At 35.1% G+C, this 576,716-nt stretch overlaps 14 protein-coding genes, 1 long non-coding RNA gene and 1 pseudogene across 44 annotated transcripts; 7 read left to right on the forward strand and 9 right to left on the reverse strand.

Moving 5' to 3' along the window:
• Positions 1-10,871: 10,871 nt before the first annotated feature.
• SRSF5 (serine and arginine rich splicing factor 5) lies at positions 10,872-15,537 on the forward strand. Of its 5 annotated transcripts, none has more exons than XR_012486529.1 (9): positions 10,872-11,048; positions 11,938-12,082; positions 12,401-12,471; positions 12,960-13,058; positions 13,142-13,211; positions 13,471-14,005; positions 14,412-14,485; positions 14,618-14,728; positions 14,836-15,537. XR_012486529.1 is itself a non-coding variant. In XM_074290493.1 (8 exons), the coding sequence occupies exons 2-8, from the start codon at positions 11,957-11,959 to the stop codon at positions 15,083-15,085; spliced, it is 801 nt and encodes a 266-aa protein (XP_074146594.1). In that variant the 5' UTR covers positions 10,872-11,048; positions 11,938-11,956; the 3' UTR covers positions 15,086-15,537. The 5 variants fall into 5 exon arrangements, 3 of the variants coding, with proteins under 3 accessions (XP_074146594.1, XP_074146595.1, XP_074146596.1); XR_012486530.1 differs by having other exon boundaries at positions 14,839-15,537; XM_074290493.1 differs by lacking the exon at positions 13,471-14,005.
• Positions 15,538-19,019: 3,482 nt separating this feature from the next.
• Positions 19,020-77,947, reverse strand: SLC10A1 (solute carrier family 10 member 1). The gene is made up of 5 exons (XM_074290492.1): positions 77,476-77,947; positions 61,855-62,065; positions 40,039-40,217; positions 29,396-29,592; positions 19,020-19,374 (listed from the first exon to the last, which is right to left on the reverse strand). The coding sequence occupies exons 1-5, from the start codon at positions 77,850-77,852 to the stop codon at positions 19,283-19,285; spliced, it is 1,056 nt and encodes a 351-aa protein (XP_074146593.1). The 5' UTR covers positions 77,853-77,947; the 3' UTR covers positions 19,020-19,282.
• Positions 77,948-104,986: 27,039 nt separating this feature from the next.
• LOC141556420 (uncharacterized) lies at positions 104,987-107,469 on the forward strand. The gene has a single exon (XM_074290496.1). It carries the CDS (start codon positions 105,211-105,213, stop codon positions 107,299-107,301), a length of 2,091 nt encoding a protein of 696 aa, XP_074146597.1. The 5' UTR covers positions 104,987-105,210; the 3' UTR covers positions 107,302-107,469.
• Positions 107,470-118,778: 11,309 nt separating this feature from the next.
• Positions 118,779-121,050, reverse strand: RPS29 (ribosomal protein S29). The gene is made up of 3 exons (XM_074290501.1): positions 120,892-121,050; positions 120,549-120,648; positions 118,779-118,900 (listed from the first exon to the last, which is right to left on the reverse strand). The coding sequence occupies exons 1-3, from the start codon at positions 120,951-120,953 to the stop codon at positions 118,892-118,894; spliced, it is 171 nt and encodes a 56-aa protein (XP_074146602.1). The 5' UTR covers positions 120,954-121,050; the 3' UTR covers positions 118,779-118,891.
• A 17,150-nt stretch (positions 121,051-138,200) lies between these two features.
• LRR1 (leucine rich repeat protein 1) lies at positions 138,201-150,700 on the forward strand. Of its 4 annotated transcripts, none has more exons than XM_074290497.1 (4): positions 138,201-138,478; positions 140,222-140,323; positions 146,066-146,793; positions 147,976-150,700. In XM_074290497.1, exons 1-4 carry the CDS (start codon positions 138,287-138,289, stop codon positions 148,229-148,231), a joined length of 1,278 nt encoding a protein of 425 aa, XP_074146598.1. In that variant the 5' UTR covers positions 138,201-138,286; the 3' UTR covers positions 148,232-150,700. The 4 variants fall into 4 exon arrangements, with proteins under 4 accessions (XP_074146598.1, XP_074146599.1, XP_074146600.1 ...); XM_074290498.1 differs by having other exon boundaries at positions 140,225-140,323; XM_074290500.1 differs by having other exon boundaries at positions 138,224-138,304; positions 140,225-140,323.
• Positions 150,701-173,645: 22,945 nt separating this feature from the next.
• Positions 173,646-175,775, forward strand: MGAT2 (alpha-1,6-mannosyl-glycoprotein 2-beta-N-acetylglucosaminyltransferase). Its single transcript, XM_074290508.1, has one exon. It carries the CDS (start codon positions 174,287-174,289, stop codon positions 175,634-175,636), a length of 1,350 nt encoding a protein of 449 aa, XP_074146609.1. The 5' UTR covers positions 173,646-174,286; the 3' UTR covers positions 175,637-175,775.
• Positions 175,776-177,836: 2,061 nt separating this feature from the next.
• Positions 177,837-195,581, reverse strand: DNAAF2 (dynein axonemal assembly factor 2). Its single transcript, XM_074290505.1, has 3 exons — positions 189,954-195,581; positions 182,644-182,781; positions 177,837-178,681 (listed from the first exon to the last, which is right to left on the reverse strand). Exons 1-3 carry the CDS (start codon positions 192,204-192,206, stop codon positions 178,154-178,156), a joined length of 2,919 nt encoding a protein of 972 aa, XP_074146606.1. The 5' UTR covers positions 192,207-195,581; the 3' UTR covers positions 177,837-178,153.
• A 3,694-nt stretch (positions 195,582-199,275) lies between these two features.
• Positions 199,276-244,879, reverse strand: POLE2 (DNA polymerase epsilon 2, accessory subunit). The gene is made up of 19 exons (XM_074290507.1): positions 244,784-244,879; positions 241,172-241,272; positions 239,738-239,813; positions 237,330-237,407; positions 234,820-234,913; positions 230,831-230,905; positions 226,989-227,072; positions 218,401-218,457; positions 217,669-217,717; positions 214,746-214,818; positions 212,516-212,688; positions 211,739-211,828; positions 209,862-209,916; positions 206,161-206,220; positions 205,994-206,071; positions 204,774-204,882; positions 204,135-204,311; positions 201,176-201,243; positions 199,276-199,819 (listed from the first exon to the last, which is right to left on the reverse strand). Exons 1-19 carry the CDS (start codon positions 244,849-244,851, stop codon positions 199,810-199,812), a joined length of 1,575 nt encoding a protein of 524 aa, XP_074146608.1. The 5' UTR covers positions 244,852-244,879; the 3' UTR covers positions 199,276-199,809.
• On the reverse strand, positions 228,720-229,947 carry LOC141556431 (poly(rC)-binding protein 2 pseudogene; annotated as a pseudogene).
• Positions 244,880-245,530: 651 nt separating the features above from the next.
• KLHDC1 (kelch domain containing 1) lies at positions 245,531-309,684 on the forward strand. Of its 5 annotated transcripts, none has more exons than XM_074290517.1 (13): positions 245,531-245,601; positions 257,523-257,593; positions 257,972-258,089; positions 258,538-258,656; positions 266,467-266,545; positions 271,607-271,690; positions 274,004-274,087; positions 274,826-274,884; positions 276,930-277,042; positions 280,058-280,130; positions 285,154-285,238; positions 293,175-293,227; positions 293,676-294,762. In XM_074290517.1, the coding sequence occupies exons 3-13, from the start codon at positions 257,976-257,978 to the stop codon at positions 293,842-293,844; spliced, it is 1,032 nt and encodes a 343-aa protein (XP_074146618.1). In that variant the 5' UTR covers positions 245,531-245,601; positions 257,523-257,593; positions 257,972-257,975; the 3' UTR covers positions 293,845-294,762. The 5 variants fall into 5 exon arrangements, with proteins under 5 accessions (XP_074146618.1, XP_074146615.1, XP_074146616.1 ...); XM_074290514.1 differs by lacking the exons at positions 245,531-245,601; positions 293,676-294,762 and adding exons at positions 250,207-250,433; positions 309,458-309,684; XM_074290515.1 differs by lacking the exons at positions 245,531-245,601; positions 293,676-294,762 and adding exons at positions 250,207-250,433; positions 309,462-309,557.
• Positions 309,685-324,488: 14,804 nt separating this feature from the next.
• KLHDC2 (kelch domain containing 2) lies at positions 324,489-358,866 on the forward strand. Of its 4 annotated transcripts, XM_074290512.1 has the most exons (14): positions 324,796-324,842; positions 326,386-326,516; positions 330,407-330,486; positions 351,218-351,335; positions 352,055-352,170; positions 352,439-352,520; positions 352,808-352,891; positions 353,457-353,537; positions 353,614-353,672; positions 353,936-354,045; positions 354,445-354,517; positions 358,011-358,098; positions 358,226-358,278; positions 358,484-358,866. In XM_074290512.1, exons 3-14 carry the CDS (start codon positions 330,470-330,472, stop codon positions 358,605-358,607), a joined length of 1,005 nt encoding a protein of 334 aa, XP_074146613.1. In that variant the 5' UTR covers positions 324,796-324,842; positions 326,386-326,516; positions 330,407-330,469; the 3' UTR covers positions 358,608-358,866. The 4 variants fall into 4 exon arrangements, with proteins under 4 accessions (XP_074146610.1, XP_074146612.1, XP_074146611.1 ...); XM_074290509.1 differs by lacking the exon at positions 326,386-326,516 and having other exon boundaries at positions 324,489-325,404; XM_074290511.1 differs by lacking the exons at positions 326,386-326,516; positions 358,226-358,278 and having other exon boundaries at positions 324,489-325,404.
• Positions 358,867-359,197: 331 nt separating this feature from the next.
• Positions 359,198-424,901, reverse strand: NEMF (nuclear export mediator factor). Of its 3 annotated transcripts, none has more exons than XM_074290502.1 (34): positions 424,747-424,901; positions 423,113-423,181; positions 422,871-422,973; positions 419,406-419,531; positions 414,742-414,890; positions 412,677-412,744; positions 405,977-406,063; positions 405,033-405,106; positions 403,975-404,045; positions 403,819-403,894; positions 402,961-403,023; positions 401,396-401,473; positions 401,098-401,306; positions 398,886-399,071; positions 396,690-396,753; positions 396,220-396,308; positions 393,310-393,413; positions 392,723-392,785; positions 392,062-392,174; positions 390,085-390,142; positions 389,393-389,451; positions 389,181-389,301; positions 383,559-383,931; positions 382,440-382,482; positions 381,239-381,288; positions 378,551-378,698; positions 373,585-373,662; positions 365,330-365,533; positions 363,311-363,343; positions 360,360-360,460; positions 360,220-360,263; positions 360,006-360,085; positions 359,751-359,857; positions 359,198-359,391 (listed from the first exon to the last, which is right to left on the reverse strand). In XM_074290502.1, the coding sequence occupies exons 1-33, from the start codon at positions 424,803-424,805 to the stop codon at positions 359,774-359,776; spliced, it is 3,327 nt and encodes a 1,108-aa protein (XP_074146603.1). In that variant the 5' UTR covers positions 424,806-424,901; the 3' UTR covers positions 359,198-359,391; positions 359,751-359,773. The 3 variants fall into 3 exon arrangements, with proteins under 3 accessions (XP_074146603.1, XP_074146604.1, XP_074146605.1); XM_074290503.1 differs by lacking the exon at positions 359,198-359,391 and adding an exon at positions 422,292-422,376 and having other exon boundaries at positions 359,642-359,857; positions 424,747-424,877; XM_074290504.1 differs by lacking the exon at positions 359,198-359,391 and adding an exon at positions 422,292-422,376 and having other exon boundaries at positions 359,642-359,857; positions 424,676-424,810.
• Positions 424,902-437,303: 12,402 nt separating this feature from the next.
• CDKN3 (cyclin dependent kinase inhibitor 3) lies at positions 437,304-457,353 on the forward strand. 11 transcript variants are annotated; one of them, XM_074290524.1, is made up of 8 exons: positions 437,304-437,321; positions 441,510-441,592; positions 445,369-445,424; positions 449,194-449,238; positions 450,113-450,335; positions 453,821-453,852; positions 454,674-454,777; positions 455,516-457,353. In XM_074290524.1, the coding sequence occupies exons 2-8, from the start codon at positions 441,519-441,521 to the stop codon at positions 455,600-455,602; spliced, it is 621 nt and encodes a 206-aa protein (XP_074146625.1). In that variant the 5' UTR covers positions 437,304-437,321; positions 441,510-441,518; the 3' UTR covers positions 455,603-457,353. The 11 variants fall into 11 exon arrangements, with proteins under 11 accessions (XP_074146625.1, XP_074146619.1, XP_074146621.1 ...); XM_074290518.1 differs by lacking the exon at positions 437,304-437,321 and adding an exon at positions 440,172-440,673; XM_074290520.1 differs by lacking the exon at positions 437,304-437,321 and adding an exon at positions 440,174-440,673 and having other exon boundaries at positions 454,677-454,777.
• A 2,531-nt stretch (positions 457,354-459,884) lies between these two features.
• Positions 459,885-487,040, reverse strand: CNIH1 (cornichon family member 1). Of its 2 annotated transcripts, XM_074290531.1 has the most exons (6): positions 486,830-487,032; positions 476,588-476,656; positions 476,295-476,342; positions 472,342-472,454; positions 471,669-471,812; positions 459,885-460,783 (listed from the first exon to the last, which is right to left on the reverse strand). In XM_074290531.1, exons 1-6 carry the CDS (start codon positions 486,908-486,910, stop codon positions 460,756-460,758), a joined length of 483 nt encoding a protein of 160 aa, XP_074146632.1. In that variant the 5' UTR covers positions 486,911-487,032; the 3' UTR covers positions 459,885-460,755. The 2 variants fall into 2 exon arrangements, with proteins under 2 accessions (XP_074146632.1, XP_074146633.1); XM_074290532.1 differs by lacking the exon at positions 476,295-476,342 and having other exon boundaries at positions 486,830-487,040.
• A 12,977-nt stretch (positions 487,041-500,017) lies between these two features.
• GMFB (glia maturation factor beta) lies at positions 500,018-522,500 on the reverse strand. 3 transcript variants are annotated; one of them, XM_074290533.1, is made up of 7 exons: positions 522,367-522,500; positions 510,781-510,877; positions 509,218-509,267; positions 508,225-508,274; positions 507,806-507,888; positions 505,006-505,079; positions 500,018-504,214 (listed from the first exon to the last, which is right to left on the reverse strand). In XM_074290533.1, exons 1-7 carry the CDS (start codon positions 522,367-522,369, stop codon positions 504,143-504,145), a joined length of 429 nt encoding a protein of 142 aa, XP_074146634.1. In that variant the 5' UTR covers positions 522,370-522,500; the 3' UTR covers positions 500,018-504,142. The 3 variants fall into 3 exon arrangements, with proteins under 3 accessions (XP_074146634.1, XP_074146635.1, XP_074146637.1); XM_074290534.1 differs by lacking the exon at positions 522,367-522,500 and adding an exon at positions 519,303-519,322; XM_074290536.1 differs by lacking the exon at positions 522,367-522,500 and adding an exon at positions 518,988-519,276.
• A 2,551-nt stretch (positions 522,501-525,051) lies between these two features.
• Positions 525,052-530,125, reverse strand: LOC141556437 (uncharacterized). The gene is made up of 4 exons (XR_012486532.1): positions 529,921-530,125; positions 527,252-527,384; positions 526,292-526,339; positions 525,052-525,694 (listed from the first exon to the last, which is right to left on the reverse strand). It is a non-coding gene; the product is annotated as an uncharacterized LOC141556437 (long non-coding RNA).
• Between the last annotated feature and the right edge of the window lie 46,591 nt (positions 530,126-576,716).

The following is a 576,716-nucleotide window of genomic DNA, read 5'->3' on the forward strand; positions in this document are numbered from 1 at the left end:
ACTTCTTATTTTCCTCACTTCCTCATTTCCTCTTACTCAGGAATTTTTGGCCACTTTCTAATCCTTCATTCCTATCTCACATAATGGAATGGCTTTAACCCTTACCAAAGCTGACTCCTCTGTCTGTTAAAGGAATTCCATTCCTTTCCAGCTCCTCCAATAGATTCTTCCTCCCTGTCATCCCCACTCTTTATTTTTAATTTCTCTCTTTCTACCAGTTTGTTGTTGTCCACAAACATGCTCATCTCTCTCCCATTCTGGAAAAACCCTCACTTAATCCTTCTATTGCCACAACCTGAGAATTGTTCTGAACTCCTCATTATCTGTCATTATTCCTATCCAAGCTATTGCCAATGCCTGTTAATTTCACTTTTGCAATATCTTTACAATATACTCCCTTCTCTTCTCTAACAATACTACCATCTTGGTGCAAGGCCTCCTCACTTCACACTTGGATTATTTTAATACCCTACTTATGGGTCTGCCTGCCTCAAATGTTTCCCCACTTCAATCCATTTTTTATTCGTCTACTAAAATAATTTTCCTAAAGAGGTAGCTGGTCTGAACAGGTTACTCCCCCACCAAATTCTTCTCCCTTCATCTCAACCCCTTCCCCCCAACTCAATGAACTCTAATTGTTCCCTATTGCCTCCAAGGATCTAATATAAAATGCTGTTTGGTATTCAAATTCCTTAATAAAGAGTCCTAGCCTTTTCCCACCTTTCCAGCCTTCATTATTACTGAACATGTACTCTTTGACCTAGTGACATTGGCCTCCTGGTTGAACAGGACACTCCATTTTGGCTGGGCATTTTCATGTCTGAAACTCTTTTCCTCCTCTGCTCTGACTAGTGACTTCCCTGGCTTCCTTCAAGTCCCAACTAAAACCTCACAGGAAGATATCTCCAATCCCTCTTAATGTTAGTGCCTTTCCTCTGTTAATTATTTCCTATTTATCCTGAATATAAATTGCTTTGTATCTATTTGTTTGCATGTTGGATTGTAAGCTCCTCAAGGACAAAGATTGTCTTTTGCCTTTTTGGTATCCCCAGCTCTTAGCACACAGCAGGCACTTAATAAATGTTTAATAAACTGAATACATGGAGATACTATGGCACCTGAAGTCTCTACAGGGTATTATCATCAGAAACTTAGAAAGTAACTAGACTTTCATCAATTCCTTGCTTCCTGCCCTATACACATTCACTCTTTCACTATTCTGGTGTTCTAGATCTGTGTCTCCCCAAACTGTCTATCTACTTTTCTATATTACTATATGACTTTTAGGAGCAAGAGCTAAAAGATATTGAAACTAGTTCTGTTGTCCTTGAGATAGTTTTGTATGAAAGAACCGGATAGATAAAATCATTTTGGCTATATCTTTTAGCAAAGCAGGTAAAAATATATATAACTTGCTTTATATATTAAACAGTTTGGCCTACTGACATGTAAGGGCATGAAATGATACATATCTAGCAAAAATGAGAGGCAGGACTTGGAACTTAAGTCTTGTGACCATGAGTCCAGCCTAGTCTTTGAAGTGTTAAGGATGAAGGCAGTCAATCCAAGAAAATCAGCTTCCCCATACAGTAGGTAGGGGATACATCAGCCTCCAGGTTTGATAGAAGGGAATGCTCAAAAAGCTCCACCAGGGAATTTTGTGATATAATTAGGCATTACCCATCAAGGCCAGAGTTACAGAAATAGCAAATTCTTGGGTAATTCACAAGAGGGAGAGAACATATCCTGTTGAGGAGGTAGAATAAAGCAGAAGATGCCTGAAATCATGGACCCTAGGCTCCAAGACTGATATTGCATACAACTGCTAGGCAATCTTCAGCAAATGAGCATCAAGAGCTTCATTTTCCTCAACTGTAAAATGAGGGGGATAGACTAGATGACTTTGGAGACCATTTCAACTCTAAATCCTATGATTTTATGATTAGGATTAGGAGTTCTGTTGGTTACTAAGAAGATATTAAAGCTGTACAAATAAATTACAGTATAGTATTCTCTGGATAAAATTATCTTAGTATAAAATAATAAAATGCAAAAGAATAGCTCAATAGCAGTTGTACACAACCTGTATTAAAATGTTAAATGTAAAAACATCCTTTAAAGATTGTTAGGATTACTAGGTGAGAACTCATGTTGTTAAGGGCTAAACCATCAATCTCTTATAGTGATATGGGGCAAACACCTTCTGTTCAAGGAAAATGTTTAGAGAGCATCATCAAGGTTATGAAAAGCCAAGGATTGATTATAATTTTAGAGGAGATTACTCAACTTTTAAGAACTGTGAAGGTCATATGTCCTTTTTCTCTGGAAGAAGAATTGGATCCAAATGAATGGGAATTAGTAGGAAAGCAATTAGGTGAACACTACAATTCCAGGCCAAGCTCAATTTCCAAAGATACAATTCATATATACAATGTAATCCAATTGGCTTTAAACAATGTTATTCTAAAGGAAGAGATGAAGGAGCAAAATGGGGAAGTGTCAACTAAACTAGGTGAAAAGGATGAATCAGATAACAATGAAGTTAAGTACAATTCTGAGCAACAGCAACAGGAGCACCTCCCATCTCCTCCCTCAATTAACCCTTCAGGGGTGGAGCAAGAAGGAGGAGAGGAAGAGGCAGAAACACAAACAGAATTGTCTGTGAAGCAGTCTAAGCCTATGACAAGATTAGAAAAAGCATTGGTTAAAGCTAAGAGAGAAAGACAGGATATAAGTGATTTTATACATGCATATCCTGTGATTGAAGAGATTGACTCTGTAGGCCATAAAAGGAGAAAATATGCACCTTTAGATTTGAATAAAATTAAAGATTTGAAAAAAGGTTGTACCCTTTATGGGGCTACATCAGCTTATGTCAAAATGTTACTAGATGGTTTGTCTTATGAAGTCCTAACTCCAAATGATTGGAAATCCATAGCAAGGACATGCCTGGAACCTGGAGAAAATTTATTATGGCTTGCAGAATTTCATGAATTATGTAAAATTCAAGTCAGATGCAATTTGGAAATAGGAGTTAATACACAATTCACTTTTGAGCACTTAGCTGGTGAAGGTCAGTATGGAGAGAATTCGGAACAGATTAATTATATCATGACAATATATGAGCAAATTGCTAAGGCTGCAATAAAAGCTTGGGGTGTCCTCCCTGGACAGAAAGATCGTGGAGAGGCTTTCACTAAAATACAGCAAGGTCCCAATGAACCTTTTGCAGATTTTGTGGGACGTTTGCAAATTGCTGTCAAAAGAACTATTGGAGAAAATGCAGCTACAGAAATAATGACCAGACATCTGGCTAAGGAAAATGCCAATGAGATTTGCAAAAGAATTATATGGGGATTAGACAAAGATGCTCCTTTAGAGGAGATCATAAGACGCTGTGCTACAGTGGGAACAAATACTTTTTACACCCGGACAATGATGAATGTGGAAAGGCAGGGTCCCTCCTGGCAAGGGACTTCTAGAGAAACTCGGCGATGTTTTCAATGTGGAAAAATTGGACATCTAAGAGCTCAGTGTAGGTATGGAGATACAGTGAGAAGACAGGGTGAAAGAAGACCTAAAACCCCATGTCCAAAATGCAACAGAGGACTCCATTGGGCATCAGAGTGTAGAATAATTCAGGGAAATGGGATGAGGGGCCCAGGTCCAGTGCCCCAGGCAAAAAAGACTTGGGGCATGATGGCAGCTGATGTTACACCCAAAGAGCCTTTAGAAGGTCAGGACTCTGATTTGATCAACCAACAGAAAAGCAATCACATGGCAGAAAGGGATTACCTGATAAGTGAGCCAAAAGGCAATCAGATTGCAAAAATGGATTACACTTGGGGAGAATACAGGCCTTTTAAACCAACAGGGCTGTGTCTAGTGCAAACAATTCCAATGTAATTGCCAGATGATGAGAAGAGATTTAGAAAGTGGTAAATAGAAGGTAATTAGATAGGTTAACTGCCTGGGAGAGAGGGTTTGCTTGTATTTCTTCAGCAGGAGAAGGAATCAGATGGGTGCCAACGAGTCGTATTTGCCTTGTCCATCAGAGAGAGACAGAAAAAGAGAAAGACCTCAAAATAAAGGAGAAAACCTAAGAAACATCTGACACTGAAAGAGCATGGATAATAAGAAGACCGTTAAAGAACTTTAAAAACCAGCAGGAATCATTGGATGTCCTCACACAAGATGAGACTAATGGACAATGGACTTATGGACATTTATAAATTTTCAATTTATGATTATTTGATCATGTTATTTGTTATATACTTCTAGCATGTATTATGTTACTATGTGCTTATGTAATCTATGTAGTTATGTGTAATGCCTCCCATATTGATGGATTTATGTTTCAAGGTCATGACTATCCTATGTTCTAAATCAAAAGAAAGGGGGAGATGTTAGGATTACTAGGTGAGAACTCAGGTTGTCTGGACAATTACAAGGTGAGAACTCAGGTTGACTTGACAGTTCTCTGGCTCCGACCTGTAAAGGGAGTTTACACCTTAGGAATCCTAGAAGGAGCAAGCTCATTGGTTGAAGTGGTTCTTCCCAGAAGCCCTTACATTATCCCATGCCCATTCGCTAGGAGGATAAAAGAGGACACCACTCCAGAGATAGGAGAAGTCTCTGCATTACATCAGGCCTGACGGGGCTCTCTGCAGGAAGGGAAGTCACTTCTCTGGACAAGAGTTAACAGCAACTAGATCTCTTCCCAGAGAGCGATCGGCAGCTTCTGGAGACGACTGCTCGCAACAAAAGATGATGCATATTCTGAAAGTCAGCAGACTAGAACTTGGCTGGGCCATACTAGCCAAGTTCTACAAAGAAAGGTTTTTCCACCCACGTCTCCCCTCCCTTAAAATGACCATAGGATCCCACAAAAGGGAGTAGAAAGTGGGAGAGTGCTCTATAATCAAGCACTATAATCGACTGTCTAGCACAGGCTAGTCCATGATTAAACTGATTTGTAGTTTTTCCTGTTAGAAATTAAAGATCTTGCCTGGAGTTTAGCCACTTAAAATACAATGTTCTTAACTTATACTAATTCCCCAAATTGTACTTCTCAATTTTGCTCTTATCTTCTTTATGGAACACTGAATTGGTTTTGAAGTTTTCTCTCCTTAATCTTCTCTTATTCTCTATTTTTGGCTATAATTCCTGGGCAAAAAGAAAAGTAAGGTAAACAGGGTCATCCTAAACTCATATCCTAACAGTTGAAAATAATCATGATAAGTAGATTTTGCATGTTGGTAAACTACTTATCTATATATAATGTTATGGAAAGAATTAATGCTTATTTCAAAGCTGGGAATAAAATAATATTTCATGTAACACATTTAGAAGTCATACATAAATCAGGTTTTCACATTGCTAAACCAATCAACAAAATTCTTTAAGCCCACTACACCAAGGTGATAAGATTGATAGCAAAAAAAAAAAAAAAAAAAAAAAAAAAGCAAATTCTTTGCTCAACAAATAAGAAATTATGCAAAGATAAATAAAAAACCTTCAGTTCAAATCTTAATGACCCATTGATCTGTGCCTGACATATTGTAAAGAACTTAAATGTTTGGTTGATTCTTTGTCAATAGTAGCAGAGTCAGTATCCCTTAGCTGTTTCCACTTTTACTGTTGGTGCTTGAATCAGCTACCTCAAATTCTCTTGTGGTTAGAATGATACAGAGTTTTGTCATTTAATTCAAATTGTCACCTTTGAATTTCTAGATTTGTGCTTTGTACAAACAACTGCTGGGACACAGCCCTAGTAAAACAAATAGTTACTCTATTTTGTGGGGTGGGGGAGAGGGGAGGAATCTGGGATAAATTGGGATAATTTGAACAGTTAAAAAAAAGCATCTATCAACTCCCATACACCCACAATTCTAACCCTTTCCCCCAAAATTCTTCTTCATCCTCTCCTGCACCCAAAAACATACACTAATTAGAAGCTTCAGATACAATTGCAAACCTCAATATTTCCCTCTTTTAAAATAGCAAATAAATACTCAGAATTCACTGTGGCAATTTAACTTTTGCTAACTATAATCAGAGATTATTACAGGGATAGAGAGCTGCTGATATTGGTAAAAATAGCAAATCCATTCAGTTGAAAAATGGGGAGAGGAATTCCTAATAATGGCTCCATTTAAAGAAATCAGTGCTATACTTCTACTGAACAGAGAAAGAGAGGTTAGTATTTTCTAACTTTTCATTAACTTTTCTCTAAAATTTCAAAATTGGTACATAACACTTTAGGGCAGTGTTTCTCAAATTGTGCTGATACTCTAAGGTTTGTTAAATTAAGTTTATGTTGTTTATTAAAAGGCAATAAAACAACACTGTAAGAGGAATCTCCCAAGGGTTCTGCTAAAATTTTGCTTAAACTGAAACATTTTACTACTGATGAGGTTTAGATTTAGGGAACCAAAATGAAATTAGGGTTTCTGGTGGTCAGAGAGTTAAATGATAAGGTCTAGTGGCAGGTTTGGGGTTCAGGGAACCAAATGCAGAGGTTTGACTCCCCTGGAACCCTTTGGGATTTGGGGCAAGGGTAGGGAGTTTGGGGGATTCCCTTCTAGCTGCGCAGAGGATCTCTGTAAAGGAATCTATAGACCCGAAAACTTAGATTGATAAAAGAGGTTTATTATAGGAATTGGAAGTAAGGTTAAAGTTTGGTTAGAGAAATAGGTGAGGAGAAGGAGAGAATAACACTGGAAAAGGATATTATTCCAGTGGGCAGATCTATGGAAAATGGAGTTTTGCACTGAGAATGCAGTTCTCAGTGGGCAGAAAGTCCTGAGGTAGCTGAGTAAACCACCAACATCCATTTGCAAAGACCTTAGTTGATGGAAGCTCATTATATTGCTTGTCTTGGTGGGAGTTGGGAAACCCCCGCAAGTCAGAATGGGCGCTGAGACAACTGGAGCAGATCAGAACCTGTGGGGGCTGGGAGAGCCCAAGTTGGCTCAGATCTGGTGGGGGCTGGGATAAGCCCGGATCGCCTATTGGAATTCAAAGGGGTGCTTTTGACCAGGATTTGTGAATCAAAGGTCCAGGCTTCCTAGACTCATATGCCTCAGCCAGGAGGGGCTGGGTATCTGAAAGGAATCACAGATCAATCTGAAAGAATGACAAATCAATAGGAAATGCAATTTCTTAAAGGGACCATAACCTGCTTCACTACTATGGAAAATTTTGATTACCATTGCTCTAAGGAATGGGGTGAGAGTGAGGAAATATTTAAACTAAATATTATGTTCTTTGATGGAGAGAAATAGTTAAAAAGTCAAATTCTGTTTACTATAAATGTGGACAAAAATCTTAAAACAAGAGTGACAATAAATGAGCTACAATTCTTTAGGGAGAACTTTGTGGAGCAAGGGAGCATCCATTAGCAGAAGAAAAAAGAATTTCTTGTCTTTAATAGCTCCATATGACAAGGAAGGGAGGGAAGGAAAGAAAAACCTGGAGAGCATCCATGATGAAGGAAAGGAAGAAAGTAGAGGACTGTGAGAACCTTGATGAAAAGAAACTGGAGAGAAGAAACCTAGAGAAAAGTTTTGAAGACTTTGCCATGTGAAAGAGGAATAACATATGTTAGTTTGGCTTGGCTTCAAACAATTAGTAGAGAGAAAGCAAATTTAGACTCAAGATGAGGAAAACTTTAACAATTCAAATTGTCCAAAAATGGAATGGCCTATCATGGAATAGCTTAGCAAAAGTGAAGACTGTTAGGATTACAAGGTGAGAACTCAGGTTGTCAAAACAATTCTCTAGCTCAGAATTCACATCTTTGGTTAGGGCCTTTAAAGGAAGTTTACACCTTTGGAATTCTGAGGTATAGTTTACATGTTTAAAAGAAGTTTGCACCTTTAATGTTCCCTAAAAGAAGTGGAGAGATAATAGCCATGCTTCATGCTAAGTGAGGGATCTCACATATAAATTCCTCTTCCAAAAAATAATTCAGAATTAATGGCCAATTCATATTCTCTTTGCAAATAATTGTGAAAAAAAGCAGTAAATCTGAGGTATATTTGTCCATTTATTTCCAATCTAGCTCTGTGCTCCCTGACTCTTCATCAGATGCTTCTCTGCCTAATAAGGAGGAAGAAAAAGGGAAGACAAAGTGAATATTACAAGGGAGGAAGAACATTCAAAGCCTGGGGGAAAGCCAGTTGGAAAGTACTTAAAGATGAAGTGTCATGAAGGGCAATATGACTATACTGTAAAGTGTAGAGGGAAATTTTGGTAGAATTCTGAAGTCTTACACCTGAAAAAGGACCTCAGGAGGTCTTGTAATCTAGGTGATTACCTCCCTTAAAGCAGAATTACACTTGACTCACTAAAGGCAAATGTCTATTTGTTATCCTCAGAATTCCAAAGGTGTAAACTCCCTTTAAAGGCCCGAATCAAAGGTGTGAAGTCTGAGCTAGAGAATTATTTAGACAACCTGAGTTCTCACCTTGTAATCCTAACAGAAGACTATCATTATTTTCTGGGGAGGTTTTGGACAAGGACTCCCAGATCCTTTCTAGTAGAGAGATTTTGTGACATTTAATCTATTTTGCAAATGTAAACATCTAGCTTCTCAATAGCTTAAAAGTAAAAAGAACTAGAAGGAATGAGAAGAGATAATTAAAAAAGAATAATTTGTAATACCAAGTGTGTGAGAAAAAATAAAGACTAGCAGTCTAGGAAACCCTAGAGGTTTGATTGGTAGGATACCCACAAAGCATGGATGACAAGGTCATTTTAATACAAGGTAGTTTAATACAAGTCTTCTCAAACTTTTTCCATTCTCAACCCCTTTTCACCTAAATTTTTTATGTGATCCTGAGTATATACATATATAAAATAGGTATACAAATCAAACATTAACTGAAAATAAATCAATTTCTTGACCCCCATAAATAATGAGGTCTGGAACTACAGTTTAAGAAGCAGGAATTTAATGCATGAAAGACTAAGAAACATATGGTGGGTATTTCTCTGCATGTTTGAAGACCAGGAACTGGTAATTTGCTGGCTGTCTCTTTCTGAGAATGAGAGAATTAGTGGGTAAAGATTAAACAAGGTGGCAAGAAAGCAGACAAATATTCAGTACTCATAAATTAAAAGGAACAAAGTAATAATAGCAAAGCCCAAAAGTCTTTAAGAATCCCTGTTCTTATTTTTCATTTTCAAAACATTAAAATCATAAACTGAAGTTTAAGATAGATGGCACTTTCAGAAGGACCCTCACTTTTCTTTTGAGCATTAAGTAATTAAGCATTAAGGTTAAAGTAATGAATATGTTTCTTAAGGTAAGTTTGTTGAAGCATGGATTTTTAAAAAATCAAAGCAAGGGGCAGCTAGGTGGCACAGTGGATAGAGCGCCAGCCTTGAATTCAGGAGGACCCGAGTTCAAATTTGGTCTCAGACACTTAACACTTCTTAGCTGTGTGATCCTGGACAAGTCACTTAACCCCAGACTCAGAAAAAAAAAAAAAAAAAAAAAGAAAGAAAGAAAAAAGGGGGAAAAAAAATCAAAGCAAAACATGCCATTTAGGACAATTTACTTGAGAATGTGTAAAATAAGAGTTGATCTGGATAATCTTTAAGGCTTCTTCCAACTTTAAATCCCGTGTTAAGTAAAAATATTGTTTATCAGAAGACTGATAAAACAGTTCAACTGGTTGGAAATTGAATTGAGACAGTTCTGATGAAAGATAAAAAGAATGTAATTGTTACAACATCTAGAGTTATAGCTTGACATCGTTTGATGTGGGGAACAACTTTATGGAGGGAAAATGTCTAGAACCAAATTTGGAGTCAAAGGATCTGAGTTTGAACCCTATCCAGCTCTGCTCTTCACAATAGGTGTGACCTTATATGACCTCTTGATAAGAGTGAGTAGATGATTTGTTGGACCCTAAGCAGATCCCACTCTGATATTTTTCCAGGGTGAACTTAAAATGTCACATAGGGTTAAAGACGACTAGAAATTTTGTGGGAAGCTTGAGTTTCTTGTTCATGGCTTTAGAAAAAATTTTGATTTTGTGCAAAAAGAAAAGTTTTGTTGAAAGATGCATTTCCATAAGGGATATTCCCCAGTCAGAATCAGACTCAGCATTTCATTGTGCTCTGAAATGGGGCCTGGATAATTGAAAGGTTGTCCAGTGGAATTCTATTCATGGGAGGCCATAAAGAACTTCATAGTTATGGATGAAATTACAAGATCCATCAAAACCACCAAAATGGAAAAGGGAATGGATTTGTTTGTGGACCCCCAAATTCAGGAGAATGTTGGGGTATCCTGAAGATCTGAGGATTGTCATAAGGAAAAGCTTACTAACAAAATTATCCTAAAAGGCAATCATGGTGGAGCTAGTGGATTCCACTTGCCTTCACTGGAGATCTTCAACAGCTGGAGTAGGGAAGATCCCCAGTCTTCCCCTACCCACTTCTAAATTGTTTGAGCTCTCTTCCGTCAACATTTCTCTAGTTCTACCTCGTTTTTTCGAGATTTGAACTTCTCGGCAGAACGAGGATGTTTCTCTTTTGTCCCTAACTTCAGGGGCGAAAGCAGAATCCAGCACACAGCAGCTTCAAGAATATAGAATTGAACAGTTAAAAGAAAGGGCCTGTAGAAGCTTCTCAATTTCTTAACCTTGCAACTAACAGTTACAACCACACCCGCGAACGCCCGCCCTTCCACTTCCTCCCTTTTCTCTCCTCGGAAGGTCGTCTTTTGGCCCCGCCCCTGAACAGCTCCTGGTCTCTGAGACAAAGGAGGAGGAGCCTTCCTACCTTTCGGCCTGTTTCTTAAGCATAAGAATGCCCAATACGGTCACGTGCTTCTCTGGGGCGGCACCGGAAGTGACGCATCTAAAGCACCTTCCATTTTGTGGAACGCCCGAGTTGTAAAGTGCGTCAGTTGCAGAAGGACTTTGTCTGAATAAGTTCGTGTTCTCCGACCCTACGCTATCTGGTGGACTTCCTAGCGCTTCGTTGTCTACCTCCGGCGGATTTAACGCTGTATCTCCTGCCCGTTTAGATTGGTAAGCAGCCGACTTTTTAAGGGAAAATAATGCCTTTTAGAATTATTGTTGCGGCTCTGGTAGCTGTCTTCCCTTGGTCACTATTAAGGAAAGATACTGGGGAGTAACTTGTGTATTTCTTGCGAGAAATAATACATTCTCGCCCTTTGGGCCTGAAAAGGACCGAAGGATTACCGCCCGGAAGTGTCTATCCAATATTTTGGGTACTGGGGAGGTGTCCGTTATTTTTGTGTTTTTTCCCCATTTTATCTTAACGCAGGAGTCTTTAGTGTTAATATCTGGGAGACAAACTTTTAAGACCTTTAGCTCACTAGGCCGCTTTAACGCTTTGAACGTTCGGTGGGTCAGTTGGTAACGTTAATGGGGGAGGGGAGGGTGGAGTGGAATTTGCGCGCGCAACTCCTGTCCCATCCCCGCCCAGACGCCATTTTATGGTTCTAAGGGATTTGTTTGCTTACTGCGCACGCGCTAGCATCGCGTGATTCGAGCCTTCCATTTAGCTGTGACGCTTTGGCAGCCGAAGAGCTCACGCGGCTGTTCGAGATTGGCCCCGAGAATGCGGAGGGTGTAGCCTATGCTCCTCCTTCCGTTCTCGGTCTTTCCAACTGCGGCAGAGGGAAGGGAAAGGGAGGGGAGGTGCGCCTGCGCAATCAGAGACCTCAGTGGGCGTTGCGGCTGCTGCTGCAGTAGTGTCTGGGAGTGAAGAGTGACTGCGGTATGGAGTCTAAATCCTTCCTACTTTTTCTTATCTGTACCTGTTGGTAAACCGTGATTTGTTTGTAGATTAGCAAAGGCCCCGAATAATGTTAGACATTTATACAAGCACCCTATTTGGTTAGGTTGACATTCCTTTTAATTTTATAACTAATGTATCATTTCTTCCTAAAAGGAATTAAAAGTGGAACACCATGAGTGGCTGTAGAGTATTCATCGGAAGGCTAAATCCGGCAGCCCGGGAAAAAGATGTAGAAAGATTCTTTAAAGGATATGGACGGATAAGAGATATTGATCTGAAAAGAGGCTTTGGATTTGTGGTAGGTTATCTTGAGTAAAAACCTTTTCTAACAAATTTTTTTAAAAATACAAACTTCCAATTCTAAATAACTTTGCTGAAGTCAGACAAATTTCATGTCAAGGAAAATATTAACGCAGCCTTTAAAAATTCTTCAAAAAAACTGCAAACTTAAGTTTATCAGAGTGCTGAATTGTTACTGGCATTGATGGATTGTTAGGCGCTGTTCATGTTGCTGTAATTCCTGACATTTAGGTAATATTGTAAAGTTGCCTGGTACTTTACATGTAATCTTGATCATTTATCAATGTTTAAATAGCTAAAATAATTGATTTCTTAGGAATTTGAGGACCCAAGAGATGCTGATGATGCTGTTTATGAACTTGATGGAAAGGAACTCTGCAGTGAGAGGTAGAGTTTGGATCATATTGACCTAGAAAATAACTTCAGATTTAAGTCTGACCCTCTGAAATATGTAAGACATATTTAAATAGTGTTCTTGGCACTGTAGTTTGGTAAAAAGAAAATTAGTATAACTCAAATTCCAGTTGTTTAAAGAAGGTAGCCTAGTTAAAGGGTTACCAATGAACTTTTTTCAATGGCCAAATCAACTAATAAAGCTTAATTTACTGTGCATTTTTACAGAAGTCCTAATTTAATTACAAGTGTATTCATAAATAAATGCTGAGGGATATGTTGCAAAATGGATAATTGTTATCTTGTCTGAAGAAAGCCTTGGTTTGATTCTAGAACTAATTCTGTGGCCATGACTCTTAAATTTTTAATGGGGCTTAACATCTGTAGTATCAACATGTACTGGACTAAAGCTTAAGTGATAATGTATATTAATATTTAAGAGTAGAGTGTAAGCATTATTAATCCTATTTAATTTATTCTAGGGTTACAATTGAACATGCCAGAGCTCGATCTCGAGGTGGACGGGGAAGAGGGCGATATTCTGATCGTTTTAGTAGCCGTCGTCCTCGAAATGATAGGAGGTAGGAGTTTTCCTGAGTAAAGGTTTTCTAGAATGAAAAAAATTCCCTTAAGTCACAAATTTTCCATTATAATTGTTTTTCAGAAATGCCCCACCAGTACGAACAGAAAATCGTCTTATAGTTGAAAATTTATCTTCTCGAGTCAGCTGGCAGGTTTGTTGAAATAAGGTTTAAAACTTCTTTAATATTTAAAAAAATTAATGGGTAGTTAATAATTAAACCTTTTACTAAAGTAGTTTTTATCTTAAAATATGAACTTAACTGGACTTCTATAATATCATTTAAACTATTTAACATAATTGGGGGATATTTCAAGCCTAGAATAATGATAGTGATCAATTGTAAATGTTTTTGAGGATTTTTCTTGTTTTAAAATCAATTTTAACCAAATATTAAACCCTTTATTTGCCAGCCTATCTGTGTCGTTGGCCTTATGACGAGGAGTGCCTGTGGGTTATCCTAATCGTTCTGTCTTGGTCACTCTTGGTTGGGCCTGGTTGACTTTGCCAGTCAGCTCCTACAGTGATCAGTTGGCCACCTCTAGATCTGTGTTTGCCGGTCTAGACGTAATCGGTGCACTTCCTTAAAGTGCCAGGTTGCAGCGATCCCCGAGATAACGAGATCTGATCCCTAAGTTGAGAGCTGTCCTCCTGTAACGCTTCCGAATAAGAGGTCCTGGTCGAAAAGAGTTGAAAGATACGAAATTAGGTGGTCGTTGGAATCCTGATCGCAGTAAAGTGGTCCTTGGTAACTTCACAAGAGTAGAAAATGTCTGCATCCGTCAGTAGTCTGCTAATAGGGAGGGCTGTGCGATTTAAAGGCTTCCATCGATTGGGTAGTGTCCTTCAAGTGGGTGGCGAAGAGCCAGTCGGGCATATGTCATGACGGTATCTCCGAGCGATTAATGCAGTTTGCTGCTTGACTAGCCTAGGGAAATGTTAATAAAGGTAAAGTAAACTACGTTTTTAATGACATATGGGGCACAAAATAACTGGTGTCTTGTAAATGTTCTGTTTAAATATAAGACTTGCTCTACCTCAGTCTTTACTTTACAAACATGTACTGTTAACTTTTTTTTTCTTTTTTATTTCTTTGTGCTGAGCTCAGTATAGACTAATACTTTAACGTTAAAATCTGAATTTTCCCCTTGCATTTTGCGTAAAGCAATATGCTATTTTCACTTATTTCGTGCCCTGATGTAGATAATTTTGAATTCTGATAGAATACAAGTGTGGTAAATGCCATGTTTGTACTTTATCTAACATCTTCTCTTTCAGTAGTCTTGTTTTATGCCATGTTATCTGTTTATATTCTTTTCATTTTTCTTCGTTTAACATAATTGTCTTGTGTTAGGATCTCAAAGATTTCATGAGGCAAGCTGGGGAAGTAACCTTTGCAGATGCTCATAGACCAAAACTAAATGAAGGGTAGGTAAAACTTTTAAAAACTTGCAATATGTGCTTGAGAATTATGTAAATCAGATTTTATCAAAAATCTTATCAAATGCAACACATAGTATATATTCTGTGGAATTAACTAGACTCAACACTTCTTTCTAGGGTGGTTGAGTTTGCCTCTTACAGTGACTTAAAGAATGCTATCGAAAAACTTTCTGGAAAAGAAATAAATGGAAGGAAAATTAAACTGATTGAAGGCAGCAAAAGGCACAGGTATTTTTTTTCCCAAAATTAATTTTCTGCTATTTTAAGGCAATTTGACAAAAACATGTGGGGGTAGGGCCTTATATCTACTAACTAGCTATTTTATTTAATATTAGTAGGTCGAGAAGCCGATCACGTTCCCGCACTAGGAGCTCTTCCAGATCTCGGAGCCGTTCTCGTTCTCGGAGCCGCAAATCTTACAGCAGATCCAGAAGCCGGAGCCATAGCAAATCCCGGTCTGTTAGTAGGTCACCTATGCCTGAAAAGAGTCAGAAACGTGGCTCTTCAAGTAGATCTAAATCTCCAGCATCTGTGGATCGCCAGAGATCCAGATCTAGGTCTAGATCTGTTGACAGTGGCAATTGAACTGTTAAATAACTTGCCCTGGGGACCTTTTTAAAAAAGACAAAAAAAGACAAAAAAAAACCAAACCATACTTGCTAAAATTCTGGTAAGTATGTGCTTTTCTGGGAGCGGGGTAAGGGGGGTGGGGGGAGGGGGCTGGAAATCTTTATAGATGTGGACCACCAAGGGTTGTTGAAAACTAATTGTATTAAATGTCTTTTGATAAGCCTTCTCTGCTCACATTTTTGTGAATGTCTGAAGTGTATAGTTATGTATATTGACTGCTCTTTTATAACTAGAGCAACTTTCATTTTTTTGTACTAAAGAAATAATTTGAACGTTTTAGTTCCTAGTTTACTGGAATATGTGAGTGGCAATTCAGAAATTAGTTTAATGCCTTTATAATTAAACTAATGGCTTTGGACACTTAAAAAGCTCTACATCTGCTGTATATAAAGCTTATTTTAAGTGGGTTTTGGGTGTTGTGTTTTTTGTTTTTTCTCCCCTCCCTTTTGTGTGGGGAACAAGAATGTTCCCACCCACCCTTTCATATAACTATAAAAGACAGCACATTAAAGTTGCTGTTAGTGTTGGTAATAAAATTTGTAAAAATTGTCTGGTTCATTTGAGACCTCTAAAGTATTTCCCTATTAAAATTCAAACTTCATCTTTTCTGAGCCTGAGTTTGGCACTCAATTCATTTTGGGGGAGAAGACTCTTTGAATCAGAATTTTAAGGGGTACAATTGATAAATTTCATTTTTTCCGCTCTTAACCCATTTAAGAAAGATAAAGGGGGGGGTATCCTCATATCAACAAAAACCCAGGTCCGATTATTGAGTTTAGTATAAAGTCATACTATTTATATTAGTGTTCAATGGTTTTTAACATTTAATTTTTAAAATTTAAAGGTAGATTTTAGAATCCAGTAATGTTGCTCCCCAGTAAGAAGGGAAGGAAAGAGGGAAAATGGTAAAAAGGTGTGGCAGTAGAATGTGTTGAAGAAATAATTTTCTAAGATACTTTGCAAACATTTAAAATGTGTTAATGCCACCTCAAATAACTTGAATGGAAGAAATGAGATATCACATCACACTAAAGAGGATTTTTGAGATTCCTTACAGGAAACATTTGAAAGGAGCAAGGTATTAAGAGGTGATATATGTGGGCTACAGCTTGTTAGGCACACAAGTGATAGCTTAGTAAACTATGACATTAAGAGAATGTTATACTCCCAATAGTTTAACTAGTAGCTGTGAGGCTTTCCCTGATAGTGATGACTTTCACAAACTTTGCTGTTTGTTGACTTACTGGGTACTATTGAGACTTGGAATGTAACCCCTTGAAGGAAAACAGGACATATATCCCCAGCATATTAGCCTTAAAATAATATTGCCAGATAACTTAATTGGAGTGAAACATATTTGTCAATTTATTAATCCAAATGATAGGATTATATTTGCTTCTCTATATCTGGATCAACTTTAGATGTATGAACATATAATGCTAGCCAACTAATGTGTTATGCCACATATTCAAATTATGGTCATTTGAGATCAATTTAGGAAGCAGATACTTAAAAACTTTTTATATATATTATGTATACCCCTTATTATAACAAAATTACCTTTTGCATTTTCCTTCCTTTGATATATCTCTAGGATATACCTTTATACTCCCCATAAATTTGGTAGTCAAATATTTTCTTAAACTATGCAGGGAAGATATTTTTAAATTTCGTCATTTTATCCTAAACTGACTTGGTTACCTAGCAGAAGTAGTTTTCCCAATCTACTGATCAGATGACTTCAGTTAATGCTACTCAATAATCAAGTCACATCAGGCATACTCACATCTTATCAGTTATGCTTTAGTAAATAGCTTTACATTGCCCACCTTCGGTTTCCTTGAAATTTGTTCACTATTCATTCACTACAATGGAATCACCACCAAAAGATACTGTTAATTTTCCCTAATCTATTCCAAATAATCAGAAGCAGGTACTCTTTGAGAAGGTCTGTATTGGTTTTCATTTCACAACTCTAAAGAGGTGATCCTATCTGTTAACTTTAGGAGTTTGATATTTTAATCATAACCTCAGGTTCTCAAACTTAAGTTTATTGGCTTTTTCTTCTTGCTTTTACAAATATAACCCATATCTCCTTAAACTATCCAGAATCTTTATTTTTTTTCTCAGCCAAAATTCCATCACTTCAGTTTCTTCCCAATTCCTTATAACAGTGGACTGATTTTCCTAGACCACCTTGTCTTGGAAGTTTTGACTTGTAAATATTCTACATTTCTCATAATTTTTTATGAAGTTTATTTTTTGCTTTTTAATTTCTGATAGTAAATGCTTAACAGTTGATCTGTTTACCAGTTCATTTGTCTCCAGTGTTAATAAGCATATTGCCAATAATTACAAAGAATTCCAGTCTGAATCCACATAGTTGCCAAATTGTTTTACCTAATAACACAACATGGGTCCAAAAAACATGTCTCCTTGTTGATCGTAAAATAAAATGAAAAATACATTCGGCATTTTGGAACCTGACATAATTTGGTCAAATGTTCTTTTTCGAGCATATTTTGTATTTCCCTTTACCTTTACTTCAGGGGTATTACCCCTTCATTTCCTTCTTATTCCTGCCTTTATTTGGGACCCCATGCCTGGTGGCTTGTAAAAACCTACATTTAATGTTCTACTTCCTGTAGAACCTTGATAGCAATCTTAAGAGAAATTAAGTATACATTGTACTTGTTACATGTTTAGTCAAAGTAGCACAGGAAAGTACTGTTGCATCTTTGTACCAACAAGTCCCTAGTATAGGCATTTAATAAAATATTAGTGGAATGTCTTGGAATTGTTACACTTTGTAAACATAAAATGTGTGTGAGGACTGGGGGAAAAATGTAAAAGATAATTACCACAGTTGTATTTCCATCAACCTTCAGTTTGTGTACTCTGGTCCTACCCAGAAAGAGTTTGTTTTATCCAGCTTAGATGCTCTTCAGGGTCACAAGTCTTTTAACTATAGAAAGGGACTGGTACTTGCACCCTAAGTTTGGAAGGGAATTAGGGTTTATAGGAAAGAGTGAGGACTAACAAGGAGTTCTGAAATAGGAGTGCATGAAGAGTAACAATGTATTACATCAGTCTAAAAATCCATTCTGCATAATTGTCTCTAGGATAAAAGTTCTTTGGTATTTAAGGTACTGAGCAATGAAATTAGCATTCACGCAGTGCATTGTCTTTATAAAGTCTTAAAATCTTGAGATTAATTGATTTTGGAAGCTTGTGAGCTCTACCCAACACATTTTAGAACCTAGGAATACTGCCCCTTAAGGGACCCACTGCAAGTCTGAATTTGATTAGAGAGTGGCATATTGATGTGTGTGTTCTTTCCCAAAATGTAAAGGCAGGGGGGCTCTGTTTGCTTTTTATCCCAGCAGTTTGTGTAATATGTCTGATTATTATGACTGAAAGGCTTTAAATGCCAAATTGTATTTATTGGAGTGACTAAAAGGGATGTTTATCAGAACAATTGCCTCTATTATGAATATCCAGAAACCGGTGTTAAGCATCTCACATCTCCCTTGCCTCCTACGACTTCTCTCTTGTCCTAAGAATACTCAAATATGCTTTGGAGTTGATTTTTAGTTAGTTGTGAAAATAAACTTGAATGTTTAACAAAGGCAACCAAACATCAGATATAAAACAATTTGGGTGGTGAACTGCTAAAACAAAATCTGCTTCTGTGGTGGTGCATTCTAAACATACCCTCCCCACCAAAGTATTTTATCAAAACAAAATTTTTTTTCACCAGTTCTAAGAACTGGTAGCTTATCTGTTAAGTTTTGAGGCAAAAGAAAAAGTACACTGAAATGAGAGTCTAGGTATGGTTTTTCCTAATAAACACAAAACTTTCTATTTTAGTGAACAAAAATTTACCAAATTCCATTAATCTCATTTTATTGTGTGTGGCCAGAAAAAAAATTTCAGGGTATTGTTGGCTATTAAATTGCTCAAATGGATATCCATAACATCTAGTGCCATGATCACTTTGGTGGTTAGAACTGGAATTGCTTACAAAGGACGAGTTTGCCCCTTATTTTAAATAATGCTGTTTTTTTCTGTGGTGTACTTCATGCCTTGCTGCTAGCATTTGGATTGGCACTCTGTAGATAAGATTTAGTTGCTTGTGAGGTAGGCTTAAGTCTAGGCCACACTTGAACCATTGACCATAATTCCTGCTCCTGCTGCTTCATTGGCAGTGTCATTTACAGCTGTGTAGATCATTTTTGTTTTATCTATAAGGGGAAATAAAAGGAACAAAGACACCAAATTAGACAAGTTTATCCAAAAACAGAGGTAACATCTCAGGAGCAAGAAATAACCAAGAATCTGTTCTGTACCACTTCTCTTCTCGCACTGATTTTTAGAAGCTCCAGATGGTTTAACCTTTCTCCTCTGCCAAGATAATCTTTATAGATAAATGATAATTTTTAAGCCATGGAACTCATGTTCTAGTTAATATCCTTTGAAGGTCTTCCAGAGCAGAAGGATGGAGATAAATTCCAATTACCTCTTTAAGATCCAGGTGTGTGTGTGTATTCAGAAAAGTATGAAGCTGGATCTCATTTAATTGAATCTGTTCTAAGGTTATGAATGATATCTTAATTTTGAAATATTTTTCTCATTTTTCATTCTTTTGTGCTTTTCTACAACAAAGGACACTGATAACCATCTTGTAGTCGTTCTTTTTCCTAGGTTTTTGTGATGCTGTTTTCCTTATATCTATATAGTGGCATCTCAATCTTCTGTATTAGCATCTATGTCCCATCCTACCCTTAGGCCTGGGGATCTCCTAAGGCTCTGTGCTGGATTTCCTTTTCTCTGTCACCCTCTCTTGGTGGTCTTATTTCCTATGGGTTTAGTTATGCAAATAACTCTTGAGAGCTATATCCTAGTCTCTTAAACTCAAGTTCAACTTCACCTACTAGACATTTTTCAAATAGATGTCCAATAGAGATCTCCATTTCAACAATTCAGAAACAGGACTTGATTTTTCCTCAAACCTTCCCCTCTTTCTAGCTATTCTTTTTTGGTGATGAGAGACATCTATCCTTTGCCATCTTTAAGGTTTAGACTTGGAGTCTTAGTAGTTTTCTTTCACAGCACACTCTTCTCCCATTTACATGGCAGCAATTAGTTGCCAAATCTTGGCAATTCAGTGTCAATGGAGATTTCATTTTATGTGTTCCCTTTTCTCTATTTACATGACCATTACCCTAGCTCAGGCCCACTTGTACTACAGCAATAGCCTTCTAATTTGTTTAGTTACATCCAGATTTGAATTCATTATAATCCTTCCTCTTATCTCAAAGTTGATATTCCTAAAACACATGCCTCTAGGTGTATCTGGATCTGTTTTCTACCTGCTCAGTACTCTAGTGACTTTCTTCTAAGATAAAATACAAATTCTTCTATTGGCATTTAAGGGCCTTACCAACATGATTCTAGTTTATCTTTCCAAATTTTTACTGCACATTATAATTTTTAATGTACTAAATGATCTAAGGAGACAAGTCTACTTGTTCTCTATTCCAGGACATTCTACTGCCTGCCTCAGTGCTCTCATACCTAGATAAAATATACTTCTTCCTCATTTTGGAATTTCTCTTAGAATATATAGCTTCCTTCAGGGGTTCAAGTGACTAAATGCATCCTACTCTATCAGCTGTTAGCCAAACCTCTTCTTTCCTCCACCCCTTCCCCCCAAAATTATTTTGTTATGGTATACATGTCGTTTCCTAAAAATTGAATTTCAAATCCTCAAAAGCAGGGATTTTGTTTTTCTCTTAATAACTGACACACAGGGGGCAGCTAGGTGGCACAGTGGATAGAGCACCAGCCTTGAATTCAGGAGGACTGGAGTTCAAATATGATCTTAACACTTCCTAGCTATGTGACTCTGGGGCAAGTCACTTAACCCCAGCCTCAGGAAAAAAAAAAAAAATTCCTGACACATAAAAGTTTGTTGAATGATTTTATGAAACAGAATCATCCCTAGAAATAGCAGTCGGAATACATTTTTCAGACCCACTCTTTAACATCACACCTCTAAGGGGGTTCTTTTTTCTTCAGTTGTTTCTGAGTTCAAGGGCACCTAATTATCTTAAGTTTGAGTCCTCAACAAGACTATGTGATTAATTGGTTTCTAGGTAATCAGAAAATTTTCTAATAAGCTTTTTTAAAATTGGTATCAGTTTTTGTTGCTATTTAGTAAAAGTGTTGGATTTAGACTTGAAGATCTCAATTCAAATTCCTCCTCAGATACTAGCTGTGTGACAAGTCAAAGCAATTAAATCTCATTTGTAAAAGAGATCCAACTTGATCACTTCTAGCATTCATTCCAGCCCTAAATCGATGAATCTATGAATCATAGCTACCTATTTGGATGAGAAAGGTACAGATACCATAGTGTCAGATCGCTCTGACTTCAGATAAATCTAGTTATTAAACACTTTTAAGTCACCTGACCATAAATGCTTAAAACATTATTTTAATCTTTAAGCTGACCGTAAAAAATAGGTTTCTATTATTTTGTCATTCACTTTTCCAGCTATTTTTTGGATAGCCTTGCCAGCAAGCAGCCTTTCTGCTAGGACCAGAAATCATGCCCTGGAAGTTTTAATTCTTATACCAAGAATGGAAACCACTGTCCTCATTGGTGACTTCCTTAACCTAACACTTGCAGGACAAATCTAGCCATCTCATCAATAGCAATATATACTGCATATACATAAACCCCTCTCCTACCTCCTCAGTTCCAGCTCTAGAATTGTTATCATATCTGCCATTGTTTCTGATGGGGTCATGTTAATTTTTTGATTCTATACACTCACTGTAACATTCTGGACTAAAGTGCCCCTTCCTGGTCTCCAGTATATGTGTTTTTCCCCCCATTATCTCTTTAAGGACAGGAACAATTTTTGCTTTTGTATTTGTATCCTCAGAACTTAGCCCTTGACACATAGAGTTTAGTATTTTTTTGTTCATTTGTCTTTGGGTCATTAATTCAGTTATTAAATTATTCATAATACATCTCTTTGTCAAGGCCTGATTAAAATTCTAAAATCTACTTTTCAAATTCACTTTTTTTCTGCCTCACATAGAAAACTTAAGGTATCTCTAAATCTCAATTCTTAAAGAATTTTAAAATCACTTCAATGCCTCCTTCAAAAAAATTTGATCCTTAAAAGTGTTTGGCACTGAAATGTGACAGTATATTAAACCAATAAAATAATTGCATGACAACACATTAAAGTATTTGGTGCTCAGAGATAAAATCTCATTACAATGGGACAAATCCACTAATATTATAGTTGTAATGGGTGGACTGGCCAGTGAGTTCAGTCCTTAATGTACCATGCTCTGTTAATGAAATCTTCATGTGAATTTTAGAGCATGAGCAGATGTCTCTAGTCTGCTTATCATATAAGAGAAAATGTTTGATGAGTTGAGCCATAATAAGTGTGCTTACAAAAGGCACTCAGTCATGTAGGCCCCATTTCCTCCATAGCTACATTCAAAGGGAATACATGAGAGAAAATAGAGGCATTAGTTTTTCCATCAGAGTATATTCCAATACATGGCCAGTGTACAAGCCTCTATACTTAGCTTTTTTGCCTTCTCTCAAAAGAGTATCTTGTGGCTGCAGGGGAACTTTCAGGTAAAGATCTGAGCACAGACCAGAAGAGGAGTGACTATATTATCTTCAAAGCTCTGAAAACTTGTAGGCCCCAAGAATTGGCTCTAAAATTGCCCCCAAGAGCCTGAAGTTTGGACCAGTGCTTCCTCACGATCAGATAGAGCCCAACTTTGTTAAAGTTCTAAGTCAAGAAATAGTCTGAAAAAAACTAGCAAACAAAAACATTGACCATAAAAAAGCAACTACAATAGTGGGAAAGACAAGACACAAAATCCAGAGACGACAATGGGAAAACCACTACAGGCAAAGTCTCAAAAATTCAAATAATTGGACACAAATCCAAGAATTCCAGGAAGAATCAGAGATGAGTGGTAGAGGGGAAAACCCCGATTTCCCAAATGAATGAGCTTGGCAAAAGGACTCAAGACAAACTTAAAAACAATTGGTCTAATGATAGAGGCACAAAAATTCACGAAAAATTCTTTAGAAAATAGAGCTGGCCAGGTGGAAAAAGTAAGTCATTGAAAAAAAAGTTCCTTAAATCTAATGCTTATTGTGCAACAAGAAAATGGTATTTACACACATGTATCTAGGTTATATTGTAACACATGTAAAATGTATGGGATTGCCTGTCATGGGGGGAGGGAGTGGAGGGAGGGGGGGGATAATTTGGAAAAATGAATACAAGGGATAATATAAAAAAATATATAATAAAAAGTTCCTTAAAAATTAGAATTGGACAAGTGACTAATGACTCCATGAGATATCAAAAACAAAAGAAAGCAAAAAGAGTGAAAAAATAAAATGTAAACTGTTATCAGTAAATGTGGAAAATGGGTTGAGAGAGGATTTATTGGATTGGGGCAGCTAAATAACACAATTGATAGAGCACTGGCCCTGGAGGGAGAACCTGGGTTTAAATCTGGCCTTAGACACTTACTAGGTGTATGAACCTGGGCAAATATTTAACCCTTACTGCCTCAAAAAACCAAAAACCTGACTGCCAGAAAAACACGACTGAGGAGCCTAGATATTTCAAGAAATTATAAAGTAAAACTATCCCAATATCCAGAAGGTAAAGAGAAATCGAAAGACTTCTAAAATAGATTTCAAAGTGAAAACTCACTAAAATTAGTCAAATTTCATAGATCCCAGGTGAAGAAAATGCTGCAAAGCATCAGGAAAACCAATTCAAATATGGAACCACAGAATCACAAAAGATTTTGCAGCTTCCATGTTAGAGAAGCAGAAAGCTCAGGATATTGATATTCCAGAAGGCAAAGAAGCGAGGATTACAATCAAGAATTACTTACCTAAAAAAAATGAATATAATCCTTCAGGGAAAAATGAATATTTAATGAAACAGAGGATTTTCAAGCATTCCTAATGAAAAGACCAGAGCTGAATACAAAATTTGACATTTAAACCACAAGAGGTAAACATGAGAAATCATAAGGGACTTATTAAGGTTCAATTGCTTACAATTAAAAGGGGAGGGCACAAGTATGAGTCAATTTTGTTAGGAACTCTACAAAAGAAAACAGGAGAGAAAGGAGGATGCACTATGAGAAGGGAGAAAAAGAATGGAGGAAAATTTCACATAAAAGAGGCACTCAAGGAAAAGTTTTTACAGTAAAGGAAAAATGGGTGGATTGAGGGACTTAGCAGGCAACATTTGAACCTTTCAATGGAATTGATTCTAAAAGGGAAAAATATATTTGTACATATACACTACATGCACAGTCAGCTGGATATAGAAATCCAAGAGGGAAGAAAGAAGGAAAGATGATAAGGAAAAAAGGATATTATTAAAAGGGAGAGAAGATTAAAGAAGGTAAAGAGGGTAAAAAGAAAAAGATAATTAGAAGAAAATGTGTAATGGAGGCAAATACTCAATAACTGAATGGGAATGGGATGAACTACTGCATATAATGGAAGCAGATAGCCGAATGAATTAAAATCAGAATCCAACAATAACAATATACTCGAAACAGATACAGTGAAAATGAGGAACTGAAGTAGAATCTATTATGCTGAAGCTGAATTTTTAAAAAGGGATGACAACCATTATCTCAAAAGGAAAAGCAAAAATAAACCAAATCAAGAGAAATGAGGAAAGTTACATAAAAGACACCATACACAATGAAGTAACAAAAAAAAAATTTACATCAAATTTCTCTGATGAAGGCCTCAATTCTCAAATATATAGTAGTAAAAATAAGAATTGATAAATAGTCAAAGGAAATGAACAGATAGTTTTCAAAAAAAGAAATCAAAGATATCTATAATCATATGAAGAAAAATCAGGGCTTAACTTTTTCCACTCAAGAAATTTTTATGTTTCCCCAGGTATATAAAACAGATATACAGTAATTCCTTAACACCAAACCACATTCAGTTATTAGATCCCATATGGTGTCTCAACCCATAGTTTAAGAAGCTGGGTTTTAAATACTAATTAGAGAAATGTAAATTATCATTATGCACATTAGTATATGAGCATCCACTCATATTCCTATATGTAATTTATAATTGGTGTCATCCAAAGGTCATAATAATAAAAATAAGTTAGAAATTGTAATATTTATAAAATTATTTAAGGTTTACAAAATCTTTTATAATTATCTCACTTTAAAACAGCTCTTTTTGTAGTGGCAAGGAGGTGTAAATTGAGTGGCTGCCTTTCAGTTGGGGAATGGCTGAATAAATTATGATACATGAATGTAATGAAATATTATTGTTCTATTAAAAATGATGTGCAGGCTGTTTTCAGAAAAACTTGGAAAGACTTAACATGAACTGATGCTGAGTGACGTGAGTACAGGAGAACACTGTATACAGTAGTACACAGTATACAGTACACAGTAAGATTATGTGATGATCAACTGTGATGGGCTTGACTCTTCTTAGCAATTTGTTGATTCAAAACAATTCCAATACACTTGGGATGGAAAATGTGGTCCCCATCCAGAGAAAACTGAATGTGGATTGAAGCATAGTATTTTCATCTTTTTCTTTTCTTTTCTTTTTTTTTTTTGTGGTTATTTTCTTTCTTGTGACTTTTTCCCTTTTGATTTTGATTTTTCTTGTGTAGCATGATGAATATGGAAATATGTTTAAAAATTACTGTCTTTGGGAAGAGCAAAGTGAGGAAGGGAGGGATAAAAAGTTGGAACACAAAATCTTACAAAAATAAAAATCTCTTCATCCTCAAAAAAAAATCTTTATCCTCAAAAAATTTGGGAAAATGGTGGTATTTTACATGAAGATGAAGAAAATGAGGCACCAAGAAGTTGTATCTATTTGAATTTAGATCTTTCTGATACCAAGCCCAACATTATCTACTATGCCAACTAGATACAGATACATACTATTGAGTCAGCATAATTTTGAAAGCAATGACACCCAAAACATCACTTCATGCTCTTTTTTTTTTCCTTCCAATGAACCTTCTTGCTTTGTGACTAAAAAATTTATACGGAGAATAATTACTGGCTGTAGGTACTGGCTTTTCCTTATAATACGGATAATATTAATATGGATAATAATAATATGGATAATCAAAAGCTTCAGCTTTAGGAAAGACTTGACCCCCAACTTAGAAGCAAGAATACTATCCATAGCACTTTAGTTTTGAATGATTTGATGTAATAAAAAAAAAAAAAAAAAAAAAAAAAAAGCACTGTTCCTTTAAAGGATTCAATATTATTAAATATTTCTCAGTAAGAGCTATTAGTAGGAAATATAGCACATGGTAGACTCCCTATAGGCAGGATCACTCTCTAGGGAGTAAAGGCTGGCAAAAGACAGTCCCTGTCCTCAGGGAGTTCACACTCTTAATGGGGGAAACTGAAAAAGGTGGGGTGGTGAAACATTAGAGGAGACCTATATGAGGGCATGAGAAGATGTTTGCTGTAGGCTTCCTTTTTACACAGAATCTGGGAGGAACTCTGATGTCCACCCTCTACCATCTCCAATAAGAGGGATGGAGGTACCCAAGAGGGCTTACTGAGAAGGTTTGAATTTCAGGTTTGATTTGATTTTGTAGAAAGATGCATTTCTGGAGACATTAATGAAGTCCAGATGGGCAGGCAGCCAGGCAGGAAATCACATAGACCAAAGTTTAGAGTGGATAGAAATAAACTGGCCTTGGAAAAGATTGAGATATGACCATCATTTGGAGAATGACTGAATAAGTTATGATATATGAATGTTATAGAATATTATTGTTCAATAAGAAACGATCAGCAGTATAATTTCAGAGAGGCCTTAGAGAGACTTGAACTGATGCTAAGTGAAGCATGTAAAACCAAGAGAACATTATACACAGCAACAAGAAGATTATATGATGATCAGTTCTGATGGACATGGCTCTTTTCAACAGCGAAGTGATTCAGGCCAGTGCCGATGGTCTTGTGATAGAGCTATCTGCACCCAGAGATAGGACTGTGGGACTGAGTGTGGATCATAACATAGTTTTTGCACTTCTTTGTGGTGATTTGCTTGCATTTTGTTTTTCTCATTTTTTTCTTTTTTGATCTGATATTTTTGTGCATGATAATTGTAGAAATGTGTATAGAAGAATTGCACATGTTTAACATACATTGGATTACTTGCCATCTAGGGTAAGGAAGAGTAGGAGAAAAAAAATTTGAACACAAGGCTTTGCAAGGGTGAATGTTGAAAATTATGTTCTGAATATGTTCTGAAACTAAAAGCTTTTTAAAAAAAAAAAGGGGGGGGAATCGAGAAAAGTTTGATGCTGATCCTACTGTTCAACTGGGAAATGGTTATGCAGGGCCAGAGTCATACTGGGGCCAGTTTAAAAATGGCAGGTTGGGGGCAGCTAGGTGATGCAATGGATAGAGCACCAGCCTTGAATTCCGGAGGACCCGAGTTCAAATCTGGTCTCAGACACTTAACACTTCCTAGCTGTGTGACCCTGAGCAAGTCACTTAACCCCAGGCTCAGGGGAAAAAAAAAATGGCAGGTTGACAAGGAAAATAGTTGCAAAGTAATTTCCTTTTCCATGCCAAGAAGGGGAAAAAAAAAAAAAAAAAAAAAAAAACACTGGAGGCTGCTAGCAAAATGTGAAAGACTCTCTGTATCAGCAATCCAATTTGTTGGTTAAAATGATGGCAAAGCAGATACGGCTGGGAATATGAAAGAACTGACTATCTTTATTCTTTTTCCCTTGCCTTGTCTTGGCTGAGGAGACATGCACTTGTTTCTGAACTCCTTCATTTATTTGGCTATAAACTGTAGTATTGTTATTTTTGGAGACTGTATCCACCTATCTCACCAAGACTGGAAGTAGAACCTTTAAAAAAAAAAAAAAAAAAAAATATATATATATATATATATATATATATATATATATATATATATATATACACACACATATGTAAACAGGGTTAAATAATTTGCCAAAGTGTCTGAGCCTGACAATCTGTTCAAGTTGTGGACAGTGGGGAAAGGGGAAGGATGAGGAAGAGAAAGAGAAACCATTCTTGAGAGAGAAAGGAGTTATAAGATGGCAATTTCTCCTTATTACTTATTGTCCTCTAGTCAGGTCATTCTATGTATTTTTATCCACAGGTGGAATGATGAATCAGAGATTTGTGTCATAGACCCCTTTAACAGTCTGATGACTCTCAGACCTGTTAAGATAATGATTTTTAAAGGCATAAGATAAAATGCATAGAAAATAAATTATACTAAAATACAGTTATCAGTATATATATTTTAAAAGCAAATTCACAAATCCCAGATTAAGAACCTCTGGATTATATGATCTCGAGTTTTCAGATCTTAAAATCCTTATGACAATAAAGTGCTTTGAACTCATTTAAGTAGAGGTGATCTGTGTTTAGAAGTCACTACTCCAGCATTAATAATAAGAACTTGCTTAAAAAAAAAAAAAAAGAAAGAAAAATGTAATGGATTTTAATCTTAAGAAGTTACTGTTTTGTCCACTATCAGGCCCATAGCTACTGAAAGTTTTCCTTAGTACAGTATGTGATTCAGGATTCAGGAATCTCTTAAATTCAAGGCAGAACTTTGACTATTCTGTAAAACTTAGTTAATTTTACCTTAGATAGTTTGAATAGTCTGTCATACTATTCCTAACATCCTTACAATTTTTTCCATATCCAAAGTTTTGGGTTTTTTGTTACAATTATTTTTCCACGTCCTAGTTTCTATATCACAGTATACTTCCCTTAACAGAATATATTACTCCAATTCCCATATTCCAACATTAATACTCCGTGGTCCTCAAACTTTTTAAATAGGGGGGGCCAGTTCACTGTCCCTTAGACTGTTGGAGGGCTGAACTATAGTAAAAACAAAACCTCACACTGTTTCCGCCCCTCAGCCCATTTGCCATAACCTGGCGGGCCGCATAAACATCCTCAGTGGGCTGCATTTGGCCCGTGGGCTGTAGTTTGAGAACCCCTGCACCAATAGAATGCTAAGAAAGAAATAAGTGGCTTACTTTATAAAAGTCCGTAGCTTGAAAGAACAATGCCCTATGTAAAAGAGAACTATGTACTATTTTTTCTGTGACAGATCAGACTCTGGTCACAAAAGTTAGGAAATAGTGTTTCAATACTTACCCTTGGGAGTCCTGATTTTATTGTAGCACTTAAAGATGGCAATAAGGAGAAGCCCTTCCCCAAGCTGGAAAATCATGTAGAGGAGAGGAAAAAAGAAGAGTGGTCCAATCACTTCTGGAGGAAAGGTCATATTGAGGATGGTAGAACACAGCTGAACATTCTGACATCCAGTTTCCATACTCACGGTGCGTCTGCATCTGTGTAGACAAATCAGTTCACAGGCCATCAGACAAGTGACTTCAAGAAGATTAATTATCACTGTGATCTTTTCCTTCCTTTCTTCATGAGACCAAAATGCATTGAATGGTATTAGATAAACTGATGGATGTAAAATAAACATCTTGTTTGCAACCGAGTGGTCATTTATGGTTTATTTTACCTGTGCTTGGCCTTATGTTTAATGTTTAATGACTTGGATAAAAATCTAGATGACTGTTTATTCAATCTGCAATGATACCAAAGCCAGAAGAGGTGGATTCATCACATTGGATGACAGGCAAACCCAAACATCTTGAAAGGCTAGGACAATAGACTATGACTAATAATGATATAAACGGAGATCTTTTGGGGGGAAGGGTTGGAGAGGCCCAGATGTGAACTGGGTCACCTTTAATCTGTGGGGGGAAAGTGATTTGGAGTCTCCTAGGAGGAGCACACCATCATGTCCATAAAGGAAACTCCCAAGATAAGTAATCTTATTCAATTTTGAATTGAATTGAATTGAAAAATCAGTCTCCCAGATTCTTCTGGTGATAGACCCCCAGGTTGAGGCCAAAGATCAAAGCAGCCTCAATATATCTAGACTGTATGCCCAGACATTTTGCAAAACTATCCTGCTAAGATTCTTTGCCCACTAAGAAAGCTGTCTTCTTAGTGAAAATAAATCAAAATCATTCCTTTTTTTCCAGACATTGACTTTGAATCTGCAAATTCTTTTGCAAGGGATCTAAGGCACCAACCAGAGGGGATCTTATACCCCAATTCTCTCACCTTATCATTTAGTGGCCTGGGATAGGGATCGACCAGAGCCTGGCTGAAGTGGTCTATTCTATATCTAGGACAACCCAAATTCCTAGGAAAATTAGGGTTGTTTGGAGCTCCATGCTTAGCAGAGTCCTCTGTCTGGGGATGTACAGACTGGAATTCCTGTGCTCTGATAAAAAGCCCCCTTAATCAAGGAGTGTTTTTGTCATCTCTCTTTCTTTCTAGGGATGCCTTGGAGAACAAGGAGCTATAGCTATAGAGTTTGGAAATCTGGGGTTTGTGACAAAATAGGGCAGTCCATTTCTATTCCTAAAGATTCTCCTGTAGGCTCTCTTAAAAAACAGACAAATTCGGTTTGAAAGATCGCAAGATAAAAAAAACTTATTTACTTTTGCAATATCCTGGCCTCTATATCTCTTAGAGAACTAGGAAAAATGACCTATTAGTGGATTAATTAACTACAGCACTATCCAGCAGCTTGATTTGTTTTGCCTTAGGCAAGGTAAGTGGACTGAAGTTTCCTATGTCCAAGTCTTTATGACCTTATGTCAAGATCCTGAATTAAGATAGCACTGCAGAATGCTGCTGGTAAGATTTACTGCAGGGGAATTGAAAGTAGATAATGACCTTCTAGATGACCCCCTCCTTTTAACTCCTTTAGGGGCACAATATCTTTCTTCGGCCCTCCATAGCAGTGCTTATCAAAGGGCCTGCAAATCCCTTCCAAAACCACCCCTTTATCAAAAATAGGACCTTGGGTCCCACAGTACTTATCCTTCTTGCCTCCTGAACTAGATTCTGAGGTCACTCAGCCCCCACTCCTCAATCCCTCTATACATGGAGTGGGACCCCTTTTTCTTCTACACAATCCCTCTCACCTCCTGAACCAGATTTTGAGGCTGCCTAGCCCCCACTGCTCAGTTCTTCTCATACAAGGAGTGGGATCCCCCTTCCTCCTCCTCAGGAGCCTGATTCAGTTACATTTTCTACTCAGGACCCAGATCCAGCCAGCCCTTTTAAACTCTGCCCCCTGAGGACAGACTCTCAGGTAAGGACCCTCAGAGTACAAGTGCCCTTCTCAATATCAGATCTTTCCCAAATTAAGGAAAGACTGGAACGGTATTTGAGGACCCCACAAAGTATATTGAGGGATTTAAAGCCATTGCCCTCCAATTCGATCTTTCCTGAGATGTTAATATCATTATCTCCTCCTGTTGTACTACAGAGGAGTAAAAGAGAATCTGGGATCTGGCCCCAAAGTCTGGAGATGACATGGCTGCCTCTTCCTCTTCTGGTAGATACCCCCAGGGGCTGTTGCTGTGCCTGTCTCAGACCCCGGGTGGAACTACCAAGAGAGGAATAGTGATAGAGAGAAAAGGGATCACCTCTTAACCTGCCTCACTGAAGACATGAAGAGGGGATTTAAGAAGCAGGTTAATAATGACAAACTTAGGAAGATCACCCAAGTTGAGGAAATTCCTGCTCTTTTTCAGGGCCACTTGGTAGAGGCTCTAAGAAAATACACTAATCTGGACCCCACTTCTCCAGAGGGGACCACTGTCCTCAACCTGCATTTTATTAACCAATGTGCCCAAATATATGGAGGAAGCTGTAGAAGTTAGCCTTGGGCCCCCAAACTCCCCAACTCAGCTCAGCTGTTAGAAACAGCTTTTGGAGTCTTAAACAATAAGAACTGAGCTACAGCAGAGGAAGAAGACCATAGGGGCAGAGCAAGAAATAAAGAGCAGGCCCATATTTTGGCTGCCGTTATTTCCGGAAAACACAGGGGTTTGTGTTTTGGGTGTAATGGGCAGGGCCACTGGGCACACAACTGCACTTGGGGAAAAAAATAAACAACCCTGGCCCTTGCCCTGAATGCAACAAGGAAGGGCACTGGAAGAGGGACTGCCCAGAAAGGGGTAGAGCAGCTGCCTCAAGCTTCACCCTCCAGTCTCCTCAAGACCAGGAGTGATGGGGCCTAGGATTTGAACAGACTCCCCCCCACACACACCTTACTCCATCACCACCACTGAACTTTGGACATAGCAGGTAAGGCCATTGAATGTTGTTTTGATACAGGGGCTTCTCTTTAGGTTCTGCTCTGGCATTCTGATCCCAGTTGACTCTCCCCCCCATATGATAATGGAAATTGAAGGGAAACTTAAAAACTATATTGAGACTTCTCCTCTGCTTTTTCAGTTTGGTGACCTGTTGTTTAAACACTCCTTTCTTATTATTCCCTCCTGTCCTGCTCCCATATTGGGGCTGGATTTAATGGTGAAACTGGGGACCCAATTTTCTCTTCTCAGACCTCCAAGTGACCTTTTCATGCTTCTTTCAAAACCCTCCCATATTCCCTTTGAAATTTGGAAGAAAAGAGATTCTTCTGTCTGGGATCAGGGGATTCCTGGGAAGGCAATGCATGCTACCCCAAGGTCAATACCTAATAAAGTCAGAGGCTAGGAAGGGGTTGCAACTTATGATTGAAAAATTTCTTTATCTTTTTTTTTTTTTTTTTGCTGAGGCAATTGGGGTTAAGTGACTTGCCCAGGGTCACACAGCTAGTAAGTGTTCAAGTGCCTGAGACCAGATTTTAACTCAGGTCCTCCTGAATTCAGGATACTGCTCTATGCTCTATCCACTGCGCCACCTAGCTTCAAGAAATTTTTTAAGTATAAGCTTCTAGTTCCCTGTGAGTCTCCTTGCAATTCTTTCTGTTAGAAAACAGAAAGGGGAGTACAGGACCCCAGGGCAATTAATGAAGCAGTCATTGCGATTCACCCCATTGTCCCTAATCCATAAACTATCCTTACTCAGATCCCAAGGAACACAAAATGGTTCTCCATCCTAGACCTTAAAGATGCTTTCTTTTGTATACCTTTGCATAAATACTTACAATTACTCACAATTTCTCTTTGCTTTTGAATGGGTCAAGCCAGGGGAATTCCTCACCAACTAACTTGGACAATTCTGTCTCAAGGCTTCCGAGCCCCCACATATTTATTTGGACAGGTACTGGGTAAAGATTTAAGGGAATTGGAGTTGCTTGACAGCAGTCTCATACAGTACATGGATATTTTAATCTGCAGTCCCAACAGAGAGGAGTCCCTAAATGCAGCTGTTGGGGATTTCCAGGCTTATGATGTGTGAGACAAGGCGAGGGTGAAGTAAAAGAATTTACTCAATTTTCTAAAATAAAAAGTAAAAGTTTATTTTAAATCACTGAGAGATCTCTCTCAGTGGACAAAAACTCCAAGATGGGATTAAGAGAGTTGGTACAGAGTACTTATATCATCAGAGTTAGGTCTTGGGGGCTTTTGAGATAATAGAGAGGTTTTTAGGGTTGAATAGGCTAAAGTTATAGAAAGTTTGATTGGTGGTAGTTCAAGTTCAAATCTATAGAAAGCTTAAGTGGTGGTACTTAACATTAATTCAGTTCTTTTGAAAGTTAAGTAGCTTAGTTCAGCTCTATAAGAAAACTTGGTTAGTGTTTGCTGAACTCTGACACTAACTGAAAGGTTAATTAGTGGTACTTAACAGAGGTGGGATTAGCTTCTAGGGCGAGATAGGATTAAGGTCAAAGTGAGTGACTTCTCATTTCCCGAATCACAGCCATGAAAACCCTAAATTTTCTAGCCTTGAGGGCTACAAGGTCTCCTTACCCAAAGCCTACATAGCCTGCCAGTCTGTCAAATATTTGAGCCACAATCTCACCCCCTACTTCTTGATCTCTAACCTAGGAGAGGGAACAGACCATTTTAGGCCTTCCAGACCTTGCCTCAAAGAAATAGCAATTCGCTTTCCTGGGTATGGCTGTTTCTGCAGAATTTGGATTCCTTTTTTTGGGATTATTGCCAAACCTCTTTACCATTCCATTCAAGGCTCTGATAATCTTCCCCTTGAATGGGGACCTGATCAGGTCTAGGCTTTTAAAACCCTGAAGGCCAAACTGACCTCTGCCCTGGCCCTCTCTAATTTAGAAAAGCCTTTCACTCTATATGTGGATGAAAGACAAGGACAGGCTTTGGGGGTCTTAACTCAGGCCCTGGGACCTGACTCCAGACCAGTTGCCTAGTTCTCAAAGAAACTGGATTCATTTTCCCTGGGATGGGCCTCCTGCCTTAGAGGAGTAGCTGCCCCAGCCCTTTTAATTGAAGAGGCCTCAAAACTAACTTTGGGACAGTTAGTAGAAGTTTTAACTCCCCCACTGGGTACAGAGCATTTTAGAAGCCAAAGGGCATCAGTGGCTTGCTAGTAGGAGGCTTACTAGACACCAGGGACCTGACTTTCTGGATGTGTCACACTCTTAACCCTGCCACCCTGCTCCCTGACAGCACTCAATCAGGAGACATTATTCATAATTGTGAGGAAGCTTTAGATTCTGTCTACTTGAGTAGAATTTACTTAAGAGACATTCCCCTTGACAACTCAGATAGTGAATGGCTTACAGATGGGTGGAGCTTTTTTGAAAATGAGGAAAGGCAGAATGTTCTGTGGTGACTCTCAATGACACCCTAGAAGCTAAGCCACTGCTCCTGGGACTTCTTATATTCCTTCCTATAGTTCACAGGAAAAAACCCTTGCAGAAGAAAGGGTTATACCCTCTCTCCTTTGTCTGATTTCAAATACCCTCAAACCAACTTTTAATCCCAGAGGCAAGTCAGTGGAAATTTATCCTTGGTCTTCATCAGGCTACAGCCTGGGAAGAAATGCTCTTCAATCCCTTATGAAGCACATTTTCACTGGTCACAAGCTAGGAGAAACAATCAAACAGATCTGCCAGGTCTGCCCAGTTTGTGTAAATCCTGAGGGAGCTCTTAAACCTCCCCCTCTCCTGAAGCATATTCAGAGAAGGGGCACATACCCAGGGGAAGATTGGCAAATAGACTTTATGCATATGCCCCCCTGTAGAGGTTTCAAATTGCTTTTGGTTTTCGTTTACACCTTTACTAACTGGGTAGAAACCTTTCCCGGCAGGAATGAGAAAAGTCAGGAGGTATCAAAGTGCTTGCTAAAAGAGATCATACCGCACTTTGGCCTACCTAGCTCCTTATAGAGCGACAATGCCTTCACTTCCCAGGTAACCCAAAATGTAGCCAAAGCCCTCAAAATCACCTACCACATCCACTCTGCCTGGCATCCTCAGGCTTCTGGGAAGGTGGAGAAAATGAATCACACCCTCAAGTAAGTCTTTACTAAACTGTGCTTAGAGACTCCAGAGGATTGGGTGAAGAATCTCCCCCTAGGGCTTCTTAGAGTCTGAATTGCACCTTGGGAGAATATTAAGCTGAGCCCCTTTGAACTTCCCCTGTAAATCCAGGGGACCTGGTATACTTGAAATCTTGGAAGCCTCGAGGAACTGACCCCCTAGATATAAAGAGAAAAGGACCATATAAAGCCATTCTGACTACTCCAACATCAGTCAAATGGGAAGGGTTCCCCAGCTGGACTCATATTTCCATGATTAAAAATGCTGCTTCTGTTATCTCTCCTTCAGCTATCTCAGAATACTCCTGTGAGCCCATAGAGGACTTGAAGTTTCTCTCCCGCAAGACCCCTGGAAAAACTGGAGAAAAAAGGATGAAATTGTCTGTCTCTCTCTCACTATAATCTCCTTTCTTCCTTCCTTACCATGAGAACTTTACTCCTAATACTCTCTCCAGCTTTCTTGGTGTTACTCTGTGAGCCCTTACCAGTGGAGAGATAACTTCTTAGTCATACTAGGGGACTCTGCAGGTAATGGGGGGCGTTCAGGATTGCTGGGTAGACCATCAAACCCCCCCAAAGCAGCCCACAGATGCAACCTAATGCATTTTTCGTAAAGGTGCCACCCCATTTGTACTAATTACCCACCAAGGGAACTACCTGATTATCCCCCTTTTTTTTGCCGGGAAATATCTCATATTTACACACTACCACACCCATACCACAGAGACAGTAGTTGTCACCATGGCCCATAATGGCCACATTCACATCCCTGATGAGGGGGAGGTGACTTGTACCACCAATACTATTGGTACAAATGAGTATGATCCTCTCAAAACTGCTGCAATTTCACCTCGGCAGCCTGTGCCAGCTGCACAGGTGGGCTAGATGTACCTATGATTATGGGCCACCCCAAAAAATAACTGTAGGGTATCCATTCCAAGATTATCCTGGCAAACTTACTCATAATGCTTCTACAGCATCTTCCTTGAAGCTTCTTCATAACCTCCTGAAAACTAACATTCCAATTGTTAGAATGTCATGTAACTGCAATCATCCTTGGGGACAAGTAACCAGGAAACTGCTACAAGGTACCATATGTGCACCTAAGGGATATGCTTTTCTATGTAAAGTAAATTCTCCATTCCATTTCAATATTTCTAGGGGACTTATTAAGAGGAATGTCTCTGACTGGAACCTTCCCCAGCCTGTCATTCTCTCTACCTGATGCTTAATCCCTTTTAAGCACTATGGGTCTTTCACTTTAGGCCACTTAAGTGCTCTTTTCACTATATATAATGCCAGTGCTCCCACCCCTTCAAGGAGACAAAGACAGGAATTTTTGGGAAATGTTCTTTGGAACTTAAGAAAGTTACAGAATACTAGTACCCTGGGTGGGATACTTAGAACATGAAAACATCCTTTCCAACCTGACTGCCATAATAAACCAGTTGGCCACTCTCTCCCTGAGAAGATCCAAGAATCCAAAGATTCTTGTGTACATCAATAACTCAGGGAAGGTTGAACTTCATACTGAGAGAATCTTAGAGAAAGCTGCCTAGATGCAAGATATTATGGAAAACCCCTCACACACCCCCATCTTCCTCTGGGTGGGGTTCTTGGTTATGGTCTCTACTAACCCCTATACTAACTCCATTTCTAATTATTATTTTTTTGCTCATATTTGGCTCCTGCATTTTAACATGCTTGTAAGATTTATTTCCTCTAGGCTTCGAGTTACAAATTTTCATCTACTCCTTCAGCCTGAGGATCATGGGATAACTAACTTGGACACACAACATCCCTTAGATACCACTGCTGCTGTTTTCGTATCTCCCACTTCCCCTCCTGGTCTTAATCCCCAGTGAACATAGGGGACCCTTGTCAGTTTGAAGCAATTATTGAAGATGAGACCTTCCCCCATTGCCCCAAATGAATTTGGGGAAACTGCTTGAGGAGGGGAAAATGATATACATTGAGATCTTTTGGAGGGAAGGGTTGGAGAGGCCCAGATATGAATTGTGTCACTTTTAATCTGTGGGGGAAAGGTGATTTGGGGTCTCAAACTCTCCCCTAGGAGGGGCACACCCTCATATCCTTAAAGGAAACTCCCAAGATAAGTAATCTTATTCAATTTTGAATTGAATTGAATTGAAAATCAGTCTCCCAGATTCTTCTGGTGATAGGCCCCCGGGTTGAGGCCAAAGATCAAAGCAGCCTCAATATATCTAGATTATATGCCCAGACAGTTTGCAAAACTATCCTGCCAGAATTCTTTGCCCACTAAGAAAGACGTCTTCTTAGTGAAAATAAATCAAAGTAAATCCCTTTTTTGCCACACAGACTTTGGGTTTGCAAATTCTCTTGCAAGGGACCTATGGTACTAACCAGAGAGGATCTCATACCCCAATTCTAGCACCTCATCAATAAGGTGAAATTTTATAGAAATGACTTCTTATAAATTTTTATTAAAATTTATATAGCTTCCTAAAATTAAATTTTAATCATAAAATTTTGTTGATTTTTAAAAATCAATTTCATGAATTCTAGATGTGGCTGGATATCTATTATATTATTTATATATTATTAGATAATATATAATTATATAATTATTATATAATATTATATATTATATCAATATATCTGGATATATTGTCTAAAAAATCTGTTGTTTTTTTTTTTTGTTTTGTTTTGTTTTGTTTTTTTAAGGAACTACAAATTCAATCCAAAAAGCTAAAATAATTGTAGCCATTGTGTTCAGGGATGAGTAACTAGGTGGGGTTGACAGAGAGAGTCTGAAGTATTGATAAAATTACTTCCTGAAGCAAGCAGGGAAGGACATTGAATTTTATAGTCCCCATTCTCTGTGGAGATCTTGGGTATCCTCACCATGCCTTGCTATGTGCAGTCAAAAATCCAAGCTATATCCAATCCCTGAGGTTAAATTTCCCCTATAAATCTGCCTATTATCCACACCATCTTTGTTGAATTCCTTTGTATTCAGTCCACCAGAGCAGTCTGTCTTGTGGCATCTTTCCCCTCCCTTCTCCCCCATGCCATGTGATATGTTTCCCCATTCCCCCATCATACCTCATGATGTCTTTTTCCTTGTACCGAATTAACCCTTTTAGGATGCTAAACCTTCTATGAATTTAGCCTGCCAGATGAGGGGCATACTCCAATGTCAGGGGGTGTTCCTTTTCTCCTGGTTAATTATGAGTTCCATTGGGGAATTTGTCTTTTCCATTGTTACATGCTCTCCCAACTCTATTTCATATTTACCATTCCTGGTGTCTATTATATCTCTTTCATTTTGTCTATAACTTCTTCTCCTAAACAAATCTACCTGTTAAAGAGAATGGCTGTTGTGAGTTCTTCACATGATCAAACCCCAACATTTGGTGCCTAAATTGCTCTCCTAAATCACATCATTCAAGATTAGGGAAGTTACAAAGTTACTTTCTGTAGTCAGATAACATTTGGAGTATGTTATTTGGGCAGCTATATGGCACCAATATTGGATAGAGTGTCAAGCCTGGAGTCAGGAAAACTCATCTTCCTTAATTCAGATCGGGCCTCAGACATTTACAAGTTGTGTGGCCCTGAGCAAGTCATTTATCTATTTGCCTCAGTTTCTTTATTTGTAAAATGAGCTGGAGGAAGAAATGGCAAATCCCCCCAGTTTCTTTGCCAAGAAAACCCCAGATGGAGTCACAAGAGTTGGACCCAACTGAAAAACAAAATGACTGAACAGATTTATTTCTGGGGGCTAGATTTTAGGAAGAATACAGATAAACTAAAGAATGGCATGCTAGATGAGGGTCAATTGATTCTTATATGTTCAGGCTGAAGATGAGAATATTTAAAGGGCATATATTGGAAGAGCTGTCATGGGGAAGAAATTAGCTATTATGTTTGGGCAGAGAAGGTAGAACTGGAGATATGGTGGACTAATGCTTATTTGAGCTCTTCAAGCAAAAGCTCAGTGACCCCTTAGTAGATATATTATAGTTCAGGTCATGCTGGACATCATGGCCTCTGGGGTGATTTCTAACTTTGAGATTCTATGACACCATTTAGTTTTATTTCCCATTATTCCCTTTAATATGCTTTATACTCTAGCCAAACTAAATTACCCTTTCCTAAACTTTCTTACTTCTTTTCTTTGTTTACTCTTTTCTGGTTTGCTTGTTTGTTTGTTTTGAGACAATTAAGACTTGCCCAGAGTCACACAGCTAGAAATGTTAAGTGTCTGAGGCTTGGTACTCTATCCACTCCACCATCTAGCTGCCTCTCTTTGTTTACTCTCTATCCTCCTACTCAAGAGCAATGCCAAGAATCCACTGCCCACAATTCTGGGGAAATGCAGGGATATTCTAGTTCCTCCTTATACAAACTAGAAATAGAAAAAAGTAGGTCTATAATGGAAGATAGAAGCCAAAAATCACACCTACCGTTCATTGAGACGTAAGATAGCTGACAGGATATAACCCAGGGTGAAGCCAATGAAAGGCATCAGAGCAGAGGTAGCTATAAGGTGAAATGTCATGATATACATAATGGTTTGGCCAACATTGATGGCAGAAAGCACAGCAATCACCACTGATGAAATGAGCATTATGATCATTCCTCCCTGAAAACAAGAATTATGAGAAAAAAAAAAAGTTTAAAACAAGAGGAAAAGAAAAACTTTTTTTTTAATTTAAATTTTTTTTAAATGCTTATTTTTTATTTTTAAAGCTTTTTATCTTCCAAACACATGCATAGTCTTCAACTTTCACCCTGCAAAAAAATCCTTTTGTAAAGGAGACCTATTCTTTTTTTTTTTTTATTTTATAATTATAAATTTTTTTTGACAGTATATATGCATGAGTAATTTTTTTTTATATCATTATCCCTTGTACTCATTTTTCCAAATTATCCCCTCCCTCCCTCCACTCCCTCCCCTAGATGACAGGCAATCCCATACATTTTACATGAGTTACAATATAACCTAGATACAATATATGTGTGTAAATCCAATTTTCTTGTTGCACATTAAGTATTGGATTCCGAAGGTATAAGTAACCTGGGTGTAGACAGTAGTGCTAACAATTTACATTCACTTCCCAGTGTAAGGAGACCTATTCTTTAGTAATCCCAATTCCTGAATGAAATTGAAGGCCCTGTTTTAATTATCTCTTCAGCTTCCTTTTTCATTCCCAAGAATAACAATAACTATTTTGAGTACCTTGCTTTACATGGATTCTCTCATTTGATAATCATCATAATTCTGTGATAGACAGTATTACCATCTTCATTTTACAAACAAAAAATTATGAAGACTGAGAGAAGTTTGCCCAGGATCACATAGCTAATAAGTATTAGAGGTGAGATGTACACCCAGTTATTCTAACTCCATATCAGCACTCTTTCCAATTGCTTTCATTAAAAGGAAGCTTCCTCCTCCTCCTCCTCCTCCTCCTCCTCCTCCTCCTCCTCCTCCTCCTCCTCCTCCTCCTCCTCCTCCTCCTCCTCCTCCTCCTCCTCCTCCTCCTCCTCCTCCTCCTCCTCCTCCTCCTCCTTCTTCTTCTTCTTCTTCTTCTTCTTCTTCTTCTTCTTCTTCTTCTTCTTCTTCTTCTTCTTCTTCTTCTTCTAATTAAAGCCTTTATTTACAAAGCATATGTATGGGTAATTTTTCTAACATTGACCCTTGCAAAATCTTTTGTTCCAAATTTTTCCCTCATTCCCCCACCCCCTCCCCTAGCTGGCAGGTAGTCCAATACATGTTAAATATGTTGAAATGCATGTTAGATTCAATATATGTATACATATTTATACAGTTGTCTTGTTGCACAAGAAAAATCAGATCAAAAAGGAAGAAAAACAAAAACTGAGAAAGAAAACATTTTTTTTATTCATTTTTCCAAATTTTCCCCTCCCTCCCTCCACTCCCTCCCCCCCCCCCCCATGCAGGTAATCCCATACATTTTACATGTGTTACAATATAACCTAGATACAATATATGTGTGTAAATACCATTTTCTTGTTGCACATTAATTATTAGCTTCCGAAGGTATAAGTAACCTGGGTAGATAGACAGTAGTGCTAACAATTTACATTCACTTCCCAGTGTTCCTTCTCTGGGTGTAGCTACCTCTGTCCATCATTGATCAACTGGAAGTGAGTTGGATCTTCTTTATGTTGAAGATTTCCACTTCCATCAGAATACATCTTCATACAGTATTGTTGTTGAAGTGTATAGTGATCTTCTGGTTCTGCTCATTTCACTCAGCAACAGTTGATTTAAGTCTCTCCAAGCCTCTCTGTATTCCTCCTGCTGGTCATTTCTTACAGAGCAATAATATTCCATAACCTTCATATACCATAATTTACCCAACCATTCTCTAATTGATGGACATCCATTCATCTTCCAGTTTCTAGCTACAACAAAAAGAGCTGCCACAAACATTTTGGCACATACAGGTCCCTTTCCACTCTTTAGTATTTCTTTGGGATATAATCCCAATAACAGCAATGCTGGGTCAAAGGGTATGCACAGTTTGACAACTTTTTGGGCATAGTTCCAAATTGCTTTCCAGAATGGCTGGATTCTTTCACAACTCCACCAACAATGTATCAGTGTCCCAGTTTTCCCACATCCCCTCCAACATTCATCATTATTTGTTCCTGTCATCTTAGCCAATCTGACAGGTGTGTAGTGGTATCTCAGAGTTGTCTTAATTTGCATTTCTCTGATCAGTAGTGATTTGGAACACTCTTTCATATGAGTGGAAATAGTTTCAATTTCATCATCTGAGAATTGTCTGTTCATATCCCTTGACCATTTATCAATTGGAGAATGGTTTTGTTTCCTATAAATCAGGGTCAGTTCTCTATATATTTTGGAAATGAGACCTTTGTCAGAACCAGAAAGAAAACATATTGCAAGCAAATAACAGAAAGAGTGAGGTTGCTATGTTGTGTTCCACACTCAGTTCCCACCGTTCTCTCTTTGGGTTTGGAGGCTCTCTTCGACACTGAACAAGTGGAACTGGTTTGAATCATCTCATTGTTGAAGAGAGCCATGTCCATCAGAATTGATCATCATATAGTCCTGTTGTTACCTTCTATAATGATCTCCTGGTTCTGCTCATTTCACTCAGCATCAGTTCATGTAAGTCTCTCCAGGCCTTCCTGAAATCATCCTGCTGGTCATTTCTTATAGAACAATAGTATTCCATAGCATTCATATACCATAATTTATATAGCCATTCTCCAGTTGATAAAAGGAAGCTTCTTAAAGATAAAGAATATTTTTTATTAACCCCTTCAACAAAACCCAGCATATTTGAGTGCCCTACATCCATGAAAAAGCTGTGATTTTGTCATTGTGGAGTTTCCTTTATCAGTGTAAACTGTAACCCATGTATAGTATAATAGAGCAACTAAATGATACAGTGGATAGAGCACTGGGCTTGGAATCAGGAAGACTCATCCTCATGAATTCAAATCCAGCTTCAGGGGTGTGTGTATGGGTGTGTGTGTGTGTGAGACAGAGACAGACACAGACACAAAGAGACAGAATCACTTAATCCTTTCCTTCAATTCCTCATCTGTAAAATGACTCAGAGAAGGAAATGGCAAGCCACTCCAATATCTTGACAAGAAAATCCCAATGACTAAAACAACTTGACAAAAAAAGGTAAGTATGTATTGATTCAAGAAATACAAATTAAACATTGTTGGTGGAATTGTGAATACATTCAGCCATTCTGGAAAATGATTTGGAACTATGCTCAAAAAGTTATCAAACTGTGCATGCCCTTTGATCCAGCAGTGTTACTACTGGGCTTATATCCCTTTTAAGAAGGGAAAGGGACCCACATGTGCAAAATGTTTGTGGCAGTCCTCTTTGTAGTGGCCAGAAACTGGAAACTGAGTGGCTACCCATCAATTGGAGAATGGCTGAATAAATTGTGGTATATAGAATATTATGGAATATTATTGTTCTGTAAGAAATCAAGAGGATTTCAGAAAGGCCTGGAGAGACTTACATGAATAGATGCTGAGTGAAATGAGCAGGACCAGGAGATCATTATATACTTCAACAACAATACTATATGATGATCAATTCTGATGGATGTGGCCCTCTTCATCAATGAGATGAACCAAATCAGTTCCAATAGAGCAGTAATGAACTAAACCAGTTACACCCAGCGAAAGAACTCTGGGAGATGACTATGAACCAATACATAAAATTCCCAATCCCTCTATTTTTGTCCATCTGCATTTTTTATTTCCTTCACAGGCTAATTGTACACTATTTCAAAGCCTGATTCTTTTTGTGCAGCAAAATAACTGTTTGGACATGTATACATATATTGTATTTAATTTATACTTTAACATATTTAATATGTATTGGTCAACCTGCCATCTGGGGGAGAGGTGAAGGGAAGGAGGGGAAAAGTTGGAACAAAAGGTTTTGCAATTGTCAATGCTGAAAAATTACCTATGCATATATCTTGTAAATAAAAAGCTATAAGAAAAAAAAGAAATACAAATTAAAACAACTCTTGAGTTTTCTCTATATACCTCTCAGATTGGCTAAGATGACAGGAAAAGATAATGATAAACGTTGGAGAGGATATAGGAAAACTGGGACTCTAATACATTGTTAATGGAGTTGTGAACTGATCCAACAATTCTGGAGAGCAATTTGGAACTATGTTCAAAGAACTATCAAACTGTGCATACTCATTCAGCAGTATTTCTACTGGACCTGTATCCCAAAGAGATGATAAAAAATGCAAAAGGACCCACATGTGCAAAAATGTTTGTAGCAGTCTTTTTGTAGTGGCAAGGAACTGGAAACTGATTGTTCTATAAGAAACAACCAGCAAGATCATTTCAGAAAGGCCTGGAGAGACTCATCTGAACTAAAGGAAGTGAATAGAACCAAAGGAACACTGCACACAGCAATTACAAAATTAAACAATGATCACTTCTAATGGTCATTGACTTTTCAACAATAAGGTGATTTGGGCCAATTCCAACAGAATTGTGATGGAGAGAGCCATCTGTATCTAGAAAGGACTGGGGATTAAATGTAGATCAAAACATAGTTATTTTCACAGTTTTTGTTGCTTGATTGCTTTTTTAATTTTTTTTTTCCTTTTTGATCTGATTTTTCTTGTGCAGAATGATAAATGTGGAAATATGTCTAGAAGACTTGCACATGTTTAACTTATACTGATTATTTGGTGTCTAGGGGAGATGGGGTGAAAGGAAGGAAGAAACATGTGGAATACAAAGTTTTGCAACAGTGAATGTTGAAAACTATCATTACACATAGTTTGAAAATAAAATAGCTATTATTAAAAATTTTTTAAAACAATAAAATAAGTTTAAAAAGAAAAAAATTAGTTAAGTCTGAAGGACATTCCTAGGGTCACACAGCTAAGTGTGTGAGATAGGATCTGAACTTAGATCTTTCTGATTCCAAGTCCAGAAATTTATTCACCATACACTATGCTACAATGTCTCTGTTGTCCTCTTTATGGTGATGCTTAGGCATTTCAATAAGATACATATAACCAACATATAAAGTGTAATTATACATGAGAATAGTTTTTTAAACAAACATTAGAATCAAGGTGGGAAGTTGTTTTATTTGACTATATATGTACATAACAGAATTTTAAATAAACCAATTAACACATTTATTTTTAATTTATTACTTTTCAAAATGTATATAATTTTATATTTTGATTTCCATTTTTCCTCCTTCCCTCTCTTTCTTCCTCCCCAGGACAGCAATCAATTTAACATAGGTTATACATATATGTTATGGGCCAGAACTCTGAACTTGAAACAAGAATTCTTACAAGGTGCTAACTCAGTAGAATTGATAAAGACAATGATTGTTTAGCATGGTGTTTAAAAGTTCTCTAGTTCAGCACATGTACTTAGTACTTACTACAGTTCTACAAGATTCTCACCTATGATAAGAGAGCATATAAGCTCAGACAAACTCAGCCAGAGGCAGAGACATTCATTCCATTGTCCACTTTTGTGGTGGCTGGAGGCTGAAGCACAAACCTTTGGATTCGGAGAAATTCAGAAGGTAAAGGACTGGCAGCAGGAGCTCAAGTTCTTGGAACCAAGGAGAGAGATAGGTCTCTGAGAAAGCTAACGGGGGGAGCTAGGTGGCGCAGTGGATAGAGCACCAGCCTTGAATTCAGGAGGACCTGAGTTCAAATCTGGTCTCAGACACTTAACACTTCCTAGCTGTGTGACCCTGGGCAAGTCACTTAACCCCAGCCTCAGGGAAAAAAAAAAGAAAAAAAAGAAAAAAAAAAAAGAAAGCTAATCAGGCCCCAGAAAAGGAGACAAGATTTGGAAGGAGACAATAAAGGACTTTGGACTTTAACACCTGGCTTCACTTGTGTTGATTACTGAACTGAAAAGAAGGCTGCTCCCAAGAACCCAGAGACCCCAAGAAAATTACCAGAAAATATTACACATATACAATCACATATTAAACATATTTCCACATCAGTCAAAGAAGAATCAGAACAAAAGAACACAAGAAAGAAAAAACAAAAAAGTAAAAAATATGATACTTCTATCTACATTCAGACTCTAGTTATTTCTCTGGATGTAGATAACATTTTCCATCATGAATCTTTTGGAATTGTTTTAGATCATTGTATTGCTGAGAAGAGCAATACATCAAAGTTGATCATTCACATAATGTTGCTATTACTGTGTACAGTATTCTCCTGGTTCTGCTTATTTCACTAAGCATCAATTCATATCAGTCTTTCCAAGGTTTTCTGAAATCCACCTGCTTATCATTTCTTTTTGTGTTTTATTTATTTATATTATTTTAATGGTGTTTTATTTTTCCAAATACATGCAAAGATAATTTTCAACATTCATCTTCACAAAACCTTGCATTTTACATTTTTCTCCTTCTCCTTCCCCCTTCCATTTCCCCAAGACACAAGCAATCTGAAATAGGTTAAAGTTGTGCATTTCTTTTAAACATATTTCCACATGCTGAGCAAAAAGGAATCAGATCAAAAGGGTGGAAAAAAAAACACAAGAAAAGAATGAAAAAAAAAAAGCAAACAAGAAGAAAGTGAAAATACTATTCTTTACATTGTTTTCATGTTTTCTCTCTAGATGCAGATGACACTTTTCATCCCAAGTCTATTGGAATCTCCTTGAATTACCTCATTGTTGAAAAACTGCTTGTTTCTTACAGAACAATCATATTTCATTATATTCATATGCCACAACTTATTCAGCCATTCCCCGGTATATAGCCCAATATCCCCTCAATTTCCAATTCTTTACCACCACAATGAGAACTGATATAAACATTTTTGTACATGAGTCCTTTCCCCTTTTTAATGTTTTCTTTGAGAGGCAGACCTAGTAGAAATATTGCTGGATCAAAGAAGATGCACAATTTTATAGCTCTTTGGGCATAGTTCCACAAACTGCTCTCCAGAATGGTTGGATCAGTTTACAATTCTGTTAAGGATCATGCCTAAGTGTGATGGGGCAGGTTGATCCTCTGAAATCCCCCTTAACTGAAGCAGATGTTGATTGTGGATTGGGAATGAAATAAATCAGAAGCAAAGGGGAGAGGAGAGAAGTCAGAGAATGCAATTGCCTCTTAGTCTCATTGTATTATTATCATCCTCTCATATGAAGGGATCTATTCTGCTGGTCAGAATTACATCTCCAGCCACTAGCAGGGGTCTCCTATAATACCCACCAGACATTAGCAGCTCCTATAACACAACTCCACCAATTCATTAGTATACTAATTTTCTTTTCTTTTCTCTCTGAGGATACACACACACACACAATACACATATATATAATATACTTTAACTCACTTTAATAATAATTTCTTTCATATCCATTTCTTATTGCTTTTTTTTAAACTTTGTGCTTATGAGTGTCCTGATTTTGTATCATTTTGTAAAAGGTTTTCCATATATCATTATGTTCCTTGTATTTGTCATGAGGCAGAAAAAAGCATAATGGTATTTGATTCATTTTCATACTAGATTTTATTCAAGCATTTCTCAATCATTGAGTGTATATGGTTTTTTTCCGCTTGTTTTCCACTACTTAAAGTAAAGCATGTATAAATGCTTTGTTTTTTTTTTTTTAATCAGCATCTTTTCCCCATATAATAACAACTTTTAGTCCCATTAACAGAATCATGAAGTGAAAGGTTATGATCAGTTTTGTAACTCTTGTATACTGCCATGTTGCTCTGATTTATTTTTGCCTCAGGGCAAATTCCACTAACAATATGCCTGTTCTCTCACTGGCCCTGTCAAAATTGAATCTGATCATTCTTAGTTTGGTTTTGAGTTTGGGGTTTCTTTTGGTTTTTTTGGGGGGGTTGTCTTTTTGATGGCTAAAAGTGATATTTTGATTTCTTTGAATATTAGAGAATTTGAACAATTTTTCAAGATATTATTTAGCTTGTATTTTCTACTTTTAAAAAAGGTTCATTTGTTCTTTTGGGTGAGTATTAAGCTCTACTTGATACTTTTTGTGTATTTATGAATTTTAAAAAAGAACATTTTAGAGCAGAACCAGAAGATCACTGTACACTTCAACAACAATACTGTATGAGGATGTATTCTGATGGAAGTGGAAATCTTCAACATAAAGAAGATCCAACTCACTTCCAGTTGATCAATGATGGACAGAGGTAGCTACACCCAGAGAAGAAACACTGGGAGGGGAATGAAAATTGTTAGCACTAATATCTGTCTGCCCAGGTGGCATGTACCTTCGGATTCTAATGTTTATTGTGCAACAAGAAAATGATATTCGCACACATGTATTGTACCTAGACTATATTGTAACACATGTAAAATGTATGGTATTGCCTGTCGTCGGGGGGAGGGAATAGAGGGAGGGGGGGTAATTTGGAAAAATGAATACAAGAGATAATATTATAAAATATATATATATATATATAAAAAGAACATTTTAAAAAAGAACACCAAAAAAATCAAATTTAGTCCCAATGTGAATTCAGATGTTTTTTTTTCCTACCATGACTCCCAAACCCCTAAGTTGCATAAGATGCATAGAATGGATAATCTGTATATTTATAAATTGTCCTATATGTTGTCAGATTATGGCCACCTCAGGTCCCCTTGATAAATTAAGGACATTGCACTGTCACTATTTCTAAATTAAGATTGTATTTTCTAAAAGAACCCAGGCAGACACAATTTTCTTAAGAGGACAGAATTAACTGCCTACCTAGGCAAACAGCTGCATTTGAGGGAGAAGGGAGAATATTCAAAATTCTTTTTTTTTTTTAAATTATCTAATTCTTTTTTTATTAATTTTATAATTATAACATTTTTTGACAGTACATATGCATAGGTAATTTTTTACAACATTATCCCTTCTGTTCTGAATTTTCCCCTCCTTCCCTCTACCCCCTCCCCTAGATGGCAGGCATTCCCATACATATTAAATATGTTATAGTATATCCTAGGTACAATATATGTGTGCAAAACTGAATTTTGTTGTTGTTGTTGTTGCAAAGGAAGAATTGGATTCGGGAAAGGTAAAAATAACCTGGGAAGAAAAACAAAAAATGCTAACAATTTGCACTCATTTCCCAGTATTTCTTCTCTGAGTGTAGCTGATTCTGTCTATCATTGATCAATTGGAATTGGATTAGATCTTCTCTATGTTGAAGATATTCACTTCAATCAGAATACATCCTCATACAGTATTGTTGTTGAAGTGTATAATGATCTCCTGGTTCTGCTCATTTCACTCAGCATCAGTTGATGTAAGTCTCTCCAAGCCTCTCTGTATTCATCCTGCTGGTTATTTCTTACAGAACAATAAGAATATTCAAAATTCTAAACACTCAAAAGCAATTCTTGACCTTTTGATATCCATCCACGAATCTCTTGGCATCCTTTTCCAGTTATGTTTACATGAAGAACACCCAAGAGTAATGAAATCAGTGCCTGTCTGTATACTTAGTAAAGGCAAACGGTCATTTACCTATGATGAGTTATCCACAAAAGTCCAAGGGTCAAATGGAATCAGTTTTTGCAAATCATGCAGTCCCTATTCATTGACCATTTACATTGACCATATTTACAGACCATTGTGATGGAAAAAATGTTTCATGACTGCTAAGTGCCTACTATGTGCCAGGCATTGTGCTAAATGCTAGTATTATGAATATAAAAAGTCTCTGCTTTCAAGTAACTCATAGTGTAACAAGACAGAAAACATACAAATACACAATATACAGGATAAGTTGGAAATCAAAATATGGGAGGCACTAGAATTAAAATGTATAAGAAAAGGATTCTTATAAAAGGTAGAATTTTAGTTGAAACTTGAAGCAAGAAATGAGAAATGATGATGAAGAAAACTACATTTGGTGCGGATGATGGGTAGGGAACATACATTGACATGACTAATTGTTTTCTTAATTATTCTTCCTTATTATAAGGGAAAATTCTACTGATGAAAAGGAGTACTTGGAAATGACAGTTATTTGTAAAAAAGAATATTCAATTATATCAAGGACAGTCCTCTTGAATGTAGAATGGAGGTGTCATTGTGTGGCTTGAGGGGAGACAGAACTGACATCTCTTGCCTCTTCTCTTCCCTCCTTTCTCCAAGAAAAACTTTAACTCCTGCCAGGAGTGGAAATAAGAAATTGGAGCCAAAGATTGGTCCCTTGCTCTCCTCAGAGAGAGGGTGTACTAGGCTAGAATTACATCTATCTGCTTCCTTAAATAGTGTTAGCCTAGGAGAAGTGATCAGGTTCAATTATTATTTTATTACTGGATAGAAGGAGGACCCCAACCTTTATATCCAAAGCTTGATCTTTCCTTCCAAATGTTAGTTCCACAATGAAAGCACATAGCCCATAGCAAAAAACAAACAAACAAGCAAAAAAACAAAAAACAAACAAACAAACAAACAAAAATCCTTTATCCAAATTTATCCAAACAGAGATTTACATAGGAGAATCTATATCAGATAATATAGAGTGAAGGAGGTGTCACATTGGGAGTGAGGTAACTTAGTTCTGTTTGAACTAAGGGAAAGAACCCTACATCTCACTAAAGGGCAAATTTACTGAAGTCTTACGTGTAGAAAAATAGGAATATGAAGGAGACTGCTAATTCCTCTCATATCTTCCCAGCATCTTTTTCTTCAACAACTTGAAGTGGGATGGGAATCTTCCAGCTTTTCTTCTGAAGTTGGAAGTCAGGATACCTGAAATGACTTGAAGATTAGAGTCCCAAAGAAAATCGAAGAAATTCTCTGTCTCTGTCTCTCTGCCACCTTCTGCCTTCTTTCTTCTTTCTCTTTTCCTCTCTCTCTCTCTATTTCTTCTCTCTTCCTCTATCTTTTTCTGCCTCATTTTTCTGTCTCTTCCTTTTTTCTTTCTCTCCTCTCTTTTTCTCTCTTCTGTTTCTCTCTCCATTTCCCTACTCTCTCCTCTCCCCATTCCTCATGCAAATCAAGATAGTCAGCCCTATCAATGAAGAGATAGCCTCATACCAATAGCCTTTGGGACTGAGGTTATACAACAAAACATTTAAAAAAGAAAAATAACTACATTGGAAATTAAAAAAAAACATATTGTTCCTAAGATTATATTTATAAAACCATTTATTAAGTACCAGGCACTGTGCCAAGTGCAAGGAATATAAAAACAACAAAACATTACAGTCCCTACTCAAAAGGAACTTATTTTCTAATGGGAGAAGACAAGACATAAAAGAGGGAATTTGGGTGGTGGGAAAGAGATAAAAAAGAGTACTTTAACTAGAGCAAGGCAGGTAGCATGAAGGAAGAACAGAATGGAAAGTGAACTGGAAGTGAGGTTTGTTGCCATCTTCATAAGCTTTCTTTCTGTCTGTTTATTGTCTGGAAGCTTACCTGAGCCTTGCATCAGTTTCTGATTTATGTGATGGAGGTCTGGCCTCAGCATGAGAAGATTTGCGCTGCATAGTGGTTATATAGATTATGTACAATATGCCTTGCTTGGTTTCTACCCAGAACATGGAGGCTTGGTGAACTTCTTTTTGTTTCCTTCCTTTGTTCCTTATCCTTTTATGCCTGAAGTGGGAGAAGGTTAGAAGGTACTGTGTGATGATTGGCTTAAGAGCTAGAAGGACTAGTGAAGGAGAAAGAACTGTATGCATGCAAAATTATTCATATACTCCCTTCTCTCAAATATTTTGTATTTTTTCTTCCCTGGCAGCCTTCATGTGAAGAGGATTGCTTCAAGCTACCACATTGGGTAATTACTTCCCAACTCAGCTGCTATGTATCTGTGAACACATGGCATCTCGGTTTCTTTTGTCTATTGTGTTTATTCTTTCCTACTTATAGATGACTGAATATTCAGAAATTGGACTGAACTTTATGAGCATTAAAAGGTGAAGTCACCAAAGATCCTGCAATTAAGAGTTAAGAACATAATCTATTAGTTTCTTATGATTGTGAGATTCTGCTGAAGATCCAGACTTGAAGAGAAATGGATCAGCTAATGCACTAGCTATGGCAAAACCAGAAGTGAACTTGGTGGAGTCTCCATAAGGGGAGAAAAGAACCCAGGCTACTCTTAAGCATTTAAATTACAAACACAAAGACAAAGACAAAATAATATTGCTCTCAAGGTACTTATATTCCTTATGTTATGTTGAATTTACCCATTTATTTATTGTGTTTTGGAACACAACATATACACACATCCAAGGAGAGAGCACTGATAACAGATCAGGAAAGATTTTGCAGAGGAATGGATGCTTGAACTTAGAATTTTATGTGACAGAGATGAATGCTTTCCATCACACAGAATAATAGCTCATACAAAACCACATAGAAAAGATAGAAGACTGAATTTGGGGAATAGCTAATAGGTCATCTTGATTAGAAGGTGAGAGAATTTAAAAGGAAAAATGTGAAGTGATTCTGTAAAGATAGTTTTCTTGCATCTTATGAATATCAATCATTCAACAAATATTTATTTTCATAGTACCGTAGTGAACAGAAAGCTAGCTTTGAGTCCAGGAAAATCTGAGTCTTAAGTTTTTCCTCCCTTGCCTTCCTGGTCAAGACATTTATCCTCTCAGTGCTCTGGACTATAAATTGCTGAGAAAATGTCAACCTGCACTGGTGAAAGTAGTTTCCTTATCTGGGAATTCCCTATCCCAGTGAAATCATCAATTCAATCTCTAACCCTATCCTTATATGCCAGAAACAGCACCTGGTTCTGGGGATAAAAAGACAAAGTAAATGAACCAATTTCTCTTTTTATGGAGCTTGTATTCTATCACAGGGGACAATATATACATATACTATATCAGAGCAACATAATCTTAGTGTTGCCAAAATCAGGGTTATGAAAGTCTGCTAATTCAGGCAGAAATCCCAAACAGCATTTTTCTTCTCCAAGTTCCTTATGGTTATTGCTCTGACAATGGACTTATGGCAGCCTGACTTTGACCAATTACCACCTCCCATCTAAAGGGAAGGAGAAAACAAAAGTCATAGGAGAGGGGAAAAAAAAATAAAGAGAGCAATGGGAGTTCTAGTCTCTGTTATATCTCTATCCCCAGCTTGCTACACTAGAGACAGGAAATTCTTTTGTTGGGCAAGATCCAGGAATATCTATTTGGGTTGGACTGAGTTATCTCATTCCCAAAAGGGGAGTTCCTTCTTTCCCACTAAAGAGAGGAATATATTCTCCTATGTATAGCTTTTCTGGTTTGTTTTTCCAGGAAGTTAATTCTCTTAATATTGTTTTACTTTATTATTTATTTTGATATTCATTTAAAAATTTCAAGTTCTGAATTCTTTCCCTCCCTATAATATCAATTATGGGATAGAGGATGGATAACTGAAAAGATGAAGCAGTGAGCAAGGTAGACTGGACCAAAAGAATGAATATACCAAAGAAAATCTGTCAAGACTCCGAAGTATGTCAAATTGTAAGGGATAAATTTGGATCACAGCATTTTTCTTGGATTGATATATCTTTTAATTGATTTCCCTGCCTCAAATCTCTTCATACATTTTTCATACATCAATGATCCTAAGGAACATATCTGATCATGTTTCTCGTCTATTCAGTTAACTCTAGTTGCTCCATAGTAGGCTCAAATTAAAATTCCTCTGTTTGACTTTTAAAGCTTTTCATAACATACCTTCCCAGAAATTATACATTATTCCCTTTCATGTGCTTTTCAGACGAGCCAAGCTGGCCTTCTTCCACCCCCTATTTCCATGATCTTGTACACTGTAAATACAAAGGAGGAGGAAGAGGTTCAGGGATGGGAATAGGGATGGCTCAGGCATAAGCTAACTTGGACACCATGTAAGAGAATCAGCAGGACAGTGAATGTAAATACAATAAGATGAAAAGTAAATTTTTTTTGACAACTCTATTTTAGTGAATTCAATCACAGTGGATTCCAAAAAATAGAATATAAACATTTGTATCCATGTTAGAAGTTATTAGGATTAAAACTCATATAAAACTATTTGGAATTTCAATGTTGTTTTTTTAATAGCTTTTTATTTTTTAAAACACATGTAAAGACAGTTTTTAATATTCATTTTTTGTAAGACTAAAAGCAATTAAATTAAGAAAAATGTGTCTAACCATTCCACTGTTGACCAATGATTCATTAATTAGATGTAAGACAGAGCAATAAATAGTAAAAACAAACAAACAAATAAATAAATGAATAAAGGGAGAAGAAAGATTTTAAACTGTGATAAATATTTGTGATCTTGAAAAATAGTTTCTATGACCTCCAACTCTCCCAGCTTGGGAAAACAAAACAAACAACAACAACAATAAAAACCAAGCAAACCAAAACATATAACTTTTCCTAAACAGAGAAAGAAAAAGTGAATCTAGTCTGTCCTATGAACAGAATTAGTCAAAAGTTCCAAGGGGAGGGAAACTACTATAATCAAGCTGAAGTTAGCCTTCACCTCAGTTATCTCCTTTTCCTATTATCCTTCTCATACAACTTTAAAAAGAAAAACACATCCACTTAGGGATAAAAGTAAAGGAATTACTAGAAAGCAGGCCACATCCAAAAGGAGGTTCTGGGAAACAGTAGGAACTCATAAAAGAGTGGGGCCCAGAAAAAAGGAGTAAGTAGTTCTCCCCTACCTCTCAGTCAATCATCTTATATCCCATGCATTTGCTAGAAGTATATATTACTGATGCTACTAAGGATCTATTTGCTTCTGACAATTTTGACCCATTGCTCTATCATTAGCAAATTCCTCTCTTCCTTCATGATTTTTCAAAGATCTCTGGCTCATCAATTGTATATGCTTCTAACACATATCTTCAGTTTATTAGTTCTGTTAGCAAACTCGTTAGCATTATTTTTAACACTTGTATATATTTCTCTCCCTATAAAGTGTAAACTCCTCAAAGGGAAGGACCATTATATTTTTGTATTAGTATTCCAAGTGTCTGGCATATAATTGACATTTAATAATTAAAGTTGGTCTTCAATTGTTTGAGTTTGGTCTCAGAACAACCTAGCTTTGTAATCTTCATATCCCATAAATAGGTCCCTTTTCCTGGAATATACTCCTATCTCTCCTTTTCCAGGTTCAGCTAAAGTCCTGGGAGTCTTTGCTAGAATGTTCTCACTGTTCTTTCTTTCCTCTAATGTCCTGTATTGTTTATAATCTGTACTATATAGCTTAACATTTGCTGTCTTGAGTGGGTGACAGTCATTTAACTTGCATTAGTCTTGTTCCTTGCTCAAAAAAGTTTCTTGAAAAGAGTCACAGATAATTTTTTTATGCTTTTTCTATGAGTTCTAGTAGGGATACATAACATACTCTTATTAGTTGATTCATTGATTCCTTAATTATAAAAGAGCTAGCTGCTAGTAAAACCAGACTCTGTACTGTACAGCAGAAAGAGCTTTGGATTTTCATTGAGAATATTTGATGTTGAATCCCATCTGTCACTTGAAACTATATATTCACGTGGGGATAGTAGCTTTTCTTTTGAAATTTATTATTAAGATACTGATCACAGAAGGAAATGAAATTCTAGGAAGGAATTAAATAAGACTATTCTAGAATGCTAACTTCAAACTGTTTTTAAAAATTTATATTTAAAACAAATACAAAATAGAAAAAAAGGAGAAAATTCAAAATATAAAACAATAAATTTCCATTTCAAGAAAGCATACATAATAAATATTACACACATTGTGTTCAGGACTGTCTACCTTTTTTTCACTTCTTGTAGATTTTCTTTTGTTCTCTAATGAGCATTTTTTATTCTTTTTTCCCCCTTTTCGATTCCCCATCTCCTTCAAGAACACTATAATTAAGCACAGATATATTTATATATACACATATCCATGTACACATACATACACATGTACATCAATATCTAGAATCATACATATATGCATTCATATAGATCTATGTGAGGCCATACCTTTTCCTTCAAGGTTTTGTTTTTTATTCTTGCAACTCATCTCTGCTCTTTTTTTTTTTAATTGACTTTTTTTCCCACTTAATAGTATTTTTCCCCCTATTACATGGAAAGATAGTTTTCAACATTCTGAGTTCCAAATTTTTTTCTCCCTCTCTCCTTTTCCTCCCTTCTCCCCAAGAATGCAAGCAATCTGATATAGTTTTATATACATGTACAATTATTTTAAACATATTTTCATATTAGTCATGTTGTGAAAGAAAAATCAGAACAAAAGGGAAAAACCATGAGAAAGAAAAAAGTAGTGAAAATAATGTTCTTTGATCTACATTCAACCTCCATAGTTGTTTCTCTGGTTGTGGATGGTATTTTCCATCACAAATCTGTTGCTATTGTTTTGGATCACTGTATTGGATCACTGAAAAAAAGCTAAATCCATCATAGTTGTGATCATCATAAAATCTTGCTATTACTGTGTACAATGTTCTCCTGGTTCTATTCATATCATTCAGCATCAGTTCATGTAAGTCTAGGTTTTTCTGAAATTAGACTGCTTATTATTTCTTACAAAACAACTATTACATTCAAATACCACAACTTATTCAATCATCCCCCAAGTGATGGGCATCCATTGAATTTCCAATTCCTTGCCATCACAAAAAGAGCTGCTACAAAGATTTTTGGACATGTGAATCCTTTTTTTCTTTTATGATCTCTTTGGGATATAGACTGAGAAATGGCACTGCTGAATCAAAGGGTCAAAGGATCACAGTTTTATAGCGCTTTGGACATAGTTCCAAATTGCTTTCCAGAATGGACAGATCAGTTCACAATTCCCTCAACAATGCATTAGTGTACATTTTCCTGTCATCTTAGCCAATCTGATAGGTGTAAAGTGGTATCTTAAAGTTATTTTAATTTGCATCTCTCTAAGCAATAGTGATTTAGAGCATTTTTTAAATGACTATAGATAGCTTTAATTTCTTCATCTAAAAATTGTCTGTTCATATCCTTTGACCATTTACAAATTGGGAAATGACGTGTATTCTTATAAATTTGACTCAATTTCTATATATTTTAGAAAGGCATTTATCACAAACACTGACTGTGACAATTCTTTCCTAGATTTCTGTTAGCCTTCCAATCTTGACTACATTGGTTTTGTTTGTACAAAAAACTTTTTAACTAATGAAATCAAATTATTAATTTTTCATTGCATAATGTTCTCTAGTTCTTCTTTGGCCACAAATTCCCTCCTTCTCCACAGATCTGACAAATAGAATTAACCTTTGCTCTACTAATTTGCTGATAGTTATCACCCTGATATCTGAATCTATTTCAACCTTATCTTGGTGTAGTATCCCAATTTTTCATTTGAATTATCTGATTACTAATGTCAATCTTAGATGTATGGTTTGCATTCTCACATATAAAACAAACTGTTTGTCCTTATTGAGTCCCTTGAAACTAGTCTTTGATATTTACTTTACTGAATGTGGATCAAAGCATAGAATTTTCACTTTGTTGTTTGTTTGTCTGCTTTTTTGCGTGTGTGTTTTTTTCTTTCACCTTTTGATCTGATTTTTTTTTTTGTGCAACATGACAAATTTGGAATTATGTTTAGAACTGCACATGTTTAATCCATAATGGATTACTTGCTGTCTTGGAGAGGAGGAAGAAGAGAGGGAGAAAAATTTGGAACACAAGCTTTTGCAAAAGTGAATGTTAAAAACTATCTTTACATGAATTTGGAAATATAAAAAAACTATTTAAAAAGATTCTAATTCTCTTTTTCTAGTTAGTTGAATTTCTTTTCATAATCTCCTTGTTTTTCTTGGATTGTTCTCATTTTGTTTTTTTGTTTTTTTTAGTTTCTCCTTAATCTCTCTCATTTAATTTTTAAAGTCTTTTTTGAGTTCTATGAATTTGGGGGGGGACAGGTGATCATTAAATGTTACTCTTTGGGGTAGGAGAGGTTTTTTTTTTTTTTTTTACTTCAGTATTCTTCTCTGAAATTGAACCCTCGTCTTCCCTATTCCCATAATAACTTTCTTTCCTTTTTTTTTTCCCCTGAGGCAATTGAGGTTAAGTGACTTGCCCAGGATCACAGAGCTAGGAAGTGTTAAGTGTCTGAGGTCAAATTTGAACTCAGATCCTCCTGACTTCAGGGACTGGTACTCTATCCACTATGGCAACTAGCTGCCCCTCCCCCCATAATAACTTTGTCTGTTGGGTTCTTTCTTCTTTCCCTGATCATTTATTATATTTGTATTTGTAGCAAATTGTTGGTGTAATCACTTTTAGTTCTAGAGTATAGAAGATAATGCCTCTTATCTTAGGTTGTCCTTCAATTCTCCCTTTGGCCTCAAACCAAAACCAATAACTCCATCCTTCTAGAAGTGCCAGCAGCCAGCAGTGTCTCTATCCCACTTTTTCTGCACTATTGGATGTATACTGGTTCCTTCTCACTCAGGGATATGTCTCAGCAGTACAGTTGGGCCTGGCATTCCTTAGCAGAGGTTCCTTAAATTTTTCCCAACTCTGAAGCTGACCCCTTACACTGTCTAGGAGATGAAAATTCCTGAAGCTGGGGCTGAGGTTACCTCCCCAAACAACTAACCCCAGGGTTTGCCTTCAGCAGAACTATTCTGGAGGTGTTTACACTTCATAATCAGCAAATCTACATCCTGGTATCTTTTTTCAGTAACTCTAATTTGTTTTCAGCTCTCTACATTTTCCCTGAGGTACAATTTTGTCTTGTTTATGGGAGAAATCTGGAGATCTTGGAATTTTCTGTCTCACTCTGTCATCTTCCCAGAGGAATTCTCTGTCATCTGGGAATTCTCTGTCATCTTCCCAGAATCCTCTCCAAACTGTATTTTAGCATATTGTCACCATCTCCTTGTTCAAAATTCTTATGAATGTTACCTCAAATTATCTTGGGGGCAGAGAATTCTGTCAGATGTCATGGGGGAAACTTAGAAATTTCTTTCTCCTAGCTGGAAGTGGCTTGGGTACAGATTAATTAATATTAAAATAGCAGAATTGACTGGGCTTGTATCCCAAGGAAATACTAAAGAAGGGAAATGGACCTGCATGTGCCAAAATGCTTGTGGCAGCCCTCTTTGTGATGGCCAGAAATTGGAAAATGAATGGATGCCCATCAATTGGAGAATGGCTGGATAAATTATGGTATATGAATGTTATGGAATGTTATTGTTCTGTAAGAAATGACCAACAGGAGAAATACAGAGAGGCTTGGAGAGACTTACATCAACTGATGCTGAGTGAAATGAGCAGAACTAGGAGATCATTATTCACTTCAACAACAATACTGTATGAGGATGTATTCTGATGGAAGTGGATATCTTCAATATAGAGAAGAGCTAATCCAATTCCAATTGATCAATGATGGACAGAATCAGCTACACCCAGAGAAGGAACACTGGGAAATGAGTGTAAACTGTTTGCATTTTTGTTTTTCTTCCCAGGTTATTTTTACCTTCCGAATCCAATTCTTCCTTTGCAACAACAACAGCAACAACAACAAAATTCGGTTCTGCACGTATATATTGTACCTAGGATATACTATAAGATATTTAATATGTATGGGAATGCCTGCCATCTAGGGGAGGGGGTGGAGGGAATGAGGGGGAAATTCGGATCAGAAGGGAGTACAAGGGATAATGTAAAAAATTACATATGCATATGTACTGTCAAAAATGTTATAATTATAAAATTAATTTAAAAAATAAATTAAAAAAACAAACATATGTACTATAATTAATAAATTATATAAAGACCATTAAAAAAAAATAGCAGAATTGTTTCTAGCATACTTGAACCTAAATCACAAAGTACATTATTAGGATTATTTTTTTTTTCTTCAACTAACTTCTCACTGTGCATTCATTTTCCTTACTATCCAATGGAATAGATAGTAAATTAACTTATATGATGTTTTAAAAAACTGTGTAACTAAACTTTGACAAACGTGAAGATCCCGTATATGTGGAGGTCCCATTTTGAATATACCTCACTATAACTATATAAAACAGATTAGATAGATATCACTTCTATGCCTTACAAATAAGGAAAATGAAGTTCAGAGAGGTTCAGAAATTTGCATATAGTATAAATTAAGGGGATATCCATTAATTTGGGAATGACTAAATAAGTTATGATATATGAATGTAATGGAATATTATTGTTCTACAGGAAATGATGAGCAGGTTGGTTTCAGAAAAGCCTGGAAAGATTTATATTAGTGGTCCTCAAACTTTTTAAATAGGGGGCCAATTCACTGTCCCTCAGACTGTAGGAGAACCAGACTATAGTAAAAACAAAAGCTCACACTCTGTCTCTGTCTCCCCCCTCAGCCCATTTGCCATAACCGGGCAGGCCACATAACCGTCCTCAGCAGGCTGCATCTGGCCCTCAGGCCGTAGTTTGAGAACCCCTGATTTATATGAACTGAGGCTGAGTGAAGTGAGCAGAACCAAGAGAACATTGTACAAAGAAATAGCAAGATTATGTGCTGATTAACTATGATGGACTTAGCACTTCTCAGCAATATGGTAATTCAAATATTACAATAATAGCTATCTTAGGGAGAAGAGAGAAAAAATTGGAACTAAAAATCTTACCAAAACTATATGTAATTGGAAAAAAAAAATTTACTATAAAATGAAGGGGGAAAAAAGTCCATATTCACACTGCCAGTAAATGTCAGAGGTGGGATTTGAAAATAGGTTTTCTTGATTCCAAGCCCAATATTGCCATTTTATTACACAATCTATAGTGTAGATATTATTGTTATGCCACAATCTCCTTGAGCTGTTCTACCTCAGTTTCCCTGCACTAGTTTCCCTCATTGTCCTGACTGAGTTTCCCTGAATTGTTCCATCTCAGTTTCCTTAACTGTCCTGCCTCAGTCCCCTAAGTCATAAAACCCCCCTGGTTCATTAAGACTGAGGACCATTTGCTCTAAGGTTATAAATTGTCAATGGGAGATGAGGAGCAGATCAGACTTCCTGACTCCTAGCTCCTTCTGCCCCCAAGAATTTATGACACTGCCACTCTAAGATATTCCAAAAGATAAAACTATCTCAGATACTTCACTGACATCTTTACTTCTGTTATTCAAACATCCTGACTCTGGCTTTTAGTAAAAATTTATAACTTCCCCCCCATCCTGATTTTCCCCGCTCTTTTTCCTCTCCTTTGTCTGAAGAGCTATAAAACATTCCCCCATTCATTACTGGATACTTTGAGACGAGAGTCCTGTCCAGTCAATTAAACTCTCCAATTAATAAAATATTAAAAAAAACTCTCTAATCTCTATCTTGCCTCAGTTTCTCCGGCATTACATTATTATCCTAAACAACTATTAGATATTTGACAAATAAGGAAACTGACACACAGAAAGGTTAAATGATTTTGTCTAAAGTCAAACAGCTAACTAATGTCATGATTCCCAGTTGAATTTATCAACATTACTTTCATAAAAACAGCCAAGTGATATAGTGAATAGAAGTTTGAGCCTGAAGTCAGAAAGATCTTCCTTATTTCAAATCTGACTTCAGATCCTTAATAGCTTCCTGGGCAAGTCATTTAACGCTGTTTGTCTCAGCCTCCTCATTTGTAAAATAACCTGGAGTCTGAAATGGCAAATCATTCCAGTATCTTTGCCAAGAAAACTCCAAATGGAGTCACTGAAAAGGATTGAGCAACATTTTCTATCTTCCTGAATCCTTACCTTAATAATGTAGGGACTGTACTGTGGTCTCTTGGAATTGATGATGATCCCTATAGTGCAAGGGATAAGTGTCAAAGCCAATGAAATAGCAATTTGCCCATAGGGCACCTTGTCCTTGAGATCCCCTTCATAGATTCCCTTGGAGTAGATAAACAGGAGGAAAGGCATCATGCCCAAGGCAAAGAAAGTGGAGCAGGTGGTCATCAAAATGCTGGAATAGTGAAGAAGAAAGAGAATCGAAATCAGACTCTGGGACATGTTTGATTACAATAGCACCTCAGCCCTGAAAAATCAAGTAGCTATGGAGAGAAAGGGTATTTAGAGAATCTTTTGATCCAGGAAAATTCAGTTTATTAGTGACATAAAGAGTATAAAAACTCCAGTTTCTAATTGAAGGAATTGACCAGGGCCATAGTACCAAAAAACCCAATAGCTTAATAGTCAAAAGATCCAGATTTGCATCCCATCTCTGCTTTTGTGTGATCTGGAATAAGTTTCTTAATAACTCTAGGACTTGGTTTTCTAATCTATGAAATAGATGAGATGCTCCCTGAAGTCTCTTCCAGAACAAGTTCTATTGTCCTCTTTTGGACCTTTGGGAATATATGATCAAAAACAAAATCATACTTTGAATATTTCTATTTTCTCCTTGGGAAAATTCTCAAGGAACATCATAGCCAGTTTCCAGACCTTCCAGATCAAGGAGCTAAAAGAAACAATTGAAATATTGTGGTACTACATTCCAGATTACATAGGATTTGGTTCCTTCCACATTAAAGAACTGGAGGGCTTAGAATATGATATTCCAGAAGGTAAAGGAATTAGTATTACAACCAAGAACCACCATTCCAACAAAAATGAATATAGTATGTCAGGAGGGAAAAATGGGTATTTAATGAAATAAAGAACTTTCAAGCATTTCTAAATTTTAAAAATTGATCTTCAAATGCAAGACTCAAAGGAAACATAAAAAGGTAAAAAAAGAAATAGAGAAAACATAAGAAATTCAATATTTATATTTTCATACAGGAAGGTAATATTTGTATCTAAAGAACTTTATTGCTATAAGGATAGTTTAAAAGAAGTATATGTAGACCGAGGACACGGATATCAGATGACTTTGATGGGATTACTCCCCCCAATAAAGAGGTAAAGCAGGATGGGGGAGATAGAAAGAAGTAAATTATCTCACATAAAAGAGCCATGAAAGAACTATTATAATGGAGATGAAGAGGGAAGTGGGTGATGGTAGGCAATACTTAAACCTTTGGAATCAGAATTGATTCAAAAAGGGAATTACATACCACTCAGTTCTATACAGAAATCTATCTTATCTATAAGTAAAAAGGGATGAACTAGAGGAAGGCAGGGTAGGATTTGATAGAAGAGAGGGCAGATTGGAGGGAGTGGTGATAAGTAAAACAGTTGTGATGAAGGATAGTGTCAGGGTATGAGGCAGGGGATATACAAAGGAAAAATAGGAAGGAGGGAACTACATAATTATTGTAACTATAAATATGAAAAGGATAAACTCACTCATTAAACAGAAGCAGAGAGGAGAATGGATTAAAAAACAGAATCTTTTTTTTTAATTAAAATTTTTATTTTCAAAATATATACATGGATAATTTTTAGCATTCACCCTTGCAAAATCTTGTGTTCCAAATTTTTTCCCTTCTTTTTTCTCCCTCCCCTAGACAGCAAATAAAACAATACATATTAAACATATGCAATTCTTCTATACATATTTCCACAAATATCATGTTGTACAAGAAAAACCAGACCAAAAAGGGGAAAAAATGACAAAGAAAATAAAATGCAAGCAAACGACAACAAAAAGAGTGAAAATATTATGTTGTGATCTACACCCAGTTCCCACTGTCCTCTCTCTGGGTGTAGATAGGTCTCTTTATCACAAGACCATTGGAACTGGCCTGAATCATCTCATTGTTGAAAAGAGCCATGTCCATCAGAATTGATCATCATATAATTTTGCTATTGCCATGTATAATGATCTCCTAGTTCTATTCATTTTGATGGGGGGAACCCTGAAACTGTCCTCTCTGACTTTGCCCCCCAAAGTCATAACTTCCCCCAAAGCTATGGGGTGAATTCTGAGAAACTCTCCTGATAGAGACCCACCCTTTGGGATAATTAAGTGGTTTCATTTAGCTCAAACTTAAGTATTCTCATTTAGCTGGAGATCTGGACCTGATATTTCTATTGAGTAACTGCACCCTCTATTGAGCTAAAAAATTAGTCCAGAACCACTCCTAGTAACTGAAACTTAAGTGATCTCATTCAACTGGAAATCTAGACCTGGGGACAGTGACAACATTGAAGGAATCTCATTCAATTGAAACTTCAGTCTCAGATTTCCTATTAAAAAATGCAATTTTAAAGTCATAACTTCCAAAGGTCTGAAGTAGGAATTATGCCATGACAAAGGACCTCTCCCCTTGACACAGCTGCCTACCTGGACCTCTGCCCATCGATAACCCCTTTTATTTCTCTGCCAGGATTTCTCTGCTAGGACCTTTATTTCTCTTCCAGGACTTTGCCACTGAGGAACTCAGTCTTTCTAGCAAAGCTGGCTTCTGCAGTACCAACAAAAAAGCTTCCTTTTTTGCCATTAATATTTTGGGTTCATGAATTCTTTCATGTTGAACCTGTGCCGATCAAAAGGGGATTCTCACACCTCAACTCTCTGCATTGCCACTAACCGCATCAATTTCATTTAGCATCAATTCATGTTAAGTCTCTCCAGGTATCTCCAAGTATCTTTAAAATCATCCTGCTGGTTGTTTCTTATAGAACAATAATATCCCATAACATTCATATACCCTAACTTATTCAACCATTCTCCAGCTGATGGGCATCTACTGTTTCCAGTTTCTTGTCACTACAAAAAGGGCTTCCACAAACCTTTTTTGCACATGTGGGTCCCTTTCCCTCCTTTAAGATCTTTTTGGCTTATAGACACTGCTGGATCAAAGGGCATTGTTAAGGACCATGCCTAAGTGAAGAGGCAGGTCAATTCTCTGAGAGCATCCACAGCTGTGAACACTTGAAAGAGTTGCAAAGCAGCCTTTACTTACACAGATGTTCCTTGTGGATTGGGAATGAAATAAATTGGAGGCAAGAGGGAAGAGTAGAGAGGTGAAAGAATGCAACTGCCTCAGTCTCCTTGTATCATCATCATCCTCTCACATGAAGAGAACCATTCTACAGGTCTGAGTTAGATCTCCAGTAGCCACTGGCTGGGTATAATGGAGATAAACTAGAAGACTTCTCAGTGGTGAAACAAAGATGCCCATTATCACTATTATTCAATATTGTACTAAAAATGTTTAGCAATAAAATAAGAAATAGAAATTGAAGGAATTGGAACAGACAATGAAGAAACAAAAATATCACTCTTTGCAGATGATATAATGGTATACTTAGGGAAACTTGAAGAATCAACTAAAAAACTAAAGAAATTCCATTTAAAATAACTGTAGACAATATAAAATGCTTGGGTGTCTACCTGTTGAAACAAATACAGTGACTTTACAAATGCAATTACAAAACACCTTTCACAGAAATAAAGTCAGATCTAAACAATTAGAAAAATCAAAGGTTCATAGGTAAGATAAGCCAATATAATAAAAATTAACATTCTACATAAATTATATATATTATATACACACATATGTAATATTTTTCAGTGCCATAACAAGCTATCAAAATTATTTTACAGATCCAGAGAAAATAATAACAAAATTCATCTGAAAGAGCAAAAGGTCAAGGATGTCAAGGGAATCACTGAAGAAAAATGTGAAGGAAAATGGTCTAGCCATACCAGATCTCAAATTGCATTATAAGATGATAATTGTCACAATCTGGTACCAACTAAGAAATGGAGTGGTAGATCAGTGGAATAGATTAGGTACACAAAACATAGTAGTAAATGACCATAGTAATCTACTGTTTGATAAACCCAAAGACTCCAATTTCTGGTATAAGAACTGACTGTTTTGAGCAAAACCAAGAGACCATTGTACACAGTAACAGGAAGTGTATGGAATGATCAGCTGTAATGGACTTGGCTCTTTTCAACAATGAAGTGATTTAAGCCAATAGACTTTTAATGGAAAGTGCCATCCATAGATATAATGCTAGACCTAGACCTAGAGTCATGAAGATTTGAGGTCAAATCTGGCCTCAGAAATTTATTATCTATGTTACTCTGGGCAAGTTACTCAGCTTTGTTTGCTTCAGTTTCTTCATCTGTAAAATAAACTGGAGAAAGAAATAGCAAACCATTATAGTATCTTTGCCAAGAAAACTCAAATGAGGTCACAAAGGGTCAGATATGACTAAAACAACTGAACAAGAAAATAAATATAAAAGTGATAATATAAAATAATTGAGCAGTAAATAACTTGCAATTGAGGGCGCCAGAAAAGGCTTCCTGTAGAAAATCATAAGTGAAACAAACCCTTTGCAAAATATGAACATTATATAAACATCAACTATTATTATTGGTCGGTTTCTTCATCAATAAAATGGGAAGGGTGTACTAGCTAATTTCTAAGGTTCTTTCTGGTTATATTAACTTATGATTCTAATTAATAACATGAATCAACATAACAAATGGGAACTTCTAACATGTTGAGAAACACTGAACTATTTTGTGATTGAGTTAAAAAGACAAGTCACATTCTAAGCAACAGAACTGCTGCCTTCTTTATGAAATTTTCTCAGACTCTTCTAGGTCACAATAATCACTCCTTTTAGGGGAAAAAAGATTTTCTTGATGGACTTCCACTTAAAATGGTGAAGTAAGTCTTCCTACCGCATAAACCCCAAAAAATAACTGAAAAGGGTTCCAAGAAGACTAGTAATGAAATGAATCCGAAATAAAGAGGAGGCATAGTCTTCCCTCTAGTCCAGAACGGCATAAAAGATAAAAAGATAACCAGAAATTTGTGCAAAATCACAGACAAGCTGCACCAGGGAAGTCAACCTGGTTTCAATTATTATGTATGATACTTCTGCCACCCTGAAGCCCAGCCCTGCAATGCTGTGTGCCATTGACTCTTCTTTATGCTCTTCTTCACTGAAGTGAGGTTTTAACTTGTTCCCAAATCAAGACTTTTTAGTTTGTTGCATTATTATGTCTATCCTGATCTATATTATTTCTCTTTGGGAAAAGTCCTGTGAAACTGCACGTGGAAGATCTAACTCCTAATAGGTTGAGGTACCTCTCTGAGCTAGAGTGGTTTGTAAGGTAGATACCCTTCACCTTGGGAACTTGGGAGAGATGAATGAGAACCTTTTGAATGTAAATCTTTTGAATGGCAGAATGAAGATCTCCCCAGAAGTATAGACAAATAGGACAAGTGACTTCCACAACACCCCTAGATTCTCCCTGTCTCTAGCCTTTAAGAATGCTAACCGACTTGATGAGATTGTTTTATTTATCCTTGGAGAAGGTAAGCTCCTTTCTTGATCCAAGTTGAAGAGTTCATTTACACTTATGTTTTCATTTCTATTCTAGTCGATAGTTTCTCTAATTTCTATTTACTGATGGCTTTTTTAAAATAACCAATGTCTGGTAGGTGGAAGTTAAGCTGTTCAAAACAAAGTATTACAAAGATCAGGTAAAGTGGTTTTTATTCTGAGCCCCTCATTGTATTCCTAGAATATGCATACATATATGTGTGTGTGTGTGTGTGTGTGTGCATATACAGGTTATTGTTTGTCTTTGATTTTCAGAGGACCAGTGATATGTCTTGACTTGGCTGATATTTTGACTTGCTGCTGAGTTGGACTTAAATGAAGCAGAATTGCACAAAATCATCAGCCTCACTCCAGAGGCAAGACAAAAAAATCAGAATGACTGGCCCGGAAAATAAGGGATTATCTTGGTGTCTTCACCCACTTCAACTACCCATATCTTAGTGGGATCTGGGAAGTATACTGGGAAGTATAGCAAGTGATCGAAATAAATCTAGATTAGGAATTGTGCAAAGAGAAAATAAAGACTAGCAAAAGTCATAATTCACAATGGTGATAGAAAGCAAGCACAGAGGCTGGGGTTGGGGCCCAATACTGAGAGGAAACCCCAAAACTCTGAAAAATCCTTAAAGGAGAAAACATTCAGTCATAATTGCTAATTGGGTATTTCTTTCCATCCTTCCCCTCTTTTTAAACTTTTTTATTCCCTTTTCTTACCATTCCCTCTTTATAAAAACAAAGAAGGTAACAAAAGAGAGAGAATTTGCTTAATATTCATGATCTATACATTAAATAGCCTATTTTCTTTCTGTTGTGATTTTCTTCCCCTTGCCTGACCCTGATTTCAGATTTTTATTCTTTCTTCTTTTGCTTTTAATCCATCTCTTCACATTCCTTTCTCCAACATTAAAGTTTTGGTTTTTTTTTTGTTTTGTTTTTAATGACTATTCCTTTACTTGTCCTGAACTCCTTCCTAAGTCCCTCTCTTCCCATCCCTTAATCTAATTTCTTTTTGGGTTTAATGTATTTTTATACTGAAACTTTCTTATGTGTGGGTGGATGGGGGCAATTTTGTTCAATCTTTTTTTATCTGGCTCAGACCAGAGTGAAAGTCATGTAATGCCTATTCTCTTTTGCTATGATTTCTTTTCAATTCATGAACTTATTTATTTTCACACACTTTTCATTTCTATTATGTAATAGTGATTATATCATAGTAATTTCTGCCACCTCCTTTTTTCCCCAATGTAGTTTCTTGTCCCTCCCATTTTTGTTTTTCAAAAGGGGAGAGGGGAAGAGGAAAAATACCTACAGTCCTTTATCAATTTTATCTTTCTCTATAAATTTTAAAGATATTAGAGTTCTCAGAAAACACTATTCACTAGCTTTTAAGTAATTCATCCTCCTATGTTCTCTCCCAATTAAACAAATGACTGTATCCTTTTTTCTTTCTTTTAGTTCCTATATTTCTATTTCAGAATGTCTACTAACTTCTGGCCTTTTCATCAAGAATATTTAAATATCTTCTATTTCATTAAAGATCCATTTTCACCTCCTACTATTAAACTTAATTTTTCCAGGTAGGCTATTTTTTGGTTTTAAACATATATCTTTTCCCTTTTGGAATTCTATATTGGCTAAGAAATAGACTGGTCAATCAATGGAACAGATTAGATACAAAGGACAAAAAAGGGTACATCTGTAGCAATCTAGTCTTTGACAAACCCAAACATACCAACATTAGGGATTAAAAATTCATTATTTGGAATATTATATTCTAAATTCTCCTCTTCTTCATAGTGGCATCTGCCGGATTCAAGAGTTATTCTCGATCTGGGCTCTAAGTTATTATTTTTTAAATAGCTTTTTATTTACAAGATATATGCATGGGTAATTTTTCAGCATTGACAATTGCAAAACCTTTTATTTCAACTTTTCCCTCCCTTCCCCCAGATGGCAGGTAGACCAATACATGTTAAATATGTTAAAGTATATGTTAAATATAATATAAGTAGATATGTCCATACAGTTATTTGAAATAGTATACAATTAGCCTGTGAAGGAAATCAAAAATGCAGATGGACAAAAATAGAGGGATTGGGAATTCTATATAGTGGTTCATAGTCATCTCCCAGAGTTCTTTCGCTGGGTGTAGCTGGTTCAGTTCATTACTGCTCTAATGGAACTGATTTGGTTCATCTAATTGTTGAACAGGGCCATGTCCATCTGAATTGATCATCATATAGTATTGTTGTTGAAGTATATAATGATCTCCTGGTCCTGCTCATTTCACTCAGCATCAGTTGATGTAAGTCTCTCCAAGCCTCTCTGAAATCATCCTGCTGGTCATTTCTTACAGAGCAATAATATTCCATAACATTCATATACCACAATTTATTCAGCCATTCTCCAATTGATGGGCATCCACTTAGTTTCCAGTTTCTGGCCACTACAAAGAGGGCTGCCACAAACATTCTTGCACATACTTCTTTTAATACAGAGCTCTTAAGATGACCATTACTATGTTAGGTTCACCTTGAGGTCATTCCCCCTGCTACTGAGTTTTGGAGTTGCTGTGACATTAAACTCTGTTTACACAAGTTCATTCACCCAATGTTATATTCTGACTGAGGCTCTTCCCTCATTTCAGGTTCTGGAGTCCTAGCATGAAACTTTGTAGTTGCTCTCAGCTAAGCTCCTGCCTTTAAACTCAAGGATTTTCCCTCCTATATTGAACGCTGCTGGGATTCAAGTCATGTTGGACCTCTTCTGTTTCCTGGGGTTACTATGTGCTATGATTTCCACCTATCCTGACTTGTCTTAGTTTTTACAAACTTCCACTTTTCTTCTTTGCATACTTCTGGGATGAGTGAAGGCATCTAAAGATTATTTTACTTGTATCTCTGTAAACCTGGTACATTTTAAAGTTCTATAAGAGTGTGGAAATCTTGACTACTCTAGATCGTAGCACATCACCATTTTCTCACTGTTCTCCAAACACTTTCATCAAAAGAGAACATTTCAATATATTGGGAAAGCAATGACTAAAAAAATACCTGAACCAAACACAAGAATACATATTTTAAATACCTGAATAGAGCTAGATAGATTTGGGGAAAAAAATGGAAATGGATGAAATGTTTTTAATCTGATTAAAATTAATGAGGAGCAGAAACAAAACCAACAGAAATAAGATTAAAAAAGAAATACAAAACTGGGAAAAAATCTTTACAGCCAGTGTTTCTGAAAAAAAGTCTCATTTCTAAAATATATAAAGAACTGTGTCAAATTTAAAAGACTACAAGTCATTCCCCAACTAATAAATGGTCAAAGGTTTATGAACAAATATTTTCAGGTGATGAAATTAAAGCCATTTATAATCATATGAAAAAATGCTCTAAATCATTATTGATTAGATTGTAAATTAAAACAAGAAAGAACATTTTTTCACACCTCTCAGATTGGCTAAGATGACAGGAAAAGACAATGATAAATGTTGGAGAGGATGTGGAAAAACAGGGACACTAATACATTGTTGATGCAGTAGTGAAATGATCCCATCATTCTGGAAAACAATCTGTAATTATGTCCAAAGGACATAAAACTGTGCATATCCCTCGACCTAGGAGTACCACACAATATCCCAAGAAAATCATAAAGGAAGGAAAATTATTCAAATATGCAAAAATGTTTGTAGCAGCACTTTTTGTGGTAATAAAGTATTGAAAAAATGAGTAGATGCCCATCAACTGGGGAATAGCTGGGTAAACTGTGGTATATGAAGGTAATGGAATATTATTGTTTTATAAAAAATCATGAGCAAACTGATTTTAGAAAAACTTGTAAAGATTTATATGAACTATTGCTAAGAGAAACTAGCAGAACCAAGAATACATTATGCACAATGACAGCAAGAATATGTGATGATCAACTATGAAAGACTTGATTCTTCTCAGTGGTTCAGTGATCCAAAGCAGTTTCAATAGACTTTGGACAGAAAATGCCATCTGCATCCAGAAAAAGAACTATGGAGATTGAATGTGACTCAATACATGCTCACTTCTCTTTTCTGTTTTTATTTTCCTCCCAGGGTTTTTCCTTTTTGTTCTGATTTTTTCTTCCAACATGATTCATAATGCAATGGATATTAAAATATATAAATAAATTTAAACTTGGGGGAAAAATAAATGAGGAAAACCAAAATTTCAATATCAAAAATTAAAAAGGAAAAATCACAACAAATAAAGAGGACATAAGGGAAATGATTTTTCTCAGTTATATGCGAATAATATTGATAATTTGAATAAAATGGATGAATATATACAAAAATGCAAAATATCTAAAGTCACAGAACAAGAAAAAAAGAATTCAATTATCCCAATTTCAGAAAAAGAAATTGAACAAGGTATATAAGAACTATCCCTTCCACAAAAAAGGACTGAATAAATTTTCAAGTGAGTTCTATCAAATACTCAGAGAAAAACTAGTTCCAATATTCCATAAACTGTTTAGAAAATGGGAAAGAAGAGATCTTACCAAACCCCATTTCCAAGAAAAATATGATCCTAACACACAAACCAGAGAAAGAAATATAGAGGCCTGTCATAATTATCCATGTGAAAATATTAACAAAGAAAATAAAACAGCATATTAAAAAAAGGTTTTACATTGTGATCAATCTGTATTCATACCAGGAATACAGGGAATATTATGAAATATTAGAAAACTATAACCATAATTAAGTATACTAACAACAAAACAATAAAAAATCACGATTATATAAATGCCTGCAAAAATGCTTTTGATAAAACACAATGCCTCTTTATGTTAAACTATTAGGACATAGAAATACATTAAACATTCATTCTGAAGTTTTGAACCTCAAAAAATATAGAGTGGCATCATACAAGGCTAAATTAAGATGCCTTAAGCAACCAACAATAGGGGTAAAAAGAAGATATGATGTATTATAGAAGAGAAAGGAGAAATGATGGAGGACCAAAAAATACCTTAATAGGCATCTTGGACCAATTTACTCTTATGGGACCAATTTACCCTCAACTAGTCTTCTGTTTCTTCCTGTCTTCCAGGACCTTGATTTTTTTGTGCCAAAGGTCCATACTATACTAGACTTAAAACTGCATTATAAAGTAGCAGTCATCAAAACCATTTGGTACTGGCTAAGAGAGCAGAGCATCAGTGGAATAAGTTTAAGTACACAAGAAACAATAATCAATGACCATAGAAATCTGTTTGATAAACTCAAAGATTCTAATTTCTGGGATAAGAATTCACTATTCGACAAAAATTGCTGAGAAAATTGGACAACAGTATGGCAAAAACTAAGCATAGAACAACATACCTTATACGAAGACAAGATCAAAATGAATTCAGGATTTAGACATAAAAGGTGATACTATAAGCAAATTAGAAAAACAAGAGATAATCTACCTCTCAGATCTGTGGAGAAGGGAAGAATTTATGGCCAAAGAAGAACTAGCGAACATTATGAAATGTAAAATGGATAGTTTTGATTATATTAAATTTAAAAGGTTTTGCACAAACAAAACTAATGTAGATTAGAAGCAGAAGGCTGGGAAACAATTGTCACAGCCAGTATTTCTGACAAAGGCCTTTTCTCTAAAACATATAGAGAACTGAGTCAAATTTATAAGAATACAAGTCATTCCCCAATTAATAAATGGTCAAAGGATATGAACAGACAATTTTCAGATAATAAGTTGTAGTATATGAATGTAAAGAAATATTATTGTTCTATCATAAACAGGCTGATTTCAGAAAAGCCTGGAAGACATATACTTCGAGGGCTCCATCCTAAAGATTAAGAATCTCAAGGGAAATAATGGAGGGGTGGGGTCGTAGAAGAAAGAAGGTTTAGGACTAGATCTCATTACACTGCAAGTAGTGATCATAAAAACTAACTGGTGCTGGTCAAGAAATAGAAAAGTTCATCAATTGAACAATGCAACAATACAAGGAACAACGCAAAATGTGGTCAATATAGTCTTTGATAAACCCAAAGACTCCAATTACTGGGCAAAGACTCATTCACTATTCAATAAAAACTGCTGGGAAAACTTGGATTGTAGACAGGCAGAAATTAAGTTAACACAAATCACTCATGCTATATACCACAAAAAGCTTCAAAAAGTAGGCCTAAACATAAAAGGGTATATCATAAGAAAAACTAGAGGAGCATAAAAAGTTTACATCTATTACAACTATGCATTTTGACTAAATAAGAGGACAAAAAGGACAATTTTGCTTAAATAAAATTGAAAAGATTTTGGACAAAGAAAATACACTAAGAATTAAAAAGGAAAACAATTAATTTAGGAAATCTTTACAAGAGCATGGAAAACCACTCCAGTATCTTTGCCAAAAAATTCTAAATGTTGTCAGAATCAGACATGAATAAAAGCAACAATAACCCAAAAGTGTAATTTTTAGATAAGTTTTTTTCTTCCTATAGATTTCTATAAAAGTAACCTCATTATTTAGTAGTGGAATCACGTCAAAGGATATAGAGGAATCATATCATTTTGGAAATCCTCTTTCTAGGCTAGAAATGCTTAAATTAAATTATTTCTAACAGATATGTGCCCAAAACAGAGAACAAATTAGTATTTTTTCAATAGCTATACAAATAAGGAAAAGAATTTCTATTATATATGTAGTATTATAAGTAACCCCAGGAGTTAGAACTTAATTATGCTGTTTCATTTATTTTTGGAGTCTCTCCAAATAGATTATCACCTATATGCTCCTTGAAAGCATAGGTCATATATTGTCTTTATCTTATTCCCAAATACCTCATACATCAGATATAATGTTGGGCTCATTCAGAATGTCTACTCAGTAAAGTCATAGGATCTCATAGGGAGCTCTGCCCCAACTTAATGACTGGTAGTATAGCAAAATGAGATACCATGTTATGCATTCCAAGTCAGAAGAGATCTGAGTTCAGATCCTGCTTCTGGCACTTAACTGGCAGTGTGATAAGCAAGTCATTTAACATTTCTGAGTCTATTTTTTCATCTAAAAAATAGGAAGGATAGTATTTTCCTTATAGATTTGTTGTGAGGATTAAATAAATATTTTGTAAACTACAAATGTTATTATTAAGATGCTTGGATTAAGGTGTCCTGGAAATAATATATGAGCAAAAGTTGAAAGTACTAAAAGTACTCATATTGAAGTAGAGAAGATTAATGTATGTTTAAATGAAAGATTGTGTCATCCAGTAGAAAAGGTATGGCTCCAAAAGGCCAAGCTAGTACTAGTGGATGGAAAGCTGAAGATGCCAGATTTGGGTTCAATATAAAAAATTTTCTAATAGTAATTAGCAGAGAGAATGAATAGTAGAAGTGCTCTATAAGAAGCTGGATAATCTACTATCAGGGACCCCAATGCAAAGGATTTCTCCTTCTGTCAGGTTAGTCAAAATAACTTTCAGTGCTTCAATCCCATGAAATCTCTAATTTGGATTTTCTCTTCTGCTTCACTTTTTGTTATGCTGCTCACTATGACTCCAGTGCAACTCTAAAGACTCCAGTGGTCAGTGCATTATAGGGGTAGAGCTTTATTTGTAGATTTGTTAAATTCTGAATTGATAGCCTGAGACTTTCGGACTATTGAGCTTCACAAAAGCTCAATAGTTTGTTGTTGGTGTCCTTGAATGAAAGGTCCATGTTTACTTTGGAAATTTGCTTCCCTTTCTTTCTTGTGTAGTTATGTCTGATTCTGGATGCACACTGTGTGACAGTTACCACAGCCATGGAAAAAACAATTCTGGAGACTTGAGTTCCAGTTTTGGCTTGGTTTTAGTTTTACTATGTGATCCTGGGCATTTGCTCTCTTTTGGGCCTTAATTGCCACTTCTTGAAAACCAGGGAAGTGGAGGCAGGAAGAAAACTTAGAAACCAACTAACCTAACTTCCTATCTTACAGATGAGGAATCTGAAGTCCAGGAAGGTTAAAGAAATGGCCTAAGGTCAAAAAAGGTTATTAGGGTTGGAAATAGGATGATCTCTTCTAGTTCTTCCATTTAAAAATACTTTATTTTACAGTCTCTTAGTCTTAGTAATAATAGTTTCTAATACATATACACATATTCTCAGTTGAATAGTGGCTTCAAAAAAAAGAAAAAGAATTAGATATTTAGGCCACATTTCAAAATCTTCTAGCCTCTGATCCAGGGTGGCAGTGGACAGAATGCTGGGCCTACAGTTAGGAAGAACTGAATTCAAATCTACCCTCAGACACTGACAAGCTAGCTGGGTGACCCTGGGTAAGTTCTTCACCCTGTTGGCCTCAGTTTCCTCATATATAAAATGAGCTGGAGAAAGAAATGGCAAACCTCTCTAGTATCTTTGCCAAGAAAACCACAAATGAAGTCACACAGAAATGCAACTTAAAAGAAATGAAAAACAACAGAGATAGGTTACCCCTTCCCTTATACCTCAACACATTAAGTCTGGGACTGGTCACATCCTCTGAATGCCTAGACTTCTTGCAATAATAATAAAACTTTCTAGTATTTATAAACTGCTTTGAATCTTGGAAAGTATTTCACAAATAGTATCTTATTTTATCTTCACAAAAAGTCTGTGAAATAGGTACTAATTATTACTCCTATTTTACAGACAAAGTAAAGTAACTGAGGCAGCCTAAGTTAAAAGTTTTCCCAGAGTCACACAGCTATCCTGTACTACATACCTGACTTTTGCAATAAAGATTAAGGGTTCTCTTGTATGGATCATGGATCATGGATCTTTATTAAGGTATAAACAAGTTTTGTTTTCTATAAAGCTTTGCAAAGGTTCTCTTGGAAGGTATACAAACTACTCATCTCCTTCTCCTTTGCCCCAGAAAGGTTTTTTTGTTTGTTTGTTTGATTCTTTAAACATAAGCAGAGAGCTTTGAGCTTCTCCTTATCAATGCCTTAAGACATAACAAGTTCTCAGGTTTCTTTCATTAGTTTAAATTGCTTTGGGTTTTCAGATTATTTTTTTTTCTACTATTTGTTTTGCTTTTCTTAACGAAACAACTCAAGAGCAATATTAAGCAATAATTTTACCATCAAACCTACCATTGAATAATGTTTCTTCAAACAAGAGAAAATTAGGGTTAGATAGATGACAAGATTGATCAGGAACAGAATGGGTTAATGTAGGGGAATATTTTTTAATTGGAGGAAAACAGGAAAGAGCTGAGTCTAGTGGAGATGATCTGGTATTGATTTAACTAAAAAACCAAGAACCCAAAACGTATTCAGCACTGTGCTAGGAACTGTGAGGGATATAGAAAAAGTAAGAAGCATTAACTTGCCTTTAAGACTATTTACTACTTAACCCTGAATACCCTCAGTAATGGAACTTAACAGCAAGACTAAATTACTGGGAATCACTAGTCCTATAGGAAAAACTGAAGAATCTTAATAGTTCTCTGCTGCTGAATTTCTCTGTATTTATAGTTATTCTTGCAGCATTCTAATTCTTGGACAGACTAATTCAAAAAGATCACCAATGACTGAGTTGCTTTGCAAGCTTGTGTGTGTGTGTTGGCAGGCAGAGTTTGTGGAGAAGAGTTGAGTATTCATCTGTGGGTAATTTGGGATTCTATTAAAAAGAATCTTCCATGATCTCCCTGAACTGGTTTGAAATTTATGGGGTCAAAAGGAAACTAGAACCAGCCTGTGTCTCAAATCTCTAGATTTAGGACAGAGAACTCTAGTCATGAATTTCTCAAACCTACTGTGAGCCAAATCTGTACCTTCCCAGAAAAGTCTTGGGACTAGAGTTAACTCAGATGTCAGAGAGGGGTATTCCCACACTCACCCTTTCCCCATCATTTTAGCGTTTAAGCCAAGGACTATCCTTTAATTCCTATTCCTATTAGCAGTTGATACTGAGCAACTGATAACCTTCCCATTCCAATGAAACACCTTGACCAGATAAACCTCCCCAGATTTCCACAAAAAACTTTAATCCAGCTTTAATTTTGTTGTTGTTTTCACTAAATTGTGATGTTATTTCTGGGAGTCCTTTCAATACCAGGCTGTTTTGCTCTTATTCTCTCCTACTTCTAACTTACCTGAGGTTCATGTCTCCTTTTAACGCCAAACTGAAGACATTGGACAGGGTCCCCCCTGGGGAGCAGCCACATATCAAAATGGCTAGAGCCTCAATATTGTTCAGCTGGAAGATCTTGCCCAGAGCGAAGGCTGTGAGTGGCATTATCCCATACTGAGAGATCAAGGAGATTGCAATCCCCTTGGGCTTCCAGAAGTGAGCCTTCATCTTGCTTAACTCCAAAGTACACCCCAAGGAGATCATGATAAGGAAGAGCATGACTACTAAGATGATACTGAGAGCCAGGTCACTGGGTCGCTTGCCAAAATTCAATGGTAGAGTGAAGTTGAAGGAGGAAGAAGCATTGGTAGCCCTCAAGCCCCAAGTCTTGGCCTCCATCTTCTTGCAGTTTCCTCTGGGACTGTATATGATATGGATGTGGCTAATAGTGCTCTTTCATACCTCTTTCCCCTCAGTTCTCTATGGTGTCTCCTAGAACATTGGTACAAAATACAGCTTTGGGTAAATAGAATGATGCAATTACAGATTTCTTTGGCATCTGCTCTGTGGTGAAAGTACACAAAGCCATATTGTACCATTTCTCTCTCTTCTCATCTACCTAATTTCCTACTTTTCTATATCTCCTATAAACTTCAGATATTTTGGCCTTTCTCTTTCCCTGGGTGATCCAATTCATGTTCGATACCTCCATTTCTCCATTTCTAAAACCTATCAATAAGAGGTATCTAATTTTACCTCATTTCCAGAAAGTAATCAGTGATTCCTGGGAGCCCACTGGGTGCAAAGACTATGGTTTGTTCATTCTTCTGCTTCTTCAGGAGTCTGCCAGAATTTCAGAGCAACTATGTTCCATCCTGCCTGAACCTGAAAATCTTTTCTTTTTTTCTTTTCTTTTCTTGCAAAGCTGTTGGGATTAAGTGACTTGGTGTCACTTAACTTAAGTGACTTAAGTGTGGGGTTACACAGCTAGGCAGTATTAAGTGATGGGGTCAGATTTGAACTCAGGTTCTTCTGATCTATCCAACATGCCATTTAGCTGCCCCATCTCTTCTTCATTTTCAAGAGATAACAATTTCAAGAGAATTAATGACTGGGTGTGTGATCCTGGGCAAGTCACTTAACCCCAATTGCCTCAGCAAAAAAAAAAAAAAAAAAAAGAATTGATGAGCATAGGCTTATGGCTAGCCCCCTTCTCTAATGATTTTGTTCTTGAGAAGTATGGTAACTGAACCCCATACTACCAGCCTTCTTTTCTGACCATACTCTCCTAGAAAATTAAATTGTGAAAGGACAAGGCGAAGAACAACAACACGGGAAACCTCACCCGGCCCGGACACAGAAAGGATTGACAGATTGATAGCTCTTTCTCGATTCTGTGGAGGATTGTGGATTCTGGGGAGGAGGGTTCTTTATCCCCAATGTGAATACTAACCTATCCAATTACCCTGCAAACTTGTTCAGAGCAGCTATATAGTAAAGTGGATACAACACTGTGCCTAGAGTTGGGAAGGCCTGAGATCAAATCCAACCTCAGATACTTACTAGCTAGGTGACTTGAAGAAAAATTAAAAACACTGAACTTTATAGCAGTCCTTTTTTATGCTGGCAAAAAAAAAACAAAAAAAAAAAAACCCTAGAAAAGGGGTGCCTATCAATTGGAAAATGATGGAATTACAATGTATGAATGGTATGAAAATGATGAAAAGTATAGTTAGTCAATTGTTCGTATTTAATAAGCATCTATTATGTAGTTATTATTACTACTCCTTATTATTACTCCTTATTACTGCCAAGAGTACCACCAGTTATCCAAGCTTACAATTTGGTGTTACACTTAACTTCTTATTCTCTCCCTCATATTGAATCTGTTGCCAAGGCCTCTAGATTTTTTCTGAGGTAGATTTTTTTCTATCTTTATAAGATCTTTCAAATACATTCCCATCTCTCTAATAAACTACTACCCTTATCATATAAAGCCCTTATTATACCTCACTCTCAGTGTATTGTAATAGCCTTTTGGTTATTTCTCACTGTTTCAATTATCTCCCCACTCTAATCCCATCCAATTTAGCTGGCAAATGGATTTTACTGAGTAGTGCTTAACCTCTATTTAGTAAACTCTAGTGAGCCCCTATCATCTAACACAAAATCCTCTGTTTGGCATTCACAGCCTTTATAATCAAGCTTCTTCCCATTTTTCTAGTCTTCTCACATCTTACCACCACCATCACCCTAATATCACACACATACACTTTTTAAAATTTATGTTTTATTTTTTTAATAGTATTATTTTTCCAAATACATACAAAGATAGTTTTCAACATTCACCTTTGCAAAATCTTGTGTTCCAAATTTTTCTCCCTCTTGTCCTGCCCTCACCTTCCCCAAGACAGCAAACAATCCAATATAAATCAAACACATGCATTTCTTCTAAACATATTTTCATATTCATCATGCTGCACAAGAAAAATCAGATCAAAAGAGAAAAAGAAAGGAAAGAAAAAACAAGCAAGCAAACAACAACCAAAAAGGATGGATATAAATACTCTGCTTTGATCCACATTCATTGTTCTCTCTCGGATGGCACTTTCCATCATAAATCTACTGGAATTACCTTGAGTCACCTCATTATTCAAAAGAGCCAAGTCCATCACAGCTGATCATCACATAGTCTTTAGTTCACTTGGCATTTCTCCATGTAAGTTTTTCCAGGCTTTTCTGAAATCAACCTGCTCATCTTTTTGTTATTGTTGTCATTTTTAAATAATAGCCTTTTATTTTCAAAATCTATGCAAAGATAGTTTTCAGCATTCACCCTTGTAAAACCTTACGTTCTAAAATTTTCTCCCTTTCTTCCCCCCACCTTCTTCCCTAGACAGCAAGTATTCATACATATGTTAAACTTGTGTGATTCTTCTATATGTAATTCCACATTTATCATGCTGAACAAGAAAAATCATCTCAAAAAGGGAAAAAATGAGAAAGAAAACAAAAAGCAGCAAACAATAAAAAAGGAGAAGATACTATGTTGTGATCGACATCCAGTCCCCACAATTCTCTCTCTGGTTGCAGATGTCTCTATCACAAGTCTATTGGAATTGGCCTGAATTGTTGAAATGAACCATGTCCATCAGAATTGATCATCACACAATCTTGTTGCTATGTACAATGCTCTCTTGGTTCTACTCACTTCACTTCCAGGCCTTTATGAAATAATCCTGCCATTTGTTTCTTATAGAACAGTAATGTTCCATAACATTCATATATCATAACTTATTCAGCCATTCCCCAACTGGTGGGCATCCATTCAGTTTCCAGTTTCTTGCCACCACAAAAAGGCCTACTTCAAACATTTTTGCACATGTGGGTCCTTTTCCCCCTTCTATGATCTCTTTAGGATGTAGACCAAGTAGCTGCTTATTTCTTATAAAACAATAATATTCTGTGTGGAATTTGATTAGACTATAAGCCTGGACTTTCCCAAATAATGGGAGAAGAGGAATGGGGTAGGGAGTAAGAGTCTTCAGTGTTTAGGCTGAATAGGACCAGGTAAGATTGTTTGTTTGTTTGTTTGATTTTTTTGCCGAGGCAATTGACTTGCCCAGGGTCACAAGCTAGGAAATGTTAAGTGTCTGAGGTCATATTTGAACCCAGGTCCTCCTAACTTCAGGGTTGGGAGTCTATCCACTGCCCCTAGAAGAAGATTTCTCAAAAAGAAATGGAATGGATTAGGCCTTAGGCCTAAATTTCAGCAAATCAAGTGATCCCTATTCTCAGAAGGCTCTAGGACATAAAAGGTCAGACCCTAGGTCTAAGATTCAGGAAGTCATGTGGTTCACAGGAAGTAGACAGCATTACCTGACCATTTCAATCTATCCAATGAGTTCTAGTCTTTTGCTATTTAACCAAATTCACTATTTCTGGCTTACTAGGTCAGACACAAAGTGGGGAGATTGGAGCTGAAAGGCTCTGTGGCTACTCATCTGGTGTATTTGGACTTCTCCTTGCAAGGACTGAATAAATGCTTCCTGTTTGTAATCAAAGATGCCTCTGAGTAGTCAAATTGGGTAAGGGGATGTAGCATCCATCCCATAAAAGTTTATTTAATCTTTTTTTCATTATTTTTTATTGAAGCTTTTTATTTTCAAAGTATATGCACAGATAATTTTTCAATATTGATCCTTGCAAAAGCTTATGTTCCAATTTCCCCCCCCTCTTTCCCCTACCTCCTCCCTTATATGTTAAACATGGTAAAAATATATGTAAATAGAATATAGGCATGCATAGTTATACAATTATCTTGCTGCACAATAAAAATCAGATCAAAAAGCAAAAAAAATTAGAAAGAACATAAAATTCAAACAAATAACAACAAAAGAAGTGAAATTCTTATGTTGTGATCCACACCCAGTTCCCATAGTCTTCTTTTTGGATGTAGATAGCTCTCATTATCACAAGATCATTGGAATTGGTTTGAATCATCAGAAGGACTATTTAATCTTGTGTTTTGAAGTTATGCTTTGTATTCTTTTACTGACAAACATTATGTCAGGAGGGAAATGTGTTTTTCACGAGATCATAGTAAAACCCTTTTTGCCTTTTTTTTTTTTTTACACTCTTTCTTTCTGTTTTTATGGACGATACTGTCCCAAACAATTAGATTCATACACACACACACACACACACACACACACACACACACACACACAAATAACTTAGTCATTCTTCAACTGATGGGCATCCTGTTCCTTGCCACTACAAAAAGGGGCTGCTACAACCATTTTTGCACATGTGAATCTTTTTCCCTCTTTGGGATACAGACCCAGTAGAGACACTGCTGAATCAAAGGGTATGTTCAGTTTCATAGATCTTTGGGCATAATTCCAAATTGTTCTCAGAATGATTGGATCATTTCACAACTTCACCAACAATGAATTAATGTCAGTTTTTCCACTTTCCCTCCAACATTTATCATTTTCTTTTCCTGTCATCTTAGCCAATTTGAGAGAACTACACATTCTCTCAATCCAGTGACATTGGTTTACTTTTCATTTCATTTCAATAAGTATTTATTAAGTACCTACTGTGTGCTAAGGACTGTGCTAAGGTATGGGGACACAATAAGAAAAAGAAAAAGTCTTTTTCTTCAAGGAGCTTACAATCTAACAGGAGAAAATAACACACAAAAAGAAGCTAAAAAAAATAGAGAGAGTGATGGGGAAGTAGGTAGAGCATATTTTACGGATTGAAAATCAAGCAAAACTGTTGATGGAAAGTGGAGTTACCTAGAAAATTCAGATCCTAGCCCTCTCTAAAGAAACTAATTTGCTGTTCTGCAAACAAGACACATTTTTTGAGGTGAGTTGTGATCCCTTTAAGAAATTGTATTTCCTATTGATCTGTGTTTCCTTTCAGATTCCCAGCCCCTCCTGGCTGAGGCATATCTTCCCCAGAAAAATTGTCTTTTCAGGATGCCAAAGCCTTTGATTAAATTACAAATCAAGGGATACAAAAAGCATCCCTTTGGATTCCAATAGGAGATCTGGGCTTGTTCTAGCCCTCACTGGCTCTGAGCCAACTACTAGGACATTCAATATAAAAGGGCCAAACTAAAATCCTCTCTTTGCAGAGGTTCCAAACATGCTTCTGTCCACTAGAAGATTCTTTTCCAGTGCCACCCTCTCTTTACCCTCACCTATTTCCTTAACCAGACTTTATGCCTCTCTGTCAGGATTACTTACTTCCCAATCCTTATAAAAAACCTCTTCTTCTAATCTAGGTTTTCAGGTCTGTAAATTCCTTTACAGAGAATCGCTGAGCCGCCAGAAGGAAGTCTCCAAAACTCCCTACCCTTGTACCAAATCCCAAGAGGGTGCAAGGGAGCTAAACCTCTCCCTTTGGTTCCCTGAACCCCAAACCTGCCACTTGACCTTATCATTTAACTCCCTCCAGAAGCCCTAATCTCATTTTGGTTCCCTAAATCTAGACCTTATAATTTTCACTGGCTGTCCCATAGGCTTCCTCATTTCTACCTCCTGATTTTTCCTGTCAAATCCCAGTTAATATCTTACTTTTCAGATCCTACTGAAGGAGGTACAGCTTCTAAGGGAACTATAACAGTAATCCTAAGGTCCCCTAAAACTTTAGAATGCTATTTCTCTAACAATCTGTCGATGATTCTAAAGTCTTCTGGCCTTAAGATAGTCTGCCAGATAGATAATTTGTTGGTCAGTGATAACCAAGTTCTTGAGACAAGAGAGAATAGACCACCCCTCAAACCAACTTGTAAGCCATAAAATTAGCAAATAAGTAACATGAAGCTCTGAACTCTCTAACTTTGTCCTATATATTTATCTTCTTTATCCTTGTTCTTTGCTAAAGTTCCCTTTGGAACTTAGCCCACTTCAACTGGCATTACAATTACAATAAACTTTGCCCCTTGACTTGGAGATGAGCTCAAGCCTGAAAATTCTTTTGAAATACCTCATGACACTGGTCTGCGACCCCACTTTTTGGGTTCTCCTTTCTGAACTTCAACACTACTTTTTCTCTGTGATTATTTCCAATTTATCCTCTGTATAACTTTATTTTTAAATAATTGTTTACATACTGTCTCCCTCAATAAATGGTGAGTAGGCACTGTCTTTTATGTTTCTTTGTATCTCCAACTTTTAACATAGTACATGACATATAACAGATGCTTAATAAATGTTTATTGCTTGAATACTATATGCCAGACACTATTAAAAAGAACTAGACAGTTTTAGAAAAAAGCTGGGAAGACTTATAAGAACTGATGCAGAGTGAAGTGCTTAGAACCCTGAAGGATAATTTATACAATAACAACACTTTGTGAAGACAAACAAGTTTGAAAGACTGACCTCTAATCAATTCAGTGACGAAACATGTTTGCAAAGGACATATAATAGAACATGTTACCCATCTCACAACAGAATTGACTCAAAGTACAAAAAAAGTTTTGGACGTGGCTGCTGTAAAGATTTGGTTTTGTTTGCCTATGGTTACTTATTACCATTTTTTTCTCCTCAGTTTTAAACTGGGGTAAGGGAGGAAGCTTTAGAAATAGTAAGCCACAAAAAGGGGGGAGGCATTGTGTGTGTGTGTGTGTGTGTGTGTATGTGTGTGTGTGTGTGTGTGTGTGTGTGTATTTGGCTGAGGCAATTAGGGTTAAATGACTTGCCCAGGGTCACACAGCTAGGAAGTATTAATTGTCTGAGACCAGATTTGAGTTCAGGTCCTCCTGACATCAGGGCTGGTCTATCTACTGTACCACCTAGCTGTCCCCTACTATATTTTTTAATGTACAGAAAGAAACAAAAGGAAATTCAGTAGGAATATAGAAAAACAGGGTGACTTTGGAAATAGCATATAAAATTATTATAGACTTTTTTGAAGCAAGTAGTATGAGATTGATAGTTTCACAAACTATGAGATCATAGTTTCACAAAAAATATTCTCTGTTCTGCTATAAATATGGAATTCTCACGCAAGCCTCGGCAATAAGAGTTGAGAAAGATTAAAAGAATTAGAGTAGGTAATGAGGAAACCAGATTTTTTTTTGCATATGATATGATGGTATACTTAAAGAATCCCAGAGATTCTACTAAAAAGCTATTAGAAATAATTCACAACTTTAGCAAAGTTGCAGGATACAAAATAAATCCATATAAATCCTCAGCATTTTTATATATCACCAACAAAATCTAACAACAAGAGATACAACGAGAAATTCCATTCAAAATAACCATTGATAGCATAAAATATTTGGGAATATATATCCCAAAGGAAAGTCAGGAATTATATGAGCAAAATTACAAAATACTTTCCACACAAATAAAGTCAGATTTAAATGATTGGAAAAACATTAAGTGCTCTTGGATAAGCCGAGAGAGTATAATAAAGATGACAATACTCCCTAATCTATTTAATGCTATACCAATCAGACTCTCAAGAAACTATTTTAATGACCTAGAAAAAATAACAACAAAATTAATATGGAAGAACAAAAGGTCAAGAATTTCAAAGGGAAACTGCTGGGAAAATTGGAAATTAATGTGGCAGAAACTAGGCATGTACCCACACTTAACACCACATACCAAGATAAGATCAAAATGGGTCCATGATTTAGGCATAAAGAATGAGATCATAAATAAGTTAGAGGAACATAGGATAGTTTACCTCTCTGACTTGTGGAGGGGAAAGGAATTTGTGACCAAAGGAGAACTAGAGATCATTATCACAGAATAGAAAATTTTGATTATATCAAATTAAAAAGCTTTTGTACAAACAAAACTAACACAGACAAGATTAGAAGGGAAGCAATAAACTGGGAAAACATTTTTTATAGTTAAAGGTTCTGATAAAGGCTTCATTTCCAAAATTTATAGAGAATTGACTCTAATTTATAAGAAGTCAAGCCATTCTCTAATTGATAAATGGTCAAAGAATATGAACAGATAATTTTCAGATGATGAAATTGAAACTATTTCCACTCAGATGAAAGTGTTCCAAATCATTAGTGATCAAAGAAATGCAAATTAAGACAACTCTGAGATACCATTACACACCTGTCAGATTGGCTAAGATGACAGGAACAAATAATGATGAATGTTGGAGAGGATACAGGAAAACTGGGACACTGATACATTGTTGGTGGAGTTGTGAATGAATCCAACCATTCTGGAGAGCAATTTGGAACTATGCCCAAAAAGTTATCAAAATGTGCATACCCTTTAATCCAGCAGTGCTACTACTGGGCTTATATCCCAAAGAAATACTAAAGAAGGGAAAGGGACCTGTATGTGCCAAAATGTTTGTGGCAGCCCTTTTTGTAGAGGCCAGAAACTGGAAATTGAATGGATGCCCATCGATTGGAGAATGGATGAATACATTGTGGTATATGAATATTATGGAATATTATTGTTCTGTAAGAAAGGACTAGCAAGATGAATACAGAGAGGCTTGGAGAGACTTACATGAACTGATGCTGAGTGAAACGAGCAGAACCAGGAGATCATTATCACTTCAACAACAATACTAAATGTGGATGTATTCTGATGGAAGTGGATATCTTCAACAAAGAGAAGATCTAATTCAGTTCCAATTGATCAATGATGGACAGAATTAGCTACACCCAGAGAAAGAACACTGGGAAATGAATGTAGACTACTTACATTTTTGTTTTTCTTCCCAGGTTATTTTTACCTTCTGAATCCAATTCTTCTTGTGCAACAAGAAAATTGTACGGTTCTGCACACATATATTGTATCTAGGATAACATATTTAAAATGTATAAGACTGCCTGCCATATAGGGAAGGGGGTGGAGGGAGGGAAGGAGGGGAAAAGTTGGAACAGAAGTGAATGCAAGGGATAATGTTGTAAAAAAATTACCCATGCATATGTTCTGTCAATAAAAAGTTATAATTTAAAAAACAGATTCTTGTACATAACAAAAAAAATGGAATTCTCCTTTTTCTGATGTTTAAGTTCAGAATAAAAATAAAACTTATAAAAAATAATCTCCACTATTATTCTCACTTTTCTTTCTGATATTCAGTTTCTGCCTACCTACTAGTTTCTTCCCTGATATGTGTATATCATCATCCCAGTCCCTAGTGTCCCTCACTCTGAAAAAAAATGCCAATTCCACCACCTATCATTCTCTTATCCCTTTCTCAGATCAAGTCTGAAAAAGACATCTACAAGTCATGCCTTTACTTTTGCTCTTTTAAATCCTTTTCAATCTAACTTCTGAGCTCATTACTCAACTGAAGATGCTTTCCCAGAGTTATCAGTTAATTACTTAACTTAATTGCTAAATCAAATGCCCTTTTCTCAATCTTCATCCTTCTTGGCCTCTTTTTACAACTTTTGACAGGGTTGACTACTTTCTTTTTCTTAATATTCTGTCTTCTTTAGATTTTCACATCTTTTAGCTTTTCCTCCTTTCTAAATACAGAGGTCTTCTGTTTCCTTTGCTGATTCTTTATCTGTGGATTTCCTACCAAAGCTCTATCCAAGCCCTTTTTCATTTGATGATCTATCTCACCAGTCCCCATTGGTTCAATTATGATCTTTATACAAATAACTCCCATATATATATATGTCCAGCTCTAGTCTTACTTTTGAGCTTTAGTCCCAAACCATAAACTACTTACTAGAGATTTTTCTTTTCCTTTCTTTCTTTCCTCACTCACTCCCTTTCTTTCCTCTCAGCCTCCCTCTTTTACTTCCTTCCTTCCTTCCTTCTTTGTATCTTTTTTCTTTTTTCCACTCTCCTTTTTTTCTACCTTCCTCTTTTCTTTCCTCCTTCCCTACTTTCTTTTTTTTCTTCCTTCTTGTTTTCTTTATTTCTTCCCTCCTTATTTTCTTTCTTTTCTTCCTTCTCATCCAGGATGAAAGTATGGTGACTTCTCACAGCCCACTCCTACAACTGATAGGTTCAGGAACATATTCTGACCTGCTTCATTTCTGACCTAGACTGATTCTTCCTTCTTAAACAGCCTGGTCCTATCTCTCAATTCATATATTAATGCCAATAGTGTGGATAGCCAATCTATTTTTTAGTTCACTGCAGCTCAGAACTCCTAAGATCAAGTGATCCACTAGATTAAAGGCATGTACCACCAGGTTCAATCCTAACAAAGACTTCAAACTGAATATCTCGTAAGCATGTCAAACTCAACATGTCAAAAACAGAAATAATTCTTTCTCCCAAAACCACTCCTTCTTTTGTATTTTCCTTTAATTAATGAGAATACCACCATCCTTCTAAACACTGAGATTCTCAAATATAGTATCATCCTCACCTCCTCACTTTATTCACCTTAACTATCCAGTCAGTTGCCACATATTGTCATTTATTTCTCCATATCTTTTGCATATATCCCTTTACTAGTTACCATCCAAGTTAATACCCTCTTCATTTCTCACCTGAAGTTCACTAGGCTAGACTCTGTGCCTCAAGCCTTTCTCCACTACTATCTATCTTGCACACTTTTACTAAAAGGTTTTTTCTTCCCTAAATTGCATATCTAACCTTGTCTCTCACCTTAGGATTTATTTAGTATTTATATTTCTTTTCAAACTAGTTTCTTTCTGTCTTCTTTCCCCACCCCAATCTTCTCATTTGTATAAATCACTCCCCTCAAGATACCCTACAGATCAGTCATACCAGTTCTATTTGACTGTTATTGATACATGATGATACACTTCTTGTCTCTGTATCTCTGTCCTAGCCATCCTTCATGCCTGGAACACTCTTATTCCTAGTTTTGGCTCCTTTGGATCCCTGACTTCTTTTATACTTAAATGCCTTGCTCCAAACATCCAAATTCAAGTGTTGATACTGTTCTGATTCATGGATATGTCATTTCCCCCATTAGAAAGTAAGCTCTTTCCTTGTTTTTTTGATTTTGCTTTTTGCTTTGTATCCTCAGTGCTTATTAGTACAGCTGCTGAGACATAGTAAGTAGTTTTTAAATGTTTGTAGATTGATGATTATTCAATCCAACCCAATAAACATTTATTAAGTGCTTCTCTACCAGGCAATGTGCTAAATGCTGGAAATACAATTAATGAAAAGAAAGACAGTCCTTGTCCAAAGGGAGATTACAATCTAAAAGGAAACACAATTCACAAAAAGAAGAAAATGGAATGGAGAAGGGAGAATCAAGGATATCTTGTTCCACAGAGTTGAAGCCAGGAAGAATAGCAGATGCAAAGGGGAGTGAGTTGAGAGTTCAGTGACTGACCTTTATAAAGGAAAACAATAGGAGGTGTTTGGTATTCTACCCTCCAACCTTCCAGTCAGAGGGGAGAGGAAGCTGAGGGAAGTAGTATCAATCAAGGCTTGAGTTAGCAGAATGGTGATGAATTTAGAAATGATGAACTTATCTTGGAAGAGACATCTGGTTTATGGAGTTGAAACCAGTCAGAGCAGCAGATGGAAAGAGGAGTGTATCAAACATTGCCCCATTTTTATCCTCTTCCATGATATTACTTTCGTAAGCACTGTTTTCATCATTTCATTTTCTTGTTTATGAATTTTCTATGACTATTTCCTACAGAAAGCAGCCTAAACTCCTTTACTTGTCATCCAAAACTTTCCACAGACTGGTCTCGATCTCCTTCTTCAGTTTTATTTCATATTGCTCTCCTTCACTATCTGCTTCTTCAGATCTGATTGTTAAATGAATATATTTAGCCCTGAGTATACACCGAAATTTCCTGCCTCCACGTCCTGGTAAAGAGCCCTACACAAGAGAGTCCCCAGGGCCAATGAGGGAGGCATATGGGGGTTTGGCGATCTCGGCAAAGCCGAGAATCCAGAGCCTACAATACCTGGCAGTTCCCAGAAATTCTCTCAACTAACATTTGGTAGGAGGGGTAAGGATATTTAGGATGCTGGAAATGCAGAAGAGGACAAAAAGCAGAGTCCTTCCCTGAGAACAAAACCTAGGTATGTGATTTCTTGGGAGCAGAGCTGTGCCTTTTTTCCTGAACCGATATCCCTTCTCAGCCAACAGTTTAAGGAGGGACACAATGAGTTGGAAACACTGACCTTTGTCTTTATCTGGGGCTGCCAGCAATAGGTCATCACATACTGTAACAGAACTGCTCCTGGATTGGTAGCTCTAAAAGTCTCGCAAGTCATGCTCCAGAGCATCTCCAAAGAGTATAGGGGAGTTCTTAAATCCCTGGGAAAACCTGGTCCAGGTTAATCGCTGACAGTTCTAGGTGGTGGAATCTCTCAAGTGAAAGCAAAAATGGGCTATCTAACAGGTGCCAAAGGGATTGAAAAGAATGCTTCCTTAAGGTCTAATACCGTGTACCAGGTCAGAGCAGGGGTCAGAGAGAACAAAAGAATGTAAGGATTAGGCACCTCTGAGGTCCTGACAGAAGCAGAAATCCCCTGACCCAGGCTTCTTGACCAGCAACAGTGGAATATTCCACATGCTCTGGCAGGGGCAGAGTATCTCTGCTTTTAAAAGTCTATCAATGTGAGGCTTAATCCCTAACAAGAATTGCTGAGGGATAAAATATTGTTTCACCCTGTAACTGGAACAGCAATTACTTTGAGTTGGACTACAATGGGGGATGATGAATGACATGCCCAAATAGGGAGTCTTCAGCCCAGACACTGGGGATCAGGGATTTAAAGGTAGGCAGAAGTGTACTCACAGCCACCTGAGATTGAGTCACCAGGCCAATGAGCCTGGATTCCTCCGAGAAGGGGCAGGAAAGGAACAGTTGTGGAGTGAAGGAAATGTGGGGATCATGAGAGTCCTTAAAGGAAATAGTTGTCTGCAGCTTGTGTAAAAGATCCCTCCCAAGGAGGGGGTCGGGACAATCTGACATTACAATGAAGGCATGGCTAACCACCCCTCCACCCAAGTTGACTGTCTGTGAGGTTGTATAAGGGACCCTCTTAACTTTTCCAGTAGCTCCCTGTATGTAGTGTCCTTTAAGAGCGCTCCCATAGAGAGTTGGAGAAGAGATTTTGTAGCTCCCATATCCACTAAGATAAGTAGATAGGGTGACCCCACACATACAAAGTGACCCTCAGCTCCCAGGGATCTGCGAACTGATGTGGGAGCCTGGGCATCCCTATTCAGGCTGAGCAGTAGCTAGAACTGGCTCCCCTCCTCCCCTCTCTGGGCACTCGTTCTTCCAGTGTCTGTATTTTTTGTAGTATGCACACTGATCACATCCCAGATGGTCCCCCTTTGGGGGCCCTGATCAATTTGACATCTGCTCCCCCTTTTTTCTGCTTCAAAGTAATGACCAATGAGTTTTCAGAATGTGAGAAATTAAGGAATTAGATTGTTTCCATAGAACAATTGTCAATTTCTCAGAAACCTTGAGCAAACAAGGAATTAGGGAGCTAGGAAAGCATAAATTAATTGAGCCAACCAGAAAGAGTCTTGTGGTTTTGAAAAAAACAAAACAAAACACACACACACATTCAAGATGATCCAGCTCAAACTGAGTGAGTCAAGGATCAGACTTGATCAAAGATCTAGGTTTATTTAATAGGCTAATTGCATATTAAATAAGACACCTGTAGGAGGAGTTTCCCACCAGTTTTGAACATGGGATCTATGCTAAAGGAGGAGGGATATGCTTAGACATATTTAGGAGGAAATATATAATGGCTGTATCAAAAAAGACTGTAACCTGGAAAAGTCGGACCAATGCATTCTCTGAAGGTAGGAGATTGTGCTGAGCCTACAAGTCTAAAGCTTCTCTCAATTCTTTGCTCAATGCTCACTCTTCCTGAAAAGAATCAGAGCCTGTCTCTGCTCAGAAACCCCAAGCCAATTTCTTTAAATTCTTCTTTAATAAATTTTCCTTGATATCTGAATTTCTGTACCGAGTATTTCAAACACCTATAAACTTTTCTGGAAATATAAGTAACAGGTACAATACAAATATAAAAAGTTTCTCCAAGCACAATTAATCTCCCCTCTCACCCATTCCTAATTGCTCTGGAACAAAGTCAGTTTTGGAAGTTAAGAATTGTCCTTAAGAATTCATTCTTGAAGTTCCTTCATGGGTCCTTCAATCCTGTTTTAATGAGTCTACCCCTTCTTAACCCTCTCAATCATCAGTAACATCTAGTTAAGTCCTTCCTACTCTGCTCCTTCCAGGACTTAATAAGCACCCAGTCTCTTGGAACTGTAAACTCCTTACTTCCATTGAAAGGGATGAGAACACTACTAGTATATAATTCCTTAAAAACTTAACCTTTGTTTCAAAAGAGGGTATTTTCTTTTTCCTTCCCAAATAAGGTAAAGCAAACAGCATCTCATATGGGGAAAGTCTCAGATCACTTCTGAAGGCAATTCTAATCCTTAACAAAGCAATAGGTAAACATCTAGTCCAAGTCTCTAACATCAATTTAATAATCTGTTTCTTAAGAATCTGATTCATTCTTTCTACTTCCCTGATGAGAGCAGATACCAAAGTGTTAAAGTAGAGGGCAAATCTTAAGAGCAGAGTAAGAGGCACTCAGAGGCTTACTCTGCCTGAGTCCAAAATAGGGCATTGACAGCATTGAGTAAGCCTCTTACAACGAGGTGGAAGTCCTCCTCACTCTAGATTGATTATGCACCTTGCTCTGGAACTCTCTGACACGTGCCCTGGGGACAATAGAAAAAGGGGTTGCAGAAAGGGGAAGGAATAATTAGAGCATTAGGAGTGAGAGAACTCTATGTAGTGAAGTAATAGAATAAAGACTTGCTGCTGCATATTCGTGTGAGTTGGGTGTTCTGTGGGGGGCCCTTGTGGTCAATCTCGGATTCAACTAATTGGAGCCCTGAGGTCCCAAGGCCTGGTGAAGCTAGTTGACCCCTGCTGAGTTTAGCAGTAGGAGTTAACATCAAAGTACATGGAACTACCACTCAATTTGCAATCCTCTGCCCTTTATTTCTTGTAAAATCTTAGAAGTTATGTAAATTTCATGATCAAGAACCCCAATCTCTGTAATGTCTGGACTAGCTCTCTGGAGGATCTCGGGTCTTTGGTCTTTAGTGGAGGAGTGAAGGAGAGCCATTAGGATGGTCGAAAATGGAGTCCAGAGACTGGAGTCTGGAGTCTTCTCTTGTGTCTGCGTCTGAAATCCCAGTTCCCAGTCCTCTCAGCCTTTAAATACCTCAGTAAGATTATATCACTACAGCAACTGAATATGTGCCAACTCTATATGCTAGCTAGAGTGATCACATCATTACATCACATTAAGTATATGTTTATAAGTAGAGAACCATTATCCCATCAATCATACTGAGTAGGTGCTTAATTATAAGCACCCTGCTGTCCTTGATTCAAGTATACCTTTTCAGAGTTTCCACCTTCTACATCCCTCCTCTTCACTTTCCTCAAAAGTAAGAGGAGCACCACCTTTTTTTCTTTCCTTAATTCCAGACACTCCCTTTGGAAGTATCCACTCTTCCCACAATAACAGGTGATCTAACCACTTCACTCTGAGATACTTCTTTATGCCCTCATCTTTCCAGTAAGGGGGAAATTTTCAATATCCTTTTTGCACTAAAATCCTTCCTCAGTCTACTATGGGAGCTCCTCCCATCCACCTTCAACTCCTCCTTCCTCAGCAGCCAGTAATGGTGCTGAAGGAGAAGATGAATAAGGAGAAGGAAGAACATTCAACAGGTCCCAATCCTTCTCCTCCTTTCCCCCCCCCTCAGGCTGTGCCAGAAAAACTTGGTAGCCACTGATCTATCCCTTTCTAGCAGGAGGCATTTTCTGACTTCTCCTGTTCAAAAGATTCTTTCCATTTACAAAAATATTAAGACTTAACAGAGAAAATCTTCATCAACCCCAAACTTTGACCAGAATACTGAAGATCTTATAATAGGATTCTCTGGCCATTTATAACACTGCTTTATCATTTTCCTTATCTTTTCCCTGGGTTGACTCTCTGCCTCCTCATTTTTTACTATGTTCCATATCAGACTTACTGGAAGAATATCAGAGGGGGTTTCCCCTAACCCCCCTCAAGTACCTGTTCCTTACTATTTCTTGTCCCTAACTAAATAAACTTTTCCAGTTTAAGATTTGAATCAACAAAATACTACTTGGGACCCCAACCCAAATTTTGACCCTTTTCATACTTTGTTCAGTGCTGTAGCTTGTGTGGTTTACAGCTCCATTCTAATCTTCCTTCTCTGTGTTTGGTCAGGTTTCCTTGCAGCTGAGAGAAAACTCCTGGGTCTAGGCACCAGGGTCACTCAAAAAGGAGCAGGATCACTCTCCCTAGTTCCTGACATCCTCTCAGTGATTTGAGATTTCCCAGCCAAGGCACCAATTATTTGAAATGAAAACTTCAGATCCAAATTCTTGTAGTGAGTGGATTAGAGGGAACCACAACCCTCTGAGAGGGCACAGTCATAGTTTACAGAAGCCAACACCAACATATATATTCTCTAATCTGGCCCTACCTCCTCATTCCCTCCTCAGAATCTCCACTGGAGAAGACCCTTCTAAAATCTAATATATGCACTCCTTGATATGTTTACATGTTTCCTCCTCCTCTTGCCACATCATCATATGTTCAAAAATGGTGGATATCTCTCTAAGAGAGGAGAAGTGAATACACAAATGCTTATTTAAACATGTGCAATTAAAAATTTAGTTTGCCTGGGGTATAAGCCCAGGCCATTTGCACTCACTCAACATCTGCAGTTATTTCTGTTGACTTAAGACATTCTTTATTTCTCTTTGGCAGGGATGTGCTGACCCTAAAACTTACATCACCCTAAAACATTACTTCTTTTCTACCACAGCAATAGAAAGGAAGGTGTGAGACTGAAACTTTTCATCAATACAAACAAAAACGTTACAATTTTACTTTTCACAAATCCTCCGCTCAGCAGCTTGGGACCAATACTGGCCACCTGAAGATTTTTTTTAATTGACATTTCTTAGCTCATTCATTCACTCTTCATTGGTTGAAATACTCAAACCTCATGAAAATGTCATTAAAAGAATTTGTCCATCTCAACCCCCTTCCCCTCTAACCCCAGCTCCAAATTAATCTTGGACAATTATAACTTTAAAAGTTTTAGTTTCTGGAAAATTCAAAACTTGTATGGCAAGGAAATGCGATGTCTAATTTGTTTTAAAAGTGGCATCTGTACCTTCTGATAGCTCCAAAGGGACCAGGCTGACACCAGGCCTTGGAGCCAGGGGAATGAATCCTACACTAGTTGCAGTGTCACCCATCATGGGAGGACTTCCGATGAGCAGAAGGACCGCTTTCCTCCCCTCCCTTCCAGAAAAAAAAAAAAAAAAAAAAAAGGATTGTCTGGCTTCCCTCCATCTTCCCCAGAAGGGCTCCAATTCCTACAGCTCTTTAAGAGCCACATTTCAGGTCTCTGTGCTCCATCTGGGCAGAGGTGCTCTAAGCTTTCCCCCATGCATATCTCAGTACAATCCAAGTCTGAAGTCTCTTGCAGTGGGAAGAGGGAGCGGGGAGAGCCTCTTCCATGAGCAGAAGTAAATGCTACAAATCCAAGGATCCTAAAGGAAGGTTTTTTAAAAGTATATTTCCAGCATTCCTTTAAACCTATCAACATCCTGGGCCGGCCATCTGTAGGAGTAAACCTAGGAAGCTTAAGACAGGTTTTGCACTGGAGCTAAGAGGAAGTTATTGCAAGATTTTGACTAGAGGACTGGAGTTTTTGAAGATCTTTTGCAGAGGGAGAATCAGAAGGGAAGAGCAAAGAAGTAGCAACTCCTGTGTCCCATGGTAGCTATGTTAGTAATCTCCTTCGAACCCAAATCTCCTCTGGAGGAGAGCTATATGGCTGTTTACTTTTCCCCAAAAACAAAAGTTTCCAGTGGCCCGAGCCTGAGAAAAGAAACGAGGTACGGAGCACCCACCCGTTTATTTCAGCTGGATGAGCATAGCACCCATTTCCTAAACGTGTTCTTTATTCTATTACACCTAGCATCCAACAGACCTAACCTTTTTTCATTAACATATAAAGGTGTGGGGCATCAATTTTTTGGTCATGTTCACTGTATCTTCTGCATCATTTACTTTCCCTATATTATTTCATTTGATGAGCTTGGCACCCATAGTTTTAATTATCTCTTTAATGATGATTCTCAAATTTACCAATCCTGCCTTAATATCTCTATTGACCTACAGCCTTTCATACATCTCAAAATGGATGTCCAAGATACTTACTTAGTTTAAACCAAACCTATCTAAAATAGAACTAGAATCTTTTCCCTTTAATCTTTTGCTCCTCCCTTAGCCCCATTTTCCCTTTGCTGTAGAGCACACAACCATCTTCCTATCCCCTCAGTCTCTCGACCTAGGAGTCATCTTAGATTTTTCATTGTCTCTCACTCACCATATCCAAGCTTGTTACCAAGACCTGTCTTTTTTTCCCCCCCTGAGGCTGGGGTTAAGTGACTTGCCCAGGGTCACACAGCTAGCACATATTAAGTGTCTGTGGCTAAATTTGAACTCAAGTCCTCCCAAATTTGGGGCTGTGCTCTATCCACTGCTCCACTTAGTTGCCCCCTACCTGTCCATTTTTAAAAAAAAATTTATAATAGTTTTTTTTAATTTTTCCAAACACATGCAAAAATAGCTTCAACATTCACCTTTATAAAACCTTATATTTCAAATTTTTCTCCCTCTCCCCTCCCCTAGACTGCAAGCAATCCACTATCAGTTAAAGCTGTGCAATTCTTCTTAAACATATTTCCATATTCGTCATGTTGCACAAGAAAAATCAGGCCAAAAGAGAAAAAAAAAAAAAAAAGCAAACAACCACCACCAAAAAGACATGAAAATATGCTTTGAACCACATTTATTCTCCATAGCTCTCTGGATGTGGGTGGCACTCTTTTCTTTCTTTCTTTCTTTCTTTCTTTCTTTCTTTCTTTCTTTCTTTCTTTCTTTCTTACTTTTTTTAATCAAAGCTTTTTATTTTACAAAAGCTGGATAATTGGATAATTCTTCAACATTAGTCCTTGCAAAAGCCTTTGTTCCAATTTTCATCCCCACCCGTTCCCCCACACCCTCCCCTCCATGGCAAGTAGTCCAATATATGTTAAATATGGCAGAAATATATGTTAAATCCAATATATGTACACATGTTTATACAATTATCATGTCACAGAAGAAAAAAAAATGAGAGAAGCAAAATAAAATGCAAGCAAATAAGAAGAGTGAAAATACTCAGTTCCCACGGTTCTCACTCTCTTCATCACTGAACAATTGGAACTGTCCTGAATCATCTCATTGTTGAAGAGAGCCACATCCATTAGAATTGATCAATGTATATATAATCTTCTTGTTGCCATGTACAATGATCTCCTGGTTCTGTTCATTTCACTTAGCTGGATGGCACTTTTTCATTACAAGTCTATTGGAATTGCCTTGAATCACTTCCTTATTGAAAAAAACCAAACCCATCACAGTTGATCATCACAAAATCTTGTTATTACATACAATGTTCTCTTGGCTCTATTCATTTAAGTCAGCATCAATTCATGTAAATCTCTCCAGGCTTTTCTGAAATCAGCCTACTCATCATTTCTTTTTTTTTTTTTTTTTTTTTTCCAAGCCTTTTGGAGCTTTAATCCTTTGAATTTCTTTTTTTTTTTTTTTAATAATTTTTTATTATATATTTTTTTATAATATTATCCCTTGTATTCATTTTTCCAAATTATCTCCCCCCTCCCTCTACTCCCTCCCCCCAATGACAGGCAATCCCATACATTTTACTTGTGTTACAATATAACCTAGATACAATACATGTGTGTAAATACCATTTTCTTGTTGCACAATAAGCATTAGATTCCGAAGGTACATGTAACCTGGGCAGACAGATATTAGTGCTAACAATTTACATTCACTTCCCAGTGTTCCTTCTCTGGGTGTAGTTATTTCTATCCATCATTGATCAACTGGAAGTGTAATGTTTATTTCTTTTTTTTTTTTTTTTTTTTTTTTTTTGCTGAAGCAATTGGGGTTAAGTGACTTGCCCAGAGTCACACAGCTAGGAAGTGTTAAATGTCTGAGACCAGATTTGAACTCGGGTCCTCCTGAATTCAGGGCTGGTGCTCTATCCACTGCGCCACCTAGCTGCCCTCTACTCATCATTTCTTATAGCACAATAATATTCCATTACCTTCATGTACCATAACTAATTCAGCCATTCCCCAACTGATGGCCATCCACTCAGTTTCATTTCCTTGTCACTACAAAAAGGGTTGATACAGATATTTTTGCATATGCGGGTCCTTTCCTCCTTTTTTTATGATCTTTTTGAGACATAGACCCACTAGAGATACTGAGAAATGCACAGTATTATAGCCATTTCAGCATAGTTCCAAATTATTCTCCAAAATGGTTGGATCAGTTCACAGCTCCACCAACAATATATTAATGCAAGATCTTTCAATTTCATCTTTGTAATATCTCTGGATATACCCCCCCTTTTCTCTTCTGATATTGTTAGCACTGTAGCACAGGCCCTCAATACCTCAAACTTGAATTATTGCCTGCAAGGATATGGGATTCTGCTAAGAGGGAGTACTAAGGCCATCTCGACCTTTGATGCACAATAAGTTTTCTGAGTGACCCTACCTCCATCTTGCCAAAGCTTGTTGGTGTCTCAAATCTCTCCCTATTCTAATCCATCCCCCATTCAGCCATCAAAGTGATTTTCCTAAAATAGAGGTCTGATTATGTCACCTCCCTTCTCAATAAACCCCATAGCTCCCTATCAACTCCAGGATTAAATACAAAATGCTCTTTTGAGCATTCAAAGTTCTTCATATCCTATCCCCAGCCCATCTTTCCAGTTTTTTCATATCTTACTTCTCACCATGTACTCTTCAGTCAAATAGTAGCCTCCTTGCTTTTCCATGAACAAGACCTGCCAACCCTCCAAGCATTTTCTCTGGCTTTCCTGGTACCTGGAATACTACTCTCCCTTATGTCTGCCTAATGATTTCTATGACTTCCTTTAAACCTCAACTAAAACTAATTTTTTAAAGGAAGCCTTTCTCAACTCCTAATCTAGTGCTTTCCTTCAATTCTTTCCTATTTGTCCAGTATATAAATTGTTTGTATATATTTGCATGTTGTCTTCTCTATGAGACTGAGTACTTTGAGGGCAGTATCTGGCACACATTATAGGCTTAATAAATGTTTTGATCAGTAGAAGCAGTTCTAAGAGAGAACTTAGGAGAAAGTGCCCTTTACAAGTGCAGAATTGGAGTTCTAAACCTCTAATTTCATTGTAATATTGGCTCTCTAAATGGGAGAGGAGGGAATATTCCAGAACTATTTGTTTCTTGACTATATGAGGGCAAGAAATTAGGGGGCCTTTTAAAATCTGCATCATCAGACATGATGGGGAAGAGGGGAGGGAACAAGCATTTACTTAAATTAGATCTCATTGACTTGAGGTCCAGTGTTCTATCTACTGTGCTATGTAGCTGCTTATGAAATGGGTTGAGGCCCCCTTAAGAACTATATTTCTTATTGATCTGTGATTCCTTTCAGATTCCCAGCCCCTCCTGGCTGAGGCATACCCTCCCCAAACAAGTTGTCTTTCCAGGATGCCAGAGCCTTTGATTCCATTACAAGTCCTGGTCAAAAAGCATCTCTTTGAATTCCAATAGGAGATCCGGGCTTGTCCCCACCCCAATTCTGACTTGCTTGGGCTACCCATGCACCGCTGGTTCTGATCTGCTCGGCTTCCCACTCCCTACTAAGATACCCAATATAATAAACTTCCATCAACTAAAGTCTTTGCAGATGGACCTCAGTAGCTCACTCAGCTATCAGGACTTCCTGTCCACTGAGAACTGCATTCTCAGTACAAAACTCCATAGATCTGCCACTATAGAAGTCAGTCTCTGGTTAAACTGATTTCTATCTAACAATAATTTTTCATTTTACAACTAATATTCGGGAATGAGTGAATTCTTTCACTCCTACAATCTGCGGCCAATTTAAAGGGGATTCTTAACTCTCTTATAGCTACTAACCTCTAGACCACCAGGAATCTAGACCACTCTAAACACCATCACTTAGATGGGAGCTTAACAAAGCAATACTTGAGTAGAATGCTGGTAAATGAGTGGCTAAATCTCCCCCAAAATGTTCATTTAATATATTTTTAAGTTTAATTTGCATTATTAACATTTTCTCTTTCACTTTCTTAAGTCTAGTTAATCAACAAAACAATAAATCAAGGCCTGATTTTGATCAAGTCTCTTTGCATAGTAGTAAATGTTCACACAGTGAAAATTTAGCAATTAACCCTTGTGAGCCTGATGGGGTTCTAGTGACAGAGAGTTATGGAAATCCCTTTTTGTTTGACACAGATCCTTCATGAAAGAATTCACAAACCAAAGTGTTTAGGGTGGCAAAAATTTTAGTTTATTGTTGAATGAGAAATCAGCTTTGCTAGAAAAACTGACTTCTTCAGTGCCAAAGTCTATTAGGGAAATGGAGGCTGGCACTGAGAAGAGAATGTCTTCTCAGCAGACAGGAATGCTGGCAGGCAGCTATGCCCTACTCCAGACTTTTGCAGAGAAATGAGTAAACAGAAACTTATTTTATGAGCAGATCTTGCTGGGGATTGGGGGCAGTTTGAACTGATCAGAACAAGGTCTCCCAATTGAAATTACTTTGAAGGCTTTTTCAGCCTAAATTTGAGAAGGTGATTTGGAGAACTCACACTGGTCTGTGGCAGAGCATTCCAAGCTCACATTGGTCTAATCAGCTCTAGTCAGACACATTTTAATGAGACTTTTAATGATGTAAGTTGTGTCCCCTGTAACCTTTTGGGGAGGGGCTGAAACTGTCCCCTTTAATCTGTGAGAGAAAGGTGATTCAGGGTCTCAAGCTCTGCCCTGAGAGGAGTACACCCTTCTATCCATAGGGAAAGACCCTAAGTAATCTCATTCAATTGGAGATATCATAGTCAATATTCCTCTATTAAGTGGCTCAAACTGCTCCCCAGCCTCAGACAAAGATTTACCCAATATAATCAAGAATTGGTCAATCTATCTTTGCAGAAGTCCTAACAGGACCTTGCCCACTGTTGAAGATATTTTCTTCTTAGTGTAACCCACCTTTGCTATATTCCTCGCCCACTAAGAAGTCTGTCTTCCTAGCAAGCTGGCTTCGGGGTGTAATGACATCCCATTCTCTGTCACAAACCTCATGCCTGTATTCATTGGGTTTTGCGATTCTTTCTCGCAAAGCCTGCCACCGGCCAAGGGAATACCATTGCTGTTAAGAGATCTCTTTCTCTTTCTCTATTCTCGCACCTCATCATTTGCACCTCATCATTTGCACCTCATCATTAACATAGTGATGTCATTTTGGTTGTCTTTGAGAATCAAGGACAACAACCAACCTAATATAGAAATTACTTTCTAAATGGAAATTCTTTTTATTATTATTATTATAGCTTTTTATTTACAAGATATATGCATGGGTAATTTTTCAGCACTGACCCCTGCAAAACCTTCTGTTCCAACTTTTTCCCTCCTTCCGCCCACCTCCTCCCCAAGATGGCAGGTAGACCAATACATGTTAAATATGTTAAAGTATAAATTAAATACAATATATGTATACATGTCCAAATAGTTATTTTTCTGCACAAGAAGAATCAGACTTAGAAATAAGGTAAAATTAACCTGAGAAAGAAATCAAAAATGCAAGCAAACAAAAACAGAGGGATTGGAAATGTTGTGTTGTGGTTCACACTCATTTCCCAGAATTCTTTCGCTGGGTGTAGCTGGTTCTCTTCATTATTGAACAAATGGAACTGATTTGGTTCATCTCATTGTTGAAGAGGGCCGCATTCATCAGAATTGATCATCATATAGTATTGTTGTTAAAGTATATAATGATCTCCTGGTCCTGCTCATTTCACTCAGCATCAGTCTCTCCAGACCTTTCTGAAATCATCCTGCTGGTCATTTTTTACAGAACAATAATATTCCATAATATTCATACACCACAATTTATTCAGCCATTCTCCAATTGATGGGCATCCACTCAGTTTCCAGTTTGTAGCCACTACAAAAAGGGCTGCCACAAACTAAATGGAAATTCTATAAAAATGAAATGCAAGCAAATTTTGGAATCGTGGTCATTTTTTACTTCAGAATTCTAATTTTAAACTTTCACATTCTTTGAATCAGAGAGGCAGTGTGTCTTAGGCTTTTGTAAGAGTCAAGAACACATGAGTTCAAATCCCATGTCTGACAAATACCGGCTATGTGTCTCTGTACAAATCACTCAGCTTCTCAATGTTCAAAGCCACTCTGTAATACTTTCAGTTGCAAAAAAGATTTGGAGCTTGCATTAGTGGAGGGAGTTTCCCCCTCTTCCCAAGAGTACCCTATCCCAGTGATACTGCCATAGAATAGCAGTGACTATGCAACATACAGCTCTTGGCCTGGGGTGATAAGAGTCTCACTTGGGCATGAAGGGGGAGGATATTTTTCACCTCAATATAGGATGGTAGAGTCATGCCCCAGTAGAAGCAGCACAGAGCTACAGCAGTACTCTGTTCTGCACAAGATGGGAAAGAAGAAAGGAAGACAAAGAATCAGGTCCAAGAATGGGAAGACAATTTTTACTCTAGTACAGGGAGGTAGAGTCCAACCTAGCAATAGCATCACAGGCCTAAAGCAACACTCTGCTCCATCATAGCAGAACAGTTATGCCCTAGCAAAAGAGGGCTCCAAGAATACCATTTGTTCAGATCCCTTATAGGAGTCAGTGGCAGTATCTGGGACAGCACTTAATCCCTGGTACAAGAAGAGTAGCAGTTGAAACTGAGTCAGCTGTAGTGAGGAGACTCTAGCAACAGTGACCCTGGCCATGAAGCTGGGTCATCAGCAGAATGGGAAGATTCACAGGGTTCAGCAGATACAGTAGAATAGGCAAGGTTACTATAGCACTTTGCTTACTGTTTAAAAAGTGCTTCTGCATTGTTGCCTGTAAAATATCCAGCAGTCATTGTATAATTCTTCCCCAGAGAAGGTTTATAGGACTAAGGGGTAGCACTTTTGGAAGGGAGCTTGTTTTTTGGCAAAGGAGGGAGGCTCCCATAGAGAAAGAGGAACAGTCCCTCAGAGTCTTCTGATGGAGCAAAACTTTTAAATTCTCTTCCCTTCAACCATGGTTCTCCCAAGGAGGGGGAGGTTCTTGGCAGGTAGGCAAAGGAACACTAAGTTGGTGGTTGTACAGAACAATTTTCTGTTACCTGTGATGAGGATTAAATGACTATGCAGGAAGTGTCATCATCTTCATTGTAGCTTTGATGTTCCTGGTACTGCTCCTATTCATGTTGACTTCTTTACTTTGAAAGAATTATTGTGAACTGCAAAGATTTGGCACTATCACTTAAACCAGATCTTTAGCTGAGGAAATTGGTCTTTCCATAGTATAAGAGGATTGGGGGAGGTCAGCCCAGGCTTTCTCTTGTTCATTCTCCTCTACTGTCATGCCTTTAGGGAGCTGTTAACACTATTTTGTTTTGTTTTCACTACCCTTCTGTTTTTGTTTTTCTTTTCCTCCTTCAGTGCTGCCTATAGCAGGATTCTTACAACTCTGAAGCATCATTTAAAACTGAGGCGGGGAACCTTTTTTTCTACCAAAAGGCCATTTAGACATTTATAACATTTAAGGGTCATGCAAAATTATCTAAATGAAACAGCGGGAGGTTTTTGTATCTAGCTTTCAGGTCATCATCACTTCCGTTTATCTTAGTAAATGGTTTCATTGGCCTTATATGGCCCACAGGCTGGATGGTCCTCACTCCTGTTTTAAGAGAGGGGAGGTTCTCCAAAAAGTAAGGTATGGTGGAAGCAATATTCTAGCGCCTCCATATAAGTTACACAGTTTTTATCATTTTTTTCCTTAAAAGGTATTCCAATTGTCCTTGACATTTGATTAGTTGAGAGAATTAAAGGCTTAGGATATTGACATCATTTCTTGGTTGCCTAAGTATGAAATAACCTGCCTGGAGACTTGGCTAATGGTATCATGCATGATATCATGTGTTAGTAATCCCTGGCAGGGGAATTTCAGTCAATTGAATCAATTCATTACAGAATTTCTATTGAATATCCTTCCTCTACTTTGGCTAAGTAAATTTCTTTGAATGATCTGTGAGTGTCTTAATCTCATTCCCATACTGAACCTAAATTATAGGGAGACTACCTTAAATCAAGCCTATTCTAGAATACATTGTTTTTGAAATTATTTATTAATGCCCTTGAAAAGGTGGGTTTTTTTCCTCTTCCTTAGAATCATTGCCTCTTATTGAGAAGAAAATTGACCATTTCAATAAATGAATTCAATTTCACTTATAATCATCTCAAATAATTCTTATACTCATTGAAACTATTTTATAAAATGATACACAAGTATACTTATTTACATCACAATTTGACCAAACACAGCACATATTTTTCTATATATTTAGATGGTCAAAGGTTGTGAATCCTGAGAGTTAAATATACATAAACTTAAAAATAAAAAAAAAAATAAAAAGAATTCACTCACTTTCACACCATGGAAACTAGAACTTTAGTAATTCAACTTGTTTTCCTTTTCCTCAAACTTATGTTGATAAAAAATATTCTCAAATATGAATTTTCAGAATTTTTTTCCCTTCCAGAAAACAGATTATAAAATTCTATTGAATCTACTTAATACAACTCTCTTCAGCAGTGTGAACATGAAAAGACATTGGATTGAACCATCAAATTTTTCTTCCCTAACTAACTAAAAATGCCAGAATTGAAGATTCTTCTTAGAAGAGAATGTCATGTTTTACTATTTGATTACTTTCAGAGTTAAAATGTCAGCAGCTAGCAGCTAACACTTATGAATGTATACTAAGGTGATGAGAACCTGAGAATACTATGGAACCCTATAGGTAGACATAACAGTGATGTCATAGACCATTGAGGGAAACTTCTAGAAGTGAGACTGTTCATAACAGAGATTAAACCAGAAAGAGGCTTATTGAATAAAGTGGGAACCAACAAGAATGTAAGACAGACTGTAATCACTTGTGATCAATCCATCACAAAGAAAATCAAAGGATTAACTACCTGACACTTTGGAGAAATTTGACAATAAGTAGTCTAAGAAATAATATCAAATTGAAATCATCAACCCTGGCAATGGAAGAAAGTAATGAACATGATCATTCTGTTTCAGCGGGGAGGCAAGAAATGAGAAAAAGAAGGAAACCTTCTCAACCAATGGTAGACAAATGCCAGCAAACAGATGTCATTGATAAAAAGAAATACCTGTCACAACTGTCTACACCAAAAGCTGTCTTTAGTCATAGTAATATACTTGAAAGCAAAGCAAAGTATTCTACTAAAGAATATGATAACATGAGATTATCTTCTCAGCTTCAACAAACCTGGCAGAAGAGAAAATTTGGACAAGAATTAATAGATAAATTTCAGCAGACAGAGGAACCTAAAGCAGGGGGACTAAAAGGAATGGAGGGACAAATTTTATCAACAAAATCTAAGCTTGGGGAATCAAGTGGGGGAGGAAAAATGAAGTGTGGTGAACCAGTTGGAGAAGGCTTAGTTGATGGTGGAGGGACACTTGCTTTTATCCCTGAATCTGAGATTGAACAAGTTTCTCATCCTTGTATAGACCATGAAATTCCCTTAATCAGATCCCGGAGCTATTGCTTGATAAACAGATCTCAGCAGACAAGTTGCACTGGAGACTGGGGTCTTATGGCCTACTATGGCATATGCAGAGAAATGGTGGACAAGCAGACTGGAATGAGTGACATAGAGCTACTGGGATTTCCTACTGCTAGTAGCAAAAGAGATTCATCATGCCAGTCAGTGGAAGATACTGAAGAAACTAAAATGAAGTCAAGGATATCCCGAGGAAGTTCTACTGCTAATAGAACTCTTTCTTCCCAGGCAAGTGCTAGGACTAACAAAACATCCACTGCTAGGGGAAGTGCTCCTGCTAACAAAATTTTCTCTTCCCCAGGAAATGCCAAAGTCACCTCTGCCAAAGGAGGTACTGAAGCTGCTGGTAGAACTTTTTCTTCCCAGGCAAGTGCTAGGGCTAGCAAAATGTCCTCTGCCAGGGGAGGTGCTACTGCTAGCAAAAGTTTCAGTCCCCCAGGAAGTATTGAAGCTATTAGCAGAACAAGTACTAAGGCTAGCAAACTATCCTCTGCCAGGGGAAGTGCTACAGCTAGCAAAACTTTCTCTCCCCAGGATAGCAAAGCCTCAGCCATTGAAGGCCCTGAAGAAACTGGCTCAATATCACCCATTATAAAACTAGAGAATATTTCTGTGGAAGAAATAGTTCATGAAGAAGGACAGCCTCCTGTTGCCGAACTTGAATTTTCTGACAAAGAGAATTCTTTGGAACTAGAATCTCCTCCTGCTGCTGAAAAAGAATTTCCTCCTGAGGAAGGTTGTCTTGAAGACATAGAGTCTCCCATTGAAGGAGAGACTTTTCCTATGGAAGAACAAGAGGAACAAGAGCCTTCTGATGAAGTGAAGTCTTCTTTTATGGAAGACACTCAACTTGATGAGGTCGAAGCTGCTCCTGCTGAAGAAGAGGCTGCCCCTGTAGAAGAAGCTCCTCTTGAAGAGTTAGAGCCTCCTTCTGATGAAGTAGAGGCTGCCCCTGTGGAAGAAGCTCCTCTTGACGAGTCAGAGCCTCCTTCTGATGAAGTAGAGGCTGCCCCTGTGGAAGAAGATCCTCTTGACGAGTCAGAGCCTCCTTCTGATGAAGTAGAGGCTGCCCCTGTGGAAGAAGATCCTCTTGACGAGTCAGAGCCTCCTTCTGATGAAGTAGAGGCTGCCCCTGTGGAAGAAGATCCTCTTGATGAGTCAGAGCCTCCTTCTGATGAAGTAGAGGCTGCCCCTGTGGAAGAAGCTCCTCTTGAGGAATCAGAGCCTCCTTCTGAAGAAGTAGAGGCTGCTCCTATGGAAGAAGTCCCTGTGGAAGAAGCTCCTGTTGAAGAACCCATCGAGAATGATCCTGAGGAAGAAGTTCCTCAGGAACCTGAATCTGAGTCTCCTCCTGCTGAAACAGAGACTTCTCCCATAGAAGAAAAACCTCTGGATGAGCTAGAGCCCCCCCAAGATGAGGTACAGAATACTCTTATGGAAGATGTCCCTTCTGATTTACCGCCTTCTCCTCCTGTGGAACAAGAGGATTCTACTGAAAAAGAAATTCCTCCAGAAGAACCAGAAGTTCCTGAGGCAGCTGAGTAAGGAAGAATCCCCAAAAAGGAAGAGCAGCACCAAGTTAAAATTTAAGCACATGTCTTAGAAAAGGGTAGGGCCCTGAAAGTAGAAGGGGAGTTGTCAAAGGAAAAGGAAACATCACAATTGGAGTTCATATTGGAAAAATGAATAATAAAAAAGGAAAGCGGTTTAAAATTTCTTGTGTTATTGCCGCTAAAATAGGTTTAGAGTATGGAAAAGACCTATTTTTAAAATGAATCACATACATGTTGGAAGTCATTACTCAAAATGTCCTTTTAAAAAAAATGAGCCCTTTTTAGAACAGTACCATGCTCATAGTAGATGCTTAATAAATATTTGTTGAATTAAATTTGTCACATTCAATTGGAAAGGCTATCTTTAAGAGTATGACTTCATTCAAGCTTTCTTTGAGGGTTTTTTTATTATGCAAAGCAGAAAAGATATATTCATTCTTAATAGATATTAGTTTTTAAAATTATGCCCTTTTTCTGAAAACCTTTCATTATTATAATTTTCAATTTCACAGTTAAGGTTCTAGAATTTTGTGTAATTCATCATATTTTTATTCTCCTTCCATCTGTCTTAACAAGTTTGATAGTTTTTTATTCTGTCTTCATCACAATTATTTCTATATATTCTTGTATATTTTGCACTTGAAATTTTTACTAGGGACAAGTGAATAATACATAGTTTCTTTGCAAAACCTTCATTTTAACATATTCCTATGAAGCTGGCCACAAATAATTTGCCAAAAAAACCATGTTGAGGATAAAGAGAAAAATGTCAGTAAATTACCCAGAGGTCAAACATTCTTTTAGGGGGTTGTTTACTTCATTTGCTTTTAAAGAATACTTTGTATATGAATTTTTTTGCATCTCACCATAGAATATAATAAAGTTTTGACATTTTTTTTTAGATGTACTCTGAGCACAAGGGACAAAGTAAAATAAAATAGAATTTTTTTTTAAGTTTCTGAATATTTCATCTAAGGTTCTATAGGTTCTTGGCATAGTCTATGTGAGTATAAATGATGTTACTAAATGAGTACAAATAGAGGTCTCTTGACAGAAAACAAGTCTAAAAACTTTGAGAAAAAGAAAAAAGCTCTAAAGTCTATGAGGTATCTGTTCAAGAAAATTCCATAGTTTCATTAGCAATTAGGGGACCTTTGGGATTTGACTGGCTTTTAAAGGTTTAAATATGGCAGAATTGGCAGCCTTGTTTTTAATAGAAAAATTAGAAAGTAAATTATATAGAAATATACAGCTATATAGATATAAAAATTCTTTGAACACAGGATCTAGCCCTACAAAAACACCCAGGAGAGACTTTGATAGCATGCTTAAACAAAGGGGTGTCAGAAGATTAAATTGGACTGAACCACCTTCACAGAGGATGGGACCATAGAACTAAACTAATATCTATCAGTGCCTTCCCCCAGCTTGTCTCAGGGATCAATTCTTTAATTTCTCTCTGTCCAAAATACCATTCAGTGACTAGTTTCCAATTATCTGCCCCTATATCTTCTTCATTGAAGAACCAAGGGGACATACATTCTAATGTATCCACGAATCCATCAAACTTCACCCAAGTCATAATTAAACCCTGTCTCTTTATCAGTCTGAGTATGCTTCCTGTGATCTTTGGGGTGGGGTTGTGGGGGAGAATCTTTTCCTAATATATGCCTCATTTCAGCTAGAAAAGATTACTAGTTTAGCCCTTAACAAAGTTCCCTGTTTGTCTATTAAAATGCTCACCCAATTTCCTGGTCACCGGGGGACTTCTTCAGTGAAAATAGGGTCCTTGGTCCACACATTGGGCACCAAATGTGAAGACCGAGTCAGGATAAGCAAAAATCCTTGGTCTTTACTCTTGGTCTTAGGAGTAGAAGTGAATTGGATAGAGGCAGAATCTGCATGTCCTCTCCTCTCTTTTTCTACCGCCCAAAGTGACTCTGTCTTGTCTTATTCCACCCCCTATTCCTCCCCATAATTTTCTGTATACACCAAAAGATTTTACCAGCACAAAATAGTGGGAAGGGCCATTTTCAAAGCATACGCTAATAGAGTATTGTCCAATTGATAATCAGCCTTAAGAGCTCTGTTGTCTGACCTCAGTACATCAATTCAGTTTCAGCCCTTTACAATAATTAATCACAGACTTTTTACCTTCAGTCTAATAAAAAATGCCATGTTCATATTCAAGAATAGTTTTTGAACACTTGCTTTCTTTATAACCTGTTGTCTCAGGTCAGAAGCTGTGATTTTCACAGAGGAAACAAAGGAAAAATGCAATAGCTGTAATAACATGAAGAATTTTTAAGGTTCTATGCCGTCAGTGGTTTGGTGAACTAGCTCACTCAAATTTTATAATATAACTGAAATCTTTCCACATTTGAGGGAATCTATTTTATTTAATAGGTAATACAATTATAGTCAAAAAGTCATTTATAAAATAATTTCAGTATACTCTCCAGAGAGAAACTAAATTCTTTTAAATCAAGGCATTATTTAAATTAGGATGAGGTTATAACATTCAGCATAGCGTTTCATACTTGTTAGATGTTACATTAGTATGAAATGTTATTTCTTACCAGAAAAGAGCTTCCCCAATCCTCTAGCTGCTCAATATATACCTATTGAATGTAATAGGTCAACATTTTACAAAAGAGGAGACTCAGTCTCTTCTTATATGATGCACTAAGTAAATAAGTGGAGGAAATAGGGTAAGAATGTAGAATTCTTTTATTTACACAACATATGCATTTTTCAACATTGACCCTTACAAAACCTTCTGTTCCAACTTTTCCCCTCCTTCCCCTCACCCCCTCCCCTAGATGGCAGGTAGTGCAATACATGTTAAATACAATATACGTACACATATTTATACAGTTATCTTTCTGCACAAGATCTGATCTAGAAAGAAGGTAAAAAAATCTGAGAAGGAAAACAAAAATGTAAGCAAACAATAATATAAAGAGTGAGAATGCTATGTTGTAGTCCACACTCGTTTCTCATAGTTCTCTCTCTTCATCACTGATTCTCTTCATTATTGAACAATTGGAACTGGGTTGGATCATATCATTGTTAAAGAGAGTCATATCCATCAGAATTGATCATCATATAATATTGTTGTTGAAGTGTATAATGATCTCCTGGTTCTGCTCATTTCACTCAGCATCAGTTCATGTAAGTCTCTCCAGGCTTCTCTGAAATCATCCTGTTGGTCATTTCTTACAGAACAATAATATTCCATAACATTCATATACCACATTTACGCAACCATTCTCCAATTGATGGGCATCCATTCAATTTCCATTTTCTAGCCACTACAAAAAGGGCTGCCACAAACATTTTGGCACATACAGATCCTTTTCCCTTCTTTAAGATCTCTTGGGGATATAAGCCCAGTAGTAGCACTGCTGGATCAAAGGCAGCGCAGTTTGATAACTTTTTGAACATTGTTCCAAATTGCTCTCCATAGTGGTTGGATCTGAAGAACTTCTGAGCACTTATCAAGTACATACTTACTATTGTATTTCTTTGTTAGTGGAGACCTTTCACTTATGTCTTTTTCATTTATTTTACTTCACTCTCTTCACAAATAATGACATGAATTTGAAAATTATCTCATTGGCAACATGAATAATTATGGCAAAGTCTGAGTTCATCTATTCAGCAAGCAAAAATTTAGCAAACATGATAAATGTGAAAATATGTGTAGAAGAATTGCACATGTTTAACATATATTGTATTACTTGCTATCTAGGAGAGGGAAAAGGGGAAGGGAGGGAGAAAAAAAATTTGGCATAAGGTTTTACAAGGGTGAATATTGAAAACATGCGTGTATTTTGAAAATAAAAAGCTTTCTATAAAAAAAAAATTAGCAAACTCTTTGTATAAAACATGGAGAGTACATAGGTATGTAATGCCGAAGAAACTGAGCAAGACAGAGATTAGAGAGTATTCAATACAGAATTTATTAAATGGAGAGATTTACTGGGACCAATGGATCCATGGTTGGTCCCAGGGCTGAACAAGATTATCGTCTCAAAGAATCCAGCACTGAATATGAGATACAGCATTCTTTTATGGGGTAACAATGATATAATGGGGGAGGTACCTGGATGGGGATGACCACCACTGGGGGGAGGATGACATAATGGGAGGTACTAGAGAGGCTCCTGATATTCTAATGATGTCTAAAGTGGATAAAGACCTTTATTCCATCAGGCATTAAGAGGGAATAAGTATAGCCTAAAATCTAAGCTATAAAACCTTTATCCTAACATTAAAATGGAATCAGCAGGATGAATTCAGAAAGGTTTGGAGAGACTTACATGAATTGATGCTGAGTGAAATGAGCAGAACCAAAAGATCACTATACACTTCAACAATACTGTATGAAGATATTTCTGATGGAAGTGGATATCTTCAACATAAAGATCCAACTCACTTCCAGTTGATCAATGATGAACAGAAACAACTACACCCAGAGAAGGAACACTGGGAAGTGAATGTAAATTGTTAGCACTACTGTCTATCTACCCAGGTTATTTATACCTTCGGAATCTAAAACTTAACGTGCAACAAGAAAATGGGATTTACACACATATATTGTATCCAGGTTATACTGTAACACATGTAAAATGTATGGGAGTAGAGGGAGGGAGGAAAAAATTTGGAAAAATGAATACAAGGGATAATGTTATTTAAAAAATTACTCATGCATATATACTGTCAAAAAAATTTTTATAATTATAAAATTTAAAAAAAAAGGGGGGGGAATAGTTACCTGAGACAGAGTAACTGAATAGGACAATTAGGGAAACTGGGTCAGGACATTAAAAGAGAACTGTGGCACAACAGGTGAATAAAATACTAAGGGAAGAGAAATGTCCAAATCATATATACTATGATGCAAAAATATACTTATTGTTTTTGACTGCATAGGGTTGAATATTTTCCTCTGGTTATTTGAAATGGCTCATGTCTATTTTTAAAATGTTTTAATATTTTTTTCAACTATTAAGAATTTTTAAATTTAGCATTCTATATAATAATAAGAACATATACAAATATAGCATTTTTACAAAGTATGTCTCCTCAAAAAGTGTTAGAGGCTTTGTTGAAGGCTTGGCCTAAGAAAATGAGAAAATGCCAAGCTGGATTAGTGCAGGGTCAGATTATCAGGTTGATAGATAACAGTACTGAATAAGAATGGGTACAAATAGGACTGGTATCGGTACATACAGACCTCATTGTGCATGTATTCAGGGCGCTTTCCATCAAACAGACTATGATCCTTGACCATGGCTGAGGAATGAGTGTTTGCCCTTATACATAAGAATACCTCGACTGGTGATGAATGCACAGCTGCAAGCACAAAGATCTGAGGAGACCTCCCCAGCTTTAACTTGGCTATAGTTCTTTAAGCCTATACATGGCACTGGGAGCTATAGGGTATAAAAAAGGAGGTAGGTAGAGAAGCAGAGAGAGGAGTTCTTGAACATGTAACTGATCGGCAATAAAGCTGCCTTCTATTTCCCACTCCTCTGGCTCCTGACTCTTCTCAATATAGCTGGCTGTATCCCATGGTACTCTGAAGACCCCTGGCTGCCCCTGGTGGTAAAATCGGGACAAAACAATCTTTAAGTCAGATAGTATAAGTATTCCCACTTTACAGAAGAAACTGTGATTAAGCAACCTAAGATAACAAAGCAAACAAGTGACAGGACCCAGAATTTATATGCAATATAAATATTGCATAAATCAATTAGATATAACAGAATAAAAATAAGTATTACAAATATAACTGATCATAATGGCATAAATAAAGCACAATTGATCATCTCAAATCCCTGCTCAAAAAACTTTAATGGCTTCCAATTATTTCCTCCATAAAGCTTGATCTCACTCAAATATAACCTTTCTCTTTTCTGAACCCCAGCTATGCTTGTACTACTCTTATAATATTCACTATATTTATATACATAGGCACACATTTCTCACTCCCATAACTAGATAAGAGTATAAGATTCTTGGGAACAAGAATTCTTATTCATCCTTATAACCACCCAGCTATGTTTATTTATAGTATGTATCCTTGATCAATTCCATGTAATACTTAAAAACTGTTTTTGTATAGATGGTTTACTACTGTAAACCATCACTATAGCCAAGGACAGATAGAGAGGGTTTGGGTACTAAAACTGGTTCTTTGTTTTGTTTTTTTATTATTATTATAAGTTTTTATTGACAGAACATAAGCATGGGTAACTTTTTACAACATTATCCCTTGAACTTCACCTGTTCTTTTTCCTTCCTTCCCTCTACCCCCTCCCCTAGATGGCAGCCAGTCTTATACATGTTAAATATGTTATAGCATATCCTAGATACAATATATGTGTGCAGAACTGAACAGTTCTCTTGTTGCACAGGAAGAATTAGATTCAGAAGGTAAAAATAACCTGGAAGAAAAACTCATTACACTCATTTCCCAGTGTTGCTTTTCTGGGTGTAGCTGTTTCAGTCCATATTGATCAATTGGAACTGAATTAGATCTCTTTGTCAAAGATATCCACTTCCATCAGAATACATCCTCATACAGTATTGTTGTTGAAGTGTATAATGATCTGGTTCTGCTCAGCATCAGTTCATGGAAGTCTTTCCAAGACTTTCTATACTCATCATGCTGATCATTTCTTACAGAATATTCCATAACATTCATATACCACAATTTACCCAACCATTCTCCAATTGATGGGCATCCATTCATTTTCCTAAAACTGGCTCTTTGTTGAAAAATTCTGAAAACAAACCACACAAGCCTGAGGAGTTTACGTTATAGCTGATTCCTTGGAGTCCAAGTACAGATAGTGCAGAGACAGGCCACAAAGGAAAGGGGTGAATACTGGATATGATCAGAACACATAGAGGAATGCAAAGCCAAATTCAACAGTGTGCTTCTTGTCCAAGTGAAAGGTAGAGTGGAATTAGTGGGAATCCAGGAGGAGAGCTCTGGAGCTCTTGAAGTCTGTTCAGTCTTCTTGGGCTCTGCAGACACTTTGGACACTTTTACCTTCCAGTTTTGAGAGAGAAGAAGCCAACTCCATTTCAGGTTTCTGAAGGGAGGATAAGTCTCTGGGAAGAAGCTAGCAATCTCTATCATGTCCCTATCCCCTCCAGTGGCATTAGAGACTTAAAGGAATTTTCCCCTGGAGTGACATTGAGATACTCTTGGTAGAGCTCACTTATCTCACTTCAAATGGGAGACCTTTTTCACTCTATCATCTGGTATTTGGTTTCCTATGTATACTTTTTCTGATTTCTGTTTTGCTATTGATTTGGATTAATGGCATTCTTTGCTGCTCACTATGTGTGTTCATTGTAGAACTGGTATTTGGCGACCCAAGATCATAAAAAAGGGAAAAGGACCCATCATTCTGATAGTCATAGCTTTTTTTCAACAATGAGGTGGATTCAGGCCAGTTCCAATAGTCTTGTGATGAAGAGAAACCTGCACCCAGAATGTGGGATAACAACATAGTATTTTAAGGGTTTTGTTTGCTTATTTTCTTTTTTTTTTTTTTATTTTTTTATTTTTCTTGTGCAGTATAATTGTGCAAATATGTATGGAATTGCACAAGTTTTAACATTTTATTTATTTAATGTTATTTCAATTTATTTTATTTATTACTTGCTGTCTAGGGGATTAAGGAAAGGGAGGGAGAAAAATTTGGAACACAAGGTTCCAAAATGATTCATGCAAGGGTGGATGTTGAAAATTATCTTTGCATGCATTTTGAAAATGAACTATTTTAAAAATAATAAAGATCCAGCCCAGCAGTTGGGAATGCTCTACAAGCAGGAACTTGGCTATTGCTAACATTTACTGTTTAAATTCAAGATTCCCAAAGCAAGGAGTTGTGAAGTAACTTTTAGGTCCAATATGAGTTCACTCCAAGAAAGAACATGAGGATTGGGGAATGTTTTGTACTATTTTTTTAAGCTTGAGCCCACTTAGCCCACTTTCCCTAGGAACTTTGTATATGCAATGGGAGAGTCAACCCTGATTTTTTTGGGGGGGGTAACTTCTTTCTAATAGCTAATTGGTATCAACTAGTTGCTTGATATTGAAAATTAGAGCATAGGACATGAAAACGCACAACCACTCAAGATTTATCCCTAGAACTCCAGCATTTTCTCCTCTTGTATCTTAACACATTGATTTGCTAAACAGGAAAGAATTCCAAGGAGCATGAAGATTTTAAAATACAAAGTAGCTATCATTAAATCTGAAACTGAACAAAAAGATATCAGGGAAAAAACGGAAAAATAGATCAACAGAATAGAAATCAATCAGCAAGAATGTATTAAGCATACCTTCTGAATCCAATTCTTCCTGTGCAACAAAAAATTCGGTTCTACACACATTTATTGTATCTAAATTATACTGTAATATATTTAACATATATAAGACTGCTTGCCATCTGGGGGAGGGGGTTGGGGGAGGAAGGGAAAAAATCTGAATAGAAGTAAGTGCAAGGGATAATGTTGTAAAAAATTACCCATGCATATGTACTGTCAAAAAATGTTATAATTATAAAATAAAATAAAAAATTTAAAAAAAAAAAAAAAAAAAAAAAAAAAGAATGTATTAAGCATTTGTACTAAATGGAGATACATGAGCAGAAAGAAAAACAATTCCTCAAGAGCTTATATTCCAATTAACACTTTTATGTGTTATGTGGATGAGCTTTCATCCACATACCAGTAGATACCCAGATAGTAGAGCAAGTGCAAAGTACAGGCTGCGAAGGAATCAATCTATGACTTGCTTTTGCTGGTCTTAAATGGAGGTTTGGGTAGGAAATGGTTATTGGCTGAGTTTAGATCCACATTTTAAATCATAAATTCAGAGAATTCAGATACAAAATGGAAAGAATCTTGGGGAGAATTTAACATTTCTTTTAAAAATTACTCTTACTGATGGTATAAAAATTTAACAAGAGGTATGTGAATGGGTTGGGTTTTTTCCAAATTCTGCATTTTGGTTATGTTGCTTGGGATTTCTTTCAAGGTCACCTTAATTGTGGATTCTATTTTTACTTTGCCCTTTGGTTATTTGATTACAAGCAATTTTAATTCAGAAAAACATGGACTTCTGCAAAATGAAATGAGAACCAGATTAGTACACAGTAACAATACTGTGCAATGTTCAATTAGGAATAACTTTTCTTAGCAATACAATGATCTGACAATTCCATCTCCAGAGAAAGAAGTGGTAGAATCCAAAGGGCAGATCAAAGCACTATTTTTCACTTGCTTACTGTCTCAGGAAGAGAGGAAAGGTTGGAATTCTTTTAAAAATTAAAAAAAAAAAATTCAAGCAACATATAACAGGTATTGAATTACCTGCCTGGGGGAAAGTTGGAGCAGGTTTTGCAAGGGTCAATGTTGAAAAACTAAGCATGTTTTGTAAATAAAAAGCTGTAATTTAAAAAAATGAATGTTAAGAATTGTTTTTACATAGAAGTGGGGAAAAATATTTTTAAAAGTTTAAGACTTGGTATTTGGTTCATAATTTTTAGTGACTTGTTGCTTAGATAAGGTTTAAAACCTTATCTTAAAACCTGTATAAAATATTTAAATTATATATGAAAATCCTTCCATAATTCTCATTTCTTTTCCAGTTTTTCTCTCTAGCACTCATTGATAACCATGTAAAAATTTGATTTTTTAAAAGTCTTTCTCTTCTAGCAATTTTAGTTGAAATGTGGCCAAATCTTTTGGATTTATGCAAGTACTCCCAAGATTCATTCTAGTCTGCTTCCTGACTTGACTTCAGTGTTGGTTCTTCATACTTCTGGAAGGAAGGTCCTGTTGCTTTCTTGGGATACTAAGTGTTGTACTCAAAGATCTCTGGGAAAGCTAAATACTGTGAGACAGGGAAATTGACCATTCTTCTAGAGTCTGAGTCTATGGAATTGCCTGCTTTGGAGTATACTCCTGATGGACTCAATCTCAACCCTATCAATCAGCTGTAAGTTCTTGCTGTTTCCAGTGATGGAACTATAGCTTTCTTTGACTTGGCATTTCTGACCTCATTACTCTGCAGGCTTCAGACTGGGATAGAAATTTGAAAACTCACCTCTGCTCCGGGTGGAGTCTACGCAGTTTTCTCTTGATTTGTCTCAATTTTCTTGCTCAGTCAACTTAGTCCTCTTGAAAAGCTTACTTAAGGAACACTTCAGAGCAAAATAGTCTAAAATACAGTAATTTCTTTTTTGAGCTAAGAAGCATTAGGTCAAATTTAAATTCAGCTCCTAAGGACTCCATCTGAAGCACCATCTGGCAGTCCCTTATTTTGGTGACCCTAAGTGCTTTCCCCTTATTAGCACTAGTAGGGCACTATTCATGCTAATGTTAGGTAAACAGTAAATAATCCTTTATATTTCCCTAATTTTAGAACTTATTTAGGGAGGGGGAGAATCACTTACCGAACTTTCCTTAAAATTCCATTTTGTAACAAAAACTGAGCTTATCCTATGTCACATCTTATCTTGTCCCAAAGCAGAACCTAACGCTAAACCAAGTAATCTGTCTACATCTGCTACAGTAAGCATCTAGACTCAGCAATACTGTTGTACTTTACAGCTGCCTTTTATTGCAATTATGTGACCTGTTTTCATTCTGCTTTCTAAAACTTATATATGCACTTCTAGAATTATTTTTTATAATCTGGCCTTTAACTATTCCATCTTTTCTGCAATTTAAATCTATTAACTGCCTAAAGCAGAGATTGTGACTTCCCCACAATTCAATGTTTTGGAAAAGGAACTTGATATAAACTATTATGATGTATCTTAGTATTATTCTAATAATTAAACTGAAGCAGTTATTTCTAGGTGTCTGATTTTACAAACACACTTTAAGGGGAAAAAAAAAAAAAGAAATGCGGGGTTCCTGGTTTCAATACACGCTGGCACAAAAAAGTACTCATTCTAGCCATCCAGTAAGCAACCTGAAGTTATCTTTGATAGTTATCTTTTTTTAATTAGAAATACAACTAAGAAAATAATCCTGGGAGATAATAATTACCTCCTTAATCAGAAGAGTTGTTTTTTGCTGAGGCAGTTGAGGTTAAGTGACTTGCCCAGGGTCACACAGGTAGAAGTGTTAAGTGTCTGAGGCCACATATGAACTCAGGTCCTGACTTCAGGGCCCACTGCAACACCCTCTGAAATTTTGCTTTTAAGAAAAAACTGGATGGCCACTTATTTGTTAAGAAGATTCCTGTTCAGTTATAACTCTGGAGATTTTGCAGATCTGATAAGGAGAAAATTCAAAGCCAAACTAGAAGCAAACACATTTTCCATGCTTCATTTGTTTTTATCCCATTCAACACTAATACATATAGTTTTTGCCTTATTTTGCATAATTTCTCAGTGAGTCAATAAGTTCACACTAAATCAACATAACTGAGGTTTGACCTTGTTTAATTATATGTAAATTAGCATAGTATGCACAATAGGATCCATCTTTTAAGTGGGTAGATCAACTCCAAAGTCCAGTAAAATGGAAGTCATTGAAGCTTAGTCCAACTGGAAAAAAACAAAACAGAAAAAATTATATTACAATCATTCAGTCAATATTCATCGTATACCCAGCATGGTTTAACCTCTACAAATATTAATCTAAAGTAAAGATTTGCAACACTTTGTCAGTTAATTTGTTTTCCTTCCTGAGTCTCAAGGAGCCCAACTCTCCCTAATTTTCATTCCCCCATGGGACAACTCCAGAATATCCCACAAGTATCCCCTTTCAGTTTCCTCTCTATTATACTATTTCACTCAGTGATTTCATTAGCTTCCAAAGATTCAATTATCATTCATATACTACTTAAGATTTAGTCCTAATTTCAAAATTGGCATCTCTCCAACTGATTATTGGACATGTAAAAGTGAGTAAATATTAAAATATAACATTATATAAAATATATAGATATTATATAGTATAATTATCTAAAATTCATATTTCTACAAAAGTTGAAAACTGAACCCATTATCACCACTCTCCTAATTATTTCCCTATTTATCTATTTATTTATATTGTTCGTACCACTGTAATCCCAGTGTAAGAGGCTACCAACCTACGTTTCATTCTCAACACAAGTCTACAAATCAGCTGAGATTATAATCTTCCTAAAGCAATCAGATCATGTCACCACAAATCAAAGACTCAATTTCAGTGGCTCCCTCATATCCAGGAACAAATTTAAAATTATATTTGGCATTCAAAAACTTCACAACCTGGCCTCTTATCCTTCTAGGTTTCTTATACTCTTGCTACCCTAATCCTCCCAAACTCTTTGCTTTAATGAGATTTGCCTCCTTTCTATTTCTCATGTTATACTGGGCATTTTCACTGATCTTCCCCGTCTTGAATTCTCTTCATTTAATCTCTACACCTCTGGGTTTCCTGAAAACTAAAATATTCTTCTATATATTTCTATTTAAGTACTCTAATAATACTACCTTCCCATTAACCAGTCTGATTGTACAGTCAAGGGTATGCACTTCTTACTTCTAGTCTTACAGTCTTTAACAAGAGGACCATAATCACACTACAATATACTTCCTGTCCTGCATGTACTTTCCCCATTCTTTATACAACCCACTCCACCATACCTGGAATGCATTCTTCCTAACCCTTCAGATCCCCTAACTCCTTATCAACAATTTAATGCGACTTTCAAATAGAGGTTCTTCTGATTATAACCGGTTTAGATTCCTCCCAAAAAACTTTATATTAATTTGACACATTCTTATGTTTCCTTCTGCATAAGTTAAATATTCTAGAGTTGGGAATTTGTGTTCCTGGGAACCCAAGAACGTGCCCCTTTAAAATATGGTTTACCTGCTGGTATAACCTAATTTTAAAAAACATTCTATTTTAGCAATTTTTTTGTATCAAAAGCAGTCAGAGAAAGGTCCAAAATTCATGTGGCGTGTATGACACAAAAGATAAAGGATCTAAAGTTAAATGCAACTCAAGATACTTCAATATTGCCCCAAACTGGCATATTTTTGTATGGCAGAAGAGAATTTGTTACCTAACAAGGCTCTAAAGGGACTCCATGCCCCAAAAGCATATTTAGGTAAAGTATGTTCTTCATGGAGTAAACAATACTTGACGCTAGAAACCAATTTTCAAGGCGGTTAGCCAGGGATCCCAACTACAGACGCCTACCTTGATAAAGCCAATGTCTTTCGCGTACTGCCGGAAACACTGGCGGCACATATTCAGGCCGTATTTGCGGATTAGGCCATGCCGGTTGGAACAGACGCGGCTGAGGGGAAAAAAAAGGAGGCTTTGTTAGCCAAAAGTCCCAACTCATGGCGGCCACCCTCTCCCAGCTTCATCCCCCCATTCAAACGGCAGGCGAGTCCGGGGGCCGCCATGTTCATCACTGTGGGTCAAACGCCGAGAAGGCCACAAGACCCGTCACTTCCACTCCCGCCGCCTCCAGGGCCCCATGAGACACTGCCCTGCTCAAGCAAAGGTCTCCTCAAGAAGTCGAGCCAGAACTCACCATGATCGGGAACCTTGGCCGAATTTGCGAGGGTGGCTCCAGTAGAGCTGCTGATGACCCATGGCGCCAACAGCAAAGACGCGAGACAAAAGGAAAGAACCAGTCCACGCATGTGCTCTTCAAGCCCCGGTTCCGCTTCACGCAAGATAACGTCATTACGTAGGCGCAAGCGCAGCGAAACCTAGTGAAGCTCTAAAAAAGGGGCAAACTAATTTTAGGACTGCCTCCTCGGGTGACGTCACAGCCCCGAAGTCTTGATTAACTAAATACAAGTCTAAACCTCCGCCGGGCGTGGTGGCGCGCGCCTGTAATCCTAGCTACTCGGGAGGCTGAGGCTGGAGGATCGCTTGAGCCCAGGAGTTCTGGGCTGCGTGTGCTATGCCGATCGGGTGTCCGCACTAAGTTCGGCATCAATTGGTGACCCCTGGAACGGGGGACCACAAGTTGCCTAAGGAGGGGTGAAAGGCAAGGTCGGAAACGGAGCAGGTCAAAACTCCCGTGCCGATCAGTAGTGGGATCGCGCCTGTGAATAGCCACTGTACTCCAGCCTGGGCAAGATAGTGAGACACGGTCTCTTTTTAATTTAAAAAATCTTAAAAATAAAATTAACTTGTTAAAAATAGTTTAGAAGTACAATTACTTTTGACTCCAGTAAATGATTTCTTCATACTGAAATTAGACTTTTCTAAACAGAAAATGTTTTTTTTCCTTCTACTCAGTACTGACGCCTACTGGAAGGATTAAGGAAAAATAAAATAAGACGACACGAGCCAAAGTGTAGCCAGTAGGAGATGCTTTTAGACTGAAAGGAAAAATTTGCAAATTTAAATTCCAATCCTCCCTAAGCATGTGAAGATGCATTTCAAGTGGTAAGCAGTTAAATCACTATTATTTCTACTTTCTCAATGCTTAGAAAATATAACTTACATTCTATAACACTATGTAACTTCAGTTTGGGGACTGTTTTGTTTTGTTTTTCGGGAGAAATTCGTGCTAACAAGTGAAGCCTGTTAGATTAGCATGTGAGCTTCTTGAGAGCAGTGACTGGTTCTCGTGTTCTCTCTCTCTCTCTCTCTCTCTCTCTCTCTCTCTCTCTCTCTCTCTCTCTCTCTCTTTTTTTTTTTTTTTTTTTTCCGGTCTCCCCAGCCCTTAGGACAGGGTACATAGCAGGTACACAATAAATTAATTGAAATTATAATATTATACTATTCTTCTATTATGTCTATGTAAAACCAGTATAATTAGTATATAATAACTATATAAAAGCCAGTAAAACCTGAAGATGTGCAAATGATAGATATATGGAAGAAAAATGTAGAATTGCAAATTTCAAATAAGAAAATTACTACTATGTACCAAAATACAGTGCTAAGAGCTAGGGAGACAGGTCTTGCACCAAAGAGTTCACAAAATAATCTACAAATTTCACATATTTAAAAATGTATCCCTTTGCAAATTATTTTGATAAACTATGGCATTTATAAATACATAAAGTATAAAAAAAAAAACAAACCTGTAATACACTTTAATGCATTGTACTCAGCGCTGGGAATACAAAACCAAAAATTTGTTTTTTGCTTTTGTTTTTTTATTTTTTTATTTTGTAATTATAACATTTTTTGACAGTACATATGCATAGGTAATTTTTTACAACACTATCCCTAGTACTCCCTTCTGTTCCGAATTTTCCCCTCCTTCCCTCCACCCTCTCCCCTAGATGGCAGGCATTCCCATACATATTAAGTATGTTATAGTATATCCTAGGTACAATATATATGTGCAGAACCGAATTTTGTTGTTGTTATTGTTGTTGTTGTTGTTGTTGTTGTTGTTGTTGTTGTTGTTGTTGTTGTTGTTGTTGTTGCTGCAAAGGAAGAATTTGATTTGGAAGGTAAAAATAACCTGGGAAGAAAAACAAAAACAGTTTACACTCATTTCCCAGTGTTCCTTCTCTGGGTGTAGCTGATTCTGTCCATGATTGATCAATTGAAACTGGATTAGATCTTCTCTATGTTGAAGATATCCACTTCCATCAGAATACATCCTCATACAGTATTATTGAAGTGTATAATGATCTCCTAGTTCTGCTCTTTTCACTTAGCATCAGTTCATGTAAGTCTCTCCAATTCTCTCTGTATTCATCCTGCTGGTCATTTCTTACAGAACAATAATATTCCATAACCTTCATATACCATAATTTACCCAATCATTCTCCAATTGATGGGCATCCATTCATTTTCCAGTTTCTAGCCACTACAAAAAGGGCTGCCACAAACATTTTGGCACACACAGGTCCCTTTCCCTTCTTTAGTATTTCCTTGGGATATATAGCACTGCTGGATCAAAGGGTATGCATAGTTTGATAACTTTTTGGGCATAATTCCAGATTGCTCTCCAGAATGGCCAAATTCTTTCACAGCTCTACCAACAATGCATCAGTGTCCCAGTTTTCCCACAGCCCCTCCAACATTCATCATTATTTTTTCCTGTCATCTTAGCCAATCTGACAGGTGTATAGTGGTATCTCAGAGTTGTCTTAATTTGCATTTCTCAGGCTTGGAGAGACTTGCATGAACTGATGCTGAGTGAAATTAGCAGAACCAAAATATCACTATACACTTCAACAACAATACTGTATGAAGATGTATTCTGATGGAAGTAGATATCTTCAACATAAAAAAGACCCAACTCACTTCCAGTTGATCAATGAGGGACAGAAACAACTACACCCAGAGAAGGAACACTGGGAATTGAATGTAAAATATTAGCACTACTGTCTATCTACCCAGATTACTTCTACCTTCAGAATCCAATACTTAACGTGCAACAAGAAAATTGGATTTACACACATGTATTATATCTAGGTTATACTGTAACACATGTAAAATGTATGAGATTGCCTGTCATCTAGGGGAGGGAGTAGAGGGAAGGAGGGGAAAATCTGGAAAAATGAATACAAGGGATAATGTTATAAAAAAATTACTCATGCATATGTACTGTCAAAAAATGTATAATTATAAAATTAATAAAAGAAAAAAAAGGAAGGAAACATGAAAAAAAATTGCATTTCTCTGATCAGTAGTGATTTGAAACACTTTCATATGAGTGGATATAGTTTCAATTTCATCATCTGAAAATTGTCTGTTCATATTCTTTGACCATTTATCAATTGTAGAATGGCTTGATTTCTTATAAATTAGAGTCAATTCTCTATATATTTTTGAGATGAGGCCTTTATCCCTTTAACTGTGAAAATGTTTTCCCAATTTGTTACTTTTCTTCTAATCTGGTTTGTATTAGTTTTGTTTGTACAAAAGCTTTTTAATTTGATGTAATCAAAATTTTCTATTTTGTGATCAATAATGATCTCTAGTTCTCCTTTGGTCACAAATTCCTTCCTCCTCCACAAATCTGAGAGGTAAACTATCCTCTGTTCCTCTAATTTATTTATGATCTCATTCTTTATGCCTAAATCATGGACCCATTTTGATCTTATCTTAGTATGTGGCATTAAGTGTGGGTCCATATCTAGTTTCTGCCATACTAATTTCCAGTTTTCCCAGCAGTTTTTATCAAATAATGAATTCTTATCCCAAAAGTTGGGATCTTTGGGTTTGTCAAACACTAGATTGCTGTTTTTATTCACTATCTTGTCCTGTGAACCTAACCTATTCCACTGATCAACTAGTCTATTTCTTAGCCAATGCTAAATGGCAAAACCAAAAATTTGAAAGAAAAAACAGTTCTATTGGGAAAAATAGTATGCGTATTATGTGTGTGTGATTATATGTAGAACCACACCGTTTATATGAAAAATACATACAAAATAATTGTAAGAAGTATACTAGTAATTGAAGGGATTGGGTTAACCTTCTATCTTACATGCCACTTTAGTGAGCAGAACTGAGGGAAGAGTAGATGGAAAGTTTTATTCAAAGAATAGGAAGATGTTTAATGGCAGGCTCTCAAAAAATGTACTTACACTTATAAATTTAATCTGCATTATTAACATTTTCTCCAACACTTTCTTAAGTCTCAACAATCAACAAATTAATCTAACCCCTATTTATTTGTACCATTTGCAGATTTATGGGATGTAAATTTAATTTATTGGTTTTTGAAAGTCTGTTTAAACTGACTCCAACATACCTCAGACGGTACAAAAATGATAGTAAAGTGCAATAAAATCTGGAAAGGTAGGCTTGAGTCAGATTTTGAAAGGTTTTAAATGCTACAGGAGTTTGTACTTAATCCTAAAGGGAGCCAAGAGAGCTTCATATTTCTTTGGCGCCTGATTGAAGAGGGATTTGAAAAAGAGAATTGAGGCAGGAAAACCATTTACAATACTGTTGAGAGTTAATGAGGCCTTAGACTAAAATGGTAGTTTATATAACGACTATTAAAATATTAGCAAAATTTGCCAACTGGTTAAATATGAGGAGTTGAGTGAAAGGGAAGAATGAAGAATGATTTCTGGGGTTTCAAACTTATCTTCTAGAAGAAGGGAGGTGCTCTCTGTAGAAATGGGGAATTTAAGAAGAGAAGAGGATCAAAAAACTGATCCTATTCTAGATAAGTTCAGTTTCAGTTGCACAATAATCAATTTGGTAATTGGGACTGGATCTTAGGAGAGAGACGTAGACTGAATAGAACCCATGAGAGCTAATGATACTAAGAGAGTATAGAGAGAAAAGATGGCCTGGTAACATCCATTCATAGGGAGAAGGGTGTGACATCAGTTTCAATGCTGCAAGAGACTACGAGGTACCTAAAGCAGGTGGAAGGAGATCTAGAAGAAAACAATATAATCAAAATTCAGGGGAAAAGGATGTGGAGAGGACTGAAATGACAGAGAAATTGAGACAAGATGGAGATTAGAGAGAATTTTTAATATTTTATTAGTGTAGAGTTTGGACTGGGGGCAAAACAGGATCCATGGCCAAACAAGATTTATGTCTGACCCCCAGCTGGGTGGATGGAACTCTTGTCTCAAAGCATCCAACATTCTGCCCACAGCATTCTGTATTCTGCCCACAGAATTACCCTTAACCACCCTTCTGGGAAACCACACTGCCAGTGTTAGTGCTGGTTGGGAGAGTGAACCCAGAGAGAGTGTTATATTTCCCTTAAGATTTTTGATCTTTTATTTCTCCAAATGTTATTATTTTTATTGTTATAGCAAGTAACCTTTTGGTAGTCTAATTGGTATGGAACTAAATATATAAATTAATTTACGTACTATTATCATTTTTATCATTTTGGCATGGTTAAATGAGCAATGAATACTCTCATTATTTAGATATGCATTTTATACATAATTACTCTGATTTTATATATAATCACATATATAGTCAGTGTTGTCATTTGGAATGGAATTTCTTTCCAGTGGGGTTTTGTTGATAATATACAGAAAGGCTGGTGATTTTTAGAGATCTGATGATTATATTTCTTTTATTCACTAAAATTATAGTTTCTGTCAACTTTGAAAACAAATGACCAAAAAATCATAGATTATGCAACTGTTGTTAACTCTGAATATATCAATGAGCTCACAGACATTATCACGCCTACATTTAACTTTAAAAAATAAATTGAAAGAAATACAAAAGAAAACCAAAGAGTTAACAGTGATCATAAGTAAAAAACTATTCCATTGGAGGAAAGAAACTAGGCACAGGAGCCAGGGCCTCTGTAGGAAGAGACCCAATTTAGTAAAGCCAAAGTTTGATATATATAATAGCGGTTATATACTGAGCTATAACCATGGCATTTTGAGATAACAGCAATGAGATAAGTATGGTTCACAGCAGGTCTTTAAGGACATGGGGCTAGAGAGGAAACAAATCTGGGATTTTGCTATGGCAAAGTTTGTTTGAGAGTTGAGTGCAAAAGACTGTTATTATGCAAAATTCATGGCATAAGCTTGTTTGCTGGACATTAGCTCTGGAAAATATGGTGTCTTTTAATAGTAAAGAAAGGAGTTTATAAAAAAAAAAAAAGAGGCATGGTCTTGACATGGGGATCCTGACATTTCCCCCTTTTAGTCAGAGGGAAGAGTTTGTCAGTAAAAGAGAAATCAAGATGGCAAGAGAGGTCAAGAGGAGATGTTGAATTGAGGGACTTAATTCTTGGGCATAAGTTGGTGAATTTGGGGATGAAAGTGGCAAATCCAATAATTTGCTAATGCCTCCCCCTTACCAATGATGTAACAACATCTTTATCCCTCAAAGTAAATTTCTTGAAGGGACCTATCAGGGAAATGTGTCTGATCGATCATTGCAAAACTCTAATAGGGCAAAGAGACAAATTTACTCTAAGATTGAGTCATAAAATGAAATACATCTGCTTTATTCAATTCCCACCATAAACCACCTGCTGTACTAATCCCCTCCATTTATTTCCCCTATTTTGCTTTATAGGGAAGTGGGCAATCCATTCCCATTATAGGTTACTTATGAACAGATCTATAAAGTTTTTCATAAATTTAAAATCATAATCATAAACCCTTAATTAAAACATACTCAAAGCCTGAATTTCCATGATAAATTTGAGTCATTCATATGCATTTGTATATAATCCTTAGAAAAAAAAACAACTTAATCCTGTTGCTTTCTCAAAATTTACTACTTGCTATAATTAGAAAATTTTTACATTGCATTTTGTCTTATTACTTTGTCTAATCACTTCCCCCTTAGGAGGATATCATCCCTATATAATTTATTTGACTTTGGTATGGCCTACAATAGGATCTTCTTGACTCCATTGTGCTGTTTCCTTTCTGGAGAGGAAATTTGCCCACCTGGTTAATGCTGAGTGTTGCTTTTGATACTCTGAGTACATGATTGGCTATGAGATATGACTTATGCTTCTGCATTTAAAATACTAAAGAAAATTTCAGAAGATATCAATTTAGTTAATTGTATTTCCAAACTATCCCATATAAAAATCATTAATCTTATTACTATTGACATTTTAAACCTACATTAGAGTTGTCAGACATGGAACAATTACATTCAATTAAACAAATATGAATGTAGTGCTGTTAGCATAGTGACTGGCATTTAAATTTTTTTTTTTCCAGGAGTGGGCAAGACAATCAGGGTTAAGTAATACACAGCTAAGTTAAATGTTCAATTAATTTTTTAGTTGACTCTACTAAATCATCACATTATCCTCAAAAGCAGTGATTTTGCTTCTTCTTTGTCTATACTTATTTCTTCCTTTTCTTTTTCTTATAACTATAACTTATATTGTTATGCCACAGTTTCTCCCAATTGTCCTGCCTCAGTTTCCCTAAATTGCCTCAGTTCCTTGAATTGTTCTGCCTCAATCTTCCTGGTTGCCATCCCATTTCCTGACCATTAGGACTGAGGTTACTAGGGCCATAGAGATCTGGCATTCCAAAAGATAAAACTCCAAATGCCCTATCTCAGATACCTAATTAACATCCTCTAACTCTTATCTCTCCAGATTTCCTGCGTCTAGTTTGACTATCTCCTTTACTCCTAATTTGTAAAAATGTATGGTCCTACCCTGCCAACCTGTCAGAACCAGATTGATGGTCCCTTCTTGGAAATTTCCACTCTCAATGTTTGGACTTAATCCCCTGCCTTTGTCTTAGGGTCCTGATCTTGGAGCCACATATATATATTTCATTGAAATCTCACATTGCTTGCTGATGCTGATGCTGAATGTTTTCAGACATCAGCCCTGGGACCAAAATGGATCCTGTGGATTCTCCCTCTCAGAAATCCAAATAAAATATTAAAAATTAATATCTATCTTGCCTCAGTTTCTCCAGCATTACAGTATTTCTAGAATTTTATCAAACAATGGCAATGACAAAGGACTTATTTTGCCTCTGATTAAATTGGAAAAGCCTACACTATTTCTCTATTATAGATAACAGAATCTATATTAAGTAATAATACATTATTTATAGGTTTTTAAATCTTTTTCTCATAGTTTTATATTTTGTTAGAAACTTTTCCTACATAATTTAATGACTATATTTTAAAATTATTTTTTCTTATTCATACTCTAATGTGTTTATCATTTTCTTGATATTGAACCAATCCTGCCTTGCTGCCACAACCTGGTCTTAATATGTAATCTAATATGTTCTTGTACCTTCTTTGTTATAATTTTATTCAATATTTGTACATAAAATTCATTAATATTAGTCTTCAGTTTTTTTTTCCTGCTTTGTCCTTATTTGATTTAGGTTATCATGACCATATTTGGATCATAGAAGGAACTTAATGAGATTTTTCCCCCCGTATTTTTGCAAATAGTTATGATCTAGCACAAGGTTAATTTTAGTTAAAGTGCCATATAAAACTAAGAAAATTGTAAAATTTGCCTGATATGTGATACAATAGAGTTCAGACATGGCCTCAGACATTTATTAATTCCAACTTTTAAATTAATTAACTAGAATTTTTCTCTTACTTTTTAAGTATTTTGCTTCATGTTTGTAAAATTTAAAAGATGCTATAACATTTCTGCAGGAAAATTGGGGAAAAAAATCTTTACATTCAAGGGGTCTGATAAAGATTTCACTTCTAATGGTCAAAGGATATGAACAATTTTCTGATGAAGAAATTAAGACTATTTCTAGTCATATAAAAAAATGCTTTATATCACTATTAATCAGAGAAATGCAAATTAAACTCTAAGGTAACACTATACACCTAAAGATGACAGTAACAGATAATGATGTTGGAGGGGATGTGGGAAAACTGGGACACTAACACAACACATGGTTGTGAACCAATCCAGCCATTCTGGAGAGTAATTTGGAACTATTCCCAAAGGGCTATCAAACTGTGCATACCCTTTGATCCAGCAGTTTCTCTGCTGGTCTGTATCCCAAAGAAATCATAAAAAAGGAAAAGGAATCACATACACATGTTTATGATAGCACTTTCTGTAGTGCCAAGGAACTGGAAACTGAGTGAATATTCATCAGTAGGGGAATGGCTGAATAAGTTATAGTTTATGAATATTATGTAATATTGTTGTTCTATAAGAAACAATCAAAAGGATGATTTCAGAAAGATCTAAAGAGACTTAGATGAACTGATGCTAAATGAAGTGAGTAGAACCAAGAGAACATTGTACACAGCAACAAGAAGATTATGTGATGATCAATTCTGATGGATGTAGCTCCTGTCACTAATGAGGTGAATGAGGTAAATTTCAATAGACTTGTGATAGAGCCATCTGCATCAAAAGAAAGGACTATGGGGACTGAATGGGAATGAGAATAGTTTATTTCAAATTTTTTTGTTTGCTTACTTTTTGTTTTCTTTTTCATTTTTCCCCTTTTTGAGCTGATTTTTCTTGTGCAGCATGACAAATGTGGAAATATGTATAGAAGAATATTTAACATATATTAGATTACTTGCTGTCCAAGGTAGGGGGTGAGGAAAGGGAGGGAGAAAAATTTGGAACACAAGGTTTTACAAGGGTGAATGCTGTCTTAGAAGGGTGAAACTATCTTTGCATGTATTTTAAAAATAAAAAGGTATTATTTTTTAAAAAGTCATACTTAGGTCAAAAAACAAACAAATTTTTAAAAATCAATGAAGGAGACACCATAAGGCATGGCAATTCCCTCGAGAATTTGCTGTCATAAGGTAAGCAGCTCTTAATGAACCTTAGAGGCCATAAGGCAGGCTAAATTCCAAAAGGCATTAGGGTCCTAATATGAATTAACAGGAAATTAGGGTATAATTAGGTTCTTTTACAAGAGAGGAAAAACCTGGGTGGTTGACATAACTTGGCCTTCCGACTGGATACAGTAACTCTTAAATTTGCCAATGCAAGGAACTGAACTAGACTTTCAATCAGGGCCTAAATAAAGGCCTACTTAGGATAACAAAAAATTTAATTAAAATCAAAAGGTCAAGATGGTCAGTGCTTCTCCCTGCTAGCCATAGGATGTAGTTTGGTCTATTGAATGATTATTTAGGATCTCTTTTATCAGTGCCTACCTAGCTACAAAGACCCCATCAATTTGATATTGGTTATATATGTGAAGTTATGGAAATATTATCCATAATCTGAAAGAAAACAAAAAAAAATAAAGAAAAATTTTAAATTATGCTTTTAAAAATTTTCTGCAGAAAAATATATAACTGGGGGTAAACAAAGGTAGATTCCTACATGGCAAGTGATTGTGTTTATCCTTAACTCCTTTTTGTCTTTCTTAGAAAATTTTGTGGCTTTTAAGATTTATGTCCTTAGAATCACACAAAATATATATGTAACTCAGATAACCAGAAATTTTCCCTGATTTGCTTCAGTGGGTCCCCTCCCATTGATCTAGGCATGAAATTTCTTCTGATTTTCTAGAAAATGCATCTTCAACTCAAAGCTGATGGTCTTGCATTTTGGTATGAATTCACACTAAATGGTGATTTGAGACAGGAATACTAAGACAGAAGGAATACTGGAAAATGTGTGGCAGATAGGATGGGGAAGATTTCTGTCCCAGATCCTAGAGGTCAAGATAACTATGATTATGTAGCAATGAGAACATATGTTCTCAGACCTGATCGTTATCATGCCTACTTTGTTAGAGGAAGAAAAATTCCCTCTTCCTCATTTGTAAATCCAAGGGAGAGCCTATCTGAGTCCTACTCAACATGATCAAAAGACAGAGGTAGATGGAGAAAAATGAGAATTCTCCTACTCAGTGGACAACTCTTCCTGACTCAGTTGCAAATCATTTTTTATATAGGAGTTGCTAATCATTTGTATCTTTTAGCGAAGGATTATAACATAAATCCATCAGATCCAGATTGAACACAATGAATACATTGTGGCTGTCAGTGAGTCATGTCCATTCTTTGTGGCCCAGGGGATCATAACACACCAATGGTGCCTATTGGATTTTCTTGGAAAAGAAACTTTTCCATGGAATTAAGGTAAACAGAGGTTAAGTGACTTGACCTTATACAAAGCCTCAACTCTAATGATTTTTAAAGCAATTCATACTCACAAAGTCCCTCGAAGTCCCTCGAAGGCTGGTTACATATTCTCCTTCAGCATGGTAACCTATTCTCTGAGAATATTGGCTCAAGGATATATTGTGGTATTCCTCCATATAAATCACCAATTGTCTCTTCAATAGCAACTGAGAGCCAAGTAATATCTTGATATCATTGATATCATTACCATCCCACTATCAATTTAACTAGTTTATATCTTTTTTACATTAATTTCTAGTGTCAACACCCTGATGAAAGCCTTTATAATCTCATGCCTCTACTATTGCAATAGTTTTCTAGTTGGCTCCCTAACTCATCTTCCACTCTTGACCATCTTTCACTCAATTATCAAAGTGATTTTGTCTTTCTATCCACTTTCCACCATTCAATAATTCCAGTGGCTATTATCTCCAGGATTAAATATAAAATCCTCTGCTTGTGCTACTACTGGGCTTATATCCCAAAGAGATTTTAAAGAAGGGAAAGGGACCTGTATGTACAAGAATGTTTGTGGCAGCCCTCTTTGTAGTGGCCAGAAACTGGAAACTGAGTGGCTGCCCATCAATTGGAGAATGGCTGAATAAATTGTGGTGTATGAATATTATGGAATATTATTGTTCTGTAAGAAATGACCAACAAGATGATTTCAGAAAGGTCTGGAGAGACTTATATGAACTGATGCTGAGTGAAATGAGCAGGACCAGGAGATCATTATACACTTCAACAACAGTACTATATGATGATCAATTCTCATGGATGTGGCCCTCTTCAACAATGAGATGAACCAAATCATTTCCAATAGAGCAGTAATGAACTGAACCACCTACACCCAACGAAAGAACTCTGGGAGTTGACTATGAAACACTACATAGAATTCCCAATCCCCCTATTTTTGTTCGCCTACATTTTTTATTTCCTTCACAGGCTAATTGTACACAGTTTCAAAGTCCTATTCTTTTTGTACAGCAAAATAACTGTTTGGACATGTATACATATACTGTATTTAACTTATAGTTTAACATATTCAGCATGTATTGGTCAACCTGCCATCTGGGGGAAGGAGTGTGGGGAAGGAGGGGAAAAGTTGGAACAAAAGGTTTTGTAATTGTCAATGCTGAAAAATTACTTATGCATAAAATTTTTGTAAAAAAATAAAAATATATAGCATAGAAAAAATAAAATAATAAAAAATAAAAATAAAATCCTCTGCTTGTTTGTAAAGCTTTTTATAATTTTTTATAAATTCCTACCCTTTCACTTTTCTTATATGTTACTACTCCTCCATGTACTCTAGAATCCAGTGATACAAGTGTCTCTGCTGTTCCTCTTATATGCCATATATTTTTACTGGTTGCCTTCTCTGCTTGGCAGCTAAATGACATAGTAGACAGAGTGCTAGAATTTAAGTTAGAACAAATCTGAATTTAAATCCAGCCAAAGTTATTTCTTAGATATGTAACCTTGAAAAATCCAGAGTTGTGAAGATCAAATGAGGCAATATTTTAAAAATGTAATATAAATACTATTTCCCTCTCCCCCTCCTCATCTCTATCATCTAGCTTTACTGGCCTCCTTCAAGTCTCACTTAAATTCCCGGCTTCTATAAGTTTTTTCTTCTTCCTCTTAATGTTAGTTGTAAGGGTCCATTAGAGAGGTCAGACAAGCCCAATTGGGATGTAAGTAGGCCAATGGTCTCGAGGTCCCTGGATGTGAATGGATATGAATACATAGGGACTTCCTTCCTGGATGGGACCTTCAGCCACCATGGGAATCCTAAACTCTCTGAAATTGAGTCAGGAACGGGATGTAATCTCCATCATAAATTGACTTGTGCCTGTGACCTCATAGACCCTATATACTCTCAGAGGAGGAGGGACTTGACCTCTTTTCCATCTCTTTTGCACCTTTTTCACCTGGAGCTCGGCCTTGGGGAGAGATACTAAAATAGTGCAGGAGGTCATAGAGTGAGGTGTAAACCACTTGAATGAAGTGTAAGTGAATAAGGTCTAAGCTTGTCTGCCAAAACTCTCAGGTGCTCTGTTGTGCTCAAACTTCGTCCATATGAAATGGCGGCCAGAGGATTTCTGGAGACCTCAAAAAGAGGTAAGATTTATAATATTTACCAGAGTTTCTCTGATTAGACCTAGGAATTAGGATCGATTAGCAGTAGTTATGTGGAAGAATGGCACTTAACAGTATTTTCCCTCTTGGAATTATCTCCCTAATTTGGGGATTATTTCTAGTTTATTTTATATATATCTTGTTTGTACATATTGTTTTCATGGAATACTTCAATAAGGCTGTGTCTTCCTTGAGGTAGGAATTATTTCTGCTTTGTGTAAACAAACATCCCCAGAACTTTTTTTTTTTTTTTTTTTACACACTGCTAGGTGGTCCCGTGCCAGTGTCTCTCATGTGGTGCAATCAATTATAATGTTCTTGAGACCTTGATAGTGTCCTTGTATTGCATTTTTCTGACCACCATACAAGCAATTGCCCCAGTTTTGTTTTGTTTTTTGGGGGCAAGGCTACAGTAAACATTCGAACAATGTGGCCAACTCAAAGGAATTGCATTTCTTGCAGTAGAGTTTGAATGCTTAGCAGGTTAGTTTGAGAAAGGACATTAGTGTCTGGTATTGAAGAGGGAGGGAAATTACTTTGTTCCGTTTACTGAAGCTATGGTCCCTTTAAGATTATCACTCTTAAGAGATTGTGTCCCTTCTTAAATGAATTTAAATCTCAACTGTTTATGGGGGAAAATGATGGGGATTGAGGTCCCTTTAAGATTCCTTTCTGATTTCCCAACCCCCATGACTGAATATCCGGGCACAGCCTCCACCGGATCTGAGCTGGCTTGGGTTTTCTCAGCCCCCCCCATAAACAGTTTCTTCCTTATCTGAAAAGGCTGCCATCACAATCTTTTAGGTATAAAAGAGCCAAGCTGGAGCTCTCTCTTTGCAGGAGCCGTCCCCCCAACACATAGTATCCTTCTGGCCATGTAAGGGTTCCTGCCCGCCCAGCGGCCACCTCTGGCCCTGGCGTCTTTCTAACTTTACTTCCAGTTCCTACAATAAACCTTTTATTTATCCAAAAGAGAGAGAGACAGAGAGACAGAGAGACAGAGAGAGACAGAGAGAGAGAGATATTGTGTCTCTTTTTCTGATGTCAGAGATCAGGATCTCCCAGGCTCCAAGGAGTCCAGACAGAGCCCATCCTCCCTGGATAAGAGAAGCAATACTATTCAGGGGCAAATCAACTCCCATAGAAATTCTAAATTCTCATTCAATTGATGAATCCTGTTCTGATCAGTTCAAGCTGTCCCAGCCTCCACCAACATACCCAATATAACAGCTTCCTAGAGCTAAGCTGCTTCGAAGATGGCCCATGCACTTTGCCAGGACCCTTCTGAGAAAGCATTCTCAGTGTAAAATTCCATATTCCCAATAAAATTCCCAATAGATCTTTGCCTCTATAAAAGTCAGTCCATTAGCAAACTTTCTATCCAACAATAAACTTTCATTTTGCAATTAATAATTCGGGAATGAGTGAATTCTTTCACTCCTAAACCTGTGATGGATTAAAGGGGATATTAACAGCTCTCTTATTGTCACTAATCTCTTGACTACCAGGAATTGAGAGCATTCAAACCACATCAGTATGTTCTCCTGCCAAGTGATCTTCAGAATCTTCCTAAGACAATTTAAATGGAAGCAATTAAATTTCCTGGCATGGCTCTGGTTTCACAGGCATACAATAAAAGGTCAGGATAACAGCTCAGAAAACCTTCATTGTGGTAGTCAGTCTAATACCTTTCTGTTATGGGCCAGAACTCTGAACTTGAAACAAGGTACTAAGTGGAATTGATTAGACAAATGGTTATCTAGTTTAGCATGATGATTAATAGTTCTCTAAATTCCATATGATTTATTTAATCTTACAACAAATAATGGTTTCCTAGTGATATAATGATTGGTTTATACTCAGTGTAGAGCATATAAGCTGGAAGCCTCAATCAGATTCATTCAGACAGAGATACAGAGTTAGAGGCAGAGAAGACAAGAGAACTGGAGGCAGGAGCTTAAGCTCTCAGAACCAAGGAGAGAGAAATTTATTTCACCTTTGGTCAGGCTCCTGGGGGCAGGCTCTCCTTCATTTCTCCACTGAAACCAAGACTCAGGAAGACCTTTAAGAAAGCTAATCCAGGCCCCGGGAAAAGAGACAAGACTTTGAAAGAGACAATAAAGGATTTGGACTTTAACTCCTGGCTGCTCTTGTGGTGATTACTGAACTGAAAGGAAGGCTGCTTCAGAGACCCCAAGAAAATCGAACCAGAGAACAAGTACACCTTTCTTCTCCCACACTTTCCTTTGGAGACTCCCAAATACTGAACTAGCTCTGGTAATATATGTGTCAACCTTATTATCAATGTGGATATTTCTGCAAAGTATACAGCCAAGTTAAGCAATGCTTCTTAACTACTCAGAGGTAATGCAGTCATTACTGATAAAGACATAATCTTAGAGAGATAGATTGAACACTTCCATTGTTTTTTAAACAGACCATCAATTTCAAGCTAACCTTCTATCCACTGCACTATCTAGCACCTACCAGCTAGAAGGTACTTAATATTTATTCATTTAAAAAGTTTGTTAATTTATTCATTTAGTATCTTGTATGTAGTTAGTTCATCTGTGCCAGGTGACTTGTATTTATAAAGGCTGACAGTATTTTTCAACATTTCCTCATTGATCCTATATATCAATTCCCTGTTAAAACATTTTTCCTCCAGGAGAAGGATCTTCCTATTGACTGTCTCTCTGAAAATCCTTGAAAGAGAGCATCTCCTTGAACTCTTGCCTCTGTAAAAGATAAGCTCCAGGGAATCACAATAAATAAGTAGCTTCATTCTGTTATCCGAAAGAGACCTCCACCCCCCAACTGATAATACTTACTACTGATTGGCTCTCTATTGAGTTGAAGATTAGTCTAGGACTACTCATTCAATTGAAAAATCTCTATTCAAATCAAAGATTCCCCTCTGATTTCAACTCAAACTGTCCCTAGCCCTAGGCCAATATCTGCCCACAAAACAAAGTACTGTCACCAAACGTCTTTACAAAATCTCCTGAATAAATTAGGTTTTGTCCACTAAGAGAATTCTTTTCTTGGGGGGGGGGGGGGGGAAAGAAATAAACTTTCCTTTTTTTGCCACAGATTCTCAGGTTCTAATTCCCATGGATCTGCTGCTCTGTCTTTTTCTTTTCCTCTTTCTCAGAGCTCAGCCTCACACCTCACTAGGGCAAAAAGACAAAAACAAAGTATGAATTGACTTTCTATCCGTTACCAGGATCACCTCTTCTATTTAATATTTGTTATCCACAATTCCTCTGCTTGACCCTACCTTTTTTTTTTCTTAATAATCATATGTTTTTCCCTTCTTTCCCATTCTTTTGCATCTCTTTTTGATTCTGAATTCTCAGCAATTGGCAGAACTTTTGCTACACATTTAGTACTTTGTTACTTCTATGACAATGGCATGGGAGAACCGTACTGATGCCTGTTGTTCTGATGACACCTCTTGTCGCCCCTCCTCACCTCACCCCTATTCCAGGCAAAAGCGGATGGCAGGATTCCTGACTTAGATCTGGAAAGAAGTTCAGGGCTCATATATGCAGTTTTTAGCAATTCCTTGGCAAGCTACTCTTGCGAGACACTTGTGGAGGAAGCTAAGAAACAGATGAGCTTCCAGCGCTGTCCCCGGGGAAGAGGTATCTCACCTGTCCCCTACCCTCTTACACCGAGATAGTGTCATGCAGTCGTCACCTATTTCTCAGGATTTTTGCAATTAGAGTCCACCTAGAGTTTTCTAGAAACTTTCTGGTCATAACACCCAGTTGTTTTCTAATCCTGTAAACATTTACTGAATTCCCCATTTTATTAATCTTTAACAACTCTCTCCCCACCCTCTACCCTAAGGGAGAGGGAAGAAAAAAGTTAAAAATCACAATTGGTCAGGGAGGAAAGGCACCGGAAAATTTAAAAAGTTGCCTAAACTGACCTCACATCTGCGCCCAAGTGAACGCAAAGGAGGCGCGGGATGGGGTCCTCATTGATGGCCTTCAATCATCATTGACAAAAATTTATTTCACCCTAAAATCCCTGAAACAAGTAACTCTTCTCATGGTGAACACATCAAAGAGATTATATAGACTACGCCCTCTGTAAATATATGACTTGTATGACATGTATATTGCTTCATCAATCTGGCAGCTCTCTAGACACCCTTGCTCTACGCTCAAAGGGCCTTGGCGGCAGGGGCTGGCGGGAAGAGGAACTTTCAAAGCTGCACTTGGGGGCGGGTGAAGCTTCCGTGTTGTGTCGCTTCGCACTCTTGCTCGATGAAGCTCCACTGTGAGGTAGAGTTGGTTAACCGCCACCTTCCTACTTTTGGTCTAAGGGGCCGGGGCAAAGGCAGCAGGGCGGTGTTATCCTTGTGCCGTCCATCGGACAGGGCGCTGTCCCGGTCCCAGGCTGGGCCTGTCCAACTGGTTATCTATACTCTGAAGGACAAGACTGGGAGCAGGTACAAGGTGAGCGTCCCCTCCTCTCCCCCGTGAGTGTCTGCCGAGAGCTGGCCAGCGCCGTGGAGAAGGTCCGTGCTTCTCACGTGGATGCCCTATGCGCCCGGTGGAGGGACTGTCCCTTCTTCCTCTCTCAACTCCCCCTCCCTCCCATACATCTTCCAGACAAGTCAGCCTTTTTTGGCTATTTTTGAGAAGTTCGAGATCCCGCAAAAGTGTCGTTCTTTCCTAAGTTCACGTGAAATCGTCTCCGCAAGTTTTATCTGTGGGTTTGAATCGGCTGGGTGCAGGTCCACTTGTTGACGGAGTTGCTGGGAGTAAGCACCTTCTCAGAATCTAGATCCTGAAAGCGTTTGGAAAATTTCAGGCTGAGCGGATGCCTTAACTCGGCTCCGGTGTTGGTCTGGCTTCCAGTTTGAGTTTTCCTGCTCCTCTTGGTGTTACTGTAGGCAAAAGATGGCACTGAGGAGTTACCCGGTATACGTAAAAGTGAAGGTCCAGGGGCAGCTAGGTGGCGCAGTGGGTAGAGCACCAGCCCTGAAGTCAGGAGGAACTGAGTTCAAATGTGATCTCAGACACTTAACACTTCCTGGTTGTGTGATCCTGGGCAAGTCACTTAACCCCAATGGCCTCAGCCAGGAAAAAAAAAAGTGCAAGTTCTAGGAGTTTCACACGAAAACCCAAGTAAATAACAGAATACAAGCGTTGCTTTGTGTTGAGGTTTATTAGGAGCTAAAATAAAGTCGTAATACACTTGGTTATGTTTGCTTTTTATTGAAAATTGATCCCTATAATTTAATAATTCCTTAATGCTATATTTATGCCTATTTTCACGACAGTGCCAAAACATTTGACCACTAACACATACTTGTTTTTAAAATTCTGTAGTTGTAGAAGTAAAGATCTATATTATCTATTTCAATTTTCTCATTTTACGAATAAAATACTGCAATCCAGAGGGACTAGATAATTTGCCTTCAGTCATATAATATGACGAAATCATGGCTAGAACCCAGGTTCCCATTCTTTCCAGGCTGTATTTTCATATTTCCTCTAGAGCTTTTCCCTCTCCCTATAAAAAAATCCTACTTGAACTTGAAAATCTTAAATTTGAATTTTACTTCTTATGATTACAATGATGTAGCTTCTATGGTTAAAATAAAAATTTTGTTTGTTTCAATTAGTATTGAATTGTTTATCAAATGAGTTATTATTTTAACACAATCTGTGAATATGTTCTTGATAACTTGTAATATTTAAAGTGTAAAATTTTGTAGTATTGTCACTTTAATTTTATTGGCATGACTTTCCTATAAGCACTGAAAATTCCTTCAAGCTATATGGATTATCTAAATTTTTTAGGAGTGCTTTATAATTAAACCTATAGTAATTTTTTGTGTGCTTGGTTACAAATTTAATTTATCAATACATTCGTTAATGTTTAATTCAAGAGAATATGTGCCAATAAGACATATAGTCTTCATGATCAAGCAGGCCTGAATAAAGGTGTGTATAACTAATTCCTTTGGCAGAATTTTATAACAGGTATAAAATATTTAGAAAGTTATTTTTTAACTTTTATGAGATTGAATTCTTCATATTAAAACTGATAACTATTCAAATTTAAAAAGAATCTTTAAAACCTCAAAACCATAATGCCCAAACTTTTGGATTTAAAGAAAATTAAAATGGATTTTTATTTTCTCCAGACTTTTTTTTTTTTAATTTTAACTTTGCTACTTTTGTTTCAAGCAGCTAAAGGAAAATATTGAGCAGTTTTTTACTAAATTTGTGGAAGAGGGGAAAGCCACTGTTCGGTTAAAGGAACCTGCTTTGGATGTCTGCCTCAGTAAGGTATTATATTGGAAATTTCTTTTGAAAACTTAACCTGCCAGAATTTAAAAATGTAGAAGTAGATAGCTTTAAGAAGATAAAAATTTTCAGTTTGTCCTGTAAAAAAAAAAATTTAACTAATTTAAAAAAAATTTTTTTTGGTGGTTGTGCTCTGGTATCTGAGATGTTTTGAATTTAGAAAATGAAGGGGAAGGGGTATGTGTAATCATTTAAAATTCTTAATTTAATAGCTATCTTCAATAATATCTGATATCTAATTGGATTGATATTTGTATGTGATACTTTAAAATTCATCTGGAGCAGATAGAAACTTAAAATTAGTTGTCTATCACGTTCAAAAGCATCCAACTTCTAATTGGAATAATAATAGCTTACCCATGTAGCACTATGGTAAAGCTATTTATATGTTGTCTCATTTGAGCCTTTCAACAATCCTGTGACATATATAGCACAAGTAACTTCTGTGGGGCTCAGTTTCCTTATCTGTAAAATGAGAAGGTTGAACTAATTGACTTCCAAGGTTCTCTATAACTATTATCTTCTGACTTCAAAATCAAGAAATATTATCTTGATGCATTGAATCGATTTGTATTACCAATCTTAAAAGGAGTATAATTTAATTGTTTTAAAAACTCTTTGAGTTTTTTCTTCTTTGAAAAATTAAATGTTTTCAATCCATAAAAATCCACTCTCTCCCTCCCAACCTTATCTTCAATTTAGAGTGAAAGAAAAAGAAAAACCTCTGTACAAATATGTATAATAAAATAAAACTAATTTCTGAATTGATGATGTAAAAAAAAAAAAAGACATTCTGCTCTCTAAAGGAGGAGACTAGCACATTTCAACATTATTCCTCTTAGATACACAGTGATATTACTCTGATCTTTCAAAGTTGTCATACATTACAATTATTTTCCATCGAGAGAGAGAGAGAGAGAGAGAGAGAGAGAGAGAGAGAGTGTGTGTGTGTGTGTGTGTGTGTGTGTGATTTTGGCTCAAAAAGAGCAACAAATATTTTTGTACTTTTTTTGAATTTTGTTTTGCTCCTTTAAACTATCCTCAATCTAATTTTTCTTTTCCCTCCTATTTCTCCAGTTGAGTGAAAGGTTTTTCTATATCCAGTTGTGTATGTATCAGAGACTCCACTCAACTTTCGTCTTGTTTGTATAAATGCCTTGATTATGTAAAAGATGATTTTTCCTACTCTTCCTTCCTCTTTTGCCTCTCCCCATCCTTCCCTTATTTCTGTTTTCCTCTCTATCTTTTTACATTGTTTAAAGGTGATCATACATAGCGGAAACCTTCCCAGGCCTTCTGCCTAATTAAAATTACTGGATGGATTCTCCCCACCCCACCCCAAGAGGAAAGTTTGGAGTCCTCTATTTTTATGAAAGCCCAATTTTTCCCCTTATAGGATGATAATTACTTTTGCTGGATAAGTTATTCTTGGATATAAGCCTTCTTATAGCTATACTTTGCCTTCTGGAATATTATATTTTAAACTTTTTTTACTCCTTTATTAGTAGTGGCTGTTGCATTGTATAAAACCCTCATTGTGACTTCTCAGTACTTGAATTCTTTTTGACTTCTTATGATATTTTTTTCTTTAATCTAGAAACTGGATTTTAGCTATCATAGTCCTAGTTTTCATTTTGGGAATTTTTTCAGAAAGTGTTAGATTTTTTTTTTCTGCTTATAGTTTGCCCTCTGATTCTAAAAGATCTGGACAGTATTCTTTAAAAAAAAAATTTGAAATAGGTTGTGTAGGCTTTTATTGATCATGGCCTTCAGGTAGTCCAGCGATACTTGTCCATGATCTATTTTCAAGGTCACTTGTTTTTGTGTTGTGAAAACCTTTTAAGTCTGTTGACTTTATTTATTTATTTTTTTATTTCTTTGGTTTCTTTTTCATTCATTTCCTTGTTTATATTCTGGACTTAAACAAATTCCAAATAAAATGAGCATTAACATATACAAAGTAAAACAGGAGGATTGCATGTGAAACTGAAAATTTTAATTACATATAACTTGTTATTTTTAAGTACACAATATATTCAATATGTAACTTTTTAAAAAAATTGTTTTTGATTTCTATTTTTTCCCTTATCCCTCTCCAAGACCTCAATCAATCTGATACAAATTATACATATACAATCAAATTAAATGTATGTTTACATTAGTTTGTAAAAGAAGAATCAGAACAAAAGGGAAAAAAAACATGAGAAAGGAATAAACCAAACAAAAATAAAGTGAAAATATTTTCGGTCAATCTGCAGTAGGACTAACTAGTTCTTTGTCTAGATATGGATACTATTTTCCATCATGAGTCTTAGAAGTTTGACTTTGTTTTAATATATTAAGGTTGTCTCATGAAGTTATTGTTTTGTATTTAGTCCATCCTGATTTTAAGGAAGTTTGTTGCATAAACAAAGTTTTATTGTGCCAAGCTGTTAATTTCCTTAACAGTTTTTATCTCTTTCACTTTTCTAATTTTTTCATCTAGTGTTTGATTTCATTTATAAAAACATTTTTAAATTTTTAAAATTTGTGTTTCATCTTTTCCAGTAATTATAGTAAAATTTGTACTCAAGCTTTTTTTTTTTTTTTTTTTTTTTTTTTTGTATTTTTCTTTGAGATTTTCTTTTGGAATCATCTTTGGCTGCTGCTGCCATCTTGAACATTCTTATCACTATAATGATTTTTTTGTACTGAGATCAATTTTTTTCCTCTAAGGATAGAGGATAGGTATTCTTTCAACCTATTTCTGATTTGGTTTTAGAAGCAGTCTTGGTACACTTTTTTAGGGAAGGTTTGGACTGGTCCTATTGCTCTTTTCTTGGGATATTGAGTTATATTTTTCAAGGATCTTGGAGTAGGTCAAGCATGAGTTGTTAAATTTTTTCTTTTTCCCAAAGTGGTCTGATCAGAAGCTGTAGCATAATGCAGCTGTCACATAGTCAGTCATAAAACCATTTCCATAGATGTGTTAGGCCAGGTTGGATATAATCAATAAGTCTCAAACCCTTCAATGAATTAAAGAAGTATCTACCTCAAACATGAAGATTTCGTCTGGTTGACTGGGCAGGTGAGAACAGTTTATTCCAGTGGCCACAAAGGCATCTAAAGCAGGCATTGTGAAGTGCTTAGTGCTTAGTCAGCCTTGAGACATCAAGGTTATCCATTGTATTCCAAGCCATAGTCAGTCCTCTTCATTTTTGGCCTGCCCCTGAACTCCGATTCTGAAAGAGTGAGACTGACTAGTTTATGCAACTCTTTCTCACTTAAATCTAATGCTTGTGTAAGTAAGATTTAAAAATAAAAGAGAGGGAAAGCTAGGTGGCACAGTAGATAGAGCACTAGTCCTGAAGTCAGGAAGACTTTAAATCTGACCTCAGACACTTAACTGTGTGAACCTGGACACATTACCCCAATTACCTCAGCAAAAAAATGAGAGAGAAATAACATAGGGCTAGAAGCTGAAACTAAGACCCTGTTTTGCTCTTGAGATAGAAGTCACCCTGTTGATGTTTGCTTCTGAACTTGCTTCAGATACTATCTTGAATGTTGGACTTGTGATCTGCTAATGTGCATTGGTATATGTCTTGCATCTCCACCTGCTTTGGTATACAGCTTGTCACTGGAGTGTTCCAGTATCCTTGCCAGACTCTATCCTCTATCCTCAGGATCCACAGAATTCTCTGCCTCCTTTATGGTGTAGAAAAGTGATCTTTTCTTAGATTTTTTTTTTTTTTCCCCTGAATCAGGAAAGATCCATCAAGATTTTATCTAGGGTTTTTGGGGAAAAAAAATATTGCTATATTGCTTCCTGCATTTCCCACCACCTTTTTTCAACTTTTACTACCAAACTTCTTATGAAGTAGTCTATATTATTAATTCTATCATTACTATCCATTGAATATATATAATCCCTTACAATCTGTTCTTTCTTAATTACTCTTAATCTAATCTCATCAGTCGTTGATAACATCTTAATTCCAAAGTTCCAAGCCATTTTCAGGCAACCCCTTTCTTGATTTCTATAGCACTTGATGCTATTGATCATATTTTAAAAAATACTTTTCCTGGACTTATTTGATCTTGTGTTTGTGTGTTGTCCTTTCAGAGTTTGTTATAGTGGATTGGGTACAGTGGATAGAATACCAAGGCCAAAGTCAGGAAGACTAGTTCAAATTAGGCCTCAGTCATTTAGTAGCAAGTTATTTAATCGTGTTTGCCTGTTTCCTCATCTGAAAAATGAATTGGAAGAGGAAATGCAAACGATTCAGTTATCTATGCCAAGAAAACCCCAAAAGGTGATCATGAAGTATTGGACACAACTGAAAAGACTAAACAAGAAGTGGATTGGGGAAGCCATAATTAGGAAGACCTGGACTTAACTCCTTCACCAGACTAGATATGTGACCCTGGGCAAGTCATTTAAACTCTTAGTGCCCTGGGCAACTAATATATGTAAACACTTTAGAAATTATTATACATTAAAGAATATTGTTCATCTCATTGGTAAATGCTGTTTCTTCAAAGATCTGGTTTTAAAAAAAAAAAAAAGTTTTAAAATGTTGCCCAGTACTGCATCCCAAGTTCTATCTGTGACCTCATTTGCTCCTCAGTTTTTAATCATTGCATCTATATTAGTCACTCCCAAATCTATATCTAGATTTCCCTAATAATAGGGAAATTTTAGTCCCTCATTTTTATCTACCTCTACTAAGATGACCCTGTGGCACCTTAATTATAACATATACCAAATTAGATCGATTATTTTTCTTTCAGAACCACTACCTCCTGACTTTGTTGATAACAAGACATGTTTATCATTAATATGGAGGTCACATTTTGCCTTATCCATTTTTTATTCTTGTTAGTTTTACTTTTGCCAAATCCAAACCATCCCTCTTTTCTATTCACATTGACCAAACCTCTTTTCAGATAGTATCTATTATTCCTGAGGAGAAGGTAAACAGAAGAGAGCTGAGCAGATGTCGTTATTTTTTAGGGAGAGGTTGTTGAGACCTGTGGTTTTTATCAGTATAATAATTCCTCACACTTCACAACTTTTTTTTTTTTTTTTTTGGCTGAGGCAACTTGTCCAGAATCATATAGCTAGGAAGTGTTAAGTGTTTGAGGGTTGATTTGATCTCAGGTCCTCCTTACTTCAGGGCTGGTCCCTATCCACTGCACTAATTAGCTGCTCCCACTTCACAACTTCCATAGCAGTTTGTTGATACCTTTTTTTTGTGGCACCTACTAAATACTCATATTTTAGTTGATAGGGTACACTCATAATATGGTTTTACTATCAGATTAGAGTTTAACCTTTTTGAGGTTCAGTGTTGTCATATTCATAGCTATATTTTCTTTATTATGTAACAGTGCGTAGATTTGATAAATTATTGCATAAAATTCAAAAAAAAAGACCTATTTTCAAGTGATCCTTTACAAGTTGTGCTTAAGTAATTTTAAAAAACTCAACCTTTTAATATTTCCATACTAAGGACTAGTTATTTTATTTTGAGATGTTTTCTTCTAAGAGGCTGATTTTTAAAACACACAAATACTTTTATTGTGCTGAAATTTAATTTGATTTCTTCTCAGAAATTTTCTGTATATTGCTGATCCAGAATATCTTCACAAAATGTGTCATAAGAAATATTAGCATAGATGCAAGAATTTTATGTTGAAAGTTTCCATTAATTTGCTTTTACATATGTATATGTTTTGTAGGCCAATTCCAGCAACTTAAAGAATTTCTTGGCTGCTGTGAGACTGGCTCACCAAGGGTGTGCTGTTGAAACATTACCACTCTTAACTGTGGCACCATTGAAGACTTCAGAAGTCGAAAAACCAAAAACTAAAATGGTCATTACATCAAAAAAAGATTATCCCTTAACCAAGAACTTTCCTTATTCCTTAGAACATCTTCAAGCTTCTTATTGTAGACTTGCCCGAATTGATATGAGAATGCTTTGCCTCAAAAAACTTAAGAAATTAGACTTGAGTCACAACCATATTAAAAAACTACCAGCAACAATTGGAGACCTTGCCAATCTTCAAGAGCTTAATCTGAATGACAATCATTTGGAGACATTCAATGAAATGTTATGTTCTTCCACACTCCGGAAGTCTCTTCAGAGTTTGGACCTCAGCCAAAACAAAATTAAAGCACTCCCTCTGCAATTTTGCCAGCTACAAGAACTCATATATTTGAAACTTGATGACAATGAATTGATACGTTTCCCATTCAAGATAGGCCAACTGAGTAACCTTCGATTTTTGTCAGCTGCTCGAAACAAGCTTCCATTTTTGCCCAGTGATTTTAAAAAGTTATCCCTTGAGTACTTGGATCTTTTTGGAAATGCTTTTGAACAACCTAATCTGCTAGCTCCTAATATACAACTGACAGTACCATTAACTTTATTAGAAATTTCTGCACGGGCAATATTAGATTATAGGTAAGAATCTTGAATTATCAAAGTTGGTGGGGTTTTTTGAATGTTAGAAAATTTGGTGATGGCATATGCTATTTTTCTCCAGGTAAGCTAGAAAGATAAGATCTAGACAGAATTACTATTAACATATAACTAAGAAGTTGATACTATAAAGATAACTATGGCTTATTAGAAAACTGCTTTTTGATTTAGGGTAGTTGAAATAAGACTTTTTTATTTATTCATTGACTTGAATGAAGCAAAAGAAAGCTTTTATTTAAATTTGAATATCATACCCATGTTAAAAAGAAGTTGTTACTACTTGGAGAATTCAGAATAAATATGCCAAATTAGGAAATTATTAAAGAATAGGATGAAGTTTTATAGATGTAAGTTGAAATGTAGTTTAGACACAAGTTTTAAAAAGATTAATAGCTGCTTTAAGTTTTTTTTTAAAGGAAGGAGTCAATTTGCTGATCATGATAATGGTGATAAACTTGGCCTTATCACATTGCATCTAAAAAGTTTTAAAGAGAATTAGAAATAACTGAAGCATTAGTAGCTGTTCAGTTGTGATCCTCATGAAACCCATGGGGTTTTCTTGCCATTTCCTTCTCCAACTCATTTTATAGATGAGGAAACTGAGGCAAACGGGGAAAGTGACTTGCCTGACACACATCTGGTAAGAGTCTGAAGCCAGACTTAGGATCTTCCAGACTCCAGGCCTGCCAAGTGCTCTAGTCATTATTCCATTATTTGATTTCTTACACTGAAAAATGGAAGTTAAAGTTATAATATCTTCTCCATGAATAGAAACATGAAATAGAACTGTAAACTGCCATAAGAGAAAATTTAATTTGGGTGTGTATGTATATATATATACTAACTAGACAATATCTTATTTATTTGCTAATTCTGGAACAATCTTTTAAAAATAAGTTGGACCAACTCATTTTTAAAGTTCTTTTTGAAAGTCTTAAGTCTGTTAGAAGTAGAGGGAACAAATAGAGAGGAATTGGTTTCTGGCCTATAGTTTTATAGTTTAAAAAGTTAAGGGGACTTTTTTTGTTTTTGATTAATTTGTGAACTATTGAACTGCCTTTGCATTATTTATGTTGGTTATATTTGTATTTGTTTTTTGTATAATTTCATTGCAAAGTCAAACCCTTGATTTATGACATTTTTTTAAATCTGCCTTTCCAACAGAATTCCCTATGCTCCTCATATCGTTCCTTTTCATCTTTGTCGAGATTTGGATACTTCAAAATCCTGTGACTGTGGAAAATCCTGTCTAAACTCTTTCATTCAAGCAACTGTTACTATGAATCTACACTGTGTTGCCCATACTGTGGTTCTAGTAGATAATATGGGTGGCACTGAAGCACCCATTCTCTGTTACTTTTGTTCATTAACATGTTACTCTCAATTTTTGGATCGATCAACAAAAAGTAATAATAGGTAATAGAGTCAATCCAGTTAAGGGTTTAGAGATTCAATCTTAATTTCATATTGTGTTGTATGAATTCCATTGTAAATTATTATATGTATTACAAATAGATTTACCAATGTCAAACTGAAAAATGTATTTTTGTAACTTTGAAGTAAATATCTAATTTGGCTTTTATAATGAGGTTAACTTTAGCCTAAAGCTTAATATATTAGCATTTTGAGTTGGTTGGTCACATCTGTATTGTTTTGAACTCTCATGCCTCATGTATTAATCTTTACTTCTTTAACTTTTTTTTTTTTTTTTACTTAAACATTTAGTTATTTTCTATAACAATTTTTGTGTCCACAGCAAAGACAGAGAATTACATTAATTCTAAATGCAGTGAAAACTCGTTAATACAATTTTAAATGAAGTACACTACATAAAGGATTATAAATGTAAATAGTTGTAAATAATTTTCAGGGATATTATTGAATATGTGATGGCCAAGTAGGAAGTAGGAAGTACTGTTATATTTTCATCCAAAACCCCTATTATGTTTTATTACATTGATTCACTCTATTTCACATTCATCTTGTCTTTATCATGATTTCTGGGCTTTAACTAAATATTTATTTGATATAATAAGTAGAATGAATTATTTTCAAATCTTTGTGACTTTGAAATAAATATCTAATTTTGTTTTGTTATTAATTTTATCTTAGTTCCTGAATCATCTTAGATTCACATGTGTTTAGCTCTTTCTAGGATGAGGAGAAATAAAAGCATTGTAATATGTAGAAAAAGGACTAGTTCCATGGAAATATTCTCTATGTGCCTATTCTCCTACTCTTATGAATGTATTGGCGTATTAGGAAGTAACTAGACAATATCTTATTTGTTAATTCTGGAACAACTCTGTTGTAGAATTCTAAATTTCTACATAAATCATTAAGTTGATTTGGTGTGATTTTTCCTGGGAATAAAATACCTGCAATTTTATTTTACCATGTTAGTTTGGTTTCATTTTGTGAATATAATATTTGTTAACATTTTCTTTGGAAGACTATGAAGGACTAAGAATAATTTGTCTAAATATTTCCTATTTCAATTTCCTTTGTTTTTTCCCATCACCATTTTACTCTAATATTATTTTTTACTTGTTCTAAATTGTAGAGTTATTCTATAACTTCATTAATCACTTTCAATGCTGTTAAAGTGGGAATGAATTTAATTTACTGAAAGTGTTTCACAACAATTTGCATACATAATAGGTCATTTTGTGGTCTCTTAATAGGGTATATCTTACGTTCACTGAGAATTATCAAAACAACTTCTTTTTTCTTAATTTTTATTGATATATATGTACATATTCCAGCAGATCACTAGAAGAGAGCTCTTCTAAAAGCCTACCCCATTACCTTCCCCTTCTATGCTTCCACTTTCTCATCTGTCCCATAAATCCCCTTTCTCTAAATAACCAGAACCCTGGTCTAGGCCCTTATCACCTCATGGCTAGAGTATTGCAAAAGTGTACTAATTGGTCTCCTACTTTAAGTGTCTCTATTCTAGTCCTTCTACTCTGCTGGCAAGATGATTTTCTAAAATTTTGATATGGGGAAAAAAGTGTTAGATTGATCATGTTATCCCCTCCAATGCTTCCTTATTAACTACATGATTAAATTTAAAATCGTCTGTTTGACTTTCAAAATTCTAACTTGAGTCCTATATACTCCCTCATTCAGTAACATTGGCTTTCTTCCTATTCCTACTCAAAACTCCGTTTCAATCAAGTATACACCATGCCAGGAATGTTCTCCTTCCTCACCTCCATATTCTAACTTCAACATTCAAATTCCACCTTCTGAAAGTCCTGTCCTGGTTTCCCTGCTTACATCCCTGTGTTAGTACTTCCTTCTAGAATTGACTTCTACTTATTTTGATATATTTTATGTGTATGTAGTTGTTTACTTCTTTCCCCCAGTAATGGGAATTTCTGAGGGCAATGATTCTATTTTTGCCTTTCTATCTGCAGCACTGATTTGTCTTCCTCAGTTTCCTCACTGTAGTATGTTATTTGCCCAGTTATCATATTGATTTTAACATGTAGCTGTGGTCATGATTGATAGCATCACCTTTCCCTCCATCCTGCTCCTAATTAATAAGTTAAAATAGCTCCCTATCACCTCCAAGATGAAATAAAAAATGTGGTGTTCCAGAAATATATCTATGCTTAACTGCAGCCTACTTGGGGGAGGTGAAGGGAAAAAATTAAAAAGTGCATAGCAAAGAACAAAAGAAAATCTAAAAGAAAATAAACATGGACAGTTATGAATACATTGTCTAATATTATATATTCTTGAAAGGGAAATTTATTGTTATATTTTTAATCCTCTCCAATATTGGTTCTGCTATACACATGATAATGATTTTTTTTCTTTTTCTGTCTTTTTCTATTTTGCATTTAAGTTTTAAATAAAATACATTTCAAAAAAAGAAAAATCTGGTGTTCAAAGTCCTTTGTAATCTCGCGTACTTTTAGACTTCAAGCATTTTTATAGCTGACAGTGACACTGACTTCCCTGTTGTCAGGGAACAAAGATAAATCATTGATGACTCCATGCAACTGTCAACCATGTTTGGGGAAGAACCATATTCTTCTGATTCATTCATTCTTCTGGTTTTTGATCCCAGTTAAAATCTTATCTTCTACAAGAGGTCTTTCCTGTTTCCTTCTTAATATTACTACTTTCCCCCTTATATTAGTACCAATCCGTGCAAAATTGTTTTTATGTTTTTTTTCCCATCAAACTAAACTCCTAGAGAGTGTTTTTTTCCTTTTCTTTGTATTCCTAGCACTTAATGCAATTCCCAGCACATAGTAGGCTCTTTAAAAAATGCCTGTTAGAGGACAGCTAGGTAGCACAGTGGATAGAGCACCAGCCCTGAATTCAGGAGGACCTAAGTTCAAATCTGGTCTCAGACACTTATCACGTCCTAGCTGTGTGACCCTGGGCAAGTCACTTAACCCCATCCTCAGAAAAAAGAAAAAAAAAAATGCCTGTTAAAGACAATTCTCGGTTGAAGAAATTGAAACTATTTTTAGTCATATGAAAAGATGCTCCAAGTCATTATTAATCAGAGAAATGCAAATTAAGACAACTCTGAGATACCACTACACACTTGTCAGATTGGCTAGAATGACAGGGAAAGGTAATGCAGAATGTTGGAGGGGATGTGGGAAAACAGGGACACTCTTACATTATTGGTGGAATTGTAAATACAGGTCAAAAAGTTAACAAACTGTGCATACCCTTTGACCCAGCAGTGTTGCTACTGGGTTTGTATCCCAAAGAGATCTTAAAGAAGGGAAAGGGATCCACATGTGCAAGGATGTTTGTGGCAGCCCTCTTTGTGGTGGCCAGAAACTCGAAACTAGATGGATGTCCATCAATTGGAGATTGGCTGAATAAATTGTGGTATATGAAAATTATTGTTCTGTAAGAAATGACCAACAGGATGATTTCAGAAAGGCCTAGAGAGACATATGAACTGATGCTGAGTGAAATGAGCAGGACCAGGAGATCATTATATACTTCAACAACAATACTATATGATGATCAATTCTGATGGATGTGGCCATTTTCAACAATGAGATGAACCAAATCAGTTCCAATAGAGCAGTAGTGAACCCAGCAAAAGAACTCTAGGAGATGATCATGAACCACTACATAGAATTCCCAATCCCTCTAATTTTGTCCACCTGCATTTTGGATTTCCTTCACAGGCTAATTGTACACAGTTTCAAAGTCAGATTCTTTTTGTACAGCAAAACAACTGTTTGGACATGTGTACATATATTGTATTTAATTTATTTAACATATTTAACATATATTGGTCAACCTGCCATCTGGGGAGGGGGGGAAGGAGGGGAAAAATTGGAACAAAAGGCTTGGCAATTGTCAATGTTGTAAAATTACCCATGCATATATCTGGTAAATAAAAACTATTAAAATATTTTTTAAATGCCTGTTCGGGGCAGCTAGGTGGCGCAGTGGATAGAGCACCAGCCTTGAATTCAGGAGGACATGAGTTCAAATGTGATCTCAGACACTTACTAGCTGTATGACCCTGGGCAAGTCACTTAACCCCAGCCTCAGAAAACAAACAAACAAACAAACAAAAACAAAAATGCCTGTTCAAACCAAATTAACAAAAACCGTATGATCATCTCAATAGATGCAGAAAAAGAATTTGATAAAATCCAATATCCATTCCTATTAAAAACACTTGAGAGTATAGGAATAAATGGACTTTTCTTTAAATAATCAGTGGCATCTATTTAAAACCATCATTAAGCATCATATATAATGGGGATAAATTGGAACAATTCCCAATAAGATCAGGAGTGAAACTATCACCATTACTATTCAATATTATATTAGAAATGCTAGCTTCGGCAATAAGAATTGAGAAAGATTAAAGGAATTAAAGTAATGAGGAAACCAAATTATCACTCTTTGCAGATGATATAATGGTATACTTAGAGAACCCCAGAGATTCTACTAAAAAGCTATCCTTGCCTTTAGCAAAGTTGCAAGATATAAAATTAACTCACATAAGTCATCAGCATTCTTATATATCACTAACAAACGAAATCCAACGGTTAAGAGTTAAACAAAGAGAAATTCCATTTAAAGTAACTGCCGATAGTATAGAAATCTATCTGCCAAGGGAAAGTGGGGAATTATACGATCAAAACTACAAAAAACTTTCCACACAAATAAAGTCAGATCTAACCAATTTGAAAAATATTAAGTTCTCTTGGATATGTCAAGCAAATATATTAAAGATGACAATACTACCTAAACTATTTTTATTTAATGCTATGCCAATCAGACTCCCAAAAAATTATTTCAGTGACCTAGGAAAAATAACAAAATTCATCTGGAAGAACAAAAGGTCAAGACTTTTGAGGGAACTAATGAAAAAAAAAAATTAAATGAAGGTGGCCTAGCTGTACCAGATCTATTAAATAGATATTATAAAGCAGCAGTCACCAAAACCATTTAGTATTGGCTAAGAAATAGACTAGTTGATCAGTGGAATAGGTTAGGTTCAAAGGACAAAATAGTCAATAACCTTAATAATATAGTGTTTGACAAACCCAAAGACCCCAGCTTTTGGGATAAGAATTCACTGTTTGACAAAAACTACTGGGAAAATTGGAAATTAGTATGGCAGAAACTAGGCATTGACCCACACTTAACACCATACACCAAGATAAGGTCAAAATGGATTCAGGCATAAAGAATGAAATTATAAATAAATTAGGAGAACATAGGATAGTTTAACCTCTCAGACCTGTGAAGGAGGAAGGAATTTGTGACCAAAGAAAAACTAGAGATCATTATTGATCACAAAATAGAAAATTTTGATTGTATCAAATTGCAAAGCTTTTGTACAAACAAAACTAATGCAGATAAGATTAGAAGGGAAACAATAAACTGGGAAAACATTTTTACAGTCAAAAGTTCTGATAAAGGCTTCATTTCCAAAATATATAGAGAACTGAATCTAATTTATAAGAAATCAAGCCATTCTCCAATTGATAACTGGATATGAACAGACAATTTTCATATGAAGAAATTGAAACTATTTCTAGCTGTATGAAAAGATGCTCCAAATCTAATACTTAACGTGCAACAAGAAAATTGGATCTAGGTTATACTGTAATACATATAAAATGTATGGGATTGCCTGTCCTCTAGGGGAGGAAGTAGAGAGAGGGAGGGGATAATTTGGAAAAATGATTACAAGGGATAATGTTATTAAAAAAAATTACTCATGGTATATATACTATCAAAAAAAATTTTATAATTATAAAGTAAAGTAAAAAAACAAAAGAATTGGGGGTGTGGAGATGAGCAGTTTGTTTATTTTAGCCTACACAACCATGTTTTCATGATTCAAGAATGAAGTAGGAATCCAAGAGAAGGCAATTATGGTGGATTGAGAAATAGTAGTACAATTTTTTGATATTGAAAATAAAATTTAATTTTTAAAGTTGATAAAAGGATGCAAAACCCATAAGGTTTAATAATATTGTTTTAAAATAATATGTAATACATGAGTTTTCTTTTTATTCCATTTGTGAATATGTTGAAGGTAGAAAAAGTGATGGCTCCACCAAATAATAATTTAAGAATAATAATAAAATAATTTTGAACAAAAAAAAAAAAAAAAAGAAAGAAAAGAAAAGATGCTCCAAGTCATTATTAATCAGAGAAATGCAAATTAAGACAACTTTGAGATACCACTACACACCTGTCAGATTGGCTAGGATGACAGGAAAAGATAATGCTAAATGTTGGAGGGGATGTGGGATACTGATACATTGTTGGTGGAATTGTGAATACATCCAGCCATTCTGGAGAACGATTTGGAACTATGCTCAAAAAATTATCAAACTGTGTATACCCTTTGATCCAGCAGTGTTAGTACTGGGCTTATATCCCAAAGAAATACTAAAGAAGGGAAAGGGACCTGTATGTGCAAAAATGTCTGTGGCAGCCCTCTTTGTAGCGGCCAAAACTGGAAACTGAATGGATGCCCATCAGTTGGAGATTGGCTGAATAAATTGTGGTATATGAATGTTATGGAATATTATTGTTCTGTAAGAAATGACCAGCAGGATGATTTCAGAAAGGCTTGGAGAGACATATATGAACTGATGCTGAGTGAAATGAGCAGGACCAGGAGATTATTATGTACTTCAACAACAATACCATATGATGAACAATTCTGATGGACGTGGCTCTCTTCAACAATAAGATGAACCAAACCAATTCCATTTGTTCGATAATGAATAGAACCAGCTACACCTAGCAAAAGAACTCTGGGAAATGAGTGTGAACCACTACATAGCATTTCCAATACCTCTATTTTTTTTTGTCCACCAGAATTTTTGATTACCTTCACAGGTTAATTGTACATTATTTCAAAGTCCGATTATTCTTGTGCAGCAAAATAATTGTATGAATATGTATACATATATTGTATTTAACATATACTTTAACATATTTAACATGTATTGGTCTTCCTGCCATCTGGGGGAGGGGGGGAAGGAAAGGAGGGGGAAAATTGGAACAAAAAGTTTCCCAATTGTCAATGCTGAAAAATTATCCATGCATATATTTTAGAAATAAAAAGCTATAATAATAATTTATTATCTATTTAAGAAGTATTTTGTCATGTATATACTCTGTATGGATCTTCAGTGAATATTGTTATACTGAATCCTACTTATGCATTTTGTAATTATTTTAAAAGAGACTTATTTTATTATATTATTTTGTTATTGCTGGTTAAAAATGTTTATTTTGGTAGTTTCTTTTGTATCATGCTACTTTTCTAAAGCTGTTGTCTCAATTAGTTTCTTTGATTATTCTCTAGGATTTTCAAGTAAATTACCATGTTATATATGTATATAAACATGTACATTTATTTTTATTTTTAAAAGTCCATCTACATCTATCCCTTGTCAAATTTTTCACATAAATGAGTATTGTCCTTTGTAAAAGATTTCTTCTACATCGATGTGATATGGTCTAGATCAGTAGTCCTCAAACTTTTAAAATATTGAGCCAGTTCACTGTCCCTCAGACTGGGAGGGTCGGACTATAGTAAAAACAAAAACTCACACTCTGTCTCCGCCTCTCAGTCCATTTGCCATAACCTGTAGTCGGCAAAAATGTCCTCAGTGGGCCGCATCTGGCCCATAGGCCGTAGTTTCAGAACCCCTAGTCTAGATGTTTGGTTTGTATTATGATTGTTAATTACTTTTTTGATATTGAACCAGTCATATCTCTTTTCTTGGTATAAAATCAGTTGATAGTTTAATCATACATTTATGTTTTACAATAGTCCATTTGTCCAGATTTTAAAGGTCTATCAAACTGTAAACTCCCTCTTCTTATTGAAATAGCAGAAATTGCTTGTCAATATAATAAATTAATAATCTAGTGGTTAAAGCAAAATGCAAACACTACTCTTTGGATTAAAGGCAAACCTGTGAATTTAGGACAGGAAAAACAGCCCATAATAGAAACTAAAGGCATTTGGGAGAAAGATACTTGAGACAAAGATATAATAAAGTTTACCCTGATGTGTATCTCAACTATTTGCATCTCTGTCTAAATAACCAAGATCTAGGGTTTAATTATTTACATCTCATTAGATCTTGTTTGTTAGAGAAAACTATAACAACTTTAAAGAGTGTATTTTGTATCAAGTCTATGACCATTTGAGGTATATATATATATTTGTCTCTCTGATCAATAAACTTTGAATAGTTTATATTCAAGACTTGCTCTGGCTGGCCCTAGTAAAATTCAGACCCTTAATTCACTACAGGAGCTGAACTCTAACACTCTGATCCAGCAGTCTCACTACTGGATCTGCATCCCAAAGAGATCATAAAAAAGAGAAAAAGAACCAATGTGCAAGAATGTTTTTAGCAGCCGTTTTGTGGCAAGGAACTGGAAACAGTGAATGCTCTTCAGTTGGGGAATGGCTGACTGAATAAGTTATGGTATATGAATGTAATGGAATATTATTGTTCTATAAAAATGATCAGTAGGATGATTTTAGAAAGGCCTGGAGAGATTTAGAGAAACTGATGCTAAATGCAGTGAATAGAACTGAGAGAACATTGTACACAGCAAGAAAAAGACAATGTGGTGATCAACTATAATGGACTTGGCTCTTTTCAACAATGAGGTAATTCAGACCAATTCCACTACACTTGTGATGAAGAGAGCCATCTGCATCTAGAAAGAGGACTATGGGGACTGAATGTGGATTGTGGATCACAACAGTATTTTCACCTTTTTATTTGTTATTGTTTGCTTGGGTTTTTTTTTTTTCTCATTTTTGATTTAATTTTTCTTGTGCAGCATGATAAAGGTGGAAATATGTTTAGAAGAACAGCACAGGGGCAGCTAGGTGGTGCAGTGGATAGAGCACCAGCCTTGAGTTCAGGAGGAACCTGGTTCAAGTCTGGTCTCAGACACTTAACACTTCCTAGCTGTGTGACCCTGGGCAAGTCACTTAACCCCAGCCTCAGGAAAAACAAAAAGAAGAACAGCACATGTTTTACAATCCAATATTGATTGGATTTTTGCTGCCTAGAGGAGGAGGAAAGAGAGAAGGGAGGGTGAAAAATTTGAAATGCAAGATTTTGCAAGGGTGAATACAGAAAATTATCTTTGCATATATTTTGAAAAATAAGCTATTTAAAAAATAAAAGTTTTGCTAAAAAATGCTGATCATCACCTGAGCTTACGTGAGTCATAATCTTTTTGTTGGTGGAGGGTCTTGTTTCAATGTTGATTGTGATGTTCTGTTCTCTCTAAATCGTAATTATTCTCTTGGAGGCAGGTTTCTTGGGGGGCTTCTTGAGGCAGCCTTCCTTTCAGTTCAGTTCAATAGTCCCAAAATGCAGCCAGGAGTTAGTTAAAGTCCAGATTCTCTATTGTGTCCTTCAAAATCCCGAATCTTTTCCTAGGGCACCAGTTGGCTTTAGTAGAGGCCTATCTCTCTCCTTGGTTCCCCAATGAGCTCTTGTCAGAATGTCTCCAGCCAGCTTCAGTCTGAATCCAAAGCCTCCAGCCAGCACGAAGGTAGACTCTAAGAGTGTGAAATTGTGGGTTTCCCAGAAGACAATTCTAGTTTTGAATCTCCTGGAAGTCCATGAACAGGCTTTTCCTTTAGACTTGTGAATCTGCTAGACTTGCAAATCCACTGAATCCTGGCTCTCTGAATCTCCTCGAGCTTCCCTGAAGTTCTCCCGGGAAGTCCTCTCCTTGACTCAATTCAGACTGACTCTCCCCACTGAATCTTGGTTCCTTATACCCTCCCAGAGAATGGACTTGTGGATGCTCCCTGAGCTTGTGAGAGCTCCTTAAAGGACCAATGAATGAATCCTAACAGTTGATGGCTCCTGACTAATTAATTGGGGGTTGTGTTTTCTAAAGGTTTGGGTGGCTGTGGCAATTTTTAAAGATAAGACAACAATGAAATTTGCTAAATGGATTGATTTTTCCCAGTTTCAATATTGTATCTTAATGAGTAGTCCAAGGAGATAAGCTGAGGCTAAACTAAGGACCTGAATATTTCTTAGCAGTCCACTTTTGCAAAAATTGACTACAGACAAGAAAATAAAAGTCTCATAAACATATAGAGAAAAATAGAAACTCCCATATGGAATTGAAAACCACAGTTTAAGAACCTGGTCATTAGAGTAATCATTGTTATTGGTAAGCTATGGGTGTTGCTACTACTTGGGGCTTTCTTATGATGGGGTTCAAACTGTCATTGTCCGTGGTTGATCTATAATTTATAAGGTCAGAAATTGTCAAATAGGATGATTGAGGGAATTTCAAAGGCTTCTAGCTAATCATGCCAATGCTTGGTTTCTTCTTCTTGTCAACATCCTCTCAATGCAAGAAATTCCTTCTGCTTCCAATTAGTTGAAAGACCTAGGAACTCCTGACATTGCCACAAAGACTAGGAAGGAATAGTTTAGGATCACCCACCTGTGCTCAGGAAAAGACAAAGCAAAACAAAAAATACAAAACCAGAGTATATTGAGTATCTGCCATTTGAAAGAATATGGGGAAGGATGCTTACTCACTGGAAGTTCCACACTTTACAGATAATAGTGGAAATTTTAAACTGATGCAGCACCTTCTCAGTCCTCACCAAGTAGGTATGCAATTTATACATTTGCCTATAGCCCAATTCCAGAAATGTCTTAGTGCTTCTGTGGTGAATTAATCCTTTCACATGTTTCCCACAATAGCCTACCTCGGAGTCATAACAAATTCCATATGGCACAATTCCAGTTGGCTTCTTAAATGCCAAATTGAAAAACAGCAACAACAAAACATTTAAAACATTTTTTTCAACACAACTGTTGGACAATCTTAAAATTCCAGTCTTTATTTGCACTCTCTCTATATTGGAATTCTTCATGTCACTTTTAAACTTGCTTGCTATGTCCATATCCTAGAACTTTTCCTATTTTGTACTCATATAACCAGGAAATGATATTAACAGTCTGAACCTCTAATCTCCCGAGTCACATATATTTTAAAAATTATATATTTATTGTATTATTTTTCCAATTACATGTAAAGATGGTTTTCAACAATTTATTTTTGGCAAGGCAATTAGTGATTCATCAATAGTAATTTGGAACAGGTTTTCATATGACTGTAGGTAGCTTTGATTTCTTTGTTTAATATCCTTTGACCATTATTGACTGGGGAATCAATTTCTTATCAATTATTTCTATCAATTTGACTCAGTTCTCTATATATCTAAGAAGTGAGACCTTCATCAGTGATGATTCTTACAAAATTTTCCCCAGTTTTTTGCTTTCCTTATAATTTTGGTTGTATTTCTTTTGTTTGTGCAAAATATTTTAAATTTTGTCTAATCAAAATTATCCATTTCACATTTTGTAATTCTCCCCATATTTTCTTTGGTATTAATACACAAATCTGATAAACTATTTCATGCTTGTTTAATTTATTTATGGTATCACCCTTTATGTGTAAATCATATTCTCATTTCAACTTTATCATAGTATATGGGGTAAGAAATTGAGCTATAACTAGTTTCTCCCATACTGTTTTCCAGTTTTCCCAGCAGTTTTTGTCAAATAATGTCTGTTCCAAAAACTGGTATCTTTGGGTTTGTTATATACTAGGTTATTATAGTCATTTACTATAATGTAATGTGTACTTATTCTATTCTACCAATCCACTACCCTATTAGCTAATACCATATTGTTTTGATAATTACCTCTTTATAGTACAAGTTGAGATCTGGTGCTGTTAAATGCACCTTTTACATTTTTTAATTTATTCCTTTAATGTCCTTGACTTTTTATTCTTCCAGATGAATGTTGTTATTATTTTCTCTAGTTTTATAAAATGGTTTTTGATAGTTTGTTTGGTATGGGACTGAATAAATAGATGAATAATTTAGGTCAAACTGTCATTATTATATTGATTCAATCTAACCATGAGCAATTAATATTTTTCCAATTTTTTAGATATGACTACATCTGTGTGAAAAGTAAAAGTATTTTGTGGTTATGTTCATATAGTTCCTGGTTTTGTCTTGGCAGACAGGCTCGAAAATGTTTTATATTGTCTACAGTTATTTTACATGGAATTTCTATCTCTTGTGGCTGGATTTTGTTAGTAATAAAAAGAAATACTGACAATATTTGTAGGTTTATTTTATTTCCTACTTTTTATATTCAACTTTGCTAAAGTTGTTAATTATTTTAAATAATTTATTGTAGGATTTTGGTTTCTAATCCAGAGTTCTATCCAATTTATATTTGCAGTAATGATCATCAGCTATCTATTTCCCTCCATCCTATTTTCTCTCCTATTCATACTTTTTTCTACCATGTCCCTCCTTACCAGTGTTTTGTTTCTGACTACCTCCTTCCTCAGTCAGAAGGGAAGTCCTGCCTTCTATCACTCCTCCTCCCTTCTCTTATCCCTTTCTCCTATTATTTATCCTATCTAATCCAGCCCCTCCTTTTTCTTTTTCCTTTCTCCTCTTCTATTTCCCAATAGGGTAAGATAAATTCCTATACCCAACTAAGTGAATATTCAGCCAAATCTGATGAAATTAAATTTTAAAAAATGCTTTCTTTCTCTCTACTGTCTTGGTGCTTCTTGTGATCTAATTTACCCAAATTTACCTCCCTTTTTCTCTTCCCCCTGTACAATTCTTTCCCCATCCCTTAATATCTTTTTTTATATCATCACATCAAAGTCAACATATACTTATACCATTTGTCTTTATAACCATTCTAACTGCCCTAATAAAAGATACAGTTCTCAAAACTTACAAGTGCCCTCTGTCCATATAGGGATGAAACAGTTTAAACCTTAAACAACATGGTTGTTGTTGTTTTTCTTTCCTGTTTACCTTTTAATGTTTCTTTTGAATCTTGTATTTGAAGATCAAATTTTCTGTTTAGTCTTTTCATCAGAAATGATTGAAAGTCCCTTACTTCATTGAAGATCTATGTCCCCTCCTAAAAGATTATACTCAGTCTTGCAGGGTGGCTGATTCTTGTTTGTAACCCAAATTCCTGTGCCTTCTAGAATATGGTATTCCAAATCTTCCAATCCTTTATTTTAGAAGCTGCCAAATCTTGAGTAATCCTGATGGTGTCTCCTTGGTACCTGAATTGTTTCTTTCTGGCAGCTCGTAGTATTTTCTTCTTTACCTTATAATTCTGGAATTTTGCTACAATATTTCTTGAAGTTTTTTGCTGTGGAGTCTTTAAGAAGGTGATGAATGGATTTTTTCAATGACTAGTTTGCCCTCTGGTTCTGGTATATCAGGGTAGTTTTCTTTGATGATTTCTTGAAAGATGCGATTTATGCTTGCAATTTTTGATCATGGCTTTCAAGGAGTCCAATAATTCTTAAATTGTCTCTCCTGGATCTATTTTCCATGTTTTTCTAATGAGGTGTTTTATACTTTCCTATATTTTTTCACATCTTTTTTAGTTTGATGTCTCATAATCATTAGCTTCAATTTACCTAGTTCTAGTTTTTAATATATGATTTTCTTCAGTCAACTTTTGTTCTTTTTCAAGTTTTAACTCTTTCTTGCATGCCTCTCTCATTTCTGTTTCCAACTTTTCTTCTCTCTCTTATTTGACTTTTAAAATCCTTAATGAGCTCTTCCAAAAACTCTTTGCACTTGAGACCAATGCATATCCCACATTGAGGTTTCACATGTAGGCATTACATTCATTAACTTCTGAGTTAGTGTTTTGATCCTTTCTGTCACCATAGTAGTTTTCTATAGTCAAGGTTCTTTTCTGTTTTTTGCTCATTTTCTTTCTTCTCCCCCCCCCCCCCGCCTATTTTATGACTTTTAAAAAATAAGTTGTATATAAACAATCAACTTTTAACATATTTCCATGAGTCATATTGGGAAAGAAAAATCAGAACAAAAAGGAACAACCACAAGAAAACAACAGCAAACAACAAAAAAAGGTGAAAATAGTATGTTTCAATTTATGTTCAGTCTCCATAAATTTTTTCTCTGGATGCAGATGTCATTTTCCATCCAAAGTCTATAGCAATTGTCTTGGATCACTATATTGGCTGAGAAAAGCCAAGTCCATTATAGTTGATCATCACAAAATCTTGTTGTTGCTGTGTACAATGTTCACTTGGTTCTACTCACTTCACTTAGCAACAGTTTGTGTAAGATTCTCTAGGCTTTTCTGAAGTCAGCCCATTTATCCTCTCTTATAGAACAATACTATTCCATTACATTCATATGCCATAATTTTTCAGCCATTCCCCAACTAATGGGCATCCAATCAGTTTCTAATTCCTTAACACCACAAAAAGAGCTGCTACAAATATTTTTGTCCCTTTTCCCTTTTTTATGATCTCTTTGGAATACAGGCTTAATAAAGACATTACTGGATCAAAGAGTATGCACAGTTTGATAGCTTTTTGGGCATAATTCCAAATTGTTCTCCAGAATGGATCAGTTCATAGCTCCATCAATAAATGTTCCCAATTTTCCCACATCCCTGCCAATATTTATTATTATCTTTTCCTGTTATCTTAGCCAATCTGAGAGGTGTGAAGTGGTACCTCAGAGTTGTCTTAATTTGCATTTCTCTAATTAATCGTGATTTGGAGCATTTTTCCATATGACTAGAAATGGCTTTAATTTCTTCATCTGAAAATTGTCTGTTCACATTCTTTGAGCATTCATCAAGGGCATTCTTATATTTGAGTCAATTCTCTATATATTTTAGAAATGAGGCCTTTCATTTCATTTCATCAGAACTCTTGGATGGAAAATTTTCCCCCCAGTTTTCTGCTTCCCTTCTAATCTTGGCTCCATTGGTTTTGTTTGTTCATAATTTTTAAAAATTTAATATAATAAAAATTATTCATTTTGCATTTCTTAAGGTTCTCTAGTTCTTCTTTGACCATAAATTCCTTCCTTCTCCATAGATCTGAGAGGTAGACTATCTCTTGTTCTCTTAATTTTCTTTTAGTATTACCCTTTATGTTTAGATCATGAACCCATTTTAACCCTATCTTGGTATAAGTTTAGTGTTGGTCAATGCCTAGTTTCTACTTATTTTCAAGTTTTCTCAGCAGTTTGTTATCAAATAGTGAGTTCTTATTCTAGAAATCAGAGGCATTGGGTTTATGAAACACCAGGTTACTATAATAATTGACTATTGTGTCTTGTGTGCCTAATCGGTTCTATGCATCCACCACTCTATTGCTTAGCCAGTACCAAAGAGTTTTGATGATTTTTGCTTTATAATATAGCTTTAGGTTTGGTACGCTACCATCCTTTGAATAATTTTTTATCATTTCCCTTGATACGACTAACCTTTTTGTTTTTTCAGATGTATTTTGTGATTTTTAATTTGAGATTTGCTCTTGGGGTACAAGGGTGGTCCCACACTTCTTGTGTAACTTTGAGTTTTGATTTCAAGTTCTGAGACCACTTGTGTTTGGTGACTTGCTCACAGTTGTGGGGATAGCCTGACCTAGGCTTGCCTATTGTTGCCTGGTTTCTGAACCTGGCAATTTGTTTTCTAGGCTTTGACTAGAAGCTGCCTCACTAGTCTGTTGCGCTACTGTTCTATTGAGTCAGGACTGAGGGATGAGGGATGAGTCTCAGTTGCTGATCCTTGCTGTCATTAAAATTTTCCTCCAGCTTACCTGGATAATGAGCTGTATTCCTCTTTACTCAAGTGAGACTGATCTTTCCTGAAGTTTTTCAACCTATCTTGAGCTGGAAATTTTTTTCATTCTGTTTCTTTGCAAATTCTGTTATTCCAGAATCTGTTTAGAGGCCTGGTTTCATGTTATTTCTGAAGGAAATTGGGAGAGGTCAAGCACCTTCCTGATTTTTCTCTAACATCTACCAAAAAATACACAACTTATCTGAGAAAATACAAAGCTCCGTAGCTGAGGAATATTTTATTCGAATAAAATGAACAGAGACAGAAACAGAAGTAATAATCACAGTTCTCTATAGTCCAGAGATGTCAAAAACAGAGCTGGTAGACCTCAATGGGCTCATAACACTGTTGAGTGCAGACTGAAGCATATTAAAAAGTATTTAGGAAATATTTAACTATAGAGACCCAGTATTGAATAAGTCTATGAACAGCAAAAGTCTGGTTCAGGTATTACTTGAGACCTGCTCTCAAGTTAGCGTGAGAGATTCACACTATTGGCTCACCATCTCCATAACAGTGAATTATAAAGACATACTTGATAAATTTAGGATAATTTTTTTTTTTTTTTTTTTTTTTTTTTTTGCTGATTCAATTGGAGTTCAATGACTTAACTTAGCTGGGAATTTGGAATAATCTTGATGGAGAATGCATGCAACAGGAATAAGGCATTTTAACTATACTATTTACCTCTTAACAATGAATTAAAGATATCCTTGAGGTAAATACATTAGTATGATAATTTCTACTCTGTTTTGACTAGTACTCTGGTATTGATAAACATCACAACTATTCTTTTGTTACTGATGAACATCACAACTATGCTATTTACAATTCTGTGTTGATAAATACCTTGGTATTAATAGTTAAGGTGGATACTGAAATGTCAAAGTATGGATTGTGCATTAATCCTGGAAGGCATATGATGTTACCTGAAGGTAATTAGAAATAATGTAATACTAGCTTAAAGAGAATATAAACCCTGACCCTCAGATTAATAAATTGAGATTGCAAACTATATCTTCTGCCTAGTCTGTGATATTCATTCACACTCTCAGTGTGTCCATTGGAACTGGACTTCAACATTTAACAAAATAAATACAAATGGAATAAAACATGGGTAATATTACACTTCAAAACTAAATCATTTTAAAACAATGCCAAGAAAGCTAAGGTCTCCCACTACATCCAGGACTATCTCTTGATCTATATCTTGTCACTGGACCCAGAGGCTCTTAAGGAAAAGGTGAAGCTGGTTCTTTTGCACAACTCTCTCTCACTTAAATTCAGTTCACTTATATGTAATGGCATCCCTTTCCTGTTGTCATGGTTCTATTTAAGAACAAAAGACAACAACATGTCAATATGAAACACACAAGGATCCTTATGCATCATTTAGAAGTCCCCTGTTTGTATTTAAGTTAGCACTAAATAATGACTCTAAGCAAATTTTAGAGTGCCAGAACATCCAGAAAGATGGAATAAAACATTTTCTAACTGAAGACAATACCGAAGTTCAACAGAAAAGGTCTGTGAAACCAGGGTGGGAGTCCTGAGGGAGTGCATACCGGCACAGCCCCAGCCTGACTTCTAAACCAGCACTCATACTGATGGCTTTCAGACCTCTCAGCTCAGAGATACAAAACAGGAGCTGGAAGGTCAGCAGAAAAGGTCTCTGGAACTGATGGAGGTGAACCCTCAATATGTGTCCCCTTTAATCTGTAAAAGAAGGGAGATTGGGGTCTTAAGCTGTCCCCTGGGAAAAGCATACCTTCCCAGTTATCTGGCCAGAGATGTGGTCACACCCTCTATTGAGTTGAAGATTAGCCTGGGACCACTGCTAATAGATGAAATTCCCAGTTAAGTGGTCTCATTTCAGTTGAAGATCTGGGCCTGATATTCTTATTGAGTGGCTTGAAACTCCAAGATAAGTATTCTCTTTTCAACTGGAAATCTAAGCCCCTGGTAATGACAACATTGAAAGAATGTCATTCAATTTTGAACAGAAGCCAGAGCCTCAGACCTCTAACAAAAGACAATTCTGAACTCCAAATCTCTGCAGAAATCCAAAACAGGAATTTGCTTTTCCAATGAAGCTCTCTTCTTGGCAATGCTGCCTGCCAGGACTCCTGCCCACTGTGAAGATATTATCTTCTTAGTATTAACCTTTGTTATTTTCCCTAACAGAACTTACCCACTGAGAAGCTCATCTTCCTAGCAAAGCTGGCTTCTCAGCACCAATAAAATTCCCTTTTGCCTCAGATTTTTGGTTTTGCGAATTCTTTTGCATTGGACCTGAGCCCAACCAGAGGGGATTCCTCACCTCAATTCTTACACCTCTTCTCAACTACTAGTACCGCATCAAAACCAGAGTGGGAACAAAGTAGCCAAAACTCCTATATCCAAAATCTCCACAAAAAATAAGAATTGGGCTCAGGCTTTGGAAGAGTTCAAAAAGGACTTTGAAAATCAAGTACAAGAGAAAGAGAAAAAAATGCGGGAAAAAAATGGAAATATAAAAAGCTAATGAGGAGAAGAATGCCTTAAAAAGCAAAATTGACCAATTGGGAAAGGAGGTACAGAAGCTTACTGAGGAAAATAATTCCTTCAAAATTAGAATTAAAGAAAATTTTGATTATATCAAATTAAAAAGCTATTGTAAACAAACAAAATTAATGCAGACAAGATTAGAATGGAAGCAATAAATTGGAAAAATGTAGATTTTTTTGTTTGGTTTTCTTGTTTGGTTTTCTCTGGCAGCAGCCTTCTTTTCAGTAGATTAATCACCACAAAAATAACCATGTGTTAAAGTCCAAATCCTTTATTATCTCCTTCACAATCTACTTTCCTTGCCTGGAATCTGGGCTAGCTCTCTTAGAGGCCTTCCAGAGTCTTGGTTTCAGTGGAGGAAGTGCAGGAGGCCAGCCCAGCTACCACTGTGGTGTGAGATGAAGTGAATGAATCTGTCTCTCCTTGGAGCTTGAGCTCCTGCCTCCAGTATGCTTGTCTTCTCTGGCTCTGAATCCTATCTGTCTTATATGCTCTATTCTAAGTATAAACCAATCATTATATCACTGGGAAATCATCATTTTTTGTAAGATTAAATCAATCATACTGAACTTAGAGAACTATTAAGCACCATGCTAAACTAAACAACCATTGTCTTTATCAATTTCACTGACTTTGGCACCTTGTAAGAATCCTTGTTTCAAGTTTAGAGTTCTGGCCCATAACAGGAAAATGTTTTTTCTTTTTCTTTTCTTTTTCTTTTTTTTATTTAGAATTTTTTTTCCACAGTATATATGCATGAGTAATTTTTTTAAATAATATTATCCCTTGTATTCATTTTTCCAAATTATCCTCCCCCTCCCTCTTCTCCCTCCTCTTGATGACAGGCAATCCCATACATTTTACATGTGTTGCAATATAACCTAGATACAATATATGTGTGTAAATACCATTTTCTTGTTGCACATTAAGTATTAGATTCCGAAGGTATAAGTAACCTGGGTAGATAGACAGTAGTGCTACCAATTTACATCCACTTCCCAGTGTTCCTTCTCTGGGTGTAGTTATTTCTGTCCATCATTGATCAACTGGAAGTGAGTTGGATCTTCTTTATGTTGAAGATATTCACTTCCATCAGAATACATCTTCATACAACATTGAAGTGTACAGAGATCTTCTGGTTCTATTCATTTCACTCAGCATCAGTTGATGTAAGTCTCTCCAAGCCTCTCTGTATTCCTCCTGCTGGTCATTTCTTACAGAGCAATAATAAGGAAAACATTTTTTCAGTTAAAGGTTCTGATAAAGGCCTCATTTCCAAAATATATAGAGAATTGACTTTAATTAGAAGAAATCAAGCCATTCTCCAATTGATAAATGGTCAAAGGATATGAACAAACAATTTTCGGATGATGAAATTGAAACTATTTCTACTTATATGAAAGAGTGTTCCAAATCACTATTGATCAGAGAAATGGAAATTAAGACAACTCTGAGATACCACTACATACCTGTCAGATTGGCTAGATGAAAAGAAAAGATAATCATGAATGTTGGAGGGGATGTTTACCTGTTCATCAGCTGTAAAATGAACAGCAGCAGGAAATGGCAAAGCTATTCCAGTATCTATATTAAGAAAACTCCACAAAGAGTTTGATAAAGCTCAACAAAAAATTCACACACCACAATATGTTTAATTATTCTTCAGTAACTGGACAGAATTTATTTAAAAATGGTTTTGTTATAAATAGTGCCACTATTAATAGTTTTATAAATACAAGTCCTTTTTGTTGCCAATAACTTCCCTATGGGCATAAACCTAATAGTGAAAATACTATATAAAAAATATGAACAATTTTTTCATTTTCTTTGCATGATTCCATTTTTTTCCTAAAAATGGAAAATTTGCCTGTTTTTCAACAGCTTAACTTATCCTGAATTTTTCTATTTTTTGATAAATAGGTGTTATGTTGTAATAGTTTACATTTCTCTATTAGTACTTTTCAGAATTTTTAAGATGGTTGTTGATAGTTAGCATTTCTTCTTTTGAGAACTATTTTGACATATCTTTTGATCTCTTATCTGTGAGAAAAGATTAAATATTATAGAGTTGTTTCAATTACCTGTAGATTTTGGGTATCAGACTTTGATCAGATATTTTTTTTTGTGCAGATTTCCACCCATGTTGTAACTTTTCTTCATACTTTAGTTGCATTCCTATTACATATGCAGGTTGTTAGTTTGTTGGTTGGTTTTTTTTAATATAACCAAAGTAGCTTGGATTGTCTTTTATAATATTCCCTTTGTTATTGTTGGCTACAAATTCAGCACTTGGCTTCATTCTGAGATAGCAAAATTTAGGAGCATTAAGAAAGGATTTTCTCAGGCAAAGTCAGGAACTATATGAACACAACTACAAAACCCTTTCCATACAAATAAAGTCAGATAATCAATTGGAAAAATATCAAGTACTCATGGGTATGAGGCCAAGAGAATATAGTAAAAATCACAATACTAGCTAAATTAATTTACTTATCCAGTACCATATCAAACTCCCATGAAATTATTTTACAAATCTAGAAAAAATGCTAAAGTTCATCTGGAAAAACAAAAGGTCAAGAATGTCAAGGGAATTAATGAAAAAAAAAATGCAAATGAAGGTGGTTTAGCTGTGCCAGATCTAAAACTATATATAAAAAAAGCAGTGGTCATCAAAACCATTTGTTACTGCCTAAGAAATAGAGTAATCAATTAGTGGAATAGGTTCATTGAAACAGTCAATGACTATAGTAATCTAGTGTTTGATGAACCTCCAAACCCCAGCTTTTGGAATAAGAACTCACTATTTGACAAAAACTGCTGGGAAAATTGGAAAGTAGGATGGCAGAAACTAGGCATTGACCCACATCTAACACCAAATAACAAGATAAGGTCTGAATGGGCTCATTATTTAGACATAAAGAGTGATATTATAAACAAATTAGAACAACAAAATATAGTTTAGCTCTCAGATCTGTGGAGAAGGAAGGAATTTATGGCCAAAGAACTAGAGTTTGTTATTGAACACTAAATAGATGATTTTGGTTATATTCTTTTTTTTTCTTTTTTTTGAGGCTAGGGTTAAGTGACTTGCCCAGGGTCACACAGCTAGGAAGTGTTAAGTGTCTGAGACCAGATTTAAACTCTGGTCCTCCTGAATTCAAGGCAGGTGCTCTATCTACTGCGCCACCTAGCTGCCCCAGACTTTGGTTATATTAAGTTAAAAAGTTTTCTACAAAACTAACGCAGACAAAATTAGAAGGGAAGCAATAGACTGGACAAATATTTTTACATTCAAGGGTTCTGGTAAAGTCCTCATTTCTAAAATATATAGAGAAGGGACAGCTAGGATAGAGCACCAGCTCTGAATTCAGGAGGACCCAAGTTCAAATATGATCTCAGACACTTAATACTACCTAGCTGTGTGACCCTGGGCAAGTCACTTAACCCCAGCCTCAGAAAAAGAAAAAAAATAAAATAAAATATATAGAAAAGTGACTCAAATTTATAAGAATTCTCGCCAGTCTTTAATTGATAAATGGTCAAAGGATATGAACAGACAATTCTCACATGAAACTGAAACTATTTCTAGTCATATGAAAAGGTACTCTAAATCACTATTGATCAGAGAAATGCAAATTAAGAAAACTCTGAGATAACACTACACATCTTTCAGATTGGATAAGATGACAGGAAAAGATAATGCTGAATGTTGGATGTGGGAAAACTGGGACACTAATACATTGTTGGTGGAGTTGTGAACTAATCTAATCATTCTGGAGAGCAATTTGGAGCTATGCCCAAAGGGCTATCAAAATGTACATACCCTTTGATCCAGCAGTGTTTCTACTGAGTTTATATCCCAAAGAGATTTTAAAGGAAAGAAAGGAACCCACATGTGCAAAAATGTTTGTGGCAGTCCTTTTTATAGTGGCAAGGAGCTGAAAACTGAATGGATGCCCATCAGTTGGAGAATGGTATATGAATATTATTGTTTTTTAAGAAACAGCAGAATGATTTTAGAAAGGACTGGAGAGACTTACTATTGATGCTAAGTGAAATGATCAGAACTAGAACATCACTGTATACAGCAACAACAAGATTATATGATGATCAATTCTGAGGGGCATGGCTCTTTTCAACAATGAGATGATTGAGGCCAGTTCCAATGATCTTGTGATGAAGAGAGTCATCTACACTCAAAGAGAAGACTGTGGGAACTGACTATAGATCACAACATAGCATTCTTCTCGTTTTTGTTTTTGTTTTTTTGCATTCATTTTATTTTCTCATTTTTTCCTTTTTGATCTGATTTTTCTTGTGCAGCAAGATATTTATATAAATATGTATGCATATATTGGATTTAGCACATTTTTACCATGTTTAACATATATTGGATTACTTGCCATATAGGGAAAGGGTGGGAGGAAGGGGGGGAAATTGGAACACAAGGTTTTGCAAAGGTCAATATTGAAAAATTATCCATGCATATGTTTTTTAAATTAATTTTATAATTATAACATTTTTGACAGTACATATGCATAGGTAATTTTTTTTACAACATTATCCCTTGTACTCCCTTCTGTCCCGAATTTTCCCCTCCTTCTCTCTATCCCCTCCCCTAGATGGCAGGCATTCCCATACATATTAAATATGTTATAGTATATCCTAGATACCATATATATGTGCAGAACCGAATTTTGTTGTTGTTGTTGTTGCAAAGGAAGAATTGGATTCTAAAGGTAAAAATAACCTGGAAAGAAAAACAAAAAACATGCATATGTTTTGAAAATAAAAAACTGTAATTAAAATTTTTTTTTTCCTCTTTCTCTCCTTTCACCCATCTTGCTACTGAAACATAGTGGTTATAGTGGAGATATGTTCTTGCATGTAACCTGAATGGAAAATTGAAAGGTGTTGCTTATTGAACCCAAACCTCTTGAGAAGAGAGGTTCAAGAAGAGAGACAACACCTAGTTAGGGAATCCTGCTCTTTGGAAGATGGCAGGCCTTGGAGACAAAATTCCATAGGATCAGAACTGGAGAAGCCTTCCACTGGTCCTAGGGCAAGAGCTCTAGTTCTTTTTAGAAAAAAAAAAAATTCCTAACCAGATACGTTTCAGAGGCTATGGCTTTCCAGCTAAGTAATGGTCACTGCAAAGGTCAAGTGAGCCCAGGGGAGCATCATGCCCTGCAGAGAGCAGGTCCAACGAGCCTAACAGAATAACATGTGTAGTCAATATGTCTTACCCAGTTTGTAAATTGTGTGAATATCACCAGACCATATCAATGATTGGGAAGCATTGATGTGTAAATTGTTTATTCTCCAATTGTATTCCCTTGTTGTAAAGGGCTAGAACTGAGCAATGCACTTGGATGATGAAGCACGTGAGACTAATTGCCAATTGGACGGTTCCCTATTAACTTGTTTAAGGTTGACCCTCCCCAGCTGTTCTGTGCTGACTTGATTGGTGGGACAAAGAGAGGGAAGTGACTTGTATGGGAGGAGTAAGAGAAACTTGGGTGGTAGAACTCAAGCTCACTTGCACTCGTGACCTGGCGTTGGGGGCGACGGTAAAGATCTAGAATAAAGACATTTAGTGATCCTGACTCCTGCTGATTTCTGGAAAGATAGAGTTCCAGCACTTGTAGTCAACTCATAGTTTCTATATTTATTCACTCATCCCAATGATGTTCCTAGAAACATTTTACCCAAGAATGAAGAATGTTCTACTGTTATTCTAGTAAATGTCCTATTACCTCCAGCATTAAATATACAATCACCTCTTTGGCTTTTAAGACATCTGCAACCCAGGCCCTTCCTACTTTTCTAGTTACACTTTATTGTCCTTATAATTCCAACTTCTGGACTATAAATGGATATCACTTAGATGGAACATTCTTAATTGCCTCCTTAAGGCTAGTTACCTTTTATACCTTAATTTCATCCAATCTAGATTACCTTTAAAAAAAGTTTAATTTCTATGACATTTTAGCATGTTTGGATATCTTCAAAAAGGAAGTTTCTGATCTCACTGCAGCTTCGCATTTTTTTTCATATTAAAAAAGCCATTTTGCAGGATAGATTACCTTGGGGTAGTACCTAGTTTCCCTTTGGTGTTCAGTACATACATTATTTTGTGGAGACATTGGTGATATAGAGATTAAGAGTTCTGGCCTTTCCATTCTGTCTCTAATATTAGTTATCTGACACTAAATCATTTTCTCTCTTAGAGACTTAGTTCTTCATTTATAGAATGGAAATAACAGCAAACTTGTAACAATCAAGTCACCTACTATTATATTTCTTCTTCGAAGTAGTCATTCTACTTGTTGGAGAGGGAGGTGGAAATGGGGAAGGTGCTGAATGAGGTAAGACAGTCTTTGTCTTCTGGGAATTCACCATTACAGTCTGGGTATGAGCATTACTATTAACATGGTATTGCATAAGTTAATGCATAATGGAATATAATAAAGTAACAGGATCAAAGATTTAGAGGCGATGAAGAAACAAATTTAGAAAAAGGCTTTCTCAAAGTCACAAGAATATAATACACTGTGTAAGGTACAAACTGGAAAATGAAAAACAATGTAATGATCGAGCAGAGTCAATCCCTATCCTGTGACTCATAAGTTTTTTGATGAGGTGGCATTTGATTTTAACTTTTAAAACGAGAAAAGTCCAAACGCTAGATGTATTTTTATTTCATTTTTTATCAATCAAAGAAAGCCGGGGACTGGGTTTTTAATTGTTCTTTGCCCTTTCACTTTCTCATTTCTGATGCCTTATTCCTACTACACTCATACAAGTTTCCCCAGAAACTAGGCTTTCAAAGATGACGTGTCATTGTTGCAAAATATCAGCGACAAAGCCAAGAAGGCTCTCATCTTAGGACTCTGTCACTTCATCGCGTGGGTTCCCAGAACAGGTTTCATCCATCTGAAATAGAATGCTCCTCTCAGCCAGGCTCCTATGCAAATACTACCTGGGCACCTGCGCTCCAACTCATCACCTCGCGCCTGACGGGAAGGGGCGGGACGACTAAAACTGAATGACGGTGCCCCTGCCTAATGGATTATAGGAGGCCGATTAAGACGTCTCGGGACGTGACTGAAAAGAACCAACCAGGAGGCAAGGAGGCGGGGCGTGGGGCCGGAGGCAGAGACGTTCGCCAGCTGTGTCACAATCTACGCCGCCTAGGCTCTAGCCCAGCTGCCACCTGCGTCGCTCCACTGCCAGCTAGGAGAGGGGGCTGCGCGAGAATGAGCGCGGAAGAAGCGCTGGCTGGCTCGGCGTGCCGGAGGAGAGCTGGGAGAAGGTACTAAAGCTGCGGTGCGCTCCTACTGGACCCTCTATGCTGAATGGCGAGAGCACAGAGCACCGAGAGCCGGGTCTCTTAGCGGCCGTGTAGCTGCTGTTGCTGCCGCTGAAGAGGAGAATGGGCCGCGCCGAGGCGGCGTGGAGCCGCTGAGGACCGCTCCGGCTGCGGCTCCGGCTCCGGCTCCGTTGCTTCGGGCCTCGGGAGGGCCCCAGTGCCCATCTCACATCGGGCCAGGGATGAGTTAGCCCGGGGGATTGAAGGGAGCTTGGTGCTGCTACGGGCGGGGATTACGGCGGTCCAGCGCGCCAGCCAAAGCTAAGGTTCCCCGCGTTCGGAAGCCACTAGCTAGCCCGCTCCCTCCTCCCCGCCCCGCGGCCTTGGGACCATGAGGTTCCGCATCTACAAGCGGAAGGTGCTGATTCTAACGCTGGTGGTGGCTGCCTGCGGCTTCGTTTTCTGGAACAGTAACGGGCGGCAGCGGAAGAATGAGGCCTTCGCTGGTTCGGCGTCTGCCCCGGCGCGGGCTGCAGGCCCAGGCGACCTCCGCAGGTTCCCCAACGGTACGGCAGCCCCGCCACCCGAGGTGGACAACATGACGCTGGTGTACCGGTCGCTAGTATATCAGGTGAACTTTGACCAGACACTGAGAAACGCGGCCTCTGGGGGAGCGGGAGCGGCGGGAGCTGGCGGCGAAAAGGCCGGCGGCGATGCCGCCGGGGGCTCCACGCAACTGGAGCCGGAGCTCGTGCTGGTGGTCCAAGTGCACAATCGGCCCGACTACCTCAAGCTGCTACTGGACTCGCTTCGTAGGGTCCAGGGCATCGGTAACCTCTTAGTCATCTTTAGCCACGATTTTTGGTCGGCTGAGATCAATCAGCTGATCGCCGGAATAGATTTCTGCCCCGTGCTGCAGGTCTTCTTCCCTTTCAGCATCCAGCTGTATCCCAACGAGTTCCCCGGCAACGACCCCAAAGATTGTCCCCGAGACTTGCAAAAGAAAGCAGCTTTGAAAATGGGCTGCATCAATGCGGAATATCCGGACTCTTTCGGCCATTACCGAGAGGCCAAGTTTTCTCAGACCAAACACCACTGGTGGTGGAAGCTGCATTTCGTTTGGGAGAGGGTCAAGATTCTCCATAATTATGCTGGTCTTATGGTTTTTCTGGAGGAGGATCATTATCTATCCCCAGACTTTTTTCACGTGCTCAAAAAAATGTGGAAATTGAAACCGCAGGAATGTCCTGAGTGTGATGTGCTCTCCCTGGGGTCATATTCTGTTAGTCGAAGTTTCTTTGGCAAAGCAGACAAGGTGGAAGTGAAAACTTGGAAATCTACGGAGCACAATATGGGCCTAGTGTTGACTCGAGGTACATATGAGAAACTGATTGAGTGCACAGATACTTTCTGTACTTATGATGATTATAACTGGGATTGGACTCTTCAGTATTTGACTACAACTTGTCTTAAAAATTTCTGGAAAGTCATGGTTCCTGAAGTTCCTAGGATTTATCATGCTGGAGACTGTGGTATGCACCACAAGGATCCCTGTAGACCATCCACCCAGAGTGCCCAAATTGAATTGCTCTTAAACAAAAACAAACAGTATCTGTTTCCTAAGAGTCTAAGTATCATTAAAAAGTATGCTTTGGCTCCTCTCCTCCCACATGGGAAAAATGGAGGGTGGGGAGATATTAGGGACCATGAACTCTGTAAAAGTTATAGAAGACTGCAGTGAGAACTGCAAAAATAAAAATGACAGTTTTTTAAAACTTGGATCTTTTTGGTCTAAAGGACACAAAAACTGTATAAAATGATTTAGGAACTGGTTTCTGCTTTAATACAAATAAACATTCTTGTTGAAAGTGTTGAAAAAATAGTAATTTTTTTTAATCACATCTTTTACATTTTAAACCTGGAACAAATTCTGTTTTGAAGGTAGTATTCCAAAGTCCAAAATCCCATCTACAAAAAAATTAAATTGGAAGGGCTTCGGAATAAGAGAAAACATTACTAAAATTTATCTGTTACAAATTTTTAACTGGATCTTTGTGTACTTTTCCACTTTTTAAAAATTTTCAAACACTGAAATTCATTTTTTAAATTAAAAAAAACAGTACATTTTTTTAAAATTTTAAATTATAAAATTTTATAAAAAATTTATATAAATAAAATATAAAATTATAATTATTAAATTATAAAATTAATTATTAAATTATTGACCTGCCTGAACAGAACTTTTTTTCTTTTGGTATATGGAAACTTAAAACATTGTTTCTACTTAGAATGTAGAAATATCTGTTTTTGTTTTGTTTTTAATTTAAGGTTGCCAAAATAAAAATCCACATGTTTGCATTTAAGAATTCTTGATATTTTTTAGGTCAATTTTATAACCTCAATGTCAAAATTTAGTTGATGTTTGTATTTTAAAAATCTGATGTTATTTGGAAAACAAGAATACTAGACTATGGAATCAGAGGAGCTGGATGTAGAAGTGGCTTCGGCCCACTGTGTAACTTCTCTGAACCTCAATTTCTTCATCTGTAAAATGAGCAAAAGTGTATTGCCTACCTCATACGGAGGTTGTGAAGATCAGCTGAGCATGAGTTTGAATTAATTACTAAGAATGTGTAATAATTTTTAATTTCAGATAATTTGTCCTTTCCCAAAAAGAATACCAATGAATCAGTCCTTTTTGGAAGAAAATATTTAACTTTCAAATTACCCAAACACAGAAAATGTTAAACTTTAATGTAAATGAAACTTAAAATGACAAATTACAAAGACCCAGAAGCTTACTTAAAATATTCATACATGGAGTAGTTAGTAAAAAGTTTCAATTTTATTCAATTGCAGTTGACTAAAGAAATCTAGATTCTATACAAAATAAATGCCAGCAAATCCAGTAAGAATAAACGAATTACATAGATTTTAAGTGTTTATCACATTCTATCCAGCTGAGAAGAAACTTTTTATGCAGCCATTTTGCCCATCATCCTATACCTCATCACTCCTAGCTTAGGTTTCCCAGTTTTTGCAGGTTTGGCCTAAAATTCTCATTCTAAAAAGCTTTCAGTAGATCAGATTAGTTTTCTTGGATTTTCAATAACTCAATGGATCAGCCACTATGTACAGTCCAAAAAGTAACACATTTCTGGACTCGGTATTTGTTGGCCAGCAAATAAGTACTTTTAAACTTCTTGTTCCAGCTGTTCCATCAATTTATTAGAGTCTCTTGCTTCTTAGATTCAAGCAAGTTAAAGTTTTACTTGCCCTTTTTGACTAATGACTATTGCACCAGACTCTATTGCAGGGAATTGAATGTTCTTTTCATGTCTTTGACTATTTTTCTCCCATTCCAGGAGGCATGAGAATTTTACTTTAAATTATGTAAATTTTATTTTTCTCTGGAATATAACAAATTTTCCTCTTCAATTTTTAATTTTAATTTTTTCAAAAAAATTACATGAAACTAAAAGACATTTTAATACTTTGGTAATACATTCTAAGAAACACCGATGAATTTTTAAAGTAATTATTAGAAAAAGTGTCTGATATCCTATTATATATGATAAGGCAAAAAAATATTTTCAGAGCTGAAGCAAAAATATTAAATACTATTTTGTTTGGGGAATATTTTGTTTAGTGATTGTCAAGGGTTTAAAAAAAAGTTTTTTTTAATCCCTTCTGAGCTTCTAGGACAGAAGTTCTTTAGGTTATAATGCAAATCTAGAATAATTAGATAAAACCTGGTTTAAGATATCACAGTTTCAAAATTCTGCCCTGTGTATTGCTAATTGGTGCCTAACCTCTTGAAAACTATAATGAATAACAAACATTCCAATTTGAGGAATATTTCAAGACAAAAAAAAAATTATCAACAAAGGGAACAAAAATGTACAATGTTAAATTTTTAATATTCAAAGCACTCATAATAATTTAGAAAAAACAGGAATTTATTCATTTCCTTAATGTTAGTATTTAATACTAATTGAAAAACTAAAAGGATCTCATATAGCTAATGGTTGAAACTGCTCAGTTATATAATTAGTTTTTAAAGTCACTTGTGAAAGTAAACTTGTAAATACTTTATTACCATTTTCTCTTAGCATAAGAACTACTTAGAATCTGTAGTTCCTTCCAGATTCTGAATTTGATGCTAAGAGAATTTAGGTATGTGCTAAATGTTAGATAACATCTCTATTATAAATCTAAGGATTTTATAGTACACCTTGAATGTGATAAAATCTCCAAATTAATCCAAATCAAACAACAAAGGATTTTGAAAAGTAAACGCACAATTAGTCACATGTTCTTTAATAATCTGTACACTTCCGTCCTTCATATCGGTTTCTTTTATATTTTGAAGTATGTGATCTTTATCTGTTTTTTTCTCTTCCACCAATGTTGGTTGTTTTAAATTTTGTTTTTCATTATTCGAATAAATGGCGATTTTTTCGTTTGTGAAAACAGGTTTGGACACTGAGTCAGATTGTTGAGATTTTCCATTATCTTCTGTAGAAGCACCAGCAGGGTCATGTTGCAGGCAGAGGGCTGACCCCCAACTTTTCTTTTTTAATGCTTTATCTGCTGTATAACAATCAGAAGATTTGATGTTTCCTTTTGTATGTTCTTTTTCGACATCAGTTTTATTGTTATTTTTTGTATTTATCTGAAGTTTATTTTCTTTTTCAGTCAGATGGTTTATGTTAATTCTTTGTTCTTTTTCATTATGCTGATTTTGGCCATCTACTTCTTGTACTTTTAATTCTTCATCTACTGACTGTCAAAAGAAATAAATGTATTGCAAAAGCAATTAAATGGTAGGGCTTTGTAGTAAAATGACTAAATATTAGAACATACAAGTCATCTCTAAAAGAATACATTACTATAAATTCTGTGTGTCAAAAAAGTCAGAAGATTTAGAACTGAATTGGCAATAAGTTAATCTAGTAGATGTATAATTTTTTAGACAACATAATTTAATTGTTCATTTAGTTTCTATTAAGACATAACCCATCTCATTAATAAAAGAGCAGCTTCTCACCTCAAATACCAGGATATAAAAGGTAAAAATAAAAGGTAGCAAAATTAATTCTACCCACTTTCACATAAAATTAGATATATAATATCATTGCCCCCAACTATGTAGATGCCAACCTATCCATGTCTGCAGAAAGCTGTGAGGACTAGTACAGGCAATAAAAAGCTTCATTCAGCTTCATCAGCTAGCTTTTATCTCTGGTAGGTTCCCAGTCACTACCTCTTCACAGACCTCCTTTAGGGTCCTGAGGTTTAAATTTTACTGTTGCCTTAAGTATACTTCCTCAATCTTTATTGAAGGTTATTTTCCTATTTCTTTCCTTGTCTTTTTTATTTAAGCTAAAATAATCCTTTACTTAAATATAGAAATAAGACTAAGTTAAAAAAAAAAAAAACAAATTTCACAAACAAATAGGATCTAGTCATGATGAAAAATTAATATAGATACACCAAGTACTTCAGTTTGGGGAATGATTTAATTATATGTATAAAGATTAACTAGACATTAATACTAATTTCACTTAAACGGTTAAAAAAGAAATTACCTAAGAAATTAAGGTAAACTAAAGAAATCTAGAAAAATACAAGAAAGCTTACAATGTAAGATAAATTAAGTCATAAAGAAGACAAGTTTTAATAAGTTTCAAAATTGCTTTGGATCCTAAACAAAAATACACAGAATTCTACCATGAGGTATATGTTGCACACCCAGAACTTATGTAAGCTGCTTTTCTAAGCCTTAGAAACACATTGCACTTGTATTCTTTGACTACCCTTGGCCTTTATGAGTTACTGTCTTTGTTCTCAGAAACCTGAATAAAACAATTTTTGAGGCACTTTCCTATCTGGCTTCTAAAACTGTCTTCCTCTAGGAATAGATACAATTCCATCATTCTTAGAAAAGATTATGGACTCTGGCCCTCAGGACCTTTATCTTTATTCCTTTTCTTTTGGACATGTTTGTGTATTTTCTCTGGTGGTTGTGTGGCTTAGATGAGCAAATACTATTTCTCTGAAGACTATCTGTATCACAATTAAAAAAACAAAACAAAAAAAACAACAATCCAAGTTACCTTTTGTACTGTCCACTATTTGCTCTCTCTCAGCTAATTTGCAGAAATGTCAGACACATCCTGAGATTTCAAAATACCCTGACCCAATGAAGGAATGTTAAAGCTAGCTCAGATTACCAGCCTCATCCACTTCATCCAGTTCTCTTTAATAACTTGTTCTTTTTCTGGAACCTTTATTATCTTATCCATAATTTTGCAATATTAAAAATACTTTGGGGCAATATAAAAAATGACAGATAAAACTCACAAATGAAATAGGGAGTTTTGTAGTACTTCAACTAAAATGTTAGTCTTTTGTGTGTGTGTGTGTGTGTGTGTGTGATTAATCAGAAATCAAATCAACAAAACATAAGGTTTCATTCAGAATTCTTAAAATAGGTACTTGATGATTACTAAATGGTTTGACCAAGTGAATAACAAATGGAAAAATATAAAAATTGTCTAAATTATTTTAATTTCAAAATGTACAGCCTATTTATTGAAGACCTATGTGATTACTGGCACCCTTAATGGGGAGGAGTGGTCTATTATTGTTTTTTAGGTGGTGAGTCAAAATTCATCTGCCTATTATAGGAAAGTGTATTGGAATGGAGAAAGATGTCAATTTTCTACTGACCCTCGAAGTATCTGTTGTCTCAGTCCTGCTGACAAGTTAGGAATAGAAATCAGAGATTTACAACCAAGGTGAGGAAGAGGAGTTAAGAAAGTTTAGGCTAGGATGAGGAGAGTCTACTTTAGGAAAAGTATGGGGTCTTAAAACTCAAGGAAGCTGTAATCCTAACAGCAACATTTCTTCCTCCTAGATCGCACGTTCTCTAAGGAAGAGAAGGATCATTTAGTCAGTTTTGAGAAACAGTTCAAGAACCCAACACTTTGCTTTTAGGATGGACAAAATCTTTATGTCAGACTAATGAACTTATTGCAGGCAAACTGTTAGGAAGAGAGATCCCTGGTCACTGTAGGAAAAAAGATTCCAGAACCTAGAGGCATTGAGTTCTCTAGTGCAAGACAGCCCAGCCTAAAGCCCAGAAGAATAATTTTTAGAGGACAAATAGGGAAGGCTCTTTGTCATTCAGACATCAAGGGAAAAAAAGCTTCCATGACTCACATATGGTTAATAAAGTTGAAAGAGGTGACTGGAAAATCTTTATAGGTTGGAATTTCAGGAAAGGACTCATTGGGAAACAGAAGACTAAGAAAACAGGTACCTCATAAACCTAAGGCAGGCACATAAATTCTAAAAGGGCCAATACTAGAATATAAAAAAATCTCGTCTAAACTTTGTTTCTCTTCCAGGGCCTACACATAACAGGCAAGTTTATTGTATTTTATTATAATCTATGCCCCCAAATGAAAACTAGCCTGCCCAAAAACCTAAAGTTTGATAAAATAAAAAGTGCAGATAGTATTAACTCTAATAACAAAATCTAGAAAAGGTTTCAATTAGGCAAGAGACAGGAAGCTTAAGAAAAAGTCTAAGTTTAATTATTTTTGTTTTGTACATGAAAGTCCACTAAACTAAAGTATTAAGATCTGTGTGACCAAAGGATTTTGATTATTTTGTTTACTATCAGTTACTCATCACTTTCTACCCTCGATTCTGTGGCATGAATGGGTATACAGGGCATGTGAATAAAATGCTTGACTTGGAATCAGGTAATCCTGTTTTCAAGTCCTATTTCTCATAATGATTGGGAAAGAAACCCTTTCACCTCCCTTAGCTTCAGTTTTCTTCTGTAAATTGGAGATAACGATAGTCTCACAATGAGTGTTCTGAATATATATCACAATGTATATCTGTATATTTTTCACAATGAATGTTCTGAAGTTCAAATGAGATAACAGAGTTCTTTGCAAACTAACATACATGTAAATGACAATATAATTTGTGCATGATTATAAGAGACTTATTTATCACCTGTCATAAATCAAGTGTTTTCTCTGGAGAAAATTAAAACTAAGATATTCTATTTAATTGTTTTTTAACATTGGGAATGTACATGGTAGACTGGTAATGGAATGAGGAACTGAATTGAAAGTTAAGAGCACTGTTTGGGGATCAACACTAACTTGCTGTATATAAGACTAAGCTCCTTGGGCCTCAATTTCTTAATTTGCAAAATGAGAGAATTATAATAGATGATCTAAGATCCCTTTCAAATTCCAAAATTCTATGATCCAGAAACCGAAAAATTCCAGGTCAATTTCTAGCTTCTATTATACACCAGTGCCAAATTCTACAGAAAGACTTAAAGCTATCTGAAACTCATGAATTTTCTACTTCAAGATCAGCAATAAATCAACAAATATTTATTAAGTATTGTATATTCCTGATGCACTATACTAAACAAGTTCTTCATAAAATAAATATTAATAATTATTAAAATAACTAAAGAATTGTAGGACTGAGTAGTATATCATTCAAATGAATTTGGTTTTAGGATTAGAAAATATAATCTAAATGGCCTTATGTTATAATTACAAGCATCTAGGACTATGCATCTTTCTTATAAGTGAAATTTAAGCATATTATTAAGGTTTAATACATTAATTAATGACACTAAAATGGCAAGGGTGGGATAATTAGACTTTTAATTTCATAAATCTAGAGAGTTTGCCAAAATATTACCTTTAACTGAATTTCGGTCTTCTTATCACTAACTTCAATTACTTCAATTAATGGCTGGGTTTTGGGGGCTGGTTTTTCAAAATTGAAAACACCTTCAAGAAATTCATCAACATTTTCTTCAATGACAAAAAATCTTTCCTTAAAAAAAAAAAAAGAGAAAAGCATTGTATATTTTTAAATGTCCCTTCAGTATTGTAGACAAACCATTATTTAACTCATCTATACAGTGAGGATCATAAAAATAGTTGTAAGAATAAAATAAAATACTCATAAAATACTTTGTAAACCTTAAAGTATTAGCGATTATTGTTCTTGTTGCTTATGAAGAGGCAATTTTTTTGAAATAATAGCTTTTTCTTTTTAAAAATACATGCAATTTTCAACATTCATCCTTGCAAAACCTTATGTTCCAGACTTTTCTCCCTCCTTCCCCCTTTTCCACCTCTCCTAGATAGCAGGTAATCTAATATGGATTAAACATGTGCAATTCTTCTAAACATATTTTCATGTTTTATCATTTTGCACAAAAAAAAATCAGATCAAAAGGGGGAAAATGAGAAAGGGGAAAAAAAAGCACACCAACCACAAAAAAAGTGAAAATACTATGTTGTGATTCACAGTCAGACTCCATACTCCTCTCCCTGGATGCAGAGAGGCTCGACTGGCTCCTAGTGGATACAGTTTTAGTTCTGGAATTAGGAAGACCTGAATTTAAATCGAGCTTCAGACATAGCAGTCCATAAGACTTTAGAATCAGTGACAGATGGTTAGGACAATAACACTCTAAGGTCAAGGGAACCTTAGGATTTAAAAAAAGAAACATAATTGTGAAATGCTTAGCATAGTACCTGGCACAGAGTAAGGGCTCAAAAATATTACTATTATTACTAACTTAGGGTGCTCAGTATCAAAGTTTAATCTAGAGGCACCTAGGGCGAAAGTGGATAGAGCACCAGCCCTGAAGTCAGGAGGACTTAAGTTCAAATTTGATTTCAGACACTTAACACTTCCCGACCCTGGGCAAGTGACTTAACTCCAAATGCCTCAGCAAAAAAAAAAAAAAAAAAAAAAAAAAAAAAAAAAGGTTAATCTATTTTCAAGATGATGGGATTTCAGGTAAAGTTTGTTGTTTGTCCTTCATTTTTCAGAAGACATCAGTCCGGAAGTGAAGTTGGGCTGTGCAAGTATATGTGAAGTATAGCTATACTTAAGCTCTAGAGGAGAAAGTGAGGCAGGTAATCTTGCACAGCTTCTAGGGGAAATAGCAATAATTTAAAGTCCCCAGATCTTAAAATGTTTCTGTTCTAATAATCTGCCAATGATTCTAGGCTTTAGAGTCAATGATCCAGAAGTCCCGTTCTCCCCCAACCTTAAGAGTGTTATTGTTCTAACGATCTGTCAATGATTATAAAAGTCTTCTGGCATAGAAATATAGTAATATTTCTTCCCTTAGATTTGTGGATTAAATGGGACTTGGCCCAGGATCGATGGTGGCCCATTAGAGTCAGATTGCTTTTGGTTTAAGACCTGATAATAAGAAATCTATCCAGTAAAACCCAAGATATCTTGGGAGGATTCAGAGGTACAAAAGAGAAAAAAATGCTTTTAAGAGCATCTGTAGGTTAGAGTATGAGTTTATGTAATGCCGGAGAAATTGAGCAAAATAGAGATTAGAGAAAAATTTAATAATTTATTTAAAATGGAGAGATTTATTGGGACCAATGGATCCATGGTTTGGTCCCAGGGCTGAAGGAGACTATAGTCTCAAAGAATCCAGCCTTGAATGTCCCATAACAAGATTTTATAGGGTAACAAGAACAATGACATAATGGGGGAGGTACCTGGATGGGGATGACATAATGGAGGCAGGTATGAAGGAGGGAAGTACTAGAGAAGCTCCTGATATTGTAATTTTGTCTAAAATGGATAAAGATCTTTCCCATCAAACATTAAGAGGGAATGACTATAGCCTAAGGTGTAAGATATAAGACTTTTATCCTAACTTTAAGAGGGAATGGTTATAACCTGAGGCAGAGTAACTGAATAGGACAATTAGGGAAACTAGGTCAGGATATTAAAAGAGAACTGAGGCACAACTCATATTAGGAAGGGTCCTGCTTTTCTAGTTTCTTTACTTCCCTCTGATGAAAACTATGTTCCCTTTCATCTCTGGGGGAAGACTCTTCTTTCAACTCTTTGAAAAGGAATCTGTGGGGGAAGAACGATTCAGGGTCTCGAACCCCCAGACCTCTAGACACCATTAGGGCAACACACAGATAGGCTGGAGATTAGTCCCTCATTTATCTGGAAATTGGCCCTGGTTTGGAGCCAAAAGCAGCCCCAATAAATCTAGCACTGTATGCCCAGATATCTTTGCAGAAGTCCTAACAGGATTTTGCCTACGGATGAAGATATTTTCTCCTCAATGTCAACCCATCTTTGCAAAACTATCCTGCCAGGATTCTTTGCCCACTAAGAAAGCTGTCTTAAGTGTAAATAAATCCTGCTTTTGCCACACACAGGTTTGCAAATTCTTTCGAAATGGGATATCGACCAAAAGGGATCTCCTACCCTCAATTCTTGCACCCCATCACCTCCACAAACTCTAATCCTGTCATTAAATCCTTAACATCTCAATTCTCCAAGGCAAATCACTCAACAACAAAATTCTGAATTAAGCCAATGTTCTGAATCCCACCTAATCCACCTTTTCTCTATAAGAACAGTATTAGATGTCTTATCAAAAAAGCTTTGTCAAATTCTAAGGAGAAAATCTTCAACTCGGCCTCAGTGAGGGACCCCTCCTCACCCAGGGAAACAAGACAAACAATTTCATTGTTATTTAGGTGGGGTTGGTTCGAATTGCAATCCTAGTGAATTAAAGAAACTCATTGAATTCTATTCAAATTCCAGCTAAAGCTGAAACCCAGCTTGTAGATGAGCCAAAGTGGGCTGTCCCAGCCCAGTCAGCTTGTAGCCAAAGCTCCTATTACAAAAGAGCCAACCTAAAATCCTCTTTGCAGGGGTTCTAAGCATGCCATGCCAAGGAGGCCTCTGCCCACTGGAATAATATTCTTTTCCAGTGTTATCCTCTCTTTATCCTCACCTATTTCCCTAACAAGACTATATTATACTTCTGTCAGGATTTCTAACCCTATTTCCCAATCCCTCTAATAAACCTCTTTTATCACTCTAGGATTTTGGGGTTGTAAATTCCTTTACAGAGAATCTCTTTGCCCAGAAGGGAGTTCCCCAAAACTCCCTATCCTTGTACCTAATCCCAAGAGGGCATAGGGGAGCCAAACTATTGGGGTTCCCTGAACCCCAAACCTGCCACTAGACCTTATCATTTAACTCCCTGATCACCAGAAACCCTAATCTCATTTTGGTTCCCTACTAAAGGGAACCCCCAAACCTAAACTTTATCAACATGATTTTGTGATCCCTTGATTTTTAAAGGGGGGGGAGCTTCTGTTCTGGCAATAACTCAGTGATTTGGAGTCTGCCTCAAGAAACTCCCAAGTCCAAACAGTCAGATAGCTTCTGGCCTCAGGACAGAAACTCCTGAGACAATAAGTGATAATCTGTTGGTCTATGAGAACTGGAGACCACTACTCCTCCTCCTTCCAGCCTGAGTCACAGAATTACCATATCTATGACAGAAGCTGGATGAATGTGTCTCCTTGCTTCTGTTTCTCTGCTGAATTCTCTTCAAATTCTAGCCCACTTTTGCAATGGTGTTATTTACAAAAAACTTTTCCCCTTTTCCAACCTAAACAATGATACATTCTTTTTCTAGGTATCAAAGGCAAGTTCATTGACCTATAGATGATGGCTTTTGTTCTCTGTGCCCTTTTCTAATCATGTGCTATGCTCCTGTTAACCACAATTTTTCTAATATTACTGGTAACAGCTCAACACTGGTTACCAGTCTAGGATATAAGGATATTATACACTGGGGGTGACCGGAATTCATTAAGGGTAGACAAGAGCTCTTACAAATTCCTCACTTAGCTTCTTCCTGTCTGTTTGTTTAGTCTGGTTTGTTTCAAGCAGGGAAAAGGTCCCAGCTATTCCTTTTGAACTCTTCTCCCAGCAAAACTAAAAAACTCATTCCCTTTGTTATCCTGAGCTTTCCTTACCAGTATCAGCTTATTTTAAGCTTCAGGGTCATAAATGTTAATAGGTCCTTCCCCATTCTTATACTCAAGATTCTATTTCCAGGAATAAGAGACGATAATCCCTTAGCAAAACTCATTTTAAATATTTTCAGTTTTAGGTATCATAGTTTTAAAAGGTCATTGATAAGCTAGTGGGCATTCAAAGGTCAGCAATTAGGATGATGAACAGTTCTGCAATTATGTCATAAGAATTTGTAGAAAAAAATGGGTATGTTTAGCTTGGAGAAGAGAAGACTGAAGAGCATAACAGCCGTTTTCAAGTGTTCCGTAAGATTTGTGATAGAGGAGAACAAGCAACAGAGTTGCCAAATAAGAAAAAACCAGAACATTTAAAAAAAGATGCACAGAAGAAAACAGAAAAGTATCCTGAAAGAAAATGTACAGCTTTAAATCTTAGATTTTGTTTTTATTAAATACTTAAAAGGAAAAACTTTCAATAATCGCAAGTTGCAGTTTCATGGAAAACTTTTTTTAAATTTTACTTTATATACACAGATGCTCAGTATTTGATTTGTTATATTCAGAGTAATTTTTAAAACATTCTCATCTTTGGCTAATATCACTTTCCTGCTATCTCAAGGATTTCCATAAGGCTGTATCTTATTTTCCAGTCTTTCTTGTATTATTGTACAATTTCTTGTACTAAACTTGATTAAGTTAGACTAGACTACTACTCTGGGCTATTCAACTATTTCCAAGCCTTTACTCCTTTTCTTTCAGATCTTTCTTTCCTTTTCTGAATCCCTATTCATCCTTGAAATGAATACCATCTCCTCCACAAAGATAAACTTAGATCTCCACCTCTTCTCTCCCCTCCCTCCAGCAATAATTGTAAATCTTAAAAAAGTTTGGTGTAAATGTAGCCCAGGTATTTTATATACATTATCTTGGTTGATCCTCGAAGTAATTCTATGGGGTAGACATTTGATACTTTGATGGATTTCTGATCTGGGGTGGGAAATATTCCTCAAAGTTACAGATTTACATACAATTTACACCTTCCTGTACACTTCTTATTCTCTAGAAAACCCTCCCCAGGAGGTCCCCTTGACATCCTGGGGGCTTTCTCTAGAGCCTTTATAATGCATTGAGATCAATGGGATCTTGTTTCAAAATTAGCCAATCTCCTTTCCAGTCATAACTTACCAATGTCCCCATAATCATTTTTCTTTGGCACAGTTCTGCACCTAGGACCCCTGCCAGTGTCATTCAAGCTTCTAGTCTAGACTCCTCATGCTCACTCAACTATTTAAATCTGTTTTCTTCCCTCACATCTTTCAGAGAAATGCCTTTCTCTCCAGGACTCAAAATTCCATCAGGTGCTCATCATTTCTAATTTGGAGTATTCTTACAAAAGTCTTCTGACAGGCCTTTAGACTCGAGTCTCTCTTTCATCCCCACAGCTGCCCAAAGGATTTTTCTAAAGCTTTAATCTGATAATGTCACCTTCCTAATTCAATAAATTCCAGTGGCTCCCTATTATCTCTAGATTCAAATATAAATTCCTCTCTTTGGCACTTAAGGCTCTTCAAAACCTGGCTCCTTCATACCTTCCCAGTCTTCTTATACCTTCCCTCTCCTTCATGCACTCTGTAGTTAAGCTGCACCTGCCTAAACACAGGTGGCATAGATACCAGAAACTAAGTGGCATAGATAGTAAATAGAATGCTGCCTAAAATACATAATCTTCCATTTTCATCAGGCCTCAAACACTAACTGGGTGATCTTGGGCCAGTTATTTAACCCTATATTTATACATCATATTTGAAAATAATGGTTTTTATCTTGTTTTCCTCACTAGGTAGTGAAGTGCATAGAACTCGGGGCTTGAATTTAAATTCACCTTCAGATACTAATTACCTATGAGACCCTGAGCAAGTTATTTAACTTCTGCCTGAGTTTCCTCAAATGTAAAATGGGGGTGATAATACCACCTATTTTACAAAGTTATTATGAGGATCAAGTATCAAGCTATTATGGGGAGCAAAGTAGTTGGTAATAGTAAGCACTTAAAAAAATGCTTATTCCTTTCCCTTTTCCATAAGGGAGTAGCAGAAAAAGACTATGAGGTATTTGAGAGGGAGGATTTTTTTACTTAAGAGTGCCTGGAACATATTAAGGCACATAAATGTTCGATGACTTTACACTATCTACAGAGGCATAGGCACTTTCAGTTTAGAATTAGGCTTACTTATTATTTGCATTAATTGTAAAAGTAGATTGAGTGTAATGTTTCTTCATTCTTTCTAGTTATTTAAATTTTTTTTTGCTGATGCAATTGGGGTTAAGTCACACAGCTAGGAATTGTTAAGTCTGAGAACAGATTTGAACTTGGGTCCTTCTGATTTCAGGGTGGGTGCTCTATCCATAGTACCACCTATCTGCCTGATATCTTCTTACTTTAATGGAAAGAACTCTGGATTTGGAGTCAGAGACCCTGGCTTTGAATACCAGCTATAGGTAACTAAATTATATTTCCTTGGACCAAGGGCAAATCACAACTTCCCTGGGCCTCTATTTCTTTATTTGTAAATCATTGGGCAAGAACTAGATTTAAAAAAATCCATGACTCAGGAAAGAGAGTGAGGCTAATGACTTTTCAAGAAATTGTCTCACAAGTTCAATTTACATGCAAGTCAAGTATCATCATTATATGCATCACCTGTGCTATTATAGATTATTATTTTGGAAAAGAAAGGTGGAAGACAAAGAGCAATTAACTTATTTATCTCCAGAAAAAAGGTCATTTATGAACTTAACCTATAAGATTCAGAGATTCCAAGCCAGAAGTCTTTTCCCCTCAATTAACCCTGAACCCGAGATTTCTTAAAAATAGGTAATTTAAAACAAAATAATTCCATTTATCCCCTCCTGCTTTAGGTGATATATATTCTTTATATTTCAGCAAACAATTTTTGTTCATGTTGGACAATTAAATTATATCAACCATATATGCTTTTAAAAAACCAAATACATTGGCATTCCCCAAAATTTATATTATATAGATTTGATTCTACATCACTAAAAATATTTCAGAATGAAAAGATGTATTTATGGTGTAATGGGAATGCATGCTAATTTTGGAAAATGGGATTATATAAGTTATAAAGTGGAAAAGAGTACTGTTACCTGCAAGCATTTGTTGCTCAAACCAAAATACCACTTTCTCCAGTGCCCATAACTCTCTGGAGACTTGGCCAATTCTATCACTGTATTGAATGAAGAAATATTAATTTTAGGTTCCTTAGAACTCAACTTATTTTCAGGAGCAAACTGCAAAATGAATGAATAAGAAACGACATCTTGCGTGGAGAAGCAAAGTTTGTATTGATGGGGGCTCAGATCACTCTGAAGACTTTGTGGTTGGATCTGAGGCACTTGGATCAACAAAATTAGAGATTCTTCATCTTGATTACACTGCAAAGGAGGGCACAAGATTTTCCCTCTTTTAGTCTCTGAAATAACTGTTTCTCTAGGTTGAACTTTATTCGTATTCTCTGAAAAACTTTCCTTTCTATTAGTTGTTTTCTTTTTGGATTCTTCTAGTGAATCTGTATTACCCGGAAAGCTCAGAGTCCCAGAGGATGGTGCCTCATTACAGCCCCCAGGTAAGGCAGGCTCCTCTCTAATAGTGCCATTTGATGGATTTGCTTTACTGATGAGTGGCTGCCCTGAAGTACCAGATGGACCTGCATTCCTTGGTACGTTCAGTACCTCTGAGGTTGGCATTTCATTGCTTCTCCTAGGTAAGATCATAGTCCCTGAAGGAAGATCCTCCTCTCCAATGCAACTTGGGGGATTTGCTTTTATAACAAGTGACAGCTCGGAAGCATCTGGTGAAACAGCCACAATCCCAGCAACTGGGTCCTCCGTAGTACCCTCCTGAGAGTCTATCATTTCTTTACCAGATAAAGCACTGGAATTCTCAGGACAAGACTGGAAAGGAATGAGGGCATCTGAAGAAATTTCTTGGCTCCAATCTTTAAACGTTCCAGTATCCCTTAAGAGCTTATCAAACTGGCTTCCTACTTCCTCAGAAGTGCAGACAGACTGAGAGCCATCCGTTTCCGGCATGCCTTTAGATGCCAAAGACTTCACCAAATCCTCCGTCCCTCCTAGCTTCTGTAGTCCCTTTTCCCAGACAGCTTCCTCCTCCTTCTTTTCCCCCTTCTCTTTCTCTTTTTTCTCCTCTTCCTCCAACTTCTTTTTCTCTTCTTCAGCCTCCCTTTTCTCTTCCTTCGCCTTCTTTTCCTCCACGTCTACCTCTTTCTCTTCCTGCGGGTCCGGGTGATCTATGCTGTGCTTTGGAGGCACCACAGGCAAGGTAACGATCAGCTGCCGCTTGGCCTTGTTGAACTGAGCACTACCTCGGCTTTCTTCTACCGGATAAGGAAGCGCGAGATGAAGACTGTAGTCGGGCTTGCGGGAATCGAGCAACAGCTGCTTCTCGGTCACCTCCAAGACAGCTTGTCCGGCGGAGCGCAACAGGGGAAGCTCGATGCTAACTACCAGCTCTCGGGGTATAGTACTGGGGCAGGAGTCCCGGGAGCACCGGTAATCCTGCAGGTCCACGTGGTGTCGTTGCACTATGCTGTGACGCGGCACGGTGGGGGGCGGGTCTGGAGACTCCTCCCCGGGAGGCGTGTAGCTGTGAGTTTGCGTAGCACTAGCCTTCGAGCCATCGGGATAGGTGTAGGGATAGGGGAAGGCGGGCAGGGGGCTGTCCCCTGACTCCTCCCCCTCGGGCGCGGGCGGGGGGCCTCCAGGGAGGGGCGTCCTCAGAACTGCGGCCTCGGGCGTGCCTTTGTACTTGATTTTCAGGATCTTGGCATTGCGTCTGTCCAGCTTTACGCCGAACTGCTTTTCCACAGCCTCCAGGGCGGTGGAGTTAATCATGCTTCGGAATCGCTCCTGGCGCCTGCCCAGCGACAGCGTGTCCGGATGGAAGATGATATCGTAGACCTTGTAGCGGGCCCCCTGGTTGCCCATGTACTCGCGGCCCGGAGCCAGGCTGTAAGGCAGGGACCAGAGCTGTCCCCGCGAGGAGCCGTGTGGGCCGCCGATGCCGGGTTGGCTGCTAGGCCGGTCCAATAGCGGGTTGCTGCAGATGTTCAGGAAGCATCGCTGAGTCCCGTTAAGGCTGGTGCGCAGCACATGGCCTGGCTCCGGGTGCACGAACTGCACCTTCACGCCGCGTTCCCGCTCCAGCGCCGTAATTTCCTCTTCGTAGCGCCTTCGGTTCTCTGGGTCCGACAATTCCGCCGCATACTCTCCGAAGAGCCGCCGGAACTCCGGGTCCTCGAAGGCATTAGTTAGCTTCTTCACTTCCTCGGCGCTCAGGTCCAGGTCCTGAAGCAGCGAATCGGGTTTCTCCGAGGCCATGTACTTTATTAGTATAGGAGGGGGGAATTCTCCCCTAGCCTGCGGGCTTAGCGAGGTCCGGGTCAGTCTCTGCCGGACTGGCGGACTGCTTAAGAGAGTTGCCGGAGAGACAGCCGGTTGGTAACAGCGGGGGGAGGGGGAAGCGGCCGCGTGCCAGTTGTCATGGGGATGAGTGACACCCGTGCCCAACTCTGCGGATGAGGAGAGCTGGCTGTAGAAAGAGCTTGAATCTCTTTCTGCCGTTGAGGAAGAGACAAGTTTAAGAAAGAAAAGGGTAAGGAGCAATTTTCCCCTCCCGGTTTTTAAGGGTATCTCTGCTCAGTCATTTTTAATTCTAGAAACTGTCACCTTCCTGCTCTAACAGAGAGTCTTCACCAAATTACCTCTTATTTTTTAATTCTTTGTGCAATAAAAAAATTGTTTTCTTTTATTTCATGGATAATCATACATTTGCATTACCGGTCTGTGTTACTAAGCATTGAGCCCACTAAGCTAGGCACTGTTTTAAGCGCTGGGGGTACCAAGAAAGTCGAAAAATAGTATCTTCCCTGTAATGTTCGGGCTAGCTTTCTGGAGGAGCTTGGGATCAGCCCGAGTCCTTGGTATTAATGGAGAAGTGATGAAGGCAAGACAGCCACCAGGAGGCTGGTCAAAAATGGAATGTCTCTCACTATTTCAAAGTCCGATTCTTTTTGTTCAGCAAAACAACTGTATGGACATGCTTACATATATTGTATTTAATTTATACTCTAACATATTTAATATGTATTGGTCAACCTGCCATCTGGGTGGCGGGAAGGAGGGGAAAAATTAGAACAAAAGTTTTGGCAATTATCAATGTTGTAAAATTACTCATGCATATTATTGGTAAATAAAAACTATTAAAAAAAATGGAATGTCTCATTTTCAGTCCTTAGCCCTTATATACCTTATTGTAATTTCATCATTACAGCATACTGATTGTGTAAATTAGAGAACCATTACATCACCATGCTAAGGACTAAAGTATATATGTGAACTAGAGAATCATTATCTCATCAGTTCCACTGAGTTAACACCTTGTTTTCAAGTATACTTCTCCAGAGTTCAGGCCCTCTACACTTCCCAAAGAAAGTAATCGGGAGAAGACATATAAAATGAAACAAAGGGAAGAGGGGGAATGGAAGGATGCTCATCTGAGGGCATAAGGAAGCCTAGGGCTGGTGGGCAATGAAGAGAAAATCACCCTGGGTCCCTTTTAATGGACTGTCTGAGAGGAACTTTTTGATGTCCATCTGCAGGGGCTAGGGATACTTCTGAGGAAGTCTCAGTTTCAGAGTTATCTGTTTGCCAGAAGACCAATTTTCAGAGATAGTAATGAAATCCAAGAGAGCAGTAAAGTGGGAATCTCTATCATTTATTTGTTTTTCACAAAATGTAGGATGTAATCAGATTTCATCTGAGTTCTAGTAGAGAGCTATTATCACTTTGTGGCTTTAGAATTTCTCAGCAGAAAGATCTTAGATAAAATCTAATTCATTTTTTTCTCTTTAAAAAATAATCTTCAAGTCTCTCCCCACCTCTCAATTGCCCAATTAATGTCATTTTAAAATTATCTTGCTCATTACTTAATTAATAATCATGAACAATTAAAATCCCTCTCCAATTTTTTGTCAGTTTGTTTCTGAACAATGTTTTGTAGTTGTGTTCATTATTTCTGTGTGTTGGTAAATGAAGTCCCAGATATTTTATACATAATGTAGTTATTTTAAAAGGATTTATTTTTCTGTTAAATTTTAGTTTATTATGTAGAGAGGGTGATTTTGTGCTTATGTTCTGCTACTATATTGATATTATTATTTCAATAAATAGTTGATTCATTAGTACATATGATCTGCAAAAGTAATGTTTTCGTCTCACAGATATTTTTCCACATTTTCTTTTTCTTGTCTAATTGTGATAGGTAGCATTTAAGCTCTTCATAACTTCTCCATGTTTTTCCAGTCTTATACTTTATTCTTTGACTAAAGAAAACAATTCCTTATAAAATACATTTGGCCAAATGCAAAACAAACATGCAAACAAATAAAAACATCTTTAAAAGTAAAATTAACCAAATAAAAAAGCTAAATGAAGCTCATTTTAAAAAATAGAATTGAGCAAATGGAAGCTGATGACTATGAGACATCAAGAATCAGTTAAACAAACAATGAAAAAAACATCATTTTGTGGATGATTAGTTTTGATAGACTTTGCTTTTCTTAGAAATACAATGCTCTAAGACAATTCTAAAAGACTTCTAATGGAAAATGCTATCCATATCCAAAGAAAGAATAATGGAGTCTGAATGCAGACTTTTTAAAAACTTTTTTTTTTGTTGTTTTTTCTTTCTTGTGGTTTTTCCCATTTGTTCTGAGTTTTTTTCTTCACATGACTAATGTGGAAATATATTTAATATGATGGTACATATTTAACCTTTATCAGACTGATTGCCTCTTATGGAAGGATGTGAGAGGGAGAAAAAATGGAAATCAAAATCTTATGTAAGTGCCAAAAACTAGTATTTTTTTTTTTAAAGAAGCTTTACTGTAAACAGTGATCTCTGGGTTCCACTCATTTTATTCGTCATTATTTTGTGGAGACCTCTCCATACTTTTCTAAAATTAATGAACTCATCATTTTAAATAATAGAGTAATTTTCCATCATGAACATATATCACAATTTCTTTAGCCATTCCCTAATTGATGGTTATCCCTGAAATTTCCAGTTCTTTGCCACCACAAAAAGAACTGTCAAATATTTTAGAACATGTACGTTTCTTTCCAGTTTTCCTAATCCTCTTGGGAAACAGATCTGAAAAAAGTATAGCTTTGTCAAAAGGTATAGGCAGTTTAATAATTCTAGGCATAATTTCAAATGTCTTAAAAGTAGTTGTTTATATGAGAAAATGTCTTTAAAATCTTCCTCCACCCCTTCTCCCAGTATTGTGCTTTCCTTCTAATCTTGGCTGCATTTGAATTTTGTGGTTTTTGGTTTGGTTGGTTTTTTACAAAACCTTCTTAATTCAATGTAATCAAAATTAGCTAATTTTATAGCTTACATTATTTCATATTTGTTCATAAATTGTTCACTTATCCATAATTCTGATAGGTAATATGTTCCATGTTTCTCAAATTTTCTTGTAATATCTTCCTTTATATCTAAGTCATGTATCCATTTTGACCTTATCTTGGTATATTGTATGTATACATCTTGTATGTGCAGTTTTTTGCATGTTATCTCCCTCTGCTTGAGTATAGTGTTTTTTCCTTTTCTGGAGGGGTGGAGAGGGTTAGCCTCAAAATTTAATATAATGCCTGGCACATACACTGTAAACCCTTAATAAATGCTGCTCCACTTGATTTGACTTGACTAATGATGTGGACATCCTTTTTTTTATTACTTTATTCCTATTATTGGAAAGATTCCTCTCACTTATGGTTAATGATACTGCTGGGTTTGATATTGAATACAATTTAAGAAAATCCTTTTATTGTCCTAATTTTTAGTAGTTTCAACGTAAAAGGTGTTGTATTTTGTCAAAAGCTTTTTCTGCATCCACTGATCTAATTGTATGCTTTTTATTTTTCTTAAGTAATAGTGTTGTTCCTGGTTTTCCAGACATTGAACTAACCCTGATTTCTTGATATAAATACAACTTGGCACTTATATTTCACTTATCAGTTGTACTAGCAAAATAGTTTTTGCTTTTTTTCTTTGTCAGATTAGCTAATGCTTTATCTGTTTTTATCACCCAGACACTAGTTTCATTTACAGATTTTAGCCAAGTGTGATGTTGCATGCTTATATTCTCAGGTATCTTTTTTTCCTCTTACAATTTTTTTGGAAGAGACAAGGTTTATTTATTTATTTTCTGGTTATACATGTACATTCACTTAAAAAAAATACATTTCTTTATGAATCATGTTTGGAAAGAAAAATGACAACAAAAGAGAAAAACTATGAAGGGAAAAAAAAAGAAGAAAAAACAAAGTGAACATAGTATGTACTGATTTATATTCAATGTCCATAGTTCTCTCTCTGGATACAAATAGCATTTCCCAAAGTTTATTGAAATTTCCTTGGATCACTGCTGAGAACCAAGTCTGTCATAAACGATTATGCCACAAACTAGCTGTTGCTGTGTACAATGTATTTCTATTTCTTGCACTCAGCAAGTTTGTGTAAACCTTTCCAAGACTTTCTAAAATAAGCTTGTCCATCTTATTTTATAGAACAATAATAATCCATGACTTTCATAGACCATAACCTATTCAGCCATTCCCTAATTGATAGGCATCTATTCATTTCCAATTCTTTGTCATCACAAAGAACTACTACAATTATTTATTTATTTTTTCCCATGTAGGTCCTTTTCCCTCCTTTATGATTTCCTTGGGACACAGACCCAGTAGTGACTGTGTGGGATCAAAGAATATGCATAGTTTTATGGCCTTTTGGGCATAGTTCCAAAACATTTTTATTCTTTTAATAAGAAATCATCAGTTACATTTTATGTTAAAACTAGCTTAGTTAAACTAACTAGCTAGTTAAAACTTAGAAAATGTGCATATTTTCCCCTAATTTACCATCTTACCTATGTAGGGAAATAGTAAGAACCTCAGGTGATAAATGAAAAGTTGATTGCCTACTAGAATTTTGGAATCACCCTAAAGCTCAACTTCCTAATAACTGAACAAAGCAAATCAGTATTCTTATGCTTAAGAGGAAAGTTTTCAAAAAATCTTAGTGAGGTGAATCCCTATGAAAAATTTTAAATCTTCCCTTTAAAAATTAGGGATTGGCATTTCCCCATGGAATATACAGTTTATAATAAAAAATTACTGAGGTGACACTAGAAAAGTTTTACTTTAATCCCACTGCCTGTGTGGGATGTGAAATATTTCAGAATTGAAGGTTGTGTTACTTGGCTTATAGTACTAGCAATTTCTCTGTTATGCCATCTAAGTTGATTTACCTGAATGAGTTAATGAGATTGATGAGCTACAGCTTCTAGAGGAAAAGTAGCCCTGAGGCCACTGGATTGCAGTGCTGAAGTTCCACAGATAATGCTGACTGCCAGATAATAATCTGTTGGTCAGTCATAAGTTTTCTGAGACAGATGGCAAGGTGCATATCAGACTCTTCAGTTTTCCCCTCTAAACCATAAAATTCAATATTGAGCAAAATAAAATTACTGTATCAGTGACATGAAGCACCAGATTTCTTTTCTCCCTATCTTTTCTCCTTATCTTCTTGCTCCTAATTCTTTGCCAATCCCACTGTTGTCAGCATAATAAATCTTTATTTCTTAATTTGAAGACAAACTGAATTTGCAAATTCTTTTGCCATACCTGCAACACTGACCTGGGGACTTTAACTTTGTTGGGGTGTCTTTCACCCTCAACAAGATGAACAAGGTTCATGGAGAATGACTTATATTGGTTTGGAATTGACTATAACCTCTATTATTTTCACTAGGGGAGACTTAATTTAATGAAGGAAAAAGAAAAGAAAGAAACCTTGTGGTTAGCCAGAAAAAAATCAATGTGAAGTTGAAACAGCTATGAATATCTTACAATGGTTATGATTATGGTAGGCCAGACTTTTATCAATGCTTTCTTTCCTAAATACATCTTAATCTTCATGAAAAAAATATTTATTAAATATTTTAAAGTGTAATATTAAGGTATTCATGATGTTGGAGAGGATGTGGAAAAACTGGGACCCTGACGCATTGTTGATGGAGTTGTGAAGGAATCCAACCATTCTGGAGAGCAATCTGGAATTGTGCCCCAAAAGTTATCAAATTGTGCATACTCTTTGATCCAACAGTGCTACTACTGGGCTTATATCCCAAGGAAATACTAAAGAAGGGAAAGGGACCTGTATGTGCCAAAATGTTTGTGGCAGCCCTTTTTGTAGTGGCTAGAAACTGGAAAATGAATGGATGCCCATCAATTGGAGAATGGTTGGGTAAATTATGGTATATGAATGTTATGGAATATTATTGTTCTGTAAGAAATGACCAACAGGATGAATACAGAGAGGATTGGCGAGACTTACATCAACTGATGCTAAGTGAAACGAGCAGAACCAGAAGATCATTATATACTTCAACAATGATACTGTATGAGGATGTATTCTGATGGAAGTGGATATCTTCAACATAGAGAAGAGCTAATCCAATTCCAATTGATCAATGATGGACAGAATCAGCTATACCCAGAAAAGGAACACTGGGAAATGAGTGTAATCTGTTAGCATTTTTTGTTTTTCTCCCCAGGTTATTTTTACCTTCCAAATCCAATTCTTCCTTTGCAACAACAAAATTTGGTTCTGCACATATATATTGTACCTAAGATATACTATAACATATTTAATATGTATGGTAACGCCTGCCATTTAGGGAAGGGGGTGGAGGGAAGTGTAGGGGGAAATTTGGAACAGAAGGGAGTACAAGGGATAATATTGTAAAAAATGTTATAATTATAAAATTAATTTTTTAAAAAAGGGTATATATAAAAAAAAAAAGATATTCATGATATAAGAGACAGAGACCGTCAGTGAGATGTCTCAAACTTGGGTGATTCGGTTTTCCTAGTTTTTAAAGAACATTTTTTGTGGAAAATTCCTGATTCTGCTGATCTTATCCTATATGTTAATAAAGATCAATCTGCTGTACTACTTATATTTTAACTTTCTTTTTAAACAGTGGCAGAACATGTATCCTTCTATTTTATTGGCAGTTCTCTACAATCATTGTGGGCATCTAATTGCCTATCTTTGAAGATTTACACTATTTAGCAAGACTGCTTGTATCTTTTCAAAAAGATGAAAAAATAGTGTGAAGTTTTTAATCAGAAAGGAAGCTTAAGGTTTGTGGAAGTGAAAAACAAATTAGTGAAGCCATCTAGAAGAAATTGTAATCTCACACCTTTTTGAAAATAGAACTTATTTTAGAGAGAGTATTCTGTAATTTTGTTTTTTGCTATTAAATGGGTTATAATTTCAAATACAGTCTACAGACAATGAAACCATGGAAACTACTTAAAAATTGTTTTATTAATTTGTACCAAGAACAATAATGGAAAATACAAGAAAACTCATTAAAATGACTCAGATATGATTGGTTTTAGTTTCTATTAACACTACTGTGCATTTATTTCATATGTTTTATGAAAAATGTATTGCATTAATATTATTACTAAATATAAAATTGAAATACTTTATTTTGTCATTGTTGCTTAAAGAGCTCAGAATTTTCAAGGTAACTCCCCATTTTCCATCAACTACTCTACTTGGTTTCCACCCATGGAACAAGATGATACTCCGCCTTATTCTCTTTCAGCTTCCTTTTGTGTGCTGTCTACTTTTATCATAGTGTAAACTCCTTGGGGAAAGAACTTTCTTATATCCTCATAGTTTATCCAGTGTCTGGTACATAGTAGGCACATAATATACTGAAACCTTCTGTCGTATAAAATTTCTTTCTAAAGGTTAACATAATTTTTATAGCATTTTAAATCAAGTTAAGCAAAATTCCAAGTAAATTAGGCTTCTTCTTAGAGAATACACGAAGTCTTAAAGTTTGCTGAAACAGAAAAAAATTCATTTCACTTAATACAATTAAATATTTAATAACCAATTAAAACAATATCCCTTTGTGTATATGATCCTGACTACAAAGTTTTTCTTCCTTCCAAACATTCAATTTTTATAATCTCAGGCTTCAAGATTCCATGCAGTGCTCAACTTTTTATTTTTGTAGGGTTTTGTTTTTCTTGTTTTTTAAATGAGGGAGATGAGTAGGAGGGAGAGAAAGCTAGAAAGAGATGGGGTTTTTTTTGTTTTTTTTTTTTGCCTTTCTTTAGAGTCCTAGGATTTGCATTTGACACAAAGTAAGTATAATAAATACCTTTTTTCTTCTATTTATTTTTGTTCTTCATACTCTTTAAAATTCAGTTTTATTTTCTATTCTGCATTGTCTCTCTTCTTTCCCATCCATTGGAAAGGCCAGAAAAGTAGAACGTATTACGATTCTTAAAAATATTTTGTTGATTCAACTAATATATTAAGGACCATCTGTAAAGTACTATATATGGACTATGTATAAGATATTATGAATGGAAGATCTAAAACCAAAATAGTTCCTGTCCTATTCTGAGAGCCCTCCATCATTATAAGAGTGTAGAATAGGACAACTGGATTTGAAATTAGAAGATCTAGGTTCAAATTCCATTGATACCATTTTTTATATCTGAGGAACTCTGGACAAGTAGTTTCACCTTTTGACTTCAGTCTCCTTATCTGTAAAACAAGGGGTCTAGACCCAGTAGCCTTTCTGGCCCCTTCAGTTCTAAACCTATGATATCATAAATAAGTTTATAAATAAGTATAATAAAATATAAACTATAGAGGAAAAAAAAGGAAGAGAAATGAGGAAAAAGCTTCTTGTAGAAATGGTACCTAAGCAGACCACTGAAAGAAGTAGAGATGAAGAAGTAGTGCATTCCAAACATGGGGCAGTTTTCATGAAGAGGTGGGAATGTGGTGTTAAGCAGGGAAAGTGGCTGAAATGTAGATTTTTATAAAGAATAGAATGAATGAAACAAAGTAAAATAAGGCTGAATGGATATTTAAACTCAGAAGACTTGAGGAGCAAAACATCAATAGAAAGAGAAGTAATGAAAAAAAAAAAAGGAAAGGAAGGAGGCCTAGTAAGGGAGTATCTAATAAGCATCATAAAAAATGAAATTCTGAGCTAGAAATAGATCAGAACCTTTGGGTTTTCCTCCCTGTCCTGTCCCCTATCTAGAGAACCACATGGTAACAGAGGAGGAAATGTGTAATCTGATTAAAGTTACTTTTTGCCTTTTGTAATTGCTATTACATACTACAAAGAAAATGTATAGAAGAGAATTGTTAACAGAATTATTAGTATACTCACCTGTCTTCTACTGTCTTATTAGAAGGATAGAAAACTTTGAATGAAAATCCACTTCTTGGAAAAGAGCCCTTAAAAAATTCAAGTGAATATTATTTTAATTAATTGCAACAAATTTAAATTTGCAAAAGAAATAATTTTAAAGTCAAGTAATTAGGCTTGTGCTAACAGTTACTGTGAAGAAAAATCCATATTCTTTCATGTCAGCATAAATATAACTGGTCATTATTTAGAGGAAAAATCAGATTTTAGGTGAAATTAAACAAATCTACAAGTGAGACACTTGGTACTTAATGGGACAAGTGAAGATGTTTCAGAAGACTACAGTGTGGAGTGGATCAAACCCTAAGCCTAAGTTTCAGGAAGCCATGTGATCCCCAGGAAGTTGAAAGTATTATTGTCTACTGGTCAAATGCCATTTCCTTGTTCCTGAAGAATTCAGTCATCCAATGAATTAAAAAATAAACAGGAAGAGAGTGGACCTGCGTCTTTTCTGCTATATAATGCAGTTTCCCCTTCTGTACTGTGCCACACTATGCTGGATTGCCCAGGTAGGGTTCTTATTGCAAGAACTGAAGAAAGCCTTACTGTTTGTATCTGGAGAGGCCTTCCAGTAGTCAATTAGAATAAAGGGGGTCTAGCACCCCTGTCCTACATAGTATTTAAAATGAGAAGAAAGTGCTGAGTGAAACGAGCAGAACTAGGAGATCATTATACATTTCAACAATGATACTGTATGAGGATGTATTCTGATGGAAGTGGATATCTTCAACACAGAGAAGAACTAATCCAATTCCAATTGATCAATGATGGACAGAATCAGCTACATCCAGAAAAGGAACACTGGGAAATGAATATAAACTGTGAGCATTTTTTTGTTTGTTTGTAATTCTTCCTTTGCAATAACAACAACAACAAAATTCGATTCTGCGCATATATATTGTACCTAGGATATACTATAAGATATTTAATATGGGGGCAGCTAGGTGGCACAGTGGATAGAGCACCAGCCTTGAATTCAGGAGGACGGGAGTTCAAATCTGGTCTCAGACACCTAACACTGCCTAGCTGTGTGACCCTGGGCAAGTCACTTAACCCCAGCCTCAAAAAAAAAAAAAAAAAAAAAAAAAAAAAGATATTTAATATGTATGGGAATGCCTGCCATCTAGGGGAGGGGGTGGAGGGAAGGAGGGGAAAAATTTGGAACAGAAGGGAGTACAAGGGATAATGTAAAAAAAAAAAAAATTACCTATGCTTATGTACTGTCAAAAAAAGTTATAATTATAAAAATTAATTAAAAAAAAAAGCAAAAAAAAAAAAAGAGAGAGAAGAAAGAATCAAAAAAAGTATTTAGCAAAAAGTTTCTCACTGGCACAAAAGGTTGAAAGAAGGAAGAGAAACTGTTATGATATATTAAGTGAATTTTTTTTATGGTATAATAAAAATTGGGAAAAATGTAAAAAAATTTGATTCATTTAAGAAGAATTAACTATGAAGATAACAGATAACAAAAAGAAAAGTTATTAAATGCTTGATACAAGTACAAGTAAGCAAGGAAGTTTCCCTCCTTAAGGAGTTTACATTCTAATGGGGGAAGACAAGACTGTTATAACTAAAAAGTCAATTTAGTAGTCTATTCATTCTGAAACAAAATTTGAATACAAGAAAAGTTTTTCAAAGACTGTGCTACTTATTTAGAATAAACAACAAGAAGACAAATATATTTATAATACTCTAAAGAACAATGCTTATCTGATAATCATCTAAAGTTGGAATTACTCAATTATATTATATAGAAAATCTGAAGTATTTGTGAGACTCTGTGCTATACAGAAAATTAATCCAAGGAGTTGTCCCATGATTGGTTCACATGCTTTGTAAGTTTTTAACAAAAACAAAAGTGTAATTTTCCAATTATTACTTATCCAACTTATCTTCAGATGATTTTTGGCAATTAAAAAAAATATGCATTCTACAAGGCTTGAAAGTACTTTTTTTTAAGTGCTGAAAATCCTGCAGATGTTTCCAGATAAAAAGATTTTTAAAAAATGTTTTCAGTCAATACAAAGTCATAGCAGTAGCTAGAAAGGAGGTAGGTTTGTATATCTGTTGAAATAACATTCACTTTCATGTAAAAGTTCTGCCATGTTTGTAAATATGTATAGATGGGTAGTATTATTTAATAGTCACATTGGAAAAACAGTAAGCTTAAAATCTTTATTTCTCTGTTACAGCAAAAACAATTTAGTTCTGTTGCTATGGTCCTACACATTGTGAAGTCAGATTAAGTGAGTTAAATTTTAACTTTTAAAGTTAAAGATTTTTTTTTTTTTGTAGCAGCCCTTTTTGTAGTGGCAAGGAACTGGAAACTGAGTAGATGCCAATCATCTGAGGAATGGATGAATAAGTTATGGTATATTAAGTAATAGATTATTATTATTCTATAAGAAATGATCAGCAGGATGATTTCAGGGAGGCCTGTAGAGACTTACATGAACTGATGCTAAATGAAGTGAGTAGAACCAAGAGAACACTGTACATAGCAACAACAAGATTATGTGATAATCAACTGTGATGAACTTTGTTCTTTTCAGCTTGAGGTAAATCAGGCCAATTCCAATAGATTTGTGAAGGAAAAAGCCATCTGTATCCAGAAAGAGGACTACAGAAACTGAATCACAACATAGCATTTTCACTTTTTTTTGTTGTTTCCTTGTTTTTTTTTTTCCTTTTTGATCTGATTTTTCTTGTGCAGCATGATAAATATGGAAATATGTATCAAATATGTACATGTTTGACATATTGTATTACTTTCTGTCTAGGTGAGGGGTAGGATGAAGGAAGGAAGAAAAATTTGAAATACAAGGTTTTCTGCATGTGGTTTGAAAATAAAAAGCTATTAAAATATTTTTAAAAATCATTTTAATGGTAGTGAATAATGTAAAATTAAATTAATTCTTACCGGGTTTATGCAAAGGCAGTCTGTGTTGGTAATAGTAAAAGGATCATATTTGTCTGCGATGACAAGTAAATCAGGAACGGGATACACTCTCAAAGTATGATCATATGCCCAATACACTGGACAGACATAAAGTGGTAAAGGAGTCAGTTGTCCTTGTGATAAGAGAGTCTTTACAAACTACAAAAGAAATAGAAAAAAAAAGAAAAAAGAAAAAAAGAACTTGGTTTTTTATTTCAAAGTATGTTCTAATCAAGTTTTTCAAATCAGGTAAAAAACAAGTAATATTTATATTACTTAAGAGACCATGATAGACCACTGCCATCAAAACACTTATGTTTTAGTATGTAGTGCACAAATCAACTAAATAAAAATCACAATTCCCTAAGACGTGAAATTATACTAGCAGCTTTAAAAATGAATGTGTTTAATTTTCTCATTTTATAGTGAAGACTTAGCAATTAAAAACATATAATTCATTAAAGCAGTCCTCAGGAAGTCATGGTTTAGCCAGTGACAAAAAAGCATTAAAATTAAAAAAAAAAAAAAAAAAAAAGTAAGAAAGATAAAGTAGTATAAGACTGGTATAATTATTCTTATTTAATTCAATATGACAATACAATTTAAGAAAAATATATTTACATGATGAGGAATATCCATGTTGCTGCTAGGAAAATGGACGCAATTTCTGCACATTTTATTCACCAAGTCTTCACGAAAGATAATGATTTCTTGTGTGCAATACTGAATTCTGGAATGAAAACATGGGTTGAATTTTGAATATTTCACAGGGATTTTAAAAAATTATTATTATTATTTTTTTAAGGATAGAAAATACATCTAATTTCATCTGTTTAACAAACTCCTAAGTGAAATAATACTATTTACCATTGCGGTAGAGTCATCACCTCCACATTGCAAGAATGTGTCAAAAGGAGGGGCCTGAACCAAGGTCTTCTTGGCTTCAAGGCTGACTTTCCATCTATTATGCCCTGCTATCTTTCTTTGATTTTTTAATTCAAAGAAAATCATTATGCAACAGCAAGCTATCTCTTAACATTAGTCTTGAAGAAAATTATACTATACACCACAATAATTATCAGTGATATAGACAGCAAATTGTTATAATGTTTCTATTCATCCTTAATAAGTTTTCTTCTTTTATTTTAGGATCACAAAGCTAGGACATGCTAAATGTCTGAGACCAGATTTTAACTCAGCTCCTCCTGACTTCAGGGCTGGTGCTCTATCCACTGCACCATCTATCTGCCCTGATAAGTTTTCTTAAAGGGTGGGTTATAAAGACAATTTGTGCACACACTGGCAATAATATCATACATTTATCTTTTTTAAAAATTTCAATAGTATTTTATTTTTTTTCAATTATATATATATAGTTTTCAACATTTATTTTTATAAGAGTTTGAGTTCCAAATTTTTTCTTCCTCCTCCTCAGTGAGCAATTTGACTATTTTATGTTTTCAATAATTTATATGATATATAAAATACTATTCTTCACCAGAAGTTTTAGAATCAGAATGAAGCTCAGAAATCAACAAATTCAATCCCCACAATTAAATATAACTAAAGAAATTGAAGCTTTTAAAAAAAAGACTTACCCAAGGTCACACAAGTAGAAAATATCAAAAAAACTTGTAATTTAAGTTCTCCAAATCCTGTTTTTTCCACTATTCTATAATGTCTCTCAACACTGCTTTGAATCCTATCAGTATCTTTTCTTTTATGATAAAATTATTTTGATTCATCCATTTAAAATCAATGAATATATGGAAAACATTTTAATATTTCAGAAAAAACAAAAACAAAAAACCTATTACAAAATACACAATAGTAAAGTTTACCTGCAGGGATTTGTAGTGAAAACTGAATGTGGTACCCGCTGCCTGAAGTCATTTGTGATGCTTTCAGCAAGTGGTGGCCTATAAAAATAATTTGCATGGTACAGATTAATTGTTAAAAGTTCCTCAAATTTTCTTTAAAGTCATTTTAAAAAATGGCTCTAACTCACTTTGGTAAAATAGAACCAGGTCCAGGATCTTCTGGCCCAGGTACAAACACAAAACGACTGCTGTAAATACAATGCAACATCACTTGTTATTTTTACAATTATTTAACAATATTAAAAACATAAAAACAAGCAATTAAACTACTTCATGTCAGAAATTACTTAAATTTAGAGTATTACAATTTTTAAAATGTTCTATTGAGTCTGCTTTTGTCATAAACAAAGAAATGACATAATACATATCTCCCTTAATATATGGAGATCAATTTATAGATTATTACATATAAGTAATCAAATAAGATGACTTTTATTTTGGGAGATTTTTAGTAAACTCACACTTTTTTTTCCCCTTGAGGCAATTGGGGGTCAAGTGACTTGTCTAAAGTTATACGGCTAGGAAGTGTTAAGTGTCTAAGGCCACATTTGAACTCAGGTCCTCCTGACTTCAGGGCTGGTGCTCTATCCACTGTCCCACCTAGCTACCTTAAGCTCACACATTTAAAAGAAGTTCATACATCTGTTACAGTCATGTGAAGCACTCTAGAAAAACCAAGACCCTCCATAAATGATGGTTAAGGAGGAAGAAATGGCCCCTTTTGCTATTTAACCTTTGAATGAATTAACAGAAAAGCATTTCTTTGCTTATTATGTGCAAAGCACTGGGATGCAAATAAAAATAAAACATTATGGGCTTGCAAGGAGCTGTCTACCTAATTCATGAATTCATTAAAAGAATGAGTCCTTCAAGAATGAATTTCAAAGATTCTACCCATTTGCAGATAAGGCATCCATCTGCAGGTAGCCCTAATGTAACTTCAGTTTCAAATCCTCATTCAACATCACACAGAATTTTATGAGTAGAAAACAGCATTAAAAATTGTTATCATTTTCTTTGCTTGCTTCACCAAAAGGTCCACAAGACCTTTTCATATGACTTTCAGATGGCAAACTAATATGTATGTTATCTTTCCTTTTAGAATGCAAAATCCTTGAGAGCAGAGTCTCTTTTTCTATTTGTAAAGCCAATGCTTCGTAAGCAGTGAGCACTTAGTTTATCCTAGTTGTCTCCTCTGGATGTTCTCAAACTTTATGAATGCTCTTCCTAAAATGTATGTCCAGGAATGAGTGCAATACTCTGGAAGTGGTTTCACTAGGATAAAGTAACCTGTTTTGTTGTTGTTGTTCTTAATTAATTTTATAATTTTATATATATATATATATATATTGACAGTACAATGCATGGGTAATTTTTTTTTTTAAACAACATTATCCCTTGTATTTACTTTTCCAAATTTTCCCCTCCTTTCCTCTACTCCCTCCCCTAGATGACAGGCAATCCCATATATAATAAATGTGTTACAGTATATGCTAGATACAATATATGTGTGTAAAACCAAATTTCTTCTTGCATGGTAAGGATTGGATTCTGAAGGTATAAGTAACCTGGGAAGAAAGACAAAAATGCAAACATTTTACACTCCTTTTCCAGTGTTCCTTCTCTGGGTGTAGCTGTTTCTGTCCATCATTGATCAACTGGAACTGAATTGGATCTTCTCTATGTTGAAGATATCCACTTCAATTAGAATATATCTTCATACAATATCGTTGTTGAAATGTACAGTGATCTCCTGGTTCTGCTCATTTCACTCAGCATCAGATCATGTAAGTCTCTCCAAGCCTCTCTGTATTCATAGGATAAAGTAACCTTGGACAATTACCTCCTTATTCCTGGAAACTATGCCTTTCTTAAAGCATTTAAGATTGCATCATTTTATTGGCTATCATCTGACATTACCAACAACAGTCCATCAAAAACTGCAGATCATTTTCGTGTGAATTGATGATGACTTACACTGTATGTAAGGCTTTATCAGTGCAAAGTACTATATATTTTAATCTCATTTAAGCTTTATAACAACCTAATGACTTACACAAGTTTTATCATTCCTATTTATTACACCTATTTATTAAAACAGATAAACTTACATTCAGACAAGTTAAGTGACCTGCCCAATATGAGGAAGTTAGTCATGTCAAAAATGGGTCTTGGACTTTTCTCATCCAATTCAAATTATGGTGGCTACAATATTAAGATCCTTCACTCATTCTTTCTTTCTCAAGAAGTTCAACACCTTGCTCAATTTTTCTAATTCTCAACTTCTGCTCTTATATTGGGAGACTTAATCAAATAGATGCTCTCACAAGCACCTTAACTTCCTTTAAATACCATAATCTACTTCCTTCATTTCACCTCAGGCACACACAGGGAAGGTCACATAATAGATCTCACCATTACTCATCAATGTTCTAATGTCCTAATTAGAAACTCTTTAGACAATCTCCTATCTGAGTGTAATATATTTAAACATTCATTGCTTCCAGCAGTACTCTAAGGGCAATTTAGTGAAGTAGATAAGAGACCTGATCTTGAAGTCTGAAAGATCTGGGTTCTAATCTGACCATGAAGAGTTGATTGCAGTGACCCTGGCAAATGACTTAAATGCTGTTGGCCTCAGTTTCCCCATCTGTAAAATGGGAATAATAATTGCACTCACCTTTCAGAGTTATTGTGAAGATCAAATGAAGTATTTGTAAAGAGCTTAGCACAATACCTGGTATCTAGCAAGCACTAAATAAATGCTTGTTCCTTCCCTTCTATCTTTTAAGAATTATAAATTGCAGAAAAGGTGTTGAATTATACTAATAAAGAGTTTCCTATACTAGTGAACCATAGGTCTGGTTCCCTACACTTATTCTTTAAAAAAAAAAAAAAGGGAAAAAACTCAATAATCCCTAAACTAGAAAACATAAGGAAATGAAATAATATATTATTCCAAATGAGGAAAGGAGAAATTCTTCATGGGTTCAACTATGTAAATATACAACAAATTCATATAAAAGATAAAAAGCTCAACTTTAAGAAGTTATAGGAAGTTCTAAGAAAAAATTGGTCCATGTCTAGCATCCATAAAATATAAATAAAAAAGGAAACACAAATATTAAATAATATTTCATGTCCCAAGTCATTATTATTTAAGGAAATGCATTTTAAAACAACTTCAAACCCAATAAAATTTTTAAAAACATTTAAATTATAAAATCTCCTACTAATTAGATTGTGAGAAAATAGGCACTAATACATTTATACATAGCTGAAGGCAGTACAAATTATTAATGTTATGAAAGTGATGATATCTTTTGACATGATAAACCAAGGAAGTAATTAAAAAGAAAAATGAGCCATTTGCATGAAGATATTAAAGCTGAGCTATGTATGTAGTAAAAAAAAACCCAACATAAATGTTTGAGTGGAGAACGGATAAAGGAACCTTGGTGCATCAATACAATGAATACCTGACCTTAATGTGGCAACTAGGTGGTGCAGTGGATAGAGCACCAGCCCTGAACTCAGGAGTTCAAATGTGACTCAGATACTTAACACTTCCTAGCTGTGTGACCCTGTGCAAGTCATTTGATCTCAATTGCCTCAGCAAAAAAGAAAAAAAAATTGACAAATTATGCTTTTGAATGTGCATTTATAAAGATAAGTCATATTAATACATTGCCTTCAATGTCTGTATATACCATTTCTTTTTTCTTAATATACTTTCATTAATTTTTAAACTGTCACTAATAGAATTTTCCTTTTGTTGAGAAAGAAGAAAGACTAGAGAAGTATAGAGCATGGAAAAGTATGTCATTACCTTTGGTGAATACTAGGATAATCACATATTATGTCTGCAAGAGCCTTCAGAGAATCTACAATTTTAAGAGGATATTAAAAATCAATTTTGTATGCTTTTGGAGATGAAATCACATCAAAACACTGTAATGTCTTGAGACTTTTAAATTAATGACTCAAATTGTCATAATTTATAATGAAAATATAAAAATGGCTTTAATTTGTTAACTATTTGAAATCTGAAATGTATTTTCCCAAGATATAAAATTCATGGTTAGGTGTGTAAATCAGTTCACAAAAACCTGTTTAACTTATAACTGAGATCAAGTGTGGTACTTTCCTACTAATGATACTGAAGCCAACCATTACTTGCAATAATTTTTCTATGGAAAAGTATGTTCAAAATTCCAACAAGAGCACATTTTCTTTAGGAAAATAAGGGTTGGGGCAGCTAGGTGGTGCAGTGAATAGAACACCAGCCCTGAAGTCAGGAGGACGGGAGTTCAAATCTGGTCTCAGACACTTAACACTTCTAGTTGTGTATAAACTTGGACAATGGCAATTAACCTCAATTGCCCCAGAAAAAACAAAACAAATAAATAATTAAATAAAAGGAAAAAAAGGACTCTAACTCTTGCCTCAGGGACTGACTGATGCCTCTGGCGCAAAGCAAGTTAGAAACAGGTTGGACAAAGGCAAAGAAGAAAGCTGTTGAACTAAAGTACAAGCAAAGCAAACTTCCTTTTTGTCAGCTTAGTAATAACTGGATGGATCTTGTTCCTTTCCTCTGGCATAACCATTGTTTCAAATTAGGATTTTTTTCTTCTCTGATCCATATCATATTTAAGCTCCTCTCTTAAAAGCAAAAACCAGAGTATCACTTTTTAAGGAGTTAATGTAGGTGTGGTTTTTTAAGGTCATGATACCCTTGCATTTAGGCCATTACTCCTACTATATGGAAGCCACTGAGTTGCAGAGAGTGATTGTTCATTTATTCCTTGTTTGTCCTTTGTTCTTTTTTTTTTTTTTTCCCCTGAGGCTGGGGTTAAGTGACTTGCCCAGGGTCACACAGCTAGGAAGTGTTAAGTATCTGAGACCACATTTGAACTCAGGTCCTCCTGAATTCAGAACTGGTGCTCTATCCACTTCGCCAACTAGCTGCCCCTTGTCCTTTGTTCTTGAAGAGAACTGATGACATCATAAATGTGATGACGTGACTTGCAAGTGAACTAGATTTAAGTGAAGCTGGGTCATGAAGAGTCACCAGCCTCACTCTCTCCCTGAAAGGCATCTGGGTCTAGTGGCAAGATATAAAACAGGAATGCTGGCGATATCCTCCAGAAGGAAAGAAAGGGAGCTAGGAGTAATGTTAGCAAAAATGTAGTATTCAGCAAAACCAATTCTTGATACCACAAACGATATGAGATCCTATGTAACCATCTGAAGAGGAAAGAGGGAAATGCCAGGTGTTGCAGAGGAAAATGAAGAATTTCAGGCATCAGCCATTCTTAAGTATATAAAACATAGATATAGAATTGAAAAGAAATCTTGACTATCAAGCTATTCTGTTCCCGTAATTCTGCAGGTAAGGAAATTCAGGCCAACAGGGGCAGTAAAATATAAATTTCTTGAGTGAAAGGATTGTCTCCTTATGTAGGCACCACCAGCCATCAAAATTTTTTAGCTCATAGTAGATGGTTAATAGCTTGTAGATTGCTTGGTGCATGAGGCATGCATGGTAAGTTGCAGTACTGGAATTTGAAACTAGGATCTTTGACTTCAAATCTTGTGATTTTTCTATCATACAATGTAAAAAGGACCACATTTTATACCAATTTGATTAATAAAAACATTCAAGCATTTCATATTTGTGTCTTATCTCAGAAAGATCTTTAATACCTATCAATGACTGAACATGATTTTTCCCATATGGTGCAGATGAAAAATTTCCACAGAAGATGAAACAGGTTGGAGGTACAGAAGAATAACCTAAATAGTATAAGAAAACATAAAGATTATTTTTCAATGCAATAAGTAGTCTATTTAGAAACAAATTAGCATGTATATCAGGAGGTTATTTAAGACATTGGTAAGGATATTTTTAGAAATCTAATAAATTGATAAACTGAAATATGAAACAATTATCCAAATTATTATTCCTAAGGACACTAACAACTGTTTTGTTAAAATCTGGAAAAATAAAATGCTAATCCTTCAATACAATAATCGATCATTATAACAATACCACTAGGTGCTTCTGTCAACAGATACTGATTCTTTACTTTGTGAATGGCTTTCATGAACTGCTAAATCTATAAAAATCTCCATCTGGTGAACAACCTGAGACTACTGAATCTCTGATTTCTAGGAAGACTAGTTCTTAGAGAACTGATATATCTGAGTATATATGTTACTTTACAATTTGACAGAATCTGATTATCTTCTGTTGTAAAATTCCATATCACTTCCACACTGTGAGATATTGTGTTGTCACTTTAATAGAAATTTTTATTCTTATTTATTAATCTCAAAAATAAAATCTTTTAAAAATGTTTCATTGTTAAATCATCATCAAAAATGAAAGTTCAAAGGATGTATTTTCTGAGAGTTTAGACTTATTATATGAAATAGCAAGAATAGGATTGATAAATTCAATACAATGGAAAAAATACATACCAGAAAACATAATGTGAAGCTTTTCTAATACTTCTACTTGGTCCAACCAAACATCAGACACTAGTACAAACATAGTGTCTTCATTCTCTTCTTCCAAATGTTTTAGTTTTGCAGAAGCCTTTACAGATGTAGAAGTCGGTCCACCAAAAAAATTTACATTTCCATAGTATGCTCTATGTAATAGAAATAGCATCATTATTTTCTTTTTCTTCCTTATTACACTCTAGATCTGGATAAGTTCCTCCCTCATTTTATATTGCTTGCCCTATTCCACCTGCAGGTTTTCCCATTTACTTCAAGAAAATATATAATTTATAGCAATTCAAAATTAAACTAATCTACAGACTGTACAAGTGCAGAGAGAGAATAAAGAAGAGTGTGGAAATAAGTGAAAAAACAGCAAAAACATGTTAACATTAAAAATTTGCCTTGATATAAGTGTCCATATTCAACAAACTCAATGACTATTTTTTGCTATTCTACCCAGCTTTTACCTTGTTTTAGTCTTTGTTACTTTCAAAAGGAGTAAATTAATTTTGAAATTATAAAAGGAAAGCAGTGAATAGATGTAACTGTATGACATACACTTAAGTTGACGAATGAAACAGCATGAGATTAAAAATGTCACCCATAAGTTTTGTCTCTTTATTTTTTATTGCAAAACTTGTATATATCATCTACTCTTCTTTCCTCCTTTGCTCCTGTCTCTGGAGTATGGGCCAACTCTTTTCCTTATCAAGGCTACCCCTCTACTTAGGTTCTTCCCAACAACTTACTTAACAGCTTGACTCATTAAATTCTAATTGGGCCGTTTTTTCTTTTTTCATTTTCAGAGCTTACATATAATATGTAACATAGCACTTCAAAAATTACAAAGCGCTTTCCTCATAATAATCCACCATTTTGTAGATGAGGGAAGTGAGTATATGAAAGGTGCCTAACCTAGAGTCACAGAATCTAAAGCAGGCCACACCTCTTAATGGTTTTCTAATATATATAGTAGTATAGTATGCTATACTATACTGACTTGGATTCTCCTTTATTTGTTATCATTATTCATCTTTATGCAACTTTTACTACAGTTTCCCACATTCTCTTCTTCTTTCAATGCTTTCTCTGTGTGTGATTTCTCTGATACTGTCCATTGATTCTCCTTATATCTGATCATTCTTTCTTAAGTATCTTTCATTGGTTCATTATTTGTTTGATATATATAGGTCTCCCACACTTAAAATGCATTTCTTATCTCAGTTGCTTTACATAGCCTTCTTGAGTGGTATTCTCTGTTCCCACTCTTAAATGACAGCATTCTCTCCTTACTCAAATTTTTACACCTCATTTTGTCTGAATGTTTCCATTCTCCCAATATTCTCTATTTGTATTTATCTGTGCTTGTCACAGTCTTTTTTCCAAATGATTAAGATAAGTGCTTAATAAACATTTCCTGAATATATAGTGTCCTTAATGCAAAAGACTATTTAAAAAATGTCTCTCTAGTTGCTCTAACCACCAAAACCCTGCAAGACACCTCTTTTTATTGCAAGGCAATTGAAGTTAATTGACTTGCCAGAGTCACAAAGCCAGGCAGTGCTAAGTATCTGAAACCACATTTGAACTCAGGTTCAAATCCACTGTGCCATTTAGCTATCTCTAAGAAAGGTTAATTGTGACTCTTTAGGAGTAAAATAAGGGCTCTGCACTCAGGCTTTAAAGTCAATAAGGCATTGTATATATTTGTTTTTTCATTTTATTCTCATAGCTATCTTATGTGGTAAATTCAAATATAATTATGCCTTTACCCTTATACAACAATTTATATTTTTCAAACTACATTCACATTTATCACCCTGTCTGATCTTCTCAACAATCCCATAATGTATGCAGGGCAAGTATTTTTATGACCTTTTTTCAAATGATGAAAGAGGGGCCCAGAAGTTTATAGTAATTAGTGCTGAAAGGAATTTAAGTAAATTCAACTCCCTCTTCCCAAAGATACAGAAACAGGACCAAAACTAATAGCTAGACAGAGACAGAAATAATGCTTGAAGTTAGGTTCACTGGGTACAAAAGCTTTGTACTAAGCTATAGTTTTTCAATGGTTATTTTTACACCTGTCACAAAGTTAATGCTAATATCATTTCTGATAATATTGCGTCTCATGTTTGCTATTGCCACGTTTACAAAATCCATATAGTTGCTAATAGGTAAAAAAACAAAAACAAATTTTTACCTAGTAGTGTTGGAAGGTTCAATGGGAGGAAATCCAAAGGCATTAACATGAAAAATCTGATCTTCAAACCAACCTGAAAAATATTATAATAAACAGACACAATCAGATATACTGAAACTGGAAGAAAAAAATTAAAATTAAGTAACACAAAGCTGATCTATGTGCTTATCCAATGTAATATTCCAAGACTCAAGCCAATCAGGTCTTTCTTCCTCTCGAGGCTATCCTCCCCACTCTGAACTATGTCCCTCAGAATCTGATACAACCGGCTCAGTACCTCTCCCTTCCTCATTTCAGACTCCTTTTAGGTGTCTTCCCTACTAGAATGTAAACATCTTGATAGAAGCCGTTATATTTCTTTCTGTTTTTATTTGCATTACCAGCCTTAGTACTATGCCTGACATATAGAAACTATTAAAAACAAACAAACAGAAAGGTTTGTTGGCTTGGTTTCTTTGTCACAAAGGAGAATTCAAACAGTTGGGTGACACAGTGGATAGAGTGCAAGGCCTGAAATTAGGAAGACATAAGTTCAAATCCAGCCTCAAATACTTACTAGCTATGTGACTCTGGGCAACTATTTGCTTCAGTTTCCTTATCTATAAAATGGGATTAAGCACCATCTTGCTATTTGGTTCAATAAGGTTCAATATATGGTTCAATGAAATAATATTTGTAAAGGACTTATTAGTATAATACCTGGCTAAGAGGTACATGTTTTACTTTTCATTATTATTATTTTCCTTCTAAAATAGAATGAAAATACATTTTTAAGGGAAACTGTATCTTATCCTGCCATCTCTTCAAATTATTATCTTTTATCTATATTTTTCTTTTCATAGACACATTGCTCATAAACCCATCTGACATCATTGTCTCTACTTTCTCAATTTTTACCCACTTGTCAATCTATGGGAATCTGCTTTCTTATCCCATGCTTCATTTGAAACTTTTCTATGAAAGATTATTGAAAATCTCAGATGATTTTGTCACTGCTGATTACCACCTTTTCTTGGCTTTTGTGATACTTATTTTTCCTGGTTCTACAATTTATCTGACAGTTCCTACTTTGTGCCCTTTGCTTAGTCTTTCACTGAGAATACAAAGAAAAAAATTAAACAATTTTTACATTTTGTAAATTTGTACATTTTACATTCTTACATTCCACCGAGACAGTTTCATGATCCAGAAGCTTTCTGATCTTCCTATTTTTTAGTGTTCTTTCCCTCCTCAAATTATCCAACACTGACCCAAGTACTCTGGTACCTTCCTCTAGCCCCTAACTCCCAGTCAATTTTAGGTTTTTCAGGGCCTATTGAGGATTTTTTTGTTTTTGTTTTTGCAGCTCTAATGCCTGGCACAATGACTTATGTAGAGTCTGCACTTAAATGCCATAGAAAATGAAAAAGCTTTGGAAGATCAATGCATTAAAATACATCAATACAGATAAATAGAATGAGAACTACAAAATGTATGAGGAAGAGAGTAGGCTAGAGTATGTTAACGTATCAAAGATCTGTGAATTCATTAGTTTAGGAACATCTTCCACCAAGGCACATGATTCTTTAAGAAATTAAGTGAGACTTAAAAGTCAAGATCATGTGGTTGCTCAGAAGTGGAAATGAACTCAGATCTTCTTGATTCCCTATCAAGTACTTAATCCATTAGGAAATTTATTTTATTTTAGTAGAATTTACTTGTAAATATATTTGGTCCTATAGTTTTCTTCTTAGGGATCTCATTTATAGGCTATTCAAGTTATTTTCTTAAACTTTTCTTTAAATTCTTTATTGTTTTGATAGTTTGGCTATTTGAGGTTTTTGCAATAATTCACCTATTTCACCTAAGTTAATCGTTTACTAGAACTTCAAACAGGCAAGTTTGAACTTGTTACTCAGGCCTAAAGCAGGGTTGGGAGCTGATAAAGATCAAAACAAGAAAACAATAATCACAAGTCACACTAGATCCAAGTTCTCAGGGTATGCTGAAGTTTACAAGAGAGAAAACTGAACAGAGCAGAGAGTGAAATTCAGTAAATATTTCCTTTCTTCTACTTAGTCTTTTCAGATTTTAAATCTTAACCCTTTTCTTTAGAAACCACTTAGAAAGGCTTCTTGATTTTTGAATGTTTATCTGAACTATTATTATGTATAATACGTAGAACATATGTTTTATATATACAATATTACATATTACACCTTTATATATAACTTTTAACAATAATTTCACCTAAGTTAATGGTTTAATACTGAAGGAAGACAAGTTAATTTTGTGAGAAGAGAATCCTTCAGTTTTATTCTGAAATCAGGCTGAACCAAATAGAGAGTATTTATTCAATATAAATAATTTCTATAAATATTACAGAACAGAACCACTAAACTGTGCTTTTAAAACTAGAGAAAGAATTGATAAGAAATTGAAATCATGGGAGCTCTCATGGTTTTTCCCAATTTTAAGTGAAAGGTGGAACATCACATAGTCACATCCTACAAGAGTGATACTGTCATTCTCTTATTAAAGGTATGCCCACTCAAGTTTATTTGAGTTAAAATTTGGAGGAAAGGGGCAGCTAGGTGGTGTAGGGAATAAAACACTGGTCCTGGAGTCAGGAGAACCTGAGTTTAAATCTGGCCTCAGTCACTTGACATTTACTAGCTGGACAAATCACTTCCCAGTCTACTCTCCCCTTCCTACCAATAATAAAATAATACCAATAATAAATAAAAAGGAAAATAGGACCTATATTCAGACCAATAAAATATTATCAAGAAAATATTTTATGTGATCTAAAATGAAATTAAATTCAAACTCCCCAGATTACTTTTTTCTTTACTCAAGTTATTTTATATTGCTCTATTATTTTAATCCACTTAGAATAGTCAGGAGAAAAAAAAAAGTAGTTTTTTTTTTTTTTTTAACTTACCTTCTGCTAAGACAAAACATGACTCTGTATATAAACCACTGTGAAACTGGTATTCATTAGTTCAGGAAAATAATGAAATCTCAATTTGGGTGAGGTAAAAGATCAAAATCTATGATTTTTTCTAGGTATCTCCCTGATATGGAAAACTGCCTTCAGAGATCCAGATGAAATATATTTCACAATGATGTCTTTGGGCAATGAGATAAAAGTGATTTGCCTACTATCACACAACTATACATACACAGGGGAAAAAAAAAAAAAAAAAAACCAAAAAAGTGAACCTAGGTCTCCCTTGTTCCAAAGGCAGTAATCAATCCATTATATCACATTCATTCTCAGCTAACAAGATATCCCTAATAGTGCTACAATAATGGTCTTAGCACAGCCAAACTTTAATTTCAGATATTATAATTTTGGGTACCACAGCTAAAGAAAATTTTCTATATATGCATCTTGTATCACATGATTAATCCCAAGGGGCTTACCTTATCAGGAGGATAAAGAGAATTTTTAGCATCCCTAGAATGACTTGTCAGATTTCTTTGTGGATGGAGAGTAAGGTTATAAAGCATATATATTATGGGCAAAACAATTTTATTCCCTTTTTCTACCGAATTTATCTTGATAATCCATATAGAAAATTCTGTGAAAGAAATATAATTATTTTCCCTCAATTTATGAGTAAGTTCCTCTGGAAAAAAAAAATATTGCTTCTTAAGATATAAAGGATATGGCTTTACTAAGATTCAGTTGCACTGTTCCTGTAGGATCTTCCAAAAAATATTTCCCCTAAAAATATTAAAAGAAAAAATAAAATAATGTGCAAATAATAATTATCATGATACCGCATAGTGAAATGGCATTGATCTAGCAGTCTGAACATATGAGTTACATTTCTGGACTTTATTAGCCATGAGAGTTTTAATTTTAATTTATTTTAAATTTAAATTTAATTAATTTTAATTTAATTTCATACTCAAGTTTCCACATCAATAAAATAGAGATAACACTTTATGCCCTATCTCTACCTCACAGGCAATTTTGAGGAACATATGAGAAAATATATGGAGAAGCAACTTCTATGATTATTTCAGTCATGTCCAACTTTTGGTGACTCCATTTACAGTTTTCTTGGCAGAGATATTAGAGTAGGTTGCCATATCCTTCTATAGCTCATTTTAGAAATGAGGAACTGAGGCACACAGGATAAAGTGATTTTCCCAGGCTCACACAATTAAATGTCTAAGATTGAATTTGAACTCAAGAAGATGAGTCTTCCTGACTCCTGGCCTAGCATTCTATCCACTGAACCATTTAGCTATCAGAAGGAACAATAAAAGGCTAAACAAATGGAAGGTATATTATTCTTCTTACACTTAAACAAAAGCATCCAAAAGATAATTCAATAATTCATGTTTCCTTTTCTTTTGTCCTCACTTAATAATATTTTATTATTATTTTCTAGTTACATGTAAAGAAATTTTAAAAATTCACTTTTATAAGAAATAAATAATAATTTTTCTGCCTTCTTTCCTCTCCTCCCTAAGACAGTAAGCAATTTGATGTTATACATAAACAATCATATTTTCATATTAGTCATGTTGTGAAAGAAGAATCAGAACAAAAGAGAAGAACCACATGAAAGAAAAAACCAAAAAAGTGAAAATATTATTCTTTGAGCTATATTCAGACCCCATAGTTCTTTCTCTGGATGTATATAACATCTTCCGCCATGAATCTTTTGAAATTGTTTTCAATCACTGTATTTCATGCTTACTTTTCTAAACAGAGTTCTTTCCTTTATTCTATTATACTGAACCTATTTTTTAATCCTTATTGCATTGTCAAGTTCTTTTTCCCCTCAATACTCTTTTATGTCACCACCCAAGTTCTGACTTCACTTTCCACCTTTTCTAATCCTTACCCTATGGTTAACAAATTCAGTTCCTTCTGCCCTCTCCTCTCAAATCTCTTCGCCTTCTACTCTTTCACTGTTCATGTTTCATCAAATTCCAAACCTGGATTAATTTCACCATTAATTATTTGTGAGCTAGGAGAAGTCATCCAATGAAGCTAACTGGGTCCACTAAAAATGTGCATTATCCACAATGATCAAATACAGTTCCAGGGGATGAATGATTAAAAAAAAAAAAAAAAAAAAATTCTGAGAGAGAAACATGCTGGGCTCAGGGTATACATGTATGCCTATGTATACATATATACAAAGAGAGAGAGAAAGTCACCCAATGATGCTAACTGGGTTCACTAAAAAATGTTATGTTATTGGGTGAATAGAATGTTTGGAAAAAACTGAATGGGGATAGAAAGGAATATAACTTTTACTCAGTAGTACATGACATCTACAAAAAAACTGACCATGTATTAGGGGCAGACAAACCTCACAATCAAATGCGGAAAGGCTGAAATAGTAAAAATGCATATTACCCACAATGACTACACATAGTTTGCTAGTTGATAGTGAGCCTAGATACTCTTTTTTTCTCTAGACTTTTGTGGTAATACTTTCTCCTGATTGTTCTCCAATCCATCTGAGCAGACCTATCATTTTCTTTGTGGGTTCATGATCCATATCCCTAAAACTCTGTCCTGGAGGCCATCTCTCTCTACACTGTGTCATTTAGTAGCCTCACCAATCAATTAAAAATCATTTATTATAATTATAATTATAATATTATGCTAAGCCCTAAAGATAAAAAAATTATGGGGTTTATGATCTAGACATAAAGAATGATATTAAAAACAAGTTAGAAGAACATAGGATAGTTTACCTCTCAGATCTGTGGAAGAGGAACGAATTTGTGAAGAAGAACTGGAGATTATTGATCATATAATAGACAACTTTGATTATATAAGTTAAAAGTTTTTGTACAAACAAAACTAATGCAGATAAGATTTAGAAGGGAAGCAATAAATTGGGAAAACATTTTTAAATTCAAAGGTTCCGATAAAGGCCTCATTTCTAAAATATATAGAGAACTGACTTAAATTTATAAGAATTCAAGCCATTCTCCAATTGATAAATGGTCAAAGGATATAAAAAGACAATTTTCAGATGAAGAAATTGAAATTATTTCTAGTCATATGAAAAGGTGCTCTAAATCACTATTGATCAGAGAAATGCAAATTAAGACAACTCTAAGATACCACTACACACCTGCCAGATAGGCTAAGATGACAGAAAATATAATGATGAATGTTGGAGGGGATGTGGGAAAACTGGGACACTGATATATTGTTGGTGGAATTGTGAACGAATCCAAACCATTATGGAGAGCAGTTTGGAATTATGCTCAAAAAATTATCAAACTGTGCATACCTTTTGATCCAGCAATTTTTCTACTGGGCTTACATCCCAGAGAGCTCTTAAAGAAGGGAAAGGGACCCACATGTGCAAAAATGTTTGTGGCAGTCCTTTATGTAGTGGCAAGAAACAGAAAACTGAATGGATGCCCATCAGTTGGAGAATAGCTGAATAAGTTATGGTACATGTGTATTATTATTCTCTAAGAAACAATCAGCAGGATGATTTTTGAGGGGCATAGAAAGACTTACATGAATTAATGCTAAGTGAAATGTGCAGAACCAGAAGATTATTACACATGGCAACAAGATTATACAATGATCAATTCTGATGGACGTGGCTCTCTTCAATAATGAGATGATTCAAACCAGTTCCAATTGTTCACTGATGAAGAGAGCCATCTATACCCAAAGAGAAGACTGTGGGAACTGAGTGTGGAAGACAACATAGCATTTTTCACTCTTTTTGTTGTTGTTTGCTTGCATTTTATTTTGCTTCTCTTTTTTTCTTGTATGGTATGATAACTGTATAAATATGCTTACATATATTGGATTTAACATATATTTCTACCATGATATTGGACTATCTAGGGGAGGGCATGGGGAAAGGGGGGGAAGTGGAACACAGGGTTTTTCAAGGACTAATGTTGAAGAATTGTCCATGCATATTTTGAAAAATAAAAAACTTTAATAAAAAAAACCCACCTAAATTAACAACAAAACAACAAAAAAAATTCCCATTGGTTAAATTATCTGCTCTATGAAGATGATTCTCAGATCTGTATATCCTTTCTCACCTAAGCCCCAGTCCCATATTTCTAATTGGTTACTGATTTCAAAATGCATGGTCTGTAAGCTTATCAAATTAAATGTGTCAAAAACTTATCCAACTTATCTCTCTTCTCCCAAATTTTCTCATTTCTTTTGAAGGCACTACCATCTAATTAATCTTAAGTTATAAGCCTTGTCATTCTGCTTCATTCTTCACTACACATCTCTAAATGATATTTTTGCCTCAAAAAACTCACTCACCCATGCCCTCATCATTACTCACACAACTATCTTAGTTGAGAAAGAGGGAGGGAGAGTCACGCAATGAAACTTTGGAATCAACTCTGAAACTATGGGTGGTCATTATAGGCAATATACATTTTTTTTTTTTACTACTTCTGCCTTTCTGCATTTGATTATGAGGTTTGTATGCCCTAATACATAGTCAGTTTTTGTGTAGGTGCCATGCACTACTGAGAAAAAGTTATATTACTTTCTATCCCCATCTCAACTGAACTATTACAAAAGCCTCCTAATTGGTGTCTCTGCTTCAAGTCTCTCATCACTTCTATCAATTCTCCACCATGAGTTTAATTAATTTTCATTGCAAAGTAATCTTATCATGTCAATATTCAAAAATCATGTTTACAGCTACCTTATTGCTTTTATAATAAATATAATACTCTTCCACTTGGCATTTAATGCCTTCAGAACATAGCCTCAACCTACACAATCTCATACATTAATTACTTTCTCATTCTATATGGTCCTGCCAAATTGGCCCTTTTGCTGTTCAAAACCCACCATCCATTTCTGTGCTTCTGTATTCTTCATCCCTTTTGCTTAAGAGTGCATTCTCTTCTCACCTCTGTCTTTCTGAATCTCTTTTTTTCTTTTAAGACTCAGCTCAAGCACTGCCTTATATGAGGCTGTTCTGTTCCTTTAAACTTCTGCGGCTAGTACCCTCCCTCTTCAATTTATTCTGTATTTTAAAATCAGATTTCTATATACCTAAATATATTCACTTTGTCTTCCTTATTAGAATATAAACTCTGTGAGGACAAGGACTATTTCATTTTTGTCTTTACATTCTTAGTGTCCAGGGCACTTCCAGACACAAGGTTAGTAAACTGTGTTGATTATCAATGATTTCAATGATGGCTAAAGGATCTCCTTAACAGATCTATGGATGACATGAAGCTGGATAGGATAGCTAATAGATATAGTCATAATTAAGATTTTAAAAAATCATAATCTTGCTCTGTTTGGGCAAATAGTATTACAGACTTTAGGGATATCCCCCCCACTTAGTTTCCTCAGCTATAAAATAGGGATGATGCCTGTAGAACCTGGCATTGTTATGAGAATTAAACTAAGATTATAAATGAAAGTTTTAAAAAGAACAGTTATGTAAAGCCATCGTGATATAGAGGAAACAATGGTAAATTAAAAGTTAGAAGGGACATATGTTTAAATCCTGTCGCTAACATTTATTAGCTAAGAGACCATGAACAAATCACCTAATTTATCTGACCCCCAAGAAACAGTACTTGTAATACCAACCTTATAAGGTTATGAAAGGGACAAATAAGATTCATAAAATCACTGATCTAGAACTAGGAGAGATCTCAGATAGCAAAGTATTATTTAGCTACCAATTATTATTATAGATTGTAAGCTCCATAAGTTAAATGACCAGGTCTTATCTAATTTCATCCCACAAGGAAAATAATATCTATAGAATTAAGTGAGATGAATTGGATAGGAATTAGATATTCCAATTAGAATTGGATAGGAATAAATATAAAATCCTACATTTCCCTTTTTAAAAATCAGCTATGGGGGCAGCTAGGTGGCGCAGTGGATAGAGCACCAGCCCTTAAGTCAGGAGGACCTGAGTTCAAATTTGACCTTAGACTCTTAGCACTGCCTAGCTGTGACCCTGGACAAGTCACTTAACCTCAATTGCCTCAGGGGGGAAAAAAATCAGCTGTGTAAGTGCATAATGGAGAAGAGATAACCAGACAGTAGTTTATGTGAAAAAAATTTGGATTCTACTCTCCAGTTGATAAATGGTCAAAGGATATGAATAGGCAGTTTTCAGATGAGGAAATTAAACTATTTATATGAAAAGGTGTTCTAAATCACTATTGATTAGAGAAATGCAAATTAAGACAACTATTAAGACCCTATATACTTCTCAGATTGGCTAAAATGACAGGAAAAGATGATAATAAATGTTGGAGGGGATGTGGGAAAACTAGGACACTAAAACATTGCTGGTGGAGTTGTGAACTAATCCAACCATTCTTCTGGAGAGCAATTTGGAACTATGTCCAAAGGGCTATCAAACTATGTATACCCTTTGAACCAGCAGTGCCTCTACTGGGCCTGTATCCCAAAGAGATCATAAAAAAGGGAAAAGGACCCACATATGCAAAAATGTTTGTAGCAGTCCTTTTTGTATTGGCAAAGAACTTGGAAACATGAGTGGATACCCATCTGCTGAGGAATGCCTTAAAAAGTTATAGCATATGGATGTTATGTAATATTATTGTTCTATTAGAAATGTTCAGCAAGATGATTTCAGAAAGGTCTGGAGAGATTTACATGAACTGATACTTACTGAAGTAAGTAGAACCAAAAGAACATTGTACATAGCAACAAGATTATGTGATGATCTACCATAATAGATTAGCTCTTTTCAACAGTGAAGGTGATTCAGACCAATTCCAATACAGTTGTGATAGAGAGAACCATCTGCAAACATAAAAAGGACTATGGGGACTGAGTGTGGATCACAACAGAAGAAAGAGAAGAGGAATCAGGAAAGGAGGGAAAAAATTTGGAGCTCAAAATTTTACAAAGATGAATACTGAAAACTATCATGTAATTGGAAAATAATATTAAGTTAAAAAAAATTTCATGCTCTCTTATGTTGCCCTGATTGAAAAATAATAAAGGAAGCAAAAGTTCTACAAAATTCCACCTTGACCAAAACACATCTGGAATATTTTGTTCTAGATAACAGATTTTTGAGATAATTTCAAATCAAAGCATACAAAACTATGTCGTGTAAAAACAAACTGAAGGAAATATTTAAATGACTGTAACTTGTAGAACAATTTATTTTGTTCTGCTTGGCCCCAAGATACAAAATAAAAACCAGCAAATAGAAAAGCATATTTCACTTCAACAGAAGAAAAAGCCTTTTAGTAATTTCAAAAATAGAATGGATTGCCATATTAACTGTGATTTCTCTATCACTGAAGGTCTTCAAACTCAGATGTATACATATTGAGGATATTATACAGGTAATTGACCTGAAACTTCAAGTATCATGCATGGTTATGAAGGAAATTCCCTTTATATTTTTCTTGGATAATAGCATGCACCATTTTCTCCTCAAAGCCAGCTTGAAAGGTGCCATTTATTCTTCAATTTTATAGTTCAAAAAAGAGGGTCGGAAAGGTTAAGTGATTGGCTCATAATCACACAGCTAGTAAAGTATTTGCAATGGAACTTGAAATGCAATCTTCCTGACTTCAAGTCCAGCATACCTCTTTTATACCTGTTTTTAAACTTTTACACTAGGGGGCAGCTAGGTGGCAGCTAGGTGGCACAGTGGATAGAGTACCAGCCCTGAATTCAGGAGGATCTGAGTTCAAAACTGATCTCAGACACTTGAATAAGAAATTTAAAATTTCATATTAGAATTATAAGCTCACTCAAATCTAAGAGGCCTGAGCTTCCAAATTATGGGAACTTGACCGTTCCATGAACTCTGTATATTTTTGACACCAGATACTAGGAACTAGCCATTCCTAGAAATGTTTATGCTCCAGAGAGGAGTGGCTCCCTCCCTGAGAATAGGCAACCGTCAAGATGCAGATGATATGGAACGAGTCAACTAGCGAAGCCCTCACATACCCCACATCTGTACAGATGTATGTGCCAAACCCTTATATAATTTTTTGGCAGAAAGCCTTCTTTGTCTAAAGACATATAAAAAGTCAGCGTCCCATACTATGACAGAGTCTCATCCATGGGAAGGACGCTTTGCCGGGAAAAATCTTTACACAATTCAAGTTGATTGAGGCTGAAACGGGACTCCCAGACATTTGAGTTTTTGAGGTTCCCTTGAATTGGTGATGTATTATCTTCCTCTATCTGCTATAATTGTCATGTTAATTGTTCTTATTTCTATTTGTTTTGTTGTGTAAATCTAAATTGTCAGTACCTTGTCTTGTTTGATTAAAACTTTTTACTTTTACTTTTTAACTGAGCTTGAGAGCGTCATTTATAGGAGTGAATCCGAACTTTTCTTTAAAATCATAATACTACACTTAACACTTCCTAGCTGTGTAACCCTGGGCAAGTCACTTAACCCCAGCCTCAAAAAAACAAAACAAAACAAAAAACACTTTTACATTAGCAAAACTCCCTAGTATAGCTCGATTAAAATGTATTTGGGAAATGTTTTTAAAAAATAAACAAAAAAAAAATAAGAATACAACAAAGATAATATTAATTTGTGGTTTTCTAAATCAATATATAGCTCATAGGAATCCTTTCCTATTTAAGTTTACTCTATATTACACATTTACATAATAACCATGCCTGAGTTTACTTTACATTGCTTTTCACAAACTGACTTTTCCCCAAGTAATTTGGAGTGTATATCTACAGCTGAATCTTACATGTTTCCTGGATTCAAGCACATGCTATTTTTGCTTAACACAATTTAGGGAGTATGGACTAACATAAGGGAAAAATAGTACTATATGTCTACAGAACTAGATTTAATACTTTTAATAAGTCATTTGACCTCATTGGATTTCCTTTTCCTTACATGTAAAATAAAAGAATTGGTTCAAATCTCTCAGGTTCCTTCTGTCCTTGACATACTATAATTCTAGTTTTTTGTTTCTTGAGATTCTGACTAAGCTTATGCATGCAATATGGGAAAAGTGAGATAGTTTAAAGCCTTAAGATTTAGGATACATATTTATTTATTGATCAATTCTAGCAACATATAAGATTATCCATCTGTACCACTTACTAGCTAAGTTGGGATCTTGCAATATTATCAATTTTAAAAAGAAAAGATTAAGCAACAGACATGTGAGAGAAACTTTTTTTAAACTGACATTAAAAAATATCTCCCTTCCTCCTTCCCCCCGCACCAATCAGAATGTTGAATGTAAAGCAGTTTAAATTTGACCTACCTCTTTCATTTGAGTTATCATCCCAAGAACAATCACTTCTCCAATTCTGGCTGTACTGCCCAATAAGGTTTCTATCGTTTTAAGCTAAAAAGAAAATATTTTTCAGATTTACAAAATGTACACATTTCAGAAATTTACCTCTAAAAACCAAATATCAACAAATAATTATTAAAATCATATGATGAACTTTAAAAAAAATTCTAAATCTGCTCTAAGACTTTTAGAACAAGTATAATTATTGTTTGTTTGAAAATTTTTACATGCACTCCAATGCCTTTGAAAAACATTTTTTTTTTTTTATTGTTGTTGTTGTTGCAAAGGAAGGATTGTATTCACAAGGTAAAAATAATCTGGGAAGAGAAACAAAACAAAAACAAAAAACAATGCTCACAGTTTATACTTATTTCCCAGTGTTCCTTTTCTGGATATAGCTGATTCTGTCCATCATTGATCAATTGGAATTCGATTAGCTCTTTTCTATGTTGAAGATATCCACTCTTTGAAAAACATTTAATCCAATGTCTCAATATGACATGAAGCTGATCCTGGATTCTCAAAAACTATTATTCAAGCTCTAGCTGATCTTACCATACTGGAAAGAATTCGATTATTGTCTTAGAATGTGTTTTATTTTAACCAGCATAGTTGGTACAAAGAATCTTATCTTTAGTTGGCTGGTTACTGGTGAAAAATTCTTTGGCTTCAAAATGGTGCTCAATTATGTGCTTCTTTACTAATGTTAGCAATAGATGAAAGAGGATGCTAAGAATCATAGGGACTACCTATTGACATTAAATGTGTGCCAAACCAAATGACATTACAATAAATGAAATTGAAAACATTTTAACGGACATAAAGTGACTTGTTATTGACCAAAATTATGAAAGAGATTGAAGGACATCAACAATTACACACACACACACACACACACACACACACACACACACACACACACACACAATCATCTAATTTGTGTAAGTATAAATCAGTTGCCATAATGAGGAAGCCAAAAGAGCCGAAAAACCAATCTTAATCAGCAAACACATGACTTATTTGCCCAGGAGAGATAGTAGTCATATACAAAAGACTTAACAGATAGAACCTGATTGATGATCTTCTAATAATATCAAACAAAGAATAAAATAGGGTAATATTGCCAAAGTTATTTTCTACTATGCAGAAAGCCAGCTGAGTCCAACTTAAAGCAGGATCCATGCTAAAATATGTTTTGGTTCATGGATAGGTCCATTATAATTTTATGTTACATAATCTCAACCAGGCCCTTTCTGTGGCAAGACAATCTTTTATACCTTTCTAATCAATTCACTATCCCATTGATCACAGTAACCAAATCTTTTCATCTCCTCAAGCCTCTTTCTATCTTCCCTTAACTTAGAACTTTTGTTCCTGTTTAACTGATAAAAAAAAAAAAAATTTTTTTCACAGTGGCATCCAGTTTCTAATCACAAGGAAAAAGCTCCAGTCCATCTTTTAATTTTTTTTTGAAAAATTCCTGACATTACAGAACTAAACTGAAATGTATTAATATTCCATTCTTACATTTCAACGACAAAAACAAAACAAAAAATTCATTAGCCCCCCCCCCCAAAAAAAAACCAAAAAACGGAGAAGCTTATAAAACTAAATATGGTTCTCAGCGTTAACGGCTGAACAGAGAAAGGAATTAAAATGCTATAATTAAAAAAATCACGTGTGAATGATAAATTTTGTAGAAACTGAAAATTTACAAACTATTTAAAATCTGGAATCACTGACTGTTTGGAAACTACACAGATGATCATGGGTGGTGAACAGCAGAAGGGGGTTATGGGTGAGTCTGCATTGTTCTAGTTGCTGTCTCTGAGGAAAGCCTGACATTGATTAGATATTGGGCCAGGCTAATGCTGGCAGCAGATCCAGTGATGGTAACCTGCCTATCAGTAGATCCTTCCACTGGATTGATAATTTTGATCTGAGCCCCAGACATCTGACGAATCTCATTGATTTTGGCGCCTTAATGCCTGATTATGCAGCCAATTAAGTCATTTGGAATGGTGAGTTCATGAGAAGTAGTCTGAGCAGATGCATCCAAACCTGCCCAATAGCCTTTCACCTCTGGAGAGCTGGATTCAATGCCACTGAATCTGGTGTTGCCATGCATCATGGGAAAGTGAGACTGTTGCATTGCCAACTGGTGCAGCTTGGTCAAATCTGGCTGTGGAATGGCATACTGTCCTTGAATGGTATAGGCCTCTAGAGGTGGTCCCTCCAGGTCAGGGTTGAGGCACATGGAGAGGGTGGCGTGGGGAAAGCTCGCACTGTTGCTGCCTGTGCTGTACCTGTCCTGACCACCTGCAAAAATGACTGGAGAGCTGGACATCTTGGGCCGGTACGGGATGGTCACGCCCTTCAGAGACTGGGAGAGAGTCTCCAACATGACCACGCAGATCTGTTTGACACTCAATGATAGACTGCAGGATGCCAGCAATAGTGATGGCCCGCTCAGTTGAGTTTGGTAGCATAATCCCTGCCACCTGGACCTGAGCCCCTGTACTCTCTCTTATTTTCTTGATCTTTTCCTTTTCCAATGAGAGAGCCACACTGGCTAGCAGGGACCACAAGCCTCAGGGTGACTGGGGGTTTACTGGCAACTGTACTATTTGTCATAGAGCTGCTGATGTCCTCTTCCAGTTTGTCAATGATCATAGCAAAGGCCTTAAAAATGGCATTGGTGGGTTCAGCCAGAGTAATTATTCTCTCAGGACAATTCCCTTCTGAGATGTTGATATGCGCACCACTATCTTCACACATCTTCTTGACTGATTCTCCTTTCTTTCCAATAATGCTTTCAACTTCCTTTCCATGCATAAGTAGCTAGATGGTGAGAGTGACATTTAATTCATCCACCTTCAATTACACCAGTGTCCATGTCGAGCAGTGTTCTGGGGATTTGAACTTTGTAAAGTGGTCAGATCTTTGGTCACTGGTGGGAGTGGAAGCCAAAAACTTCGGGCACAAGGCAAGTGAAGGGAAAAGGGGAAGCAGGAGGGAAAGGGAAGGGCAGGAGGCCGGGGGGGGGGGGTAGAACAATAGGGGCAGGCAGGAAGGAGAGGGGCACCCACGGGTGGGCAGAGGAGGAAGGGGAGAGAGCGACCCCGGGGTGGGGGTAGGTGGAGGGCAGCAGAGGGCAGGGGGGAGAGGGCGAGGGCTATGGCTGCTCCAGCTGCTGCCTCTGCCTCCTTATTATATACATGAACATCACAGAACAATGTCTACAAAGAGTTAAAATTGAAATGGTAGTAAAGAGCAGTGGATATGATCAGATTGGAATATGATGTGAAGCATTGTGAGGGAAAAATAGCGTAAAGCATGTCATCAAAAAACATACAAACCAATCTCTTGAATCACATACTCTAGTGAGATAAAAAAATAGGAGATACCTGAATATTTAAAAAAAAAATCACACCATAAAAAATTAGAGAACCAGTGCTTATTACTGACTAAATATAAAAGTACATGTTGGTGAGTAAGTAACATCTGTTTCTAAAACTCCACAAATGAATTTGGACTGGAGTAAACTCTTGTAACATAACTTAAGGTTCTAATAGAAATGCCTTATTATTATTAAATTTATTATTTTCATTATTTATTATTAAATGATTTTATTATTTATTATTTTTATTATTATAATTCTGCTTTCCCCTTAATGAAAAGAACATGACACATAAAAAGACAAGTATGTCCTTCAATTTCACTTGATAGTCAAGAAACAAACAAAAATGACTAAATATACTAAGCCTATTCAATTCACTCACATCTAATTTCTAATAAAATATTCTAACCTGGAATTTGCTTCTGCTTTCATCAGGATGAGCACCTGTTGCTAGAGGAGTAAACAATTCATGTCTTTGCGTTCTCTATGAAAAAAGAAGATTTGCTTGGGTTAAAGATGCAACATTTTTTAATCCTTGAATTTCAATATAGAAATTTGCTTAAAAATAATTTCATAATTTATATTACAATAATCATAAGAATCCTAAAGGAGTAAGCATGGAGAAGAAAAAACCTTGATAAAATACTATATCTTATTAACATATTGTTCCATTTAAAGGACTTCTTTCAATTAAATTTTAATTTTATTTTCTCAAGGAATGTACTTTGAAAGGAAGTTTGTTTGGAACCTTCTATTGAATCAAAACAAAATGAATCAAAATTATTTTTAAATAAAAAAATTGATATCATATAGTGAAAATTTGCTAAATCTGCAATTTCAAATATCATAGTTTAAAGAATTCAAGAGAATTCATTGCATGGCTTATTCTACACTAATATTTAGTTCTCTAAGGCAACTAAAAATATGCTAAATGCTTTTTTAAAGCCTCTATTTTTCTAAAGCAAAGGCTTGCTCCTTGTAATATTCAGTCATGGAATCTGGGCCTGACAGATTTGTTCTGGTCAAATCTGGCCAGGTCCTAGATAATTACCATTTTGAAAACTAAAATATCAAAGAACTTTGAATTGGAAATGACCTATCTTTGGTTTGCAAAAATTGTGTGGGAAAATAACTTGAGCTTGATAAAGAAATCTGGAGTGTGAGAAGAATGTTATAAAGTGAATTTAGGAAAGGAAGGAAGACAAGTGGGGAGGGCAAAAGAGAGGGAAGGAAGGAAGGATAGAAGGAAGGGTGGAAGAAAGGAAGGGCAAAAGGAAGGAAGGAAGGGAGAAGGGAAGGAAGGAAGGAAGTAAAGAAAGAAGGGGAGGGAGGTAAGGGGAGGGAGGTGAGGAAGGAAGGAGGAAAGGAGTACTGTCCAACAAGTGGCCAGTTGTATCCCCAGTGGGGCAGCTACTACTCTACAAATTGTTTCCCTTTCATTCTCTAAGAGGATCTGACTTGCAAGTGAATTGGATTTAAGTAAGACTGTACAAAGTCATCAGCCTGCCTTTCTCCTTTGGAGGCATCTGGGTCTCACCTGTCTACATAAGAAATATTTTCCTTGAGGGTGCTCTGCCCAAAGGAATAAAAATTCTGATCACTGAAACCTTGCAAAATACCTTGCAGTTTCCAGGCTAGAGTTTTTCCCCCTAAGGATCATGCCTTAAACCTAAATCAACCTGGCAAGATCAGGTCTCAATTTGACTAAGGCAATGCCCATTCAGTAATTAATGAAAGTGTTCTCATGTCAAATGGATTAAATTTTCACATTAAAGTAAAAGATGAAGTCCTTACCTAAAAGAGATGGGGAGAGAGAGATGTAGGAGGCTAGAAATGTGTCAAAAAAACACATGAAAACAATTAGGAAACAATAAAACAATTGTTTTGCTATAGTGAATACCTAGTCAAAGTTGAATTTATAAGCGTATCCACCCAACGGAATTGTATAACTTTCTTCAGCTCTCATAAGCTGCACAAATAGGGGAAGAGGTAGAGGAAAGAGAAGAGGAGAGAGCAAGGGAGAAAAGAGGAAGTTTAAAAAAAAAAAAAAAAAAGGAAGGAGAGGGAAAAAAAAGAAAAGAAGTATCTATTAAGTGCTTACTATGTATCAGGCACTATGCTACATGCGTTACCAATATTATTTCATTCTATCCTCAAAAAAGTGATCTTCATTTTACAGTTAAGAAAAGTAGGGCTGACAGCAATTAAAGACACTTGCTCCAGGGACACCCAGTTAGTATCTGAGGCTAAATTTGATCTCAAGTCTTTCTGACTCCAGACTCAGTGCTCTATTGGTTGTGTCACCAAAATGCATGGAGTTATCCTGGACTGAGGTGTGGCAGGATGAGTGGCAGTAAAAAAAAGTGTGGACATTTAATCTATATCAGATAGCTTGCTGTCTTGAGCAATGAGGAGAACAGGGGAAAAAAATTGGAACACAAAGTTTTGTGAAAGTAACTGTTGAAAATTATCTTTGCATGTATTTGGGGAAAAAAACCATTTAAAAAAATAAAGAAACTGTGGGATTCAATTGGCTTAGTTAGGGTAAAGACTGTGAAAAAGAGGAAAGTAAAGTAAAATCAGAAGCAATGGTGCATTACAGAACCAGAATACACAAAGGCATAGTGGAACAGGTGGGAAAGTCTGAAGAGAGAAATGACTTGGTTAGGGTTGAAGAGAATGAGATTCACATTGTGAGAAGTAGGGCCAGAGAGAAAGCTGGCAAGACACAAAATTCTTAAGAGACTTGGAGGAAAGTGATTAAAATATTGTAGTGATACTTTGTGCAACAAAATTCATTAAATTAAATGCAAATGGCTACTAAACAAGACATTTTCATTCAGAAACTAATTTTTAAAAAGAAATACATAAGGGGATCCAAGAACCGGTAACAGAGGATTAATAAAAGAACACTATCAGAAACATTAAAACTATTTATTATATTCCGAGACTGGCAAGTAAAGTTTACAAACATTAAAAAAGGATGGGAAGATGTTTTATAAAAAGAAGCAGAGAAGGGAATAAGACTCCAGTAGAGGACAGATAAGATGATAACAAAGAAGAAAGAACCATATTCTATGAGATGGAAAGGACAAACAGCAATGTCTAAGAGACATTACTGACCTACTGTAGCTGAAACCTGAGATAAGCAAAGAAAAAGTAAGTAACTTTTAGCTTTCTTTGACAAATTTATATTACTTGGTCCACATGAACTACGTGCTAGGATAATGACACAATAGGCAAAAGATGGCTGAGTCCCACTATCAATGTTTTTTGAAAAAAAAAAAACTTAAGGAACAGACCAGATGCTATAGGATTCAATTAAGAGAAATATCTCAATTTTCAAATTATTTATTTTCAAATAAGAGAAGAGAAGCTAATCTGCAAACTACAGGCTGGTGGATTAGTCTGATTTCTGGCAAAATTTTTCAAAGTATTATTAAACCATCTAGCAAAGAATGTATAAAATAAAGCCAAGATATTGGGCATCTTCCAGAAAAAGTCATGATAAATTAACTTCAAGAACATGTTGTAAATAGTTTACCTAGAAATCCTTTGACAAAATCCATCATATTATTTTAAAGAAAAAAATTGATAGATATGGGCTAGATGACACATTAATCCCAGAATTAATTGAGTAGCCAGAACCAAATGGTAGTCAGTCATTAATGGGTCTATGTCCACTTGGAATAAGATCTTTAGTGGAGTGTCCTATCGATTTGGCATTTTATTCAATTATTTGGATAACAGTAGAAATTGTGTGTTTATCAAATTTGCATATGCCACAAAACTGGAAGGATATCAAATACATTGGATAAATGAGTTAGAATAAAAAATATTTTTAATAAAAATGTATAGTTAAATGTGTAAGATGGGGAGAAATGTACAGTTGGCTTAAAACAATCAACTTTACAAGTTACAAGGGAAGATGAAGCTAGACATCAATTTATCTGAAAAAAAGATCTGAGAATTTTAGTAAACTTAAAGCTCAATGAGACAATAGTAAGATATGATAGCCAAGAAAACTAATACAATATTAAAGCTTCAGCAAGATAAGTAGTTTCCAGGAATAATAAAATTAAAGTTTATGTTGCCAGAGAGACTATCTGAAATACTTTTTACATTTTAGAAAGGAAATCGATAAGTTGGAACCCTTTAAAAGAAAACAATAATAGCATTGGGATCATAATGCCTTGTGAAGATTTGTTGAAGGAACTAAAAAATTTAATCTGACATATAGAAAATTTTGGGGGAAATAGAATACCTACTTTCAAAATCCTAAAATATAATTCCCTAAGTTTATCTTTACAAATATATTATGAAAATTCTCAGGTTAAACTGTAAATACCAAGGAATCAAAGTCTGCCTTTTTTTTTTTTTTTTTTTTTTTTAACTCACCTGCCATAAAATGGTGTAACGTTCACGAAACACTTCTGCTTTGTCTCTTGCTTTCCCAAATAAATTTGGTGAAGGATGACTGGTCATTGACAGCCTGGAAAAAGAAAAATGTCTTTATTCTTTCTAAGTGCCTTCCTTGTTTCTTAAAGCTAGGTATTATATGAAATGAGCATAGATGAGAGGATATTTCAGTGTGTGAAAGGCAATAAGGTACAGGAAAAGATCATGGGGCACAGAAGCAGGGGACATGAATTCAAGAACTGACTTTCATGAGAAAGTCACTTATAACATCTATGATTCTTAGTTTTCCCATCTGAAAATGGAGAATTGATTTCTGTTCAATGAAAAAATATTTCATAAGCCCTTTGATCTTTGGAAGAAAATTGTACCATAATTACAAAAGTCCTAAATATTTACTAGAATCAAACACTGGTTCTATTTCTATTCCTATGAGTCATAGTTTGCCTGTCCCACTGTCCTCCCCACATTTTTTCTGGCTTTGGTTTACAAACAGAGAATAAAGCAAAGTGTGCTATAGGGCTTTTAAGAAGAATTTTTTTTTTATTTTGGTAAATCTTTGAGGGCTATATAAATGTGAGGCATTATTCTTTTCTTTTTTCTTTTTTTAGTAAATTTATTTATTTTTAATACTCATTGCTTTATGAATCATGTTGGGAAAGAAAAATCAGAGGAAAAAAGAAAAACCATGGGAGAGATAAAAAAAAAAAAAGTGAACATAGCATGTGGTGATTTACATTCAGTCTTTTTAGTTCTTTTTCTAGAGAGACATTATTTTTTGTCATCTTTATTATATTCGCTCGGCCTATCCAAGAGCACTGAATGTCTTTCCAATTATTTAAATCTGACTTTATTTTTTTGGCAAGTGTTTTGTAATTTTTCTCATATAATTCCTGACTATTCTTTGGTAGATGGATTCCCAAATACTTTATACTCTCAACATTTGTTTGGAATGGAATTTCTCTTTGTATCTCTTGCTGTTGCATTTTGTTGGTGATATATAAGAATGCTGAGAATTTATGTGGATTTATTTTGTATCCTGCCACTTTGCTAAAATTCTGAATTATTTCTAATAGCTTTTTAGCAGAGTCTTTGGGGTTCTCTAAGTATACCATCATGTCATCTGCAAAGAGTGATAGTTTGATTTCTTCATTTCCTACTCTAATTCCTTGAATCTCTTTCTTGGCTCTTATTGCCGAGGCTAGCGTTTCTAGTACTATATTGAATAGTAATGGTGATAATGGGCAACCTTGTTTCACTCCTGATCTTACTGGGAAAGGTTGCAGTTTATTTCTATTGCATATTATGCTTACTGACGGTCTTAAATATATGCTCCTGATTATTCTAAGGAATAATCCATTTATTCCTATACTCTCAAGAGTTTTTAGTAGGAATGGATGTTGGATTTTGTCAAATGCTTTTTCTGCATCTATTGAGATGATCATATGGTTTTTATTAATTTGATTATGAATATGGTCAATTATACTAATAGTTTTCCTAATATTAAACCAGCCCTGCATTCCTGGTATGAATCCTACTTGATCATAGTGTATTATCCTGGGGATGATTTTCTGAAGTCTTTTTGCTAATATCTTATTTAAGATTTTAGCATCAATATTCATTAAGGAAATTGGTCTATAATTTTCTTTCTCAGTTTTCGATCAACCTGGTTTAGGTATCAGTACCATGTCTGTGTCATAAAAGGAGTTTGGTAGGACTCCTTCATCCCCTATTTTTTCAAATAGTTTATATAGCATTGGGGCTAATTGTTCTTTAAATGTTTGGTAGAATTCACATGTAAATCCATCTGGTCCTGGGGATTTTTTCCTGGGGAGTTGATTAATAGCTTGTTCTATTTCTTTTTCTGAAATGGGACTATTTAAGCAATTTATTTCCTCCTTGGTTAATCTAGGAAGCCTATATTTTTGGAGGAAGTCATCCATTTCACTTAAGTTATCAAATTTATTGGCATAAAGTTGGGCAAAGTAACTCCTTATTATTTCTCTAATTTCCTCTTCATTGGTGGAAAGATCCCCCTTTTCATTTGTAAGACTAATAATTTAATTTTCCTCTTTCTTTTTTCTGATCAGATTTACCAAAGGTTTATCTATTTTATTGGCTTTTTCATAAAACCAACTCTTGGTTTTATTTATTAATTCAATAGTTTTTTTACTTTCAATATTATTGATTTCTCCTTTTAATTTTTGTATTTCAAGTTTAATTTTTGGTTGGGGGTTTTTAATTTGGTCTTTTTCTAGCCTTTTAAGTTGCAAGCCCAATTCGTTAATCTTCTCTTTCTCTATTTTCTTCAAATAAGCCTCTAAAGATATAAAATTTCCCCTTATTACTGCTTTAGCTGCATCCCACAGATTTTGGTATGATGTCTCATCATTGTCATTATCTTGGGTGAAATTATTAATTGTTTCTATAATTTGCTCTTTCACCCAGAGACATTATTTTTTATATGAAAACTAATATTTAAGTGAACTTACGGTAGAAATTTCTTTCTTTCTGGATTATACACAAAGTGTGGAACATCAAATGCACCAATGATATTGAGAATATGTTCTCTGGGGAGAAAAAATAAAACACAAAATAAAAAAAATTCTATAAGATTCTATTTCAAGATAATAATATATAACTTGAAAAATATTCTGGTACATATGAAACTTGTTATTTCTTTCATTTATTTATATATTTCAATCAACAAAGTTTTATCAAACACTGATTATGTGCCAGGTGGTAATGGGTTCTGACTATAAAAAGACAAATGAAATATTCCTTGTCTTCAAGTAATATTCAAATGGGAACATCAGGTATATATTTTCATATAATTCAAATAAATGCAAAGCAAAGTGAGATGAGAAAGACTAATAAGCAGCTAGGAAGAATTAGGAAAAGATTCATAAGTGTTGTTTTAGCTGAGCTTTGAAGAAAAAATGAGGCTAGAAGAGGAAGGAGTACATTCCAAGTGTGGGAAATAGTCTGTTCAAAGACATGGAAATGGGAGATGGGAGATGATGTGTGAGGACACCAAAGTCAGTATAGCCAGAATAATGAGTACAGGATTGTCTTTCATGTACTACCAAAAAAAAAACCACAAAACTATTTTTAAGAATTAGGATTTTTTAAAAAAATATTATAATTTTTTATTTACAAGATATATGCATGGGTAATTTTTCAGCATTGACAATTGCAAAACCTTTTGTTCCAACTTTTCCCCTCCTTCTCCCCACCCCTTCCCCCAGATGGCAGGTTGACCAATACATGTTAAATATGCTAAAGTATAAGTTAAATACAACATACGTATACATGTCCAAACATGTATTTTGCTGTACAAAAAAAAAAAATTGGACTTTGAAATAGTGTACAATTAGACTGTGAAGGAAATCAAAAATGCAGGCGGACAAAAATTGAGGGATTGGGAATTCCATGTAGTGGTTCATAGTCATCTCCCAGAGAAGAATTATGATTCTTATTAACTCAAAGAAAAGTATAAAGCCTAGCTTTTATACAAAAGCAAAAGTTACTAATTGAGTAAATCATTTCGCCCAGTGACCTCAATAAGGGGAATATACTTCAAAGAAGTCAAAGACATAAAAGTAGTCATAGTAGCACTTCTGGTAGCAAAGAACCAGAAAGAAAATGAGAGGTCACAGATTGAAGAATAATTAAAAAAAAAAAAAAAAAAAAAAAAGTATGACATTAATAATGGAATATTGCTATGCAGTTTAAAAAAATGACAAATATAATCAGAGGAACTGTGAAGATTTACATGAACTTATGCAGAGTAAAATAAGAACCAAAAGAACAATATACACAATGATTATAACAATGTAAAATGAAAAAATCAACATATTGACTACTGAAAACTTTCAGGACAGAAAAACAAAAAAAAGGGAAGTAGTAGTAAAGGATACTTTTAAATATTTATTATATATAGTCAAGATCACCAGATATTTTTTATTTAATTGTTTTTCTTTTTACAAATAAATGTTCATTCAGGAGCAAGAAGTTTGAAGATTTTTTGATATGTTTCAGAAAGCTCTGTTTAAAGGTAAAAGGCTTTGGTTATTGGGGTTTTGTTTTGTTTTGTTTTAAAGTAAAGAGGGTGGGCTGTGGTTGTGGGTTTTGTTTTGTTTTGTTTTAAAGTAAAGAGGGTGGGCTGTGGTTGTCCAGTTGAATAGCTTGAATTAAAACAGCTCTAAGAACTTCCTACCCTTAATTTCCTAATTAGAAAGAAACATTCTGATCTTAATTTTATTTCCCAAATACATTCCTCTATTTGGGAAAAAAGAGCATTTTTTTTTTTTTCCTGAGGCTGTGCTTAAGTGACTTGCCCAGGGTCCCACAGCTAGGAAGTGTTAAGTGTCTGAGACCAGATTTGAACTCGGGTCCTCCTGAATTCAAGGCTGGTTCTCTATCCACTGCGCCACCTAGCTGCCCCCATTTTTAAAAATATAACTTATTAAACTATCTTCTATCACTTTCCCCAAACTGCCCAAACTCTACTAAGTACAGGAGAAACAAGACTTGGAATACAAAAATTCCCACATATAACACAACAAAGCTCTAATTCAAAATTACCAATCTAATACTGACAAATTATCTTTTTAGATGTCTAAACTAATTAACACACAAAAATGTGGCACCAGTAAGTCAATATAAAAATGTACCTTTTACTTCAAAATGCAAATTAGTCATTTAATAATAAAGGTTTAAAAAACCTTAAAACCCAAGAAAAATGACAGATGAAAGAACAGAATAAAATACATCCTTTGAATAAAAATATTTAGAAACAAACTTTCTATGATAATATTGAGCATCACCTCTATTTCTGAAAAAATACATGAAAATTAATTTTCAATAATTTATAAGATGATTACTTATGTCAACATACACAGTTTCATCTACTGACTGACTGCATTCCTGGACTGCTGCTTCCACTACAGATCGTTCAATCATATTTGATGACACTGCAAAAACAATTTAAAAGTTAATTTTTTTAAATAGTTCTTAATTTTTAAACATTAACTTAATATTTTTTTGAAAAATATTAACAAAAATTATTTCAATTTTCAAGAAAAATCTTTTAAGACAAGACAATATGGGTTTTGTAAACCTGGTGTTTATTTAAAAATATTTAATAACCATATTTTAATACAATTGGTTCCTTTGTAATTTTATATACTTTACTTTATTCATTTGAAAAGCATTTTTCACACCTATACAAAAATGTTCATAGCAGCCTTTTTTGAAGTGGTAAAAGCTGGAAACTGAGTGGATGCCTATCAGTTGGAGGATGGCTGAATAAGTTATGGTATATTATTGTTCTACAAGAAATGTTTAGCATGTGAACTGATGCTAAATGAAGTGAAATAGAGCCATCTGCATCAAGAAAGAGGACTGTGGGGACTGAATGTGGATCACATTTGTGGATTCACCTTTTTTGTTATTTGCTTGGTTTTTTCCTTTGATTTTTGATCTGATCTTTCTTGTGGATTTTCTTGTGGAAATGTGTATAGAACAACTACATATGTTTAACGTATATTGGATTACTTGCTATGTAAGGTAAGGAAGAGAGAAAAATTTAGAATACAAGATTTTGCAAAGGTGGATGTTCAAAACTATCTTTGCATATAATCTGAAAATAAAAAGATTTTATTAAAAAAAATAATTAATGATCTAGGGTCATTTTACTCCTGTATTACATTTTCAACCACTAATATATATGAGCAAAAGTGGCTCCAATATATCTATAGATTTTAAATGAGATATACAAACTTTTCCTATTTGTGTTGTCACAATATGTTTATGCCATAGACTGGTTCTCTCTTGCAATAATAGCAAAAAGAATAGATGAAATAGCAGAGTCATTGAAGACTACAACCAGAACACTTACACTACAAATGTGTGCCTTTTGTTATAACAAAACCTGATGCACATTTAGAAGGGCCAAGATAACTAATATAAAAGTCGTTGGTTACTGTCTGCAGCTTGGACATCCAAGGAAAGATGAATGTCTGAGGGGTGCTACCTAAGTTGATGACAATTTTCTAGAAAGTCTGGTGTAACAGTGCAGTTACAAAACCAAAAGCTAAGGAAAGATGAAAAAGAAAGCTATAATATCATCTATGATTTATACAAATATACAGAGGCACTTAGGAAGCAGATCAAAGTTCAAGTTTAATACTCTGGCTATTGTCAGATTAAGGAAAGTGTGATAAGTATGTCTAATATGGAAAGCACATTATGCTGACAACAAACATTAAGTCACCAAATTTAAGGATCAAATTAAATTTATACTTATGAAAACAATTTAAGAGTTACTTACAAGGCTGCTTTTCAACAGCATCAATGATACTTTCCAATGCATCTTCAAGCTTTAATTCAGGGACAAGCTCAAGAGCTTCAATGAGATATTTAGTGGCTTCACTAATAGGGGGAAAAAAAAAGAGGAAATTTATTTTTAAAAAATAGATAATTTAGGAGCAGCTAGGTGGCGCAGTGGATAGAGCACCAGCTCTGATATCAGGAGGATCTGAGTTCAAATATGACCTCAGACAGGTAACACTTCCTAGCTGTGTGACCTTGGGCAAGTCACTTAACCCCAATTGCCTCAGGGAAAAACATGGCATTAAATTATTAGACTAAAATCATCAGTCCATTATTGAAATTTCATCTTGATCTCCTGAACAGATTGCACATATCTGTGTGACTGTTGCTAATGCTATTTCCCAGGTAAAAGTAAAAGAGAGGAGAAAGCATGTACCAAGCAAGTCAAATCAGTTACCACCATCACTATCTTGACCACAATTTTCCCCTAAAAACCTGATAAATACAGCCAAGAATACCGAACCAAAGAGCCTTGGAAATAGTAGTACTCACTAAACAAACAGATGAGCTTCCAACCCAGACTTCACTGCCATTATGTGGGGAAGCAACTTCTATGAAGAAGGAGTCAGGCCTCTTTACCAATTATACCTCCAGGGCAAGCAAGCCAAATGAGGTGAAGCAGCAAGGAACCCAGAAGTAAAGATGTGAGAAGCTATTTATTTGCCAGGCCCATAAACTACTACTAGAAGTACTGTTACCAAACCAACCTGATCAGTATCTGTCTGATGTAAAACCCAGGATCCTAAATCCCAAACGCCTAGGAAACAATGATATTAACAAAGAGGAATTAACATCTATTTTTGCCACTGTACTCTTAAGGTCCACAGGACTTTTCCATCTAGTTTGCAGCTTAAACTTTTCATGTACTATACTCCTCCATTCACTTAATAAATGCTTTATTCATTTATTCTATATAGAAATGAAACTGGGGATCACCCAAAGGGGAATGAAATGATGGATGGTAGGCCTATAGAGGCTGTAATAAATTACAAACAAAAAACAAGAGGAACGGTTATAAGAGGCATCTTCAAAAAAATGTATGACCAGAAAAAAACATGGTTGGATTTATTACCTGACAACTGGGAGGGATAATCCAAAGGCAGTTCATGTACTCTACTAAAATCTATGTAATATCAAGAGAATAAAGTAAGGTTTCTTATCTCACTGGTTAGATCATACAGTGAAATGAGGGTAGCATGTAATAAACTCACATGGATGAGACCCATGTCACTGAGGTTATACATCCACTGGAGAAACAGAGTAGTTGAAAAAATGACTTATCAAATAATAACAGACTTTTCAAATAGTTTAAAATAATACAGCATCTTTTTAAACATTTTGCATTTTAAGATGAATTTCTTATGAGTGGGAATTTTAAAGACATGGGTAAAATCAAAATTAAAAGTAAAAATAAAAATAAATATTTTTAAAAATAAAGAATTTCAGAAAATAGTTTCTATTCAGAGATGAGAATTCTGTACAAAAGTGAAAATTGGGTATAAAAATATTTAATAAATTAACTTTACTCAACTTCTCAATCTTTTTTTTTTTTAATTTGTAAACACAACTGCCAGAATGATTCTTTTTCTGCAATATGCCACCTGGTTTCATAGAGCTATAAATTTTCTCACTGCTTTTTCCTCCTGCATCCCTTACCCACATCCTACACAACCTTTTAAGGCACAGTTCAAATACCTGCATAAAGGTTTCCCTTATTCTAAAAGAAATAACATTTTTCTCCTCCTTTATAGTATTATGTATCTTTTTATATTTTATCATATTCTACTTACAACTATTATAAATAATGGTAATACTTTGCATCTGTACAGCATCTTGCAGTTTACATAGCCCTTTCATCTATTTCATCATCTACTATACTTTACAGCCAGCATGTAGGTAATCATTGTTTGCTGAAAAGAACTAAATGTTTTTATCCCTTTGACTCATCAGCAAGATTGTTTCTTGTAAAGACCTATTTTGTACTATTTTTTCTTAATCTAAGAATACTAGGAATAGCCAGAACTCAAATAAATGCTTGTTAATTTCATTCACAAACCTCTCTAACTGTGTATATAACTACACTAATTATTTGCACAGTTAAGGTGAGTTCTCCATAGTAAAATACTTAATTTACCCACTGCATTTTTTTGGTTTAGCCAAGGCATTTTAAAAAATTAGTGTATAATGGTTGTCCACTATCACCATTACTATTCAATATTGTATTAGAAATGTTAGCTTTGGCAATAAAAGAAAGAGATTAAAGGAATTGGAGTAGGTAATGAGGAAACCAAATTATCACTCTCTGCAGATGATACTATGGTATACTTAGAGAACCCTAGAGAATCAACTAAAAAACTACTAGAAAAAATTCACAACTTTAGCAAAGTTGTAGGATACGAAATAAATCCATATAAATCATCAGCATTTTTATAAATTTCCAACAAAGTCCAACAGCAAGAGATACAAAAAGAAATTCCATTCAAATTAACTGTCAAGCTAATATCTGACAAGGGAAAGTCAGGAACTATAATAACACAACTACAAAACACTTTCCACACAAGTAAAGTCAGAACTAATCAGTTGGAAAAATATCAAGTGCTCATGGGTAGGCCAAACAAATATGACCAGGAAAAGAAGGGTGGTGGTAAATTTAACTATGGACAAATAAGCAAGACTTTTATGTTTCCCCCAAGAAATGGAATGTTGTTCATTCCTCTTAGGCCCATCTGACTCTTCATGACCTCAGTGGCGGTCATGATTCTGGAGTCGTTTCCCATTTTCTTCTCCAGTTCATTTTACAGATGAGTAACAGAGGGAAAAGAGGTTAAGTGATTTGTCCAGGGTCACATGGCTAGTTTCTGAGGCCAGATTTGACCTGAGGAAAAGGATCCTGACTCCAGGTCCCAGAGCAACTTAGCTGCTGCAAGAAGGGGAATATGTTTTTCCAATACATCTCTTACATCTCAGTAAACTCCATTGACTTCATGAAATATAAGATCCTCTGGCTTTCAGAGTCCCTGACAGCTTGTCTCTTCCCACTTCTCCAGTCTTCTTCCTTACTCCCCTCCACGAATTCTGTGTAGATCCTAGTGTCACTGGCCTCACTCCCTCTCCGGAGTCCGTGCCTTTGCACAGGCCGGCCTCATCTGGAATAAGGAGGGAAACCTCCTCACCTCTACCTCCAACCCAACTCCTCACATCCTTACCTCTGTTAATTACTTCCATTTTACCTACAATTGTATATTGTGTGTACTTAGTCATTTGCCTTTTGCTTCCCATCCATTAGACTGGTAGCTCCAGGAGAGCAGGGCTTTGCCTAGCTTTGTATAGTTAGTGCTGATAACAGTGGGTGTTTAATAAAAGCTTCCGAAAAAGGCCCACGAAGCCCTAAGCCTTCTTCCCCGGACAGCGTAAGATTTCAGTACGCTGGGCTAGGGACCTGCAGAGTTCAGGTTAGAGGTACAAAGGATTCGAAAGTCTTCGGACATTCGCCGGACCCGACTCCTTCCCATAACACCCTCTTCATGAAATATAGCCCTTGAGAACTCACCCCCGGAGCAGGTAGCCCCGCAATTTAAAGGCAGAAACCACTTTGCTATGCATTCGATCCGGAGCCATGTTCAGATTTTGGCGGCAAAGAGGCCCCGCCTCCTTTTCCCCAAGACCCACCCGTCCCCACGTGACTAGAGGACAGCCTCCTCCTTCTCTTCCTCCTCCCCCCACCAGAAGATGTTTCCAAGAGATTAACCTAGAGAGGGAGTTCTTGGAGAGTCTGGGCGCCCCACTAACGTCCTTCCTTCTCTCTCGGTGGTCTCGCCGAACTATGTCAGCTTCTTTTATAATTTTTCACCCTCTATCTCTTTTGCATGTCTTTTCCCTTTTGAAGGGCCTTTGGACTAACGGTTATAAAGGCTCGCATTTGGAGTACGCTGGTTTTAGAGACCATTAAGGGACCATTAAGAACCATATTGACCAATCGTTTTTTGTTTCTTGTTTTTTAAGGAAAGAGTTTGAAATTATGTGAGAGAACGCACTAAACAAATGCTTATGTTGGAATGCACTAACAATGCATATCCTCATCTTTGCGTTTTTAGAAGGTTTTTAGTTTTTTTTAATTAAAAAAAATTATTTTAAAATTTTTAATTTTTAATTTAATTTTTAAGAACAGCTGTTTCACTGACTCAGCAGTACCATTACTGGGTCTGTATCCCAAGGAAATCATAAAGGAGGGGAAAAAAGGACCCACGTGTGCATTGGCTTTGTTTTGTGTTTAAGTTTGTAGCAGCTCTTTTTGTGGAAGCAAAGAATTAGAAAAGAAGTGGATGAATACATTGAGTCCTGAATGGAGGTGATAACTCTGATCTAGAGGTAAGTCTGGAATCCACTTGGTTGATTCTCTAATAAAGTATTCTTGGCGTGGAGCTCTGCCTCAGTTTCTCTTTTGGTCATCTAGAGCGATTTCCCCTTCCTCCCATTTCTCAACAGAAATAATCTGGAAGTTTTCAGATGTAGAAATCGGTCTGTAATTATATGAAAAAAGCCCTAAATAACTTTGGATTAGAGAAATTTAAATTAAAATTATTATGACACCTATCAGAAAAATGGAAGGCATGTAAGAAAATTGGGACATTAATACACTGTTGGTAGAGTTGTGAACTGATCCAATCATTTTGGAAAGCCATTTGGAATGATGCCAGAAGGACTTTATGTAAAACTGCATATTCCTTTTGACTCAGCAGTACTACTACGTGGTTTGTATCCCTAAAATAAATAAATAAATGAAAAAGGGAAAAGGATATATGTGTACAAAAATATTTATAACAGCTTTTTTTTGTGGTAGCAAAGATTTGGAAATTGCAGTGATGTTTATCAATTATGGAATGACTGAGCAAATAATTCTGATATAAGAAATAAAAAGCATCTTTTGACAGTGGCAAGGAACTGGAAATTGAGTGGATGCCTATCAGTTGGGGAATAGCTGAATAAATTATGGCTTAAGAAAGTAATGGAATATTATTCTTTTTTTTTAATTTAATAGTTTTTATTTACCAGATATATGCACGGGTAATTTTACAACATTAACAACTGCCAAACCTCTTGTTCTAATTCCCCTCCCCCCATGGCAGGTTGACCAATACATGTTAAATATGTTAAAGTATAAATTAAATACAATATATGGACACATGTCCAGACAGTTGTTTTGCTGTACAAAAAGAATCAGACTTTGAAATAGTGTACAATTAGCCTGTGAAGGAAATCCAAAATGCAGGTGGACAAAAACAAAGGGATTGGGAATTCTATGTAGTGGGTCATAGTCTTCTCCCAGAGTTCTTTCGATGGGTGTAGCTGGTTCAGTTCATTACTGATCTTATTGGAACTGATTTGGATCATCTCATTGTTGAAAATGGCCACATCCATTAGAATTGATCATCATATAGTACTGTTGTTGAAGTATACAATAGGCATGCTATTTCACTTAGCATCAGCTCATGTAAGTCTCTCTAGGCCTTTCTGAAATCATCCTGTTGGTCATTTCTTACAGAACAATAATATGGAATATTATTCTATAAGAAACAAAGAGCAGGCTGATTTCAGAAAAGCCTAGAAAAACTTACATGAACTGATGTTAAGGGAAATGAGTAGAATTAAGAGAACATTGTACACGCCAACAAGATTAAGTGATGATCAAACTGTGATAAACTTGGCTCTTTTCAACAATGAGGTGATCCAATGTAATTCCAATAGATGTGTAATGGAAAAATACCAATCACATCCAGAAAGAGATAATTATGGAAAACGAATGTGGATCAAAACATGATATTTTCACTTTTTTTTCTTTCTTGTAGTTTTTTTCCCCCATTTTAGTCTGATTTTTTTCTTGCACAAATATGGAAATATGTTTTAAAAGATTGTACATATATGACCTATATCAGATTGTTTGTATCTTGGGGTGGAGGGAAGTGAATGTGGGAGGGATAAAATTTTGGAAAAAAAATTTACAAAAATGAATGTTGAAACTATATATCAGTTCAAAACTGATCTCAGACACTTAACACTTCCTAGCTGTGTTATCCTGGGCAAGTCACTTAACCCCAATTGCCTAGTCCCACCCCCCACCCCGCAAAAAAAAGAAAGAAAAAAAGACTATATTTACATGTATTTGGAAAAATAGTATTGAGGAGAATAAAAGAAATAACAAATAGGATGTTTTCAGAAAACCTAGAAAGACTTGATGTAAAAAGAAATATACCACATACAAAGTAACAGCAACAATGTAAGATGATCAACTATGCAATTTCTAGCAGTGCAAGACAACTCTGAAAGACTTAGAATGAAAAATTTTATCTATACCCAAAGAACTGATCGTATCTGAATACTGAATGAAGCATGTTTTTTTTTTTAATTTTCTTCCTTGTCTCTTTCCTTCCTTTATTATTACCTTGTGTCCTTCTTCCTTCCTTCCTCTCTCCTTCCCTCCCTCACTCCCCCCTTCCTTTTCTTCCTTCCTTCCTTTCCTTCTTTCTTCCTTTTTAAGTTTATGTTTTCTTTTACAACATGACTACTATGGAGATGTTTTGCATAACCAGATATAATCTATATGAAGTACTTGCCTTCTCAACGAGGGGGAAAAATAAAATACTGATGTTTTGTAAGACTTATATGACCTGATGTAAAATTAAGTGAGTAGAACTAGAACTGTGTGCACAATAATAGCAATAGTATAAAATGATCAATTATGAATGATTTAGCTATTATTCTTGGCAATACAATGAAACAAGGTAGTTCCACAGGACTTATGATGAGAATGAACTAATGGAGTCTGAATACAGATTATACTTCTTGTTTTTTTAAAATTTATTTTTCTTGAGTTTTTTTTTTTTTGAGGGGGGGGTCTGTTTCTTTCATAACATGAATATGGAAATATGTTTTGGATGATTGTTCATTGTATCACCTATATCAAATGGGGGGGGAGAGAGAGAGAGAAGAAAAAGGAAAAAAAGGAGAAAAAGAGAGACAGAGACACATACACAGAATATGAGAAGAAAATATGATTTAATTTGCCCTCTGTGATCTTTTTTTGGATGTAGCAAGTTTTATCATGAATCGAATTATCTGCTGAAGCTCTGGCTTCAATCAATGCCCTGGGCCCAGATTTCCAGTTGAAAAGAGAGTACTTATCTGGGGAGTTTCCAGCCAGTCAACAGGATTATCAGGCTGATATCTCCAACTGAATAAAATCACTTATCTTGGGGAGGTTGTGTCTGGGAAGGTATGCTTTTCCCAGGGGAAAGCTTGAGACCCCAATTACCCTTTTTTTTTTTTTTTTTTTTTTTTTTTACAGATTAAAGGGGACACAGTTTTAGGGTTTCACCCCCATCAGAAGGAATTTGGTATTAATGAGGGAAAGGAAAGGGGGAACCCCATTTCTCGGCACATAGATAATAAAATAATCCCATGAGGCACAGTGTCCTCTGTAAAATGAATTTACAGGCCTGAAAACCTAGATTGATAAATAAAAGGTTTATTGTAGTAATTTGGAAGTAAAGTTAAGTTAGAAAGACACCAGGGCCAGAGATGGCAGGAAGGATACCATGTGTTAGTTGGGAGGGCTCCTGCAAAGAGGGCCTCCTGGCTCGTTTCTTTTATACCTAGAAGATGTTGGGCGGTACCCCTAAATTCTCCTCAGGCTTTTCAGTTAGCTCAGATCAGGTGAGGGCTGGGGGAAGCTGAGCTGACGATGGTGGGGGCTGGGCCCGGATATTCAAAGGGTGCCTTTGACCAGGATTTGTGAATCAAGGTCAGTCACGGGTTGGGCAATTAGAAATTAAAAACGAAAGACAAGAATATAATTTCCAAGTTATTGCTAAGTAGATTCCCATTTGCTAAATGTAACATGTTCTACTGTTGTGCCAGTTTCCTTTGATTATTCTATCTCAGTTTACCTAATTGTTCTACCTCAATTTCCCTGAATAGTTCTGCGTGGTTGCCACATCCCCCCTCTCAATCATCATGACCCCAGGCCTTCCCTGCTTATCAGAATGTCCAGTGCCTCCCTCCATCCGGTCAGAACCGGATATTCCCCCCCTGCCTCGGTCTACCCTCTGATAGCTTGGAGCCACTTCATGGGAAGCACACATTAGCTGCTGGATGCTTTGGACATCAGTCCTGGGGGCAACGTGCCCCCAGCACAATCGTTCCCTCTCAGAAATCCAAATAAAATATTAAAAAACTCTAATTTCTATCCTGCCTTAGTTTCTCTAGCATTACACTACAAGTGTCTTATTTAATTTCTATCTTGAATGAATCAAATAGGCGTGGCCCCAAATAGGTAAGCCAGAGTCAGTTTTTTAATAGCTAAGTAACAGATAAGCAGGAGATCCATAGTTTAATTCTGCCCGTTATACTAGAAAGGTAAATTGCTACACTTCCTGGATAAACTATAGTTTCTTCAAATGCAAAGTGGAGACAACATCAGTTGTGGATAGGAGACTGACAAGTCAGTCAGTCCCAAGCACGTAATTGGCAACCACAAGTAAGCTCTGGGGAGTATATGCCTAAGAAGGCAAAAAGCAGTATTAACAAGCACATGTGAAGAACATACATACGATCAAAGTGAAGCTAGTCAACAGAGGGGAGACATTAGATTAAGAGGGATAAGGAAACGGTTTTCATAAAGGTTGACATTTTAGGTGTGTGGGGGGGGGATGAGGGAGGCAGCCAGTGAAAATTCGCTTTGCATAGCTTAGAGCGCTATAGATAAGACAGCTAAAAGATTAACCAGCAGCAGCAGCCAACCTAGGAAGCCGATGTGGAGGCAGGACGGTGGCCGTGGCGTTTCATTTTCTGGAGGCGCTAAGCCTTCCCAGCGCCGTGGCTGCCTCCCGGGGTCACAGTGCATTTCTTCGAACGCTGCCCGTGGCTTCGCGGGAGCTGTGCGGGGAAGCGGAACGTTTCACTTCCGCCTCCCCAGGTTAGACCCTTTCCGCTTTCCGTCTTTCCTTGTGTGGAGAAGGGAGCCTCCAAACTGGTCGCTTCGTGTGGAAGGGGTGTGAGGTGCTTAGCGCTATCCGCTAGGTCAGGTCCTGGGAGGCATGGCGGCGGCGATGGCAGAGACCGAACGATACTGTGTGGCCGAGGAACGAAGTGGACACTGCGCTGTAGTGGACGGGAACTTCCTCTATGTCTGGGGAGGATATGTGGTAAGGGGTCGAGGGTACAAGGAGCCCTGACCTCCGAGACGACTCGGTGGGAGGGGTGGGGAGACTGCCCTGGGCCAGCCCGAGGCAGGTAGGAGGGGCGGGGATTGAAAGGGAGGTGGCACCAGGCCTGCCCGGAGCTCGGATTGGAGGGGGGGGGTGTTACTCAGACTAGCCCTGAGCAAGGGAGAAGGGTGGGGACTAGAAAGTGGGGCGTGGGAGAGCGTAGGACCCGCCCAAGGGAAGGTGGGAGGGGCGGGGAAGAGCACGCACGGTTTGGGAGGGGGAGCACGCTCGGCACGCTCGGCCCGCTCCGGGAGGGCGGATATGAAGGAGCACGCTCGCTGGTCTTAGAAGGCACGGAGGAGAAGGGCAGGAGCTCGCAAGGCTCCCTGGGTTGGAGAGGAGTGGCGGCGCACTCCCGGCCCGCTCCTGGAGGGAAGGGGAGAGAGCACTCACAGCCGGCTCCTGGCGGAGCTGAGCACGCTTGGTCAGGATCTGGCCCAGGCACATGATACGCTCGGACCCACTGAGGTTTTGGTAGGGCGACCCCTGAGTATTTTACGTACTCTAGTCCTTTCTCTTCTCAAGTTTACCGGCCTGGAAGTGGCCTGGGTTCTCAAACTCCTTAAACCCCGTCTATTCGTCCTCAAGTTTGGATGCACCATGGAGGGGCTTTCCCTTGGAAAAACCGAGTTGCTTGTCTCTCCTCTGACGCGAGGCCCTCTACACCTACCTCCCCAGATGAGCTAGGTGCACCGTCACTTAAACAAAGTGTAGACCTGGAAGGGACCCCTTAACATCATTTTACAGATGAGAAAACTGAGGTTCAGAAAGGTGAAATAACGTGCTCAAGGGCACTCAGCTAAGTAATTCCTAAAAATCAGGACTAGATCCCATGTCCCTAGACTCCCAGGGCAGAGTGCTTTACACTGTGCCATACTCCATTCCTTTTAATACCTTATTTCCACCATTTGTGGTAGTCTTGCCACTATTCCCCCATCATTCCCATTAACCTCTTCCCTAACCCTCAATTTTCCCTCCTTTCTTTCTCTTTATACAGTGTTGGTTCTCCTCTCAGCTACCTCTTCCAGCACCAGTAACTTCTCTGCATCAAAAATTGACTCGGCCTTAAAGTACTCCAGCAGGACCACAGTATTGTACTATTGTTACCGAGTCTCACAACCTATTAGGAATGTGATTAAAATCGAAGATTTTAGAAAATTGCTAGATCACACTTAATTTCTAGTGTGTTAAAAATGGTTTTATGCCATGTGTTTTTTTCTTGTCAGTATTTTCATTTTATCTTTTTGAGAATCCCAAGAGAACTCTGTTTTATTGTATAAAATTCATGGTTAACAATCTATGACAAATCTGTAATCTGATATCAGTCTTCTGTTCCATAGAAACACATTCTATAGTTATCCATTTAAAATTAAATATTTGTAAAAGACTTCATCTATAGAGAGTATTAAGATGGCAGGTGGCCAAATCAAAATTTCTTTCAAACATGATTTGATATTCTATCCTTTACAAAACATGTTTCTTCCTGTAGCCAGGTGGAATTTTGGCTGATTACTCTGAGAAATGTGATTACCATGATAAACACTACTTCTGGCTTATTTCCTTACTAAAGCTCTTCAGGTTCAAAGCAGTTTGGGTAATGGGTATCTACAGGAATTCTTTTATTGGCTAATCCTCTACTTCAGTTTAAATTGAGACAAGTGTCCTTTGTTTGATTTGGTTTCTCTCTGTCCCTAACTGTATATTTAAAAGGTTTTTAACCAAATTACTATGTTCATCCACTCAAATAGCAAATTTCAACAGTATGATAATAGAAATAAGCTTTTAAAGAAACAAGCTTTTCTTTTCTGGTTGTAATAGCTGCGGTGAGGAAGGGTGTGTGAATTTCCTGCCTTTCTCTCCTACCAGGGAAGATAACAATCTTGTGGCCTGGATTCTAGTAGTGTCACCAAACTCAGTCTTCTAGTATGCTCAGTTGCATCTCTCCCCACCTTCCTCCATGCTCTACTTTGCTACAGGTCTTAGATCCATTTGCTTTTCCTGTGTTTTGTCAGAGGAGTAGCACCTAGTGCCTCTATTCCATGCTGACTTGGCAGAAAAAGCATGGAGGAATCAGTATAGGTCACAGTCCTCTGCTTGTCTCTCTCTTCTCTGTATCTTGGCCACATGGCTTTTTTGGCAAAAGCAAATTGTTTCCCAAACTAAAAGCCCTGGAATCCTGGGATCTTTGGGTAATATCTCTGTGCTAGCACTGCCGTTCCACCAAGTTTCTGCAACAGTTCTCTGGGGGAGGGATTCCATTCCTAAAGATAGCTAGACCTCATGTTTATTAAGAAATATTTTGAAGGCTATGGAGTTTCATCATTTTAAATCAAGGGAAAGTGAACCTTATTTTGACATTTCATTTTTGATGCTTTAGAAGTCAAACGGAGAAAGTTTTCATTTGAAATTACATTACATTGGTAGTACATATCAGTCCCCCAACCTAATAATAAAAGATTTCTCTATTCCTACACTGTTCCTTAAATGGTTTGGATCTCACCTGAAAGGCTGAATGTCAGTTACTATTTCCTTCATGTGGGCTGATTGAGTTCAGAAGACACTTAGTATACAAGCCCAATTCGGGAACACAGGTCCTCTCACAGGTCCTCACAGGTCTGAGTTTAAGTAATGAATCTATAGTGTTTATAGGACTCAGTTTTTATAAGGCCTATAGATATTTTTAGTTGGGTGTAAGCAGGAAAGGAAAGAAACAAAAAAGTAATAAGAGGGAAGAAAGAATTTTACATAGGAAGAATGTTAAGAGTGTCAACAAGAATTATTTCAGTGCCACTGGAGCTACATGAGTTGTCTAGAATTGATATAGGTCAGCAATTTTCAAACTATTGTCTGGGGAACTTCTGAGACCCTTTTAGGAGGTCCTTGTGGTCAAAACTATTTTCATAACTAAGATGTCTTAATTTATATAGTAAATATTGATAAATATAACATGTAAACAAAAACATTTGGGAATCCTTAATAATTTTTAAGAGTGAAAAGGGGTCCTGAGACCAGAGTTTGAGAATAGCTATCAAGATCATCATGGCTTAAAGGATTCCTGGGATTCTTGAGTTGCTCCAGTTACTTCGTTGTTTTTTTTTTTTTTTTTTCTAGAATAAGTCATAGGAAGGCTGTAGGTGTCTTGGACTAAATTAGATTCACCTCTGTCCCTGAATATCTCCTCTCAAAGGTATTCTTTAAACAGGGAACAACACAGGACTAAGCTAGTTCTCTAGGTGAACCGTGCTTCAAAACTGCAGTGCCCTCTAAAGGTAAGGGAAAGGTACTGTACCAAACGAACTATGTGGGTTATCCATCAACCAATCAATACAAAACATTGTGAGCCCCATTGTTAAGTGTGGGTAATTCAGAAACTAAAATGAAACATGAGTATTCCTCACTCTATGACCCTTTATACATAACTGAAGTTTTACTGCTAGCACAACTGTGGGGAAAAAGTTTATATAATTCAGTATACTTTGCAAATTCTACACCTCTACTGAATTGATATAACTTCTGTCAGTGATGACCCTCAAGAAGAGTTTTGTTTTGATAAAGATTTTCTAACATTTAAAAAAATATATTATGCATAAATATACACATCTTTATACATTTAGTATTGTGGATACAAACACTGATTAGAAAATACTCAAAATAAATAGCTCAAACTAAAAGTTAATGTGTATGTCATGGTGTCTTTATAGTCTAAATTACTGCATAAAACTCCTATTCCCGAATCAGAGATATTTCAGTTTTGGAGCAAGTAATCATTTTTTCTAAAATCAACTGCTGCTCCACAAAAGATATTCTACAATTTAAAAATTCTTAGTTCAATTTTTGTAACTTTTAAATATCTTGCTACTAGTTCAAAACTAGTTTTATTCCTTTATCAACTGACAAAGAAATAAGGGACATAAGCATTATAAAATTAGTCTTAGGTATATATCTAATTTTATGATTTCTTAAAATGCTTTAGAAATCAAAATCAATGATTTTTCACTTTGTTCAAAATACTATTCAACATAGAATTTGTCCCATGGAAGTTTCCCAATGTTATATATTTATTTTTTGATGCTGAATTTTAAAAATGCAACCAGAATCTCTTCACCACTTACTTTGTTGAGGGATGTGAGTGTGAATTTGAATATAAAAAAGTGAGGTTCGTTTGTGGAGTAGGACAAGGATGTCAGTGTATAATGAAAATTCAACCCAGATGACATGTTCTTGCATCTTATGTGAAGGCTGTATTTGTATACTATGTGTTAAGGCAGATTAAAAAAATGATGCATATTCATTCATGCATTAAAATTCTAAATATGTAGCAGAATATGTTTAAAATTTCAGGTCATCTAGAGCTTAAAGGAACCTCCTATTACGTCTAGTCTAAGCTCTCAAAAGTTAAAAAAAAAAAAGTACCCAGAATGAGAGTATTTATTTTATTCCTCTAGAGTCATGGTTGGTCATTGCATGGTTCTTATGTCTTTCAAAGTTATCATTAATAATGTTGATGTTATTGTTCTGACTGTTCATTATTTTTAACTGTTCATTCAAGTTTTTCCAGGATTCTCTGAAATCATTAATTTTATCAGTTCTTATAGCACAGAATTATTCCATTATATTCATATATCTTACTTTATTAATCATTTCCTAATAGATAGACATTAACAGTTTAGTGATTTTTTGCAACTTCTTCATGTTATATATGAGGAAATTAAGATCCATTTAGATTGAGTGACTTAAGATTCAGGGCTCTTTTCATTGGATCTTTTCTTGCTTGATAGTTATATGCCAGGCACTCTTTGGTAAACATCATTATTGTTTCTTACTTTTCTCAAGTGTTTTGTAGATGTTGGTATTAGTCCTACATCCAGTGAACTAACAAATCTTAGAGGTGAAACTTTATTCCTGAGAGCATATGAACTCTATCTTTGTTGTAAAATAGTTGTCAGGATAACACTCTAGTCTCACTTGGGCTTTATCACTCTTGTTGGAATATTAACTGGCAGGATGCATGGTTCTTGGTACATGCTATTTCTGATCCCATTGAGTTGGAAAGAAGGAAAAAAGCCCATTCTCAACATATTGCATTTTTTCTTTAACACATGAACATACTGTAGATTATTCAAATCTTCCATCAGCATTAAGATCTATTTTATTCAGTGAAAAAACGATAACAGATTTCTAGAAATTTAAGATTTGGGTGAAGAGGAATCTGAGAGTTCTTACTGTAAGAATGAGGTTCAGCATTATAATATTATAATAGTGACCATCATGGTGTGGATTGCCCATTTAAAGTATCCTTTCCATTCTCAGAACTTCATCTAGTAATTTAAACATACCTAAATGATTTTATTCATGGTCAGTCAGTTAATATTGAAGTGCCTATAATGATGTAGGCACATGTTCCTGTCATTGATATTAACTTATTCTAAAGCGAAGCTGAACTTTTAAGCTTTTAGACTGAATGGAATCTTGAGGACCAAAATATGTTTAAAATAGAAAAATTTTCTCCAAAAACACCAATTATGAAAAGTCTTGAGATATCTATGAGGTGTGAAAATAATAGTTGTTTTACTAGAATTGCAACTTGGATATATAAAATATTGCTGCTTTATAAATGGGGCAATGTGGATAGGCACTACATTAAAAAAATCTTGGAAAGAACTGATTCCAAGGGGAAAGGGAGGGAGAAAGAGAATAGAAATGTAATAAGCCAACATTTTCTTGAAAAGTTTTCTTGCAACCACTGAAAATTAAATTTTGGCTTAATGGAAAAGTTAATCAAGATAGTGGGTCAAATTATTATAGATTTTCATAATTTGAAAAATAAATTTTTTGGTATATCAGTGGATCTAAAGTCAGAGGTAGATAAGTGAAGATCCTTAAATGAGGAAAATGATTAAAAATGAAACTACAATACCTGGAATTATCAAAAAATTTCCAGAGATCTCTTAAATTTCATATTTGGACTTATTTAGGGAAAACCTAGTTGCTAATAGTGATGAATGTGTGGAATGCTTCCATTAAAAATTACCATAATAAAAAAGAAAACCCCCCCCAAAAAAAAGCCTAGGGCATATTAAGTCTTAAATTAACATTCATTCTAATAACTGCTGTTGGACTTTGTTGGGGGATATTCCCCTAGTGAAATGTAACAGGAAAGAATTAGTAGCTAGATTTTAGATGAGTTTAAATGAGCACAATTTTTTTTAGTTAAAAAAGGATTTTTAAGAATCTTTTTAAAATTTTGATCCTTTTAATAATTTGATGAAAGACAAAATCTGAAGCTGTATTTGAAATCTGCACAAAAATGCTCTGAGGTTCATATATTTTTATTGTTGTCAGCAAAAAGTTTTTGGGTTTTTTTGATTATTGTTGAGAGTAATTTTTAGTAGTACTCTTGAAGATTTTAATGTAGTTCCTATAACTTTTCTTACATGTGCAACTTAAGTAACATTAGAATTCTACTTACTGCTAATTTTTTTTTTTCATGTTTCATGTTATCTTTTTATTTAGAGGGTTCTTGGTTGCCCTCTATAAAAAATTTTTAAACTTTTTTAGATTATTGTTTGTTTTATATATCATCTATAATAAATGTTTGATGAATTAGTTCATCAAGCATGATTCTTTTGGGCTGTAATATTCTTTACATGTCTTTCTTTTCATAGTAATTCCCTTAATACTTTCTTTTTAACCATTACTCTTCATACTGGCTTTGATTCCTACCTCTAAATAGCATCTCTAGCTCAAATTTAACTTTTGAGATCTCTTCTCAGATTTAGAAAAGCTTATCTTACATGAGACCACTTACTTGATTTTCTAGATATTCTAAACTAGCAGTTTACTATCCACTATTCCTTAAAGAACACTTACCTTTTCCCTTTTATTTTTTGAATATTTTCTGTTTAAAATGATTTTATATCTGATTCTATTTTGTATTTTATTCATCAGTTTTCATGCCCAGTAACATTAGTAATATGTGTTGTATTTAATTGACAAATGTGTCTTTTATATATCTTATGTTTTTAGTCTATTGAAGACAATGAAGTGTATTTGCCTAATGATGAAATTTGGATCTATGAAATTGACAATGGTTTGTGGTAAGCTATATGTGTTTTAAATCATGCAGTATGTCAAATCTTGCAACTGTTGTAGAATTTAAGTTACAAGACTGTATCTCTACTGTTATCGCAAATGTTTAACTTCTCTTTCTTTTTCTCAGTCCTCAATTTTTATAAATACTGAACTTTTCCCCTCTCCCAAGTTTATCTTATCCTTAGTGCTTCTGTGGTCTTTAATTCCACTAATTCTCAGTTCTGGTTGTACACATGAAAATTTGTATATTTGGCATATGTCTAATGATCTTTCTGTGGAGATTTATAATATTTTACAAAGTAGGATTGTTAGCTTATTTTAATAAAATGATTAATGGAGTGTCTTTATGGAAAGTCAAGGAATTCTATGTTGTTTTGTTACAGGACAATGCACCTTATGGAAGGAGAACTCCCTACATCCATGTCAGGAAGTTGTGGTGCATGCATTAATGGAAAACTCTATGTTTTTGGAGGATATGATGACAAAGGATATAGCAACCGAGTAATGCATTGCTTAATTCAGGAAGTATACATGGAATATAAAATGTAGAAACTTCATCTCATAAAATTGCAGATACTTTAAACTTAAAATAAATGCTTAACTATGTGACTATGGGTCCATAAAGATAAGCATTTAAAGTATTCTTTTACTATGATTTTACTCCCATATAATTAGAACATGGGGGGAAAGATTCTATGCCATGAGTTTTATTTTTATTTTTACTTATTTTTATTCATTAAATTATTGATGTTTTATTTATGATGGTTTATTATGCCATTAATTTATGATGACTATTTTGTTTCTTTTTAATTAAAGTTTTATTATTTTTAAAGTTTTCTATTTTATTGAAAAGGGTAGAAATGTAATTGTATTACCATTTGCTATTTTAATTGCAGATCCTATATGATGTATATTGAATTATAGCAATAGTGTTTTTCTTTTTTAAAAGCTCTATTTTGTTAATTTACGAACAAGAAATGGAACATTCCAATGGGAAAAAATCATTGACTTTAAAGGACAGCCACCTACACCACGAGACAAACTTTCTTGCTGGGTATATAAAGACAGGTAATGTTTAAAAGTTTTGTCTAACTCTACTTACTATTAGATTTCTGTAATAAGGATTTTAGCACATGGCACAAAACGCCCCCAAACTAAGAATTTTGGGGCTTGTGATTGGTATCAAAATTGATATTAAAAATTATAGGACATATTTGAAGACAATAAAATTTACAATCATGAAAATAGATGTGATAGTAGCAACTACTTCATTATAAATTATTTGGTGTAATGGCATTTCAAACAGCGTGTTTTATTTAAATCTAATTGTTTGAAAATAATCATTAACAAATACATACTTATGATATGTTTATCACAGACCAGAATTAATTATAGATTTTGTTTTAGAAGAAAAATATTATTAAGATAATGACATTTGGACAGTACTCTTGGGGACTCAGAAATTCTGAAATGTTCTTCATATAAGGTTTCTAGATTGTTTTTTATCATGCTTACTTATTTTAAATTAAAGAAACCTTTTTTGTCATGGATTCCTTTGGCAGTCAGGTGAAGCCTATGAATGCCTTTTTGGAATAATGTTTTTAAATTCATAGTGAAATATATAGTATTACAAAGGAAATAAATTATACTAAAATTGTTATAAAAATATTTTTAAGTTCATAGACCCTACATTAAGAACTCCTGCTTTAAATTATCTCCAAATTCCATTCTAAGAATCTTCTCTTCATTTATTCTGTCTACACTTGTGAAAGATAAGAAAGCTAATCCAAGCCTAATTTTACTCTCTATATACTGCTACCAACTTTTATTGTCTCTGCAAACAAAAAACACAGTTAAAATACGTAGACTAACCATATTTTTTGCTATTTAATAGAACCTTCAAAAATAAGCATTAGTTACAGTTGGTCTGGGTGTTTTTTCTCTCTTTAAGCTTTCTAAAAAATAGATGAAAGAGTTTTTGCAAATTATTTCAGGGTTTTATCTAGGAGTACCAGAGTGCTTAGTTAAATCTAGAACTACAGGTGAGGCCTATAGTTCAGACTCAGGACTGGAATAAAATGAGACACAGCATTTTATAAAAGGAACATTAGTTAATAGTATGGAAAGGCTATTCAGCAGAGATGCAGCTTTGCTTTAGGTCCTATTATCACCATATAAAGATGTGCTGAGAGTTATTTTTAGAGAAAGACTTGTCTAGCCTACTTAAGAGGAACTTTCAACCCTTAGTAATAAATGCTCCTACCATGTCCACATTTGATGGCAAGGTCCTAAGGGTCTCCTGGGGATCTTTCACCACCAAATATCCTTAGGGGAATTTCTGAACAACCTTGATTTTAGAGATTTGAAAAAAAAAAAAAAAAGCCTATTGTAGGCAACACTGGAGGAAGAGGCAAAATAGAAAAGATAACAAAAAAGACCACAATCAATGTAACCTTTCAATAAAGGAATGCAGTCCTTCTGGACAGAGTGAAGTTAGTCACACTTTGTGATAGACTTTTTGATGTAAAGCAGTAATAATGAACTAATATTGCACCAGAAACATCAGAATGACCTTGATGTTGATAGTCACCAGTCTTCATCAGGGGTCAAAGTCATATGTAGTAGGTAGCTAAGAGAGCATCCAAACTGTCCTAGGGCCTAGATGATTACTAAAATTTGCTCTATGTCACTACTCAGCCCATTAACCTTGACTTCTTTTCACTGTGCATCCTGTAGGAGAAATACAAAGTATCTGCCCATAAGAAACTCTTGTGTGGGGCAGAGTGACTGCTTAGATTAATTAGGTCCCTTTCAAATATAAATCTGTGATGGTATTATACTACATGTCTGTCTCTACTTTTGTAAAGACTGGTATTCAGTGATAGTTTTATATCTTGGTTGTATAAGCAAAACATCTTCCATTAATTGGTCTCCCAAGGAAAGCTTAGGAAGTAGTTGTCCATTGACTATAAGCTCTGTATTGGCAATAGCATAAAAGTATCTTATTGATTTCACATTATAGTAATTTAAATGGCCAAAATGTACTGCTGACAGTATCCTCATGACTTTCTTTTCTACTGGGGGCCATATCTTGGTCCATTTCACCAGGATTCAACTACAGCCCACTTTGCTGGAAGCAGTTTTGTACCCACTTAACGTCGGTTGTCTGTGTACTGCTGCTGTTTCACTTGGGAAAGAGCTGCTTTTATCCTTCCCTCCATGGTTTTTCTGTCCCCTGTATTCTGGCTTCCCTTTGCTGTTACTCTCCAAATATGAGTCTCATTTCCCTCTCATCTGTATTTTTGACTCTCCAAGACTTAGTCACCGTTATTCAGCTGTCTTCTTACCCTGGAACTTCCATTAGCACTTGGGGCCTTCTCATCCTGTAATATTCTTTCACCATGCTATTTTACTTTTTCCAATGGTGAGTTTGTTTTAGGCCTAAATTTTGTGGATGGCCATACTTCATTCATGTACTCTTTTGCTGTTGATTCTCTGGACTTCACCACCATCTATACTCCCCATTCCCCAAGACAATTCCCAGTAAACAATCTGATATGTTAAATAAGTGCAAATCTTTTAAACATATTTCCATATTAGAACAAATCTTTCTTGGCAAAGATGGCAGTCTCTTCTTTTAAGGAATACTGAGTTGGTGATTCTTTCTGACTTTAGTAGACAATTTTCTTGACTCCTGCTTCCATCATTCCAAAGTACCTAATCTTTTACCAGCATCTATGGCTTACTAGAAGGGGGAAAGGAAATGTGTCACTATAAGGTATCCAACTGCAGGTAGGCTCTATGGTATATATTCCAGCTAGAACAGATAAGGAGAGATTCCTATGATTGTACCCATTCCCTTCCCCCCCCCCCATTTCATGTCTTTAGCAAATCAGCTAAGATGGAATTTGACATCTGTCAATATTCTGAATTCTTACAAGTTCTCTAAGATCCTAGAGAAGCTCAAGCATTGTCTTTTCAAGTATTCAGTGCCCTGCATCAAAGATTTCTGATTAATTAAGAAATATTTCAGTATGTAACATTTACCAGATACTTCTAAGGATTAAAAAAAAATTTTAAAGCAAAATAGAAAAAGTATTAATAAAGAACTTAGGCTATTGATTCAGGATTGTTTTTAATTCCAAAATTATATAGCCTTTAGGGAGGACCTAGATTTATTAGGGCTACCAGACCTAGAGATTATGATCGCTTCAAAATACAAAGTCATAAAAATTCAACAAATAGTATTTTACATTTATAATAAGTTACTGTCCTAATCCAAGCAATTTTTAAAAAATTCTTCCAGTACCAATAGAGCAGTAATGAACTGAACCAGCTACATCCAGTAAAAGAACTCTGGGAGTTGACTATGAACCACTACATAGAAGTCCCAATCCCTATATATTTGTCTAGCTACATTTTTGATTTCCTTCACAGCCTAATTGTACAGTTTCTTTTCTTTCTTTTTTTTTAATTTTAATTTAATTTTTAATTTTTATTCTTTAAAATTAATTTTATAATTATAACTTTTTTTTGACAGTACATATGCATAGGTAATTTTTTACAACATTATCCCTTGCACTCCCTTCTGTTCCACAAATTTTCCTCTCCTTCCACCCCTTCCCTAGATGGCATGCATTCCCATACATATTAAATATGTTATAATATATCCTAGATAAAATATATGTGTGCAGAACCAATTTTTTTTTTGGTTGTTATTGTTGCTAAGGAAGAAATGGATTCAGAAGGTAAAAATAACCTGGGAAGAAAAACAAAAATGCAAACAGTTTACACTCATTTCCCAGTGTTCCTTCTCTGGTTGTAGCTGATTCTGTCCATCATTGATCAATTGAATCTGAGTTAGATCTTCTCTTTCTCAAAGATATCCACTTCCATCAGAATACATCCTCATACAGTATCATTGTTGAAATGTATAATGATCTAGTTCTGCTCATTTCACTCAGCATCAGTTGATGTAAGTCTCTCCAATCCTCTCTGTATTCATCCTGTTGGTCATTTCTTACAGAACAATAATATTCCATAACATTCATATACCATAATTTACCCAACCATTCTCCAATTGATGGGAATCCATTCATTTTCCAGTTTCTAGCCACTACAAAAAGGGCTGCCACAAACATTTTGGCACATACAGGTCCCTTTCCCTTCTTTAGTATTTCCTTGGGATATAAGCCCAGTAGTAGCACTGCTGGATCAAAGGGTATGCATAGTTTGATAACTTTTGGGGCATAATTCCAGATTGCTCTCCAGAATGGTTTGATTCTTTCACAAATCCACCAACAATTGATCAGGTACACTGTTTCAAAGTCCAATTCTTTTTGTACAGCAAAATAACTGTTTGGACATGTATACATATATTGTATTTAACTTATACTTTATATTGGTCAACCTGCTACCTGGGGGAAGGGGTGGGGAGAAGGAAAGGAAAAGTTGAAATAAAAGGTTTTGCAATTGTCAATGATGGAAAATTATCTATGCATAAAATTTTTGTAAAAAATAATTAAATAAATAAATTTAAAAAAAAAAAAAGGAAGGGGAAAAAAAAAAAACTCCTCCATATGGACTGAGTCTTTGAGTAGCACTTCTGCTGTCACAATATGATTCTTAAAGACCTAGAGTATATCTATCTCTAAATGTTTCTAAAAGTCTCTAAATCCCTACTGACAACTTTAATTTTTCTTATGCTAGTAATCCAGCTTTTTTAGAGCTGTTCTTGATTTTATTTTTTTAATCCATCTTTTTTTTTTTTTTTTAAACTAAAGCTTTTTATTTCCTAAACATATGCATGGGTAATTTTTCAACATTGACCCTTGCAAAACCTTCTGTTCCAAATTTTCCCCTCCTTCCCCCCACCCCTTCTCCTAGATAGCAGGTAGTCCAATTATGTTAAATATATTGCAATATATATTAAATCCAGTATATGTATACATAGTTATACCGTTATCTTGCTGCATAAGAAAAATCAGATTAAGAAGGGGAAAAAAAAAACCTGAGGGGGAAAAAATTGCAAGCAAACAACAGAAAGAGTGAAAATGCTATGTTGTGGTGCAGTCCTCTCTCTGGGTGTAGATGGCTCTCTGAACAATTGAACTGAACAATTGGAACTAGTTTGAATCATCTCATTGTTGAAGATGGCCACATCCATCAAAATTGATCATCATATAGTATTGTTGTTGAAGTATACAATGAACTCTTGGTCCTGCTCATTTCTCTCAGCAGAACAATAATATTCCATAACATTCATACACCATAATTTATTCAGCCATTCTCCATTTGTTGGGCATCCATTCAGTTTCCAGTTTTTAACCACTAAAAAAGGGCTGCCATAAACATTTTTGCACATGTGGGTTGCTTTCCCTCCTTTAAGATCTCTTTGGGATATAAGCCCAGTAGAAACATTACTGGATCAAAGGAAATGTGCAGTTTGATAAGCTTTTGAGCATAGTTCTAAATTGCTCTCCAGAATAGTTGGATCTGTTCACAATTTCACCAACAATGTATTAGTGTCCCAGTTTTCCCACATCCCCTTGAACATTCGTCATTATCTTTTCCTGTCATCTTAGCCAATCTGACAGGTAGATAGTGGTATTTCAGAGCTGTCTTTAATTTACATTTCTCTGATCGAAAGTGATTTGTAGCACCTTTTTATATGAGTAGAAATAGTTTCAGTTTCTTTGTCTGAAAATTGTCTATTCGTATCTTTGACCATTTATCAATTGGAGAATGGCTTTGATTTCTTATAATTTTGAGTCAGTTCTCTATATATTTTAGAAAGATGTTTTTATCAGAACCTTTGAATGGAAAAAATATTTTCCCAATTTATTGCTTTCCTTCTAATCTTGCCTGCATTAGTTTTGTTTGTACAAAAACTTTTTAACTTAATATAATCAAAATTATCTATTTTTGTGATAATAATAATCTCTAGTTCTTCTTTGGTCACAAATTTCCTTCCTTCTCCACAAATCTGAGAGGCAAACTATATACTAAATATCTTCTAATTTGCTTATATCACTTTCTATATCTAAAATCATAAACCCATCATTTCGACCTTATCTTGGTAAAGGGTGTTAGGTGTGGGTCAATGCCTAGTTTCTGCCAAACTAATTTCTAATTTTCTCAGCAGTTTTTGTCAAATAGTGAGTTCTTATCCCAAAAGCTGGGGTCTTTGAGTTTGTCAAACACTAGATTGCTATAGTCATTGACTATTTTGACCTGTGAACCCAACATATTCCACTGACAAACTACTCTTATTTCTTAGCCAGTACCAAATGGTTTTGATGACCACTGCTTTATGAATATAGTTTTAAGTCTGGCATAGTTAGGCCACCTTCATTGGCATTTTTTCATTAATTCCTTTGAAATTCTTGACCTTTTGTTCTTTCAGATGTACTTTGTAATTATTTTTTCTAGATCTGTAAAATAATTTCTTGGTAAATGTCTATAATATTTTTTAAAAGAAAATCTAATTAACTTGTATGGAAAGGATATTGTAGCACAAATATATCTTCAGTTCATAAATCAAATCTCTAAATGGAGATAAGCTTAATCAGGTCTTTGACTTGCATTTCAGCAGGGAGTACATTATAAGAGGAGAATGAACTAATTTTGCAGGGGGCATTTTATGCCTGGGGAGAACAAGAAGATACATTAATAACTTGAACTTTAGGCCAATTAAATCTTGAGGATTGTTTTTTTAAGGAAAAACTAGTCTACATACTTGTGACTTTCCTAGATATTGATACTGTTACAATTTGACAATTACAGAAGGCCTACATTTTTTTTGTGGGGACGTCAGTGACACATAGCTTTAAGTTTTATCATGTAATATAAAAATAACCCTCTTTTGGTTTCAAATAGTAGGAGAGGAAGGCATGAAGATTTTCTAGACACTGAAGGTTTATTTAAAAAAAACACAAAACTAAGGTTTCCTCTTAGATGTCACAAAGATATTCTGATTTCATATTTCTAAGGCTTAATCTACCTTAATTTTATATAGTATATTTGTATAGTGTATATAGGATTTATATAGTGTATATAGGATTTCATTCAGTCTGGTAATAACCATTGACTTTGCTATGTATGGAAGACATAAATATAAAAATAATCAGTCCCTGACCTCAGGGAATTCACATCGTTTTAGGAGAGAGAATATATTCACAGATAAGAATATACAAAACATTAAGTATTTTGAGTGTGAAGTATTTGCTGTTGGGCTATCGTTCAGTATGTGCATCATGTAGGTGACATTTAAATTGAATTTTAATGTTATAGTGTTCCGTTTTCCCACATGCCCTCCAATATTTATCATTTTGTCATTTTGGCCAATCTGAGTAGTATGAAGTGCTAATATTTCAAATAAAGAAGTTCATATCAGTTCCTCATGCAATAATTCTGGTAAGAGATCTTGAGGTCCTAAACTACAAGATGTAGTGTGATTGGAGGGAAGGGGTGAGATGTCAGAAATATGGAGGTAGAATTGATAGGACTTGATAACTATGTGTCATGTGAAATAAGGGAGAGTGAAAAGTTGAGGATAACTCTGAAATTGTGAATCTGGGTGACTGGAAAGATAATAGTATCCTGAATAGAAAAGCAATCAGAAAGAGAGATATGACTTGAAGGATAAGATGATAATTTCAGTTTTGTATCTGTTGAATTTGAAATTTTTGGGGATATCTAGTTATTATTATCAGACATTTGTGTGACATAGGTTCAAGAAGAAAAGAAAGGCTAATATTTAATAGACACTTCCCATAATCTTAATTTGTTACTGAAAACCTCTATTTTTGAGGAGATAGGTTAACTTTCATCCATCTTACTCCTATCCATCATCCTATTGTTATATTTTTCTTTTTAGGTTAATATATTTTGGTGGTTATGGATGTAGGAAACACAGTGAACTCCAAGACTGTTTTGATGTTCATGATGCATCTTGGGTAAGAAACTTTACTCCATTTTTAAAAATTTTTTAAATTTTTATTTTTTTATTATTATAGTTTTTTATTTACAAAACATATGCATGGGTAATTTTCAACATTGACCCTTGCAAAACCTTCTGTTCCAAATTTTCCCCTCCTTCCTCCCAACTCCTACCATAGGTGGCAAGTGGTCCAATACATGTTAAATATATTAAATCCAATATATATATACATATTTATACAATTATCTTGCTGCACAAGAAAAATCAGATCTAGAAAGAAAGAAAAAAAACCTGAGAAGGAAAATGAAAATGCAAGCAAACAACAGAAAGAGTGAAAATGCTATGTTGTGGTCCACACTCATTTCCCATAATCCTCTCTCTGGGTGTAGATGGCTCTCTTCATCACTGAACAATTGAAACTAGTTTGAATCATCTCATTGTTGAAGAGAGCCACATCCATCAGAATTGATCATCATATAGTATTGTTGTTGTCGTTTATAATGATCTCCTGGTTCTGCTCATTTCACTTAGCATCAATTCATGTAAGTCTCTCCAGGCCTCTATGAAATCATCCTGTTGGTCATTTCCTCCAGAATAATGATATTCCATAACATTCATATACCATAATTTATTCAGCCATTCTCCAATTGATGGGCATCCATTCAGTTTCCAGTTTTTAACCATTACAAAACCATTTTTGGCACATGTGGGTCCCTTTCCCTCCTTTAAGATCTTTTTGGGATACATGCCCAATAGAAACACTGCTGGGTCAAAGGGTATGTACAGTTCGATAACTTTTTGAGCATAGTTCCAAATTGTTCTCCAGAATGGTTGGATCTGTTCACACTTCCACCAGAAATATATCACTGTCCCAGGTTTCCCACATAATGACATTTGTCATTATCTTTTCTTGTCATCTTAGCCAATCTGAATTTACTCCATTTTTTGATTGTTTTAAGTGGAGGCTAAAAATGTATCAGAAACAGTGGGCCTTCTTTTCATTCATGGGAAATAGCAATATACATTGTAGACAATAGAAGTTTTGGCTAAGAGCCAGAATTAAATCTATAGCTGATTTACACCTGTCAGTAAAATACTTTAGTTTTTCTTCCTTCAAAAGCTATTCACAGTCATTGCTGCTAAATAGAGAAATGGTAGCAGTGTTCTAACTAAAAGAATCTATCCATAAATAGGCATTAAACAGATAGTGGTCTCTTTACCCATTAGATTTACCTCATGAGCCAGAATGACACCTCCTTACAGATACAAGACTAATTGTTCCTTCCTGGTGCAAAGGAATCATCCTCAAATACATCACATTATTTATAAGGCAAATTTTAAGGGTTCATTGATTTTTAAATTAATATTATAATTTTTAATTGAAAGGATTTTAATTCCTCATAGTTTGAATCTAAATCTACTTTTTCTTTTTCAGTAGAATCACTAAGTTTTTTTTTCCTTATCTAGAAGAATTTTTAGTGAATATTTCCTAAAGTTTCTGAATTCAGAGCTTTTCCTTAGATAACTCACTTTTGCTTGGTTTGTTTCTAATTTTCAGAGAATGGAATAGACTTCTCTGTACATTAATTTAAGGAAGGGCCTTGCAACAGAGAATTTGTGTTTAGTCAGTAGGATGGCATGGCTAAAAATATACATATATATATTATTAAGTTTCTTTAAAAAAAGATATAGTGTATAAGGTGATATTGTCCGTGCAGTGATGATCAGACTATATCTGGAGTATTGTGGGCATTCTGGGCATCTCATTTTATTAAAGTTTTATTGATACTTTTTTTTTTTTTTTTTTTTTGGTCATTTTCTTATATACTGCCTCCTGCCCCAATTCCTCCTTTGTAATGGAAAGAAACATTTAAATAAAACTGATCCACCAACAAACTAAGCTTACAGTATATATGCAAGACACCATACTCCTTATCTCTCTTCCGCCTTCCCCCCAATCCCGTGATCCCCTCATCTCTTCTTTGATACCAAGGTTGGTCATTGCAGTTAATTAGACTTAATCTACTTTTAATGTTTTCATTTACATTATTGTAGTCATTGTCTATGTTGTTCTGGTTATGTTTTCTTATCAGTTCTCTGTATCAGTTCATATAAATCTTGTTTTTACTCCAAATTCTCTGTATTCACCATTTCTTATAGAACAATAATATTTCATTGCATTTTTATACAACAACAATTTGTTCAGTCATCTCCCAGTTGATGGATTTCCATTTTGTTTCCATCTTTTTTGCTTCCAAAAAGAATGGGGCTATGAATGTTTAGTATATGGTCACAGAGTATGAATAGTTTTAGTGACTTTTTTTTGCATAATTCCAAATTGTTTTTCAGAATGGTTGGACCAATTCACAGCTCCACCAACAGTATATTAGTGTGTCTGAGGCACCCAGGCTGTGGAAAGACGTAGGAAGGACATTGATAAGCTGGAGAGCGTCCAGAGGAGGGCGACCAGGATGATGAAGGGCCTCAAGATCATGCCATATGAGGATCAGTTGAAGGAACTGGGGATGTTTATTCTGGAGGGAGGGCACATGATAGCTGTCAGCGTGATGTAGTGGAAAGAGTTCTGATTTGGAAGTCAGAGCACTGGGTTCAAATCCCAGCTGTGGCACTTACTACTTATGTGGCCTTGGGCAAAGCACTTACTTTCTCTGGGCCTGAGTTTCCCCCTCTGCAAAATAAGGAAGTTGGGACTATATGACCTCTAAAGTCACTTCTAGCTCTAAATTCAATAATCCCTATTCATCTAGAAAAAAATCACCACAAAGTTCATCTGGAAGAGTAAAAAGCCAAGAATTTTCAGGGAGCTAATGAAAAAAAACAAAAAAATCAAATCAAATGAAGGTGGCCTAGCTGTACCAGATCTAAAACTATATTATAAAGTAGCAGTCATCAAAACCCTTTGGTACTGGCTAAGAAATAGACTAGTTGGTCACTAGAATAGGTTAGATTCACAGGGCAAAATAGTTAATAACTATAGCAATCTTAGTGTTTGACAAATCCAAAGACTCTAGCTCTTGGGATAAGCATTCACTATTTGCCAAAAACTGCTGGGAAAATTGGAAACTAGTATGGCAGAAATGAGGAATTGACCCACATTTAACACCGTACCAAGATAAGGTCAAAATGGTTTATGCTGTAGTCATAAAGAATGATATAAATAAGGTAGAAGAACATAGGATAGTTTACCTCTCTGACTTGTGGAGGAAGGAATTTGTGACCAAAGAAGAACTAAAGATTATTGGTCATAAAATAGATAATTTTGATTATATTAAGTTAAAAAGTTTTTGTACAAATAAAACCAATCCAGACAAGATTAGAAGGGAAGCAATAGACTGGGAAAACATTTTTCCATTCCAAGATTCTGACAAAGGCCTCATTTTCAAAATATATACAGAATTGACTCAAAATTATAAGAAATCAAGCCATTTTCCAATTGATAAATGGACAAAGGATATGAACAGACAATTTTCAGACCAAAGGAATTGAAACTATTTCTAGTCATATGAAAAGGTGCTCCAAATCACTATTGATCAGAGAAATGCAAATTAAGACAGCTCTGAGATACTACTAAACACCTGTCAGATTGGTTAACATGACAGGAAAAGATAATGCTGAATGTTGGAGGGGATGTGGGAAAACTGGGACACTGATACATTGATGGTGGAGTTGTGAAAGAATCCAATCATTCTGGAGAGCAATCTGGAATTATGCCCAAAAAGTTATCAAAATGTGCATACCCTTTGACCCAGCATTGCTGTTATTGGGATTATATCCCAAAGAAATACTAAAGAAGGGAAAGGGACTTGTATGTGCCAAAATGTTTGTGGCAGCCCTTTTCATAGTGGCTAGAAGCTGGAAGATGAATGGATGCCCATCAATTGGAGAATGGCTGAAAAAATGATGGTATATGAATGTTATGGAATATCATTGTTCTGTAAGAAATGAGCAACAGGATGATTTCAGAGAGGCCTGGAGAAACTTACATGAATTATTGCTAAGTGAAATGAGTTAAACCAGGAGATCATTACACATGGCAACAAGAAGACTGTACGATGGTCAATTCTGATGAATGTGGCTCTCTTCAACAATGAGATGATTCAAACCAGTTCCAATTGTTGAGGAATGAAGAAAGCCATCTACACCCAGAGAGAGGACTATGGGAAATGAGTGTAGACCACAACATAGCATTTTTACTCCTTGTTATTGTTTGCTTGCATTTTTGTTTGCCTTTTCAGATTTTTTTTCTTTCTAGATCTGATTTTTCTTGTGCAGCAAGATAACTGTATAAATATGTATACATATATTGGATTTTATATCTATTTTAACATATTTCATATGTATTGGACTACCTGCCATCTGGGGGAGGGGTGGGAGGAAGGAGGGGAAAATTGGTTTTCAAGAATCAATGTTGAAAAAATATCCATGCATATGTTTTATAAATAAAAAGGTATAATAAAAAAATAAATTCAAAATCCTATAAATATTTAGGAGATTGTCATGTGGAAAGAAGACTTGTTTTGCTGGTCTACTAGGAATAATGGATAGAAGTTGAAAAGAAGCAAATTTAGTCTTGACATTTAAAAAAAAAACAAACCCAAAACTTCCTGAAGTGTAAATATATCAAAAAATAGAGTGGTTGGTTTTGGGAAGCAGTGGACTTTATATCTCACTGTAGATTTTTTAAAAAGGATGGATGATTATTTGAGCATATTGGAAAGGGTATTCTTGATTAGAAACAATTTATATTAGATGACCTCTGAGGTCTCTTCCTGTTCTTATTCAGGCCAAATTTGTCAGATAAATTTTAGATTCCCTATATCCTTTTCTGAGGGGAGACTTGATCCATACAGTTGCCTTCATAGCTTCTTGCAACTGAAATAAGAAGTTTACAGTTAAATAAGATTACATAGTACTTTTTCTAAGTTTTAAATTTTATATAGTCATTGGCTTTATGACAAGGATAATAATGATTTGATTATATTTTTTCTTTCATATATTCATAAATTTGAGGGTATTATAAGAATTAAAATATTATTTCCTTTTTTATTTGTTTTAGGAAGGACAAATATTCTGGGGTTGGCATAATGATGTCCATGTTTTTGATACAAACACACAGACTTGGTTTCAACCAGAAATAAAAGTGAGTAAAATGAACTTTGAATTTTATATTCATTAGCTTTATTTATATTCATTATTTATTTTTCTAATTCATCAGATCTCATTTTTTAATGGAAAATTTAGTTTACCTGACTACCTTTGTCAGTAATGTGGAAAAGTACCCTGAGTTTAATTTTTTTTTTTTTAATGAAAAGATGTTTTGGGGCAGTTAGGTGGCACAGTGGATAGAGCACTAGCCTTGAATTCAGGAGGACCTGGGTTCAAATTTGGTCTCAGACACTTAATACTTCCTAGCTGTGTGACCCTGGGCAAGTCACTTAACCCCAGCCTCAGGGAAAAAAAAAAAAAAGAGAGAGTATTTGAAAAGATGTTTTAAACAAGGTCCCATTATCTTTGCCTGCCCTTTGATTACTGTGGTTCTTAAATTTAATAATATTCTAGAAACAATGTTCTTTTATATAATAAAGTTCATTAAAAAACAAAAACTTAAATCATGTAAAATCAGTCTGTAAATATTCATAGTAAAAGAAATGACCAAAGTACTTTTGAGCACACCTTCCATTTGTCCTGCCCAACTGAAGATAGAACAGCTTTTAAATTTTGCCTTTTCCCATATTGTTGATTTATTTTGGGTGAGACTCACAGTGCTCTTTATACCTTTTGACTCTCTATTATCAATATAAGAAAATTTGTAGGGGGCAGCTAGGTAGTACAGTGGATAGAGCACCAGCCCTGAATTCAGGAGGACCTGAGTTCAAATTTGGTCTCAGACATTTAACACTTCCTAGCTATGTGACCGTGGGCAAGTCACTTAACGGGAAAAAAAAAAAAAAAAAAAAAAAAGAAAAAAAGAAAATTTGTCATTAGTCTTAATATTATTAAGGAATTTCTATTTAGTATGGATTCCCTTTAGGATGTTGCGTCAACTAGTGTTTTTATTGAAAGACTTATTTTTTTTATTATGGAATTAAATTCCAATTTTAGGCATTAATGAGTAGATAAGGGGAAATTTGGGGAAGCTGGGAAGCAGTAAGAAGACATGTCCTCTTTTTTTTGCTAATTGCTGAAGATAAAGGAATCTGTGTTTATTGTTGCTGGCTTTTGCATCCTGGCAACCATAGATCAGGAAATTTCTTGAGAAGTATTCTTTCCTTCTCTATCTAAAACACAGGTTAGAATTTTTCTTTTTTTTTCCCCCTGAGACTTGCCCACACAGCGAGGAAGTGTTAAATGCCTGAGATCAAATTTGAACTCGGGTCCTCCTGAATTCAAGGCTGGTGCTCTATCCACTTTGCCACTTAGCTGCCCCAGAATTTTTCAATTAACCTTTATGCAATTCCTTTCTATGCTTTGTCTCATCACTTTCAAGTGTATATTTATTGTGACTTTAAATAATGTCTAATGGTGCTTTTGTACTATTGCCCATCTTATTTGAAGCACTAGACCTCTATGCCACTTGCATTATTCCTATCTTTAGAACAAAGAATATGACCTTTCAATGGCATTAGAACGCATCTTTTTTTTTTTATTATTAATAGAGGCATTATGCTGTTAAAACCTTTCTTTTGATTATTGCCATATAAGTTTCATAGCAAGCAGCATCTGAATTTCTTAACTTGCAGCTACTTGAACCGAATTTTAAAAATCCTAAAATTTGTGTAGGATTGAATGGTTGTGATAATGAATGTAGGAAAATAATTAACCCTTGCTGGAGTGGTTTCCATCTCAGAACCAAAAAGCTGGTTGTTGGTAATACAGGTTACTGTTTAACTGGAACAAATGTATGTTTGCTTTTCTAGCGCTGGGCAAAATTGTAAAGCAAGAAAATTTTCTGGCAAGACCTATCCTTAGGATAAAAGCTGTTAAATTCATTCATACCAATGTATAAATGATTCACAAGGGTGAAGATATTAGCTTTTTGTGGTAGCATTGTACTTTTAATCAAAGACAAATCCTCTGACTAAGCAGAGTTACTTTCCTGATTAGCTCTTTATCATTGCTAATTTGGCTCTGAAAGTCCTCATATTTTTAAATGAAATTAGTTATGATTTTGCTATTAAGCCAAAATAATTAATGAGGACAAATAAATCTTTAATATATGAGGAGAAAACATAGTCTACAAAGATAGTAATTCTTAAATAATGGCCTTTATATATAATATGTACTTTTTCAAATGTATTTTTAATTACTCATTTACATGAAGGATTTTTATAAATATTTTTTATGATGTGTAAAGTAGTCATGTAACTGTATATGTTTTGTAACATTCATTTCAAAGTTTTGTGTTTTTTCATGGCTAATTTCAAATATGATATTCTGTTTATATTCTTTATAGAATGGAATCCCACCACAGCCTCGAGCAGCTCACACATGTGCAGTACTTGGAAATAAGGGCTATATTTTTGGAGGACGAGTATTGGTTAGTTTTTTTTTTTTTTTTGCTAAGGCATTTGGGGTTAAGTGACTTGCCCAGGGTCACATAGCTAGGACATGGTAAGTATCTGAGGCCAGATTTGAACTCAGGTCCTCCTGACTTCAGGGCTGGTGCTCTATCCACTGAGCCACCTGGCTGCCCCAATTTAATATTCCTCATGTTATGTGTAACATATATTGTATTACTTGCCATCTAGGGGAGGGAATTGGAGGAAGGTGGGGGAAAATTTGGAACACAAGACTATGTATGGATCATCCATGCATATGTTTTGAATGCTTTTTTTTTTTTTTTTTTTTTTTTTTTAGGCTGGGGTTAAGTGACTTTCCCAGGGTCACACAGCTAGGAAGTGTTAAGAGTCCGAGACCAGATTTGAACCCGGGTCCTCCTGAATTCAAGGCTGGTGCTCTATCCACTGCGCCACCTAGTTGCCCCAATGCATATGTTTTGAAAATAAAAAGCTTTAATAATTAAAAAATATTACTAATGTTAGTTCTATTTCCAATTTTATATATTCAATTGTTATGGAATGACATCCTATTTTAAATCATTTGATTCTTTCACAGAATCTAAAAAGAAATCACAGATCTTTATACACATATCTATATCTATACTTATACATATCACACTTTAAAGTTTGTAAGATGGTTTCCTTATGAGGATGCGTGTTATTAATATTTAGAAAATAAATTGTTCATTACCTAATTTAACTTTATTTTATTTTAGCAAACTAGGATGAATGATTTGCACTGTCTGAATTTAGATACTTGGACTTGGTCTGGAAGGTAAGTTTGAAATAGTAATATAACAGTTGTGATAATTGTTATAAATAAAATAAATAATAAATAATTGTGATGAAAAAATAAATTTTTTATTTTTATCACTGAGAAAATAATAGAATTTCACTGGTAAATAAAAGGGAATGACTGGAATTTATTGCTCTGTTTAAACTGATATCAAAATTGAATAGAACAGAAAAAACTATTATTAAGATTTCACTTTGGACCAGAATTGAGATGATCCCTGCTTGGGGAAAGTCTGTGGCTCCAATTGTCAATTAGTAAAGATTAGGGAAAGATAGTATTTGGAAAGGCTAGGTTTTATGCATAGTCAATAACATTTTTTTAAAATGTTGAAATATATTTAACTGCCCTTGTTCATGAAATATGAAGAATGCTCCCCAAATCATTTTTATATTTAATTTGGCTTTAGTTCCATCAGTATGTGTATGTGTATATATATCTGTATCTTTACATATACATATATATGCTACAACATAAACGTGTGTGTGTGTGTGTGTGTGTGTGTGTGTGTGTGTGTATTCAGCTTGTGATTTTAATGATACAGGGAACTCTCTAGTGAAGAAATTCCTCTACCAATGTGTTTGCACCTTTATCACTTCTTGGTTATCTCTTAATGTCCAGCTCCCTAACCAAATTATAGGCCTAAATGATTGTCACGAAAAATTACAAAAAGAAATATGCTGGTGTACTCCAGTGAGATTTGTGTTTGCATTGATAGCTGTATCAGTATGATCTTTGGATTATGCATTCTTTTGTATTCTCTGTCTCCATACTTTAATATGAATGGGTGGATTTGAACATCACTTTCATATTAAAAGTTTATTACCCGTATTTTCTTTATTATTTATACATATGTGCAACGTGGTAGGTTTATAATGTGCTTATGTTGATTATTATTCTAGTCATTTTATGCTTATTTGGACCTGCATAATGTTTTTTATTAGATTTAAATTGTTTCAGTTACTTCATGACTTTAGATCTGTTATTTCTTCAATATGAAAACACCTTCTACTGACTCAGATAGCAAGTGATCCTTCTATGATTTAGTAGATAAGTCATTCTGGCCGAATTCTTGTTGGCCAACTCTATGGATAAGTTTCTCTGAACTTAATTTGGTGGGTCCTAAGGCAAATTTGTCTTGTTGAGCCCTTCCTTCAAAATTTCCTCACTTGAAAGAATCTGCCATAATTTCTGCTAAAGTGGTTTACTATCAAGAACAGAAGTTCACTATCATGTCAAAATGAAGTATTAAAATGGGACTTTAATAGGAAATTTTAAGAATTATTGCATCTTTATTCTAATTACACTTAAAGTAGTTGATTAATTGCTTGCTTTGTATCCTCTCATCATCCATACATGAGAATTTACCTACATTGCTTTCTCTTCCTTTAATTAACTTGCTTGCTGAATCTGCCCTCCAAAGTGAACCTAGTTAAGGCCTATCCCCTATTGATTTGTGACTACTAGATGACAAATTCTTTGACTGTGGCCAAAAGGAAAAAAAGAAAAAAAAGAAAAAAAACCCAAAGAAATAGAAATTGACTCTCAGTCACTTCTGATTCTTCAGTAGCAATAGGAGAATCATGGAAAAGGAAACATAGTATTTTAAAAGTCATGTAATTTTTAGACTATAAGCATTTTTTTAAATGTCCAGTGACTAATGAATTGAAATACTGCTGAAAGATCTCACATTTCTGTTGACAACATTGTAGTAACAATGACAGCATTGTTACTATCATAGTGAGACCATTTTAGAACAATGAATATTAGAGAATATTAGAATTAGAGAAATATAATTATACTAAAATAAGACAGAAGTAGTATATAACTACATAGCTCAACATGAGTCTGAAATGTTTTATTTGACACTTATTTGTGTGACTTGTAAGAGGAATTCTAGGTTATTTTGCAAAATTTTCTTATCTTCAAAGAAATAGTGACTTGAAAAATTGTAAGATAATTCACACACTTTCTTTTTGGTTAATATGATTAAAGCAGTGTCCTTAATTTTTTCCCTTTCAATGTAGGATTCATACTAATGGAGAGAAACCAAAACATCGGTCTTGGCATACTTTGACACCAATTGCTGATGATCAACTTTTTCTGTTTGGTGGATTAAGTGCAGAGAATATTCCTTTAAGTAAGTAAAAATGCTCTTTGCTCTTTGGTCCCTAATTCCTATTTTATTACTTTCCCTTTAACTTTAGGCCATCATTAGTTCTTTTTTTTTTTTTTAAACTATCTTTATAATTGCTTCCTGATTTTTTTTTTAACCTTTCCAATTATTGTTCCCTCACATAATGTAATGGCTATTAAGTTTTAGAGAGAGAATGCATTTTGTAGTAATAGACAGGTAACGATCTGCAAAAGAAAAAATTCTTTATATGCAGAAGAAAAATTTGGCTTCAGGTATTTTATTCTCTGCTCCCAAAAATGGAAATTGTGACTCCGGATTGATTGTAATAGGAACTAGAATGGGTGATTAGAAACTTAGTATGTTTTCTAGAAGACTCAATGAAGAAGATTTTAATGAACCAGTTTTCTATTTATGCTTCAAAAATCTTTAACATGTTTGTTTTTATTATGAACTTAGTAATTAACAAACATGATCACTTTAGTGTACAAATAAGGAAAATATTTTTTGAAACTATGAACTTCTATTAAAGTTGTTTTTAAAAATATATCTTAAGTTTAACATCACAATAATAAAATTATCCTGTTCATGCCCCCTTCTGAATTTCCTTTTTTCCTTAAGTGTCCTTTTTTAAATTTAAACTTTTTGTTGTTATAATTTGACAACTGCCAAGAAACATGAATGTTTCCTTATAGTAAGAATAAATGATTGCATATGAAACTGTGAATCTCCATTCAATGTTAGTTTTAAAGCAGTTTTTGTGTGTTACCTTAACTCTGAACTTTCTGTTTGTTCTCGTCTTACCTTTCCAGTTTTCTTGTACCTTATACAATGCTTCCTTCCTTTCTTCTTTCTCTCAATATCCATAGATGCTCCTTGATTTAGTGGCATGATTCCTTGGTGTTCTTGAACAAGATATTCCATCTCTTGGCTCTAGACATTTTCATTGGCAGTCCCAAATGTTCTTCCCTCCTGGGTTTCCTGACTTTCTTCAGGTCCCAATTAAAATCTTACCTTCTACAAGAAGGCTTTCCCAATTCCTCTTAATTCTAATGCTTTTCCTCTGTTGATTATTTTCTTTTTATTAGGTATATAGTTTTTTGTATATAGTTGTTTACATATGTTGTTCCCCATTAAATTAGAAATTCCTTAAGGACAGAGACTGCCTTTTGCTTTTTTTTTTTTTTTTTTTTTTTTTTTTTTTAATAATCAGAGCCTTCTCTTCAATATTGAGATGATTCAAACCAGTTCCACTTGCTCAGTGATGAAGAGAACCATCAATACCCAGAGAGAGAACCATGGGAACAAAGTGTGGAACACGACATAGCATTCTCACTCTCTCTGTTGTTACTTGCTTGCATTTTGTTTTCTTTTTGTTTTTCCTTTTCTTCCTTCTTGATCTGATTTTTCTTGCTCATCAAGATAACTATAAATATCTATACATATATTAGCTCTAACATGTATTTTAACATATTTAACATGTATTGGATTACCTGCCAGCTAGGGGAGAGGGTGGGGGAAAGGAAGGGAAAATTTGCAAGAAAAGGTTATGCAAGAGTCAGTGTTGGAAAAATTACCCATGCATATGCTTTGTAAATAAAAAGCTTTAATAAATTTTTTTTTTTAAATTAACCAGAGCCTTTACACAGTCCCTGTCACAAGGTTCTTAATAAATACCTACTGACTGCCTGACCATGCAGTATGGCAGTCTTTTAGACTGGAATAGCACCAACATCCAAAGATTCTAAGGACCTTAAGGACCTGTCCTGAGATGACATTGAGGACTCTAAAGATCCACTATTCATATCCTCAAAAATTCAGAGATATTCCTAACCCTAAGAAGTAGAGGTCAACTCAGAGACAGACCTCAGTGCTTGGGGCAAGACCAAGCAGAGCCAACCATACTACCATAAGTACAACAAAGGGCAAAGGCTGGTTCAGGTACAAAGCTCTAATTCAGGAACTAAAACTGGAGAGACTGATTAAACCAAAGGAAACTAACTTACTTTAATCAATCATTAAATCAATAAGCATTTATTAAATACCTCCTGTGGGCTAGAAAATGTGCTAAATTCTGAGGTATCAAGAAAGTAAAAAAAAAAAACAACTAATAGCAAATGTTCTCAAGGTGCTCACAGTCCAGTGGGGAATTGGAAAATATAAAATATTTGATATCAAAAATAACTTGGAAAAGTCAAGACATTGAACTCCCTAAAAATCACGATAAAGCTACATGTTAAAAAATAATAAAACTATAGGGATCTTTTGAAACTGGTGGCAAAGGGAAAGTAGAAACAATGCCATTGATTGCTTCCTGAAAGAAAAGTCCTAGAAATTTCATAGCCTAATTTAGAGCTTCCATATCAAATAAAAGTACTGCATTCATTCAGAAGCAGTTTAAGTAATAAAGAATCACAGTCAAATTCGTAATTTGAGAAATTTGAAAGGAAATATATAATTATATGGTACTGACAACCTAACGAAAGAAAAGATCATGAAATACTAAATTCAAAAAATGAAAGCTAATATGAAATTAGGATATAAATTATTTTTTAGTGATGTGCTTTCTAGTTCTTGGAAATAGAATAGTGATTTACTAATATGTCCTTTTTTGTTTTGTTTTTTTTTTATTTACTAATATGTCAACGCTTGTGGAAAATTAGAGAATAATAAATAATTCAATCAACATTTCAGCAAGGATTATTTGGGTTTTCTTTTCCTTTTTTTTTTTTTATGCCCCCCATTTTGGGGGGACAAGAATTATTTGAAACATCACCTGGTATTCTAAACCAGTGTTTCCATTCCTAGTCACTGACCTATGAATTAGGGAGAATGAATTTTTAGTATTTTGTAAATTGTAAAGACTCATTGCTTAGTCCTCTTCAGTTCTCTCATCTACATTTAAGGTCATATTTGTTCATATATGCATATTCTGACAAGATGATAGGCAAATTAAGAGAAAAATAAAAACTGTGAAAGTAACTTAAGCTTTATTTCTAATTGTCATGCATGATATTACAGGTGATGGATGGATTCACAATGTTATAACAAATGGTTGGAGACAGCTTACACATTTACCTAAGACAAGGCCCAGGTAAGTCTAAAAAGTTAACACACAAAGGAATATGTTTAAAAAGTTTTAAAGCATAGCACAAAATCAGAATATTTGTTAATATAAAAACAAAATATCAGAATGCTTAATTAATTTGATGTTATCTGGAGAATTCATTTCATAGTTGTAGTCCATTATTAGGACTATTTGACGACCCACATTTAATTTATTGAATACTTAAATATGTTATTCTTTGAGATTAAGTGGATAATCATATTTGAAAAAGATAGTAAGATGTTGAAAATTATTGCTGATTTTAATATTTAAAGCATTTTTATAATAGCTTTTTATTTTTCAAAATACATGCAAAGATAGTTTTTAACATTCACCACTGTGAAATCTTGTGTTCCATATTTTTCTCCTTCTCTCCCCACCTTCCCCCTTACCTAGACAGCAAATAATCTAAGATAGATTAAACATGTGCAATTAAAGCAATTTTTATTGGTTAGGGTGGTGTTAGTAGAAATTTGCTTTTTGAAATGTTTTGAGGTCTAATCAATTAAGAAATTTGTTTTTAAGTCAATTCAGATTGTGGAAAAGCATATTACTATATATATAATTCCTGATTAATTGTGTAATCTATTTAATCCTACTAAATTACTTAAATAGAAAATTTGAAGTATATATTAGAAATCATAAAATCTTGGAAATAATGTTAGACTATAAAAAAGCATTTTGAGACTATTTTTGTTTTATGATTTTCTAGTATAATTTGTAGTAAATTATGTTAACTTAAATCTATTAAGGGAATTCTAAATTCAGTGCAATATGAAAATTGTGATGGGTTTTTTTTTTTTTTTTCCTTCTTGCAATTGGAGTTAAGTGACTTATCCAGGGTCACCCAGCTAGAAAGTGTTCAGTGTCTGAAGTCAGATTTGAACTCAAATTCTCCTGATTCCATGACTGGTGCTTTATCTACTATGCCATTTAGCTGCCCTGAGAATTGTTATTGTGTTAATAATGGACTTTGGTTTAGATTTTCTTCATGTCATATCTTTCAGAAAAAAATTTTTTACTATAGGTTATTCATATTGTAGTAACAAATTTGTAATAATTTTTTAGCATTTTAAATTTATTATATTGTTTACTAACCTCTTTGGCAAAAGGGCCTGAAAATCTTTAACATTAAATAATTATACATCAAGTGCAGAAGCACTTTCTTTTATCATATTTTATCATATTTTCATTGCCTATAGAAATGTGATTCCTGCATTGTTTTTAATTTGTAATAACTGGTCAGAATGTATCTTTTAACTTGTCTAGAAAATTCAGTCATTTTTTTATTTCTTAATTTGTGGTGCTAAGTATAAGATTGGTAGTAAAAATAAGTGTATTTTTTTTTAAAGTTAATTGTTCCTGGGGTATCATATTTTAGCCCTTTGTTAAGAACTTATTAAGAGATTATTAACTAGAGCAACAAAACTATTATCAATATAATCAATCCTAGGTAGAAGAGCTATGTAAAAAGATTTCTTTTAATTAAGCTGACATGTCATGTAAATAATATGCTTTATTAGAATGTTTAGGTGATAAGTTAGAGCAGCTGTGAGAGGACATAAACTATCAGAGTCTGTAGAAAAAAACATCAGGTTGCAAGCTAGAATGTCACCAAAATCAAGGCAGGAAAGGCTTTCCAGTGTTCTTCGAAGATCAAGTCCAGGCCAGAATTTTCCTAAGGCAGATAAGACAGAGGCAGATCTATCTTCAGGTATGAGGTGAGGAAGAGAAAAGGTGGGATACAGTTTAGTGTAAGGAGAACAATGAATATTTACTGAAAAAAAATTAATGAAAAAGAAAATTTGGTTTGTCTAAATTCAGTTTGTGCTAATTTTTTTCAAGTGATTAAAAATATAATCTGCCCAATTCTCCCCTTGTGGCTTTACAAAGCAGAACATATAATATGAAGAAATTCCTTTTGTTCTTCTCCCCAAATTTCTCTTAAACCAGAGCTTATGCTTGGTTTGAGTAGACAATAGATGAATAGTAGCTGATACAACTACTAATTATGAGGTTTTCCTTTTTGTCCTTAAGAGATTATCAATAAAATATTGGAGTAGGTCCTTAGGAATTATTGTTCTGCCCCAAAGATTATGCCCAAGGTACATGTTTTCTTTTCTATGATAATGATTATACCCCCCCTCATAGGTGGGCTTTTCCCCCTCACTTCCCCCATTTTATCTTTCTCCCTTGTACTTCAGAAGCTTTGGGATAGCTAAGGTGGTGGTGATGGTTGTGGGTGGGGGGGATGAGAAAGTTATTACTATATAAAAACAAAATATATCAATTTAAAAATAAGATTTGTAATGAGTTTTCACTGAAGATTTACCTGAACTAATTTGTGAATTGGAGAATTGGGCAGAATATTCTCCAAAGTAAACTCTTATGATCTAATTCTGATCTGTGATCTCACTTGCCATTGAACTTGTGCTTCAGTATTTGAAAAAATCATTTAGCCTGAGGTACAAATTGTATGTATTATACAATTATGAAAGCTAAGCCAAAAAAATATTAATCTATTCAAATTACATGGTAACAAAAATAAGAAGTTATATAATTATTTTAAGGATTGTTGCAATAGCATTTTAATTACTAAGTAAAGTATAAAAGAGTCTTCTCAAAGGGTCTCTGCTGTCAAGAAGCATTTTCAATGGCTTTATCCAAGTTTTAATTATTCCTTAAAATTGGAAAATACATGTTAAAATCTTGCATGCATTTTTTTTTTCCTGAGAGTTGGAACTTGGCTGAAATATAATGTTGCTGTAAAACTATGAAATTGGTTCTTGGTGAGTGATGTGAAATAAGAAAAAAAAACATTTTAATTCATAAGTATATCCCTTGAAGTTAGAGATATATATTAGTCTTCAAACCCGCCCCCCATTCAGGGTATAAGATATTCTGCTCCTTTATACATAGATTTATAGAAAGAATTATCTAATTTAAAACACTGAATAAAATAAATAAGATTAGTCTTTTTTTGGGTTGCTTTTGTTATCTGCAACATTTATTAAGCACTTAAAAATATATACTGTAGTGAAATACAAAAAAAATTTGTTTTCTCCTTCCAAAAGTAAATCAGCCAACCAGGTAACAAGCATATATTAAGCTTCTGCTATGTATTAGGCCCTAGGAATACAAATATAAAGAATAAAACAATCCCTAATCACAAGGAGCATATATTCTAATAGGAGAAAGACTAAATAGGGGAGGAAAGTACATACATACATCCATTATCTATGTATGTATGTATATGTTAAATACAAGGTAGTTTGGGAGGGAGAACCCTAGGATTTAGGGGTTTAGAGGCAGAAATCAGGAAAAGTTTCGTGTATAAGAGTGCTTCAGCTACGTCTTAAAGGTTTCTTTAGGACTCTTAGGAAGTACAAAGCAACTACATTCTACACAATGGGATATGGCCAAAATAAGGGTGTAGAGATAGGTGATGGAGTGTCAGGTGTGTGCAGTACAGAGAAGTCCAGTTTGTCTGTATTGCAGAGTATAATCTAATATCCATTGATTATGAAAGGACAGTTTGAGAACATGTTTTAAAGGTCTTTAAAAGGTTTAAAAAAAAAAGGAGTAGTTCATATTTTATCTTACAAACAATAGGAAGCTATTAGAATTGATTGATTTAGGGAGTGATAGGGTTAGGTCTCAACTTAAAAGCACTTTGGGAGCTGGAGCATGGGCTAGAGAGGCAAAAATATCAATTAGAAGTCTATTGGAATAATCTAGGTTAGAGGTAAGAAATTTAAAATAAATTTTAGCTGTGAGTTGAAAGGTGAGATTCAAAATATATTATAGCTGTAGAATCAGCAAAATATGACAACTGTTGGATTAAGTAGGATCAAGGAAACTGACAAATTGAAGAAAATGCTGGGATAATAATGCTGGGAGACTGGAAGGTTGGTGGGGCCAAGAGAGGAACATGTTTATAGATCCTCAAATCAAAAATATAAATTGATAGTGTACGAAAATGCTAAGTACCAAATAGCTGAGTAAACAAAGAAATCAGGTTGAGGTAAAGTACTGACTGCTTTCTGAGGGTAATTTTTGAGCAAATTTTTAAGGCAGTAAGGGACAAGTAAAAGGAAAACTATTGGACATTTCAGAAAGTAAAATGAATAAGTTATGCTGGGAATAGCAAGTAAATAAATTCAGCTAGAGTGGAAGATTCATGGTGGAGAAATAACAAGAAATAAATTTGGTGAGAGGAAAAGAAGAATAAATATAAGGTTATTGTGAGGATAAAGGTAAGACTTAGGAGGATGTTGTAGTAGTGCACACTTGTAAAGAGTTCTTAGACTATAGTGGTGGAATGGAATAGAAGGAGAGCAAATTAGAATCTGCAAAGAAAATATAATTGTGATTGTATCTGGCAGGAAAAGAAAACTGTTAGAAATGACAAAAAGTTATCAAGTCTGGAAATCAATCAGAAGAAAGATAGTGCCATTGAAAGGGAAATTCAAAAGTATGCTTTTTTTTCTCAATTAAAGATGAGTTCATTTTTCAAAATTTTAAGATACATGTCATGAAAAAAAAGAGACAAAAAGGTGAGGCAGAGCTGAGGTGATAATAATAACCCATTTTAAAAACACTTATATAGTTTCCTCATAATCATTCTTAGGAGGTAATAGCTAAATATTATCTCTCTTCCCCTTTTAACAAATGTAGAAATGGAGATTCATAAAGATTGTGTAGCTTTCCTACTGTTATACAGGTGGGAAATGCCAGAGTTGAGTTTTGAACCAGGTTTCCTGATTTCAGGTCCAGGGTTTTTTCTAACACAGCAAGGTGCCATTAGTGAGTTACCTGCTTCCAGGGCTTATAATCCTTTGAGCAAATGAACTCTGGAGGGAATACTTCAATCTAACTCCTTTGAGGACATGCCAAAAGTAAAGATTAATTCAAGTAAACATTCTGCTTTTAGATGGCCTTTGATTATTTTGTGATTTTTGTGACATCCATTTGTTATTAGTAACTCATTCCTTATAATTTTCACTCATAGGTTATGGCATACTGCCTGTCTGGGAAAAGAAAATGAAGTAATGGTATTTGGTGGGAGCAAAGATGATTTACTTTTTATGGATACAGTAAGTACATTTAAATATTTTCTTTGATAATTATTTAATATTAAAATTAAAAGGCTAGAGAGTGAGACATTGAAAATGCAATATTATAATTCTCTTGCTAAAATTAGCAAGAATTCAGATGAAGTAATGGCTCCTTTTAATGAATTGCTGACTTTCAGAGTTAATAGCTTTTATGGAAGCATTTCAAATAAAGCTATCTATAAAATAATGTAAAATAAAAGCAGGACTATTAATTCTATTATCATCAAACACAAAGTTTCCCAAGCTTTCTTTGTTGTTAAGCTGGATAAATATTTCAGATTGTTTGATGGCTTGGACCCAAAGAAAATTGATTAGTAAATGGATGTCAGTTTGGAATGAGGCCTTTGGTGATGTGTTTGGCTCTTTGTTGTTCAAGAAAATACAGATCCTCTCTTCCCTTAAAAAAAAAAAAAAAAAAGAAAAAGAAAAAGAAAGTAAGGGGGAAAAAAAGTATGCTTCTGTCTATATTCAGACACATTCAGTTCTTTCTCTGGGGATGGATAGCATTTTTCATCATAAGTCTTTCAGGGTAATCTTGAGTCATTGTATTGTTGAGAATAGCAAAGTCATTCACAGATGATCATCCCACAAAACTGTTATTATTTTGTACACAGTACATTTCATTTTGCATGAGCTCATGGAAAATTTCCCAGATTTTTCTGAGAGCATCCTGCTTATCATTTCTCACAGAATAGTATTCTATCTCAATCACATACCACACCTTATTCAGCTATTTCCCAATTGATCGCTATCCTCTCAATTTCCAATTTTTTTCTCCCTGAAAAAAGAACTGCCACAAATATTTTTGTATATGAAGGTCCTTTATAAAAAAAATCTCTTTTGGGTTACAGACATCATAGTGGTATTGCTAGGTTTTAGAGCCCTTTGGACACTACTTAGAAATTGCTCCATAGAATAATTGCATCAGTTCACAGTTCCACCAACAATGCATTAAGGTCTCATTTTTCCCACATTCACTCCAACAGTTGTCATTTTCCTTTTCTGTCCTATTAATCAGTCTAATATGTATGAGGTGATACCTCAGAATTGTTTTAATTTGCATTTCTCCAAACAAAACTGCACTTGGAGTATATATAGACAGAGGGTACAGATGTGAGTTAAATATACAGAGATAATATTTTAAAAAATAAAATTAAAGGGTGAGAGGAATGTCATAGGTTAGAAAAGGAGAAATGGAATGGAATAAATTATCTGTCATAAAAGATGCAAAAAAAAAAATTTACAGTGGAGAGGAAGAGGGGGAAATGAAGGAGTGACTGAACTGAGAATTGACTCAAAGAAGAAATAACATATACATTCAGTTGGATATAGAAATCTGTATTGCCCTGTTGGGCAAGTAGAAGGGAAAGGGGATATGAAAACAGAAGAGGATGATAGAAAGGAGGGAATAATGGTCAGAAGCAAAACTCTTTTGATGAGGGGCAAGGTGAAAGGAAAGAGAGAATAGAATAAACAGGAAATAAAATTAGCTGCAGTAATTGTGAAAAGAATTTTGAAGCAAATTTCTTTGATAAAGGCCTCATTTCTCAAAAGTAAAGGTAACTGAGTCAAATTTATAAAAAAAAATTAAGTCATTTCCCAATTGATAAATGATTAAAAGATATGACAAGTTTTAAGATGAACTAATCAAGCTATTTATAGCCGTATTACAAAATACATTCTTTTCTCACCCCTTAATTTCATCATTAAAAAAAAAAAGATTATCCCTTCATATTCAACTCACACCTGTGCCCTGTATGTGTCTGTATATACTCATAACTGCCATAATAATGAGAAAGTTCTAATGAGTTACAAGTTATCATCCTCCTGATGCTGGTCTTGGTGATAGAGAATTGGAATGTGAGAATCCTCTCTGGTTGGCGTGATGAGGTTTAGATTTGGTATTGTTAGGGAACTGAATGATGAGGTTAGTGTTACTGGTGGTCAGGGAGTTAAATGATGAGGTCTAGTGCCAACTTCGGGGTTCAGAGAATCAGATGGAGAGGTTAGGCTCCCCTACACCCTCTTGGGATTTGGCATATGGATAGGGAGTTTTGGGAACCCCCCTTCTGGCAGCGCAGAGATTCTTGGTAAAGAAATTTACGAACCTGAAAACCTAGATTGATAAAAGAGGTTTATTCTTGGCATTAAGTAAAGTTTAGAGAAATCCTGACAGAAGCATAAAGTCTCTTTAGGAAATAGGTAAGGATAAAGAGATGGTAGCACTGAAAGAGAATATTATTCCAGTGGGCAGAGGTTTCCTTGGCATAGCATGGCATGGAATGGCATGTTAGGACCTCTGCAAAGAAATGAGTTTAAAATTGCCTTTTTTTTTAAATAAGTAAGTCTTTGGCTACAATCCAAGGCCTGCTCCCCTTCCTATGAGTCTGGTGGGTGGAGTTGGAATTGAATAAAAATCTTCCAATTGAATAGGGTTGGTATCTCCAGTTCAGAGCTCAGCCAACCCCACCCAGAAAACAGAATGAAGCTTCTTGTCCTCGGGTGGGGTCTCCACTGTGGCAGGATTCCAGGAGAATTTGTCCTTCAAGGAGTTTTAGAGTTTCAGGGTTCCCTTTAGGCGCAGTTCCAATGTGAAAGAATTCACAAACCCGAAATCTGAATGTGGCAACAAGAAAAGCAATTTTTATTGGCACTGACAAGCCACTTTTTCTAGGAAGACAGACTCCTCAGTGGCAAGAGAATGTCAGAGAATGAATTCACAACAGGAAAGAATCCTGGTAGGCAGCTTTGCTAAGAAGAGAGGTCCCTACTTCAGACTTCTGTAAAGATTTAGAGTTCAAAATTGTATTTTTATTGGCAGTCTGGGGGTAGGGTTTCCATTGAAAGAGATTCTTTCAATGTTGTCATTGCCCCCAGGCCTAGATTTCCAATTGAAAAGAAAGTACTTATCTTGGGAGTTTCAAACCTCTCAATAACTGGGACTTCAAGCTCCAGGGAGTGGTTCTGGGCTATTCTTAATGAAACTACTTAACTGCCTTGCAGGGTGGGTCTGTCCGAGAGAGTTTCAGAGTTTACTGCTTCCCCCAAAAAGTCTAGGAGGACACAATTTGCATCACTCCCATCTATAAATGTGAACAGATAAACCTTAAGTCCTTTATGATATCACTTTTCTGATTACCTCCTTATGCTTCTCTAGAGTCTCGTATTTGAAAATCAATTTTCCATTCAGTCTTTTCATCACAAATGCTTGAAAATCCTGTTCCACTGAATGACCAACTTTTTCCCTAAAGGATTTATACTCAGTTTCCTGGATAAGTGATTCTTCGTTGTACTCCTAGTGTAATGCTGAAGAAACTGAGCAAGACAGAGATTGGAGATTTCAATACAGAATTTATTAAATGGAGAGATTTACTGGGACCAATGGATCCATGGTTGGTCCCAGGGCTGAATGAGACTATCATCTCAAAGAATCCAGCCCCTGATAACAGGATTTTTTTTTATAGGTTAACAAGAACAATGACCTAATGGGGGGAGGCACCTAGAATAACTGGATGGAGGGAGGTACCTGAGAGGCTACTGATATTCTAATGATGTCTAAGATGTAAAACCTTTATCCTAACATTAAAAAGGAATAGTTGTAAACTGAGGTAGAGTAACTGAATAGGACAATTAGGGAAACTGGATTAGGACATTAAAAGAGAACTGTGGCACACTAGTTTCATTGCTTTCTAGAATATCATATTTCAAATTCTTTAATGTAGAAGCTGTTAAATCTTGTGACTCCAATATATTTGAATTATTTCTGAGTGCTTGTAATATATTCACCATAACTTGTGAGTTTTGGAATTTGATTATAATATTCCTGGGACTTTTCATTGTGGGAGCTCTTTCAGGAAGTGATTAATGGATTCTTTTTATTGTTTTACCCTCTGATTCTAAAATATCAGGAAGTTTTCCTTGATAATTTCTTTTTTTTTTTTTAAATTCATTTTTCCAAATTATCCCCTCCCTCCCTCTACTCCCTCCCCCCGATGGCAGGTAATCCCATACATTTTACATGTGTTACAATATAACCTAGATACAATATATGTGTGTAAATACCATTTTCTTGTTGCACATTAATTATTAGCTTTCGAAGGTATAAGTAACCTGGGTAGATAGACAGTAGTGCTAACAATTTACATTCGCTTCCCAGTGTTCCTTCTCTGGGTATAGTTATTTCTGTCCATCATTGATCAACTGGAAGTGAGTTGGATCTTCTTTATGTTGAAGATTTCCACTTCCATCCTTGATAATTTCTTGAAAGATGATGTGTAGTTTGTTTTTTTAATCACAGCTTTCAGGGAGACTAGTAATTTTGAAATTATCTCTCCTAGCTCTTTTTTTCCAGATGAATTGTTTTTCCATTGAGATATTTCACAATGTTTTCTAATTTTTCACTCTTTTGGTTTTGTTTTATGGTTTCTTGCCTTCTCATAAATTCATTAGCTTCCATTTGCCCTATCCTAATTTTTAAAGAATTATTTTCCTCAATGAGTTTTTGTACTTTCTTTTTCCATTAGTAATTTTGTTTTTTAAAGTATTCTCAGCAGCTTTATGAACTCCCTCTTGCATTATTGTCATTTCTCTTCCAAATATTTCCTCCACCTCTCTTATTTGATTTTCAAAATCCTTTTTGAGCTTTTTAATGGACTGAGCCCAATTCTTATTTTTTTGGGGAGGTTTAGATGTGTTGGAGCTCAGCTCCACTGAATACTGAGAGTGTGAAATGAATACCCGAGGCCAGTCAGACAATATGCTTTGCAGTCTTTATTTATTAATTTGAATGCCAGCCTAAATATACCCATTTAGTTTTTACAACATCAGCTAGCTTCATCATATCCCTCCATACTTTGACATTTTTGTAACCACCTTGACTATCAATACCAAAATCTTTCCAACACATAATTGTAAATAGCCTAGTTGTGATGCTCATCAACATAATTGCAATAGTTGTGATGTTTTATCAATACTGAAGTACTTGTCAAAATAGAGTAGTAATTAGCAGAAATTATCAAAATGTATTTACCTCAATTATGTCCTAAATTCATTGATAAGGGGTAAACAGTATGATTGAAATGCTTCATTCCTATGGCATACAGTCTCCCAAATTTACCCCAGTATGGGCATGGATTTACTTGCCCTCTACAACTCAAAAGATGGTGAGCCAATATGGGCATAGTTCCACTGGCCTTCTACAGGTTGTAGGAACTTTGACTTTTTAATCTTCTGAGTGGGTGTTTTGATCTTTCTTCTCACCATAGTAACTTTCTATAGTCAGAATCTTTTTTTGTTTGTTCATTTCCCCAGCCTATATATATATAGTAGAGCTTTGTTTCCGGGGTAGAGGGTTCAATATGCTAAGCTTTGTAATGCTGGAGAAACTGAGGCAAAATAGAGATTAGAGATTATTTAATATTTTATTTGAAAGGGAGAGATTTACTAAGACCAAATGGATCTATGGTTTGGTCCCAGGGCTGAATGAGACTATCGTCTCTAAGAATCCAGCAAACAATGTGAGTTCTCAATGACATATATACATGTGACTCAGACACAGGAGGTAGAGTTGGCAGAGGCAGAGTCAGGGTGCTGAGATAGTAATGGGACTCTGGCAGGGTGGAGTGAGCCACCCAGAGATGGGAATGACATAATGGGGGGAGGCACCCTAGAAATGGGGAGAGGCATCTTGATAAGATGGTATCTGATATTCTAATAGGTTGGGACAGAGATAAACATTCTGATTTTCTAAAATATAAGATGTTTTATCCTTATCAAATATTCTGACTAAGAAGGAGGAGTAGTTTTGCAAGATTGAGCAGAACAATTATAAACTGAGGCAGAACAATTAGAGAAACTGAGGCAGGACAATTTAGGGAAACTGAGTCAGGATAATTAGAGAAACTGAATCAGGATAATAAAAGAGAACTGTGGCACAACAGCTTCACGGATTTTGTGCAGAGATCCTTCTAAGGGCCTGTACGTTTTCAATGCTTCTAAGGTGATATGATCCAAGAAGTTTGCATACAACATTCTTGATTTTTATACTAGTCTTATGAGTGACCGCAAGCACCCTTTTTCTGCCCTGGGACTTTAAGGAGGATCCCTGATCTACTCTGCCTATAAGTTCTAGTATAGTAGTGAGTGTTCCTTCTCACTCTGGGACTGTGAGCCAGGACTACATCCCAGGTAGGAGTATGGGCAAAACAACAAAAGCCTGCTTCAGTGCTAGTGAAGAGATTTTCTTCTGACCCGCTAGCTGTTTGACTCCCTTACTGTAGAGGCTGAGATCTCTGGAAGCCTTAGCTGCCACTGCTAACTCAATAGCTCCTAAGGCCTGCTCCTGGGCCATTGGTTTTCCAAGGTCCTCTTACTCTAGTGAGACAAGCCTATCATGCCAACCTTCCCAGCCATCTTTGATGTCTGTGAGCTAAGAGGTCTGGAAACCTCCAGTGCTGCCACTAAATCAGAGGCTCCAAAGCCTGTTCCTGAATAGCTGGGGCCAGGACTGCACTGCTCACCCACCCTGGTGCAACAGACCTTTTCTGGGGACCTCCTGAGTAGTTCTTGGCTAGAAAATTGTTCCACTACACTTTTTGTGGGTTCTGCTCTAAAATGTGTTAGAGTCATTATTCAGAGATATTTGGAGGGAGTTAAGGAAAATCTCGGGCAGGTCCCTGCCTTTACTCCATTTTGGCTCTGCCTCCATGTTGTTCAACTTAAAAATCTGGTGATGATGGTCATATAGAAATGCAAAAACTCTTCCTTCTGCCAGAAAACTCCAGTTGAAAGCCAGATGCTCCTGATTTCTCAAACTTAAAACCTGTGCTCAGGGAGGGAAATAAAAAAAAAAATTGGAAAAGAGTTACCTGGCCAAAGGCCCATCTTCAAGTCAGGCCCCTTCTTTAGTTGTTACATGTAAGGGGATAGCCATTTTTGAAAGTTACATAGAATCCATCTCTTCCCTCCAGATACAGCTCAGCCATTACCTTCTACGTGAAGTTTTTCCAGATTCTTTTCCCTGTCAATTAAACTGAACTGGCCTCTAACCTATGGATAGCCAGAGCTAAATACAGGAGGTTAGAGATGCAGAGTCATAATCAAAGTGAAGGAAATGACTTGCAAATTAGCAAATTAGACATATGTGCCAGGCCCCTATCCCTAACTGGGGAACCCACTTTATAGGGGCCAAATCTCACTTCTTATACCATTGAATACACACTGAGCTGTAACCCTCACAATGAGAGATAACAGCAAAAATGAGATAAGTTTGATTCAAAGCAGGGCTTCATGATCAGAACATGGATACCGGAAGTACTTGTCTGAACTCAGAGAAAATGCAGTGCTGGTCAAAGCAGTACAATAATTATATGAAATAATTCTGGGATTTTGCTATGGCTAAAATCATCCAGAGGGCAAGAAAATAAAGGATTGTTGTTATGACAAGCTTGATTGTTTTTTCAGCTAGCTCTGGAAAACAGGTTGTCTCCCAATATCTTGTCATCCTGTAGTTGCCAGTGCAATTATCCCATATTTATTCTTTTTATATTTATTTTATAAATACTGATCTACATAAATCATGTTTTTCTCCCATTCCCTTCCCCATTTCATGTTTTGTATTTGTTTCTTTAGTTCCTAACATAGTGCTTGACATAAGAAAACAACTGACAAATGCTTGTTGGTTGATTGATAACACATAAAATAAGTCTGGTCCATGTGGTTGGTTGAGAAAACTAAAGTTCTGAAAGGTTTAACGACTTTTCCCAGGATATCTGAAACAGCTTAAGAACTCAAATTCTTGTACTTTCTTGAACTTCCTTGTACTTAACTTGTAATTTCAAAGTTAAGTATTTTTTCTCTTATACCAGGTTGCCTCTCACTACTTGCCTTTTAACATAATTTTATATTTTTTGTTTAGGGTCACTGTAATGATTTACTGATATTTCAAACTCAACCTTATTCACTTCTCAGGTAAAGTGAATCTTTATTTCTTGATTTTATATATACATATCTATGTCATAAGTTTTCCTAAATGAATGAATTGGTATATTTTTCTATTGCTGGAGAACAATATGCTTCTTTGAATAGTCTGTGAATAGCATGGAAAATTTTTGTATTTTCCTCAAGATGTGCAAATAGATGCAAACTGTTATAGTTACACCAAGTATTGAACTAGTTAGGGGAAGGAAAAGATACTAGAATCCCATGATTATTAATCATTTTGTATTTATTACATAAATATTTTGTATTTACTTATTTGTGTAAGTTCTTTGATGGAAATAACTATCTCACTTTTATATTTGTTTACCAAATGATAAGTACAGTGCCTACCACATAGTGGGCAACTATGTTTGTTGTTTTAAATGTTTGTTGATTGCCTAAAAACTGAGTCTAAAGACTTATGACTAATTTTTTGTAGGTTATGTCTCGACTGCATTGGTAAAAATGCTGTCATCTTAGAAAGTCAGATAACTTTATTGCCTCCAAAGCTTCTTCAGCAAGTTCTCAAAAAAATAACATTTTGGACTGCAGCTAATCATCGACAAGAACAAAGAGCTAAAACTGAAGAAACAGACAAATATCTTTGAATTGTTATTGTTATGTACTATATATACACTTAATATGTTTAATATTTTGGAAAAGACTGGTATTAATAGCTTTAATTCCCCCCCAAAATAGTATTTGGCAGCAAAAAAACAGTACTTTATATAATAATGATGGATATTAGATATAAGAATGGCAGATTAACTTAAAGTTTTACGAACAGGCCACCTTTCAAATAAGTTTGTAAGTAAGGTTATTCTTCTAGAAAACTAGTAACTAATAGAAAATAAGAATTTATTCCATTGTTCAATCTTCACTGAAAATATTATGCAAAATATTCAGGAAAATGAGTGATCTGTCTAAAGATTTCAGGAATAAACACATGTACCCTGAGATGTTATATATTTTACTTTTTGTTACTGATTTTTGGAGAGAATAAATTCTCTCAAGTAACAAATAATCTTTAAGTTTTTATTTATAATGTAATAAATATCGCTAATGTTAGCCATCAAAAAATATTGGGATGAATGATATCAAACATTGAACTGTTCTGCCTTTTTATATATGTTTCTGAGATATCTTTATTACCTTAAACAGCAGATACAATGAATGGTATCAAATGTTTAGTTAATTTTGTGTATAACAACATGGTAACATGGGTAAATTGGGTGAGTAATGTGGGTTCATTAAGAAGTAATTTTTGTAGTAACCTACAGTCCTATAAAAATATAATTTGCTTCATAAAAATGCTTCCTGTAAAATTTTTATGTTAAATGAAAAGTGATAACTCAATAACAGCTCAAAATAAGTTCCTCTCCTTAATTCCTTCTAAAATATTAAGAGGTAGAAGCTCAGAATGCTTGGGTGATGAACATATTCTATCTTCCCTTTAATCTCTGATATTGCAACTTATGGGAAAATGGTAGGCTAATTAGACCTAATTAAAGAATATGCTAAAGGTTTAATGTGTGACAACAGCCTTCCATTTTATTTGAGTCTTCCACATTCTTGATCTTTGTTCCAGAATTGAAATTATTCAAACTATTTTTTAAATCTATTGGCATTACATATTTCTATATTATAATATAATTAACAATGCAAATTGTAATACAGTTTGTTGTATCTCTAATCACTGAAAGTTTTTAGAGATATATTTTATATATAATAGTGTATTTGAATGTATAAAATTTATATTTTCTGCATTGAAATATTTTGTCTAAATTTATTTATTGTATAAGATATAGAAAATTACTATTTTTCTAATTTTGGTCAGTATATTATAAGTCATTATTAGTGTTAATTGAGCAAAGAATTTTTGAGTCCTAATTTTTTGTTAGTTTTATTTTTGTAGTCTGAATAGCAGATTTTGAATGCAAGATCTTTATAAGTGATTTATATCTTAGAAGAAATTTTTATGGTTACATAATATAGTTGGGCCATATTTTCATATTGAATTTGACTAAAAAATATTTAATAGAAATGAAATTAGTGTTTAAAAGGTTTGGAGTGGAAAACAAGGTGTGGCTCCAGTTTTAATGAAACCTCTTTTAAAAGCATTTGATTTATATATTCTTTGGAAAGTGATTGGAATTCTAATTGCTGTTTCTTTGGCTTTAAAAAGTTTTTTTTTCCCCCCAATTATTTTAGTATATACCTGTTTTCAAAATAAGTATTTTAATTTGTGCAGGAGAAACTGCGTTACTTAAGATCTTTATTTTTATGTGTTTTTTTTTTTTTTATTTATTTAAAATCCCTTTTTAAAGTAGTGTATTTATATGACAAGTCATATTAATGACTTGAGATATGCTGTTACTCAGAAAAGGAGTTTGATAAGCTGTAAATTTAAAGTAGCTCATGATTAGGAATTTTCTTTCCATTCTCTACTTTCACTGCCCAAATAGTCAAGATTTTCTTAATGTCAGTAGGCCTGTAGGAACTCCAGAAACCTGCAAAGTCAACTTTTAAGTTCTGTTTTTGAAGAAGTACTATATATAGCTAGTTCTAGAAGGCTTAATTTCTTCTTCTACTTCTTTGGCTAATATGGATCCAGAAACTTAAAAGATTGTAGTGTTTGCTTCCTCTTTCCCCTTATTCTCTATCCCTACTTCTCATACCCCCTCTCAAAAGACCCCTATGAAAGTGATTTAAATTAGTAAATTTACAGGAATGAAATAGTGATACTTAGTATGTTTGTGCAGCCTTTTGAATGAAGAAGTTGGGTTAAAAATATTTTTGGCAAGACATAAAAGAAAGACATACTTTTACAACTTTGAATGTTTTCCCATTTACCTACATGTGATTTTATTCTTTTAGAATTTAGAATTTTCAGTCTGTTAGGATTTTCTTCACATTCAAGTAACACTCCAAAGGTATTACATGTGAATCCTCTACACTAGGAAGCTTAGCAGAATTATTAGTAATATTCTAAATTACTTATTTCACTGAAAATCTTTATTTTAATCAACTCCAATAATCTTGGCCAAAGAAATAGTAATAATATTCCTGCATTCTGTTAAACTGAAAATGAACATTTCACAAGCATAGAAAAGGGTTAGGATTTTTAGTGACTTTTTAGTGATTTTTTGTGTTAAAACAGTGTTAAGTGGGGGAAAGTGACATATACAAATACAAAAATAGAATAAATGACAAAGTTGAGAAAAGTTGATATAAGAAGTTTTGGAGTCTATTATGTAGGAAAAAAGAAACTCAAAATGTCCTTAATCCCAAAATACAAAGAAATTTTTAAAAAGTTGATCTTTTTGCAACCATTATCAGAAATGCCTTTAGTCCAATGTTTGTTTAAGAAATGTATTTGAAAAATCTGTAATTTCTTAGTTATCAATTATAAATGAAATAAAATATTTTGTTTTATTAATAACTAATTCAGAGTGGCAAATGTAGTATTTTTATTAAATTTTAAAAATTACATAGACTAATATATTTAAGACCTGTTTAGGAAGCCCAGAAGGCCTAGTTTTTCATTATTGTCATAGATGAGTTAATAGAAGCAAAGAAAGTCATAGTAGTTTATAAAAAGTTTTATAGGTAGGAAGTGGGAGAGTGAATTTCAAAACCAGGTTCCTCACACAGGATACAATTCTACTGCCAAAATGGCTGGCCAAATCCCTTGAGGCTTTTCTTGCTAATTTGGAAATATTAGTCTAAAGGGAACATAAAACATTTAAGTTCCTGAGATTATATGCCAAGTTAGGACTTGCTATGACAAAGATGAAGACCTTTCTTTTCCTCAAAGAGCTTACATTCTTTAGAAAACTGGAAGACCTGCATGGTTAGCTTGACTGGATATAGAGAGCATATCAAGAAAAGTATTTCCCAAACTGTTTTGACAAGCACAGTATTCTATATGATGCCAATAGAAGTTTTTGTTGTAATTGTTTCTATTTTCATCTGGACCTTTAATTTCATTGGGGAATTCCTCAGGGGCACTGAAAGATTTATGCCCTTGCTCAGTGGAATCATATGTCCAATGTGTTAAAGGCACTTTTGCAACCTGATATTAAAGCTAATAAACATATATATTATCAAAGGTGCCAGTAGACTCCAAATGTTTTTTTTATTGTACACTTCATCTTGTAAAAAAAAAAAAAATTAGAATATATGCCCCCAATATGTGCATATTCATTTAATTCTTAAATGGTTCTAAGTTCTGTTTATTTTTATATCTATTTATCTGGTTTTAATGGCTGTCAGTTTAAAAAACAAAAAGACATCTCACAAGATTGGAATAAGAAGCAAACTTTCTATTTGACTGATATAAGAAACTTACTGATAAGGAAACTTCCAACACAGCTTGACACCTTTGAATACTGACAGATTAAGTGACTTGTCAAATGTCACACACACAGCATTTGTCAGAGGCAGAAAATGAACATAGTTCTTCTTGACTTAAGGGGTAGCTCTCTCTGTTCACTATTTTCTGTTGTCCTTCACATTAAACAAAGTTATGTAACTTCAGATGGAAGAAATGTATTGCTAGCTATTCTTAGTAAACAGTGATAATTCATCACTATCATCATACAAAGGTTTTTGTTGATATTTGGTTAGTAAAGTTCTTTATTTCAATCAGTATTCAAGAAAAAAATAAGCTGAAGGTACTGCATTTTAATATTTTATTTATTTTTAAAAATCTGTAGTATTTTGTTTTTCTCCAGTTACATATAAAGACAACTTTTAACATTTGTTTTTAAAACTTTTAGTTCCAAATTCTCTTCCTTCCTCCCTTCCCAAACCCCTCACTGAGAAGGCAAACAATTGAATATACATATATAGTTATACAAAACATTAGTCATATTGTAAATTGCAAAAACTAGACAAAAAATTCCCTCAAGAAAAATAAAAGAAAAAAGTATGTTTCAATCTATATTCAGACATCATCAATTCTTTCTGGAAATGGATAGCATTTTTTATCACAAGTCCTTCATAGTTGTCTTGGATCATTGTAGTGCTAAGGATAGCTAAGTCATTCACAGCTGCACTTTTTACAATTCTGATGTTACTTTGCACACAGTATATTTCACTTTGCAAGAGATTTCTTTGAGATCATCCTCCTGATTTCTTATAGAACAGTAATATATCATAATTACATATTATAATTTAGTCAGCCATTCTCCAGTACTTCAGAATTGTTTTAATTTGCATTTCTCTAATGAATAGTGAGTTAAAGTGTTTTTGCTTATGGTTATAATTTTGATTACTTCATTAATTGGGGAATGGCCCCTATTTTTAAAAAAATTGACTTGGTTCTTTACATGAAACAATAAAGGCATTTATCAGGGAAACTTGGCTCAAATTTTTTTTCATTATTACTTTTGCTAATCATATTTCCCTCCATCCTATTACCTCTCCTCTCCCTGTTTATTTTATTCTCTATTTTTTCCCTGTCCATCCTCAAAAGTATTTTGCTACTGATTATTCCCTCCTCCAATCTGTCTTTACCTTCCTTTATCATAGACCCCATCCTTTCCCTTATACCTTTCCCCTCCTACTTTATTCTAAAGTGAGATAGATTTCTTTATCCCTCCTTAAGCCAATTCTGATGAGAGGTAAGGTTCTTTTTCTCCTGTTAAAAATTCTAACCTTTTTATGACAGATAATTTACACCATTCTAATTCTCCCTTTCCCTTTCTCCCATAGACATTCCTCTAACACTTTTTATTTTGTGTTTTGAGGTATTATCCCTTCATATTCAACTCACACTTGTGCCTCCCTGTACATTTACTCCTTCTAACTGCCTCAATAATGAGAAAGTTCTTATGAGTTACAAGTATTATCTTCCTATGTGGGAATGTAAACAGTTTACTCTTCAGTCCCTTATGAAATCCTTTCTTGTTTATCTTTTCATGCTTCTCTTGAGTCTTGTATTTGAAAGTCAAATTTTCAAGAATGCTAGAAAATCCTCTATTTCACTGAATATCCATTTTTCCCTCTGAAGGATTATATTAAGTTTTGCTAGAAAGATGATTCTTGGGTATAATCCTACCTCCTTTGTTGTCTGGAATATCATATTACAAGCCCTCCAATCCTTTCATGTAGAAGCTGCTAAAACCTTGTGAATCCTGTTTGTGGCCTCAGGATATTTCATTTGTTTTTTTGGGCTGCTTGTAATATTTTCTTCTTGCCTAGGAATTCTGGAATTTGGTTATACTATTCTTGGGAGTTTACATTTTGGGATCTCTTTCAGGAGGTGATCAGTGGATTCTTTTCTATTTCTGTTTTCTTTGGCTCTAGGATATCAGGACAATTTTCCTTGATAATTTCTTAAAAATTAACATTTTTTTAGATCATGGCTTTCAGGTAGTCCAGTAATTCTTAAATTATCTCTCCTGGATATATTTTCTAGGCTAATTGTTTTTCAAATGAGATAGTTCACACAGGCTTCTACTTTTTCATTATTTTGGTTTTATTTTATTGTTTCTTGATTTCTCATAGTCATTGACTTCCACATATCCAATTTTAATTTTTGAGGAATTATTTTCTTCAGTGAATTTTTGTATTTTACTATATTACATCAATCTGTGACCCCAACCTTTTGGGGTCTCTTTAAACCTCAACAATATCATTTGACCATTTGCCAATAGTTTAAAGGTTATCAAAGAAACTTTCTGAAAAACTTTCTGAAAAGGCTTCCCCCTCCTCTCATCTCTGCTTGTTTTTGAATTTTAGCTGAGTTGCTTATGTTTATGAAAAACCCTTTTAGTTTAATGTAGTCAAAATGATCCATTTTGCATCATAATGTTCCCTAGTTCTCTGGTTATAAATTAGGTGCTAGATCAGGGAGAAACGGGGAAACAACACAAATTCCATTTAAACAAAGATATGACCTTGAGATATATCTCAACATATGGAATGGGTAGATATGGACTAGATGAGTTCTATAAATTCCCAGAATTGTTTTGTTCATCCGTATCCTGGAAGTTATTTGTTAGGGAAGAAAGGCAGGGGAAAACAGAAATCTGATCCTGATGGGTATATCCCCTTTAATCTGTAAAAGAATGGTGTTTGGGGGTCTCAGGCTCTCCCCTGTGAAAAGCCTGCAAAACTCCCACATTAAATGGTTTCATTCAGTTGAGAGATCTTGGTCAAATCACCCTCCATTAAAACAGATCTTTTTTTTGGGGGGGGGGGTATACCGGATTCCCTTCAGGAAATTCCCACACTCTGAGAAAAGTCTTCAAACTCCCAGTTAAGTGATTTTATTCAGTTGGAGGTCCCACCCTGAGTGGCTCCAAACTCCAAAATAATCTCTTTTCTACTGGTAATCCAGGCCTGGGGACATTGACAACATTGAAAAAATCTCATTCAATTTTGAATGGAAGCTCCACCCTCAAACTACTAATAAAAGACAAATCTGAACTCCAAATCTCTTGGCAAAGCTGCCTGCCAGAACTCTTGCCCACTGTGAAGATAGTCTCTTCTTAGTGTTAACTCTTGTTATGTTCCTGACAGGACCTTCCTTACCCACTAAGAAGTCTGTCTTTCTAGCAAAGCTGGCTTCTCAGTGCCAACAATAAATCTCTTTTGCCACAAACAGATTTCAGGTTTGCGAATTTTTTGGCATTGGACCTGTGTCGACCAGAGATAATTCCCCACCCCAATTTTCGTACCTCTTCACTACCATTGGCACCATATCAATCCTATAGCTTGGGTAATTTATAGTTTCCTTTTGAAGAACTATCAAACTTTTCCTATTCATCATTAAAACATTCAATATATTAGAGATGCTAGCTATAACAATAAAACAAAAAGAAATGTTGAGGAGAAAGACACCCCAACAAAATTAGGCCCTCCCTCTTATAGGTTTGGTGAAAGAATTCACACACACAGTTTTCTAAGTGAAGGGGCAAAGATTTATTATGCTACTTGAAAGTGGGCTAATTTCAGGGAAATCTATCAAAGAGGCAGAATCTGGGAGATAACTTCACGGGAAAGAAAAACAAAGATTAAGTTGTTATGCTAGTATTATGGTTTAGACTCTAAACCATACTAAACTACATCCCAAGGGCCAGATGCAGCAGGCTATGTGGCCAGCCAGGTTATGGCAAATGGAGGGGCGGAGACAGAGTGTGAGTTTTTGTTTTTACTCTAATCCGGCCCTCTAACAGTCTGAGAGATAGTGAACTGGCCCCCTATTTAAAAAGTTTGAGGACCACTGGTTTAGAAGTATAATTGAGGAATGTTAGGGGTGGAGTAGTTCTCACCATTGAGTTCTTCAGCTTGGGGACCAACAAAATCAGTATAGAATTACTGCTGTTGGCCAGATTGTCAGGAATAGCTTTAGGGTTTTTCAGGTCTTGCCTCTTTTTCTCATACCTCTTCAGAATCATTTTGCAGGGGAAGAATAAATAAAGCCATCACTTTCTGCAGGAACATGATGGTATACTTAGAGTACAAACTAAAAAATTAATTAAACCAACTAACAACTATAGCAAAGTTGCAGTATACAAAATAAACCCAGAAAAAAAATCAATGTTTCTTAACATTGTCAACTAAATGCAGAGACTACCTGACATAGGAACTATATAAAGTATAAACACAATTACAAAACTCTACACAAAGACAGATTTAAATAACTGAAGAAATAGTCATTGCTCATACGTAGCTTAAGCCAATATATATGTTCCCTAATGCAATATTATGCCCTCCCCCCGCCTTGCTGGCTCATCCTCATTGGCTGAGAATGTGGCCTTTCATTCTAAACAAAAAAGCTATTTTTTAAAAACTATATTAATCATTAAAACAATCTGATACTGACAATATATATGAGTCAATATAACAAAAACAATACTACTATTGAGGTTGGGAAGGGACTCCAAAAGGTTGGGGGTCACAGACTGGTGTTGTGAGGTATCTCAAAAGAATTTGCAGGTTTGAACCTGTGTACAAGTCAAGAGGTAAAGTTTATTGTAATTGTAATGCCATTACAAGTGGTCTAAAATCCAAGAGAATTTAGCAAAGACACAGAAGCAAGGAGACATTTATCTAGTTCTTCATGTTATAGATATGCTGATTTTATGGTAGAACCAAGGAGTGGTCTCAAGAATTTGCTTATCACTGACCAACAGACAAACAAACAGACAAACAATCTGTTTCTTGACAGATGATTGTTAGAACAATAGATTGGAGGTGGGAGATCTCAGGGTCACAGACTCCAAAGCCAGCTCCTGGTCCTTTGCTAAATCCTTTTGGAACTTAGCCCCCTTCAATTTGGGTTACAATTACAATAAATTTTGCCCCTTTACTTGGAGAGGGGTTCAACCCTGCAAATTTTTTCGAGATACCTAGCAACACTGGCCTACAACCCCAACCTTTTTTGGGTCTTTCTTTGAACCTCAATTGAGTTGGGAACTGATATTGTCAATTATGCTTTTCTTTTCTTTTTTTTTTTAAATATTGAATCAGCCTGATCACAATGTATGAATCCTTGTGATATACTGCTGTAGTCTTCTTGTTAGGACTTTAAAAATTTTATTTTCCATAGATATTCATAAGGATATTGGCATGTTGTTTTCTTAAAGGGACTAGGTATGATTCTTCACTTTTTTTCCAAATACTTAATGAAATTTTTGAATTATTCTTTAAATGTTTGCTATAATTTGCTTGTTATTCCATCTCATTCTGGGACTTTTTTCCTTTGGGAATTCACTTAGAGCTTCTTCAGTTTCTTTTTCCAAGATAAAGTTATAGAAGTACTCTATTTCCTGTTTTACTAATCTGGGCTTTTTATATTTTTGTAAATATTCATCCATTTAAGATAGTTTTATCAGCAAACAGCAGGGCAAAATAGCTCCTAACAATATTTTAAAATTTCTTCTTTATTGTAAAGTCCCCTTTTAAAAATTTTATATTGGTAATTTAATTTTTTAATAAGATTTAATCAAACTTTAAAAGTTTCTAGTTTTAATAATTAATAATATGGGATTTTATTTTATTTTCTGTCAATTTTCTTAATCTCTCATTTTGATTTTTAGAATTATTACATATATATATATATATATATATATATATATATACACACACACACACACACACACAACATATGAACTAGAAGGCTATGAGAAACAAAATTAATTTGATGCCCTAATTTTTATTTTTTATTTTTTCTGAGGCTGGGGTTAAGTGACTTGCCCAGGGTCACACAGCTAGGAAGTGTTAAGTGTCTGAGATCATTTTGAACTTGGGTCCTCCTGAATTCAGGGCTGGTGCTCTATCCACTGCACCACCTAGCTGCCCCAGGTTCTAATTTTTAACCTTTGCTTAATGACTATTAATTGTGAAGGTGTTATGCACAATTGACAATAGGTAATATTTCTTTTTATTCCCATTCAATATTCTCCAGAGGTCTATCTTATTTACCTTTTCTCAAATTCTATTAGTATCTTTCATTTCTTTTTTATTTTGGGGAGATTTCTATAGATTGGGAAAGAGAAATTGAAGTTCTCTGACATAGTTTTACTACTTCTTGTAACTTATTTGACCTTTCCTCTCAGAATTTAGATATTATGCCATTGGTTACACATGTTTTTCACACTTTTTAGCAAAATATAATTTGCCTGTTCTTATTTTTAATTAGATTTATTTTTACTTTTGCTTTGTCTGAGATGATCACAACCCCTCCCATTTTTTAAAACTTCAATTAAAGGATTATAAATTCTTTTCAAGCTCCTTATTTTAACTTTGTGTTTTTTTCTATTTCAAGTATGTTTCTTGTAAATAACAATCCTAGTCCATTCTGTTATCTTCAGTCATTCTATGAATGAATTTATCCCATTCAGATTCACAATTATGATTGCTAATTATGTACTTTGCTCCATCCTATTCTCTTATACTTTACATTCTTTCCCCGCCCTTTCCTCTTTAAAAAAATTTTTTTTCAATTCATGAAACAAAATAAGCATTTCCATAACATAAGTACAATAAAAAATGATGATTCCATATGAAAGTGCAAATCTACCTCGTACAACTTGGCCAAATGTCAGCCCTTGGAAATCCAGGGTTTTCTGGGGCTCCTTTCAAGTTGGCTTAGGAGGAGAACTGCTTCATCTCTTTGTTTTTGCTATTCTACATTCATTTCATAGCAATTTTTCTGCCTTTGGAAGAAATCTAGAAAGCCTGGAAATTTCTGACCTACTTTGTCATCTTCCCAAAAAACCCCTTTGCTTCCTTTCTCCTCACTTAAAGAGGTTTGTTTAAGAATAATCTCTGTCTTGGACCAGCTAGGTGATGATATGAGTAGAGCACTGGTGCTAAGCAACTGAGCAAATCATTTCCCTAATTGCCTCCCCCACCCCCTCGCCGCCTCCAAAAAAAAAGAAAAATCCATTTGATGAGGAGTAAATTGCAGGATCTAAGCGGAGATGGATCAGCTCTTCTCCTGGTGGGTCTGATTATCTCTCTCCTTCCCCAAAGTAAGCAAGGGCAGGTTCGGTAGCGAATGAATTCGCTACTCAATGCTGTATCAAAACAAAGTCTTTATTGATAGTAAAGGGATAGACAGGCGTTTGGCCTCCAGAAAGGCCAAACTGCCTGGCAAGGGGACGCCAGTTGGCAGGCACAAGGCAGGTATAGACCGAGTACAAGGAAAACAATTTTAGACTTTCATTTTATACATAACCAACGTTTGCACAGAAATGTTATCCAAGAGGTTCCGGTGATATTTGTAAATAAGACAGGTAAGGGAGGGAGAAAAAAAAATTGGAATTCAAAATCTTACAGAGATGAATATTGAAAACTATTTTTGCATGTAACTGGAGAAATAAAATACTATTTTAAAAAATTAAAGTTTTATACTCCTCATTGGCTCCTGATAATGAGTTCTATGGGATTACATTTAGCATGTCTCCATATAGAAATATAAATTGTGTAACTTTGTTTAGTTGATGTACAATATCTGCCTGAACAGAGGGAATGGAAGCACAGTTCAACTGCAAAAAGCATTTATTGGGCAAGTCTACAACATAAATAGGTGGGGTGGGGAGAGCAATAGAACCTAATCTGGTTGTTCCTAAAATTGGGAGTTTAAGGAATGATTTATATGGTTTTACAGGAAAGGGAGGCAGGAAAATAGTACCTATATTTCTGTATGTTTTTTTCTACTTGGGCTCTGATTTTTTTTTAATCAGGAATACTTAGATGTTCTCTGTTTCATTAAAGGCTCATTTCTTCCTCTGTACAATGATAGTCTTGATAGATTGTGACCTCTGATACTCAGCCAATGGGGCATCGGGAGAGGGATTTGCAATTCAATATTAAAAAAAAGGTCAAGTATTAATTCCAAGTATTCCTATTTGATAGGATACCCACCTGAACAGTTGTGTAATTAAAGACTTTTAACTTCACCGTTCCCAAGTCCAATAGAATTATTTCTTACAAACTAATTTTTTTTTTTCTCAAAAGTCTAATCCTTGCATTTCGAGAAATCTTGGGGTTGTGAGGGGGAGCGAAGCCAAGATGACAGAGAGTAGACATGACTTTCTGTGACATCTGACTTTCTCTCAAACCAACAGCAGATTAAGCCTCTAAATTGGTTTTAGAATCAAAGAACCCACAAATATTTGGAGTACAACACATTTCTAGAAGAAGATACTTCAGAACAGAGATATGTCAAACAGGCAGGGAGACAGTCTGTGGAGCCCAGACCACAGCACAGGGAGCCTGGGGCAAGAAACTGGGACGGGGAGTCTTGAGCATTGCAGCTTCCACCTGCCTGAGGATCTTCTGTGAACCTCTTAGGCCACTCTGTCCTAATTGCTAGGTGGTGATATTGGCAGATTTGCATTTTATAAAAGGCAAATTGTAAACCATTAAGACAGAAAAGAACTCTGTACCTAGCTGCCATTACCCAGCATCTGAAATCAATCAGCAGAACTGCCCCAGGGTAAATTAAAGCAGCTGTCACTCCTTTGCTTTGAAGAACTCAAGCCTTAAAAAAAAAAATGTTGAACAAAAAAACCTCTCACCATAGACAGTTTTTATGGAAAGAGAGAGAGAGAGAACAGATCTCAAATCCTGAGGTTCCTAAAGGCAAAGCAACTCCAGATGAAGCCCCAAAAGAAGATATCAGTTGGTCCCCATTTCACAAGGCTTTCTTGGAAGATTGCATAAATAAAGGATCTTAAAAGAGAGCTAGAAGAAAAATGGGGAAAGGAATGGAAAAAGCATAGAATGCCCTACAAAATAGGTATGAAAAAGACGCCAATTCACTGAAAAACAAAATTTGTAAAATGGGAAAAAAAATGCAATGAAGAAATCTTAAATGAAAACTTGATTTTTTTGAACCAAAGGACAAAGTGAAGATAGAAAGAATCCACCTCTTGAAATTCCAAAATGAAAATTCCCAGAAATATTATAGTCAAAATCCAAAGCTTCCAGATCAAAGAAATACACTACAAGGAGTTAGAAAAAAGTGAATTCAAGTCCTAAGGGACTATAATCAGGATCAGATAAAATTTAACTGAGAATAAAGAGGACAGAGCATGAGATTCCAAAAGGCCTACAACCAAGATTAATTTACTAAAAAAAAAAAAAATTCTGTGTAATATTGATTATTGTCTTGAGAACAGTGAAAGAGGGCTTTTAAAAAATATATATGCATTTGAAAAATATTTTGTATTTTTCCTACATTTAAAACAATTGTTTTTTAAAACTTTTGAATTTCAGATTCTCTCCCTAATCCTCACTTCCAATCCCAATTAAGAAACCACATGTAAAGTTTTGTTAAACATTTCCATAAAAATAATGTTGTGAAAGAAACCATATATCTCCCACTTTAATTAAAAAAAAAAACTCTCAAGAAAAATAAAAAAGAGTGAGAATATGCTTCAATCTCTGTTCAGACCCAATCAGTTTTCTTCTCTAGGTATGGTTAGGATTTTTCATCACAAGTTCTTTAGTCATGGATCATTATGCTGCCGAGCAAAGTTATTTAAAGCTGGTTTTCCAGAACATGCTTTTATTTTGTATATAGTACATTGCACTTTGCTTGAATTCATGGAGGACTTCCCAGGTTTTTCTGAGAGCATCCTGCTCATCATCTCCCACAGAACAATAATATTCCATAACAATCACATATCACAATATATTTTACATTTTTTCTTTTTTTTTTTTTTAAATATCTCTTTTGGTATTCTTGTCTAGTAATGCTATTGTTGGATCAAAGGATATGCATGAATTTATATTTCTTTGGGCATAGATTATATCTTTTGATCATTTATCAATTGGAGTAAGGCTCTTATTTTTTATAAATTTGACTCAGTTTAAGAAATAAAATCTTATTAGAAAAATTTGCTTCAAAATTCTTTTAACAATTGCTATTGGTAACAGTATTTCCCCCATTTATTCTCTCTGTCCCTCCTCGAGTGTTTTGGTACTAACCCTTCCCTAATATGCCCTCTCTTTTTTCACCCTCCCCCCTTCCCATATCACATTCCCTTCTTATTTTCCTTCAGGGTAAGACAGTGTATGTGTTGTATTTCCATATTCAGTGTTATGTTATTTCTTATTTGAGCCTATTTTGATTAAAGTTCACTTACTCTCTCTTTTCTCCCCCTCTTCTTCCCCTGCTTTGTAAAAGCTTTTTCTTGCCTCTTTTTAATGGAAGATAATTTACACCAATTGCACTTCTTCCTTTTCCCTTTATCTCAGTACATTCTTCTCTCACCCCTTATATTCCTTATTAAAAAAATTTAATTATCCCTTCGTATTCAACCCTCTGTGCCCTCTGACTAGATATACTTCCAACTGCCATAATAATGAGAAAGTTCTAATGGGTTACAAGTATCATCCTCCCATGTAAGAATGTAAATAGATAAGCCTTCTTAAGTCCTTTATAATATCATTTTCCTGATTACCTCCTTATATGTCTCCTGAGTCCTGTTATTTGAAAAACAAATTCTCCATTCAGCTCTGGTCTTTTCATCACAAATATTTGAAAATCCTCTATTTCACTGCATGTGTACCTTTTTCCCAGAACGATTATACTGTTTTGCTGGGTAGGTGATTCTTGGTTGTAATCTTAAATGTTCTCTGGAATATCATATTCTAAATCCTCTGATCCTTTAATGTAGAAGACGCTAAATCTTGTGTTATACTGATTGTGGCTTCACCATACTTGAATTGTTTTTTTCTAGATGCTTGCAATATTTTCTCCTAAACCCAAGAGCTGTAATATTCCTGGGAGTTTTCATTTTGTGATCTCTTTCAGAAGGTGATTGGTGGATTCTTTCAATTTCTATTTTACCCTCTGATTCTATTATTTCAAGACAGTTTTTCTTTATAATTTCTTGAAAGATAATGTCCAGGCTCTTTTTTTTAAAAATGATTTTCAGGTACCAATAATTTTGAAATTCTCTATCTTGGATCGATTTTCCAGGTCATTTGTTTTTTCCAATAAGATATTTCACATTTTTTTCCCCTATCTTTTCATTTTTTGGTTTTGTTTTATTGTATCTTGATTTCTCATAAATTCATTAACTTATATTTTGCCCAATTTTTTAAGGAATTATTTCCCTTAATGAACTTTGGTACATCTTTTCCCAATTGGCTAATTTTGCTTTTTAAAATATTCTTCTCCCTATTAACTTTTTGTATTTCCCTTTGAACCACTCTCAATTTTTCCCCTAGTTTTTCCTCTATCTTACTTGATTTTCAAAATCCCTTTTGAGCTCTTCCATAGCCTGAACCCAATTCCTAATTTTTTTTGCAAGCTTAGATGTGGGAGCTTTGACTTTGTTATCTTTTTCTGAGTGTGTGTTTTGAGCTTCCTTTTAACCATAGTGACTTTCTATGAAGAGCAACTTAAGACAGGATGAAGAGGGAAAATGAAAGCAAAGAACTAGAATTGTGTCTGTGTACGTTAAATAGGGAATGTTTATACAAAATCTGACAGTATGACAATAATGAAATATAAAATTCCACTGTAAGAAATGATAAAAACAGATCAATCACCAAAAGTCTATTGCCAAAATAACACCTTAACCTCATATTTCAAGAAATCCTAAGAGAAGATAGCCAGATTTCTTAGAATCCCATGGCAAAGTAGAAATAGAATCTACAGTAGAGCACTGTACACAGTAACAGCAAGATTATGTGATAATCAACAATAGTAAACTTAACTCTTATCAACAATGCTTTAATCTTAAGACAGCACTTGGGATGGAAAATGCCATCCACATCCAGAGAGAGAACTATGGAGACTGAATGTGGATTGAAGCATACTATTTTCACCTTTTTTGGTTTGTATTTGCTTTTACTTTCTCATGGTTTTTCCCTTTTGTTCTAATTTTTTTTTTTACAACATAACTAATATGCAATTATGTTTGAAATGATTATACATGTATAACCTGTATCAGATGGCTTGCTGTCTTGCGAAGGAGAGAGGTACAGAAGGTAGGGGAAAAAATTGGAACTCAAATTTTTATTTTTTATTTTTTATTTTTAAAGAACAACCTTGAGATTTTATGTCTACCAAACTGGCTAAAATTATTTTTTTATGTTAATTATAGTTTTTATTTACCACATATATATATATGTATATATATATATATATATATATATATATATATATATATGTAATTTTACAGCATTGACAGTTACCAAACCATTTGTCCCAATTTTTCCCCCCTTTCCCCCTCCCCCCTATGGGAAGTTGACCAATACATGTTAAATATGTTAAAGTATAAATTAAATACAATATATGTATACATATCTAAACAGTTGTTTTGCTGTACAAAAAAAAAATCAGACTTTGAAATAGTGTACAATTGGCCTGTGAAGGAAATCAAAAATGCAGGCGGACAAAAATAGAGGGATTGGGAATTCTAAGTAATGGTTCATAATCATCTCCCAGAGTTCTTTCGCTGGGTGTAGCTGGTTTAGTTCATTACTGCTCTATTGGAATTGATTTGGTTCATCTCAGAATGATGAAGATGGCCACATCCATCAGAATTGATCATCATATAGTATTGTTGTAGAAGTATACAACAATCTCCTGGTTCTGCTCATTTCACTCAGCATTAATTCATGTAAGTCTCTCCAGGCCTTTCTGAAATCATCCTGTTGGTCATTTCTTACAGAATAATAATTTTCCATAACATTCATATACCACAATTTATTCAGCCAATCTCCAATTAATGGGCATCCACTTGGTTTCCAGTTTCTGGCCACAACAAAAAGGGCTGCCACAAACATTCTTGCACATACAGGTCCCTTTCCCTTCTTTAAGATCTCTCTGGGATATAAGCCCAGTAGTAACACTACTGGGTCAAAGGATATGCACAGTTTGATAACTTTTTGAGCTTGGTTCCAAATCACTCTCCAGAATGGCTGGATGTATTCACAATTCCACCAGCAATGTATCAGTGTCCCTTTTTCCCACATCCCCTCCAGCATTGTGTATTATCTTTCTCTGTCATTCTAGCCAATCTGACAGGTGAGTAGTAGTATCTCAGAGTTGTCTTCATTTGCCTTTCTCTAATTAATAATGACTTGAAGCATCTTTTCATATGGCTAGAAATAGTTTCAATTTCTTCATTTGAGAATTGTCTGTTCATATCCTTTGACCATTTATTAATTGGAGAATGGCTTGATTTCTTATAAATTATAGTCAATTCTCTATATATTTTGGAAATGAGGTCTTTTTCGGAACCTTTGACTATAAAAATGTTTTCCCAGTTTATTGTTTCCCTTCTAATTTTATGTGCATTAGTTTTGTTTGTACAAAAAATTTTCAATTTGATGTAATCTATTTTGTGATCAATAATGATCTCTAGTTCTTCTTTGGACATAAATTCACTCCTCTTCCACAGGTCTGAGAAGTAAACTATCCTATGTTCCTCTAATTTATTTATAATCTCATTCTTTATGCCTAGGTCATGAACCCATTTTGAACTAATTTTGGTGTATGGTGTTAAGTGTGGAGCAATGCCTAGTTTCTGCCATATTAATTTCCAATTTTCCCAGCAATTTTTGTCAAACATTGTGGAACTCAAAATCTTACAAAAACGAAATGTTGAAAACTATCTTTACATGTAATTGGAAAAATAAAATACTAAAATGTCCCCAATTTTTCTCCCTCTTCTCCTTGCAAGTAATCCAACATAGGTTAAACATGTGGGATTCTTCTAAACATATTACCACATTTATCATGCTGCACAAGAGAAATCAGATCAAATGGGGAAAAGATGAGAAAAAGACAAACAACAACAAAAAAGGTGAAAAATACTATGTTGTGATCCATATTTAATCCCTATAGTCCTGTCTGTGGATGCGAGTGACTCTATCACATGTCTATTGGAATTGACCTGAATCACCTCATTCTTGAAAAGAACCAAGTCCATCACAGTTATGATTTGATAATCTTAAGAGAGAAAAGGAAAAGAAGAATACAAATAAATCGTGGGAGGATAGAAAAAGTGGGGGAAATTATTTGACATGTTTGGGTTGTATAAGTCTATGTAAATAAAGAAGGGTTAGAGGAATTGTAGGTGACACTTGAACTTGACTCATCTAAACTGGTAAAAGGATTAACTTGTAAGAGAAGGGTAAAAACTGAGAACTGAGGCAAAATCTATCATTAATTGAAGTAAGACAAGGATAATAATTATGACTTCAGACAAGGAAAAATAGTCTTAGTTAAAAGAAAAAAAAACCAAAAACAAATAACATGCCATAGCATCTACTTAAAGGAAAAGTTAAATAAATTACAGGGAAATATAGACTGTAAATTTATTCATACTAGGGACCTCAGTTTATTCCTTTCAAATCTAACAAAAATTAAAAAGGGGACAGCTAAATGGTGCAGTGGATAAAGCACTAGCCCTGAATCGGGAAGACCTGAGTTCGAATATGACCTTAAAACTTCCTACCTGTGTGACATTGAGCAAGTCATTTAACCCCAATTACCTTCCCCTCCCCCCAAAAAAGAAATGAGCTGGGCAGCTAGGTTGCACAATGGATAGAGCCCAGCCCTGAAGTCAGGAGGACCTGAGTTCACATCTGGTCTCACTTAATTCTTCCTAGCTGTGTGAACCTGGGCAAGTCACTTAATCCTAATTGTCTCAGCAAAACAAAAACAAAAACAAAAAAAAAAAAAAAAAAAAAGAAAAAAAAAAAGAAATGAGGGATCTGAAAAGGATTAAAAAAAAAAATAGATATAATCAGGGATGTGCTGAAATCATCTTGAACTAGCTTAAGAGAACTGTTAAATTTTCTTTTATTTATTATTTTATTTAGAATTTTTCCCCCACAGTATATATGCATGAGCAATTTTTTTTTATAACATTATCCCTTGTATTCATTTTTTCCAAATATTCCCCCCCCTTCCTCCACTCCCTCCCCCCATGACAGGCAATCCCATACATTTTACATGTGTTACAATATAACCTAGATACAATATATGTGTGTAAATACCATTATCTTGTTGCACATTAAGTATTAGATTCCAAAGGTATAAGTAACCTGGGTAGATAGACAGTAGTGCTAACAATTTACATTAACTTCCCAGTGTTACTTCTCTGGGTGTAGTTATTTCTGGCCATCATTGATCAACTGGAAGTGAGTTGGATCTTCTTTATGTTGAAGATATCCACTTCCATCAGAATACATCTTCATACAGCATTGAAGTGTACAGCGATCTTCTGGTTCTGTTCATTTCACTCAGCATCAGTTGATGTAAGTCTCTCCAAGCCTCTCTGTATTCCTCCTGCTGGTCATTTCTTACAGAGCAATAATATTCCATAACCTTCATATACCATAATTTACCCAACCATTCTCCAATTGATGGACATCTATTCATCTTCCAGTTTCTAGCTACAACAAAAAGAGCTGCCACAAACATTTTGGCACATACAGGTCCCTTTCTGCTCTTTAGTATTTCTTTGGGATATAAGCCCAATAATAGCAATGCTGGGTCAAAGGGTATGCACAGGAGAACTGTTTGTTAAATTTTCATTGTAAACATTTATACCTCAGAAATCAGCAAACACTGACATTTGGGGCTTGATTGATTTTGATGACTATCTAGACTTAAAGAAACAATGGAGAAAGTTCATGCAAATTAAAATTTAAATGTGTCATGCTTCCATTTTTTTCCACCCAGAAAGTATGTGTTAAGACATCTCTGTACTGAATGGGGATAGAAGTACACATATTTCTCAGCATAACACCTTCACAAAAATTCATTATATTTTAAGGCATTAAAAAACTTGACAAAAATATAGAAAAAGAGAAGCATTAAATACTTTTATTGCATGTAATCAATAAAAGAAGCATGTTTAATGAGGGTTTTTGAAACAAAGATAAAACATTAATTAGAGATTCAATATAAAAATTCTAAAAAATGTCAAAAAAAGTAATTAAAAACAATAATTTCATTAAGGATGACAATAATGAGACAATATATCAAAATTTTTGGGTTAGGGAAAAATGTATATCTCTATATACTTTCTTTAGTAGAAGAGAGAAAGAAGAGATAAATGAATTGGGCATGTAAGTTTAAAAAGTAGAAAAAACAAACTGAAAATCCTCAATTAAACACCCAAACAGAAGTGATGGATATATAAAAGAAAAAATTAACAAAAATTAAAAGCAAAAAAAACTTTATTGAGTTAATAAAGTTAAAAGTTATTTTTAGAAAAAAAAACAAACCATTAGCTAACCTGGTTTTTAAAAAAAAGAAACCAAATCACTAGTATGAAGAATTAAAAAGTTGAATTCACCAATGAAGACCAGAAATAGGAACTTTTTCACCAAAGTAAAAACTGATGATGTAAATGAAATGGATGAATATTTATAAAAATATAACATGCCTAGACTGAAATCAAGTCACAAATGAAGTGACACAGAAAATAATAAAAACACAATACCACATAGATTAAATTCTTTAAATCATTTAAAAACCAGTTAAATTAGTTAAAGATAAGATGACTTAGTGAGAAGCACAACTTTGCTGTAGGCCTCCTCAAACCTCTTTTACAATGACCACAGAAAATGCCAAATTGTAGGTTTTCCACCTACAAGAAAAGTCATTTTTTCCCAATTCAGGGCAGTTTAGGAAGGCAAAAATAAGTTTACAGAAACTGAGATTAGAGCGGTTAAGAGGGAAGGGATAGCACTAGATTGTGGGAAAGGCAGTGCTAGGGAGCAACATAGTACCCTGAGAAAGTAAGAGAAGTGATTTCTTGTGCTGAAAGAGTGTTGCACTAGGAACAGGAATGGGTGCCATTCAGCAGCTATGTCATTCATTGTCCTGTTCTAGATTTTAGGGTATGAAGGAGAACTTGCAAGTTATGTATGGGGTAGCAGGAACCATATCTATATAAGTAATAGAATACTCATCAGGAGGGCAGTGAACAAATCTCTTCTTGGATAACAATATTAGAAACAATGAAAACTTATAGAGTGCCCCTCTTCCCAATTGAGTTATGGAAGCAACAGAAGGACATATTGGAAATGAGCAAAACTTAACTGTAACATAAAAGTTCAAATTAAGAAGCAGGAAAATGATTAAACACCAAAAAAAAAAAAAAAAAAAAAAGTTGACCATAAAAATATTATGGGGACAGTAAAGCTTAAAACACAAATTCAAAGGTAGATAATGATTTAAAAATATCTACAAGCTAAGCATCTGCCAGAGAGAAAAATGCAGATTGGAAACAAATCCACCAACAATATCCAGAAGCCCTTAAGAAAGATTTATAAAAACTAAAGATCATTTTTAATAATCAAAATGTGGGGAGAGGAGAATGGGAAAAGAAATTATAGCTCTGCAAAAAATTATGAAGAGAAGTAACAGCTTGGTAAAAAAGAAAAAAATGACTGCATAAGGTTTCATTTTATATATTTTAATTTTTAATTTTAAAAAATTTCTTTAGCAAAGTTTTACTCTTTTATCATTTGACTATTTCTGGAAGATTTTTCTTTTTCTGTGTGTGTTGGACACTTTTTTTTTTTTTTTAACCAGACTGAAAAAATAGAAGAAAGTGTGAAATATCTCATGGGAAAAACAACTGACCTAGAAAATAAATTGAGGAGAGATAATTAAAGAATTATTAGACTACCTAAAATCCATGAACAATAACAACAACAAATCCTTCACATCATATTTCAAGAAAATATACAAGAAAAATGTCAAGATATTTAGTACCTGATGGCAAAGTAGAAATTGAAAGAGTACTCTGGTCATTTCTGAAAAAAAATTTCAAAATGAAAACTCATTTTTAGATTTTTTTTCAAGAGTGACCAGTGGAAATTAAAGCTAAAATTCAAATTCATAGCCAAGGAGAAAATACTGCAATTAACCAGAAAGAAAAAAAAAAATTCAAAAGCTGAGCCACAGCTATGATACAAAATTTAGTTAGCAGTTACAACTATAAAAGAATAGAAGTCTTAAGAATATAATATTCCATCCACCATGCTGAAGAGCAATTTGGAACTATGCCCAAAGAGCTATCAACCTGTGCATATCTTTTAATCCAGCAGTATCTCTACTGGGTCTCTATCCCCAAAGAGATCAGAAAAAAGAAAAATGGAGCCCCATGTGTAAAAATGTTTGTAGCAGCCCTTTTTGTAATGGCAAGGAACTAGAAATTAACTAGATGCCATTAATTGGTTGGGGAATGGCTAAATAAGTTACAGTATATGAATGTTATAAAATATTACTATTCTATAAGAAATGATCAGCAGGATTATTTTGGAAAGGTCTGGAGAGACATGAACTGATGCTAAGTAAAATGAGCAGTAGCAGGAGATCATTGTTCACAGCAATAACAAGATTATGTGATGATCAGTTGGGTTGGCTCTTTCAGCAATGGGGTGATTCAGGGGAATTCTAGTAGACTTGTGATGGAGAGAGCCCTCTGCATCCAGAGAGTGGAGTATGGGGACTGAATTTGGATCACAATATTTTTACCTTTTTGTTGTTTGCTTGCTTGTTTTTTTCTTTCTCATTTTTTTTTTCCTTTTTGATCTGATTTTTGTTCTGCAGCATGATAAAGGTGGAAATATTTTTAGAAGAATTGTATATGTTTAACCTAAAAAAATAACTATTTTAGTATAATCTTATACTAAAAAAAAAAAGTATGTGATTCTCCAGACGGCCATGAAACTATAATAAATAAACAAAAATAATCTATCCAGCAAAATTATTATCCTATTAAGGAAAAATGGATATTTAATGAAAATAGAGGACTTTCAAACACATAACTGAAGAGAAGCATAAAAAAAAAATTGAACAATCATAAGGGATTTGATCAGGTTAAACAATTTGTATTTCTATATGATAAGATGATACATGTAACCCTTATGTGAGTTTCTTATGGTGAGACCTCAAAAGAAGAAAAGAAGGATGAGAAAGATACACAAGAGAAAACAGAGGAAGGATGGGGAAAATTATCTCATGTAAGTGAAGTGTGTAAGGAAGAATTTATATATCATATAATTTATAAAATTATATAGAATGTATATTATTATATAACTTCATAGAAAAAAGTAAATAGAAGAGAAAAAATTAGAATTGCATACTTAGCAATCATAACTATGAACATGAATAGAAGGAGCTCACCCATAAAATGAAAAAGGATAGCTGACTGAATTAAAAACCATAATCCAACAATATATTATATATAATAAACATGCTTGTAACAAAATGATACATTAAAATGAGCTGGAGCAGAATCAATTATGTTTCAGCTTTAGTAAAAAATGCAGGGGTAGCAATCATGAAATCAAAACAAAGCAAAATTAAAACCTAATTAAATGAGTTAATCAAGGAAATTTCATTTTTGATAAAAAGTACCAAAGTCAATGAATTAACATAAATATACACCAAATGATATAGTATCTAAAATTTAAAAGGAAATGTTAAATTAGTTTCAGAAAAAAAATTCATAATAGTTTATAAAATTAATAAAAAATTTATAATAAAACTAGTGGAGGAAGAGAATCTCAATTCATATCTCTTAGATTTAGATAAGTCAAACCATAAAATAATGAATGGCAATAGAGTTTATCTATTTTCAGATATATTCATGTATATGTATCATTACTTTCATAAAAACTAACCAGACCTTTGGGTATTTCACAAACAAATTCAGAAAAACAGAAATATTAAAAGCTTTTTTTTTTTTTTTCATCAAACTGACATTTGAAAAAATTCTTTGAAGCAGGAATGAAAAGTTAATTGGAAACTAACTCGAAGTTAAATAATGAGTGGTCAAAGAACAGATCACAAAAACAATTGATAGTTTCATTAAAGATAATAACAATACAACAATATACCAAACTCTGTGGGATGCAACTAAAGTTATATCTCTAAGTGCTTATTAGTAACATAAAGAAAAAAGGAGATCAACAAATTAGACATGCAAGTAAAAACCCTTAAAAAATTTCAAAAAATAAAATCCTCAAACACCAAAATAGAAAACCTAAAAATCGAATGAGAGCTTAATAAAATTATAAGTGAAAAAAAAACCAAAAAAACCAAACCCAATGAAGTTGAAGTAGGAATTAGTTTTATGAAGAAAAAAAAAAAATCAAGTAAAATAGATAAACTATTGGGTAATATGATTTTTTTAAAAGAGATTCAAATTATCAGTATTAAAAATGGAAAGGGTGAATTCACAATCAATGAAGATGAATAAAAGCAATTATTAGGAGGTATTTTGCTCAGTTTTATGCTAATAAAAGTAAAACTGACACTTTAAATGAAATGAACAAATATTTACAAAAATATAATTGCCCAGATTAGCAGGGGAGGAAATGAAATACTTAAATAATCCTGTTTTAGAAAAAGAAAATGAATAAATCATAAATGAATTCCCAATGGCCAAAAAACCCCCAACTAGGATTGGATAGACTTACAAGCAAAATTTATCAGACATTTAAGGAACAATTAATTCTGCTACTATATAAACTATTTTTAAAAATAAAGGAGTCATAAGGGGGCAGCTAGGTGGCGCAGTAGATAGAGCACCAGCCTTGAATTCTGGAGGACCTGAATTCAAATATGGTCTCAGACATTTAACACTTCCTAGCTGTGTGACCCTGGGCAAGTCACTTAACCCCAGCTTCAAGGGGAGGGGAGAAATATGTTAACAGAGGGATAGCTAGATGGTACAGTAGAGTATCAGTTTTGGAGTCAGGAGGACCTGAGTTCAAATCAGATCTCAGACACTTAATATTTAATTAATACTAGCTGTGTGACCCTGAGCAAGTCATTTAACCCCAATTGCCTCTCAAAAAAAAAATAAATAATAATTAAAATGTTGCACAAAAACAGAGAAAGAAAAGCACAAACCAATTAACCTAATGATCCCCTAATTGATGCAAAAATTTTAAAAAATAATGCTTGATAGCATCACAACGATCATATGCTATGACGAGACTAAATGTATACCAGAAAAGTATGGCTGGTTTAATATTAAGAAAATTATAAATTTAATTGACCACGTTAACAACAAAATCAATAAATATAAGATGATTACCAAATATCAGTGAGAGTAGATTTTGTCAACAGCTAATATCCATTTTTTAAAACACAGACACATTAAAATAAATAGAATTTTTCTTAAAACGAGAAAGGATACTTATGTAAAATTGTAAGCAAATATTTTTTGTAATAAGGATAAATCTAACAAAATCAAGGGTGAAACAAGGATGGTCATTATTCTTCTAATGCTATTCACCATTATTCTTTTTCAGTACTGTACTGGAAACAATAACTATAGCAGTAACAAAAGAAAAAGAAATAGAAGGAATAAATATAGCCAATGAGGAAACAGAACAATTACTTTTTGTAAATGATAGCAAAGTTTGAGGATATAAAATAAACCTATGTAATCATCAACATTTCATTATATTAACAAACTCCAAAAGATAAATAGAGAAAATTCCACTTAATAGATACAGATAGCATAAAATTCTTGGGAGACTTCTTGCCAAGCCATACATAGGAACTATATAAATATAATAATTAAAATCCTTTTCACATAAATAAAAACGTCTAAATAACTGGAAAATATTAATTGCTCATAGGTAGACTGAGCCAATACAATAAAAATGACAATACTACCTAAATTTACATGTGCAGTGCTACCAATCAAAGTATCAAAGAATTACTTTATAGAGTTAGGAAAAGTAATAAAATTTATTTGGAGGAATAAAAGGCCAATAACAGGCAAAAATATCAAGGAAATCAATGAAAAAAAAATAATGTAAAGGAAGAAGAGTTAGTAGTACCAGCTCTCAAATTTGTATACTATAAAACTGTAATCATTTTAGTGATTTGGTCTAAATTTAAAAAAAAAAAAGGGGGGGTGTTGATCAATTCCAGTAGTTAGGGGAAGAACTCATTATTTGACAAAACCTGTTAGGCAAACCAGAAAGCAGTCTACAGAATGTTGGCATAGCTCACAGCTCACAAGATATATCAAAATAAGCGCAAAATGGGTTTAGTTCAGATATAAAAAAGGTCATATAAGTAAGTTAGAAGAACATGGTTAAATTTACCTGACAAATCTTTGGAAAAGGTTCATGCCCAAACAAGAGAGGTTCCCAGGATGTAAAATGAGTAAATTTGGTTACATCCAATTAAAAAGTTTTTTTTTTGTTTTGTTTTGTTTTGTTTTTTAACAAAACAATGCTGCTAAAATTAGAAGAAAAAGAGAAAAGTGAGGAATATTTTTGAAGCAAATTTCTCTAGTAGAGTTATTTTTAATATGTATATGTATGGAACTGAGGCATTTATAAGAATAAAAGCTGCTTTTTCAATTGGCAAATGGTCAAGTAATATAAAAAGGCAGTTTTCAGAAAGAAATGCTATCAATAGTCATAAGAAAAAAAATGCTCTACATTATTAATAATTAAAGAAATGCAAATCAGAATAACTCTGAGGTGCCATTTTATACCTATCATTAGTTAACATGATAAATGACAAATATTGTAGGGGATGTGATAAAATAGCTACACTAATATACTGTTGGTGGAGTTGTGAACTATTAGAACTGTTATTCTGTAGAACAATTTGGAATTGCTATAATGCAATAAAACTAGGCATACCCTTTGACCTAGCAATATTACTACCAGGTCTGTATTCCAAAGAGATTTAAAAAAAGGGAAATAGCCTATTTTCACCAAAATATTTACAGTAGCTTTTTCTGTGGTGGCAAAGAATTGGAAACTGGTAGGATGCTCATCTTATTTGACCATAAGTATTTTGGGAGGGGGTAGAAAGAGGGAGAGAATTTGGAACTAAAAATAAAAATAAAATTGACATCTATGACATCATTTTCTTCCTACCTCTATCAGATATGGGCAACTTTGTATTTATTGGCCAAAGTTCAATTTCCTGGGTAGTTCCCCAAATTTAGAATGTAAGACCCTCAGTCAATGAGGATAATGGTCAGTGGCAGAAGGGGTATTTTCTTTAGGGATTATTTAAAGTGTAAAACCTAATCCAAAAGGTGCCTCCTTCTTTTGATTGATTCTCCCACTGGATCTTCTCACAAGAAGCTCTTATAAACTTCCATTTTGTTCCTAGAGATATCCCCAGCATTTTTTATTAAACGATGACCACTTACCATTCTGAGCCACACAAGTAGAATTTCTCTATCTCTTGCTGCTGGGCTTTGGCAGTAATACATAGAAATGTTAATGATTTATATCCTGAAACTTTGTTAAAGCTGTTGTTTCAAGAAGGTTTTTGGATGATTTTCTAGGTTTCTCTAAGTATATCATATCATCTGCAAAGAGTGATAGCTTTATCTCCTCATTGCCCATTTTAATTCCTTCAACTTTTTTTCTTATTGCTAAAGCTAACATTTCTAATACAATACTGAATAACAATGGTGATAATGGACATTTTTTAGTTTAGTTTAATGTAGCTAGTTTTTCTCCATTTCTATAATGCCTGCTAATGGTTTTAGATAGATGCTGCTTATTATTTTAAGGAAAATTCCGTTTATCCCTATGCTCTCTAGTGTTTTTAACAGGAATGGGTGTTGTATTTTGTCAAAAGCTTTTTCTGCATTTGTTGAGAATAACATGTAATTTCTGTTAGTTTTGTTATTGATATGGTCAGTTATGGTAATAGTTTTCCTGATATTGAACTGATGAAGATAGCCTGAAACTGAAAGGGGCAACTCGAAACTCTTTCTCTGAAATTCTTTCAAGGAGAAAGTCTCCTTTAATTCTGGCCTCTGTAAAAGACCCCACCTGAGGGAAACAGGACAAACATCTTCATTCTGTTATCTAGGTGGGGCGAGTTGAGTCCTGAGCTGGAGATTACATTCATTCAATTCCAAGATTTTCTCTGATTCCAGCTCAAACTACACCCAACCCCCATCAAGAGCTGCTAGCTTAGGTTTCTATTATAAAATGAGCCAACTTGGGGCTCAGTCCTTGCAGAGGACCTAACATGCCATGCATGGAGCAACCCTCTGCCTGTTGAAATATTCTCTTTCAGTATTAACCCCTCTTTAATCTCTTTCTCATCTATTTCCCTAACAAGACTTTATACCTCTCTGTCGGGATTTTTCTGCTAGAAACTTTACTTTTCTGTTGGGACCTTGCCATCAAGGAATTCAGTCTTTATATTCATTCATAGCAAAGGCTGACTTCCCAATGCCAATAATAAACTTCTTTTACCAGTCTAGCTTTTTGGGTTTGTAAATTCCTTTATGAAGGACCTCTGCGCTGCCAGAAGAGGTTCCCACATCTCCCTGCCCTACAACAAATCCTAGAGAAATGTAGGGGAGCCAAACTTCTTCATTTGGTTCCCTGAACCCTGAACCTGCCACTAACCTCATTACTTAATTCCCTGACTACCAGGAATCCTAACCTCATCAGAACTAGCTCTGTATTCTTGATATAAATCCCACTTGGTCAGTGTATTATCCCGCTGATAAATTGTTGTTAATCTCTTTGCTTATATTTTATTTAAAATTTTTGCATTAATATTCACTAGGGAGATTGGTGTGTAATTTTCTTTCTCTGTTTTGGCTCTTCCTGGTTTAGACATCATTACCATATTTATGAAATAGGAGGAATTTGGCAGGATTCCTTCTTTACCTATTTTTTCAGATATTTATATAGTATTGTAATTAATTAAATAGACACATTTGCCTAAGTTATTTAACTGACTTGCCTAGGGTCACACAGCTAGGAAGTGTTAAGTGTCTGAGACCAGATTTGAACTGGGATCCTCCTGAATTCAAGGCTGGTGCTCTATCCACTACGCCACCTAGCTTCCCCTAAATGGACAATTTTGATTACATTAAATTAAAAAGTTTTCGCACAAACAAGATTAAAAGGGAAGTACAAAGTTGGGGAAATTTTTTTTTTTTTTTTACAGCCAATGTTTCTGATAAAGCCCATACTTCTAAAGTGTCAAATTTCTAAGATTAGAAGTCATTCCTAATTGATAGTCAAAGGATATGAACAATTTTCAGATGATGAAATTAAAGTAATCTACATTCATATGAAAACATTCTCTAAATCACTATTGATTAGAGAAATGCAAATTGAAACAACTCTTGAGGTACCACCTTATACCTCTTATATTGGCAAAGATAGGAGGAAAAGATCATGATAAATTTTGGAGGGGATGTGGGAAAACTGGGACATTAATGCATTATTGGTGGAGTTGTGAAATAATCCAACTATTCTGGAGGGCAATTTGGAACTATATGCCCAAAGGACTATCAAATTGTGCATACCCTTTGATCTAAGAGTGCCACTACTGAGTCTGTATACCAAAGAAATCATAAAAGAGAGGAAAGGACCCACATGTGCAAAAATGTTTGTAGCAGCTTTTTTTGTGGTGACAAAGAATTGGAAGATGAGTAGATGCTCATCATTTGGGGAATAGTTAAATTATGATACATGAAAGTAATATAATATTGTTCTATAAAAAATGAACAAGTTGATTTTAGAAAGGTCTGGAAAGATTTATACAAACTCATGCTGAGTGAAACAAGCAGAACCAGGAATATATTGTACACAGTAACACCAAGATTGTGCAATGATCAACTATGAGAAATTTGGTTTTCAGAGGTTCAGTGATCCAGTGCAATCCCCATAAACTTTGTATAGAAAACACCATCTGCATCCAGAAAGAGAATTGAATTGTAAAATTGTAAATTGAAATGTAAAGAGATTTAATGTAAATCAATACATACAATGTTCACTTTTTCTTTTTTTCCCTAGTGATTTTTCCCTTTTCTAATTTTTCTCTCCCAACATGATTCATAAAGAAATGTGTATTAAAAATATTAATGTACATGTATATCCAGGAAAAAATTAAAAAAATAAAAATAATCTCAACAGAAATAATGAAAAGAAAGATAGCTATATCACAGATGCTTTATTACTACATGATGTGGTGGCATTTGAGACTGTAGCCAGGTGACACAGTGAATAGGATTCCTGGGTCTATATGGTCAGGAAGATGTAGATCCAAATCTCACCTCAAATATTTTCTGCCTTTGCGACCCTGTGGAAGTCACTTAATCGATATTTGCCTCACTTTTCTTTTCTTTTTTAAATATTTTATTTTTTGAGACAGTTGGTGTTAAGTGACTTGCCCAGTAAGTAACGGAGGCTAAATTTGAACTCCGGTCCTTCTGACTTCAGGGCTGGTGCTCTATCCACTACACCAACTAGCTGCCCCATGCCTCACTTTTCTTAATTGAAAAATTGGGATAATACTAGCACCTACCTTTCCCATGAGGTTAAAGTCCTTTGAATATTGTAGGTACTATATAAATCTTATCCCTTTCTCCCTACAAAGCATATAAGCTGGGACTTAACATAGTATGAAAGAACAAGCCAATTAGCAACTTTTCACAATTTGCTCTCTTCCCTCAACCAGACCACACACTTGATAACCCCCTTATGTAGAATAATATTTAATATAACAATTCCGGTTTCATTCAATAAAGATTGGAGACAAAAATTCTATTGTATTTTTGAATTCGGCATAAAACACCCAGAAATTCTTAAGTATCCTTCCCTTCCACTTATTATTTCAAATTTATTCTATCTTGCTTGAACATAACTGCTTGCACCTGTTGTTTTTGTGTAGCCAAGTATACAGTGGTTGGTACAGCAGGATCTCATTAAGTGCTACATTAGTAGACTACAAGAAGTGGTTTCCCAACCTTCAACGAGCCCTTCCTTCCCCCAACCCCCATCCCTTTGTCCAAAGTCCGGAAGAAATCTTAGAGATAGCTTCAACTTCGTCCCGCTCCTCTGGCTGCCACTACCTTAGTTCACACTTTGCTCACAGGTTGGCGTTTGTAAAGTTGTCCACTCGCTTTTCTGGCTCCTGGGCTAACCCTGCCAGCTCTGGTTTATCCTAGTCAACTCCCCTAGGTCGGGAAAAGGAATTGCGCCAGAAGGAGGGCGGAGGAAGCCAGCAAAATCAGGGAGGGGCCTGGAGGACCTCCGCTTGAGGGCGCTGACAGCTCCGCTAGGCCTCTCAGCGTTTGCGTCCAGGATCTGCCCCAGGAGAACCGACGCTTTCCGCTCCGAGGTATAAACAAGGGGCTGTCCGACGGAACTCAGGCTCGGGCCGGAGTCGGTTCTCGCGGGGCGGGGAGCCCAGGCCAGGCCAGGCCCTTGACGCTGGCCAGGGCCGTCCCAGTGGCGGCCTGGACGAAGCGAAGCGAAGCAGCCCGACCCGGGGCCGGACCCGGGGCATCTGGGTCCTTGCGGCCCCGGCTGCTTCCCCCCTGACAGCGGAGCCTACGGCAAAGGCCGCCGGCCGGCCCGCGGGGGCCCTAGGCCGACGCTGACGCAACTCCGGGGCCAGTCGGGCGGCGGGGAGACCGGCCCGGCATCATCCAGAGAGGGCCCGAGGGCGGATTTGTTTTCTGTCTCCCCGAGGCCCGGGGCGTCGGTGGTTCTTGAACAAAGAACAAACCAAAATGGCTGATGGAGAGGAGGAGGAGCTGCAGGTGGCGGAGTCGCCGCCGGGGCCGGGGGCCGCAGATCAGGAGGGCTTGGAGCTTCTCGAGGCGGTCACTCCAGCCGAGCGTAGCGGCCACGTCGCGGTCAGCGACGGGCGACACATGCTTGTCTGGGGCGGCTACAAGGTCGGTAATCAAAGCTCGGGTCTGTGTCGCCTTCTAAGTCGTCTCAGGCCTCACCCCTACCTCCCCGCAGGGCAATGTGGTACGAGGTCCCCTGTGTCAGTCCGGCGGAAACCTGCGACCCTAACCCAGTCATGGTTTTGAATGCATAAAATAAAATTGCAAAGCATCACAAAGGAAATTAATTCTTTTGAAATACATTTTGTATTATCCCCTCTCCCCCACACGCACTCTCTCTCTTTCCCTTCCCTCTCTCGTCTCTTCCTCCTTCCCGAGTTAGGAAAATTTCCTTTATATCTGATTTCATTTAGCCAGCACTTGGCAGATGCCTGCTCTGTGCTTGTATACAAGATAGGGATACAAGAAATGGAAATGGAACAATTCCTACTAGAAAGGATATATATTATGTAAATATAAAAATATATATAGAATAGTTTGATATGGGACAAGTGTCCTAGCAGTTGAGGGAATCAGGAAAGGATTCAGGTGATGCCGAAGCTACATCTTGAAGGAAAAGGGGATTCAGTTAGCCGGCGTGAGAAAGGCAGGGAGACAGGCAGCATTTGTTAGCCACAAGGAAGTGTCCAATTTCCCTTATTGGCATTTCGAGAGAGGGGAGAAAACTTCAATGAGATGGAAAAATAAGATTAAGCCCATGTAGTGAAGAGCTTAAAAAACTAAAATATTTTATCCTACAGGCAATAGCCTGTTGAAATAATCTAGGCAAGAGATGATGAGGGATTGTTGAGAAGAGAGAAGAGGTTGTATGTGATGGTTGAAACGGCAAGATTTAGCGATTTATGGTATTAAGGAAGAGTGAAGAATTGCCGATAATGTTGAGGCAATCAATCTGGGAAACTGGAAGGATAATGACATCCCAGAAAAAAAAACAAAAAAAAAAAAAAGAGAAATTTCGAAGTTAGTGAGAGTTTGGGGGGTGAAGGATGGGTAAATGACTTCTCTTCGATATGTTTTGGGTTTGAGATTTTTCCAGAACATCCAGTTTGAAATGGCCAGTGGGCAATTGGTGATGTAAGACCAAAACTATGCTGGAGATAGACACACGAATAAGACATAATCTTTGCCTTTAAGGAGCTTACAACCTGGTTGTTAAGGTAATGTGTTATTTTTGTTTCTGCTTTTTGTAATTTAGATTTAGGATGTTGTGAACTAAATGACCTTTGAAGGTCTTTACAGGTTTGTCGTGAATCTTAAGTAAATGTGTTCTTTTGTAATTTTGCTTCATTTTCCTAGTGATAGCAAAACAGAGATATTAAATTATTATGGCTGGTCTAAAAAACTAGTTTCACCAGCTGAGACGAGGATAGTTTCATTTGGTATGTCTAGTTTAGCCTATTGTCTCTGCCTATTCCTTTCCCTTTTACTAGGGAAGCATCTTGCATTGTAATGGATAGAGCACCAAAATTGACTTCAGTAAGACTTAGGTTCAAGTCTGCTTAAGGCACTTAGTAGCTACAAGATACTACACACTTACTGTTTCTTAGTCTCAATTCTAGAGTTGTTGTGAAGATGAAATGAGATATTTGTAAAATGTTAAACAACTTTAAAGCACTATGTAAATAATAGCTTTTATGGGACTATCATTGCTTAAAATCGTGAATAAACCCATATGTTCTGTTTCCAGCATAAGTATTCTATTAAATGGTTGTAAGTGATTTTCCTAAAGTCAAGTTTGACCCTATTCAGTATTAACTCTAGCTCTTCACAACTTGATACCAGCCTACCCATCCAACATATTTATATGGCAATACACCATTTTCCATTTGCCTTCTTAGCTTGTCATTCTTGTCTCCAGCAACAAGGCATATCCATGAACCAGCTTTCAATTTATTAAGTGCCTACTATCTTTTTTTTTTTTTTTTTTGGCTGAGGCAATTGGGGTTAAGTGACTTGCCCAGGGTCACACAGCTAGGAAGTGTTAAGTGTCTGAGACCAGATTTGAATTCAGGTCTTCTTGATTTAAGGGCTGGTGCTCAATCCACTGTACCACCTAGCTTCCCCTAGCTTTTCTCTTGTCTCTAGCTCTTAGTTCAGCTTCGATGCCACCTTCTGCAATGAAATTTTTCTTGAGCCCTCCAATTATTAGTCTTTTCCCCTTAAAATTATCTTGTATTAGTTTTGTATATAATGAAAAGCAGTATGGTGGTGGGTAGACAGCTGACATGAAACCAGCAAAACAAGGGTTCAAATCTGACTTTTGATAGCATTTTCTAATTTTTCAGGATTTGGGCATCTCTTCTAAGAAGTTGCAGAAAAGGTACTAACCTGCATTAGTAGAATAAGTCTCCTCACTTGGGAGATCTCAGTACTAATGAAATTGCTGGTTTGCATCCTACCCCTGTGCCTTTTAAATTTATACATACTGTCTTCCTAGATAGAATGTAAACTATTCCAAGTACAGACTGTTTTATTTTTGTCTTTGTATTTGTTGTCTAGCAGATAGTAGGCACTTAATAAACTGATAGGAAGAATGTTTTTTCTCATTGTGTCTTGAAATATAGTGAAGATATTTGATTTTACCCATTGTGTTTGGGGCTAAAGTCATGGAACTGATCTGTTTTACTCTTATTTGGCCCTGTTCTGTGATCATAGACTATAGTCATAGTGTCAACCTCTTCCAAGAGATCATTTTTGATTACAAGGGCAGGTTCATGAAAGTGTATAAAAGAAAATGAAAATTTTTTCACTTTTTTTTTTTTTCAATTAATGAAGTTCCAGCTTTCCACCCACCTATCTTCATTCCCTCATTGAAAAAAATCCCTCAAGCAATAAACTGGGAAAACATTTTTACATTCAAAGGTTCTGATAAAGGCTTCATTTTTAAAATATATATAGAATTAACTCAAATTTATAAGAATTCAAGCCATTCTTCAATTGAAAAATGGTCAAAGGATATGAGCAGACAATTTTTAGATGAAGAAATTGAAACTATTTCTAGTCATGAAAAGGTGCTCCAAATCACTATTGATCAGAGAAATGCCAATTAAGACAGCTTTGAGATACTACTATACACTCTCAGTTTGGCTAAGATGAAAGAAAAGATAATGATGAATGTTGGAGGGGGTGTTGGAAAATTGGGATGCTGATACATTGTTGGTGGAACTGTGAATGGATCCAACTGTTCTGGATAGCAATTTGGAACTATGCTCAAAAAATTATCAAACTTTGCATACCCTTTGACCCAGCAGTGTTTCTATTGCGCTTATATCCCAAAGAGATCTTAAAGGAGGGAAAGGGACCCACATGTGCAAAAATGTTTGTGGCAGCCCTTTTTGTAGTGTGTAGAAACTGGAAACTGCCCTTCAATGGAGAATGGTTGAATAAATTTTAATATATGAATGTTATGGAAAATACTGTTCTATAAGAAATGACCAACAGGATGATTTCAGAAAGGCCTGGAGAGACTTATATGGACTGATTCTAAGTGAAATGAGCAGAACCTGGAGATCATTATACATGGCAACAAGAAGTCTGTGCAATGATCAGTTCTGATGGAGATGGCTCTCTTCAACAATGAGATGATTTAAACCAGTTCCAATTGTTCAGTGATGAAGAGAGCCATCTATACCCAAAGAGAGGACTGTAGGAACCGAGTGTGGACCACAACATAGCATTTTCATTCTTTCTGTTGTTGTTTGCTTGCATTTTGTTATTCTTTCTCAGGTTTTTTTTTTCCCTCCTTGATCTGATTTTTCTTGTGTGGCAAGATAACTGTATAAATATGTATACATATATTGAATTTACATATTTTAACATATTTAACATGTATTGGACTACCTGCCAGCTAGGGGAGAGGGTGGGGGAAGGAGGAGAAAATTTGGAAGAGACGGTTTTGTAAGGGTCAATATTGAAAAATTACCCATGTATATGTTTTGTCAATAAAAAGCTTTAATTTAAAAAAAAAAAAAAAGAAAGAAAAAAAATCCCTCACAACAACTTTATATAATCAAGCAAAACAAATTTTTGATTTGAGTAGATCAGTCTGTATATAAACATTTATAAAGTGCCTTGTATTTGCCAGTATTGTGCTAAGCACTGGGAATACAAAGGCAAAATTTAAATCCCTCTTCTTAAGGAGCTCAAACTCTAGTGGCGAAGACAACTGTCAAACAACATATATAAAGATATAGACAAGGTAAATTGGATGTAATCTCAGAGAAAAGGCATCAGCTTAAAGAGAGACTGAAAAAGGTTTCTGGTAACAGATGAAATTTAGGAATTGAAGGAAGATGGAGAAAATGACTTATATGTTTGGAGGAAACCCTAATAAACAGCTAAGTGATTAAAAAGAAGTGATAGTGGAGTTGATAAGGCAGACATCATGGAATATGATCCCTTGTGCATGTAAAGGGGCTGCTACTTGTGAGACAAAAGGAGACAGGGATGGAGGAGAGAATGGCCAAAAGCATTTGATGGGACATGAGAAGGAACTGTCATCGAGTGGTTTCGTTGTTTTTAGTGAAATGCAAGGCAAGGGTCTCTACTGAGGGGTGAGGAGAGATAGAATAATGGGAGATTTGAAGGAGGGATGTAAAGGTTTGGGAAAGCCTCTGTGTTTAGTGGGATAATTATTTGTATAGGTAGGTATAAAAGAATAGCTATTCCTATGAAGTTCCACTTGACATTAGGTAACATTAAAGTTGTAGTGGGGAAGGTCAGTACATCTTCTACCTTCATTCACCAGAACATTGTAGTACAGAGGCAAAAAATATAATAAGATTTTAATGTATTCTTGAGACCTTTATGCTTCTAACTCACAGGATCTTGGTAAATGGTGAATTTTACAAATTAGCCTGATATTGAATATTACCACAATCACAGTGAGAAGATATTATTACTATTATTATTTTTTTCAGAAAATTTATAAGTAATTAAAACTTGTGAAATGAAGTAAAGTGATAATATCTATTTAAGATAAAAATCTACAAATGCTTGTTATCTTTTAAATTAATAGTCTTTTTTATGTGTGTGTTATTTTTTTTAGAATGCTCAAGTCAGAGGATTTTATGATTTTTATCTGCCTAGAGATGAAATATGGATTTACAACATGGAGACTGGAAGATGGTAAATTTAAATATTATTTGGAAATGGGGTCAGGGATGAAAATCCATGTAAGTTTTTAGAGGGAAAAGTAACTGTTTAAAAGTTCCATAAAATTCCACTAAATGAAGGTTTCAATGAATTATATTAATATGCTTTAGAAAATCAATGAGGGGGGAGAAAATTATTGGGGGGGAGGATGTGTGCGTATTTGTATTTGTGTGTGGTTCTTATAGAATTTTAAGAAATTACTCTAGGCCAAGAGTTTTTAATCATTTTTGGTTTCATGGGCTTCTTTGGTAGTCTGGTGAAGCTTAGGACTTCTTAAAATAATGGTGTTTTATTTTATTTTATTTTTTGCTGAGGCAGTTGGGGTTAAGTGGCTTGCCCAGGGTCACACAGCTAGGAAGTGTTGTGCCTGAAACCAGATTTGAACTCATTTCCTCCAGACTTCAGGATTGGTGCTCTATCCACTGCGCCACCTAGCTGCCCCGAATATCTTTTTAAAGACATAGAATACATGTGATTATAAAAGAAACCAATAGTACTGAAATAGTTACAAAAATATTTTCCTTTAAAATTCACAGATCTTCGGTTAAGAACTTTAGCTCTAGATTTTGGTTGCTCCTGATTATTTTTTATTCTTTAAAAATTTACTTGAGGGTTCCATGGCCACAGATAAGGAAATGTCAGTGTATTATAGAATAAAAGATGGAGACAATTTACATCTGCTGATGGAGGTGAAAAATGATTTATAAAATTGTCTAGATTGTATAGTCTCTTACAATCAATATTAAGTGTTGGTACTTTTAATGAAAATAGTATAGTTTCTGGAATCTTCTTGGTAGGAGAAGAGAAACTATTTCCTATTTTATTAAGCTTAGTGGAGTTTTACTTTTTTCTTATGATTTAAAAAATTATATAAATTTTGAAATAAACTGTTGCAAAAAGAATATTATAAAGGGGTATTGCAGGATAAATTGATTTTGACAAAATCTTCATGTTTCTCTAAATTGTTGTCATTTAGTTGTTTTTAATGTTTGGCCTTTATGACCCCTTTTGGGGTTTTCTTGTCAAAGATATTGGAGTGGTATGCCATTTCCTTCTCTATTGGATAAGGAAAGAGAGGCAAACTGGGTTAAATGCCCAGGGTCACAAAACTAGTGTCTAAGGCAAGATGTGAAGTCAGCTCTTCCTCACTTCAAATGTGGCACTTTATCTGCTGTATCACCTAGCTGCCCCAAATTTAATTCTTTTCTATTGTATTTTTATAAATTGGCTTTATAGGTAATTCTGTAGTATAGGATTTACAACTTAATATTCACATGAAAACCTCCAGCAAAGGTTCTTGGAGTGTAGAGGGAATCCTGAACAGCAACATTTGCATAGTTATTTAGGGAATTTTTTCCTTATATTGATATGAAATCTGTCGGCAACTTTTGCTGACACATTAAAGAAGAATTTGTTTTGCTTGTTTTTAGAGAGTAGTATTAGGAACAGTGGTTGGTAGTTACAAAGAGGCACATATTATCTAAACCTGATAGAAAGAAATACTTCCTAACTCTTATTCAAAGGTCAAGCACGCCGCTTTGGGAAGAACCTGTTCCCTGTCACTGGAAGTTTTTAAAGAAAAGATTAATGGTGAATAGAGCATTGGCCCTGGAGTCAGGAAGACCTGAGTTCAAATCCAACCTCAGACACTAAACATTTAGTAGCTGTGTGACTCTGGGCAAGTAAGTCACGTAACTCTAATTGTCTGGGGGCCGGGGTGAAGGGGGGGGAGAGGAGAGAGGGAAGGAGAGATTAATAGACTCTTCCCATTTATGTTCTATGGTGTATTTTTTTTTTAAGGTACAGATTGGACTAAATGGCATTTGAGTTTCTTTTAAGCTTTAAATCTTATAGGGGAAACAACATGCAAACAACTTTTCATACAGGATAAATTGGAAATAATCATTAAAAGACAAGTACTAGAATTAAGAGGGCTCAGGAAAGGTTTCCTGTAGAAATGGGATTTTACCTGGGATTTGAAGGGAAGTCAGAAGGTAGAAATAGGAGGAAGAAAATTTCAGGAATGAGAAAGTCAGTAAAAATACTTAGAGATGATGTCTTGTTTGAGGAACAGCAAGGAAGCCAGTGTCACTGGATTGAAGAGAATATGACTGGGAATAAAATGTAAGGATACTGAAAAGGTGTGGTGCAAGTTATGAAAGGATTTGAACATTGGAAGAATTTCTATTTAATTGTGGAGGCGACAGGGAGTTTACCAAGTAGGGGAGTGACATGGTCAGACCTTCATTTTTAAAAATTAATTAATTAAATTAATTATTTTTTACAAAAAATATATGCATAGGTAATTTTTCAGCTTTGACAATTGCAAAACCTTTTGTTCCAATTTTTCCCCTCCTTCCCCCCACCTCTTCCCCCAGATGGCAAATTGACCAATACATGTTAAATATGTTAAAGTATAAGTTAAATACAATATATGTATACATGTCCAAACAGTTATTTTGCTGTACAAAAAGAATTGAACTTGAAACAGTCAGACCTTCATTTTAAGGTAATCATTTCAACATCTGAGGGGAGGATGGAGTGAGGTGGGAATACATTTATGTTAGGCAGACTATTCAAGATAGTTCAGATATCATGTAATAAGACCCTACATGAAAGTGTTAGCAGTATCAGAGAAGATAAAGTAGGTCATTTGCTAGAGATGTTACAGACATAAAATCAACAGAACCTTTTTGATTGGATATAGGGGAGATAGTATTGGATAGAGTAAAGTGAGGCTATAGAATGAAGAGTTGAATTTGAATCCCAGTTGTGAGCTTGGAGAATAGTGGAGTCTTGACAATAATAGGGAAGTTTGAAAAGGTATCAGATTTAGGGGTAAATGAATTGTTTGAGGTAAGTTGAGTTTAAGACGCCACCATCACTGTAGAAATAGGAATGAGGACCATTTAGTGTTTTTCTTTGAGTTTCCTTGGCCAAAATAAAGTTTCATGCAGTAGGCTAACTTAGAGATGATTTCTCTTTATACTCAGCTGACTGGTTCTTGGGAAATAGAGTCAATCTGTTGCCTAGGGTTGTTATAAATCTTTTCCAGCATAGTAGATAGAAACTGCTAGAGGTTGTGCTCCACTTTCAGGACCCCAGAGTCACCTTCATACATGATAAAGGGTCGGAATGGGACTACTCAATTTTGAATTATTTAAAAAATAATTCATTATGAAAAACAGGAAACATAAAACAGAAGTGACAGCTGTATACGTTATAATAATTTTATAATGATTATTTAAAAAGTCCAGAAAGTGTTTCGCATAATATGACTTTCTTGTTTCACATAGTATGAAATACTGGCCAAAAGCAACATCAGAGTCAAATATGAACTTATCTTATGGATGGGTGTATGATCAGGAGAAGTATGATCAGGGAAAAAAAAAAATGATGGATATTATGAGCAATATCATGTTAGAAATCATAGAGAAGCAATTTAAAGAAAACTTGATAGTGACTTCCAGCCAAGATTGGCTACTTGATCAGAAGCAAATAACCTAGCTCGAACACACTTACTGTAAAAATTATGCCAGACTCAATGATGACAAAGAGTCTACCAAAGAACTGCATAAAGTCAGCAAGAAACCCACAGAAAATGGAAAAAGGCCAACCACAGACCCCAAAACAAGCTCCCAATGCTACCAGAGATAGACCAGACACATATGCATATGGAGGCTTCAAGAGGGGAAGGTACTCTTTGAGAAAATCCCAGGGTAGTCAGAAGGGACCACAAGTTATTGGGAGTAGAATTTTCAGATTATCTGGGACTCAAGGCTTCAAAGGATACTTAGCATTATTTTCTGAAATAGAGGGAATCCTGAAAATTCAGCACTCTGAAAATCAAAGAACCATAGGAGCCAGGTAATTCAGATTGAGAGGTAGGATGTATAGAGAGGCTGACTGTCCCACCCAAAAACACAGCTGAGATACTAACATAAAACCCCAATTTAGGAATTAAAACTGGAGAAATGAAAGAAGAGGCAAACAAATGTAAAGAATTAAAATATATACTGAGAACAAAATCTAACCTAGAAAGAGAGCTGCAAACAGAATCTCAAAGGGAGATAAGGATTTTCCACAAGGATTACATAAATAAATTACATAAAAAGTTGAAAGAAATTTACCAAAAGATAAAAATTGAATACAAGTTTGTTAGGTTCTTACTAAGTGCTACCGAGAATTAATGAGATATTAGGTTCTTACTAAGTGCTAAATCGGTACTTAACAATTCTCTAGTTCTGGTCTTTACTAAGAGTTTAACCCCTTTGAACTCCTAGGGAGGAACTTGCATGCTTAGGAGGAACAAGTTCATAAAAATTGCTGGGAAAATTGGAAAACAATATGTTAGAAACTCGGCATCGACTTACTTTTCACACTCCATACCAAAATAAAGTTAAAATGGATACATGATTTGGCCAAAAGATGGTACCATAAACAGATTAGGACAACAGAGGATAATTTAGCTATTAGATCTTTGGAGAAGGGAGGAATTTTTATCACCAAAGAAGAATTAGAGAATATTATGAAAGACAAAATGGACAACTTTGATTACATTAAATTAAAAAGGTTTTGTACAAAATGTTTGTGGCAGCCCTTTTTGTATTGGGTAAGAAACTGGAACCTGAGTGGATGCCCATCCACCATAATAAGTTATGGTATATGAATGCTATGGAATATTATTGTTCTATAAGAAACTATAAGCAGAACGATCTCAGAGAGACCTGGAATGCATGAACTGATGCTAAGTGAAATGAGCAGAACCAAGATTATACGGTGATTAGTTCTGATTAATGTGGCTGTCTTCAACAGTAAGATGATTCAGACCAGTTCCAATGGTCTTATGATCAAAAGAACCATCTACACTCAGAGAAAGGACTGTGGGAACTGAGTGTGGTTCACAAGATAGCATTCTCCCTCTTTTTATTGTTTGCTTGCATTTTATTTTCTTCATTTTTTTCTGGTTTGATTTGATCTTTTTGGTACAGCAAGGTAATTATATAAATATATATATGCATATATTAGATTTAACATATATTTCTACTATGTTTAACATAAGTTAGACTACTTCCCATCTAGGGGAGAAAGGGAGTAAACTGGAATATAAGTTTTGCAAGGGCTAATGTTGCAAAATTATCCATGCATATGTCTTGAAAAATAAAAAGCTTTAATAAAAAAAAAAAAGTTTTTGCACAAAAAACCAACAGAAACAAGATTAAAAGTGAAGCACAAAGCTGGGGAAAAGTCTTTTCACCCGGTATTTCTGATAAAGGTCTCATTTCTAAAATATATAAAGAACTGTGTTAAAGTTATAAGAATATACATTATTCTCCAATTGCTATATGGTCTAAGGATATGAATAGACAATTTTCAGATGACTAAATTAAAGCCATTTATAGTCATATGAAAAAATGCTCTAAACCACTATTGATTAGAGAAATGCAAATTAAAAACTGAGGTACCATTTCATACGTCTTAGATTGGCTAATAAGATGGCAGGAAAAGATCATTATTAATGTCAGAGGGAATGTGGGAAAACTGGGACACGAATACATTGTTGATGGAGTTGTAAAATGATCCAACCGTTTCTGGCGAACAATCTGGAACTCTGTCCAAATGGCTATCAAACTGTGCATACCCTTTGACCTAGCAGTGCCATTACTGGGTCTGTATCCCAAGGAAATCAAAAAGGAGGGAAAAGAACCCACATGTGCAAAAATGTTTGTAGCAGCTCTTTTTATGGTAGCAAAGATTTGGAAAAGGAGTGAATGGATGCCCATTAGTTGGAGAATGGCTGAACAAGTCGTGATACATGATTGTAATGGAAGATAATTGCTTATAAAAAAATGACGTACAAAGGCCTGGAAATATTTACATGAACTGATGCTGAGCGAAACCAGGAATACATTGTACACAATAACAGGAAGAATGAAAGGCTTGCTTCTTTTTCAGTGATTCAAAGGAATCCCAATAGACTTTGGACAGAAAATGCCATCTGCAACCAGAGAAAGAACTAAGGAGATTGAATGTACATCAACAATGCTGTGATTAGTTCTTTTATTTATATATATACATATATATATATATATATATATATATATATATATATATATATATATATATATATATATATATATTTTATCTCTCCCATGATTTTTCCCATTTGATCTGATTTTTCTTTTCCAACATAATTCATAAAACAATGTATATTAAAAATAAACTATAAAAAAACCCTTATCCAATTAAAAACCTCATTGAAAATTTCATTAGACCAAAAAGAAATCAGAAATTCCATGATGCAAAATTAGAAACAATGAGAAGATAGAAAACCCTGCTATCTGCCATCCAAAATTCACCTAGAAAATAGGACAAAAAAAGATCACTTAAGAATTATTGGTTTCTTGAAAAGCGTAATTAAAAAAAGAAAGATGGATAAGTTTCATCAATCAAATAGAAACTCAAATGAAAACTATGCAAATATATTGGACAAAGTGAAAATAGAAAAAAAAATCAATAGAAAAAAATAGAAAATATCTCCTTAAAAGAAATTCTAAAAGAAAAAGTCTCAGGAATGTCACACCTAAAATCTGGATTAGCTAAGTCAAAAAAAATATACCTCAGGCATCTAGAAAGTACCAACTTCAATATCAAGGAACCATTCAGTATCACATAAGACCTATGATTTTCTACTGCAACTGAGAAATCTTGGAATATAATATTCCTGAAGTAATAAGCTTGCAACCAAAAATAATCCTGGAAAAACTGAGTATATCCTATGGAGAGGGAAAAAAAAAAAAACAAACAACAAAACCTGGACCTTCAATTATTCTTTTTCTTTTTTCTTTTTCTTTTTTTTTTTCCTCAAGGCAAATGGTACTAAGAGATTTGCTTAGGATCACACAGCTAGTAAGTTATTAAATGTCTGAAGTGGGATTTGGATTCAGGTTCTCCTGATTCCAGGGCAGGTGCTCTATTTTACCATCTAGACACTCCTCTTCAATTATTCCTAATGAAAAGATTCCAGCCTTAGGAAAACTCCTGTACAAAGAAGTCAAAAGACATAGATAAATTTATTTGAACAGTTGAAAGGATAGTATGATGATAAAAGATTTAATATTCTAATAAAGAAGAATCAAGGAGATAGAGCTAAGACAGTGAAGTCAAGACAGGGACTCAACTGAATTGTTCCCTAAACCCCTCCAAATACCTAAACAAATGCTAAAGTGGCAGAAGCCGCAAAAAGATACAGTGAAGCAGTTTTCCACCCCGAGACAACATAGAAGGTTAGCAAGAAAGATCTGGTTCTTGTGTGAGAATAGAACATTGGCCATCAACAAGCCATGCCAACATACCTGTGGGCCTAGCATATCAGGAGCAGTCTTTGGGAACTACTGAATCAGCAACAATAATGGCAACTTTCAGAGCCCCACAGACAAAAAGTGTCAGACAAATGAACAAAAGAATATTATAGAGTTCTCTTTGCTAGTACTAAGGCAGGGCTTTGATGCTTTATCCATACTCAGATTTGGGGCACAGTCCTGAGTGACAGATACAGGGTGAGGAGCACTAGTATATCAGAGTTTGGAGCTGCAATAAAGAACAGGCACTCTATTCACAATTCCAGGGCAGAAAGAGTGCTTGTGGTCATTCACAGGTCAGAATATTAGTAAATACCTCTCCTTAGATCATACCACTTTTGAAGAACTGGTTCCTAGAAGTATCTCTGAAAACAGCTGCACAAAACCCCTGAAATTTGGGATAGCACATGTGGAAACAGAGCGGAAGAGGTTTTTTGTTTGTTGGTTTGGTTTTTTTTTAAGCATAATGGATTTCTTATATTATTTTTTCCCAATCATACTTTTTAACATTCATTTTCAAACCTTATGGTTCCTGATTCTTTTCCCTCCTCCCTCTCCAATATTGGCAATACATGTGTAGTCATGTAAAACATTTCCATAATAGTCATGTTGTAAACAAAAACATATACCAAAAAAAGCCCAAAACAGTCAAATAAAATGAAAATAAATAAAGGATGCTTTACTCTCTATTCATATATTCATCAGCTCTTTTTGTGAATATAAAAAGCATTTTTCATAAGTCATTCAAGTCTTTGATCATTATATTCCTGAGAATAGTTAAGTCATTCATACCTGATCATCTTACAATACTGCTATTACTTTGCACACAGTTCATTTCATGTTGCATCATCTCATGGAAATCTTTCCAGGTTCTTCTGAGAGGATCCTGTTCATGATTTCTCATACCATCATAATCATATGCCAGAATTTGTTTAGTCATTTCCCGATTTTTGGACATTCCCCTCAATTCCCAATTCTCTTGTCCTAGAAAAGAGCTGCTATAAATATTTTTTTTGTACATATAAGTCTTTTCTCTCTTTGTTTTCTATCTCTTGGGATATAGACCCTGCAGTAGTACTGCTAGGTCAAAGGGCATGAATGCCCTTTGGGCATGGTTCTAAATTGTTTTTCCCATGGTTACTTGAATGAGTTCACAACTTCACCTACAGTATATTAATGTCTTATTTTTTCTCCACATCTTCTCCAACATTTGTCATTTTCTTTTTCTGTCTTATTAGGAAATCCCTTAGGTATGTGGTAGTAGTTCAAAATTAACAATGGCTTAAAAGTCAAATAAGTGAGGAAAGGGACATACAACAGAAAAATATTTTAATCACAAAAGGTTACTGTAATGACAAGGAAGATCAAAACATGAACTCAGAAGAAGAAAACAAAGTAAAAGCTCCTACATCCAAAGCTTTAAAAAAAAAAAAATGAATTGGTTTCAGAGCTCAAAAAGTATTTTGAAAATCAAGTAAGAGGTAGAGGAAAAATTGGCCAGATAAATGAGCATGATGCAAGAAAATCATGAAAAAGAAATCACCAGCTTGATAAAGGAGACAAAAAAAAAATTACTGATGAAAATAACACCTTAAAAAACAAACTAGGCCAAATGATGATGGAGGTAAAAAAGCCAATGAGGAGAAGAATGCCTTAAAAAGTAGAATTAACCAAATTCCTTCAAGAAAAAAAAAAAAACTCCTTAAAAGGTAAAATTGAGCAAATGGAAAGTAATGACTATGAGAAATCAAGAAACAATAAAACACCACCAAAAAAATGAAAGATTAGAAATTATTGTGAAATATCTCATTGAAAAAAACAACTGACCTGGAAAATAGATTCAGGAGAGATAATTTAAGAATTATTGGACTACTTAAAAGCCATGACCAAAAAAAAAAGGGGGGGGGGATTCTACATCATCTTTTAAGAAATTATCAAGGAAAACTGCCTTGATCTAGAAGCTAAAATAAAAATGGAAAGAATCCACTCATTACTTCTTGAAAGAAATCCTCAACATTGTTGGTGGAGTTATGAAAGAATCCAACCATTCTGGAGAGCAATTTGGAATTATGCCCAAAAAGTTATCAAACTGTGCATACCCTTTGATTCAGCAGTGCTACTACTGGGCTTATATCCCAAAGAAATACTAAAGAAGGGAAAGGGACCTGTATGTGCCAAAATGTTTGTGGCAGTCCTTTTTGTAGTGGCTAGAAACTGGAAAATGAATGGATGCCCATCAATTGGAGAATGGTTGGGTAAATTATGGTATATGAAAGAGATCCCAAAATGAAGACTTCTAGGAATATTACAGTCAAATTCCAGAGCTCCCAGATCTAGGAGAAAATACTACAAGAAACCAAAACAAACAGTGAAAATATCCTGGAGCCATAGGATAATACAAGATTTAGTGGAGTCTACATTAAAGGATTGGAGAGCTTGTTAATCTAGAGGGCAAAGGAGGTAGGAATACAATCAAGAATTATCTTTTTAGCATGTCCTTCAAGGGAAAACATGTTATATTCAATGAATTAGAAGACTTTCAAGCATTCTTGATGAAAGATCAAAGTGAATAGAAAATTTTACTTTTAAATACAAGACTTGAGAAATTTTAAAAAGGAAAAGGAAATTATAAGGGACTTAAGGTTATACATGGGAAGGTGACTGACAAAAACTTTCATTATTAGGACAGGAGCATATGTAGACAAAGGGTACAGGTTTAATATGAAGGGATAATATTTAAAAAGATTAAGGAATGAAAAAGGAATATACAGGGAGAAAGGGAAACATGGAATAGGGTAAATTATGTCACATAAAAGAGGCAAGAAAAAAAGTCTTGAAAGTAGAAAAGAGGAAGGAGCTAAAGGAGAATGAGTGAACTTTACTCTCATCAGAATTGGCTCAAGAGGAGGGTTAGCATACATACTTAATTGAATATAAACACCTATCTTATACCTTATTAAAAAAAATAGGAAAAGGGGGCAATGGTGATAGGACAGATTAGGAGAAGGAATAGTCAGAAGCAAAAGACTTTTTTTTTTTTTTTTTTAATAGAAAGATTTTATATTCTTGCAAGAATGGGTGCCTAGGTGAATAGAGACACCTTTGAAATTCCAAAGGCAGCAATTTATTTCCTATCTTGAAGCACAAGTCCCTCCCCCAATACCCCATTAATTAGATGTTGCAGAAGTTACAGGATATGAATCTCCACCTTTCATTGCATAGCCAGTCACTGCCCCCTAGGGAGCTTACATTCTAGAAGGAGAAAGGTGATAGTGGAGGCTGGGGCAAAGAACAAAAGATTGTTTTCAAATCTCAGGTCATCACTCCTGCTTACAAAAGTCAATCCCTGCTCCCAAGGAGAGAAGCAAAAGACTTTTGAGGAGGGACAGAGTGAAAGGAGAGAATAAAATAAATGCAGGAAAGGAAGAAATAGGATAGAGGGAAATACTATTAGCAAAAGTAATATGAAGAAAATTTTGAAGCAAGTTTCTCAGATAAAGACTTCATTTCTTAAACTTATAGAGATCTGAGTCAAATTTATAAAAATAAGAGCCACTCCCCAATTGATAAATTTGATTATTGAACTAGATATGAACAGTTTTCAGATAAGTAATTAAAGCTATCTATAACTGATGAGGTTAATGGCAGTCAGTTGTTAATCCCCTTATGGTTGGTGCACAGGTTCTTCATGAAAGAATTCATGAAACTCCAAATATAAATTGGCAGAAATGAAAGTTTATTGTTGGGTAGGAAGCCAGTTTTGATGAGAGATTGACATCTTTAGTGGCAAAGTCCTATTAGGGAAATGGAGGCTGACATTGAGAAGAAAATGCCTTCTCAACCAGAAGGGCTAGAAACAGAGCAAGCTGCTTTGGACCTTCTGCAAAGAGTAAGTTCAGAAACTGCCCTTTAAAAGGAGTGTGGAGGTTTTGGGTTGAAAAGGAAGCCAAAGTTTCCAGGCCAGGATGCTTATCAGTATCTAGCCCAGATCTCCAAATGGACTTAACACTTCAAAAGGGTGCTTTTTGACCAAGATTTCTAATTGAATCAAAGGGTCTGGCATCCCAAAAGATAACTTATCTGTGGGGAGACTTCAAAAGGGATCACAGATCAAAAGGGAACACAATTTCAGTAAAGGGAACAGTTTCCCTTCCCCTTCATAGCCATATGAAAAAATGCTCTATTGATTGGAGAAATGGAAATTAAAAGAGTTCTGAGGTATTACCTCATACCTCTTAGACAGGCTAAGAAAAGAAAAATGACAAATAATGGAGGGGCTGTGAAATAAATGAGACATTAATGCATTGTTGGTGGAGTTGTGAAGTTATTTGTCCATTTTGTAGAGCAATTTGGAACTGTACCCAAAGGATATAAAAACCGTGCATACCCTTCATCATAGCAATACTACATATATATGTTCCAAGAGATAAAAAGCAAAATGGAAAAGGACTTAAAATGTTAAAAAAATATATATATTTATAGTATCCCTTTCTGAGGGCAAAGAATTGGAAATAAGAGATGATGCCCATCAATTGGGGAATAGCTGAACAAACTGGTATGTGATTATGATGGAACACTCTTATTCTCTAAAAAATGACTTCTAGGATGCTCTCCCAGGAAAGACTTCCATCAGCTGATGCAAAGTGAAATGTTAAAGTATAACTGTGTATAAAGTAATAGCAATAGTATAAGATTGTCAATTTTGATTGACAATGACTTAGCTATTCTTGGCCATACAATGATTGAAGACAACTGTGAAGGACTCATGATGATATCCATATCTAGAGAAAGAACTGATGGTGTCTGAATATAAATTAAAGCATACTTAAAAAAAAAAAGCTTTTTATTTTGTAAAATATATGCAAAGATAGTTTTTAATATTCACCCTTGCAAAGCCTTGTGTTCCAAATTTTCTCCCTCCCTCCTTCCCTTCCCTTCCCATAGAGAGCAAATAATCCACTATAGGTTAATCGTGTGCAATTTGAAGCATACTTTTTAAACTTTCTTTATTTTTCTTGAAATTTTTCCTTTTTTTTTTTTTTTTTTTTTTTTTGGAGGGGGTACCTGTCTTTTCATTTATAACATCTCTATTATGGAAATGTTCTTCATGACTACAGATATGTAACCCATATGCAATTGCTTGCCGTCTCAATGAGGGAATGTGAGAAATGAGGAAGGGAAAGAATTTGTAACTCAAAAATTTTTAAAACAAATGTTAAAAATTGTTTTTACATGAAATTGGGAAAAAATAAAATACTAAATAAGAAATAAAGGAGAATGGGGAGAGAGGTTATCTAACTTACGAGAAGTATCAAGTACTCAGCCATACCATAGTCTGAAAAAACACTCCTGAGTGAGACCCAAACCAGATTTTTTTTTCTTGTTATTGGGAAATATTTAACAAAATTAAAATACAATAATAATAAATAAGAATTTTCAAATGAGAAAAAAAAAAAAACAACCTGTGGGCTGATTGGTTGTTCTGAGGGTTTTAAAAGCAGAAAGGTAGTCTTGGGAAAATGGAGGCAGGTGTTAAAAGGGAGGATAACACTAGAAAGAGGATCTTCCCAAACAAAACAAACTTCCTCATATTGAAGGTGAAATTAAAGAACTCAGTTGGGTAATGGCTGAATAAATTGTGGTATATGAATTCATTTGATTATAAGTGTACCAGAAGATGATTTGAGATGATTGAGGCCAGTTTCAATAATTTTTGATGAAGAGAGCCATCTATGCCCAGAGAGAGGACTGTGGGAACTGAGTGTGGATCATAACATAACATTCTCACTCTTTTTTTTTTTTTGTTTTGTTTTGTTTTCTTATTCATTTTTTATCTATTTTTTCTTGTGCTGCAAGACAATTGTATAAATGTTTACATACATTGGATTTAACATATTTTAATATTTGTAACATATATTGGTTTGCTCACCATCTAGGGGAAGGCATGGAGGGTAGGAGGGGAAATTTTGGAGCACAAGGCTATGCAAGGGTCAGTGTTGAAAAATTACCCATGCATATGTTTTGAAATTAAAAAGCTTTAATTTAAAAAAGAAAATCATTAGAAATAGTAACTAAGGCAGAGTGAAATGAGCAGAGCCAGAAATTTTTTTTTCACACTAATAACACTACAAAGGAAAACAACTTTGAAAAATTTAAGCTTTCTGATCAAAGCAATGGCCAACCATAACTCCAGAAAAACTATAATGAAATATGTTGAACATTTTCTGACAGAAATGAAAAGATCAAAATGCAGAAGGAAATATGTTTTTGTATAGTGCCAGTCATCATGTGCATTTATTTTTGCTTGATTATGCAAGATTTGTTTGCTGGTTTTTTCCCTTTTTAATGGGAGAGAGGGATGGTGATATGAATAGAATATAGAGCTAGCATTTGTATAGTTATTATTGCCAGTCATGCTAAGCACTTTACAAATATCTTTTGTATTCCTCACAACCACCATGGGAAGTAGATGCTATTACTGTCTCCATTTTACTTTTGGGGAAACTGAGGTTGACAGTGGTGAAGTGACTTGCCTAAAGTGACTCAGTTAGTAAGTAATGGCTAAATAAGAGGGCCATTGAAATATTTCACTCAGATTTTAATAAACACAAAATAAAACAAACATAGTCTAGCCAACAAATGTTCATTAATATGTGCCAGGCACTGTTAGCACAAAGAATGGCACAAAAAAGTCAAAAGTTCACAGTCTAATTGATAGAGGAAATTCTGTGCACACAAGGATAAATTAGGAATAAAGGATTGGCAATAACAGTGAGTTTGGGGAAAGCTTTCTTACAAAAGATAGGCTTTTAACTGGGGCCCAAAGAAAATCAAGAAAGCCAGAAGAAGGTAAGCATTCCAGGCATGAGAAAATGTCCACAGTAGGGAGATATGAAATATGTTGTGCAAGGAATACCAAGAAGGCCAGTATCACTAAATCAATAAGTATCTTAATGAATGAAAATTATTTTTTAATAGCCCTTACTATTTGCTAAGTGCCAAGAATACAACACAAAGGTAAGGCAATCTTTGTTCTCAAAGAGCTCACATTATAGTAGAGGAGACAAATCAGATGGAAAAGTCTCATGGTGCTAATTTATCATAATTTTCATATTTTCACTGATAAAATCATATAAGTTTCTGATTTTAACCCATTTGATAGGGTGGAGGACTTTGTTGGCAGAAATTTTCTATTTTGGGTCTTTAGCAGTTGCCGCACTTCCAAGAAAAATTGCTAGGCTGTGTTTCCAGAGGTTGCTCTCCAGAATAGTATAAGTGAAGGAACTTGGGCCAGAAGTATTGTTTTTGCCAGGTTCTTGGATTCAGGACCTTGAATCATCTCTATTGGGCTCTGAGAGGTGATGAGTGATTCAACTTCTCTGCCAGTTATTTGATGCTTCCTGTTTCTCTTAAGATGCCTTTTTTTCAGCTTAATCCAGAGGAGTGTGGGGGCACATTGTAGCAAATGTGGTAATCCTGTCTCTTTTTCAAGGTACCTTGCTGTTTTAGCTAGGCTGACTTCCCTACCCTGTGGGTGGCAATTAGTTGGCACTAGGTAGAGAAAGCTGGCCCCTTCTCTAAAAAGATGGGTATAAGGCCTGCTCTGGAAACAGGACTGATGGTCTGGCAGGTGATGCCATGCCCTGAGCTCCTCTACTTCATATGACTATTGGTGTCATATGACACAGTTGTTGCTGATGGTTATGAAAAAAGTGGGCCTTCTCTCCTCAGAATAATATTTTAATGATGGTTGCAGATCTGGTGTTTTGGGATGTACATCTTTTTCCCACAGCTCTTGGGTTTAAGATTCTGGGCTGTCTCCATTGCGGTTTAAGGGGAAATTGTGGAGATGGTGATGGGTGGTTTGATTTTCCTGGCAGGTATTGCCTCCTGTCTCTTCTTCAGAGTACCTTGGCATTTCATTTTGACCCAAAAGAGACTAAGATATATTGTGGGGAATAGATCGAAAAGGTAGGAAAAGGCAAAATCATATAGTTTTAAAAGCCTGAAGATTTTATATTTAATTCCAGAGATGATAAGAAGGCATGTGAATATATTAAATATAGAAGTATGAGGGAGGGAAGAATGACATGACCATATATATGTTGAATGTTAATGTTTGATTGTCTGTGATACTTTTCGAGTCTGAGTCCCATAAAGTCCCAAATTGGAACTTTATATTAGGCCCACTCTCTTGCACACTTCTGGGAAAGGAATGTTGGGGCTTTGTTTGGTTTTGCTCTCTGGATTCCTGCTCCTCCTTAGGATCCTCCTAACATTAGATAGACCTTTTAAACACCAAATAAAATGGGCATTTCCATGTATGCAGAATATAAATAGAGGAAACTTCAGTTGTCTATTATGTACATACATCTTGCTTTTTAAAAAAGATTCAGGGGCATCTAGATAGTGCAGTGATTAGAGCACCAGCCGTGAAGTCAGGAGGACCTGAGTTCAAATATAGCCTCAAACACTTAACACTTCCTAGCCATGTGACCCTAGGCAAATCACTTAACCCCAATTGCCTCAACAACAACAACAAATTTCAGGTAAGTTAGTATTATAGAGTTCAAGATATCCTTTTGGCTTCTGATATTTCTTCCTTTGCCTCTATTTCTCTCTCTCTTTTTTTTCCCTGTATAATTTTCCTTCTCATCCTCTACTCATCAAATGAGAGTGAAGAGTGGGAGACACAAGTCATTGTGAATATTAATGGTTAACAATAACCACATTGGTCAGATCTGAAAATGTCTTATTGTGCTCCAGTCCAAATTATTGCATTAAACAGACTCTTAAGTCTTTCAAAAACTGTTTTAGTACAAGTTTGTTCCATTCACTTTGCACTGCAACAATTTATATAAGTCTTCCCTAGCTTTTTTTTTTTTTTAACTTAACTATTCCTTTTATTTATTTATTTTTATTATTATAGCTTTTTATTTATAAAACATATGCATGGGTAATTTTTCAACATTGACCCTTGCAAAATCTTCTGTTCTAACTTTTCCCCTCCTCCTTCCTACCTCCTCCCCTAGATGGCAGGTTAAGGTTAAATACCTTAAAATATATATTAAATACAATATATGTATACATATTTATACAGTTACTTTGCACAAGAAAAATCAAATGTAGAAAGGAAAAAATGTAGAAAGCAAATACTTGAGAAGGAAAATAAAAATGAAAGCAAACAATAACAGAAAGAGTAGAAATGCTATGTTGTGGTCCACACTCATTTCCCATAATTCTCTCTCTGGGTGTAGCTGATTCTCTTCATTACTGAACAATTGGAACTGGTTTGAATCATCGCATTGTTGAAGAGAGCCATGTCCATCAGAATTGATCATCATATAGTATTTGATCAAGTGTATAATGATCTCATTTGACTTAGCATCAGTTCGTGTAAGTCTCTCCAGGCCTCTCTGAAATTATCCTACAGAACAATATTCCATAACATTCATATAGCACAATTTATTTAGCTATTCTCCAATGGATGGGCAGCCATTCAGTTTCCATTTTCTACTTACTACAAAAAGGGCTGCCAGAAAATTACCCATTTTGCACATGTGGGTCCCTTTCCCTTCTTTAAGATCTCTTTGGGATATAAGTCCAGTAGAAACACTGCTGGATCAAAGGATATGCAAAGTTTGATAACTTTTGAGCATAGTTCCAAATTGCTTTCCAGAATGTTTAGATTTGTTCACAGTTCCACCAACAATGTGTCAGTGTCCCAGTTTTCCCACGTCCCTTCCAACATTCATCATTATCTTTTGCTGTCATCTTAGCCAATCTAAGTGGTATGTAGTGATATCTCAGAGTTGTCTTAATTTGTGTTTCTCTGATCAATAATGATTTGGAGCACCTTTTCATATGACTAGAAATAGTTTCATTTTCTTTGTCTGAAAATTGTCTGTTCATATCCTTTCACCACTTATCAATTGGAGAATGACTTGATTTCTTATGAATGTGAGTCAATTCTCTATTTTGGAAATGAGGCCTATATTAGAACCTTTGACAAAAAAAATGTTTTCCCAGTTTATTGCTTCCCTTCTTGTCTGCATTAGTTTTGTTTGTACAAAACCTTTTTAACTTAATATAATCAAGATTTTCTATTTTGTGATCAGTAATCCCTAGTTTGGTCATAAGTTCCTTCTTCCTCCATAGGTCTGAGGTAAACTATCCTATGTTCTAATTTATTTATAATCTCATTCTTTATGTCTAGATCATGAATTAATTTCACCTATATTGGTGTATGGTGTTAAGTGTGGGTCAATGCCTAGTTTCTAGCATACTAGTTTCCAGTTTTCCCAGAAGTTTTTGTCAAATAGTGAATTCTTACCCCAAAAGCTATTCCCTAGCTTTTCTAAAATCATGTTTCATTTTTTTAAAATAGTGCAGTAAGTCTATTAATATATTCTATACTTTAATTTACTTAGCCATTTCCCAGTATAAAATAAGCTACTCTAAAATTTTCTTGTCCATTTGGATCCTTTTCCTCTTTCTTTGATCTTCTTGGACTATGGACCCTGGTAATGGTTCTGGCTAAAATTAGGAATTTAATCTTGGAAAAACTTAAATGAACTTCTGCAAAATGAAATGAATGGAATCAAAAGAACAGTGTATAGTAACAGCAGTAATGCATGATGATCAACTATGAATGACTTAGCTATTCTCAGCAATACAGAGATCCAAGACAGTTCTGAAAGATTTATGATGTTATTCATCGCCAGAGAAAGAATTGATGGAACCTGAATGCAGATTGAAGCATATTTTTTCTTTACTTTCTTTTTCTTGTTTTCTTTGTTCTTTCTTGTCTGTTTTCTTTCGGAACATGACTAACATGGAAATGTTCTGCATGCCCGCACACATGTAACCTATATCAAATTGTTTGCCTCCTAAGAGCGGGAGGCAAAGAATTTGGAAGTCAAAAATTTTCAGAAACTAATGTTAAAAAATGTTATACATGTAACTGTGAGAAAATATTAAAGGAGAGCTTATAGATCTTTGGATATAGTTACAAAGTGTTTCCCAGAATGACTGGACCATTTTGTAGCTCTGCCAGCAAGGCATTGATATACCTGTATCTCTGCTGCTGCATTCTTTGGGTTTTAAATATGATATTCTTCAAAAATCCTAGAAACTGTTCAGTACTTTTTTTTTTTTTTTTAATTGAACTTTTTTATTTACAAAGCATTTTCATGGGTAATTTTTCCAACATTGTCCCTTGCCCCCCATTCTCTCCCCCAGATGGCAGGAAGTTCAAATACATGTTAGATTCAATATATGTATACATATTTACACAATTATCTTGTTGCACAAGAAAAATTTTAAGAAGGAAGAAAAGACTGAGAAAGAAAAAACACAATGTAACAAAGTGAGAATGCTATGTTGTGTTCCACATGGTTCTTACAGTTCTCTCTTTGCCTGTAGATGGCTCTCTTTATCATTGTACAAGTGGATCTGATTTGAATAATCTCAATATTGAAGTGAGCCATTTCCATCAGAATTGACCATTGTATAGTCTTCTTGTTGCCATGTATCTCCTGGCTCATTTCACTTAGCATCAGTTAATGTAAGTCTCTTCAAGCCTCTCTAAACATCCTGCTGGTTGTTTCTTACAGAACAATAGTATTCCATAGCATTCATATATCATAATTTATTATTCTCCAGTTGATGGGGTTTCACTCAGTTTCCAGTTTTTTGGCACTACAAAGAGGGCTGCAACAAACATTTTAGCACATGTGGGTCCCTTTGCCTCCTTTAAGATCTTTTTGGGATATAAGCCCAGTAGTAACACTGCTGGATCAAAGGGTATGCACAGTTCGATAATTTTTTGAGCATAGTTCCAAATTGCTCTCCAGAATGTTTGGATTTGTTCACAGTTCTACAAATAATGTATCAGTATCCCAATTTTCCAACACTCCCTCCAACACTCATCATCATCTCTTCCTGTTATTTTAGCCAATCTGACAGGTGTGTAGTGATATCTCAGAGTTGTCTTAATTTGCATTTCTCTGATCAATAATGATTTCAGTACTTTCATCTTACCCCTAATCTTACCTAAGGGTAGGCCTGATACTGCTACTCTTTGATCTTGAGCCTTTCAGATTTTTACTTCTGCTTTTAGCCTGGGTGATCCAATTGCATGCTTGAAATTGCAGGCTTGGAATTCTAGTAGACTGTTGGCCCCAAGCCCCTTCAGTTAGGTGGAGCTAGCTTAAATTCTTAACACTCAATTTTAGTCTGAGTTTCCTAGACCTCTTTAGTCAGATTTGTACTCCAAACTGTTTGCATACATATTTAGATAGCACTGTATAAAATCTTAGGCCCGATATACTCCTTATCCCCACCCCCTTCAATCCATCAGTCCAGTTTGATATGAGATATACAGGTACTACTAGCTGGGTTCCATTCTGCTGCTTGTTAGGTATTCATCCTCAGTTACCTTTAGAGCTGGATATATAATTCTTTCTTGCCATTGTAAATAGCTGCAGGTCCTTACAGTCTCTGTGCTAGAAGAATCTTTTTATACCTTCCTGAATGGACCATAAAGCCATTGCCTGCAGGCCTCTAACTGATGTGGGCAGGAAAAAAAATGACATTTTTAGTTTCTCCTTGGATTTCTTAGTTAACTAACTTCATCTTGGTTTTTTGCTTCTTTTGATTTTTGTTGGAGAAGTCAGGGGAGAGAGCTGTTGGGTTGTATTGTTTCTTTTTATTCACCATCTTTGCCAGTTTCTGCTCTTGAAACATTTTTTTAAAAAGTATGTTTTTAAAAGGCTCAATATTGAACAAGAATGGAAAAGGAGGCTGAATTATTCCAAGGAAATTGCAAAGGTTTTCTTGAACAAAGCCTTCTTTTAAAAAACCTTTCTACTAGTGTTGCTATATGGCCTTAAGACAGAATGTTCTTGCTGCAAAGTATGATATATAGAGACCAATGAAGAGATGCTTGGTGTTTATGAATAGCATATAACAATTAGGAATATTTGAAAAACATGCATAAAAGATGTCATCAAGGAAAGGCCAGAGAGATGACAGGTATACATAGATATCATAACAGGAGAGCATATTATATGCATTCCTTGGGGTAAAGTTATGGAAGGATGTGGATAAAGGTATACAGGCAGACAGAAATGCATTGAAAACTATATTGTGGGAAGGAACTGATGAGATTTATTGAGTATGGTCACTGAGGTCCCTTCTCTCAACTTTGATTGTAGAAGTATTTCTTCCCTACTGTAGAGGGAAAATGTCAGTTTAAAAAAACTGATGTTCCTAAATTAGTTTCCTTATCTGTCCTTTTTTTTGAAAGATAACTAATATTCAGGTTTTTTATTTCCTATCAGGACGAAGAAAAATACTGAAGGTGATGTTCCTCCTTCTATGTCAGGGAGTTGTGCTGTTTGTGTAGATAGGGTGCTATACTTATTTGGAGGACATCATTCGAGAGGCAATACAAACAAGGTTAGTGATTTCAAGAATATAAAATTCTCTTTTCCTACTTTAGAAGCAATGTTTGTAGACACCAGTTTTTTTTAGGTTGTTCAAATAAAGTTAAAGGATTTATTACTCTACCATTTTTTTTTTTTTTTTAAAGTTGACCAAACATGATTTTTGGCTGCAAAAATTTATACTTTCAGTCTTAAAAACAAACAAACAAACAAACAAAAACCTGATAAAACAAATATCTGTGTATTATCTATTGGCTAACCTTTCTTTTCAAAGTAGTTTTGTTCCTTATAATTCAATGTTAGTGTATCATTTTTATATAGGGCATTATAATACATAGGTGTAAAGCACTGCCTAATTTACAAAGCATTTTCTACACAGTGCTGTGAGGGAGTAGTAACATGATTTTTGACACAATTTGGGGGAAAAAAGAAACTAGCTCTGCCAAGGTCAGTGAAAGGAAGTAGTAGTAAGTTGTATAGGATATAAAGGATTGTAGTAAGTTGGATAGGATGAGAAGGTTACAGAATTTAAATAAGATAAAGTGGGAAATAGCTGTAGATATCGGGGAAAAAGTTTGCAGTTGTAGCGACAGACTTTTGGTAATCTGCATTAAAATACCTAGCTATATTCTCTGCTGCAAATCTCAGACTAGTAATATTGCTCTATAATCATCTCTAGTCTCTTTACTCTCATTTTAGTTGCCTAAATAAATTTTTTTTTTCTTCTTGTAGTTCTACATGCTGGATTCAAAGTCTACAGACAAAGTGTTACAATGGGTGAGAGTTGATTGTCAAGGAATGCCGCCATCATCAAAGGACAAACTTGGTGTCTGGGTATATAAAAACAAGTGAGTTAGGAGCATTAGTGAATTGTTTACATATAAAACTATAAATCCTCTTAAATTTAAATGTGTCCTTTATCAACTATAATAGTAATTGAATGTAAAAAGTGTCTAACCCTTAAAAACCTAAAATTTAATATTCTCATCTGAGTGAAGTTTACTAAATATCAAAAAGATGCCTTATCAACATTTTGAATGTGATGCAAGAAAATGAATCACTAGTGAATAAGCTAGAAGGTGATAGTTCATAAAATATCTTATTTTTATATTACAGGCTAATATTTTTTGGAGGTTATGGGTATTTACCTGAAGATAAACAACTGGGAACTTTTGAGTTTGATGAAACATCTTTTTGGGTAAATGATTTTTTAAATTATTTGATTCAGTGTTAATAACTGATTGTTGATTCAAATTGAATTATTGATGACATCACCGTTTTCTTCCTTCCATTTTTAGTACATCTTGTTAATCAAACTATAATTATATGAAGTCAACACTGGAGTACAAAAAAGGGCAAAAAAAAAAATCCCTTTAAAGAGCTCATAGTGTGTAATTTAGTATGGATAAGCATGTGGCAACCATAAGTTAGGAACTAACTGAATATGGCCAAAAGCAGTTAAATTTAAATTTTTATCTTATTTAGAACTCAAGTCATCCCAGAGGATGGAATGATCATGTACATGTTTTGGACACTGAAACTTTTACCTGGAGGCAGCCTATAACTATAGTAAGTTGCTTCAGAACACTAAGTTGTTTTTTTTTTTTTTTTTTTAAATCACAATTTTTGAAAAAGTACAAGGATGAACAGATTGAAGAAAGATTTCCCCCTTCCCCTTCCCCTCATTTTTTGGTTATGTGATATAATCTGTTTTGTAGTTGTTAAGAGAGTAACTGATTTCTACAGATTTGATGTTATCTTTCCTATATACTTGTGTAAGTGAAGATATATAGCACCTTCCTCTCCAGGCACTACTTTGAAAATAAATTCATTTGTTTTACAATTCTTATGTAATCTATTTTTTATATTTAGAAAAAAAAAAAGCTTTTAAGAATTCTTTCTTCATTAATTCAATAAAACAAATAATAAATTGACACTGATAAATGCCACTTTATAGTACAGATTTAATTTTTATTTAGACAATTGGTCTAGTCTTCCTGTCTCTTCACTTTAGTACTGCTACTGACTCTATTAACAGTATTCCCATTCTCAGAAACAACCATTTTCCATTGTCAGCTTAGTTTTATATTAAAAAGTTTGTTAACAAAGGTTTCCTGTGTGATGTTTTTTGTAGGGTAAATCTCCTTCTCCTAGAGCTGCCCATGCCTGTGCTACTGTTGGAAACAAAGGTTTTGTATTTGGAGGCAGATATCGGGTGAGTATATCTTTTTCTAAATTTTGATTTGCTTTTGGATTATTTAGAATAACTTTTTCCCCCTTCCCTTACTTAGGACTCCAGGATGAATGACCTTCATTATCTTAATCTGGACACATGGGAATGGAATGAATTGTAGGTAACATGCAACATTAGAAAAATCTTTCAAAGTAAAAAAATAATTTCAGTGTAGATGTTTTATTTTTTCATGTTATAATCATTTATTGAGGCAAACAGACTTTCTAGCTAGACTTTCTGTTTTAAGAACACCTTTATGATTACTTACTAAAAATTTGCTAATGCTAATTGCCAAATTGTAACTTAATTAAAGGGAAGTGGGGAAAAAATTAGAACACTCTTATTATTACAATGATTATAACTGTTTTTTACTTTTTCAGAATTCCACAAGGTCTCTGCCCAGTTGGTCGTTCTTGGCATTCTTTAACACCAGTTTCTCCAGATCATCTTTTTCTCTTTGGCGGGTTTACCACTGATAAACAACCACTAAGTAAGTTTGTTTGATGCTTTTGAGTAGAATATGTGCCCCTAACTTTCCACAGGAAGAGAGTATGCAAACAAATGTGATTTAATTAAAATATATTGCTCTAGAAAATTCAGAGAGTCTCTGCCTCTGTGTTTGATAAGTTACAATTAGTTTTCCTATCCCTATTTTTTTTGTCTAATTTTCAGAGGGTCTTGGGATTTGGTTAGTTATTCATTCCAATGAAAAGGAAAAAACTATACCTGTTTCTAATTCCTTTACCATACATCATTCTATCTAGACACAAAATGGAACCTCTTTTTGGAAAGGAGCTTCAAACCAACTCTTGGTAAAAATAAAAAGTACAGCTTACAACAAAATGATATGCTTAAGGGTCTTTTTGTTCCTTTGGCTCTATGTTATTAGGTGATGCCTGGACTTATTGGATCAATAAGAATGAATGGATGCAGTTTAAACACAGTTATGCTGAAAAACCAAGGTATAAACAAACAGGGGACACAAAAGGACAACTCAGAAATTTCTAGGATCATCTCAAGTTGGTGATATCCTCATAAGAAATAGGGAAGTTGGGAGGAAAGGGAAAATTTTTATTTTATTTAATTTTACTTTAGATGTTTTGAGTTGGAAAGGCTAACAGAATCAGGTGTAAGTGCTGAACAACCATTTTAAGAACAGATTTTTAAGAGATTAGGATATATAAAGTCCAGGATACAAGTAGAAACAATTTCATCACTTAAATCACTGAAGAAGAGAATAGAAATGACAAGAAAGTTCAAGATAAAGCCATGGAAGGAAGCTATTTTTAAGAATTGGTAGATGGGGGGCAGCTAGGTGGCACAGTGGATAGAGCACCAGCCTTGAATTCAGGAGGATCCAAGTTCAAAATCTGGTCTCAGACACTTAACACTTCCTAGCTGTGCGACTGTGGGTAAGTCACTTAACCCCAACCTCAGGAAAAAAAAAAAAAAGAATTGGTAGATGGGCAATGAACTGGTGAAGCAAATTGAATAAGGGGGCTAGGTGGTACAGTGAATAGAGGACTGGTCCTGTAGATAAAGAGTTCAAATATGTCCTGAGACATTTAAGTACCTGCCATGTGACTATGAGCAAGTTAGTTAATTTTGACCTCCTCCCAAAAAACCTAAAGAAAGAAAATTGAGTAAGGATTAGATAGGAAAATTCAAGGTAAGCAACAAAGTAATAAGGAAAGAGAAGACAGTGGCTAGGAAGGAGAGATGGTCAGCAGTACCTAAAGTTGTTTAGAGACGAAGTAAAATTAGAATTGAGAGGTAAAGCCATCAAACTTAACCTTAAAATTAAGGTAGTAACATTTGAGATAGTTACAGTGATTGTATTAGTTGGGAAATGAAAAGGAAGAGAAATGTAGAATAGTAGGTTGAGGAATTGTCAGCGTAAATGTTATTATTGAACTGGAAAAAGTTCAGTAAACAGGTATTAAACAAGATTTTTCTAGCTCATCATTCAACTACTAAGTACTTTGTCCCTTATGCAAAGGAATAGGTGCTATGGATTCAAGACCATTGTGGAATCCCCTATTTATAAAAGTAGGGGTCAGGCAGTGTTTCTAATTCTGCTCCTTTATATACAGAGGAAATCAACGTTAAAGTTCAGATAATTTTAAAGGCACTCAGATTGGTTTTCACATTCTTAAAGAGAGGAACATCCCAAAAGAATATAAAGATCAGAGTATTATGATGCCAAAAAAGAGAGTGGAGAAATACATCAACATTAGCCTATATACCTCTACTTCCTCATATCTATTAGTTCTGTTTTTATTGGTTTATAAATTCTTTGCTGATTATAAAGCATTTTAAGCAGATGACCTCTGTCCAAGTTCCCTTGAGTTTTAAAATTTATGCTCTAAATTCAGCCTTATCTCTTCCAAAATGGTGCCATCATACATATGTTGAGTAGAAGATTCCTTGGAAGATGAAATCGATGGTAACTTTAATGATCACATATATACTTCAAAGAAGTATATATCGTGTATAAAATTCAAATGGAACTAGATTTGCAAGACACTAGAAAAATTATTACTGTGAGCCTTATTTAGATGGGATGTTTTTGACATGGAGTCTGTCATTTCTGTAGCTTCTTTTTCTTCCTTTTCCTTTGTGGCATTCTTTCACTCTAGTCTTTTGACAGGTGTGACATTTCATGTCATTCATTTGAGATGGATGCTTTTTTCCTCAATGAAAACTTCCATTCTTTTCAGGAATTCTTTGTTGCCAAACCTTCAGTATTCCAAAGGGCTTTCTGCCATTTAGTTAAAAGCATAGTGCCTTGTGCTGGGAATATATACAGAAGCAAAAGGCAGACCATATCCTCAATAAGCTCACAATCTAATGGGAGGGTGGGGGGGGGGAGCAGTTTGCAAACAATTATATATAAACTAGACATAGACAGGATAAATAAGAAATAATTAAGAGAGAAAAGGCACTATAAGTGAGATTAAGAGATTTTCTGTAAAACCTAGGATTTTACCCAAGACTCTGGAAGCAGGAAGCAGAGATGAGGAGAGAGAGATCATTCTAAGCATGCATAGCTAGTAAAAATTGCAAAAGCTAAGATTCTGGAAATGCAAAGAAGGCATTCTAGTTGATGCCAACTAGTATAGCTTTTTTTCAAAACGATCACTCTTCTTCCTCCCCAAGTTTCTAGAAAAATCACTTTATATAATAAAAACTTTTGCTACTTTAAAAAGGTGATATTTTGAAATGTAATTTTTTACAAATCTGTCTCATTCATAATTTATGAGCATTAAGCACTATATCTTGAATAGAGAAATTAAATCCACAAATTAATTGCCCACATATGTTTCAAGGATTTTTGAGCTGCAGTTCACTATTTTTTTCTTGCCTCCTTATTTGCCTAGATAAGGTATGATGATATAATTCAAAATTTGAAAAACTAATAGGAAAGATTTTTCTAAAACTTTAAATGTCATCCACAATTCATTCTATTCCCATGTTTAAAGATTAAAATAATGGACATTTAGTTTACAATAAATATATCAGTTTCCATCTTTTTCTCACCTTATTTTAATTTAATGAACAATTCTTAGATATTATGAGGTGCTGGGGTTACAGTGACAAAGACAAAACTGTCTCCCTTTGAGGAAGCTTATAATCTGCTAGGATAAGACACAAAAAAGTATTATAGCAATTTGAAGGGAGAGGTTACTTAGGATGTGTGACACCTAAACTGAATCTTGAAACTAGAAAAAGGAGGAAAAGCAAGGAACTGTATCTAGTTATAGGAGATAATTTATAAAGAGATGTAACGTGAAGCTCAGTGAATATAAAGTTCAGTTTGTCTGGAAAATAGAATGGGTGATATGTATATAAAGATAGATAGGAACTTTTGTTGATGACCTTTATACATTAGGCTGAGGACTCTTTGTGGTATATATATTTTTTTTTTTTATAAAAGACTAACATGAATTATACTATGCCTTAAGATTTTGATAGCTGTGTAGAGGATCCATGCATTATACTCCATCTCTGAAAGGAGGTTATTATAAGAATGTAGAAACAGTTAAAAAGAGATGTGTAAATAGAACTGCCAAGAATTGGTAACTGGAATCATATTTCAGACAGATAACCTGAAGGGGCCCATGTTTAGTATCTTAGTTGAAATTTTTATGTGAATAATATATATATTACATATGTGATATCACATGCTATCCAGATGGATCCCATTCAGGATAGCTGTCAAAACATTAAAAAGAAAAGGGGAACCAATAGAACAGTTTTTAAAAATTTTATCCTCCTATTTTGATGTGATAAAAATATAGCCATGGGGAGGGGGAAGCTTGCTTATTCACTTTTCCTTACATATAATAATAATATAATATTACGTATAATGGGGAGGAGATGGAAAGAATATTTATTTATTTGTAGAAGGGAAGGCATTTTTTTTTTTAACTTAAACATTTTCGTTCTTTGCAGATTATGGCACACAGCTTGTGCAAGTGATGAAGGAGAAGTGATTGTTTTTGGTGGATGTGCTAACAACTTGCTTGCTCAGCACAAAGCAGTACGTATAGTTTTCTTTTTTCAAGATGATTTTTTAATTCTCAATTCAGTGACTAAATATTTTTTAGTCACTGAATTGAGAATTTAAAAATCCTGATTAAAAAATATTTTTTTAAAATCTTTTTTAGGCTCACAGTAATGAAATACTTGTGTTTTCAGTACAACCAAAATCGCTTGTAAGGTAAGCTGAGGGAGAAAAAAATGAAATTTTTAATTGGTGCATTTCTTATAAATAATATTTGGGAAAATAAGTTGGGCACTTGAGAGATGGTGTCAACAAGCAGCATCACTTATATACAGTTTTCCTACCTCAATTCTTTTTCTTTTTGTAATTTATTCATTACAATTTAGTGCGCTTTAACAACATCTTTTTTTCTTCTTTTCAGATTAAGCCTAGAAGCTGTCATTTGCTTTAAAGACTTATTAGCCAGCTCATGGAACTGCCTTCCAAAGCACTTACTTCACAGTGTGAATCAGAGGTTTGGTAGTAACAATACATCTGGATCATAAGACTCTCTATGGTCATGCCTCCAATAAATCTTGCATGGACAAGCAAAATTCTAAAAGGTGTAATTAATTTCAAAAAGAGTGGCATCATTTGTAAGCTGTGTTGTTGTTAGCTTTTTTTGGCTTAAATTTGCATGTGAATGGCCTAGAGAACTTATTTTTGTGTCTGAAGATATTTGCAATAAATGTATTTTATGCAAATGATTTTCTTCTATTAGAGCAAAAAGAAATAAACATACTGGACAGAAAGTCCAAGAATGGCTATCACATATTCTTATTTAATACTCTAATTTAGGGCATAAATTTTATAGAATCATCTCACATTAGGGAAGCTTACAGATAAAATTAGTTCAATTGAAATTTAACTTTCAAGGTCATGGGATTTTGATATCATTCATAAATGAAAAAGGGAAATGATAATTAGCACATAACCATATCACTATTAAGTATTCTCCTGAGAGAATTTAAATGTCAACTGGAAAAATCTTAAGTGTTTCTCAGGTATGAGCTAAGAACAGTATACTAATCATCTTTTGGCCCGAACAAAAGTATTCTGAAAGGTTGGGAATATCATTATCTATTTAATTCTGAGAGAGGGGAAAATTTTACATCTTTATTAATTGTAATTTCTTCGCTTTACATACAACACTTTCGGTTGATACAAACCAGTGGGTATGGGTAGCAGCATAGGTTAAATTAGGGGGAGCAGGGCAGGTGAGGGCAGAAGGAACAATGAATCATGGTCAATCATTTTTATAAACACATTCAACAGGAACTCCAGAAGTGACTGGGGAAGAAAAAATTGCATAAGGATGTCTGTTACAATACAAATAAACTATTAATAATTTAACATTAGGAGAAAAACTTTTCCAACAGGATCCAAAAACATTTGTTACAGGGTAATTTTAGTATGCAGCATATTTACTATCTCAGTATTTCCACATGAAATGAAGGTTCACTTGTGACCTAAATTTCACACTGACTTAGGTGAGTGTATGTGTGTGTGTGTGTGTGTGTGTGGTGTTGTACAAAATTGTATATAAACTTACAATTACGATAACTTTTTTCCATCTGAAATGGAGAAAAAGTCATTTTGTAGAATGCATATTATGATCTATAACTAAGCCATTTTGAACATTTAAGTACCTTTCAAAATATATTATTTCATCTCAGTTATTTTTCTTCTTTGCATTAAGCAGATTGGGTGCAGATACTTTCACTTTTCCAGGAATATTTCTTGATAAATCAGTGTCCTAAAAATATAAACATATTGGGTACTTTTATGAATTTTCAAATTCTATAGGCAAGAAACATTTATAATCCCGATTTTAATTCTGACTTAACTATATCAATAAGAGGCAGAGGCTATAAGAGATTGAAAGATCATCAAAGAAAACTCACCTTTACACTGCGAAATAAATCTTTTTCTCTTGCTGTTGCTTCTTTTGAATGCATGAAAGTATTCAAGGCAGTTTTAGCAGCTATAAGCAGAAAAGAAAGTTGAACTGCTTCCATCCCATCATCTTTAAAAACTATAAGCATATAATTCTATATGCCATATGAAACTATAATAAGAATAATAAGAAACTACATAAGAATTAGAGGATAAGAATACCTTTTCCTTTTTTTTGGATTCCAGGAGTAAGTTTCACTTTGTATCTTTAAAAAGAAATTGCACATATAACTAAATTGTGAAACAATTTGTGAGACACTTTTTTTTTTGTTGTTAACTTGAATAGTCTAATGGTAACTTACTTATAGTTGGTCATGGTGGTATAAGGGGCACATACTGGTATAGCAAAAAGCAAAACATCTTCAGAATGGGGTTGTCCTGTTAAAGAATCCAGCAGATTCTCCTAGAAAGCAAAAACTCTTTTGAAATGGGACTTTTTACACTGGAAAATATAATAATGTCTGTCTCCCTTAAATCATTTTTATGTTGTTAAATATAATTTAGGAGAGTGCAATCTGACTTGTTTAGTCCAAAGAGAACCAAGGAGGTACCTTACATCCTTACAAGGATGCTTGTTTACTGTTTTACAATAGTATCACAAATTTGGAACTGAAAGTGACCTCTGAGAAATGCAAATTAAGATAACTCTGAGATACCACTATACACCTATCAGATTGGCTAAGATGACAGGAAAAAATAATGATGAATGTTGGAGGAGATGTGGGAAAATTGGGACATTGATGCATTGTTGGTGGAGTTGTGAAAGAATCCAACCATTCTGGAGAGCAATCTGGAATTATGCTCCAAAAGTTATCAAACTGTGCCTACCCTTTGATCCAGCAGTGCTACTACTGGGCTTAGATCCCAAGGAAATACTAAAGAAAAGAAAGGGACTTGTATGTGTCAAAATGTTTGTTGCAGCCCTTTTTGTAGTGGCTAGAAACTGGAAAATGAATGGATGCCCATCAATTGGAGAATGGTTGGGTAAATTATGATATATGAATGTTATGGAATATTATTGTTCTGTAAGAAATGACCAGCAGGATGAATTCAGAGAGATTTACATCAACTGATGCTGAGTGAAATGAGCAGAACCAGGAGATCATTATACACTTCAACAACAATACTATATGAGGATGTATTTTGATGGAAGTGGATATCTTCAACAAAGAGAAGAGCTAATCCAATTCCAATTGATCAATGATGGACAGAATCAGCTACACCCAGAGAAGAAATACTGGGAAATGAGTGTAAACTGTTTTTGTTTTTCTTCCCAGGTTATTTTCACCTTCCAATCCAATTCTTCCTTTGCAACAACAACAACAACAGAATTCGGTTCTGCACATATATATTGTACTTAGGATATACTATAACATATTTAATATGTATGGGAATGCCTGCCATCTAGGAGAGGGGGTGGAGGGAAGGAGGGGAAAAATTCGGAACAGAAGGGAGTACAAGGGATAATGTTGTAAAAAATTGCCTATGCATATGTACTGTCAAAAAATGTTATAATTATAAAATTAATTTTTAAAAATTAAAAAAAAAAGAAAAGAAAGTGACCTCTGAGTCTTCAAGTCTACCCATCTCATTTTACAGATTAAAAAAAAAAAGCCTTGAATTAAAAACATTTATCTAATCTAATCATAACTTCACAGACTGACAATAAAAATATGCCTGCCACCTCACACCAAAGAGATGGACTTGTCTAGTTGTAGAATATTTGCTAATGTATTGACTGTTAAAAGGAACTTCTACTGATGAGGGAATCATGGGAAGTCATGGGAAATAAGCTTAAGAAAGAAAAATACATTAATAAAAATATCTAAAGAGCAAATAATTTTTAAAAGCCTTAAGAAAACCACTCAGCAATTATAATAACCGTGTCTACAAAAAAAGAAAAAAAAAAAAAGGTCTAGGAGCTCTTTCGATTGTGGCAAGGAATGAAAAATAGACAAGTGCTCACAGAAATATATATATGGGGTTTTTTTTATTATAGCTTTTTATTTACAAGATGTATGCCTAGGTAATTTTTCAGCATTAACAATTCTAAAACCTTTTGTTCCAACTTTTTCCCTCTTTCCCCCCACCCCTTCCCCCAGATGGCAGGTTGACCAATACATCACAGAAATACTTTTGTGCTGTAAGAAATAATGAAGGGTCCCCTTTTGGTCCCATTTTTCTTTAACAACACAACAAATATGAAAATATGTCTGAAGGGATCTCACAGGTTTAACTTATATTGGATGGCTTGCTGTGTTGGGGAGAGAAGAGGGAAGGAAAAAAATTTGGAACACAAAGTTTTACAGAAATGTATGTTTAAAACTATTTGGGAAAATAAAATACTATTATTTAAAAAGAAGGACAAAATAATAATAATAAGGGTATAGTTTCAGTGAAACCTGGGAAGATTTTTGTGAACTGATCCAAAGTGAAGTAAGCAGAACCAGGAAAATAATTGTTACAATCAAAACAATATTTCAAAGATTTCAAACTCTGGAAGACTTAGCAATTCTGATCAATGTAATAACCATTACAATTGCAATTCCAAAGAATTCATAACAAAATTGTTACACCTTTTACATAAGAGATGAACTCAAGAGTAGACTAAGAGGTGGATGTGGGGATATGTATGTATAAACATGGCTGATGGTGGGGAATTTGTTTTTTCTATATGTGTATGTAATGGATTTTGTTTTTCTTGCAATTTGGAACTGAAACTAAAACTGTAATTAAAAAAAAAAAGCTCTAGCACTTGATTCCTGTTAAGTAACAAAGAGTTACTTTTAATCTTTTGTCTTCAGAGATGTAGTTAATTAATAGCAATGAAAGAGGGAGAAGCACTGAGTGATTGAGGACAGTCCTAACTAAAGAAAGTTATTGTACCTCATTTTTTAAAATGAGGATAATTTCAAAATGGCAAAATAATAGATGTGAGAAAGGCTGAATTTATTTCCACTCCTTTTTCACTTAGAAGATACTTTTATTGTAGCCCACTAAATATAATGATGACTAGCAAAGGATCTAAAGTGCTATGGGAGCAATATGACTACTGAGTGCTAAATATTCAGCAAAGTTAAAAGATACATAAATAGATCTATAAGGTACAGGAAAGTTGGAATAGAATTCATAGAATTCTTAATTCTTGATCCTTCTGAGGGCCTTGCTCACATGTTGAACAGTTTGATAGAGTACAGATGAGAGTGCTGTGAGAAGCCCTAATGATTTCCCTGACCTTACAATAAAATCATACCTCATTTCCTTGTTGGTCTACATCTTGCTCTTCCTGCTCCAGACATGTAAATAAAGCAAAAAAATTACAGTTAATACAATCATACCCTTGTAGTCCATGCCAAAGATCATAAAACAGCCAAGAAACATAATATTTAATAGGCTGTCACCATTTACCCTTGTAGATAGGCATGTTTATATTCAGCAATTAATCTTTGGAAAGCAGTAAATTTAAGTATTTCATGGTACAAAAGTTTGGAACTGATATTTAAAATTTATTTTTCAGAGAATAATATACCATTCAAAAGAAGAAAGTAAAACCAAAGGAGGCACTGCTTTCTGAAAAATTTTTAACATTTTGTTAACATGGCTCTCATTAATCACCAAAGATATGATGAATAATCACCAAATGAAAAAAATATGGGTGAGATCTGAAGATCATTAAGTCTATCAATGAATTAGTGCCTCCAGGAAAATATTCTTAAGAAGTGTATTTTCCAAATTGGTACTTTTCTAACAATGTTCATGACAATTCTTACATTTTAACAGTTTTTTTTTAATAAGAAATTCCATTCCTAAATATTGTTTGATCATCAATCATTTATAGACCTTAATTAAATTGATTCCAGACAAGAGAATAAAATAGAATGTCAGAATGCAATAGTCAAAAATACTGGTTTCATTACCACCAAAAGGACATTGTTTAAAGAAGCAAAAAAAGGCTACTGCTAATGGTAGTTTATGATGTAAATTTAATTTGCCACAAAGAACAAGGATTCCTTCAAAACTTTTAATTCTGTATAAAATTCACAAGAAACGATGACAATAAAATTATTTGTTCAAAGATATTTTACACAGCCAGAAAATTTTATGTGCAAATTGTAAGCTAAATTATTGGTTTAGTTTCTAGTTTCTCAAACAGCATACTTAAAATGTACCTAGGGCATCTTCAATATAGTGATCCTTTCTACAAAAAGATCAGGAAGTAAATTTTTTTCTGATTTCTATTTGAGCCAAAGTCAAATGGTTACTTTACTTTGGACCATATTAATTTCAAAAACCACATTTTGGGGGGGATGGAGTAATTGGGGTTAAGTGACTTGTCCAGGGTCACACAGCTAATAAATATTAAGTATCTGAGGCTGGAGTTGAACTCATATCCTCTTCAGGGCCAGTGCTCTATCTACTGTGCCATCTAGCTGCCCCTCAAAAAATACATCTTAAAGTCATTAAAATATCTAATCAAAAATCTCAAGTATAAAAGTCAGATTTTTGTAATATGAAAAATATTCATGTCAGTGCATCTAATGCTGATGAGTTGTGCCTATGAGCAAACAAAGTCTACTTACAAACTTGACAACTTCTGCTAATGATTCTATTTGTATCTCAAAAGAGGCAAAGGCATAGCAGCCATTTCAGGTTCAGTAATATTATGAACTTAGTTCTGTAATTCTTTCTGTGCTGTAAAGGTTATGCTAGCCACAATTTTGTTGTTTGAGCTTGTGATATCATTGGGAATGCCCTTTACCCAGAACAGGTTGCAACCATTCTGAAATGTATAACTTTAGAAGTTGTCAGGGACAAGAATTAATATTCATTAATTGTCTTGCCCAGGGTCACATATCCAGGATATGTCAAAGGCTAGACTTGAATTAGGTGTTATCATTGACTCCCAGGTTGTTTTTATATCCCCTATGCTACGTTACCTCGTAGCTCCTAATTTAAAATATTCACCATTTTTTAAAAAAGTGAACAAATATGCTTTTAGGAAAGAGCATTGGTTCAGTAATCTTTTTTAATTTCAGATTTCAGTAGTGGTATTTATTCTATAAGAAGTTAGTCATTTATATATTTTGGTGCCTTTTTTTTTTTTTAAGGCAATTGGGATTAAGTGATTTGTCCAGAGTTACACAGTTAGGATGTGTAAAATATCTGAGGCTGGATTTGAACTCAGGTCCTGACTCCAAGGCCAGTGCTCTTTCCACTGCACTTTCTAGCTTCCTCCATATAATCATTTATTTTTAAAGATGAGAAGATTTACCTTATCATCTGGCTGATCATCCATGTTAAGTTCTTGTAATTCATGAATTACAGCTTCAAGCGGAGTTTCTTTCTTAATTCTGTCACCAATTCTCAGTTCACCTCTGAACTTCTGGGGTTGTTTCTTTGTTGTCTCTTCTTTTGTTTTCCCTGTTTTTCCTTTCTTCCCTTTCTTTCCTTTTTCTTCTTTGCTTGAACCTGCAGACTTTATTATCATCACAAAACTTAAGAACTAGAAAGGACCTTAGAGGCTACAAATCTCAATCCAAACATGACAACAAATCCCTTCTAGAATATTGGGATTGCCATTGGTTATTTGGTCTCCACTTAAAGGCTTCCACTTAGAAGCAACCAATTAATTATTATTATTATTATTATTATTATTATTTTGCTGAGGCAGTTGGGATTAAGTGATTTGCTCAGGGTCACACAGCTAAGAAGTGTTAAAGTGTCTGAGGCCACATTTGAACTCAGGTCCTACTGAATTCAGGGCTGGTGCTCTATCCACTGCATCACCTAGCTGTCCCAACAATCAACTAATTTTTGTACATCTTTAACTGTCAGAAAAATTTTTTTTACATCAAGTCTATACTTAATTCTGCAATTTCTACCTACTGCTCCTAGGTTTTCCTTGTCCAAAAACAAAAAACAAACAAAAAAAAACCTTTAGAATTGTATGACTTCATGCACATACAAAACTGAAAAGCTGCTAGTAGGCAAAGTTAATGCACCCAGGATAAGAAGGAAAGAGGTCCAATGAGAAAAGACTGTATCAAATTTCTGTGATAAAAAGTCTGTGATATCCAAGATATATAAACAATTAACAAATACACACGTACAACAGCCAATAGGGTCAGAGGATATAAAGAAACAATTATCAAAAGACGAATGCAAAAACATTTGAAAGAATGCTTCAAATAACTAATAAGAAATGCAAATTAAAACAATCCTGAGGATAAACCTCATACCCTGCAAATTGGAAAAGATGCCCCCCCAAAATGGCAATTTCAGTGTTAGAGCAGTTGTAGGAAGATAAGCACTGTTGTATTACAAGTAGACCTATAAACTGAGGCAAACATTTTGGCATTATAAAAATAAAATAAGATTTTTTTTTAATGAAAGATTCCATTATAGGACTTATAGCCATTGATTAAAAAAAAATGTACCCTTATCTACCAAAATATTTATAGCAGAACTTTTTGTGATTTATCAAAAAAAAAAAAAAAAAAAAAAAAAAAAAAATGGAAAATGGCTATAACAAACTCTGGTACATGAATGCAATGAAATATTGCTGTGGTATGAAAAATAATGAGCAGGATGGAAAAAATGACTTGAAGTTGTGCAGAGTGAAGAAAGCAGAATCAAGAAAACAATAGACATCATAATACCTTACAATAACACAAATGGAAAGAAGAAGCACACACACAAAAACCAAAAGTGAATATTCCAAAATTATAAGAAGGATGCCTCTATAGTTGAGAGGATACTCTTAATCCAATATTTTGAGATGGGACATCTACATTTTGTTGTACATTGCACGGTTCAGACTTTTTTCTTTAAAAAATACCATTTTATATAGGATGGCATTAAAAACTCATTTAAAAAACCTGCCTTAAATAAAATGGACAATATGGGAAATAGCATTTGGAATGTGGTCTCATACAATCAAAGTCAAAGCAAATATTCCTTCTCACTAAAATAAAAAGTGAAGTTATACATTATCAGTCACAAGTATGCCAAACTTATTTCACTTATTTTCAAAGAAGTGTTTTTTTTTAATGAAAACAATGTATTAATGAAAAAAATTAATAAATGAAAGCTAGAAAATAGGATCTGAATAATCAGTCAAAGTAAGCAATAAAACTGTAACTTTTGTCCTTATTGGCTAAACAACTGCTTTCTGTTGCCTGCAGAATTTGTCATCAACCTCAATTAACTTTCCCCCCTTCAAATAATAATAGTAATCAGATCTGACAGTTATGCAACACTGCTTAGAGCCTCCCCTTTTTTTTTTTTTTTTTTTTTTTTTACCAAAATAAGGGAAGTACATTTCCTCATCTTTTTGAGAGCTAAAATTAGTCAATAAAATTACTCATCTTTTAGCTTTCCATTAAAGTTCATTTTATCTGCATTATTGTACTTTTTATATGCTATTCTCTTAGTTCTGGTTAGTTTCCTACTGCATCACTCCAATAATCTTCCAAATAGTTTGAATTCCTAATTCAAATTAATGAACACTTGCAACTAACTATTTGCAATTCCCTATGTTAAGGCATCAAGGATACAAAAGTGGTTCTGGACCTCAAGGAACTTAGAGGAGAAATTATGTGACCAATAAGCATTTTCTTTTGGTGGAGAGGGGCACTAACAATAGAGTGATCAAAAAAGGTAGGGGCATTTAAGTTAAATCTTAACAAAGGTCTGGATTAAACAGAAGTTTTGGCCTATAAAAGGCAGAAATAAGAAAAAGAGCACATTCCAAGCACAAAGAACAGCTTGTACAAAGATAAGGAGACGGGGAGCTGAAATATTATATGTGGATAATGAACAAAGAAGACAGTTTCATTGGTGTGCATATATTGATGGTATAAATCTAGAAGAATAAGCTGAAGACTTCAACAGCAGATCAATGATATTTGCTGTCAAACTATTCTTTGTTTGGTGGAAAATTCTCCCCGCCAGCCATAACTATCAAAGGCAACTCTTTCCATTCTCTAAATTATGTTATGGACTATGTTTAAGTCATGAATTCATTTGTAGTTTATTGTGATACATAGTTAAGTGTCTGGTTTAAACCTATTTTCTTTCTTTTTTTGTGCTTTCCATGCTTCTTTTGTTTGATCATTTTATGTTCTTTTATTTTTAAAGCCATTTCTGTTTACACCCCCCTATTCAGCAGAACATTTAAAAGAGGTCACATGAAACCTTGGCATTCCACATCCAAGGTTCTCATCCCTCTCTCAAAAGAAGGAAAATGTTTCTTTATCACTTCTTCGGGACCATACTGGTTCATTACAATACACTAACTACTTTTTTAAAGTGTTATTTATATTCCTGTAGTTATTGTGCATATTGTTTGTAAAATTTTGCTTTGTTCATTCATTCTGCATCATTTCATTCAAGTCTTATGTTTCCCTGAATTCCTCCTTTCTGCCATGATTCACAGTAGGCCAATTTTATCACGGATTTTCTTCAGTTTTACCCAAAACTTCCCTTCTCAAGAAAATGCAGGGGCTCTCACACAAAGACAAGGTCTGAATCTATGATGTCACTAGCATAGGAAACTCCCAGGTGAGGAACAATCCTTCCAGTACAGGCTGGCATCTTCGTAATATGGAGCTTTAGAAAGCTGCCCAGACTCAATATATTACACTGAAAGTTTAAAGGACTTGCTGGAGACAAGAAGATCAGGATATCATAAATGGGACCTGAACCTTGATCCCACTGGCTTCCAGAACAGTTCTCTGTACATTCTACCATGTTTTCTCACTATTACTTATGCATTTCCTCAAAAACAAAAGTGTAAACTCCTGTTTGGCATCTAAGGTCCTTCATAATATGGATCCAAGGTACCTTTCCAAATTGATTATACATTAACTTCCTTGTGCTCTCTTTAGTCCAGCCAAACTGGACAAAACTCCAATCTATTTGCTTTTTTAACAGGCTTTCTCCCAAGCCCAGAAAGCATGGCTTTACCTGATTCTTGCAATGTCAAGCTAAAGTGTCAATTCCTTTCAGAAACCTTTCCTGAATCCCCTGTTAATGGTGCTGCTCCTTAACATCCCCTTCTAGCATCACCATATATTTGTAAAACATCCTCTATTCATCTGCAAACATGTTCTATTTCCCAAATAGCATATACATAAGATGTTTGAACATAGGGTCATTTTTTGGGTCTATATCCTTAACAATGCCTGGCACGGTGTTTAATAAATTATTTCACCTCTTCAATCTCTCTTGAAAATGCTCCCTTATCTCCTCTGACACTGTCCAGATGACTTCAGTGCAAGTCTTCAACACCTATTGTCTGAATTATTACAAATATCTGCTGATGGATCTAAATGCCTCAAATTTCTTTCCTCTTATTCAGCCACCAAAGTAATTTTCAAAGCAAGATTTCCTTCTTCCAGTCACTGTAGAGCCACAGAACCATAAAATCATAATTGGAAAAGGCCTCAAAAGAATTAAGTGATTTAACTTGTGTCTGAAGAAGATATATATATATACCTTATATATAGTAATCTAGAGCAGAGGTATCAAACAGTTAACCCCCCCAAAAAAGTACAACTATTTCTATTTCAGTTTGACACCAATGATCTAGACTTTGCTCAAGGATCTCCAGAGAAGAAGCAATCTGAGGTAGCCCACTCTACTCTGGATAGCTCGGTTAGGTTTTTCTTCATATCAAGCTTTGAGTTGCTTCTTTGGAACTTTTCATTCATTGCTTCTAGTTTGACTATGTGAAGAAAAACAAAAGACAATCTATTGACTGTTATATGCCATAGTTGCCATATCAAGCTGTCAATCCATGCTGGATTTGTGATTTCCTAAGACCTCAATTTATTTTTATAGCCACCCTGATGTTTAGCAACTAATGTTTTCCTGCTTTTTATTTGTGAAACTGATCCTTTTTTAAATCTAAGTTTAAGACTTATAGTTAAACACACCTGTCAGATTGGCTAAGATGACAGGAACAAATAATGATGAATGTTGGAGGGGATGTGGGAAAACTGGGACACTGATACATTGTTGGTGGAGTTGTGAAAGAATCCAACCATTCTAGAGAGCAATCTGGAATTATGTCCCAAAAGTTATCAAACTGTGCCTACCCTTTGATCCAGCAGTGCTACTACTGGGCTTATATCCCAAAGAAATACTAAAAAGCAGAAAGGGACCTGTATGTGCCAAAATGTTTGTGGCAGCTCTTTTTGTTGTAGCTAGAAACTGGAAGATGAATAGATGTCCATCAATTGGAGAATGGTTGGGTAAATTATGGTATATGAAGGTTATGGAATATTATTGCTCTGTAAGAAATGACCAGCAGGAGGAATACAGAGAGGCTTGGAGAGACATCAACTGATGCTGAGTGAAATGAATAGAACCAGAAGATCGCTGTACACTTCAATGCTGTATGAAGATGTATTCTGATGGAAGTGGATATCTTCAACATAAAGAAGATCCAACTCACTTCCAGTTGATCAATGATGGACAGAAATAACTACACCCAGAGAAGGAACACTGGGAAGTGAATGTAAATTGTTAGCACTACTGTCTATCTACCCAGGTTACTTATACCTTTGCAATCTAATACTTAATGTGCAACAAGAAAATGGTATTTACACACATATATTGTATCTAGGTTATATTGTAACACATGTAAAATGTATGGGATTGCCTGTCATCAGGGGGAGGGAATGGAGGGAGGGGGGGATAATTTGGAAAATGAATACAAGGGATAATGTTATAAAAAAAAATTGCTCATGCATATATACTGTGGAAAAAAATTTCTAAAAAAAAACCAAAAAAACCCCCACAACAACAAAACTTATAGTTAACCAAATTTTTTCTCTTAGATTTAGCTCAAAGTTTTAGCCAGATTCTGAATCCTATTATCACAAGGGTTAATTTTCTCTCCTAGCTTTTCATCTATAAACTTGACAAAGATATCACATCATCCATGTTTTCTTTCTTTTTTTAAAAATTTATTAATTTTATAATTAATCCATGTTTTCATACTAGTCATTAAAAAAAATGTTAAACTGCACAGGGGCAAAGATCTCTGGGGCATTACACGCTCAAGGCTTCTCAGTTGTACAAAAAGTGTGTTGGAACTGAAATCAAGAAGATGTGTTCAGATCCATTTGAGCAGTTACTTAAACTCTCTACCTCATCTGTACCTCATCAGTTTTTTCATCTGCAAAATAGGGATAGCTATAGCACTTATCAGGAGATAATATTTATAAAGTGCTTGGTAAACTTTAAGTGCTATTTAAATACTAGTATCATCATCATTAATTGATGTCTTTGAGTCCAAGAATTCAGCTTAGTTGTAATATCATAAACATGTTTCTCCCTCTTGTCTACAAGACAGTCAACTGCTTTGCTAAAATCTACATAAACAGATTTGTGAGTTCCCAGAGAGTAAAAACTATCTTTTGCCTTTCTTTTATATTCCCAGCAAGCAGCATAGTGCCTAGCACACAATAAGTATTTAATAGATGTTTATCAACTGACTTGATTAGTAATTAGTATACCAGGATGGAATTCTTCCAGATTTGGTGACAAACTTATCAAGGGGATTTAGATTAATCCTGATTAACCATTTTTGCTCTGACCCTTGAAGGGTACAATGATCATTCTTCTTGAGAGATAAAAGAAAAGCCAAATACAGGCTGCAAATTAGCCTTCTTTCTATTTTTGGTCACTGTTGTCTCATATATTACTCCTTGCCAAAATCTCAAACATATTATTTTATAATATTATTTTCTTTTACTACCTACTGATTGCCACCCAAATTCTTCCCCCTCTCAAAACATGTTTCTGGATTCTTCACATGAATATTTTTCCTTATCACATAGTGCTTCACAGCTAAATTCTCTTTGGCTTTCACAACCTCACTGGAAGAAGTGTTGTACTCCTTTGTCTTCTTTTGCCAACTCCTAAGGCTAATTTGTTGCTAATTACCATGACAAATTGTTTAATGCCTTATATTTACTTTGAATAAGCTTTACCATTCTAAATTGAAATTTCAACCACAAATTCTTTCAAAGGATTAATGAGGTCAAACTTGCCTTTTTTATGATAATCTCTATTTACCTGGTTTATTATCAATACTTTGTGCATTTGTAGAAGGATATTTTAAAGTGTGGACTCATTGCCAGCTAGCTTTCTTCTTCAACATTCTCTCCTCCAAATTACTATTCTTTCTCCTGAGTTGTATTTATTTTTTCTCTTTGTGCAATCAAGCCCGTCATAGCTCTAGAGTTTTCTTTTCTATTTAAAAACCTTTTATTTAGTTGTGCAAAAGTAAAATATAGTTTTGTTGATTTTTGTTCAGTTTGCTCAATCTTGTGCCAAAAACACATTATTCTTATTTCACCACATTCCTATATTTTATAGTGTAGCCCAAAATTCCAAATCTCATCTTCAGTCTCTTTTTAATTTCCTATTCTTTCTTCTACTGAATATCTCTCAGTTGATAGGATTAATGAAAACACTATCCTGTATTCCCTAGGCTTTAATGTTTTTCTGACCAGGACTTCCTTACTCCTTCAGAATGGGAGCCAGCTTCTTCCCATTTGTCTCTCCAACAAACACCAGAAGTGCGCACTTCTTGATAACTCAGGCAGTTCTTTTCTTTGAAGTTTACCTCCTAGATGTACACCCTGGGGAATTAGGCATACTGCTTTCTTGGGTTATCTCAAAACAGCTAACTCTTCAGCAGAGAATTCCTGATCAACATTTTCCTTTTTGCTCATCACTGAAAAAACGTTACCTGATGGTACCTATGACTTCAATAATACCCTTTTTTGGAGCTACTTTGTCTAAACATGGTTCCATTCCCCCTGAAGAACAATCTCCTATGTATAGATAGCTGCAAATGTTCAGTGGGTCTTTCCAGCTCATACACACACACACAAAAACAAAACCCTGAGAAATTTAGGCAAATACTCTGACTTGATCTAACAATACCACTTCTAGATCTATATACCCAGAGGATAAAAAAACAAAGCAAAACAGGAAAAAGACCCTTATGTGTAAAGATATTTTTAACAGCTCTTTCTTTGTAGCATCAAAGAGCCATAAATTAAGGAGTTAGGCATCAGTTTGGGGATGGGTTAACAAATTATGGTATACGAATGTAATGGAGTATTGTGCCATAAAAAAATGATTAGAGATAATTTCCTAAAAACCTGGTTAGACTTGTATGAACCAATGCAGAGTGAAGTGATTTTTATATTAACTACAACATTGTAAAGATAAACTTGTGCTGATCTTCAGGTACTTATTCCACTTCTCTAAAACTTTAAGCTGTTGGGCCCCATTTTGGTTAATTTATGACAGAGGCAAACAAGACATAAGGATGGAAGACATACACACAATATAACAATTATGCCCTTGAAAAACTTTGACTTTGCTCTTTACAACTTTCCCTCTACACCCAAAAATGTTAGGATTTTTATTCCCCTCAAATATGTTACTTTGTATCATTTATTGCTAAGAAGCAAGCTGAAAATAGTTTCAGGTTTCACTTACTCCAAGGAGCTTCATGATAAGTTCACGATCTTCCTCATCTTGATCTTTATATTTTTCTTTCATTTTTTTAATTTTACTCTGTGGAGTTAAAAGACTGGTATGAGAAATTAAAAAGTTAAAAAAAAAAAAGTCAATCATTATCTACTCAGGAAGGACTTTTTTTCCCCATTCATTCATTCAACAAATATACAAAGTATCTAAACCATGATTGCTGTGGAGAACAAAACAATGAATATAAAACCATTTTTGCAGTCAATATGCAATCTTTACCTTTTTCTTGTCCTAACCTCCATACCAAGTGTTTTTATTGGGTATCTCACACTGGATATCTCACAGACATCTTAAAATCAACATGTCCAAAATAGTATTATAATAGTTCTTATTCACAATTGATCATTTTATAATACTATTGTTACTTTATACACAGTACATTTTACTTTACATCAGCCGATGGAATTCTTTCCAGGTTCTTCTAAGAACATCCTGCTCATCGTTTACTGAGTCTTGTATTTGAAAATCAAACTTTCTATTCAACTTTGGTCTTTAAATAGGGAATGCCTTAAAGTCCTTTATTTTATTGAATATCCATTTTTCCTTGAAGGATTATACTTAGTTTTATTGGTGATTCTTGGTTGTAATCTCATCTTTGTTCTTCCTTTAAAATGAGCTGCTAGAACCAGGAGATCATTACACACGGCGGCAACAACAAGACTATATGATGATCAGTTCTGATGGATGTGGCTCTCTTCAATGAGAGGATTCAAACTAGTTCCACTTGTTCAATGATGAAGAGAACCATCTACAGCTAGAGAGAGAAAACCGTGGGAACAGAGTGTGGAACACATTCTCACTCTCTTATTTGCTTGCATTTTGTTTTCTTCCTCAGTTTTTCTTTTCCTTCCTTCTTGGTCTGATTTTTCTTATGCAGCAAGATAACTATAAATATGTAAACACATATTGGATTTAACATGTATTTCAACATATGTAACATGAATCGGAGTGCCAGCTAGGGGAGGAGATGAGGGGAAGTTGGGGAAAATTTGAAACAAAAGGTTTTGCAAGGGTCAGTGATGGGAAAATTACTCATGCATATGCTTTGGAAACAAATAAAGAAAAAAAAAAGTGAAGCTGCTAAATCTTATATTATCCCAATTAAAGCTCTGATACTTTAACTGTTTTTAGCTGCTTGCAATATTTGCCCTTGACTTGGGAAGTTCTGGAATTTGGCTATAATATCCCTGGGAGTTCAGGGTGTGATCTCTTTCAGGAAGTGATTGGTAAATTCTTTCAATTTCTTTTACCCTCTGGTCCTGGAATATCAGAACCATTTTCCTTGACAATTTCTTGAAAGATGATGGATAGGTTCTTTTTTCCAGGTCAGTTGTTTTTCTAATAAGATACTTTATTGTCTTGTATTTTTTCATTCTTTTTGTTTCTTGATTTCTCACAGTCATTAGTTTTCCATTTGCTTGATTGTAGTTTTTAAGGAATTATTTTCTTCAGTGAGCTTCTGTATCAATTTTTTTTTTTTTTTTACAGAAACCTACATGCAAATAAATCCATGTATGCTTACATATAGATGCACATTTACCTTATGTAAACATACCTCTAAAACAATAAAACGGCTGATAAAATGTAGATTTCTCTCTGGATTAAATCTTTCTTTGACCTTGTCCAAGATTAATGATTACTAGCCCTACTATTTTTTGTTTCTTTTTTTCAAAATCAATCTTATTTATTTATTTATTCACATTTTTTTTTATAAATCATGTTGGGAGAGAAAAATCAGAACAAAAAGGAAAAACCATGGGATAGAAAAAAAAAAAAAAAAAAAAAAAAGAAGTGAATGTAGCATGTGTTGATTTATATTCAATTCCCATAGTTCTTTTTCTGGATGCAGATAGCATTGCCTATACAAAGTCTCTTGGGATTGCCTTAAAATGCAATTCTATTTTAAAAGAATTATAATTTTCAGTACATTTTTTTCCCCATTTGACCAATTCTGCTATTTGTACTTCCTTTACCTTTACATTGTCTATGGTTTTTTAAGGTGTTATTTTCGTCAGTATTTTTTGTGTGTGTTTTCTTTACCAAACTGTTGACTTGTTTTTCATTTTTTTTTTGCATCATTTCATTTCTCTTCCCAATTTTTCCTCTACCTTTCTTATTTGATTTTTAAAATTCTTTTGTGAGCTCTTCTATTGAACTAAATTGAGATCAATTCATATTTCTCTTGGAGGCTTTGGATGTAAGAGTGATGACTTTATCTTCTGAGCATATGTTTTGATCTTCCTTCTTACCATAGTGACTTTCTATGGTCAAAATATTTTTTTGTTTATGCTTCCAGCTCTTTTCTTGACTTTTAATATTTTTTTAAACGTAGGGCTTTGCTTCTTCTAAGCTTTCAGGGGTTTTATACACCTGTTTTCAGAGATCCTCTTAGGGACTTTCAAGTTTTCAATTTTTTCAAGTTGGTAGGATCTTAAAAGAGGTGTGTTTTACTACTCTCCTGGACTGTGCCCTGGTCTGTGAATGACCATAAGCACTTTTTTCTGCCCTAAAGCTGAGGAGGTTCCCTACTTGACAGTGGCTGCAAGTTCTGGTATGTTAATGCTTCTCCTAGACTTGGAAATACCACCCAGGACTGACTCAGATCAGATTATAGGCAAAGCAACAGTTTTGCTTCATTGTCAGCTAAGAGTCTCCTATAATCTCCTTTTGACCAGTTTGTTCAATCTCCTTACTATCTGTGGGCTGAAAGCTCCACTATCATTGCTGATTCAGGGGCTCCCAAGGCCGCCTCCTGATTTTCTGGGGCTGGGGCTATGCTGGTAGGGCCTGAGTTGGATTCACACTCAGATGCAAATCTTGCCTGCATGTCTACTAAGTTATCTTTGGTATCTTTGAGCTGAGAAGTCTGGAAACTGCCATTGTTCCCACTGATTCAGTCACCCCAAGACCTGTTTCTGGTTTACTGGTGCTGAGACCGTGCTGGAGAAACCTGCACTAGACTGTGATTCACTGGAAATTTTTTCACTCTGTCTCTTAGTGAGTTCTGCCCATCTGTTTCAGTCATTAATTAAAGGTTCTTGGAGGAATTTGGAGAAGAGCTCAAGTGGGTCCCTGCCTTTACTCCACTATTTGGGTCTATCCCCCTGTACATAGAATCTTGCTGAGAATGCACCTAGACGGGTCAGTTAATAAAATCTTGGGCTTGGAATTGGGAAGACAATATTCAGATTTGTCCTCAAATACTTTTTGTGTGACATTGGACATGTCATTTGACCTATTCCTCAGTTGCCTCGTCTGTAAAACTGGAATAGCAAGTTACCTGCCTTGTGGGATTGTTGTATGAAATGGGATAATATTTATAAAGTATTTTTCAGTTAATATTTTTATTATTATTAATAGGGACTAACAAAAAGGACTTGTGCTGAATTAATTAAATAAATAATTGTTAAACTTACTTAATTGTGATGATAGTGAATATTGGTTTTTTAAAAAATTATTAAAAAGTAAAATTTTTTTTGTAGTTTATTAATAAAAATAATAAATAGCATTGTAAGCAAGTTAACTATCTGTTAACTCATTTGATCCTCACAACAATCTTGTGAAATGAGTGGTATATTGATCTCTATTTAATACATGAGAAAACTAGAAGCAAAGTCTAAGTGAGTTCCTCAGGATTACACAGTTGTTTGAGACAGAATTCAAACACAAACTTCCCAAGTTTGACACACTACTGACTGTACTGACTAAGGAAAAACAAAGGCTAGGGGGAAAAAAAAAAAGGCAAGAATTTCACTTGAGGGAATGTTTGTATTTGATGACTAAGAGGAGAAAAAGAAGTCAGAAAAGGAGAAAGAAAGATCAGAAGAACAGAACTATAAACTAAAGGATTTTAGAATTCCCAACTCGGCTTATTTTATAGAAAAATAATTTGTTTCTTTTTTTCAAAATCAATCTTATTTATTTATTCAAATTGTTTTATAAATCATGTTAATTTGCCCAACGTCACAGAGCTAAGTACTATAACTGAGACCTCAGGCTTCCAATTCAGTGAATTTTCCATTATGCCAAGCAACCTCCTAGCACAGAATATGGTAAGTCATGGAAGAAAGTTTCAAGAGACTGATCAAGAGACTGAGAAAAGGACTTTCTATTTTGTACTTAGGAAGCCATTTGTAGGCTTCAAGAAAACAATTTCACTTGAATAATAGAAAGAGAAGGCAGACTGCAAGAAACCAGAGAATAATAAGAAAGATGGGAGTTTAAATTACTCTTTTAAGAAGTTTAGGGCCAAAGACAAATAGGACAGTAGGAACATTAGCTAGTAAACTATTATATGCTCTGAACAAATTCCTTTAGATTTTTGGTCTTTCATAGAGCGTAGGGTCTGAAATCAGGAAGACTAAGTACAAATCTGTCCCAAGACACTGACTACCTATATAACACTGTTAAGTGAACCTCTTTCTCTGTTTCCTCATCTTTAAAATAAGATAATAATAGCATCTACTTCCAGGGTTGTTGTGAGAATAAAATGAGATAATTGAAAATCACTTAATACAATGATTGGCACATATTAAGTATGGTAAATTAGTTATTAGTATTACATTATCATAAGTTAAAGTATCAGTGACCATAAGTCACTTAAAATTATGCTTAAGAATTTAAAAAAAAAAACAAACCCTCACAAAATTTCCAGGCTAAACTCAAACAAAAGGTATTAAGATAGAGAGGGGAAAAATCACTTAACTTCTCTGAGCCTTAATTTTCTCAAGAAAGACTTGCTCTTCCCACCTCTAAAATTTAAGCCTATGATTATCTATTACATAATTTCATTTCTTCTACATTTTGTATTTCAGTAAAATGAAAAATTAGAATCCCACAAAACCTTATTTTTCTACCAACCACATTTTAGTAGTAATTTTAATTACTATTAATCTTGTAACTTCTCAGCCTCTACCTTCTGTCCTCTCTTCATTGGTTGTGGACCTGAAACAGTTTTGCTTGTATTTGGAGAAACTTCAGTTTTTAGTGTATTTTCTTTTTCCTTGTCCTCCAATATATTTAAATCTGTTGAGTCATTTGGTTGCTTTTTTTTCTTCATTTCCCTGAAAATGAACAAAACAGAAATTTCTGATCTTTATTGATTCAAATTCTTTGAACCCAAAACAACTTTCTCAGCTCTGCCATAGTCAGACTTCAAATCCTGTCTCATATATCTATTATGTGTTAGACTTTGATAAATCATTTAATTTTTTTAGTCTCAGTTTCTCCATCTATAAAATGGGGATAATAATAGCAACTGCTACATAGGGTTATTGTATCATATAAAATAAAAAGAGAAACATGCTTTGTAAAACTTTAAAATGTTATATTAATATGGGTATCTATAAGACTGTAAAGTTCCCATTACAGTCTTATAGATACCCATATTAATATAACATTTTTTAATATAGCAATAATGGCTCAAGTATACTATTAGATATAAAAGACTAAATTGTTACAAGTGTCAACTATTTCTAATATAATTCAAAAAACATGTAAATCGAATTTTATGGGGCATAATATTTTTTAAAAATAGCTTATATAACTTTCTGAGAACATCTTCTAAAGTCCCAAATTTTCCCTTTCCTCTTCAAATTCAATCTAAGGCTAAACAAATATAAAACAATGGCCTAATACAATGAATTATCCAGGCAATCAATGACCTATCATTTGGCCCCACCTACATTTTCAACCTTATTTCAAGTCCCGATTGCCTTAACTATCCTAGCTAAGAGAGATATTTCCTTCCCAGTGAATTCCTACAGTACTTTTATAGATAACAAACTTGGAACTTCTTTAAGCTTACCTACATATATTATTTCTTCTAAAGTGTTTCTGTTGTTTTCCCTAATCAATTTTAATTACAAGGATAAGTACCATATTTCCATCTCGTTCTGTTCCCAAAACGTGGCAGTTTTTTCCATTTACTTTGTCCTACTATGGACAATGATTTGCTACATAGCCCTTCCTTAAATCAAAACTTATGGTATCTTCTCTAATTTTTTTTTTTTAAGTCTCTTTTACATGAGTTTTTCCTGATTTATGTCCTTTATTCTTTAGCCTGACTAATATTCAGGAACCATCTCTCCCCTTCAATACACTTTTATATTTCTTATACATATATATGTTAGTTCTCCTTAAGGAAAAGGCATTAGCCTTCTTTTCTTTTATAAATGCCCTCTATGGTACAGACAGAACCTGTTTTGTTGCCTGCAGATAGTTGCCGAACAGAAAAATATGACAATTAATGTTCAAATCCTCCATATTCTGACTCCATCTTTCCTGGGTATCCTTATATCATATTAATTTCTTTCCCTTGTTCTTCATTTCAGCCAAACTGGAAACCTGTCTATTCTCCATTCTTTCAATGATCTCTTATGGAGGCATTTGGCATCTGCTAAAACCCTGCTCCTACTTTTCAAAGTCAAATACTGATGTCATTCCTTCATCAAGACTATTTTCCTTCACAACTCTAGCCTTGACATTTATCATAATTGGGATCTCTGTGCTTTCTTTGGTATCAAGTTATTTGAATATTTCTTTTTCTATTTCATGGAGATCACAGGCTATCTTTGTATCCCTAATACCCAGTGCCTTAAACATAGGAGGCATTCAATATTTATTTGCCAGACTGATTTTGAAATTTATTAAGATGAGATCAATAACCATATTAAATCCTAGTGTTGCGGGCGTAGCCCCTTTAAGACTCCTTGTCTGATCTACCTTTGGGACAAGATATTCCTAGGGGAAAAGATCCGTATCTGAGCCAGTTTGGACTGTATCCAGCCCTCAGTTAGTTTGGGTTTTCAGCCCCCTTTGATACAAGATCTGGTCAAACTAGTTTGGGCTTGTACCCAGCGCCCCACCCCCCCATCTGAGCTGGCTAGGATAAAGCCCGCCAAAAATCTGGCCTTCAAGGAATTAACCTGAGCTCTGCCCATTGCTTCTTCAAGCAGATAAAAAAAAAGCAAAGCTAGAATCATCTTGGGTCAGAGATCTGAAAGATGCCAACCAAAATGCTTGCATCAGAGATTCTCTATCCCCGCCGTTTTCGGCGTGTATCTTCCTCTATCTAATGCCTTTTACTAATCAGACCTTAACCTTGCTTCCAAACCTGGCAATAAACATCTTTTTACCCATCTAAGTTTTTGGCCTGTAAATTCATTTACAGGGGACTCTTGCCACCACTAGACCTGACTTAACTTTGTATCCTTGCGCCGAATCCTAAGGGGGTTGCAGGGGAGCTCCATGTGACTCCCTGTACCCCGAATTCTGCCACTAAACCTCACTTAATCCTATTGAGGTATATACCTCATTATTAGGTATTTACCTCATGATTTGGTTCAAGTACCTCATCATTTTGAGGTTCCCTATTACCTCATCACTAGTAATTAATCCTAATAAAGTTCAGGTCTTTAAACAGACAAACTTTTTATACTTAAACATTAAAAATTAAATTAAGTGACTTTTATTTTGAGAATTATAAACAGATAATTTCAATTTAATAAAATTGGGCTTTCAAAAGAGACAGATGATATGTCAACTAAATTATCATTAGTTACAAATCAAGATATTTGATTTTTGAAAATACAAATTGTTTTACCTTCGTTCCTTGGCTGACAAATGCCTCCGGCCATGTAATTTACTGTCATTCTATTAAGCCAAAGAAACAAGCAAAAAAAACAAAAAACAAAAACAAAAAAATAAACCCCAATACTAATGACTTTTCAAATATTAAAATCAAAAGCAAAAAATGTTTTATGAATGTCTTTATTTCTAGTGACAAAGAAAATCATTTAAGGAAGCAAAAAATATCTGATTCAAAGACCCTACCTAATAATGTATGTGTTCTGTCCTAGTGAGTCCCCCCACTTCTCTGCCATGAAAGGGCCTATTTTCGATTATCTCTCTTTCAAGATCATCACAGGTTTTTCTACTACTCTCAATTCTTCATTTTCATCATTATATTTATTAATTAATGACATTCCTTCATTTCAGCCATTTCCCAAAGGATGGACATCTACTTTGTTTTTAGTTCTTTGCTACCACAAACAGTGATACTATGACTTTTATGATATAAAATTATTTTGAATTTTCACTTTGTGATATAAGCCCACTGGCAGTAATACTGCCAGATCAGAGAATATAGGCATTTTAGTAACTTTTCTTCCATTATTTCAAATTGAAAATCAAAACAGTTGGACCACATTTCATCAAAGCCCCTCCAATATAGTTTCCACATTTTTAAAAAAACTTTTTAAGTGTTGCTTTAATTTGTATTTTTTAAAAAAATTATTAGTGACTTGGATCATACTTTCATGTGACCATTTATAATTTGAAAACCATTTTTGAAAGTTTCATATTCATTTATCTATTGCAGAATGGCACTTGATATAACTGTATATTCTGAATGTACGACTTTTACTAGTAACACTGCTGCAAATATTTTTCTCATTCTACCCCTTTTCCATTATTGTCTTTACTGATTTTATCTGTGTTAAGATATTTCTAGTTTTATATAGTTAAAATAGCCTATTTTGTCTTTTAAAACTTCTTTTATTCCTTGTCTGCTTAAGATGTCTCCTCCTAACCACTGTGGTAGAAAAGTACTTGGTCTCACTCTAATGAATGGTTTGATCTTTGATATTCAGGTCACCTTTCCATTTTGAGCTTTTTGTAACATATGATATAAAATATTTGGTCTAATCCTAATTTCTACAATATTGCTATTTTAAAAAGTTACTTTCTTCTTTTAAAAGTACATACAATACTATTCTCTTTTAAAAACTCAGCAAACAACTTACCACATCAGAGGCATCTTCTCTAGAAACTGTTTTCTGGAAGGATCTAGGAAAACAAGATCACTTATTAGTAATGTCTTTTTAAAAATCACCTTAGGCAACAAAACAAAATGCTCTTCACATACCCTTTTTCATTAGGAACACTACAAATAAACCCAATTCTTTGATAAAATCTATGTAATATTGTTCTTTTAGATTTTCTGTATATTATGTATGCTCTTCATTTGGACAAGATGTATTTTAAGTTTTCTGCACAGCCATCAGCTTTATACAATCAATTTAGGATATGATAGCCTTGTGTTTGTTTCTAATTTGATTTAGATTAGTTGAAATCAGATTTCATAAAGCATTTTTATACATGCTGATTTTTTTATTTCTATATTTTTTAAAAATAAGGGAATTATCCTGTAAAATGGTATAACTATTATGGATATTGACGTGGAATTACAAAGATGTCTCCACCCTGTGAGATTCCTTTCCTATATTTATAAGTTATTGATAAAAAGAAAGTTGACAAATAAATACACAAAAATATTAATGAAGTAGATATCCATGAATATAATGGAATATTATTGTCATATGAGATTATATTACATGATGAATACAGAAAAACATGGAAAAGATTTACACGAACTGATATAGAGTAAAGTAAGCAGGACTAAGAAAGCAATACACACGATGACTATGATAATATAAATGGAAAGAATCACACCAAAAAAATCAAAAGTGAATGTAACAAAATTATAAAGCTCAAGCATGATTTGAATGAAGACATACGAGAAGACAGACCAAATCCACTCCTTAATAAAGATGAGAGGTCCCTAGGTGTTACATATACCACTTTTCCTGACATATGCAATGTATTAATCAATTGTTAACTTTTTCCCTCTTATTATAATTATGGCTTTTGGGGACAGTGAAGGAAGAATATTGGGGATCATTATGATGATGTAAGAGATAAACTACATCAATTAAAACTCTTTAAAAAAAACCAAAAAAGGAGTTATCCTCTAATTTCTGAAATAAATATATTAGGGAAGAGGGAGGGCTCAACCTTTTTGTTATTTTCCTATATTATCATTAGCCCTTCATAAAACTTCACATTATCTACTTTTGAATCACCTTTGGGACTGAAGGTGAGATAGATCAATTGTAGTGTCTGGATAATTTAATGACATTTCAGATTCATCCTTCCTTTTACTTGCTATTTCCTGATCTGATTTCATTCTTTGAGATTTTCTATTGTCATTGGTGTAATCATCATCATCATCATCATCATCATCATCATCATCATCATCATCATCGTTGTCATCATCGTCATAGGCATCATCAACAGCATCATCTGAGCTCTCTTCTTGTGCTGATCCTTCTTTTGGCCTGTTTTTACCATTTTCAATGCTAATGACCTCTTGATCAATTTGATTTACTACTTCCCTTTCTTCTAGAGTTTCAGAAGTTTCTTCTTGATCCTCTCCACTGCTGCTATCATCATTATCTACATTAGAATAAGGAAAATTAAAGTTAGAATATCACAACAAAAGAGTGGATAAAGAAGTCAGTCTACCAGGACAAATTTTCTTTTCTTTTAGTTTTATTGATGACTTCAGCTTTCATAAAAGCTATTTCCCTTTAACCCAATCCCATTAATTGAGACTTCCCTTAAAGTAAAGAAGATTATTTAAGAAAAACCATAAAACATAATGACCATATCTGTTGCCCACCATCTTTCTCCTAAAAGAGAGAAGTAGATTTCAACATCAATTCCCTGGAAAAGAAATTGGTCCTTATAATTAAATAGTAGGTTTTTTTTTTTTTCCCCCCCAGTTTCATATCATTTTTTTTTTTAATTTTAATTTTATTTTATAATTATAACTTTTTTTGACAGTACATATGCATGGGTAATTTTTTACAACATTATCCCTTGCACTTAGTTCTATTCAGATTTTTTCCCTTCCTCCCCCAACCCCCTCCCCCAGATGGCAAGCAGTCTTATATATGTTAAATATATTACAGTATATTCTAGATACAATATATGTGTGTAGAACCGAATTTTTTGTTGCACAGGAAGAATTGGATTCAGAAGGTAAAAATAACAGTTTACATTCATTTCCCAGTGTTCCTTTTCTGGATGTAGCTGGTTCTGTCCATCATTAATCAATTGGAATTGGATTAGCTCTTCTCTATGTTGAAGAAATCCACTTCCATCAGCACACATCCTCGTACAGTATCATTGTTGAAGTGTATAATGATCTTCTGGTTCTGCTCGTTTCACTCAGCATCAGTTGATGTAAGTCTCTCCAAGCCTCTCTGTATTTCTCCTGTTGGTCATTTCTTATAGAACAATAATATACCATAACATTCATATACCATAGTTTACCCAACCATTCTCCAATTGATGGACATCCATTCATCTTCCAGCTTCTAGCCACTATGAAAAGGGCTGCCACAAACATTTTGGCACATACAGGTCCCTCTTTCCCTTCTTTAGTAGTTCCTTGGGGTATAAGCCCAGTAGTAGTATGGCTGGGTCAAAGGGTATGCATATTTTGATAACTTTTTGGGCATAATTCCAGATTGCTCTCCAGAATGGTTGGATTCTTTCACAACTCCACCAACAATGCATCAGTGTCCCAGTTTTCCCACAGCCCCTCCAACATTCATCGTTATTTGTTCCTGTCATCTTAGCCAATCTGACAGGTGTGTAATGATACCTCAGAGTTGTCTTAATTTGCATTTCTCTGATCAATAGTGATTTGGAACACTCTTTCATATGAGTGGAAATAGTTTTAATTTCATCATCTGAAAATTGTCTGTTCATATCCTTTGACCATTTATCAATTGGAGAATGGCTTGATTTCTTATAAATTAAAGTCAATTCTCTGTATATTTTGGAGATGAGGCCTTTATCAGAACCTTTAACTGTAAAAATGTTTTCCCAATTTGTTACTTCCCTTCTAATCTTGTTTGCATTAGTTTTGTTTGTGCAGAAACTTTTTAATTTGGTGTAATCAAAATGTTCTATTTTGTGATCAATAATGGTCTCTAGTTCTCCCTTGGACACAAACTCCTTCCTCCTCCACAAGTCTGAGAGGTAAACCATCCCATGTTCCTCCAATTTATTTATGATTTCATTCTTTATGCCTAAATCTTGGACCCATTTTGATCTAATCTTAGTATGTGGTGTTAAATGTGGGTCCATGCCTAGTTTCTGCCATACTAATTTCCAGTTTTCCCAGCAGTTTTTGTCAAATAATGAATTCTTATCCCAAAATTTGGGATCTTTGGGTTTGTCAAAGATTAGATTGCTATTTTTATTCACTATCTTGCCCTGTGAACCTAACCTATGCCACTGATCAACTAGTCTATTTCTTAGCCAATACCAAATGGTTTTGGTGACTGTTGCTTTATAATATAGCTTTAAATCTGGTACACTTAGACCACCTTCCTCTGACTCTTTTTTCATTAGTTCCCTTGCAATTCTCGACCTTTTATTCTTCCATATGAATTTTGTTGTTATTTTTTCTAGGTCATTAAAATAGTTTCTTGGGAGTCTGATTGGTATAGCACTAAATAAATAGATTAGTTTGGGAATTAAATAGTAGTTTGACTCCTGGCAATTTTGAGGAACACGAAGCTACTTAAAAAAAAAAAAAAAAAAAAAAAAAAAAAAAGGCTTTTCTCATGCAAAATGAGACAACTGAGGTACCATTTCAAACCTCTCATACTGGATAAAATGACAAGAAAAGATGATGAATGTTAAGAAAACTGGGACACAAATGCATTGTTGGTAGAGCTATGAAATGATTCAACCATTTTGGAGAGTAACTTGGAACTATGCTTAAAGGACTATCAAATTGTGCATACCCTTAGTATAGAGCAATGTCTCTACTAGGTCTATATCCCAAAGAGAGCATGAAAAAGGCAAGAGGATGTATATATGCAAAAACATCTATAGCAGCAAGGAACTGGAAAATGAGTGGATGCCCATCTGTTGGAGAATGGCATATGAATGTTATGGAATCTTATTGTTTTATAAGAAATGATGAGATAAGCCTAGAAAGACTTACATAAACTGATGTTAAGTGAGCAGAATCAAGAGAACATTGCACATAACCACAAGATTATGTGATGGATCACTTTATTGATTTAAGGCAATTTCAATAAACTTGGAATGGAAAATGCCATCCAAATCCAGAGAGAGTACTATGAAGACTGAATTTGGATCAAAGCATAATTTTTCCACTTTTTTTATTGTCCTTTGTTTCTTTGGGGTTCCCCCCTTCTTTCTCGTGTTTTTTCTCCCTTTGATCTGATTTTTTTTTTCCAAATATGAAAATATGTTTAGAAGAACTGCAAATATTTAATCTACACTGGATTGCTTTCTGTCTTAGGGTAGAAGAAAAATTTGAAACATAAAGTTTTGCAAAGGTGAATACTGAAAAACTATTGAAGTTTTTCAAAAATGCTTTTTTTTCTCTGAGGGCAGATAACTCAGGCTACCATTCAAAGGCGCAATGATCATATGGCTATGGGTAGTCTCATTCAATTTCTAGTAAATGACTCGTAACTTCTATTTATGGAGTATTTTCATACTCCATAATAACAAAATAAATAAGAGAATGTATGTTTGATTTTTTAATTTATACATTAATCAATCAAATGAAGTAATGGGAAATTATTATTCAGGGTTAGAGAATAACTAAAAAATGCTCTTTAGAAATCCAAAGATGGGATAGTAAGATGGCACAATGGAGAGAGCATTGGCTCTCATGAATCAGGAGGACCTAAATTCAAATCTGGCCTTTCCTGGTTGTGTGATCCTGGGCAAGTCACTTAACCCCAACTGTCTCTCACACACACACAAATCCAAGGAATAATCTAGCAGAAAATAAAAGGGAAGAAAAGGGAGAGGAATCATAAGAATAGGGCCTGTGATGAACTAATACTGAGTGAAATGAGCAGGACTAAGAGATCATTATGTACTTCAACAATAATACTATATGATGATCAATTCTAATGGACGTGGCCCTCTTCAACAATGAGATGAACCAAATCAGTTCCAATAGAGCAGTAATGAACTGAACCAGCTACACCCAGCGAAAGAACTCTGGGAGATGACTATGAACCACTACATAGAATTCCCAATCCCTGTATTTTTGTCTGCCTGCATTTTTTATTTCCTTCACAGGCTAATTGTACACTATTTCAAAATCAGATTCTTTTTGTACAGCAAAACAACTATTTGGACATGTACACATATATTATGTTTAACATATACTTTAACATATCTAACATGTATTGGTCAACCTGCCATCTGGGGGAGGGGTAAAGGAGTGACTGATAATGGTAACCTCCAAGTGGGAGTTTACATAAGGTAACTCCCTCTGCTAATATACATCAGCAAAATAAAAAGTTATTTAGGGAATTGAAAGGTAAAATGACTTGCCCAGGACCACAAAGTCACTGAGGTTGGACCTGAACCTTGAGGTTGGCTCTGAACCTGGGTTTCTATCCTCTACACCAGAGTTTCTCACATGATTTGTACATTCCCCACATATATCTTATCTAAAGTATGCTAATGTGTTTTAACTAAGACAATACCATTTAACTTGGAGTTAATAAATTAAGCAAAAATCTCAAATGACAAGTTTTAAGGAAATGCAATTCCTCAACATAGAAAACTTAAGAATGTGCTCTCTCTCACATTCATCTTTGTATGACTTCGTACAAAAGTTTTATAAGTGGTTGATAGCCCATAGAGGTAAAGGGATTTCCCAAAGTAACAAAATAAGTAACTGTCAGAGATGGAATTTGCACAAAAGTCTTTTTGATTCTAAACCCAGCACTCCAACCACTTTACAACATATACTCTAAAATGACAAACTACACTTACTGAAAAGTCATCAGTGCATTGTTTATAGTAATTCTTAGGTACAAAATTAAATACTAATTCTACATATTATTAAATTATCTTTGTGATAGTTAATTTCACATTTGCTAAGTTATTTTAGTAGATAATTAAATGTTCTTTAAATTATAATGTTCTCTGGAAGCAGGGTTTTTTGGGGACCTCTGGAAGCAGCATTCCTTTAAGTTTCAGTAATCATCTCAAATGCAGCTGGGATTAAAGTCCAAATCCTTTATTTTCTCTTTCCAAGTACTGTCTCCTTCCTTGGGCCCTGTTAGCTTTCTTAGAGGCCTATCTCTCTCCTTGGTTCCAAGAGCTCTTGCCACTAGTCCTTTGCCTCTGCCAGCTTCAGTCTTTAGCTCCCTCCGAATCCAAAGCCTCCAGCCAGCACAAAGTGGAATATGGAATGAATCTATCTTCGCCTCCGAGAGTGGGCTTGTGAGAGCTCCTCCTTATATATGCTCTCTTAAAGGTGTGGATCTTGTGGAACTCTAATAAGTACTAAGTACATTAGTGAATTAGAGAACTGTTAAGTACCATGCTAAATTAGATAACTGATTTAGCATCTTGTAAGAATTCTAACAATTAAATCTATTATAAATATTAGATTTAGTTAATCAGTTTCCAGCTTGGGTACCACAAACATTAAGTGCCTATTATGTACAAGGCACTGTTCTGGGCATTTAGACTACAAAGAAAAAGGAAACCGAAATTCAGAACAGTTAATAATCTAGGAAAAGAAACATTTGTTCAAATGTTATTCTCTTAATTAAAAATATTTTTACAGATTTACCAATAACTACTACTTATCAAATTTGATAAGATTCATGAAATACCTAATGGCTCCATTTCTTCTGAAACTAGCTTACTAGTGCTGCTAGCCACCGTCTCCAAATCTTCATCTTGACCTCTGACTTTTCGTTCCCCTCGATGTCTCCAAACACATGGTTCATCTACCTAGAGAATCAATTTTTCATGTAAGTGATTTTTGTCTAAGTTTCTAATGAAATATAAGAAAAGAAAAAATAATTAGGGAAATGAAGAGTACCTTAAATAGGAAACTAAATCCCATCATAAGATATGAAGGAGGAAGAAAATTCTTCTTTCCTAAAAAAGATAATATACATCTCTCCTTTTAAAAGTTTCTATGAGATGAACAGTCATGAATGAAATGGAAATTTATTGTCACATATTTTGAATTTTCTCTAATATCCTGCTAGGTACATGACATTATCTTTTCTGTCATTTTATTTTTTCTTTTGTATTTAGTTTTAAATATTTTTTAAAAGGGTGAATAACAAAAGAAAAAAGCTTCTATATTTGTTTGCAAAATATATAATATTAGTGGCTTCAAGTATTTCACTACATGACAAAGTATGCAGAAATATATGCTAGACAAGATTTCTATATTATGTATAATGAACAGTTAGTAGAAGTACACTTTTATCCTTAGTTTTACATTTCTCACATCTTAAAACAATTCAATTTCATCATTCTTTCTATTGAAATATATGCCACATAGTCATATAATCTTGGGCCAAGAAAATCATAAATGGATTTGAAAACAGTAAATCTTGCCCCAAAAGTGCCAAAACTGCCCATTTACTACAAAGATCACACAAGATACAGTTGCATTCAGTCCCTTCTTTATGCTATTGAATAGCATGAAACAGATTCCTAAAAATATATGCCCTTCACAATCCATTAGTGGAAATGAGGAGATTGATATTAAATCCATACCTCTTATCATGAAGCTTCCTGTTGTCAAATATTCTCCAGTTGGTGCTGTTTTAGAAACCTGAAAATTAATATTAGATTCAATTAACAAGAGAAATACTGAAAGAATGAATGAAAAGGGGAATAGATGGGAACAAGTATTTATTGTGGGTCAGTCACTACAGTAAACACCTTACAATTATGACTCATTTGATACTCACAACAATCCTTTGCTGTCCACATTTTACAATTGAGAAAACTGAGAGAAAGATAAGTGACTTGCCAGGATAAAATAACTGGTGACTGGGCCCAGATTTACTCTTGGATCTTCAATTCTGCCACTTTCAACTCACGAATTTTATTTTTAATTTTACTTTTAATTCTAGAAGTTATCACAAAACACTGAACACTAAGAGAGATTATCATTTGGTGGCTGAAAATGCATATAAAATACAAAGAAGAGAAGAGAATTTTCTAAATCTTAGATTGTTAAGAATAATTCTCTATTAAAAAAAAATCCCCCCCCTCTTTTTCTGAGGCTGGGGTGAAGTGACTTGTCCAGGGTCACACAGCTAGAAAGTGTTAAGTGTCTGAGACCACATTTGAACACATAGGTTCTTTTCCTTTCTCCCTAAACACCTTTGAAAACATAGTAGTGATACTGCTGGTTACATCTTTGAAAACAGACATAGTAGTGATACTGTTGGTTCAAAGGGTATAGGCAGTTTAATAATTCATTGGGTATAATTCCAGACTACTTTCTAAAATGGTTGGATCAGTTTACAATTCTACCAACAATGAATTAGTGTCCCAGTTTTCTCATATCCCCTTCAAGATTTGGCACTTTCCCCTTTAATTGTTTTAGCCAATCTGATAGGTATAAAATGGTAACTCAAGGTTGTTTTAATGTGCATTTATTTCTCTAATCAATGATGACTCAAGAGCATTTTTTTTCAAATGACGATAAAATATTTTGATTTCTTTATAGGAATACTGACTGTCCATATCCTTTGATCATTTATCAATTGGGGAAAAACTCGTATGTTTCTCTAACACAGATAGACAGATATTATATATGTTATATATAGTAGATATACACTCCCCCTACTGATTCTTCCTCCACCCCTAAGGCAATTGGGGTTAAGTGACTTGCCCAGAGTCACACAGGTAGAAAGCATTAAGTGTCTGAGGCCAGATTTGAACTCGAGTCCTCCTGACTTCAGGACTGGTGCTTTTTATTTTTTTAATTTGGAAAAATAGTGTAAGGAAAAAAAAGGAAAACAGAAAATAAATACAAAATAAAACAAAACAAAAGAGAACATTGTCATGAGTACAGCAGAACATCAGGGAGGATTCAAAATATATAACAACAAATTACCAGATCAAGAAAGTACATATTGTTAAGTAGAAGAAATTATATTCATGAATGATCATTGTTTCTTTACTCCTTGTAAATTATTCTTTGATTCTCTGCTGCTCCCCTAATGATCCTTAACATTTGATATTTATTGTACATTTTTAGGCAATCGTATATAATGCTTTATGGTTCACAAAGTATTTTACAAATACCATCATTTAATTTACAGAGCAACCCTGTAAGATGGGGTTATTATTGTTACAATTTTATAGAAAAGGAAAACTGAGGCTAAGAGATTAAAAGATATGCCCAGATGCACATAGGTAAATAATGTCTGGGCCAGGATTTAAAGTTAGGTCTTCCTGAGTATAAGTCCAGCTCTCTATCCACTGTACCACATAACTGTTCCAATTATGACACTATGCATAAAATATGGTCAAATAAAAGATTAACCTTGATTCTATGTCAAAGAAAGACTCTATCCAGCAAGACATGGATTGTGGTGATACTCAATAGTTAGTTCAACGATTCTATTTTTTAATGCTGACCTCCTTGAATTTAGTTTTGTTTATTTATAAATTTACTGACATATTATTTACATACACCAATTTTTACTTTTAAGAAAAAGCAAAAGCTCCCATTACCTGATGATGATACACCCACCAAGCACTGGTGATAACTCGAGCATCCCAGGCAGCACTATAACACAATGCCATTGTGCCAGCTTCTGTCAAAGTCCGTGGTGGGATTGGTTCTCCTATGACAATAATGGCACAACTGCTGAGTTGTCTCTCCTCCCTCTCCCCCAGATACTAAGATAATAAAATCAACTCATTTATTGGGAAATATATCTTAAGTAAGTAAAAGGGATACCAACGTTAATGGCACTCCTATTCACTTATCTCAAAATGTTAATCTTATACCAATTAAAACATTCATCTAGTATGGGCTTTAAACAGGGCCTTATGATTGGGGATGAAGGTGAGGGAAGTGGGAGATAGCAATTATCAATGTGAAATTACATGATCTTAGAAAGACAAAGCAGAATTGTTTGGTTTCACCTGGGCATATCCTCTGACAATATTATTTGGATGGTAAAGCAACAATGGCAAGTTTGGCAAGGCAGAAAATGACAAAAAATAAAGATAAGGATGAAGGATGTTTGGTCCCAGAGAATGTAGAGTTTAGGTTTTCTAAGGCACAGAGGAAATGAAAAACAGAATAGAGTAATATATTCTTTATCATACGAAACTTCTGTAACTCAGAATTAGCATTTATCTTCTTAAAAGAGATTGAGAGTGTTACCCGTTGGATTCTTAATTACACAGCTTGTTGCACCATGAAGATCAGCATGAACATAAATATCTCCTTTAAAAAAAAAATCAAAAAGGAACATCTATCACAATGCACATAAGTTCTAAGTATAAAGAGAGTGCTTGCAAATTTCAGCGCTGAAAAATTGAACAAAATTAGGGGTTTTTTCCTTCAGGAAACTCATTAGAATAAATCTCAATAAGTAGGTCAATGACCACCAGATTATGAGGACTTAGGTAGACAGAAATTGATTTTGCTGGAGTCAGATGCTCCATAAGTCAGTAAATTTCATTGTGGAACAATTTATTTCTATTTCAAAGAACCCTGGCTTTTGTTATCTGGTATCAAAAAGACTTTGAACAAGTCACTTTATATCTACTGGCCTCAGTTTTTCTGATGATTAGGCTGGACTAGTTAAACTCTAAGCTTTCTTTCACCTTTATTTAAATCCTATGATTTTGTTTTGTTTTGCTTTGACCAAGTTGATATTCAAAGGAATACAAGATAAAGAAAAATGTTTTTGTGATCAAGATAGCTAGTTTGTGCATTTAAAAAAATTTAACATGGATTTTACAAACCTGGTGTCAAATATCGCTTCACAATTATTTCATTTTGTTGTTGATCTCTTCCACCTATAATGAGATAGTTCTCAGAGCTTATAAACCATAAAAACTTCTCAAACCTGTCAAATTAGGAGAAAAAAAATTAGCTAGCATATGACTTTTTTTTTCTTCCTCTCTAAGATCCTTGAGCAACTAGGTAGTTCAGTATGCTTGGCCCCACCATCTTCTTTCTGAATTCAAATCTGGGCTCAGAAACTGGCTGTGTGATCCTGAGCAAGTCACTTAATCCCCATTTGCCTCAGTTTCCTCAACTGCAAAATGAGCTGGAGAAGAAAATGGCAAACTATTCTAGTATCTTACTTAGCAAACAAAGCATCAATTGGGGTCATGAAGAATCAGACAACTGAAAAACAATTGAACAATATAAGATCTTTAAAATTCCCATATTGTCTGAATTTCCTTTTCAAAATAATTTTCATCATGAAGACTCAAACTTTTGAGTTAAACTTTTAACATGAAAACCAAAAAACTAATCAAATGTCTCATGTGATCAGTTTTATATACTGACTGAAATCTTTTTATCCTGTTCTAAACTGTCAATTTCAGTAGAAAATATAAGAACTATTTCTCATCTCTTAAAAGTAGATCCAGTGAAAATCAAAAAAGAAAAATGATTACTCATTCAAAAAGGAAAAGGTTGCTTCTATAGTTATTTACTATAATTTGTTAAGTGAGTGCTCAGTTCAAAAAAGATTTCATGTGCACTGTTAGGTAGACCTATAAATATAATAGTTCATCTTTCATTGAAGAACTAGATAGCCCTAAAAATATGAATACAAAAATGATAAAGGTTTCTGCCTTTAAGGAGCTTATATAGTAAAGACAAACACCAGGGTTATCTTCTTATTCAACATCATCACTAATAAACCAAAGAATAAGAAAAAATATCCATATGTACAAAAATATTTATATTTATAGCAACTCTTTTTGTGGGGGCATAGGATTGGAAATTAAGAAAAACTGGGTATCCAACTAGGGAATGGCTGAACAAATTATGATATATGAGCGTAAAAGAATATTATGTTGTAAGAAATTATTAAAATGACAATTTCATAAGAAGCAGCAAGGAAAACTGGTATGAACAGATGTAAAGTAAGCAGATAATAAAGTAAGCAGAACCAGGAGAATAACTATGCAATACTGCTAACAGAATAAAGGCCAACAACTTTGGAAGACTTAAGAATTCTGATCAATGCAACAAATAACGAAATCCCTTAAGACTGACGAGGAAGCATGCTACTCACTAGAGAGGATGAAGGACTTTCAAGATGCAGAATGAAACACATTTTTAGACATGGCCAATGTGGGAATATGTTTTCTTAATTATGCATATTTTGTTACAAATTTGGTTTTACTTTTTTTTTTTTTTTATGAGGAAGAAGAAGACAGGAGAGAAAAAAATAGCTTTTAACTGAAATAAAAATTTAAGTCTTCATGAAACTAATACATACATTTATTGAGAACTTTCTTAATGAACATGTTAGAAGAGCACAGACAGGCTTCAGAAAAAAATTCTCATAAAAGAGTACATCTTTACAAACTGACTAAAAGGTGCAGAGTACAAAATGTTACTGGGTTTATTTTAGGATGATTACAAAAGTAGTTTAACATGTTCATTTTTTACTTTGTTTTTTGTTACTCTTTTCAGCTTTTTAATCAGATTGGCTATACATTTATCAAAAATGTTTCTCATTTCAAAGAATCAAAAAGATCACAGTTTTAGAACCTTTTCCCTTTCTCTGACTCCTGACAAGCTAGTAAAGCCTATAAACCTCTTCTCAGAACAAGGTTTAAGGGCATAAAATAAATTACATAGGATTATTAAAAAAAAAAAATCATACAATTGCATATATATACTTTTTTGTTTTTACACACACTCTCTCTCTCTCTCTCTCTTTTCTTCCCTCCCCCCTCCCCCCTCCTCCCTCCCCTCTCTCTCTAGGGTAAGCATCTCTGATCCAGTAACTATCTGATCCAACTCCCAATCTATCTCCTTTTGCAGGGGATTTCTGACAAAGGGATTTTAGCTTTTCCAATTTGGATGCCGGTTGTGCCTCTCAATGAAATTTATGATAATATTTATTTTTTTTTTTGCTGTCATGACATATTCACCTTTTTGGAAAACTTCCAGATATTTTTCACAATTATTTTCTAGCCTTGCTTTCCTGGTTTTTGTAGTCCAATCCCACTAGACAGATGGGGAAAGTGAGGACCAAAGGGCTTAAGTGATGTGCACAATGCTACACAGTTGTGCCAGAGATAGGGTTTAATGTAAGTCACTAACTCAATCTACTATTCTTTTCATTATACTATATTTTGGTTCTAAGTACCACATTGTAGGAAAAATATAGATGACTAGAGTCTATCCAGAAAAAGGAGATCCAAGATATAAGAAGCCTTAAAATTATGCCATAGAAGAATCAGTTACAGGGTCTGGGTATATTAGCAGCAATGGAACACAGCAGCTATCTTCAATTAGAAAAAAGATTAGTACTTCACACAATGTGAGAAATGAGAGGGACCTCAGCAACCACCAAATCTAACCCACACACAAAGAAATACTCCTTGAAGGATACCAAATAAGTGGTATCAAAGATTTTTTTTGGGGGGGGGGGAGGGTCCAGAGGACAATGATAGAAACAGCAGATTTCTATTCAATACAAGGTACAACTTCCTAAAATAAGATAATTCAAAAGTGAAATGGTAAATTACAACCATTTACAACAGGAATGAGGATTCCCTAGTTTTAAAAGAGGGGGACAATTTCAATGGTTTCTTAATATCCATTTTAATTCCTTCATATAGTGAGAATGATTCTCCAGTGAGAAATGGGAAAACTGAGAAGTGTAAAATAAATCCACTTACCAATACACTTTCCTTGCTTTCTGAATGGTGGTAACCATCTGAACTTCTTTGAGGGTTTGTTTTGTTTTCTTTTCTGCAGATCTGAATGCCTACAAATAAAGAAAATCATTTTAGAAGGAATAAGTTACAAAAAAAGGGCTAATTGTAAAGCCTAAGAAACTTGTAATCAGAAAATCAGAGAATTTTAAAGCTTTAAGGTACAGTGGTAACCTAAGATTACTACCTTATTTTATAGAAAAGGAAACTGAAGTCCTGAGAAATAAATTAATTTATGCAAAATCACCCAACTAATACATCTCAAATCTGGGACTAGAATCTAGATCTGCAGATTCCTACTCCAGTGCTCTTTCAATTATAACGTCTATATATGTAAAAGTGAATAGAAAAGGCATAGGAAAGAGAAGAAAGAATTCAATAAGACCATTAAAGTATCAGAGAGGGGAAAAGTTAGTCTGAGAAATATTCAATACCTTCTCAGCAGCTTCAACAGTTTTTTGTGTTTTCCTGGCAGCATGTCTCTTGTGGTCGTAATATCTGCAATAACATAAAAATTTATCTCAAAATCCAAACATCATGACTTTTATTTATTTTTTAAAGCATTTACTATGTACTTAAATCCTAACTGTGCTGGATACTAGTGATATCTTCTCTCAAGCAACTTACATTTTATTGGGGGAGATAACATCTACACATCTATCCATCTAAGTGCTAGTGTCTCTGACTTGTTGAGGCAATTGGGGTTAAGTGACTTGCCCAGGGTCATACAGCTAGGAAGTGTTAAGTGTCTGAGGCCAAATTTGAACTCAGGTCCTCCTTCAGAGCTGGTATTCTACCCACTGTACCACCTAGCTGCCCCATGAATTTTATTTTTTATGAACTTTATTCTGTAGGGCAGTTACATCTGGTAAAAATAAACAAATATCGTGGATGAAATGAAAGTTCAAAATAGGGAACATTTCTGAAATATCTCTGAGTCTTATTTTTTAACAATTTACAAGAAAAGTTTTATATGATAAAAATGCTTTTTAAATTTCTTTTTGAGTTCAATAACATCAAAGGAATTAATGAAAAAAAAAATGCAAAGGAAGATGGCAAAGCTATACCAGACCTAAGACTATATTATAAAGCAACAACCATTAAAAACATTTGGCAATAGCTAAAAAATAAGAGGGGTACATGAGTAGAATAGGTTAGGTACACAAGGCATGATAGTCAATGACTATAATAATCTACTGTTTGATAAACCCAAAGACTACCTTCTGGGATAAGAACTCACTACTTTACAAAAATTGCTGGGACAACTGGAAAATGGTACGGCAGAAACTCGGCACAGACTGTATCTCATAGGTTATACCAAGATAAGGTTGAAATGGGTTCATGATTTAGACATAAAAGGTGATATTATAAGCAAATTAGAAAAACAAGGGAGAGTTTACCTGTCAGATCTTTAGAAGGGAGGAATTTGTGGCCAAACAAGAAATAAGCAACATTATGAAATGCAAAATGGATAATTCTGATCACAATAATTGAAAAAGTTTTTTCATAAACAAACCCAAAGCAGCAAAGATTAGGAGGGAAGCAGAAAGCTGGGAAACAATTTTTAATAGTCGGTGCTTCTGATAAAGGCCTCATTTATAAAATATATAAAGAACTAAGTCAAAATTTAAGAATATTAATTATTCCCCCAACCAATAAATGGTCAAAAGAATATGGACAATTTTCAGCTGAATTAATTAAAGCCATCTATAGCCATATGGAAAAATGTTCTATACCACTGATTAGAGAAATGCAAATCCAAACAACTCTGAGGACTCACTTCACATTTATCAGATTGGTAATATGACAGAAAAGATAATAATTACTGGAGGAGATGTGGGAAAACTGGGCCACTAATGCATTATTGGTGGAGTTGTGAACTGATCCAGTCATTCTGGAGAACAATTTGGAACTATGCCGTCAGGGTTATAAAACTATGCATACCCTTTGATCCAGTAGTGTCCCTATTGGGTCTGTATCCCTAAGAAATTATATAAGAGGGAAAAGGACACACATGTGCAAAAATGTTTGTAGCAGCTCTTTTTGTGGTGTCAAAGAATTGGAAATTGAGTGAATGCCCATTAAGTTGGGGAATGGCTGAATAAGTTATGACATATAAATGGAATGGAATATTATTGTTTTATAAGAAATGATGAGCAGATTGATTTCAGAAAAGCCTGGAAAGATTTATATGAACTGATGCTGAATGAATGAGCAGCATGAGTATATTCTATATAGTAACTGCAAGATTATATGAAGATGAACTAGGACAGACTTAGCTGCTGTCAGCAATTTGATGATCCAATAATAGACTTGGGATGGAAAATGCTATGTACACCCAGAGGGAGAACTAAGGAAACAATGTGGATTGAAGCATTCAATTTTTATCTTTTGTCTGTTTGCTTGTTTGCTTTTCCATCACATGGCTAATATGAAAATGTTTAAAATGATTGTACATGCATAACTTTTATCGGTTTGCTGTCTTGAGGAAGGGAGAGAGAAGGAAAGGAGGGAGAAAAAATTTGGAACTCAATGTTCAAAACTGTCTTTACATGTAATTAGAAAAAACCCAAATTCTATTGAAAAGTTAAAAAAAAAAAAAAAAAAAAGCCTGTATTGGATAATCTTACTTTTTGGCATTGGCATATGCTGACAAACTGAGATCAACATCAACAAGTAATGGCTTATTCTTCTGAAGTTTTTGAAGCTGTTTGTTCTTTTGCTTTTTTTTTTTCCCTTTTGGTTCTTCTGTTTCTTCTTTCTCAATGTTAATTTCATCATCTTCCTCTTCCTCATCTGATATTAGATATGGATTTCTAGGGAAATCATTTCAAAATTACATAAGTTTTTCAAATTTAAGATAACAAACTTATTCTAATTATAAACATTATATGATACTTAGTTTGTAGAACTTAAAATAATTCCAAAGCTCCATGTAAACATAAGAGACAATGAATTCTTTACACATTGTGGGTAAATTTTGTGGCAGGGTCAAATATCTCATTTTCTCTTCACCACAATCCTGAGAATTAAGTATTATCAGTATCCCCATTTTAGAGACAAAGAAACTGACATAGAGGTTAAGTGATCTGCCCAGGGTCACACAAATAATAAACTCTGAAACTAGATTTGAACTTAGGTCTTCCTGACTCCAATTCAGTGGTCAATACAATGCAACACCCAGCAATCTATAATTTGTTACTATAAGTGTTCTTTCCACAGTCTGAGACATGTAAATGAATCAATATTGCTTGCAATAAAAAATATACATATTCAAACATAGGTATATTAATAAATATAAGTAACGATCTTATTAGAATCTGTTTATTGGAAGTCAATTCCTCCTTCTCCATGAAGCCTGAATTTGTATTTCACATGTACAATCCCAAAATAAAAGTCAAAGTACCTGTATAAGGTCTCTAATTACTCATTTGAAAGCCAGACTTCAGACACTTGTCAAATGACTGCCATGTTTCCCATAAGTGTTAAATGTCTCTTGCTTCTTGCTTCCACCCCTAAAACCAGCTGAGAAATCTTCCCCTTCCTTTTTCCATAGGTAAGGGTTCATCTCAGCTCAGGCAGCTCCATGGTTAACCTTGAGTAAATCAAGTAATATTTTGCTCTGATACATTCATCTCCCTCAAAGATACCAAAGCATAAATCTGGAAAGAAATGGGATTTTCCCTATACAAACAGGGAAAACTAGGAAAAATTTATGAATTGCCACATCACTCTAATTTGGGAAATTGTCACATCATTGTCCTAATCTGGACACAGATTTATAGGCCTCAAGTATCTGACTCCTATTTCTAGTCAGCTTTTAAAAATTTCCTCTGGTGTTGGGAGTGGCTATGGGAAAATACATTGTTATAACTGGTTCAATCATTGTAGAAGGCAATTTGTAATCTATGTCCAAAAAGTTACTAAATTGTACATATCTTTTGATTCAGCTCTTAAAAAACATTTCAGCAGCTTTTTTCATAGTAGCCAAAACTTGTAAACTACCCATTATCCTCCTATAGGGGAACAATTAACAATAATGGTTTATGAATATAATAGGATATGAAGTGTCCCAAAAGTCTTAGCACATTTTTAACCTATTAACAAAAAATCTTAGCACAGTTAAGACTTTTAGAGTACTTCATTTTATACCATAGAAAAAATGCCCAAATAGTTTTAGCGGACTCTATACAGAGTGAAATGAGCAGAACTAGATGAACAATTTATATGAAAATGTTACAGAGAAAATAATTTTCAAAAAGTACTATAGAGCTCTGATCAATATTATGGTAAATCACAAGTCCACAGGAATAAAGATGAAACATGGCACTCACATCCCACCAGAAAAGTGATAAACAGAGTTGTACATTTTTGGACATGGCTAGTATGAGAATTAGTTTTGCTGGACTTAGGTGCTGAGGTTTGTTTTTGTTTTGATTTTTAATTATTTGAGGGAGGAAAAGCACACTGAGATAGAGATAGAGAAATAACAAATGCTTGGGGGAAAAAAATCGAATTTCCTCTTGACAGTGAATATTATGTATGAGTTTCTTTTTCCCCTACCAAAAAAGAATGCTTTTTTCCAAATGAAGGAACTGCTATAAGCGAGAGAAATTGGTCAAGGCTCCTACTCATTTCAAATTCTTCAGATCTAAGTAGTTCTTATTCCATTTGTTGCAGTGAATGGTCCTAAATTAAGTTTGCAGTTGGGGGGGGGGGGGGAAGCAGATAGTGAAAAGAATATATTAGGAGAAAGAATAGGGAAAAAAGTTATTTTGGGTCAAAGATGATCAAAAATGTCGACATCAGCAATTTCTCATTACTGTATTTCACAATACTTACTTTAGCAGCATTGTGACATGATTGGTTTGCAGTTTCAATTCTCTGATTGCATTTGCAACAATATCTCCTTGAGCTTGGGCCTCTTTTACAATTAGTCCAATTTCTGTCCAGTCTATCTGGTTGGCTAAAGCACTCCGAACTACTTGGATGGCTCTATCAACTATCTGTAGATTCATTTCTATGAGTTCTCCTTTGATTTTGTCAATTTCCTTAAAGAAAAAAGAAAAATAATTACCACCAATGCCAATTAAATATACCTTTTGAAAAGTAGTTAAGAGTGAAATATAAAATTTAGTACCTGAGCTTGGTGAAGGGCTTCTAATCTGTGCTCATGATCCTTACGAACATTATCTAATTTCTTCAATGCTTGTTTCTCCTTGCAACAGCAAAACAGATAAAAGGATATTAGAAATACAAATCTAGGTAAGTATTAAATTGAATCTGAACTCAGAGGAAAATATTTTAAAAATAAACAAGGTCACAGAATCATTAGATAATGAAACATGCTGCTCAGAGAAAATTTAATGGGATTTTAATAAATTATTATTTTTCATCTCTTCATGCCAAATATACACATGAAAACTAAAAAGGGAAGCTAAAAGAGCGTCACACATTGATGTTCATCTTTGATTAAAGCATATAACAAAAAAGATTTGATTAAAGAATTTTTTTTTGATGACTAAACATTTGCACAAATTCATTTTCTTGGAAGTTAAAAAATTATCATGTCAATGTATATAAATATATTGTATTTAATTTATACTCTATCATATTTAACATGTATTGGTCAACCAGCCACCTGGGGGGAGGGGGTGAAGGAGGGGAAAAATTAGAACAAAAGCTTTGGCAATTGTCAAAGTTGTAAAATTTACCTATGCATATATCTGGTAAATAAAAACTATTAAAATTAAAAAAAAAAAATTATGTCCGGAAAAAAAAACAAAACAACACCACTTAGGCCACAATATTTAGAACCCAAATTTATTTTTAAAATTGAAAAGAAAGTATATTTTCCTACTATGTTTATTTTCCAGTTTATTAAGTATTCCTCATTACTTATTTCTACCAAGTATCGCTTACGTTGACAATCTAAAAATCTGTCCATGTCAGAATTATCTAGGGGACTATTTTTTGGCAAAAATGGGGAATAAAAAAGAAATCTTTTTCTTTCACCTTTTTCTTACCATCACTTATTGCTGCCAGCCTTTTCTAACTTTTGTTGCCTTGGGACTATGCTATGCTTTCACTGTAGCACTGGACCTGGACCTAGCTTTCTCCAAATTACAAAATTTTCCAATTAATCCAAAAATCTCTTTTCTGCAATTATCCCACTAAAACTCATTTCTTCAAAGGAATTCTGAGTTCCAAGGCAATTTTAGGGTCACAGAAATAAATTATTTTTGCTTTGTTAGTATTGTTAATAATAAATTATATAATATTGAAGCTTAGGACAATAAGATTAATTCTCCTCAAAGTATTTGATTTTTAAAAGAAGATGTTGTCTAACTGGAAGAATGCTGGAGGATATTTTTCAATAGAAGGTCTGAGCCTTTCCTCAAACAACTGAATATTTTTTATTTCTATAGTACAGGTTAGTAATCTGAAAGGGCTTCCTAGGAAAAGAACAATTTAATAATCAAATCAAACTATTGTCCTTTAGAGATTTTTTTTTGAGGCAATTGGGGTTAAGTGACTTGTTTAAGTCACATAGCGAGGAAGTATTAAGTGTATGAGGCTGGACTTGAATTTAGTTCCTCTTAGCTTCAGGGCTGGTGCTCTATCCTCTGAGCCATTTAGCTGCCCCACTTTTGGCCCTTGTAAAACATAAATACAGTATGCTTTTAAATATAAATATAAATATACCTGTTGTAAAGCTTTCAAGTCTATCTTCTGGCCTTCTAGCTTAGAATAAAATTCATCCACTGCCTTAAAAAAACAAAACAAAACAAAAAAAAAAAACACATAATGCATAGAAATCTTCAAAATGTTATCACTGGATAAAAAAGAATGAAATGGGTCCTACTCTCAAAAGATGTGAAAAAAGACATATTATTTCTTTCTTTTATAGAATCCTTGGATGGAAGAAGAATGAGAGGGCTGAGAAGTAAAATAATAAAGATTATTTTGAATCCATGCCTGTTTCTTAGAAGATAAAATTGCTAGAGTGCACAATCTTGAACAGTGCAAAACAGTTGTATCACATTCAAACTCACAATGAAAATACAGCAAATTTACTTTTTATAAAAGCATAAATACTATTTATTAATTTGTAATTTAATAATCTCATAATGCAACGTATCAATAAGCCAGGCAACAAATTAACAAAAGTTGAAAAAAAAGCAGAGAATTTGGTTAAACATTCTGTGAACTCCCTGAGAGGTCTCTGAATAAATAACCACTTAAGGTATCATATCTTAATAAAGCAGTAACTTTTTCCCTAAGTATTTCACTTTTTTTGTGTGCCATAAAAATTCCCTAAGAAATTAACTGATTTGGACCAATTATGGTGCCTTTAATTTTTGATCAAAGGTCATCATCTTTAAACAAAATGGTAAAGAAATATAAGTGGATATACAGATTATGATTGTATCACATATTGCCTACATTTCACAGAACTGCCAACAATTATTCTATAATTCATTGTTACATTTCTCAATTAGAGAAAATATATGAATCTATCTAGATTAGCCAACAAAACAAACAGATTACCAGAAAACCCACCTTGTCAAATGATTCAAATTCTATATATGGACATTTGGAATGTTGAGAAAATAAGAAAGGATGAAATTCTTCATATCTGTAAATAAATCCATAATATAATTTAAAACATTTTATATTAAACAAGTCACCCGTGTGAGCTAATCTTCAAATACCTACGTGAGTATATCTTCAGATTGCTTATCTGGCTCCAGGCTTGGTTTTTTCTCTTTTTTCTGAATGATATACCCCTAAGGAAATCAAACAAACAAATTAAATTTACTAGAGTCATGTTCTCTATTTTAAATTTTCATTTGCAAATATAATTTGGGCTGAATTTGTTGCTAGCTTTTTTGGGGCTGAGTGCAGGGCTATGACAAAGAATACCAATGAAGTAGGAAACAGTAAAGAATAAACTGACAAGCCGTGAGATAATTAACAGAAAATTAGTCTAGAGAAACAAAGACTATTGGAGCTGGAAGGGACCAATCCGATTCCTCTGATTTTCAACTTAAAAAAAAAAAAGCAAAAATAAAAACCTGAAGTAGAAATGTAAAACAATTTGCCAAGATCAAACAAAAGCTAGTGGCTGACCTAATAATATAATCTAGTCTCCTGATTTCCAGTTCAGCGATCTTTTCAAATATAGGGCAATTTCTCTACTTGTGGAAGCTATATAGTAAAAGCCTTTTAAAAAGTCTAACAAACTGAAACTTACTCCTCATATCTCATCCCAAGAAAAGATCATTTAAACTATTCTAATTATTACACTTTTCTTGTTGTTCAGTTATTTTTGACTCTATGTGACCCCATTTGGTGTTTTCTTCTCAAGAATATTAGAGTTACTTGCCATTTCCTTCTTCTCTAGGTCATTTTACAAGTAAGGAAGCTGAGGCAAAACAGGTTAAGTGACTTGCCTAGGTTGTAAGGATCTAAGGCCTGATATGAACTCAGGAAGAAGAGTCTTCTTGATTCCAATCCTAGTGATCTAGCCAGTGTACCATCTAGCTGACCTTTTATAGCTAGTTTAATCTGTTTCAGTTCATTTTATGAATAACTTAAAAGCTAAAAAAGAACAAAATTCAGAATATTCATTAAGAATTCATATTCAGAAATGTAAAACATAAGGCAATCCAGATAACAAGACCACAAAATTTATACATACTATGTTTTATAAATTGTATTTCCAACTCTAAAGTTGCTAAAGGAATAAAACCAGAACTTAAATAATGTTCTACCTTTCCACTGAAGTTGGACATTGTTTTCATATGATCTTCTGCTTTTTGCAGACAAACAAGTACTTTTTCAATATCTATTATGGGAAAGAAGAAATAACAATTTACTTTCTCCTTCCTTTATTATGTCAATGCAGCATAAATCACTTACAATAATGCTTTGAATTACAGACACTGAAGCAAAACAAATTTTGTTAGTAAGAGCTAGTAATATATTTTAAAGTCTTCTTCTAGTTTTGTTTTTTAACAACAGAAGAAATTAAATCTTGTTTGACCTACTAGCGTTGAAAACATGCTATTGTTAAGGCAACTGAAATTATAAGTAATAGTTAAACCCTTTTTAAGGAAAAAAAAATATGCTATGATCTGTACATTAGCACATCAAAAATGTCTTAGAATTTTAAGTATGGGAAATAATGTTAGTAAAATTCCAAGTCTAGCCTACAAAAAACTTTTTAATCAATAATATAACAGAACTATAATTTTGATAATACTATGGCACTCAACAATTTGGAAGATTCTTTGGAAAAATAAAATCAAAGTTCTAACTATAGATGCCCAAAACACATTTCTCCTGCTCAGCATCAAAGGATGTTCTACATCCTACAGTTCCTACAATTGTGGCTCCAGTGTCACAAGAAGGTTTTCTGTGAAGAAAGGAGGGCTGGCTATTATATTACTGGTGGCAGTAAAACATTACAAGCATTAATAGAGCTCCAATGGCAAATGGGTAGTAAACTCAATAATGGAGGGAAGGTAAGATAAATACATACATACATATATATATATATATATATATCTGTGTATGTATATCAAGTATTTTAAGTCATATATATTATTTATTTAATTCTTTTCTAGAAACATTGTTCATAATTTTAAAACTAACAAAAAGCAAACAAAGAAGCAAAATAAATAAAAGTGAACAGTTAAATTTGTAACATACATACCTCCAGTTTCAAATTTCTCATCTACTTTGAAATGGCTGGAAAATCCATTTTCTATAAGACAGTGTTCAATCAGAGTGGCCCCATAGGCTATTACAGTAGAAAACATCATACTTAGTATTTTCCAATATTAAATAAAGCAATATTAAAAATTCAAAAGTAGCAAAGCATCCTGAAGGAATGTCAACATGTGTCAAGAAAATCAAACCAGGGGCAGCTAGATGGTGCAATAGATAGAGCGTTGGCCTTGAAGTCAGTAGAACTTGAGTTCAAATCTAACCTCAGACACTTAACACTTTCTAGCTGTGTGACCTTGGGCAAATCATTTAACCCCAATTGCCTCAGCAAAAAAAAAGAAAAAGAAAAAAGAAAATCAAACCATCACCACTATCTCCCCTCAGACCCAGATGAAAAAAGCCCAGAACCCTGAACCAAAGAGCCTATGGCAATATTTCCATTTTAGTATCTAAGCAATCATTTTGGGAAGCAGTAGCTTGGTCAATGCTCCTGTAGATACTGCAGCCATTACTATTGAAGATACAAAGGGAAAGAAGTTGTCACCAAAGTCTTTGACACTGTCAGATAGCTCATCATCAGAAAATGACATGATATTTGTAAAGAGGAAAAGCAGCATTTCTATCTGTTTTGCCACTGTGGGCAAAAAAGGTGTGGGACTTTTTCATGTGAAGCCTCCCATGTGTTGTCTCCTCCATGTGAGTTCCCTGAGAACAGGGACTATCTTATGCTTATATTTATATCTTCAGTTCTTTATACAGGACGTGTTTATTAAAGGCTTTATTTATTCATTCAAAAATGAAATAATCCACTGTAGTTATGATGGATGCTAAATTAATAAGATGAAACATAGCCTCAATTTCACATGACAAATACTGTAATTACTACTTAACCTGTGATAGAACCATGATTTCATGGATAATGTAGGTATTTTCCCTCCATTGATATGAATCAAAAGTAATTCATACTGTTCATCCTTTGTTTGTTTCTGCAAAGACGATCTACCTAATGCATTTCTCTAGCTTTTAATATTTGGGAAATAAAAACGTACCATTTAAGATGTGCTTTTATCATGTATTATTCTCAATAAATGACAAGCTAAGCATCTTTCCTGGTAGAAAATGTTTTTGATCATGTTTTATGATATTTCTTATACACAAGTGATTATTGGAAACATATCATAGTAAGCTTATGTCCCATCATGTTTATTTTCAGTTACCTTAGCTCAGAATTTTGATTCTTTAGAAATTATATTCCAGGCAAACATACTAAGAGTATACTAGTATTAAAGAGATGTTTCGTGACCATAGACAAGTCACTTAACCCCAATTGCCTCAGCCAAAAAAAAAAAAAAAAAAAAATTTAATAATGGAGTGTTGGGACTTCCTTCCCCATGTGCAAACTCTCTCTGAGGATACAGAATGTATTACAGAATGCTTATTTTGTTTTGCATCAATCTGAATTCTAAGTTTCCTATTCATTATTTCTTTGAAACACAATAATATTCTTTTCTATTCATATATCAGTTTATTCAGCAACTTCCATATCCACTTTCCTTCCTTGCCAACATATCCAGAATCAGTATACATAGCTCCCCTTAATTGGCTTACCTAGTGGTCTCTAAAATCTTTGGGCAAATATCCCTCCCCTCCCCCAATCTGGTATGCACTCCTTTCTCATCTCTACCTCTTAGAATACTTAGTTTGAAGCTTCAACTTGGATCCATTCTTATTAGGAAATTTCTGATCCCCTGAATATTTAGTGCTTTGTCTTTCCTCAAATTTTTATTTATCTATTTATATGTTTTAACTCTATAAGCTTTTTGAGGACAAGGATTGTTCTCCATCTTTTCCTTTTTTCCATACAACTTAGGCCAGTGCCTTGAAAATATTGATTTCTGCCTCCCTCTCCCTTGCAATTTTATTCACAGAACCTCAGTCATATATTCCACTTCTTGTTGGCCCTTGCCCTTACTTTATCCTCCATGATCAGTAAAAAGTCCTCAAAAACCATTAGTAAAATTTACCAGTCTCTTCTGGACCCAATATCTCCTGGAACTCTGCTACTAAATTTCAGCCTTGCCTCTTCCTGGCTCAGTTAATACACAGATTTGATCACGTTTCCTCCCATAATATGCATATCTTTCAGTAGGACTGGCAGACAAATACAAGAGATTGGTTTGGGTCAATCCTCATAATCCATGACAAAAAGATTCTCTGTAGCTATATAAAATTAAGTGGCATAAGGCAGATTCCAGGTATAGGGAATAGTAGAATTGGGACTGAGCAACTAAGTGATGAAGGGTATAGAGTGCTATGCTCAAAATAAGGAAGACCTTTCTTAGCTGAAATCTGACCTCAGACACTAACTAGCTGGGTACCCTGGGTAAGTCATTTAATCTTGTTTGTCTAAATTTTTCAGCTAAAAATAAACTGGAGAAGTAAATGGCAAACCATTCCAGTATTTTTGCCAAGAAAATCCCAAAGGAGATCACAAAGAAAGGATCTTTACCAGAGCACCAATTACTGAAAAATAAATTTTGCCCTTTAAAGGGCAAACATGAGGAACAGAGTCAAAAATTACTTGTATTTAAATTTTACCTTTTCTGCTTTTCCACTCATTTTTATGTTCCATATGTTGCCCATTACCTATGCACACAAAAGGGCTTTCTTCAAAATTATCAATGAACTTTAATTACCCTATTTAAAGGTTTTTTCTAAGTCTTTATTCTTCTCAATCTACATGCAACATTTAATAATACTGACCACTCCATTTTTTTTACAATAATCCTCTACTTATTCAGTTAGGCAGGTCTTCAAAGTCTGGGAGCTTAACAGAGCCTATTCATGCTTTCAACCATGAAGTTCAGATGATAGAGAAAAGGACTTAAATTCATATGTTTCTGCATTGGTCAAATGGGATATTTATTAACAAAAACTAAAGAATGGGATATTTCCTTTTTTTTTTTTTCCTGGCTGAGGCAATTAGGGTTAAGTGACTTGCCCAACCAAGGTCACCCAGCTAGGAAGTGTTAAGCCAAATTTAAATTCAGGTCCTCCTGATTTCAGAGCTGGTGCTCTATCCACTGTGCCACCTAGCTGGCCCCAAAATAGAATATTTTCTAAATAGATCAATGGGATTATTTGTCAAATTCAGCAGAGAACAACCTGCTAACTTGGAAACATCAAAATGTGGGATTAAAGCTAATTGTCATATATAAAATTCTTAGTAAATATTTATTGAAAAGAGATGTTTTTCTTATTCTCCTAGCCTATAAACTGAATTTGAAGTTGTATCTGAATGAGAAAGTGATTCACTCAGTCCTATCAATTAAAGGATTTCAATTCTGATAATAATACTGTTTCACCTAACCAATGAGGGCTAAGAATACATGGAAAGGTAAATATATACTCATTCTTTTTCAAGTTGTTTCATTTATATTAGTAGCAAAAATGTGGATTCCTAAAATTATCTAGATAACACGATTTTTATGGTAGTTTGTTCTGTCAATATAGGAAAAAAAAGTTATATTAGATTACTGTTTAAACTTCAAGGGATCCATGATCTTGTTGATGAAACTCATAACGCTTCCATATTTTATAATGCTTGTTTATATTTTCCCAGGAATCCTGTATGAAGTGTATGCCTATGAGCATTATCTAGGTCATTATACTTTTTCAGTACTGGTATAGCAACTAAGTTGTCCATCTTTTATTCCTTACTCTCTCATCATGATTTATGATGATACATTTCAGACCTATGGTAAGGATAACTACAGCCTACTTGAAGCCTACTTGACTTTGGGTGGCTTGTAATGATCCCAAAACCTAACTTTTTTAAAGATCCATTTTCATATTTAGAGTTTAGGAATAGTGAAAGCCTGACATCACTTCCCAAATGCAATCCCATTTGATTCTGGACCTACACTCTTCTTTCATACCTGTCTCAATTAAAACTCACTAGACCTGCCAGACAATTCATATTACAGACTAAGCAAAATGAAGTTTTAAAACAATTTAATTTTTCCTGGATTGTTAGGCCAATCACTGTTGCCTATACACATGCCCATGTTCCCCTATCTTTTTTTTTTTCTTCATGTTCCCCTATCTTTAAAAAAACCTCATTTGACTCTATTATTCTTATTAGTTACCCTGTTATTTTTCACCTTCCTTTCACAGCTAAATTCCTTAAAGAAGCTGTAAATACTAGGTACTTCCAATTTCTTTCTCATTGTCTTCTAAATTCTCAGCAATAGAACTTCCAACTTCATTATTCAACTGAAATTACTCTCTCCAAATTAGCAATGATCTCTCGATTGTCACATATAATGTTCTTTTCTCAATCCCCCTACATCATGGCCTCTCTGCAGGATTTGCTACAGTTGATCACCTTCTCATCCTGGATACTTTCCCCTCTAAGTTTTTGTGTGTACTTTCCTTTGGTGGTTCTATTTATCTGATGCTCTTTTCCAGTCTTTTTCCTGGATTTTCATTTACATCATACCATTTTTCTATGGGTGATCACCAAAGCTCTGTTCAGGGCTCTCTTCTCTTATTCATCTACTCTATCTCACAAATTCCATTAGTTTCCTTGGGTTCATTTATTATCCTTATGCTTACAATTCTCAGATCTACATATCCAGCCCTATGCTCTCTCTTGAGCTCCTGTACCACATTAGCAACTGCTTATTAGCCACTTTGAACTGGAAAGCCCTTTGGCATCTCAAATTTGAAATGTCCAAAAAAGAACTTGGGAAAACCAGGCTCAGATTCAAAATTTTGGCATCACTGTTGATTCTTCAGTTGTACTCATTTCATCTATCAAATCAGTTAGCAAACAATGTTATTTCTACTTCTACATCATCTCTTATTTCTCCTTTTCTCTAGTTAAGTCTCCAATCTACATCAAGGTCTTATTTCAATATTCCTCTAAATGATCTCTCTGCCTCCCAACTCTTATATACTTTTCACACAGCTACCAAAGTGATACTTTTAAAATATGTCTGCCCATTAAACTCCGAATGAAACCCTATTACATCAAGGATCAAGTATAAACTCCTTGGTTTGGCACAACCTGATTCCTTCCAGTCTTCTTACATGTACTTCCATGACTTCTAAAATTAAGCCACACATTTACTGTTCTTCTCACATAATGCTTCATCTCCCAACCCTGTGTCAATGCACTGGATGTTCTTCCATACTACCATCTTTTATTTTCCCCAAATTCCTTAAATTAAGATAAAATACCACCTTTCACAAGGAGTTTATTCTCTGCCTTCCCTCCCCAGGTGAACTAGTACCTTCCCTTCTAAGATTACTTTCCATCCACACTGCATGTATGTTTTGAGTATTTATTTAAATTTAATTAAAAAAGAAATATTTATGCACTCTTGATTTATTTTCTCTCCCCACGCTTACTAAAATGTATGCTCCATAAAGGACAGATTGCTTTGCCTTTTTTTTTTTTTTTTTAAATTCTCAATATTTAGCATAATTCCTAGCAAACAGTAAGCATTTAAAATAAATATTTGCTGATTGACACTTTACTCCATTTCTGATGTTAAACATCCTAGCCACACTGGCCTTCTTGCTGTCCCTGACATATAATTTTCCATTTCCCATCACCATGCCTTTGTATAGGCTGTCTCTGCCATGCCTTGAATTCTTTCCACTCCTCAACTCTATTTTTAGAATCTCTTACTTCTCTCAAAACTCCCCTTAAGTGCCACCTTCTACAAAAAGTCTTTCCTGAGGCCTTCTCCCTTGCCCCCAATGCAAGTCCCCTCCCAAAATACCATGCACTTTACACATATTTTATATGTATTTGCTTTTGTTCCCTTGATAAGCTCTTTAAGGGCAGAAAATATTTCATCTTTATCTTTGTATCTCTAGCATCTAACACAGTGTCTGGCATATAGTAGGTTTTTAATAAACGCTTGATGGTTTATTTATGCAATATTTACAATAAGTTTGGAGCCAGATTAGGAGATGTCTTGAATATCTTTATTTCTTTCATAGGTTAGCTAGATGGTGCAGTGGATAAGAGGGCCAGGCTAGGAGTCAGGAAGACTCATCTTCTTGGAATTCAAATCTAGTCCTCAGACACTTACTAATTATGTGACCCTGGGCAAGTCTAACCCTGTTTGCCACAGTTTTCTTTTCTGTAAAGTGAGATGGGGAAGAAAACAGTATAAAATTAAGAAAGAAGGCATATGAATTATTGTTGTTCATCCTTCATTTTCAAGGAGGACCAATGACTATAGGTGATGTCTTAACTTGCTCGTGAAATGGATTAAAGCGAGATAGAGTTGTTCAAATTTGTCAGCCTCTCTTCCAAAGTCAATGAAGTCCAGTGGCAAGAAAAAAGTCAAAATGATTGGTAATAGGCCCAGATACAATGAATGATGTCCTCTTATTGGCCTTTTTTCTTTTTGGTGGGAAATATATTATTTGTGATTTTTTTTCTTCTTGCTAAGATACTTTTAATTATAATCCTTCAGATGGCCTTGTCTCCAACAGAGATTCACTTTCATTTCTATTTCAATAAATGTTTGCTGAACTGCATATTTTCAAGCATGCTAGTTTTCATTTTTCCAAAAAATAACAAATCAAAGAACATTTTTTTAAAAGACATTATCCTAAAATTATTATCTTACAAATATCACACTGTAATACATAGTATTACTTACGGAGATATGGATTAAGAATCCTCTTTAATTGTTCTCCTTTGGGTGCACTGGATATTATTTCAGTTAATCTAAGAAAAAAAAAGAATTACCTCTTTAATTTCCTTGAAGCTACATTATCTGGGGGGAAAATTACTTTCGGAGAATAAAATGATACATATGGTTCTTGTATGATGTCATCACACTTCTGTGTCTTTACCTAATCAATCACTTAACAAAGCAATTTATTTTATGGCAAGAAGCTTTTTCCAGTCAAAATTCAATTATAAAAATGGTCTAGCCTGTCATTTCTCGAATTCTATTCTACACAATTTCAGAGTTCTATGAAGACAAAAATGATAGTGGCAGACACACAATCACTTTGCTCTCCATTTCATTTTCTTTGTTGATCACACATAATGTATACATTCAATTAATATAGAGAACAGTTAAAATTGATCACTGGAAATATTTTATCCTGGGCCAACAAGAAATCATTATTGATAAAACCAAGTAATATTTGCAGCACAATCAGTGACTTTTAATTTTGGCTGAACTATCAAATGGAGAAAAGATGAACAAGTTTAGTCTTTGAATGTAATACTGTAAAAATTATGCTAATAGAAATGATGAAAGGAATGGTTTCAGAAAAACCTCAGAACACTTATGTGAACTGACACAAAGTGAAGCGAGCAAAACCAAAGGAACAATTTACACAGTAACAACAATATACAAAGATAATCAATTTTGATTCAGTAATTCTAATCAATATGACTAAATACAATTCCAAAGGACTCATCATTTAAATGTTCTCTACCTCCAAATAGAGAACTGATGGAATGAATGTAGACCAAAACTTTTTTTTTTCTTTTTCTTTTTTGGTGGCAGTAATGAACATGGCTAATATCATATGTTTTGTATAACTTGATATATAAATACAATGAGCATTGTTTTGTATTTCTTGCCTTTGCAATGGTGAGGAAAGGGGCACAGGAAAGGAGAGAATTTCAAAACTGAAAAATTTTTTAAATTGACTGACTGGCTGAATATACACAAAAATTTTGTGTCTGTATTCTTTAGGTTGCTTTTTAACTTTTTTTTTTTTTGTAAATGTCTATTATGAGTAATTAGGAAAAATGAGGAAATTTGTAGACAAGGGATGTCTTTACTACTATGATTCTGACAAAACATTTACAAACTTAGATTCAATACCAAATCCCAAATATAGAACAAATGTCAATATTTCAAACACAGCTTTATTTCCAATGATCCTAATGTATAATGTGTATTATATAACATTTTAAATAACAATTACATGGCTCAGGCAAAAATCACAAAGGTATTTTCAAACAAAACACAAGAAGTTTTAAAACAAAATTCTAGTTTTTTTAAAAGACAAAAACATGAAAAATTATAACAATTTCCCAAAATAGTGGCTTATATAAACCTTAAAAGGCAACATGAACTGTTATGAAACACATGATAAGCTATTACATCCAAACATCTAATGTTTTCAATTTTAAAATACTTATTCTAGCAATAACATACTTTGTTTAGACTTAAACTGATGATACCTATGAAATAAAACTGATCAACAAAAGCAATTTTAAAATCAGTTATTTGTTATTATTAGAAGAAATTTTTTCTGCTAGAGCTTATGCACACTAATTAATTACTGTCTAGAAGCTGAGAACATATTATAAAACCTCATCTTTTTTCAGTCTCAATTGTCCACTTCTTAATTTCTGCTTCTCTTACATTCAGGATACTCATCTTTCTACAAAAGAACCAGAAATATCCAAATGCCCTTCATTTTGGGAGGAAACTACTATCTATTCATGAATAATAAAAAACGTGGCTAAATGTCTTTAGTTTACATTCTTAAGTAGAATTTATTTACCTGAAATGACCACATATGCATATAACTTACCAGACATTATACACTTAATTGTCAATTTAGACAATGTTATCAGACCTAATTTATATAAGTAAAAGTAGATCCAAACATTTCAAATCATATTATGACAAGGTCTAATTTTATTTCCCTAAAATTAGGGAACATGTTTATTATAAATAAAGCATTAATTACCTTTCTAGTGAAAGTAATGGTTCCATTACCCTAGCATGATCAATTGGATATTTTTCTCGAACAGCAAACTTCACATCATCTGCTTCATCACTTCTAAACCTCAAGATATTTAAAATGAGGTATTCATAGTTGGTAAGAACAATATTCCCCTGAAATAAAAATTTAAAAACAACTTGTAGCTTAATATTTTTCTCAATATTGTATCAAGGAAGAAAAGGGAAATCTTCAATCAACATGCAATGAAATAAGTTTAAAAACAACAACAGAAGGTCCAAATATCTTCTCTAGCTTATTTTTTTTAACATCCCTTAATGATCTGATTATAGAAACTCTAAGGAGCTCCAGTTTGAAGCCTACTAGAAGTAGTATGATTTATGAAACCAATCTGCATTCGCAAAGAGTGTATCCTCACTGGCAGATCTTCAAATTAATAAAAGCACAGATATTCTGTTCTTTTAACAGATAATAGACTCCCACTACTGATAAGATAATTCTTTAAGTTATATGTGAGTACAAATAGACATCTCATTTGTAATTTTAATTGAAAGGTAATTCCTATGACCCTAGCATGACATACCACTTAGCTTTTAGCAGCAATGGCATCAGAGATGATTTAAAGGCTGTCTATGAAGAACTACAGGTCCCTACTTCAAACATTCAATACATTCTTGAAAATCACAACATAAAGTCAAAATGGTGGACAGTTAGGTGGTGCAGTGAATACAATACCAGCCCTGAAGTCAGGAGGACCTGAGTTCAAATCTGGTCTCAGACACTTAACACTTCCTAACTGTGTGCCGCTAGCCAAGTCACTTAACCCCACATGCCTCAGGGAAAAAAAAAGTCATAATGGTAAAATATCTATTATCTATTGCTGCCTTCATTTACTGGAATTATCAGTCAAATTATAACTGGAATTATACAAATTAAACTGGAATTATATTATCAGTCAAATAACTGTCAAATAACAAACACTAAGAAGTATAGGGTTTTTTGTTCAAAGAGGTTTGAAAAAACAAAAATTTCGGGAATCCAGCACAGTATTTAAAAAGCTAGCCTCAAAAGTGTGGGTTAAAACCCCATCTCTGATCAATGCTGACTATATAACCCTAAGAAAATCATTTAACCTCTCAATCCAGGAAACAGCTCTCTAACATTCAAGTTCCAGATCAACATTGGCAGAGGAAGTTTCGTTATTGGGAGTACCTAGAAGGACAAAATCACAAGCCTGGTCCAAATTAACAAAAATGGAGATTTATGCAAACAAAAAGAGATTTAGAAATACACAGTCCAAATATGTTCTTTTGTTATTTTGTTAAAAAGTAAATTTTTATTTTCAATTAAACTTTAAAATTTTGTGATTGACAACATATTTTACATATTAAACTTATAAGAATAAAGAAGTAGCCTTTGTGATTCATATTCAAATTTTTTATAGAACTCAAACATAACTCATAACTTTCTACCATATCATTTTGTGCCTATTAGACTCCTGATACCTTGACAGAAAGTATCTGCAATACAAACCATGAATTCCAAAAATGGAATATTTTTACAAGGTGGACATGGCTAAAATTTAAAGGGTGCCAAATTCTGGACAAGTCTAACTGTGTAGGAGATGGACAAAAAGAGAAACAAGTTAAAAAATGAAACTAAGAAAAATCAGATCTAGGCATGTAATTTCATTACTTTTCCCTTACTGTCTTTTTTTATTGTTTTCTTATTTCTAGTTATAGATATACATTAATTTTTTTTCAATGTAAATATTATTTTTACTAAAGCTTTTTATTTTTCAAAACATATGCATGGATAATTCTCTAACACTAACCCTTGCAAACGTTGTGCTGTGGGACAGCTAGGTGGCTAGATAGTGGATAGAGCACCAGTCCTGAAGTCGGGAAGACCTGAGTTCAAATCTGAACTCAGACACTTAACACTTCCTGGGTGTGTGACACTGGGCAAGTCACTTAACCTCAGCAAAAAAAACAACAACAAAATCTTGTGTTATAATTTTTCCCTCTTCACTCACCCCCTCCCCAGATGCTAAACATGGTAGAAATATATGTTAAATCCAATATATACATACATATTTATACAATTATCTTGCTACACACGGAAAAATCAAATCAAACTGGAAAAAAAATAAGAAAATAAAATGCAAGCAAACAACAACAAAAAGGGTGAAAATTCTATGTTGTGAATCACACTCAGTTCCCACAGTCCTTTTTCTGGGTATAGATGGCTCTCTTCATCATGAGATTATTGGAACTGGTCTGAATCATCTCATTGTTGAACAGAGCCAGACTTTTTTCTTACAACATAAGCCTTATCTCTTATACCACAGAGGTAAAATACCTCTGTGATCTCCAAATTTTTTTATTGTAATCCATGTGTAAAAAATTTCTGAGCAGAAATTTTTAATATTTTATTTACTTATTTGTTAACATACTATCATACTAATAAATTTGTGCATTATGAAACACAGATGAGAAATACATAAAGGATGAAATTAAAATGAAATAGAATTTCATTCTAGAGTCAATAAGGAGGGCTGGAGTTTACTGAATAGGGAAATGGAAGGCCTAGGCTTTAGGAAAATCAATTTAACCATTATTAGAGGATATATCGGAAGTGAGAAGATACTTGAGGCAGAGATGTCAATTATAATGCTACTATTAGTCCAAGTGAGACATGATAAAAACCTGAACTATACTATATAAGTAGAAAAAAGTTAACAAATACAAGAGACATGGAGGCCAAACAACCTAAGTTGGCAAATGGTTGAACATATGGAGTGAGGAAGAATAAGAAGAATAAGAATAATGGCACCAAGGTTATGAAACCTGTAAGACTAGAAAGACGGTGGTGCTCTTAACAGTAATTGGAAAATTTGGAACAGAGGAATATTTTGGAAAAAGATAATGAAATGAGATTTGCAATCTGATACAACTCCATCCTTGTCCATCCTTGCTACTCTTGTGCAACTCACTCTATCTCAGCAAAAAAAAAAAAAAAGAGGTGGCAAGAATTTCTCACTTTTCTAGCACCATAACATAGAGCCCACCCTCCAATAGTTGCCTTTGATAGCTACAATGACATCTGAGGAGCAGGAACAGGTATGCTAGATGGAAAGGGATACTTTCTTAATAGTATTTAATGCACTTATTTTGAGTATCCAAGCTGTGGTTAGGCTATAATTGCCTGAGGGCAAGGAAGGGAATAGATTAGTAGTTTATAAAGTGGAAAGGGAAGAGAGGTGACTGTTAAAGGATAAGACAAGTCTCACAATTGACTATCTGGAGAGGAAGAATGTAGCACTGTGTTGATAACTACCAGTTGGAACTACCAGTTGCTCTCCTCCCCCAAATGTAAGTATGAGAAACTTATAAGTTTAATCTGTATTATTAAATTTTCCCTTCACTTTCTTAAATCTGTAATCAATAAAATAAGAAATCAAGTATTGATTTCTATTATTTATCAATTTATAAGATATAAATGCACATAATGAAAATTTTTAAATTCTGTCTTGAGAGGCAATCAATTAGTGCACCCCTGATGTGATCCACCTTTATATCCTCCAATTAATCACACATTTCTTAAGGTTAGACCATGGCCCACATTTTGGAGTCTACTGTTTTAGACAACTAAGGACTGTCTGAAGTCTAACTTCACTATTAATTTTTTTAAACACCATTAATTTTTTTGGGTTTTTTTCCCCTGTAGATGATCACTGATACTTTTTTTGTGGACTATAATTTTTTTTCCTCTAGATCACTGATCGAAAAAGAACTCCTCCTGACATTGTTGGTGGAATTGTGAATACATCCAGCCATTCTGGAGAGCAATTTGAAACTATGCTCAAACATACCCTTTAATCCAGTAGTGTTATTACTGGGCCTACATCCCAAAGAGATTTTAAAGAAGGGAAAGGGACCTGTATGTGCAAGAATGTTCATGGAAGCCTTCTTTGTCGTGGCCAGAAACTGGAAACTGAGTGGATGCCCACCAATTGGAGAATGGATGAATAAATTGTGGAATATGAATATTATGGAATATTATTGTTCTTTAAGAAATGACCAGCAGGATGATTTCAGAAAGGCCTGGAGGGACTTACATGAACTGATACTGAGTGAAATGAGCAGGACCAGGAGATCATTATATACTTCAACAACAATACTATATGATGATCAATTCTGATGGATGTGGCCACCAATAGAGCAGTAATGAATTGAATCAGCTACACCCAGCAAAAGAACTCTGGGAGATGACTATGAACCACTACATAGAATTCCCAATCCCTCTATTTTTGTCTGCCTGCATTTTTGATTTCCTTCACAGGCTAATTGTACAATATTTCAAAGTCCGATTCTTTTTGTACAGCAAAATAACTGTTTGGACATGTACACATATATTGTATTTAATTTTTAATTTAACATATTTAACATGTATTGGTCAACCTGCCATCTGGGGGAAGGGGGGGAAAAGTTGGAACAAAAGATTTTGCAATTGTCAATGCTGAAAAATTACCCATGCATATATCTTGTAAATAAAAAGCTATAATTTAAAAAAAAAGAAAGAAAAAGAACTCAACCCTGCTACACATCAAGCCAAATACATGACATAATAATTGTCATTTCTTAGAAAGATAAAAGTTTTCAACTTACTTTATCATAAAGCTCAATGATTAAATGATAGGCAGCTTCATCACTTCCAAACTGAAAATCTACAATCCGATCCACACCAAGCTGTTTTACACTGACCAATCTTCGACTCTTCAAATGCTTTCGGCACTATCCAAGGAAGGGAAAAGTTATTTATTCAGTGTGAATAAAACTAAACTTCTAAGTCATCTATTATTAGATCAGAATATGCTTAATATATTTATATTCATTTTTTAAAAAACTGAATTCAGGAAATACTTATTAAGCATCTACTATATACAAAGTATTAGATTATATTATAATATATACATTATACATATAATATATTATACATATATATATATATGTATATATAATATTATAAGGCCTAAAAATCATTTATGTATATTATTTGACCAAAAAAGTAAGGAATCCCTAGCTAATTGGTTCAGCGTGGCTGGAAAATATAGAAGTTAATAGAAGAAAATATAGAATAACATTTAACAATTGTAAAAAAGGCAGGTAAGAACCAGATTGTGGAAGATTTTAAAGACAGGGCTGAAAAATTAATATTTTGTCTGAAAGGCAACAGGAAATCCCTAAGGGCTCTTGAGTAGGTATATTGCACAATTAAACCTGTACCATAGGAAATTTATGCTGCATGAAGAATGACCCCTACAGGGGAAGGAATCTGAAGCTGAAATCAATCAAGAAGCTTTTTCAGTGAGTCATATTAACAGAGAAAGATGACCGATGTTACAGGGAAATATTATGGAAATAGAATCAATATGACTGGGCAACTGAAATCTTCATGAATAAAAATCCATTCCATGATATACCTGACAGGTAGTCTTCAAGTCTTTGAAGACCTCTGGGGAGACTAATTCCTTTGGTAGACCATGCTATGTTTGGATAACTTCAAGAGAGAAAGCCTGAATGACAACCTGATTACGATGCTACCTTATGGGGAAAAGTTTATCCTCCATTCCCAGCAAGTCTTTCAAATACTTGTAAATAGATATTATATTCCCCTGTTATTCTTCTTATGGCTAAAAATATCCTTAACTAGCTAGTTCCAGGTAACTGACAATGTTTCACCCTTGTTATCTCCCAGTCTTGCTGTTACATATGTACCTTCTGACACTGCATCTCTTGTTGTGCCAACAGCAAACAACACTACCACTGCTTCCAGAAAATGTATGCCTATAATAGAACACCCTATCTTTAGATTTATCATCCTTATGATTTTCTAGAACAAAACTCTTCCCTAGCCACTACTCCTCTGTGACAAGCTAACTCTCCTTATTTGAGGGAATTAAAAATTAAAATATAGTATATAGTAACCACTTAAATATCTTTTAATTAATTTATAAATTCAATTCCTTCAACAGATTGTCACAATGCATGATTTTAAAGGCCCTCTGATGTTCTAGCTTCCTACTTCTGTATGCTCTACAAATTATCAATGTCCTTCTTATCATGCAATGCCTACAATTAAATAAAATATTCCAGATATAGTTTAATCACAGCAAAGTACAGTGGGATTCACATTTATTGGTTCTGGATACTACAAATCTCTAAATGTAGCCCAGCACTGCATTATATTTTCTGATTTCCTTATCTGTTAATTCACATTGAGCTTGCAGTCTATTAAAATTCTCAGATATTTTCTACATAAACTAACGTTTACCTATATGTCAACATCAACTCATGTAGTTGCCTCAACTATGAAAGTTCATATTTATTTCTATTAAATTTAATCATATCAGATTCAGCTCTTAGCATTTAGTCCTTAACAATGTTATTCTGGTCTCTCTTCTCTCCTAAGTTCAATTACTATGTCTATGCAGATAATGCTCAAATTTATATGTCTAGCCCTAAATTCTCTACTGAACTATCACACATTAGTCTCTGAATATCTTCTCTAAGATGTTCAGTAAACAAATGAAATGTACTAATTCCAGAGTGAAATTTTTATTATCTTCCCTATGTATCTGCTACTCCTCCAAATCTGGCAGTTTCTCAGAACCACAAACACTTTTAAGTTTTTGGGGATTTTTTGCTGATGCATTTGGGGTTAAGTAACTTGCCCAGGATCACACAGCTAGGAAGTCTTAAGTGTCCGAGGCCAAATTTGAACTCAGATCTTCCTGATTTCAAGGCTGGTGTTCTGTCCACTACGCTACCTAGCTGCCCCCAAACACTTTTAACTTTAAATTACATTTACTAATATTTCCTTAAGTCTACAAAATAAAATAATAAATCAAATTTGAATTTGTAAATATTTCAAGGTACAAATGCTCACATGGAAAATTTAACAATGGGCTCTCCCAAGTCTTAGAGCTGACTTCAGCACAAAAGAGAGCTGGAAATTGGAAAGGGGAAGGGAGGAATAGGCTTAGAGCTGGTGGTGGCAAGGAAAAAATGTAGAGGCTAATTCTAGGCAAGATAAGATGATAACTCATCTATCAGATGTTTTCTGGAGAGGAAAAGCCCAAGTTTCCAGCATAGAAATGGCGATGAAGGACTGAAGAGAAGAGACATGGTTTGGAACTGGTGGCTGGAAAGTCTTTCTATCCTGTCTTCCCCCTACTATAAAATCTTATCAATTTTACCCCCCTACTAAAAATTTCATCAATTTCATAGCATCTCATAAATCCACCCCCTTTTTTCCACTTAGCAAAGATACCTGAGGTTGTGACTTTTATAGGATAAAATGCAAACTCTTCAGTCTGATGTTGAAAGCTTTCCACAACCCTGCTGCTATTTACTTTTCCATGCTCATTTTATGAAAACTACACTCTAGTCAAATATGACTACTAACTGTTCTCCACACTTAGTCCTCTATCTCTCACCTCCATGCACTTACACAAATAACTTCTCATGCCAGAAATATCTTTTTAACTATACCTTTCAGATTCCTTTTCTTCAGTTGAACTCAGGTGACAACATTTTTAGGAACCCTTCCCTGACTCCTTCAATGTGAGTGTTCTCCCTATAAAATATCCCAGTAATAAATTTATTTGTGTACAAGTTCTTTCTCCTTAATAGAACACAATAGGGCATAATATCTAATTTTTATATCCCTTAACTTGGCATGATGTTTTTATATATAGCAAGTGCTTAACATATATTTATTGAATTACCTTCATATACTATTTTAGTAAATCTGTTAAAAAAGGAAATGACATTTGTCTGACCATACTTGTTCTTAATGAAATCATTGTGATTACAATTTCCTGTTCTGGATTTTTAGTAATTATTTGTTTAAAAATACATCCTAGAAATTTATGAGAAATTGAATTCTACCCCAAACTCTGAAGATTAAAAAAATGAGGGTAAGTAAAAGTAAGTGAATTTGCACAGTATATCTTTAATTCAATTAACACCAAAATAAAAGGTAATACCACATGGATATAAATCAAATTAATTCTAAGTTAGAAGACTTTAATTTTAAAATTTAGCTTTTCCTGCCCAAGGAAAAGTTACCTTCATGGCAAAGCTAGATGGCATCATATTCTTTGGCCATTCAAACTCTGTTGTGTGAATTCGTATACCAGATTCAAGTAAAAGTGTAACTTTAAAGTCTGGCCTATAGGGAAAGAAAGAAATAAAATATACCTTAAAAATAATATTTGCCAAAGAAATAATTGTGAAAATTTTAATTAAGGTGAAAAATGAACAATCTCAGATTTAAATAATCACAACAAGAAATATAAAAAAAGTCTTACTTTTGAAGGCGTATAAGGTATGTCTTGTTATCCACATCATAAATATTGTAAACTCTCATTCCCAACAAGCTGTAAGGCAAATTGAAAATATGTAGTAAGTCACATTTTGCAGGACTGAGAAAAAAACAGTACACATCAACAACATACACAGATTTATAGATGTAATCTCATAATTTAGTAGATAAGGAACTAGATAGCTAGATAAGTAACATATAAATTCACAGTAGATATGAACAGAGCTAGGACTTAAGACAAAAAGAATATCATTTAGAAGAAGTCTCAGGTCATCTAGTACAAATCAATACCTGGAAAAGAGCCCCCTTTACTTTTTTTGTTGTTGTTGACTGAGGTAGTTAGGGTTAAGTGACTTGCCCAGGGTCACACAACCAGGAAGTGTTAAATGTCCGAGGCCACATTTGAACTCAGGTCCTCCTGACTTCAGGACTCGTGCTCTATCCACTGCGCCACCTAACTATCTCCTCCCCCCCCCCCCTTTACTTCTCGGACAGGTTTTTTAGTCAGCTTGAAGACTGTCCACTCTACTTCTGGACTGGACTATTCTAATTGAAATCTTTCTTTTTAATGAGCTGAAATCTTTTAATTCTTAAATAACACTCATCTATTTTTCCTAGGGGTCCAGCTTCTTTTCTACATATAAGTCCTTCAAATGTATGAAGAAATATATATATATATATATATGTATATATATATATACTCCTCTGGCACACATCCCCACTTTCTTCAAACGATCCACCTATGATGTGGTTTCAGTCCTCTCCATCTTGGTAGCTATCCTGTAGATTGAATCCAGCAGATTGAATCTAGCTGAGTCAAGGTTTTCCTTCATCTCTCCTAATACAGTTTAAAATCAGGGCTTTTTTTGTTTGTTTTTTCTTCCATTAAGAATGCCTAAAGGGTATTGCCAAGGGGCAATACTAACTATTCTTACATCCCGAATCTGTCCTTATTTTGACATCTAGTGAATAAAGTATCTTCCCCCCAAAATCTGACTTTAGACTGTATTAAGAGAGATCAAGTATAATAATAATGGTAATGACTACTCCCATTTATTTAAATTTCTCTTTTTAGACAGGATCTCTAATTTCATATTCTACGGACACACCTAATTATCTGTAAAGTTACAGAATTAAGTGTTAATATTTAACAGTTAAGTTTAACCATCTCTAAGTGTAGGAGAGGCTACTTATGCCACTGCAGGGATCAGGAGGTTTCTCTGACGTCCAAGCTCACCCTCGAAGCTTGACTAAGGCTTGGCTCACATTAACAGAATGCTTTAAAGATTAAAAATGGCTTTTAAACAATCTCGGTTCTCCCAAGGGAATCCATTCGGAAGTCATGATCGGTAGACGATAGGCAATAATAACTTCCCACACGGAAAAAGCCCATCCCAGGCCATCCCCAAGTTTCAGGAGCTCGCGGTAGGCGAATGCTCGGCCTTCCGCCCACCTTCACCCTCAGGTTGGTCGGCCACCCGCTCCCCAAAATTCGAGGCTCCACTTCGCCCGAACAAGGCCTGGAATTATAAAGAAAACGAGAGGGGACCTCAGGTATGTCGTATCATTGTAGATCTCTCTCTGCTCCCCGCGGTACAGATCCGATCTGCTCGATCCTACCTGGCATTGAACTCGGAGAGGATGGCGCAAATATCTACGGAGCTGAAACGCGTCTTCATGGTGAAGGATCCTGAAACAGTCCGAGTCCTAACCAGCACCTTCTTTCCTCAAGTCTGCTCGGACTCTGAGCGGCTCGCCGCCGCACGCAGGCGCAGAAATCAAACTGACGGTGGTCCGGCGGACCCAAAATTCATTGAAGCGCGCGTCTAAGACGGGATATAGTGTATTTCTAATTCTTTAATTTAGACAGAGACAGAACGTGTCTTATCTACTAATTTATCTTCCCGGACAAATGTCCTGAGTAAATTCAAAGAGGGCAGTCGATCCTGTGGCTTTTCTGTAGTTTTCTTCCTTTACATATGCTTTCCAAACTGAAGTCTTAGCGCCTCCTGCTGGTCCAAAAGTTCTTTGCTTTATGTTATCGGATAATTGCGCGATATGTCCAGCGGGAGACAGTGCAGAGCAAAGTAAAGCCTTAGAGTGTAGATTCGTTGTGTGCAAGTTGTGCTGTAAATTTTAACAGAGAAACCTAACTTTTCTCATTGTCATTTAGAAAGCAGAGTTCAACCAACAACTCTAACGACTTGTTTTAAACATCCTCTGACTGATGAACCCAACGTCTCACTATCTTTCTGCCTTTTGTTTTAGTTCGACTAATTTATAGAAAAGATTTACACGTATGAAACCACTCTCCTATTCCCAAACTTGATAGTTTTGTTTTGGTTTCTATGTAAAGCATAATAAAATTGCAAAATGCGAAAAAGGAGAGACCGCGTCTCACTATCTTGCCCAGGCTGGAGTACAGTGGCTATTCACAGGCGCGATCCCACTACTGATCGGCACGGGAGTTTTGACCTGCTCCGTTTCCGACCTGGGCCGGTTCACCCCTCCTTAGGCAACCTGGTGGTCCCCCGTTCCCAGGGGGTCACCATATTGATGCCGAACTTAGTGCGGACACCCGATCGGCATAGCACACGGCAGCCCAGAACTCCTGGGCTCAAGCGATCCTCCAGCCTCAGCCTCCCGAGTAGCTAGGACTACAGGCGCGCGCCACCACGCCCGGCGGAGACGCAGGGCGAGCCGCAAGACCTCGAGACTGTGGACCTGAATGACGTAATTAGGAGGGCGAGGAGACGGACGGAGATGCTGAAATCTGTTCTAGTGCAGCTTCTATTCTGTAGATGGCGATGCTGAAAACTGATACGTCTCAAAAGCAGGAATAAAATGAGGGAAACTCGGTTTGTAATGGGGAAAAAGGGTTGTGGATAGCAAAAATAAAAGAGATGCACTCTGCTTTTCTTCATTTGCTGTCCCCCACTTGGACATCTTCATCCTCTACATCCTTGCTCCGTGGCTTCCTTCAATTCTACCTTTTGCAAGAATTTTATTTTGGTTTCCTTTAGTAATCTCCAATTTATCCTATGTATATTTTGTTTGCTTGTCTTCTCCCATTAGAATGTAAGGTTCTTGAAGGCTGGGACAGTTTTTTTGCCCGTTTTTATATCCTCTTCACTTAGCCCTGTGCCTAGCGCATAGTAAGCACTTAAATGCTTGTTTGCTTGGCTTGTGTAGCTTCTTAAAACGGTAGGAAAGAGGGAAGGAGGGAAGAAATGGAAGAAAGGGAAAAAAAAAAAGGAAAATATTTTTATCAATGGCAACATTTTTTAGCATCCCAGTTGTTACTAGTAAGTTGAAAGGGAATGACTTTTAAATGTAGAAGTTCTATTTTTAAAGCCACTCATTTGAGTGCTTCCCTTCTAGCCAAATGCTCATGAATAATTTAATCTAACTTTCTCATTTTGCTGACTAAAAAACTGAAGCCTAGAGGGGAAATGATTGGACCAGGGTCATACAACTCTCTCTCTCTCTCTCTCTCTCTCTATATATATATTTTTTTTTTGGTCATGATGTTTTACCACCTCTACTCCCCATTCTCTCCCAACCACAATATTTTCTACCAAGTGTTACCACTCTCCCTTCTTTTTATATATATAACAATTTTCTTTTGTCCCATTCTTCCAATTTTAACTATTTTTACAGAATATTCTTTCCTTGGTAAAAGAGGTGATCAAGTGAATATAAGATGCTGATGTTTGGATTAGGACATTTTCTCTGAAGCTTGACATTCATTTCCCAGCCAGCTCAACTCTCCTGGACTTCTCCTTCAGCCCTAAGAATCTCTTCATCCTGCAAGATCTAAGCCTAGAAACTATTACTTTAATCAGTATTTTTGCCCCACTAGTTTCTCCCACTGATAGGGGGGCTTATCCCATAACCTTACTTTAAGGAAGGGGTCCAGCTAGGCACCTCCCACCCGAGCACCCTTTTTTTTGTGTGTGTGTGTGTTTTTTTTTTTTTGTTTTTTTTTTATTAATTATAGTTTTATTTACCAGATATATGCTTGGGTAATTTTTCAGCATTGACAATTGCAAAACCTTTTGTTCCAATTTTTCCCTTCCTTCCCCCATCCCCCCATAGCAGGTTGACATATTTTGACATGTTAAATATGTTAAAGTATAAATTAAATATAATATATGTATACATATCCAGACAGTTGTTTTGCTGTACAAAAAAAGAATCAGACTTTGAAATAGTGCCTGTGAAGGAAATCAAAAATGCAGGTGGACAATCCCCAGCATTCTTATGGATTTCATCATTCTCCAAAAGCTAGTTTCTTTCTTTCCTCTCTCTCTTAGTCCCTTTTCATTTTCCTACTCTTACCCAATTAGGTTGTAAGCTCCTTAAGGACAGGAATTACCTTTCTTCTTTCTTTTATCTCCAGCACTTAGCAAATCTGGTACATAGCAAGTGCTTCATAAATGTTTAATGACTATTTAACTGACATTCATTATGGTCTCTGTAATTCATATATTTTGGCTTCTTAATGAAGAACATAAGAAACCCCCTTTATCTGCCAGAGGTTGGGGTGCTTTGATTCATTTCTGTGGAACTTGTAAATTTAACCCCTTACTGGACGACTGGTTATCAGGTATTCTTAGCCAGGACTTAATACAAATAATGAAAACATTAAATTCCTATAATTAGAATAAGTTAATAGAGATATCTAGGTGGTGCAGTGGATAGAGTAGAGTACCTGGAATCAGGAAGACTTATCTTTTACTAGCCATATTTACTAGCAAGCCACTTAACTGTTTGCCTCAGTTCCTCATCTGTTAAATGAGGCCACAAAGGATCAGAAACAAATGAAAAAAATCAACTGAACAATAAAGGTTAAGACTATTGGAGGTCATAGGAGACCCTAAAAAGGTTGGGGTTCCAGACCAGTGAATTTGCAGGTTTGGACTAATCTCCAAGTCAAGGAGCAAAGTTTATTATAATTGTAATACTAATTCCAAAAGAATGTAGCAGAGAACTAGGAGCAAGAAGATAAGTTTATAGGACAAAGTTAGAGAGACCAGAGTTTCATATTACTTATTTACTAATTTTATGGCTTAGGGGTGAATTTGAGGAGTGATCTGGTATGCACCTTATTATTGTCTCAGAAACTTTGTTATCCATATTTAACATGTATTGGTCTACCTGCCATCTAGGGGAGAGGGTGGGAGGAAGGAGGGGAAAAGTTGGAACAAAAGGTTTTGCAAGAGTCAATGTTGAAAAATTACCCATGCATATGTTTTGTAAATAAAAGGCTATAATAATAGCAAAAATAAATAAATAAAAAACTTAAAACTTAAAAAAAAAAAAAAAGAAAGAAACTTCGTTATCACTGACCAACAAATTGTTGTTTGTGTGTGGGACAGGGTGCTAGACCCTCTTACCCAAATTGACTATTCAGAGACATTTTCAGATACAAACAGGAAGTATTTATTGGCTCCTAACAAGGAAAGGTATAAGTAAGCACACCAGCTGAGCAGCTCAGCATGCTGTGTGTGTGCCCCTTTCCTGGAAACAGGCAGTGAATTATATAGCAAAAGACTTGGATTCATTGGATGGACTGAAATATAACCATTGACCAATGATCAACAATGCTGTCTACTTCCTGTGGGTCACATGACTTCCTGAAGCTTAGACCTAGAGTTTGACTTTTTCTGCCCTAAAGCTCTTTGAAAATAGGGATCCTGTAACTTCCTGAAATTTACGCATAAGGTCCTACAACCTCTGAGAAATATTAATTTGGTCCTATTCATCTGACAGCCAGCAATGTTTGTGGAACTACAACACTCCCAAGGCCAGGGAACCTTAGGATTACTACTACATCTCCTGTAGAAGCTAGGGGAAGAAATATATCATTATTAGCTACATTTTAATTACATTACTCTCAAGGCCAGGTGACCTTAGGGTTGGTTGTTGCTGCATTTCCACTAGAAGTTACACCCTTCTGTAGTAGGTCTCTTAAAGTAAAAACAATCATAATGACTAGTAGCAGCAACATCATTAAATTTACATGAATCCCGTTCCTAGACTTGAATTGATACTAGTTTACCCTCAAATTGTCAATCACTCAGAGTTCTCTTGTTATGGGCCAGAACTCTGCACTTGAAACAAGGATTCTTACAAGGTGATAAATCAGTGGAATTGATAAAACAATGGTTATCTAGTTTAGTATAGTGATTAATAGTTCTCTAGTTCAGTACATGTACTTAGTACTTAATATAGTTCTACAAGATTCACACCTATGATAATAAAATTAAAATAGAGCATATAAAGCTGGGATAAACTCAATCAGAGACATTCCATCTTCAGTTAGGCTCCTGGTGACTCTCCTAGGGAACTGAGAGGCTCGGAGACAGACTCGGAGTAGACGAGAGGACTGGAGGCAGGAGCTCAAGCTCTCAGAGCCAAGGAGAGACAGATTCATTCCATCTTCATCAGCCTCGTGGTGGCTGTCCTGTCCTCCTGCTCCTTGCACTGAGACCTTGGTCCATCTGAAGGGCCTCAAGAAAGCTAACCAGCCCCCACGTAAGAAGACAATAAAGAATTTGGGCTTTGGACTTTAACACCCGGCTAGTCTTGTGATTAATCTGCTGAAAGGAAGGCTGGTCCAGAGACCTCTAGAAAACCAACCAAGAACACTACATTCCCTGACTCACCAACCAAAACTTTTCATTCCCAACAGCCCAGTCAAGGTAATGATAACAAATTTGGGTCCTCTTAAGAGGCCTCTACTGAAGAGTCACTTTCTTCTGTGAGGATCAAGTAAAACCCCTTTTCTTATCTATGGTCTACCAAGATAGAGAAAAGACCCCTTTTTCTCAAGTGAAATCCTGTTTCTAGAGAGCCATAATAGTGGGGAAATTCTGGGTGAGGTATAAGACCCTTCAGCCTAGAGGGAACCTGCTAACAATGTCTGGTTTGGGTCCCCATCTCCCCTAAGGGCTCTTGGCCTTCCTGAGAAGTCAAGTGTTGTAATTAAAGCAGAGTGATACTAAGTGAAAAAGAGATATTTACACACAATAGCAAGTTGTTTATGTGGTCCCACATGCATGCATAGTGTGCAATGGTTATATAAGAGTATTAGGGTTTATAAGGCTGAGAAAATTTGGGATAAATGGACTCCATGTTTGACCATCCATGTGAGTCTACCTCTTCACTCCTAAGACTAAAATAGTTTTACCTCGTCCATATCAAAAAGTAAAATACCCTCCAATAATTCCACTCATTATTCTGCGGAAAGTTGTATAGAATTTTCTGAGAGAGCAGAAATCACAAAGCTAGAGTGACTTTGCCAAGAAAATGATATCAGTAAGAGTCAGAAAAGATTAACTGAGCTTATGTTTAAAAATGACATTTAAAAAGAATTCATCCAAAGTATTTAGGTCTGGCACATGCCTACGTAGCATCTGCATGTGGAAGACACTAAGAAGATGATGTCTCTCCAGGAAGAGAAAGCTAGGGAGCTGCTTTCAAAAGAATCATGAGATTACTTGCCTTCTCAGTTCAATAGGTGAGTGAGTCACTAGAGGGGAGAGAGACTGAAATTGATTTGGAGATTTGGAACTGAAAAAATTTTTAAATAAAGGTAAAGAAAATTAAAGATAGTAACTTAAAATACTCTGTAAAGGTTTTGGTTGTTACCATGTGTTAAAGAAAAGACTACAGAGTTATTCAAAAACTCAGCTATCGCCTGAATTTTTGCTTCAACACTTCTAGTAGCATAGTAGTAGCATTCATAGTAGCAACCAGGAAAAGAAATGAAGGTTATGGTCTTCAGAGTTTTAAAGAAGACTCCTCAGCATTCCATTGTTGTAGAGTCTGATTTTTCTAGATAATGCAGCATCAAAACCCAGAGGAATAAGAAGCAACTTCTAGGAGCAACTTTTGGGAATCCATCCAAAAGAACCTGAAATGCAGATTCATTCAGCAGTCATGCTGCACCTGGACATGAACTTGATTAGACTAATTGTTAGAAATATAGGACAAAGATAAAAAAGACTCAGGAGTGTATGAAGTGAGTTGGTTTATCTATTGTTTTTTCAAGAAACAGGTGATCCATCCAGTGGCATATCCCCTGGGCAGGATCCAAGGTTATTGAAACAGGAATAAGCCTTTTGTTTCCTCTCCTGAAACACAAGGTTCCTCCTCCATCATCCCAATTAGTTGGGAATGACAAAGTTAACAGACTGCTTGGACCTTTCATGTTCCTCCTTGACATATTCCCCACTCTCATCATACAAACCATATTCAAAAATGGTGGAAAACTCATCCTTTGGAGAGAAGGTAATATTAACTCAAAGCATATGCACTTCTTTTGGGGTGATTTTTATCCATTCATCATTCAGTGACTCAGTATTTTGTTTTTATACAAATAACTTGGTCAAACTAATGTGATTTTTTTTCTAAGTGTTTGTTCCTATACGGAAATACAGTTCCCTAGGTTACTCATACCTTTTAATTTTATTAATCTTACCTTTTATTTTTAGAATTTCAAGTTTTGTGTTTGTCTGGGAGGTTTTAATTTGTTCCTTTTCTAGCAATTTTAGTTGTAAGCCCAATTCGTTGACCCTCTCTTTCTCTATTTTATGCAAGTAGGCCTCTAGAGATATAAATTTTCCCTTTATTACTGCTTTGGCTGTATCCCACACATTTTGGTATGATGTCTCATTATTGTCATTTTCTTGGGTAAAGAAAGATTGGGTAAAACAGCAAATCATAGACATAATTAATAACTACACCAAAAGATCAAGCCAGCACAGAATAGTGGGAAGGGCCATTTTCCAAGCATAAGCTAATAGAGTATTGACCTATGGGTAATTAGCCTTAAGTGCTTGGTTGTCTGATCCCAGTGCATCAACTCAGAGTTTCAACCCTTCACACCTAAATGCAACAAAACTTTATGGATATACTTTTGCAGCAAACTTTGGCATTTAATAGACTATGTGATTGCAAGAAGAGAGGCAGCAGGATGTGAGTGACAAAAGCAATGTATGGTGCAGAGTTGCTGGACTCATCACAGACTTAACCTCTCCAAGATGAATATTTACATTCGACAAAAGTGGCAGCGTTAAGGCAAAAAGAACTTTAGAAGAATTAATGTCAAGAGATTAAAGTGCTTCTCTGAAAGGAAACAGTTGTTGCCAACTTGGAATGTAAGGTGACCCAACACACAGTTGACAGCAGAGAACCAGAAAAGTTTTCAGAGATTTGGTGTACAGAATTGCATTTGATCATCTAGTTCAGAACCCCATCAAGACTGGTTTAATGAAAATGATGGGGAAATTTAGATGCTGCTAAATGAAAAACAAGAACTCTACAGGGTGAATCAGCAGATAGTTCATCCATCTTAAAGATGCAATTCTGGCAAAAATAAAGTACAATAGAAACTTAGAGATATTGTGGGCTGAGTAAGAAGGCAGAGGAAATTCAATGTTATGCTGACAGTAAAAAGCCAAAGCATTTTTAGGAAGCAGTGAAGGCTCTTTATGGGCCAAAGATCTATGGGGCATCTCAACTACTCAGTACTGATGGTGCCACACTGATTAGTGATAACATGATCCTAGAAAGGCAGGCTGCAAATTTTTATAATATTCTTAACAAATTATCATTAATTAATGCTGAAATTATTGACCGTTTACCTCAAGTTGAAATCAACCACTCCCTAGCTAAAATTCCAACTGAAGAAGAGGTTTTGAATTCCAGTTGGCTACTTTCATGTGCTAAAGTGTTGGATGCTGCGTCTTTTGCAGTTGAGATTTACAAGATGTATCCATTGTTCATACAAATAATGACTGAAATTTTCCAAATTATATGACAAGAGAAAGTTATGCCCCAGGAGGTCAAGGATGCCTCCATTATGCATCTTTATAAAGGTAAAGGAGATAGATTATCCCATGACAATTACAGGGGTATCTCTCTTTTAGAAATTGCTGGTAAGATTCTTGCCAGAGTCCTCATTAATAGGCTGACTTTACACCTGGAAAAAGATCATTTACCTGAGACCCAGAGTGGCTTTAGAAGGGGCAGAGGAACAGCTGATATGCCTGACAACTCCAGGAAAAATGCCAGGAGCAGAACAAAGGTCTATATACAACATTTGTAAATCTAACAAGGCCTTTGGACACTGTCAGTTGTGATGGCTTGTGGAAAATTATATCAAAATTTGGTTGTCCAGAAAAGTTCATCAGTATAATATATCAATTTCATGATGGCATGCTTGCCCAGGTTCTGGACCATGGACAATGTTCTCAAATTTTCCCAGTCGCCAATGGAGTGAAACGTGAATGTCTTCAGACATGTTGTCAAATGTCTTCAATGAGGACAAACATGGAATCAAAGTCACTAATTCTGATGGGAAATACTTCAACTTGAAAAGTCTACAAGCCAAAACTAAAGTGGAAGGAATGTTAATGCATGATTTTTTTTTTTTTTTTGGTAGATGATTGTGCACTCAATGCAGTCTCTAAAGCTGAGATGCAATAAAGTATGGGTCAATTCTTTGCTGCTTGAGCCAATTTTGGACTAAAAATTAACACCAAGAAAAACACAACTGTTCCATCAGCCAGCACCATACCATCCATATATGGAACCATCAGTTGCAGCAAATGGTGAAGTTTTGAATGCTGTGGATAAGTTCCCTTACCTTGGCAGTATACTTTCCAGGGATGTCCATATTGATAATAAGATAATAAGCTCAGTGTTTAGAAGACTCCAAAGGAAAGTGTGGGAGAAGAAAGGTATTATTAGACTGACCACCAAATTGAAGGTCTACAGCACTATTGTGCTGACCTCATTGTTGCATGCCTGTGAAACCTGGACAGTATATCACTGATTGCTTCCATTTGAATTGTCTTAGGAAGATTATGAAGATTAAGGGGTTTTTTTTGTTGTTTTATTTTTGTTTTTTTAGATTGATAAAACAGGTTTATTATGGGGTTTGGAAGTAAAGTCTAGTTAGTAAAGTTGAATGTAGAGATAAAAGGCACCTGAACCAGAGTTCCAGTAGGCAGAAATCCTTTGACATAGCAGGCATAAAGCTGTCATGTTTGCGACCTCTGCTGAAGATTAAGGTTAAGATACCTGACACAGGAGCAGCTAGGTGGCACAGTGGATAGAGCGCCAGCCCTGAATTCAGGAGGATCGGAGTTCAAATCTGTCTCAGATACTTAACACTTCCTAGCTGTGTGACCCTGGGCAAGTCACTTAATCCCAGCCTCAGGGGAAAAAAAAAAAAAAAAAAAGATACCTGACACTGAAGTCCTTTTTGGAACTAAATTGCCAAGAATTCCAACTCTACTGCAGAGAGCACAACTTTTATTGGGTGGGCTACATTGTTGGAATGCCAAATGTACACTTGCCAAAAAGATATTTTATGGAGAACTCACAGGGCAAGCACTCACAAAGTGGTCATAAAAAGTGATACAAGGACACTCTCAAGGTTTCTCTTAAGAACTTTAGAACAGTTTCTATGACATACAAATCACTGGCACTGGACTTCCCTACATGGCCAGAGAAGGTACTGTGTTCTATGAGCAAAGCAGAATTTAAGTAGTTCAGAAGAAATGCAAGATGTGCAAAGTTAGAGTCCATTCCAAATGTTTATATTTGTATCTGATCTGTGGTAGAATATTCCAAGTTCATATTGGTCTAATCAGTTATAGTCAGATACACTGTAACTTGACTCTAATGTAATGATGTCATGGTCCTCTTCAAGAATGAAGGACAACAGTCAACCAACCAACCAACCAAACAACCTTAGATTCATCCTGTCTGAGCACTTCCTGAAGTTCAGATCTTCTGATCAAAGATCCTGTCAGTGGTTACTTTCTCTTCCTAGAAATATTGTAATTACAAGAAAGTACCTCCTTTAAGATAGCTAGAACTAGGTCAGGTATTTGGAATCTAATTTTTCTTGGTTATTCCCCTTCCTGTTAGGTATTTCCTTTTCAGTCTTTATTGCTGATTTAAATTTTACTTCATCCTCCTTATGTTTGGGCATACCACTAAGGCTCTATAGTAGATTCTTTATTTATTCACTTTCTACTCTCTTCCACTTTCTTGGTGAACTCATCAGCTTCCATGGACTTTGCTGATAAATCCAAATCTATCTGTACAGCCCTATTTTCTTCTTATCTAATCATTCATTTCTAGCTGCCTAGTGGTTATTGTAAACAGAATGGCCTCTCAATATGAACATGTCCACAATGGAACTTATTATTTTTCCTTCTGATTCACCCCTACTTCTCAAATTCCTAATTTATATTGAGGACATTGCCATTCTTCCATTCATCCAGTTTTGCAACCTCATTTTTTTATTAATTTTATAATTATAACATTTTTTGACAGTACATATGCATAGGTAATTTTTTACAACATTATCCCTTGTACTCCCTTCTGTTCCGAATTTTCCTCTCCTTTCCTCCACCCCCTCCCCTAGATGGCAGGCATACCCATACATATTAAATATGTTATAGTATATCCTAGATATAATATATATGTGCAGAACCGAATTTTGTTGTTGTTATTGCAAAGGAAGAATTGGATTTGGAAGTTAAAAATAATCTGGGGAGAAAAACAAAAAATGCTAACAGTTTACACTCATTTCCCAGTGTTCCTTCTCTGGGTGTAGCTGATTCTGTCCATCATTGATCAATTGGAATTGGATTAATTCTTCTCTATGTTGAAGATATCCACTTCCATCAGAATACATCTTCATATTGTATTTTTTAAAAAAATTTTAAATTAATTTTATAATTATAACTTTTTTTTGACAGTACATATGCACAGCTAATTTTTTACATTATCCCTTGTACTTCCTTCTGTTCCGGATTTTCCCCTCCTTCCCTCCACTCCCTCCCCTAGCTGGCAATTCCCATACATATTAGATATGTTATAGTATATCTTAGGTACAATATATATGTGCAGAACCAAATTTTGTTGTTGTTGTTGTTGCAAAGAAGAGTTGGATTTGGAAGGTAAAAATAATCTGGGGAGAAAAACAAAAAATGCTAACAGTTTACACTCATTTCGCAGTGTTCCTTTTCTGGGTATAGCTGATTCTGTCCATCATTGATCAATTGGATCTGAGTTAGATCTTCTCTTTGTTGAAGATATCCACTTCCATCAGAATATATCCTCATACAGTATCATTGTTGAAGTGTATAATGATCTCCTAGTTCTGCTCATTTCACTCAGCATCAGTTCATGTAAGTCTCTCCAAGCCTTTCTGTATCCATCCTGCTGGTTATTTCTTCACTCTTTCATATGAGTGGAAATAGTTTCAATTTCAACATCTGAAAATTGTCTGTTCATATCCTTTGACCATTTATCAATCGGAGAATGGGTTGATTTCTTATAAATTAGAGTCAATTCTCTGTATATTTTGGAGGTGAGGCCTTTATCAAAACCTTTAACTGTAAAAATGTTTTCCCAATTTGTTACTTCCCTTCTAATCTTGTTTGCATTAGTTTTGTTTATACAAAAGCTTTTTAATTTGTTGTAATCAAAATTTTCTATTTTGTGATCAATAATGATCTCTAGTTTTTCTTTGGTCACAAATTCCTTCCTCCTCCACAAGTCTGAGAGGGAAACTATCCTATGTTCCTCTAATTTATTTATGATCTTGTTCTTTATGCCTAAATCATGCACCCATTTTTATCTTATCTTAGTATGTAGTGTTAAGTGTGGGTCCATGCCTAGTTTCTGCCATACTAATTTCCAGTTTTCCCAGAAGTTTTTGTCAAATAATGAATTCTTATCCCAAAGGTTGGGATCTTTGGGTTTGTCAAACACTAGATTTGCAACCTCATTTTTATGTTTTTTTGAAACCTCACTTTCCTCAAACTAGTTCCTTAAACTAGCCTTATCAACTCTTCCCTGAGCTACTACAATATCCTATGGGATAAAGATTATTCAGGAGAAGATATTTAACAATATGGTCAAATACTGCAGAAAGATAAAAAAGAATAAGATTTGAAAAAAGGACATCATATTTAGCAATTATATCATTGGTCTGGAAATACAGTTAATGCCTATGAATTATCTAGCCAAACAAACTGTGTTACACTGATATCATGGAATATCATAATGACTAGAGAAGAGCAGTGAAAGGTATAAACTGATGCAAAGTGAAGTAAATAGAGCCATGAAAACAATTCAAGATGACAACAACAATATAAAAGGTAAGAACAACTAAATAACAATTGAAAATGAATGCTTTAATATTGCAAAAAACAAGGTGGGCTCCAAAGAAGAGATATGAGAATATATATCTCCCTTCTCTTTTGCAGAGATGGGAAGGAATCTGTGGTTGTGGAACATTACATATGTTGTATTTTTTTCTAATTTAGTTTTTCTGTTTTTTTTTTTTTTTTTTTCTTCTCTTTCCTTCCCTCCCAGGGTGAGAATGTTTAGGTAAATAAAATATCAATAAAATGTATTTCAATAAACAAAAAGACTTCCTTAATGATGAAGTCCTGGGTAAGAGGGGTTGATAGAGAAAGTCTGAAGTACTGATGAAACTATGTTATTCCCTGAGATAAGCAGGGAAGGTCACTGATAGGGATCAACTCAGTCTTGTAGTTCTACTCTCTATGGAAGTCTTGGGTAATCTTACTTCACTGTATTCAATCAGAAAGCCAAGTTATGATGTCAAACCCCAGAGGTTAAATATCCTATATAAATCTGTCTGTAGCTTATCTTTTCTGAATCCCTTTTGGGTTAGCCTGCCACAGCATTCTGCCTAGTAGCATCTTTTTTCTTTCCCTTCCCCTATGTCTCATGGTATCTTTCTCCTTGTTATAGGTAACTAAGTTTTTTAGGGTGCTAAATTTCTTTTAGGATTTAGCTTGCCAATCAACAGTATACTTGTATCTCATGGATTATTCACTTTCTCCTAATTGTGAGTTAATTGTGAGTTTCATTAGGGAATTTGTCTTCCCCCTTGTTAACTATTAAAATTTCTTTCCTTGCTAGTTTTATATATATATATATATATATATATATATATATATATATATATTTATATAACCTGTTATGGGCCAGAACTTGAAAAAAGGTGCTAAGTCAGTGGAATTTGTATGGAATAGAGAGAGATAAGGTGAAGAACTTACAAGAATGTATGAATTCTTTTTCTGTATTTTATTTTATTATTTCTGTGTTTCCTCTATGACCTGTATAATATGTGCAGGCTCATATTTACTTGAGCCTTGGCCAGCTATAAACATATTGGCTTAACCTGAGCTGATGACATTTATCGATATTTAGTCTATTAGTTTGACCACTATCTGCTTGATTAAACCTGAAGGCTTGATTTTCTGTTTCCTAGAAATCAGGAGATTTCAGGGAAACAGAAACTTTCCATTCTAATCTCTCTAAATAACAACAACCAATTAGATGCCTCCCCCTCCCCTTCTCAGTGCTCTCTTACTTGTGATGTAATTGCTTGTATAAAAGCTGTATGTCTTTACTACTTCTTTAGCCTTCCTACCACGAGCTTTCTCTTTCTTATCTGGTGATAGGATAGCTCATCCTCTGGAGGTTTTCAATAAACAACTTTTCTGCTTTTTACTAAGTGATCTCTGAGTAGTCATTTTGGGTAAGGGTCTTCTACATCCCTCACAAATTGATAAAAACAATGGTTGTTTAGCAGGGTGCTTAACAGTTCTCTAGAGGTATTTAGTACTTAACTATAATTCCATAAGATTCACACCTTTAAGAAAGCATATATAAACTAAGAGCCTCAACCAGGATTCAGTCCAGCATATTCAGAAGCCAGAAAAGGCAGTGCAGGAGATTCAGGAGCCAGAGAAGGCAGTCGGGCAGAACTAAGGAAGACAGTAAAATGAGGTTAGAAGACCATTTGCAAAAAGTTGGTAAGTGAGTAATAGATGTAGTAGGGGCAGTGGGTATAGAAAAAAATTTAAAGAAAATTTTGGCTAATATAAATATTAGAAAATATTAGAAAACTTGCACATGTTTATAGACACCAGGGAAGAAGTCAGCTAACAAGGATTGATAGAAGAGGAGATTGATTGGAGAGGAGAGGATGAAGTTATATGTAGAATGGTTGGCTTTGGTGAGAAAGGCCGTTTTATCAGCAAGCAAAGAATGAGGGAATGGTGTTGAGGATTTCTTGAGTTAGAGAGAAGGAAAAAATGACCTTTTTTTTTTTTCTCATTTAAATATCAACCAAAGTCCTATATCGTAAGGAGAGGGAGTGGGGCTTGAGGAGAGAAAAGGTTTGGCATATCCTCTGTAGAGAAGGAGGTAGAAACTCAATTAAGAAAAAGTAAAACGATGTCTTGCTGAATTGAAGATCCGTTCGACATTAGATTGCATACATTTGTAACGAACCCAATTGGCTTGGTCGGATGAATCCCTCCATTCATTGAGTAGCATGCGAGTAGACAACGAAGCAGCAGATGTTGCTCCACTGGGTTTTGGGTTTGGTAAGATGTGAATGGTGAGACTGGACAAGAGAGCAGAAAATTAGACAGCAGAAGATAGTATGGAGTTGGAGTTGACTCACTATGGGGTGAGCCTGAAAACGGAATGTAGACATTACATGGATAAATGCCTGGAAAAATACTAAAGGTGATGGAAAGTTTGAAGGTCATCCTGAGAAGAAAGATTTGGGAGTTTGGAATAGGGAGAGAATGGATAATTGAGTATGTGGTCGGAGAAAGGAATTTCAGATTTCCTAATCATGGAAATAGAAATGTGGATGATGCTAAAGTGATTCGGGGCGGAAACATCTGGAAGTGGCAGTAAAGTATTAAGTACTGTGAACCTCTCCCTGTGTTAGTTATACGGAACGGTTAGTTGGGATTGAGGGAGGGAACATGCAATTACTGGAAAGAGTGGTGGGGAGGCAGTGTTATAGAGAACAGATTTCTGTGAATGAGGGTAGATAAAAGGGAAGTTTGTTATGAATGAAGGTTGATGGAAGGGAAGCTTGTTAACTATGGAATCTAAGTTACCCAGTGGAAAGAGCAGGCTGGGCAAGGAGCGGTATTTGGCAGGACCAGATTCGATGGGAATAAGTTGGAGGAAAGGGTGGAGAGGAGTTGGTTTCCTCTTTGGCAACTATTTGCAAAACAGAGATTGAAGAAGGTTATAATGTTGGATTAGAACGTGAAGACGGACGAAATTGCTTTCAATCTATTGCGTAAGGCAAAAAACTACCCTCCCACAAGAAAAGACCCCAAGCTGCAATCGGCACTTTGACCCTCCTGGAGCATTTCATATTTAGCCAATTGGCGCTCTGGCAACAACTACTCCCGCGCGTCTTTCAAAGGCTGAGTAGGAACCAATGAGGAGTTGAAGGCTCCGCCTAATGTGAGAGTGGGGAGGTAAAATAAAGCAAGGGCGTCTGATTGGTTGCCGGGATATGCCCTTTCCCCGCCTCACAGAAGGAAGGTACCAATGAACTCTGGGAAAGTGGGAGAAGGTGGATCCTTCAAGGGAAAGGAGCTGAAACTACGTGCCAGACGTCGGGCTCCCGGCAGCCTAGCTGTGAAGGTGATGAAGGTGGTGAGTCTGGTAGCTACGGGGCGGGGATCCGGAGAAACGAACTACAAACTGCTTGGTTGATTGGCCGCTGGGGCGCTTTTCAGGTCCGGGTACCTGGTCGTGGAGTCTCTCCCTCACCCTCGGGGCCTGGGGGTAGGCAGGGGAAGGCCCTTGGCCCACCGCTCTGCCTCCGGCTTCACATCAAGCTAACTGTCGGCTCACCCCGCAGACTGCGTGACCGCGAACAGAGCCCCGGCTGTGCGGGGTATCCCTCGGATTCCCGAGGGTGCTTGCCTCTGGCGGAGAGGCGGAGGGCTAGGAAGGGGGTGGGGCTCCTTTGGTGGGTAAAAGTTGGGAGTAGGGCAGCCACTCGAGGGGCGGGGCTCGGGAGAGGGCGAAACCACTCTTCCCCGCCTCCCACCTTCAGGTTTGACGGGCTGAGATTTGACTTTTTGCTGTAGAATATCTGTTTCAAGGAATAGCCCTTTTAAAGTTATCTTTGAGAAATCCTATCCTGGAACAATTTGCAGAATCGAACTTGCTCAGCGTCAGTGAAAAGGGGGTAGGAGTTCAGGCAGCCCGAATGTCTCCACTTCTTGAGGACTCAGTTAACAGCCATTAGTGATATCTGTAGTACGATAGTGTCCTGTGAGCATCTCTGAAGATGCTCAGCTCCTTTCCTAAGTACATGCCCAGAATATCTACCGCAGATAGAGTTGTCGTCTTCTCAGTTTGTTACTTTTAAGGACATCTGAGCAATAATTTTTATGTTGGAAGCAAGCTCTTGCTACAGTGTGGTCCTTTTTTGTAAACGCTTATAACACTTAATCACTTGGTATTACTACTTTCTTTTGAAGCCCAGTACAATGCAGACGAGTGAGTTTGACTCATCAGATGAAGAGCCAGTTGAAAATGAACAGACTCCATTTCAGGTATCATGGTAAGTTGTAATACTTGATTAAAGTACAGGCTTTTGCCTCTATTTTGTTAAAAACATCATGTTAAGATTTTGACTTGTGACTTTGCCACATTGTAGAAAGAATGCAGAACATGGAATCAAGAGAGGCTTGGTTTAAATCCTGCTTCTGACCATGGGCAGTAATCATTTAACCTCTTTGAGCTTAATTTATTTATCCAAAAATTATACAATACTTGTTCTCAGGACTCTTCTGAGGATCAAATGAGAATATTTTAAATACTTTGCAATCCTTAAAAATACCAGCAAAATTATATGTACATATTTTTAATAGTTTTTATTTACCAGATATATGCATAGGTAATTTTTCAGCATTGACAATTGCCAAACCTTTTGTTCCAATTTTCCCCCTTCTTCTCCCTCCCTCCCATGGCAAGTTGACCAATACATGTTAAATATGTTAAAATATAAATCAAGTACAATATATGTATACATGTCCAAACAGTTGCTCTCCAAATAAATTATATTAAACAGTACTTTGGAAGTATATGCACTGCTTCTGAGGAAAAAAAAATCCTTCCTGTTTTATAATTTAGAAAAAATTGAAAGTTGAAGCACATAGATTTGGAGCAGAGGCAAAAAACTCTTTAATTATTCTTATCTTGGTATGCAGATGTCTTGATTATTCAGCTGTGAAAGATTTTGGCTGAAATAGAGGAACCTGAAATTTGCCAATTGATCATTACAACCTATCCCATTATGATGCTTTAATCTGGGATAGAAGCCTGGGTTTTTCAGAATTATGCCAGTTGAAATAAACTCTAGCAGATTCCAAACTATGCTGGAAAATTTAAGCAGAAGCCCAGCAATAGACTGGACTATTGCTGTTGGTGGAGCAAATACCACAGCACTACATAGGCAGGCTTGTGCTCTGCTTTGGAGAAAAATAATGTATTTTACATCAAATTCTAGCTCTTTCAGTTCATCCATATTTTATGCATTACTCAGAACCTTACAGAACCTTAACCAGAACTGGTGGTTGGCAAGGGTGAGAATTGCCAGAAAATTCTCTCTGTAGCATATGAGGTATTTATTTTTTGTGAAAGACCCTTTATGTAAAGTCGAATCACACAAGAGGCTGCTGAATGAAATGACGGAAAACTCATAATTGTACTAATTGTGTATGACAAATTATGTGTTGTAAATTTGTTGTCCAATTTTAACAGTCTTCAGTATAATAAGGCTGATCTTTTATTTCATCCTAATTCATCATTTTCCCCACATAGTACCTTTTCCTTCTTTAAGCTGCCTCCACCTTCCTCTCTCCCTACTCTATGATCTGAAGAACTCAGACTATTCTTTGATTGAAACATTTGAGGCTATTCTCTTCATTTCAGAAACACTTGATACCAACCCTCACCTTCTTTTCCCTAGTGTTTGACCCCCCCCCCAACAAACAAACAAACAAAAAATCTTTCTTGTCAAGGATTATGCATATATTTGAATTGGTTCTCTTCTTTGGGATATTGCAATCTCTTTTAGCGTCTCTTTGTATTTCAACTTTTCCCTTTTGATTGGTTCTTTCTCTGATACATTCAAACATATTCCAAATCTTGCCAGTTCTTAAAAACCCCATACTATCATCCTATATCTCTTCTCCCTTTATCAGCTACACTCTTTGAGGAGGCTGTACTCATTGTTCTTAAAAACCCAATGCTATCATCCTATGTTTCTTCTCCCTTTATCAGCTAAACTATTTGAGAAGGCTGTACTCATTGTTCTTAAAAACCTCATGCTGTCATCCTATGTGTCTTCTCCCTTTATCAGCTAAACTATTTGAGTAGGCTGTACATTTTCTCTTCTCTCCCTCTTCAACAACATTTTGCAACTTAGCTTCTAACTTCATCATTCCACTGAAACAGTCTCTAAAGTTTCTAGTGATCTCTCAGTTGCCAAAGCTAATGATCTTTTTCAGGCCTAATTCCTCTTTGACTTTTCTGTTGCATCTGACCTTGTTTGCCATCTTTTGTTTTATCCCTGATACCCTTTTTGAACTTCGGGGTTTCACACCACCACTCTGTCTCTTGTTTCTCTGAAAGCTCCTATTTGGTCTCCTTTGCTGTTTCATTATCATTATCACACTTCCTAACTGTGTATGTATGTGTGTACCTAAATTTTTCTATATCTATGTAGGTGAATCATTTTTCCTCTCAAATCCCCCCCTTCTTATAAACTTTTTTTTTATTGAAGGCACAGACATTCTTACAATCTCCCAGGTACTTATCCATGGCATTATCCTAGACTTCTTACTTTCCCTCACAAATGCCAAATCTTGCCGTTTTAATTATACAACTCTATAATCAAACCTTTGTCTCCATTTACAAAGCTTGCACCATATTTCAGGCCCCTTCACTGCCTTCTAATTGAACTTCCTGTCTAGAATAGCTTCCCTGCTGTAGCACATCCTATACATTAGTATTAAATAATTTTTCTTAAGTCTAGATCTGACCAATGCACTTTCCTACTCAGTCATTTCTTGGGGTGCCCTATTGTTTCTGAAGTAAAATGTAAACTACGGTTTAGCTTTTAAAGATCTTCATAAATTAACCCTAATCTGTCCTTTTCACACTCATCGGACATTTTCCCTCTCCAAACCAGCCACCTTTCAGGATTTTCAACATATAACACTTCATCTTCTATCTATCATTGGCTATGTATATATGCCTGGGGATTCACTCTTTCCTCAACTCTTCAGAACCTAAAAAAAGTATTTGATACATAACAAGTGCTTAATAAATGCTTTTTGTTGAACATATTTTTCGTATTAGATTTATGGAGCAAACATGCCACGTCTTGGATTTTCTTTGGATCTGTTAGCAATAAGATGACATAGATCTTTATGGTATATTGTAAAGCCTTTGTAGAGTAGCTAAGTGGTACAGTGGATAAAATGTTGAGCTTGGAGTCAGGAAACTTGAGTGAAAATCTATCCTTAAACAACTTACTAGCTGTGTGACCCTGGACAAGTCATTTAACCCTCTTTACCTCAGTTTCTTCATCTATAAAATATGAGCTGGAAAGGAAATGGTAAACTGCTGTAGTAATTTTGCCCAAAAAACTTCAAAAAGGAAACTTAAATTAAAAAAAAATTTTTTTACTAATAGCGATATGATATTGTTACAGTTAGTTCTCTATAAACATCGATCCTCTCAGACATTTTTTAGTCTCTTTGCACATTCCTTACTTCACTTGTGAAAGCACCATGGCTAGTATGGTGTGCTTTTTACCTTGTAGACAAAGATGTACAAAATGTTGATCTTCTTTTGACTTATTTTCAAATACCATCTTCAAACATCCTAACTACCTAAATATGTCCAAAGTATCCCCCTAAATCCAGGAGCTGAGAAGAGTTTGGTATATTAGATCTTCCATTTTCCCTGTGGTCTTCAGTTTTTCTTGGTAATTTGCTGTGGACAGGCTACACAGTTACTAATGATAACTGTTTGCCTATGCCCCACACACCAAGGAGAGCAGAATTTTCAGATATTAAAAATAAGTAAATTGACAACTGTTTGCTGTACATTTACATATTTTGTGTCAATTATAAATGGTATAAATTATTAAAGTCATAAGACTTATTTTTTTAAATGCTTCAAAAAGTATAAAGCACTTAATCACTCTAGAATTTGGATATGACTTACACAAGGATTATTTATATTATTATCTGGATGCTCTAACATAAAATTTTAAATTCTAAATATTTCCAACAATAACAACCAACAATTTTTATTTCTTTTTAGGCTACCCTTATCCCTTGTGAATTGTTCTCAGTTTCTAGGTTTATGTTCTCTCCCAGGTAGGTAACACTGATTTCTTTTGATACCATTAAAACAATTTTGTATTGTTAGTTAATTTCTCTTGATTATTCATCATATCAAACACTGGAAGAATTTTATATATTACAAATATGCCGTTATATAAGCATGTTTATTTTAAGGAATCTTAGTGATAGGGGTTAATGAAAAACTTTGTAAACATGTATCCTGCAGATCCTCCCCAGTTCCAGAATTACAGCTCTATAAAGTTGCAGAAGTTGATTTAAACAACAACAACAACAAAAGGCAGGAAGATGTTATCTTGATTGAATCAGGAGTACATTATGCCACATAGTACACAGGAATACAAAGTTGATATTCTTTCCAGACTGGGATGAAGACCCTGAGCAAGCCATTTGTGGTCCTTATATTTAAGAATATGGAGCTATGTTTGTCTTAACCTCAAGGAGTTTATGGAATAATAGAGAAATCTAGACAAAGTTTATGGAAATTGCCATTTATAAGGATTATTAGAGAACTCTCAGAGTTTAATAGATTATATTAGATTATTTTAACCCTGAAAAATTAGGTTTTCAAAAGATGCTCTTGGATTTTATTTTTTTAATTCAAACTACACAGAATTAAAAGAACTATAAGAAAGCCTATGACTGATATGAAAGGTAAATCTCCAGTAGAGTTGTGTTATGTTAAATGTTAATTCAACTGTAAACCAAAATATGAATCATTGCCTTCTACTGATTTCCTCTAAGCTCTTTCCATCCCTTCTTTCACAACCTTCTTTGGTATAACAGAGAACTTTGGATTTAGAGGAGATTTGGATTAGAATCCTAGATCTGCTATTTTCTATTTATGTAACTTTGGACTTCTTACAACCTAAGTTAAATTTTTAAAATTAATTTTATAATTATAACATTTTTTGACAGTACATATGTATAGGTAATTTTTTACAACATTATCCCTTGTACTCCTTCTGTTCCGAATTTTTCCCCTCTTTTCCTCTACCTCCTCCCCTAGATGGCAAGCATTCCCATACATATTAAATATGTTATAGTATATCCTAGGTACAATATATATGTGCAGAACTGAATTTTGTTGTTGTTGTTGTTGTTGTTGTTGTTGCAAAGGAAGAATTGGATTTGGAAGGTAAAAATAACCTGGGGAGAAAAACAAAAATAATGCTAACAGCTTACACTCATTTCCCAGTGTTCCTTCTCTGGGTGTAGCTGATTCTGTCCATCATTGATCAATTGGAATTGGATTAGCTTTTCTCTATATTGAAGATATCCACTTTCATCAGAATATATCTTCATATAGTATTGTTGTTGAAGTGTATAATGATCTCCTAGTTCTGCTCATTTCATTCAGCATCAGTTGATGTAAGTCTCTCCAAGCCTCTCTGTATTCATCCTGTTGGTCATTTCTTACAGAACAATAATATTCCATAACATTCATATACCATAATTTACCCAACCATTCTCCAATTGATGGGCATCCATTCATTTTCCAGTTTCTAGCCACTACAAAAAGGGCTGCCACAAACATTTTGGCACATACAAGTCCCTTTCCCTTCTTTAGTATTTCCTTGGGATATAAGCCCAGTAGTAGCACTGCTGGATCAAAGGATATGCACAGTTTGATCACTTTTTGGGCATAATTCCAGATTGCTCTCCAGAATGGTTGGATTCTTTCACAACTCCACCAACAATGCATCAGTGTCCCAGTTTTCCCACATCCCCTCAAACATTCATCATTATTTGTTCCTGTCATGTTAGCCAATCTGACAGGTGTGTAGAGGTATCTCAGAGTTGTCTTAATTTGCATTTCTCTGATCAATAGTGATTTGAACCTTACTTAAATTAGATATTAAATAAAGTTGTTAGACAATCTGATTTTTAAGATTCCTCTGAACTCTGAAACTTATGACCATTACTTTTTATGTCTCTTACTGCCTCAATACTGCCTCCTACATGGTTTTTAATTTCCTTTGGTCTTAAATCAATACATTTTCCCTTTCATGTAGATAAGTTCTCTTCAAGTTTGGGGACACAAAATCCTATCAAAAATTTTTTTTTGAGCATGATTCCCAAATGTATATGTAATTCTATACATGTTACAATAATATATTAATTGTATAGTTTATAAAATAGCTATAATAGAATGACATGAAGATGACATAATAATGAAAATATTGAAATAATAATAATTGAATAATATTGAAAATATTTGCCCAAAAAGTTTTTGCTTTTCTTAAAATATTATCAATAATGGTATTTTTGGTAAAAGCAATTGTGATTGAATAAGCTTTGTTATTTTTGAAAATTCTAATTTGAGAAGTAGAAGTATGTACCAGATATTGTGTGGTCCTGATGATAGATGAGATAGAAAGTCCCCAGGGCTCTAGGAGTTCACATTATAATGGAAAAAGTGATCTGCAAATAACTATGTACAGTAGATATACAACTGGAAAATTGGAGGTTATTTTAAAAAGAAAGGCATTAGCATTGAAGGGGAACCATGAAAAAGCCTCTTTCAGAAGTTGGGATTTGAGACTTGAAGAGAGCCAGAGAAACCAGGTGATGAGGAAAGAGAATATTGCAATTAAGGTAGACAGCTAGTGAAAAAGTTGGCATATGGAATGTCATGTTTGAGGAATAGCAGCAAGCAATGTCACTAGATTATAGAGTCCAAGGATGGGGAGAATATAGTGTAAAAAACTGGAAATGTATGAAGGGACCAGATAAGACAAACAAGATTTTAGGTTTTATCCTGGAAGTGATAGCCACTGGAATTTATTGAATTGGGATGACATGGCCATCCTATGTTTTAAAAAATAATTTTGTGAATTGGATATAAGATGGAGAGAGAAGTAGTATAAGAAGATGCTACAGTGAAGAAGGGAGGGTTTTTTCAGAGCTTCAGGTACCCAGATCAAAATTTTATCACTGGTAGAAGAAAGTAAATTGAGGTAATTTGCATGATAATAGGTAAAAGAGGAAGCAGTATTTTTGTATTGTAGGCAAACCCTGAGTTTGAATTTTACAAAGTGGGTATAATGTAGCCCAGTTTTCCTATCCTTAATTGATTAGCCCTTGAATTATATCATTGAGATTGTGGAATAATCAGTTTGGAGACAAATGATCTAACTACTGAGCATTCTGGCTCAGATTCATTAATTTTCCTGTATTCTAAGATTGCCCTCATCACCATACAAGCTTTTCTTGTTTTCTCAAGCTTCTGTCAAGCTTCCCTGAGCAAATTTCTCCAATCCTTGATTACTATCTGCTTTTTCCTTGCTGCTGTACTTCAGATTGTAAAGTACTCAAGCTCTTTCTCTCTCAGATTTGCTTTTCCTACACTTGGTAGGATCTAATAGTGCTTTGTAAACTTTAATGCACTATATGTATATGGTATTATGTTGTCTTTGCCCCAAATTCTCCCATATCTTTCCTTAGTTGCCTATTTTGAAACATCCACTGAAGTCAGTCCCATTATTCCATTCCCAAATGCCTGTATATGAAAGAGTGCTATTTCCAGCTCAAAGCTCTATGCAGTTATTTAGAGTGACATGGATCAAACCTATTGAAAGTAATCTTTTAGGCATTGTTCCCCTTCGTTAACTTTATATATATAGATAGGTAGATAGATAGGTAGACAGACAGACCTTTCAAAATGAGCAGTGCTAAATAGTTAAGATTTTATGTGTTGATTTAAGTCTTGGTTTTTAAACCAAGTTTGTCCATGATCACTGTAACTCACTTTCGTCCATTTATTTCCTTCTTCCTATTATAGGCTGTAAGTTTAAAGATGTTAGGAGAAATCTCCAAAAGGATGTGGGTAAGTGTTACCTGATATAATCCATTTCACATACAGAAGAAAAATTATAACATTGTTTTCTTATCTTTCCATAAATGATGTAGTAATTTCTTTAATGGCAGCTGTTAAGATTTTTATGAAGAATCAAATAAATTGACATTTAGGGAAGGATATATCAAAGCTAAAAAATTTTAAAACATATCAAAAATTTAACATTGTGCATGTACTCAGGCATAGTTCCTTTTATTTCATGTGCTAGTTCTTTTTATTAACATTATGTAAAACTACTCTTCATAGTAAAATGTATTAAAATAGAATAAAGAAAAAACTTTATTTTCCATGTTTTTGAACATGAACACTATTTTTCATAGACATTGTGATATAGCAGAAATGAAGAATTAAATATGAAACACAGGATATCTGTTTTAAGTTAGAAGTGTCCAGAGGTGTCTAGCTGTGGGAAGCCTGATTCAGCAAACATTATGAAACAATTACTATATGTCAGGCATTGTACAAAATACAGGGGTAGGGTGGGGTGGGGTGGGCAAAAAAAGACTAATATCTGTTTTCACACTTATGTATTCCACTTAAAACTAGTCTTTTGCTCCAGTTTGTAAACTGGTTGTCCCATACTTATAATTTTGGCTTTCCTATATCTCCCCCCACTCTCCACCCTGGTCTCCAATGTCTTCCCCACTGAGATTACCTTTCATCTACTCCTTATGTATCTGGTATATATCTAGGTACTTACTTTTTTACCATTAGAATGTGAATTCATTGAGAAGAATTTTTTGCCTTTCTTTTTCCTAATTTTAGTCATTTGGAATTTGTCTTGTCTGTCTTCCCTTTATTCAACATTTAATATTAGTCTTTTATGTTTGTGGTCTATTGGCAGAAGAACTAAAGAACTATGGCATACAAGATATATTTGTATTCTGTACCAGAGGAGAACTGTCAAAATATCGGGTACCAAACCTTTTAGACTTCTATCAGCAGCATGGAATCATCATTCACCACCATCCCATCCCAGATGGAGACACCCCTGACATAGATCGATGCTGTGGAATCCTGCAAGAGCTTGCAGTTTGTCTTGAAAATAATAGGAAAACCTTAATACAGTATGTTCTACCTTTCTTTAAACTGCTTCTGGGCAAAATAAATTTACCCTACGTCAGTCAGTAAGCATTTATTAAGTGTCTACTACTTACCAAGTACTGTTGTACTATTGTTATTTGTCCTTCATTCTGGAAGAGGACCATGACATGCAAATGGATTGAAGTGAGGGAGGGCTGTGCAAGGTCACCTGCCTCACTGTCTCCTCCAGAACTACTGGATCCAGTGGCCAGATATAGATCAGGATCAGGTGACCCTGGTTGCATTGGGGGACCTTGGCCTTTTTAAGTTCCTTTTTTTTTTTTTTTTTTTTTTTTTTTTTTTTAAATTATAGCTTTTTATTTACAAGATATATGCATGGGTAATTTTTCAGCATTGACCCTTGCAAAACCTTCTGTTCCAACTTTTTCCCTCCTTTCCCCATCCCCTCTCCCAGATGGCAAGTAGACCAATACATGTTAAATATGTTTAAGCATATTAAATACAATATATGTATCCATATCCATAGTTATTTTGCTGTACAAAAAGAATTGGACTTTGAAATAAGATAAAATTAACCTGAGAAGGAAATTAAAAATGCAAGCAGGTAAAAACAGAGGGATTGGAAATGCTATGTAGTGGTTCATTCTCATTTCCCAGAGTTCTTTCGCTGGGTGTAGCTGGTTCTACTCATTATTGAACAAATGGAACTGATTTGGTTCATCTCATTATTGAAGAGAGCCACGTCTCAGAATTGAACATCATAGTATTGTTGTTGAAGTATATAATGATCTCCTGGTCCTGCTCCTTTTTAAGTTCTTTAACTGGTCTTAGTTTCACTGTGGCAACACTCATTCAGTTATTTAGGCAACTCATCTCTCTCATCTAGTAAAAAAAAAAAAAAAAATCTAGGAGGAGGAGAACCAAATATCAGTCAGGATCCAAATAATGACCAGATGGGACTTGGTCTGGGATCTATTGTAGGCCAGATCTCATAAGCCTGTAGTTTTGATTTAAGGTTAAGTCCTTAAGAAGAAACTCCCTCTTCCCTTCCTCCTTCCTTTGTTTCCTTCCCTCTACCTGGGGTATCCTATCTATTACCTACAGATGTATTTTGCTAAGGATACAAAGAAAGACCAAAGATAGTCCCTGTTCTCATGGAGCTCACAGACTAATGAGAGAGACAAAATTTAGACAACATTTAATCTATATACAGGATTAATAGGGAAAAAAATCCACAGAAGGGAGGCACTAGAATTAAGAGAGTAAGAAGGTGAGATTTTTAGCTTTGTTTGAGACTTGAAAGAAACCAGGTAAGTTGGTAAGAAGAGTTGAGGAGGAAAGGAGTCTAAACATGAGGGACAGAGAAAATGTCTTTGTCCAGAGCTTAGAGATGGAGTGTATTTCAAGATAGAGTAAAGGACTCCATGTCATTGGATTGAAGAGTATGTGGAGTGGGAAGGGGACTAAAAGATATGAGAGACGGGAAAAGGGAGAAGAGAAATAGAGTGGTTTTTGAAGAGGCAAACCACATTTTGTATTTCATGTTAGAGGTGATAGCCATTAAAATTTATTGAATGGGAGGGATGATATGCTTTGACCTGTGCTAGGTTAAAATCCAACCAGTCGTAGTTTTCTTCTGTTTTTGAAGAGTAAAGAAAATGGGTAGATTTGCAAAAGCTTTAGAATTTCCCTTTCTTTAATCCTTCACTCTGCTTTTGACTGTAGGTGAAAATTACAAATGTGTTAAAGGATAGGGCATTCTTCATCTTTTATACACACACACACACACACACACATAAAAATAAACATCTCATCTGGCTAGCCTCATTCCAGTGACACATATTCCAAAATGATAGACTTGTAAGTTAAAAAGAAATAAACATCTCTGGCATCAAAAGAATAATACTCATGTAGTCAATGATGATAATAGCAGAAGTGTACATGACAGGATGTGATTGGTTGTTTCACTGACCCATAAGAAAAGGAATCCTCCTATTGCTTGATAATGGATCAAGCTGTAGTTCTAAAAGTCAGGAAAGTTGAGAGCTGGTAATGGGAAATAAAGAAAGGGATATGTGAGAGAGTGAATGAATGACTGACTCTTATGGTAATAAGAAATGGCAGCAGAATAGAAACTAAGTGCTACCCATCTCAGAATAGTATGTGTCACATGAAATAAACTTCATGGTAGTCCTTCAGTTCTTGACAGTGTAGTGGCAACATATGCATTAACCCTGTCTCTGGCCCATGTTATTTGAAAAGACCCAAAAGTATGTAGGACTGCATTGACAGTCTGGAGTAGTTTCATACCAACTAGGTGTGCATCCTTGGGCATGTTTGTTACTGAGTCTGGGCCTGTTTATTAAATCTACAGGTGAAAAGATGGGGGCTTTATCTCTAAAATCTTTTCCATCTCTAAGATTTCTATTATTCAGTAACGTGTTATATTTAATATGTATTGGTCTACCTGCCATCTGGGGAGGGGAGAGGGGGAAGGAGGGGAAAAGTTGGAACAGAAGGTTTTGCAATTGTCAATGCTGAAAAATTACCCATGCATATATCTTGTAAATAAAAAGCTATTAAAAACAAACAAAAACCTAATAGTACTCAGTATGCAAAATCATTTAGCTAGGCAGCCTTATCTCTCAACTCAAAACACTGCCAAATGCAATTGACCTGGCTGTGCATTACAACATAATAATGGTAGTATTAGCTGTCCTCATAAACTGGGAAACAAAACATTTTGCAAAATAAGTGTACATTCTACATTCCATCTTCATGAGGAGAAGGCAGATTACAAAACAATTAAGAGACTTAAGTTCAAGAAATTAAGAGACTTGTTCAAGAAATCAGATTCCAGGGCAGTCCTTTTCCTCTGCTCAATACCATCTCCCATTCACTACTACAACTGGAGTACAAGTAATTTGTATTCTTAATAATTAATAGTGTTTAGAATATTAAATAGTATCTTTTTAGGTCAGAACTATTTAATGTTTTTGCTTACAGTTTAGAGCTAGTAAACATCAGGCCATAATTGATCCTAAGTTCCTTTCTGACTCTAATGTTTTTACTGTGTACTGCTTCTTTTTGATCCATACCATTGGAGTCTGAAGAAGGCAGGAAAATATAACTTCCCTGTCCTGTAATCCCTATAGAATTTAGGAGTTCTATACTTTTCCACCTTGAAGACAACTTCTTATCCTGGAAAGGGCTGGTTTAGAATTTAGAATAACTGGGTCTGTCAGTAGCAACATAACTTTGGGCAAGACACAACAAATCTGGGATTTCTGAAAAGAAAGGTTTAGATTATTACTAAATTCCTTTTCAGCCCTGAAACTGTGTAAATATTGTATAAGCTGATAATTCAAGTCTTTGCTGGTATTAAAAAAATGCTAAAAAGAGCCAACCCCCCCCCCAACCCAACCTCTCCATTATCTGTCTTTACTTTAGATACAATTAAATATCACCCACAACTGGTACAAACTCCTAAATTTTATTTCCTTTTCAGTTGTTATGGAGGACTTGGGAGATCTTGTCTTGGTAAGGAAAAATTTTCTCTGTCCACATTAAATACAATTGTTTATATTGAGTAAAGTAGCCAAATTACTGTTTCTAAGCTATGTTTGATACTGTGCCAAAATAAAACCAAAACTTGGTTTAAGTCTGAAAGTACTTATTTAATTCCTGAATTTATAACACCTTCGAAGCATGGAAAATTCCATACAAACAGGCATGCACCACCATGTTTTACACTACATGCTTTGTAATATCCTTTCATATACATAAATACACACAGGAATTTGGCTGCTAGATAGAATAACAGGCTTGAAGTCACAATGAATTGGATACAAATTCTACCTTTAACAGTATGACTCTTAGAAAGACTTAGTAACATTTAACTCCCAAGTCATAGTGGGTGTGAGCTATCAAGTAGAATTCCCACATTGGGAAGTGTGGAATTCACATATCCTTCAGATATTTAAAATATACAATATATACTTCTCCATTCCTATATAGCAAAGATGTAAGCTTATTATATAAAAGATTTTTAATACAAATCTAGAAATTCTTAGTTCCTTTGGACAAAACAGAAATGTCATGAAAAAAAGCTTAAGAAACTACAAGTTTAATATATTTAATTATAAAACAATCCTTTTAAAAAGAAGTGTACATGTTAAGATGAATTAATTTGTCAAAAATCCGTTTTTCACATTTTCTAAATGGTTTCAGAATTTAAATAATAGAAACAAATAAATTCGATAACTGTTTTAACAAAGTGGTGTTACATGAAATAATCTAAATGTTCTCTATTGTATATCCAGTAACACTATTGTTTAAATTTTTGACTTATTTTAAAATAGTAGCAGCTTGCCTCCTGCTGTACTTATCTGATACAGTATCACCACAACAAGCAATTGACAGCCTTCGAGACTTAAGAGGATCTGGGGCCATACAGACCATAAAGGTAATTCTATTTTATTCTTTTTTAATATTTTAGATAGGATTATTAAAAATGTAATAGAGGCCTAATGATAATGGTGCTTTCAAAATCAGATAAGTCATATTTAAAATTAAACTTACACTTAAATATACTATTAATGTTTCAAGGAATCATAAAATTTCTCATAAAAGAATTAAAAGTAGGAAATTTTTAGTTCTTTTGCTGTTCTTCAAGGCTTCCCATTCTTGGATTGGATTATTTCTCCTTTTAGATTGTTATAAAGTACTAAGCCTTTAAAAACTTGGAGCAGTTTTTCTTTAAATGTCTTTTCTAGTTCCTAATGACCTAAAAAGATACTATTTATGTCAGTATAATAGGCGGCTTTATCAATATTTAAAAGCAATAATGATAATTACTCTGCATTTTCTAGTCTGTCTACAATTCTTTCAACAAGCTATGAGAGCCTTGTAATTGACATCATTCATCTTGGAGAGGAGCATGTCAAATTTTATTTTATTTGCTGATGAAAGCTGCTTTTTCTCCTTTCTTCAGCAAGTTCAGTAAGGTTGGGGAGGGGCCAAAAGAGCTATTAGGCTTGGATTATTTATGATAAGTATTATTTGTCTTCTGCTACCCTTCTTTGGAGATTGAGGCTACCTCTTAATACAATGTGATCTCAATTCTTGATTCCTTCTAGTAGGGTCGTTTTTTTTAACTGCCTTTGTGAAAGGTATTTCAAAGTAATAATTCTAATTTTTCCAGCAATATAACTATCTTCATGATTTCCGAGACAAACTGGCTGCACATCTGTCAACAAGAGACTCAGTGTCAAGATCTGTATCTAGATAAAGAACAATATCAATTTATCACACAAAAATAAGATCCTTTCTGAAATTTTATGTAGTCATCAGAAATTTATTAGTGTAACCAATTCAAATGAAAACATACCTGTACAGATATATTCCTAAAGTTTTTTGAGTTGTCATTTTGTGTTCTTATTTAGGGATATTTGATGCATAAAAATCTTTGTTTTATATTACTGTATGATTGTATTCAGCATCATTTAGATACTTGTCATGCTCCCTTATGTAGTGCTAATTAATAAGAATACAAACCCTGGTCCTGAGTAGAAGACTGGAAATTCCTCCTCGGTATCTTGGTTCTTGATCTTTCTTGATCCTGGTTTACTTGCTTTTAATAGTTTGTATGCTTTATGTAATAATGTCCTTTTTTCCCTCTCATCAGAATCCTGTTCACTTTTCTATTTTTGAACTTTAAAATTATATGAATATTACCTTTCTTTAAAGTTTGCTTATTGCTCATTTTAACCAACCCAGATTGAATCTCATGCATTAGATAACTAAATTAAGAAAATGTAACCGAATTCAACATTCCTTCTTAAAGCAATTTAAGTGTCCCGTTTTAAATTATGCTTCCCAAACTCTCAAATGAACTTTAGACATGGAAGACAACATAATTTTTAGTTTGTATTACATAATATTAATTGGCTATAGGTAGTAATATCATATTCTATAGGGTATTGATGTGTCTCTAAAGTATAATTTGTTTACACTGTACTTTAACATCTAGAAACTCCAAAGGAAATCAATCAAATAGTCTAACAACTAAAGCACATCTTGCTACTGGATAATTGTAGTTCTTTAGGAAGTGTCTCAAAATAATTATGTTTTCAAGAACCATAAACCACAAAACCTGTTCCATGAACAAAACTCACTACATTAATGTATTTTAATTATAAAGTTAATTCATAGTTGTACTAAGGAACATATTAAAAAATTACATATCCTATTGATATCCAAGTGAAAGTCCTAAGAACTTAAAATTATTCTCTCAAACCATATATTACCAAAAAGCAAGGGCATTTTTGAACAGTGAAAAGTACAACGGAAATTTCATTGCAGAGATTTCCTAAGGAATTACATTCTGCATTTTTAACAAAAGTACAACCTAAACTTGACAGTAAACAGCTTTGAATCTTGATTTTGTTTTCATGTAGTATAAATTATGCTGCCACTCTACTATTCAGGATAATAAATATAATGCCATTGGTTAACTATAAGCTCAACTACATACTTATTTTTATATCTGTTTCCACTTAAATGTCATTTTTATATTAACATGTAGAATCCAAACAGCAAGCAAATGTAACTTTATGTATAATAGAACGCAAGACCAGAAACTTAGCACTCCACATATTGCAAGTGTTTGGAGTTAGTGTATGATGATAGCTGGTTAACTGTAGCTGGATAACATGGAAGACACAACCAAAATGGGAGCAGGGAGAGAATAAAAAATAATCTGAAAAATTTATAATCCACAAGCCAAATAAGTAACTGCATTTTAAATATGTGGTGCCATTAACATAAACCACACAAACTACAAATACTTTGACAGTTTTTATTAAATATACAAATGCAGAATAAATTCATTGAGCTATAAGGACCAATTTTAAGTGCATTTTCTTTGGTCATATATAAAACCTTGTAAGCTTAAAACTTGATAATTTGCTTTATGTAATAATGTACTTTTTATAAAAAATATGCTAAAATAAACTATAATTTGTTTTGTCAGTCTCCAGATTTACGTCTTGTTCAAATTTATTACTTATTTGCACCATTACTTTCAGGAGAGAAGACAAGAAAATTGTAACCCAGGAAAAGTATATTATATATAAAAAAAAACTTGACAGTTTAAACTTAAAATCTCAAATGCCAATTCTGAAATACATCAAGATGCTTTCTAAATGTACATAGTTACACAGTGAATACTATTGAAACTATTACTGCTTCTGAAGTGACACCATTATTACATTGTAGGAGCACCATATAATTATTTCCCAATTCCCAACAAACCAAATGCCAGAGTTAAAATCTGGTGATTAAAGTTATATCCTTAGTCTAACTAGAACAACATCTTTTATAAGTACAGAGAAGTCACCTCAAACGGTAATAGCTGTAAAAGCAGAACCACTTTTTCTTCCATACAGATAATTCAATGGGATTTATTAACATTAAAATAGTCTTTGCACAGTATAATACTAATATTAAAGAGCTTCTTCCTAGCAAAATACTAACTAGTGTAAAAAGTTGCAAAAAATTTAAGGATGAATATATTATAATAGTGTTGGGAGAGTTATCAAGATTTTCTTCCCTAGTGAAATGATTATTGCTATGTCAAACCATAGTTCTTATTCATCAGTGCTGCTGAATAACTTGCAGTCAGTTCTGTTATGATTTCTTGCCAGATGCAGTTAGATACGATACAAATGCATTTGCAATTTTGATAAAATTTCTTGATACAAAATGTTCAAAGCAACTGAAAATCTGCCACTATATATAGGCTATTCTAGGATTAATGTTAATTTATGTAAAAACTGATGTTCAAGAAACACTACATTTGTGGATAAACCAAGGGAAAGGGATGCTATTTTGTTAATTCCAAATCAACAGCATTTTAGGTATTACATTTCTATATCTGTATTTCAACTTAATTGTTATTTGATTGAAACATTAAAAATCTGACTTTTTATAAAAGGTGGTGTTGATTTTGGGGTGGGGAAACCAATGGTAAAGAAATTATTTCATACAGGAATTGCAAAACCATTAATAAGTTCTAAAAAATAGAGAAATGATTAACACTGAAAGGACTGTGCAGAAAAGTTTCAGTTAAAACATGCTACTGATGAATTATGGCTTTCAGCTTCTTTATGTATCTGTGACCGTATTTTTTGGACTACGCTTGAAAATTTATGTTTAACTAGTAGCCCTTGTGCTTAACTCAGAATTTCCTGGAAACCAATTGGTAAATGACACAAGTAATGTATGACCATCCTCATGTTTCCTTTCCCTTCTTCAAAGCGTTCATACTGTTTGGCATTTTAACATTATAGTCAGAAAGCAAACTTAATCCTTTTTGCCTCCTACTCCATCCCAACCCACCCAATGCTGCCCCCTGGCCAAAAAACCAGAAAACTATCCCCAGGTCAAGATAACATGTTGGGAGGTGGGGGAGAGGAATCCTATTTTGTGTGTAAAATTTCTTAGCATATATACATAAATATACTTTGCCAAAGGACATTTTTATTAAATGTTTTTCAAGACTATCTAGTTCAACATAATGTTCTATCTGCATCAAGAAAATATCACTAGTAAAAATAACATTAATATAAGATGTGCCATAATTCTTAGTACAGCTTAAAGCTATCTAAACTACTAAAGCTTAAAAGTACATCTTTGGGGGGGTGGGGGGGGGTGGTGTGTGCGCGTGTGCCACAGAATCTAATTTTCTAAAAAAATATTGGATGAATCAAAGAATAACAGAAAAAGCACCTGAAATACTTTAAACCCAATGAAGCAGCAGCTTAAAATTTTTTATTGAATTGTAAAAGTCAATGTATTTTTCTATAGCTCCAAAATTGTCACTTGTTTTCTACTGGAAGAGATTGGGGAGAAGGAAAATACCAAATGAATACTGCATGCAAGTAGAAAAACAAAACTGAGTATTCGAACCTATCCCAAATGGGTATGATAGAGTTTTAAAACATTATTCACTTTTAACTATATAGAAGTAGCAGCTGCTTTAGTTAAATTTTATAACAATTTTTACAAATGACAAAAAAAATTCACTTTTATCAGTTTATGAAAAAGTAAAGTTGTGTTTATTTTAATGGGTTCAAATAACTTAGGCTATTTAAGACACATTTGCCTGAACTTTCTGATGCCAGTTAAATCATAATATTATTTACTAAAACTTGAAACTATGATTTATAAAAATCATTATAGATGAGAAGGCAACAGTCTAGGATAAAATAATTTTACCAGTAATCAGTTTATTAAAATAAAAAAATTTAAAAGTGCCTTTTAATCCTCAAAAAACAGGAGAAACCAACTTTATAAATTTGTCAAAACACATATCACTAAAATGCCAAAAGAAAATAAAGGATTACTATGCCTAGAAATTTTAAATGTTCCTTTTGGAGTCAGTAGTGGAAAAAAAAACCCATAACAATACTGGTTTAAAAATGTATCTAATATGAATTTATTGTAGTCGTAGATTAAGCAATTTTAAGTAGCTATCTGCAATCTTTAAAACAATGCACTGAAAAGAAGTCTTAATTTTAGACTTTTATTGTATTGCACTAAAGAACAGCAGGATAGTTACACAATGTTCTCTTTCATTTTCTGTTCTGAACATCTAAGGTATAAGTTTCAAGTCCTTAAGAATATCTTTTATAACTAGATTGTAACAGTAATTTGAATACCGAATTTCTTACTAAGTGACTGCTACAAATGAAAACATTTAAAATAACTTTAAATGCATTCCAAGATAATTTAGTATATATTCTCAATAAATTTACTTATTTTTAAGAATTAAAGTATATGAATTTTAATGAGCTATTATGGGAAATTTCTAGATCATGCAATACACAGGGCTAATATTCAAAAAAAATCCCACCATCATTACTTCTGCAAATATATCCATGTAATCTTCTACATGATATATGAAGAAACTTATGAGGCTTCCTACAAGGTCACACATATACAAAGTTTTCAGTCCTTCAAAAGCACTTGATCTCCAATAGCTATAATCATCATTTCAATAAAACCAAAATAAGCTACTATAGGCTCCTGTAAACAAAAAGTTCCAGACTAAGGACAGTCAGTAATTAATACAATTATTCAGAAAATTATGGCTGTTCCTAGGGAGTACAAATTCAAACCTGTCAATACCAGAGGTAATCTTTTTATATTCATTTATACGTAATTCCATTTAATTTGTCTAATGCATAACATATGAAAACAGTCTTTCCACAAAAAAAAAGTGGAAACATTTGAAAAATAAGTTTTTTTTTGTTTTTTGTTTTTTTAAAGTAACATCATATTCCAAAAGCTAATCTTGCAAACAGGTTCTTGTTGGGTAGAATCCTTTCATTTTGTGGCTTTTGCATGCACTTAACAGGACTGAGTCTGTTGTATATCATCTTAAGAGCTCACCAAAACATAAATCATGCTGAAAAGAAGAAGAAAAACATCGTTAATTTAAAGCAATTTCTTCCCAATCATGAGTATTATTGGTGATGTATTCCTTCCTGAACAGCAAACTAAGAAGGTAAAATAGTTCATTTTCATAGTGGTCCTCTATGTCCTCAAATTTCAACTGTTATAACAGCACTTTAGGATAGACATGGACTTATTTATATAACAATCTGGAAGACTATAGCCTAAGGATACACTTTTATTTTCCCCAAAAGGAATGAATAGAATGGCAGTAGAATAGTACATTGCAAGAATATAGACAACTATGGAAATCTATTAAGCTGAGCAGCAAAATATGGTATAAAACATTTAGGCAAGTTTTTTTTAAAGGGATTAAAAAATCTATAGCCATAAAGCTGGATTGAGGGAGAGATAGTTTTGTTAGGGCAATTTCTACTTAATATACCTACTTAAGATCCTATTCTGTTAAAGAAGTGCATTAATCTTGTTGGTAATATCAGCTTTTACAAAGGAGGTGAAAGTGCTATCATGGATCCAATTCTGATAAATAAGGAAGAAATTATTGCTCAAGTAGAAATGATAAGTGATGTATCATGAACACTTATGTATCTGTGTGTGTGTGTGTGTGTGTGTGTGTATACACATAGAGCAAGCAAGAGGACAACAAGATAGCATGATACTTAGCTATAGTAACTAAGTATAAGTACTGGGGAGACAAATGTTAAAGAGATGGACTCTGCCCTCAAAAAATTTTTATATTATTAAAAAAACAAAACAAAAAACCAAATGCATTCAAGTGGAGACAATCTATAGGGAGCGATGTTTTGATCTGGTAAATCAAAGGAAAAAATCAAATCTGGTAAATCAAAGTAAAACTGAAAGGCTCCCATTAGCTTAAGACTAAAAGTTGGCTGAAGAATGGAAGACTCTCCAAGGATTAAAGAAATTCTGTCATTACATATTGGTAAGTAAGTTTTCTTTCTTTCTTTTCTTTCTTTCTTTCTTTTCTTTTTTTTTTTTTTTAATATTTCAAGGGTCTAGTTTGGTGCTTTACTTACAAAAAGTGCTTTATAATCATCCATGAATATGTTTTGAAAATAAAAAGCTTTCATAAGAAAAAAAGTCTTATCAGAATTGGAAAATTAATGGAAAAACCAGTCATGTTCATTAACTTTGAGAGATAATTTCTCAAAATAAGAGTTATGCAAGATTTAAAACTCCTGACTAAAGAATATGCTGATGTCTATGTGAAATAAATATTAAGGAAATAAAGACCACTGTGGCTATATACAAGAAACTCATTAACAACTACAGATTTTTAAAAGCCATGTACAAGAGGTGGATGGGCAGGCCTGGATAGGCTGTGATTTGCATCAGTAAGAGGAACATCAATACAGATAAGATTATATATCTAAAAGTACCTGATGATTTTAAAACACTGTACTTCTCTTTTATTTGTATTTTGTGTACTTCCATCTTTCATACATGGCCTTAAAAGTTTGAATTTGTAAACTGCTAAGAAAATGACTTAAAAGCATATCTTTTGACGCAGTTTCCACATCTAAGCACATAGCCAAAGAAGGCCAATGATTAAAAAAAAAAACAAAATCTCATATCAAAATATATGCAACGGCATTTTTGTAGTAGGAAAAAATGGAAACAAAGATGTGAAAGGCTGGGGAGAGTAGAAAGTAGATATATTCTGAAATGAAAGTGATGTAATAAAATATAAATTTATAAATCAAATCTGAGCTTGTTAATGCTTCCTGTGCAGCCATATTTATTTATTCTTCTTGACGACTAAATCCAGTGTGAATTAAGGCTTTCAATAAATACTACAGAAAACAAAAAAAAAAAGAAAAGGTTTGCTAAAGCTATAACTGATTAAAGATTGACTTTGAATTAGAAAGGGCCTCAGAAGTCATTAAGTCCAACTCTCTATTTTATATATAAGGAAACTAAGGCCCGGCAAAGTTAAGTGGTTTATTTAAACATCACACTAGTAGTATGGTCACAATTAGAACCCATGTTCTTCTAAATACCATCTTGCATCAGTAAGCAAGATCAGAACCAGAAAGAAAGATCAGAAAGTCAAGGTCAGGGTTTCCTGCTTTTGACTATATAAAAAGCATCCAGACTCATCTACGGAATCTTGTTGAACAACTGTCAACTTTTTTAACGTATGGATCAGGAGGAGCTCTATCATAAACTTAAAGGGGCTCAGGCAAAGTGGGGATTTTGGCTTTGATAGGGCAGTAGCTTTTTCTTTCTCAATACAGGAATTGTTCATGTTTGACCCTGGGATTGACAAGGATTATCAAGGTATCAGATGGATAGAACCTCCAAAGTCTTAATAATTGTTCTTATATGGAGAGAAAGCAAAACTATTCCTTTTTGCTACAGGCAAGGAAATTAATTTTCAGAATAATCTTCAGTGATTTGATAGGAAACTGAAACCTAAGGTAGTTGAGATGATAAATCCTCAAATACTTTTGTTAGAAAAAGCAAAATAATTACATCCCAAGTACTGATACATTGATATTTTGAAAACTAAAGGTCAAGATGTTAATTTCTTGGAAAAAAAATTACAATTTACTAATAGGAAGACAGATTTTTGAACACTTGGTAATAAAAACAATTACGACAAGTCTGCTTCAGTTCATTGGAAACATATCTGCAAAGTGTCGAAGTCAGATAAGAATATCTGGAGTTCAAATCCTATCTCTGAGGTTTCCCCATTGTGGGATTTTGAGGAAATCACCTAATCTCTCAGATCTCAGCTTTCTTATCTATATATTATCTAGCATTAAGCTAGACTGCCTTTGAGAGAGATTTCAGCTTTAAATCTGTAATTCCATAATCAAAGAACTACCACAAATATATGTAGCTCTAGACTATTTCAAAAAGCTAATTCAGAACACTGTTTGGTTCAGCTGTTTGAAAGACCACTGAAAAAATGTTGATTAATGAACGGATTTGTATTCACTTTAGTAGAAAGCTGGCATGGATAGTCAACATGTCAGATGAAAGAACTGTGAAATAGGCTGGAATAATGGGCCACGTCTAATAAGATCAAATCTACCATAGGTAAACTCTTATACTTAGGTTCAACTACACAAGGAAATGATGGGGGCTAGACAGCAATTCATATATAAAAAGATCTGGAGGAAGAAAAGAATGATATTAAAAGTACACATGACAGGGGCAGCTAGGTAATGCAGTACATAGAACATTAGCCCTAAAGTCAAGAGGACCCAAGTTCAAATTTGGCCTTAGACACTTAAAACTTCCTAGCTACATGACCCTGGGCAAATCACAAGTACAATTGAAGGAGGGTTAAAGGGAAACAGACAAGCAGAACCATTTTGGAAATAACATGCTTGAAAGCACCATATGTTTATTAAACTATAATAGGATTTATAATTTTATATACATTCCTTTTTTTTTTTTTTTTTTTTAGTACATAAGAAAAAGGTCATTTCTGTTGGTGTTAAGTTCAAAGTTACAAAAAAATATTTCAAAGAGCTGCAGGTTTTAGTGAAAATTCAAGGTGGTAAGAGTCAACAATAGATGTCAATTGATTCCTCACCTCCCCTCAGAAATATTTCATGTCACTTCAAGACTCAATACCTTACACTATCCTCATCTTATGACCTTCCTTCTTACTCTGCTATGAAAATTAAAACCACTGGCCGTGAAGTTCTTCCCCTCCATGTACATGACCAATTCTTAAGTTCAAATATTTCACATATTAGCTGAGCAACTCACTTAGCTTGTCTACTTCAGTATCTCATCTGTAAAAACAGGATAATACCTACCTCTCAGGGCTATACTGAGGATCAAATGAAATACTAATTGTAAAGCATTTAGCACAATGCCTGACATCTGGAAAGTGTTATATATACGTTAACTATTAATGCCTAATATTGGACTTTAGTATTTTAGCACTTACACTACACATATATGTACTAATTTTTATTCTTAACATCTAGACTATGACATCTGGCATATCACATAAATACTTTTGGACTAAGCAGTGCAATATGACAGCAAAACCAAAGTCAATACTAGGTCAAATTGACAGAAGCATAATATTCAACATGAGGAACAGTCCAACTTTATTCTTAGATTATATCTAGAGTACTCTATAGCGCTAAATGCTGCATCTTAAGAAAAATGTTCAAAATAAAAAAACAGAATGGTAAAATAATTTGAAATCCTGGTCCAGAAGAGTTAGCAGAAGGAACTAAAGATGTTTTAAACTAGGAGACTAGAGGACAAGAAAGCCATCTTCAATAATTAATTATAGAGCTAACTAGAATTAGAAGTCATTTAATGGAACCCCACATCTTACAAATAAGGCAACTAAAATCCAGGTAAGTGACCTGCTCAAAGTTATAGAGATAGTATCAAAGGCAAAATTTGAACCAAGGTCCTATGATTCTAAAGCCAATGCTTGCTCTTCTGTACCAAATAATCTGATAAACTTCTGTGCTTTAGGAAGATTTGACTTGTTTTGATTCCAGAAGTAATAGAAGGACTAATGGACTCCTGTCAATGGAGAAGTAAAAGTTCTTAATACACTGTTCAAAAATTCAAATGCTTTCCCCTGAAAGGCAGTTAAGTTCCCCATCACTGAAAATCTTCGATTTGGGGCTGGATGATTACTTAATTGGGGAGTTTGTTGATTTATGCTTCTAGTGAGGGGGGGTCAGACTTGATGACCTTGGAGGCTCTAACTCTATAAGATTCAATAATTATGCAACACAGTTACCAAAGTTGGCAAAGGAGTTGGGGTAGCATATAGAAGGGCACCATCGTAGCCTCTTTTAAAATAGTGTGATGACAATATAATGGAAAATACTAAAAAAGCTCAAGGTAGGTCTGTATCCCAAAAGATCATAAAAGAGGGAAATGGACCCTACATGGACAAAAATATGTGTAGCAACTCTTTTTATGGTAGCAAGGAATTGGAAATTTGAGTGGATATCCATCAATTGGGGAATGTCTGAATAAATTGTGGTATTTGAATGTAATGGAATACTATTATTTTGTAAGAAATGATGAGCAGTCTGATTTCAAAAAAGCCTGGAAAGACTTACATGTACTGATGCTGAGTGGAGTGAGCAGAATCAGGAAAATATTGTAACAGCAACATTTGTGTAATGATCGACTATGACAGACTTAGATCTTCTCAACAATACAGTGATCTAAGATAATTCCAATAGACTTGGGATGGAAAAAGCATCTATATCTAGAGAAAGAACTATGGAGACTTGAATGCGGATTGAAATATATCATTTTCACTTTTTCCCTCACAACATGACTAATATGGAAAATGTTTAAAATGATTGTACATCACCCATATTAGATTGCTTGCTGTCTTGAGGAGGGGAGAGAAAAAAAATTAAAAACTCAAAAAACTTTACAGAAATGAATGAAAATAAAATACTATCAAGTCAAAAAAGAAAAAAAGCTCATAAAAGTGGTAAGAAAAACCCTAATGTGTTAATTTCATATATCAATTCCCAAGCTTGAATAGCAGCCATTCTGTAGTCTTTCCCATATACTCTTTTTTTTTTTTTTTTCTCCTGAGGCTGGGGTTAAGTGACTAGCCCAGGGTCACACAGCTAGGAAGTGTTAAGTGTCAGTTCATATTTGAACTCGGGTCCTCCTGAATTCAAGGCTGGTGCTCTATCCACTGCACCACCTAGCTGCCCCTTTTCCCATATATTCAATCCCTGACCACCTCTCTAGACCAAGGTTTTTTTTTTTTTTTTAATTAGTATATTTCAAAACACACGTAAAGATAGTTTTCAATATTCATTTTTGTAAGATAATTGTGTTACAATTTTTTTTTCTCCCTCTCTCCTTGGTATCCCCCCTCCCCAAGATAGCAAGTAACCTGATATAGGTTAAACATGTAGGATCCTTTTAAACATATCTTCTTATTTATTATGTTGTACAAGAAAAATCCAACCAAAAATCAGGTGAAAATACTATGTTTCAATCCACATTCAGTGTCCATACTTCTCTTGCTAGATGGCAAGATGGCATTTTCCATCTGATGTCTGTTATAATTGTCTAGAGCAAGAATCCATGAACTTTTTTTTTTTAATTTGGATTTATTTTAATATATTTTCTTTAAAAATAATTAGAAATTAAATGGCAGATTAGAGGCAGCAACCCAGCTGAACTCACTCAACATTTCTTTCTAAATGACTTTTTAAAAGAACTCCACACAACCTTTTCAACAATAACGTGATTCAGATCAGTTCCAATCATCTTGTGATGAAGAGAACAATCTGCACCAAAGAGGACTGTGAGGCCTGAGTGTGGATCACAACATAGTATTTTTGCTTTTTTTTTGTTGTCGTTTTCTTGCATTTTGTTCTCATTTTTCCCTTTTTGATCTGATTTTGTGCAGTACGATAATTGTGGAAATATGTATAGACAAATTATACATGTTCAACATATACTGGATTAATCTAAGGGAGGAGATGGGGAAAAGGAGAGAAAAAAAATTTGGAATACAAAGTTTTTGCGAGGGTAAAAATGATGCATATATGTTTTGAAAATAAAAAGTTTTAATTAAAAAAACCCTACTAATTGAATTCTGGAGTGGCAGAACCAGCAGAAGTGAAAATGAGACATTTTTGTGTCATGGATGGGTGGAGGCTTGATCAGAACATACATATGAAGTAGCTGGCAGCAACCTTGGGAGCTCTCAGCATAGAGATGGGAAGGTGGGGTGTGTCAAACAATTGATCAGAGGTTACAGGGGACCCATTGATGGCACTGGGTATAACTGTCACAGACCGGCAACTCTATTGTCTATATATAGTTCTGGATTGCAGTTCTAGGGAGGAAAGGAGTTCTAGGGAGGAAAGGTTGATCAAAAGTGAAAAGGACCTTGAGGAGCATTTGTGGCTACAGAAAAGCAGGGGGTCATTCCTTGATAAAGTAGTAACTATACTTTTCCCTTGATTACTTTGGAAGCACCAAAAAACTTTCATATGCCACCCCCACCCTTTCCCAGCAAGATCCCAAAACATAAGGACAAAAAAAATGCCAGAAACTTGGGCAATACCACCCCATTCCCAATTGAGAAAAGTCCAACTTTAACATAAAGTTCAAAGTCAAGAAATAGATTGGAAAAATGAGCGAACAATAAAAAAATGAACTTGACCAAAATACGTACTATGTTGGCTGAGCAAGACCAAGACATAAAATTAGAAGACAAGTGAAAACAACTTACAACCAAAACTTCAAAGAAAAAAGCTAATTGGTTATTAAGCCCCAATAAGAATTAGTGAAGGATTGAAAGAGATAAAGAGTGGGTAAAGGGGAAATTGGAAAAAGAAATGATAGTGATGTAAGAAAATTATGAAAAAAGAAAGCCCCCCCCCCAAATAACACCTTGAAAAATAGGCCTAATGTCACTTAATTGCAATTGCCTCAGCAAAAAAAAAAAAAAAAAAAAAAAAAAAAAAAAAAAAAAAAAAAAATTATAGTTCAAAAGATTATAAAGGAAAACTGCCCTGATATCTTAGATCCAAAGGGAAAATAAAAACTGAAAGGCTCCACTGATCACCTCCTGAAAAGAGATCTCAAAATGAAAATGTCCAAGAATATTATAACTAAATTCCAGAACTCCCATGTCAAGGAGAAAATATTGCAAGCAGCCAGAAAGAATTTCAATACTGTGGAGTCATAGTCAGAATCACAGAAGATTTAGTAGCTTCTACGTTAAATGAACAGATGGCTTGGAATATATTTCAGAAGGCAAAGGAATGAACAAATTTTGTCATTATTAAGACAGTTAAAAATAGTTTATATAACATAGTCTACCATATTGGGATGATCTAAAAAAAATAAAGAGGTAAGGAAAAGGGGATGAACTAGAAGGATTTAAATTTTGTCCCATAAAAGGGGTGCACATAAGGAACAGCTTTTACAAGGAAGGAAGAAAAGTGGTGGTAGGCAAAGCTTGCCCCTCAAAAGAACTGGTTCAAAGAGGGAAAAATAGGCATTTACATATTCAGTTGAGTATAGAAATCTATCTTATTCAACAGGGAAATAGATAAGGGAGGGGAAGGGAATGATAAAATAGAGGGCTGACTAAAGGAGGTTAAAAAGCAAAATAAGACTTTCAAAAGAGAAGATAAGAAAAAAAAGAATGGGAGAAAATGGAATACAAGGAAATACATAGTAATCATAACTGAATGTGAATGGGATGACCTCACACACAAAACAGAAGGATCAGAAACGACAATTTAATATATTATAAGAGACAAATTTGAAACAAAGACACTCACACAATTACTCTTAAGAGAGCAGGATCTAGTAAGTTTCAACTGAAATAAAAAAGGGATTATGATTTCAGACAAAACAAAGAGACCCAATTAAAGGAAACAATCAAGGAAACTTACATTTTGATTAGAAGGTAATCTTAAATAATGAAGTCAACCTAAAATTTTTTATATTAAGTTCCTCTGATGTAAGACCTCATTTTTGAAATATATAGAGAATTCAGTCAAATTCATAAAAATAATGCCATTCTCCAATTGACAAATGGTCATAGGATATATGAACAAGTAGTTTTCAGAAGAAAGCAAAGTTATCTAAAATCATAAAATCACTATTAGAGAAATGCGAATTACAATAACTCTTAAGGTTCTACTTTATATCTATTAGAAACGTCAAATGCTGAAGGAGATAAAATGTACATACTTTGGATCCAGCAATAATAATATTACTAGTTCTATATCCCAAAGAAATTTTTTTTTAAACGGAAAAGCATCTATATGTACAAAAATATTCATATAAGCTCTTTTTATGGTGGCAGAAAATTGGAAAGAGGAGATGCTTAGTGAGGAATGGTTGAATAAGCTGTGGCATATGACTGTGATACTGTGCTATAAAAAATAATGAGGGATGCTGTCTCAGAAAATCCTGAGAAGACTTTTATGAACTGATACAAAGTGAAGTGAGAAGAATCAAAAGAACATTGTGAGTAGTAGTAACAACAATGCTGTAATGATAATAAATTGTGAAAGACTTGGCTTATCTGATTAATAACCATGATCCAAGAAAATTCTAAAGGACTCATGATGAAAAAAATGCTATCCATTCCCAGAGAGAGAACTGATGAACTCTGAGTGTAAATTGAAGTATAATTTTCCCATTCTGGGGGAGAGGGCAGGAGGAGAGGAAGAAGTCATATGGCTAATGTGGAAATATGCTTTGCATTATTTCACATGTATAACCAACATCAGATTACCTACCTTCTTGACAAGTGGAGAAGAAAAGAATTTGGAACTCAAAACTTAAAAAATTAAAATTATTATTAAAAAAAAGAAGAAAAAGAACCAGGGAGGATTTGGGGGAGAAGATAACGAATTCAGTTTTGGACATGCTAAATTTAAGATGTCCATAGGACATCTAATTTGAGTTGCCCAATAGGCAATTCCACATCTGAGACTGGAGGTCAGGAAGATAGTATAGGGAGTTTAGGGATATACAAACAGTTCTAAGGAACATCTGCATAAAAATGATAGTTGAATATTTAACATGTATGGGTCAATATGCTATCTGGGGGAAAGAGTAGGGGGACGGAGGGGAAAGTTGGAACAAAATGTTTTGCAATTGTCAATGCTAAAAAATTGCCTATGTATAAAATGTTTGTAAAAATTAAAAAAAAAAAAAAAAAAAGATAGTTGAATCAATGTGAACTGATGTAATCACCAAGTGATGGTATAGAGCAGGGGTTCTCAAGCCACGGCCCATGGGCAAATGGGCTGAGGGGCGGAGACAGAGGGTGAGTTTTTGTTTTTACTAGTCCGGCCCTCCAAAAGTCTAAGGGACAGTGAACTGGCCCCCTATTTAAAAAGTTAGAGGACCACTGGTATAGAAGAAGAAGAGGGGCCAGAACAGATAGTGGACATGAAGGGGGGGGGGGACACTTACAGAGAGTGGGCATGAAATGAAGATCCAAATAAGGGGGTAGAAAAAAGCAGTCAGGAGGAGAATCAGAAGAGAGCAATATCATAATAAATAAATATAATAATATTAAATAAGAAGCATTTAAGTACCTATCATGTCAAAATTTCTTGAGCCCAATATAATGCTAATTTTGATCATTTGAGAGAAAGACTAAGTATATACAAGTGCAAAGTATTTTACAAATATTTCAATATCCAGAAATAGGAGAAAGAAGAAGAAGGTGATTTACATTGTCAAAGTAGTTGATTAGAATGATGATTGAGAAAATGACATAAAATTTGGAAATAGATCATTAATAAATTTGGAAAGAGAACTGTTTTTAAAAAAAAAAAAGAGATCTGTATTTTTATTTTATGCATTTAAAGCATAATTTGTTCATAGGCTTCATGAGACTGCCAAAGGGATTCCCAATATAAAAAGATCAAGAATTCTTGCCCTAATGAAAAGATGTCCACTGGAAATAGGGTGAAAAAAGGCAGAAGAAGCTAACAATTACTCAAACTTGCAAAACATGATTAATTTTTATCTTACAAAATTGGTATAAAAGAAACAAACCTTATAGAGATCAGTTTCTACTGGGTTATAAAGGAGTCAAACTTTATTCCCCTCTAATATCCAACAGCATTCTTTCATTACCATTAAAAAAAAAAAAAGTAAAGGTTACCCAAGAAATTTCCAAATTTCAAACTAGTTCTTCTCCCAGTTTTATGTATGTGTAAGATGTTTATGTACATATAGATACCAAATACATATGTTTTTATGTTCATGTCCATTACATCTTATGATTCAGGCACTCTTTATTATTTATGTGCTAAAATTTAAAGTGGTAAACTTAATGGTCATCAAATTTTCAGGTACTAAAATTACTTATCATTATATTTTTGCCAACTTACCCATATAGGTAGTAAAAAAATGATAGTAGGTAAAAAGCTAATTTGCACCATCCTTCTTTCTGACAATATGCTAGAATATCTGCATTCATGATGGTTGTAGGATCATAGAGTCCTGGTCCACTCATCACTGGTCTACTCATATACCTGTAATAAATATAGTTTATTAGCCTACTCAGAAAGGAAGGTAAACCTTTTTGTAGAGGTTTTCTTTCTCTCAAAACCAGGAAAGATGAGGCACTAAATCACAAGCTTCTAATTCCATATAACAAATAAAAAGGAAAGATAATAATTTCAGTAGTAAAACTGAACCTTAAAGAGTCAATATAAATAATATAAGGAGTTGAACAAATCATCTCTAGTGCCAAATGTCTTCAGAAATCCAATAAAAAGGTGAATAACTAACCTGGAGACAGGTTTTTCTCTGGTGTCCAGATAAAACTATGAAAAATTTTAACAATTAGAATTGCCCTACCATATATCCCAGTTCTGATTACTGCAATAAAATATTGGATGACTAGATATCCTTCCTTTTTGTCATTGTTTTCTAAATGGTTTTTAAATGCTACAAATAAAGTTATATGACCACCCATTTGATTATTAAAATGAGCATTTATAAACTTTTAATTTGGCCTAATGTAATTATAATAAAAAAAGAAGTTTATCCAAATATTACCTCCAAATATGATATGCCAAGAGTGGCATATTGAGACCCAGTGTAAGCCACTCTGCTGCACAGAGAAACATGACACAGAAGAAAGCGTGGATGAGATATTCTGGAAGTACAAGCTGGGAGAAAAATATGTAATCAGTTATCAAAACAGCCTGTCTAGAAGGTTAATGTTAATATTAAACAAATATAAAATTAATTAGGAATAAAGTCAAAAACAAATTTCATTCAATTAAAAGCTTTTTCAGAATCAAGAATAATCCTGTTCAGGATTTTATGTCTATGCTGACCTTTCCACCAACAGCAGGATTTCTATGTACACAGAAGACAGCCTATACTGCTCTGAGGAGAGATCTAGACATTTTATTACTCATAGGTCACCCAGATTTCAGGTATTACAAGTTGTTAGGCACATGACGACATCTGTGCAGGGAACATACGGTAAGGAACTTCCTCTTCCAAAGCTGATCAGCCCCTTACAATGCTGGAAAAATCCAAAAAACTCTCACTGGGAGGATATGTCTCTATCCATTATATTACGCTGCTTCTCATAGTTAATAGGACAGTAAGGATAGAACAAGTCCACTGGCATAGGGAACTCTTGGGTGGCGAAACCCTTTTGACCAATACTTTGACTGACAGAGAGACAGCCTAGAACATGGAGAGGTTAAAGGACTTCTCCAAGGTCACAGAACCAGAATGTGTCAGACTGCAGAGCTTCTGGGCTTCAAGCCTAGCCTTCTGTCCACAATCTTACATTATTGTAATGTAATAATGATGTTCAGGTATGGGTAAGAGATAATTCTAATTAGATGGTAGCAAAAGTGATAAAATTTTTAGATTATTTTTACATTGTTTTTAAAAATCAATTAGTGTATACTAATTTCCATTTCCACAACTACACATGACATAAAATATAAAAATGAAGTATTTGACCACATGCAATGTAATAGAATATATTTCACAAAATCAAAGCTTTCCTGGATTTTTGCATGTTAGAATTTTAAGCTTTTAATTTTTAAAATGCTATATTTACAAACCACAGAATCACCTCAAAATTATATTCTCTATGTAGTGATCAGGCAATAATTTCTGCACAATGTCATGAATATCACTATGAACAAATGCAAACAAACTTTCTGCAATGTAGGAGGGAAATTATATTAAAACAGTGAAATTAATTACATTTCTTGGTACTGCTAAGTTCATTTATTGGGTAACAACTCAGAAGTTGCATAATGAAAGCATAGCACACATGGACAATATTAATAAATTTCATTAAAATAAATGAAAGTAAAATTTTACTTGGCACATCAAAATATGAATGATGTAAACTTTAAAGCATTATAGAAAATCTATGCATGTAAGTGACCTATGTAAATACTACAATAAACTAAAAAAAAATTTATACTACTTTTATTTTTTATTAAAAATTTTAATCATACAAATAATTTTAAATGAAAATATTTTTTAAAATTAGTTAAGGTTAATTTTTAGTCATTCAGTTGAATTTAACTAAGCAACTTCTCTACTCTAAATCTGGGTATTTCCTAATGTCTTTAGTTTAAAATATAAATTCCTTTTATTGGTGTTCAAAGCCTGACTTCAGTTGAGTTTTCTAGAGTATATATGTATAATTGACCTTGATGGTTCAGTGAGGCTAGTCTTCCATCAGTCTTTCACACAGAACACTCCATCTATGTCTTTTTTTCCCTCCTAGGTAACTCCTGTGCCTGGAAGGTAATCTAATTTCTGCCTCATAAAATTCCTCTCTGCTTAAGCACTATCTTCTATAGAAAATCTTTAATTCTGTCAATGTCCTATATCCCTATGTTGCCTTAATCTTGAATATCATCAATATACTGTCTTCCATAATAAATAGTAAGCTTCCAGAGTATAGAGATTATTTTACTTTTTGTCTTTTTATCCTTGTGCCCTAGCATATAGCAGTTAATTAATATGTTTAAGGATGATTAATTATGCCATAACCTTAGCTATAAAAATATTTTAAGGCTATACCACATATCTAAGACGACCATGTTCTAAGAATCCAAAAAGTTTCTCTAACCCAAAACAGTTATAAAAAGTTTTAATAACAATAAAAGCTAGCTAACAATAGCCTATTATCCTGCTATGAATTCTTTTCATGATTCAATTTAGACTAATCTTCAAGTTAACACTTAAAAGCTAAGACACGAATAATTATGTATTTTTAAATCTGACATCTAAAAATATAAAAGCCAAGCATCTCCACAGAAATGTTCCTTGGATAAAACAAAGGCTTCTACATAGTATCTTTATTTAAAATTTTAAAAACAAACATATATCTCAAAGCTATATTAGTGATACTAATTAAATCTAAATTATAAGAAGTCCAATTTAAAGATCCAGTTAAAAAAGAAAAAATTAAGAATTCTTATTTTAAAGGGTTAAAACACTATAAAAGTACCTATCCTGAATGTTTTAAAATTTATATCTAGTCACTAGGACAATAATATAGACTGGAAACTATGATTCTAACAAAAAATCTGTTCTCTCTATAAAAATCTAAAATGTATTTTTATAGATCTTTCTTAGAAAAATGAGTTTTCAAATCATTTTTTGTGATCATATTTCTTTAGGAATTTCAGTTAATAGAAAACGAATACTCTTCAAAATTACTTCATGCAAATATGATTAAAAATGAGAACATTTAATTTAAACATTAAATTGTCCTTTGTTAAAAGATTACACAAAGGCAAAAGATATATTATTTCCTTCCCCCATACTTTGGCAGAAGTAACTTTCAAAACAAATTTTAAATAGGGAAAACTGTCAGATGCACAACTATTATGTCAACAATCAATACACTTTCCCATGCAAAATAAACTATGTGCATCAAAATAATCCTTCTTTTATTTCCTCTGCAATATGCATATATTCTAAGAACATACCTTTTTTTTCAATCTGAAAATTTTTCTTTTTATTAAGAGAAACGACATTCTGTCATTACTTTTAATATCAAGCAAGAATTGTTATGTAAATACTTTTTAAAAAAATGATACACATAAGAAAGGACAGACTCTACAGTATTAAATATAGTCTTTTTTGCTTCTATTCTATTTTTGGACCCAGCAAAAAGATTGCTCATTTAAATAAGAGGGGCTAAAAATTAAATAGATATTCATAATAAAGTAAATATCTTAAAACTATATTGTGATGAGTACCTTTCAAAGTACTCCTCCCCTGAAAGCCTATGCACTGTTTTCTCCATAACTCCAGAGATATCATTTCCAATAAGTATTTTCTTAGTTTCTAATTAATCAACATATAAGATATAATCAAGCCTGTGACAAACTAATCTATCTAAAAAAATAATATAACTAGTATTCCTGGCATCAACAAAGTTCCAATTAAGATATATCTGTTAAGGAATCTCAACAAAGGATTCTATATCAGGAATACCAAAAGAAGTTCTCATCACGCCTATAGTATATATTGAATTACAGCATAGGCACCAAGAACAGTATCAAAAGATTCCAGGATATTCATAAGGATGGGAAGGGGAAACTCAAAGATATAACAGAAGTTAATTTTACATTGTAGATGCCTGTTGCACATGAAAATGCACTTACATGGGACCATAATCTTATTATTATTCAGATATTATTATTATTAATTACTTTACGTGGACCAAAATCTCTAGAATTCCCTAAATCAAAAACTAAAGAAATTTATACAATAATCTAAATATGGTTGCAGTCATAGCACAGAAAAATAATGTGCATAAATAAGCATGTAACAGTTTTCCCCACTTGATCAGCAAGCATTTTCACAGAATATGAAAAAATTTGAAATCACACACCTGAACAGGCATGAAAGAACACACCATACAAAACATTTACATAAATACAATGTTCCTGACCCTCCCCACAAAATGAAGGTGGCATTAAAACATTAAACTAAAAAGCAGTACACACCTTTAATGCAATTTTGACTCTTTTAATCTTTTTGACCTTTTCAACTGTCTTTGTGCCGACAATGTAAAAAGCAGATTGGGAGAATGTTAGTATGACAGCTGACAAGATCACCAGCAGATTAATAAGTCAGAATATTCAAGCATGAAAGGAAAAAAAAATTTTTAAGAAGTCTACCTATTTAAATAAATATATAAGTACTACTTAGATTAAAAATGACCATTTATAATTATATCAATGTAAAAGCAAAGACCTTAAAATAAAAATGAGAAGTACTTTGTTATATTGTAACTTACAGGATTTAGTGTATTACATTGGTCTATGGGATTCTTGTAATCAGTCTTCAGTTCATCAAATGCTATAATCTAAAATAAAATTAAAACAATTAGAATTTTTTTCATCAGTGAAAATACACTTAATAGCTCCAAATAATAAGACAATAAAGTATTTTAACTCTATATCAATATACCAATAAATACTTTGTAACCAACTTAATTTTGTAATTTAAAAATTATTCTGGGATCAAAGATTTAAAGATGAAAAGGAACCCCAGAAGCATAGCTCTAGTCCAATCTCTTCATTTTACAAATAAAGAAACTAAAGTGCAAGGAGAACTTGTCCAAATTCATGTGGCTAAATAAATGTCAGAAATAGGATTGAAACACAGATCTTCCTGCCTCCAAGTCTAGCAGTCCTCTTCACCATAATGCCTCTAAAAATAACTTAGACATGCATATGAAAAGATGCTCCAAATCATTATTAATCAGAGAAATGCAAATTAAAACAACTCTGAGATACCACTACATACCTGTCAGATTAGATTGCCTAGAATGACAGGGAAAGGTAATGCAGAATGTTGGAGGGGATATGGGAAAACAGGGTGGAATCCAGCCATTCTGGGGAGCAATTTGGAACTATGCTCAAAAAGTTGTCAAACTATGCATACTCTTTGATCCAGCAGTGTTACTACTGGGCTTATATCCCAAAGAAATCTTAAAGAAGGTTAAGGGACCTGTATGTGCAAGAATGTTTGTGCCAGCCCTCTTTGTGGTGGCCAGAAACTGGAAACTACATGGATGCCCATCAATTGGAGATTGGCTGAATACATTGTGGTATACGAATATTATGGAATATTATTGTTCTGTAAGAAATGACCAGCAGCAGGATGATTTCAGAAAGTCCTGGAGAGACTTACATGAACTGATGCTGAGTGAAATGAGCATTGTATACTTCAACAACAATATTACATGATGATCAATTCTGATGGATGTGGCCATTTTCAACAATGAGATGAACCAAATCAGTTCCAACAGAGCAATAATGAACTGAACCAGCTACAATCAGCAAAAGAACTCTAGGAGATGATTATGAACCACTACATAGAATTTCCAATCCCTCTAATTTTGTCTGCCTGCATTTTGGATTTCCTTCACAGGCTAATTGTACACTATTTCAAAGTCTGATTCTTTTTGTACAGCAAAACAACTGTTTGGTCATGTATACATATATTGTATTTAATTTATACTCTAACATATTTAAAATGTATTGGTCGACTTGCCATGGGGGGGGGGGGAAGAGGAAGAGGGGAAAAATTGGAACAAAGGGTTTGGCAATTGGTCGATGTTGTAAAATTACCTATGCATATATCTGATAAATAAAAACTATTAAAAAAATAACTTAGACATGGCTTGCAAGATTATAAATACTTCTTTTAAGTTACCATTACCAATATTTCAGCATTACATTGACATTTACATTCTTCTTCATAATCTCAACTTGTTCCTAATTTCAACCAAGCAAGCACTTAATCATATGACAGATACTATACTAAAAACTAGAAATACAAAATAAGGAAAAAACATAAAAATTGTTCCATCTTGCAAAGAAATCTATCTATTAATGGGGAAGACTGCACATAAACCAATAGACACATATATAAGACACAAAGAGTGTAGGAAGAAGGTAACTTTAGACAGGGAGGTTCAGGTGGATAAGTGCTGGAACTCTGTTTTCCCAAAAAAATCAGCCAGAGTCAGGATCACTAAACATCTTTATTCTTGATCTTTTACGGTCAAGGTCAGGTCTAATAATCTCACAAGCACCTTTCCTCCCTCATACGCCAGGAGAGACTGACTCAACTTCCGAGTCTCAATTTCCTCTTTCTCCTCCCACACACATCACTTCCCCCTCTTTGTCCCACCAATCAAGTCAGCACAGAACAGCTGGGGAGGGTCAACCTTCAAACAAGTTAATAGGGAACTGTCCAATTGGCAATTAGTCTCACGTGCTTCATCATCCAAGTGCATTGCTCAGTTCTAGCCCTTTACAGATAAGGAGGCATAGAAAGGTCTCCTGCAAAAGGTGATATTTGACTTAGACCTAAGTCTTAAAGGATACAATGGTGTTATAAGGTAGAGGAAAAAGAGATGAAGAACAGGAACATATACTTAAAGAAAATCTTTCTGAGTATTGAGACAGAAAGACCAATAAGAAGGCAATTGCAACAGAACTGTTATTGCAATAATGAATTGTTTTGAACACACTAAATTTTTAGATTATCTATGGGTCATCCAATTCAAAATGTCCAACAGGCAGTTGGAAATATGGGATTTGAACTCAGAAGACAGGCAAGAATTGGGATCTGAGAAAAAGGAGTTCACATGATCATTAAACACAAGTATAGAAGGAAAAGAGAAAAGGGCCAAGGACAGATCACTGTTGGACAGCCACATTTATGGGGTATGATGCTGATGAAGATCTCTAGCAAAGACAACTAAGGAGGATTGATCAGACAAGGTGCAGGATAACTAAGAACAGCTACATGAAAACCTAAATAGAAGAGAGTATCTAAGAGAAGGCAATTAATCAACAGAGTCAAATGGTTCAGAAAATTCAATGAGGGTAAAGACTGAGGAAGAGAATATTAGATTTGTCAGTTAAGCAATCACTAGTAACTTTGGAGAGAATAGCTTAAGTTGAATGATGTCACAAGCCAAGATGCAGACACTTAGAAAAGAGGCAAATGAAGGCACCTAAGTATAGAACTAGTTTTATTAAGGAACAGGTTTTCTAGATTATAGTACCTCTCAGCATCATCATCCTGACAAAGATTTACCAGAACTTCCTGATTTAAATCCTGACTTTAAGGAAATCATAACGTTTCTCTCTGAGAAGCCTCAGCTGTAAGATGAAAGCATCAGTTTATGATAATCTTTACAATTTACCCTGTATTCATCTTTCTATCAGATGTGATCAGTAATATTACCTTTGAAGACATTTTAAAATATTTTTCAATATTAAATATATTCAATATTTCTTCATTTAAAGCTCTTAAAACTTCAAAAGATGCTATGTGAAAAAGTAGGCTTATAAATAAAAGAATGCACACAAACACATTTTGTGATACTAAAATGAAGCCAAAAAAAAGAATTACTTTTATTTTATTATTTTAAAACATGTAGAACATACCTGTAAAGGGAATAATAAAGTTAGTTCATTACTTATGAACATCAGCCAGCTGGCCACATTGCATTTTAGAAATAAAATACAGAAAACAAAATTGTCCTACACACAAAGACTGTGGGTGAAAGCAAGTTCTGGAAAATTCTGGCAGGGTAGACCTAATTCTGACTGGTCTGGGATTCAGATTTGGGACTAGAATAAAGTAAGCCATTAGCTGATCATCTAGGAATTAACAAAGCCACATGGAAAGGATAGTTGGCAAAAATAGTCCTGAGTCAGGTAGAGGTGAACTTCCCTTATTCTCCACTTTGCTCTACGCGAAAATATATCTGATAAGGGTGAGCTGATTCACAAACCAGTGGAACATCCCTCAAGCTTGAAAGGCACTAATTCCTGAAGGGTAGCTTTTTTTTTATAACCCAGAAGGCAGTGAAAGCATGTCAACAAGCCCACTTGGCCCAATCAAACCTCAAGGATAGTTTTTCTATTTTTTTAGGGGAAAACTAGCTCTGAGTATGCAGAAAACCCTTTGGAGAAACTCGAAACTACAGGGCCTTATGATATTGCTTTTATCATAAAACACTCCTTGGTGGTAATATTCTAAAGGTCTTGATCTCAAGCATTCAATAATCCTAGTTCTCCCACGTAATAAGTGTAATAAGCAGCAATATAAGAGAAATTTAGTGCAGAGAAAAAGGAAAAAACCAACCAAAACAAAGACATGAGGGGGAAAAGAGCTAAAGGGTCTCTGGAAGATGTAAAGTAGAAAGATGACAGAATATAAATAATAACAAAGAATCAAACCTGTAGTGTGAAAGGTGATTTGGACAATTTCCAATTAATGTCCTGATATGAATTTGTGACAAGTAGAAGGTCTATATGGGGCCATAGTGCATTTGATACCGCAAGCACAATCAATGTATATTATAGGTGGGGAAATTATCCTTAATAAAGTAGCTCAGAGGACATTATCCTCTTACATAGAGCCTATCCCAGAGTGAAGATTAATACTTAACAGTGGAGGTATAATTTCTCTCAATGTTTTTCATCTTACATCCAGGACATTTTCCCCTTTGGTGGGCACCCAGTTCTTTCTGGGAAGGAACTGTTTTTGTTTAGATTTCTTCTTCTGAAAACTGTCTGTTCATGTCCTATGATTACTTAAAAGATGGGGAATAGCTCTTATTTTTCCAAATTTGACAGTTTCTTAAATATTTGGTAAATGAGGCCTTTATCAGAGAAATTTACTGTAAAAAAATTGATATACCTCCACTGTCCATTAATAAAACGGAGTTTTCCTGATTAGCTTTTTAAATTAGATCTATTTTTGCTCTTGCTTTGTCTGCATTATGACTGCTACACCCAACTATTTCAGCTGATGAATAATTTCTGCTATAGTTATTTTAGGTTTGTCTTTCTAAATGTTTAGTGTGCCTCTTGTAAACAACATACTGTTGCACTCTGGTTTCTAATCCATTCTGCTATTTACTTATGTTTCATAAGTGAGCTTTTTCCTTTCCCATTCATGTATTTCCCTTCATCTTATTTTCTTCTGTTTATGCTTCTCTTAATTCTTCTTATCCTATCCCTGTCTGTTTTGCCTCTGATTAAAGCCTCCTTCTTTATCATCTTTCTCATCTCTCATCCTTTATATACTTACTAGGTAAGGTAGATTTCTGTACTCAACTGAATGTATAGTCTTCCCTTTTTGAATCACTACTGATGAGGGAAGTTGAAGCATTGTCTTCTTCCTACTGCAAAAAGTCTTCTTTCTTTGTCTGAGAAAAATGTTCCCATTCCACCTCTCCCTTTCCTAGTACATTTCTTTCTCACCCCTTCCTTTTTTTTTTCACCATTACTCTTTTGGAGATCATCCCCTCATAATCTACTCACACCCAGCCCTCTGTCTATTAAAATCTTTTTAACTACCCTAATAATGATAGAGTTCTTAGGAATTATGTGTATTAACTTCCCATAGAGGAACATAAAGTTTAATTTTGAGTCCCTTGATTACTCTTGTCTTGTGTTTGAATCCAAGTATTCTATTTCATTACAATTACAATTCCATTTTCCCTCCAGAAGTTTTGCTAGGCATGTTATTCATGTTTTAATCCTAGATATGTTGTCTTCTGGAATATCATATGCCAAGTTCTCTGTTCATTTAACACAGAAGCTAGCTAAATCTTCTATGATCCTGACTATGGCTCCACAATATTTAAACTATTTCTTTCTATCTACTTACAATATTTCCTCCTTGACCTAAAAGCTCTAGAATTTGGCTATAATAGTCATCAACATTTTTACTTTGTCATTTCTTTCAGAAGATGATCAATGGAGCCTTTCAGTTTCCATTTTACCTTCTGAATCTAAGCTATCAGGGCAGTTTTCTTTTATATTCTCTTGAATTATGATGTCTAAGGTCTTTCTGGGAACATAGTTTTCACATAGTCCAATAATTATTCAATGATTTCTCCTTGATCAATTTTCCAGGTAAATTATTTTCCTAATGAGATGTTTTACATCTTCTATTTCTTCATTCTTTTGACTTTGTTCTATTGTTTCTCGAGGTCTCACATGATCATTAGCTTCCATTTTGTCAATTCTAATTTTTAAGGAATTACTTTCTTCATTGAGCTTTTTGTAAATCTTTTTCCACTTGGCTAATACAGCTTTTTAAAAAAGGATTTCTTTTCATCAGCAAACTTTAGTGCTTCTTTTATCATTAAGCCAATTTTATTTTTTAAGGTTGCTATTTTTTTCAGGTTTTTTTTTTTTTTGGGGGGGGGGGGAGAGTGCTTCTATTTACTACTTTACCAAGTTGTCAAATCTCTTTTCATAATTTTCTCTTTATCATTCATCTTTTTCTTTAACTCTTTAAGGAGTTGTTGAGCTCAATGTCTAATTAGCATTTTCTTTGAGGTTTTGCTTATAGCTGTTTTCACAATGTGGTTTTATGAGTTTATGGCTTGGTCTTTCCTGCCACACAGTATCTTTTTTTGGTCAAGTTAATTTTTTGTAGTTTGCTTATTCTTTCAGATTGTTTTTTGAGTTTGAACTTTACATTAAGGTTGGACTCTGCTCACCTGGGGATGGGGACGCACTGCTCCAAGCTTCAGGCTTTTTTGTGCTGCTTGTTTTTAGAACTAGTTGGGAAGAATAGGTGGTATCACCAAGTTTTTTTGTTGCTTTCAAGGTGTTGTAATTTAGTGGTCTCTTCTGGTCTTTTCCTAGGAAGAGACCCTACACCCCTTAAATTCCTTAGCATTTCTCTTGGCCCTGATGACCAGATAGATCTTCTATAGCCAAAAGTGCCAGTGCTCCTCTCAGCCTTGAAACTGCAACCTAGGCCCCTGCTCCCTCAAGCTTGGCTTTCTACAGTAGAATTATGATCCAGAACTAGAACTAGAACTGCTCTCAATGCTAGCTAAGAATCCTCTATAATGTGTTTTTGATCAGTTTTCTGACTTCCTTGCTAACCATTGGTTGAGAGTTCTTCAAACTGTTATTACTGCTACTGCTGAAGTTTTTGTTTTTCCAAAAAAGAATGTTATTATATTGAGTTCCATAAAGTATCCTTTTGAAAGTTTGATGAGTAGGGAATTAAAAGCATATATAAATTAACTTTGGTAGTACTGCCATATATTAGTATCACTGCAAAGTCTATCTGAATACTATTCCAGCTATTAAACTGTCCTTTATTTCTTTAAAAATTACTGTGAAACTAATGTACTGTTAGTGTTGTTGTAGACTGATCCAACAACTCTGGAGAGCAAGTTGGAACTATGCCTAAAGGGCTATCAAACTGCATGCCCTTTGGTCCAGTAGCTCACCACTAAGTCTGTAACTCAAAAAGATCATTAAGAAGGGAAAAGGACCTACATATGCAAAAATGTTTGTAGCAGCCCTTTTTGTAGTGGCAAGGGACTGGAAATGAATGGAATGGCTGACTAAGTTACAGCATATGAATAGAATGGAATGTTTCTAGAATTATTCTATAAGAAATGAGCAGGTTGATTACAGAAAAGCCTGGAAAGAATTACATGCACTGATGCTGAGTGAAGTTAGCAGAACCAGGAGAACATTATATACAGAAACACAAGATTATGTGATGATTAACTATGATGGAGTTGGCTCTTTTCAACAATGAGGTGATTCAAAGCAACCCCAACAGACTTGTGATGGAAAGACCCATATGCCTTGAGAGAACTATGGTTTGAATGTGCATCAAAGCATAGTATTTCAACCTTTTTCTGTTGTTTTTCTTTCTGTTTTTCCCTTTTGATCTGATTTTTCTTGCACAGCATAACGAATATGGAAATATGTTTAGAACTGTACACGTATGACCAATGTGGTATTGCTTACTTCTTCATTATATTCTGACCCTCAGAGAGCAAGGACTATTTTTTGCCTTTATATCTCTAGAGCAGGGGCGGACGAAGTCCAGCAACACCAATTTGCCTAAAGTAACCGAAGGCAAGGATGAGCTGAAAGCTAGACACTACAATCTTCCACTGCTTGAATTCCATTACCTGATAATGATGTCCAAATGGCCTTGGCAGAAAAGTTCCCCAGCCCTGCCTAATACATAGGACTGTAGGTACTTAATAAATGCTTATGATGTGGTTTGATGGGGAATCAGACAAAAGATGATTCTAGTACTGAATCCTTTATGAAGAAAGAAACTGAAGAAGGGAAGGCAAAAAAGTGGGATGACCAATGAAAAAGGTTGGAGACAGTAGTGTCCCCAGAGAAGAATAAAGTAAGGCTATTTGCATAAAGGAGAATGAGTTAAAACCCACAAATGCGATACACTCTGGGTGCACATAAACAAGATTTGTGTTGTCCTAAAAAACAGTAAGAAAACAGTTTATGAGAGAGCCTGGCATAAAGAAGTCACTTAATAAATGATTGCTGACTGAATGTAATTAATGATGAACAGAAGAAACACAAAGAAATATGGCAAAACATATGCTAAATAAAGTAAAATGAAACAATATAAAAAAGTAAGCTGAAATCTGAGTCATTAAAAAAAATTCTAAGGAGATGAGGCACACCTTTATGTTCACAAGAGACAGAATGAATACCACTAAAGCAGATCACTATCAGATGGTTTTAGTTGTTTAGTTACTAAATAAGCATATTAAAAAAAAAAAATGTACAAAAAAATCTTTGGAGGATGGTCCCATTATGCCAATAAAATAAAATTGAGAGGAAAAAGGACTGTCAGAAAATAAGCCAAATTTCCAACATTTCTATAACAATGTATTTTCATAATCAGTGACAAAGGAACAAGTCTCTGTAGAGTTACATGAGGGAGCTGAAAAAGCACTTGAGATTCAGAATTAGGAGGAGGGACTGAACCAGACCATACAGCATGGAAAACTGCTCAAAGTTACAATCATGAAAGGAAGGAACTGACTTCAAAGAGAAGAAAATACATCAAAAAATGTGGGAGCAGGAGTAGGAAATCATGAAAACACTAGTAACTACTGACCCATGTGTCCGCTTTTTATCTCCATAAAATTATGATCATGACTTTTTTGTTTATCCTTGATTAAAATACGTGAAGGGATAAATAAAGCACAAACAATTCTCTACAGCAAACCACACCTTTACAGTCATACAACTGACATAGGCATCTTATTTTAAGAAAAAAAAAATATTTTGGTTGAGTAAACCATAGTATCAGCAATTGTTCTCTTACAAGGAGTTTATCATACAAATGTGAGTCCTGAATAAATTCAACCAGAGAGTTGCATAAAAAAGTAGGGAGATGTAGGTATTTGAGAGGAACCACCTGCTTCTTTTTGAGACTGGATCAAACCTTAGAATATTATAGGGCATTTTTTGATCAAAAGATAACAATGAACCTAACAAGTCACAGTAGAAAACTAAATGAATTAAGTATGTTTATTGTTAAATTATAACATGCAATTGGGCAGCCAATTTATTGAGTTTACACTGGCAAAGAGGGTAGGTCCATGATATAATTGTATCAAAGGAAAATAGCTGAATGGCCTGAAAATGGAACTGACTAATTACTGATAACTATAAAGAAAACTAAGGAAGGCCAGGCACTTAGGATGGATCTTATTTGGAGGATCGATAATAAGGATAAGAATGCTATATAAGAAAGAATGGATAGTATGTCATTATTAAAAGATCCCTTATATATACTCTGGAATGCCTTCTCAAAACACTATTTTTTAAAATTGTTCAGAACTAAACCGTAGCAAAAACAATATTCACAAAAGTTGTAAAACCAAGTAGCATGTTAAATCTATTAATTTTACTTTAAATGCTCACAAGTATTTGAAATTCAATTCATATTTATTAAGTACTCAAAGTACAAGCTACTACTAGGAAACTACAAAAACAAAATTAGCCACGCCCCTCAAAGAACTGAGCATTCTCATCCTCAGAGTGATAGAGATCTACTAGATAGATAGAAGTACTCAGGTAAGAAAATACAAGGAAGACAGCATTAACTCGGGGTGCTTAGGAAAACCACCCGAGCCCTCAAGGAAACTCACAATAAAGCTTATAAAAGGTCCAAAATGTAAATTGCTGCTCCATATCCTGGTCTTCCAAAAGGAAGGGCTGCCAACCGGCAAATTACGAGCTTGGAAAACCTCCCCCTCACTTCCTCATCTCTAAATAGACACAGATTTCCCAGGCATCAGCGGGCAAAAAGCTCCCTTTAAGTCGGAAAGGAAAGGGTTAATTAAAAAAAAAAAAAAAAAGCTAACTCAAGTCGTGGGCGCAGGGACCAAAAACATAAGCCCTAAAACTGGGCAAGCGGGGGAGGTGAGGAGGTAAGAGAGCGGCTTGCACTGGACCTAGGGCTGCATACTGAGTTTGGGGGCCAGGTATGTCAGAGGGCTGACGGGGAGGGCGCGGGAGGCGTGAAGTTCAATACGCAGGCGGTGGCTCCTCCCTCGCCGCACCCGGGATTCCCTCAGGGCCGATTCCCCAAGGGGAGCCGATGACTGAGTCCCAATGGCGGATCGAGAGCGCAGAAAGCCGCCTCCTTCTTCTTTCTCTCTCCCTCAGCCCCTCCCCAGCTCGCTACTCACGTGCCAGATGGCGAAGAAGATGAGTGCTGCGGTGAGCAGCAGCGCCAACATGTAGCAAAAAGCAGCGAATGTGAACGCCATGGCCCAGCGGAAAGAGGAAAACGGCCGCGCGTACTGCGACCTAGACGAGGGCCGACGCAGGGCCCGCTGGGTAAAACCATTCACTTCCCTCCAGGCCGCCACCTCCGCCGCGGCCCTCGCAGTCCCGCTGTACTGCGTCTGCGCCACCGAACACGACCCTAGGCGTGGCCTCGTGAGCTAGCCCTCTAGCTGCGCCCTCTGGCGGCCAGAGTTTGCGGAGGTCTGGAGAAAGCACGTCTAAACACTTGTAGTATTATTGTCTGGGGCTGTTGTGAGTCTATCTACGTACTAAGCCATGTAGGGGAAGAACGGAAAAAAAAGAGTAGTTCACATGACTTATTTTAGTGGAAGAAAGGGGAATTCACAATATAATCTGCCTTTGACCATAGAAAAATGCCTACTTGGGACCCATCAAGTGCAAAAAATGTTCAGGTCAAAGGAAGATATCTAGTTTGCAGTTTTCATCTCTCTCTCCCCTTCCTCTTTCCTCTTCTCTCCCACCCCCATCCTTTCCAAGGTTAAGTGACTTGTCTAATGTCATACTCATGTGTGTACATATTCCACATTATTTCTTTGATCACCAATTACTGCATTTTTCACTCCAGATAATAAATTCCAAACCATAGAATTATAGGAGAACCTTTTACCCTTCCAGTTTATAATTTATCATCCTCTCAGGTCTACTGAAGCCTCAATTACCCTTCTCTCAAAGAATCACTGAAGGAGTACAATATAACGCCCCAAACTTAAACAAATAAAATACCTTCTCATTTGCTGGATCTTTCTCCAGATCACACTCTACCCATATATGTCCTAGAGGCTTCTTTGGTCTTGGGCCCTCTTCTCTTCTCCTTCCATATTACTTCTTTAGGTGATCTCATCAGCTCCTATGGATTTAATTACCATCTCTATGCTGATGATTCTCAAATCTACCTTTCATGAACCAATCTCTCTATTGACCTACTTCTCATATCTCCAACTGCCTTTCAGTCATCTCAAACTGGATGTCCAGTAGACATTTTAAATTCAGTAAGTCTAAAATAAAACTTTCCCCCAAATCCTCCTCCCACATCATCTTCTCTGTTACCGGAGAAGACAGTACCATCCTCTCTGTCACTTAGGCTTACAATCTAGAAATCATTTTGTTTTCTTATTATGTCTCAGCTTCTTTATCCAAACTGTTGTAAAGCTTGTAGATTTCACCTTTGCAATATCTCTCTTCTGACACTGCCACCATCACCATCACATCATTTCACACTATTGCAATAGCCTAGTCTTTTTTTTTTAAATTTAACTAAAGCTTTTTATTTTCTTTTTTTTTCTCCAAATATTTTTATTATATTATTTTAAAATTAATTTTATAATTATAAATTTTTGACAGTATATATGCATGAGTAATTTTTTTATAACATTAACCCTTGTATTCATTTTTCCAGATTTTTCCCTCCCTCCCTCTACTCTCTCCCCTAGATGACAAGCAATCCCATACATTTTACATGTGTTATAGTATAACCTAGATATAATATATGTGTGTAAATCCAATTTTCTTGTTGCAAGTTAAGTATTGGATTCCGAAGGTATAAGTAACCTGGGTAGATAGACAGTAGTGCTAATATTTTACATTCAATTCCCAGTGTTCCTTCTCTGGGTGTAGTTGTTTTTGTCCATCATTGATCAGCTGGAAGTGAGTTGGATCTTCTTTATGTTGAAGATATCCACTTCCATCAGAATACATCTTCATACAGTATTGTTGTTGAAGTGTATAGTGGTCTTCTGGTTCTGCTCATTTCACTCAGCATCAATTCATGCAAGTCTCTCCAAGCCTTTCTGAATTCATCCTGCTGGTCATTTCTTACAGAGCAATAATATTCCATAACCTTCATATACCATAATTTACTCAACCATTCTCCAATTGATGGACATCCATTCATTTTCCAGTTTCTAGCCACTACGAAAAGAGCTGCTACAAACATTTTGGCACATACAGGTCCCTTTCCTTTCTTTAGTATTTCTTTGGGATATAAGCCCAATAGTAGCACTGCTGGATTAAAGGGTATGCACAGTTTGATAACTATTTTTTTTATTATAGCTATCTATTTACAAGACATATGCATGGATAATTTTTCAGCATTGACCCTTGCAAAACCTGTCCCACTTTTCTCTTCCTTCCCCCCACCCCCTCTCCTAGATGGCAGGTAGACCAATACATATTAAATATGTTAAAGTATATGTTAAATGCAATATAGGTATATATATTTATACAGTTATCTTGCTGCACAAGACAAATCAGATTCAGAAAGAAAGTAAAAATAACCTGAGAAGGAAAACAAAAATGCAAGCGGACAATAACAGAAGGAGAGGAAATGTTATGTTGTGGTCCACATTCATTTCCCATAGTTCTTTCACTGGGTGTAGCTGGTTCTCTTCATTACTGAACTGATTTGGTTCATCTCATTGTTGAAGAGGGCCACATCCATCAGAATTTATCATCATATAGTATTGTTGTTGAAGTATATAATGATCTCCTGGTTCTGGTCATTTCACTTAGCATCAGTCTCTCCAGACCTTTCTGAAATCATCTTGCTGGTCATTTCTTACAGAACAATAATATTCCATCATATTCATATAACACAATTTATTCAGCCATTCAATTTCCAGTTTCTAGACATTACAAAAAGGGCTGCTACAAACATTTTTGCACATACGGGTCCCTTTCCCTTCTTTAAGATCTCTTTCGGCTATAAGCTCAGTAGTAACACTGCTGGATCAAAGGGTATAGCACAACAAACAAAACTAATGCAAACAAGATTAGAAGGGAAGTAACAAATTGGGAAAACATTTTTACAGTTAAAGGTTCTGATAAAGGCCTCATCTCCAAAATATATACAGAATTGACTTTAATTTATAAGAAATCAAGCCATTCTCCAATTGATAAATGGTCAAAGGATATGAACAGACAATTTTCAGATGATGAAATTAAAACTATTTCCACTCATATGAAAGAGTGTTCCAAATCACTATTGATCAGAGAAATGCAAATTAAGACAACTCTGAGGTATCATTACACACCTGTCAGATTGGCTAAGATGACAGGAACAAATAACGATGAATGTTGGAGGGGCTGTGGGAAAACTGGGACACTGATGCATTGTTGGTGGAGTTGTGAAAGAATCCAACCATTCTGGAGAGCAATCTGGAATTATGCCCAAAAAGTTATCAAAATGTGCATACCCTTTGACCCAGCCATACTACTACTGGGCTTATACCCCAAAGGACTACTAAAGAAGGGAAAGGGACCTGTATGTGCCAAAATGTTTGTGGCAGCCCTTTTCATAGTGGCTAGAAGCTGGAAGATGAATGGATGTCCATCAATTGGAGAATGGTTGGGTAAACTATGGTATATGAATGTTATGGAATATTATTGTTCTATAAGAAATGACCAACAGGAGAAATACAGAGAGGCTTGGAGAGACTTACATCAACTGATGCTGAGTGAAACGAGCAGAACCAGAAGATCATTATACACTTCAACAATGATACTGTATGAGGATGTATGCTGATGGAAGTGGATTTCTTCAACATAGAGAAGAGCTAATCCAATTCCAATTGATTAATGATGGACAGAACCAGCTACATCCAGAAAAGGAACACTGGGAAATGAATGTAAACTGTTATTTTTACCTTCTGAATCTAATTCTTCCTGTGCAACAAAAAATTCGGTTCTACACACATATATTGTATCTAGAATATACTGTAATATATTTAACATATATAAGACTGCTTGCCATTTGGGGGAGGGGGTTGGGGGAGGAAGGGAAAAAATCTGAATAGAAGTAAGTGCAAGGGATAATGTTGTAAAAAATTACCCATGCATATGTACTGTCAAAAATGTTATAATTATAAAATAAAATAAAAATTAAAAAAAAAAAAAAGGGTATAGCACAGTTTGATAACTTTTTGAACATAGTTTCAAATTGCTCTCCAGCATGGTTGGATGTATTCACATTTCCACCAACAATGTATTAATTGGACAGTCTTCTTTAAGTCTTTTCCCAACCTATTTCACCAAATCAATTTTCCTAAAGCACAAATCCAACCTTGTTACCTCCCTATTCAATAAACTCCAGTGACTCTCTTCTAGGAACAAATACAAAATACTCAGTTTGTCATTCAAAGCCCTTCAAATCCTACTTCCTTCTACCTTTCCAGGTTTCTTATACTTTACTTCCTAATATATTCTTTGATTTGGTGATACTGGTCTCCTGGCTGTTGATGTTCATCTCTGGGGACAGGGCATTTTCTCTGGCTGTCCCCCATGCTTGAATGCTCTTCTTCCTCATCTCTGACTACTGGCTTCCCTAGCTTTTAAGTCTCATCTTTTACAGGAAGCCTTTCCTATACCCTCTTAATTCTAGTCTTCTAATTATTTCCTATTTGTAACAGTGCCTGGCACATAGTAGGCACTTAGTAAGGTTTATTGATTGATATAGCTTATTTTGTATATATTTATTTGCATGTTGTTTCCCTGATTAGATTGTAAGCTCCCAGAGGGCAAGAACTCTATATTGCCTCTTTTTTGAATCCCCAGCACTTAGCACATTTCTTGGCAAATAGCAGGCACTTAATAAATGTTTATTGATGGATTGATTAGTAAAGCCATCCAAATTTTTAGGGCTAGTATAAAGAAGAAAAATGTTCCTTAAGACTTTTTACATAAAAAAAAAAAAAAACAACTCTCATGTTCAGTGTGCTTTATAGGTTCACTCCCTCATTGAGAGAAATCCTATACCTGTAAACACGCACATACATACACACACACACACACACACACACATACACACTTACTTTTTTTTTTTTTTAAAGAAAATGTTAAATAGATGTTCAGTAATATTTAAGCACTTTTTGTGGATTGCCAATGAATTTGAGGGGATATAGGCCATAAGGATACATGCTGGTCAGGACTCAATGTGGCATGACCCGGTGATTGAATGAATCCAGAATGTGCATATACTAAAGCACAGTGGCCACTCAAGAGCTGCTTCCAAGAGCTTGACCTGGCTCTTACAGAGATGAACAGGTAAAAAAAAGATGAAGGTTGTAAAGGGTTTTGAATGCAAAACTGAGTATTTTCTATTTGCTCCTTGACGTTTATTGAATACTGGACCTTATTGAATAGGGAGGTGACATGATTGGACTTGTGCTTCAGGAAAATCGAGAATGAGTTGGAGTGGGGGAAAACTTGAAGAAGGCTGACACACTAGCAGGCTGTTGCAATATTCCAGATGCGAAGTGATAAGGGCAGTGATGGTGTCAGTATCAGAAGAAAGAAAGAAACTTATTTGAGAGATGCTACAAAGGTGAAATCTACAAGCTTTGTAACAGTTTGTGTATAACAGTTTGTGTATGGAGATGAGAGATAGTGAGGCTTCCAGGATGACTTGTAAGTTATGAGCCTGAGGAATTGGGAGGATGGTGTTGCCCTCTGTAATAATAAGAAAAGTAGGAGGGGAGAGTTTAGGAAAAAAAGACAATGAAGTTGTTTTTGGATATGTTGAGTTGAATAGTTGAATACATGTAGCAGATATGCAATTTTTTTTGGGGGGGAGGCTTACAGCAAAATCTCCAGAGATTTAATCATAGGCAAATTTTGTTAACATATTAACTTCTGTCAGAAGATATATCTAGGGACAATAGGTACAAGTTTCAAAAAGGTACATTTAATTCAAATATAACAGGAAAAATGACAAAAATGCACAGCTATTCAAAAGTAGAATGGGCTACCTTGATGGAAGGATTTGGGTTGGGTGGTCTACTCAAATTTTTTTTCCATTTTTAATTTTCTTTTCTTTTATTCTGACATTATTATTATTATTATTATTATTATTATAGCTTATGTTCCAATTTTCCCTTCCTTCCCTCTACCCTAGATGGCAGGTAGTCTCATATATGTTAAACAAGTTAAAGTATATCTTAAATACAATATATGTGTACATATTTATACAGTTCTTTTTATTGCACAAGGAAAATCAGATTTAAAAAGGTTAAAATAACTTGGGAAGAAAAACAAAAATGCAAGCAATCCACATTCATTTTCGTGTTCTTTTGCTGGGTGTAGCTGGTTCTGTTCATCACTGATAACTGGAACTGAATTGGATCTTCTCATTGCTGAAGATAGTCACGTCCATCAGACTTGATTATTATATAGTATTGTTGTTGAAGTATATAATGATCTGGTTCTGCTCATTTCACTTAGCATCAGTTCATGTAAGTCTCTCCAAGCCTCTCTGTATTCATCCTGCTTACCATTTCTTACAGAGAGTGAAATGAGCAGAACCAGGAGATCATTATATACTTCAACAACAATACTGTATGAGGATGTATTCTGATGGAAGTGGATATCTTCAACATAGAGAGATCTGATTCAGTTCCAAATGATCAATGATAGATAGAATCAGCTACACCCAGAGAAGGAACACTGGGAAGTGAGTGTAAATTGCTTGCATTTTTGTTTTTCCTCCCAGATTATTTTTACATTCTGAATCCAATTCTTCCTGTGCAACAAGAGAACTGTTCGGTTCTGCACACATATATTGTATCTAGGATATACTATAACATATTTAACATGTATAAGACTGTCTGCCATCTAGGGGAGGGGGTGGAGGGAGGGAAGGGAAAAATCGGAACAGAAGTGAGTGCAGAGGATAATGTTGTAAAAAATTACCCATGCATATGTTCTGTCGACAAAAAGTTGTAATTAAAAAAAAAAAGGAACAATAATATTCCATAACATTCATATACCATCATTTTACTCAGTCATTCTCCAATTGATGGGCATCTGTTCAATTTCCAATTTCTAGCCACTATGAAAAGGGCTGCCAGTAGACATTCAATTTTGAGATGTCTGAGAAAGCAGTTGGAGAGGTGAAACTGGAGGTCAATCAAGATAGGTTGATTTGAGATTCATCAGCATAAACTTGGCAATTAAATTTATAGGACTGGTGAGATCACCAAGTGATGTAATATAGAGAACCCAAGATGGAACACCTACAATTTATAGGGAATGATCTGGATGAAAATTCAGGGAAAGATATTGAATAGTAGTCATATAGATGGGAAATTCCCAGGAGGGAATCATGTCTTGAAAACCTAGTGAGAAGCGAATACCAAGGAGATGATGATTGTTCCAGTTTTCCTAAAGGTCAGGGAGAAAGAAGACTGAGAAAGGTCACTGGATTTGGCATTAAGATATCATGGGTAAAGCAGCAGTTATCAAAATCATATGGTACTGGCTAAGAAACAAGAATGGTGGATCAGTGGAATAGGTTAGATAAACATGACACAATAATTAATGATGATAATCTAGTGTTCAAAATTCTAGCTTCTGGGATAAGTTCTCACTATTTCACAAAAATTGTTGAGAAAGATGGAAAATATGTCAGAAACTTGACATAGACCTACATCTCATATTCCATGCCAAAATAAGGTCAAAATGGGTACATGCTTTAGGATGTTAAGGATGATACCATAAGCAAATTAGGAGAGCAAGGGATAGTTTACCTATCAGATCTTTGGAGAAAGAAGGAATTTATGGCCAAAAAATTAGATAACATTGTGAAATGCAAAATGGACAACTTTGATTACAATAAATTAAAAACTTTTTGCACAAGCAATGCAGCCAAGATTAGAAGGAAAACAAAGCTAGGGAAAATTTTTTTTATAGCCAGTGTTTCTGATAAAGGCCCCATTTCTGAAAGAACTAAATCAAATTTATTAAGAATGCAAGTCATTAATGTGCAACAAGAAAATGATATTTACACACATATATTGTATCTAGGTTATATTGTAACACATGTAAAATGTATGGGATTGCCTGTCATCTGGGGGAGTGGAGGGGGGGGGATAATTTGGAAAAAATGAATACAAGGGATAGTCATAAAAAAAATTACTCATGCGCATATACTGTGGGAAAAAATTCTAAAAAAAAAAAAAAAGAATTCAAGTCATTCTCCAATTGAGAAATAGTTAAAAGGATATGAATAATGAAAAAATTGAAGCCATTTCTAGTCATTTGAAAATAATGCTCTAAATCACATTAGAGAAATGCAAATTAAAACAATTCCAAAGTACAGTCTCATATCTCTTAGATTGCCTAAGATGATAGGAAAAGATAATGATTAATGTTTAAGAGGATTTTGGGAAACTAGGACACTAATGAACTGTTGATAGCATTGTGAAATGATCTAGCCATTCTGAAGAGCAATTTGGAATTATGCCCAAAAGGCTATTAAAGTGTGCAATACCTGTTGATCCAGCAGTGCCTCTACTGGTTTTCTATCGCAAAGAGATCATAAGAGGAGTATGGATCCATATATACAAAAATGTTTGTAGCATCTTTTTTTGTGGTAGCAAATTATTGGAAAAGGAGTGGGTGCCCATCAATTGGGGAATAGCTGAATAAGTTATGGAATATGAATAGAATGGAATATTATTCTATAAAAATGGACAGGCTGATTTTAGAAAGGTCTGGAAAAATTTCCATGAACTGATGTTAATTGAAACAAGCAGAATCAAAAAACATTGTACACAGCAGCAGCAAGACTGTATGATGGTCAACTATGATACACATAGTTCTTTTAGCAATTCAGTGATCCAAGACAATCCCAATAAATTTTGGATGGAAAAAGCCATCCAGAGAGAACTGTGGAGACTGAATATAAATCATCACATGCTATGTTCACTTTTTTACCTTTTTTTTTTTTTTCCCTCATCGTTTTCCCTTTTTGTTCTGGAAATATGTAAAAAAAAAAATACCAATGTACTTGTATAATAATAATAAAAAAAGATATCATGGATAGCTTTGGAGAAAGTTTTGATGGATATATGAGGATTGGATGCATTTACTGTACTCTTTTCTGTCTGTGGCCTTTAACACAAACAACAAAAGATATACCAGACGATAGTGGGGATGGAAGGATAAAGTGAAGTGTGTGTTGTTGTTTTTTTTTTTTTAAATTTTATTTATAATTTTTTGACAGTATATATGCATGAGTAATTTTTTTTTATAACATTATCCCTTGTATTCATTTTTCCAAATTATCCCCTCCCTCCCTCTACTCCCTCCCCTTGATGACAGGCAATCCCATACATTTTACATGTGTTACAATATAACCTAGATACAATATATGTGTGTAAATACCATTTTCTTGTTGCACATTAAGTATTAGATTCCGAAGGTAAGTAACCTGGGTAGATAGACAGTGCTAACAATTTACATTCACTTCCCAGTGTTCCTTCTCTGGGTGTAGTTGTTTCTGTCCATCATTGATCAACTGAAAGTGAGTTGGATCTTCTTTATGTTGAAGATATCCACTTCCATCAGAATACATCTTCATACAACATTGAAGTGTACAGTGATCTTCTGGTTCTATTCATTTCACTCAGCATCAGTTGATGTCTCTCCAAGCCTCTCTGTATTCCTCCTGCTGGTCATTTCTTACAGAGCAATAATATTCCATAACCTTCATATACCATAATTTACCCAACCATTCTCCAATTGATGGACATCCATTCATCTTCCAGTTTCTAGCACTATGAAAAGAGCTGCCACAAACATTTTGGCACATACAGGTCCCTTTCCCCTCCTCAGTATTTCTTTGGGATATAAGCCCAATAGCAGCAATGCTGGATCAAAGGGTATGCACAGTTTGATAACTTTTTGGGCATAGTTCCAAATTGCTCTCCAGAATGGTTGGATTACGTGAAGTGTGTTTTGAGGGCATGTTTGTAGGCAAGAGGGAATGATGCAATAAAAAGGAAAAGATTGAAAATAAGTTAACATGAGAATGATAGAAGGAAAACTGTTGGAGATAGCATGAAATGAAATTGCTTGAAAAAGTAGAGGAGTTGGTGCTGGGAAGCAGTAAGAATACTTCATCACAGGAAACAGGTAAAGGAGAGAATTAGGTTTATGATATTGAAATAAGGAAGAGCGGAGGAGAGGCAATTTTCAATGAATAGTATAATTTATTTTTCATAAAATATGAGGCAAGGCTGGGAGAAATGAGAGCAATGATAAGTTTGATAGATAAAAAGATTCTGAAGAGCTGCTGTGGATAGTCGATTCATAAGGGAGGCCACACACAAAGATGGTCAAAGATTGGTTTTCTACCTTTTCTTCTAACTAGTAAACCAGTAACAAAATTGCCTATAAGGCAGTGAAGACCTAGCTGAAGTGGTCTAACAGATTTGTCATGAACTCAATTAGAATGGTTGCATGATTTTCTCTACCTTTGCTCAGCAGGGCATGTATTAGGAGAGGCAGATAGTAGGAGTCAACCAAGGCCTTGGCATAGTCCAATTACTGAAATAAGGAGTTTCAGGCACTAGAGAATATAGAATTGAATTGACTCACCAAAAGCTCAAAATGGAAAAGGAAATTGGATATTGCAGGGGAGATGGCTTGGGCAAGGACTGAAGGGTTGTAAAATTAGATCACAGGGTAGATGAAAAGTAGTAGTTTGTAAAAAAAAGCAGAGAGAGAAATGGAAAGCCAATAGATTATAGTTAGATAAGACTTCAGAATTCTTGAACAAGGAAGTGGCATATTTGAACAAGGATGATGGCAAGACTGTGGGTATGACCATCTTCATATGTACAGGATGGTAATAGGAAGTAAATAGTTTGAAGAACTGGGTGGGTTAGGGAGGTTAGGGTTTGAGGGAGAGCCAATATGCATTGCCCTAATATGAAGGTAGGAATTAAGAAAGAAATATCTTGAGTCATGTACCAAATCCACTGAGAGTGACTCGGATGTCTATAGACAACAGCTATCAGGATTTGACTGAGATGAAATGCATGAATCTAAAAAGAGAAGAGATACTAAATGATGGAGGCAGGGAAAAAACCCAGAAGTGACAATGAGGAGTGAGAATTCCAACTTGTCTGCCATGACTAATAAGCCAAGAGGAGCTGTTATCAGAGAAATACGAGGGTTCAGTATTAGAAAATGGAAGGACAGGAAAAGATTTGGGACAAGGGGAAATTTGCTGTCTATACAATGTAAAGTATGTCCATTTATATGCATATTATAGACACAAATGCATGTACATATATATGTGTTAGAAAAACCTCAACTACAATGAGGAAATAAAATCCAAATACTATAAAGTGCAATAGTACAGGGAATAGCATTTTAATTTTTATCAGATGTCATGAATTTCATTAAGTTATTGAGTGGAACTTTTAGATGTCTTGAGTTTTATTAAGTTTAAGTTTGAGTGGAACTTTGGGATAGGAGTAAGGAGTTGGGTGATAATGGGGATGGGATTTTAATGATGAGAGATTGATAATCACTGGGATGTGTAAGAGTATGATTAGGTATGAGAATATCAGTAAGAAAAAGGTAACATTCCTTTTCCCAAAGGTGGCTGGAGATTGTGTGCTGACAACCAGTAAAGCATGAGATGTAAAGCACATAATCAATTGGTCAGATATGAGGTCTGGTTTTACTATTCTTCTTTCTGAAGCTTGATTAATTAAACAGAAAAACAGCACAGCAGGAAGTGAATCTGCACAGTATTAGTCCCACTTTCCACTGACATTCCTCTTCCTCTTTCCCTTTTCTAAAAAGATTGGCACAGGAGATACAGGGCCTGAGGTCAAAGAAAGTTCTCTACATTCAAATATGCCTATTACTGTAAAAAAAGGTACCCCAACCAATGATTTCATTTTTTAAAAAGGTTTTTTAATTTAGTTGGATTTTATTGAAGCTAAACATATACAGAGATAAAAAAAGTCCACTTTTCTATATTTCAGAACTGAACTTGTCAGTGAAGTTACTGATTTTGGATATTTTCACTGCTACAATAATTCAAATTATAGGTAAGGTCAGCCACTAATTTTATTGAGTAAAAAAATTTGGGAGAAGACTGATTCATTCAGCCTTTGATTCAGTAATTTATTTTTACAGAGATATTTATGCCATATTATATACTGCATTCTTTAATTTTGAGAAAAAGGCAAATGAAAAGAAAACTATTAATATTTTTGAAGGTTGCAGCATATTTAGTCTATGACATATTTATGGAAATGACTTGCAAGCTTTTGCCTTTAGATTACATATCTAAGGTTTTATTTAAAGTATTTAAAATATTAAAAACCTACAAACACTTTTCATGGAGCAATAAGAGGCCATAATTTTCATATATACAGAGTTAATATTCACAGTAATAGGAGAGGTGCTAGCATTTGGTTATCCATAAAAACAAAAAATATTGATATCACATTATATATATATATATTTATATGTATATCTATATATATTAGTGAAATATCCCTTTCATACATTCATACATGTGTATATATAAATCTGTCTATATCTATATACACACACATATAAGTGTGTGTGTGTGCACGTGCACAAGAGAGAGAAGGAAATAACATGGGAACAATAGAAGTTGGCCTAATTCTCGCTTGTTATGTGACCCTTGTCAAATCTCAGCCTACAAATTGTACAACAATTGAAGAGAGGAATTGGTTTTATTCAAAGTATAATTTTAAGAGCTAAATGATACATCTATAAAGAATTAACATAACCTCATTTTATTTCACATTTGCTAAATAACCCAGTTATAAAATCTTGTCTTTGAAATTAGAAAGTCTTCTACTTGTTACAACAGTTGGTTCAATACTCTGTAATAATGGCCCTCAAAGAAATAACTACTATTCAAATTGACTGGACAATCCTAGATTTTTTTTTTCTGGGGTATTCTGTGCCTTTTGATTCCTTACCTCTTTACAACAAAAGGTCAAATCTCTTGACCAATATTCTATTCTGGCTCTATTTACAGATAAACTTTTAATTTCTAGGCTAACAGTTTCTAGGTAGTGTATTATATAAATGAATGATTTTGACATCTGGGGAAAATTTATAAACCTTTTTACAACTTAAACAAATTTTTTTTTTCTACTTTCTCATTACTCTACACAATTCTCCTTTTCACCTCAAGTTACTTACAAAAGAAGCTTGTGGTATCCAATTACAACAGTCCTAGATAAGTTACTAACGATTTCAAGTGGTGGAGGAAAAAAAAAAGATGAAACATTAAGTTCTTTCATGTTAACATTTTATTTAAATCAATACATACATCATGCTTAGCTAGAAACCATTTAAAATAAACATGCGATATGAAATAGAGAAGACTGACATAATGTAAGAAGGTTGAGCCAGTTGTTATTGTTAAACAACTACATGACAACTCTTAAGACACGTGAGTCTCACCTTAATGTTTCAAGCTTCCTTAATAAGGTTGTATTTAAAACATTTCTATCACTGTAAGCATACCCTAGCATATCAGAATTCTTAGAATGTTCAAGTAACCTTTGTGGCTATAGAAACTTATAGTTTTAATGAAAACAATTCAATCCTTTAAATCTAAACATTGCATATATCTAATTATTTTTATATGTATGAAGGCATAAGAGGAAACAACCTTGTTTTGTTTACATACATTCTACTTAGGACCCTTTGTTACTAGATAAAAGGTTAATTTTCCCCCCTCAAATGTAAAATACAATTTGACCAGAGGATTTTGAGATTCACCTTTATATAAGTTGTGAAGGCTCAAATCCCGGATTCCAGTATGGTCAATCTAATCTATTGAATTAACAGAGATAACACATAGTACTAAGGCAGTAATCACAAAACATGAATTATACTCTATTTCCACCAAATACTACCATTTGAACTTTTATGAAAATATCCAAAATCACTAGTTCAACTTTATGGGTTGATGATTTACAATTATGCTTGTCTGAAAATTAATCTAGCCATTTTTTATTAGTAAACGCTTAAAAAACCCCCACAAACTTTACTTATTTACTCAATGAATTTTTAAATAGTAAAATCAAACTTGGTAATGAACTCCCAATATTAGAGATTTTATTCAAGATTCAGACCTGAGCACACCAATTTTTTATGGCTGTCTGACTCCTGAAAATAGGAGTTTTTAGTAGGGAGAAAAAGTGTTGTCAGATCTTTTCTACAAAGGTTATTATTAATATTACTATAAAAATATTTGTAATTGCATCAACCTTGCTTAAGTATAAGGGGGTACTTAACTGTATTAAGCATATATTCATTTCCAAAAACAATAAGACAAAACTCATGTCTTAAAAAAAAAAAACCTCTGATATTAAGTATAATAAATTAGCGACAAACTCTTTCTTAGATTTGCTCCAATATCAGAAAAAGAATGATACCCAATCCTTGGAGAACATTTTGACATTACAATTGATTACAATGCAGTAATCAATTAATCAAATGTCAATCATTTATTAAGCATTAAGATGCTAAACTGTAGAATATTTAAAGGTAGATGACTTTCTCACATAAACTAAATATAGTAGATGATTAATTTGTCCTATCTTTACAAAATGTAATTCTTCCTGTAATAATGCAAAAAGTAAGGCAAAATGAATTGCTATTACTATTGCAAAATAAATGCTAACTTAGATAGCAAATAAGTCATGCTTGTGAGACAATTATTTCTTAGAAGTGTGATCAGTATTATTCCCAATAGTCTCAAGTAATACCAGATGAGGGATATTTTAGGAACTATTATGTATAAAGATTAGATTATGAAACAGATGGGATCAGTTTATATTTGGAAGGTGGGAAATATTTTAAAGTGGAATGGAATAAATGGAATAATGAATTCTGTGGTCACTCTTTGAGGAAGAAAAAAAAAGAATTATGATAATAATGATAATAGCTAAGATTTACAGAGGCTTAAGGTTTGCAAAGTTTTTCATACATACCACCTCCTTTGATTTTTTCAGAAATTTCATAAAGATGCTATGAAAATTATTTTGAAAGAAACTTAAAAGTTTATTAGGACTAAAAAGCGTTTTCACTGTCAAAATCTGACATTAATTTGTTTAGTATTGGTATTAATTGTTCCTTAAAATTTTGATAGATTTCCCCTGTAAATCCATGAGGATTATAGTTTTTTTTTTTTTTTTTTTTTAAGTTCCTTTACAACTAGTTCTATATCTGGAAAAAGGGAAGCATAAAATAATGAAATGACAAAGGGGAATCTGGCCCAAATTCTAAAAACATTTTAACTCAAAGGTCACAGATTTAATGACCACTTATGAAAGTTAATATCATAGAAGAAAAAAAAACATCACTTTCATTCATTACTAGAACTAGCTGTTGGTCACAAAGGGAAAATCAAGTTAAAGAACCTGGATTGTTTATAATCCAGTGCCACAACTAGATTAAAAAATGAAAGCAACAATTTCACTGATAGTAGGTCAATAAGCTTAAAGGATCTTAGTACAAAAGACAAAAATGTCCTATGTTTTAAGCTCATAGCAGGTTAAGTAATTACATTCTTTGACAGCATTATTTCCTTTTATTGCTGGGACCTGAGACAAGACTATTACTTCTTCAGTCAAAAGTATGCTTGCAACTAATATTAGCATGGAAGGTAAAACTCCTGCTGATTCTGGAATCTAGGTTGTGACTTGAATCACCTGAACTTCTCAGCTTTACGTTTCTCATCTATAAAATGAAGAGGTTGGACAAGATGACCTGTAAAATCCCTTCTAGGTCTAGATCCATGATCCTATGAATTTAAATATTTCATTTCTGAAGAATCCCAAAGAGCAAAAACTGTGCTTCTAAATAAAAATTTATAAAATTCTTAAGTTTATCTGAAATATTTTATCTGGAAGAAATAAAGAATCTTTTCTAACTCTTATACAACCACAACAAAACTCTCTTCTCCTTTTTCCATCTGTTTTATATCCTGTTTCCTTTAATTTCTTGCTTTCCTATTAAGGAAGACACATAGAAGAAATCTTAATTAATGTTAATCTCTAAATGTAGTTGGCACATACATTTGAAAGACAGAAATTATTAAATAGAATCCACTGCAAAATAGCTTTTGCTTATTTTTTTTAGAAAATTACTGAGACACAAGATGAATCATTTTACTTGGTTGTACCACTGGACTGAGGACATATTGGCAAGTCTTCGTAAAATGTTCAGTTTTCAAAGTTTTAAAGCAATTTTATTGCTTTAAAAGTATACTTCATAATAGGATTTATGCTGATGACATTTATGAAGATTAGCTCAATTATTCAAATATTCATTTAGCCTACAATGACATTCTGATAACTAAAATATTATAACATCAATATGAATTTGATTGACATATTACTTTTGTTGCCTACAACCAAAGTTTAAGGTCAATACTACTTCTGAATGGTACAAATCTAAATCAGACACATACAAAACTCTAACTTTCAACTTCCAGGCATTCACCAATGCAAGGAAATAGCTGGAATTTACAGAAATGAAGTTGGTTTTAATAGAAATTTTAGTTATAGAATTAGACATTACAAAACATTTTACTTGGACCTTTACAAAAGTATTAATTTCACCAAATCTGGATTACTGGTGGGGTAAAACTCTCAAGATTAATTTTAAAGCTAACAAATCAAAGGCACAGTATTAATAGGTTTAAAATGACTAACACTCATATGACATCAGGAAATAATACTCAAGTTTATAACTCCATAGGACTTAATATTTATTGTTTGATAGTTATGTATATTAGAAGTTATGGAATAAAAATGTAGTAAACTAAACAAGTTCCAGAATTAATGAAAAAGGATTTAGAACACATGATGTTCTAAAATCTTATTATTTATAGGCTCAAATTTGAGTCATTCTAAACCTTGGAATCAGGAGGACATGAGTTTAAATTTGGCCTCAGACCTTTTACCCTGGGCAAATCCTTGAAAAAAAGAAAAAAAGAGTCATTCAAGCCTTTTAATGTATTTCACATATTTGCCAAGTAACAATATGTTAATATCCAGTATTTATCAAAAGAAGGCAATGATTGCTCATCACAAGCAAAATAACTACTTTCCAATGATTTCTGAAAATAGTAACAAATTCTGAACCAGAAGTTATAGAAATTAGTCACAAAGAGTGCAAAAATTCCCTGCAGAAGTATTTCACTAAACAATTACAAAATATGAGGAAACACTTTTAAAATTTTCATTACTATAAGAAGAATCTCCTCCTTTGTACAAACTTTATAACTGAAGGTTTTTTTATTTACTGCAGGAAACAAAATTGTAAATAACAGTGCATTTTTAGGCATAAATAAGTATTTATGTCTGGTTCCAGTATAATCAGGTTAGTATATAAATACCACTTCAGTGGAAAAATCCAAGTTTTTCACATAACCATTCTTCAGTTAGGTCTTCAGTATTTCTTATTTCAAATACCTCGAAAGATAAAAACTTCAAGTTAAAATTTAAAACTCAGAAGAAATGAAATAGTACATTATTTATATCAAACTTTAGTTTCATTTTCCTAATCTGACCTCTGTGAATAGCAAATTGGGTCTCTTTTGTAATGTTCAATTACTGATATTTTATGTTTGGGAAAATTAAAAGAGGTGAAAGAAAGAGGTGTCAGTCAGATATGTCCATTAGCTGGGTCTATCTACTCTACCCTTGGTCAAAAATTTACTCAGAACCACAAATGCTGCTTCAAGGTAAAAAAGTGAGAATAAAAAATAAAATAGGGAAAAAGTGTCATAAATGGCATAAATGAAAAGTAATGTTAGTAAGCCTCAAAGGGGAATGAGAGCGAGCAGAAAAAGAGAAGAGGTAGGAAAGATCACTGCTACTATATTAAAAAAACAATTTTTTCTAGTTAATCCATTTTTATTAAGATAACAAGAATAAAAAAACTATCAACTAAAAACTGATATAGGAAATTGAGATTGAGAAATAAATATTTTATTTTAGTCTTCAATAAGACAGTAGTTATTAAATCTTATATTAATTTCCTAGTATAAGAAAAATAGTGTGTCATTTTAAAAAATCATTAATAATTTTAGTTAATCTTGGATTCTAAGAAACTATATAGTTTTAGGTACATTTAATTGAATAGTAGTTTACTCATTGAACTGGATTCATTTCAATATCAATAATAAATTTCCTAATCTTCTATAATGACTTGACTTTAGTTGGCATATTCTCAACAAACAAGTCAAATACTAAAACGATACCTTGGTTAATTCAGCTGTTTGAACTAGTTTATTCTTACTCCCAGCATACATCATCTGTTGTTCAGGCTTACATCCTGTAGTTCAGAAAATGGGTAAGCATGAAGTATGAGAATTTAAGAAATAAAAAGTGAAGAACTGACATTTTTACTTACATTTAATTTAGTTACAGAGATATAAAATTTTTGATATTAAGAAAAATTAAATTCACAAGTTCTATATTTTGAAATTTTCATTAAAGTGCACACATGAGATGATATAAAAAGATATGTTGTCATCAGAAACTGGTTGTATAGTGAGAATGAGGAGCAAGGAATAAAAGAAAAGTTGTATCACTGTTACACTGTAGGAGTAAGATAACAAGAGATAACAAGTGCTGTTATTTTTAGCACTAAATTTATAAAGCCTTTACAAATATCTTCATTTGATCCTTATAGCCCTGTGGAAACTGAATTTCCTGTGTATTCATATAGCTACAGCTTTTTCTTTCTTCCCACAACTTTTTTAGTATCTTCAGAATTTCATTTTTCAAGTATTTCCTTCAGACTTGCCCTGCAAGGTTGACTTCCTCTATAACATTTTATTCCATAGGATTCAATCTATTCTCCTGTACTTTTTGAAATCTGCCTTTCTAATATCTAAGGTACATAGAGAAGCAGCATGGTATAAGGCATAGAAAACTGGCCTAGGAGCCATAAGTACTTGAATTCAAACTCTGCCTCTCATACTTAGTGGCAGTATGACCCACTGACAAGTCATTTAACCTCTTGATATTGAGATAAATCCTAAAGTCTATATTAAGAACTTTTATTCTCCTTGTTGAGGTCTTTGCATGCTGAAAATTTATTTCCCTATAGATCTGAGTTAGCATGTTATAATTTGAATCCCAAGGGGAAAACCATAAACATATCTTTAAATTCTATGGCTCATTACTTGAAAGAATAATCCAAGGCCTTTCCAAATAAATGTTTTTTTTCGGTTCTGCCCATATCAATGACATATATTCAGTAAGTGTTAACTGTCTCTTTTTATTTTCACAACTAAAATCATCCCCTCCTGTCCCAATAATATATTATAGAAATGTCCATCCCATCAAAGGGCTATGTGCCTGGCATAACATATGCCAAACTACCTCCCGTACACTCCATATTAGTTAATTTTGAGTAAATAAGAGAACACTGCAGTCTCAATACTCTCACCTTCCTCAACCAACTCTCTAAGAATAGATCTAGAAGCACAGATAGCAGATGATAAATTTCTCCCCTATTAACCACAAAGCTGGAATACCTCCAAAGAGGGGACCATTTTTAACATGTCAGAAATGGGACTTTTCCTTTTTAAAAAAATCAAAAGCAGGAACAGCTAGGGGATGCAGTGGATAAAGCACTAGCCCTTCAGGAGGTCCTGAATTTAAAAATATAGTCTTAGATACTTAACACTTCCTAGCTATGTGATCCTGGGCAAGTCACTTAACTCCAATTGCATAGCCAAAAAATAAATAAATAAATAAAATAAAACTGGTGAGTCATTTTAAAGCTGTCACATGATTCCAATATGGCAAAATACTACACCATTCCCCAGTCTAGAAAAAACTTGGAAATCTGTAGCATTATAAATATAATAAATAAAATAAAGAACATTCTCTAATAGTCTCTTTAGGGTGTCCCTTTTCCTTTACCTAGTAGAAATACCTAGTTGGTACATAAAATATTCATTTGAAGGAACATATACCATCAAAAGCTAGATTAAACTAACCAAATTAACAGGAAATGAATGACAAAACAAAATCATTAGCTCTTTGTATTACTGATGTGGAATTAGCATATTTTGATTTATTTTAAATCAGAGACATACATTTAAAAATTGAATTGTAAAGGAAAAAAATCTAGAATATGCTTTCAATAAATACTTCATTTTAGTAACAATTGTTTCATTTAAAAATATTTAAAGTAAATGTATATTTTAACTGTGTATTTATATAGTATATACACTTCCTTTAAAATAATATTTTTGTAGGAAAAACTTTTAAAAACTATGAATATATTTATTTGAAAAACAACCACTTTCATCAAATTTCAATTTATTGTACATAATACACTTAAAAAAACACCTTACCAATAATACTTCTATATTTGTTACATATACAAAATGCCACAAACAGACTCAAAATTTCAGGTTAAGACAAAAATACTAATTCAGTATTTTGAAAGGTGCTACTTGTAATACAATTATACATTATCCTTTCTAATCCTACAGATTAAAAATTACTTTGAACTCAAGTAGGCCAGTATATGAAATAGGATATTTGCAAATGGATTGGTCAATCTGTGAATTAGCAAACAAAACTTATGTACAGAGAAAAGTTTTGAGAAATTAGTTTTGATTATTTTAATTTTTTGAAAAATCCTCTGAATCTGAGAACAAATTTAAAACTTACAGTAACTGATCTTGAACTCAAGAGAAAAATTCATAACTCAATAATTTTAACAATTAAAACAAATAAGAATGTAGTTTAAAGTTCAAACTTTTCTACTTGGAAAAAGCTCAAATTCTACAGTACATATCTCATTTAGCATATGTGTTATTCAAAGTCTATGCCATATGCTTCATTAATGATCCCCTTGGATGAATTTCAAAATAGGCTGACCGTAAAGAAAACTCTGTTATTTATATCATATACACAACATGACAAATTTAAGAAATTATTCACATTTCATTTTCTATATATTACTCAATATAACTCACCTTTACTAGAATGGATTTCTTTACATACATATATACATTATATGACAATCATACTTACCAACAGGACTAGAAAATATAAAGCATAGAGGGTATGAAACTCTTCCATCATCATGTAGATATTTATAACTATATACAATGAAGGTTTTTCTTAAGTTAAGGAAATTAAAGAAAACAACTATTCTAGTACTTAAGAATCTTTTTTAAAAAGAACACTAGATTAGAAAAATTGGACTCCTTTTAAATCAATTTAAACTAGGTCCCTAACCTACATCATTTTACATTCTTCCATGATATTATAAAATAGTAACTTTAAAAATGAATACTGCAAAATAAAATTACGGTACAACAGAAATATAGAATAATATATATTTTTTGAAAGTACAGAACAAATAAAAAACATATATGTATACACCCAAACATGGAAAAATTTTCTCCCTGAAGAAAAAAAACTTTTAAAAAGAAAAACGATAAGGATATCGAGGTTGTCGTTCAGGTAGTTCATCTTTAAGTTCATCTGGTGAAATACCCTGGCAAATTAACAAAAAGCAGAGTTCAAGAATGTTCTTACACATAAGTAATTAGCAAAATAAAATGTAACAATATAAATTATAGACTTACAACCATTAGGGGTAAAGCAAAACTTGACTAAATTGAACATCTACAGTAAGAACTAATAATTTCTAGGTTAGTAAAGAAATCCATTTTAACCTTATTTATTCTATCTAGCCAAGCATCTATTCTAATCACAATATATTCTAATCTCAACTATTCTGACTAAATGACAAGCTGATACACAAATATAAACTCTGCTAGGTCTTTAATTTCAAGACCTTATTGCTGAATGAATGAATATTTTTTCTTCTTCAAATAACTTGAAAGTTTCACTTCACTAAATTGATTCTTTTTGAAAAAGTCAAATCAAAATGAAATTTTAAAAAATTTATATGCTAAACTTAATTCATAAAAGGGCAATGAAATTTGGCCTTGGAATCAGGAATACCCAATTGAGTTTAATCTGCCACTTGACAAATTCTAGCTTAGTAGTAATTGTCACTATACCTAAGTGCTCTAGGCAACTCTTTAAGATTCTAAATTGCTAAGCAGATGGTGATTTGAATTCATAAACTGATTTTGAACAAAATTCCAGGCACAATCCCTACCTATAATTTACAGAAAGTCAATTTATACTGGCTGAGCAGCTCAACAAAACTTATCTTAAGGGCTTGTTAACACCTCATTTGATAAAAGACTGCTTTCTTGATTATGTTTATTAGAGGGGATTTTCTTAACATTTAAAATAAGATAATTTTCTTTAGTTGGCAAAACAATGTAATTATTACAATTTTTTTCATGTAGTTACCACACCTCTGAAAAAGACAACTAAATTTTATATGGGAAATTACATATAATGAAGATGACATTTTCAAAAGATAATATAATGAAAGATTCTCTCTAGTTAATTTGACAAACCTCATGCTCTTCATCCAGTACTACCAGCCGTTTATCCTTGTCAATCTTCACTATAATAAAAACACAATATTATGAATTTGTGCATACCTAACATACATTTAACTTTCCCATCTCTTGGACTTATTTTTTTTAGAATTTAAAATGGAAATTGATCAAGAAACATGAATAAAACTCACTGATGACATAGTAATCTAATAACTGTTCTCTGGGACAGTTTATATTTTTAATACAGTCAAATCACGAAAGCAAGAAATCTCACAAATAATCAAGTTTATTGGTAGTATCTGTAAGTGGGCTTATTTTATGAACCAGCGGTACTTAATCTGTTTATTTAATACTGCTGTCTTAGCCACCTCAATATATTTTAAAATACAAATAATTTTTCACCCTAATCTTGGGAAAATCTGAAAAGGGCCAAACTTTGCAGCAGGGGGAATGATCCATACCCAGCACAGAATGAATGAGCAGGAGACAAAAGAAAATTGGACAATGTGGAAAAAAAGGATGGCTTACTCGGTCTTCCTGAATTAGAACATTAATATCACCTCTTTATTTTATTTGACATGAATTTCCCCAAGCATCAGATGTCTACATTCAAATATTGGGACCGATATACATTCTAAAGTCAAATACATACAATTTCTTAAATATACTGTTCGCCTCCTTTGGTGCAAACAAATGTTAAGGAAATGAGGGAAAAAAATCTACTACTTTATTTGAGCAAGTGACATGTCAAGCCTTTACTTTATTTGAAGTAAATTTCTCTTGGAAAATGTTTCAAATAGACACTATAGATCAAAAAGATTTGGAATAGCTTCCCTTTTGGGGGTAAAAACTGATTTTATTATAGCAAAAAAAAAGTACAGTTTCATTTTTCCCTATTGTGTGCTTATACTGGCTTAGAATTTTTAATTTGTAGCATAAATATAGTTACAAAGTTATTACTATAAATTTGCTTTAGTTTGCAACATGCATTTTAGTTAAGCACAAACCATAGAATTTAAATTCCCCTCCTTCTTCGACATAGTCTTTTTCATCATTACCAAATAGTATAATTTCAGACTCTCATGTTACCAATGAAGACGAGTCTTAAAAGTCAAATTCACTGTTGATGAGAAATGGAGGAAGCAAAGCATAAACTATTATTACCATTTTTGGTAGATTTAGGAAGAAATTATTTATTGTTAAATAGTAGCTAGTATTACTTCTGAAAAAAAGTAAACATGCTTCCAGATACCTAAAGTTAGACCACATCTCCTCCAATCTTGGAGAAAAAAAACATTTAAAAGTATTTGAGATAGGCATATATTTTTTATATTATAACATTTAAGTCTTAAATAGAAGGGAAGCCAAAAGCCATTTGGAATGAACATAAACTAGTTTTTACTATGAGTTGTTACAATTTTGGAGTATCATTCTTCCCATTTTGTGAGTTTTAGTTGTTTTCCTGTGAAAAATAAAATGAAAAGAATAAAAATTGGGAAGGGAAATTACTTTAGAAAAATTTAGGGAAGGATTAAACAAGTATAAGACTATAACTTTGCTGACAATAGTTGAGCTTACTTATAATAGCAGCATTGTTAGTTTCTTTGCGAAAACGAAACTTTCTCAGTTTCTCCACTAGATCTTCAGCAACATCACAAACCACCAGAGATTCACTCTGGGAAAAAAAAAAACACACACACACACACACACAAATGAAATAGTTTCAATATGTAATTTTAAAAATCATACATGTAAATAAGCAATATATGCATGGCTAGACATTAGCAGTCAATGAACACAAATATCAAATATATAAGTGAAATAGCTGAAGAGGAGTTTTTAATTGTTCATAATTTTAACTGTTAATAACTTGACCACACAAATCTTTTTTCTACCCGATATGGCAAACTAAGTGGAGATGGATAGGATTACTTAATTCTCCTTGCCATGATCAAGGTGGATGACAAATATTGGATATTTTCTATATGGGAAAAAAAATTCCATAAACATAAGACTTCATTAGAAAGTTTCCCTATAGTAAAAGGACAAGGGTTTAAGTGAGGTGGCAATATTTGGGATTAAAAAAAAAAATTTCAGAATATACACAAAAGCCCATAGACATAAAAAATAATTTATAGTTATATAGTGCAGAAAAATTCAAAAAGGGTCTTTGAAAATATCAATGACTATTAAAGATTTGGAAATTAGACCACATTAGAAAAGACTAAAAAGAGTTAATATAGTCTGAAGAGGGGGGAAATTTGGAGCTATTATAAGTCCATTTAATGTTGGAAGTGAACCTTAGAAATGAGTCCCTCATTTTTCAGAGGAGGAAACTGAGACCTAAGCGATTTGCACAAGGTCACTCAAATAGTTAAGAGCAGAGTCAAGAGAATCCATGTCCCCTAAGACTGAAGCTTTCCAACATATCAGAATACTTCTTAGACAGTCTGAAAACTAAAAAATTTATTCTCTGCAATGAAGAGGGAAAAAATTGGGAGTGGAAGTGGAAAGAGAATTTAAATTTCGATTGAAGGGATTTAATAGGATATCACAAAGAGCTTATTTCTTGACTAAAACTATACCAAGAATAATTATCAAGGAAAGTCATAGAATTTTCTTTACCAGAAATTCTTGAGGAAGTAGTCAACAACTATTATTTCAGAACAACTGAAAAGCAGTTTTCAATTTTGATCATTTAAATTTAAAAGTTTTTGTGCAAACAAAAACAAGATTATAAGGGAAGCAGAAAATTGGGGGAAAAATTTTATAATCCAAGGTTTCTAATAAAGGCCTCATTTCTAAAATATATAGAGAATTGATTCAAATGTATAAGAATATGTTACATAAGAATAAGTTATTCACCAGTTCATAAATGTTCAAAGGACAATTTTCGGATGAAAAAATTAAAGCCATTTCTAGTCATATGAAAAAAATGCTCTAATTCACTATTGATTAGAGAAATGCAAGTTAAGACAACTCAGGCAGAATGGCTAAGAAGACAGGAAAAGATGAAAATTGTTGTAGGGCATATGGGAAAACTGGGACACTAATACATTGTTAGTGGAGTGATCCATCTATTCTGGAGAACAATATGGAAATATGCCCAAGGCGTTATCAAATGGTATATACTCTTTGATCCAGCAATGTCTCTATGGGGCCTGTATCCCAAAGAGATCGTAAACAAGGGAAAAAGACCCACATGTGCAAAAAATGTTTATAGCAGCCCTTTTTGTAGTGGCAAGGAACTTGAGTGGATGCCCATCAGTGGGGGAATGGCTATAGTTATGGTATATGAATGCAATGGAATATTATTGTTCTATAAGAAACGATCAGCAGGATAAAAGGCTTGGAAAGACTAATATGAACTAAGTGAAGTGAGTAGAACCAAGAAAACATTGTAAACAGAAATAAGAAGATAATGTGATGATCTACTGTGATGGAATTGGCTCTTTTCAACAATGAGGTGATTCAGGACAATTCCAATAGTCTTGTGATGGAGAGAGCCATCTGCATTCAGAGAGGGGACTATGGGGACTGAATGTGGATCACAACATAATATTTTCATCTTTATTGTTTGCTAGTTTTTTTCTTTCTCATTTTTATCTGATTTTTCTTGTGCAGCATGATAAATGTGGAAATATGTTTAACAGAACTACACATGTTTAACCTATATTGGGTTGTTTGTTGTCTAGGGGAGGATGGAGGTGGGAAGGGAGGGAGAAAAATGTGAAACATAAGGTTTTGCAGGGGTGAATGTTGAAACTATCTTTGCATGTATTTTGAAAAAAAAATAAGTATATTTTAACAAAAGAAATGCAGCTTATAGGGGGCAGCTAGGTGGCGCAGTGGATAGAGCACCAGCCTTGAATTCAGGAGGACCCGAGTTCAAATCTGGTCTCAGACACTTAACACTTCCTAGCTGTGTGACCCTAGGCAAGTCACTTAACCCCAGCCTCAAAAAAAAAAAATAAAAAAAAAAAAATGCAGTTTTATGACAGAACCAATAAAGAAAAATATTTTAAACTATTATTAGAAAAACTAAAAGGGTTAAATTGTTCTAGATTAAAGGGATATGTTTATTGCTTTTTGTTTCTCTTCAAGATGCTTCACTGAAATGTGAAGGTAACTCTCAAAGGCTCTATTAATGGAATGTAAGCTCTGCCTTGGTTCTACCATCCTGGAAAGGATCCAATTTGGGTCTTAGTAACAGACTAAGTATGGATAGGTTAATTACCAGTACACCAACCAGTCATTAGATAATGAATTCTATGGCTATGGCAATTCATGTAACAAAGAACTATACAAATTGCCAGTCCTATATGGCAATAATAATAATAGCTCTTCTATTGCACTTAGAGTTTATGAAGCACTTTATAATTATCTCATTTTATCCTCATCACAACCATAAGAGGTGTTATTATCTTTATTTTAACAGATCAAGGAAATGAAGCAGACAAAAATTATGTGAGCTTCAAAAAGTCACACAGCATATTTTTTTTTTTTTTGAGAGATAAATGAGGTTAAGTGCCCAAAGACACATTAAGGTCAAATTTGAACTCCCATTCTTCTGACTCCAGGGCTGGTGCTCCATCTAGTATTCTATCATTGTGCCATTCGATCTAGGATGTGTCTTAAAGCTAGATTTAAAGTTAGTTCTTCCTGGCTTGCTAACTCTGTGCCTCCTTCCTGAGATTATAGGAACAAGAATTAAGAAAAGGAGGCAGAGAATTATCAATTAGTTTTTAACTATATGTTAACATTAATTTAACTGTTGGTACTGTAAATATGAAATCCTTGTCTAGGGACCAATTAGCTAACTTATTATTGGAAGAAATGAATCTTAAGAACATTGACAGTTTCACTATAAAATGAATAATTCAATGGACAGAGTTTGTTTTATTTCGAATACAAAAGAAAATAAGAAACATTTAAAAAAAAAAACACTTGGGCATCTTGTATTTCTTGGTATATTTGCAAAAAGACCACGAAAATACCTGCAGTTTGTGCGCCAGATTCTAATTAAGATAATAAAGTATAGAAGAAACCCAATAAGAGCTTCCAAATTGAACTGAAATACATTTTAGTACTTGCTAATTTAAATGCAAAAATAGGTACGAGGAAAAAACATCAAAATAAGCAAATTAATAAACAGATAACAGAAAATGTATTCACAATTAAGAAATGTACACAGATTTTCTCACACATATATATAATGAATACCAAAATTAACAACAAATAACATTAAAAAATGAAATTAACTAAACCACAAAAACTAGTTAAAGTTAAAAATGAAATAGCTCTATGAAGATTAAAATCAATATCAGGTTTAGAAGACATAGTGTAGTTAAAATAGCTCTAACCTATCATATTTATACAAACTATTAATGGTGAAAAATAGGAAATGGATAAAAGATAGATATCAACACAGATTATTAATGATAAACCAATCACTATAATGAAATGGCCAAGAGAGTTTAAAAATTACCTCAGCAAGAAAATATTTGTTGCTTTGAAGGGGAAAATCACTGTAACCAAAAGCAATACTGATTTATACTACAAATTACTAAAAAATTAAAAATTAAAAAAAAATCCTTCATAGAAAGATGGTAAAACATTACATGCGATATCATGACATAAAACTAATAGTGACGAGAGAAAAAAATTTGAGTCTTCAGAAAATGTGATGAGATATCCCAGTAAGACTAGTTATTTTGAGAAAATTAAGAATGAAACCAGAAGAATTATCCCCTCAAAAAGTTGAAAAAATGGAAAAGATTTCCAACAAAAGTTTATTCTTCCATCTATGACATGGATGATTCTACAGCCACCACATCTGGATTATGTCACAGTTTCTACTGTGCTGTAGAAAAAGTATTAAGAAAATAAGTAGAGAAAGAGTAGCTGGGACAAGACTAAGAGTAAGAGAGAAGATTTCTTCAGAATGTGACACAATTTGGTGAGCATTAAGAGATCAGTTGTTGAGCTATCTGAATGACAGGACGATATCAACAATTGGACAAAATCATGATTATTTTTTTTTCCTTTTAAATAAAATCAATCAAGAAAATAACAGTAGTTATCTAGTTAGTTACCATTACATCTTCAGAAAATCTTTAGAATTATCTACAACTCCCCAGGATATCTTTCAAGGAAAGCTAGGCTTTCACAAATGTTCTAAAGCAGACCTAATTTTTAATCAAATATAATTTACTGAAAGATGCAAAGAATCTATAATTATGCTGTGCTTATTTTTTGCTGATTTGACTCAATAGAGCAAAATGCCATAAAAACTTAAAAAACAACAAAAAAACCTTTAAAAACTCTTTTCCAATAAGGTAACTCCTATCCCTGTGTTGAATTTTACCTCATAAGAGAAAAGATATAAGGGGTAATTTGGATACCCTCTGATTATGAATATCAAACACTATATAAAAGATATTCTCACCAAAGATGATTTTATGGAAGATGTTCTGTATGGAGTTCAAATGAAAGATCACTGAATCATAAACCTTAGAGGTCACTTATTAGGTTCTTACTAGATGCTAAGTCAGTACTTAACAATTCTCTACCTCAGGGTTCACGCCTTTAGTTCACACCTTTAAAAGGAGCAAGTTCATTGGTTATAAGTAGTTCCCACAAGCCCATTCTCTGGGAGGATAAAAGAGGAGGGCAGTCCAGAAGGAAGCAGTTGGGATTGGGGGAGGATAAGACTTCCTGAGAGAACTTCAGGGAAGGTGGAGGAGATTCAGAGCCAGGATTCAGGAAGAAGAGGATTTGAGATTCTACCTTCGCTCTGGCTGGAGGCTCCAGAAGCCTCTCAAGAGACCTGCTCACAGAAAAAAGGATTTACAGAAAAGAAACCTCCTTCCAGAGAAGGATTACAATCGAGAGACTACAGGACGCTAGAATCACTCAACTCATATACCTAGAAAAAAGATGATGAGGTCTTTCACATGTTCTTCTTTGTAGATCAAATTGTGCTAATCATATGAAGAACTAGAACACTGTCCAATCTCCTAAATATGATGATTCATAATCACTCTAAAGACTTGGGACTAACTACCTACAAGGGGGAAAAAAGTGAATAAAGAAGGTCTCTTGTCTTGGCCAAACATCTCCAATATTTTTAATCATATAAAGACTTTGATCTTTTTTTTTCTGATCAGTAAGAAATTTTTGATACCCCCAATATGTTATTCATAAATCATATACAATCATCACTCCAGTATATTATATACATAACAAAACACATAGAAAATAGAAAAATTTAAACAATTTTATTTCTAAGCACAAAAACCTTTTATCCTCATTAAAATATTTTACTAATATAATAGTTTTTAAGATCATTGTGTTTAAATATACTTCGTTATTTTTAAAGACCTTGGCTTAACACTTTGTGACACAGAATTTTTTATCTATTGTAAATTCATTTGATTTTAATAACTGTTTTAATCACTATCATGGCTAAATAATGTAGCTCATGTAACCCAACAATGAAGAAATGCATTATTATCTATGTTGATTAAACACATTTTAAAGGTTATCTTTTTCTAATTTCACTGGAGGAGGGGAGGAAGAGGTGGCAACTTGTCAGATCCTAGGTGGCTGACAGTTATTACAAGGAGTAGGCATTTTCTTGATCACTTGTTTGCATTATTAGTAGTATTTTCAATCTGGGATTTCTTTGCAGGAATCTTTTTGAAACTACACATACATTTTGTTTGGACTAGTTAAAACTATATAATCTATCAATCTACTTAATTGAGCACATTTATGCTAAAAGCAAATTAAACCCCTCCACTATTACAAAGAACCTCTTTTTTTAAATACCAATAGTCTTTTAAGGATGATGTATAGCTAGGAATTACAGGATACCACAGTCTCTAATGAATTTAAGTTAAACATATTAGTGTGTGAATACCTGAAAAAAATCAAGACAAAAGGAAATAACAGTAGCAAAAAAAAAATGAAAACAAAGGAGGCATACATTAATTAGAAATTAATCCTAAACTAATACAGAATAAAGCAGAATCAAGAAAATATACAAAATAACCACAATAATGTAAAGAAATATAACACATCAATGAAATGACCAATCTTGAATCTAGAGAGTGGAAAATGATTACCTTCTTATTTTCTGTGATAGTCTATAAGTGTGGCACAATCTTATGGTTAATGTCAGTTAGGGAACTAGTTATTGGGAACTGACAGATTCTTGTATGTGTTGTATACACCAATAAAATAAAAATTTTAAAATCACAGGTCATCCAGTGGATATAAATAGCATGAAATAACCAGAAAATAATATTAATCAGTCAGGTGGAAAGAATAAAGATAGGTAATATAATTACTTCGCAGATAACTTACATACAATGAGGAAATCCAGAAGGCAACTTGGAATGTTGGAAGATTAGTGGGAGAATACAGATAAAAGATACAAAATGAGTAGATGAATAGGGGTTGTGTGATTTGTACTACTAAAGAGAATAACCGTGTGGATGAAATAATTTGTTCATTGAAGCACTAAAGAACTATCCCTAAAGTTTATTTTTTTGGGTTTTTTTTTGGAACAGTTAGATATATGTCTTTATTTCAAATACAAACATATAAATTTCTCAACTCTTAATATTTACTCTCCATAAAGAAACCTGGATTGTGCTCTAAAATTGATGAATGAATTAAACTGTTTTGAAGATTACAAATACCAGTCAAAGACAGGAATCACACATTCTGAACCTTTGAAAGCTAATAAGACTATGTCCATTATGTGTGCTCATAAAAGAAAGTTAAATGAACTTAATCATTAATATAATTAGCTAGATCAATTTAAATCTAAAACTGAAAGGAACTTCAAAGATCATGCAATTGAGCTCCCTTATTTTATAGAAGACGAAACTAATGTCTAGCAAGATTAAGTGACTTTTATCAGATCACACAAGTAGTAAGCAGGCTTTGAATGTAGGTCTTGTGACTCCAAAATGAGTACTTTCCCCACTACTATTCTAACAGCTGAATTCAGAAGTTTAAAATGCTCAATTATTTTAATATGCTTAACCTATGATCTTAATAACTTCCAAATAAAACATCACTTCTTAAGTTTCCAAACAAGCATTGAGCACTAATAATTATAATAGAAAATATGCCATTATAAAAAGTAAATTGAAATTTACTTTCATTTTTGTGAGGTATAACCTCATCTCAATAATCCACTCAATTCAGTAATTTTCTTTTTCTTTTCCCTTCCCTCTCTCCTTCCCTTTCTTCCTTCCTAAATTGGGTTCTAGTGACTTGCCCAGGATGATCACACAACACTTATTGAAGTGTTAAGTATCTGAGGCCAAATTTGAACTCAAGTCCTCCGGACTTCAGGGCTGGTGCTCTATCCGCTACACCAACCAACCATCCCCATCTCCCTCCCTCCATTTCCCCCATTCCCTCCAATAACTTTTAATAGGCATTACAAAATACTTGTGAAATTCTGATTTATTATCTAAAATGGCTTAGTATTTGCCAAAGTAACTTTAAAAATCCAAAAATTTCTTTGACCTGTTTGTAGATAACCACCCATTAAAAAAATTTAAAAGATATTTTAAAAAGGAACCTGTGACAGAATCATTTTCTACTAGGGTCACTATCTGCCTGGTCACATGAGTTAAGAAGTTGGCATTTCTGTGAAAGATGACAAGGCTATTCCTAGGTCTTGACTGGCCCAGAGGGCTACATCTCAAGCTGTGCCTCCAATGATACACTTTTCTTAACACCAAAAAGCAAAAAGGGCTCACCTATAAAGGGTCAGGATTCATCAGCCTTGGTTCCCAAACCCATGTTTCAGAGGGCAGAGAGGGGTGCAGTATATTGAGTTATGTCTCTTCAAGCCAATCCTTGTTGAATAATACATTTCTTGTATTATGGCTAAGTAAATCTCATTTTGTCCAATAATGATGAATGCCTCATTTCATTTCAACATCAAATCTAAACCAACAGGATATTGGCCTATTTCAGGAATACTCCTAACAGAACTGTTACCTGCTTCCTGTGCTACTTATCATATACTCTATCCACATTTAATGAGTCATACAAATAAATATAAAATGTACCTCCCATCAAGTGCTGTCACTACTGAAGGCTCCAAATGAATAGCAATAATATAAAAAAATTGAGAAGAGATAGGAAAACATATTAGAAAAAGGTATAATGAAAAAGGTAGGAGGTAGTAATTCATTTTGAAAAACCAAGAATACTATTAAGAATTGGGCTATGCTAAATAATATAGAATTTAGTGATTTTAGCAGCACTTAAGGTAGACCTATATACTTTCTGAAAGTTACTAAGTTAAAACAACTCTGACAGTACAGTTGCTTAATTTTAATTGTAACATTTTTGGAGGAGTCAATTTGTCAATTTACTTGTAGCAGGGAATTTTTGGTGAGGAAACCCCTCTATCAATTAGAACTCAACTGCTCTATAATCTGGTCTTATAGAGTTAAAGTTAAATACCTTGCCTAGGGTCACACAGGCAGCATATGTTGTATGTCTCAGAGGCTTGGAATCATCTTCCTGCTTAGCAGATAAATACATTCTCCATATATTACATTTACTTCCTACTCCCCAAATGCTTTGCTACCAAGATGAGAAACTAAATAGAATGTTTAAACCTTTCATTTTTGGAATGCTGGGACCTTGATGCTTTCTTTGATTGTTACCTATCCCTTCTAGCCTACAATCTCAGGAAATGAAATGAAAGCCATTTCACTTAATGCCCTACTCCACAGCCATGTCCTCACCACATGCATTTTGCCTTAGCACAGATATCTTCCTTACCCCATCTTTACTTGTCCAGTTCTGAAATGATCAGATCAATTTTCCCATTACGCCTGTTAGGGATATGTCAAAATGTTCCCGTATGGTCTTACTCACCTATTCAGTAACTTTCCGAGTTCCTTCCTATACACAATTAACTCCTTAATTCATATTGTCTCCCTATGAGAATGTAAATACTTTATGGGCAGAGGAAATCTTAGCTTTCGAATTTGTATGCTAATGCATAGCATATTGTGTTTAATAAATGCTTTTTAATTCATATTTTGCTTTTCAATAATATTTCTATGATTACAACGGCATATTTTATTTTAAAGATGTCTGTTTAAAAATATATATTTATAAAATATATCATTATTCCTCATGTTGCTGAGCAGGCTTTAATGATTTTAAAATATCAACTTATCTCTCAAGATTGTTGTAAAGATCAAATGAGAAAATATATGTAAAAATTTAGCATGGTACCTGGAACACTGTAGGTACTATATAAATGTTAGATATTATTATTATTTTAGCCCCTACTTCATTTTTTTGTCAGTGGCAGATCGGGGCCCCAGTGCCCAACCTTATCTCCATCTTTAACTTTACTATTAAACAAAAATTTAAAAATCATAACTTTTGTCATTTAAGATTAAATTATACCATCAACTCGACATATTTGTAAGGTGATATACCATATCAACTACTGATGTGTCCTCAGAATTTTCTCTCTCAAAAAGACAGAAAAGGGGGAGATGATATGTCAGAACTTCTGTGATGGAAGCAGGAAGATCTTAAGAAGTCTTCTGTCACTTCCTGAAACTGACAAGAGGACTCATTCTCCAGTTCCCCCAATTTTATTTCCCTTTCTTTCATAGATATTGTGTATGTGTGTAGGAGGGGCAGTCTTTGAAAAATATAGATTAAGTCATTATTTCTTCCTCCCTGAGATGGTAACTATTATTAAAGTTTTAATCATAAATTCACTAGAGAGCTAGCCAGTTAAAATGGAAGTACTACCTCTGGGCAAAAATTTTTAGAGATTATCACCTTTCAAAACTAGATTGAACACAATAGGTGCTCAAGGAAAATCAATGTTTCAATTTCTCTTCTTCATAGTAAAAAAATTAAGATATGCCTTCCTCTCTAATCCATTTCTCCCTTCTAAATGCCACAAGGGAATTATATTAAGTTAGATAGGGATAAAGATTGGACCTGAAGTTTCACTGGCTCCGTGCTCAACTTTCACATCACTGAACCATACCATCTCTAAGAGTAAAATTAAAAACGTTTAAATATCTAGTGTGCAAAGATTTAGGTAGAGGGGTGTGAGGAGAGAGGTGAGATAAAAAGGCATTGGTTCTGTTATTAGAGAAGACTGGTTAAAATCCCACTTCTGCCTCTTACTCTTATTCTAATTGTTCAGTTCCTGACTCTGAGATTTTCTTGGCAAAGATACTGGAAAAGTTGGCCAGGAGGAAGCTGAGGAAAGTCAACTTTTTGCCTCAGTTTCCTCATCCACAGAATGGGACTAAATATGGTTGTTATGAGGATAAAATGCTTTAAAGTTATTTAAATACTAACTAGCAATCCTATTACCCTTTCCAAAACATCTAAAATGACTTCCGTAGCCTAAATTAAACCTAAAGAAAACCTAAAACGAGTTAAGGAGTCAATGCAATTTCCTAAGATAATTAAAACCAAAATACCCAGATGATCATGACTGGAGGGACACATGGACTTGAGGTGTCACGACAACACCCCAATTTCTTTCTTTCTCGGGGAGAGAAAGAACCGGATTAAAGAACACGAGGACGAAGTCACCGGAGCCCACAGGGCAGTTTTTGCTACCACTTTTCAGGCGCTCCTTTGGCTTCGGTGGCTCTAGACCGGTACCTAAGAACAGGAGAGATCTGGAGAGGATGGGCGGAGGCACCGCCGAGCAAGGCGGGGCTGGGAGAAGCAGAGAGCACTCGATCTCTCCCCCCAGGCTCTTCCCCCCTCTCTCGCCACTCGCAGTCCCGGATTCCTTTCTCCATTTCCATCCCATGGAGGCGCCAAGGAGCCCGCGACGGCTCGGGGCCGAAGAGTCGGAAGATGTGGCGCAAGACAACATCTATTAAGAACCGGGAAACCAAAGCCTCGGGGCCTATCATTTCGCAAACTTGAGACTGCTGCAGCCGTTAGCCACAGGGAAATAACCCGGGTGCACTTGAGCAGAGCCAAGGCCTAATGAGGCAGAGGAGGATCTCTCGCAATTTCAGGGCGGCCCTACACTTCACAGTCGGACCCCGCAGGCTAGAGAAAGCCCTATCGGCTAGCCTAGTCCTTTGCCTCCGCCCCGCTTCCCGGGCGGCAACTCACCATTTTCCTTCCGGTAGGGTACCACCCCGGCGGAGCCTTCCCTAGGCCTTTTCAAGAATGGAATCTACTACCGTCTTCTTTCCGGCAACGGGGTATCCGGAACCGATGCTCCAATCAGTGAGCGGAGGTTGGGCGGAGCCTGCGGTTGATGACTAGACGGTGTGCGGTACTGCTCAAAGTTAGCTGATGCGCGATTTCTAAGTAGAATTACCGGTTTTGTTTTGTTTTTATTCTCTAAAGCCTTCATCTCCAAACTTTTTTGATCCTAAGAATGCTCAGTAGGAAATTTTAGGACGCCCCCCTCATGTGTTTGTATTTATTTATTCATAAACTATATTTATTTATAAACTTTGTAAAACTAGAGTCTGCGTGGCAAAGTGTATGGGAGAGTCAACCTCGAGGGCAGAAGGACCCGCCGCTAATATCCCAGTACCTCTCACTGCTCCAGGCAACCATGAATAAGCCTGTGAATTACAGAAAAGGGCCAACTACATCAGTACAGGGTGTTTCCTCACTCGGGAGTTCTGTAACCAGGAAATCACAGACCTACTTCCTGTCTCTATAGTACTAATTGTTATATAACTTAAACAATTTTTAAATAATAGAAAAATTTTAAAAAGGGTTAGATAATGATGAAATATTTCATTATTGAGCTACGAGGAAATATGTCAGATCTGTCCTTCAGGAAAATAACTTTGGCAGCATTGTATAGGATGCAGAAAAGCAGTGAGAGACTCGAGAAAGACCAAGGGTTTGGGGAAAATAGAAAGAGTTCAGTCATGTTAATGAGGGAAAGGAAAGGGGGAACCCCATTTCTTGGGCACATAAATAATCCCATGAGGCGCAGTATCCCCTGTAAAATGAATTTACAGGCCCGAAAACCTAGATTGATAAATAAAAAGTTTATTGTAGAAATTGGAAGTAAAGTTCAGTTAGAAAGACGCCAGGGCCAGAGGTGGCCACTGGGCGGGCAGGAGCCCTTACATGGACGGAAGGATACCATGAGTTGGCTGGGAGGGCTCCTGCAAAGAGGACGTTCTGGCTCACCTCTTTTATACCCATAAGATGATGGGCGGTACCCCTAAGTTCTCGGTGGGCTTTTCAGTTAGCCCAGATCAGGTGTGTGTGGGGGGGAAGCTGAGCTGATGATGGTGGGGGCTGGGCCCGGATATTCAAAGGATGCCTTTGACCAGGATTTATGAATCAAGGTCAGTCATGGGTTGGGCAATTAGAAAGGAATCTTAAAGGGACCTCAACCCCCATCAAAGTCACAAAATCCCAGAGAAGAGAACAGTATCTAGGATGAGAGAGTAGTCAGCAGTATCAAATGAAGAAGATAGGGGGAGAAATTTGAAGATTAATTTGTCAATTAAAAGTCAGTAACTTTGGAGAGAGCAGTTTTATTTAAAGTGATGAAACTGGAAGCCAGATTATAAAGAGCTGAGAAATAAGTGAGAAGAAATGGATGTGGCAACTATGGATAGCTTTTTCTAGAAAGGGGAAGAAATATATAAAATAACAACTTAAGGGAATGGTAGAGTCTAAGATAGAATTTTAAGGATAGAAAAATCTTAAGGATAAAGAAATAATTTGGGAGTGAAAGAATTCACTCATTCCGGAAATATTAGTTGCAAAATGAAAGTTTATTGCTAGATAGAAATCAGTTAGAAATCAGTTTACCAGAGACTGACTTCTATAGTGACAGATCTATGGAAAATGGAGTTTTGCACTGAGAATGCAGTTCTCAGTGGACAGAAAGCCCTGACAGCTGAGTGAGTTACCGAGATCCATCTGCAAAAGGCCTTCGTTGAAGGAAGCTATTATATTGAGTGTCTTGGGATAGCCCAAGCAGGTCAGATCCAATGGGGGCTGGAACAGCCCCAATCTCCTATTGGAATTAACAATACTTCAAAGGGGTGCTTTTTGATCAGGATTTCTAATTGAATCAAAGGCTCTGGCATCCTGGAAAGATAACTTATCGAGGTAGGATATGCCTTCCCCAGGAGGGGCTGAGAATCTGAAAGGGACCACAGGATCAATAGGAAATACAGTTTCTTAAAGGGACCACCACCTGCTTCAAATCCACTTGCTTAAACAATGCCTGATGGCAAGTGACCAAGTCCAGTGTGGTGGAGTTGACTAGATGGCATGGAAAGTGTTCCACCTCCCCCATAACTACTTTTAATTGTACCTTCACTCATATTATCCCTTCACTAGGAAAATGGCCCTATGGCACTTGACCAACAAGTCTTATGAGTACTTGACTAATGGGTAACCCTATCTTCACATTGTAGAAACTGCCTGTGAAATGCATTCCTCAATCCATTACCCAACATAGGGCCAATGAAAGACCATCAGGATATTTGGATATCCTCTACTATCTAATCTATGACAAGCTTTAGCTGAAAGTTTTCCTGAATGGTCAAGATAGAAATCTAACAATTAATGAGACTTTGTAAATACAAATACTTTGCCTCTTCTGTGTCATAGTCTGGGTAGCAAGTATTTGCTACAAAACTTATTTTACTTTAAAAATTTTTTTTTTTTACTACAAAACTAAATTGTTAAGAAAAGAGGGTATCTCAGATCATGATGAAGATCTGAGATTTCCTACATTGGGGAGGGGCGTGGACCACAATAAAATTCTGTTGGCTCAGAGCTCTGCCTCGATTTCTTTTATTGTAGATTGAACCCCACAGGTTAAAGGCAGTATAGAAGGAACCTCTTGTCTTTTCCCTCTCCAATCATTTTTCCACATAGCCGCCAGATTCATATTCCCAAAGCAAAGGACTGCCTGTCAATACTCTATTTGAGAAGCTCCAATGCCTCTCTCTTGTCTCTAGGATAAAACATGAAACACCTTCTTTGGCAATTAAAGCCCTTTACAAAGTCCTAGATCCAGAGTATTGCATAATACTCTCTTTCATAAACTCGAAGTTTTGGTCAATCTAACCTCCTTGTTCTTCTTTTTATACAATATTCTATTTTCTATCAGTATGCCTTTGCACAGGTTGTCCTGTGACGAGTAGGGGAGAGGATGGTCTCTCAGTCATTGCTTACAAGATTCTTGCCAGAGTCCTCTGACTGATTCTTCATTTGGAATATGGTCATCTCCCTAGGAACCAGTGTAGCTTAAGAAAGGATGGAGGAATGGTTGATACAGTGTTTGCTGCCAGTATTTACATTCGCTTCATGATGATGTGATCGCAGGATAATGCTAGATAATGGATGATGTTTTTGTGCTTTCCCAGCATCAACAGAATGAAGCAAGGCTATTCATTCCTCCCGTGCTTTTTGGCATGATGTTTTCAGCAGTGCTGTCAAATATCTTTAACAAGAATGAAAATGGCATCAAGGTCAAATAATGAACTTTTTTTTTTTTTTTTTTTTGCTGAGGAAATTGGAGTTAAGTGACTTGCCCAGGTTCACACAACCAGGAAGTGTTAAGTACTTATCTAAGGCCAAATTTGAACTCAGGTCCTTCTGACTCTATCTACTGTACCACCTAGCTGCCCCAACTACTGCACTTTTGATAAATTCTTTAATTTGAAAAGGCTATCAGCTAATACTAAAGTGCAAGGGAATTGACTTTTTCTTTTCAGATGATTGTACACTCAATGCTGCCTCTGATGCTGACATGCAACAGAGTATGGCTAGATTCTCTGTTGCTTGTGCCAATTTTAGCGATACAATTAATACCAAGAAAACAGAGATTCTCCACCAGGCAACACCACACTAACCATACATAGAAACATGGGTTACAATAAATGGAGAACTTTTGAATGTCATTGAATAGTTCAGTTACCTTGGTAGATTTTCTAGGGATGTACACATAGACAATAGGGTTGATGTACATTACCAGAGTTAACTTGGAATTTAGGAGACCCAGACAGATAGTATGGGAGAGAAGCATTAGACTGCCTACCAAACTGAAGGTCTGTAGCGCCATTGTGCTGACTTTGTTGTAGTATTCCTGTGAAACATGGACAGTATATCATTAATATGCCAAGAAATTGAATCATTTCCACTTTAATTGTTTTAGGAAGATTCTGAAGATCACCTGGCAAAATAATTACTGGACATTAAGGTACTCTTTTGAACTTAATTGCAATTGTTCAATTCTATTGCAGAGTACACAACTCGGGCTGGCCACATTGTTTGAATGTCAAATATATGTTTGCCTAAAAGACACAATGATCAGATACTTCATAAGTACATATTAATTACTTGAAGAGAGCAGTCTGAAATGGGTTGGGGTTGGAAAGCCAATGATAGTAATCCAGAATGATTCCTAGGGTTCGAGTTTGTGAGACTGGGAAGATTCTGCTGCCTTTTACAGTAATAGGGAAAAAGGTGGGACTGGGAAGGTGCTGCTGCTTTTTATAGTAATAGAAAAAAGGATGGAGAAGGTTCAGGAGGGAAAATAATGAATTCTGTTTTAGACATATTAAGTTTAACATGTCTACAAGATATCCAGTTCAAGATATCTGAAAGGCAATTAGAAGTGAGAGACTGAAAGGTCAGCAGAGAGATGGGGATAGGAAAGATAGACTAAGAATCATGAGATAATGTTTTACATAGCTTCACATGGGCCTTCTCAATGGGGGAGGGGAGGAAGGGAGAGAATCTGGAACTCAAAAGTTTTAAAAATAAATGTAAAAACTTGTTTTACATGTAACTGGAAAAATATTTGTGTGTGTGTGTGTGCATATATATGTATATATATACATATATACAAAAATAAAATGAGAATCATAAGATGATAATACCTTTGGTTCTTAATGAGGATCATCACCAAGTGAAGTAGTTTAGAGAGAGAAGAGAAAAAGACTCAGGGCAGAACACTAAACAGTGCAGTAGTCAATTATAGTGAATAAAGCACTACCTTCGCAGAGAATATGGATCAAGTCTGGATTCAAGAAGACTCATCATCTTGGATTTAAATCTGGCTTCAGACATTTACTAGCTTTGTGAATCTGGGCAAGTCACTTATATCCAATTTGCCTCAGTTTCCTCATCTGTAAAAATAAATTGGAAAGACAGTATTTTGCAACTTAGTGCCTATGTGACCTTGAACAAGTTACCACATTTTTGAGTGCATTTGGAAATGGATTGGTGGGGTTGTGAAATGATCTAACCATTCTGGAAAGCAATTTGAAACTATACCCAAAGAGCTATAAAACTATATATCCTCTGATCCAGCAATGTCACTACTGGGCCTATATTCCAAAGAGATCATAAAAGAGGGAGAAGGACTCACATGTGCAAAAATGTTTATAGCAGCTCTTTTTGTAGTGGTAAGGAACTGAATACTGGGTACATGTTGGGAAATGGTTGAATAAGTTATAGTATATGATTGTAATGGAATATTGTTATTCTATAAGAAACGATCAGCAGGAAGATTTCAGAAAGGCCTAGAGAAACTTATGTAAATTGATGCTATGTAAAGTGAGCAGAACCAAGAGATCATTGTACACAGTAACAACTTCATTATGTAATGATCAACTGTGATGGGCTTGACTTTTAGATTCAACAAAGGTAATTCAAGGTAATTCAATGTATTTGTGATGGAAAGAATTATCTGCATCTAGAGAGAGAACTATGGAGAATGAATGTTAATCAAAGCATAATATTTTCACCTTTTTTTTTCTATTGTGGTTTGTTTGCTTATTTTTTTCCCTTTTAATCTGATTTTTTTTTGGTGTGTGTAGCATGATTAATATGGAATTATGTTTAGAAGGATTGTACTTTTTAACCTATATTGGATTGCTTACTGTCTTGCTGACGGAAAGAAGGAGAAAATTTGTAATATAAGTTTGTTGAAAACTATCTTTGCATGTATTTCAAAAAATAAAATACTTTTTTTTAAAAAAGGGTACTTTCCAAATTCTATTATACACTGCACTATCAACACTAGATCCTGCTTTAACTGAATACAATAAAATAGATTCAGATGCATAGGTAGCTGAGTTCTTGAAAATCATCTGATATTTAGAATATTAGTGGGTATTAAGGGATTATGAAGTATTATATCGTGATTATATCATGTAATTAAATAAGTAAATTAAATAAGTAATTACCAATTTTAGGTTTAATATGATGACAATAACTACAAATAACTTAGTTAACAATTTTAGAATTTTCTTAATATCCAAATAGTCTTAGCCATGATTTCTTCTTAATTTTCTAGCAAAGATGAAAATGCCTAATTCCCCCCTCCCCATTTATTTATTTACAAAGCATATGCATGGGTTTTCCCTCTGGGTCTAGCTGATTCTCTTCATCACTGAACAAGTGGAATTGGTTTGAATCCTCTCATTGTTGAAGAGAGCCATGTATATCAGAATTGATTGTCATATAGTCTTGTTGCCGTATATCTCTTGGTTCTGCTCATTTCACTTAGCATCAGTTCATGTAGGCCTCTCCAAGCCTCTCTGAAAGCATCCTGCTGGTCATTTCTTACAAAAATGCCTAATTTTCTAAATTACATTTACAAAATATTATAAAATGGGATTATTAAGGCTAATTAAACTATCCATCTTCTTTTGTGGTTCAGTTTATTCTATCCCCAAGCTGTTGCAGATTTGGAAGTTTTCAGGGAGTATTTCTGTTTCCTTAAATAAGTGTCCCTTTTGTTTAAGGGAGAAAACAAGACAATTCTTAAAATTGAGATAGAACAGATTTAGTTTATGTGATTCTCTAAATTCTAATTAAATGTTCCAGACAAACTGAATTGCCATTTGGCTATTTTTGAATTCACACAAACCATTTCTCTTTTGTGAGCCAGGATTTAGGATCGAGGGACAAAAGAGCCAAGGGTTAAGATGCCAGTTTTTACAGACAGAAGTCTAACTCTATGTAACTTTATGTAAACAGCAGGCTGTTTGTTGCCAGAATTTTTAAAGTAGCAGTGAACTGCTTTGATGTTTTCTTGAAGTTCACAAACTCTTAAATCTTTTGTTAACCCTATCAATGCAAATAGATTACAATGTATATATCATTTTAGTGGGCTTTGATTAGAGCTCCTTTAAAACTGCTTTTACTCTCATATCTCAAATAACAAATTTCACTGAACTGAGTATATTTTCTTTCTCTCCCTCTCACTCCTTCATCCATATATCACTGCTGCAATCAGGGAAAGAGAGAAAGGGAAAGAAAGAAAGAGACTCTCTTTCCCCTATGTACTATCCTCCTAGTCCTGGGGAGGCCTTAATTTAATTTAATTTAATTTGCTTCCAAATTACTTTACTTACACACACACACACACACACACACACACACACCCCAGCTATCTCAACACTACTATTATATGTTGGTCACATTTAAAACCCATGTAAAGTTATAAAATATGAAACACTCATATCCATTAAAACAGTTAACATTCATATAACATTTGTTTTATGATAAGAACTTTTGTAATCATGTGATCTTTTTAACAACAGTCATTATTTCTCTTTACAAAACCGAGAACTGGGCAGAGATAAAATAATTTGCCATAAGTTACATAGCTAGCTAATACATTTCTGCAACTGAAACAGAAAATGGTGGGCTTACCAAATGCAGAAACTGGCTGGTTTTCTCACTTCACACTGCCATGCAGGGCGCTGCCAGGGAAACCTGCATTCTTTCCTGACAGTTGCTGGACAAAATCTGCTGAAGGCTAGAGTCACTGGTGCCAGGATCTCTCTTTGATGGTAGTTTCAAGTATCTGGGATCATTGAATGCTGACCATGGAGCCTGACCCCCCACTCCATCCCCACTCTCCTTAACCTGGGTTGGGGAGGTGTTTGGGTAAGGTTGTTATGGAGTTCCCATGGCTATTGCTGCTTCCCACAAGTCTACAGGTGAGGCAGAATTTGAGTTTCCTTACAATTCTTTAGCATTTTCTTTTCTTAATCTGATCGGAGATGAAAGAGGTTAGCAAACAGAGGGACTTGAGCTATATTAATCTTGTTAGCAATATCCACAACTGAGATACACTCAGGACTCAGAGAAGTGGAGCAAGCTGAGTGATCAGGGCTGTGGAGAGGGTCCCTTATTACCCTCTGGGGTGCTTTCTCAATTGAGCAGAAAGGGACACCAGACAAAATAGGAGTCAAGAAAGGGTGAGCAAAAAGTTGCTATTTACCTAATTTTCCCTTTTCCTTCTCTCTCTCTCTCTCTCTCTCTCTCTCTCTCTCTCTCTCTCTCTCTCTCTCTCTCTCTCTCTCTGTCTCTGTCTCTGTCTCTCTCTTTTTCAGAATGGGGTAAATTCTTGGATTTATCCCCAATGTTTTAGGAATTAATGTCTTAAAATGATTAATTGCCAAACTTCTTAATCATTGCTCTCAATGATAGCATTCATTGATATCTTCTTGATGTTCTTGATAATCTTCTAAGATGTTATTTTAACAGTTCTGAAATTTTAATTAGCTAACTTTTATTTCTGTAGTCCCCAGTTTGGCCAGAGCTGGGATTCACAGGAAAAAAAAAATCAGGTTTTTTTCCCCTTTTAAGGTGGGAGTCAATGATGTTAAGAAATCTTTCTCAGCATTCTAAGTACAGCAAACAAGTTTTTTCTTGCTGGCTGAATTTTAAATCTTTTCAGATAACAGAATTTAGCTCACAGAACAAACATGGCATAGACATTCTGCACAGAGATGCAGACACAGACAAAAATGACACGAAATAGGACTGTCCTATATTTGCCAAAAGCCATAAAATATTTTTGCCAAAAGCCATCCTATAGCATTTCATCTCCTCTACCATCCCAGAGAAGGTAGAAATATGGCAAAAGTTCCCTAGGAATTTTGCCAAAAATTGTAAGAATTTCCAAGTCTGGACATCCCCAGTCAAGGAAAATCTGCTGAGCATGGAGCTTGGGACAACTCAGACAAGCCTTCTTCCAATTGCTTGGGATGTTTCAGCTATAGGATCAAGGGAGAAAAGAGTGGTGTGGGGCTTACAAGGAGAAAATGAAGACAGGGAATGTCAGACTCTTCCTGTATGGGCCACCAAAGAATGAGGTTCAAAAAGGAGACCCCAAAAGATTGAGGTTTCAGACTGGTGTTGCAAGGTATCTCAAAAGAATTTGCATATTTGAACCCATCTCCAAGTCAAGGAGCAAAGTTTATTGTAATTGTAACACCATTTGAAGGGGGCTAAGTTCCAAAAGGATTTAGCAAAGAACCAGTAGCAAGGAGACAGATTTATACAGTTCTTCTTGTCACTGATATGCTAATTTTCTATCCCAGAGGTAGAATGAGGAGTGGTCTTTTCACTATTGTCACAGGAATTTGGTTATCACTGACAGCAGAATATCTATCTGACAGTCAGTAAGGTTTGTAGGACTATCCCAAAGTCAGAAGATTATAGAATCATTAACAGACAAATTGTTAGAACAAAGGCAGGGGTCCTCATCACTGCTATATTTCCCTAGAAACTGAAGAAGGGAACCTCATCAGAAGAAGGGAAATAGCTACTCCACTATAGAGAGAACAAATTCCAATAACTTTAGAATACTCTGAAATTTAAATTAGTGTTAAAACTGACATCATGAAACTTTTTTAGAGACTAAAAGAAACATTGAAATATATGTCAAATATAAAACCATTCTCTACCATAAAAAGAGTTTGAGTTCTTGAATAACCTCAGTAGGCAAATGAAAAGTTCAACATGGGCAATGAATTATAGACTGAATTCATATCTTTGTTTTTACCCATTTATTTACATAAGCTTCTGAGAGAAGTGAGATTACTAAGGACCTTTCCTTGGTAATAACTTGTCCTACCTGAAAGACCTCTCTGAGACTCTAGCTGAAAAGAAAATGGTAATAAAATGATAATACTTTAGCTAAAGACAGCCAGACTAGTGGTTTAAGGTAGAAAAGTCTACAACTGCCCAGCAATGGTAAGGCCAATGAATAAACATTTCTTGTAGAAATGATTTACCTTGAGAAGAAACCTAGTGATCCATGACAGCCTGCCTGGTCCCATCAATTATCCTCATACAACCTCAGCTGATAAACTAGGATATCAATTACCTTACCAGCTCTACCCACTCTGTTCAGTTTGTGCCAGTCAATAAATTTCTATTAAGCACCTTTTATATTCCAGGCACTGTGCTATAAAGAAAAGGTAAAAGAAAGCCCCTGATTTTGAGGAACTCACAATCTAACAGACAATTGTTATTGTTTTTGGTCTTGTCTGACTCTATGTACCCCATTTTGGTGCTTTGTTTTATTTTGTTTGCAAAGATACTGGAGCAGTTTACCATTTCTTTCTCATTTACAGATGAGGAAACTGAGGAAAACTTAACTGAATTAAGTGACTTGCTGAGGGTCACACAAGTAGTGTCTGAGGTAAGATTTTAACTAATATTCTCCTGACTCCAGGACTGGCACTTTCTCTGCTGCTCCATCTTGTTGTCAATAATGGAGAAGACAACTTGCAAATCATTATTACGTAAACTGCCAAATCCTGTTCATATATAATAATGTGAAGTTAATCTATTGTTAATTCATTCATCCTGTTTCCAATCTAGTTAGCATCTTTAAAGACAGTCACAACAACCTTTGAGATAATCTTGATGGGAACTTGGATTTCTCAGACTATCTTAATACTGTAAGTTAAAAAGTTAAGCTTTTCCAGACTATCTTGATTGGCATATTTTATTTTATTTTACTTAATATTTTCCCCAGTTACATTCAAAACATTTTTTTTTACATTTGTTTTTAAAAATTTTAAGCTCTAGGTTCCCTCTTCTATCCATACTCACAATTAAGAACCACATATGAAAACATTTCCATAAAAGTCAAGTTATGAAAAAAAAAACAGATCTCTCACCCTAATGAAAATAAAAACACTCAAGAAAAATTGCTAAAAAGAAAGAGAGAGATAAAGAGAGAATGCTTCTATCTGTATTCATACACAATCATTTCCTTATCTGGATATGGATAAGATTTTTCATCATAAGTCCTTCAGAGTAGTCCTGAATGATTGTATTACAGAGAATAGCAAAGTCATTTATAGAACATTGCTATTACTTTGAATACAGTAAATTTCGCTTTGCTTGAGTTCATGGAAGACTTTTCAGAGTTTTTTTTTTTTTATTTTCTGAGAGCATTCTGCTCATCATTTTCTACAGAACAATATTCCAGACACAAACACAATTTATTGAACCATTCCCCAATTGATAGGCATCTCCTCAATATCCGATTTTTTTGTTGATTGGCATATCTTTAGGAGTTCTAGGATCTGGTGTGCCACCTGCTCCCTGACCCTCCCTCTTCAGTTTGCACTTTGCAATCCCCAAGACTACATTTTCTCTATAAAAGATCTGCTTATGATGAAGATCTTTGCTAAGTTTTCTTCATGACTAATCCCACTATGTGGTATTTTCTTTCTCTTCCTCAGAGTGCCTTTCTTCTAATGATGCCATTTCCCTTACTCTAGCTAAATCTGGTCAGTCTAACATGCTAGACAATGGATTTCACCACCTCATGGAGTGTTTCTTTTCCCGTGGTTAATTATGTGTTGCACTGGTAACTTCTCTTTTTCCTTAATCTAACTATATGTTCTCCCAACTCTATTTCTTATTTACCATTCTTGGTGCCTATTTCATCCCTTCATTTTGTCTTTAACCTCTTCCCTTATATAAATCTACCTTTTGGTAAAGGTACAAGAGAATGGCCATTGTGATTTGCCACATGTTTATTTTGAACTAGGTATTGCTATCCCACCACATTAATTATAGAAATCAGCTATATAAAGGATGAATGGGAAATAATCAATAGAAGAAAAGTACTAGAATAAGGAGGAATTTGGGAAAGTCTTTCTGTAGCAGTGGGGATTTTAGCTGGGATTTAACAGAAACTGGGAAGCCAAAAATTAGAAATGAAGAGTGAGAACATTTCATGCATAGTGAAAATGCCCAGAATCAGGGATTGGATTGTCTTTATCAAGGAAAAAAAATCAGTGTCACTAAATGTAAAAAAACTTGGGAAACAGAGTGTAAAGGTGATAAGATTAGGGTTAGGATGGTCAGGGAGTTAGATGATGAGGTTAGGGTTCCTGGTGGTCAGGGAGTTAAGTAATGAGGTTAGTGGCAGGTTCAGGGTTCAGTGAACCTAAATCCCCTTTAGGATTCGGCACATGCAGGGAGTTGTGGGAACCCTCTTCTGGTGGCGCAGAGGTCCATTGTAAAGGAATTTACAGTTAGACTGATAAAAAGAAGTTTATTATTGGCATTGGGAAGTCAGCCTTTGCTATGAATGAATAGAAAGACTGAATTCCTTAGTGGCAAGGTCCTGGCAGAGAAGTAAAGTTTCTAATAGAGGAATCCCAACAGAGAAGTATAAAGTCTTGTTAAGGAAATAGGTAAGAAAGTTAAAGAGAGGGAAATGTTGAAAGAGAATATCATTTCAGCAGACAGAGGATTCCTTGGTATAACATGGCATGGCATGGCATGTTAAGTTCTCTGCAAGGACTGAGCTCCAAGTTGCCATTTTCATAAGGAAATCTGAGACAGAAATTTCAATTGAATGAGATTCCCTCAATGCTGTCACTGCCCCCAGACCTAGATGAGACCACTTACTGGGAGTGGTTTTGAGCCAACAATAGGGGTCAATAGAAATCTAGATGCCCAGCTAAATGAGATTACTTCAACTACTTCGACCAAGATAAACCACTTTATCTTGGTTCCTTGGGGTGGGTCTTACCGAGGCAGGGTTCAAAGAAAATTTCTCCTTGAAAGAGTTTTAGTGCTTCTCTCTTCAAAGGAAGAAGGGAAAAGTGGAGTAAGATATTGGTTTTGAATGTCAGACAGACTTTATATTCAATTGCTAAGAGGCAGCTCTAGTTAGACCCTCATTAATCATACATTAATAAGGCAAACTCAAGAAAATAAGACAAAGAAGTTTATTAGTTCACCAAGGCAGCAAACAGTTAAGAGTACAACTAGACTGGATTTCAAATTGCTACTGCTTTTGTAGACAGGAATAGACTTCCATATAAAGGCAAGAGTGCTTGGTTGGAACACAAATTATGAGAAGATGGGGTCAGTTCCTTTTCCATAACAGTGTTGATGTAGTAAATAAAAGTACCAGAAGTGATAATATGAAATAGAAATATGAAGTAGATTTGGGAGAGCATAGTTACTTAGCATCATGGAGCAATCATGACAAGCCATCCATCACAGGTAACAGAGATTTGCCATTTATTTATGTGAAATTTCTCATAGACTCAACCAACCACAACAAAACAAGACAAAATCATAGGTGACTGAGCAACTTGCTTTTTTGGGAAGGACAAGACTTTTTACAGCTCAGAGGGGAAATTTAACCCCGGTGGTTTGACATATAATTTAAATTTCTGACTGGACACAGTGTAAGGTAGGGCTACCTCCACAGAAGTTGGGAGTATAAGATTAAACTGATCACTATCTGTTCCCTTCCTTGCTTAGCTCAGGGAATAATTTTATCAGTACTTCAGGCTCTCCCTATCAATCCCACTTAGTAATCTAGGACCTAATCATTTCCCCATTCTTTTAATTTGTTAAAGAAATCTTTTGGAAAGTAGGATGGGGGGCCCTAAATAGGAAGAGGTCTAGTAGACAGACACTAAAATTTTAGAGATCCAGTCCTGAGATACTTGTTAAGTGGTATTTAGAAGCTGGAAGTGAAATACAGTGGTCTGAGGGGAGGGAGTGTTACAAAGATGAAAGGAAGCCAAAGTTTGGTGACACAATACAGGTACAAAATTAGTTTCTAAGGCACAATAACAGAGATTATCACAGTGTGTGGAGTAAAATATGGTGAAGAACTTACAGATTAAGCACATAGATCAGAGTCTGCTAGCTAACGTAAACCAGGGCCACTAGGCCCCAGTCATGTGAAGGCCTAGGCTGCATTCCATTGTCCAAAGAAGAGATTGGGAACATATACGTGTCCAAAGAGGTTGCAAATCACCTTGTCGGGTGCATTCCACTGACCAAATAGGGGAGTGCAGACTTGTATGACCAATCACAACACATGGAGGGTGGGATTTTGGAGGTTCTTTGTATAAAATGTGAACATTTTCAAGGGAGTGGCTCTCTCCTGCTGTGAATTTGGCTCACAGACCAGGATGGGGTCTGCTTCTCAAGATTCTAATAAATAATTCTGCTTTTCTGAGTGATCTCTGAGTAGTCATTTTTGGATAGGATTTTCTATCCCTCACAGTTTGGGGGCTCGGTTTGGGATGAGTCTTTGGGGAGACGGCTGCACATCCTGAATGGGGATAGGCGCGCCCACGGCTAGTTTTTTTTTTTCCATGGTCTCTGGCTCTGAGTGTGTAGCCTCCCTCCTTCTCTGACAAAAGACCCAAGGCAGAGATACTCAGTGAAAAGCAGACTTGAAGACAAAAAGGAGAAATAGAGTCCTGATCGGCCGGCAAGCAGTCTGAAAAGGAAGCACTGTGCTCTCAAGGTGAGCTTGGAAAGGTCTGGAGGGCTATTGGCTGGTTCGAGGGAGACCCAAGGGATTAGCCCTCCTAAAAATTGCTTTGATGGACTGCTATTGACTCCAATGATAAAGGACTTTCTAAGGAGATTCTCTCTCGGGTGACTGCGCGGCATGAGGGTAACAAAGGACCTCCGCTGACAATTTGGTTTGAGACCAAGTTGTAAAAATGGGATAGAAGCCATCCAAAGAATTTGTCAAGACGGTAACTAGGTATAAAAAGAAATGTAAAAGGTGAAAATAAGAGTTCTACATGTGTCTGTGTATGTATGTTTATCTGCTTTGTATTGTTTTTGTCCTGTGTTAAAAGTTAGCAAGTTCATAAGAGATAAAGAGTTCAGCCTCTCTGTTGCAGGCTTAGAAAACTATCAGGCTGAATTGCTGGGAGTTGGGATTCAGTCAGAGTAGTAATTCTTTCAGAGTGGCTCAGAATGCTTTGGTCTTAAATCATGGAATATCTAAGCATTCTCTGGGAAGGCAGAGAGATGCACTAAATGGGCTTGGAAGTTTAGAGAAACTCTGTTTGGATTCTGGGAGGGAAGAATGTTCAAGGTGAAACATTCTCTCCAGGAGCAGGAGTCCTGGGAAAAGCCCCTAGTCTGTTTTGGTGATTTAAAACTCTGTTAAGTTTTAAGAACAATGATTAAGAAATTTGGGAATTGGTTATTGGAAAATTTGCTCGTGATTTTAAATTTGTTTAACCTGATGTCCTAATTTGTAAGTAAATGGAACTTGGCTATTTTAAACTAACAGGAAAGTTTTTCCCTTAAAGCTTTTTTCAGAGCCTACTAGAATAAAGGGCAATAAAACCTTATCTGATGGAAACTCAGACAGTAGAAAAACATTTGATTAGAAATATTGGGATGATTCTAAAATTATGGGAAATATAATTTTGCTATTGACTTTGCATGTTAGATTTGTTTATTCTGAGTAAAAGATCTTAGAATGTGTTTGAATACCTTTATTACTAAAGAAGGGATTGAACAATAAAATTCAAACTTAGCCTGTTCAGGACAATAAAAAGCTTTGGAGGTAAAATGCTAATTCCCCTGAGAAGAGATATGGCAGAAAAGGGAAAAAAAAAAAAAAAAAAAAAAAAAAAAAACTTTTAAAAACAGCTGTATTAGTGTGATTCAGTATGTTACCTTCTGAAACATGTTGGGTAATTTGTTAACATTATTTAGTTATGTTTTATGGAGTTATCTAGATATTCACTGTATTGTGAATCTTAAAAGTTCTGAAGGGAACTGGAGAGGAGAATGCAGGAGATTTATGAAGGATTGATTTATAGGAGTAAATTGGAAACTTGAATGATATCAAGAAGGAATCAGTTGGAAAAAGAAAGGAAATTAACTGATTGCCTAATCTTGAGAAGAATTCCTGTGTAGGAAATTGAGTGGGGGGAAGGGCAGCAGTGGAAAGTTGCCTTTGTTCATGCTGCCACCAAATTGCTGAAGAGAAGCAGGCTAATAATTTAAATGGACAGGCTGCTTTCACAAGCTGTTAATTGATTGAATATTTGTTTCTTTGAAACCTAATGGTAATGGTTTTCTTTTTAACAAATATGATCAGAAATGTGATCTATAGTTTGAAAGGGTTATTTCAAAAAGTTTAAATGATGTTTTTGAGAACTTTTCAGGTTCCTTTATGTGAAAATAGGAAGTTTTAAATAATTGTATTGATGCCAATTATTTAAAGGGACTCCATGTATAATAGTTTTTGCCTTTGTCCTTTTGAAAATGTTTTTGTTACGGCAATATGTAGTGTGGGATTTTTCTGTGTATTGGGTATTTTAAAAGTAAAATGATTGGTATAATGTTCAATTTATGGAACATTTACTTGGGTATGTAAGAATTGTGTGAACATTCTGGGATAGATTTCTTTTTTTTTTTAATTTCAGTTATAATTTTTTTGACATTATATATGCATGAGTAATTTTTTTTATAACATTATCCCTTGTATTCATTTTTCCAAATTATCCCCTTCCTCCTTCTACTCCCTCCCCTTGATGACAGGCAATCCCATACATTTTACATATGTTACAATATAACCTAAATACAATATATGTGTGTAAATACCATTTTCTTGTTGCACATTAAGTATTAGATTCTGAAGGTATAAGTAACCTGGGTAGATAGACAGTAGTGCTAACAATTTACATTCACTTCCCAGTGTTCCTTCTCTCTGGGTGTAGTTGTTTCTGTCCATCATTGATCAACTGAAAGTGAGTTGGATCTTCTTTATGTTGAAGATAAGGGATAGATTTCTTACTGTTAAGTCTTACAATATGTAGATGATCCTCTCGTGGCAGGGAGAAAAAAGAGTGACCTTGCCCAAGTTACTATCAGTCTGTTAAGTAATCTAGGGGCACAGGGATTAAGAGTTTTCTAAAATTAGTATGGCAGAAATTAGATATGGATCCACACTTAACACCATATACCAAGAAAAGATCAAAATGGGTCCATGATTTAGGCATAAAGAATGAGATAATAAATAGATTAGAGCAACAGAGAATAGTCTACCTCTCAGACCTGTGGAGGAGGAAGGAATTTATGACCAGAGGAGAACTAGAGATCATTATTGATCACAAAATAGAAGATTTTGATTACATCAAACTAAAAAGTTTCTGTACAAACAATACTAATGCAAACAAGATTAGAAGGGAAGTAACAAATTGGGAAAATATTTTTAAAAGTAAAGGTTCTGACAAAGGTCTCATTTCCAAAATATATAGAGAACTGACCCTAATTTATAAGAAATCAAACCATTCTCCAATTGATAAATGGTCAAGGGACATGAACAGACAATTTTCAGATGATGAAATTGAAACTATTTCCACTCATATGAAAGAGGGTTCCAAATCACTACTGATCAGAGAAATGCAAATTAAGACAACTCTGAGATACCACTACACACCTGTCAGATTGGCTAAGATGACAGGAACAAATAATGATGAATGTTGGAGGGGATATGGGAAAACTGGGACACTGATACATTGTTGGTGGAGTTGTGAATGAATCCGGCCATTCTGGAGAGCGATTTGGAACTATGCCCCAAAAGTTGTCAAACTGTGCATACCCTTTGACCCAGCATTGCTGCTATTGGACTTAGATCCCAAAGAAATACTAAAGAGCGGAAAGGGACTTGTATGTGCCAAAATGTTTGTGGCAGCTCTTTTTGTTGTAGCTAGAAACTGGAAGTTGAATGGATGCCCATCAATTGGAGAATGGTTGGGTAAATTATGGTATATGAAGGTTATGGAATATTATTGCTCTGTAAGAAATGACCAGCAGGAGGAATACAGAGAGGCTTGGAGAGACTTACATCAACTGTTGGTGAGTGAAATGAGCAGAACCAGAAGATCACTATACACTTCAACAACAATGCTGTATGAAGAGGTATTCTGATGGAAGTGGAAATCTTCAACATAAAGAAGAGCCAACTCACTTCCAGTTGATCAATGATGGACAGAAATAACTACACCCAGAGAAGGAACACTGGGAAGTGAATGTAAATTGTTAGCACTACTGTCTATCTACCCAGGTTATTTATACCTTCAGAAGCTAATAATTAATGTGCAACAAGAAAATGGATATTTACACACATATATTGTTTATCTAGGTTATATTGATAACACATGTAAAATGTATGGGATTACCTGTCATCGGGAGGAGGGAAGTGGAGGGAGGGAGGGGATAATTTGGAAAAATGAATTAAAAAAAAAAGCAAGTTCATTGGTTGAAGTAATTTTCCCCAGAAGCCCTTGTGTTATCCCACTCCCATTCTCTGGGAGGATAAAAGAGGAGAGAGGTAGTCTTGTCTGGGCCAGACTTGAGGCGGCTTTCCAGAGGAAGAAGTCACTACTCTGGATGAGAGTTAATAGCAACTGTCTAGAGACAAGGGCTCTCTATAGGAAAGAAGAATCTGTCCGACGAGATTTGAGTTGACACAGGCAGATCTCCTCCCAGAGAGCGATCGGCAGCTTCTGGAGACGACAGCACATTACAGTGGCCCAATGACAAGTCCAAAAAGGAGGAAGGCCCCCTGGTATTAGGCCTTTCCAAAAGCACACAGCTGGACTTTACTGAGCTGCCATCAGTGGGATGTCTCAAATATCTGCTGGTTGTAGTGGACCATCTGACCTCATGGGTGGAGGCCTTTCCCCTTGCCTGGGCAACTGCCTCAGCAGTTGTAAAAGTACTCCTTGTGCATATCATTCCAGGGTATGGGATGGTGGAGCAGATAGATTCGGACCAAGGCACCCATTTCATGGCTAAGATCCTCCAATCTGTAGCCCAAGCTCTAGAAATATCATGGGACTTATATACCTCATGGCATCTGCCCTCATCAGGTAAAGTGGAAAGGATAAGGAAATTAAACAGTAACTGACTAAATTGGAGTTAGAGACACAATTGCCCTGGACCAAGTGCCTTCCCCTTGCCTTATTAAGAATTAGAACAAAACCCCGAAGGGATGTGGGATTATCACCTTATGAGTTATTATATAGTCACCCTTATCTAAAAGGGATTCAAAATTCCTCCTTGGATCCAATGTTTGAGACCAAGGATTTGTTTTTAGGAAAATATATCATGTCTTTATTGCAACATCTAAAAACTTTACACCTAAAAGGGCTTATTGCTCAGACTCTTCCCTTAGGATTCACAGTGCATAAGTTGGAGACTGGGTCCTGGTTCGGACATGGAAGGAAGAAAAGCTGACCCTGAGCTGGAAAGGACCGTTCCAGATCCTGTTGACTTCAGATACAGCAATACGCACCAAAAAGAAAGGTTGGACACATCACACTCGAGTCAAAGGTCCCGTGGATGCGCCAAAGAAGTGGGCAGTAGAGACTGATCCAGGAATATTGAAAGTGTGACTGAATTGTACATATAAAATCTTTTTGACTTGTCTCATTTAGGGAACTCTCTTGGAACTTTTCTTGTTTGTACTAAATATTACAATTGGTTGAACTGTATTGTTAGGAATTAGGGGTATTATATACTAATAAGGAGAATGGGGTGTGAACCAAACCCAAAGGGTTGGAGAATGTGCCTTGTATATGCATGTATGATTTTATGTGGGTACACCCTTTGTGCTGGTACCTCGAGAGCAGTGAGGTATGAAAATACCTTTCAAACCCTGATCCAGACAATAGCCACTAGCTTTAAATTGACTGGCTGTTGGATATGTGGGGGACCTGACCAACTTACACAGTGGCCCTGGGTTCCTGTTCCCCTGTCTCTGGCCTGGAGCTTGAGCAACAGGTCAGTAATACACAATGGAACAGGTCTCTAGTCAGCAGAAGAAAAGCATCACTGGACCCTGACCAGTACAGTTTTAGGGAGATATTGCCTACATCAGACTGGTACAGGGCCATGGATGGGAGAAAGTGAGTGTACATGGACATTTACTTGCAGGTCAGAGAAGGGAGCTATCATAGACTATAGTAGCTGTGTGAGTAGATGTAATCAAACCAATATAACTTGTTATGATGGATCAGTAATTCGCTGTATCCAAAGTTCAGTGAGGGATGTGTGAGGAAAATGTTTAATCCCTAATTGAGAGGGACCCCAAATATGGACGTGTATAACCTTGAATAGCATAGCACCAGGTTCAACCTACATTTCAATGGAATGGAAGTAGGAGAATAGAGAAGACACTGTTAGGAAAATGTTTAATAATTTCTGGAGCGTCAGGATCTAACTGGGGAAAATGTTTGCATCTGTCCATGGGTAGTTGAAAGTCATCTTTGGAGATGTATTTCTAATCCGGGGAGGGGGAGGGCCTTTAGGTCCCTGGGATGTGAGGTATTTTCCACCTTCAAGTGGACCCTTCATATTTTAGTATGAAAATAATCCTGCCCTGAAGAGGCATTATTGGATCTGTGGCCCAAAAATGGGACTGAGGTTTGTTATATAGGTATAATTAGACCTAAATTTTTCTTTCTCTCATCAAGCGTTGGCAGATAATTGGGGATACAGTTATACAAATATTTGGAAAGGGAAACACGAAGTGTGGACCGCTCCCTAACCTGCATTGATTCTTCTTTTTCCCAAACAAATGATGCCAATGGGTGGGGAGATGCCTAGCCTCCAGAGAGAATTATAAAAGAATACAGACTGGCAACATGGGCCCGGGATGGTAGTTGGGGGGGTATTGAACACTGATATATGTGTTAAATCGGTTGATTAGGCTACAGGCAGTCGTTGAGGTAATAATTAACCAAACCACTCAGGCCCTTGATCTATTAGTCGATTAGGCCACCTAAGCAAGGGAAGCTGTTTTATAACATAGATTAATTTTAGATTATCTGTTAGCAGAGGAAGGAGGGGGTCTGTGGAAAATTAAACTTGTCCACTTGTTGCATGCAAATTGATGACAATGGACAAGTGGTAAAAGAAATTACAAATAGTTCATGTGCCTGTACAGGTGTGGAAATCCCCATTTTCTAATAGCTGGTGGTCCTGGTGTGATGGTAGCTGGTGGAAACAACTTTTATGGTATGGATTGTTATCAGTGTATTATATTGTTATCATTATGTTTACCCATGATTACACTAATAACCAAAATAGTCCAACAATCCCTTTCAAAATTATCGCATCCAGAGGATGCTGTTAAAATGATGATTCTCCAGAAAAGAGGCTGGAGGGTATTGGAAGGGGATAATTCTGATAGTGAACTTGATAAACAATGCGTGATCTTGTTAACTGATTTTGAGCAATGTGTAAGTTCTTCATAGAGCATGTGATAAAAATCACTTACATATTAGGAGTGGGGAGCTGTGTCGAGTAAGATATGGTGATTAAGAACATATTGATCAGAGTCTGCTAGCTAACGTAAACCAGGGCCACTAGGCCCCAGTCATGTGAAGGCCTAGGCTGCATTCCATTGTCCAAAGAAGAGATTAGGAACACATACATGGCTGAAGAGGCTGTAAATCACCTTGTTGGCTGCATTCCACTGACCAAATATGTATGACCAATCACAGCATGTGGAGGGTGGGATTTTGGAGGTTCTTTGTCTGAAATGTATAAAAGTTGTGAACATTTTCAAGGGAGTGGCTCTCTCCTGCTGTGAATTTGGCTCACAGACTAGAATGGGGTCTGCTTCTCAAGATTCTAATAAATAATTCTGCTCTTCTATGAGTGATCTCTAAGTAGTCATTTTTGGATAGGATTTTCTATCCCTCACAACAGGGTCAATTTGCACCTTACTGTAAGCCTACTCAAATGCTGGGTAATATTTTGCGGGGTCCGTTCACCCCAACAATCAATTTCCCCATAAACAAATGGGGCTCAAAGTCCTTTGGGTTATGGGGCAATTATCTTATTTTCTGAAACTATTTTCTGTTAGGAATGGTTGTAGAACTGAGTGATCCTACAGGGTTTCAATTTGCCATATGTTTACTTTGAATGTTTGAGGAGTGGGCCAGCATTCAGTGAGTTCTAAGTCAGATGCTTGAAGCTGATTGATACAACTATCTAGTTGTGATCATTCTGGCACTAGAATGTGTATCTAGTCTAGAAAGACTAGCAGTCTAGAAGAAAAGAAACCTAACAAGCAGAATTTAGGGACTGATTGAAGGAGTTTCCAGTTGAAAACACTTCTCTTGAAAAGGCCTTCAAAAATATTTAGAGAAAGCCAGTATGACCAAAAGAGAGAGAGAAACCTCTTAGAGGCAGAACCTTTATTCTTGGGCAGAGCTAGATGTCTCTTTTTTAGTAAAGACTATGTTATCTGTAAGGACAAACCTTGCACTCAGTTACTCAGAAGTAACAATTTAAAAGAGAAGAGGTGGAGTAGTCTCCAGAGACCTCCACCAAAAGTCCATTGAACTACTTAAGAACAAAAATCCCCTTAAGGCTGGGATGATTAGAAGTGGGCTTCCCTATCAGGGTGCCAAGTAACGAGAATTGTCAAGATCCATACAAAGAAGACTTTGGGGAGCTGAAGTAAAATTAACTCAAAAGCAATTTTCAGAAAGGAAGATCCCATGAGACTAAAAAGGACAAAATCCTTCTTTAACAGATCTTAGGTCATTCAGTGGCTCACAAATCATTGTGTACAATCTAAACTATATTAGGGCTGATATGGGGGCAGGCATTTTCATGCCATGTTTTCTTTTAACATGTACACGAACTTGCAGTTAACCAGAAATAAAAATATCTAACAAACTTTTGTTAAAAGTTTCATTGCTAAGCAGTTGTAATAGTAGTAGAAGAAGAAACACTATATAGTATCATAAATAACTTTGCTTTAAAATAACCACAGACTAGAGATGTAAAGTTAGCCCTTTAAATAATGGAAGCAAATTAAAAGTGAGGAAATTTCACCTAACTAGCAGGGGACCCAGAAAAGAGTTTCAGCACTGTGAGTGCAAGTTTTTCTCACCTCCACCAACTAGTGAAGGGGGAAAGTCTCAGGTGGGCTAAAAAGCAATCACTTCCATGCTATACTCAGTGAGGGAGAAGGCTAACTAATCTAAAATAAAATCATGAAATTATGCAAATAACAGTATGTAGTTTTCACCAATTTCAGATTAACTTCCAAAAATCCTAATCAAGAGTTTTCAAAAATTTAAAGGTAAAGAGATTTCAAAACTATTTCACCTTTGTAAAGGAATAGTATCTCTAATACCAAGGTCTTTTCCTAGGGTTGATGCTAGCAAAAGCAAAGAACTAAACCTGAGGCTGAGAACCTGGGTGGTCAGGAGGAGGAAATGCATCCTGTTCAAGCTTTTCCCTTCTATCTTTTTAAATAAATGTCTACCTTTGTTTAAGGGGGAAAAAAATATCTTAAAGAAAATCTTAAAATTCAGAACTTAAAATTCTTAAAATTCAGAACTTAAAATTCAGAACTCTTTGCTCATAGAGTTAAAATCATTTTGGGCAAAACTTCTATCACATGTTCATTAGGGCTCACAGAAGTTTAAAACATAGCTCATAACAATTTTACAGATCGCACAATATACAATTTAGAAAGCAAACGTGTGTTTAAGTTAGTTATCAGAAAGAATTTTGCTCAAATACAGATTTAAATTTTTAATAGTAATATTTTAATATTAAAGATTGATACACACATACTTCTAAGATCTTATGTCCAGATTAATTCACAATTGTAGCATGTACTTGTTAATAGATTTAGAATCACATTTCCGATTTAATTACATACAAATTTAAAACTACTTCTTTGGGATTTTTGAATACCAGTTTTTTTTTCCAAAGTGTAAGCTCCACTTTGAAACTTTCTAACATTCCAAATTTGTTCTCTTGGAGTCCCTCAGTTTTTTCAGTGACAGTAAATTGTTTGAGGCCTGAGATATAGACACAGGCCTATACCTGGGGATAAAATGGCAATGGCTCTGATCTCTCCCCAAACCATGTGGATGGCTTATATCTTTACCCTTCTGTCTATTCATCTGGGGGGGGGGAAGGGAGAAAGATCCTAAAAAGTGCTAAATAAACTGCCTGCCCAAGCCATGTGAATACACTTTCTCTCAGAGAGGTAGGGAAGACTGCTTCTAACTTCTATCTATTGGAGAACTGAAAAGAACACATTCTTCTACATCCTTGCAGTACCATGAGGAAGATTTTAGGGCTTTAGAAGTTGGGGATATAGGAGGTCCCCATCTAAAAAGAAGCCAAGCGTGACTCCTGGTCATGGGCTGGGGAGAGGTGTTGGGAAGCATACCTTTTATTGGAGATACTATCTTACAAATGGGACCTAATCACCAAATCAGGGCATTGGTTTAACAATTTCACAACTCTCTTTGAGAGAAGCTAAAGAAAAGAGCGGCACCTTTTTCAAGCTGGTAATCTAAGAGGTCTTTAACTTTTGAAAACTTAGCTTTTAAGAAAATACAGGTTAGTTTAAAGCACAAACAAAGGAGACTGTTATAGAGACTCGGAGAAGCCAGACAGGCAGACACAGAAACAACACAGAAAGTGAACATTTTAAATCCTAGATGGTTAGATGTTATGCTAGTTCCCCTTTGCAACGTGGGGGAGTGCAAACACCCCTAAAAAAACAAAATCCTACTCTCAAGTGGCCTCACTCATTCATCTAGCATCCTGGAGAGAACTGGGGATATGCAATTGTCCTCACAAAATGACACAGCCTATTTGGGAGGGATCCCCCTACTTTAGATTTATCACTTGGCATCCAGTGAACAAAATGATAACTCCAAGATTTTTTGGGTTCCTGGTTATATCCCACTCCTTGGGGAGTAGGAAAAATATTGGGATGTACATTTCTTATCTTTTGTCAAAGAGGCTAGAGGGTTTTGAGCACCAAATGGTGGGATTAGTGCACATGATTGTTTCCAGATTGCTATATTTTGCAAGTTGGTTGTGAAAGTACTTAAAGCCTGGTTGGTTGGTTGTTGAACAGGACCAAAATTACATCACTATGTTAGAGTTCAGTTACTGTGTGTTTGATTGTGGCTGATTAGACCAATATGAGCTCTAAATACTCTGACATAGGTCAGACACAGTACCTGTAAACATTTAGGGTGGCTTCTCTAACTTTTTGTGCATCATGCACTTCTTTTGAACTAATTCAATTCTTTGCTCATAGAGTACAGAACCTTTTCTTTTCTTTTTTTTATTAATTTTTTAATTTTATAATGATAACTTTTTTTTTTACAGTACATAAGCATGGGTAATATTTTACATTATCCCTTGCACTCACTTCTGTTCCAATTTTTCCCTTCTTTCCCTCCACCCCTTCCCCTAGATGGCAGGCATTCCCATACATGTTAAATATGTTATAGTATATCCTAGATACAATATATGTGTGCAGAACCGAATTTCTTGTTGCACAGGAAGAATTGGATTCAGCAGGTAAAAACAACCTGGGAAGAAAAACAAAAATGCAAACAGTTTACACTCATTTCCCAGTGTTCCTTCTCTGGGTGTAGCTGATTCTGTCCATCATTGATCAATTGGAACTGAATTAGACTTCTCTTTGTCCAAGATATCCACTTCCATCAGAATACATCCTCATACAGTGTTGTTGTTGAAGTGTATAATGATCTCCTGGTTCTGCTCATTTCACTCAGCATCAGTTCATGTAAGTCTCTCCAAGCCTCTCTGTATTCATCCTGCTGGTCATTTCTTACAGAGCAGTCATATTCCATAACATTCATATGCCATAATTTACCCAACCATTCTCCAATTGATGGGCATCCATTCATTTTCCAGTTTCTAGCTACTAGAAAACGGGCTGCCACAAACATTTTGGCACATACAGGTCCCTTTCCCTTCTTTAGTATTTCTTTGGGATATAAGCCCAGTAGTAGCACAAGGATATACACAGTTTGATGACTTTTTGGGTATAATTCCAGATTGCTCTCCAGGAATGGTTGGATTTTTTCACAACTCCACCAACAATGCATAGTGTCCCAGTTTTCCCACATCCCCTCCAACATTCATCATTATTTTTTCCTGTCATCTTAGCCAATCTGACAGGTGTGTAGTGGTATCTCAGAGTTGTCTTAATTTGCATTTCTCTGATCAATAGTGATTTGGAACATTCTTTCATAGGAGTGGAAATAGTTTCAATTTCATCATCTGAAAATTGTCTGTTTATATCCTTTGACCATTTATCAAATTATCAAATTGGCTTGATTTCTTATAAATTAGAGCCAGTTCTCTATATATTTTGGAAATGAGGCCTTTATTGGAACCTTTAACTGTAAAAATGTTTTCCCAGTTTGTTACTTCCCTTCTAATCTTGTTTGTATTAGTTTTGTTTGTACAAAAGCTTTTTAATTTAATGTAATAAAAATTTTCTATGTTGTGATCAGTAATGATCTCTAGTTCCCCTTTGGTCACAAATTCCTTTCTTTTCCACAAGTCTGAGAGGTAAACTATCCTATGTTCCTCTAATTTATTTATGATCTCATTCTTTATACCTAAATCATGGACCCATTTTGATCTTATCTTAGTATGTGGTGTTAAATGTGGGTCCATGCCTAATTTCTGCCATACTAATTTCCAGTTTTCCCAGCAGTTTTTGTCAAATAATGAATTCTGATCCCAAAAGTTGGGATCTTTGAGTTTGTCAAACACTAGATTGCTATAGTTATTCACTATTTTATCCTGGGAACCTAACCTATTCCACTGATCAACTAGTCCATTTCTTAGCCAATACCAAATGATTTTGGTGGATGCTGCTTTATAATATAGTTTTAGATCAGGTATAGCTAGGCCACCTTCATTTGATTTTTTTTTTTTCATTAATTCCCTTGAAATTCTCGACCTTTTGTTCTTCCATATGAATTTTGTTGTTATTTTTTCTAGGTCATTAAAATAGTTTCTTGGGAGTCTGATTGATATAGCACAAAATAAATAGATTACTTTAGGGAGTATTGTCATCTTTATTATATTCGCTAGGCCTATCCAAGAGTACTTAATGTCTTTCCAATTATTTAAATCTGACTTTATTTTTGTGGCAAGTGTTCTGTAATTTTGCTCATATAATTCCTGATTTTCCTTTGGTAGATAGATTCCCAAATATTTTATGTTATCAACAGTTATTTTGAATAGAATTTCTCTTTGTATCTCTTGCTGTTGGATTTTGTTGGTGATGTATAAAAATGCTGAGGATTTATGTGGATTTATTTTGTATCCTGCAACTTTGCTAAAGTTGTGAATTATTTCTAATAGCTTTTTAGTAGAATCTTTGGAGTTCTCTATGAATACCATCATATCATCTGCAAAGACATACTCAACTTTCTGGTTGAAAGGGTTGCAATAATCCTTGTCTAGCCTAGCTTTACTTGGTGGCAGAGATTTTAAGGTATTTTAGTCCTTGATGGCACTGACAACTTCAGTAGAAGTCTTAGGAGAAGTTGCCACAAGAAGTTTGTTAACTAAATTCTTCCTTTTTAAAAATCATATTTTATTATTTTCCAAATTGCAAGTAAAATAATTTTGAACATTTATTTTTTAAACTTCCAATTTTAAATTCTCTCTCTTCCATTCGCGTTCTCTGAGATAGTAAGTCAATTGATAGAGATTACATATGGACAATCTTGTAAAACATATTTCCATATTAGTCATGTTGTAAAAAAAAAAAAAAAAGAAACATACAAAAAAACCCCACAAAAGTTAAAGTAGTATGCTTTGATCTGCATCCAGACTCTCTCAATTCTTTCTCTAGATGTAGATAGTATGATTTTTTAGTATTCTTTAGAGAATATAGAGTATTTCTGTTAAGGACCAAGCCTAAGTACAAAACCTAGAAAGCCTGTAAAGGGTTAAAGGGGACTGTACCATTTAAGAAGAGCAGGTGGGTTCTCCAAAAAAGCCCCCACAACTATGATTTATAATACACTTGAAAAAATTGCAAATCAGTCTTTACTGACAAAGATGTTGCTTGTGAATTGGGAATTGAGTTGAAGATTAGCCTGGGACCACTTCCAGTCCCAGTTAAGTGGTCTCATTCAGTTGGAGATTTTGGCCTGATATTCTTATTGAGTGGCTTGAAATTACAAGTACTTTCTTTTCAACTGGAAATCTAAGCCCAGGCAGTGACTATATTGAAGGAATCTCATTCAATTTTTAATGGAAACCCTAGCCTCAGACAGCTAATAAAAGACAATTCTGAACTCCAGATCTCTGCAGAAGTCTGAAACAGAAATTTGCTTTGCCAGTTAAGCTCTCTCTTTTCAAGGATACCTTCCAGGACTCTTGCCTGCTGTGAAGATAACCTCTACTCAAGTGTTAAACTTTCTTATTTCTCTGACAGGACCTTACCCACTGAGAAGTCTTGTCTTCCTAGCAAAGCTGGCTTCTCAGTGCCAACATTAAAATTCCCTTTTGCCTCAGACTTGCAAATTCTTTCACATTGTACCTATGTCTCCGACCAGAAGAGATTCCCCACTTCAATTCTATACCACTAGCACCACATCATACATATCTTATACCTGTGTATGTGTATTTGTTTGTATGTATACATAATATCTATACTTACCTGCTTGAGAGGAGGGGGAATGAAAGGAGAAAAATGAATAAAGTAAAAAGAGTATATAGCAGAGAAGAAAATAATAAACTACAAGGAAGCAAAGAAAAGATGGACAGTCATGAATATAATGTTTTCTAGAAATGAAAATTTATTGAATTCTCTTTTATTTTCTGTTGTGCACATGATAACTTTTTTTATTTTTCTGTTTTTTCCCTTTTTTGTATTTGTTTTAAATAAAACAAAAAAAAGTTCCTTATTAAAACAACAACAGCAACAACTAAGATTTTGGTAACTAGTCCCATCACTTCTTGCAAATAGAGGAAGAAAAAAATGGAAGCAATATCAGATTTAATATCCTTGACCTTAAAGATCATTGCAGACTATTACTGCAGTATGACATTAAAGGAACTTGTTCCTTGAAAGGAAAGCTGTCGAAAATCTTGATGGCATACTAAAAAGCAGAGATAAGGGTCCATAGAGTTAGAACTATGGTTTTTAAAGTAGCAATGTATGGCTGTGAGAATTGGAATATAAGGAAAGCTAAATATTATAGAATTTTAAATTGTAGTACTGGAGAAGACTTTTGAAAGTCCTTTGGGTAGCAAGGAAACCAAATCATTCAATATTTAAAGAATTTAATTCAAGCTATTCATTGTGAGGAAAATTGTTTTTCTATCATATTAAATTAGGACTAAGTTTCTTAATCTTTATTTCTTTATTCAGGGAGTAGCTCCTGTAGATAGTCAGTGTCTGATAGACAAGGCTGATATATGTTTGGCCTATCCTTGAGGTACACGCTCTGCGATCTTGTGTGGGACCCCATTCAATTTGGAGATCTTACTTCTATGTAGAATGTAATTAATAAAATCTAATCTAAGTTAATTCCAGCCTCAAAGGATTAAACCTATGTCCTTATATCCCTCCATTGGAGTTTAGGATAAATGAGCTTATAAAGGAGAAAACAAAGCATAGTGATTTGAGTAGAAATGGATTCTGTTGTCCAGATTACTGGAGGTGTCTGAATCTGATGATCAAGCCATAATCTCGGCAAGAGGAACTAAGACTTTTAGCCCACTTCCTCATTAATTGTTCATTGATCAGTGTTGATTTTAAACTGCTGACCATCAATTGCTTTCTTTCTTTTTCTTTCTCTTTCTTTCTTTCTTTTTTTCTTTTTTCTTTCTTTCTTTCTTTCTTTCTTTCTTTCTTTCTTTCTTTCTTTCTTTCTTTCTTTCTTTCTTTCTTTCTTTCTTTCTTTCTTTCTTTCTTTCTTTCTTTCTTTCTTTCTTTCTTTCTTTCTTTCTTTCTTTCTTTCTTTCTTTCTTTCTTTCTTTCTTTCTTTCTTTCTTTCTTTCTTTCTCAAATGGAGTTAAGTGACTTGTCCAAGATTACATAGCTATATCAATTTATTTCTGTTGAGATAACAAATTTGTTCTCTCATTAGTTTACAATGCCATAAATTTCTGCAAAGGAAAGATATTTTCTCTCTTATCTCTTTCTATTTGTATTCCCAATCCATCCAGAGTTAGGAACACAAAGATGAAATATCTTTTTGAAACATTCAAACTTTCAGCATAAAAAAGTTTTTACTATTTTTCTGCCTATTCTTGAAACTTATCTCCCATTGAAAATTTACTCAAAGGGTCAGAGAAACTTCCCAAGCTGCTTTAGGTTAATTTAAGCATACATGGCGGCAGGAGCCCTCCCAGCCAACACATGGTATTCTTCCAGCCATGTAAGGGTCCCTGCCTGCCAACGGCCACCTTTGGCCCTGGTGTCTTTCTAACTGAGCTTTACTTCCAAATTCCTACAATAAATCTTTTATTTATCAATCTAGGTTTTCGGGCTTGTAAATTCATTTTACAGGGGACACTGTGCCTCATGTGCGCCGACAAATGGGGTTCCCCCTTTCCTTTCCCTCATTAGTTGGTGGCCCGTACGGGGACTCCAAAAATTGTTACCCCAAAAACTAACTTTAACCTTTTCAGGTCTCTCAGAACCAATTTTGGTCCTTAGCAGTTTCGAGCAGCTTCCGGGAAGAATATCTGTGTTCCTACCCTCGTCTCACTCTATCTCTAAAACAGCCAGCACCCAGACCAGGTTTGGGGTGCAAGCAAAGTCTCCCGTGGAGACTACTTCTCTTTTCGTCTCACTCTGTCTCTAGAGGCCGCTTCTAGAGCCAAAGCAAATTCTAATCCCTTTATCTCGCCAGAAAAGCCTGCCCACAGGCGGGAGACACTCTGGAGAGTGTCTCTTCTTCACCCCTCCCCCACCAGGTGGCCAACCCTCTTGGGTCCCAGGCCAGCAGTCTCCTTGATCTCTTCTAGGGGAGATATCTGTGTTTGAGCCCCTCTCGCACTCCACTGTAGTGGCCAGGCTGTAGCCACGAGGAGATGGTCAATGGATCGGGGCGAACTTGGAGATGTGTCTCTACCCAACTTCACCTTCGCCACCTGAGAAGCACTGGGTAACATAACATCTCTCCCTTCCCCCATCCTCTCTCTTTTCCAATCTCTCTCATGTGGCTTAACCTGCCATTTAAATGCTCCCTCCTGTCCCCTTCTTGAGTGGGGAGATTTGGGGACTCTTTTCAAGATCTCTAGAAATGTCTCTCTCATAGCTTTTACCTGGCTCTTAAAGGAGCCAAGGCTTCCAGCTCTCTCAGAGAACTAGCTTGTCCCATACCTTTTAAAATGGGACTCGGTTTTCTGACCATGCTCTCTAGGCTGGATTTTAAAACTGCCCATTTTCTTTCTAAGCCTCAGGGCATATTTACCTGCTTTCTAAAGCCTAGACAGAATTTAAACCAGCTGTTCAAGCCTTTCTCTGTTTCAGTAACCTTGCAGGTGGGAGCTCCTGACTTTTCTCTTGGTCCGGGACTTTCTCTCTATTGGATGCCCCCTATGCCCCCTCATACAATTAAAAGATGCCCTTTCGAAGTTCTGGTCCTGGCCAGCCTAGAGCTGCAGAAAGGACATCTTTGTAATTTGGGCTGGAGAACAAAATTCTGAATCCAGGCAAATTAATTGTTAAGAGAGTGAAAATAGTTTCTTTTGATTTCTCCTTTTTTCTCCCATCCTGACTGCAGGCAGGCAGGGGTGAATTAAAGTGATTGAAACTATTTAAATGCTCCTTAACTACTTTCAATTTGGCTTCTCGCTAGAATCTTTCTCTGTTCTGGTGTACAACAGTTCTTTTTTTACTGCCTCAGTTTCCTTAAACTGTCTCTTTCTTGACTGAACTTCTCAGGCTTCAGTCCAGGAAGTCAGGGATATAGAATTAAGACTAGATTCTCCCTCAAGCTGCCTTTTAGATAATGACTACATTAACACCTGAATTCTATATGTAGAGTTCCAATCTCTCTCTACTCCCAATCCCCAACTTGCTTCTGGAGTTGCTTATGTCCTATTAGGATCAGACCTTTCTAAATGCCCCAAACACCCCCACACCCTAAGAAGGGTGGGGGTAGGGGTAAGGTCTTTTGTCTTGACTCAGCCACTATTCTCTGTATTAAGTACCTTGTATGTAGCCTGAGAGCTGCCTTCCCCTCCAACAGAGTAGGGAGGGGTCACGTGGAATTTCTCTTACACAGAGAAGGTTTTGAGATAGGCCTGCTTTCAAATTAATTGATCTGTTTTTTTTAAGTCTCGTTAAAACTGGGGGACTTGCATAAAACTGTTTGACTATTGTTCTGTATGAGAAAAACTTTTAACTATTGCTCTGTATAAACCTGTTTACTATTGCTGCATAGACCTGTTTACTATTGCTCTTTCAGGAAATTTACTAGTCTGTTATGTATAATCTGATAATTTCTGTAAACAGGGGGGAAGGAAACTGAGATTTCAACTGGTCAGAAAATTGGGAAAAACTGATGTCTTATTTCAGTTCAGGCCGAATTGGAAACTCTTTGCTTAAACTTGCTAGACTATGATTGGCTGGCTTATGTTTTAACTTTGAAATCCCTTATTCAGTCTTTGGGATTATTCTTTAAAAGCAATCAGAAATCAGACACCTGTCCTAGGACTGGCAGTCTCTCTGATCTGTTTCTCTACCCCTGTTACCCCAGTTCCTTAATTATTATTTCAGCATTTCGAGATCAGAACTCTAATAGTTGGGGCTGCCTGTCTTGGTCTAATTGCATAATTTACTCAGAAATCCCTCCTCCCTAGAGAGAGAGAGAGAGAGAGAGAGAGAGAGAGAGAGAGAGAGAGAGAGAGAGAGAGAGAGATGAAGCTCTCAAACTCCATTTTTTGTCTCTCTCTCTCGGAGCCCCTGACAGACTTGGGGTGCCTTCTTGGGGCAGCAGGACTGCCTTGATCACTGCTACACAGCAGAGGCTGAGTTAAATGCACAAATGACCACAGACCTAAAGACTGTCTATCTCTGGCTGAGATGCCCCCCCCCCCCCAACTGCAGAGATTCAAACAGGGAGGCATGTGTCTCTCTGAATGAGGAGTGCTGTTCTATGCTAATAATTCTGGGGTTATGGAGAGAAACTGGTCCTTGCCACAAGTCCTTGCGTTTTCTAGTTTTAGTCTGGTTTGTTTATTATTGTCCTAATTCAGTTTCCCTAATTATCCTGACTCAGTCCTGCCTCAGTTTCCCTGCCTCTTAGTCCTGCAAAACCTCCCCCTGTCTCTTTATCAGAATACTTGATAAGATCTTAAGTTTCAGAATAGCAGAATGCCTCTCCCATCCCAAGCTATGGGAATGTCTTCCAATATTGCTCTTGCCTCTATTTCAGTCTTCCTGGTTTACTGTTCATGAGATAACACACACCCCACAGACTCTATCAGCGAGGTGGGACAGCTCAATTTCTCGGGATTTGATTGATGCTGTCCGGAGCTCTACGTTCAAGCCAAGCATTGGTTATTGAGACGTCATGGCACAAGCTCTGGTGAAATGGAAAAGGTAAAAGTTTTTTTTTTCTTTTTGCAGCGGACATCCAAGCTGCTTCAGGCCTGGATAGAGGCTGCAAAAAGTTGAAAAAGCTTTTTACCTGTCCACTAATCTCTCCCTTAGGGACACCTAAAGGGAATGAAGGCTATAGAGTTGGGGTCTGGTTACTAACAGATTAACTAATCTCTCTCCACCCACCTTAACAGGGCTTCCCTGCTGTTAGCCCCTTTGAATCGAAAAGGTTGGGAAAAGAGCAATAACCAAACTTAGCCTGGGTTTCTGTGAATGTTATCCATACTTTATGGATTTATTTCTAAAAGTTTAACTGCTAACTTCTTGAATTTTCTTATGTGGAATTAGACATTCTGTATATGATTGTATTTGCATTGGGTATTTTAAAAACAGATTTGTATGAATATCATCTACTTGGATATGAACCTATGGGGACAAATTCCTTATTGTTATCAACATAAGGTTATGATAAATATTTGTTTGTTCTTACATTTTTCACTCATGTAACTGGTCTTAAGATCAGAGCAATAATCAATAGAAACTGTTAATGCGATTCAATTGTCATACCTTGCTGTTTCTAGCCTGATTATATGTAATCATTGTATCCTAAATGCTTAGCCTGGTCATCTGTCTGCTACTGGACAACTAATAGAGATCTGTAAGACCCAAACTGATTTCTAACACCTGTTGATTTCCTTTATCTCGTTAACCTGAGACTCTCAGTTCTCTTCTCAGGGAAACTCCTACCTCCAGACACTCAGAGAGAAGCAGAGATGCTCTTTTAATGCAAATCTCTTCTAGACTTAAGCCTTAGAAGACCCCAGTCTCTGACCTGAATTCAAGCAGGAGAAACTGCCTTCTCACCACTACAGAACACCACAAGGGTTGACTCTGCCCCCCCCCCGCCCCCCCAGCGTTCTGCTCCCTGGTAGAAATTTGAGGTCTGGCCCTGTTTCCCTTTTATCTCAGGACAGCCCGAACACCCCAGGGGCCGGTAAACTGGGTAGGCTATGCTGATACTGTGCACCCCTCCTACATAAAAAGTGGGGAAACTAGGAAGGAAAAGATTCAGGATCTTTGCTTATTGAATAAGTAACTCTCTTCAAGAACAGTGCAGTTTTTCCAACATTTCCAAGAGCTTAAACTGCATTCTTATTTTGATCTGCAGCTCTGACAATGTGGATATGTCCATCCCTGGACCCTGCCTTACAGAAGAGCAGTGGTTCATTAAATCTACTAGATATCAAGGCCTCTTGCCTCTCCTGGCTTCTGGTCCACACCCTTTAATTCCAACCCCAGGAGAAATTAGCTCTCCTGGAAATTAAGGGTGAAAGAGTTAGGCTACAAATAATCTTTTCTCTCAGCATTTTCTCCTATTTCTCTTTGATAATTAGATGGGCCATCAGACAAGCAGCCCACAGAAGGGACCTGATGCATTTCATGCTAAAGGCCCCATTCTCCTGAATGTCACCATCTCCATCCTGGATGACACCCCACTTTTAATCTGTTCCCGAGATCTGTTTTCTCTAGGCTTCACACTTTGGATTCTCAGCTGGCCTTTCAGCCTGGAGAACACTGACTGGGACACCTTCTCAATGCCCTGCTGCCATCCCCTACACCTCACGCCTCATCTCCTGGCATGAAACTCCAAATCTCTACGACCCTTGTCAGCTCGAAGCAGTTAAAGAGGAGATCGACGCCCCCTTTCCCATGTGCATCTGGAGGCAATGGTTTGAGGGGGGAACAAGACAAGAGGACCCCGCTACTCTGAAGATCTTTGGAGAAAACCTTAACCTTTCCTTAAATGAAGAACACTGTCCCATATTTTCTTTTTTCTTGAATGAATTTAAGTTTCAACTGTTTAAGGGGGGAACTGATGAGGGTTGGAGTCCCTTTGAGATTCCTAATTGCCCAACCCATGACTGATCTTGATTCACAAATCCTGAATATCCGGGCCCAGCCCCCCACTCTCAGCTCAGCTTCTCCCAGCCCTCATGTGATCTGGGCTTACTGAAAAGCCCGCCAGAACTGGGTACCGCCCATCATCTTCTAAGTATAAAAGAAACAAGCTGTAACGCCCTCATTGCAGGAGCCCTCCCAGCCAACACATGGTATTCTTCCAGCCATGTAAGGGTCCCTGCCCGCCAACGGCCACCTTTGGCCCTGGTGTCTTTCTAACTGAGCTTTACTTCCAAATTCCTACAATAAATCTTTTATTTATCAAAAAAAAAAAAAAAAAAAAAAAAAAAAAGCATACATGGCATTTTAAAGTCAAAAGATCCTCCCTGGAATTAAGAATGTTTTATTTCAGTTAATACAATCCATACCTATATTTCACAACTTAAATAGATCAGAGTATTCATATCAAAAATAGATTTGATCAAAAATAATGTAACTTTTGAATCTACATGCAATTTCCACAAAACAGAATTATCAAAACCAGTTCAGAGTTACTAGGACATGAAAGATCCCATGATGGTCATTGAATACTGAAGGTGTAATTGAGATGCCAGAGTTATATCATTAATAATAGGGATCCTGCTGCCTACTTAAGATTTACATTAAACCAGATCAGGCTAGAACTACTCAGGGATTTAGGCAGGGAGGTTAGCTAGGATGTTATAGTAATTACAAATAACAGATAGACAAATACACAAATCTATCTTTGAGATTTTTCAGAATAGGACTACAATTTTACTGGACAGCTAATTTTTCTTGCTTATATATCTCCTTAGTAAAAATTCTACCTCATACATATTGAAGGGTTACTGAGCTAGAAAATAAATTTATATCCAATTTAATCTATCCCATCTGGATTTACCAATAATTGAAGTGACAATTATGTTAGGGTCTATCTACATTATTGCTGTCTATTATCAAATCAATGATGCAGAAAGAATAACTGTAGTTTTTGTCTGTAGAATTACATTCATGTACTACTGTAATGTTCTGGTTAGCTTTCTGGAGGGCCTTCAGGCCAATCTTGGTTTCAGCAGAATAATCACCACATGAATAGTCGGGGATAAAGTCCAAAATCTCCTTCACAGTCTGTCTCCTTTGCCTGGGGCTGAGCTAGCTTTCTGGAGACCCTCAGATCTTGGTTTCAGTGGAAGAATGCAGGAGACAGGAGAGCCATCAGGAGGTTGGTCAAGTCTTCTCTCTGGCTGAATTTGTCCCCAGTTTATATATTCTATTACAATTACATCATTACAGTATACTGAGTATAAACCAATTATTATATCACTAGGGAACCATTATTTGTTGTAAGAGTAAATCAGTCATACTGAACTAGAGAACTATACCACCATGCTGAACTAGATAACCATTCACTTATCAATTCCACTGAGTTAACACCTTTCTCCAGAGTTCTGGTTCATTACATATCACAGTTTGTTTAGCCATTCCAAAATTATCTAAGAGCAACTAGTAGGATCATTTTCCTACCTTCTATTGGAACAAATCAAAAACTAGGTATGGTGGACTCCATGGCTTAATCTTCAATTGCTCCAACTGAAAACAGAGCCATGAAAAGAGAACAGCTTTTTCTAATTGACGAAATTTATTGCAGGGCAAAGCAGGATGAATAAGGAGATTGGAAAGGGGATAAGATAAGAAAGGGGAAGAAAAGGACAAAAGTGAAAATGATTCTTACGATGTCCTTTCTTTTATGAAAAGGGGAACTTTTTCTTTTCTGTTTTAATTTCTTATGAAAACTCTGACACTATATCATACATATGGGAATATTACATTGTTCCTCACCAATCAGCAGTTGGTTCAATTTCAAATTTATCATGCATGAATTTGCCTATTCCCCTGAACATCATTGTGTTGGAGAAATTTGAGAAGATGATAGATAAACTCACTCAGATTAAGGACCTGATTCTAGGTTACTAAATAGGTTCTCTGGATAAGACTTGATGGAAAAAAGAAAGAAAGAAAGAAAAAGAAAGAAAGAAAGAAAGAAAGAAAGAAAGAAAGAAAGAAAGAAAGAAAGAAAGAAAGAAAGAAAGAAAGAAAGAAAGAAAGAAAGAAAGAAAGAAAGAAAGAAAGAAAGAAAGAAAGAAAGAAAGAAAAAAAGAAAGAAAGAAAGAGAGAGAGAGAGAGAGAAAGAAAGAAAGAAAGAAAAAGAAAGAAAAAAGAAAAGGAAGAAAGGAAGAAAGACAAAAGAAAGGAAGGAGACAGGGAAAGGGGAGAAGGGAGGTAGAAGAAGGAAAGGGGGAGGGAGGAAGGAAGACAGAGGAAGGAAGGAAGGAAGGATAAAGAAAAGAAGGAAAGAAAAAGGAAGGAAGAAGAAAAGAAAGAAAAACAAACAAAACCCCAAGAAACAAAAGAAAAGAAAAGAAAACAGAGGCTGCTGTGGGCTTTTTTTTTTTAAATATATGCAATATTTACCTGATTATTGAGTTGGGATCTGGGTAGATTAGTAACTATACCTAATCAAGCTCCAACTTGTTTCTCTAAAGAGTAAAAGACTGTCATTGATTACTATCACAGAAGGAATGTGGTTTTATTAGTTTGGACCATCAACAAGAAAAAGTCAGTGATGACTGATGTGTATTTATGTTATTTTTAAGTTTAATATTCTAAAACACCATATTTAAGAGAACATTCTTTGAGAAATGAAGTGGGGAAGGGCAGAGCCAAGATGGCAGAGAGTACACACATTTCTTTCTGAGCTGTTCTTCTACCCTCACACTAAATATGAAATTCAGCCTCTGAAGTAATGCTAGACTGACAGAATTCAAGAATATTAATAGTGCAGCAAATTACCAGCAGAAGATAATTTCAAAAATCACCAGAAAAGGTCTGTTTTGATCAGGCTCAGGCTTGGAAGGAGACCAGGCACAGACATAGAGACCAGCTCTTGCTGAGCAGACCAGGGGAGGGGGTGGGGAAGTCTCCACGGGGCGGAGAATCTACAAGGAGGATTCTATCATAGTGTTGGCTACTCTGCCCTGGTTGCAAGCCAGTTGATCAGCAGAGAAGTTATAAAACATCCATCACAAACACAAAAAGTAAAGCATGTTCCCTAAAGTTCTGGAGTCTCATGGGACCTGGCCTCGTCTCACTTAGCACTGGGAATGACTTAGCCAATCCCAGTGCAGCTGCTGACTCCAGTGCAACAGTTGACCCTAGCACAACTACTGTTACATCCTGGTTTGTAGAGGAAGCTTGGAACCTCCTTGCCCTAAAAGCAGATCCCATTTTTTTTTTAATGAGTAAAAAGGCAAAGCAAGCTCTTACTATAGACCAGCTTCTATAATGAAAGAGAACAGATTTCAAACCCTAAGGAGACTAAAAGCAGATTGTCTCCAGATGAAGCCCCAAAGGGTGATATAACCTAGTTCCTATCACACAAGATTCTCCTAGAAGAAATTTAAAAGACCCTTAAAAGAGAACTAGAAGAAAAATATGGTAAGGAAAGAAAAACTCTGGGAGAGAGTATGGAAAAAACACATAACTCATTAAAAGAAAGATTTGATAAAGTGGAAAAAGAAAATAACACCCTGAAATGTGAAATGGAAAAAGTAAAGAACTCCCAGGAAAACAGAATTTGTGAATTGGAAAAAGAAAATAACTGCTTTTAAAAAATTGTGAAATGGAAAAAAGATCCATAGAACAAAACAACTCATTTAAAAACTCAATTGGACAATTACAAAAATAAGTTTTAAAAAATGAAGAAAATAATTCATTAAAAATCAGAATTGAACAAATGGAAATGAATGTCTTGAGATATCAAGAATTGGTCCAACAAAACCAAAAAAAAAAAAAAGAAAAAAAAAAAAGAAAAAAGAAAAAAAATGTTAAATACCTGCTTGGGAAAACAACTGACCGGAAAAATAGATCCAGGAGAGATAATCTAAGGATTATTGGACTCCTTGAAAATGAAAAAAAGAACTTAGACACTATTTTTCAGGAAATCATCAAAGAGAACTTTTTCTATTTGATTTTGGCATTTTTGTGTAGATGTCATAGAATCAGAAGGTAAAATAGCCATTGAAAGAATTCATCAAACACCTACTGAAAGAGACCCCAAAATTAGAACTCCACGGAATATTGTGGCTAAATTTCAGAACTATTATACAATGGAAAAAATGTTACAAGCAGCCAGAAAAAAGAATTCAAATACCGAGGAAACCCAATAAGGATCACTTGAGAGCTAACAGCCTCCACATTAAAGGATTGAAGGGCCTAGAAACAGAAATTCCAAAAGGCAAAGGAACTTGGAATGCAGCCAAGAATAAACTACCCAGCTAAGCTGAGCATTTTCTTCTAGGAAATAAGATGGGCATTCAATGAAATAGGTGAATTCCATTTATTTCTGATGAAAAAACCAGAGCTAAACAAAAAATTTGGCCTCCAAATACAGGACTCAAGAGAAGTATAACAAAGTAAAAAGAACTCTTGAGAACTGTATTTCTGTTATGGGCATACATAGAGAATACATGTATAATTTAATTTTACTGTTATAATATACAAAAGGAAATAGAGTTGGAAAGGAACGAAAAATGGAAATAAAAAGAGGGAAATTACATCTCACAAAGAGGCAAAGGAATCGATTGTATCTGAGGGAAAAAGGGAGAGGGATGAACATTGTGTGAATTTTACTCTCATTGGATTTGGCTCAAAGAGAAAATATTAGACATATTTGGTTTACAGAGAAACTTCTCTCACCTCATTGAAAAGTGGGAGGGCAAAAGTGAAAAGGGAAGAGGTAGACTAAATAGAAGGGTATACAAAAGTAGTAGGGGAAATGTATTAGGAGTGGGAGGGACTCTGGGGGGAGGAATTCTAAATGGGGATTGCTGCTTGAGGCAAGTGGTGCCCATAAGTTTAACACTGGAGAAAGGAAAGAGCAAAGTATAATCTGGGGATAGTATGGCAGGAAATATAGAATTAGTAGTTTTAACTGTAAATGTGAATGGGGTGAATTCTCCCATAAAGTGGAGGCGGATAGCAGACTGGTTTAAAAGCCAGAATCCCACAATATGTTGTTTACAGGAAACACAGTTAAAGCAGGGTGATACATACAGAGTAAAAGTAAAAGGCTGGTGAAGAATCTATTATGCTTCAAGTGAGGTAAAAAAAGCAGGGGTAGTCATCCTGATCTCAAATTCAAGCAAAAAAAAAATTATCTATTTAAAAGAGATAAGGAAGGAAACTATATCTTGCTAAAGGGTACCATAGATAATGAAGCAATATCAATACTAAACATATACATACCAAGTGGTACAGCATCTAAATTCCTAAAGGAGAAGCTAATAGAGCTGCAAAAAGAAACGGAAAGCAAAACTATAATAGTGGTAGATCTCAACCTTGGACTCTCAGAACTAGATAAATCAAACCACAAAATAAATAAGAAAGATGTTAAAGAGGTAAATAGAATACTAGAAAAGTTAGGTATGATAGATCTTTGGAGAAAACTGCATGGAGACAGAAATGAGTACACTTTCTTCTTGGCAATTCATGGAACTATACAAAAATTGACTATATATTAGGACATAAGGACCTCAAAAAGCAGGAAGGCAGAAATAGTAAATGCATTCTTTCCATATCATGATGTAATAACAACTACATTCAATAAAAAGCCAGGGGAAAATAGACCAAAAAGTAATTGGAAACTACATAATCTCATCCTAAAGAATGAATGGCTGAAACAGCTTATCATAGACACAATTAATAATTTCATCCAAGAGAATGACAATAATGAAACAACATAGCAAAATTTGTGGGATGCAGCCAAAGCAATAATAAGGGGAAATTTTATGTCTGTAGAGGCTTACTTGCATAAAATAGAGAAAGAAAAGATCAATGAATTGGGCTTGCAACTTTAAAAGCTAGAAAAAAGAGCAAATTAAACCCCCCAATCAAATACTAAACTTGAAATTCTAAAATTAAAAGCATAATTCCATATATAAGTCCTCTTTCTGGAAGTAAATAGCATCTTCCTTTAGAGATCCTTTGTAGTTGATTTGAATATTCATATAACGAAATAGCTTAGTCTTTCAACTTTATTCTTCAAATAATATTATTACTGTTTACAATGTTCTCTTTAATTTGCTCATTTTGCTCTTTGTTATTTCATACATTTTTCCATTTCCCCCCAAATCCACCTGCTCATCATTTCTTAGAGCATAATCATATACCACAATCCTTGCCACAACAAAGAGAGCTGTTACAAATATTTTAGAACATATAGATTCTTTTGATTTTTCTCTGATCACTTTGTCAAATGATATGAAATGTTGATCTATGCCTACTTTGTGTCCTATCATTTTCCAATTTTCCCAGCAGTGTTTGTCAAATAGTAAGTTTTTATCCCAAGTGTTAAGGTCTTTGGGTTTATAAAATATTAGGTAACTATGGTAATTGATTACTGTGTCTTGTGTGCAACGTCTATTCTATTGGTCCACTATTCTATTTCTTAGCCAGTACCAGATAGAATTGATGATTGCTGCTTTATACTATAGTTTGAGATCTGAATTTGGTAAGCCTTCTTCCATTGTGTTTTTCCCCCATTAATTCCCTTAATATTCTTGATCTTTTCTTCCAGATGAATTTTATTATTTTTTTTTAGCTCTATCAAAGCTAGATAGCTTTAAAAAAAGTTTAAATTTTAAAAAATGTTTCACTTTTGATTTTCAGGATTTCTAGCTTTGTGCTAAATTGGGGATTTTTAATTTGTTCTTTTTCATATTTTTAAAAAATTTCAATTCATTGATGTGCTCTTTTTTCATTTTGTTGATGCAAGAATTTGGAGAAATAAGATTTTCCCAAAGACTGCTTTGGCTGCATCTGACAGTTTGGCATGTTGTCTCATTTTTGTCATTCTCTTTAATGAAGTTATTGTTTCTATGATTTGTTCTTTGACCCACTTACTCTAAGGATAAGATTACTTAGTTTCTAATCAATTTTTAATCTATTTTCCATTGCTCTCTATTAAATGTAATTTTTATTGCATTATGATCTAAAAAGAATACATTTAATGTTTATATTTCTGCATTTTTCTGTTTGATTTTGATGTTTTTATGCCTTATTACATGGCCTATTTTTGTGTAGATATCATGTGTTACTAATGTCATGTGTTTCTGTTCCCATTCAGTTTTCTCCAAAGGTATGTCACATCTAACTTTTTAAATACCCTACTTTCTTCTTTAGTTTTTTTTTCCTGTTTATTTTTTGCTTGAATTTACAAACTAAACTGGTATACATTCACAGTCTATTTTTTCTTGTAATTACAATTTCTGTAATGTACAATTTCTTGTAACTTCTCTTTTAAGAATTTGAATGCTATATCAGTTGGTGCATATTTATTTAGTATTGATATTTCTTCATTGTCTATGGTACCTTTTAGCAAGATGTAGTTTCTTTCCTTATCTCATTTAATGCAAAGGCATCTACTGCATTCAGTGAGAATCCCAGAAAAATCTATACAGCATTATTCTAGGATAAAGAGGCATTTGTATTCTTTCAGAGAGAACTGGATTCTTCTGAGTAAGATCTGTGTGCAGAGTTGGAATACCTCCGAGGAAAAGCTGACACTTGCCCCATGTCCTGTAAAGTAACAAGAACTCAGAATTTTTCTTATGGTAGAGAAGAAGAAAAGTAAGCAACGAGAGCCCAGAACTCTGAGGAACTGGGTCTGGTGATTTGGCACCTTTGAAAACTGCCTGATATGCTTTGTCTCTATAAAGTAGAAGATAAAAAAAAATGTAAGTGATGCTCATTTGCCCATCTTTCCATCTTACTCACCAATGTAATAGGTCTTTTACATCTCTTTCTGTGAAATAATTTATAGCATTTTATCTCTCCCTTCTTTTTGCACCAAGTGTATTACTCTTTCTCATCCCTTAAATTTTTTTTTGGCATTCCCTTAAATTCACCTTATACCTATAACTTTAATCTATGTATATTCCTTTTAGCTGTACTATTTGTAATGCAATTTTTAATCATTACAAGTATTATCTTCCTGTGTATGGATGTAGACAGTTTAGTTCTACTGAATCCTTTATGTTTTCTTTTCCTTTTTTACATATTTATGCTTCTCTTGGTTCTGATATTAGAAGTCAAATTTTTGGTTTGGTTATAGTTTTGGTTTGGTTTCAAACTTAGAAAGTTTGAAATCCTTCTATTTTATTGAATAACCTTTTTTTTCCCCCCTGTTGGAGTATTATGCTGAATTTTGCCAGATGAGTGATTTTTGATTTTAATACTACAGATTATCCTTACAGAATATCCAGAATATCATATTCTGTGATCTTCCATTCTTTTTTTTTAATTTAAAATTTTTAAATTAATTTTATAATTATAACTTTTTTTTTTTTGACAGTACATATGCATGGGTAATTTTTTACGACATTATCCCTTGCACTCACTTCTGCTCTGAATTTTCCCCTCCTTCCCTCCACCCCCTCCCCTAGATGGCAGGCAGTCCCATACATGTTAAATATGTTATAGTATATCCTAGATACAATATATGTGTGCAGAAACGAATTTCTTGTTGCACAGGAAGAATTGGATTCAGAAGGTAAAAACAACCTGGGAAGAAAAACAAAAATGCAAACAGTTTACACTCATTTCCCAGTGTTCCTTCTCTGGGTGTAGCTGATTCTGTCCATCATTGATCAATTGGAACTGAATTAGACTTCTCTTTGTCCAAGATATCCACTTCCATCAGAATACATCCTCATACAGTGTTGTTGTTGAAGTGTATAATAATCTCCTGGTTCCTCTCATTTCACTCAGCATCAGTTCATGTAAGTCTCTCCAAGCTTCTCTGTATTCATCCTGCTGGTCATTTTTTACAGAACAATAATATTCCATAATATTCATATACCATAAGTTACCCAACCATTCTCCAATTGATGGGTATCCATTCATTTTCCAGTTTCTAGCCACTACAAAAAGGGCTGCCTCTAACATTCTGGCACATACAGGTTCCTTTCCCTTCTTTAGTATTTCTTTGGGATATAAGCCATGTAGTAGCACTGCTGGATCAAAGGGTATACATGGTTTGATAACTTTTGGGGCATAATTCCAGATTGCTCTCCAGGAATGGTTGGATTTTTTCACAACTCCACCAACAATGCATAGTGTCCCAGTTTTCCCACATCCCCTCCAACATTCATCATTATTTTTTCCTGTCAGATTAGGTGTGTAGTAGAATCTCAGTTGTCTTAATTTGCATTTCTCTGATCAATAGTGATTTGGAACACTCTTTTATATGAGTGGAAATAGTTTCAATTTCATCATCTGAAAATTCTCTGCTCATATCTTTTAACCATTTATCAATTGGAGAATGGCTTGATTTCTTATAAATTAGAGCCAGTTCTCTATATATTTTGGAAATGAGGCCTTTATTGGAACCTTTAACTGTAAAAATATTTTCCCAGTTTGTTACTTCCCTTCTAATCTTGTTTGCATTAGTTTTGTTTGTACAAAAGCTTTTTAATTTGATGTAATAAAAATTTTCTATTTTGTGATCAATAATGATCTCTAGTTCTCCTGTGGTCACAAATTCCTTTCTTTTCCACAAGTCTGAGAGGTAAACTATCCTATGTTCCTCTAATTTATTTATGATCTCATTCTTTATGCCTAAATCATGGACCCATTTTGATCTTATCTTGGTATGTGGTGTTAAGTGTGGGTCCATGTCTAATTTCTGCCATACTAATTTCCAGTTTTCCCAGCAGTTTTTGTCAAATAATGAATTCTTATCCCAAAAGTTGGGATCTTTGAGTTTGTCAAACACTAGATTGCTATAGTTATTCACTATTTTATCCTGGGAACCTAACCTATTCCACTGATCAACTAGTCCATTTCTTAGCCAATACCAAATGATTTTGGTGGATGCTGCTTTATAATATAGTTTTAGATCAGGTACAGCTAGGCCACCTTCATTTGATTTTTTTTTTCCATTAATTCCCTTGAAATTCTCGACCTTTTGTTCTTCCATATGAATTTTGTTGTTATTTTTTCTAGGTCATTAAAATAGTTTCTTGGGAGTCTGATTGGTATAGCACAAAATAAATAGATTACTTTAGGTAGTATTGTCATCTTTATTATATTATATATAACATATAATAATATAATATATAATATATAATAATATAATATAATCATATTATATTATTATATTATATTATATTTGCTAGGCCTATCCAAGAATACTTAATGTCTTTCCAATTATTTAAATCTGACTTTATTTTTGTGGCAAGTGTTCTGTAATTTTGCTCATATAATTCCTGACTTTCCATTGGTAGATAGATTCCCAAATATTTTATATTATCAACAGTTATTTTGAATAGAATTTCTCTTTGTATCTCTTGCTGTTGGATTTTGTTGGTGATATATAAAAATGCTGAGGATTTATGTGGATTTATTTTGTATCCTGCAACTTTGCTAAAGTGTGAATTACTTCTAATAGCTTTTTGTAGAGTCTCTGGGGTTCTCTAAGTATACCATTATATCATCTGCAAAGAGTGATAGTTTGGTTTCCTCATTACCATTCCTCTAATTCCTTTAATCTCTTTCTCGACTCTTATCAACGAGGCTAGTGTTTCCAATACAATATTGAATAGTAATGGTGATAGTGGGCAACCTTGTTTCAATCCTGATCTTACTGGGAAAGGTTCCAGTTTATCCCCATTACATATGATGCTTACTGATGGTTTTAAATATATGCTTCTGACTATTTTAAGGAATAGTTCAGTTATTCCTATATTCTCAAGTGTTTTTAGTAGGAATGGATGTTGGATTTTATCAAATGCTTTTTCTGCATCTATTGAGATGACCATATGGTTTTTGTTAATTTGATTATCAATGTGGTCAATTATACTAATAGTTTTCCTAATATTAAACCAGCCCTGCATTCCTGGTATAAATCCTACTTGATCATGGTGTATTATCCTGGGGATGATTTTCTGTAATCTTTTTGCTAATATTTTATTTAAGATTTTAGCATCTATATTCATTAGAGAGAGTGGTCTATAATTTTCTTTCTCAGTTTTCTACCTACCTGGTTTAGGTATCAGTATCATGTCTGTGTCATAAAAGGAATTTGGTAGGACTCCTTCATTCCCTATTTTTCCAAATAGTTTATATAACATTGGGGCTAATTGTTCTTTAAATGTTTGGTAGAATTCACATATAAATCCATCTAGTGCTGGGGATTTTTTCTGAGGGAGTTGATTAATAGCATGTTCTATTTCTTTTTCTGAAATGGGACTATTTAAGTAATTTATTTCCTCTGTTAATCTGGGAAGCCTATATTTTTGGAGGTAGTCATCTATTTCACTTAGGTTATCAAATTTATTGGCATAAAGTTGGGCAAAGTAACTCATTATTTCTCTAATTTCCTCCTCATTGGTGGACAGTTCCCCCTTTTCATTTTTAAGACTAACAATTTGATTTTCTTCTTTCCTTATTCTGATCAGATTTACTAAGGATTTATCTATTTTATTGGTTTTTTCATAAAACCAACTCTTAGTTTTATTTATTAATTCAATAGTTTTTTTTTACTATAAATATTATTAATTTCTCCTTTTAATTTTAGAATTTCCAGTTTAGTATTTGATTGGGGTTTTTTAATTTGGTCTTTTTCTAGCTTTTTAAGTTGCAAGCTCAATTCATTGATCTTCTATTTCTCTATTTTATTTTATTCAAGTAAGCCTCTAAAGATGTAAAATTTCCCCTTATTATTGCTTTAGCTGCATCCCACAAATTTTGGTATGATGTCTCCTCATTGTCATTATCTTGAGTGAAATTATTAATTGTGTTTATAATTTGCTGTTTCACCCAATTATTCTTTAAGATGAGATTATTTAGTTTTCAATTGCTTTTTGTTGAATGTAGTTTTTATTGCATCATGATCTGAAAAGAAAGCATTCACTATTTCTGCCTTCCTGCATTTAATTTTGAGATCTTTACATCCTAATATATGGTCAATTTTTGAACAGGTTCCATGAACTGCTAAGAAGAAAACATACTGCTTTCTATCACCATTTAGTTTTCTCCAAAGATCTATCATACCTAATTTTTCTAATATCCTATCTACCTCTTTACTTTCTTTCTTATTTGTTTTGTGGTTTGATTTATCTAATTCTGAGAGTGGAAGGTTGAGATCTTCCACTATTATAGTTTTGCTGTCTATTTCTTCTTGTAACTCTCTTAACTTCTCCTTTAGGAAGTTAGATAATATACCAATTGGTGCATATATGTTTAGTATTGATATTGCTTCATTGTCTATGCTACCCTTTAGCAGGATATAGTTTTCTTTCTTATCTCTTTTAATTTGATCAGTTTTTGCTTTTGCTTGATCTCAGATAAGGATGGCTACCCCTGCTTTTTTTACTTCACCTGAAACATAACAGATTCTGCTCCAGCCTTTTACCTTTACTCTGTATGTATCTCCCTGCTTTAAATGTGTTTCCTGTAAACAATACATTGTAGGGTTCTGACTTTTGATCCAGTCTGCTATCTGCCTCTGCTTAATGGGAGAATTCATCCCATTCACATTTACAGTTAAAATGACTAGTTCTGTATTTCCTGCCATCATACTATCCCCAGATTATGGTTTTTTTTCCCTTGCCCTCCCAAACCACTTAACTAGTATTAAGCTTGCGTCATGTAGCCCTCCCTCTTTAGTATCCCTCCCTTTAAATCCCTTCCCCTTTTTTTGTACCCTTCCTTTATTACTCTTTTCCTTTTCCCTTTTTCTCTCCCACTTTTTAATGAGGTGAGAGATAATTCTCTGTAAAACAAATATGTCAATTATTTCCTCTTTGACCCAACTCTGATGAGAGTAAGATTTACAGAATGTTCCTCCCCATCTCTAAATTCCCTCAGATATAATAGGTTTTCTTTGGTTCTTCACAGGATGTAGTTTCCCTCTTTTTATCTCCCCTTTCTCCTTTTTCTGACACTATCCCCTTTCCATTTCTACTTCCCTTTTTATGTTACATTAGTAAAATCAAATTATACATGTGGACTTTATGTAAATCCACAAGAGAAATACAGTTCTCAAGAACTTTTTTTCATCATAATTTTCTGGAAGTCCAATAATCCTCAGATTATCGCTCCTAGATCTATTTTCCAGGTCTGTTGTTTTTCCAAGAAGATATGAAATATTTCTATTTTTTCTTTTTTTTTTTTTTTTTTTTTTGGTTTTGTTTGACATTCTTGATGTCTCAAGGAATCATTCGTTTCTATTCAGTTCTGAGTTTTAATGGGTTATTTTCTTCATTAGCTTTTTTTTTTTTAACTTCTTTTTGTATATGTCTAATTGAGTTTTTAAATGAGTTGTTTTGCTCTATGGAATTTTTTCCATTTCACTATTTTTTTTTTAGTGAGTTATTTTCTTTTTCTAATTCATAAATCCTACTTTTCTGGGAGTTCTTTATCTTTTCCAATTCACAAATTCTATTTCCCTGCACTTCCTGGGAGTTTTTTGCCTTTTCCATTTCACATTTCAAGAAGTTTACCTTTTCCAGTTCACATTTCAAGATGTTGCTACTCTCTTGCATAGCTTCTCTTTCCTTTCCCCATTTTTCTTTTAGTTCTCTTTTAAGATTTTTAATAGTCTCTTCTAGGAGAGCCTTTTGTGTTGAGGACCAACAATTGTCTGGAGACTGCTATTAGTCTCTTCGGGGTTGAAAACCTGTTCTCTTTCTGTATAGAAGCTATCAATCATCCTTTTAATTTTTTTACTCATTTTTAAAAGCCTGTAGGGTCTGCCTTCAGGGCCAGGAGGTTACCAGGTTCCTCTGCAGAACAGTGATAGGTTTATGGATGGCCTGCCAACTGGATATAAAGAGTGGCCAGGTACTGGAGTGCTCTGGGAAATAGTTCCCCAAAGGAAGCGACTCTGGCCTGCAGGTTGACCTGTGGGGGTGCCCTGCCAAGAACCCCTCTGTGCAGATTAACGACTGCCCTGAGGCAAGAGGTTGAGCAGTTAAAGTGTTACTACCCCAATCCAAACCCTGCTGTGGGTCTGTGGGTATTAGCAGTTGCCCAGTGAATAGTCCTGCACTGCCTGGAAGTGTCTTTGCCTCAGAAACACAGTCATGCTATGGAAGTTCTGTTGCCCCAGACTGAGCCCTGCACTGTGTAGATTAGAGCCTGTCTCAGGCTGCACCACCCTGCCGTGTAGATTTGCAGCTGTCCTGGCCATGTTTCAGCTTACAGCTGCACAGTTGCACTGGTCTATGCTGAGTCATTTCTGATTTGTGGGGGGGTACAGCTCTGGCATATTTAGAGTACCCTGTACCTCTGGCTCTAATCTCTCTGCTGGTCCACTGCTTTACAATGAAGGCAAAGCAGTCAGCCTATGGCAGAGTTGTTTCCACTACTCTTCTGGCCACAGAGGCTACCCCTGTCTCTGGTCCGCTCAGGACACCAGACTTTCCTATCTCTCTGCCTACTGCTAGTCTGTTCCTGCCTCTCAGGACAAATCTGCTCTGGTGGTCCTCCAGATTATTTTCAGCTGGTAAGTCGTTGCACCTTTAATCTTTGTGAATTTTATCAGTCAAGTGCCATTTTTGAGGCTGAATTCAAAGATTAGTAGTGAGGGCATGAGAGGAATTTACAGAGTCGAGTGTGCCTTCTCCACCGTCTTGGCTTGGCCCCCAATCTTCCATTCTTTAATGTTGTAGGTACCAAGTACTGTAATCCTGATTGTGATTCCCTGATATTTGAATTCTTTCTTTCTGTTCACTTGTAGTATTTTTTTTTATTTGATGGTGGGAATTTAACTATGTTTCTTGGAGTTTTTATTTTGAAATATCTTTCCTGAGGTGATCAATCGATTCATCCAATGCCTATTTTGCCCTCTGGTTCCTAGACATTTTTTTAAAAAATATTTTTCCAATTGTTTGTAAAGATAGTTTTAAACATTCAATGTTATAAGATTTTGAGTTCCAAATATTTTCTTCCTTTCTCCCTTTCTTCCCCCCTTCCCCAAGACAGTAAGCAATCTGATATAAGTTAATCATGTACAATCATTTAAAATATATTTCCATATTTGTCGCAATGTAAAAGAAAAATCAGAACAAAAGGGAAAAAACATGAGAAAGAAAAAGCAAACAAACAAACAAAAAAGGGTGGAAAATAATATCCTTCAATCTGAAGTTTCCATAGTTTTCTTCCTGGATACGGATGGCATTTTTTTTTTTTTTATCCCAAGTCTATTGGTATTGTTTTGAATCACCATATTGCTAAGTCTATCATAGTTTGTCATCACAGAATCATGCTGTTACTGTGTACAATGTGCTCCTGGTTCTTCTTACTTTACTCAGAATCAGTTCACATTCTGATAGGCAGAGACCTGAATAACATTGATGTTCACTACTACAATGATAATGATAAATTTATGAATAGGTTTACAGCAGTCAACACTGGCAGGTGCCCTAGTGACAAAGGTTGGAAGGCAATTCTTTTTTTTTTTTTTTTTTTTTGCTGAGTCAATTGGGGTTAAGTTACTTGCCCAGGGTCACATAGCCAGGAAATATTAAATGTCTGAGACTAGATTTGAACTGAGGTCTTCCTGACTTCAGGCCTGGTGCTCTATTCACTGCGCCACTTAGCTGCCCCTGGAAGTTAATTCTAAGAAAATCTGGGGTTCAGTCTACTCAGTCAAATTTTGTACATGCAGTCTTTTGTCCATTGATAACATGCGTTCAGCAATAAAAACACATAGCAAATAGCAAAGAAATTCATGCATTCAAATAGCAAAAATAGAAGTCAGCAAAAGTATGCATATAAGAATATATAGTAGACAATGCAGATTGAAGGAATAACTCACTAGGAATAAAGTAAGATAACTCAGCCACAAGAAAATCCCAGATTTTACCCAAAGGAATACTAGTATAGCAGATATTAGTATAGTAAACTTTGGATTGACACAGGATAGAGACTGTGAGATCTTCTCCTGTAAGCTTCTTCCCAATTTTTCTGAAGAGAGGGTGATTTTATGTATTTTTTCTCTCATAGTAAGAAGTCAGAAGAAAATAAAAAAAAATTGGATTTCATGTTTCCTTGTTTCCTATCCTAGATTAATATGCTATTTAAGGGTAGGAACTTTTTTTTTGTGTGTGGACTTTGCTGTATTCCATATCATATATAAAATGAAAGTTTTTAACCTATTTGAACTCATTAATGGATGTGTGAATAGATTTAAAGTGTGTGACTTTGGATTGGATGATTCTTTATTTTTACTAAGTTTGAGATGAAACTTATCATTTCTTAAATCATAAGGATAGAATCAAAATTATTCTGAGAATGGGTTTATAGGTTTTAGTAGCCTTCTAGAAGTGTTTATGATACAAAAGTCAAGAATCTACTTAGAGCAATTCTGAGAATACATGAATATTCTAAACACTATATGTAGCATAGTAGGACATTCTGTCAGTTTCTTTTCCTTTAAAGTCTATGAAACTTCCATTTTAATACATTTATTTTCAACCTAAACTATTTCAAATAGAATTATGAGATAGGAGGGAATATGGTGGTGGGAGGGAAGTGAGATGTTCTATATTTGGAGAAGATTCAAGATTTAGGGTTTAAATCAAGTCCAACAAGATCCTTCAACCTTCACAAGTAATGATTACTAAGAGAAAGCAACAGCTCTTTAGAAAGTAATAAGCACCTACTATGTGCAAGGCACCATGCTAAGTACTTTACATTATCTCATTTGATCCTCATAATATCCCTGAGAGATAGATGGTATTATTATCTCCCTTTTGCTGGTGAGGAGCCTGCAGCAGATAAAGGATAAGTAATTCATTCAGTCTTTCAAACCTAGTAAGTGTCTGAGATCAGATATGAATTCAGATCTTTCTGACTCCAGGCCTGGCACCCTCTTGACTTTATCTCTATCCTGTGTCAATCCTAGATTCCACAATTCATTGCTGGATTTTTTCATAACATATAATTATATTTAATAGGTTTTTTTGGATATTATTGTTTTCAGTTGTAGGAAACCATCAGGTAATTAAGATAAATTGGATTATAAATCCCTGAAAATGGCAGGTTGGAACATGGGCAAGTCTGATCTAGAAGTTATGGCTTCAAAAATTGGGTTGAGCCAAGATAATCAAAGTCTATTGAGGTGAACTAGGACAGGGTTTGGAGCTGTGGGGTACAATTAGAAAACATCTGGATAAACAGGATTGTCAAGTTTCAGGCAGCTGTAGTGTGTGTATGTGTGTGGAGGGGGGGGAGAAAAGAGAGAAGGGGAGGGGGAGAGGAGAGAGGGAAAGGGAGAAAAAGAGGAAGGAAGAGAGGTAGAGTCAGAAACAAGAGACCAAGATATATTAAGGGACAAAGATAAAACAGACAGATCCTTTTGATTTGTTGGTAAGGTCATGGTCATCCCTTGACCTTTGATAATCTTAAATAGGTGAGACACTATTGGTCTAAGATGTGACACAAGGGAAAAGTGATATTACATTCCTGAAATCCTCATATTATGAGGATTTACCTAGTCTGTTCTTTAGAGATAGTCGAGGACAGGTATATGAAATCTTAACCAAAAGACTCTTTTAGCCATTAAGGATTATTATCAGAAATCAGCTTTCATGAATTGTATTTGGTCTCTATCTTTACTGACTGCTTTACCAACCAGTATTGCTAGCTTAGATGCTGTTTTTCCTCCTGTTATGAATCAAGCTACAATCCTGAATAATTTATACGGGGCATGTCATGTCCTGTTTTAGCTTCTCTTATAGTTTTACTTATGGCCCTTCAAGTGTTTATAACCTGATTATTTAAAAGACCTGAAATATTACATAAGTATTATCACACAGAACCTAATGTCTCAGGATAAGCCTTTAAATTTACAAACACACAAGATAAAAGAAAGAAAACAGAATCTTTCAGAAGGGAAGGAAGAAAAATTTGACATGTCTCTTGCCTCTCATGTACAGGCTTGCTGGCATTTAGGGTGAATAATTTCACTTTATGTCTTAGCATGTTGGATAAAGAGAACAAATTTGACCTAAGGCAATCTACTTTTCAAATTTGTGAAACCTCATTTACATTCATCTTAATACACACAGTAACTTCATGGGGGTTAAATAGCTAGTCAAAGCAAAGGGAATGGAGAACATATTAACATACTTTTATTCCAAATGCATGTCAAATAGCAAATGACTAGGCATGAATGAGACATAACCTTATAGAACAATACTAAAACTGACACCTTCCTGTCCCCATAATTTGCTCCAACTATCATTTGGAACCCCTCCCTTAATAGATGAGTGAGTTTGAACTAATTACTATCTTGTGAGAAATATTTTTTGGAGTCTTCAAAATTAGAAAAAAATCATCCTCTCAGTGGTTCAGGTTTAAAAAAAAAAAACATCAAAAGACTGTGGCTAGTGGCCTCAACAGTTTTTGTAAAATATGAAGCAAGGTTCCTTGCTAGGAGAGTGTGGGATGGGGAAGAAGAGCTACTGTGGAGAGTGGAATAATTAACAGATAAGGGGGCATGTTTGGATTGACAGTGATAGTCTAGTTGAGGTTATGTAACATAAATTTATAGAGGATCCAAACAGAATGATTATGTGATCTCTATCTTGGAATGAAGGCAACAAATGGTGGAAGTGATTCAAGACTGAACCTTTGTTGTGCATAATTAATGACACAAAAATGGGCTAAAGCGTGAGACTGATGAGGTTTAGGTTTTGGGGTTCCTTTTGATCAGGGAACCAAATGATGAAGTCTATATTTAGAGAACCAAAATGAGATTAGGGTTTCTGGTGGTCAGGGAGTTAAATGATAAGGTCTAGGGGCAGGTTTGGGTTTCAGGGAACCAAATGAAGAGGTTTGGCTCTTCTACACCCCTTTGAGATTCAGTGCGAGGGTAGGGAGTTTTGGTAATCCCCCTTCTAGCAGCACAGAGATTCTTTGTAAAGGAATTTTCAGACCCAAAAAGGCTAGACTGATAAAAGAGGTTTATTATTGGCATTGGGAAGTCAGCCTTTACTATGCAAGAATA

The sequence above is a fragment of the Sminthopsis crassicaudata genome, chromosome 2 (genome assembly GCF_048593235.1).
Source record: "Sminthopsis crassicaudata isolate SCR6 chromosome 2, ASM4859323v1, whole genome shotgun sequence".
Classification (NCBI taxonomy): domain Eukaryota; kingdom Metazoa; phylum Chordata; class Mammalia; order Dasyuromorphia; family Dasyuridae; genus Sminthopsis; species Sminthopsis crassicaudata.

Bases quoted from the DNA above. Each gene is read 5' to 3' on its own strand.
- CNIH1 (XM_074290531.1), bottom strand. From the start codon at position 486,910: ATGGCGTTCACATTCGCTGCTTTTTGCTACATGTTGGCGCTGCTGCTC. The intron at 472,455-476,294 runs GTGTGTACTGCT...TTTTTCTCCCAG, and splicing joins GAGTCAAAATTGCATTAAAG to CTTGTACTTCCAGAATATCT. The intron at 460,784-471,668 runs GTAAGTTGGCAA...TCTTCTTTTCAG, and splicing joins TTTTTTTACTACCTATATGG to CATGATTTATGTTTTGGTGA.
- POLE2 (XM_074290507.1), bottom strand. From the start codon at position 244,851: ATGGCTCCGGATCGAATGCATAGCAAAGTGGTTTCTGCCTTTAAATTG. The intron at 237,408-239,737 runs GTATGTTGACAT...TTTTCTCCCCAG, and splicing joins CAGTCAGTAGATGAAACTGT to AGAACATATTCTCAATATCA. The intron at 209,917-211,738 runs GTATTAAAGATC...TTAAAATTGTAG, and splicing joins TCATGTTCAGTCATTGATAG to ATTCTCTGAAGGCTCTTGCA.
- NEMF (XM_074290502.1), bottom strand. From the start codon at position 424,805: ATGAAGACGCGTTTCAGCTCCGTAGATATTTGCGCCATCCTCTCCGAG. The intron at 405,107-405,976 runs GTATGTATGTTA...TTCCCATAATAG, and splicing joins TGAGAAATTTGAAACTGGAG to ATATTGAAAAAGTACTTGTT. The intron at 403,024-403,818 runs GTGGGTTTTCTG...TGTTTTTTTAAG, and splicing joins AATTTGAATCATTTGACAAG to GCAGTGGATGAATTTTATTC.
- LOC141556420 (XM_074290496.1), top strand. From the start codon at position 105,211: ATGGAAGAAAGTAATGAACATGATCATTCTGTTTCAGCGGGGAGGCAA.
- KLHDC1 (XM_074290513.1), top strand. From the start codon at position 250,326: ATGGCGGCGGCGATGGCAGAGACCGAACGATACTGTGTGGCCGAGGAA. The intron at 271,691-274,003 runs GTGAGTAAAATG...TATTCTTTATAG, and splicing joins GGTTTCAACCAGAAATAAAA to AATGGAATCCCACCACAGCC. The intron at 277,043-280,057 runs GTAAGTAAAAAT...ATGATATTACAG, and splicing joins TGCAGAGAATATTCCTTTAA to GTGATGGATGGATTCACAAT.
- LRR1 (XM_074290497.1), top strand. From the start codon at position 138,287: ATGAAGCTCCACTGTGAGGTAGAGTTGGTTAACCGCCACCTTCCTACT. The intron at 138,479-140,221 runs GTGAGCGTCCCC...TTTTGTTTCAAG, and splicing joins AGACTGGGAGCAGGTACAAG to CAGCTAAAGGAAAATATTGA. The intron at 146,794-147,975 runs GTAAGAATCTTG...CCTTTCCAACAG, and splicing joins CGGGCAATATTAGATTATAG to AATTCCCTATGCTCCTCATA.
- MGAT2 (XM_074290508.1), top strand. From the start codon at position 174,287: ATGAGGTTCCGCATCTACAAGCGGAAGGTGCTGATTCTAACGCTGGTG.
- CDKN3 (XM_074290518.1), top strand. From the start codon at position 440,566: ATGAACTCTGGGAAAGTGGGAGAAGGTGGATCCTTCAAGGGAAAGGAG. The intron at 445,425-449,193 runs GTAGGTAACACT...TTCCTATTATAG, and splicing joins AGGTTTATGTTCTCTCCCAG to GCTGTAAGTTTAAAGATGTT. The intron at 449,239-450,112 runs GTAAGTGTTACC...GTCTATTGGCAG, and splicing joins AAATCTCCAAAAGGATGTGG to AAGAACTAAAGAACTATGGC.
- DNAAF2 (XM_074290505.1), bottom strand. From the start codon at position 192,206: ATGGCCTCGGAGAAACCCGATTCGCTGCTTCAGGACCTGGACCTGAGC. The intron at 182,782-189,953 runs GTAACAGTACTC...TTTTTTTTTAAG, and splicing joins TGAGCAACAAATGCTTGCAG to GAAAGATTTTTTGTCATTGA. The intron at 178,682-182,643 runs GTAATATTTTGG...TTCTTTTGACAG, and splicing joins AGACCGAAATTCAGTTAAAG to TCAGTAGATGAAGAATTAAA.
- SRSF5 (XM_074290493.1), top strand. From the start codon at position 11,957: ATGAGTGGCTGTAGAGTATTCATCGGAAGGCTAAATCCGGCAGCCCGG. The intron at 12,083-12,400 runs GTAGGTTATCTT...TTGATTTCTTAG, and splicing joins AAAGAGGCTTTGGATTTGTG to GAATTTGAGGACCCAAGAGA. The intron at 13,212-14,411 runs GTTTGTTGAAAT...GTCTTGTGTTAG, and splicing joins CTTCTCGAGTCAGCTGGCAG to GATCTCAAAGATTTCATGAG.
- GMFB (XM_074290533.1), bottom strand. The intron at 507,889-508,224 runs ATATCCTTATCG...CTTAAGAAAAAC, and splicing joins CTACCTGAACGACAACCTCG to CTTCATTGTATATAGTTATA. The intron at 504,215-505,005 runs GTATCGTTTTAG...TTATCTTTCGAG, and splicing joins AAACAGCTGAATTAACCAAG to GTATTTGAAATAAGAAATAC.
- KLHDC2 (XM_074290509.1), top strand. From the start codon at position 325,237: ATGGCTGATGGAGAGGAGGAGGAGCTGCAGGTGGCGGAGTCGCCGCCG. The intron at 354,518-358,010 runs GTATAAACAAAC...CGTTCTTTGCAG, and splicing joins AGTTATGCTGAAAAACCAAG to ATTATGGCACACAGCTTGTG. The intron at 358,279-358,483 runs GTAAGCTGAGGG...TCTTCTTTTCAG, and splicing joins CAACCAAAATCGCTTGTAAG to ATTAAGCCTAGAAGCTGTCA.
- SLC10A1 (XM_074290492.1), bottom strand. From the start codon at position 77,852: ATGGAGGCCAAGACTTGGGGCTTGAGGGCTACCAATGCTTCTTCCTCC. The intron at 40,218-61,854 runs GTAAGGATTCAG...TCTTGTTTTCAG, and splicing joins ACAGTCCCTACATTATTAAG to GGAGGAATGATCATAATGCT. The intron at 19,375-29,395 runs GTAAGTATTGAA...TTCCCCTTATAG, and splicing joins TAAAATCAGGACTCCCAAGG to ATAAAACAAAAATGATCTAC.
- RPS29 (XM_074290501.1), bottom strand. From the start codon at position 120,953: ATGGGTCATCAGCAGCTCTACTGGAGCCACCCTCGCAAATTCGGCCAA. The intron at 120,649-120,891 runs GTGAGTTCTGGC...TTTTCCCCTCAG, and splicing joins GGCCAAGGTTCCCGATCATG to CCGCGTCTGTTCCAACCGGC.